Here is a 489,344-nt window from a genome sequence, read left to right on the forward strand (position 1 = left end):
CAGCTAAGGTGAGAGTCGGGTCGCCTGAACATCCATCTCACAGGGAACCCCTACACAAGTCATTGTTTCCCCTGCTTCTATGTTCCTTTTCCGCCCAGTGACTAAGGCAGAGCAGGTCAGCTCTTCTGCACTGCTGCCTCTTTCTGAGCTGGTTTGTGACAGGAAAAAACTAAAGGGCTCGAAGATCAGGGCCCATTTCTGTCATTCTTTGAACCTGAATCTGAAGAAGGTTAAAAGAGGACGCCAGGGGAATGAGACACCCTTGGTGGATTTTGGTGAATTCTTCTGTGGTCAACACAAGTCATCTGCCAGCAGAGATTTGTGGGGCCCTCAGGCTGGTGCATGGCTCTGTCAGTAGCAGTAATCAGAACAACGATACACTTCGTCACTGTTTGCACATGCCTGACACTGTCCTAAGCACCTTGCATTTATTACCTCATTGAATCTTCGCAAAATTATTTTCGGTAGATACTATAAATCTCCCCATTTTACAGATGAGAACACGGAAATACATGAAGATCAACAATTTGCCCAAGACCATGCAGCTAGCAAGTGACAAAGCCAGGATTTGGCTGGCTCACATTGGTTCCAGTGGCCGGGCCACATTCTCCACCACTAGGCTCTGAAGCTTCTAGTGGGAAGTTGTTCTCTATTTTTTCCTAAGATTTTATTTATTTATTTGACACACAGAGAGAGAGAGCACAAGCAGGGGAAGCAGCAGGCAGGCAGAGGGAGAGGGAGAAGTTGTTGCCCCCCCCCCCCCCAATCAGGGAGCCTGGCGCTGGGCTCGATCCTAGGACCCTGGGATCATGAACTGAAGGCAGATGCCCAACCGACTGAGCCACCCAGGCACCCCAAGCTGTTCTTTCAATACCTATTTTTTGAGAACTGGGTCAGGCACTGGGGTTACAAATGGTAAATCTAAACATATATTGGTAAAATATCAGAGTTTCTCAAAGATAATTAGTATTAATTGAATGCCAATGTGGTAGGTAGTCCTGAACGATGGCCCCGGCAAGCCAGCCCTCCTGGCGTCCGTGACCTTTTGGATTCCCCTCCCACACTGAATGTGGGTTGGCCCCCCCTCGACCAGTCCCAGGTCTAACACATAAAAGTCCTGACAGTTTTTATTTTTGCTTATTGGGTAACCCTTAACCCGCTATGGAAGACTGCCTGCTCTGCTAGAAACAGCATACGGAGAAGAATAGGCCCTGAGACTAGATGGAGACAGAGGGGCCCAGCTGTTCCAGGGTCCCTGCTGAAACAGCTTTCCAGTCATCCCTGAACAGGCATCGGGTCCATGAGTGAATCACCATGGAGGTTTTAGATCCATCTGTCATCTAATTGCAGCAGCATGAAAGACCTCAAGCAAGACCAGCCGAAGAACTGCTTGGCTGAGCCCAGTCAACCATAGAATCAGGAAAGATAAGAAATGTTTGGGTTTTTTTTTAATTGAAGTATGATTAACATACAATATTACATTGGTTTCCGGTATACAACACATTGATTCGACAATTCTGTACATTACTCAGTGCTCACCACATAAGTCTAGGCACCATCTGTCACCACACAATGTCATTACAATATTATTGACTATATTTCCTATGCTGTACTTTTCATCTCTGTGACTGAGTTCCTTTATAACCGGAAGTCTGTACTCCTTAATCCCTTGATCTATTTCACCCATCCCCTCACCCACCTCCCTTCTGGAGACCACCAGTTTGTTCTCTCTATATAAGTGTCTATTTGTTGTTCCTTTGTTCATTGGTTTTGTTTTTTAGATTCCACATATAAATGAAATCATGTGGTATTTGTCTTTCTCTCTTTGACTTATTTCACTTAGCGTAATACCCTCTAGGTCCACCTAGAAATGCCTATTGCTCATTTAGGTGCTTGAGCAAGGTATGGGGGGTTGGGGGACGAGAACGATTGGAATGATTGGATTGTATCTGAGAGATCACAGAAAGTGGGGAAGTACGAAGACCTGGAAAAGACAAACCTTCTAGGGAATTGCTCTTTAACATGAAACAAAGACATGGAGCCGTAGCTTGAAGGCGGGTGGACAGAAGGGAGCCCTTTCAAGATTTGTTTGTAGAAGCATCATCCTCAGGAGGGGAGAGACACTTAGAGATGGGACTCAGCACTCAAGGTGAAGGGCTGCCCAGAGCTATGGGCAGTTTATCCATTGTCATTGGAGGGAAGGCAAGATTATGGGCAGAGACACAGACAGACTGGAAACGTAAAGAAATTCTTTGATCGCGTCCATCATCTTAGGCAACAGGAAGCAGGAACCAGCAGAGAGTGAGAAAGAAGAGTTGGGGAAGAGTGGAGCCATGAGGAGTCCTCTGGGAGGGTGAGTGACGTGTCCAGCGTCGGCAGACAACGCCGAGTTCCTTGAGAAGTTTGGCTTCCTAAATTCACAACCGCACAGTCTGCATGGTTGTGTCTTTCTCCTGCTGTACTCAGCTCCTTGGATACGAGAGTAGAATAAGCAGAGAAGGGGGTTGAATCCACATGGAGGGTTTGCCGGGTGAGTACAATGAAGGGAAAGGGGGCACGAGACCATGGAACCCACGCAGGAGAGTTATAAGGATGGGCCATGCAATCTAATCGAGGAAGAAGAGTGAGCAGCGAGGGACAGAAAACGGGGAAAGTGGGAGAAAAAGGGTAAAATGAACAGATTAGAAATCTCACATTGGAATTTCACAGATTCCACAAGGAATTCTAAATGCAGTAGGGAGTACTAAGATTGCATCCTTCTTTGGGATGAGAGTATAATGTCAGAGAAATTTCCCTTTCTCCTCCCCCTCCTCCTCCTCCTCCTCCTCCTCCTCCTCCTTCTTCTTCTTCCTCTTCTTCCTCCTCCTCCTCCTCCTCCTTCTTCTTCTTCTTCTTCTTCTTCTTCCTCTTCTTCCTCCTCCTCCTTCTTTTTCTTCTTCTTCTTCTTCTTCTTCTTCTTCTTCTTCTTCTTCTTCTTCTTCCTCTTCTTCCTCTTCTTCCTCTTCTTCCTCCTCCTCCTTCTTCCTTCCCTTCTTCTTTTAGAAATTTCCTATGAACTAAAAAGTGCCTTTTGAATAGACTATTTACTGATGAAAAAGCATGAATTAAAAGCCTCTGTGAAGAAGCAAAAATACCAGTAGGTGGAGTGTGAAAGAGACATAAAAACCCACAGCCAGAGTGTGAAAAACTCTTAATTGGGTTATTTCCAAAATAAAAAAAAATCTATCTTAAAGGGGGAGGTATACATCCTCGCAAATAACACTAGAATGATAGTGGGCCTGGTGTCTGCAATTTTCAACAAAAGGGAAGTTTCACTCAGGCAGAAAGAGCCCCATGAAGTCAAGGGCAGATGACCAGACTGTGAGGTTCATTTCCATCCCCCCTGCAGGCACAGCCTGAGTCACAACTCCCTCCTAAGCTGGGTACTTAGAAAAGCAAATGAACTATTTCAAGGCAGCAGGGAAGTCATACAGCACTAGTAATTGCAGAAGTGCTGAAAATTATCGAGCACTGACGAAAAGCCTTCTCAGGGGACTTCACCACGATGCAGCATAGGGCCTAGTGGCCCACAGGGCCCTGTGACATCAATAGCATCTTAAAAAATATTTGAGCAGGGGCGCCTGGGTGGCACAGCGGTTAAGCGTCTGCCTTCGGCTCAGGGCGTGATCCCGGCGTTATGGGATCGAGCCCTACGTCAGGCTCCTCCGCTATGAGCCTGCTTCTTCCTCTCCCACTCCCTCTGCTTGTGTTCCCTCTCTCGCTGGCTGTCTCTATCTCTGTTGAATGAATAAATAAAATCTTTAAAAAAAAATATTTGAGCAAAGCAGAGCAAAGCGATAATCTGGGTTTCCCCAGATATGACCTAATTTTCTATATGGTAATGAGTGGCTCAGATAGCTTCCTAAGTAAGCTGTAAGTCTGGTCTAGGAAGACCTTTTCTTCTTCTCTTTTATGGCCATCTTCTGTGTTTTCCTCAGCCACGTTCCCAGGAGTACAGGAATTAGATGAGAAACATTTGTGGAAGGAAACTAGTACCTTCTTCGCTGGCGTTTGAAAGTATGCATGGCATCATCTCTACAACTGTAGCAACCCCAGTAGCCTGGACGTGTTATAAAAATTCCCCTTGGAGAGATTCCAGGTTCTGAAGTCTCATCTTTGTCTGGATTCGATGGCCTTGAACCACTGGGTCCAAGACTTCTACCCATCCTCCATGAGGAAGCAGAAGGGAACGGGCATGGAAGCTGTCCCGCCAAGGTCCAGACACTTCTCGCACATGTCTGATGCTTAGTAGGGTTGGGTATTATTATATCCTCACCTGACAAAAAAGGAAACTGGGTTTAAGAAATTAAGAAAGTGACTGAGCTGGGATTCAAACCCAAACTTAGAAATCGAGATCTAACTGATTAAAAACCTCTTGCTATTTTGACCAAACCGAACGTGGCGACTTCATTTTAAAAGCTGGTGCCCCCCTACCCACTCCTTGACTCCTTACTTCTTTCATTTGAAAGCTTTCCGACCCGTGGGGCCACCTCTGCTTGCATAAAAGCTACCTTCCCCAGCATCCTGTGGCCTTAAAGCATCTCAGGAGTGAACAAAGGCTTTTGGGGCCAGGAGATCAAAGTCAGCTTCTGGCTCCTACCCCATCACTGCTGGGTGACCCCTGCTCTTAAGTAAAAGGCTCAGTTTCATTCAGGGAAAAAATGGAAAGATAACACTCTTACTGGGGCGCCTGGGTGGCTCAGTCAGTTGAGTGCGACTGGCTCTTGGTTTCAGCTCAGGTCATGATCTCGAGGTTGTGGGTTCGAGCCCCTCATGGGGCTCCGGGCTCAGTGTGGAGTCTGCCTCAGATTTTTTCTCCCTCTAACACCCCCACCATCCCTCCCCGCTTGCATTCTCTCTCTCTTTCTCTCAAATGAATAAATAAAATCTTTTTTAAAAAAAAGATGCACTGTTGGGGCGCCTGGGTGGCACAGCAGTTAAGCATCTGCCTTCGGCTCAGGGCGTGATCCCGGCGTTATGGGATCGAGCCCCACATCAGGCTCCTCCTCTATGAGCCTGCTTCTTCCTCTCCCACTCCCCCTGCTTGTGTTCCCTCTCTCGCTGGCTGTCTCTATCTCTGTCAAATAAATAAATAAAATCTTTAAAAAAATAAAATAAAAAATAAATAAATAAACAAATAAATAAAAGATGCACTGTTACCTTTTTCACAGGGTTATCGTACAGAGATATCAAAGGCAAAGGATTTCACACAGTGCCTAAAACTGGTACTGTATGCATTATATTTTTAAAAATCAGCTACACAGATTAGACTGTCTTATGGTTATCTCTGGTAACATCTATTAGTCAGTTTTATTTAACCCTTAATCCACTCTTGTCTCTCTAACTTGTTCAAAAGCGTTTAAAGGCTTGGGTCATATTTCTTTGTATCCTCTACACATAGCACAGGGCTTTGCACAGAGAAGGTTCTCCAAAGATATTTGTTGAGGTGATTTCATTTCATAAAGTATTCTCTTTAAATAGTAACAGGAAGGACAATTCAAGATATACTGTGGATTTTTTTTTTATTTTTGTTATTTTACTGTGGATTTTGATGACATGTTTCTGTTTTTCGTTGAGTGGCTCTTTGTTTTGCTTTTTCCCTTCTGTGCCCATGTTTTGAAATGCCACTTGGGGGCAGCATTGAGTCAGCTTGCACTTCCCTGTTCTGCCCAAGAAGAAAAGACAGAGCTCCAAAGGTAGGAGCTGACAGATAGGAAGTGAATAATTCTCAAAATACGTCACTGGCTTTAAAATGACTATGCACTTTGCTACAGAAATCTATTTAAAAGCAGCACACCCTTCTTCATGCCTCATGGGAGCTTTTGAGGATAAATGATTTGTTTTCCTTCTCACCCTGGGTGGCAAAGCAAACTGCAAGACATTTAACCGTTTACTCACACTGCAGAATGGAGCAAATGTGCTCGCCACACCATAAAGGAAGATACATTTAGTATACACTTATGAAGTGAAAAAGGCACATCCACTGCTCTGGTTAAATTCTACCTTAGTAATCGGAATCAATTAAATCAGTTCAATGAAACATTGACATAAAATGCTCCATTAGTCAGATTCTTGCCCTGCATCACTGAAGAGAAAAAGTTAAGGGTAATGGCACGAGTTAATAGCAGAGGTTTATTTAGCCAAGCAGCCTTCTAGAATGTTCTGCGCCCAGTACAGAGTCTACCCAGTCTCCTATATTTATGTCACTGCAAATATAGGCTTAGAAGCCCTAACGATGCCCAGAACTTTTGCCCCTGGGTAGTAGAGGATCCTTACCAGACAAAACCAACGTGTTAATTGTTTGATAAAACAAAGATTTAGGCATTTCAGACTTTTTTTTTTTTTTTTTTTGAAAAAAGGGACAAAAAGAAAGCCCCTAGAGGAGCACCTCTGCCCCAGCAACCTGGCTCCGTCCGTACTCCTCACCAGAATCTGAGGAAATAACATATACTTTTATACCAGTAAGGTTTCTATGAAAACCAAATAGACAAGTGCGATAGGATACATCAGTTTCTCCACAGGCGCACAACCTAATTTCCATTACATCTGATTTATTACAGAAGCATTTATCCTTCGTTTATTCATTCAACAAACATTCGCCAAATATCCACTAGGTGTCCAGGACTAGGAATATCAGGATGAAAGGCAAATCTGTGTTTTAAAGAAGTTCATAGTCTAGAGAGAAATGAACACACACACACCTGTGAACAATTGCAATCATACTTTCAGGCTTGGAATCTATGATTCTTCTCATAGCAAAACAAAATTATGCCTCAGAATATCACTCCAGAGAGCGCAGATCTCATTGGACAGATGAGGAAAGTGAGTCTGGAGCTGTTAAAATTGTCGACGCGTATTTGTGTCCTCCTAAAATGCATATGTTGAAATCCTAACTCCAGAGGTGATGGTTTTAGGAGATGGGGCCTGTCAACAGAAAGAAAGCCAACTTTAAAGTAGGTTAGTAAACACTTTGTTCATTGTCTTACCACAGACTGTAGCCTGTGAGACAGTCTTGCAGATTGTTCTAGAGAACTGCTCCAAAGCTTGTTAGTTAGGGGGGATTATACGTATATACAAAAGGGGAAAGGGAGATACCGGCTGGCAAGCAGCTCTCCAAATACGTGCACATGACAAAGTACAATTTGTTATGGTTGTAAAAACTCAGGTTTAACGATTTCCACATAGACACAAGAAAGACCCTTAGGTCCCCTTCACACATTATGTTTCTATATCTGATTGTTCAAAAATATTGCTTGCATACCTCAGCTTACCTGGTCTTCCACTTCTTCTTTTTACTTCTCCTTGAGGTCACTTGAGACGGTCACAGAAGGCTCACGCCAGTTGCCTATGTTACACATTGCGGTTTGAGTGCACAGGCCTTCGGGAAGTGATTAGGTCACGAGGCTAGAACCGTCGGGAAGGGGAAGGGGACACGGGAGAGCCTGTTCTCTTTCTCTCTGCCAGGTGAGTGCCTGGCAAGAAGGCAGCCATCTGCAAATCAGGAGGCCATTTTCAGCAGAACCGAATCTACCGGCATCTTGACCGAGGACTTCCCAGACTCCAGAACAGCTAGAAGTAAATGTTTGCTATTCAAGCCACTCCAGTCTGTGGTAATTTTTTCTAGCAACCCACCCTGCATAAGACAATGGGCATTTATTGAAAATCCATTTTTGTGTTTCTGTGACTTTACATATGTGGAAAAAAGGATTTCAAGTCACGTAGAAAGAGGAAAGAATTTACACTAAGATATTCATTCTGACGAAAATTATGCAAATACGATGCCCATCCTGTCAGTGGGGAACCCACAGTCCCCAGAAGTTCTCAAACATCAAGTTGGGTTTAGGTATTTATGCAAAACCAGAAAATAACCTTTATTTATTTTCTCTCCTGACTTCTCCCAGGCCCCCACCTGCTTTGGGGTAGTTTTTGTCTTACGGTGCTGTCTAGCTGGGGACACATCAGGCCTGTGTTCAGTCCCTTTCCTACAGCGTTCCTGTACTATGGGCAGTTTTTGAGTGTCCTGGTGTCGCGTGCAGTAGTAATCCTAAACGGGTTGATTTCCTTCCAAATAGGAACAAACCGTAAATGCGCTGTGATCAAAGCTATGTAATGACTCATATGTTTGGTTTCCATTATTTTTTTTAAAAAGATTTTACTTATTTATTTGAGAGAGAAACAGAGCGCACAAGCAGGGGGAGGGGCAGAGGGAGAGGGAGACAAGCAGACTCTCTGCTGAGCAGGGAGCTGGACTCCACTTGGGCTCGATCCCAGGACCCTGAGATCATGAGCTGAGCCGAAGGCAGATGCTTAAACGACAAGCCAGCCAGGTGGCCCTGGTTTCCGGTATAACTTTATAAAAATCTACCTTTACGTTACATCTCAAAGCCTGGTTTTTTCATCGTCCTTCTATTTTTCACTCTACCTTTGGAATTTAGATTATAAAGTGCATATGTCATCAAGATAGATGTTAATATAATTTGTCACAATGTGGGGACTCATGCATTAATCCTCGATAGTATATATTACGAATGCTACATACTCTGATGGAACATGGGAAGGTGCGCCTTTTCTCCAACCCCACCCCCTCCCCGCCTGTGTGGACACTTCCCAACTTGACAGCTAAACCAGAGAACACCCAGGATTCTAGAGACTGTTCTACACACTTGGGCTTTGTAAGGGGACACTTCAGGCACAAGACAAGAAAACCTGAAATAAAGGAGGGACACTTTTTTTTTTTTAAAGATTTTTTATTTATTTACGAGAGAGAAAGAGCACACAAGCGGAGGTGGGGGGAAGAGCAGGCAGAGGGAGAGGGAGAAGCAGCCTCCCCTCAGAGCAAGGAGCCCGATGCAGGACTTGATCCCAGGACCCTGGGATCATGACCTGAGCTGAAGGCAGATGCTCAACTGACTGAGCCACCCAGGTGTGCCAAAGGAGGGAGATCTTATGGAAGAATTTCCCTCTTCCACCCAACCCCCTCCAGTTGTTGTAGGGACAGGGGACAGGAGACAGGAGGGAAAGTGCTCTACCAGTTGAAGAAACTAGTGAGAGAATTAGTGTCTCTTCAGCTCCTTCTCTGGGAATTGGCATCTTACAAGATGTTGGTGAGGGGATTTGGGGGCAATGTGCCCACTGACACCTTGAGTTTCCCACAGGCTCAGAGGTGAGGTCAGGGCAGAGCTTCAGCCAGAATGATCACCATCTATAATGGATGACATGGGACCAAGGACAGTCCCTCCGCACTGAAAAAAGAGTTCTCCTGGACCCGGATGCCTCCTTCTCTCCACCCGCCAGGAAAAGGTGTGATAGGAGCAGAACTTTCACCTGACTCTGTGCGAGAATTTTACGCTTAAACCATGGATTGGAATGTAGACTAGTGAACGAAATAAGATGTAGAGATGGAGCCACAGAAAAATTGCTGGATTCGATAGAAGAAACATCTCAGAGATGACTAGATTATATTTTCTGCCAAGAACAGAACTGGACACTGAGAATCAAAAGTCAATTTGAATCATGGAGATTTTTTTTAAAAGCAGTATTTCCAGATTACCTGGAGTCTTGTCAATGATGATGACCATAAAAGTATATGCCTAGCATGCAAATAATCCATCATAAATATAAATTAGTTATTTAGCACCGTGTCACCCAAAATACTTGCCCCCCACTATCCTACTCCCTAAAATGAATGTGGTCGATTGAATCTTGAGTCTGTTTTTAAAGTCAAGAGGTGTTGGGGCTGTTCAGACTCAGACTTAATCGTTCTGTTAGTATCACCTCTGATTCTTTCCAGTAATGGGTGTTTGTCCTGAGTCTTAAAGTAGAAAAGAAACACTTACTGAAATATAGTCATCTTTAGCTGTGACAGAGGTTAACAAGGCATTTTATATTATTATTATTATCAAATATGCATTTAAATTCCTTACCCAGTAGGAATTCTCAAATCTCCATACAGATTGTCTTCTGAAGTCCATAAGAGCACCCAGGAAGGAAGTCGGATGCAAGTTGGTGAGCCTAAGTGATACTCGGGAGTCTGAGGTGTCCACTGGAACCAAAGCATGGCTTTGTTACCCAAAGCATGGTTTCAGGAAGGTTCTGGATGTGCATGTCTCCTTTAAGAGGTCTTGTATTTCCTGAGTTCCAAAGAGAAGGGAGAGGAGAGAGGAGGTGGGAGGGTGGGGGTAGGGATGAAATTAAAGGGGAAACATTCCATTTGCTACATCAATGGCGGCTTTTTAAAAAAAATCCAACGCGATCCATCAAAGTAGAAGAACTGACTGCTTCGATATCCTCGCTTCTTTTGGCAAAGGTGGGACGATACACCCAGATGAAGCTAGATCATCCCCGAGTAGTGTCCGAGGGAACAAAGTCATGAGACAAGAAAGGCACAAAACCCTTGTTTTTCAAATCTTCAGATATTTCCCCCCAAACTGGCCACGTCAACCACATGCCTAAATCTGAACTATTTGCTGCTTACAAATAATTTAAGACGTTAAAAATATTTCTGGTTTGAAAAACTTTGTCCTGCTTGTCTGTAACGTACAGGATATCTGTTTTAGGGTTCAAGCAGGTAAAATTGTATCCCCACTCCACCCACCCTAAATGCGTGCCTAAGTGGCTTTCTGTTTAAGTGGAGTGTCACCTGCCCTTTGGTGCCATAATACAACACTCAGGCTATTTGCATTCCTGAGTCTGTAACCCGCCCCAGCATTGCCGTATTCATTCATTTACACCACAACTCAATCATAACTATTATCAGCAACCCCTTCCCTTATCTTTCTTTTATAAAGGGTGAAGCTAAGGATAGTCAGGAATTACACATTCTCCCCCTAGAATAGACAAAATTCCATCCCTCTGGTCTCTCCTTCTCCTTCTCCTTCTCTTTGTTTCCCAAAGAGGAAAGACCCTGCGCGCCTGGGAGGAAAGTCACTCACTGTGGGAACACCGCCCCCTCCGCAGACCTCCCCACTGTGCCTCTAAAAGTGCGGTCCGCAACCAATTGTTTCCGTTGAATAACAATGCGAGCTGCAGGGCCTTTTCCGCCTGCCTGCAAATAGATTAGGCTGCGTGCTTTTCTGAGCGCGTAGACAGCACCGGGGAGCCCCCAGGAGGCCATTATCAGCCGCCAACAGATGGAGCCTATCAGCGCGCTGTCAGTCATCCGCACCTGTGGATTGCGCGCCCCAGCCAAGAAATTAATTGCTTAGAAATATAAAATCGGTAGACTCAGATCGGAAAGGATTAAAGAAAAAAAAAAGTTCAGCAAACGAAAGAGGAAAAACCATGCTCTGCTAGGGAACCTTATCAACGTCCGGCATATCTAAGTGTGTGAAGCGTTCAGCACTTGATTTGATTTTCAAGCACCAGAGAACAGCAGGGTTAGAACTGAAATGTTGCAAAGAAGAAGAAAAAAGGCAACTTTAAAGAAAGCATAATGCCCATTGCTTCAAATTGGGTCATCCACATGCATTCTGAAGAAAACAGCCCCCCCCCCAATTTTTCGTCTTCTATTTTTATATTTTGCTAGTGAATTTCACATTTAACTTGCTGCTTTCTTCATTCTCCTTATTTCTCATTTGCCATGTTTTTCAATTTTTCATATTTTACTGCTTCCAAGATTTCAGTACCAGAAAGGAGATGTTTTCAGTTTTCTTTTTTTTTGCACAAAGGGTTTCATGGGCCTGTTTTTATAACTCGTATTTTCTAGTTTCCCTTAAAGAGTTTTTTTTAATAGAAAAAGTAGTCTTGATGCCATTCCAAAAATCTTCTTCACTGTGTGGCCTTTTCAGTTCTTTATCTTTTTTTATCTCAGTTACCTGCCAAATGAAGCTTGATTGCAAAGATCCCTTGCAGCTCTGAAATTGTAGGACTCTCTAAAATCAATTTCCTCCAGTATTTCAAAAGGGCTTAGACAAAATATGGGGACGGGAAATAAGGGATATGGGGGGAAGAAACGACCCTAGGAGGAGTGTATGTTACATTGCCAAGCACAGCATTCTTCTTCAAAAATCTTTCTTATGAAACAACATCATTATTACCAGTCACAGTGGATATGGGTCACAGTGAGGAAGTATCCTTCAGTGATTAGGGTGTAGTAGTTGGCGTTTTCTTAATTGAAAAATTAAATACAGTTTTTAACCTGTCGACATTTTGCCTTATTTAGTTTTAAAAGAAACGTTATCTTTGATCCTGGTACATCAAAGCAGTGTAGAGTCTACATGTTGAGTCGAAATAATTTTTTTTTCTCTGCAAATAGACTTTTAGGGGAAATGAATTTCAATTAACAACAAATTAATTCGACAAACTTTTTTCATTTATCACGTGTCAACTTGTAGTGTATGCTGGAAACAAAATACAGTGCCTTTCCTCAAGGAATCTGAAATCTGGAAGTTTGTGTAAAAATGAGTGCATGAATAAAAATGGTAGAAATAATACTAATCACCACTTACGAAGCACTTACGATGTGTATTAGTCACTTGATGTATGTCCACTGCATCTAGTCCTCAGAACAACGCTGCAAAATACTATCATTATCCTGTTTTTTTTAAGACTTCAGTTTTTAGAGCAATTTTAGATTCACAGCAAAACAAAGAGAAGGTATAGAGATTTCCCATATGCCCCTTGCCCCCCCCCACACACAAAGCCTCCCTTACCAGCACCCCCTATCAGAGAGCTATGTTTGTTACAATCGATCGATCGAGCTACCCAGACACACCATCATCACCCAAGTCCACGTTTTATATAAGGGTTCACTCTTGGTGTTGTACATTCTGTAGGTTTGAACAAATCTATAACCACACGCATCCATCGTTAGAGCACCGTATAGACCAGTTTTATCTCCCTAACTATTCTGCACTCTACCTACTCATCCCATCCCCTCCTCCATCCCTGCCACCACTGATCTTTTTTAATTTCTCTATAGTTTTGCTTTTCCTAGAGTGGCATATATTTGGAATCATACAGTACGGAACCTTTTCAGAGTACCTATTTAATAATATGTAGTTAAGTTTCCTCCATGTCTTTTCATGGCTTGATAGCTCATTTCTTCTTAGCACTGAGCTCTATTTCGTTTTCTGGATTCCATTGGTCATAATGTATTAACCCATTTACCAACTAGGAACATCTCGGCTGCTTCCAAGTTTTGGCAATGATGAATAAGGCTGCTGTGAATATTCACGTGCAGGTTTTTGTGTAGACATAAGTTTTCAGTCCCCGGGGGTAAAAACCAAGGACAGTGTTTGCTGAATCAGATAGGAAGAGTATGTTTAGCTTTATAAGAAACGAAGTAGCTGTACACTTTTGCATTCCTACCAGCAATGAGTGAGATTTCCTACTGCTCCACATCCTCGCCAGCACCGGATGTTGTCAGCATTCTGGATTTGGGCCATTCTGAAAGGTGTGCACTAGTATCTCATTGTTGTTTTAATTTGCATTTCCCTGATGACAGGTTGTGGGGAATCTTTTCATATGCTTATTTGCATTCTGTATATAGGCTTTTTTTTTTTTTTTTAAGATTTCATTTATTTTCAGAGAGAGAAAGAGAGAAAGAGCACAAGCAGGGGGAACATAGGCAGAGGGAGAAGCAGACTCCCCACTGAGCAGGGAGCCTGATACAGGACTCGATCCCAGGACCCTGGGATCATGACCTGACCTGAAGGCAGACACTAACAGACTGAGCCACCCAGGTGTCCCTGTATATATTCTTTGGTGAGGTGTCCATGAAACTCTTCGGCCCATTTTTTAATCAGGTTGTTTTCTTATCATTTTGTTTAAAGCGTTCCATGTATATTTTGAATATCAGTCCTTTATCAGATGTATCTTTTGCAAATATTTTTTCCCAGTCTGTGGCTTGTCTTCTTATTTTCTCAACATTGTCTTTGGCAGAGCAGAAGTTTTTTTAATTTTAATGAACTCCAGTTTATCAATTGTTTCTTTAACGGATTGTGACTTTGAGTTATATCTAAACAGTCATCAACTTACCCAGGGTCATTTAGGTTTTTTCCCACGTTAGCGTCTATGAATTGTATAGTTTTGCAATTTATATTTAGGTCTGTGATCTGTTTTGAGTTCATTTTTGCGAAGGGGATAAGGCCTGTGTCTAGATTCATTTTTTCACATGTGGATATCCAGTTGTTCCTGCACCATTTACTGAAGAGACTATCCTGCTCCACCGTATTGTCTTTCTTCCTTTGTCAAAGATCAGTTGACTTTATTTATGCGGCTCGATTTCTGGGCTCTCTATTCTGTTCCATTGATCTACTTATTTATTCTTCATCAATACCGCAGGGTCTTGAGTACTGTAGCTTTATAGTAATTCTAGAAGTTGGGTAGTATCAGTCCTCCAGCTTTGTTCTTTTCCTTCCATATTGTGTTGGCTATACTAGGTCTGTTGCTTTCCATAGAAACTTTTGATTTTGTTTCAAATACCCACAAAATAACTTGCTGGAGTTTTTATTGAGATTGAATGTATAGATCAAGTTGAGAAGAGCTGACATTTTGACATTACTGAATTTTCTTATCCAGAAGCATAGAATATATGTGCCTTTATGTAGTTCTTTTTATTTTATTCAATAGAATTTTATAGTTTTCCTTATAGAGATCTTGTACATATTTTGTTAAATTTATACCTAAATATTTTATTTGGGGGGAGCTAATGTAAATGGTAGTGTGTTTTTTATTTCAGATTCTACTTGTTAATTGCTAATATATAGGAAAGCAGTTGACTTTTGTATATTAACCTTATATCATGCAACTTTGCTATAATCACCTATTAGTTCCAGGAGATTTTTTTTTTGTCTATTTTGTTGTTGTTGTTGTTTTGGATTTTCTACCTGGACCATCATGTCATCTGTGAACAAAGACAGTTTTATTTCTTCCTTCCCAATCTTGTATTTCCTCTTCTTGTCCTATTGCATTAGCTAGGACTTCCAGGAGGATGTTGAAAAGGAGTGGTAAGAGGGGACATCCTTGCCTTGTTCCTGACCTTAGTGGGAAAGCGTCTCATTTCTCACCATTAAGTATAAAGTTAGCCGCAGGTTTTTTGTAGATATTCTTTATCACATTGGGAAAGTTCTCCTCTATTCCTAGTTTTTAGCATGAATGGCTTTTAGATTTTGTCAATTGCTTTTTTTGTATCTGTCGTTATGATCATGTGATATTTCTTTTTCAGCCTGTTGATAGGATAGGTTACCTTAATTGATTTTCAAATGTTGAACCAGCCTTGTATACCAGGGATAAATCCTACTCAGTCATAGTGTATATTTATTTTTATACGTTGTTGGACTTGATTTTCTAATATTTTGTTGAGGATTTTTGCCATCTATGGTAATGAGAGATTTGTCTATACATTTCCTTTTTCTTGTAATGTCTTTGTCCATTTTGGTATCCGAATAATGCTGGCCTCACTAATGAATTGGAAAATATTCCCTCTGTGTCTATCCTCTGAGAGAGATTGTAGACAGCTAGTATAATTATTCCCTTAAATGTTTGGTAGAATTCACCAGTGAACCCCTCTGGACCTTATACTATCTGTTTTGGAAGGTTATTAGTTACTGACTTAGTTTCTTCAATAGATATAGCTCTATTTAGATGTCTAATCCTTCTTGTGTGAGTCTCGGCAAATTACATCTTTCAAGAAATTGGTCCATGTCATCTAGGTTATTAAATTAAATAGAGTTTAGAATTATTCACAGTATTACTTCAATGTCCATAGAATCTGTAGTGATGTCCCCTCTTTCATTTCTGATATTAGCAATCAGTATCCTGTGTTGACAAATGAAAAACACTGAGTTCAGTAAGATTCAGTGCCTTCTGCAGAGACAAACCACCTGGCAAGTGTGGGAACTGCACTTTGAGTTCAAACGTCTTTGTAGACCACACCCTGCGTGTAACCCCAGGTAGTATATTATTTCACAAGAGAGATACAAAATGGGTTTAGAAGTGGGATACAGATCAGTGCTGAGAACATATTCAGAACATATTCAGAAAAACATATTTTAAGAAGGAATGTAGCTGAATTTTCCTTCTAAGCACCTCTGAGCTAAGCCAGATCGCCCTTGCCATTGCTCTTACTGTAGGTACCCAGTACTCCAACTTTTCTGCTGCTCATCACACTTCTAATTATGTTATAATTATGTTATATTATGTTATATTATTATATTATGGTTATACTATAAATTCCTTTCTCGCTAGAGTATAAGTCTTACAAAGTACAGGAATCACGAACGTGCTGGTAAACGTTAAACAACCAGCCCTCCGAGTTTGCCCATCTCTGCGATTAAATACTCACAAGCTACCACCATGTTGGCAACCAGCTTGTGAAGTTCCTCAAAATGTAACAAACAGATCAGCTGCAGCACATCACTGATGGGAGCTGTCCATATTGTTAACCAGTATATCCCCAGTGCTGGCACTTGGTAGACATTTGGCATTTCTGTTGAATGAATGAGATTCCTTCCAAGCTGAACTTTCTAGAAGGCCATATTTCTCTTGTGATCTTGTCTTTGGTTAGGAGATCACAATCCCTATCTGCCCAGGGCTACCAGTCTGGACCTGGGGAAAGCTGTGAAGGAATTCCAGGAGTCATAACCACATCGTTACAAGCACATTCACACAACTGTTGCCGAAACTCTCACCGGTGTGATGGATCTGTTACTGAACTCATGGGTGCAGCAAGCTCATGTCCGAGACACCAATTTTGAAGCAAAGGAAGCTGTATTGTTGGAAGGGCAGCCCAGTGAGAAGGCAGGGGATCATTCCCAAACCTGCCTTGCCCTGGTGAGCCCAGGGACAGCTTTCTGTGTTTGGTGAAGAAGGCGAATACATGAGAGGAGAGTAAAGGGTTTCTTGAAATCTTGGGGTGGGGGGCTTGAAACAATCAGGAGGTATGCATTCTTCCAGAAAATGAGGTGCCATCTGGGACCTGGTACAATCAGGGACATCAGATCATTTCAAGACAAATGTTACCCTCCAGTCCCCATTAGGTTTCTACAATCAGTGGGTAAACAGGAGTAGGGGTGAAAAAGGCAAAGTTAATGATTGACTGAGCATGAGGTTAAGAGGTGCATACAACATAACGAAGCAGGGAACAAAACAGAACGTGGAGCTAAGTTAACAATGCAACTAATTTAACTGCGGTTCTGCTTTATGCTTTCAAAACGGGTCCAGGAACCAAGCATCCAGCCTCAGACCTCTTAGGTCTAGATGGATGGGAGGAGATGAGAAAAACACAGCTATTGTTCATGATCTTCGGGAAAAAACGAGGCTCAGGCTGTGATCTCAGGGTCCTGGGATTGATCCCCGAGCTGGAATCATGTGGGTTTTGCCATAGGCGCCATAAATGATGATGTTTATATTTACTACTCTTAAATTCCATAGGCCTGGCCAGCGCCATTCCGAAGAACCTAGCTCGTACCTTTGTTGGAGGCACTAGCATTCTCGCTCCATCTTCCAAATGCATAAGATTTGGAACAACGACATAAAGCGCCCAGGACAGGCCCTGGACTTCCTGCATAGCATCCTATTGATTATAACAGCGATTATTGTTGCCCTTTGCCCTTGTTATCAGCAGAGGCATATGTGCGCCTCTCCTCTACGGGATCATGAGGCCTTGGAGAAAAAAAACTGTGAAGATTCTTCTGTGTGTTCCCCCACGTCTTTCCCACATCGTTTCCTCAAGAAGCCCTCAAATTAAATATAGCTTCCTATAGTGACTGGACTATGCTAACAATCTTACTAAGGCACATGGCCTCACAGTGTCCAGGAAATAGCTAACAAAACCTACATTTTGGAATCTGTTTGTTGTAAGTGCGTTTAACTGTGACGTTTGTACTTCCAGGCTTATAGATAAAAAGAGAGATCAGGGCTTCTATTCAGGGCTTTACTCTTAAAATTCTCAGCTACTCCTTTTCTTTCTTTTTTATTTTTTTTATGATTTTATTTATTTGACAGAGAGACAGCCAGCGAGAGAGGGAACACAGGCAGGGGGAGTGGGAGAGGAAGAAGCAGGCTCCCAGCGGAAGAGCCTGATGTGGGACTCGATCCCGTAACGCCAGGATCATGCCCTGAGCCGAAGGCAGACGCCCAACGACTGCGCCACCCAGGCGCCCCTCAGCTACTCCTTTTCTTTCTCATTTCATAAGTTGTATTTCTCCCCATTGTTATTAAGAGCACGGACCGAGATGCCTGGATGGCTCACTTGGTTGAGCATTTGGCTCTTGGTTTCAGAGGCTCAGGCTGTGATCTCAGGGTCCTGGGATTGATCCCCGTCCTGGGCTCTGCACTCAGTGCAGAGTCTGCTTGTCCCTCTCCCTCCCCCTGTCCTCCCTCCTCCTCCTTCTTCCCTCTCTTACTCTCAGGTAAATAAATAAAATCTTAAAAGAAGAAGAAGAAGAAGAAGAAGAAGAAGAAGAAGAAGAAGAAGAAGAAGAAGAAGAAGAAGAAGAACAGGGACTACAGAGTCAAACTCTCTTGGTTAGAATCCTGGATCTGCCTTGGTCTACCTAACTTAAACTCTCTATGCCTCAGTTTCCTTATCTGTAAAGTGTGGGAAATAATTATACCCACCTCATTGGGCTACTGTGCAGATTTAATGCCATGATGTGTATGAAGTGCTAACACATGAATTTGCTCAGGAAATGCTAGCTATTTTTATACAGATTTTATTCTCATATCTGCCCTCCCACCTTAAAAATATTTCTAGATTTTTTTTTTTTTTGAGATGTGCTTGATTTACTATCTGGATGTGTCTGAGCTTTTGTGTATATTTATGATCTCTCACATGAGGCTATAAAAATCCCATTTAAGCAACATTTGGTATCTATGAAAAGCCTTGTGGCTTTTAGCTGGAAAAAGCCACTACCCTTCTATAAAATACATCAAAACTTTGATGGCACAGGTCATGCTGGAGAATGATGATCTTTAAGTTCTTTAGAATTAACTTTAAAAGGTGTTTTATAATGCCCAAAGTGAAAATGACCTATCAAAGTGGATAAAAATACATTGCACAGAAAGACGACATTTTTAGAAAACGTGTTCTTTACTATACCTGTCACCCAGGTTCATTTGCTGTGGTGGTGGGGCCATCCCATGACTACACACATAAATGAAACAGATCAGATGAGACATTTCTCGCTGCAAACCAGTGTGTTGTCGTGGAATGAGAGTGGCCTGGAAGTGAGAAGGTCAGAATTCTCCAGTTGATTGCTATTAAATTGTTGTGTGATCTTATACAAAGCTCTTCACCTCTGTAAGGTCTGTTCTTTCGTCCATAGAAGATGATGATTGGGAGAGACAGTTTGTGAAGTCTTTCCAGTTCTATGTTGCTATAGTTTGTTTCTATTCAGTATTGTCAGCCTTAGGATTATCTGGATTTAATGAAACTGGGAAGGCAGGACAACCTGATCTTTGATTAGCTGATGATGTGCTCAAGGTTTATTTCTATCTCTCTCCTTTCTCGAACTCACTCATTTGATGGAAGCTAAGGCCTTCCGTGGGCAGTTTTCAGGAATTCAAGATCAGATAAATTAGAACAAATAAGTATATGATGAGTGAATATTTTTTTCATTACCTAATTCAAATTGATTATTTCAAAGCCCACCTCCTGGTTCTGCACCCGGGACTCTGCTGTTTGCTGGTGCCCCAGGCTTCAGTTTTTCAGATGTGATAGAGCATTCTCCTTCTGGGATAAACATTCACTCATTATTTATTTGCATCTCTAAATGGCATTGACCTTTGATCGTTTCAAGGACCCAAAGAGCATACTTCTCAACCAATTCAATGAAAGCTGCAAAGAATTGGCTCTTCTTGCATCGTTGCCCTGTCCAAAGTAGGTAACAACATTCTGTGAGTCCCTGGGGGAAGAACCCCTGTGACATTTCTGTTATCCCCTAAGGGATCACATACTTACACATTATGAGGGGATATTCAGTTCCATTAGGAAATAATGTTTACTGTCTTTTGGATTAGAAAAATATTTTAAATAGCATTTATTGTCTCTGATTATAAAAATAATACCTGATGCATAAGATTCACACCATATACAGTTTTGTGATCTGATCTTTTCATCTAAAATTATACAGACAGTATTTTCCAACATCCTTAGGTATTTTTTTTTAAAGATTTTATTTATTTATTCGACAGAGATAGAGACAGCCAGCGAGAGAGGGAACACAAGCAGGGGGAGTGGGAGAGGAAGAAGCAGGCTCATAGCGGAAGAGCCTGATGTGGGGCTCGATCCCACAATGCCGGGATCACGCCCTGAGGTGAAGGCAGACGCTTAACCGCTGTGCCACCCAGGTGCCCCATCAACATCCTTAGGTATTAATAAAGGCATTTTTCGAAATGGTGGCATAGTGTTGCATTATATAAATTTATCATAATTTGTTTAATTAATCTTCCATTGTTAAATACTTAGGCTATTTCTGTTTCTCATTCATAAATAAAACTATGGTATACATCATTGTATATAAATTATAGCACACATCTATGATTATTTGCTTAGAACAATTTAATATCAGTGGAATCACCAGGTAAGGGATATTTCTTTTTTCCCTCCAGCAGTCACTGGGAGGACCTATTTTATTGCATGCTCACCAACACTCCAAATTATCATTGAAAAAACATCTGTCAACTTGATAAAAGAAAAATGAAAATTTGCATTTCTACGATTACTAACATAGTAATTTTTATCATGTGTATATGGGTCTTTTTTTTTCTTGGTACATGAATAATCTATGTGGGTCCTTTTGTATTTCCGATGAAACACTCTGCTAAAAGAGTCTCAAAGCACCTATGAGTTGCCACATGTTGTAACCACTATGTGAGTGGTAGCTTCTAGCTCCATGAAGAAGTTCCAATTGTGAGAAACTCCCACAGCAAACTTCTTGTATCACTGTCCTGGAAAAGGTCAGACAGTAAGACAAAATATCAGATGGGCAGTTGATAAACAGTGCTTTGGACTGTCTGTGTCCTCCCAAAATAATGATGTTGAAACCTAATCCCCAATGTGGTAATGCCTGGAGGTGGGGCCTTTGGGACGTGATGAGGTCATGAGGGTAGAGCCTTCATGGATAGGATTCGTGCCCTTACAAAAGAGACTCCAGAGAGCTCCCTTGCCCCTTCCATCATGTGAGGTTATAGCAAAAAGACTGCTATCTGTGAAACAGGAAAGGGGCCCTCACCAGACACTGAATCTGCCAGCGCCTTGATCGTGGACTGCCAGCCTTCAAACTGTGAGAGAGAAATTGCTAAGACAGATTAACAGGAGAAAAAACCCACAAAGTTTTATTATGTGCTCATGGAGGCCCAATAATGAGATTGAGACCTAGAGAAGTGGCCAAGGCAGGCAATTTTTATACATTTTAGACAAAGAGCCAATAAATTTGCTAGGAATTTACAGGATAAGGAAAACAGGTGTTTGGGAGTTTCAATTAAGGAATCAGAAACAGAATGTGGTCTGAGGTAGTAGATTAGGAAAAGGTAACAAGGTTAGAGGTCCCCGCCTCCCAAGGGGGGGATCCCTATTCTCTATCCAGGTCACCTTACTCACCTTGCTCTCGAAGTACACTTCCTTCTCTCTGAACACCTGAAGTCCTGCTGCTCTAACTGGCAATCCCCAGGCAAGAGAAGAAAAGAACCAGAGGTCAGGTGACAGGATCCACGAAAGAGGCACCCGACGGGTCAGGTCTTACCAAGATTTTTCAATTTCATATCACGTAACTGTTAGTATAGATGCTTTGACTCACGGTGGCATTGTTTTTATTTTTTTACTTTGAACTTCTGTGTCTGTGTCGGGGCCCAGGGCAGGCCACCCCAAGACAGGTTGCTTTGGCATGAAGATGATTTTGAGTGAAAAAGCAATCAAAACCCAGCAGAATCAGGAAAAGATCTTTACCTCCCCCTGGACTGCCTAGAAGACTTTATATAGAGGACCTGCTCTGGTCAGGGACCTAGCACCAGAGAGAACCACATTATATTCTGAACGAGGTGTGGTAAACAGGAAAGAACCCAGCAACACGTGTGGGATTGAATGAAGTCCTTCATGTCCCATTGTTTCTGAGGGCCCAGCAAACTGCTTGGTTCCCAAACATTTATTCTTTCCCATCTTCCTGTGAATTGCATTCCTTCCCTTTTGAAGTCCCAGACCTCTACCCCCTTCTCCTTATTTCAGGATGACATACATACTTCATTTTGCCTGACTATCCTAGGAATTTCCATGTGTCTGTGGATTCCTGGTACGTACATACAAAATTAAATTTGATTTTCTCCCGTTTACCTGTCTCCTGTCAATTTGATTCTTAGTCCACCTAGGACCTAAAAGGGACAGGAAAGTCTTGCTCCCCGACTGATGCATTCCTGATATTATATTTTGAATGAAGCCATTGAGGATTTTGCAGGTCTGGACACAATATCTGGATAATAAAGGGTGATGACATTCTCCTGTAAGAGAGTGGACAATAAACATCAGTGCTGTAACAGAATTGGGTGTTTTCAGAATCAACTCTGAATCAGTTCTCACGCCATTTACGACCTCATGGATAAAAACCATCGGATTAATTAAGCGAGCAGGTGTTCTGCGTGCGTGGCTCACGTTAAGAAGTACGCCAGTTTATTGAATGCACTCACTTGACAGCAATCTGTTTATCTTTTGATGCATTTCATCTTAAAGGAAAATTTATACTAATTAAACAACTTAAACTACCAATAAAAGTTACACTAGTATATCCCCACATGCTCTGTCGAACTTCTGTGTGTGATCTTTAAGGTCTGTTTAAATGACCCAGATTGGGTTAATTTGAACAAGCCACTCGTCAGGCTCTCTGCTCCAGCATCTGACCTTTTTATGAACAATTTACGGTTTAACTTCAAGTTTCCTTCTCTCTGGTGGTAACGCCAGTGATAGCAATGTAACTCCAGAAACACCTGGATATTTACCACCTGTTTGGTTCCTTTCCAGTTGGTTTCAGATCAAGTCTTGGCACCACAAATTGTGAGGCTGTGTCTATCCCAGAACAGATCCTGACAAACAGCCCGTGAAAAACAGACAGCAGCTGGCTGACTGGGAAGGGAGCTCTGTCTCCCTGCCAACTGCTACCCCAGCCCCGGTAGTGGGTATTCAGGAAGTGCCTACTCAATGCGTGGAACCTGAAGCATTGAAAATGTGGTACTCGCCCGTGTGACTGGCCTAGGTCTCTGCACCATGCAGCTTAGGAACGGTGGAGCTGCCTGTCACTCCAGTCTCTGGAAGTGGCCTCAGGTGGCCAGTGGCCAGTCATAGGTTGTTCTTTCTCCCAGTCCTCAACTCCTGACAAGGAAGCCATTGCTCACGAGCATTCATCTGCAATCTGTGGATTTGATTCTAAAGTCTTGTAAACACGAACCATGTGAATTCACGTAGGGCTTGTATGACAAGACATGCCTCTTTTCGGGGCGCCTGGTGGCTCAGCAGGTTAAGTGTCTGCCTTCGGCTCAGGTCATGATCCCAGGGTGCTGGGATTGAGCCCCGCATCGGGCTCCCCGCTCATCGGGGAGTCTGCTTCTCCCTTCCCCCTGCTTGTGCTCTCTCGTGCTCTCTCAAATAAATCAATAAAAAATTTTTAAAAATTAAAAAAAAAAAGAAATGCCCCTTTTCATTTTTTAAAAGACAAGGCTGCTTGCTTTCCTCCAGGGGTTTCTGCTAGCGAGTGGTGGGCAGTGCACCCTGTCAAAAAGAAAACCACAGGCCCAGAATGGCAATGGTGTCACTTCGGTTACAGCCCCAAGTCAGTAAACCAAGCCTTAACACCTAACACAACTGCAGTTTCAATGCCCCAGACACGCGATCTGTAACCAGTCAACGGTAGCAATTTCCCGGTCAGCACCAGGGAGTTTACTGGTAGCCCCCTTCCATTCTCTTCAGGAGGGCGACCTGGCCTAAAACAATAGATTCTTTGCTAATCATTTCCTTTTTTCCACTTTCTATCTTTAAAAATCTTTCCTCTTCTGTAGCCCTTTGGAGCTCCCCTCTGTTCGCTAGAAGGGATGCTGCTCGATTCAGGAATCGATGAGTAAAGCCAGTGAGATCTTTAAAATGTACTTGGTTGCATTTTTGTTACATAACAACCCAACCTCCCATCGCTGCTGCGGCTTCTCATTGCTCCTCGAGAGCAGGGCCAGTCCGTGGACAGTCAGGGTTTATCTCAGCGAAAGGAGAATCTTTGCAGTGCAATTTCTGCTTTCTGCCTACTTAGGAGAGGACTAGCTTTGTGGCCTTGAGTTGCTTCTGGAGGGCCATTGTCTACACCCTGTCTACCATGCTGGTTTTACCTACTCCTGTCTTGGGACCGTGTTGATTTCTGAAGTTTTCCCAGAGAACACCCGCAGGTCTCGCTCAAACAAATCCATCCTGTCCAGAGTGATACTAAGTCAAGCAACATAGATTCTCTCTCCTTTGTGAAATGGTAACACTCTCTGGAACAAAAGCCTGTTGACTATTCAAATGACAAATTAAGGCGTGGGAATAGTCGCCTTTCACATATTGACGGCCACGAGTCGGCTCTCCGGGCTGCTGCGTGTCCTGCACGGCCACAGTCCTCAGAAACGGGTTTGCTCTTTGCATGCACTTTTCTCGGGATGTGAGGAAGACAAAGCATCTCCTGATGCCTCCTGCATTGTAAAAACCGAAAAGCCAAGGGCAATTTCTCAAGAGGAGATGGCTCTTTGAAAAACACCCTGAGGCCATATAAATAAGAAACATCTAATTAAAATGCAGATTCTCAAACACCACCACGGGGATTATTCATTTATCCGGAGTGAGGCGACCACATTGTATCAACTACCCGGAGGCCCGGATGCAGGAAATCCCCAAGCCTTGCTTTGACAAACACTGATCAAGCTTCAAGTTCTATGTGTGGCATCCCAGAAACATTCTTTACCCTTTAAGAAGAGAAAAACGTCTGCTTAAATTAGACCAAGGCAGAGGCCTCATAGATTTAAGATCATCGAAATAAGGGAGAAACAGACTCACTTGTTTCACAAAACCATTTTTTTCCAGCCCTCAGTTTTACTCCTAATTAAGTACTACCTGATCCCAGGAAGATTTGTGGCAATGGACTCAGCCATCTTACCACTTACCTGACATCAACCAACCCTGTCATTCTGGCAAACAGGACGCGGCTATGTGCAGAGCTGACTGAAACAAGAGGTCAAGGTGTTACCCTGACCCCTCTCCAGGGAAAGGAGTCTGAGCTTACAGGGAGCGGCGTCTACACTGCACCTCTCTGTGCTCCGACACAGACACGTTCTGAAAACTGTTTTCCCTGTTCCCTCCTCGCGATTCCTTGTGTAACCCTGGCTACGCACTAGGATCACCTGCCACACTCTTCGAAATGACTAATTCCCCAGGTCTCCGCGGAGACTCCGACGGAAAGGTCTTACTAGGGTGCTGAAGAGAACATGTCTGAGCCGTTTTGAAGGCTGAACTGCCCACTGGGGCGGAAAGAGCATGCTGGATGGGAGGAACACATCTGCAACGGAATGGAAGCATTTATTTAACAAATGTTTCTTGGAGGCCAAGTCTTCGCAGGACTGTGTGCAAGGAGCTGGAGAAAAATCCAGGAAAATGAGACACAGAGCCTGCCCCTGAGAAGCTTGGAGCCCAGCAGCCATGAAAGAACATCTCTGGTCTAGACAATGGCGCTCACCTCTGGCTTCTCTGCTTCTGCGCAACGCCCCCCCCCTCCCGCGCATCTCTTTTCAGAACAGCAGCAACATGCACCTGCTAAAACCCGATCAGATAATGATGCTCCTCACTCAACACCTGCCTGTGGTTTTGTGAGTATGAAATCCGAAGTCCTCACGGTGGTCTAGGAAGCCCTGAATTATCTGGCCCTTTCTTGCATCACTGACCTCATCGCCTGGGTTCCTCCCTTGGCTGCCCAAGGCTCAGCCCCTGCCCGTCTTTCTCATCCTCAAACCAGCAGGCACTGACTTCCCCTGCCTGGCTCTGCTCTTGCCTCTGTGCTGAAGGCTCTGCAGGACTCCCCACCTCCCCACGTGTCTGCTGCAGGTCTCTGCTCCTATTTAACCGCAGGGGCAGGCGGGACTGACCATCCAGTGTAAAAGAATAAATGCCTTCCTATCTTGCCAGCCTCTCTTTCTTTACCCACTTTCTTGTCCTAGAGCGCCGCCTGTGTGACATACTGTATCTTTCTGTTTTGACTTCTGTATTTCTCCCACACTGATCAGGACTCTTAGAGTCAATATAATGCGAACTGGGCCCACCACACAGCATAGCCGCGTGCCACCCGCTCCGCTGAGAAATCCCCGGCAGTCCAAGGCCCACGCGTACTCACTGAATGGATGAGTACTTGGGAATCCACACGCGGGGGCAGGAAATGGGGCTGGAAGGGAGCCAAGGGAAGCTCAAGAAGGGCCATTTTGCCTTGTGGAGGAACTGATTCTTGTTGTTTTAAAGGAAGAGACAGGATCAGATCTGTGATTTAGAAAGAGCCTTTGGTCAGAGTGGAAGATGAATGCAGTTGTTTCCCCATTTTATGGGTGAAAACGCTGAGACACAGAGGTTAAGCAACGTGCCCACGTTCGCAAAGCTGGTGAGCGAATTAGCAAGACTCGGGCTCTGGAAGCTGTCTCGAGAGTTCGCCTTCATCACCAGGCTCTCCTCCCAACAGATGAAAACATTTTTTTTTCAGACGAGTTGTCTTTGATTCATTGTGTACTTTAAACCAATCACAACATCTAAGCTGAAACACAGTAGGTGTGCGTTTAATTTCCCTTTTCCAAAGGGAAGAGAACCACAAAACATATTCCGTGCATGATACCCCTGGAGGCGCGTCCTTCTCTGTCCTCTCAGCTGAAGTCAGGGCTTCAGGAGCGGTTTCCATACAAGGCCCAGCTCCAGGTTTTGCATTAAGCTCTAGGAAGCATCAGCTAGGGAGGAAGGTTTCCCCCTGGGGCCAGCGCCCTAGGGCAACTGTCAGTTAACAAAGAATGGTTACAGTTTTGAAAACGATGCTATCTAGGGCGCCTGGGTGGCACAGCGGTTAAGCGTCTGCCTTAGGCTCAGGGCGTGATCCCAGCGTTGTGGGATCGAGCCCCACATCAGGCTCCTCTGCTATGAGCCTGCTTCTTCTTCTCCCTCTCTCGCTGGCTGTCTCTATCTCTGTCAAATAAATAAAAAAAAATCTTAAAGAAAAAAGAAAATGATGCTATCAGAGAGCAGGGGGCTGGGGGGGGGGGACCCTGACCCTGAGAGATAAGGCATTTGTCCCAAGACAGTGAAGGCCAAGAGGGAGAGAGGCAGGGAGTTTGAGGGAGAATGTTCTAGAACAGACAGAACCAGAACAAGGAGATAGAACAAACTGATGGGTCTTATTGAAAGCAAGAGTTAGACTAATTCATGGAGCGGCTTCTGCTCCTCAGGGTGAGATTTCTAAGGAATTCTAGCATCCGATATAAATAAGTACTTTCAGAGAGTCTGCCATAAGTACTTTCAGAGAGTCTGCCGTAGGCTTTGCTTAAATGTATTTGGCCTCAGTTGAAATTCATTTTCTTTTGTCTGGCCTTGAAAATAATGGAGTTTTCTCAGACTGAGCTGGGTGGTTCTGTGATTTTGAAAGAGTCCGAGTGCAGCGACGCAGAAGTGCTGGACAGATACTGCAGATTTTTGTAAGGTTTTCTCCCAGGCAATTCTGCTTATATCCACCTGCATGCTTTTGGAAAAACTGAAAAACTGGGCTAATTTTATTATTATTTAAGAAATCGCTGCACTTTTTTTCTTCTTAGGGATTTTCAAAAAAAATCAACTAGTGTATACAAAGATTTCACCATGTTGAACATCAGAAGCCCTAAAATGAGACAACTAAAAAAACACACACACCCTGATCTCCAACCATGTTTTTTTTTTAAGATTTTTTTTATTTATTTATTTATTTATTTATTTATTTATTTGAGAGAGTGTGAGAGAGAAAGAGACCACAAGCCAGGGGAGGGTCTCCACTGGCGATGGAGCCTGATGCAGGACTCAATCCCAGGACCCTGAGATCATGACTTGAGCCTAAGGCAGATGCTTAACCAGCTGAGACATGCAGGCGCCCTCCAACCATGTTTTAAAAGCAATATAATGGAGGGGCGCCTGGGTGGCACAGCGGTTAAGCGTCTGCCTTCGGCTCAGGGCGTGATCCCGGCGTTGTGGGATCGAGCCCCACATCAGGCTCCTCCGCTATGAGCCTGCTTCTTCCTCTCCCACTCCCCCTGCTTGTGTTCCCTCTCTTGCTGGCTGTCTCTCTCTGTCGAATAAATAAATAAAAAATCTTTAAAAAATAAAAAAAAGATAAATAAAAGCAATATAATGGAAAACACTCATTTGAAAAGATATATGTACCCCTGTGCTTATTGCTGTATTATTTACCATAGGCAAAATATGAAATCAACCCAAGTGTCGGTCCATAGATGAATGCATAAAGATGTGGTATGTATATATATACAATGGAATATTATTCAGCCATAAAAAGAATGAGATCTTGCCATTTACAACAACATGGATGGACCAAGAAGGTATAATGCTAAGTGAAATAAGTCAGATGGAGAAAGACAAATACCATAAGATTTCACTTACATGTGGAATCTAAAACACAAAACCAGCGAGTAAACACAAATAAATTAACTAAAAGCAGGAACAGACCCATTCGTACAGAGAACAAACCGATGGCTGCCAGAGGGGTGGGAGGTGGTGGGATGGGCAAAATGGGAGAAGGGGAGGGTCAGACTTCTAGTTATGGAATGAATAAATCACAGGGATGAAAGACACAGCCTAGGGAGTATAGTCAGCAGTATTGTGATCGCATTCTAGGGTGACAGACGGTAGCTACACTTGCGGTGAGCACAGCTAAGTAGAGTTGTTGAATCACTATGCTGTTTACCTGAAACTAATGTAACATTGTGGGTCAACTAGACTTCAATAAAAAAAAATACTAGAAATAATAAATAGATAAATAAATAAATGCAAGCAACATGATGGGGGAGGGGGATGGGGCAGGGCACAGTCAGATTTTTCCCTCAAATCCAAAATGTCTTTCTTTGGAAACCTTTAGACAAGTAATAGTAAGTCTTTTTTCTTTTTTTTTTTTTTTAAAGATTTTATTTATTTATTTGACAGAGATAGAGACAGCCAGCGAGAGAGGGAACACAAGCAGGGGCAGTGGGAGAGGAAGAAGCAGGCTCATAGCAGAGGAGCCCGATGTGGGGCTCGATCCCATAACGATGGGATCACAACCTGAGCCGAAGGCAGACGCCTAACCGCTGTGCCACCCAGGCGCCCCAGTAATAGTCTTATCATTGCACATCCAAAAAATCTAAGTTCTAACCTTCTGTGAGAGATGTACCACAGATGTTATGTGGCCCAATTTGAGATGAGAAAACTGAGGAAGTGTGTTGAACTGATTTGCCTGAATTTACATGTTCCGTCGGCAAGGGTCAGTCTGCGGTCAAGGCCTGCTTTCTTTGGATTCCAAGCATCTTTCTTCCACAACTTAGATCATGTCTCATGACAAATAAGCATACTTAGATTGAGGGAAGGCATTGTTACAATGTCATCATTTGTTTGGTGTCTTCCATTTGACATTAAATTATGACTTAATGTGTCAGAATCTAAACACTATCTTCTCCTGAGCAATGAAGAAGATAAAAAAAAGAAAATCATTTTCCCCCCACAGCACAGTGTCCGCCTCATAGCAGATCTTCAGTAAGTACTTAGTGAAAATGAGTGATTAGATGACGGGACAAAGATAATGGGAAGCCTGAATTCAATACACAATTTCCATTTCCTGAGATACATGGACTGTGGTAGGAGCAGGGAATTTGACCTCTAAAACCTGGAACCCGGGACGCCTGGGTGGCTCAGTCAGTTAAGCATCTGCCTTTGGTCAGGTCATGATCCCAGGGTCCTGAGATCAAGTCCTGCCTAGGGCTTCCTGCTCCGTTGGGAGCCTGCTTCTCCCTCTGCCTCTCTCTCTCTGTCTTTCATGAATAAATAAAGAAAATCTTTTAAATAAATAAATAAAACCTGGAACCATTGGTGCGTGTGGTAAGCAGAGCTGAAAGTGCCCCTCGCCTCAAGCTGCCTCATCACCCCCCAGCCCCAGCTCAGGCAAGAGGGCTCATATTTTATGTAGTTTTAACCAGGTGGACCTGGAATGGGTGACGGACCTCAAAAAAGCCAAGTAGTTTGGATAGCCAGATCGTCATACTCTCTGATTATCAACAATTTGACTAAGAGACCAGAAGTTGTAGTCAGAAATTAAAGGTCACCGAGGCGAGCCACAACCACTTACGGTAAAAGGGAATCGAAGCAAGAGGAAGCGGGGGCAGTCAACGTGCAACGATGAAATTGTAGGTGAGATACGGAGACCGAACAGGAAGAAGAGAGACCATGTGGCTGGAGAATCCCACCCACAGAGAAGAAGAGGGAGCCCAGGGGGAGCAAATTGCGGGACATGATTCCTGACTTCCCAGATTTGAAGTATAGTTTTCATGAAACTCAACTTGATTTCATTTCCTTGAGACTTCCTTACACACTTCCTTGTATCATTTCAATAACTCTTCCACCTCTTATTATATTTTATTCCACCATTTCTGGGGTTTTTTGCAACTAAGAACTTTCATTAGAATTGCATATTTTCAAGTTAAAAACCAAGATTTTTAATAAAGCTGAATATGAAAAGTAATATATTCATCAATTTTGTTTTCGGTGGACTATTTTACTTAGGAATTTTGTGCCGGGACTTTAGCAATGTGTTGCTAGCTGACATTGGTATCTAGGGCATTTGAGCAAGTAAATGTGTTCTGTCACCTTGCTGACAGGCAAGGCTATTTGAATTGGTTTCCAGAGAATTCTGACACTTCAAACTAATGAGTACTTTACAGATTCAAAGCATTTATGGAAGGAAGTTTATTGTCCGATCTTTGGGAATATAAGAAAATATTTGGTTTCCTTGAATGTGACAAATAACTAATTTGCTAATCAATGGATAATGTCACCCTGACACCTATGTGGATAAATGATTACCTCTCTTAGCTATTTAGATATACTATTTGCTTTCTTGCTAGTGCAACTGTGATTTATCATAGCAATACCTCCTACATAGTTATTCTTTATTCAATTAATATGGTTGATATGTGCCGTGATAAACTATTGTTTACCTATTAAATATATATAACATGTTTTTTTTTCTTTTAACAAATTTTAATGGAGGGTCTGCTGTATACGTAACACTAGGTGTTGGTTGGGGAAAAGGAACACAGGTCATCATCCCTACTCTTAATGTTATATTTAAAAAGTGGAATAGGGGCACCTGGGTGGCTCAGTAGGTTAAGCATCTGCCTTTGGCTCAGGTTGTGATTTTGGGGTTCTGGGATTGAGCTCCGCAGAGAGTCTGCTTCTCCCTCTCCCTCTCCCTATTCCCTCTCCCTCCCTTCTCCTTCTCCCTCTCCCTCTGCCCCTCCCCCTGCTTTCTCTCTCTCTCTTTCAAATAAATAATAAAATCTTTAAAAAAAATAAAAAGCAGAATGGTTATCGATTTTATAAAATGTTATATGAAAACATAGGTATATTGTATTGTTCCTTAGAGGCTGGTTTGGAGAATTAAGTTGTTTTCAAGTCTGGAAGTCCATATTCATTGGGAGAAATTGATTTGGATGAAAATTCTCCTCTGCTCTATTCATCGGTAGTAATCTACCTGTCTTAGCCCAAAAACTAGTTGATGAATAAATAAGTGAATGGGTGAAGAAATGAACTGGTAAGATGATAAGCAGAAAAATGTTACATGGGGAAATCTGGCACATTGAAAGCAGTAACCAAACCCGCTGTGACTAAATTAGATAAGAGTTGTTTTTCCTGGTGCCTCCTTGGAGCACTGAAATTTTGACTCTACTTGGTTTTTCTTAGTATCAAGCCTTGTTTGTGTGCCCCATACAGCCTTTCTAGTAAACTATAGTCACTTGAGACCACTGATCTTACCCCTTGACCAATCCCAGAGACTTAATTAGTAAGGGAGTCTTACTTCCCTCCAGGATGTTCTGAAAACTTCTGTAACTTCCTCCCCTTTAAAGGTTAACACCAGGAAAAGATGTAGGGAGCTACGGGCTGCTTTTTCTCCAGCTCCGAGCATTTTCTGCTATGGGTCGTTTTAAACTCCCTACAGTGGAAGAGTAATGGCCTGCAAGTAGGGCTAGCTGAAAAAAATTCTCCCACTGCAGACCGTAATGATATTTTCCGTGTGACAAATTTGAAACATTCAGGCTATTGTGTTTGGTGATCTCCACCTGATCCGTGTATGGTGGAGATGATTTAGCTCTATTAATGCATAAAAGCTTCAGTATTACGCCAACATTGTGGTTTCAATAAATCTAAGGTTATTAAGTCTTTAGATTGGATCTGTTTCATTAGTGAATTTAATCTTAAAAATAAATCCGAAATTTCACTTTTAAAATGGCAGACTGAAAACAGTGTTGCTTCCTCTCCTTTTTTAAATCATTCTAAAAATCACAGAGAATTGAATGTAAAAATATAAATTTCATCTAGGAGACAGCTATAGTCCCAAACAATAACGTAGAAAGATGGTCTTTATGAGGCGAAGTTGTATTTGGGTTTGAGGAAATGCAGGGCAAAAATGCCTACAGCTGTGTCTCTCCAGCAAAGGGTGCAGGAGCTCCAACATGTTGGCACATCTCTTGAGACAAGAACTTCATCCACTGTCTGAAGCAGTGGGAACAGATGTTAGTGCTGGACGCTTGTCTGGATTGGGTTTGACACCCAGGAGAAGCAAGGGAATTGAAATTGAATGAAGAATCGCACGGATGGCTGTCAAAGATAAACAAAGGGGGGCACTAGTTAAAATAGCAAGGGCTGATTTTAATCAGTAATAACTACTGTAGTAAGGACAAGAGCCTAGCATGAACTGAACTCAACTTTGATTTATACAGAGTGACTGGGCATTTTTCGAGGAAAATGAGGGTGAAGGGAAGGGGAAAGCAGGGTCTTAGTAGAGTCAGAGAAGTGACAAATTACAAGTGGGAAGAGAGGGTTTGTTCTATGGGAACCTACCTGGATTTGCTCACTGGTGCTTATCAAAGTTAAGCTCCCACCTTTCAGCATTCAGCAGACCCTGGGAGGCAGGGCCCTATCCTTATGTGTTGGCTGGAACAGTCAGTTCATTTGGCAGCCCTGAGTTTTCTCAGACAGGCACCTTAAGGAGGGCTAGAGTTATCCTAGGGATACAGCCTTGAGCTGTTAGAAACTACGAAGTAGTCTCTGTTCAAGTCTTTACAGGCCAAGGTTAAGGCCTAGTTGAGGAACGGGCTCAGAGAAGCCTGTCTAGAGTTTAGTCAAGGAGAGAGTCTTTGTCACCACCAAATCCAAGAGGGAGAATGTGCTATATTAATGAAGAAAGGGGACTCTAGAGCCTGCTTGTCTGGGTTTGAATTCTGGCTCGCCACTTACCAGCCGTGTGACCTTGGGGGCAAATCACCATGCCTTGGTCTCTCTATTTCAAAATCTATAAAAGGTTATGTATCTTTTTTAGGTTGACTGAGCCTGCTCCATGACATCCCTAGTTAGGAACCCAAGCTGAAGGAACTACTGTTATCTGGAATGTCCTAAGTCTCCATTACCAGAAGGAAGGAAGACATACACAATGGCTCTTAAAATTTCCAGTAGAAATACCACATGCCACTTCCATGAACATTCCCTTGGCCCTTTGCAAGTCAGAGAGCCACAATTAATTTCAAATGGGAAGGGAAGTTCAATGCTCCTATGGATCCATGTATGTACTATGAATGGGAACTGCAATATTCGCGAACCCCTAAGGGCTACCACAAAGCACTTTACAATATAGCTTAAGAAAACTTCCAGTAAGTATGAATAGGCATGAATCAGGGTAAACAGGCACTGAGTGAATCAAAGTGCTCTATATAATGACAAATGGTTCCATCAGCAGCAACACTTCATATTTGTGATTAAGCACCAAATATCATGGCATCAATATTCATAAGGCCAAAATACAAGAAATCTAGAGAAAGATAGAAAAACAATAGTAGTATGAAGCTTCACTTCTCTTGAAGTGATCACATGGAAAAAATCAGACTGAATTACATTTGTAAAACAACCTGAAAATGGATGGAGATAATTTAATTGATACAATAATATAGAAGTCAGATGCACTGAGGTATATCTAATTAGTATACTTCCAACTCTACACTCTGAAAAGACAAAATATATCTTCCTATTATTTGTCCATGGAATGAGGTAAAAAATGACCACATGTGGTCCACATATCATAAATAAATTATAGAACATAGAAATAATATAGACAACATTCAGTGCAATACAATGCAGTAAAAATAGCAAAGAAAGTGGTAAAAATAACCACCACATCAAATCCACTCTCCCCTGGAGTAAAACATCTCTTCACTCTTGGGACACTGCAGAAATGAACACTGAAGTTGCAGTATTTCTAGAAAAATAAATATGAATCTATCAGAGGGAAATACATTATCCTAAATACTTGGAAAAAAATGTAGTATTAAATACTTACATGCAAAGAAGGAAAGATATCACGTCACATCTATTAGAATGGCTATTATCAGAAAAACAAGAGATGACAGGTGTTGGAGAACATGTGGAGAAAAGGAACCCTTATACCATCTTGGTGGGAATGTAAATTGGTGCAGCCATTATGGAAAACAGTATGGACATTTCTCAAAAAACTATAAATTATTAATATTTACCATATAGAGGACAGAAAACCGTATCAGTATAATCACCATAAAATAATGTGTAAAACTTGCCCATAATTTACAAAGTTGGTTATTTATTCTTAGAAAGAATGAAACAACTCTATAAGCACTGGTGTGGAAAGCTCTCTAAGACCTATCATTAAATAAGAAAAGTAAGGTTCAGAGCAGTGTGATCTTCGTTGTTATTTTCTTGTTTTGTATGAAAAAAAGATTAGGAATATTTATATACATAAACTAATTGGATGCACTTATAACATTTCTGGAAGGACAGAGAAAAAAACTTTCTGGGGAAGGCAAATAGGTTTCTGGAATAAGAGGGTGACAAACTACCTTGCTCTAAGCTCCTCGTCTTACTGTGATGATACATCTGGAGAAAGCAGACAGTGAAGGAGTCCCAGGGGATACAAGGAAATCCACTTAGCTGTGTGACAGAAGAAACTCAAATGCAATAGCAAAATGGGGGAAATAAATAGATTTTCCCTGAGAACAACAAGCAGTTAGAAAATATTGTCGGGGAGGAAAAATATCTTTATACAAAGGTATGAGGTTCACTACGGGAAACAGCAAGTCCTGTTGTTCTGATTCCTCTCTGTCTTCAAAGACAAGGATGCTTCTTTAAGAGAGAGCACCTCTCACTTCAGCGGTTTACGACCTGCTTCAGGGAAAAATCAGAAAGCCCTTCCAGCACATACCATTTCTCAAATTTCTTCAGCTTGAAATATTAGCTATGCCAAGGTGCCGTATTTCGGGGTCGTGTGTCCTGAACTCCGTCAACATGAACCCTCCTTTTGGATATTAGATTTCTAGACCTCTGTAGAAAAGAATGTTGGAAAAGAATCTCTGTTGGTTATTATTACCATTGATTTCTCCTGAGAGAACTGAAAATACCCAAATATGTTAATTGTGTTGTCTACTATTTATAATTCATAGTTTGAAACTGTAAGTATATACTGTCAATACCAAGGCCTATTACTTATTAATTAGCTTGTTTTTGGTCTTTTCAGTGCAAAATTCTTATTTAATACACAACTATACTTGATTAAGGGATTTGGTTATCTCAAACTTTAATTACATAGTATATCTAATGATATCCTAGAGTTAGTCTATTTTTTTAAAGATCTTTTATTTATTCATTTGAGAGAGAGAGAGAGAGAGCACACAGAGGAGGGAGGGCCAGAGGCAGAGGGAGGAACAGACTCCCCACTAAGCAGGGAGCCCAATTCAGGGCTCGATCCCAGGACTCTGGGATCATGGCTTGAGCCAAAAACAGCCACTTAACTGACTGAGCTACGCAGGCACCTTATCCTAGATTTAGTCTTAACAATTAATTCAGAAAATATCCTAAATTCAGCTTTTCAAAATCCAAAGTATTCTTTATGATAAAAGGTTACCTCTAGGGGCGCCTGGGTGGCTCAGTCAATTAAGGGTCTGCCTTTGGCTCAGGTCATGATCTGGGAGTCCTGGGATCCGGCCCTGCATCAGGCTCTCTGCTCAGTGGGGAGTCTGCTTCTTCCTCTGCCTCTCCCCTCTCACGTTCTTACTCTCACTTTCTCCCTCTCTCTCAAATAAATTTTTTTAAAAAGGTTACGTCTACAGGTAAAGATTTATAATGGAATACGCATCACAGCAAAAAGCATATTTGAAACCAAAGAAGTGGTCATAATATTTATCAAGAGAATATGCATTGTATTCTTTATTGTAATATCATGCCATTTATTAGTGTCCTGTGTGATCTACAGACTGCGCGAGAGATGGAAATGGTTATGTAATGCTATGCCCTGGAACTGTAACCTACACTCTTCAAAAAAAATTTCTAATTGCATTTGATTTGTTTCTCCCCTACAGGAAACTCCACACGCCAGGTAGAAACCAACTGCCATTGCCACTTCTCTTGAGCTATGCAGCAGAAAAATAATTTGCCGAAACATCTGCCAACTGAGAAGGGGGTTCCAGTTGCCTGAATTGTTGCTTAGAGCTATAACTGTTTGCAGGAAGGAACGAGCTGTGCAGAGTCACCAGTGAGCTTCTAGCCAACAGGTCCCGCTGACCCCAATCAGCCAGCAGGAGAATCACCTACTCCTCTTTGTCAGTTCTGGAAAATAAAGGTTGCTAAGACACCTGGGCCACCTCGAAGCTGGCAGCGACAACACAAGGGGCTCCCAGGAACGGCAACACTGCGTTCCCGTAAGTGACAGTTGTGCTCCCCTAGAGAAGGAGTCTGACCCATGAAAGGCGGACACAGAGGGACTTGCAGAGGCCAGTGTCTGGGCCACGTGTTATCTTTCTGTTAAAGCATATTCTCATAACTGAAAAGTTCATTTGCTGTTTAAAAGCACTTTTCACAAATCAGTCTTCTGTTCACCAGTAGTTGATTTTCCATCCCCACCCACAACACGTGTCACTGACTATTAAAATGCACTTGCCAGATGAATTAGAGAAATAAAGTCTCCTCACAAGGAATCTTCTGCTTGCTTTAGAACAAGTCGTTGGAGGGGCCCCTGGGTGGTGCAGTCTGTTGAGTTTCTGATGCTTGGTCTCAGCTCAGGTCCTGATCTCAGGGTCCCAAGATCAAGCTCCAAGCTCAGCACAGAGTCTGCTTGAGATTCTCTCTCCCTCTTCCTCTGCCCCTCCTGCTCATGTTCTCTCTCTCTCTCTCTCTAAAATAAATTGTAACAAAACAAAACAAAACAAACAAAACCAAAAAAACCACATCAGAGATAACGTTGGTTTTATAACTTCTCTCTGCTCTTGTTTTTCCTACTGGATTTCTGCTTTTTTTTGTTGTTGTTGTGCTCTTCTTTAAAATTTATCAGGTTTATTATGCCCTTACCCTAGTTATGAGTTGATTGTATAGCTAACATATTTCCAAATTTTCTTCTATTGTTTTAAAGCAAATGCCACGGAGGACTATGAATTTACCTTCACAGACTGCGTTAGGTACATCTTACTTATTTTTTCAGAAGTGCGGTGGAATCTCGAAGCACAGACACGTAACACAGAAGGTAATGTGAATCACGGGCGCCTGGGTGGCACAGTGGTTGAGCATCTGCCTTCGGCTCAGGGCGTGATCCCGGCGTTATGGGATCAAGCCCCACATCAGGCTCTTCCGCTATGAGCCTGCTTCTTCCTCTCCCACTCCCCCTGCTTGTGTTCCCTCTCTCCTGGCTGTCTCTATCTCTGTCAAATAAATACATAAAATCTTTAAAAAAAAAAAAAAAAAAAGAAGGTAATGTGAATCTGGGCTGTTGGCAAGACCCAGCTCATGTCATTTGTATTTAATCGAGTCCGTGTGGGTGTGTGCCAGTCGACCAACATACTCTACAATGACTTGTCAGCCTTGGGTCTGTGGTGTAGCATAGAACACTGCTCCTGTTGGATTGAAGGGCACTCGAGAAGACTTATTGTCTGCATGCTTCCATTGGGTTTTTTCCAAAGCTGGAGGTTGAATTGCTATGACAACCAAAAATTGCTATTAAGATTCCATTTGGAGCTGAGTCATTATTTCTGCCAATCATCCCCTCCCTTCTGAGTAAGGTCAGCATCCAGACATGGAAGTCACGGAATCTGGAGTTGGAAGAACTTTAATTATCTTCCAGTGTGCTCTCCCACTAATTGGCGGAATTTATTACTTCCCACACAGGAAGTTTGAAAATAAGACCGTCTACCTCAATCTCTCTTCTAGCTCTCTTCTTATTTTCCTGTCTCCTCAGTCTCTTTCTTTCAATCTGCCTCTGTCTCTGTCTCTGCTTCTGCCTCTGTCTCTCTTTCACATACATTTACACATTTCTTTGCCTCTGTAATGCAATTCACTTATTGACTCTACTTTCACTTAAATAGCAAAGAGAAACTTTTTTTTCTCTTTCTTTTGCAAGATAGTTCTTCAAATAACATAGCATTTGGATTTACTTTCTTCTAGTGAACTAAACACTGCTTGATAGCTTGGTCTTATGCCTACACCGTCTCAATCAATTTTCACTGGACACTCTTTTGAGAGAAGGAAAACTTTCTCTAGTTGATACTATTTCAAGATATCTAGAGGTTTAGAATAAAATTTATTTTGGCACCAAAAAAGCCCAAAATTGTGACTATTCTATTAAATACAAACTCGGATTCTTCTGTATTGAGCCATGTTTTAACCACAATTCAGTTCCTCCTTGTGTATTTCACGAAGCATTAAGGACTCACCCATTTGTGGCATTGGGTGCTGCAGATTGAGGTAAACCTTCTTGATCTTAAGCTTAGGATCTGTATGTGATGACCAGGTTAGGGTTCCACGCTTATAGGCCCTTGTCACCACTAATGTTGAGCACATAAATAGTGTTAGTCATTTCCTTTATGTGCTGCACAGGACACAAGATATGTTAGACACAGTTCTGCTTCAAATAATGTACCATCTATTCTGGGAGGAAGGCAAAGAAGTAAATAGAGGACATATTTATAATAAGGCAAAATCGAAAGCTACACTATGTAATTATTTCATTTTTTAAAAGATTTATTCATTTTAAAGATTTAATTTATTTATTAGAGAGAGAGTGTGCATGGGCAGGGGCAGAGGGAGAGGGAGAAGCAGGCCCCCATTGAGCAGGGAGCCCGACGTGGGGCTCGATCCCAGGACCCCGGGATCATAACCTGAGCCAAAGGCAGATGCTTAATAGACTGAGCCACCCAGGTGTTTATTTATTTATTTTAGAGAGAGAGAAAGGGAGAGTGGGTGAGCGGAGAGACGGGGGTGGGGAGAGAATCTCAAGCAGACTCCCCACTGAGCGTGGAGCCAGACGCAGGTCTCCATCCCTCAACCCTGAGATCATGACCTGAGCTGAAATCAAGAGCCAGACGCTTAACCCACTGAACCACCCAGGCGCCTCTATGTAATTATTTTAAATGGTTTGCATTTTTTCAGAGTTTGTTTTTGAGTATATATAATAGTCCATGTCTACCACTTACTTCTCATGAAGGTGAACAAAATGCTATTCAAAACCATTTTTGCTTAAAAATGAACTGCAGGTATGTTACTGGCTTGGAGCTGGTCTAATGGTACAATAAATACCTCGACTGATTTTGTGTGGGTAGAAAAAGAAATGAGCTCATTGACAAAAAGCAAATTATCAGGCAATGGCAGTTCATTCCTTTAAGCACAAGACTCTTAAAATACTACCATTCGGGGGAAATCCCTCCTAAAACTTTCCGTACTCATCTGGCTTTTTAAACAGATGGCTGAGATAATCTGCCCTTGCACTGACTCCCTGTCGACACTGAACATTAGTCCTTGTCCTGGGTGATTATACGGCCATGCGGGCCGGGCCACCAAGGAGGGTAACACTGCTCTGTTCTATCTGAGCCTCGGGCTCCGCGAGGGGTCAGCTTTCGGCTTTCTGTTGTGACCTTGAGTTTACTGACTCATTATTGATTCAGTGCCATTTCATGTACGATGCTCTCTGGCCCCTCTTTTCAAATGAGGTAGAGCCTCTGAGAAGAGCAAGGTTCACGGTTGCTGACATGGCCAAGAACTCTTCTTAATCAGGAGAGGACCAGTACGAACGGCCCTCAGCATATCACCCCAAATTGTACCTCCCACTCAAACTAACACTGAGGGACTCTAGATTCAGGAGAAAGTATTGGGTGCAGAAAAAATGTTCTGAAAAGGCAAGATGGAGTCTTAGCAGTGCCTACGGTTTGGTTTGTCCCTGTGCGTCCGGCCAACACGGGAGTCAGAGTCCACGGGTTAGCCAGACAGCCCCGCAAACCACAGGGTTATGTCCCTTTTCTTATCTGTCATTCTGCTATCCAGAAGACAAGGTTCACCCAGGATTTCTGCTGCCAGAAATTGAACTAGCCAACATCTGATTGCTACAAGAAAGATGTGTCATTATCATAAACACGAAAAATGTCTTCAGAGTTGAAATATTATCATATGAGAAAAGTGGCAGTTTTTTAAGGAATTATTTATGCCTTATTTAAAAAGAAAAAAACCCCCAGGAGATCAAGTTAGAATATCCAATGTGACCATCGATGGCCACTCAATTCAACAGGTATTCATTAGGAGTGTGCGAGCTGCTGGGTACAGAGACACAGACAGGATGGAACAATAGTTTCTCCTTGGAGGGGCTGACGGACCAGAAAGGGAAACATACCCATCAGCCGACAACCACCGTTCAGTGCGCTAAGTGCTATAATAGGCCTGGAAATTGAGCTCGGAAAGCAAAGCGAGCAGAAAAAATCAAATGGAGTAAGTATTGAGTAAGGCTAACTTACTTAAGGGGTGGAACAGAATTTAAACAAAGGAGATGGGACTTAGGTTGTTTCTAAATGACACGTGACACTGGAGGAGGAGGGAAGGGCAACTTTGACAAAAGGGACAGCAGAGGCAAAGCATCTTTACTCTGTGAGGAGGGCGTAAGGGTTGGCGGGGGTGGGGTTTGGAGACGGAGTGCTGAGGATTAATAATCAAATCCCTCGATAAGGAATTTGGAGAACTTCCTGGGGGGAGGGATTATGTATTTTAAATCAGGAGAATGATGTGTTTTAATATTAAAAAAAAGTAAAAGTGGTGTGGAAAATGGCCAGTAATGGAAGAAACCGGAAATGAAGAGACTTAAGAGTTTGTTGGAATAGATCGTGCAAGGGATGCCGCAAGCCCGAGCCCGTAGTGGTTTGCCGCAGGCAGAGGCGGAAATTTATTCCAGTGAGCAAAACGGAATTGGCTGGGTTTGGCTTGGATGTGAAGGGGAAGGTGAATTCTAGGACAAGGACCCTTGACTATGCAAGGATTAGGGGCGCCTAGCCCCCCACTCCCCACGCAGCCTAAAATCTTAGTATAACTTGACTCCCCACGAACTTTGCTACTAGCCTACCACTGGCCGGAACCCTTCTGATAACATAAACAGCTGATTAATATACCTAGTATGATATATATATATATAATATCCTGTATTCTTAGAATAAAGTAAGCTGCAAAAAAGAAAATGTTAAGAAAATCATAAGGAAGAGGAATGGCTTAGTCGGTTGAGCATCTGGCTTAGTCGGTTGAGCATCTGGCTCTTGGTTTCGGCTCAGGTCATGATCTCAGGATGGTGAGATCGAGCCTCAAGTCAGGCTCAGTGCTCAGCGTGGTGTCTTTTTTTTTTTTTAATTTTATTTATTTATTCGACAGAGATAGAGACAGCCAGCGAGAGAGGGAACACAAGCAAGGGGAGTGGGAGAGGAAGAAGCAGGCTTCCAGTGGAGGAGCCTGATGTGGGGCTCAATCCCAGGACTCAGGGATCACGCCCTGAGCCGAAGGAAGACGCTTAAGGACAGAGCCACCCAGGCGCCCCTCAGCGTGGTGTCTGCTTGAGAATTCTCTTCCTTTACCCCTCCCCCAGCGCATGTTATCTCTCTCAAATAAATAAATAAATAAAATCTTAAAAAAAGAAAATCATAAGGAAGGAAAAAAAAAGGAAAATCCTAAGGAAGAGAAAATATATTTACCTTACCGTCCTGTAAAAAATCTGCATAGGAGTAATCCCTTGCAGTTCAAACCCGTTGTCATTCAAGGGTCAACTGTACTAGTTTTCTGATTTGTGACATTAAATGGACTATAACACTAGTCTGAGAAGGAAAAGGTCAAGTTCATTGTTCTGGATAAAATACCTTGAAATGCCCATGGGGCATGTGGTTTTAATTGGCAGGTGGAAATACGCATGCTCTCTGGAGTGAGGTGAAGGGACCTGCCACATGCACCAGGCAGGACAGGGAAAGATGACAATGAGCGACAGGGAGGGAGCCTATGTCTGAATGCTGCACTGAGCTTCCTCTAAGTTTAGCGACTGAATGACCGTCCCCAAGGGTACATTGGGATGCTTATTCTGAAAAACATATATGTATTTTTAAGTAGAATGGACAAATCACTTCAAGTTGAGACTGCCCCAGAAAAGAATGGTCATATGGTTGCTTTTTAAGTCAAGAAAAATAGTCAAAACAACCAGAGGTGCCCTGCGGGGGAGATTGCCCTGGGTCGCAAAGGAGCCTGCTGAATTACTCACCACTCCCTTTGCACATAAATGCATGGCGGTAATATTCCTAGGTATTTATTTCTACAGTGCTTTCATTCACTTCCTTTCATTTTCATGAGGTGGCAGTTGTGCATGGGGGTGGGGGTGGGGGCGGGGGGGGGATGGGGAGCCTGGCAGACACAGCTTGCCTGGAGCGGCTCCTGCAGGTACCGTTCTGAGGTCCTGGCTAATTGCTTCCGCTCCTGTTCCTGGGCTGCCCAGCGCAGCGGCCCCGCGAACCACACGACCTACTTACCGGATACAGCCAGTTCTGCAGTTTTAAATCTTCATTAAAAAAAAAAAAAAAAAATTCCTCAGCTCTATTTATTTGGAAGAAAAGAAAGTTCTGCCTTCTTAGCATTCTCTCTTTGGCTTGGGCTTTTCATTTTTTGAGGCCTGATCTAGCTTTTATTGGATAGAAAAACACATACCACAAACAGTTGGTCACCCCGCTCCTCCGAAAGGACCGGGGCTGCTGTACTTACGCTGTTGCAACAACGTCCTCGTGGAATCGGCGCTCACGTGCGTTCGGCTTTCCTGTGTCCTCCATACCTTCGAAGGAGGATTGTCTGAACGATGAAAATCTGAGACAGAGCTTGATAAAGCCACAGAAAGGGAGCCCACACGCCAGCAGACACCCCCGCCAGCCCGTGCTGAGCACGCAGCCAGGGTGCGTTATCAGATGAAAGAATTCACAACCGGGTGGGGGGCGGTGGGGAGGGAAAGGAACAGCATTTTTTGTTTGCATGGAAAGTATCACTGCATTCATCAGGCTTTCTAAGGCAGGTATTCATTTTCACAAAACGAAAAATGTCAGAAATGTGATAGCCAAGTACACACGGCCAAGGGAACGAGCCACAAATGGAAGGAGGAAATTAACATTCCAGTCAGGGACCGCAGGGCGCTGTATTCTGGAGTTCATTCTGAGGAGGTAATGACTAGGAAAATGACAAAGAAAACTGTTATTGACCATTAGTGAGCAATCACTCTGTCATATTACTGAGATAATTTAGATAAATGTGGGGTTTTGCTGTCTCCCAGGGAGACGGGCTGCTGCTGTCTTTGAGGAAGGCAGCCCACTTAAAGCTTGCCTCTGACGAATACATGTTTCGGTCAGGCCCATGTAAAATAGTCATGTCCGTGCTCATTTTTAAAGTTTGTCCAGAAAGTCCAAAGTGATTCTTTGTGTTTGGGGCCTGGGGGTACTTGCTGAAATGCCCCTCGAAGGCTCTTCAGCCACTGTGGAAAGCAGTGTTTGGAAACATAAGGTATTTAATAAATGAAGCCAGAGCGTGCCATATTTTTGTTCAATTGACTTCTATTATTTTAGCAGCTGCTAATTATGCACTGTTGATATTTGGAGGCCGGTAACAGATTTCTCTGTTCCATCTGGGTAATCAGGCTTTTTGAGAATGGACTTTTCCTCACCCGAGTATTAGGAGGATTTTGGCTGCTGTATTTTGAGGGCAATGATCAGATCAGTTCAAAAAGGGTAGGTAGGGAATTTTTTCCCTAGGTTGCTAGGGAGAAGATGAAATTCACCCACTGCTGTTTGCCAAGTATTTCATTCTGTCTTTGACATCACAGCACAATCTCAGGGTCATCTATGTGATTGTGTGCCAAGAGGAAAACAGGGCGACAACACCCATTTGCAAAGCAAATACCAGATGTGTAAATTCTGAGAATGCTTTATCTCAAGAAAAGACTGAGCAAAAACGGCCAGGGCATCTATTCCGTGTATTAAGCATTGGCTGCCTGGGCTGTGGGATTGGCCTTTACTTGCAATAGGATGCAGGAGGTCAGGGCAGGGGGCCGAGGCTGGGACTCAAAGCCAAGTACTGCAATGCACTAGTCCTGTGAGTGGGAGCGCTTCTAGGATTTTCTAAAGTTTGGTTTCCTTGTAGAGAAAAAGGGGTGAGAATAGCATCTCATTTTTAGGACTGCTATGAGGATGACATTTGATAATGAATATATAGCTATGATGATAAGAAAAAAGACCGTGATGTTTTAAAAATGCCAAGGGGCGCCTGGGTGATGCAGTCGGTTATGCTCAGGTCCTGATCTCAGGGTCGTGAGATCGAGGCCTGCAATGCGCTCTGAGCTCAGCGCGGTCTACTTAAGACTCTTGCTCCCTCTGCCCCTTCCCCCAGCTTGTTCTCTCTCTCTCTCTCTCAAATAAATAAATCCAAAAAGAAAACAAATGCCAAAACCACCTTGGAATAACAGGTTGATTTTACTCACCATGAGGCAATGTCTTTGGGGATAACAGGTAGATGACCCCTTACTTACTTGCCCTAATAGACAGGAAGACAAGGGGCTACAGAGAAATTCCAATTATTAGCCCTCATTCTCTTTATCAACTATTTTGCTTTTTACTTTGTCCTTGTACAGGCTGCATGCATACTTGTTACTTGCCCATGGGTGTTTTGTTTTATTTTAATGCAGCAAATTAATTGAAATGCTAGCTAAGGTAAACGCTGCCTCGGTCCAGAGGCCGGGACAGTGCAGCCTTCTGCCAAGGACAGGGGGCTAGCGACCAACCACGTATTTAGGCCTGGCCAGTCCATCACATAGGTGGGCTGGCATCGTATTAAGTCTGCTACACCTATCGTAACAAAATACCGTAGACTGGGTGGCTTGAACAACAGAAATTCCTTTTCTCACAATACTGGAGACTGGAAGTCCCAGATCAAGGTTCTAGCTAATTCGGTTTCTTGTGAGAGCTCTCTTCCCGGCTTGCAGATGACCCCCTTCTTCTCACTAGCTGCTGCCATGGCCCTTCCTTGGGCATGGACACAGATCTCTCTCTCTTCTTGCAGGACCACCAGTCCTATCGGATTAGGACCCACACTTCTGACCTCGTCTGCCTCCAAACACTACCACATTGGGGGTTATGGCTTCCACCTATGAATTGGGGGTGGGAGAGGGACACACAATTCAGTCCATAGCTTTCACATCAAAGAAAAGGACACTTTCAGAGATCTCAAATCCCTACACTTAAAAACTACTCTTAGAAACTATAAGTAAAATAAAATCCGGGGAGTTCCAAAGCCTGCCATGTTTTTTTTGTTTTGTTTTGTTTTATTTTTAAAGATTTTATTTATTTATTTGACAGAGACAGCGAGAGAGGGAACACAAGCAAGGGGAGTGGGAGAGGGAGAAGCAGGCTTCCCACCGAGCAGGGAGCCCGATGCGAGGCTCAATCCAAGGACTCTGGGATCATGACCTGAGCTGTAGGCAGACGCTTAATGGCTGAACCACCCCGGTGCCCCCAAAGCCTTCCATGTTGTTAAGTGAGGTTTTCATTCACATAGAGAGCTTTTCATTCACATATTATAAAATGTCTAATTGCATCATTCCTTTTAGGCATAATATCTGATGATATCTTTTGAAGATTTCATACATATTCTTGAAATGTGGTTCCTTTTCAATCCTAAATAAACACATGGTCTGCTGGTTTCAGTGCAATGAGCTAATAAAGATCCTCATCTTCGGGCGCCTGGGTAGCGCAATGGGCGCCTGGGTAGCGCAGTTGTTAAAGCGTCTGCCTTCGGCTCAGGGCGTGATCCTGGCAATCTGGGATCGAGTCCCACATCAGGCTCCTCCGCTGGGAGCCTGCTTCTTCCTCTCCCACTCCCCCTGCTGTGTTCCCTCTCTCGCTGGCTGTCTCTCTGTCACATAAATAAATAAAATCTTTAAAAAAAAAAAAAAAAAAAAGATCCTCGTCTTCGAAACATCTCATGTAGAATCGCTCAATCCTGTAGGCACATTAGAACCACCTGGAAAGTTTGTTACTTTGTTCTGGTTTTTGTGTGTGTTTTTTGAAAACACAGGTTCCTAGGCTCTTTCCTAGGTTATACTGAAATCTCTGGGTGCAGGAGGCTGTAAGAGCTCTCCAGGGCATTCTAATTCACTACCAGGGCTGAGAATGACAGATATGATTTCCAGATATGATTTCCAACTTTGTCTCAACTGTGTTAGGGCCAGAACTTAACAAGATTTGATTTCTTAACAAGAAATCAAAATGCAATAAAATCAAACAAATAATTATGCAAACATTCTGGGCAGACAGCAACACTGCTGAGACTGTTGACCTGCACAGTAATCGCCTAGAATGTTCCTCTGTCAGCTGATGGATGAACGTTTTATTCACTATATAAAGGGTTCTGCATCCCACCAGACCTGTCATTATTTCAGGCTTCCAGGTGTCCACCTTCCAGCCCTCACAGGGGAGGAGGAGGAACAAATCCTACCTCATAGCCCTCTAATTGTTTCTCAGATTCCATTGCTGATGGGGAGATAAAACTAAATCCATTCACCCCCAGTAGAAGGGAGCTATCAATTGTACAAGTTGGGAAGATATGCCACCATATCCTAGGGGCTTGATTCTAATCTGTTTTATATCTTGGATTTTGTTCTTTGAAAATATTTTAACTGTTAGAAGAAGGAGCAGAACTAATGACTGGATATTGCCACTACTTACCATTTAAAGCTCTCAATTCAATATTATTCACGGGCAAAATTCCCACCAAAAGATGTATTACTTAGCTTGATTTTAATACTAGTGAAAAATGTTACAGGGATCAATCAATCTAAGCATTAATCCTAATTTCCTCTCACTTTGAATTAATAGCTTTTGTCTCACCTCCTGCTTCTGACTCACATTCATCTCAAGAAGTTACAGAAATCCTGGGCTCAAAGCAGCAAAATCCACTCCCACGGGGAGACAAAAACAAAGTCTGAGTTGAGAGTTTTGTTTTTTTTATTTTTTTGCTTTTTCCATCATCATAAAGACAAGCATGAGGGCTCATCTTTAGAGAATTCAGCAATGTCGGAAACTCTGATTGGATCTTACTGGGGTTTTCCAATTTCAGTATTGTGGTTTTAGGAGGAAAACGTTGTCACAGAAACTCATCTTCAGCACTATGAGGGGAAAATTGCAGTCAAAGGTAAATGGCTCAGAGTACACATTCTTTTCACTCCCCCAGGTTTGACACATTATAAAATAACCTTTTAGTGAAATTACGAAGCTTTCATGTTGCCCTCTCTTCCTTCTTTGTGGATGGCTGGTGAGAGAAGAAAATTGTGTGTAGCTATTGACTTTTAGTCCATGGATTTTTTTTTCCTTTCATTTGGCTGTATTTGCCCACAGCTCTTACGTCTTTCATCCTTCACCTAATTTGTTGGAAGTGGCCAAGCTGGGCATGGTGGGGAAGGCTGAAGAGGAAGAAAACACTCTTACTATTAAAGCAATGAAAATTGAAACTGAAAAATGAAGATGAGCTAGCATTATTTGTACGAGAGCCCCTGGAAGGTTCTGGCTCCTGACGGGCTCAGCATAGCAGAGCAGGCAGGAATAACATGGAAGCAGAGGTCACCCCGTGTGTGTGTCTCTCAAACTCTGGCATACAAGTGAGCAAGGAGGGTCTGCAGCTCTTACCTCAGCGCGTGAGGGCAGGAGGGAACCGACAATTTAGATTGCCAAGCAAACCTGAAATTAGTAAATTAATGTGTGCAGATGGTAGGGAAGCTTTTTCTATGGGAGGAGGTAATAGGACCAGGCCTTCCTCTTCAGCCAGTGGCATCTGAAAGTCTTTCCAGTTCTGGGGGAATTACAAAATGTGGGGGAGGCTGGGCTTTGGAGCTTTCTTGTTTCCCCTTTCAAGAACCCCCAGTCCCTTCAGTAGCTGACTTACTTATGTCAGGGTGAGACCCTATTGTGTTGGATCTGGACCCTACTTAAACCAAGAGGTCCTGAGTCCCATGGGCCTCCCTCACCCCAGCGCTCCTCAGGGCATTCTTAAAGACTGAACGGGTTTCCAAGGCCCAGACTCTCCAGGTGTCACTACAGGGCAGAGGGGTGTCATAGGTAAAGAGGTTTTTATACAAGTGCCTCTCGAGTCACTGCAGGTAAGCTGTCACCTTTCCGTCCCACAACTGGAGCCATTAACAGGTCTGCACATGAGTCTAGAAGGTTTCCTGCCATTCTTCAAAGCTCTGCTGGTGACTTCTGCTTCCATCTGAGACCTCAGTATCTGATCCCATCCCGTGGACCCAATAACACATCCAACCATGGCTGAAGTTGTTAATTCAAAGGGATAGGAACATCAGGGGCCTGGCTGATCTCCCCTCTGGCTGGAGAATGAGATACGACAGAAAACATCATATAATGTTTACAACAGGAATGGTGAGACGATGTTATTGAATCCAAGTTGAGAAATAAGATGATGTATGAAGAGATGAGGAAGAGGGAGTTGAGATCGTTTTCCCAGCCATCCATGCGGCGGCTACTGGACTCAGGTAAGAATGCAGATTCCCTGGGCCCCTCGCTCTGCTTTCTTCCCACTGCATCGTGAGAACCCTCGTCTAGTGTGTACTAATCTTTTCAGAGAACCAACTTTATCATTCATGAGTGGGGGTGCTCTCCCCTTGAGGCTGAGAGAGACATACCTGACCATGTCTGAAGGCCTGATAGCATGAGCCAGCCAAAGATTTCTTAACACCAAGAACCAGGGACTTTGCAAAATAAGTCACCGGAAGGAGGAGCAAAGTAAGCCCCATAATAGGACTAGTAAGAATGTGTTATGCTCTAAGGAAAGGGGTGATTCTTCTGTCAGTGAACCACTTCTAACTCAATCCCTATTTAATAACAGCTGAGTTCTAGGGAGGAAATTGTCATTCTCAGAAGAATCTACTTAAGAGCAAACGTCAGGAAACAGCTGTCTCCTGTGGTCAGCGGCATGGGACAAGTCCAGGGTGGGCGGTGGCACTATCCATTCTCCTGTTTCTTAGTCTATATGATGCCACTGCCTGGAGTTGTGCAGTGCACAACCTGTGCAGCTAAATACAAAGGTCCTTATGTAGAATATTAAATTCTATTTACTGGTGGACTAGGAGACAGAAAAATGGAGAGGAAAGGCTCAAAACCAGGAAATCTGGTTCTGAAACTTCATTTAGTTACTAAAAACTGAGAAACCTTTTCTTTCTCTTTTTATTCTTTTTTTAATTTTTTAATTTTTTTAATCTTATTTTTGATTTATTTATTTTTAAATTTAAATTCAAGTTAGTTAACATATAGCATAATATTGGCTTCAGGAGTAGAATTTAGTGATTCATCACTTATAGACAACACCCAGTGCTCATCACAACAAGTGCCCTCCTTTATGCCCATCACCCAGTTCCCCTGCCCCCCCACCTCCCCTCCATCAACCCTCAGTTTGTTCTCTATCGTTAAGAGTCTCTTATGGTTTTCCTCCCTCTCTGTTTTATCTTATAAAAACTGAGAAACCTTAAGAAAAACATTTCAACTTTCCAGACCTCAGTTTCCTCATCTGTGAAATGGATGGATTTGTAGTAAATTCTCTGGACTTGAAACTATGTGGCTGGTTGTACCCTTCAACGCGTTTCACCATTATACAAGAAAGAGCTGTGTCCGGGAACCAGTTTTTTGTTTTTGGTTTTTTTCTGTGCAGCACTCTAGCACATTTGAGAACTTTTCTGCACAATCCAGGGATCATTTCTCAGGAAGAGCCCTCCCAGAACAAACATCATTTTGTACATAAACCAGAGCTGCCGAAATGATGGCTCAGCCAGCGCGCCTCACAATAGACCTCTGATGAGCACCCGGGAGTCACGAGCAGGAGTTGAGTCAGCAGTTGAGTCACCTGCTAAATACAGGACTGGTCGTGCCTGTGCCTGATGGGACCCCCTCCCGTTGACTTCAGTCAAGGGAGCGCGGCAGGAGCTGTGTGCCAGGCAGCTGTGAGCTGGATGAAGTCTGTATCCCAGAGTCAGGAGACAGCGCAGGGAACGCTATTTTCTGATTTCCGGTCCTCTGCCCTCTTGTCCGACGGCATGTTCCATGTTGTGTTCTAACAGCACGGCAACTAGAAAGGGAGCATCCGGCATGACTGTTCCAGGGACCTGGGCACTGGAAGTTTCCCCTTGGAGAACTAACTGCGTTCACAGGAACATCTCTTAAGATGGTAGGATGAGGAAAGAAGACCATGTGAGTCTTTTCATACATTCAACAATGACAACATCAACAAAATACTTTTGCCGCCATCTAAAATGCTCTAGAGCAGAATGATGGAAAGCTTCCAAATTCTTTCATTATTATTATTATTACCATATAATGTATTATTTGTTTCAGGGGTACAGGTCTGTAGTTCATCAGTCTTACACAACACCCAGCGCTCACCATAACACATACCCTCCCATCACCCCGTTACCCCATCCCTCCCACCCCCCTTCCCTCCAGCAACCCTCAGTTTGTTTCCTGAGATTAAGAGCCTCTTGTGGTTTGTCTCCCTCTCTGGTTTCTTCTTGTTTCATTTTTTCCTCTCTTCCCTATGAAGCCAGAATCACAATAATGCCCAAATCAGACAAAGGTAGTACAAAAAAAAAAGGACTAAAAATAATTCTTACTTCTGAATAAGCACCAATGGGAAGGGTTTAAATAAAATAATACTAAGTAGAATTTATCCATAAATTAAGAGAAGAATAAGACAAATGGAATTCCACGTGGAGACTGAGCCCCGACTCGGGGCCGGATCAGCCATGTGAATGAATGCTGGCTCTGCCAGTTTGTAGCCAGAGGATGTTGGGCAACTTACAAAACTTTCTGTGCCTCCATGTGCTTATCTGTAGGATGGGGATAATTATCTACCTGGTGAGCTGTTGTGGGGATCTAATTAGTTACTATATATAAAGTGATTAGACTAGGGCCTGGTCCATAGCAAGTTAACTTCTATGTTTGTTCCTGTTCTTACAGGAATACAAGGTAGGAGGCAGGTGTCAAACCGGTTTTCCGAAATAAAATGACCGCTTGTTTCAGCAAAATATATGAAATAAGAGTTTATTCTCTGACTTATTTGAAATAATGGGCTTTGCCATGTCCTAAATATCAGGGTCTATTCCTGAACTTTCTATTCTGTCATGTTAATTTGAATGTCTATTCTTCAATCAGTAGCATGCTGTTCATATTTTTAAAATAGGTTTTCATAGTTTGTATAATTGTTCCCTCGCTACTACCTTGTTTATTCTAAACTATTTTAGCTATTTGCCTTTATTATTTTTCTTTGTTTTTTTAAAAGATTTTATTTATTCACTTCAGAGAGAGAAAGCACGTGCATGCAAGTGGGGGAAGGGTAGATGGAGAGAGAGAATCCCACGCAGACTCCCCGCTGAGCATCGAGCTGACTCAGGGCTCTATCCCGTGACTCTGAGATCATAACCTGAGCCACAACCAGGAGTGGGATGCTCAACTGAGCCACCCAGGGCCCTGCCCTTAGTATTTTTCTAATGGTACAGAAAGGAAAACAGCAAATCATTTTCACATATGCATATCAATGCAAACACTTCCAATAAAATCATAGCAAAAACCTCTTGGGTGGTGTTAGAATTTCTCTAACCTTAAAAATCATTTTGATAATATTTGATAACTATTATATTCCAGGAAAATGATGTATTTTCCAGCTGCTTGAAGTTTTCTTTTAATTATCTAAGTATGTATTAAATTTTTTTATAATGAATCTTCTACCTTTTTTTTTTTTTAAAGATTTTCTTTATTTATTTGACAGAGAGAGAAACAGCCAGCGAGAGAGGGAACACAAGCAGGGGGAGTGGGAGAGGAAGAAGCAGGCTCATAGCGGAGGAGCCTGATGTGGGGCTCGATCCCATGATGCCGGGATCACGCCCTGAGCCGAAGGCAGACGCTTAACTGCTGTGCCACCCAAGCGCCCCTACCTTTGTTGTTAAATTGATTTATTGTTTTGTCATTATAGTTGTATTGGCATTTTCTCCTTGTATGTTCTAAGTAGTTATTGTCCACGTATAGGGAAATTGTCTGTCAGTGCTATATATTCATATTTTAAAAATAAGTGATTCTCTCTTTTCTTAATTCTAGCATGTTTTCCCCCTTTATTTTATGTTCTTGAACTTTCTAGATAATTGTATTATCCATAAAAATGAAAATTTGGTGTCTGAATTCCAGCTTGTGTATTACTGTCACTCCTGACTAGCCAATTCTAGAATTTATGGAACAATGTTAAATAATAGTGATGCTCCCAGACATATCTTTCTTCCCCTGACTTTAATGATTATGTGTCGATGTTGTTTCACCATTAAAGATGTTAAGTTTGTGTTGAGATATATTTGATTAAACTATGCAATATAAATATTTTTCAAAATTTAACTTAATGCAACAATTCAAAAAACAAGTACAGAGGTTAAGTTTCTTTTTTTTTTTTTTTAAGATTTTATTGATTTATTTGACAGAGAGAGACACACAGCGAGAGAGGGAACACAAGCAGGGAGAGTGGGAGAGGGTGAAGCAGGCTTCCTGCTGAGCAGGGAGCCTGATGTGGGGCTTGATCCCAGGACCCTGGGATCATGACTTGAGCCGAAGACAGACACTTAATGACTGTGCTGTCCAGGCACCCCAGAGGTTAAGTTTCTATATGCCTTTTTATTGTTTGATAATTTTCTCCTTGTTAATCTATTTATGAAATGTGATATATTTCCTTACATTAAATGATCCTGGGGATGCCTGGGTGGCTCAGTCAGTTAAGTGTCTGCCTTCAGCTCAGGCTATGATCCCAGGGTCTTGGGATTGAGCCCCACATCAGACTTCTTGCTCAGTGGGGAGCCTGCTTCTTCCTCTGCCTGCTGCTCCCCCTGCTTGTGCTCTCCTCTCTCTGACAAATAAATAAATACAATCTTAAAAAAAGAAAAGTGATCCGGACATTCTGAGAAGAAATAGATTATGACACCCTATTATTTTGTTATATTGATGAATGAGATGTATTAATTTTACCTTGGAAATTTTTACGTTTATGATGATATGTATCACTGAACTTAAATCCATGCTGGCTAAGCTCAGATTTATAATTCACTCTTGTGAGAGAATCATGAGTTTTTTCAAGATCTCTTTCTCTCTCTTCATGCTCTTGATCACTTTGTATAACAAAATAGTTATTTGGTTTTGAAATATCTTAACAATGAACCAGTAAAATTATATGGAGCCGGAGCTGTTTTGGAGATAATTTTTTTGACAATATTTACATTTTCTTCCATTATCACTGGTCGATTAAGGCTAGCTATTTCTTGAGTTGGTACTTCATATTTTTTAAAGGAAATTTTCAACCCTGATATTTTCAATTTATTATACATAATGACTTTCTACATAATATTTTATTATAATCAGAACTGTCATTCCACCGAAATTATAATATTTTGGTTCCATATTTGCTATATTTGTGTTCTCCCTTCCTTTAATGGTACTGCTATGTCTGCCCCTCCACCCCAACTAAAAACAAGAAAATCCTTTGATTTATTTATATTCTTTTTGAATGTTTTCCTTTTCAATATTTTCTGCTTTTATCTCAGTTTTTTCAGGTTTCCTTGTATTTTTGTTGGTATTATTTTTCTAGTGTAAAACATTCAACACTAAGAATTTGTCTCTGAGTACAGACAGCTCTAGTCTCATGATCTAGGCTTCATTTTAAGATTCATGTCACCTTCTTAATATCCTACATTTATGTTTGTTTGGTTTTGTGGCCCTGGTTACATAGATGCAACTTATTCCAAGTTGTCAAATTATATTGAAAAGTATAACTGAAACATGACATAATGTAGAAGCTGGAGTCATCATCTTGCTCATTTGTAAGCTGGTGAGGGGAGAAAACAGTTTTGCAGAGAGATATAAGGAATTGAATCAGAAATCTACAAAAAAAACAAAACAAAACAAAACCCAAAACCCAGTCTCCAAGCCTCTCTGATGTAATGGAACCAGGGACTCCTATGTAAGAGCCATCACATAAACCACAATACCTCTTACCTGGAGCAAAACAACAGATTCAGTCTTGTCCTTTTGACCTCTCCACCACTTCATCTCTTAACATCTCCAGGCCATACTGATAATTAAACATTCCACACGTTAATAAAATCAAGCGATGACTACCGTTTACTAAGTGCTTATTCTTGACTTTAAGGTTTTGTAATTTGTACAATGACACAAAGCAAGCAGACGGCCGAGCCAGGATTAAAAACCTGATTGCGTTGACTCTCACCAACGCTTTCAACCAGGATACTTGGATGTCTCCCTAAGACTTGGATTCAGATTCTAATGCTCCCTGAAGAGTGATGTCTGGTTGATGAAGTGTCTAGGTATACGAACAGAAATGCTAGGTATAGTCAGCCAAAGAGGTGAAATTCCTGTTCAGACTTCTGATAACGCCCACAAGGTCCAGGAAAGAACAACTCCCAAACCAGCTATTTACACATTACAGACAGGGAGGGGTGGGGGGGAAAGATGTGTTTTCATCATCGTCATGAAAATGGATGCACCCAAAGGACATCTTAAAAAATTTCTGACTCATCATGTCTTTCCAAATCTTCTCTATATATCTAGTTATATTCTGGTATAAGCTGACAGTAATTTTCACATTTTCAATGCCTTTTTGCCTCCAATAGTACAGATAATACAGATTTTACTTACATAAGCCAAATCATCTCTATCATGCCTTCAACTGTAATAACCTGCCAGCAGTGAAATTAACTAAACCCTTTACTCCTCCACCTCCCACAGATACTGCTTACCTCCAAGCAAAGGATTAGCTGCAAGACTTGCTACGTGAATTCTTGTCTTATGATGGATTTGATATATTTGAAAACCCTTTCACATAACAACTGATAAATGCATCTCCTGACAACCATCCTACACATTTACCAATCACGTTAAAGCCAATAATTAAAGATAATAAAGAATGAGACATCAACCACATGACATTAGAGGTCAAGCCCTTGGAAAGTGGTAAGGATTCTGCTGACTCCCAGATTTGTTTTTTATTTTCCCAGATCAGTTCACATCTTGGGTGTGCAGCGAGCTTATTGCAGACTTTCATTCTGAAAAGTCAATATCCAAGGGCATATTTTAAATTAATCAAACCTGTTTCTGAGAGATAAGCTAAATTAGTTCTTTAAAAGGAGAATGTGAAATGCAAACTTATGTATTCATCATTATATTTAGCTGCAAGAAATAGCCTTACATAACCCCAAAGTGGATTTAAATGATGACTAAAATCCAATGTCAAGTTTGAAGCTGATATTAAATCTCTTAAAAGAACACGCTGCTATAATTTTCCAAAGTCATAGATTGCACTCAATATGTTTCCAATTGTTTCAGGCATTTACATCATAATTTAAATTATGAGAGTGATGTTAAGTCAATAAACATACATTAAACACCCATATGCACTATGGCTAAAGAAAAGGAATATAAGATACAGTTTGTCTACCCAGGGAGTGAAGTCTTGCTGAGGACGAAAGACTTAGTCACATTGAAACAGCCATAGATAAAAGAAAGTTATATGGAAATGACTCAAAATTCATAGCTTCTAAAAGTTCTGCTATGCCCTTACAGTCTCTGAGATATCTGCTTGCCTCTGCCCCTTCTTTTGATCATAGCCTGAAGCCTAGCTCTTTTTGGTCTAACTGCAGCCTACAGAAACCTTAAATTGAGGAATATTTTCATTACCAAATGGGAGACTTCCATTATCCCTAAAGCGTAGTTTTAATAAAAGATTAACACATAAGCCTAAGCAGCCTATAAAAAAGAAGAGCTTAAGGGGTTCCTGGGTGGCTCAGTCAGTTGAGCTTCCGACTCTTGATTTCAGCTCAGGTCATGATCTCAGGGTCGTGAGATGGAGCCTCTCCTCCTCCATTGGGCTCTCCCTCTTCCCCAACCCAAATAATTAATTAATTAATTAATTAATCTCTAAAAAAGAGAAAACAAGAAAGGTATCTGGAGCCATCTTAATTGGTAGAAACTTCCCTCAACAAACACCCTAAAATCTTTTGCTCTCCATTGATTTATTAATCAGTAGGAACTTGAGGATTTCTAGGCTCTAGTCCCCTTAAAGGAAGATAATTTCTATCTTGGTTGTCCAGTGCCCACCAAAGTATTTAGCACATGCTAGACTTTTGATATTCTCTGCTTGCTTGATTAAAAAAAAGTGAGTGAATGAAAAGTGTCTTTTTTGTAACAGTGTAAAAATATAAAACTAGTACAGTTTAAGTTTGGATAAAATGTCTTTTGATTCTTGTAAATAAGCAAAAAACTGCATTTAACACTGTAATCTATAAAGTTATTTGCAATGTTTGCCTCTGATAGTGGGTTGAACCATAGATCAACAAATTCCTAAATTATCAGAGCAATGATGTTGAAAGACTGCTGACTTCTTTGGGCTTTGTGTATGTACAAATATGGGGATTAGATAATTTTTGCAAATGTAGTAAGAAAGGTGTTTCCAATCGGTGGAAAAAATCTCCTAATTTAAGTAAAGGAAGGCTATTATTTCTGGCCTTTCCCTCTGGTTTCCAGGTATCATCACTCCTATTACCGTTATCATGTCTTTGGGGTGCCTGGGTGGCTCAGTCAGTTAAGCATCTGCCTTCAGCTCAGGTCATGACTCCAGGGTCCTGAGATCAAGCCCCGCATCAAGCTCCCTGCTCAGGGGGAAGCCTGTCTCTCCCTTTACTCCTCTCCCTTGCTCCTGCTGTATTTGTCTCTTTCTGAAATAAATAAAATCTTTAAAAAAAAAGTTATCATGTCCAGAGCTGCAATCTCTCATCTTTCGAATTTAAGATTGGCAATAAAACAGATGTCTTCATAAATATAAAAATAAAAGATACCACTGGTAAATTCCAATATTCTTGCTCTTTGATAACAACGGTAGTGCCTGATGAGAGAACTGTCTGTGGCCCACAAAATAGAAGTGAATTTCAGAGTCTGAAATGAAACTAACTCCTAGTTGATGGAGTGAAATTAAAACATTGATTTATGATCGCAGATATGCCATAGGCTAAATGTTTGTCTCCCCCCAAATCCTTAAGCTGAAACCTAATCCCCTGTGTGACAGTATTTGGAGATGGGGCCTTTGGGAGGTGATGAGGTCATGAAGGGGAAGCTCTCACCAGTGGGGTTGGTGCCCTTATAAACGAGATCCCAGAGAGCTCCCTTGCTCCTTCTGCCATGTGAGGACCCAGTGAGAAGATGGCTTTCACTGATACCGAATCTGCTGGTGCCTTGATCTGGGACTTTCCACTCTCCAGAACCGTGAGAAATAAAGGTCTGACCTTTAAGCCACCCGGTACAGTCTCTCAGGTGTTCGTTATAACAGCCTGAACAGACGGATACAGAAGATACATGAAGATTCCCAAAGCAGTGAGGTGGGTATAGAGAATCCCTCCTTGCTGATACAATACACCCAAAGCTCATCTTTCTGTTGCTCTCCCTCAGCAGCCCGTGGGAGCTCCCCCTCCATAATCAGAGCGGCCCTCACACATGAACCCCAGGCCGGGCCACTGTGGATGAGCCAGTAACACGGGCACAAACTGTGAGCAATCGCCACCTGGAAACCCAGACCTTCTGAAAGCGTGTCATTACAGCGATACATTTTCATGGAGGTTGCTATGGTTTCTGAGCCCCACTCTCTCCTTTCTCGGTAGTGGGATGATTTTAGTTAATCAATGGCAAGCCACGGTATCATCATTTTCTCTTCAGAAAACCCGAGGAGAAAGAACCAAGCCTGGAGTCTGCTGAGCCATGTCACTGCGGACGAGTTACTTTTTTGGCTACAAGAGAAGAGCGTGAAAGGAGAGCTGAGAGAAAATGGAAGTCACCTTCCAATCCAGGCTAGCCTTCTGAGAGGTACCAGAAAAGCTGTTCTCCCAAATGATCTTCCCAGAATGTTTTTTTTTTTTAATTAGAATGCTCATCCAGGAGGAGGTGAGGAAGAAATCATCCCCCCCCCCAACAAAAATCTTGGAATTTTCTTATTGCCTCTACAGGGTATCCAGGTAGTGAGAAGCCATAGTGAGGGCTGATTGCGGCTTTACCTAGAGTCAACCACTGTTTCAGGTTTTTACACTTTGTTGGGTATTATTTGGAGAAAAATACTAAAAATATTATCTGGAGAAAAATGCGCTACTCCACATAGTGGCAAAGGCAAATAAAATATGCGAAAGAATTCTATTAAGAGAAGCAGAGACATAGAGAATCGTCCCAAGGAAAACCACAAAAGAGGCGTAGGAGATCATTCAGAAAGGTGAGTGTCCAAAAACTGGCACGAAATTCCCTTTCTGGTCCCAAGAGTGGACTGGGTAGAATGTAAGTTTGTCACACTCATTAGATTGCCGGCGTGTTTAAAACATTTAAAATGTCGAGTAGACGCTGGCGAGAGGACCGACAAGACACAAACTTTTGCCATCTTCTTAAGAATCCATCCCATTCCCTCTCCCCTCAGACCGTGGGAACAGCATGGAAAGTCACAGGTCAGGGGGTCCTTCCTGAAGTAGTCCCAGACTTCTAGACGGCAGTGTCAGAGCGGATGGCCTGGGGGAATTACGAAGAAGGAAGGCAAGGCTCATATTTGGAGGAACTTCGCTTTTGCGTGATGAACAATTTAGGAAATTTTTCTAATTGTGAAAAACACAGAAACCTAAAGCTTAGTCAGTTTCCATTTTGCATTTTGTAAGAAGCAGTCAAGGCTGGAGTTCTGCGGGCACATCATTCCCGATGGTTCTGATTTGGAAGGAGGTGTTCAATTCCATCTGTGGGAGTTTAGTTCATTTATTTTTTCACATTTAGTTCACATTTGAAAACAGGCGGCATTTTGAGGTAGACAGAGCTCTCCACAATGGGGCTGTGTTCCTTGCCTATGTGAAGAGAAATTCAGAGCGTTGGCAGACACCATCAGACACATAATGGAAACGACAGACTTACAGTTTCAAAAGACAGCATGGATTTAGAGTGAATATTATTTTCTCCTTCATTTCTCTTATTTTATTATTTTTTATTTTTTTAAAAGATTGTATTTATTATTTGAGATAGAGGGAGAGAGAGTGAGAGAGAAGGAGAAGCAGGCTCCCCACTGAGCAGAGAGCCCGATGCAGGGCTGGATCCCAGGACCCTGAGATCATGACCTGAGCCCAAAGCAGATGCTTAACCGACTGAGTCACCCAGGCACCCCTAATTTCTCTTATGTTAAAGTAAAAATAAGATATAGATAATTGAAAATTTTATTACTTCAAGAAAGTATAGTAATCTATTAGGAATAAAGGCTGCCTTTGGTTCTAGTTGTCACCATTACATCCATAAACCTACAACAGTATTACTTTTAGGTTTGCAAATATGGTATGAATCCTTGATTTCTGTGGGAACGTGGGATTGTTCTCCTTCTTGGCTAATCGGTCAGGCTGAGAACTCATCAGACTTTGCAGAAGTGAATTCTGTTCACGATACCTGATTTCCTTTGAGCACTAAAACCATACAGCTGTTCCAATTGAGATTCCCTTCAAAAGTGCAGAGTTATTTTCTAGGACATGTAACCCATTCATTTTGAGGCCTGCACTCTTTCAAGCGCTTTTGATGAAAACACACAGGATGCACCGGAAGTTCAAGTTCACTTGTGAAATTCAAATTTAAGAATTTTTTCTGTGATAAAAGTCAGTTGGCATGGGTTCCTTCCAAATGCGTGCCCCTCGAAAAGGCTGCACACTCAAGGAACTTCTCCCAAAGGAATGTAGGATGGTGAATATTGTTCACACTTCTGCTTGGGGTGTTTTGATTTTTGTTTTGCAATGTCTTTCAGACTACTTCCATTAAATTCACGTTTTGGTCTGCTTAGAAGAATAATACCTAATAATTATAGAATATTTAGAAAATATAAAAAAGTTTTAAAATGAGCACTAAAAGTTACCTATAATCACACCACTCTGTAATCACTCAGGTTAACATGTGGTGTGTTTCCTTTACAATCTTATACACTCACATACATATATTCAAAACACACATGTACACAATGAACTCTATTCATGACTGTGTATATAAACTATATATATGACTATATAGCCCCTTTTCTCACTTACTTAATACTATGAACATTTACCCATATCATTAAATATCCTCTAAGGTATGTTTTCAACAGCCACATAATTTTCCAATATGTGATTGTACCAAAATTTAATCATTCCTCATTTACAGCATTTAAAATTTTTCATTTTTTTCTATTATAAATAAATGCTCTAGTGAACATGCCAATACACAACTATCTAGTCACATCTGTAATCCACTCAATAAAAGTTATAATAAGTGGTATGAAAGAGTCAAAAGAATGAACATTCTGGAGACTCTTTTTACATTCATCTGTATAATCTTGCTTTATTCATTTTGAGAGATATTATAATTGTCGATCTCACTAACATTTTGTGAACACCCCCTCACCCCATTTTCACCAGCAGTGAGTAGTATCATTTAAGCATTTTTACAGCTTGACTTTTGAAAAATCTATCTAACTGGCATTGAAATGTCCATTTCTTGGATTATTGGCATAGTTGAACAGTCTTTGCAATTTTTAAAAAAGATTTTATTTATTTATTTGAGAGAGAGAGAGAGAGAGAGCAAGCAGGGGGAGGGGCAAAGGGACTAGCAGACTTCCTGCTAAGTGCTGGGGGAGGGGGGAGGCGGAGGGAGGCAGGGCTCAATCCCAGGACCCTGAGATCATGACCTGAGGTGAAATCAAGAGTAAACCGCTTCATGACTGAGCCACCCAGCAGCCCCTCTTTGCAATTTTATCCATTATTTTTACATCTTTTTCCTTTGTGAATTATTTGGCCATAACTCTGTACTTTTTTCTGTTTGGCTTGTTGTTCTAACTGTAGGACACGTCCTAGTAAGGATAATAATCCTTAGTCTGTCATAGTTATGGCAACTATTTTATTCTTATTTGACATTAACCCTTTAGTTTTTAAGAATATTGATGTAAATGATTTTACATTTTATATTATTAGTTTCAAAAAGTTTGTCCTTTGTGATTTCTCTAATCGCTTTTGTGCTTAGAAATTTGTTCATACACCAATACCTAAAATTGAGCCTGACATTATTTCATTTTATATTCTTCTCTTGAATACACCTAGACTTTTTTTTAAATTATAAGATGAAAAGAAAGTATGTAATCTAACTTCCTGACTAAATAGCTTACTAATGTAATGGTCTCAACAGTATTTCTTGATACATTGAGTTATGACATCACATTTATCATATATTATTTATACCCGAGCTTTCTTTCTGTGCGAAGTATTATGCTATGTTGATCTGTGTCCTTATAAATCCATTCATTTAACAGAGGCCTTTGCAGGCCTGTTCTGTGCCAGGCATCATTGTAGGCAGTGGGGATAAAGCAGTAAGGAACACACACAAGAATCCCTCCCCTTGCATAGCTTCCGTTCTGGCCTGGGGTGGGAGAGAGATTAACACATACAAGATGGATAAGTAAAATATATATTATGCTAGGTAGTAATGAGTGCTCGCTGTCAGATATTAGTTGTAACTACTTCCCTGACTGAAGGACATAAGATAATCTTGAAACATGAAAGACTCAAGTCTTGGGTAGTATCAGAGAATGTTCTAGTGGTAAGGGCAGGGCCTAGACTAGTTCTATAGTAAAATAGGAGTGATTTGTGCATTAATATACTATTTTATGCTTATTTGACATTACAGGCAGGTAAAATCTTTTCCCGTAGGACTTCAGGAGCTGCTGGATTTTATTACCACTTAGACAGTGCCCTATAAACAGCTCTTGATTGACCAAAAAAAAAAAAAAAAATGCTGCTTGGTTTATGGATAGCAGTTCCCAGGTGATCAGACAGCATCCTGTTTGGAAGGCTGCCACTCTGATCAATGAAGTCAGAAATAAGCTCAGAGGGGTGACTTGTATGATGTTTTCTCCATGTTTGGGTTTCTAATCAACTCATGGTCAATGGCCTGTCCATATGGTTAGCAGAAGGGCAGAGTGAAACACTGGCCTATTAAAGGACGCCTATGTGAGGAACAGCTCTATGGAGTTCACTATGGGAATTTGAGGGCTGCATTAAGGTAAGACATGTTAACATCCGTCAGAAGGACCTCCCTTCAGGACTGAAAGTAACTGGAGCTGGTGAGCGGATGTCCCAATGTGCTCACTTGAGTGGCCACCTGGTTCCATGAAATGAGAGGACATTGAAGGGCTATAGCAATACAGAGATAAGTTGATGCAATGGAGTGAATATTTGTGTCCTCCTACAATTCATATGTTGAAATCCTAACCCCCAATGTAATCAGTTTAAGAGGTGGAGACTTTATGGTTGATTAGATCATAAGGGTAGAATACTCATTAATGGATTAGTGCCCTTATAAGAGAGACCTCAAAGAGCACTCTCATCTCTTACTGCCATATGAAGACACTTGAGAAGCTGGGCAGTCTGCAACCTGGAAGAGGTCCTCACCAGCACCCTGATCTTGGACTTCCAGCCTGCAGAACAGTGAACAATAAATTTCTGATATATATATAAGCCTCTCAGTCCATGATACAGCAGCCTGAACTAAGATAGTTAAATCTAGACATGCTCTTCTTGTACTCTCTGAGTCACAAAATAAGAACTGTCCTGTCTGCCAACAAGAGTCAGAGGCTGCAAATGGCCTGGGGTAGATTTCCAGGGGGAAGGTGCTGCACATAGCTGCTAAATTGATGTGATATCAACTTCAAATGAGTTCTGCCAGAATCAGAAACGTACTCTGGACTGGGCTTTATAGGGCTGGTGGTAGCTGCAGGGACTCAGAGTACCACGAAAGGACTGGACCTGAAGATACTGCACCAATTAAGACTGCTGAGTTACACTTCCTCTGCCCAAAGAATTCACTTACATTCCCTTCCTGGAAAAGAACAAAAATAAGTGTTCGTGGTTTCTGTCCATTTTATCCAGCTGGGAAGAGCAATGGAGGAAAATTCTGGACAGAAAAGGTATTGTATTTCATCTGAAACTCTTGTCAAGATGCTTATGGACATGGGACACCAGGACTCCCAAGTTACCCCGTGAGTCTTCCTATTGCCATGGCTGCCATTGCTGCCACCAGTAGTCCTGGGGCATCTCTGTCCCTGAACGAATTGCTTCCAAAAGGCAGTGTGTGGAAGACTGAGAAGGAGCTGGAAGAAGATCCTGGTTCTTCCTGTGTCTTTGAGACTGAGACTTGCAAGTAGAGCAGCAGCAGAGACTTCCGGGGCCTCACGTGAGGCTGTCAGGAGGAATGCCAACGTCTCTACCTCCAATTCCTGGAAAGATCTAAATCGTTGCTACTGTATTTGACCTGCCTTGGTGAGAAGTTTGAAAACTCAAAAGGGTTGGAACTGCTCATTATTTGGATTTTTTTTTTTAAACTTTGACATACTGATCTATGTAAACCTAGGGGAGAGAATTTTCCCCACGTTGTCTCATGGAGACTCCCCACTTGCAACTGTGCCTCTGCATGGTCCTGACTTACTGATTCTGCCTTCACTCCGGTACCAGAGTGCAGCATGCCGATGGCTCTTCCAGCTCTGGTCCTTTCACTCAATTACTCCTCAAAGGAAGATCTTCTCACTGTCCCATTGTGGGGAGGAACTGATGACATTGGAAGGATTACCCTGGACCATTAATGACTATGTTGTTTTGAAGCATGGAGATGCTGGGGCAGAACATGCACACACAATATGAAATACAAAATACGTTACAGCTGCAGTGTAAAAAAACAAATCCCGGGAGGAGCACTTGCGTTATTAGATCACTAAGAACAATTTCTGCCACCACACCATTGCTTCAGTGGGGGGAGTGGCCAGGGGACTAGAAACCGGCTTTAGTCACCCAACAGTGACCTGCCTGCAGAAAACCCAATGCTTTATCATGATTTGATTAGGGGTAGTAAAATATTGCTAATTAGTTCATTTAAAATGTTTATAGCCACAATACTTGTGATAAATATATGGATTAATTAATTAATGATAACTGAAAAAAATTGTCCAAAGTTAGCCAAATTACTTTCCACATAGTTGTTTAAGCTCATAGAAAATGGTACAAATTGTAACTGTCCATAAAACACTGCGTTATTCTCTTATGTCTAATTATCCTTGAGGATAATCACAAAGATGAATACTATTTAAAATGTTTCTTGGTTTGTAAGTTTAATTTGCTTTCCACATCTAGGATCTTGACCCTACACAGGAAACATTAACTAAAAAGAGTTCTAATCGTTACAATCTATGATGCGTAAAGCAAAGCAATGCAATTTTTTAATCTTTTAATAATTCATGACATTTCTCTATTTTCTATGCATGAAAAATCGGTCAATATGGGGGGATGCCTGAGTGGCCCAGTTGGCTGAGCATCTGACTGTTGGTTTTGGTTCAGGTCGTGGTCGCAAGGTTCTGGAATTGAGACCCGTGTCAGGCTCTGTGCTCAATGAGGAGTTTGCTTGAGATGCTCTCCCTTCTTCTTCCTCTGCCCCTCCCTACCCACCGTGCTTGCACTCTCTCTCTCTCAAAGAGATAAATTTAAAAAAAAAAAGAGAGAGAGAAAGAAAAATAGGTCAATAGGTTGTCACTAGAATATTCTGGACACCCTAGAACAGTTTCAGGTGATGCACAACAGACAGATCCTGCAGCTCTGAGGGGGAAATTACACCAAAGCCGATAAACTAGCAGTTCGCCATACTGATCTCTCTTCTTGGAAGCATTCACTTCCCTGCCTTGGATGATAAGTCTCTTTTACTTCCCCTCCAGTTCTTTAGTTATTCCAGAAAGCTTGCTCCTTTGTTTCTAAAGGAGTCTTAGACCTCATCTCTGTTCATTCTTAACTGTACTGTTTCATCCAAATACAATGCAAGTTGCATATGCGATTTTAAATTTTCCAGTAGCCGTATTAAAAAGAAGCAGAAAGATTCAGTGAAATTAATTTTCATAATGTATTTTTATAACCAGTATATCCAAAATGTTACCATTTCAATATTTGGCTAATCTAAAAATTACCACGGCATTTTACGTTCTTTCTTTCATAGTAAGCCTTCAAACTTCGGTATATATTTTACACTTGGAGCACATCTCAGTTTAGACTATTCTTATTTCAAGTGTTCAATAGCCACACAGGGTTCATGGCTGCTCTACCGCACAGTGTGGGATCTCATCGTTACTATAAACTAAATCTTTGTCTTAAGCATAGACATTTCTTGTGAGCTCCAAACTCACACATAGGGTGGCCAAACAAACATGTCATACGGACACCTAGAAGTTTTTTTAAAGTTAATGTAAATATGGTATCCTTCGTGCTGTTCAATGATATTTTAGTTTCCCTCTTCCCAGCATGTGGTAGGATTGTCCTTTCCCTCCCCTGTGAGGTTAGGTGTAGATCTGTGACTTTCTTTGGCTTAGGAAATTTGAGCCGAAGCAATCTGTGTCAATTCAGGATGAAAGCCTTTAAGGAGCAGGGCTGATTCACCATGATCCTTTGCTCTGCAATAGACCATAGGCGCAGTGGAGCGTGGGGTCTCCAACCCGCAACATCCCTCAGCATGGAGCAGAGTCCCCTGCCGGTACTGTTAGTGTGTACTGAGAGCGAGAAATAAGCTCAACTTTAAAGTCAGCGGCATTTAAGAACCCTATGTTGCTGCAGCCTGACCTAATCTGGATGGATACAGTTAGCAATATCACACCTAGACCTAGTGGTCTACAACTTCACTTCTGATAACTGAATGGACACACAGGGGAACAGAAGTAAAGGCCGCTGACAATGCAATTTACAAAATAAATCTAGGGTACTAAAGGCCCATCAAGAAGAAAACATGAATTGTGTGCGGGGGTGGGGGGGTAATGCTCCTCAAGAAAGTCAGGAAGGAAACTAGCCTGTCTTACAGTTACTCGATAGAGAGAACAGGTGAAGTCTCACATAATTCAGTTTTCACGTGATATTCACAATCCTTAAGCCAGTCGATGTCTGGTGGTACTGACTTCTCTCCCTGCCTTACTGAGCTCTCTTCTTGCTGGCCTGGAGCTGTAATCCTGAAAACCGCGTTTCCCAGATTCTCTTGCCACTTGGTTAATGATTGGGTTCCACCAAAAGAAAGTGCTGGGAGAGGATTGGAAGGTAGGAGGAAAGAAGTTGTTTGCTCCTGGCTTGAGCGGTAATAGTGTGTGACTTCGGGAAACTTCATGATTGTACTTCAGGAAGAAAAGGAAGGATCCTGGGATGAAAGTCAGCAATAACAAGAAAAAAGAAAATGGTAAACAAGCGGATAAATATTTTTTAAAGATTTTTTATTTATTCATTTGAGAAAGAGAGCAAAACCACAAGCAGAGGGGAGGGTCAGAGGGAGAGGAAGTAGCAGACTCCCTGCTGAGCAGGGAGCCGATCCAGGACTCGATTCCAGGACCCCAGGATCATGACCTGAGCCAAAGGCCAACGCTTAACCGACTGAGCCACCCCAGCGGCCCCCCAAGTGGATAAATATTGACTCAAAGACAATAATAATGTCTAATGTGTTTTGTAAGGTAAAACTGAAATACTTACAAGCAGTAGTATAGAAGTGGGAAGTGGGCTCATAGATGTTAGGGCATTATAAGGTCTTTGTATGGCTTGGAGAAAGTTAAAGAAAAGACACTGATTACTTTTAGAGTTAGGGTACATGTTAAAATTTCCAGGGTAATCATTAGCAAAGGAGAAAGGGGTTTCATAATTTTCAACCCGATAAGGGAAAAAACTGGAGTGAGAAAAATAACAATGAAATCAATTTTTTAAAAAGCAGAGTGGGCACATTCTGCTAAGAGAGGTAAGTCAGAGAAAGACAAGGGCTATTATGATATCACTTAAATGTGGAAACTAAAAAAGCCAAACTGTTAATAAAACAGAGAGTAAAGAAAGTGTTTACCAGGGGCTAAACTATGTGGAGGAGGGTAAGATAGAAGTTTAGGGGCACAAACCTGTTGGGGTTTGAAATCAGCCGTTATACCTGGCTCGCTAAAGTGTGACACAGAGGCCGCCGAGGGCAGGGGAGGTGAGGTCGGGGAAGGTTTCGGAGAAGACCTTAGGCCTTTGGAATGCCGAGGCCTGCCTGACCACTCCGGCACTCCGCCGTGGGAACGCAGCGGGGAGTTGCCTTCCCGGAAGCTTTCCTAGCCCCACATCTGCCCTGTGACCTAAGAGATGTAGGCATTGTCCCTTAGGCTATGTTCTCGTGGAACACGCCCAAATTAGCATATTGGATCTTCCCTGTAAACAGTTCCTCCCAGTTTTCAGTAAGCCCCCTTGTCAACATCACGTGCTTGAGAAACAGTGATAAGGATTTGGGATTATCCTGAAGGACCAATAAAAGCGGGAGTAAAGAAGGGTCTTCGCCTCTGAGCGTTGACCCCCTTGCTCTCTTCTCTCTTTCATGGCAAAGTTTCGAGTAATCGTTTATCCATCGGTATAGGGATTGCTGGCCATTCCCGGCACAAGCTTGCAACATGTTATAAATAAGTCCTGGAGATCTAATGCACAGTGTAATGAATATAGACAATAATATACTCCTTTAATCATCAAACTTGCTAAGGGAGAATAACTTAATTATTCTGACCACTAAAAAGAAAGGATAATTATATAATGTGATAAAGGTGGCAACGTGGCAAGCATATTACAACATGTAGATGTATCAAACATGTTGTATGCCTTAAATTTACATAACGATATATGTCAAAAATATTTATTAAATAAAAAAAAGAAAAAAAGCAGAGGGGGCAGATGTCAAGACCAAAATAAAAGGAACTAAACAGAAAATCAGAAGAAATCAAAAACACAAAGTAAAATGGAAGAAATAGGACTAAATATATCAATAAATACAATTAATGCACATAGATCAAATTCTGCTGTTAGAAAGCAAATGTCAGACTGGATAAAGATGATTTAATTATAAATATCTATAAGAGATATCTCTAAAACAAAAGGCAAAGTTGGAGAAAAAAGATAACTGGAAAACACTAACAAAAAATCTGGAGTTGACTTTTAATCACATATAATAGACTTTAGGGCAAAAAAACTGTAACAATAAGGAGAACCACTAATAATGATAAATGCTTACATTCGCCAAGAAAATTAACAGTTCTAAAGATGTGTACACTTATTAACATAGATTCAACGTCTGTAAAGTAAAAAAAAAAAATTCACATAATAGAGATGAACACCTCTATTTCAGTAATGATAGATTAAGCAATCTACAGTTTAGTAAATATATAGAATATTTGAGCATGTAATTAGCAAGCTTGAACCAATGAGCATATATAAAACCTTACATGCAATGTTTGGAGTGCCTACCTGCTAAAATCGCTCGTGAATAGACCACTAAGTACGTTTCCATAAATTTAAAGAACTGATCTTGTGTAGCTCTTGCCTGAGACACAATGCAATGGACCAACAACTTGGAAAAAAAAAAAAAAACGTAGCTGGAGAAAATCCACACATGTGAGAATTTTTAAACTCATGCGCTTCTAAAGGAGTTTAAAAAGAAATCAAACAAATATGGAAGAAACATTCAGATTTTATCGTATCTACAAACATTGCACCAAACCTCCCCTCCTTTCCAAGTAATACTGTTCACCATGCAGCATAAATCATTATACGGCGATTTAACTTTGGACCCCTTTCAATAGAAACTGATTATCTCATTAAAAGCTGGGCCTGAAGGCTCATGGACCATATGTGTGTGCGTGCTCACACATTGTGTGTGTGTGTGTGTGTGTGTGCACGCACGCATGTACGTGTGTGAGGTCTATTAAAATAGAATGAAAATTTTACACACATACGAAAAGAATCTTGTTGGTGTCTGTAAACTAGTATTCAGATTTGTAGAAGAGAGCTTAAAGATCACTTGGTTTTATTTTATTTTTATCCTCTAATTTTCAAGTTTAGCCATTTCTATTATGTGAAATCCGTTCCCCCATTTCTGTCAAAGCTCTTCCGGCTATAGCGAGCATCTAGTGTGTCCATACCAATGAGGACTGTAATTTGACTTATGTGAGCGGTGTAAATGAGTAAAATATGAAAACAGTCTCAAGAAGCAGTTTGAAATGTTCAAGGATCTTTATGGAACCAAAGAGAATACCCTCAAAGTAAGAGCAGTCCTTCGTGGTGACTGTTCAGCTGTGACGTCCCCACACATGCACAAGAGTTCGCTCGGGCACAAATCCGGGATGCTGACTTCCCCACAGACGTGCTGCGTGCGCTAGCCGAAGGGCTTGCACAAAGCATTTACGCCCTCATTGCAGATTGAAAAGTACATACATCTGGCACTGTTATGCTTGACTGCTGCTAGCGTGTGGCCTGTGAACGGCTGAGGAATAAATTTAAGGACAGTATTAACCAAGACCCAAATGTGCCACTCTGTTTCACTGGCTTAAAGTAACAGCTCCTTTTTTTCTAAAATGTAGCTGTCTTAATATATCTAGAACGTGCATTCAATATCAGTTAAAGATACAGGAAAAGTAACAATAATATTTCGACAGCAGGTTGATGTAAAACATGAAAGCAATGACTAAATAGAGAAATAAATCAAATTTCATGAATAATGTGAAATTTATAACCAAATAACTCATAAACCAGTTCTTTGTAATATGTGTGTATCTATTTCCTGGCAAACTGAAAAAATGAATTCAGGAATTTTAAACGGATAATTTAAAAGACACATAAGGACATTTGAATTTGAGAGAGAACCATTTTTGAACAGCGGTTTCATGATGCAAAGTAAAAATCCCCTAATGAATATCTTGGCGGTCTCTCTGAGCAGATAACTGTCCTACCGCTAGGGAATATAAAGAGACGCAAAATATGATGTGTGCTTCCAAAGACCATACAGTCCAGGAAAGGAAATTATAAATGCAGTGAAGGCCTGCATGAGGGTTAACTCAGCAAGAATGAAGAGAAGACAATGGATGCAAGAAATAGGCAGAATTCTGGGGCGCCTGGGTGGCACAGTGGTTAGAGCGTCTGCCTTCGGCTCAGGGCGTGATCCCGGCGTTGTGGGATGGAGCCCCACATCAGACTCTTCCGCTATGAGCCTGCTTCTTCCTCTCCCACTCCCCCTGCTTGTGTTCCCTCTCTCGCTGGCTGTCTCTCTCTCTGTCAAATAAATAAATAAAATCTTAGAAACAAAAAAAAAGAAATAGGCAGAATTCGAAAGACTTGGGGACTCATCAGATGCGGCAGAAGGAAAGTACGGTAAACAGATTACGTATGATGGGTGACATCATTAACAGGATGAGGACAGAGGGGGATCAAGTTTGGGGGGAAGGCATGGTGTTTGTGCTTTGGCGCTGAAATAGTTTAGGTTCTCCTACCACAAGGAAAATATCTAAAGTTGTGGGGGAAAAGGAGGGCTTTTTAAAATGGCTAAATAGAGCAAAGATTGGGGACCAGAGTAACTGTTTCTTAACTCTTCGGTAGCCCAGCTGGTGAGAAAAAGAAAGAAGGTGCCTCCACCATGCATCAGCCCTGGTAATCTCAGAGCAGGGGGAGCATGAGTCGGGGAAGGCATCATAGTTACCCCTCCAGAAACGGAGCCATTTGATTCTGAACATTAATTTATATTGTCTCCGATTACGCTGGTTCATACCACACTAAATATTTGATCAACAAATTTGGAGTTGAAAGTCTCTACTTTTCTTCATTTCCAGAAATTAAAAAAAAAAAATCTGAGCTTTGTCTTGGAAAAAAATTACTTTAACTGAGTATCCAGCAGTCATGAAATGGTTGAAGGTGCAATTTCAGATCAATGAAGAAGTAAATGGTTCAAATGATCAAATCCTACTGAGTTGTTATACACTATGCATAGAATTATATGATCAAAAAAGCAGGATTTGTCTTTGCATTAAAAACTAAACTTTGATTTGTTGTAGGTGTACCAACTACTAATTACTAAAAATCAAGGATTACATCTGTTGTAATTTATCTTCACAGAGCTTAGTCTAGAATCAAGGGCATGAGGACTTATAAACGTTTATGATAAATGAGAAATAATTTGATAAGTCATATAATATAAAAGCTTTCCATTGCAAACTGAGATTTGAACAAATGTGGTAAGTCATCAGAACAACTGACCTATTCTAAGTCACGACTAGGTTACTATTCACATTCATCATTTTAGCTTCTGGGTTCGCATCTCTCATCCTTTTACGTATGTCCTGAGTTTCAAAGTGTCAAGAGGAGGATCAGATGTCCCAAAACCCTCCACGAATGGATTCATCCCCTTTCATAGATTGAGTTAGTGCCAGGGGCTGATGGATTTCCATGTAGATCCAAAGTCATGATGAGATTTCTCTCGCTTCCCTGGCCCCCACCGAGCAACAGAAGAATACCCAAACTGTGAAGCCTCTCAAGCTTGAGACCAAAGCCAAGCTGCTCTGTTGACCGTTACCCTGTCCGCACAGGTGTGGAGACGAGTTTGGTCCAGTGCTTCCCCACCAGCTGGTATAAGAGGAGACATTTTTAAAAAATGGCATGGCGTATTTCCCATCGCCAGGATCCTGAGTTAACATTTTGAGGGCTTTTGTGTACGTCCATGTTCTGAAGTCAAAGAGCTTAATTTGAGCAAATTATAATCTGGAATGACAAGTAAACCTATTCAATTATGAATTCATCCATAATGATGCCATCTTCATCTTGTCAGTTCCATGAAGTGTATACTGGTTTTTTAAAAAAATTGTCTCATGGGCCTGCATCTCAACAGAAAATATAAAAGTAGTATAAAAAAATACACTTTTCAAATATTGGGCCACAGGTAGCCTTCTATTCACTCTAAATCAAACTGACGAGCTACCCAAATGAAATGGTCAGCCCTGCTTGTGCACTTAGCTCGGGAAAGATGCTCAAATCTTGGCCTCCCATCATGTTCTGACATGGGAGCTCATCACATTTCTAATTGTGTTGCCTCTTACGTTCAGTATATGAGGAAAGAAGAACATGAAGGAAACTAAAGAAATTGCATTTCCCGAATAGTGGTAACAAGAAACTGGGTAAAGATTTGGTCAGGGAAGCCAGTCCCTCTAAGATAGGGGCGCAACATGCGTGGTCCATTCGAGAATCATGTGGGTATTACCCACCACTTCTTGGCCATTGTGTCTGCCTCTCACTCTCACCGGGAGTGGGGGTAGAATTTTGTTACCCATTAATTTTAAATGCTTCTTTAAAAGTGACTGCACAGGAGGAATACTTTAAAGAATTTCAGAAGTGCCTCAACTTTTTCCAAATTCCACAATTTTTGTGAAGAGTCCATCACTGAATCCATGGCCCTGGAAGTGGAAATTCTGTCTTCAAGAGATTCTCCATAGCATTGCTCAGAATGGAGACTTAAGAGTTTGGGATATCCGTATAATTTTTTTCTGGAAGAATGTATGCAGACAAGTAAAGGGAGAATTAGTAAGAGCGGTCGTAAATGTGGTAGTAATGGTAGTAGTAACATTGAGACTTCGCCGAGTGCTTTCTAAAGACAGGCACTGTTACTGTATACTTTCCAATTAAACATTGGTCTTGTGTTGAGTCTTGTATTTAATAGTAAAAGCAATTAAACAATGGAAATACTAAACTTAAAACAAAAATTGTGCAGGACGCCTGAGTGGCTCAGTCGGTTAAGCATCCAACTCTTGATTTCGGCTCAGGTCATGATCTTAGGGTTGTGAGATTGAACCCTGCATCGGGCCAAGAGCTGGGTGTGGACCTGCTTAGGATTCTCTCTCTCCCTCCCCCTCCCCCACCCCCTGTTTGCTCTTGCTCCTTGCTCCCTCTCTCTAAAAAAAAAAAAAGAAGAAGAAACAAAGAAGGAAAGAAAGAAAGAAAAACCAAAACCAAAACAAAACAACCCCCCCAAACTATGTTCTGCAGCTCTTATCTCTGCTTATTCAAAGTTTTAAGTGGGTGACTATGCCTCTTAATGACCACATTGCAATGAATGAAAAACCGATTTGTTTGCAATGCAATGCATTTCGTTTCCATTTCTTTTGGATATCTTAAGGACCCTCAACGCCCTTCCTCCAGCACACGGAGCTCACAGGCTTCAAATAGAAATGTCAAAAGGCTACTGCGGTCCCTGGCAGTTTATCTTCAGAGTCCAGAGATTAAGCTCAATTGGTATCTTTGAGTCTGCTGACCTCCTACGATGATAATGTAGAGATTCAGTTTAAAGCTTAGCCTTTTCACCAGAAACTGCTTGGAATTCAGTCACTTAAACTTGACTCCCCCCCCCCTTCCTCTTAAATACTGAAAAGCAATATAAATCCATTTTAAATCAGGTCAAATGTTTCTTCGGGAAATGAGAAATGCTCCCCGGAGGCTATTCTTTCTTTCTAGAATGTGGACAATGTATCAGGAACGATCCTTAGCGCTAAAATGCACTGGACACCATTACAGGATTTCCCGTGTAATAAATTGTGCTAATTTGTATGCCATTAATGGAGCGATAGGAACAAAGGCAAGTGTATTAATGGAAATAGGGCTCCGACAATTAAGGCATTTGAGGTTAGCAGCTGCACCTGTGTAGCTGGCCGTGGATATTTACATATAGGCAGGCTCTGGAGAAATTAGACTGGCTTCTCGCCAGCAAACGGGACCCAAACACATGATCCAAGTGCCTGGCCTTATTCGTACCGTTCCTTTGAGTGTCAGCCTGAGTTGGAAGAGAGCAGCAAGGGATAAAACTGGAATTCTGGGACCCACAGTCTGATGCCGACCCTCTCTCTCTCCCCCATCCAGAGCTCCAGGTCCGCAGAAGGCACAGAGCTACACTGGCGTTGGGTTGCTTTTCTGCCCTGAGCTGAGAACACCCCAGAATAAATGGCAGAGAAAAGCCATTTGATTCTAGTCAGCTTCCATTAGAAATATTTGATGAGGAGGAGAAAGGTAAGGATAATAAAATTGCATCAACAGCCACAACAACAATAATGAAAATGCACTATGTTGTAGTGCATCGTTCTTCAGTTTTACCCCATGGAAAGAAAATTCTATTCCGTAAGAAGTTAATCTGCACTTAAATGAATAGAGCCCACACAGTTACCTTAACAACTATCTGGAATAAGTTAAAAAGATAAATAAATCATGCTTTACATTTATTAAGTCCATCATATCTAACAGATCGAGTCCAAGTTAACCCATGGTTGAGTGCACCTTGCACTTCTCAGATCTTACACATCTCGGTCGTTTTGTTCTTTCCCACCCCTCGTGCATGATCTGATCTCACCCTATAGCAACTTGGTGAGTCAGACCCCGAAAGACCACTTGTGTTCCTCTGTTTCAGATATGGAGATTGAGAGAAGAAGAGGTTTGGTGACTTGCTCAAGATCAGGTGGCAGGTGTCGAGGTCTCGGGTCTCCTAAAACCAAGGCCAGCACCCTTTCAGGCTCACCAAGCTGTTCTAGTATTTTTAACACAGGTTATGCAATTTCAAGGCTATATTCCCACGATAAGAAAAAGTCACTGAGAAAGCCTAACCATCCATGATTATGGTTTGTTGAACCCTCGGCACTCTGATGTTCTGAATTAATTCAACTTCTTCTGAACTTGACAAAGGTACAAACTACACTTCCCTCGATTTCCCTTCCTGGGCCTCAGTCTGTGTTCCCTGGGAGCGGGATTGTGGGCACAGTGCTCAAATCTTGTCACATAGACCCCAGTGACTCCCATGCACTTATTCTGACTTGTATTTACAGTCTACCCAGGCTTTTGTGATAAAAATCTTCAAAGTCATTATTCTGAGCCTTCAAATAGGTCTTGTCTTTCTTCTTTATCAATGATTAATGATCCACATGAGTTTCCCTTTGGCTTTATTTATTTATTTATTTGGTTCTTCATATTTATAATGCACATAGCCTCGAGTAATCCAGGCTTATCCAAGGAAAAATTATTGGCCATTCATCTCCTGGCCATCTATAAATCTTCATCATCCCAGCTGCCTTTGTGCTTACCCCTAAATGTGCTTTCTGCTCTCTTTCTAACAAATATTCTTCACCTCATTTCGCCCCCACTTCGGCCTTTGTTTTTATTGGCCAAATCTCAGCTTAGCAACTGTTGCTTATGTCAGCTTTCCTGGGCATGTGTTCAGGACCTAAGGCAACACATGATTTTAAAAAAATGTGTTTTGGTCAGAGAACCATTGCTATTTTTAGCATACAACTAAGCATATGCATGCATATATTATTTCTTCAGAACACTTTCTGTCAGAGACACTAGTGGCATGAAAGCTTGAATAATATTTCCAGAGTGATACAATTGAGCAGTATGAGCTCCTATCCAGAAACCCAGGGCATCTCTCCAATGGATTAAACTAGTGGTTTGATGTCGGGTCCTTTACATTGTGCTAAAAGAAACTATATGTTGGCTAATTGAACATAATGAAAAAAACTGTAGATAAGAAGATAGATTAAAATATTAATATAAATCCACAAAGCAGCTGCTGAGTCGTAAAACTATCGGCTCCTGACCTCTTCTACCGGAGGAGTGGGACTCTTGCAGATTCCACGAAGGCTGTCCCATCGCTGGTTGAACAGAGCTGAGCCCACAAGGCGTCCAACATCTCCCTCCTGTTAATTTGTGTTGGTCTGCCCGCCTTGCTTCTAAGTCAGTGCCACTCAGTGCACAGCCCCTTGTGAAGTAGATCAGAAATTCAATGTAAGCATTTAGAAACTCTAAAGCAACTTTATGTCTATTTGTCTAATAGCAAAAAAAAAAGTTATTCTAATGATATGTTTTAATTTTTAAAATTCCTTTTCTGTTAATTCATGATCTATTCTATTTTATAAAAGCATTCGCCTGTGATGGATTGGAATTTTGTGGTTAATGATCTTTCCGATGGTTTGAGAAACACAATTCTGACAGGCCATAGGCAGGGTCCCCGTTTGCCCATCAAATTATCAAATTTGATATGGAACAGTAACACCCATGTGGGCAAGCGTATGTAGAAACCAGCCCTTGGGGCGCCTGGGTAGCGCAGTCGTTAAGAGTCTGCCTTCGGCTCAGGGCATGATCCCGGCGTTCCGGGATCGAGCCCCACATTGGGCTCTTCTGCTATGAGCCTGCTTCTCCCTCTCCCACTCCCCCTGCTTGTGTTCCCTCTCTGGCTGGCTGTCTCTCTGTCACATAAATAAAATCTTCAAAAAAAAAAAGAAAGAAAGAAAGAAAGAAAGAAAGAAAGAAAGAAAGAAAGAAACCAGCCCTTTCCTATGCTTGTGTACAATGCCATATGTATTCACAGAGTGTTTACAGAAGTGCAAGGAGAGAGTGGCGTGGTCCTACCTGGGGCACTTGGGTGGCTCAGTCAGTTAAGCACCTGCCTTTGGCTCAGGTCATGATCTCAGGGTCCTGGGATCCAGCCGTGGGCATCAGGCTCTGAGCTCAGCCGGGAGTCTGCTTGTCCCTCTGCCCACCCCCCTGCTCAGCGAGCGCTCGTGCTCTCTTTTTCTCTTTAATAAATAAATACAATCTTTTTAAAATAAATAAATAAATAAGCAAGCTCCTGTCTGGCGAACACAGTTCAGGCAGGGCTTGAGAGGTTGAGGGGGAAAAGCGACAGCAAGAATGATGGTTGCCTACACCAGGCTAATAATTACAGTGGGTATGGAGACATATTATGGAGATAAACAGACAGGACCTGGTTATTGACAGAGGATGAGGATGAAGGAAAAGGAGAAGTCAAAAGAGACTTCCAGTTCTTCCCCGAGCACGGGTGGCATGCCTGAGACATGCTCAAGGGTGGTGCAGTGGTTTTTATCAGCTGTATTGTTCACCTCTCCCACCCAGCCAAGACAATGTAGAGCTTTGTAATCTGCGTTGTGCATATGAAAACCATATTTTTCCATTTTGCAAATATAAAAGTGCATCGTTAGGACCCACCATGCTTTCTCAAACCTCACAGAGTAATGCTCCCTCTATGGTTAGGGCCCCATCTCTCTGCCCGACCAAGAATGGCTGGTGGAAAGGAAAGAAAGTGCTGGAAGCTTGGAGGCAGGTTGACCTGGGCTCCAGCCCTAGATTCCTTTCAGATAGCAGTACCATTGGCCAAGTCACTTCCACTTACCTCGGTTTTTATTTCTTTTTCTTAAAATGAGGGTAAATACGTAAGACTGAGTCTGCATCTATACGGGCCAAACGCTATATCACGCTGAGCATTTATTAGTGAACAAACCAGAGGTGGCAGATTGCTGGCTGTCTAGAGTAATAATAAAAATAAACAAGTAACCTAACAGTGATATCATTACATATATGGTGAATGCTACAAAGGAAATAGCAGGATGTGCTGAGAGAGAATAACTAAGTGGGGTGGGTGGGGGGAGCCTGTTGAGAGGGCGGGGCATAGACCCACACACATAGATGTGCCCGGGGAGGTCTCACTGTGGAGGTGGCATTTTAAAAAAAAAAAAGATTTTATTTTTTTATTTGAGGGAGAGAGAGAGAATGAGTGGGGAGAGAGGCAGAGGGAGAAGCAGACTCCCTGCCGAACAGGAAGCCTAATGTGGGGCTCGATCTGGGACTCCGGGATCATGCCCTGAGCAGAAGGTAGATGCTTAACCAACTAAGCCACCCTGGTCCCCCTGGAGGTAACATTTAAGATGAGGCCTGAAGAGTAAGAAGCCGCCAGTGCTCCGACAACTGAAAGGAATGGTGTTCCTGGAAGAAGGATCAGCAGGTGTGAAGACTGAGGGAAAGGAGCCACATGTTTAAGCTGAAGGAGGCTTCAGAGGCAAGCGAGAGAGTAGCATGAGGTGAGGATGACCCACGACAGGAAAGTTAGAGATCATTTCTCCAGTTTTCACAACTACCCAGAAGGTATTAAACCCTCTTTTCTTACACTCGAGGAAAGTAAGGCTGAGACGTTAAACAGTTTGACTGAAGACCTGAAGCCACGGGGTGGTGAGTCTGAGCTCTGGCCCCGGGGGCTGGTGGGCTCTGATGTCCTTCCTGTTCCCCGAGCCCTGCTGCCTCACGAGCACCAACGATATACAGTCTGGACCACGGGGAGTTGTTGCTGTAATGGACAAGACCACGTGCTGGAGGGCTGGCTCCCCAAAGGAATGTGTTCTTTGAGTTGTGCAAAGAAACGCACATGTAGAGCCCTCCTTGGTGTCAGGGGCTTATCTAGTGGGAAGAGATGAGGTCGGCGGTCCACAAAGGACCTCTGGCTTAAGAGAAGGAGAACTAGAAAAGGATCCTTGAGAAATGCAGGGTGAGCGGGACTGCCAAGGGCTATCATTTCTCACTTGGGAACGCTCCAGTACGAGAGATGACTGACTTCATTCCCCTGGCACCGGGGACAAAACCCACACGTCGATTATTGAGCATACTGTAAAGTAGAGACAAATTATTGTCACGTTGACTCCAACTGTATAAAACCTCTCATTTAGTCTACAATTGAGGATGTGGCTTGACGTCTCTCCTCGTCTGGCAGCACACCGGCTCTGAGGGGAGGGATGTGTGGGGCCCGGGTTGCTCCCCCAGTCCGACAGACGGAGGTGGTGGGCACCAAAGGACACGTGCTGTGTTTGGACAGCACAGACACGGCCCGTTTGAATCCGGCTTCATTTGGTTCCTTGGAGGGAGCGCCTCCTGATTTGGTGACCTTGGGAAATCTGTTGTGAGACCTGAAACAGAAAGAAACATGCACACACTGAAACTCAATAATTTCCCCCAAAAAGGGGTAGGTTAATAGCGTGCAAAAACAGTAAGAAAAAATACGATGAGTGACGTCATTGTGGTGAGCGCCTTGGTTTATAATACTGGTTCCCTGAGTATGCCTGATCAATTAAGTCCAAATGGGGCACCGAAAACCAGTTCCTTCCCCAGAGCCTTATCGTATTAACATCGTGATAAAGCGCGTGCTGTCACCAGGAAGGAGAAATGTGTGCCCTTGAAGTGCATTTCCAAACATCTCAAAAAATGCCCTCTTAATAGGGAGAATTTATTTCTCAAACAGAAAATCAAATATGCCTTTGCAGGAACTCATTTTCTTTTCCTCTAATGACATGTAATCATTCTGCCTGTATTTTGCCACGTTTCTCTTCCGCGGGTTTTCATGATGCCAGTTTTAAAATATCTATTGTTCCTTCAGCTCACCAAAATAGAAACATGTTACTGCTAGTACAAGCCCCTTTGTAAGACATTACATGTGCAATAATTTACATTTCTGCTAATAGAATATAAATTTATATAAAGAAATACTTTTAAAAGCCCTCCATATCACTCACCCTGCATGGTTCTACGGGCCCTTAGTTCTATAGTGGGTGTAACTAACTTCCTGGGCATCTGTCCACAGAGGCGATGTCTCTCATGATAGCAGTAAAGGGATAAGTCGGACGACAAATCAGCCAGTATCTTGTGGCATCAAGTCTACGGTTTCCTTACGACCTGAAAAAGTCTGCTTTGGTCACCCATCAGATTGACAGGGACTTCTCCAAATAGAGATGGCAATTGAACATGTCGTTCTAAGAGTTACTAGGATAATGAAAAGAGGAAATGCAAGAAATCGTTTTGTAAAACAAAGTAAACGATCCAGGTGCTTCTATCTTTCTGTGAGAGGCTGTTTGCTTGTCCCTAGTTCCCTGATGTCATGAGGAACACGGGACACGAGCCTGAACAGGAGGCAGGAGTGCGGGAGGGAGCCTTGGTGCCCTGGCCTTTCCAAAGGAAGATGAAAGCCAGCTCTGCTCCCGACTCGTCAGGATCCCAGCCGACATCACCCAGGGGGGAAGAAGATGGCCAAGTCACTTTGAGAGCTTCAACATGTATCTGTGATTTACACTAAGATGTAAGATTCATGAAGATAAGGACTTTATCATATTCACATATCATATTATATCCAAATTCATGTCCTATTCAGTACTAGAGTGTACTTAGCGCTCGGTAAACACTAAAATATTTAATGATAGGAGGAAGGAAAGAAAGAAAGAAAGAAAGAAAGAAAGAAAGAAAGAAAGAAAGAAAGAAAGAGAAAGAAAGAAAGAAAGAAGAAAGGAAACTCTCTTTCTGCAGGGAGAAATCTAGCAGGAAATTCCGATTTCCTGGGTTGACACGTGTAATCACTACTGTTGCTTGAGTGACGTTTGCTGATACAATATACAAAGGGAAGTCAAGAGGTTAGGGTATTTATTACCGATGCCAGTTTCGGCTTAGAGCCAGGGGTTGGGAGGACTTAAACTTTAAGGATGGTCTGACATGAAGGCATAGGTCTCCTCTACTCTGTGTTCAGAGAGAACAAAGGCCATAGCTTGGAGGAGGGGGCCTTAGGCGGATGACCCCACAGAGCCTGCTCTGAAGGAGCTCACACGCTACGGCTTGTGCATAAGGCATTGCAACCCAGCTATAAAGGGGGAAGAACTCTAAGAGAGATTCCCATAGAAAGGGCTGTGGGCTAACAGTCACCCAAAAAGGGGACATCTGAGCCAGCCCTGGAAAGATGACAGTGGTTCGAGTTTAGATACCATACCTTGGCCCTTTCAGAGGCAGTCAGATTGTCAGAGAGACAGACCTCATCTTTCTCCTACCCAGGAGATGGCTGGAGTCATGGGGTAAACAGACAGTACTAGAAACTGCCTCAGAACCCCTGCCTGCTCGAGTTCCTCTATGTTCCCCAGCAGAGCTAGAAATGGTCATTGAATGCCTGAATCAGAGCACAGCCTCTGTCAACATTTTACCCCTTTACAGCAAAGAACCCCCAAACCTCACCATCTTCTTGGTTTGTGTTCGAGAGCAGACATCAATGGCTGGGATGGGAAGAGGCACAGAAAAGAAGCAGTCGAACTCATCCCAGTATCTCGGCCAGCATCTTATGAGATCAAGTCTACTGTTTCCTTATGACCTGAAAAGTTCTGTGTTTTAATCACACACCAGATTGACAGGTGCCAAATAGGGGTGGCGATTTGATACATAGTGCTCAGGGTCACTGGGGTAATAAAAACAGGAGATACAAGACTGCTTTGTAAAATGAAGTAAGTCAATTTGTCACCATCAAAGATCTGATAAGTTTGTTTTTTTTTTTTAAGATTCTATTTATTTATTTGACAAACAGACAGCAAGAGAGGGAACACAAGCAGGGGGAGTGGGAAAGGGAGAAACAGGCTCCCCGCGGAGCAGGGGCTCCATCCCAGGACCCTGGGATCACGCCCTGAGCTGAAGGCAGACGCTTAATGACTGAACCACCCAGGCGCCCCAGATCTGAAAAGTTCTGGTATGCTCATGACCGTTTGGATTGCACACCATCTTTTTTTTTTTTAAATGATTTTTTTATTATATTGTGTTAGTCACCATACAGTACATCCCCGGTTTCCGATGTAAAGTTCGATGCTTCATTAGTTGCGTATAACACCCAGTGGATTGCACACCATTTTAATGGAAAAATATGTTGCATTTGTGTTCTCAGGCTCCTAAGATTTTAAACCTTAAGCACACTGTGTAGGGAAGCAATAAATGGGGGAATGGAAAGTGGGTTTTGCTTCTGAGAAGGATGATGCGATGAGTCACTATTTAAATGAATCCGCAGAGCTTTGCAAAGTCTTAAAATGGACCATTTAATTGCAAATACAGAGTCCTTCACGTTAGAGTGTCTGGAAGAAGAGAGTCTCTGTGAAGGGATGGGAGGGAAACCCTGCCATGTGACACTAGGATGAGAGCAAGAGCTCAAGATGTGAGGAGGAAATCAGTGTATTGAATTCTGAAATAAATTGCAGCCGTCAGGAGCTCTTCGCTATGCCCAGGGAATGACGTGTCAGGCAGAAAGGTTCTGTATGTGCTTTCCTGAGAATGGTGGGTGGATTCTTTTCACTTTTAGGAAAATATCTTGACCAAAAGAATGTCCTAAATGCAAAATCAATAGGAATGGATCATCCTAAGTCTCTTGCTTCTTTTTATTTTTTCTCCTACTGGGGTCGGTTTTCTCCAGTGTTTGAGGACCTGCTTCAGGTAAATTAAATATGGTGTGAGTTTAAGGCTGTGATTCTCAACCAGGGTGATTTTGCGCCACCCCACCACTCCCTCAGGGCACACCTGGCAATGTCTGGAGACATTTCTGGTTGTCACGAGTGAGAGGTGTTACTAGCACTGAGGGATTGGAGCCAATATCCTGCCAAACACCCTACAAAGCACAGGACTGTCCCCCCAGCAAAGAGTTTCCAGCCCCAAGTGACATGAGTACTGAGGTTGAGAAACCCTTGTTCAAGGTCAATTCTTTTTGTGTTTTCAAAATTGTCCAGGTAAGTCATATTTGTAATGACTCCCAAAGGCCAAAAAGGAAGCTTCCAATTGTAGGTAATCCACACCTGTGATGTCTGTTTCATGTAAATTTATGAAACATACATTTGTTCCCCTAAGTCAGGAATCACACCACATTGTCGTTGCTATCTGTCTCATGTAATTTCATGAGAAGCCAGTCCATTACACGTAAACAAAATCACAATAATGTATCATATAGTTGAATACCACTCCCCCGGCAGAGCAGTGAAACAAAGCACTTAGCACAGCAAAACACATCATAAAGGTAATACCCATATATGCAGGATTATTTCGGATAATCTTGGACATATATCAGGTCTCAGTGAGGTAAATGTATTTCAGGATCCCAGGAATACTAATAACTACACGGAAATATTGCCAGAACCTCAGAGAAAACTGCTTCCATTCACAGAAGACTCTTGGTTAGGTAAACTAAGAGTACCTACCACTTTCTTAGTGCTTGGTTTTTTGTTTTTGTTTTTACTAGTTTTTCTCCTCAGTATTAGACATGATTTGTTTTATCTCGTACTCAAGGGAGCCCTGAAAGGTCGGTGTTAGTAGCCTTATTTTAGGGCTGTATTGTCTCAGGACTAGAGCAGTAAAGGAACTCACCTAATTATAGTGAATTCCAGTGAATCATCGTGTTTTCTATCCCCACTTCTTCCCTCTTCAGGGACTGACAGGTACTAAGTTGGACATAACCGAAGGGACCTTTGGAACCAGAATTCAAAACAGAAAAACAGGTTCATCGTAGAAGATGGATGGATATTTCCGCACAGTGAAAGACTAGTTTTCTGCGCCATCTTCGGTCTATTGGGTGAGACGCCTCCCTTCCTCTGGCTCCAAATAGAAGCTGTATTGAGAGGAACTGACATGGCCACAACTCATGCGGCAGGAGACGAGGGGAGGCGGGTCCTGGGAGGCAGCCAGGAAGGGCAAGGAACCAAAAAGGCATCAGAGACAGAGTCTAAGGAAAACTACTGCGAAGCTCTCTGCCAAGGAGGGAATGGCCACAGGTGGCGTCCCGAGAGACAAAAACAGGGATGGCAAATTCAAATCCCCTTGGCCATCTGGTTATGGGGAGGCACTAGAATAGAATGGTTAGTGTCAGGGACGAGATTCAGCCGCTTGGGTTCACATCCCAGCTTCACCACTTATTGGCTGTGTGACATTGGGCAAGATACTTGACCTTTCTTTTTTTTTTTTTTTTTAAAGATTTTATTTATTTATTCGACAGAGATACAGACAGCCAGCAAGAGAGGGAACACAAGCAGGGGGAGTGGGAGAGGAAGAAGCAGGCTCATAGCGGAGGAGCCTGATGTGGGCTCGATCCCATCACGCCGGGATCACGCCCTGAGCCGAAGGCAGATGCTTAACCGCTGTGCCACCCAGGCGCCCTGATACTTGACCTTTCTGTGCCACAGATGGTGTTCGCTTTCCTTTAACCCTTTACTGAGGCTAACTGAAATGAACCTTAAAAAGTCACCCTTTATTTAACAGAACAAAACTTAATCTCAGGTCTTCTAACTCAATGTTTGCATCTTTATTCCATTCCACAAAGGTGCTCCTAATGGGGAGAGGTTCCTCATTGCTGCTATGGACAATGGTATGGCAAAGGCAGGTGGGGCATCAGGAATCGAGAAAAAAGGAGGGGGGTGGGGAGGGACGGTAACAGACAGTGAAAATGAGGAGAGAGGTGATACAACTAGATGGGAAATGAGAAGTAATAAAATGAGTGTCAAATATGGACAGACGGAAGGAATGGCTGGTGATTAAAAGACACACTTCTGCATCTTAGTGATGGGTGAAATGAGCCTTCTGCATTAAAGTATTTCTAATCTGAACAACAATTTGTAAGCTATAAATGCTTATAATGAGTGTAATTTGTTCAACTTATGTTAATAAAGTAAGATGTAGTATTAGCCATTAAAAGATACTCTGCAGATTAATAGAGTGATAATTAATTTTTTGTTGGACCATAATCCATTCAAACAGAAGTCATTTTACCACTGTTACAAATCAGAGACACTTAAGCTTCAGATAAACCTAAAACACAACCCTATCTATACCTGCCCTATAATTTGAGTTTGAAATATAAAAGCAGAGTAATTCTTCCAAATTAAAGGAGACTAGAGAAAAATGAGAACCAAATGGAGTACCTGATCCTTGATTAGAGCCTAGCTTGAAAAAATAGCTAGAAAGTATATTATTAGGACAATTGGATAAATGTGACTAGAGACTGTGTATCGGATAATATTATCAGATGATATTATTGTGTCAGTGTGACTAAATTTTTTAGTAAAGTGATGCTATTGTCATCATATTAGAGGGTGAGCTTACTCTGGAAAGTACACACTAAAGTATTTAAAAGTATAGTGTCATGAAGTCTGCACTTTATAGACCTTTCAGGTGGTTCAGCAAAAGCAAAACAATTATTGCACCTGCACACAAAGACGTGGCAAACAGTTAATCATTGGTGAATCTAGGTTAAGGATATTTGAGTGTTTGTTGTAATATGCTTTCCACTTCTCTGTAGGTTTTTAAATTTTCAAAATAAGAAGTATGCCTTTTTCCCTTTCTTCCCCTACCGATCTTCCTAGTTCCTATGTTCCATAGATGAGAGAAACCATATGATAATTGTCTTTCTCTGCTTGACTTATTTCACTTAGCATTATCTCCTCCAGTGCTGTCCATGTTGCAGCAAATGTTGAGAAATCATTCTTTTTGATAGCTGAGTAATATTCCATTGTATATATGGACCACATCTTCTTAATCCAGTCATCTGTTGAAGGGATAAAGAAAGGAGGGGTATTCAGAGGGGAGAATGAAGCATGAGAGACTATGGACTCTGAGAAACAAACTGAGGGTTTCGGGGGGGTGGGGGAATGGGATAGGCTGGTGATGGATAGTAAGGAGGGCATGTATTGCATGGTGCACTGGGTGTTATATGCAACTAATGAATCATCGGACTTTACATCAGAAACCAGGGATGTACTGTATGGTGACTAACATAATATAATAAAAAAATATTTAAAAAAAAAGTGAACTTGTACTCTAAAATAAATAAATAAATAAATAAATAAAAAGTATGGAAACTTGCACTTTTAATATTTACATGAAGTCAGAAATCCAGAGGAAACATGGCTGGGATGGCTGAGGAAGTCCTAGTGAGAGTAGTCTAGCTGCCCCAGATTCCAGGAGAGAGAGATGTAGGTAATCTATTCATCATCCTGCTATTCAACCAAAGAGACGACCCCCCTACAATCTGGCTGATTCAATTTCATGAATGACAACTTTGCCATGGGACAATAGAAGTAGAAAACAGGAAGAAGTCTTTTCTCCTCTAAATAGATCAATTATATGAAATACAGGATTCAGCAATCTGCAGGAGCAATACTCTATGTTCCATAAACGATACAAAAGTCCTTAAAATCATGGAGGAAGCCAAAAGAAAATATGCGAATACAGAATTCTAGGTTATCAGTGCAGAATACTACCAGAGGCTTTTCCCAATCTCCCATGACAAACATCACATAAGTAGATAAATTACAAAACCCAATCACACCACTTGACATGAAAAGTAAGAACAGATTTGGAGAAATTCCCACTAAATGCAATTGTGGGGCATAAAAAAGAATTGCATTCCTCAACGTCTTGCACTCTGGCTTCAGAAGCAGAACAAGATGAAAATCATTAAAGAAAATAAGAAGTCTTAGGTTAACTCTCTGTTAACACCTAACACAGATATGTAAGGCCACATAGTTAGGTTAGCAATTCTGAACTGTGCAGGGACAGTTTTCCAACGTGGTCCTTTCCTTACTTTTTCTTTTCTTCTCTTTTTTTAACTGTCTTCTGAGGTGCACCTTCTTCCTTCACTGTAACCTCATCGATTCACTATGGTAACTTCACGGAAATCACAATGTGCTCTGAAATGTACAGCCACCCACAAAGAAACATTGTCGACAAGCAGAGACAGGAGGAGGCCTGACAGCAGGCCACTAAAGAAAAGCTTTCAGGGTCCACACCCAAACCGAGGAAACTACAGACTGCATCTTACTCTGGCAGTCATAGAAAATGACGGGCAAAGCAGAATCTCCTAAGTCTGTGAAACTTACAAGGGTCAGTGAAGCATTCGCTAATCACATAAACTTTTACATCCAATCTCCACCTAAAAGCAAAAACCAGTTAACACCCAAATGTACAGGACGCTCCTCTCCCTGTCTGTTGCCTTCCTATCAGCAGATCCTCAGCTGAAACACATCACTTCACCATGAACAGGATCCACGTTTAATACAGAAGGAATATTTTGAAGAAGACTCAGAAGAAAAGCATCTCTCGGCAATAGTTCCACAGAAAATGTTAGAACTCACATATTTGCTGGCCTCAACAAGTTTGAAGAAGAAAAAATAACAACAAAAGCCTGGGAGACAAAGTGGTTGAGAGCCAAATGTGGAGATAAAAAGCTAGCAGTCTGAAGATTAAAAATAAATGCAAGGAGGGGTGCCTGGGTGGTGCAGTCATTAAGCATCTGCCTTCGCCTCAGGGCGTGATCAGAGCTCTGGGATCGAGCCCCGCATCAGGCTCCTCTGCTGGGAGTCTGCTTCTTCCTCTCCCACTCCCTCTGCTTGTGTTCCCTCTCTCGCTGGCTGTCTCTATCTCTGTCAAATAAATAAATAAAATCTTTAAAAAAAATAAATGCAAGGAAACTAAACATATGAGATTAGAGTGAAAATTCATATAAAATGCAAAAAAGAACAGAATTTTAAATTTAAAACAGAACATTTAAACAGAAAGTCAAAACAATAATACTGTGTGCAACTTTGTTCATAATGCGTAGGAAAAAAAGGTGACAATGAAGAGAAAGATATAATAGGTATGGAATGCAAAGAAAAGAGATTCAACCTAATAATATTTTTTGTCTGCATAAATGCATCAGAATTTAGAAAAAAAAAGTCAATCCACAGGTTTAGAAAGAATAATTATAATGAGAATGCTGATCACCAAAGACAGAGAAAAGATCCAAAAGGGATAAGGGAGTAAAGATATCAATTGCAAAATAACACAGAAATTAAACTGACAGCTGACTTCTCCAAAAGAACACTGGAAGACAGATGTCAGTGGATAAAAAATACCTTCAAATCTGCCGACCAAAGCCAAAACAACACAAAAAACTATTAATGAAGAATCATATTCTCCATAAAAATATCTTTTAAGAACAAGGGCAAAATAGAAAATATTTTAAGATGAACAAAAACAAAGTTTTCTAAACTACATGTATTCAAAAAATTTAAATAAGATATATTTTAAGAAAAAAACTGAAAAGGTTTACCTGTGGATAAATATAAACAAACACTGAAATGATAAAACAGTAATAACAATCCAGTAGGTAGGAGCAAAATAATTAGAATAAGATAAAGTACAGGACAACAATTGAAAGTTTACTGGAAAGAGTATAAGTTTGACTTACAGCATTCTAAGAGCTGTACGCTGTTTGAGAAGAGATACTGGAAACTTCTGTCTTTGGTAAATATGAAGTTGAAATTCCAGGGGTTATCGCTTTGGTGTCCCTCCCAAATCAGGACAAATCAAAAAGAAAATGCGTGTGAAAACTGACATGCAAATAAACAAGAAAAATAAGACTTTATTGAAAGCCCTTAAGGAAGACCTAAGTAAATCGAAAGATAGATGATGTTTATGGCTTATCTCCATGAAAGGAGGGAGTTTTATTTTTATTTTATTTTTTGTTTTATTCACTATTCTAATCCTAGTACACACAGAGGAGGTGCTCAGTCAATATTTGTGGAATGGAAGGATGAATAAATGAATGAATGAATTGATAAGTATGAGGAAGAAATATGGTGAAAATATAAAGAGGGAGAATTCTTTTTTTTTTTTAAGATTTTATTTATTTATTCGACAGAGATACAGACAGCCAGCGAGAGAGGGAACACAGGCAGGGGGAGTGGGAGAGGAAGAAGCAGGCTCATAGTGGAGGAGCCTGATGTGGGGCTCGATCCCAGAACGCCGGGATCACGCCCTGAGCCGAAGGCAGGCGCTTAACCGCTATGCCACCCAGGCACCCCAAAGAGGGAGAATTCTTACACCAAATATGATCTATCAATTCAAAGCAATCCAACTATAATACAATTAAAATAATATAGATTATAGATTGTTGTCATTAGGAATTGGGGATTTTTTCCCAATATTTCTTTCATGTAGATTCTACTGATTTTTAAATGTTATGTATCTTAGTAGCTTTATTAAATTTTATAGGACACTAAAAACTGGATGGGAGAAAATAAATAAATACATAGTAAAAAAGATTCTCAAATCTGAAAAAAAAGACATATCTTCAGGTTGAAAGGACTCATCAAATGCAGAGAAGGATAATTTCTTAAAAAAATAACTATACCCAGAATCATCTGGGAAAAGAAATCACTAAAAGTTCCAAAGGTAATAAAGAAATCTCAGTCAAGAAACAGGATCATTCTGGGGCACCTGGGTGGCACAGCGGTTAAGCGTCTGCCTTCGGCTCAGGGCGTGATCCTGGCGTTATGGGATCGAGCCCCACATCAGGCTCTTCTGCTATGAGCCTGCTTCTTTCTCTCCCACTCCCCCTGCTTGTGTTCCCTCTCTCTCGCTGGCTGTCTCTATCTCTGTTGAATAAATAAATAAAATATTAAAAAAAAAAAAAGAAACAGGATCATTCTGTCATCCAGCTCCATTCTTTCTGATGCGAAATACGATGACACCCCGCATGGTGTTCCAAGTTCGGTGGGAACTCTGCTTGAGACTCTTCCTCACTCTCTGCCCCTCCCCTAGCTCATGCTCTCTAAATAAATAAATAAAATCTTCCCCCAAAAACCAAGACGATGAAGACACAGAGTTTTTAAGTAACTCGGTCAAGGCCACACAGCTAGAAAGTGTTGGAGCCAGAATACTTGAATGTGGTAGCTTGACTCTAGAAACCATGATGTTCTTATTCCCATATTCTGTGTCACTGTACAAATTAGCTGTGGGGGAGAAAGGTCAGGCTTGAGCTGTAATGAGGGTAAACAACACAGTAAGAAAAGAAATACTGTTAGAAGTACCAGGAAAAAAGAAAAAACAAAGTTGCACAAGCAAGACCATAATATTTGGTTTGACAGTGAACAGTATTGTCATTGTTACAAAAATATAAAAGCTAGAATAATAACAGAGTGTCTTAACAGAGAAGGAAGGATGTTAATCGGTAATTTAAGAAATGTTAAATCATCACCCATAATAGCAGAAACAAAAGGAACAGCTAAAATGATTGTTTTTTAAAAGTCGCATTTGGGGAGTGGAATGAGATTGGGGAGAGATGGTGCAGGGCACTGGTTTTTTAAATTGTCATTATAAGTATTTATGTTATTTTTCTTAAACCGTAACTTACATTACTTTAACAAAATGAATTAGATACTTTTTAAAACTAAAAAGCTTGCTCCTAAAATGATGGCTGTCAGAGGAGAGAGAGCAACCAGTCCCGTGGAAACAGAAAGCTTGAGGCTACAGAAAGAGTATCTTCAAGGAAAAAGGAGACCTAATGTAGTAGATACTACGGCCATGGTTGAGAGAAGGGACTGTCTTAGCGATAAGGGGCAGGCATACAATAAGAAGGTTTGAAAAATAAAATGCAAGAAAAACAAAAACTAAAAAAACAAAGACATGATCCAAAGTTGAGCAGACTAAAATATGTATTGAATGACTGAGGTAGAGTCAATAACTAAAATGGATGTGAACTTGACACATGGAACATTTTCCCTCAAGTGGCACAAGTCTAGTGACTTTTTTCTTTCATGGTGAAACCTCATTACTGGTTTCTGCAACGAATAATCAGCAACAGAAACACTGTTTGGGGGAGTCAAGGTTCAGAGTTAACCCATGATCAGAGTCTTTTCTCAACTGAGAGTGGATCCAGGGCAGGGGAGGTTGGGTGGTTTTGCAACACTGGGAACTGAAGGAGAGACTTCGAGAGCACCCTGTTCTTGACCCTGGATGAAGCATTGTGATGAATATGTGGCTTTTCTAGGATCCCCTTTTCATCCAAAGAAATTTACATTCTGCTTTTGAACCTGTATCAACAACCAATAATAGCTGATAGCCACAATGTTCAATAAATGCTTCAAAATAATTACTATTGTTATTCGTATGCTCAAGCCAGGTAGGATGCATGGTTGGTGAGTTAAGATTCCTGCTCTGTAGGGGAAAGGACTTACACGTGGAAAAAATACCCAAGAACCTAAACAGTGACTGGGATGTGCTAAATTGCACAGTGTAGGCTCTGTGGTGCCACGGGACCTGACAGGAGAACCCGATCTGTGAGGGTTGCAATGGTCAGAGAGACTTTGAAAGGAGACTTAGTTCTAAGCTAGCCCTTGGACTCCCTTAAGACATGGAGAGGGCTGGCCTTCCAGGGGAGAAGTGTGCGGTTTTTTTCTTCAGCAATTTATAAGTTTTAATACAAACCAGTCACATTCATTCCTAAAAGGCTCATTTCCAGGAAAAATACACACCAGTAAAAACATTCTCAAAGGAGAACCAGGGCAGTGGGCTTAAAGGAGCCCTAGGCCATATCCCCAAGACTGATGCCCAAGGCCAGCTTGAAGGCCGGCACGGGAAGAGATTCCAGGACAAGGCAGGGCATCTTCTTCAATCCAGGTCTGAGTGTGCGGCTCCCCTGTAGAGCCGGGGGGGGGGGGAGTACTCAATCGCATCCAGGCCTCTACCCCAGGAAGACAGTGGGGGTGAAGGGAGGGTGCACCACCCCTGCTATCTTTGATAGTGGCCTGTCTGGACCTCCCACGGCGGCTGCCACTGCTTTTCCGTAGCTGCTGCCACTGAGTCCTGGCCCCATGGTTCACAGCTCTGTCCAGAGACTCGAGCAGAGGGCCCTCTGTTAAGAGACCCTAAAGCAGGGCAGCCCACAGGTGGAGGGGGTTAAGGACAGGATCATACATTTTTCACAGAACTAGAACGAATAATCCTAAAATTTGTGTAGAACCACAAAAGACCCTGAATAATCGAAGCAATCTTGAAAAAGAAAAGCAAAGCTGGAGGCATCACAATTCCTGACTTCAAGTTATATTACAAATCTGTAGTGACCAAAACAGTATGATACTGGCACAAAAATAGATACATAGATCAATGGAACAGAACAGAAAACCCAGAAATAAACCCACAACGATATGGTCAATTAATCTTCCATAAAGCAGGGAAGAATATCCAATGGGAAAAAGGCTGTCTTTTCAAGAAATGGTGTTGGGAAAACTGGACAGCAACTTGCAGAAGAATGAAACTGGATGACTTTCTTACACCATACACAAAAATAAATTCAAAATTGATGAAAGACCTAAATGTGAGATAAGAAACCATTAAAATCCTAGGGGAGAACACAGGCAGTAACCTCTTTGATCTTGGCCATAGCAACTTCTTACTAGAAGCAAGAGAGACAAAACCAAAATAAACTATGGGGACTACATCAAAATTAGAATCTTCTGCATGGCAAAAACAAAACAAAACAAAACAAAACAAAAACAAACAAAACAACAAAACTAAGAGGTAACCTACAGAATGGAAGAAGATATTTTCCAATGATATATCTGATAAAGGGTTAGTATCCAAAATATATAATTTATAAAACTCAATACTCAAAAAACAAATAATCCAATTTAAAAATGGGCAGAAGAGATGAACAGACATTTCTCCAAAGAAGACATCCAGATGGCCAACAGACACATGAAAAGATGTTCATCATCACTTACCATCAAGGAAATGCGAATCAAAACTACAATGAGATATCACCTCACACCTGTCAGAATGGTTAAAATCAACAACACACGAAACAATAAATGTTGGCGAGGTTGTGGGAAAAAAAGAACCCTCGTGCACTGTTGGTGAGAATGCAAATTTGTGCAGTTACTGTGGAAAAGAGTATGGAGGCTCATCAAAAATTAAAAATAGAACTACCCTATGATCCAGCACTTGCACTACTGGGTATTTACCCAAAGAATACAAAAATACTAATTCAAAGGGACACAAGCACCCCTATGTTTATTGCAGAATTACTTACAATAACCAAATTATGGAACAGCCTAAGAGTCCATTGATTGATGAACGGATAAATATGTGGTATGTGTGTATACACATACACATACACACACACACACACACACACACACACTGGAATATGATTCAGTCATAAAAAAGAATGAAATCTTGCCATTTGCAACAACATGGGTGGAGCTAGAGAGTACAACGCTAAGTGAAATAAATCAATCAGGAAAAGACGAATACCATATGATTTCACTCATATGTAGAATTTCAGAAACAACAAATGAGCAAAGGAGAAAAAAAGAAAGAGACAAACCAAGGAACAAACTCTTCACTATAGAGAACAAAGTGACGGTTACCAGAGGGGAGGTGGGTGGGGGGATGAGGAAAATAGGTGATGGGGGTTAAGGAGGGCACTTGTCATGATGAGCCCTGGGTGTGATGTAGGGAAGTGTTGAATCACTATATTGTACACCTGAAACTAATATAACACTGTATGTTAACTAACTGGAATCAAAATAAAAACAACAGAAAATTTACATTTCTATTTTAAAGATGTTATTTGAATTCAGTAAAATATACATTGCTGTTTGTACTCCATTTTATTATTTTAGAGCTTTTCCTGTATCTTCACTTAATAAACTTCTATCACTTTACTCACAAAAAAACCCTCCACAAATTAAAACTCAAAGTAGTCACACAGAATGAGAGAATTGAAGTAACCCATGTTTGGTGTCTCTGTCTTTACAGTCACTGTGCTATCATTGCTTATTTTGAATCTACTGTTTAAATGCAGGAGTTGGAGAAAAAAATTGTGCCAAAGCAGCTGGAATGACTTCTAACTCTCATGAACTTATTCTCAAAAAGGATACATGTGTTGAGAGTCAACTGGGTAACTTGGGAGATCCCAGAATTAATTTATAGGGAGAATTCGATGTTGACTAAAGGAAATGTAATAAAAACACAATAATATAAAATATATACACATATATATGTATATGTATTATGTGTGTATATTTATGTTTACATATATATATATACATTATTAAAACTTAACAGTAACCATAGCAACTAAATCACTAAAAGATTGGTTGCGGAGGGAAGTATTTTATCACTGATATTTCAACGATGACCAGCATATGGCAAAAATAAAAGTCAAGCTGACTCTTCACCAGTATAGTTACTGATTTTAAGTTCTCTGCAGTGGAGGTACCCTTTATCACCTGCACCTGGTAGACTGCTTTCACCATCTTTTCCTTAGTAGAAAGTTTGAAAAATCTGAAAGGATCAGAGATGCACTAGGGGGTTTTACACTGAAAAAAGACAAGAAAAGTGTCCGGCAAGTTGAAAAACTGGACAAAGACATTTAGAGCAGAATGGGCTGGCTTCTGGAAGAGGATCTGGGTAGGAAGTGAAGACTGAAGATAAGCAATAATTTAGGGAAAATAACTGCTATCTTCTTTGATAGTGATGGAGACTAAGAAAGATTTTCAGTAACAATGAAATCAATAATAAAAAATAATGATAACTTACCCTGGACAAGACTTTGTTGCAAATGCTGTACACGCTTCACGTGTGTTATTTTATTCTCACGATAATCTTACGATGTGGGTACCATTATTTACTCCCACTTTACAGATAAAGTCACTGAGGCAGATGAAGTAACCGCTAGGAATCGACAGAGCCAGTTCCTAACCCAGGCAGTCAGGTCTCAGACTCTGACTCTTAACCACTACACTGTGCATTTCTTGAGAGACTAAGTCAAGACTTGAATTGTCATCAATTTTATTTTTTAGTCAGACTGCTGTTCCTCTAAGTTGACGTAGCATAGGAACTCAAGTGCACAAGGAGCATTTGAGCTACATAAGGACAAGGTGATGAGCTCATGAAAAGAAGCAAATAAATGGAATCCAGAGATATTTTGCAAAACAATTATATAGGATTTCATGGTGACTAAAAATCATAAGATAAGAAAAATGAGTCAACCAACGACTCAAAAAATTAAGCTTTAATAGTGCAGAAAATGATGGCGGTGCCACCTACAGAGAGTGGGAAATGAACAAGCGGATGGATTGGTGGGTGGAAGGTGATAGTGAACTTGGCTTTGATAATTCAAGGAGAAAGCTTCAATAAGCATTTAGAAATACTGCAACGCTATCAAGAAGAGAACAAAAATGGAAAAGAAGATTCCAGAAATAGTAGCTCAGATGACATAGGACACTGCTGAAACTGTGCCTTGAGATGCACTGATTGCTTTATACCCTGCTTCATTCCACAGAGGATTTGAGGCAGTTTTTACCAAAATGAACAAGATATAATTTATGATATATTAATTTTGTATATAAAGGTATTTATTTTTAACTTCATCTTTTTCTTTTCTAAATAAAAAAACTTAATTTTTTTCCTCAGCCCTTATTCTAGATCCAAACTTCTATAGATTGAATGATATTCATTTTTAAACAAGTTTTTTTATAGTCCTCTGAGTTGGGGCACTAACACTATTTTATATGTAAGTTCTGTCTTGTCTCATTTTGCTGTGTTTTATATCATATAAGAGATTGGAAGTCTAAATGGTAAGGATCGTAGTAACAGCATTTGAAAATCATGATTGAAATTATGTGTGTACATAGATATGTTCGCCATAATGTATTCATACTTTTGCTCTTCCTTTGCTCTCCTCTGCTATTTTCTCAACAATGGCTAATTTTTACAGATTTTTAGTGGGAAATTTTGAAGTCAATCTTCCTCCTCCAGGGTCTAATAAACTAAGTACATAGATGTGGCTGTGACTTAAACAGTAATAATCATGATAATTGATGTGTCAGGTAAGAGAATTAGTGGGTGGAATTGAGCAGGGATTTTGAGTTCTTTTCAATTCAATTTTAGTTTTAGAAGCTTATGCTGAACTGGGATTTTGTTGTTGTTGTTGCTTACTGAAATGACTACGGGGTTGGTAATAAGTGTTTTTTGGGTTTTGTCCACTTACTGCCATTGGTGATCCCTGTATCTTTGAGCAAGTTTATTTTCATTGTAACATGTGGGGGATGTAGAGTTTTAGAAATGGCATTCATTATGCATTCTAAGGAATCCAGGAGGATCCACAGTCTTGGTAAGAATAGAAAGGAATCGGAGGTAAAGGGAGACTGTGATAAGTAAAAAGAAGTAAAAAGAAGAAGGACCAGGAGCTGGTGACCAATGTATCATAGTCATGTAACATGACATTAACAATAGGAGAAAAAAGGTGTGGACAACATGGGAATTCTCTAACAACCTTTCACCTTTTTTTGTAAATTAAAAACTGTTCTAAAATATTCAAAGTTTATTTTTTTAAAAAGCTATGATTAATAAATTTTTTAAAATGTGAAAATTAAGGAAATAATGGAGAATTTCATAAGAATATTGAATCATTAAAAAACAAAAAAGAATCAGGGGCACCTGGGTGGCTCAGTGGTTAAGCATCTGCCTTCAGCTCAGGTCATGATGCCTGAGTCTTGAAATCAAGCCCTGCATCAGGCTCCCTGCCCACTGGGAGTCTGCTTCTCTCTGCCCCTCTGCCTCTCTCTGCACTTGTGCTCTCTCTCTCTCTCTCAAATAAATAAAAAAAATCTTTAAAAATAAACAAATAGGGGCACCTGGGTGGCTCAGTCGGTTAAGCAACTGCCTTCCGCTCAGGTCATGATCCCAGGGTCCTAGGATTGAGTTCCTCAATCAGGCTCCTTGCTCAGCGGGGAGCCTGCTTTTCCCTCTGCCTGCTCTGCCTGCTGTTCCCCTGCTTGTGCTTACTCTCTCTGACAAATAAATAAATAAAATCTTTAACATAAAAAAAATTTAAAAAAATAATAAAATGGATAGAACAGTTTAGATAAACACAGCAGCTTCAACACAGCAGAAAACATTATTTGCAAACAGAAAGGCAAATCAACTGAAAACAACCAAAATGGATCACAGAGAAAAAGAACATTTGAAATAAGAGATATGTGGGACATGTTTAATGTTTACATGTATACGGTTGGAGTCCTAGAAAGAGATGACAGAGAAAATGGGGGGAAAAATGTTCTAAGAGAAAATGGATATTTTCCAAAATTGATAAAAACAAAACAAAACACCAACCCACAAATTTAAAAAGCCCAGAGAAACTGAAATAGGGTAAATACACAAGCAAAAGAAAATCATACCTAAATATTATCATATCAAACAGTCAAAATCCAAAGAAAAGGGAAAATCTTTTAAAAAATCCAGAAAAAAGTAACATTACCATAATATATAAAGAGTTCTAAATTCAAATAACAAGAAAACAAACTACCCAATTTTATAAAAGAGGCGGCAAAATACATGAAAAGGCATTTCTGAAAAATATACAAATGGCATGTAAGCACATAAAAACATCCAACATCATCAGTCATTAGGAGAATGCAAATTAAAACCACAATTAAAAACCAGGACACACACAATAGAATGCTTAAAATAAAAAAGGATGACAATGGTACATGCTGGTAAGAAAGTGGAACAACTGAAACCCTCATGCTTTGCCGGTAACAAATGCAAATTGTTACAGCTATTTTGGAGGATGGTTTCTGACAAAGTGAAGCAGACACTTGCCATGTGACCATTAGGAAGTGCAACTGTATGTCCACGCACAGATTTATACATGACTGTTCAGAGAGCCTTTATTCACCATAGCCTAACACTGGAAACCAACTAAACGCCTATCGACTAATGAATAGCTGACTAAACTGTGGTCTATGCAATGGAATACTACTTGGCACCAGAAATGTATTGAAACATACATCAACAAAGATAGATCTCAAAGCATTATGCTCAGTGAAAGAGGTTAGCCATAAAATGCTACATACTTTACTGTTCCATTTATATGAAATGCTAGAAAAGGCAAAACTATAGTCACATAAATTAGATCAAGTGGTTGAACAGGGTCATTTGGAGAGAGGGGGTTGATTGCAGAGATGAGTGAGAAACTCTTTGAGGTAATGGACATGACTGTTTCCATTTGAAAAATCTCTAAATCATATACTTAAAATAACCGATTTTTATTATATGTAAGATAGACTCAATAATGTGAATTTTTTTTAAGTATCATCTTCAGACAGCAACAATAACGACAGCTGACTGCTCAGAACAAATGGGAGAAACAAGAACCAATAGAATACTTTTTAATTACCAGAAGAAAATAACTCTCAACCTAGAATTTTATATACAGCAAAAGTACCCTTCAAAACTAAAGGTGTAATAGACGCTTTTAAACAAAGAACAGCTGGAAGAATTTATCATCAGTAGAACTGCATTAGAAGTAAAACTAAAGAGACTTATTCAGGCAGAAGGAAAATGATCCCAGGCGGAAAAGTGGAAATAGAGTATGAAATAAAGACTACTAGAAAAGATAATGATGTGGGTAAATTGCATTAGCAGTGAGTATACAAATCAATAATTGCATTAAAATGCATGACAACAATGATGTACAAGAAGAGATGGAGGTGTAAATGGAATTAAAGGGTTCAAAGTTTCTAGATGTATTAAAGAAATGGTAAAATTAAAATTTTTAATGGACTAGGGACATCTGGCTGCCTCAGTTTGTAGAGCATGTGGCTCTTGATCTCCAGATCATGAGTTCAAGTTCCACATTGGGTGTAGAGCTTACTAAAAAATAAAAAATAAAATTAAAAATTTAACAGACTGAAAGCAAATGAATGCAGAACTCTAGGAGAAACACTAAAACTATAGTAAAAGTATGTATAATTTATATGTTAAAAGAAGAGAAATGGGTGCATAAGAAATGATTCTGATGAAAAAAAGACAAGAAAAAGGAACATAAACTGATGGGCCAAATTTAAAAATGAAGAGGAAGATGGTATAAATCTATATTTGTAATTGCATTAAATATAAATGGAATTAATACTCTGAGTAAAACTAAGATTGTCCAATCAAGGTAGGCAGTGATGTGCAGGATAAATTAGAGGACACGGAGATCGAAGGCTATTGATGTAGTAGTCCCAACTGTAAGGGGAAAAGGATTCATTCTAGTTTGTAGGATCGCCAGCTCCTGGCAGCTACTTTGCTCATAGCAGATAAAATGACCTACTCAGCCCTCTGGGAGGGTATGCCAAGTGGGGATTTCTACTAGGGCTAGATGGAATAGGATCGTTGATGGGTAGCAATGGAGTGAGAAGATGTCTCCAGCATGAGTTTCTTGTCAATATTTTCTAGTTGGGGATCCGTCTTAGGGCCAAGACTTGTCCTTGGATACCTGTCTTTCAGGGACAGAAGAGAGTCAATCGACTTGAACATGAGGGGAGGGGTAAGCACACACATGGAAACAGCCACACTGGTGATATCTGAGCTGGGGGCAGTTAGGTTCAAAGTTGATTATGCCACTTTGTTTGTGTCTGCTTTACCTGTTTGTGTTAGGAGACCCCATGCAAAAGGCTTTGTTCTACAGATCTTCTTGTATAAGTTTCCTGATTATTGTGTCCCCAGTGAACCACAAGCATCAAGGTCACCAAGGTTCTCTCCTCTACTTGCTTTTATTCTTATTCAGTGAATGTGGAAGGTCAAGCAAATGTGGATGTTTACAGCTGCTATTCTTGGCTATATTGATTCTGCATTAGACAAGGTCACCTGAAAGACAAAGCAGGCTCCTGGAAGACTAAACCCTCAGGACTGAGCCCTGGGCTTTTGCCATCATAATCCCCTGCCTCTCCATTAACTATGCAATATCTTCCATGGTTATTGTTCCATTTTTTTTTCCCCAGAAGTTTTCTGGAGAACCCAATGTAGCACTCTTGGCTCCTTGATTGATTACACACAACCTACAAGAGGAGGTTGCCTAAATTAAGCTACTTGCCTAAATTAAGAGTGTGACAGAAAGATGGATGCCTACACCACAGAAATTTGACCCCTCTTGAGTTTCAATCCCAATTGTGGATTGTCGTGATATCATAAACCCACACTAGTGCCTGATAAGAAAAAAGCCCTGAATGCATTGTAAAGACGATGTAATCTGTGTTATACATTACCTTTTTAATGAGGAATCCTGGAGAAATTCCTGTCTGATTTTAGAATCAAAAATAGCTGTAGCTTTCCTGAGCTGTTACATTCATTTTTTTATCTCACGAACACTTCAGTGTGCTGTCCTAATTTCCTTTTTCACCGGGACCACTAGAACATTGTAGTGGGCACTGGTTGCTTACCAATATCCGGCTTTTCTCCTTCCACGGGGAACACTAGGCTTTTCAGCTCTCTTGTGGGTGGGCTCACGGGACGACTTCTGGCCAATGAGAGAGTAAAAGCAACATAATGGAAGCATCTGACTGCTAGTGCAAGAGCCCCCGGAGCTCTTTTTCCCTTTGCCACAACGAAAGGCAGTATGAGTGTCATGGTTGCTCCATTGGCGCAGAAATTAGGCACAAGTGTGGGGAGCAGGACTCCAGGTCACCTGCAGTGGGTCTGTAGCGTGAAAGAGAAACTAAACCATAGTTACTATGAGCTCCTGAGATTTGGAGATTCCTTTTACCATAACATAACCTAGTCTACCCAGATTAATATAAACATAGCTAACTTTACAGTCCGTCGGTGGAAGGGAAGTTGATTGTTATTTTATGTATTTTAATCTAATGTCTGATCGTTTTGCCTCACCCTTGTTTTATCATTCAACACAATTTAACATATCCAATCTCGTCATATTTCATGCATCCTCCTAAGCCATTTTTGAGAATAGAGTAGGGAGAAATAAGCAAAGTGAAATAATGGTTTGTATGAACACTGAAGAAAGACGTCAGGACAAGTTGGCTATGCAGGATAAACAGATTTTAAGCATAGGCTGCTCTGGAAATTCTCTGCTAGAAGTGCAAATACTTTACGTAAGCGTAGACCCAGCAGCTGTATTTCCAGAGGGATACACTAGAGGGCGTGTGGAGTTTGGCGTGCCCTGAGGACACCCTCCGGAACAATGTACTGGGAAAGGCTATTGTCCGGGAATTTTGGTGAGACTCGTCTCTTTTTCCATGCTTGAAATTTAAGAAATCTGTATTGATTGACTTACATTTTATGCAAAGTCAGGTGTAGACAACATGTTTTAAAAAACTGAAGCTTTCCTGTCTGTAATATTGTTTGATTATAAAAATTTAGAATTGAAGGGTGTCTTACTTGGAGTTTTAGAGAATCTGTTCACACGGGAATTTTCCTTTAGTGCAGAATTCTACCCAAACTTGCTTAATGTTCTTTAGGCTTTTGGTTTGTTTTGGGTTTGGTTTGGTTTGGTTGTTTTTTCCTCTTCCCTCAAAACCAACAAGCCTTAGCCTCCCACTTCCTAGGACAGGCCTTCTAATTGGCAAATTCATTATCTGGCATTCTAATTTGAGATAAAGGATAATGGCTAACGATACCTTATTACTAAACACACCTACCCATCCAGATAGAATTATGGTGGCTGTGTGTGTGTGTGTGTGTGTGTGTGTGTGTGTGTGTTTAGAGAGAGAGAGCAGGGAGGAGGGGGGTGTGCAGAGGGAGAGGGCGAGAGAGAATCTTAAGCAGGCTCCACACCCAGTGCAGAGCACACCCCCGCTCCCCCACCCTGCCACAGGGCTCAATCTCCCCACGCTTGGATCATAACCTGAGCCAAAATCAAGAGTTGGACGCTTAACCAACTGAGCCAGGGAGGAGTCCCTAGAAGTCTATTTTTAACTGGTTCTAACTCCATAGTCAAAAGGGGACCACTGAGATAAGTATGGAAGTTGCTTTAGGGCAGAGACACTTGCAGGTGTGAGTAACATTACCAACTTCTCATATGTACTGATGTGCCTAAAGTCGTAGTAATTTATCCATCACCCAAGACAACAGTTCCACTCTCAGGAGAGTCACTATTCATACAGCAAGCTGAATAGCATTAAATATTTTATGGGAGAATTTTGTTATTCAGATCCCCGGTGTGAAGATAATGCATCTGGAATTCAGATGTGTTATGAACTTTTGTGTGATTGTTTAAATATTTGGTAATAATAATAGGAATCGGATACAGAGTTCAAATGCATTTGATCATCTCCGAACATTCTTTCAGTCAATAGTTTCAATCTGCTGTCTTTTGAGAAAGAGCATCAGAGAAATGAAAAGATACAGATTTTGAAGTCAATAAATGTGGAATTAGACCCAGACTACCACATTATCCGAAATTTTATTTTCCTCAACTGTAAAACAGGAATATCAATACATATCTCAAGGATTTGGGGGAAGCTTTATGTCTTATGAAAAGTAACTAGAAATAAGGGAGCCTGGATGGTCCATTTGGTTAAGCTTCTGACTCTTGATCTCAGCTCAGGTCTTGATCTAGGGGTTGTGAATTCAAGCCCCATGTTGGTTTCCATGCCCAGCATGGAGCCTACTTAAAATAAAAAGAAAAGTAACTGGAATATGTCAAGTAAATGTTCACTTTATCTTTTCCATCAAATCGTTTGTCAGATATAGGAATCATGAACAAGATTAATTTATTTAAATTACATTTCTAAGATATAGAGGTGAAATGACATTTCTAGTTAGTACAGGTAAAGCAAAACAGCTGGTGGAAAATAGTAATGGTGAGATGCCCGAGACTGACAGAATGGATCTAGGTTTGGTGTGACCAACGGAACAATCAGCCCTTGGGACATCTGTCCACTATCCAAGGTCTCAGCATCTGGTCCCCCAGTAGGAATGGGTCACTACAGAACACTCTGGCTAGTAGCCTCCAGCTCTCGCATAAGTCTTCACTTCTCTCTCAATTTTATCATTGCCCACATGATTCCACATAAAAAGAAATGAAAACTTAGACCAGAATAGACAATATAGTTAAAACTGTCATGTTGCTTGAACATGATCTAAGTTTCATTTTTTTTTAAATTAGTCTTTTTAGGGGGTCCTCGGTGGCTCAGTTGGTTAAGCTGCCAACTCTTGGATTTGTCTCCAGTTGTGATCTCTGGGTTGTGATCTCAGCGTCATGGGATCGAGCCCAAATCAGGCACTGAAGCATGGAGTCTGCTGGAGATTGTTTCCCTCTTCCTCTCCTTCCCCTTTGCTCCTCCCCCGAATTGTGCTCCCTCACACGCGCTCTCTCTCTCTCTCTCTAAAATAAATAAATAAAATCTTTTAAAAATATTAGTCTTTGCAGCAGAATAACTAAAGAAATGTTTGCTTTTAGGGACATTTCCCAGGTTATATATTATTTCAGTTTTTGCCAAAAAAAAAAAAAAACTATCTATCTGATTATATTCAATTATCATAAACCATCATTTTCAAATTAACTGGTTAAGTTTAACATGTTATTTTTTAACCAATTAGAATATGTAGAATATGGAGCCAGAACCAATAAAACGGCAATAGATATGTATATGTGAAGAAAATATGTATATGTGAAGAACGGTTTCTATTACAAGCACCTGATATAGGGTGTGCCTTTTAGAAAAAGTTATTATTCCAGAAAATGATAACTGAAATGTCAGCAATTAAAACAATCTAGACCGGAGCGAATACAAAGGGAAATATAAATTCCATGATTATCTACACCTAATTCTTACTGAGTTGTGGCTTGAGTGTTGATACTCTTTGCTACAAATCTTGTCATTCATTTCCTGGAGGCTGCACTGATTGGATTGGGGGCTGGACACTGGGAGCTGGGTGACACATTCTCTCAGAAGTTTCTGTCCTGGGTCTCAAAATCATTCTGAAAGAAGAATGACTTTCATCTTCCTTTCTTTAGAGGGACACACACCTCTGGCCAAAGTATTAATTTCCATGACCATCCTATTATGCTGCCCTGTTTGAACCAGAAATAATGGTCAAAACTGATTAAAATACAACACTTCAAGTGCACTCCCTTAGGTTTCACTGTAAAATATAATTCTGTGCATTTCAAATTTACTTAGTTAAGTTTTTATAGCTAAATTTTCTGAAGTTTTTTTTTTTGTTGTTAACTTGGGTCATTTTAAATCTCATATATACTATTAAATAAGGTTAAGCAAAGCTATTTCAGAGAAGAATCCATTCTGTTTTTTCTAGTTTGCCATCCTTTTTAATTTCTCCAAAGAACAAAAAGGCTGAGTCAGCCCTACTCTAAGGACAAACTCCCTGGACCTTATTCTGATTTCTCACTGTCCTCTTTACCCCTCTGTCACTCCTCTCCCCCATGCCTCCTGGATATTTTGTTCCTTTGTCTTTTTAACCCTGGGAGATTAGCAGAAATTGCATGAAAACCTCAGCTATTCTGAGCAAAAGAAATAGATAAGCCGTACAATATGGGAAATGAGAGGAAGAACCTTGGAGAAAGAGGATACAGTTGTAAGGGTGGGAGAAGGCAGATAGGTCTGGAACAGGCCAGAAGTCGGTTCAGTTCAGGTACCACATGGAAATAAGTACACAGGGGAAATAGAAGGTGAAAAACAAACTTCCGTTAGGACTGAAGGGAGGGAGAGCCCAGCAGGCTGGTGAGGGCCCCAGGCACCACACTGAGAACAGGGCCATAGGGCTTGGGGTGAGCCAAAGGGAGGAGTAACCCAGGGTCGGTATTCTCAGGGTGTCAGTTGGTTTTATTATCATGAAAGACAAGAATAAAACTAGTAAGGCCGATGAGACTGATTCTGAGATACCTGGAATCACTCGGTACGGTAAGATTTATAGGGACATCTTGTAAACCCCCAATAGTCTTGTCCTCTGATAGTGTTCTCAATATCAAAGCCGATTTGGCTATATTTTAGGAAGTGAGATCAGGGCTCTCTAGACAAGGAATTTACTACTCTACCTCCCAGGCATCTCCATAAAAGAGGAGAGATCAGAGGAAGAAGGAGAAGGAGAACCTCAAGAGCTCATTGATGGGACCCAAGGACTGGGAATGATGGGTACCTATTCAATAAAGACAAGAGTGAGAGCACTTAAGTGAAGGAGAGGACTCCGTAGAGAGGTGGTGCTGGGACAAATCCCCACTGATGACACCTACATGTGTTTTTCAGGAAAGCAGAGAGCAAGGTCATCTGCTGAGAATAAGGGGAGAGGAGCTCAGAGGGGCTCGGTAGACTAATGATAGTTCATTATTATCAATATTGTTAATCAATTAAAATCTAAAAGTATTTTTTAAGAAAAACTAAGTATCAACCCTTTAATTTATTCTGGCCCAATAGGTCCCTAGCATAGAGACCCCAAAAAAAAAAAAATCTCTCTACATCCAGTTATCTAACTAGGCTGAGAGACTCTAGGGACTCTTCTGAGAGTATAGGTTTAGGAGAGAGAAGAAAAAGCACTGGTACATTTACAAGAAAAACAAATGGGGTTAAAATTAGGACTGAATGAAATGGTTGCCGTTTTTTTGTTTCGGGGGTTTTTTTGGTTGTTTCACTCCTGCATAACACAAACCTAGTATTGTATAATCTAGTTCATAGAGAAACAAGTAAAACACTTATAAATATTTACCAAAATCACAACAGAAAGAAATGAAACGTTATTGAGATAATATAGATATATATTTCTAAAAAATGTATATTTGTTGCTTTTCATTTTCATCTTCTATAAGCAATGGCAGCATTGAGAGACTTTGAATGTACAGTCTCAACTAATTCATATTCTATTCTCATTGGATATTCCTGGATCACAGAAAGATTGTTAAACTCATGATACATTTTGATTTAGGAAAACAAAACAAAAATAGTCATCACCATCACACTACTCTGTACCCTTAAAACCTCTTCTATCTTTTCTGTTGCCCATTTTTGCCTTATTTCATTATGATGGAAAGCCCCAAGCTTGGGGCTTTAGACCCCGAAACACCAAAATCTAGGTATAGGATCTTGAGCCAGTGGCCCAACCTGCTTGGGCTTCCGTCTTCGTATCAACAATTAAAAAGACACCAGCTCTGGTTTTCTGTCTAGGACATTGGGAAGATATCCTAAACCTCTGCCTTGCCTACAGCCTTTCTTCTGACTCACAGGAGAGCTGAGAATCACATGACTAATCTTTACAGCTAAGAAGGCATCCTGGACTCTTGGACATTCCGGAGTAAAGGTCCTGGGGTTAGGTCCTGGGAGATGAGACTTGCTGTCTGGAAGGACTTCTGGAGATGCAGAGTCATTTAATGGAAATATTAAAGCAAATGTGACCTTATTCTGTAGTCATAGGGTTGGGACATCCGGGCCACATATGCCTTATCTCATTTAATCTTTATAACAGACCAGCGAGAAAGGAATAATCATTCTCAAATTATAGACAAGGAAGCTGGGATGTGACGACTGTTCAAGATCATCGAGTTGAAAGCACAGAGCTGAGTTTCTAACCAGCAATTTCTCAGAACATTCTTTTTGTCCTGTAGGACCACTCTGCTTCATAGAGGCCCTCTGTCCAGGAATATTGAGCTAGCATATTGTTAAAATGGAAGATTCACTCTTGCTATTGCTTTGGCTGGTTTTTAACACTTCAGGTACAACTCTATATCACTTTGGATTATAATTATTTGCATGTTTGCTTCCTGCTCTGAATTACAAGATTTTCAAAGACAGGGGCTGTGTCATACTCATTAGCTCTCCAACAGCAAGGAGGATTTTTCCAACAAAGTGTTTGCTAAGTGACTTGCTACGTATATGTATGAGTAAATGAATGAATGAGTGTGCAAGTGTGCATTTCATGTCCCTTGTTAATATGTGCAATTCTGACAAGTGTGGAGAGTGACTTTTTTTTTTTTTTAAGATTTTATTTATTTATTTGACAGAGATAGAGACAGCCAGTGAGAGAGGGAACACAGGCAGGGGGAGCGGGAGAGGAAGAAGCAGGCTCATAGCGGAAGAGCCTGATGTGGGGCTCGATCCCATAACGCCGGGATCACGCCCTGAGCCGAAGGCAGACGCTTAACCGCTGTGCCACCCAGGCGCCCCAAGAGTGACTTTTTTTGATCTCTCATAGCCCCCAACATAGAGCTCAGTAAATGACGCTTAATGAAATGATTAAATTTTTTTGATTGAAATTTCTGGTATGATATTAAGTTCACTGACTTTTGAATTGTTTCCTTTCAAAGTGCATGTTCAACCATACTAGTTGACGTCAATGCACTACAAACCGAGAACAATAGTAAGAAGACCCTATGAGAGACGCCAGTAGATGTAGGGTAAGTAACATCAAATAAAACATAGTTTCCTACATGGTCCGGCTCTTCCTATAAGAGTTTCTACTTCCTGTTACTTCACATAGCAAGATATCTGGTCACTCACCAGGAATTGGAGATTCTATTCTAGCCAATTGCATACAACTTATTGTTTATAGTAATCTCTATTTCATAGAGTATGGATTTTCTTTATTCTGTTTATAGAAAAATCACTATTTTCATTAATTCACAATTAACATCACAAAAGTTCATGTAGGGAGGCCACACAAACATTTGTCTAGTCCCAAATTCCACATTGCCTCGGCTAAACCCTCTACAGGAAGAATATCCCCTGCCATTTTCCTCCCCTCCCTCCCCCCCAGAGAGAAATAGAGAGCCCAGGGTTTGGGGGTTTGGGCAGAGGGAGAAGAGAGAAAGGAGAGAATCTTAAGCAGGTTCCACACCCAGCACGGAGCCCCAAGCAGGCCTCAATCCCATGATCTTGAAATCATGACCTGAGCTGAAATCAAGAGTTGGAGGCTTAACCAACCGAGCCTCCCAGTCACCCCTCCTTTTTTTCAATTTAGATTTCTTGATTAGGTTAATCCTCCTGCAAACCTGCCCTGCTTCAGCAACTCACTGAAACCCTCACAAAGCTCAGGGTCACTCTGGATCTGGGCTCACTCCCAAATCTTTCATCTCCTAGTAGCCAGGACCAAACTGCTGTTGGTATGCCTAAGGGGCTTCCTCCAGCTTCTGGTCAGGATGTCAAGCCTTCAGGGCTCAGCTTTTATTCCTCTACTGTAGGCCCCAGGGATGACAAGGCAGAGCCTACAGCTGGAATGATTGCCATCTGGGCCATCAGACCTGGCTGCAAGGGCATGGTACCAGGTGAGCTCGCTGGAGAGACTAGGACCACATTGGAGGCTGAGCTGCTCGCGCTGTCCTGGGGACCACTCTCCCCCGAGGCATCCAGCTGTCTAGGTGCTCTGGCTTCCAGTGGGCATTGCAACTCCTTGATTTGACTTCCAGAAGTGTGCAACTCCCAGTGTTCATTAATTTTTCATTTATTTTTCAAACTTCATCAAACTTCTACTGGGTACTCTATGATATAAAGTCAACCCCCTATTTTTACTGCTTATAAAACTCACATCATAAAGACAGACTTTTCTTATTTAATTATGATACAAGTCACTCAATGTTCCGTCCTAGGTTTTACTTAAAATATGAGCGTAGTCAGTTCAAATATGTTTCAAAACTGATTTTTATTTCAAAAAATTGAATGCATCTTGTCTTTAGGAAGCAGTCACCATATCTTGCACTATTTTATCTGAACTTTCAGTTTTATCAAAGAGCCTTCTTTCCTTCAGCAGGAAGGTGGAAACAGCTTACCAACACCCTCAGCCTCCAGCCTAGCTAAGAAGATTAAGGCTCTTTCATATGAAATCTCCATCTTAACGTTTTCCTGAACTGTCAGCTTCTCTATACCCTTTTGTTCATCTTTTCCAAGGATAACTCTGTGTTCCAGATTCCTTCACTCCAGCTGTCCCCACACAGCCTTCAACGTTTTCCCTTTTGTCTACAAATTGCCTCCGGTCTTTTCTGTGCTGAAACAAAGTTTTCTTCTCCCTTTTTTTATGTTTCCATTTACTGATATTTTTCCCCTTTCTGCTGCTGTTAAACTACTTGAAAAATTGGTATGAACTAAGCTCTTGTCTTTGCTTCCTCAACACCCACTCACTTCTTTAAAGTAACTTTGTATTGCTGTATAACACATCTGCATAAAAATGAACAAACAGGGGCGCCTGGGTGGCTCAGTTGGTTAAGCGTCTGCCTTTGGCTCAGGTCATGGACCCAGGATCCTGGGATGGAGCCCTGTGTTGGGCTCCCTGCTCAGTGGGGAGCCTGCTTCTCCCTCTGCCTGCTGCTCCCCCTGCTTGTGCTCTCTTGTGTCAAATAAATAAATACAATTTTTAAAAAAATGCACAAACTGCCACTTCACTATTCATTAGAATGGCTGCTATTAAAAAAAAAAAATTCAAATAATTGAAAGCAGGGTCTTGAAGAGATATTTGTGCACCCAATGGCTAAAACATGGAAGCAAACAAAGTGTCCATCCACAGATGAATGGATAAGCAAAATGTGGTATATCCATACAGTGGAATAGTATTCAGCCTTAGAAAGAAAGGAAATTTTCCAGTATGCTACAACATGGATAAACCTTGCGGACAATATGCTATGTGAAATGAACCAGTCACAAAACACAAATACTATATGATTCCACTTACATGAGACACTTAGAACTGTCAAAAGCATAAAGGCAGAAAGTAGAATGGTGGTTGACAGGGGCTGGGGGAATGAGAGAATGGGGAGTTACTGTTTAAAGGGTTCAGAATTTCACTTTAACAAGACGAAGAGAGTTAAGGGATTTGGATGGGGCGATGATGGTCGCACAACAATGTGAATGCATTTAATACCACTGAACCATACACTTAAAAATAATTAAGATGGTAAATTTTATGTTATGTCATTTTACCACAATAAAAGAAAGAGAGAATTGCTCAAACCGTAAGTATACAGCTCAACGAATTTTCACAAAGTTTGAATGAAACTGTGTAACTGCCACCTTGATCAAGAAACAGACACCACCAAGGATGCCAGGGTGGCTCACTTGTTAAAGAGTCCGACTCTTGGTTTTGGCTCAGGTTGTGATTTCAGGATCATGAGATCGAGCCCCACATCAAGCTCTGATCAGCATGGAGTCTACTTGGGATTCTCTCTCTCCCTCTCCCTCTGCCCCTCCTGCTCATGTGCTCTCTCTCGCTCTCTCTCTTTCTCTCTCTCTCTCTAGTAAATAAATAAATTTTAAAAAATAAAGAAAAGAAAGACACCACCAGCACCCCTGGGACCTCCTTCACTCCCCGTCCTGGAAATGTCCTCAACACAAAGCAAAACACTAGTATCAGTTAGTTTTACCTGTTTTTGAACTTTATTTGAAATGGAATCCTGAAAGTTAACATTCCTTTGTGTTTGACTTTTTTGCTCAACATTGTGCTTGAGAAATTCATCCCTGTTCCTGCATATACCAGTAGTGAGTTCCTTCTCATTGCTAAGTTCTATCCTTTGAATGTGTCCTGACTTATTTGTGCTTTCTATAATCAATGTTTGCCTCATTTTTGGATTACGGTCAAGGCTACTTCAATATATCTTGAACGTGCCTTTTGGTGTACGTGCATATGCTATCTGTTGGATGGGTACCTAAGTGTGGAAGGACAATTGCTGGTACATAGTAGGTACTCAAGTCAATAAATGAATGAGTGGATGGATGGATGGAGGGAGGGAGGGATAAAGGGAGGGAAGAAGGGAAAGAGGGGAAGGAGGAAGGAGGGAAGGAAGATTAAAGACTTGCACACTTCTTGTTCAGCTTATTAGATAGTTTATGTTATTTCCTGATATTGTGAATGAAACATTTCCATTGCATTTTCCAAGTCGGTATTATTAATATATTTTTAGTGACAGATTTTTTTTTTTTTAAAGATTTTATTTATTTATTTGACAGAGATAGAGACAGCCAGTGAGAGAGGGAACACAAGCAGGGGGAGTGGGAGAGGAAGAAGCAGGCTCATAGCGGAGGAGCCTGATGTGGGGCTCGATCCCATAACGCCGGGATCACGCCCTGAGCCGAAGGCAGACGCCTAACTGCTGTGCCACCCAGGCGCCCCTTAGTGACAGATTTTTAATATTCATATCCTATCTGGCTATCTGACTAAGCTGTTTTTATGGTACATAATTATTTTATTATTTTATTATTTTTATTTTAAAGATAAAGTGGTATAATTTGTTGAGTATTTTTTTTAATATTTTATTTTTCATCATAAGTGCACTCTTTAATCCCCATCACCTACCTCACACATCTCCCCATCCACGTCTCCTCTGGTAACCATCAGTTTGTTCTCTATAGTTAAACATCTATTTCTTGGTTCGTCTCTCTCTCTCTCTTTTTCCTTTGCTCATTTGTTTCTTAAATTCCACGTATGAGTGTAATCATACGGTATTTGTCTTTCTCTTACTGACTTATTTCACTTAGCATTATACCCTGTAGATCTATCCACGTTGTTGCAAATGACAAGATTTCACTCTTTTTTATGACTGAATAATATCCCATGTAATTATTTTTATTTACCTGTATCTTATAGATAGATATATGCAAAAAATATGCAAAATTCAATGACAGAGTTCTCTTTCCTTTCATATTTCTTCTGCATTTCTTTTTCTTGCCTTCTTGTAGTGGACTAGGAACTTCAGTAAAACGTTGGTTAGTTAAGGTGATGAAAGGCACGCTTGAATTTTTCCTGCCTTTTGCGTAAGTTCTTTTAATGTTTCACCTTAATGATGACAGAAAGTGGTAATGGGTTTCAGACAGATTTCTATTTGTCAAGGTTTGGAAACTTCCTCCTATTCCTAGCTTACTGAAACTTTTCATTCAGAATGATTGTTGAAATCTGGCAATTTTTTTTTTTTTTTTTTTTTTTTTTTTTTTTTTGCATCTCTTGGAACGATCACATCTTCTTTTAATTTGTTGATGCAGGTTTTTTTTTTTTTTAATCAACCCATTAAATCAACCCTCGCATTTCTAAGGGTTATATTGTTTTAGGTCTTACATTTAAGGCTATGATCCATTTTGAGGTAATCTTGTGTTAACCAGTGTGAGGTGTGAGGTAAGGGTCTATGTTCATCTTTTTGCATGTGGATATCCAGTTCTCCTAGCACCATTTGCTGAACAGGCTATCCTTTCCTAAGTAAATCGCCTTGACGCCTTTCTTAAAACCAGTTGCCTAGAATACAAGGATTTCTTTCTTGGGTCTGTTCCATCATTTTGTAGTTCTCTATGTCTATTCTTATTGCCACTTCCATGCTTTTGTGATAGCCTTAGCTCTACAGCAAGTTTCAAAATCAGGAAAGTGAAAGTTCTCCAGTTTTATTCTTCTTTTTAAACTTTTTTTTTGGCCAATCGAGGTATTTTCGTATAGATGTTAAGATTGTCAATTTCTTAAAAAAAAAAAAAAACCTGCTGGAATTTTCATAGGAGTTACATTAAGTCTGTAGCATTTTTTCATTTCTGATACAAATCCTACTTGGTGTGATTCTTTTAATATACTGCTGGTTTTATTTGCTATTATTTTACATATGATGTTAAAGGGTCACATAGCTTAAGTGAACTATCATTTTTTTCCTTCCTTCTTTTCAAACGAATCTTTGATCTATTATTAATCAGTATTAGTATCTGTACTCACTGGCTGAAATTTTCTGTATTTTCACATGTTAAGAACTCTTGGGGTCATTATACTAAAACAATAATGAACTAAATTATTTCCCATCCTTTTGTTCTTGATCACATAAATCAAGCATGATTATCTTATTAGGCTTTCCAAAATATTATCTATTTTTAAATTAAGTATACTGATACTTAATTTGCTCTCTATCTCATTAAATTCTGCTATTTTATACTTATCTCAAGAGTTGCTGTGTAGTGTCCCCATCTTTATTCATTTCTTTGTTTCTAGTTGATAACATTTTAAGAATTTATTGCAATTTTGTTTATGGTTTAATTTAATCTACTTTTTAATGTTCTATGTAGGCTTAAAAAACTATTATAGACAAAAGTCTATTTAAATCTAAAAGATCAAACTTGTTAATTGTGCTATTCAAATTCTTTACATCCTTACTTAATATTTTTTCTCTTTGATTCATTAGTTCATAAGATGTATTGAGTTTCCCACAATAGTTGTGGATATATCAAGTTTTTATCTCTATTATTTTTTGCTTCATTTAATTTAAGGATGTATTGGGGGGGGTGTTTGTTTTGTTTTGTTTTTTAAAGATTTTATTTATTTATTTGACAGAGAGACAGCCAGCGAGAGAGGGAATACAAGCAGGGGGAGTGGGAGAAGAAGAAGCAGACTCCTAGTGGAGGAGCCTGATGTGGGGCTCGATCCCAGAACGCCAGGATCACGCCGAGCCTAAGGCAGACGCTTAAGGACTGTGCCACCCAGGCGCCCCAAGGATGTATTGTTAATTACGTATTTATAGTGGATATATTCTTGATTGATTTCTCTCCCATTAATCAATTTTTGTCCCAGATAATACATCTTACATTGAATTCTATCTTGTGTAGTGCTGCTATTACTACTCCTGCCTTTTGTTTTTGTTAATGCCTATCTAATATATTTTGTCCGTCCCTTTGATTTATACTTTGTTGTGTCATATTTTCAGGTGTGCTTCTTGAAAACAACCTCAACTCAGATTACATACTGAACCCCTCTTGTTTTATTAGGAAAACTTAACCAATTAATTCATAATGCTGTTATTAGGGATATACCTGGACTTATTAATGTCATTTTATTGTTTTTCTGTACTTACTGGTTATCTTTCTTTCTTTCTGTCTGTCTTCTTTTTTTTTAGTTCTTCTTGTTTCCTTTTGACTTTTGTTAGATTAATGGATGATTATTTGTTCCATATTTTCCTATTTTGTTGGGAAATTGTTCATCCTAAAGTCTTTCATTTCCTACATATTTTTCTAACATGCACGTTATTTTCTAAATTTAGAATATTCTTGTCATCTTGATGTAAAGTCAAGAACATTTAAAGACTTTCACCTCCCTCCAACCTGTATAGCTTGTTTTCTGAGTGAAGGCTCCCTGTCACTCCAATTCATTGGTATCTTTCTGACGTCCTGCCTATCCCTGGGGCTGAGCGCCCACCCTGATGCTTTCCATTGTGGACAAATAGCTCTGTTGTCCGTGGTTTTGTAGAAGAAAGGAAGGTCAAATTATCTTACAGTTTAAGAGGCAATTCTCCAGGAATTACTCTGAAAGCTACCATAAGGCCCCCTTCTGTTCCTTGGGCTTTTTGCCTCTAGGGTTGGAGCTGTTTTGACTTGTCTGATCTAGACAGCATGTTTGATGAGCTGACATTTCCCCCACTTATATTGCTCTATAGACCTGATGCTGATTGATTTATATCAAAGATTCTTCAAAATTTCTGGTACATTGATTGGAATCTTCTTATTTTTCCATACTATTATGGATTTTTTTTTTTAATATAATGTTTACAGAGATAATTGTTGGGACTGAGGGAAAGCATAGGTACTCGGTCTGCCATTTTACCTGTTCTCATTTCTCTCTGTGTCCCCTGTGATACCCTGTGTACCAGGCACATTCACTGAATAGCTCTTATAGGTATTTATCTTTTGTTTTTCTTCTTTCAAGCCTGCCTATTCTAGTGAGAGTCTTGCTACACATTTCTTTTATAACTTGAGGACTTTCTGTTCCTTGAACATTTCCCTGATCTCCATGTCCGAATGTTAATATTCTTCTACAGTGAGTCCTTATGGTCCTCACTATGAATCTCTCTTATGACTACGTTATAAGATACAGCATAATTTATTATCTGTGAACTTATTTCTCCCTCACACCAGGTACAGTGTCTTTCTTAAACTGTATTTCCGTTGCACATATGAGTGCTTTGACATAGTCGGGACCGTCATCTGTGACTGAAATTGAATTAATCTGAATTTGTAGCCAGTTCCCACCATGAAGAGAAAGTTCATATTTACACTGTGCTTGGGCTGACAGTTCCATGATACCTTTTTTTGAACTTGATTATGTAGTATTTCTTACAACATCAAACACTATTTGTTGAGAAGCACAACAAAATAAATTATTCTTGCGATTAACTTTTTTTAAATAATATTTATTTCATTATATTAGTCACCGTACAGTACATCCCCAGTTCTTGGTGTGATTAACTCTTGGCCTTAAAATTTTCTTTTTCACACCCCATATTTGTATATTAAGAGCCCCAAAGAGAATATTAAAAATATTTTTGACTTGCTTATCACTTGTAGACATTAGCTGATATGCTATTTTGTTAAACAATGCTCTCTATCTAGCACATACGTCCTTAATCTCTTGCAGAGGGTGCCACACTGACACAGATGACTGTTTATCACAATGCTGCCCCTAATCATCCATGCTGCTCAACCTCATCAGAGATCCTTCCATCAAAATGTGTCTCCATGGTAACACAAGAGAGATTTGGCCATTTGGTCTCTGTTTGGAACACAAAGGTCACTTGAGTATTTATGACATTTGGATTTTGGAGTGTATTTCCAAAACTACAAATTCTGCCTGGCTTTGACATTTGGATACATTCTTTATTAATAGAATCTTTCCTTGGTACACGTGTATGTTTCAATTTGGAATTATATTTGCTTATTGGAAATGAAAGCAGCCAATGTAACCAATTTTAATGGGACTCACACGTCCTTCTTACATTTCATTTCTTTCTAGAAAATAGTACTTTGTGCTATGTAAGAAAATCATTGTAAAATCTAAATCACTGAGATTGCTGAAAGTATCTCAAACTAAAAAAACTGAAAAATTGATTATTGATTATTTTATAATGTTCTCTTTTTCCTCAAAATACAATTGCATCTTGAATTTTACTGACATGAGATAACAGAATTATTCAATTTAGCATACCTTGTTACCTTTTTATATCCAAGAAGGATTTGATTTGTGGATGGGAAAAGCAAATATGTGTTCATTGAAATATAATCATTTGCATTGAAATTAGAAATTGTCTAAAAAAGAAAAAGCTAAAACTTTAATAAAATGTTTAGAACTCTAGGATCTTGCAAAAGGAAATTTGAATATAATAAAAAGTGTAGTTGTTTCCGGGTAATAAGATTGAATATCTCAGAGCCAATACTTTCCAAATACACCTATTTAAAATAATAATAGCTAGGGGTGCCTGGATGGCTCAGTTAGTTAAGCATCTGACTCTTGGTTTTGGCGCAGGTCGTGATCTCAGGGTCCTGGGATCAAACCCCATGTTGGGCTCTGCACTCAGCAGGGAGTCTGCTTGAGGATTCTCTTTCTCTCTCTCTCTCTCTCTCTTCCTTTCCCTTTGCCCCTCCCCCTTCTCACATGCTCTCTTTCTCTAAATTAAATAAATCTTAAAAAATTTTAAATAAAAAATAAGAAAATAATAATAGTTAATACTTAAGCAAGCACTTTCTCTGTGCCTGATTATATTCTAAATGCTTTAGACATATCAACTCACAGCAACCCTAAGTAGTCAATGCTATAATATTCCCCATTTTACTAATGAAAAACTGATTCTCAGGAGAGTAATAACTTGCCTGTGGTTATACAGCTACTAAGTGGCATACTCAGGGTTTAAAGACAGCCAAGCAGTCTGGGTCACAGCCTAAGTTTACCTGCCCACAGCAGTCTAAATGAAGGAGATTGCAAGCAAAATCCAAATAAGATGATTTCTTCAGATTTTGTTTAATGTAGATTTTATCTAAAGGAATAAGCATCTGAGAGTCACTATAAACCATCTCCAAAAAAAACTTAGGAGATGTTTGTTCTAAAAAACAGAAAACTAGTTTAAGCAGGAGTTTTCATAATTATGGATTTTACTTTTCTCAACAATTTTCTTAAGCAGGAACCTCTGTAGGCAGCTGAGGACCAGTGCGGTGGTTCCACGATGCTGTCGAGAGAAAACGGGCTCCCTCTAGGTTTCCTCTTAGCCAACTTCAGCACGTGTCTTAATTCTCAAGTGGATTCCTTTACATTTCAAGATGGCTGCTCTACATTCCTTTTTGTGATGTCCCATATCACTTTTGGGTTCCAGTGAGCAAGAAGGGGATGAGCAATAGTGAAAAAGATGTAAGCTAGATGAGTTGGCTCCTTTTAAAGAACTTTCTGAGAAAACACTCACCATGGTTTTCACTTAGACTACAACTACCTAGACCTAACACATAACCAATCTGGCTGCAAGGAATGCTGATTTTTTTAATAAAAACTTTTTTCAGTGGTTTTTTTGACTGGACACATAGTAAAGAAATGACGTTGGGGAAAGTCTAAAATAGCCTTTACACCAAGGCTGAGTTAAGCCCTGCTAATAAGGCTTAGTGTACCCTGGGCATTGAAGGAGTTTTGTCACTGGCTAGTCAGGACTCAACTGTTTGGAAATCTTCAGTTTACAGCTCCCTGGTAGTTCTTTGCTCTGCTTTATGAAGTTTCACCCCAAAGAGACATATTTCTGTGTAGCTCCCTCCTCTCCAGTACTCTTTCTGGAAAATTAGTTGCGTGAGCCTCCATGATCCCCACAGCCCCCGCCAGTGCAACTCAGGGAGTCGTATTCTGCTTTCATTCCCCCTTTATGACACAGTTGTGAGGTACTTCCTGACAGAAATGTGGGGCAATTAAGGTCTCATATGACCTGTTTACTTTGTCTCAGGTATCCCAACCATGTGCTGTCTGTCAACCAATGTCTCAAAATACTTTGTCAGGTTTTCCAGTTATTTCCAAGGGAGGACAATTCTGGTGTCACAGGAGCCCTCTAACTGTCCTTTTCATCATTTGGGTCATGCTATGTGATGCTAAAAAGAGAAATAATTTCCCTCGTTGAGTTCTATATAACTCCCCCTTTGTTAATAAGTTGCTTGGAAAACAGAATACATTTCTTATAGAAATCTCATTAAATATCTGCACATTTGCCAGAGATGTGGGTCCCATGGCCTAAGATTTTAATCACAATTTATAATACTTAGTTGGTAGGAAAATGCCTGAAGAATTCCAGATAACGTCCAAATGTGACAAGATGACCTATATGGCACTAATCCTCTGTTGTCACAGAGGCCTTGCTTCCAAAAGCAGACCCCAATCACTCCAAATCTTCTGGAAATTATAATTATGTATCACTTTGAAGTTATAATTACATAAATCTGTCACATCTCATGATAAATGCGCTATCCCTTATTTGTCTCCCACATTAAATAAAATTTAGGTTACCATTTTTGAGAACTTTACAGATTATTTTACAACAGGCCTTAAGATGGAGGTTATGTGACGAGGATTCACAAATCTTGTCCTGAGTACAACTATTTCATGCCTGAAAAGCAGCAACAACTTTTGTAATTATATTAAATATATAACACATTAATATATTCCTACACATAATATGGGAATCTAGGGTTAATTATAAGTCAATGTGAAGTTTTTTTGATCTTGTTTTTATTTGTATTTTGTTTTGTTTAAAACAAAACACTATTCAAAGTGCTTTTAACTGTCTCTCTAGATCCATCTAACTCGAGGAGTTGAAGATGTTAGTTCTCATAAAGAAGAAATAACTCTGCACAAAGTGATTAGATTAGAAGCAAAAGGCTGTCTTGCCCTACATCTCTTGTCTTAGGATCATAGCTAAGAAACATCCAGTTAAATCCATTGGGTGAAGATTGACTGGAGTTGTATCTAGACATGATTTCTTGGGTTGGCCACACACTATAAAAGCAGGTTCCAGGGGCACCTGGGTGACCCAGTTGGTTGAGGATCCAACTCTTGATTTTGGCTCAGGTCAGGATCTCAGGGTTGCAAGATCAAGCCCCACTTGGGGCTCCATGCAGAGTGGGGAGTCTTCCTGAGACTCTCTGTCTCTCTGTCCCTCCCCCATGCTCACTCTCTCTCTCTGAAAGAAAGAAAGAAAGAAAGAAAGAAAGAAAGAAAGAAAGAGAAAGAAAGAAAAAAGAAAAACAACAACAAAAACAGGTTCCAGAAGACAGGTCAGTCAAGTAAATAGTGTTTGGCCTCCAGAACCTAGGGCACTGGACATGAAGCATGAAGTATTCTGTGTAGTTGCCATGGTGGCAAGGAAGGGGACTCTGCACACGCAAGCAGAAAGGGGCACATGTAATTCCAAAGCAAAGGCATTTAGAATCAGGCAAGCAGAGAGAATTAGCATTGAGGGCAATCTATCAGAGCATAGCAGGAACCCAGCAGAGTAGCTAGGATTTGGGGCAATGGTGCAAAATTAGAAAGAGAAATGCAGGCCTTATTTCTAGAAGGACGATAGCACTAGGAGAGCAGCAAGAGAGAACGCCTAGGGTTCAAGTCAAACCGGCCGTGAAAGGACCCATTCAGAGTCTCAAGGTATCAGACAAGAACTCTCCAATCCATTTGGCGTCTTGTATAGGTTTATCTTTGCAACTTTTTATGAAGCTCAGCACAATGGAGGGAGGCAAGAGGCCGAGCTATGGGGAGGAAACAGAAGTTACTGGGTGGGAACTGGGTGGGAACACTGCCATGTGCTTAAATGTCTCATATTTAAAATCATTTCTTTAGAGGATCTGTTAAGTTAAAAAATATTACCTGAGAGATAACACCTTAAGCCCCTAAGAGACCAGCCTTTGGCATATATTGGTTTATCAGATTAGCTCTTACTTTCAAATGGAGAGAGTGAGGTCCTGAGGGAATGGAATTCAGATATTAGATTTAAAGGCTATTTGAAAGAAATAGAGTTCCAGAGCAGGTAATCTTATACATCCCGAAAATTAGGAAGAAATTTTTCTTTTATGCCCCTCATTTCACATTTCCCTGTAGGCCACATGCATTGAGAATTTACTATATGCCAGACACTTCCAAAGCCCTTCAAATATATTATTTCATTTAATCCTCCAACCCTATGGGTACATCTTATTATTTCCATACTAGAACTAGGAAAACCAAGGCTCAAAAAATTCCCCAAGTCTATATGGCTAGTAAGTTGCAGAACTGAAATTCAAACTCATCTGTGCCCAATGACCCGAATGTTCCTACAAGAGGGTTTTTCAAATGTCCAAGTGAGAGGCTTTGATAATTTCACTAGGGAAAGTGTCATTAGGAATGACGGGATGGGACTGGGGCAAAAAAACCCCCCAAACCAAACCAAAACAAAAAAACCCTCACAAGTGGCATAGAGAGCAGTTCAACAGTCAATTGCATATGCCAACCATTATCAGAGGTTGTGCTAGGTCCTAGGGATACTGTCATGAGAAACCAGACATGACCCAGACTTCATGGGCTGACTGTCCAGCAGGGAGAAAACATTCAACCAACAGTGATATATAACTGTAAATAAGTCTCACATTTACAAGAGTTGAAAACAAAGGTGCTGAGTGATGGTTGCCATCAACAGCACTGAGACACCTGTTTTTGATAACTTATGTTTAAGTGAAAAGAGGGAAGGAAAGAACGATGCTAGAGGTGAGAGAGAATTGAGGTTGGAAGCAGGAGGAGGAGTGGTTTTGTGGGGAGAATGTGCTAAGATGGGTCTACAATGTGTTGAATTCAGGGTGAGTTTGAGACATCCGAGAATTGGCCACTAAGCACCTAGAGACAAAATCAGGTGCCAGAAGCCAGGGAAAGAGATACTGTCATGAGCCCCAGAGAAACACTTGGTATACAGCCAAGCTGGTCGCGCTGAAGGAATGGGCTCCGGGCTCTCCAGGGCACAATCTTCAATCCTATCCACGTCTACAGCAGCCGCTATGGAAGTGAGGGGGGAGGGGACTCACGAGGGGCAGGCAAACTAAGCTGGTAGCAGGAGGTGCTTGAAACTTTGTAAGGATCCCCTAAGAAACCCATTGCCTCTTTTTAAATAAAAATAATAGTAAGAAGAAGAAGAAGAACTAACACCACTTTGTGCTTCTGCTATGCCTGGATGCTATCTGAGTTAGTCCTCCTGACGCCATGAAGAAACGCCGAGAAAACCGAGGCCCAGGGAAGGTAAGTGACCTCTCCGAATCCCATCACTGTGAAGCCTGGATGCAAGATTTAAACTCAGATTGGGCTTTAATCATGACTACAGATCAAGGGGAGAAGGAACAAAGGGATATTTTCTTCCTTCAAGTTCTGTGTGAATGATCTCCCTATTTTATCTTGCAAAGACAAAATGTGTAACTTTATATCCCAGTGCTAGGAGGGGAACTGCTATTAGTCTGCATCTCTGAGTCCCAAGTATTTAAAATACATTTTATCAGACCCTGATATTCTGAATTTCATCTCATACCTGATCCTTCCTAGTGGTCAAGATAGCAGGTGCTCCATCCAATTCACCAGTTCATACTAAACTCCTCTTTGTAGGTGCTTTGTAGCTTATGAAAACTTTGCAGATAGACAGGAGGGGGAAGAGGTTAGGACACCAAAGGAGCCATCAGAGGATATCTAATACTGGAAAAATTGGCTTAAAGAGAAACTTCCAAAGTAGCCTCTGAAGTCTATGGGAAGTTGGGCCAGGTTAACAAAGTGCAGAAAAAAAGAACTGTCTTTTCTCTTAGTACTTGCTAGAAATGGAACATAACCATGCGAAATTACCTGACCTTTTTAACCTCTGTTCCCTCACGTATTTAACAGAGCTAATCTGAAAGTCACCCCATGTTGCCTTTGTGAGGTTTTAATGAGATAATGCTTCTGTGCTCTCTGCATTGTGGCCAATGCTGAGCAAGGCCTCGATAAATGTTTGCCTTGAAAAAATGAGCACTGTACATGAAGACGTTTTATAAGCCCAAAGTACTATATCAATGCAATTATTTTTTAGATGCAGAAAAGAGAAAATAGACTTAGTAGGGTATTATGAATACGTAGGCAGTATGAAGACCTATTTCAAACTGAAATATTGATACTATTGTTTCTCTTTAAGGCTCTTCTTATTTGTCACGCTTAACATAATATTATCTAAAAGTCACGTAGTATTTTCTGCGCAAACGTACCATTGCGGAACTGAATAAAAAAAAAAGTTGCACCTCTGAAAACAATATGAAACATTTAAGCACCAATGACCTAGTATTCTCATCTAGCTTTGTGACTTGTTATCTTCCAACCTCAATGTTTCCATTGTCACTCCTCTGTTTCAGATAACAATGCTTTCTGGACACTTGCCGGCTAGCCATTTAAGAAATGAGGGGCTTTTTAAAAAGTCTACCACTGTGTTGATTCCCAGCTATACAGTTACCATTTGTAAATCAGTGGAGCAAGAAATTAAGGACACATTGGCAGGCTAGCCTGTGGAATCCCAATAATAAAGGTACAGGAAGGATCACCTTGCTGTCTCTCTGCTGCCTATGGAACATGCAACTAAAACACCGCCCTCCGAAGAAGCAGCCTTGTCTAATCACCAGGAGAAATAAGCAAAGCACACTGGTAATCAGACTAGGAGGTGATGAAATAAAGTGCCTGCATTGTATAACACAAAGACGAAGGTCTGGTGTTGTTTGCTTGTTTGTTTGTTTTTTAAAGATTCTATTAATTCATTTAAGAGAGAGGGAGACAGAGAGAGTACAAGCAGGGGGAGGGGGAGACGCAGAGAGAGCGAGGGAGAAGCACACTCCCCATTGAGCAGGGAGCCCGATGCTCATGACCTGGAGATCATGACCTGAGCCAAAAAGCAGATGCTTAACCATCTGAGCCACCCAGGTGCCCCCCAAGAAAGAATTCTTGAGAAATCTTTGGTGCAAAAAGGTGGTTTTATTAAAGCACGGGACAGGACCCGGGGGCAGAAAGAGCTGCTTTCTGAAGATCTGTTTTTAATGCATCATTTTATCTTTTTTTAGTGATATGTTGATAATGCATCATTTTCATTGTAATTCTTAGGTCTTAACTCCTCTGCTATCTGTAGTGGCCCCTTTGGGTCGCTTTGAAGTGCAAATCGTTGGGCTCAAATGATAGCTAATAAGGCGAAACAAAAGAGAGGAGGAGAAAGTTGTTGAATAATATTACAACTGAATGAGCTTAGTCTTTCTGTTTATATGGAAGGACCCCAATCTGCACCCCCCCATTGGTTATTCGAATCCCTGCAGACAGATGCTCTGGCCAACTGTCCAGTTAGGAGGGAGCCACCAATGTGCCTGAATTCTGCCAGTATGTTACACGCGGCACCTATTTGCTCAAAAATTCAGGGCAAGCAAAGGAAATGGCTACACGTGCAACAAAATTTGGGAAAGGACACAAAGTCCCCAAACTCCAAGTCATTTCCTCAGTCATTTGACAGTGCTTCCAAATGTTCTGGGAGCAACACAGTATTAGTCCACTGACATGCAAGATTTCTGGTGTAGGGAAGTTACCCTAACAGATAGTAAAATACAATATAATGCTATAATAATGGAAACTGAATGTCTGAGGCAAAGGAACCAACAGACAGAATGGACATCCCTGAAACTCTAATATAGAATATATGACAATATATTTGAAAAGAGAATATTATAAATGAAGAAGGAATATATTACTCCATATATTATACTGGAGATTGATGACTTGAAACAGTAAACAGGCAAGAGTTTCATCTTATAACATACTTCAAATAAATTCCAGTTGGGAAACTAAACATAATAAGAAAACCCATTAGAAAACTAGAAGATGTGGGGCGCCTGGGTGGCACAGCAGTTGGGCGTCTGCCTTCGGCTCAGGGCGTGATCCTGGCGTTGTGGGATCGAGCCCCACATCAGGCTCCTCTGCTATGAGCCTGCTTCTTCCTCTCCCACTCCCCCTGCTTGTGTTCCCTCTCTCCCTGGCTGTCTCTCTCTCTCTCTGTCAAATGAATAAATGAAATCTTTAAAAAAAAAAAAAAAAGAAAAAGAAAACTAGAAGGTGTAACCAAAGAGTCAGTTTGACAAGCAAGGAGTTCAATGACATAAAAATAATGGAAGACACAATAAATTTTAAAATAATGATAGATTGCATAAATATAAAAAAAGGATGCTTTCAATATAAATCATTATAGAAATAAATGTTGATGTGAATATATATGTATTCTCTCTACCTCTTCTCTAGTTCTGTTTACTGAGAGAGTCTGGAAACAATAATACCACAGAAGCAATGAGTAAGTGGTATCCGGGACCTAGTTTCTAAATACCAACTTTTACTAAAAGAAACAAGGACTCTTAGGAAGAAAAGACTGATTCCAGGGCAGGGGTGGGAAAGTATAAAATGGGCCTAGAACATCTTATTGTGCCCAAAGTTAGTGCTCAGAGAATATTGGAAATAAACCAGAAGGTCATAAGAGCTCTCACTGGCCAAATCTGGGGTGATTTGTGTATCAAAATAAATGACAGCAACAGATTACAACCCATTGAACAAAACAGGAATCCATGAGCCCATACTGATTTAAGTTAATAATGAATCAACTGAAAATTTGAGGAGAAAAATCCTCAAATACTCATTAATACTCAAAATTGTCAAAATGCTTATTAGTGACAAAGGTGGAAGGAGTAACTTTAGAGTAAAAAGTCTTGATGTCAATCACGCGTTTAAAGTGAACATCACCGGGACACCTGGGTGGCTCAGTCCCTTGGGTGTCTGACTCTTGATTTCAGCCGGGGTCATGATCTCAGGGTCCTGGGATCAAGCCCTGCATTGAGCTCCATGCTCAGCGGGGAGTCTGCTTGAGATTCTCTCTCTCTTCCTTTGCCCCCCCTTCTCTAAAATAAGTAAATATTTTTTTTAAATAAAAATAAATTTGTCACCAATAATGGGACAAATCCAAGTACTGTTCTACCTGATGGAATGTAATAAGAGCATAACATCACCTCTGTGATATTCCTGCCAAAGCTGCATAACCTGAATCTAATCTGGAGGAAACATCAAACTCGTTAGGAAAATTCTACAAGATAACTGATCTGTAATCTTTTTTTTTTTTTAAGATTTTATTTATTTATTCGACAGAGATAGAGACAGCCAGCGAAAGAGGGAACACAAGCAGGGGGAGTGGGAGAGGAAGAAGCAGGCTCCTAGCGGAGGAGCCTGATGTGGGGCTCGATCCCATAACGCTGGGATCACGCCCTGAGCCGAAGGCAGACGCTTAACCGCTGTGCCACCCAGGCGCCCCTGATCTGTAATCTTCAAGAGCACCAAGGTCGTGAAAACCAAGGAAATACTGAGGGACTATTCCACATTTAAGGAGGCTAAAATGACATGGCAACAAAATGCAATGTGATCTGGATTAGATCTTTTTATATAAAGGACATTTTGGGAACAGTTGTTGAAACTAATGGGGACTGAAGATTAGGCAGCAGCCTTGTAGCAATGTTAATTTCCTGAGTTTGATGATAATATTACAATTATGCAGCAGAATACCTTTGCTCCTAGGAAATACACACTAAAGTTTTCAGAGGACATCATGTAAGCCACTTGGTCTCAAATGGTTCTGGAATCAATAAACACTCTTGCAACATTTCTAATAAGTTTGAGGTTGTTTCAAAACAACAACGTGAACAAAAAAGTGAGTGTAACTCTTTCAAATTCTCTTTTGTCCTCTTCCAGTTGGTTACATCTAAGTATTGTGTTAGCATCATTATACGGTAGTTTTGGTGTATCAGTTACACCAGTGAAATCTTCCCTCGTGCAAATTTTAATGTCAAACATTAGGGAAATTATTAGGATATAGCTATATCCTAGAACATTATAAACATTTTTTAAGTGTTTTTGTTTTGACAAATAGGCAACAGCACGGAAAAGCTCTTGTAGTGTTATACTGTTTTAAAATAAAATTGAAGTAGTGCATACAAAATTAAACTGATTCATAGTCATTTATGACTGGAAGAAATGACAACATTGCAACCACAGTTATATCTGAGTAATGTGAACAGAGGTGATTTATTTTTATTTTTATTTTGGTGTAATGTCTCAATTCCCTACAACGACCATCATTTTTAAGAACAAATATTGAAAATATAAAAGTAATTAACATGAAGTGATGTGAAGGAGCAAGAAAAAGTAGTTGTTAAAGGAGAAAGTCTCCAAGGACATGCAACGTTGCTGTTGGCCTCCTTTTCCTTCTCTGTAATTTGATGTTGAAGGTCAGAGACACTGTATATGAAGCCCCGAGCACAGTGGCTGGAGTTCAGGGAAACTCCCCTGGAAGCTGGTCACCACGACCGACAGTCATGCACACAAGTGAGCCCCTTTCCCACTCACCCCAGCTGGTGAGAGGTAGATTGTTCAGCCAGCAATAAAGAAAGAGCAATAGATGTTATCAGTAATCCACAAAATCCGAATATTCAGTCCCCTGGCATACATGGAATCATTCTAATTTTCAAATCAAAAGGGTCTGTTCACTATCAAACAAAATTAACTGCCTTTAACGTTAATAGAAACTATAGGCAGAAATCCTCTAGAAACACAACAGACATTCTGGATTTGAGAATTCGTCATGCTCTCTATTCTAGGCTCAGTTTCAACATATTTGAAATCAAGTAGGAGGCTTATGTTGATACAAAATATTTGCAGAGCGATTTACTGATGCTAAACCGATCCCATACAGATGGTAAAGAAGTATTAATTGGAATTGCCAAATGACAGTATGAAGGAAATAAGTTTCTCTTCAGAGAAACATTTGAATGTGTCATAAAAACTGTCAGAGAATTAACATCTCAAAAACCTTAAAATCAGGATGTAGAAAGACTGTGTCAGTTTGGGAGTCCAGCTTCCTGGGTTCAATGCAACATAGATACATAATATGACTTCGAGCAAGTGACTTAAACTCTGTAGGCTTTGGTTTCGTCTACAATCAATGGGGGTAACCTCTCTGGATTATAGTGAGAATGAATGAGATAACATATGTACGGCACCTAGCATAGTCCCTGGTACATATGCAAAACATGATCAAAGTTATTATCATTATTATTTTTATAATATTAAGAAATTTGTGGTATTACATTTAATTAATATCTATATGCTGTGGGGGTATGCATAGGCATGCGGAAGGAAAAAGTCTGAGAAAGGAGGAAGAGAAAGAAGCAGAAAGTTGATGCTAATTCACTCTCCACCCCTAATATTCGCATCTTATTTCTGTTCCTGGTTCTCTCCATCTCAGTCAGTGGAAATACTGTCTGCCCAGTTGCTTGAGGGGAGTATCTCAGAGTCCCTCTAACTGTGTCCCTTCCCCTCCCTGGCTGGCCCTGCCCACCCCCTGTGCAATCCCAGTTATCCCAGTACACCTATCATCTTCCCCCACTAGTGTTCCATGCCCACCTCCTAATTCCTCTCCCTGATGTTGCTTAAAGTCCTCTCTGGTTCGTTCACCACACAAAACCAGAGCCATCTTCTTGGAACGTACATCAGACACCTCTCTTCCCAGATGGCAACACTTCAATGCCTCCTGGTTGTATTTTGAATAAAATCTAACCCCCCCGTAAGGCCCTACCTGATGTGCATCCTCTTATCCCTCCTAATGCCACCTCCTGTCACTCCCTCCCTCACTACATGTCAGTCATCATTCAAGCCATATGCCTTTGCACATGCTGTTCTCTCTACGTGGGGCGTTTCCTTTATAGCATGAATGTCCAGTTCTTTCCTGACCTTCAAGCCAGAGCTTCAAGGTCACCTCTTCAAAGAGGCCTTCTCCATACTCCAGTGAAAATGGCATCCCCTTTACCTCAGTTATTCTCTAGTTTGGCATAGTGCCTTCTTAACAGCACATAAAACGATTTCTAATGCCTCCTTCCTTCCTTCCTTCCTTCCTTCCTTCCTTCCTTCCTTCCTTCCTTCCTTCCTTCATTTTTTGGTCTGGGTCATCCAAAGACTATAAATAACTGGTCTCGGGCCATATCTTTTTTTTCAACTACTTCCAAGGCTCAGTTCACCGTTGTGCTGGGCATATAGAAGATGTTCAGTAAATAGCTGTTGAAACCCTTGGGCAATTGAATAACTGAATCTTGTAAATTTCCAGGGTTAAAATACATTAGATGTATAATAATTTATTTTCACTCTTCATTGAATGGTCAGAGAGGGAGAAACGTGAGATACACATATTTTCTATGTTGCTATGTATCTATAAATGTTAGAAATAGCTCACCCTATACAGAGCAGTTGTTTATGAATTCTCTGTTAATCCAAAAAAGGTCATGTTGAAAAGGCAAATTAAGTTCAGGGATTTTGTTCATTGCAGTTACTTAACTGGCATTTTCGGGGCCAATGGATCACATGAATCCATTTTTTAAATCTCTCTGCTTTTAGAAGATACCATGGTTTGAAACCAACATCATGACCACGTTTTATAGGATTCACATCTTTTTGATCAGGGTTGATCAAAGATGAATTTCAAGTTGGTGTTTGTTATTTGGGGCCCTGAATGATGCTTTTCTGAATCATTTTCTCAACATGTAGTATGAAACTGACTGCAGTGGGTGCTGTAATCAGTCACCTGGACCCTCCCTCTGAGACCGAGGCTTTCACCCTCCAGTTGTTGGGGGTGTAGTTAAAGAGAACTGCTTTGTCTGAGATCATGCCCCATCCCTGGGGATGGTCCTTATCTAAAAACTAGCCCTGGATATAGGGGCTGGTGGGGTGGGGGAGATCCAGCCTCTTGTCTAATGGGGGCTCAACTTGGAGGGGCCATCTGAGCCCCAGGGCTCTGGGATCAGCTCAGGTGGTCCTGCATAAACGCTGCCAGGATGGAGTCCAGTGCCTTCTTTTGTCCAGCCCTGTTTTCTTAACAGGTATTGATCCAGAGAACACTCCCTAGTAAACTCCCTGCACCCAAACCCTCCCCTCAAGATGGATATAGTGTTTCCCTCTTGAGACATTGACCGGGCTGATTGGGAGCCACTCTCTTCCACCATTTTCCTTCTCCTTGGCTTGAAAGGACTACTCCAGAAAAGGTGGACAGATAGAATCTGCTGCCCAGCTCTCCCTCAACCATAAATAGTATCTGACAGCAGGATTGGAAATGGTGATGATGTAGTCTCCTGCCAACCATAGCCTAAACTGTCTTCAATTTCCTTTCTCTACTCTCTGGTGTCTTCCCAATGCAGAGAGTATTATAATAGAGACTACTTCTTTACTAATTAATTAATAGGAAACTCACCATAAGTATACTCTCTGATATAATTATTTTTAAAACATGTGATGGGCTGAATTGTGTCCCCCTGAAGTTCAGATGTTGAAGTCCCAACCCCCAGGGCCTCAGAATGTAGTACTATTTGGAGAGAGGGTTTTTATAGAGACAGTGAGGGTTAAATGGGGTCATTCTGGTGGATCCTAATCTAATACGACTGGTATCCTTATAAGAAGAGGAGATTAGGGCACAGACTCACACAGGGACCATGTAAAGACACAGGGAGAAGATGGCCATCTACAAGCCAAGGAGAGAGACCTCTGCTGAAACCAACTCCATCAACACCTTGATCTCAAACTTCTGACCTTCAGAAATGTGAGAAAATGCGTTTCGGTCATTTTAACCACCTGGTTTTTGTACTTTATTATGGTGGCTCCAGGTAACCACTCTAGCATGTAATCACAAAACCTGTGCAGTTTGTTTCCTGCCCCTAAATGCACGAAGCACACCTAAGAAGGACAGAGAGGAGCATCTCTAGGAGGGCTCCAGGATGTCTCGAGGCTGTGGGAATTCTTCATCTCTTGCCCTGCCCCATTTTTGTTTCCATAGCTTTATTTCTGCTTAACATGGGTACCTCAAGTTGACCGCAGGGTTTGGGCATGTTTCCTCCAGCCCCAACCTTGCACTCTTGTATGTATCGTCTTTTGTTCTGATGCTGTGTTTTGATGGATTCTTTATCCTGTGCCCTGAACCCCCAGCCCCAGGAAGCTATCCTGGCCAGCTTCCATGAATCTAGCTTTCCCTAGAGCGTAGATGGGCTGGATATCTCAAGAGCTGCACACAGCTCAGCAGGTGGGGGTTAATCGCGTTGATTTTATCCTGACTCTCCATCTAGAAATTTAGGAATTATATCTTATGGACAGCATCGTAGCTTCCTAGATGTAAGGCATTTGACTATATTGTATCAAAGGGAAGGAAAAAGTTAATACATACATATCCGACAGGAGAACATCATTGGGACGGTTCCCATTGTCCCCAGGAACCCTTAGTGTGACACCCTTGTCTCTATCCAGTCTTCTCCAAGCTCTCTGATGATCAAATCATTGTAGATAACAGCCTCCTACACTACTATGCTTCTGTCATCCCACACCTGCACCACCACAGATGCCTCGGAGCTGTGTGTTATCTATGGCAGAAGGCGGCACCTCGGTGTCCTTGCTCTGATCGTGCTTAAAGAGCATCAAATCTGTGCTGCCCACACGGAAACTCAGCTTCTGGTGTGAGAGCTGTTTGGTAGCTTCACTTACAGCTTCCATCCTTGCCCTTGGACTCAGCCAAGGTCCAGGGACTTGGTTGAATGACAGCTTTTGCTCCGTGCTCCCCTCTGATGACTAAGGCTTTGTTTTTGGGTCAAGCTTGTCACGACTCCTTCCTCCCTTAGGGGAAGCTCTCTCTCCATTCACTCCCAGTCAGTCAGGCAGAGGCTTCCGGTGCGCTGTCCTGCCAGTTCTCCACGCATGCCTGAGAGAGCCAAGGGCTAGCTTCCGGTCACGCCAGGGGCTTCCTGTCTCCAGGGCCTTCCTGTCTCCAGGGCCTATCCCCAAAGCCCCCTTCACATCTGTCCACAGAGACTGAGCTCCAGAGGAAAATGAAGAAAACGCTGAGGCTTCTTCAGGGACAAGCTGAATTGCCGGCCATGTTCTCCTTGGCATAGTCTATGTTGCCCTTCTCCCCATTGCCTGGTCGGAGGCAGGACATTCAACTTCCGCGTTATTATCACAGCAGATGATTCTATTCCCTCAACTTGTTTACAAGAGAATGACCGTGACTCATCCTAGTTCCCTCCCCTGAATGCCCCAGCCTGCAGATTTCCCATCAGCTCCAGTCTTCCTTAAGAAATTAGTGTTGCTGTTCCTGGTTGGCTCCCGAATTGCCTCAGTACACCTCGATCATCACGGGAGGAATTTGAGAGCCTTCTCAGAGACAATAGTCTCCTCCTGTTTAGAGCCTAAATGAAAAGTGAGCTCTCCTGAAAGTTGTAAAGATCTCATGTCTGATTGGATGTGGAAACTGACTGGAGGAACATATGATGTGTAAGATGACATTACATTCTGGACCAGAGAGAGAATTATCTTGTGTAGGGTTACTCCAGAGTTTCCCATCACCTAGTCCTTCCAATAAGTTGTTTAGATCATCTGCCAGCCGGAAATGACGTTGTTAACTTAACCCTTCCTTGAAATATGTGATATTTTCTCTGTTGACTTGTCTGCAAATCTGAAGTATTGTTGTTAATAAATAAGAGGGTAAAGCTGAGGTGCACTGGGGTTTTTTGTTTGTTTGGTGGCTATGGTTTTTCATCTGGAAAGGACATGCAAATTCAGCTTTCAAAAAGACTTTGGGAAGATAGAAAGGAAGAAGATAGGCGGAAAAGAGTTCATTCTGCTAGTGATGTGGAAGCGATAGCCCTTGACATCTTCCGGTGCCTTCATCCCACCCAGAGGAATGTGTGAGCTGGTGGGAGGACGTTGCTCAGGAGGCAGCTGCCCGAGGCCTGTCGTGATCCAGGTTCCTTTGGGGGCTATTCTCTCTGCAGGGTACTAACAACCTCGAGTAGCAAGCCCTGCACGGGATCGAAGTGAAACACCAGAGCCGAAGGCAGAGCTGCGGGAGGCTATAAAGGAATACAAACTTGAGAAAGGCAGGAGATGCAGAACATCCGCTTTGCAGCTTTAAAATCGACAGTCTGTGATTGGGTCTTCGCAAGTGAGTGCAAATTACAAATCGATGGCTGAAAACAGTAAAATTAATAGGAAAAAAAATCCTAAATTATTCAACTGAATTTTCTTCATCTGAACTCTGCTATTCTTCTAAGCGCACACCCCCCGCTTTTAATTCTCCTCTTACATCTATAATGCTTATTGCTAGGGCACTTTAAAAAGAAATAGCTGGGGGTGCCTGGGTGGCTCAGTTGGTTAAGCGTCATCTGCCTTCGGCTCAGGTCATGATCCCAGGGTCCTGGGATGGAGCCCTATGATGGGCTCCCAGCTCATCGAAGAGCCTGCTTCTCCCTCTCCCTCTGCCCGCTGCTCCCCCTGCTTGTGCTCCCTCTCACTCTCTGTGTCAAATAAATAAATTTAAAAATCTTTAAAAAGAATAAAAGATAAAAAGAAATTGCTGGGTGAGGTATAAGTGCAATGTGCACAGACTCCTCAAAATATAAATTATGCAAATACAGTAGCCTCCCCCCTTCTACGTGGTTTTGCTTTCTGTAGTTTTAGTTACCCACGGCCAGCTGTGGTCCAGATTCTGTTTCTGACGTATGGTCAGAAGGTCAATGGTGGCCGAGTGCCTGTGACGTGCCCCTCACTTCATCCCATCACACAGGCATTTATCATCGTGCATCATCACAAGAAGGGGGTACAGTAAGATATTTTGAGAGAGAGAGAGACCACATTTACATACTTTTATTATATCATATTGTAGTAATCATTCTATGTTATTGTTAGTTATTGTTTTTAGTCTCTTACAATTAATAAATTGTGCCTAATTTATGAATTAAATTTTATCATAGGTATCTATGTAGAAGAAAAAACACAGTATCTATATGGTTTGGTACTATCTGCAATTTCAAGCATCCGCTGGGGGTCTTGGGATGAATCCCCTGCAGATAAGGGGGCACTGCTGTATACTGTATTTTCACTAGCCTATGTCAATTATTGCTTTTTAAAAATTTTATGTGTTCCATATCCTTGTCCACACCATCTCCTCCCCCATCTAAGATGGGATCAGGATCACACCATTTCCAAATACCGTATCTTTCCGTTACAGGCTGCTCTGCTGTGACTTCTGGGTACTCCCAAAGGAGAGTCGCTGGGGTGACACTACCTGTGAGATTTTTCCAGTAGAGGAACTGGCCGTAGTGGGAGAGGACCCCTCTTTCCTTTCCTGGGAAGGCTGCACAGCCAGGCCCTGAGCTAGCTTTCCAGCACAGTTAGGAGCTAAATGTCCAGGCTATGAACCAGATGTCAAAGATCATGGTGACCCTTTGAAACATGACAGGGATCGGTGGCAGTGGCTTTGTAAAAGCAAACACTCTTGGGTTCCCTAAGGAATTAATGTCTGGCAGTGGCCAAGGTTCTTGACATTCCAAATAATTGCCGAGTGTTTCCAGAAACAAGTTCCTCGATTTTATTTTATGACAAAAACTAGTGATAGCAAGATGCAAATGTGTTTGGACACTAGAGGTTGTAGAATACAGATAGAGGGGTGCCTGGGTGGCGCAGTCGTTAAGTGTCTGCCTTCGGCTCAGGGCGTGATCCCGGTGTTCTGGGATCGAGCCCCACATCGGGCTCCTCCACTGGGAGCCTGCTTCTTCCTCTCCCACTCCCCCTGCTTGTGTTCCCTCTCTTGCTGGCTGTCTCTTTCTCTGTCAAATAAATAAATAAAATCTTAAAAAAAAAAAAAAAAGACAGAGTACAAGGGAACAATGGTCTATTACCCGTGACATTGAAAGGAAGCACAAGGGTTAAACAATATTTGCGAATTGGAATCTCAACTTGGCTTTTTTGCAAATGGCAAAATCTCTCTGAGCTCTATATGTTGCTCCGAGAAGTAAAGGAGGTAATTTAGGCAAAAATCCCTGGGATGGTGCTTGGCACATGGTAATTATGGAAGACCCTCATTGACGATAACAGGTACTGCCAAAAAAGACTTCCAGGCTTAATTCACTTAAAAATTAGGACCAAAACTTTATGGTAAGTGATAAGAGCAAGGTACCAACCCATAAACAAATAGAACCATAATTGGAATTTTATCTCAAAATATAAAAATAAAAAATTTTTGAAGGCTGATTTTAGATATAATCAGGCTTAGACTATAATCCATAGCAAATTCTTGTTCCAATGCCCTCGGTGAAAGGCACCACCCTGGGGGCAGGAAGCAGATCTAAGCAGCACATTGCCTGGGGCTTAGCTCCAAGGCAAACCACCCAGGGCAGCAGAAGGGGGGACAGCCACCTTTTCCCAGTGGAGCTTCCTCCTCACAGCTATGCTGACAAATGGAACAGGATATGAATACGCATACCTCTAATTTGTTGCTTACACTGACATGATCCAAAGGCTACTGGGTCAGGCGACACCCAGCGGTTCCCTAGAAGCTCTCTAAAATTCTTTCCCTCAGGGCCTCCATCTTTGCTTATGTCATAAATCTGTCCCAAATTCCTCCTCAGAGCTTCCCTGAAGATGGACCTGAACAGACTACACACAGTTCTGCTTCCAGTTATTTCTTATTTCCTTTCATGTGGCTTTTCAATTTTAATGTAATTAGCATTGCTGAGAAGGAGCCCCATTACCAGAACAGCTGCACTGAGTGTACACAGTTGAGCCTTGGTTCAATTTCCTATTCCATGTGGTCAGTCTCCACATGTGTTCTTCAAGATCCAGAACATCTGATGTCAGCCTTGATCAAGTAAGCCAACTTATTGGGACTGCAGCTAAAACCTAAATAGTGATCTGCAATAGAGGGTGAGAATCCCTCCTTTGCAGCCCAGCCTTGACCTGTGGGCAGTCCCACTGGCAGAAATGTGCTGCCAAAACTCAGAGAGAAACTCCCTAGTCTAGTCAGAGGACCAGAAGGGCCCTCTGAGTGCCAGAGACTGTGGCAGGAATCCCCAGTGGTTTTCCTGTTTCCTCTCCCTTTTACCTCCCAGCCCAGTCCCGAGGCCAACCCCAGCTGGGGAACTGCTTTGCTGTGGCAGCAACTCTGACATGTAAAACCCAGAGAGAAGAGAGAAAACCGTATGCTCTCCAGAGGAAGAGGGGAAAGAGGCCCCTGGAGCCAGAAAGTGTGTGGGTTACCCCAGAGATAACAGTGCTAGAGAAGGTGATCTCCCATTCACTTTATGAACTCGGAAGTCCTGGACTTACTACGAGCTGAGCATGCTCTGAACACACCCACAGGAGCACGAAAAAGCTTCAAGAACTGAACTATGATATAAACCACTAGCCAAATCCTAGATTAAATCCAAAGTGGTATGCATCAGGTAGACCCAACCAGCACAGCAAAGGTGGAAACCAAACTAATGTTGGAACTGCCACCCAGAGAATAGGAGACAGAAATTATAGTTGGTCCCTAACTCCATTAATACCCATGAACATGTATACTTAAATTATTGTCATGGTCAACAATAGCATAATTACAAGGATTCAAACTACCTAAAAAAATCGAGTGCCCGTGAGGGATGCGTTCTGACTGTAGTTAAGACTGGTTGATAGGTAAATAGGTTCTCCTTAAATAGTTGAGATTTTTGAAAAGAAGTAATTTGTCAACTTTTTAAGCATTAAAAGCCATTCTACAATTATAGTTAGTGAAGAAAGGATCTACTAAAGTGAAATCAAATTTAGACTGATTGTATCAACAATTTCACAAAATTCTCAATAGTGGGATACAAGTGAGTATCTATCATACCTCAGAATTAAAAGTTGGCAAAACCACTAGAGGAAAAAAGAGAGACGGTTTTTCCTTAAAGATATGAAAGAGGCATAGATTCATCTCTTTTTAGGGAGTATCTTTCATTTGTACAATTTAATAAGCCTTAATAGGTAAGAACTTCTAAGGAATTAGTGTCTATCAAATTAAGTTATAATCTTTACCTAAGAAATTATCTAAGCGCTCTACAAATTCATTAACTGACTATACCAGTGAATAATTTAGACAGAATAATTAACCCAAATTTGTCTTTTCAGATGAAAAACTTTTACCTAAAAGTAATAATGCTCCTTTCATTTAAAAGTTCAAGTTAACTTTTCTTTACAAGTTAAGTTTGGTAAGCTAATATGTGGACAGTGCCCCCCCCTTTTTTAAAGATTTTATTTATTTATTTCAGAGAGAGAGAGAGAGAGTAGGGGTGGGGGGCAGAGTGGTGGGGGGGCAACGGGAGAGGGGAACCAGACTCCCCACCAAGCAGGCATCCTGACTCAGGGCGCCATCCCAGGCCCCTGAGATCATGACCTGAGCCTAAGAGAGATGCTTAACCGACTGAGCCACCCAGGTGCCCTGTGGACAGAGCTCTTACAGGGAATTTTGGAAACTGTGTTTTTATGTAATAGTCAAATTGAGAAGTATGGAGATTCCCGTTTCTTCAAAATAGTTGGGAAATAAATAATTTTGTCTACTTATATTTAATATAGACTATGCGGTGCCTGGGTGGCTTAGTCGGTTAAGCATTGGATTCAATTTTGGCTCAGGGCATGATCTCTGGGTTGTGAAATGGAGCCCTGAGTCAGGCTCTGCACTAGGCATGGAACCTGCTTAAGATTCTCTCTCTCCCTTTCCTTCTCCCTCTGCCTCTCCCTCTCCTCAAATAAATAAATAAATAAATAAATAAATAAATGCAGGCTGATGCACTAGAATAATTATTTTGAAACATTAAGAAGATCTTTCTGAACATGTGTTATTAATTATTTAGCAGAATAATATATTCGAAATTCTATTTGAAAATAGATTTATTCATAGAATTTCTTTTATCTGGTGCTATTTCCCTAAGACATTCGCTAAGGTGTTCAATGCTCCTTGACATAAAGAGAAAAGATGAGGGCTGGACAGATGAGGTTGGGAACAGAAATCCCACATAGATCTGGGGACTCAGGCCGACTTATATCCCCCTATCCTGGATAGATGTTAAGAAGGTAGTGGGATCCCAGAATAGCAATTGCTATTCAACATCTTCTCAGAATTTTCCCAGACCCCAGGATCAGGAGAGGCAGCATAATGACAGTGGAACCCCAGAGGGGCATGGTAGTTACTAAGAGAGCAAGAAAGGCCTGAAACCCTAAAGTCACAAATGGAAAACAACTCAGCAGTGGCTGTGAGGTGAACTGGGGTCTTATTACAGTTCTATAGATGAGCCAAGTAAAGCAATAACTGCGGTCAAGTACCCCAAGGCCATACAAAGAGTAAATAGGAAAGCCAGGATTTATACCCAAGTAGGTTCCTTCAAAGCTGTGCAGTAGCAGTGGCACATAAGTAACGAATAAACCAATGGAGTAGACTTAAAGAACCTAGAAAAAGAATCAATTTATTTAGAAACTTATTTATGACATTTCAAATCGGTAGGGGGGAAAATGGACTATTTACAAAAGTTAACCTGGGCAAATTTTCATCAATATGAAAAAAAAATTGGAGTCTTTCCAAATCATACATAATAATCAGTTACAAATGTGAATTACAAAATTATAAAATGTAAAACATGTAGGTGAATATCCTTATGACTGATACGGAGAAGGACTTCTTAAACAAGATACAAAAGCAGTAACTCATTATTGGAAAAATTACAGTTGTAATTTCCAATGTACTGAAAGACTTTATAAAGGAAGTAGAAAAAAATACGCAATCTGGAAGAAGAAATTTCAACACATGTAATCGACATCAGGTTTATATCCCAAATACATAAAGAATGATTATAAAGCAATAAGATGACAAGGAAACATGTAGCAAAATGGGAACGGACATGAACAGACTTTTGGCAGAATTGTGTCACAATGTCTATCATATTCAGAACATATAAAGAATTACTGAAAATCTAGAGGAAAATAACAACCATGTGGAAAAATGCACAATATGACCCATAACTATTAACTATTCGAAGGCAGGAGCCATTTCATTAACTTTTCTGTTCATTGGGGAACATAGCACAGTGCTACACAGATGGGTAGATTTTTAATTTTTTAAAGGATTTTTATTTATTTATTTGAAAGAGGAGTGAGCGAGCAAGAGAGAGCACCAGAGCGGGGAGAGGGGTGGAGGGAGAGGGAGAAGCAGACTCCCCTCTGAGCAGGACTCTGAGATCATAACCTGAGTCAAAGGCAGATGCTTAACCAACTGAGCCACCCAGGCGCCCCTATTTTAATAGGGAGGAAATAAACACTTGATCACCGAGAACAATCATAGTATTAATAAGATAACAAAGCCTTTTAAAGAAGGACATGAATACAAATTAAAGAAGGGGAAAAAAGAAATGAGAGATTGAGGGTGATGGAGGGTGGATTGCTAATGGAAAAGACTGGCTCCTTACCAGCTTCATTTTGCCTCTAGATGCTTATTCACCAGTAGCAATGATATCCAGCATCTTGAAGTTGGGTAGCTGCCAGCACAAAAATGATTTTGAGAAAGGGGGGCTGTGGGGCCCTGGATCAAAGTGTCAAGCATGGTCATTTCTTGTATTTACTCTCAGAAAGACTCAGACGATCAGGTACTAACTGTGGAAAGTATTTAAGAATCCGAAAGATGGTTCGTCATCACAGAGGAAGAAATAATATAACACCCGGATAAATATACGTAGCCTATTAAGGTTAATATATGTGAGGTGCTCCTGTTGGATCATCATGACCTGCTGTGCCCTCTCCGTGGAAATACTATGAAGTAAACAAGCAGTTGACATTCTCTGGTGGGAGCAATAATAAGATTTAGCTGGGCAGTCTTACTTAAACTTTAATGTTTTGCTATATTTTTCTGTGTAATTTACCCCACAGGGGAGGCCAGGAATTTCCTGACTATAAGGTTTTCCTAACTGACACCAAAGGAAACCTGGGGATCCCAGATCAATCAAAATGAGGTGATAACGATTTGATGGCGGCCATATTGGTTGGCCGCACGCATTCCATGAGTCAGCCTCCCTCTCACTGTTAGGTTTGCTTTGTCTCTTTGTAGCCTGTGGTTTGGGCTAAGGATAGCAGTTTCTGTGATCGAAGCTGACTTGGGGTAAAACACCCTCTGAAAATTAATCAGCCTAATTTTTGAGGAGGCTCTGGCTACTTTTAGAGAAGAGCACAAGACTGGAAATGTCTAGCCTTGGCTTATCCAGAAAAAAATGAATGAATCAGAAAGAGTGGGGCCACGTTGAGTGACGTTCTGTCCTGCCATCTTCCCAGACTAGACTTCTTTTTTTTTTTTTTAAAGATTTTATTTTTTTATTTATTCATTCAACAGAGATAGAGACAGCCAGCGAGAGAGGGAACACAAGCAGGGGGGGTGGGAGAGGAAGAAGCAGGCTCATAGCAGAAGAGCTTGATGTGGGGCTCGATCCCAGAACGCCGGGATCACGCCCTGAGCCGAAGGCAGACGCTTAGCCACTGTGCCACCCAGGCGCCCCCCAGACTAGACTTCTAATACGCTTGTTGCCATCCTATAATGGCTTCCTTCTTTGACATTCTGCAGCATTCACTTTGCTAGTCCCCCTTCTTGAATTGCCAACCATCGTGGGAGAAAAGATTTTTAGCTCCTGTGATCGAATTTACTTCAACTACTTCCCCATCACCCTTCCTCTTGGGTACCCAGCAATGTCTTCACTCTCTCCTTATAGTTTCCTGCTACCAAATCCTTCTCTTTTCTGGGAGATCTGGCTTTGACCCACACACGTGCAACAGTACATACACTCAGTATGTACCTTTTTACTCTACCAAACAGCACTGTAAGGCACTGGCCCACCTTCCCTTAATGTTCATCTCTCCATTTCATTTCAAATTTTTTCTACGTATTTGCTCTCTAGGTCTCTTACCTATGTTCCTGCACACTAACATTACCTTTCCACAAGCTATTAAAGCCTGTGTGTTCATGAGCCTGCCTTGTTTGCATTCTCCTGGATTCACTCCTTGCTTCTGCCTCTTCTCGCCTGTCTTCCCATCCAGTCACTTATTCAATTTGCCAAACCGAACTCCATCCTGTGCTAAGCACTGAGGACACAAAAATGGATAAAGAATGGTCTCTGCCTTCAAGGAGACACATAAACAAAAATTTAATATAATGGGATCAGAGCTGTTTTGATGGTACTGCAGGGGGAAAAAAAGAAGGTCCATGCTTCAGAGTTGGCTGAGAAAATTTACGGCAAGCCATTTGCACAGGGCATGATGTATGTACTTAACATATGCTGTACATTTCATTTTCCAAGGTAGATAGGCTCACGATCTTCAGTTGCTCCTTGTCTATTGGCTCCTTTCTCTTGCTCTGATCTCCACTAGCCTAAAACAAAGGAAAACCCTTTCCTACACTACTATCTTTTTTCCCTTATCATCACACTTCTTAAGAGGCTCTCCCCTGGCTAATTTTTCTTTTTTCTACCTGTTCATTCTAAAAATATTTGTGATCTTGAGTGAAATAAGAATCATCCCTGATATGTATGTTATATTTACATACACACAATGAAATTCATTTTATAGACAAAATCTTTGTGTCTGCCTCTATTTGTGTGTATGTGTGTGTGCAATTTTGGAGATATTTGGTGAGGATGGTGGTCTGGTGTTCTGGTCTACCTGGTCTAGCGTTCTGGAGCTTTTCCTGACCTGTTTTGCTGAAGTACTTTCATCAAACTTTGTGCTTTTAGGATAACTTTTAGAGATGTCCAACTCTCCAGAATCGCCATTAACCAGAGTCAAACCTTTGGGGAATGACCAAAGTTTATATCCTAACTTCCAAGACTGTTCTAGAAATTAGATCTCCCTCCATGAGCCAGAGAGTAGAGTAACATTTGCTGAGGAGACATGTGGCCAGGTAAGTATAATGAGCCATGGAAATAATCTTCCATATCACATTTACCAAAAGACATAGGTACTACCTCTGTTTTTATTTAAAGACTTTTAAATAAGGCTCCGTTCTTGGTATTTTATGTTGCTTAATTCACAATCTTTTTTGGAACAAATGTGTATGTCACTGGTGATGTGTAGCCGTGTAGATAGAACATGATTCTGGAAGTTTGTTTAGTTTTAAACTTATACTTAGTGGTCATGGTGAATGGCTGAATTCAGTCACTGCTGGCATACGTCAATGTAACTAGGAAATACTTTGAAATGGGTAAAGTACTATTAGAAAATGATTTTTATTAGGAATACTTGGTTGTATTATACCATTCTAAAGCTTATTCCTACATCCTTCCCTATGTTTTTTCTGTTTATTCATGTTTCTAGTTTTGTCTCGTTTCTGAATTCAACATATTACTGTTCCATTCTTCCAAATTATTTAGGTGATAACATTGGTGGGTTAGTAAATGGTTATCCATATTCTAAAGTTCTTAGTGTCAGTTGATTAGGTAATGAACAAGTGAATGGGGTCATAATGTCTGATCTTTTTATTTCTTACTGTCCAACTTGTCACAAAACACTGGTCTTGAAGCGATTTTTTAAATTGCATTATTAAAGCATCAAACATTACTAAAGGTTTATTTTTTAAATGAATGGTGTCCACAGGAATTTTGGAGCTATAATATAATAATTTCTAAAGGGAGTTTAACGCTTACATGTTCAGCGTTTCATTCTAAATATTCAAATTCTGCATTAAACATAGAAAGAATGTTTAATTATCTTTGTCATTTTCAGAGTTAAATCAAGTAAATAAAATACAGTAAGCATTTTTCTCCAGGAAGCTTAGAAAATGCTTTGGTTTTTCCTGAAGGAAGAGAGCGGTCTTTGATTTTCAGGTCGAAATTGAGAGGGAGAGAAACAATCTTGCCCAGTGTTTCGAGGTGTGTGGGTAGCAAGTCTGCAAGAAGGCAAACCCCTCCCTCTGCAAAAGAGTAAAACTCGTTATGACTATATTCAATTTTCTTCAATTTTCACTCCAACATTCTTCTCCTCTGAAAGCTCCCCCACTTCAGGTCATGAGATCCTTCACTTGAATTTAGGTTCGCTTCAACCTATCAGAATTAGGAGGGCCAAATTCCACACTCCCTCAGGTCCTGCTCCCTACTCATCAACCCAATAATTTTTTAAAAGAGATTTATTTATTTTATTCAAGAGAGAGAGAGAGAGCACGTGAGTGTGTGTGTGTGGGGGGGTAGGAGCAGAGGGAGAGAGAGAGAATCCTCAAGCAGACTCCCTGGTGAGCTAGAAGCCTGATGCAGGGCTCAATCCCAGGACCCTGAGAGCATGACCTGAGCCAAAATCAGGAGTCAGAGGCTTAAATGACTGAGCCACCCAGGTGCCCCAATAACCCAATAATTTTAACCAGTGATAATTATTTCCTCTTTTAACACCCTTCCCAACTGCCACCAGCCTCCAGCAGTGTTGGACTAGCCAGGATTTGGAACCAGAGGGTCTGAGTTTGAGTTTCTGAGCTTTTGAACAATTCAGACCTCCGTTTCCTCATGTGTGTATATATGGGGATAATAATATTGACTTCACAGAAATGTTGTAAGGATTAAACATATGTGAAAACAATTTCACAAATGTTATTAATCATTAATAGCTAATATCCATTCTATTGAGAGCCTCGAATGATTCACACATTGCAAAGAATTTCAGATTCAGTTGTTAGTAAATGGAGAGGATATTTTGGGATATCTATGAAGTGTCCTACCTTTCTATGCAGAAGCAAAGCTATGCTTAAAAGGCAATCAACCTCACACCCCCCCAACCATGAAAATGGCTACTATGAAACACAGCATAACAGATGTTGAAGAGGATGTGAAAATATTGGAAACCTTGTGCGCTGTTGGTGGTAATGTAAAATGGTACAACTTCCGTGGAAAATAGTATGGCAATTCCTCAAAAAGTTAAAAATAGAATTATAATTTGATCTGTCAACCCCACTCTTGGGTATATACTCAAAAAGACTGAAAGCAGTGACTTGAAGAGATGTTTGCACAAACATCCACGTTCATAGCAGCATTATTCTTGATAGGCAAAAGGTGAAAGTAATCCAAGTGTCCACAGATGGATGAATGGATAAATAAAATGTGGTATATGTGCACAATGGAATAATATTCACTCTTACAAAGCAAGGAAATTCTGACGCATGCTACAACATGGATGAACCTTGAAGACTTTATGCTGAGTGAAATAAGACAGTCACAAAAGGGCAAATACTATATGATTCCACTTATATGAGGTACCTAGATACTCAATTCACAGAGACGAAAAGTAGAACGGAGGGGTGAACACTGAGAACTATTGCTTCTCGTGGTGCCCGAGGCCAGGGGAAATGGAAAATGCTAGTTACTGTTAATGGGGACAAAATTTGAGGTTCACAAAATGAAAAGAGCTTTGCAGATGGATGGTGGTGATGGTTGCACAGCAGAACGAAGGTACTCAGTGCCATTAAAATGTACACTTAAAATAACTAAAATGGTAAAAGTTACGCTATATGTATTTTGCCAGAATTTTTTTAAAAGGCAATCAACCAATTTGGCACATCAAAGTCCCCCATTTCTTACCTGAACAATGGTCTGTAAACAAAGTATCTAAAAAAAACCAAAGAGGGCACCTGGGTGGCTCGGTCCCTTAAGTGTCTGCCTTCAGCTCAGGTCATGATCCCAGGGTCCTGGGGTCGAGCCCCACATCGGGCTCTCTGCTCATCAGGGAGTCTGCTTCTCCCTCTCCCTCTGCCCCTGCTCCTGCTCTCTCTCTCTCTCATTCACCTCCTCTCTCTCTCTCTAATAAATAAATAAAATCTTTTTTAAAAATTTAAAATTTTAAAAAATTTAAAAAACAAAGATATCTCATTAGAATTTATTATTTTAGGCAAGTTTAAAAATAAGAAAGTCTGCAACGTATCCTATACTCTATAAAACTCAACTGCACATAAACTTGCTTCTTACTACCTGAGGCCACCACTTATAAACAGTGCCATCTTGGGTTAGTTACTCAACCTTTCTTAGCCTTACTTTACTTTTCTGTAAAATGGAAATGCCAGTCTCTTGACCGTCAGGGTCTTGTGAGGATTACAGTAAATGACAGATGCAAAGAGCCTCGTGGGCATATGGCACAGTCAGTTCTCTATGTCTTACCTTGTATAGATAAATTCGTTAAAACGGGAGTTAATTATACCTTCAGGGTCACGATCAACGAAGAGGGTCACAGATACGTATGGAAGGAAGGATGATGATCTCATTCTTTTTCTTGAAGGTAATGGGAACTTTGTGGCTTTGTAGCATCAGATGAACATTTAGGCATCGATTTCTTTTTGGCACCACAAGAAGCGAGTTTTTAGTGCTCACCCCTCCAGCTCAGCTGCTCATCCACAGTCGGCACTGTTTCCACCAACGGGGAGAGCCACCCACAGCAAGGGCTAGAATGATTTGCTCTAATTTGCTCTGCCTGAAAGATGTCTCTGCATATGTGTTTAAGCATCAAAGCCTGTACCCTCAGAGGTGTAAAAACCACATATTTGATGCACTTGGGGGGGGGGGGGAGATGTCTTGCATCTGTAAACATTGAACATTTATTTCCAAAGGTGGATCTTGTCCTTTTTTTTATTTTTATTTTTTTAATATTTGCTTTCCTGGTTTTCCTGCTTTTCAGAGCTATCGCGTATGGAATCTACTGCTCCCATTACACTAATTAGCAATGTAAATATTTTAACAAACTCTGGGGGATTACTTTACCTCAGCTTTAAGCAAATGTATAATTTAACATCAGCAGGACAGCTTGCATCACCCCATCATTTGAGGCTTCTCAGCCGTGAACTCATCCCATGATAAAGAATTTTGCAGTTTTGAAATCAGAGATGAGTTCGTCACGTAGAAGATAAGGCTGTGCCTTCATTTCAGCTTTAGGAACTTTCGGGAAAAAATGCACATTGGAATTTTTATTGGTGTTGCTTCAGTCAAAGAGAACAAAACATTTACATCCTGAACCTTTGGCCTGTTAATTATTATAATCATAACAAAGGCTAATTATATTGCTAATCAGGAAAAGTTCACCCTGAACCATTTGCCTAAAATCTCTAGCTCATGGTCCTTAAATGACACTTAACGTAATCCCTCTGTGCCCTTCCCATTGTGTTGAGGGAGGCTTGTTTTGGAGTGGGATATGCAAAATTTATTTTTTCTGTTGACTTTTCCATCCCTCCTTTTTTTCTTCTCTTTCTGCTCTTGTGCTGATGGCCCCCAAAGTGCAGTGTTTTTGGAAGATGCAGCCCACGGAATGGGAGAAGATATTTGCAAATGACACTACAGATAAAAGACTGGTATCCAAGATCTACAAAGAACTTCTCAAACTCAATACACAAGAAACAAATAATCAAATCATAAAATGGGCAGAAGATATGAACAGATACTTTTCCAATGATGACATACAAATGGCTAACAGACACATGAAAAAGTGTTCAAAATCATTAGCCATCAGGGAAATTCAAATCCAAACCACATTGAGATACCACCTTACGCCAATTAGAATGGCAAAAAATTGACCAGACAAGAAACAACAAATGTTGGAGAGGATGTGGAGAAAGGGGATCCCTCTTACATTGTTGGTGGGAATGCAAGTTGGTATAGCCACTTTGGAAAACAGTGTGGAGGTCCCTTAAAAAAGTTAAAAATATAGCTACTCTATGATCCAACAATTGCACTGCTGGGTATTTACCCCAAAAATACAGACGTAGTGAAGAGAAAGGCCATATGCACCCCAATGTTCATAGCAGCAATGCTCACAATAGCTAAATTGTGGAAGGAGCCAAGATGCCCTTCAACAGATGACTGGATTAAGAAGCTGTGGTCCATATATACAATGGAATATTACTCAGCTATCAGAAAGAACGAGTTCTCAACATTTGCTACAACATGGACGGAACTGGAGGAGATAATGCTTAGTGAAATAAGTCAAGCAGAGAAAGACAACTATCATATGATTTCTCTCATCTATGGAACATAAGAACTAGGATGATCAGTAGGGGAAGAAAGGGATAAAGAAAGGGGGGGCAATCAGAAGGGGGAATGAAACATGAGAGACTATGGACTATGAGAAACAAACTGAGGGCTTCGGAGGGGAGGGGGGTGGGGGAATGGGATAGGCCGGTGATGGGTAGTAAGGAGGGCACGTATTGCATGGAGCACTGGGTGTTATACGCAAATAATGAATCATGGAACACTACATCAAAAACTAAGGATGTATTGTATGGTGACTAACCTAACATAATAAAAAATTATTTTAAAAAACAAAAAAAGTAAAAGAAAGTCTCTGCCAAAGAAGGAAGTTTCAGCAATCATGAACTAATACATAAACATGGACGAAAACCAATTGTTTCCCAAGAATGGTTGCTTCTGTTTGTTCTGTGATTCGCCTGGCATTGCCCATATGATTCCTCACTAGAATGGGTGGATCTGGCTTCACCTCCGGGGCTGTTCTTTGGGCCTCCTGCCTGCCTTTCAGTTTGGATGAGATCAGTCAAAGGAAATGTGATGCAGGTGAGTGGCAGTGCTCTTCCTCCTCTGTGAGAACTCGAGTGAGGTTCTCTCAATGACAGAACCAGACCCCTCGGTGTCTGTCCCTGAAAAGGAGCCAGGCGGTTGCTGTGTGTGTCTTTTTATTTTGGTACATTCGATCACCTACCCGAAGGAGGATAGGATTCATCTACACAATTCAGGCTCCTCGTTCAATGAAGGAATATGGTTAACAGAAAGTAGTAGGCTCTTAGAAGCCACGGTCACCTCTTTATTTAGATTTGTGCAGAAGACTCAATACTGGGTAGGAAAGAAGTAGGAAACATTCAGGGGCGCCTGGGTGGCACAGCGGTTGGGTATCTGCCTTCGGCTCAGGGCGTGATCCCGGCGTTGTGGGGTCGAGCCCCGCATCAGGCTCCTCCGCTATGAGCCTGCTTCTTCCTCTCCCACTCCCCCTGCTTGTGTTCCGTCTCTCGCTGGCTGTCTCTATCTCTGTCAAATAAATGGATAAAATCTTTAAAAAAAAAAAAAAAAGAATCTGAGGTTCCTTCTCAGGCTTATTGAATTAGAATCTTCATTAAAAAAAAAAAAAGAAGTAGGAAACATTCAATTCGTAAGTGGTATTTCTGAAGGGAAAAGTCTCTATTAGTCTTGACTTTGGCTGCCTCAGTTTGAAGAAACACATAGTTTTAGTATCAGGGTTTTCTTGAAAGAAATAATAACTAAAAGCAATAGTTATCATTTAATGAGTCAACAAAGTACCAGTCCTTATGTATCATCTTTTTTGTTCTTAACATCTCTGAACTTGAGTATGCATATCTCTGTGAAGGCATTAATAATAGCTATTTTGTCATACAAAAGAGAAAAACAATGTTTGGAGAAATTAAAAGAAGTGTACAAAATTCACGCGGCTAGTACTAGAGTGAATCTCAGTGATAATAAAGGCCAGTTTCTTTCCATGAGATTATAAAGACCACTCTCCATGAAATTATCCAAGTTTCTTAATTCAAATAATTGGCATATTGGAATATGATGAAAAGAGTTTTGTAATAGGAGCCCTGAAATCCTTCTGTGAGAGGAAGATGATAATTATAATACTGATGACAGCAGTAATAATTAAAGCTAATGTATGTTAATCATGTATTATACGCCACTTAAGGTACAGAGTTCCTATAATGATTTCCTTCACTTAGTCTTCAAAATAGCTCTATGATGTAGATAATATTCTTATTTTCACCATTTCCTAGATGAGTAAATTGAGGCACAGAAACTTTAAATAATGTAGAAATTGCAAATACATACTGTACATTGTAACTTTAAATAATGTAGAAATTGCAAATACATACTGTACATTGTACATAGCCAAGAGGTAAATTGACAATAAATTAATTAAATGTGTATGATGAATCCAGATTTTTTTTTTTACTGCTAATCTAAAATAAGAGTTGAGTTTTGTATGGGAAAAATAAACCAAAGTAAGTGAAATAAACTCTATTGAAATGTAATGGTCTGGAAGGGTCAAGATAACTAAAACATGCTGGGTATTGTAGAATACCATACCAAGAGTATTTGGGGGGGGCACCTAGGTGGCACAGTCAGTGAAGCACCTGACTCTTGGTTTTGGCTCAGGTCCTGATCTCAGGGTCATGAGATCTGCTTCCGTGCTCAGCACAGAGTCTGCTTAAGTTTCTCTCCCTCTTCCCCTCCCCCACTCTCTCTCTCTCTCTCTCTCTAAAATAAAATAAAGCCTAAAAAAAACAAAGAATAGAGAGAATTTTGAAGCACTCTCATAAATACGCAGTACTTTTATGACTGTAGGATATTTTCATTCTGTTTACTCTCTTATACTTACTCCCTGGCATATTTAACTCTAAGGATTTTCTACACTTGTAATGTCCTGAAGGTTTGTTTGCCTGCTTTTGCCTGAATATGTTCAGGATCTCCCAGAGGTTATTTACAATGTCAATAGGAGATACGAATACACATGCATTTTGACCTGAAAATTCCTCACATCCCAGTATTTGATCATACAGAGAGACCGAATGCTTTGTTAGTTTCACAATTTTTAAAGTCAGGCACAAGATTTCTAATCCCTCGTAACTGTGTGGAAAACAGGAATTTGATTCTATGTTTTTAGGTCATTTCCTTCCAAAATTGATTCTTCTTGGATCCTCCATCCGTCTCTACCACATTGTGGTGTGTGTCTACCCAGAAGCATCCAAATAACCACTTTACTGGATTCCTGGATTCACTGTTAAGTTTCCTGAGTGGTGACAACCTGCATGATGCAGTGAAATTAAGAATATTCAACCCGAATGTCTGTCAGCAGATGAGCAGATAAAGCAGATGTAGTGTGTATATATATATACATACATACAACGGAATGTTGTTCAACCATGAGAAGGAAGGAAATCCTGCCATTTGTGACAACTTCAATGAATCTTGAAGGCATCATGCTAAGTGTCGGAGAGAGAATGACAAATACCATATGATATCCCTCATAAGCAGAATCTAAAAAAGCTAAATTCCTAGAAATAGTGTAGAATGGTGGTTGCCAAGGGCTAGAAGGTCGGAAAATGGGGAGATGTTGGTCAAAGGGTACCAACTTCCAGTTATTAGGTGGATAAGTTCTGGGGATATAATGTATAACATGGGGATGATAGCTAATAATTAATACTGTATTATATACATGAAAGTTGCTGAGATTGTAAATCTTAAATGTTCTCACCACAAAAATAAAATGGACAAGATAGGAGTGTTAGCTAATGCTATGGTGGTAATCATTTTGCAATATATAAATGTATGAAATCAATACTTGGACTCCTTAAACTTACACAATGTTATATGTCAATTATATCTCAATAGAGCTGGAAAAAAAAAGAACAGGTTGGATATCGATGTCAATGGTTTTGCACAATCTCAGACATACCGTGGGTTAAGTTCCAGCTCTTAGTTCCTTCTTCTTGTGTCTCCTCCTTGATGTCAAGGGCTCATCACATTTTTTTTTTTAAGATTTTATTTATTTATTTGACAGAGAGAGACAGTCAGCGAGAGAGGGAACACAAGCATGGGGAGTGGGAGAGGAAGAAGCAGGCTCATAGTGGAGGAGCCTGATGTGGGGCTCGATCCCATAACACCAGGATCACGCCCTGAGCCGAAGGGCAGACACTTAACCGCTGTGCCACCCAGGCGCCCCAGGGCTCATCACATTTTAAATCACTAAACACTTGGGATACTTTTGGACAGAAAGCAAACTCACAATCGCCTCACCTCCACTGATAGGAGTGAAGAGCGAGTAAACAAGGCACCCTGGAGATCTGGGTGTTTCAGTAGAGACAACCCTACCCCACAGGAGGACACTTCTCCGTGGGGTCAAAAACAGCCTCCATGTTTCATGGGCTGTGGCCACCATGTTAATTCTTGGATCCTCATTCCCATAGGGCCTGAATGCTACCTTCTCAGTTGGCCCTGCCCCTCCCCACACGACTTTTTACAGCCTCTACCCCCAACATTTTTATTCCTTTTCCTTGCTCTATTTCTTTTCATATTTGTTACCATCTGAAGTGAAATATATTTGACTTATTTATTTAGTTTCTACAACTAGAACACAAGTTCCATACAAGCAAAGATTTTGACCGTTCCTTGGATTGTCATACCCCCTACACTGAGAATATACCTGGCATACAGGAAGCTTTTGATCTATATATTTTTTTTAAGATTTTATTTATTTATTTGACAGAGATAGAGACAGCCAGCGAGAGAGGGAACACAAGCAGGGGGAGTGGGAGAGGAAGAAGCAGGCTCATAGCGGAGGAGCCTGATGTGGGGCTTGATCCCATAACGCCGGGATCACGCCCTGAGCCGAAGGCAGACACTTAACTGCTGTGCCACCCAGGCGCCCCTGATCCATATTTTTTAATGAATGAAATTAAAAATTATTTATTTTCTTGATTCTCTTTCTATATATGGATCTTTTACAACTAGGATCGTCAAGTCCAAAACATTGACATAAGGAGATCTAAGGGGTCCGTTTTCTTTAGGAACTGTGTCGGGGTCCACAATAAAGATCATCACCATCATCATAATGTGTATGTATTTGTATACCATGGGTACCTTCCCAACTGAGTTCCCAGCAGCCCAAAACCTACCCTAAAATTGATCAGACAGGGAGTGCAATGTTCTGGCAAGAACGTGGGCCAAAAGAAAGAAGGTCAGTGCTCTTCCCTTGGGAGGGCCACCTGCTTGATGTGTGACCTCAGGCAAGTGAATTAACTCCTGGTGTCCTATAAAATAGGGGACTGAAGTATAGGATGTTGAAATTTCCCTTAAATTCCCTCCTACCACAACCTTCTACCTTCCAACCCAAAATGCTCCATAAGGAAAAATGCACAATTATAAACAGCCTGCAACATCCAGAGACCTTAAAAACAAATGAAAACAATAAACAAAATCAAGAAATCTCTCAACACATTTCAAAAGTTGTTTTGAAAGATTTTATTTATTTATTTATTTATTTGTCAGAGAGCGAGAGTACAAGCAGAGGGAGTAGCAGGCAGAGGGAGAAGCAAGCTCCCTGATGAGCAAGGAACCTGATGTGGGACTTAATCCCAGGAGCCTGGGATGATGACCTGAGCCAAACGCAGCTGCTTAGCTGACTGAGCCACCCAGGAATCCACACATTTCAAACTTTTAAAAAGCCATGTTAGCTATACATGTTCTGAAGGAAAGATGTAAAATACCTTAATCTACTTTCTGTAAAGATTTTAACCCTACTTCTTGCCCATAATTCTTATCCTTTTTTCCCACCCCCTGAAAAGGACTTTATAAGTGCTTATCCTAATTGATTACCTTCATTAAATTTTCTTGGAAAATGTACTTTCTTTTCTTTTTTCTTTCTATTTTTTTAAAGATTTTATTTATTTATTTGACAGAGAGAGACAGCCAGTGAGAGAGGGAACACAAGTACGGGGAGCGGGAATGGAAGAAGCAGGCTCCCAGCGGAGAAGCCTGATGTGGGGCTGGATCCCAGAACACTGGGATCACTCCCTGAGCTGAAGGCAGACGCTTAACAACTGTGCCACCCAGGCGCCCTGGAAAATGTACTTTCTAAAAATGAAACTATTTTTTTTAAGATTTATTTATTTATTTGAGAAAGAGAGAGAGAGAGCACGCGCACAGCAGGGAGGGGCAGAGCGGGAGGGAGAGAGAAACTCCTAGCAGACGCCACACCAAGTACAGAGCCCCATGCGAGTGATCTCAGGCCTAAGGAGATAAACCACCTGAGTCAAAACCAAGAGTTGGTTGCCCAACTGACTGCACCACCCAGATGCCCCTAAAATGAAACTATTTTTCAACTATGGTTTTATTTCCAATTAAGAATCCGAACCAAAATTTTTATTTTGATAATGATTATTTGATATGTTATCGTGCCAGTTGATGAGAGTCAGTGGAAGTATCTGATACCAAATGAATTTAGGGGAAGGTAGAAAAAACGGCCTCCAGCAAAAATCATCATCAACCAAACGACACGTTCTTCGTTTCTACTATTTGTTTTACTGCCCGACACATAAGGAGCAAGAGGGAAAGAAAGCCTATGCAATGTATGCTACTTGAAGCAGCTTGCATACACTTTATGGCAATGCAACATTTCAACTAAATTACGTAGCTCCTCCCTCCCACACAACCCAATGCAAAGCAATCGCAGAAGTTCAAGATTCATAAAGAAAAATCAAGTCAGTGACTCCAATGGGATCTTAAAATGTGGAATATTTTACAAACGTATATAAGTCAAATCTTGGACTCTGCCTCAATGGATGAAGTAAAAATGACAGTTTTGATGTACTTGCACTAGCAGTCATGCATATGTAAATGTTTACAGGTCCTTAGAACTGAGAAACTGATAGCAAGGGGGCAACCAGCCAAAGGGCCCAAAACAAAGATTAAGAAAACACCCGGGCCAATTTTCTGAACCAGTTATGAATCCAGAACAAGTTAGATGATTTACATAAGGTTAGTGGTGAAAGAATGTGTTAGTCTCAACTATCTGGGTATCATTTATATTAGTAACCTGATGTTAGTAGTCTCCCACTTAGTTATGGGGTGTCAGCTCATGTAAAGAGCAAAGGCTGCAAACGTTTTACAGGCATATATGGCAAAGACGGCTTTCAAATTCAATGTCCAGAAGAGCTCTAGCCTATAGGAACAAGGAGTAAATATTTATTGAATGATGAATCAAGAATGAAGGGATGAAATTCTTTTAAAAAAGAAGTGCCTACTGTACCCATCATACTGATTCTGGCAAATGCTTTTCCACAGGAAAAGAACAATAAAGTGTATCACGACTGAGATTTTAATGGTTCAGTAAGTACAGAGGAGAGTGGGTGTTCGGTTTGAATGGAGCCAGGGAAAAGTCCCAAGAAAGACTCACTTGGCCAAAGTTGAGCCCATCATTGAAAAGCCATAAATGGTGATTAGACAATTTGAAGCATCGTGATTTTATGCTTGATCTCTGCAGTTTCCAAAACAAAAGAAATTTAGTGGAAGAAGCGGCATTCCTTTACATTCTTGCAAATTTGTTTCATGCTTGGCATGATAGAAGATATATCTGCTTCTTCATTCAATCTCTTGTAATAAGACATAGGAGGTAGCCACTGGAAAACTTGACCATATACTTGTGAAAGAATGGATACCGAAAAAGGAGTGAAAAAAAGTCTTAATACTATCATGAAAGCAATTTTGATTTTGTGAACCGCTTGAATGACCTCAGATGCCCCAAGACCACAGTATGAGAACCACTGTCTTAGCTTTTCTAGTTTATGTAGTTTCTAAGATGAATTCTAGAATATTTTTGTCTCATAATTTAGGAAGTAGTAATTATGTATTTAAAATCTTGTCTTCTAATTTAAGGATATCCTCTGTCTCCCTAGTTAATAAAATATCTTATAGATACTTTCTCAATAGTCCTGCATTTTTCTTTTTCAGATCTCCTACATCTCTCATTTTTTATCATTCCTAATTATTTTGTATTCTTAGTTGCTATTGTGAATGGGATCTATTTTCCCATTGTATTTTAATTGGTTATAGTTCGCTTATTTTATTTTGTATGTGGCCTGTTGGTTACTTCTTTTTATTATGTTAAATAATAAATTTAACATGCTGGTTTTTAAAGAAGTAACTTAAAATTTTGAGTCTGTTTACATGTTAGTATTGATATGATATTCTCAATATTCTGAGATATCCTCAGATATCAGATGAGATACATGATAGTCTGAGAAAAATTCATTGTTCGATTTCTAGATTTCAGAGATCTTTTCCGAGGAAGGATCTCGAATGTGATGAATGCCTTTTTGGCATCTATTGAAATGACTATGTTCTTTCTTAAGGCAAATGCATTGATTAGGACTCGATGACCTCTATTCTAGAATTCTTCTCACTTAGATAACATCATGAATGTTAGGCCCATTTATATTATTAACAGAATCAAAGGACATTTTGACTGTGGTTCTCACCTGTTGAGGGGGAAGGAAGGCTTAACTATGTGCAAAATGTCCCTTGAGGCTGTTCAGGGGAATGTGGTCAGCATGACCATTCCGTGGGCTCAGAACTGTCAGGACAGGGAGCACAGGACTGGCGCCGCACGGGACCAGCTAGAGGACTGGTAATTCATAGCAGTCTTCCTGAAGCTTCCAGTTTTCCAGGTTCCTTAAACCGCCAAAGTGAATTGGTATCCGGGGATAACTTCATTAGTCACTTTCCTTTTGCGGGTCTAAAACCGATGCTCATTTTCAGCCCCGACGGGGCCAGCCCCAAAGACTAGGTAAGTTCTTGGCGTGGGCGGGGGGAGACACCGCGCATTAAAATGAGGTGAATCTGTTCCAGGACGCTGTGCCTCTCCGGGCGTTCCAGGGATCCGGGACGCCCCAGAGTGGGCGCTGCATTCCCCTTCCCCCACGTCCCGGGCACCAGGCCAGGAAGGCGCGGGCCGAGTCCCCGGGAAGGCCCTCGCAGCCCCGGCCGCCAGCCAACGGTCCCGCGAGATTCCGAGGCGCAGGTGGCGCGACCATCTCTTTTGGCGTGCACGGGGTGCGGCGGGGGCGCGGCGGGGAGGAAGCACGTCCCTGCGCCCCGGGAGGGGAATAAGGAGGCACTCGTTTCCGGCCCAGGAAGGGGTCAGGGCCGCGCGGGTCCGGCGAGGAGCCCGGCGACGGGGCGGGGCCTGCGCGGCGTTGGAAGCGGTGCCGCTTCCCACTCTCGGGGACGTGGAGGGCGCGCGCGGGGCTCCGAGAGCGCGAAGCCACAGCGTCCGTGCGCGCCCCGGGCCGGCTCGGAGAGCTGGAGCGCAAGCGTGAAGAACGTGCGGGGACAACGGAGGGAGGACGCACCTCGCCTCCGGGGGGAACCTGTGGCGCCACGCCACGCCGCGCTGGGTCGGCCCCGGGAAGCTCTTGCTGGGGATGATTTCTCGAGGAGCAGGTCGGTGGGTCTGGCGTCCCTGCAACTCCATGCGCCTCTGGAAAGTTTTCTTTCTGAAGAGAGAGAAAGTGCAGACAAGAGCACTGTGATCCTTGTGGAGAAATAGGGGAATCCTACCAGAAACGATGTCATTTCAACTTGCTAACAGCCCTGTTCTGTTTTCCAGTAGTTTCTTCTATTTGCACCTTGCTAACATTTTCCTAAGAGAAATTTTAAACAAAATTGTAAGTGATCATTTATTATTAGTAGGATGGTAATTGGACGTAAGCCTTGAAATAGCCCTTGTAAAGGCACTAAAATTAAAAAGAAAAAAAAAAGATTTTTGAAAATCCGAAGACTCTTCATGGGTTTCATTGTTTCTGCAGTTTTCTTGGTGATTGTAGGTGCTCTTAAAGCCTTAAGTTTATGTTGTTTTTTTATAATTCACATTGTTCCAGTGACTTTATATTTGTTTTATACCAGTAAAGGAGATGAAGTGCTTTGTGCTCCGTGTTAGTTGTGTAAAAATGCTAACACAGAGGAGAAAATTCTAGACCTGCCATACTGCTTAAATGTTTGTAAGTTCAACTTCTGATTACTTTCCCCAGATCCTGGATGCTTATCCCTGTAACACCAAGACTTTGTTGTTGTGTGTCACAGGCCCAGGATCACAGCCGCAGCCTGGATGCTTTATGTCTTTCATCTGAGCATTATTATGCATGACTTTCAGACTTTTCTAAAGGTAGGTGATCAACTTGACAAGTCCTCTGGATTTGCTGGAGCCTAAGTTCCAAGTTTTGACAAATAAATGAGGGTCCGTGTTATCCATGCCATATTGATTTTTATGACATTATAAAAGGTAATTGTTTTCAAATGGGAGAATTAGAGATGTATATGATTTCAATGATAACTTGTTTTTTATGAGTATATTGATGTGATGTCTGGCTCCTGTGAAAAATTACTCTCATTTGTCTTAGTCCTTCTTTTTATTATTACTGGTGAGGGAGAAAAGTGCAAAGTGAAAGATTCAACTTGATGGTCTTTAATACCAGCTTGGTTTATCTATTTGCAAGAGATTATGGTCACATCATAAAAGGGGGTAACATTGTCTTGCTCTTTCTTTTTCAACTGTATCTTTACGGCCTAAATTTGTTGTGCAAGTGTTTGAAAAATAACTTTTATCTGCCAAATCCAAAATATTTGAAGGTCCATTAGTTGCTACTAAGAGTTTGGTGAACGAACAAATATTTGTAAGTGCAAATCTACTTTAGAGTATATGAATGTAGATTATATAAAGTTGTGATGTGAAATGTTTTATCATTTTAATAATTTCTACGATGTCAGTGCTCTAAACTTTTCATTTCCAACTTTTTTTTTTTTAAACAAAGATCCCTTCATTAATCTTTCCCCTGGACCTATAATTTGAAAGATTTGTCTAGCAAACTCCCTTTCCCTGGTAACAGGAAACAAATTCAGTTATCCATTAGAGGGTTAATAGAACATTTCCATTAGACTTTCAAAATAATTCACAGAAGACCTCTTAGCACTTTGGGGACACATAGGGAGTCAGGAACCTCAAGTTGGGGAGCATTACCCTTCTGAACTGAAATCATCTATCATTGAACACCAACTTTCTACCATGGCCTTTGACCTGCTCTTTTTCTTGACTCTACCATTCACCAGCATTATGACCTTAAAAACTCTTTAATCCCAGTCTTCTTTTCTGAAAATACGGGTTACAGTAATGCCTTTCTGGAATGTTTCTTATGAGTCTTAAATGACATAATGCATATAAAACTATAAGTACAGTAGGCACCTGGCATATGGTAGTCAGTCAGAGAAAGGCTAGCCGCTGTTAGTGTCCATTTTTCCTGAGCTCTGAGGATGATTATACCATGTGGTTAGGTTTATGTCTCTTGTCCATTTCTTGACAAAGAACACAAAACCTCACGTAGAAGTCATAAGGTGATAGCATAAAAGCTGAATTTGGTCTTTAGACATGTTGATTTGGGTGAGCTCATCACTTTAAAATAATTAAATACTTTAAAATCATTTACCAATATTTTAATTTTTTTAAGATTTTATTTATTTATTGGAGGAGAGCAAGAGAGAAAGAGAGAACATAAGCTGGGGGAGGGGCAGAGAGAGATGGAGAAGCAGACTCCCCACTGAGCAGGGATCTGGATGCCATATGGGGCTCTACCCCAGGGATCATGGGATCATGACCTGAACCGAAAGCAGACACTTAACTGACCAAGCCACTCAAGCGCCCCCCACCCCGTTTACCAATATTTTAAAATTAGTACATGTTATATAAATTCCCAGAGTCCTAGCTTTTCCTGAAAAACAGTTGCAAGACGGAGCTTGCCCACTTTGGACAGAGTCTGCATACGCTCCAATTTCCACAAGGCCTCCACTCCCTGCTTGTGCTTCTTCCCACCTGCTTCACTCATGTATTTCACCTCCCTTGCCCTGCAGACGTTGCAGGTTGTGATTTCTGACTCAGAAAATAAACCTTACTAATTTGTACGGGTGATTGTGTGGCCAAAACCATAACCCAACTTTTATCCTTTAAAAAGGAGTAGAGTAATCTTGTATTACAATTTATTAAACATTTTCCTTATTTGATACTTAAATCAACTCAGAATTAGTTCAGACATGCGTTATCATTCCATTTTATAGCTGTGGACATTGAAGCTTACAGATTTGTACTAAAGCTTAAAATAGTGTTCTGATGACTTAAAGTTGTTTTGGGTTCTCACTAATGCCACTTTTTATTTTATTTTTTTATCTTTTATTAGATCTTATCTATTTATTTGTCAGAGAGAGAGAGAGAAAGCACAAGCAGGGGGAACAGCAGGCAGAGGGAGAAGCAGGCTCCCTGCTGAGCAAGGATCCCAACGCAGGACTTGATCCCAGGACCCTGGGATCATGACTTGACCTGAAGGCAAACACTTAACCAACCGAGCCACCCAGGCATCCTACTAATGCCACTTTTTAACTATGGAGAAATTTGCTAGGAAATGATAGCCTTTCTTTCGGTTTCAGCATTTATTTTAAGCGAGTACTTTTATCCCCATAATTACAAACTAAGAAAATGAGTGGTAGGAAGAATGCATGTATGGAAGTACATTGGTAGTCCTTGTTCTCCTTCTCTACAGAGCATCTTTAAGCAAATTGAAGGGAACAAAACGTTGATTACGGGTCATTCAAAACAGACCATACATATAACTAGACAAGGTCTTTTTTAGGCCATACTTTATTACCTATGTTATTGGAAAGCTGAAAAGGGATATGTGTCCAGTTCATCTGGTCTGCAGTTAAGCTAGACCAGAGATTTCTATGAGTGTGTTTTAAAGTTCTGTGAGAAAGGAGATACCCAAAACTTGTGTGGGGATTCACCTGGTGTCTCTGGGAAGTTTTTTCTATGGCAAACACACTTTTTAGTGGGCTTCTTTTAACAGGGAGCCTTTATTACTTTCACAGTCATGCCAAGAGGATAATCTATACAATAAGATAAGAGCAGGGGTAGTTCATTTGTGGGTGTAGTAATTGTATGAGATCCTCATGGTGTGTGTGAGAGAGAAGGTCAAGCCAGCCATGCAGAGGGTTTGGGGAGGCAGCTGGGCCAAGACAACAGGGCATCCTGCAGCAGACAAGAGTCTATGGTGTTCCAACACCTGTCAGGCACCAGTGGAGGCTGAAGACACAGGGAGTGGTGACGAAAAACTTCGGGCGAGTTTAGTTAGGGGTGTCAGAAAGAGCCAGATCGTTCAGGGTCTGGAGCACGCAGTAAGAATATGGATTTTGAAGGCTCGTTAGCAGGAAACTAATGTGATCTGATTTTCTGTGTCGCGATCATTCTGGCTGCCGGGTGGAGAGGGATAACTTAGGTAGCCGACCTGTTGACCTTCCAGTATGTCTCTTCCGTTGTAGGCAGGAACTCCTTTTGAATCTAACTTAAACTTTTCGTGGCGAAGTTGAAACAGCTTAGCAGAGGTGGGCACATTGAGGGAAGGATCCTCCAATATGTTCTGCAAAAATATATGATGAATGTTTTTAAAAGTAAGAGTTGGGGTATTACAATATTGCTTGGCTTTGAGGAAAGCCACCTGCTACTTTCTGTATATAATGGTACTTTGAGGTTCTCGTGTTTAATATATTTAACATGTATATTTATCTTAAAAGTCTGAAGTTATTATTTCTAACTGCCTCTTTAACCATATAAGGAATTTAGGAACACTGAAATCCTATTACTGCACTTTTCATTATTATTCATTTTATTCATTATTATTCATTTCATTATTAGTATCATTCATTATTATCTATTCTTGTGTCTTGCAGTCAGTGCTGGTTTAGATTTATACACGTGCATAACAGTTGCTTTGCTGTTTTTGGCAATTTAGACCTTTCTTGTGAATCATTACTGTTCTTGAAAGGTATCCGATAAATGTGCTCTTTCTCAGGGGTCATTATTGTTAAACACACATTCTTTTTTGGTGAAAAATGTCTTTATCTTGCCTTTGATCTTGAAAGATATTTTTGTGGATACTTTTGTTTAGATTAACAATTATTTTCTTTCATTTGAATATATATGTATTTGTCTTTATCTTGCCTTTGATCTTGAAAGATACTTTTGTGGATACTTTTGTTTAGATTAACAATTATGGTCTTTCATTTGAATATATATATATATATATATTTTTTTTTTTTTTTTTTAAATATAACGTACTACTGCTTTCTATTGAAATATCAGCAGTCAAGGGACACCTGGGTGGCTCAGTTGGTTGAGTGTCTGACTCTTGATTTCTGCCCAGGTCATGATCTCAGGGTCCTGGGATGGAGCCCCACGTGGCGCTCCCCACTCAGCAGGGAGTCTGCTTCTCCCCTTTCCCTCTGCCCGTCCCCCGGCTCTCCCTCTCTCTCTCTAAAAGATAAATCTTAACAAAAAGAAATATCAGCAGTCATTCTAATTGTTTTCCTCTACATGTAATATATGTTTTCTAGTTGATTGGTTTTAAGAGCTTTTCTTTGTCTTTGGGGTTCCATGGTGTTACTGTGGTGTGTATCTAACTGTGGATTTCTTTTTATCTACCCTACTTGAGCTTCCTAAACTTGAGTGTTGACACCTTTCACCTTTTTGGGAAAACTCTCAGCCATGACCTGTTGCTTTTTCTCCATTCTCTCTATTTTCTTCTTAAGTGGATTGGATGTGTGTTGGACTGAGTCAGTCTAGAAAACAGTTAATACTGGATGCTTCAACAGGGAATTTCAGATGGTGCTCTGGTCTGAATGTTTGTGTCCTTCCAAAATTCCTATGTTGAAATCCTGACCACCAGGGTGTTGGGAGGTAGGGTCTTTGGAGGTGATTAGGTTATGAGGAGCCTCACGAGTAAGATTAATGTCCTTATAAAAGAGACCCCAGAAATCTAGCTCAGCTTCTCCGCCACGAGAGGTTATTGTGAAAACACAGCTGTCTAGAAAGTGGGTCCTCACCAGACATTGGATTTGCTAGCACATGACATTGGACGTCCCAGCTCTAGAACTGGGAGACATAAGTATTTGTTGTTTAAAAGCCACCGAGCTTATGGTGTTTTTGTTATTGCAGCCTGAACAGACTAAGACATGTGAAAAACTAGTTAGAAATGTTTTGGGACATCTGAATGCCAAACAGGGCATAGTGAGGCCGTTTATGTTTAGCAATAGCAAAAAACTCTTGTCACTGCTTGGGCTGTAGGCTTGCAATAAGGAGACAGTCTTACCAGATCCCAGAAGCTGAGGTCCCCTCGAGCTGTAGCAGGTTCTGCCTTACAGAAACAGGGACCATAGAGACATAGCCGCTGATGGAGACATCATAAAACCCAGACACAGCAGAGGAGAAATATCCTGATATCCCCTCCTCCTCCCATCCAGTCTCCTGCCTGAGACTCTCACGGACAGAATTTAGCGGAGGAGGAAGCCAAGGGAACAAGTAGGGTGGGAAATACGGTTTTGAGATAGCAGCTCTCCAGACTCAGGACATGGAAGGTTATGTGTGAGTCTGAGGGCAAGTGGACCGTTCCATTCTCCTTTCCATATCTTTCAGTTAGGCTTTCCTCTTTTTCATTACTTTGTTTCCCTCTACTACCTCCCGAGTAACATTTTTATTGTGTCAAAATGCGCATTACATACAATTTATACTTTTAATCATTTTTAAATGTGCAGTTTGGTGAGATTAAGTCCCTTCCTATTGTTGAACTATTATCACCACCATCCATCTCCAGAACTTTTTTATCTTCTTAAACTGAAACTCTACCCATTGAACAACAATTTCCATTCATTCTCCTTCCTCCAAGTCTCTAGTAAGCACAACTCGACTTTCCATCTCTGAGTTTGACTGTTCTAGGTACTCTATGTAAATGGAACCGTGCAATAGTTGCCCTTTTGTGGCTGCCCTTTTGTGGTAAGCATAATGTCTCCTAGGCTAATCCATGTTGTAGCATGTGTCAGAATGTCCTTTCCCTTCTAAGACAGAATAATATTCCATTGTATGTCTATACAACGTTGTATCAGTGCATGTCATCCATTGACGGACATGCGCGTTGCTCCCACCTTTTAGCTACTGTGAATAATACGGCTACAAACACGGATATACATATATCTCTTTGAGAACCTGCTTTCAGTTCTGTTGAATATATACCCAAAAGTAGAATTGTTGTTAATTCTGTGTTTTTCTGAGGAGCCACTATCCCATTTTCTGCAGCAGCTACGCTAATTTACATTCCCGCCAGCAAGGCACAAGAGTTCCAATTTCTCCCAACCTCAACGACACTTGTTTTCTGTGTTTTTGATAATAGCCATCCTAATGGGTGTGAAGTAGTATCTCATTATGGTTTTGGTTTGCATTTTCCTAATGATTAGTGGTGATGAGCATCATTTCATTTGCTTATTGGCCATTTGTATATCTTTTTGGACAAGTATCTATTCAAGTCCTTTGCCCATATTTTAAATGGGGTTATTTTGTTGTTGTCCTGTAGGAGTTCTTTTTACATCCCGGTTAACCCTTTATAAGATACATGATTTGCAAATATTTTCTTCTATTCTGCAGGTTGTCTTTTCAGTCCGTTGATAGTGTCCTTTGATGCACAAGAGTTTTTATGAAATCCAATTTCTCTATTTTTTTCTGTTGCCTGTGTTTTAGTGTCATATCCAAGAAGTCATTGCCAAATCCACCGTTATGAAGCTTTTCTCTATTTTTTCTTCTAAGTTCTGTAGTTTTAGCTCTTATGTTTAAGTCTTTGATACATTTGGGGTTAATTTTTTCAATCTTTTTTTTTAAAAGGCTTATTTATTTTTTTGAGAGAGAGAGAAAGAGAGAGAGAGAGAGAGAGAGCGATCATGGGGGGGAAGGGCAGACGGAAAGAGAGAGAGTCCCAAGCAGACTCCCCTCTGATCTGGGAGCCTGACGCAGGGGGTTAATTTTTTGTATATGGTGTAACATAAGGATTCAACTTCATTCTTTTACACATGGTTATCCAGTTTTCTCAGCACCAGTTGTTGAAAAGATTGTTCTTTGCCAATTTAATGGTCTTGGCAGTCTTGTTGAAAATCATTGAAAATCATTTGAACATCGTATATGTGAAGTTTTATTTTTGGGCTCTCTAATTTATTCTTTTGTTCTGTATGTCTGTCTTTATGCCAGTATCACATTGTTTTGATTATTGTAACTTTGAAGTAAGTTTTGAAATCAGGAAGTGTGAGACCTCCAACTTTATCCTTCTTTTTAGTATTGTTTGGGTTAAGATTCTTTGAGATTCTGTGTGAATTTTAGGATGGATTTTTTTTTATTTCTTTTTGGGATTTTGATAGGGAATGCATCTGTAAATTGTTTGGGGTAGTATTGACATCTTAACAATATCAAGTCTTCCAATATGTGAACACAGGATGTCTCTACCTTTCTTTGTGTCTTGTTTAATATCTTTCAACAGTGTTTTATAGTTTTCACTGTACAAGTCTCTTGCTGCCTTGCTTAAATTTATTCCTAAGTATTTTATTCTTTTTGGTGCTATTGTAAATAGAATTGTTTTCTGAATTTCCTTCTCAGATTCATTGTTGGTGTATAGACATGAAACTGATTTTGCACCCTGAAACTTTTCTGAATTCATTGATTAGTTCTAACAGTCTTTTTGTGGCTTCTTTAGGGTTTTTTACATATAAGATCAAGTCATCTGTGAATAGAGAAATAGAGATAATTTTAATCTTCTCTTCCAATTTGGATGTCTTTTTTTTTTCACTTTTGATATGGGAAGGCTTTATTCTTTTTTTAGTTTAATTTTATTTACATTCAATTAATTAACATATAGGGTATATTAGTTTCAGAGTTAGAGTTCAGTAATTCATCTGTCTTTTATAACACCCAGTGCTCATTAAATCACATGCCCTTCTTAATGCCCATCACCCAGTTACCCCGTCCCCCCACTGCTCTCCCCTGCAGCAACCTTCAGTTTGTTTCCTATAGTTACGCGTCTCTTTTCGTTTGTCTCTCTCTCTGATTTCATCTTGTTTTATTTTGCCCTCCCCTCCTCTATGCTCCTCTGTTTTGTTTATTAAATTCCACATATGAGTGAAATCATGTGATGGTTGTCTTTCTCTGATTGACTTATTTTGCTTAGCCTGATACCTTCTAGTTCCATCCACATTTTTGCAAATGGCAAGATTCCGTTTTTTTTTTGATGGCCGACTAATATTCCATTATATATATACTACATCTTCTTTATCCATGGATGTTTTTTCTTTTTCTTGACTGCTTGCTCTGGCGAGGACTTCTGGTACTGTATTGAATAGAAAAGGCAAAAGTAGGCCTCCTTGCCTGTTCCTGTTCTTGGAGGAAAGGCTTTTAGTCTTTTACCAATGAGTGTGATGTTAGTGATGGGTTTTTCATAGATGGCCTTTATTATGTCCAGGGAGTTTTCTTCTATTCTTAGTTTGAATATTTTTTTAAAATCTTAAAAGAGTGTTAAATTTTATCAAATGCATTTCTGCATCATTTCTTTACTAAATGATCATTTCTTTACTCTTCATTTGTTAATGACATGTATTCATTTGTTGATTTTCATTGATTGATTTGCATTCCAGGAATAAATCCCAGTTGGTTATTGTGTATGATCCTTTGAATATGCTATTGGGACCCTCTAAATATGCTATTGAATTCAGAGTGGTGGTATTTTATTTGAAGATTTTTGTATCAGTGTTTATTGGGATATTGGTCTGCAGTTTTCTTTTCTTGTAGTGTCTTTGCCTGGCTTTCGTATCAGGGTAAAGCTGGACTCATAGAATGAGTTAGGCACTGGTCACTCCTCTTATATTTTTTGGAAGAGCTTAAGGATTCTTAGTCCTTGCTTGTTAAGAGTTTAAGATGTTAATTTTTGTTTAAGGTGTTAATTTTCCTTTAATGTTTAGTAGAATTAACCAGTAAATCTATGTGGTCCTAGGCTTCTTTTGTTATTGAGAGGTTTTTGATTACTGATTCAATTTCCTCACTAATTATAGGGCTGTTCAGATTTAAAATTTTTTCATGATTCGGTCTTGGTAGCTTGTATGTTTTTAGGAATTTGTCCATTTCATCTAGTTTGGACAAACTAGATGAAATGGACAAATTTGTGTGGGCATGTAATTGTTCAATCCTTTCTATTTTTTTGAAATCAGTAGTAATGCCCCCTCTTTCATTTCTGGTTTTATTTGTGTTGTCTTCTTTTTTTTTTTTTTTAGTCTAACTAAAGGTTTGTCAGTTTTGTTTATCTCTTGAAGAACAAACTCTTGGTTTTGTTGATTTTTTTCTATTGTTTTTCTCTTTTCTATTTTATTTATCACTGCTCTAATATTTATTATTTCTTTTTATTACTTTTGGGTTTAATTTGTTCCTCTTCCTCTAATTCCAGTTTTAAGGTATAATTAGGATTTGAGATTTTTCTTCTTTTTTAACATAAACTTTTATACGTATAAATTTGCCTCTTAGCACTGCTTTTGTTGTATCCCTTAAGTTTCGCTGTATTGTGGTCTCATTTGCTTCAAGATATTTTCTAATTTTCCTTGTGATTTCTTGTAGGACTCATCAGTTGTTTAATAGTATGTTGTTTAATTTCCACATATATGTGGATTTTCCATTTTCTTTCGGCTGTTGATTTCTAGTTCCATTATGTTCTGATTGAAAAAGGTATTTTGTATGCTTTCAGTCTTTTAAATTTTATTAAGACTTGTTTTGTGGCCTAACATATGGTTTATCTTGAAGAATGTTCCATTTACACTTGAGAAAAATGTGTATTCTGCTATTGTTAGATAGAGCATTCTGTATGTGTCTGTTAGATCAGATTGGTCTACAGTGTTGTTCAGGTCCTATATTTCCTTACTGATCTCTGTTTCATTGTTTATCTGTTGCAGTAGGCAGGCTATTGAAGTTTTCTGCTATTATTGTAGAGCTATTTATTTCTTCTTCAATTACATCAGTGTTTATTTTATATATTTGGAGCTTTGATATATTTATAATTGCTATATCTTCTTGGTGAGTTAATCCTTTAATCATTATATAATGTCTAGCATCCTTTATTTCAACCTGAAGGACTCTCTTTAGCAGTTCTTATAGGACAGATCTAGTGGTAATGAACTCCCTCAGCTTTTATTTATTTGGGGAAATGTTAATTTCTTTCTCATATTCGAAGGACAGTTTTGCCGCATATAAAATTCTCAGTTGACAAGTTTTTCTTTCAGCACATTAACTATATTTTCCCACTGCCTTCTGACTTACAAGGTTTCTGCTGGGAAATCTTGTAAATGATGAGTTGCTTTTCTATTGTTGCCTTTAAGATTCCTTCTTTGTCTTTGTCTTTCGATAACTTCATAATAATGTGTCTCAGTGTGGGTTTCTTTGGATTTATCCTTGCAGTTTGTTGGGCCTCTTGGATTTGTAGATCCATCTACATGGATTTGTACATCCCTGTCTTTTTCCTTAAATTTATGATGTTTTTAGTCATTATTTCTTCAAATAATCTCCCTGCCTCATTCTCTTTCTCCTTTTTCTTCTTCCTCTTCCTCCCTCTCCCCATCCCTCTCCCTTTTCTTCTCCTTCTTTGCTTATATGGGTCCTCTTGATGGTATCTCAGAAGTCCCTTAGGCTCATTTTTCTACATTCTTTATTCTTTTTGCTCCTCAGACTTGAAATTTCAAATGACTTGGCTTTAAGTTTGCTGGTTTTCTTCTGACTGTTCAAGTCTGTTATTAAACTCCTTTAGGGAATTTTTTTCAATTCAAGTATTTAATTTTCATATCTGGGATTTCTGTTTGGTGCTTTTTTTTTTTTTTTTAAATAATTTCTATCTCTTCGTAGATACTTTCAGGTGTTCCCTCTATCTCTAGTCCCTGAAAAAAGATTGCATAAGATGACATTCTTTCTTTCTTAATTTTTTTTTTTAAAGATTTTATTTATTTATTTGACAGAGATAGAGACAGCCAGCGAGAGAGGGAACACAAGCAGGGGGAGTGGGAGAGGAAGAAGCAGGCTCACAGTGGAAGAGCCTGATGTGGGGCTCGATCCCACAACGCCGGGATCACGCCCTGAGCCGAAGGCAGACGCTTAACCGCTGTGCCACCCAGGCGCCCCTCTTTCTTAATTTTTGATTGAATTCATTGGTAAAATCATCTGAAATTTTTCTAGCTACTGTGTTTATTCATCTCTATCCAGTATTCAACAAATACTTCCTCTGTGCCAGTCATGGGTTTAGAGTCTTTGGGATAGATCAGTGAACAACCTGGATAAAATTTAAATGCTCATGGGCTTACATTCTAGTAGTATAGAAAAACAATAAGTAAAACATAATAAACAGGAAGTGATATAGCATGAAAGGAGGTAAAAACTGTTATGAAAATAGAGCAGGGAAAGGGGGACCAAGAGTTTGGAGGTAGGGTAGAATGGAGGAGGGCAAGGTGGCATTTTAAACAGGATGCTTAAGATAGGACTTATCGAGGAGGTGATGACTGATGCAAGAATTAAAGGAAGTGAGGAAGTAAGCAATACGGATATCTGGAGAAAGAGCATTCCAGGCAGAGGGAAGACACAGCCCCATGGGAGATCAGTCCTGCTGTGTTTTAGAATGAGCATGAGGGCAGTTTGGTTACTTTAGTAAAGAAGAATGAAGGTAAGGTTTACAAAAGCAGTCAAAATAAGTGTTGAGATGAATGATAAGATCCTGAAGTAAGATACTTTTTTCATTGTAATATGGTCTTTTTTCTATTGTGACCAAAAAAAACCCTCAGCGGTTCAATGTATAATAAATCAATTCAAAAAGCTGATTCTTCATTTTTAAAATGTAGCTTTTAAAATGGAAGTACCTTTTTGGAATTATGGTAAATACATATGTCAAAATATATTAAGTATATATACCAAAACATTATTTAGCCCATATGATCATATAATTAAAAGTTAGTTTTCATTTCATAAACTAGAGAATTATTTTTTTATTCTGTGAGTGCTAAAGGACTAGAAAAAAATATGAACATTCATTGCCATGTAGAATACAAACTACTATAATTATTAAATAATTAGTTGTTTATTAACTGATATTTTGTTTTATTCTTAAATAATAATCTATCAGTACTGGAAAAAGTATAGCTTAAGATTCAGAAGACTTGCTTCTATTTGAAGGTTTTGACTTCTTTAATGTTTAATTTTGAGGAAGTCATTTCAGACTTCATTTTACCTACTTGTTGGGAGTTTTATTTGTTTTAAATGAGATTTGACTAGGTGTTCTCTGTTTCCAAAACACCTGTGCTTTTGTTATTCTGTGATTATTGTTTTATAATTTTTTATAATATAACAATGCACTGCTTTAAATATTTATCTGAGAATTGTTGAAGAGGAAATTATGTTTTGGACAAACTTCTGTTCATGTTCAATGTCCAGTTCCAACACTGCTTATTTTCTGTATCTTTTCATGATCACTTCAGAATTAATTGCTTCTTCACCTGGGCTGCTATAGCACTTTAGGCTTGTTTCTATTATCTGCTACTTTTCATAATATTACTTACATATATCTATCCATTAGTTGCCTATCTTTGTATCCCCAAGACTCTAAAATACTCTGCACACATTAGGTGTTCATTCTTATGCCTGTATATTTAAATACCAATAGTTACTTACTAATAATTAATGTAGCAGAAATTAAAATTGTATTCACTAACATTACCACTTGAAAAGCAGTATTTCATATAATGAATGTTTCTTGTGGTTAAAAACGCTTATTGCAGGCATTTAATGAGATTTAATTTGGTCTTTTGGTCTAACTTTTACATTATATGGTTGGTATAAATGCTCATTTGCATGACTCAAGTACATAGATGTAAGAAGTAGTTATCTTGTCACTGATTGTGCAATCACTAAAGTGGATGATTATTACTGATTACCTCCTACTTATTCCATTGCATTTTGGATCAAAGGCACAAATTTCATAAAGATTAAGTGTTCTAAGGCCTATTCATAAATGTGTTTTTATGCAGCGCTGTGATTTTTAGCAGGCATTCATAGCCATTTATGAGATGATGTGCCCTTAAGTACAATGAATCAGAACATGATCCTTATTTTGTTTAGATTTTCAAATTCTTTCCAGCTCTCCCTAATCCTTTTTTTCTCCCTCCTTTAAAAACTTCTTTTGAAGAACCATATTGATTAATTTATTCAACAGCTGTATATTTAACATCTACTATATGCCAGGCACAGAGTTAGGCATTATTAGATTTGAATGTGAACAAGATAGCTAAGGTCTGTGTTGTCAGAATTAACAGGTAAACATTTGCCCATTTTGCCAGATTTACTAATTGCCTACCATGTGCTAGGCATTGTTCTGGGAATTGCAGATACAGTAGTAAAAATAAAGTCTATACTCTTTTGTAGCTTACATTCTAAAGGCGATATAAAATATGTGGGGATAGCTAACTTTACGAAGGTTAGTCAAGAAAGTCCTTTCTGAGAAAGTAATGTTTGAGCCAAACTCTGAAGGCTGAGAAGGAACTGAAGAAACAGACTAATTGAGGCCAAACAGCAAAAATCGATGATGGATAATGAGAATGAACTCATGTTTGATGCATATTGTTTTGTAGTTTTCAGGATGAGAAGTCTGTAGTTTTAAGGTGTTTACTGTTGCTTTTATCTTTTCAATTAATTATTAAGTAAGGGCATCAGTTGGGAAATTTTGTGGGCGGGGATAGAAAGCAAAGAAGAACAATTGAGAACAGAAAAATGTGAGGAGAGGGATCACTGTGAAATAATGAGAAAGGAATAGACAAACCAGGGAAGCACAGTAGGGCTTCTAGGCAGTGTCGAGGGTCTGCTTGTAGGTTTGTTATTCTGAATTTGAAGTGAAACCAGTCAATATGGTTGTATGGTCTTTCTCTAGCTACAGGCACAGGTGTGAAGACATGTAGGGTTTCACAGACTTGGTTTTTTTTATCCTGGGAGACTGATGGTGGAGAAAGAGGAACAAGAGTATGTTGAGGGTGTTTGCTAGGAAGTCATAACTCAAGCTGTAGAATTTATGCTGAGGAAGAAGCAAATGGAGAAGGAATGATGACTGAACATGCTTGATGGCTATAAAGAAAGTGAGGACTCAGTGGATTGGTGGTGTGGCTGAGATTGAAAATTGTGGTTAGACCAATGAATTTCATGGACTAATATTATTGTAGTATTAATACCTATTTATTAATAGATGTGTTCTGTGTGTATGCATACACAACTGCATGCAACTTTTTAACATTGAAGATTATGAGGTTTTGCACAGGTAATTGAGAAAAATATAAGGGCCACCAGAAGTTCTGGGAGCTCTTTCTTTTACTTTCTTTGTGTGTGTGGTTTTTGTGTGTGTGTCTGTGTGTATGCGTGGTTTTTTTGTGGTTATATACAAATGGTTGAATGTAATAGAGGGAGAATATAGAAAGTTAAAAACACTACTGGGAAGTCAAGAAACCTGGGATCTTATTTCAGGTTACATATAACACCGCCTTTTAAAAGTCATGTGACCTCATTGGCTGTATTCTCTTATTATTTCAACACTGTGCCAGGTGTTGGGCATATCATAAGATCCGATAAACGTGGGTAAGAGTGCTATGCAAGTACAGGGGTGGGGCATGCAACCCAAGTGGGATGGAGAGTGGTCACATTCAGAGGAAATGACATCTAAGCCAAGATCTGAAAGATAAGAAGGTGTTGGAATTTAATAACGAAACCACAGGCAGAAAATGGGAGGGATTCATGTCTACTAAGATCCTTAAGCAAGAAATAAACGACTTTAAAGGATCCTGGTGACTGGTTTGTAGTGTCTGGGAGAAGAAGAGTTGAGACATGAGGCTAGGACATTAAGCAAGGGCCATACTTTAAAGGACCTGGTAGGTTGTGTTAAATTTCATCCTAAAAGCAATACGAGGGGACCCATTATTGGGTTTTACATAGAGGAGTGATATAAGACAGAATCACCTCAAAGTGTGGGATTTGCCTTGACTACATTGAATTTTATCGTCTTTAAGGTTAATTTTAAATTATTTGATTCATTGTGTTAATATCTGAGTATAAAGCAGTATATCAAAGTGATTTAAATATGTGCCTCTTATTTTAATATGAAAAGAATGAAGAGCAATTAATATCGGACTATATTAAACATAGAAATAAAGCCCTATTTACAAAGCATTATTAAACTCATATTAATCTGTTTGCAAAAAGAATTGAAATTAAAATTTTCTATAATTCTGAGTACATTTGGTTACTGCTGTATATTTTCCATCATATCAGTGAAATGTGAGATAATTTCCCATGAGTTTATGTGTGCCATTTAATATCCCCAATCAACTGTAGCTGAAACTGTGTTTTTCTCTGCAGTGATTTAAGCTTGTGAGATGCTTCCATTAACTGGAAAAACAATCATCTTTGATAACTTTCCTGATCCTTCTGATACATGGGAAATCACCGAAACGATTGGCAAAGGAACTTACGGGAAAGTTTTTAAAGTGTTGAATAAAAAAAATGGCCAAAAAGCAGCAGTGAAAATTCTGGACCCAATTCATGTATGTCATGTTTTTTTTTTTTTTTATTAACTTCGTTTTTATTTGTACTAAACGGTTAAAAAGTCTGTAGGTAACTTGATTTATTTATCATAATGTCAACTACAGTTGAAAATGTAAAAAAAAAAAGTATTTGTTAGATTTTTCTTGTTATATACTTAATGTATACAATAGGGACCAATAAATATTTAATAATTGAACAAATATATAATACAAGTAAGTAAATAAATAAGTGCAGCTCTCCATAGCTCAATGGTTGATCTAATGTTATTTTAGATTTCAAAAAATTGTAAGAACACAGACTCAAGGGTCTAGAAGTAATTCTAAAATGTCATCTTGGCCAGATCTCTTTTTCCTCTTGCATTTATTTAGGCTTCAGGCAGAATGTTTCTTAAGCAAACCCAGAAATGTTTTATTTTAGATGATATTTCTTTCGGAGTTGGGAAATTAATTTTCAGGTTTGCTGAAATGTTTCCAAAGCAGAAATGGTGTTCACTTATAATCAGAGTGAGTTTCCTTATGAAGAACGGAAATTGCATGTGCATATGGCCTCTTCAAGTGATGCCCCAGTGGGGATCCTCTTTTGCTTTTTCTTGGAATAGCACTTGTGTGATAAGGAACCTTCTAGGCCTTTTTTTTTTTTTTTTTGGCCTTGAAGAGCGTAAAGAGGTTGATGAGGTCACCCACCCTGTTTTTGTTTTCCTGGGAAGGATAACTGGCTGTTTTGGAACATTCTCATCTCCTGGGACATATGTAGCTCTCCCACAGCACGTGGGTGAGCCAGATTGACCTCAGTGATCACATTATAGCCAAAGTTCTATTGAGAGCAGTTTCTCCAGTTAATTGACTCTTGCACACATGGTGGGGTGTGACATGACAGAGGTGACGTGATATGTTTGGGAAGGACGTGAGACTCCTGGTCCTTGTCACAGCTCTTACACTAACAAACTGTAGGACTCTGCAAAAGGTCTCCAGGTCTCTGTGCATCTTAGGTTGTGCTTTCTTTTTTGATTGCTTATTTCTACTAAACCCGTTATAACTACAGCGTTTCATATTATTTTGAGCAGAGGAGAGCAATGAATTTTCAAGCCATAAATTAGATACACTGGAAGAAAAAAAAGAGAGAGAGACAACTATGTCCAGGCTTAACTGATGCTGAATGCTTTCATATTTCCCTATTGGAAAGTTTTTACCATTTTTTTTAAAGATTTTATTTATTTATTAGACAGAGATAGAGACAGCCAGCGAGAGAGGGAACACAAGCAGGGGGAGTGGGAGAGGAAGAAGCAGGCTCTAGCGGAGGAGCCTGATGTGGGGCTCGATTCCATAATGCCGGGATCACGCCCTGAGCCGAAGGCAGACGCTCAACCGCTGTGCCACCCAGGCGCCCCAGTTTTTACCATTTTTTAAAAAATATTTTATTTGTTTATTTGAGAGAGAGAGTGTGAGTGGGGATTGGGGGTGGGGGGGAGGGGCAGAGGGAGAAGGAGACACCCCGCGGAGCAGGGAGCCTGACGTGGGGCTCCATCCCAGGACCCTGAGATCATGACCTGAGCCAAAGGCAGATGCTTAACCAATTGAGCCACCCAGGTGCCCCAGTTCTTACCATTTAATCTGAAGGAAGAGAGACACAAATTAAGCCATACCACAGTGACTGTACCTCTCTCCTCTGGTCTTTGCAAGTATGGGTTAGGGTTCATGGTGGCAAGAGGAAGGGCTCCAGCTGGATCCCGTGTCTGGCCCCATAACCAGCGTGTCTCTCCCATTCCTCTACTTCTTAATGTGGAAGGACAAATGGATTATGAGTACATATGGCCATTATTCTTTTATAATTTACTCCTGTTTCATATCCTATGAACCTTAAAAAATCATGTTTTGTTCTATTGCTTTAATGAAATATATCGGTTTCATAACCATGGTATGAAATTGGTTCTTTTGCTGCCTTTATTCTTGTCATGGTACATATATGTTTTTCTCAGAATTATTGATTTCCTCTTCATTCATCATGTCACAAGCCAAATAAAAAAGATTTATAACCAAGAGATTATAATCTTAATAAAATAAATTTAAATGCATCCCAAGCATTTTACCCAGTGGCTTTTTTTTATTAAAAGAGCCTTACTATTATGAATTTTGATATAGTATGTTTCTATCTGAGAAAGGGATAAAATGAATGGGAAGGGAGGAGGCAATGGACTTGCCGGCCAGTCCTGCGTGTTACCCTAACCAGCTCTATCACCAGCCTATCTGAGCTTTAGCTTCTTTTTCTCAAATTAGAGCTCTGGTCTAAATCCGGCTCTGTGATTACATGATTTTGTTATAAAACAAAGTGGACACTAAATGTTACTGTAAGAACAGCATTCGAAGGTTTTCTCTTATTATTACTCTGAGCCGTTTCATGTATTGTGGTTTTCTAAAAACACGACTCAGTGGTTGTTATCTTGCATTTTTGTTGGCAAGGGTAGCAACCTGTTCTACTTCTGGCAAATGGGTTGGATGCCATCTTATGTCTAACTTTATTTTACTTTTTTGGAAAAGTAGGAATTTATTCCTTATACGACTAGTTTTTGAAGGCTTCTATATATCCTGTATTTCAAGGGAACAAAATGAACCAGCTAAAAGTTTTTATTTCAAATCAATGGCTTTGCCACTGAAACAAAGTTAACACTGCAAAGAAAGGAATATCTTCTGGAGTCCTTCTTCATGTATGTTTCTTTCTAACTGCATACAAAAATAGTCTTTCATTTGTCCCTTTTTAACTCAGTGAAGTGAGCATAATTAGAGATGTATTTGATTAGCGGGAAAATCACAATCTCTTCCCTTACATAATGGCATGAGAAATTTCAATACGTACAATTGAGCACAATAAAAGCCATTATTATAACCTTGTTTTGACAAAATTAAATGCTCTACTTGGTGAGCTCTAATATGTCTCTTTGACATAATTCAAATTTTTCTCATGGTTTTCTTCCTATGACTTTTCAAAACTAGGATATCGATGAAGAGATTGAAGCAGAGTATAACATCTTAAAGACGCTTTCCGACCACCCCAATGTGGTGAGATTCTATGGCATGTACTTTAAGAAGGATAAAATAAATGGAGACAAGCTGTGGTTGGTTCTTGAGGTAAGTGATTCAACATTATTCTACGTGTGGAAATTCAGTGTGGTCTCGGAATGACTGCATATTTACGTATCATCAACACCAGGAAACCCTTCCTTTAGTATGTTCCTGACTGGTCACAGCCTCAGCAGAACATTGTGCCCCGTTCTGGCCTCGTCCTTTTAAGACACATTAGGAAATTAAAGGAAAGCCACGAAGGCTATTAATGACTAAGAGGAAACATCTCCACCATAAAAGACAGGGATTCTTTGCCTTGCAGAAGAACAAGCGTAAAAGAGATTTCATTATAAAATTGATTTATTCATCCGTATTTTGGTGAGCTAACACGTGACAGAGGCTTTGTGTCCGGTGCTAGGGTATGAGAGAAAATTAATGTAAGTGAGGCTTCATTAGACAAAAATGGTAAGCTGTGATTTTTTTTTTCTGTCCTCATTGAATACTAATGTCATAAACCACAGAACCAGGTATTTACATTTATGGGGAAAAAAACATATCAGAAATGGTGTTGAATACCAAGCAAGTCACCAAAGGGAAACTGTAGAGTCTCCTGAGAGTAGGTTTGGACAGTTCTTTCCGATGCAGGCATACATCTGGGAAGGTGCCCTGTTAAGGTAACTGCCAGTCCTAGAAGAAGGTAGTTTTTCTAATTTTCATTGAATATTATTCAAGTGAGGTAATCATTAATTCTGATGAAATTCACAAGTGTTTTTAACAGTTGCTTTTATTAGACTCAGGACTAGTAAAACCTTCATTGGTTCACTGTAATCACATTTATTGTGTTCATTATGATTTTATTAGCATTTGATTATTGTATTTCTTTCAGAATGTTCTGTTGGTTTTTCTGCAGTGACACATATAAATTGTATTGTTTAAGTACTTTATATTTTTCTCTTATGGTTTTTAAATGATTTTTAAATGATTTTAAATGGCTGATCATTGTGGAAAATACCTGAAACTATAAAAAGAACCACCCGCAACATTTAACATACTTCCTTCACCTTTTTTTTTGTATGTTTAAAATGATTGGCAGTATTATTTATGAAGTTATCCTATTTTTCACTCAATATAATCTCAGAGAGACTTAATCATTTTCACCTTTTGCAAAATAAATACATGCCCCTGGTTAACAAAAAGCAAGTGGAACCAAAAGGCTTACGATACGAAGCAGTAGTAGTGTCGATCCCGTTTAGCTGCGCCGGCTTCCCCCGCGCAGATCTGTGCTTTTGACGCGTACCAGGAAATGTAAGGCTGAGTTTCTCTACTCCTTCATTTTCTAATCTGCATTCTGAATTTTGGCAAGGCTGCTAATCGTGCTTTTGGAACCCTTCGTCTTCCTGCTCCACAGTGGAGGTCTGCCATGCATCAGACTGACCTCTCTGAGATCTGTGCTGCTCACTTACATGGACCCCACTGTTCCTGAATCCCTTGACTCCCCCTTTCTAAGCTCACTCCCGTGTTTTACACATCATGTGGTAGTATGTGCCTTCTTCTCATTATCCACTGCACTGATGTCACCAAATCTCAAGTCCCTTCAGTTTCCCTAGGGAATAAAACCTCCAGTCTCTTGCCTGTGTGTGTGTGTGTGTGTGTGTGTGTGTGTAGTGCTTAGATAGGCTCATGGATGTTGATATTTTGTATGTGGGATAAGAGGGTATCAAGTCTTTTGATTAGAGACTTCCAAAGTGTCCCTTGTTTTCTGTCCCTCCCCTCCTAGCTCCTGGGTTGATGTGCTGGGGTAACCACAGAATAGTTCTCACATAGCGCTTTATTTTGTGGCTTCCTCTGCATTACCAGATCAGTCATCACCTTTCCATATTGAAAACTTTTGTTGAAATCTCTTGTCTGCTGCTCTCCCTTTCTCTGTTCTCTTTTTTCTTGTGGTTTATAGTATTTGATTCCCTTTCTAGCGTTTTAGTGGAGATTCCTGAGTGGAAGGAAATACATTTATATGTTTAATTGGCCACATTTAATTGAACCATAGAGCCTTACAGAATTGTGAAATAGTATTTTCAAGAACCCTTTCAAAATCTAAACTGTGTATTACATTATTTTATAGAAGTTTAAAAGTTTTTTAAATAACCATTTGTGTTCTTTAAAAATAGGCAGCATATTATGATTTGAGAATTACTTTGTTTTTCTCTGTTAAGATTGCTTTATATTTTAGTTAAATCACATGTTAAAGCAAAGCAAAACTTTTAGTCATCTAAACTTTACCTAAGTAACAGAATATACATTATGAACTTAAAACATTTCGCCTTAAATAAATGGAGAATTTTCAAGGTTTACTTCATGTTTGTGTATGTATATTTGAGATCTAATGCTGTGCTGATCCTTAATGTAGTCTTGAATAAAATTCTGTATCTTTATATCCTTTGAAACATTTTCAATAATGCATCTTTAATTTTCTTTTCCATCTGGAATCATTGGTAGATTAGCATTTGAGTGGAGATTCAGGTAGAGCTAAATGGGCAAGGTTATAAGGTAAAGATCTTTGCCCAGAGTTTAAAAAAAATTGAATGAGATCAGTCATTGTCTTTTATGCCTATCAAATCTGTATTCTAATTATATTGTCATTTCTCAGTATTGTCACTTGGAATTACGTGAGAGTTGGAGACACCTGAGCATAGTGAAATGTTCTTTTGTGAGAGCAGAAAAGATTGATTAAGAGCATTTGTGACATCCAGTGCAAGTAAAGCAGCTTCCTGATATAATGAATCAGTAGGGACTTAACAGCTTCTTTGAACTTTGTCCTTGTGTTTTATTATCAGATGGAGGAATTGGAAATATCCCTAAATGGCTTGAGGAAAAAAAACCCCAAAAAACTGGTAGTTTATTAAAATGGTATTTCGGAAATCTGATCTATCTGTACCTACAATGTGGGGGAAAAATAAAGGAAAGCAAGAAGTTGGCAAACTGTATATAAGACAATTGATTTACATATGTAAATTAGGCTAATTACATACACAATGCAGTGGCTCAATGTACAGTTACCTGATTTATAAACATGAATGGTACAGGTGCTGCTGTAGAGGCACTTTCAGAAAATTGGCTTGTGGCATCAATACTTTCATTCTACAAAATGACTGCTAATTATACCTCTTATTGTAAGAAAGCCCAAATAAATTATTTTGCATGAGGATAGCCAAAGAGCAGCCAGAGAGAGGCTGTGATATTCCCCAGAGTCATGCTAACAGCTCTGGGCTTCTGGTGTGAATCTGCTTAGAGAAGGTGTGTGTGTCTTGTGGGGGTTGAGCAATCAGTGACACCCGTCATTGTCAGCCTGGCATGTGGGGAGGGTGCCCCAGCTTGGACAAACTCCTGCTCAGTGACATTTCACCATGAAAAATCATTTTATTTATACTTCAACCCAGGATTCAAACCCTAAGAAAAATAAGATTTACTCTGATCTTATGGGCCTCTTTTCTCCATTATTTCATTGTGTTTCTTGAATCATTTCTTTCAGTTTGATAAAATTTTTCTCTCTCCTGTATTTTTCTTTTATATTTCCCTTTCATTTTATTTTAAGTTTTTGAGCATGAATAATACACAGAGCCCCATTCGGGAATTATTTCCTTCTCAATTCTGTATGTTCACTTTCAGACACTAATTGTTGCCCAGATTTAGGAAAAGATCACTAGTTGCTAGCTGTCTGAAATTCCAGTTGCATATTTGTGATGAAACTGTCTAATAACAGATGGGGTAGAAAGTTTTCTGCTGTGGGAACCGATAGAATGTCTATAGGGATTTTTATTGTCACTTAGTATTTTAGGCTTTTCTAATGATGTAGGCATAAAGGGAGAACCAAATATATATATTTTTTTACTTATGCCCCATTTTATGTCATACATATATTCATTTCTACTTCTTGTTACCGTATTACTTGACTGGCCTGCTTAGTAAAATGTAGATACCTCTTTTGCCTTTGTGCTTCCTTTAATTGCTAGTGTCTGTTTTTGAGGGTCAATAGCAAGGATGGAGGGGGGCTGGGAGGTGTGGGTTGGTCAGATTTCTGCATATGTTTAGCACTGACCCAGGAGACTAAAAATGAGAAGAGTCAAAATTGAGTTTAATCAGTCTGGTATTAAGCATTTGCTACTGATGAACACGAAGGGAAAAACTGAGATTTAACGATCATTTTCCCCTTCTTGTATGAGCAGCCACATTTTAAGGGTGTAAGGAATCTAGGCTTCTGTCCCTTGGTGTGCCCTCCGCCATAATGGAGTCGAAATTCAGAGTTCGGACATCTTTCTATTAAGAGAGCCCTTCCCTCATAATCCAAATTTAGCTACAATTTCTCCTTTCAGGGTGGTGCTACAGATTGCATTCTGTGACTTATCCATATTGGTCCTGATTTGTTCATTCTTAATAGTGACATTGCTTTCTCTCATTGCTTTCCAATTATAGCAGTTTTTCTGTTTAAAATTATATCCCGGTCAAGAGATCAAAGACTAGAAATTACAGGTAGTATTTTCCACAAAAATTCAGTAAATAGTCATAAAGGCACATTTCAGGTAAATGAAGTGGTTTTCATAGGTAATAAATACTACTTTGATTCTCATGCATTATTGGTTATTCTCTTTTTATACTTACATCTAGTAAGTAAGATAAAACCTGTGATGAGGAAAGGAAGCATAGGATGATAGAAAGAACATGAGTCACCATGAACAAGTGGTTTTTATTTGCTCAGTGAATCCTTTAATGTTACTGTGCTGAAGATAACATGTACGCAGACAGGGCCACGAAGCCACGCAGGCTTGTATGTGTGGGAGGGGTCAGGAGAAGCAGGGCAGGAGTGGGAAGCCAGGCTGAGTTGCCCTAAGAGCACAGCGTTGTTCCTTCCTTCCTCTAGCTGTGCACAATTGCAGTGGAGTAGCCGGCTGACAGGATGGTTCCTTTCATGTTCTTAGGGCTGGAACAACCCTTCCGGCTCTCCTGTAAAAGGCTGTTATTTGGTGTACTTGCAACAGAACAGACAGCAAATTACCTAGAGTCGTTCCATTATATTTTTTTATTTAAAGGGCAAGATGGAAAAAGCAGTCTAAATGTACTTCTTCATACTCTTCTAATGCAGAATATATATAAATATAAATATCACGCTTGTATCTTTCTTCCTTAACAGTACTTCAGTGATTGCAAAAGCATCTGCTCTCTGAGTAGGATTGAAATTTATAGTATTATTTCCGGAAAAATATGAGGTCACCAGAGATATTTTGCCATTTGGTAAATCGGTATATTTTTACCAGCCACATTAAAATACTTCTGCTAAGTTCTTTTCTTTTGATATTTTTTATCATAGATTTCTTGTTTCTAACATTACCAATGTTTTATGGCATTTTCCAAGAATTTTGAAACATTTTAGAGTGAGGGAATTGTTTTATATCTTGATTTAGTGGTTACATGATTGTATACAAATTACCAAACACCATCAAACTGCATACTTAAATGAGTCAATTATATCATGTGTCAATAATACCTTGAAAAATACTTCTTCTAGCTTACACATTAGAAAAGTGACGTGAAAATTCATGTTAGAAACTACCCATTAGGAAAACATCTATTAGTGATAGTGCCATTCTCATTAATGTTCAATCAGTATTTTATTGAAATGCAGAATTTGACACATTATTTTATTGAAATGAATCAGACATCCACACTTGGAAGAGGTACTTTCCATACCATGTGAAAAGATGGCCTTCTGTCACTTTGTATGTGTGTACATGTGTGTGTAAGTGTACAGAACTTAAGTTTTTTCATCCAGTCATTTGTTAATTCCATAGATACTATGTTACTTTGGGCCAGGCCCAAGTTAGGATGGTCTATACCTATTACCGCCCCTTTCTCTTTTGGTAAGTTTGGGGTATTCAATGGAGAACCAGAAAAACTATCATCATGGTGCTTATAGTCTAATGTGGGAGAAAGACAACATAGAGCTAAATAAACTAATTAAATAATTATACATTTTTGTTAGTGCTATGAAGAACATAAATGATATGTTAATAATGAAAGAGAAGACCTCTTATGGAGAGAGAAGTCAAAGAAAGACTCTTTGAGTGGGTAACATTTTAATCTGCCACCTGAGAAAAAAAGGATAGTTTGGGTACTTTTATTTTTTAACATTTCCTCCAATACTCTGATGATAAGAATCACCTTCAACTCAAAGCAAAACCTCTGAGAATGAGGTCTTGGAAACTGTTTTTTATAACAAGTACTAAAGTGATTCTTATCAAAGAAAGTTTGGAAAACACTGTTGGAGGTTCTCAAATTTCAGTGTACATAAAAATAATCCTGGATTTCTGCTTCTGGCCATGATAGTAATTTCTGTCATCATGTTTTTATACTACAAATAACTAGAAAACTGAATAAAATACATTTTTATATACAAAACACTTTTCAAACATTGGAAAAGAGCTTAGGACTGTGACATTGGTAAAGGAAATAAATAAGGGGAGCTCTACAATCACCTCAGCTTTACCCCTGGAGGCAATTTCCAGACCACAGGCACAAGGAGGACATTCCCATGGAGGGCACTGCAATCTCGCTGAACTGAAAAGACTGGAAAAGCAGATGTGGCTGAGATTTGCAGAGAAGAGATGCTAAGCAGAAAGAAAGCTTCAGAAATCTGCATAGGGGTATTTGACTGAAAACCAAGCTGGACATATAATGGAGCAAGATTTCAGGTAGTTGGGCAAAGAACCAGGGGAAAAACTGCTGAAAAGTTGTAATCTGAATAGCTACCAGAGTTTGTGTAGGGTTGAGAGATGCAGAAGTGAAGATCAGTGAACTTGAAGATAGGAAAATAAAAGCTGTCCAGATTGAGCAGATAGAAAAAAAGAAAGGGGGAGATAAAAAGCCCCTGAGACCTATGGGACATTACCTAATATTCTAACCTATGTGTAATTGCAGTCTGAAAACAGGGGTGAGGGTTGGGGGAGGTAATGGCTGAAATCTTTCCGAATTTTGTGAACACTGAAAAGCTTAGATTTAAGAAGCCAAAATCTCCCTTGTAGGATAAACAAAGACAACCACATGAAGATATACCATAATCAAGATGTCAAACACTCAAAATGAAAAAAAATATATAAAGCACCAAGAGGAAAAAAGACACATTACATTTAGCAGTCAAAGATAAGAATGGCTGCTGACAACCAATGCAATGGAATGATATCTTTAAAGCAGTGGGGAAAAATGTGCTCTCAACATTTCTTTCTTTCTTTTTTTTTTTTTTAAGATTTTATTTATTTATTCGACAGAGATAGAGACAGCCAGCGAGAGAGGGAACACAAGCAGGGGGAGTGGGAGAGGAAGAAGCAGGCTCATAGCGGAGGAGCCTGATGTGGGGCTCGATCCCATAATGCCGGGATCACACCCTGAGCCGAAGGCAGACGCTTAACCGCTGTGCCACCCAGGTGCCCCTCAACATTTCTGAGTACAGTGAAAATGTTATTCATAAATAAGGCAAAATAACGACAGGCATTTTCATCAAAGGAAAAGAATTTACCACTAGAGACATGTTCTATGGAAAATGTCAAAGAAAAACTTTCAGGTGAAGGAAAATGATTTCAGATGGAAACTCAGAGGGGTACCTGCATGGCTCAGTTGGTTAAGTGTCTGCCGTGGGCTCAGGTCATGATCCCCGGGTGCTGGGATCAAGCCCTGCTTCCGGCTCCCTGCTCAGCGGGGAGCCTTCTTCTCCCTCTCCCTCTCCCCCACCCCACCCCCAATTGTGCACGCACACGCTCTATCTCAAATAAATAAAATCTTTTAAAAAAGATGGAAACTCAGACCTACAAAAAGAAAAGAAAAATACTATTAGTGGTAAATATAAGGATAACTAAGAAATTTTATATTTTTTAAAAAATATTTTAATATTATTAAAAGAGAAATCATTACTTAAAGCCACAGTTATAGCTATGTGTTTTGGGGGTTTTAGCATGTAAAACTAAAATGTATGACAAAAAAAGCAGAGAGACAGGAGAGCAAAAATGGAAATACACAGTTTTAAGAGTTTTACATTTTGTGTGAAGTGATGTAATATTATTTTAAGGTAGATTGTGGTAAGTTAAAGATGCATATTAGAAACACTAAAGCAACCACTAAAAAAAAAAAAAAAAGAATAAGTGTGGCTAATAAGCCAATAGAGGATAAAATGGAATACTACAAGTATTCAAACAGAGGAAGTAGGAAAATAGGAAAAGAAGATTTAAAAAAACAAAAAAAATAGGAAATAAATAGCAAGATGGTAGAATTAAGCCTAACCTTACTTATAATTACATTAGATGAAATAAGTCTAAACTCTACATTTCAAATGCAGAAATGGTCAAACTGGATGAAAAGCAAGACCAAATACAAACACACTTTAAGTATATAGAGATACAGAGATAGAGAGGGCTGATAGATAAGTTAAAAACAAAAAGAAGGTGAAATGTACTTAAGCTTTAATATGTACTTAATAACAAAACTTTAAAATACATGAAGCAGAACCTAGTAGAATTGAAAAAAGAAATAGACATATTCAGAACGTTAAGATTAATTAATTAATTTATTTGAGAGAGAGCGAGAGCACACGGGGAGAGGGAGAGGAAGAAGCAGACTCCGCACTGAGCAGGGAGCCTGGTATATTCACAATGTTAAATGGAAAATTCAACATTCTTTCCCCAGTGATTTAAAGAATAAGGAGAAAATCAGTATGAACATAGAACACTTTGAATATTCTGGACTATTGAAACAAATCTCAACAAATTTAAAAATAGTGAAATCATGACAGGTATATTACCTGACCATAAGAGAATTAAATTAAAAATAAGGATATCAAAATAACTCCCAAATATTTGGAAATTAGATCATGTACTTCAAAAGTAACTCTTAGCTTGGAGAGGAAATTTTAAGGAAAATGAGAAAATAGTTTGACATGTAATGGAAACATGACCTATCAAAATTCGGAGATGCAGTTAGGCAGTGCCTCGACGGACATTTTACTTCCTTTCAATGCTTATTTTAGAAAAGAAGAAAGGTTCAATACCAATTATATAAGATTTTTGCCTTAAGATGCTAATAAAATCAAAGCAAATTAAATCCAATGTAAGTTGAAGAAAATAAATAATGAACATAATAGTAGGAATCAATTAAATAGAAAATGAACAAAAACAATGGAGAAAATGAAAGCAAAAGTTGGCTCTTTGAAAGGCATTAATAAACATGATAAATCTCTCTAGATAGATCCAGAAAAAATGATAACATACAGATTGCCATTAGGGATCAAATAGGGAAATCACGATTAAATCTATAGCATGATAGTAATGAAATATAATGAACAACTTTATATTTTTAAAGATTTTTTATTCATTTGAGAGAGAGAGTGTGTGCAAGCACTGAAGGGGGAGAGAAGGAAGGAGAGAGAGAGAGAATCTGAAACAGACTCCACACTGAGCACAGAGCCTGACATAGGGCTCCATGTCATGACCATGAGATCACGACCTGAGCTGAAACCAAAAGCCAGACGCTTAACCAACTGAGCCACCCAGGTGCCCCATGAACAACTTTATAGTAATAAATTTGGCAACTTATTATCTGATGTTGACCTTGAAAGATAGAAACTATAAAACTGACTGGAGAAAAAGTAGAAAACATAAATAGCTTTATATTAATAAAAGAAACTTAGTTCAAAATTAAAACACTTCCCATAAAGAGAATATTAGGCCCAGTGTCTTCACTGGTAAATTCTATCAAATATTTATACCAACTTAATTCCAGAGAGACATAGAAATTGTTATTCTTGTATAATTCTATTCCATCTTCCTCCCTTTTGCACTATTGTTGTTATACATTTCACATAAATAAATGGTACAATAATTTTTATAACTACTGTATATAATTCTTTGTATTTTGACAAAGTTGAGAGAGGAAAGGACAGCAAGTATATAATCATAGAATTTTCTATATTAACTTTCTTATTTAACATTTCCAGTTCTCTTCATTTCTTTCTGTGAATTCTAGTTACCATCTGGTGTCATCTTGTCAGTACTTCTTCCAACCCACCTCTTATGTGCTGTCATTGTCAAGTACACTGCATTTCTACATACTATAGACACAACAATACAATTATGTATGTATTGTTTTATAGAATTGCTTTTTTAATCAGTTAAGAAAAAAAGAACTATGCATGTATACTGTCTTTTATAATAAAATAATTACCTTTACTAATGCTCTTTATTTTCTCATGTGGTTTCAAATAACTGTCTGTGATTATTTGCTTTAATCCTAAAGAACTTTCTTTAGTATTTCTTTTAAGTTGGATCTGCTAGCAACAAATTGTCTCAGTTTTGTTTACCTAGCGATATATTAATTTCCTCTTTACTTTTGAAGATAGTCTTGCTGGATAGAAGACTCTTGGTGGACAGTTTTTTTATTGAGCACCTTGAGTATATTATCCTTCTTCCTTCGGGCCTCAGTAGTTCCTAATGAGAAGTCAACAGTTAATCTTATTAGGTTCTTTTTCCCATAACAATTCATTTTCTCCTGCTATTTTCAAGATTTTCTTTTTATCTTAGGCTTTCAACATTTTAATTTTATAGGACTATGAATCTGTTTGTGTTTATTCTACTTGAGTTCATTGAGCTTCTTGGATGTATAGATTAGTATTTTTTTTTATCAAGTTTGGGAAGTTTCAGCTATTTTTTCTTCCAAGATTTTTTTTCCTACTCCTTATTCTCTCCTTTCTCCTGGTATGCCCATACATTTATATCAGTATGCATACATTTCCCTGAAACTGTAGATTTATCTTCATTCTTTCTTCTCTCATATTTCATAATCTCTATCAACCTATCTTCAAGTTTGTAGGTGCTTTCTTCTGCCAGTTCAAATCTACTGGTGAGCCCCTCTGTTAAATTTTTCATATATGTTACTGTAATATAAGTTTCTACTCTAGGATTTTCATTTGGTTCTTTTTTTATGAATTCTACCCCCTTATTGATATTTTTTATTGATGAGACATTACCATCATACCATTCCTCACTTCTTAAACATGATTTCCTTTAATTCTCTGAACATATTTATAATTCCTGCTTTGAAGTCCTTGTCTGCTAAGTTCATCATCTGGACTCTCTCATGGGACGTTTCTGTTGCCTGATCTTCTTCGGGTGTATGAGTGACACTTTTCTGTTTCTTTGCATATCATAATTCGTTTTCATTGTTGTTGTTGAATACTGGACATTCTATGTCATATATTTAATGTATTATAGGAATTCTAGATATTGATAAGGGGGAGCTTTTTTTGTTTGTTTGCTTGTTTGTTTAGTAACTTGGCTTATCCCCCATGGTATGAAGCCTCTGATGTTGCCCCTCAGAGGGCATAGCCTTGAGCATGTGTAGTCACCCTCAGAAGGCAGTGGTTTTAACGGTGCTTTCCTCCCTTCCTTCCCTGGTCTTTCTACTAAGCTTTCTATCTCTGTGGTGAACACTCAGTTGTTAGGTTCCACTAATTGCCAGCTGATTCCTCTATTGTTTTCAACAATGTCCTAGGGCAAAAATTGCTCCTGGTCTTATCTAATTAATTCAGGCCTCTATGCATGGGTGCTTTTTGAGGCTAGTCCTTTGAGATTTTTCTGACTCCAAGAGAGTTATCCTTAGCTCTTTCTTTCCTTGAGTCTCCCTGAGAAGCCAGCTGGTCTGTGGTTACATTCTTGTTCTCATGGAGTTACCTGCCTCCTTGTAATTACCAAAGCCTCCACTGTTTTCAAGAATATCCTTAGGCTCAATCTTCCCCACTCTCTCTCAAATGTCAGATGCAGCCTTGGAGCTCTCTCTTTTTGTGGCCTGCCTCTCTCCCTGGGCGAAATATCTGAGCCGCTCTTGTGGAGCTGGCAGCATGTCTTGGACAGTGGCCCACATCATCCTGTTTTATAAGCAGCACTGTGGACCAGAGAGGTGGACTCCGGTCTTCTCAGCCAGCTTTGCAGCACAGAATTGGATAGGGGGTAAGAAATGTTGGTGGTTTGCCCCACCCAAAAAAGAGACTGTAGACCTTGAGTGGGAGCTGGTGGGAGGGGAAGCCTATCTTCTTGGTAACACTCACCCAGAGTAGAGCTTTTGTCACTTTGCCCTGGTTGGGGGTGAGGGCAACAGGGTGGCTCAAATGCCACAGAATCTTGGTGTTCTCACCAAGATTTAGTTATGTTCTCAAATGTTTCTTCATTTGCTATATGTCCTTACAACAATTTCTGAAGATAATAAATGGTTGTTTATTTTTATAATTTTTACCAATTACAGTTGTTTCATGGGGGAGTAGGTCCACAGAGTTCTTCACACCTCCATCCTGGGGAAAAAAACAATCCTGTGAAATCTTTAAGAAAGAAACAGTCTTGTTGACTCATCTATGAGGCCAGCATTATACTGACAAAAGAAGGTGAAGGCATTACAAGAAAAGAAAACTATATTCTAACATTCCACATAAACATATATGTAAACATCCTTCACAAAATATTAACAAATTCAGTAACATATATAAAGATGTTAATATATCATGACTGAATGAGATTTGTTCCTGGCATGCAAGTTTACTAAAACATTTTAAAAAATTGAAATTCTCTGCATCACAATTCACTGCATTAAGAGAATCAAAGAAAAAAAATCATGAAAAATACATGCCAAGATTGATTACCCCTTTGTGATAAAATACTCTCAGCACTCTAGGAATAGATGGAAACTTCACCTAACAAAGTGCATCTACCCAAATTTTTTAAAAAATAAGCAAATAGCTTGGAGTCTTCGCAAAAGCATATATATAAAATATGTTCAATGTCTTTGGTAAAATTTAAATTAAAACCACAATCACACTATAGTATGCACCACTAAAGTGACTGAAATTACAGACTAATAAAACCAAATATTGGTGAGATTGTGGGTGCACATTGAGCTCTTGTGTGGTGCCCCAGCAGCGTGAAATGGTGCAGCTACTTTGCAAACAGTACAACAGTGTCTCCTACCATTACACATAAACTTACCATATGATCCAACTTTCATCTGTAGGCATTCACTAAGACTGGTTTCTACAAAAGGATTCAAACATGAATGTTGATGAGCCAAATAAAAACTAGAATGAGTTTTAGAAAATACAAGTTTCTGCTTTTGTGGCCTCCCACAGAATATGGTCTTAAGACTGTATGACCTTAAAGCATTTCCAGGATAAATGAAAAACAATTGAAGTCACAAAGACTTCCCTGACAAAATATAATTCTTGTTAAAAAGCTATAGTTATTAATATGGTGGATATTGTTGCAGGAAAAGCCAAATAGATGAATGCAATGAATAAAGAATCCAGAAACAGATCCATAATGAAAAAAGGAATTGAAAAATAAAAGTCAGAAATGTCAATTATAGAAATTAGTAGTCTTCTTTCAGAAATTTAAGTAAAAATATATGCTCTCCAAACAGTGTAGGCAGAATACATTTAGAAAACTTACAAAGGCTGTCTTTGGAAGTTAGTTAATGGTCTGTTTATAGAATCTCATCCCTTTTGATTTAGATTGTTTTTTAAAATGTTTGACTATAGCCTGATTAGAGAATTCATTTTTAGTGCTGCTTTGTTATTAGCATAACTCTGATTTAAGAAAATTATACTTCAGTTTTGTTCGATTAAAGAACACTAGCGGCTTCTAATAGCATTGTGTTGCAAAACTATCCTTAGGGTTTTTCAGTCCCCCATTACAAATCCCCATTTTAGTTTATGTTGGCAATTTAAGCATTGCATAGGCTAAATATGACATAATTCATTCATCTGGATGCAACTCTTTTTAAAGGGAACCCTAAGGTCAATTTCATTTTTAATGATCTATTGCCTAATTCAGAAACATCCGCATTTCATTTTATATATTTTAATCCTTCACGATCATTTAAAAACAAATACACTTCTGTTTAAAATTCATTGTTTTTACTTTTCTTTACGTGAAAGAAAGGCTTTTTATGCTAGTTGACCAAAAGCATATTTCATTCAAGAACATATTTGAAATTTGACTAATTCTAAATGAGGGTTTTGAGAATTCATGGTGCTATTTCATTTCGAGCATCTTTAGGAATAGTTCAACCAATTAATTTGTGGCCGATTGACATTTGGCACCTACAATCTGCTTCATAATTTCCATGTTTGTTATATTTGCCCTCTTCCCCCATTGGGCTTTCATTTCAACCTAATTTCTTCAGATCATTCAGAAGACTTTTTCTGTCCTAGAAACTAAACCACTGTTCCTGCTTCAGACAGCAGCTAGAGAAACAAACTTGGCTATTCTCTGTATGGAACGTGTGTAGGAGGCATTGGGCAGGGTCCGAGAGGAGGGGATTGTTCACATCTTCATTTCCTCCTGGTCAAGGTCCACAGGAAGCCTCACCCAGTAATTTCCCCTAAGAACAGACACAGCCATAGTCAAGCAAAGCAACCAGCATACATTCAATGAGGGGGAGGATTTTCGATGTAAGAATATTTCATCATTTGTGATTTTCTCTGTCATTAACCTCTTCAAAAACTAAAATATTTGGAGGCAATTTTTTTTCTTCAGTGTAAGTAATCAAAAAAATAAAATGAATCAACAAATAAGTGGATAAAATGTATATGTCTCAAGCTTATATATAAAATGGGAATTTTATGACTTCAGAGGGCAAGCATCTAGATTTACACAGACTCTTTCTAACTTTTGGAGCTATAAATACTAGAAGATAAAAAATCTTAGGTACATATTCTTTACAAAGTAGGTGCACAAAAGAAAAAGGCATTTTCCCCTTTCTCTTTGTTTCCCACCTTAACACTACTCTAGATAGAGAATGAGACCTCTTGCTAAAAATAGCACACAGCCAAGTCTCTGTATTTTGGGGAAGTTCTGTCTCTGATTTCATTGTTGCTCTCCATCCCTGTGCAATTTTATGTTGCTTTGTTGTTTCTTTTTTTCCTGGTTTCTAAACAGGAGTTATTTTGGTCTTTGTACTTTAGTCCCTCTTTCCCTGTGAGGGTAGTGATTAGGATGTTGGGAAGGTGAGCCCCAGATGAAATTGAAAACAGACTAGATGCTCCTGAGGAAGGGTGCTGATGGGAGGCCCATGCCGGGCAGAGGTAAGGAAGAGTCCTGTCCCTCATCAAAAAGACTTCAAGACTCAACTCGAGGTAGATCATCAATAGCTGTCATAGGGGCGCACATGTAATAGGCACCAAATATTTTTAGTTCGAGTGCACTCTCTAACCAGGCACTAATTATTTAATGAAACCCTGGAAAATCAACGATGATATGCAAATGGTCATGTTGGGCATGGATTTTTAATGAAACGTAAGTGTCAGAAATCAGACATTTTAAAAGCCGCAAGTATTTGGATATTTAGTTTAAATAACACTTCTGAAAACAAGTTGCACGTATATTATTAACAATCACAATATATAGCAAACAGAATAATATGAGGATAAAAGGAAATAAGTCTTCCACTATTTCAGATATGCATTATCTGGAAGTAAAATGTGAATATCTGATTTTCATAATTTATTTGTTCTATTTAATTTATTCTAGTCGTTCCATATATTAAACTCAAATAATATTTCAGAGTTTCTATTTGTTTTTCTTAAAGGGCCTTTTTTTTCTTGAAAAAGTAAGTGTTTGTTAGAAATAGAAATATTTGTAAAAAAATTATTTAGCCAATGTAAAATAAAATATAAACTAATTATAGACTGTATGTAGGAAATCAATGTCTTAACTGAAATGTTCAAATTATCTAATAGCTTTTTAGGGAATTATCAGGTGAAATTCAAACAACAAAATTTAAACTTGATGGTGAGACGTTATTTATTTGCTTTAGATTTCTGTATTTGTATTTTCAGATAGACTTGGATGTCTAGCCTTTGATAAGACACCATTATTGCTAGTGGTAATGGTAGTTAGTATATTTGATGTGTGTAGACTGTTATCATGGCCTCTTGTTTACTACTTTGTTGTCTCGAAATGCTTGACTAACTTTTTTTCCATATTGTTTACCTAGACCTATAAAATACCCGATTAGTCAGGAAAGGCATTTTATGCTAGTTGAAAAAAGTAAATTTCATCCAAGAGCATATTTGAAATTTCACTAATTCTAAATGAGGCTTTAGGAAGGTCATGGTGTGGTCTTACGTTGAGCACCTTTAGCAAGATTTCAACCACAAATTTTTTCGTGGCTTATTGATATTTCATACCTGTAGTCCGTTTAAATCATTTCTTTTGCTGTCACCACTGACTTTCTGTAAACGTCTTTAGAACACTGATGTTCATGTCTTTCATCTCATATTCTAGTGTGACTTTTATTTGTTCTTTCTTTTTAAAGAGAGCAACTCACATTGTAGCATCTTGAAAAAACTGCATTTTAGTGTAGTCAGTTGTGAGATTCTGTGTCTGGCACTACAGTCCAGCTCAGTAACCCTGCAGAATTAGAGCACAGTGATCCCAGTTGTTAGAGTGAATGACATTCTTTCTTTTTTAAACTTTTAAGTTTTTTCCTGCTTTGATTCTTATATACATATTTGTTTTAAAAAATCCAATGAACTTAAGTAAAGTCATAGAAGGGAAATGACTTAATTACTATCTTGTGAGTCTCATAAATATTCTTCCTTACATCATAGTTACAACTCTCACCCCAAGAGTAGAGTTTCAGATTGGAGGGTTGCATTCCAGCATTAAGAGCTAAGGCTGTATGTACTTTCTTGATTCTTCAAAACTCTCCTTTTTGTAAAGGCCATCTGTATAAAAGGAAATTGTATCTTGTGTATTTGTTTTGAGTCTGATTCTAATAACAGGCTATATTTGCCTTTGGCAGTCTGTCCCATTTTCTTTAAAAACTAAGTCAAACTTTATTTTCAACACAATCTGTTCTAATTACCTTATTCAGCCTGGTTGCTTCTCTACTTAAAGTGACTTTAGCATTCTTCATGAACCATTATTGAAGGCTGGATGCCCAGGTAAGAAAGAAAGAAAGTCTTGTAACACACTAGCACGCCAGCCAACCCATGGGCTGCTTAATCTGCAAATCTCTCCATGAATCAGATTTTTTCTTACATAGCTCTTCCTCCAATTACTTGCCAACTTTCATAAATTCATTTATTTGCTCATTCATTTATTCATTGGATGGAAATTTATATCCCTTTTCAAGTATAGAGTGGGCTGCTTGTTACTGTATGAACACTTCCTGTTGAGCTCTGTGGAGTTTTTTTTTTTTTTTTTTTTTTGATGAACACATTTTTGCTAACATCACATTTATAAATGAAGTTTTTATATTAAGTAGAAAATATTCTTCTAATATTTCCTAAATATTAAGAAACTGGAGTTTTATTTTTCTTTTTGATCCATAGTTTGAGGATTTTAGTGGGTTTTTTAAATCGTCCTCACTTTGGAAGTTTTCTTTGTTTTTGTGTTTTGGTTTTTGGTTTCTTTCCTTAACTTTGAGTCATTAATTGGTCATTGGTCATTTTTTTTTTTTTTTAACTTTTGGTCATTCTAGCTTCATATTGTTAAAAGTTTCAACCAATAAGTGGTTACTCTTTTTCAAATATCTTATGAAATAATTACATTATTGAAACTATTTATTTATTGTGTTATTCACATTATTTATAGCTCTATCTTTGAGAAGCTGAGTCTGAATTTCATCTAGAAGAGTAAATGTGTGAGAAGACCCTAGAAATTTTTGGAAAGATAATAAGAGATGACTTCTTTTATTTGGTAAACCAACTCTTAAGCTACAGGCTTTAAAACAAGTTGATACTTGACAAGAACAGAGAGATAAGGGGAATTCTATAGATAATCAAGAGAAAGACCTAGGCATTCACCGGAATCCAGCATATAGCAATCGTGACATCTCATATGGTAGCAGACTGTCTATTAGGAACAAACTAAATAGTACACATTTAAAACACTGTAAGTGAGGGCCACCTAGATGGCTTAGTCAGTTGAGCGTCTGACTCTTGATTTTGGCTCAGAGTCATGAGATCAAGCCCCATGTTGGGTGTGGAGCCTGCTTAAGATTCCTTTTCTTCCTCTTCCTCTGGCCCTCCCCTGCTCACTCGCTCTGTCTCTCTCAAATAAATTGATAAATAAATCTTTAAAAAATAAAATAAATAAAAAAAATAGAACACTATAAGTGAATTAAAGATCAAAATGTGTTAAAAGTGATAAAATCATAAAAAGAAAACAGAAAAATATTGTAACAATCTTAGTTTAGGGAAAAGCCTTTCTTCTGAGTATGACCAAATAAGAGAAAACAGTGAACATTAAGAAAAAAGTTGATAAATTTGAATCCCCCCCAAAGTACACTTCTTAACTGCAGGAGACACTATAACCAAAGTAAATACAGCAGAACAACTGGAGAAAACTGTTGTCAACATCTACAAGAGCAGATTCTATCTTGTCTTTAAATCTTTGCCTTTTTTCCCTTCCAACTTGATGTTATCAATCCGTCTGTGGCATTCTGCAGTACTTGCTCATTATTATTTTTCCCATATAATTATAATTCAAGACCTAACATATAATCTAGGTAATTGTTTTTCTATCTCTTTAATGCAGAGTTTTTCAGTCTTGGGCTGTTGATGTTTTGGCCCAAATGATTGTGGATTGTTCAGTGTAATATCAGATATTTAGCGGCACCCCTGACCTCTAAATGCTAGTAGCAGCTTCAAGCCTAGTCCGTAACAATAAAAAATATGTCCAAACATTGCCAAGTGTCCCCCTTGGAGCAAAATCGTCCCTGTTTGAAAACTGCTGGTCTGACAGTATTTCAAGCTTATTAGGGGCCAAAGCTGCCCTGGGCATCTCTAACCTACTTCAGTGTCTCAGTGCTTTGCACATAGTAACAGTTCAATAAATATTTGTTGAATATAAAGGAATAAATAATGATTCTTCTAAAAATCCCTTCTTAACCAAATATACTATTATAAGGAAAGCATATATATCAAGAATATTTTCTGTGTTCGTACCCCATTTATGTTAAAATGTATTAGATATAAATTTCAATAGTGAGTAGATTAATTTAGTTTCTGAGAAGACACTGTTGTAAGGGGCTTATCATAACTAGATACATTTTCTATGTTCCTTCATTATTATTTTAGGACTTCACATTTTTGTTTGAACAGTTTTAGTTTTGTGGGAAAACTGGGTGGAAGGTACAGAGAGTTGCCATAAACCCCCTGCCCCCAGTGTTCCCTAATGTTGACATCTTGTGGTTAGCATGGTTCACTTGTTACAGTTGATAGTCAATAATGATCCATTATTATTTACAGAGGTCCATAATTTACATTAAGTTTCATTCTTTGTGTTGTGTGTTTTATGGTTTTTTAAAGAGACTTTATTTTTTTAAGAGCAGTTTTAGATTCACAGAAAAATTGAGAAGAAGGTACAGAGATCTTCTGTATAACCCCTGTTCCCACACATGCACAGCCACCCCCAATATCAACATTCCCCACCAGCATTGGTACATTTCTTATAATCAATGAACCGACACTGACACATCATTATCACCCAGTAGTTTACACTGGGGTTCACTCTTGGTGTTGTACATTTTACAGATTTTGACAAATACATAATAACTATATCCACCATTACAGAACCATACAGAGTTGTTACACTGCCCTAAAAATCCTCTGTGTTCCCTCTCTCTCATCTCTGCTCCTCTTCCCTCAACCCCTATTAATCTTTGATCTTTTTACTGTCTCCAGAATGTTTCCTTTTCCAGAATGTCATATGGTTGGAATCATATGGTATGTGGTCTTTCCAGATTGGCTTCTTTAACTGAACAATATGCATTTAAGATTCCCCTATTCTTGTTGTTGGCAACTAGATTTTAAACTCAATTCAGAGTCATACCTTTCTTGGATACTTTTGACTAACAGAATAATGTACTGTAATAATTGGTCATCCTCATATAATCCATACCTCACACCATGTATCAACATTAAATAAAAATGGGTCATAGACCTACCTATGTAAAACCTAAACTATAAAATTTCCTATAGAAAATATGGGAGAGAAATTTTGTGACCTTGGATTAGGCAAGGATTTCCCTTATACAAAACAAAAAGTAGATTCCATAGTATTCTGATAAACTTAGAATTTCTGTTCTTCAACAGTCTCCTAAAAGGAGAAGCCACAGACTGGGAGAAAATACTTGCAAAACACCTGATAAAGGACTTGTACCCTCAATATATAAAGAACTCTCAAAATGCAATAATGAGAAAACAAATAACCAATAAATATTGAACAAAAAAATTGAATACTTTGCCAGAGAAAGCGTATGAACAGAAAATGAGCACATGAAAAGATGGTTAACATCATTAGTCATTAGGAAAATCCAAATTAAAATTATAATGAAATAACACTGCTATGCAGAATGGCTTAAAAAAACTTCATAATATCTGCTGGCAAGGATAGAGGGCAACTGGAATTCTCTTACACCACTAGTGGAATGCAGATTGGGATAGCTACTTTGAGACAGTTTGGATGATGCTTAGAAGATTAAACATACCACTCATAGGACTCAACAATCCCCTGTCTAAGGCATTTACCTAAGAGAAATGAAAAGTATATCCATGTAAGGACCTGTATGCAATGTTTACAATGGTTTTGCTCATAATTGCTCCAAATTGGAAATACCTCAAATGTCTTTCAGTTACTGAAAGAATAAACAAACAGTGGCTTATCTATTCAATGGAATACTCAGCATTAAAAAAGGAATCAACAGTGGGGTGCCTGGGTGGCTCAGTTGGTTGAACATCGTACTCTTGATTTTGACTCAGGTCATGCTCTAAGGGTCGTGAGATTGAGCCCACATCAGGCTCTGCACTTAGTGTGGAGTCTGCTTGAGATTCTCTCTCCCTCTCCCTCTGCCCCTCTCCCTGCATATGCTCTCTCACGCTCGTTCTCTCTCTCTCTAAAAAAAAAAGGAGCAAACAACATTAAAACATTAGAAAAGAAATATCAACAACAGAGATGAATTTCAGGTTCATTAGGTAAAGTCAAAGAAGCCAGATTCAGTGGGCTACAACCTATGACTCAGTTTCTATGACAGTCTGCAAAGGTGATACCATGGGGACAGAAAACAGATTACTGGCTTCCAGGGCCTAGGGAGGGGTTTGACTACAAAGAAACGCAAGGAAGATTTTTATGTCTTGGATGTGTTCTGTATCTTGATTGTAGTAGTGGTTATACAATGAATGCACTTGTCAAAACTCAGAATTTCAGCTAAATTGGGTTAATTTTATCCTATGTAAATGATATCTCAATAAACCTTACTTTAAAAAACAAAGTGAAGAATTCATTACAAAAAAAATCCTAAAGTATTCTAAACTTTACTAGATGGTAAAAACAACTGTTTAAAATAAAAATTGACTACAAAAAGTGAAATTTGAACTGCTTAGTGTGAATTACAAGGTTGCATTAGTTCTTCCTGTATTTCATTTTTTATTTCCTGCACTTTCTTTAGGGTTCCTTTATCCTCCCCGTGTAACATTCCAGCTATTTCCTCTTACATTAATGTAACAGTCAGCCCCAGAAGATGCAGCCAAAAAGAAGCCACACTTTGGAGAAATTGGAAAGGACATTTGGTCTCCCCACAGTGATTTTTAGATATTTTAAAACTGGCCCTAAAACTTGTTTTTTTGTTTTTGTTGTTGTTTTTTTGTTTATTTGTTTGAGAGAGAGAGAGAGAGAAAATGAGAGCAGGGGAGAGGCAGAAGGATGAGAAGAGAGAGAATCCTAAGCAGGTTCCATGCCTAGCACAGAGCCTGATGCGGGGCTTGATCTCACAACCCCAAGATCATGACCTGAGCCAAAATCAAGAGTGGGCACTTAACCGACTAAGCCACCCAGGCACCCCCCTAAAACTTGGCTCTTTGAAATAAGTGCCATGCAATTTAAAGAAATTTTAATTTCTTTTCAATTTTGAGTAATTTTTTGAACCAATCATGGTAGGCCACAGTGGGGGCAGCAAGAGTCTTCTGTTTTTCCAGCAAAATGGTGTTCCCCTTCTTGATGCAGAAGAAAATGCAGGTTTGGGGATGCTGGGGCTGCATCTACTTAATAAGCTGAAAGAAGTTTTCTTTGAATGTAGAAAGATATCAGAGGCAAATTGGTTAAGTGTGAAGATTCCATTCTAGAATCAGACCGTCCAAGTTCCAATCTTAGCTCTGTCACTACTGCATGATCTTTCACCAGTTACCTTATCATTTTGTCTCACTTTCCCAATCTTTAATGTGTACATGATAATACCTACTAAGGGAAGGGCAAGGTATAGAGATAACTCATGTGAATGGATGAGAAATGTTTGTGGCACAAAGTATGCGCTCAACACGTCTCTGAGCTATGATTACCTAATCCATAACATATCAGAAGTGTCGGGCATCCAATACAGTCGAAACACCATGTTAGGAAAAAGTTTGGGAGAAAATGTGTTCGGTATTTCAAACTAGGATGCCAGGAGCTTACATCCTCTTACTCACTTTCTCTGCCTCTATTTAGGTTAGTAGAGTCAGGAAAATTATGGCTTTTAGCTCCTAGACACTGGTGGGTAACAAAGGAGGTGGGAGAGGAGGCTGAAAGGTCAGGGTAAGGGCCAAGGAGACCATGGACCAGAGCCCCAGAGGAGAGTCAGGGCAGAGGTAGAGGCTGAAGGGTCAGGGATTAATAGATCAAGTACTCATGGGGTCCAAGCTTCACTGGGACCATTTACCTAATTATCGACCCTTTCATATTCCGCTGTTAATACTGGCGCTTTTCTGTTCTGCAGATCTGCCGCTCCTTTGAAAGTTTTCTGTGGCATTTAATGTTACCTAACTTTGGAGAACTTGCATGTGAAAAATCCCCTACCATGGTCTTCCCTTTTGTTTTTTCACTTAGGTTCCCCTACTTTCGTGGGGTTGGGGAGGGAGGAAGTTCAAGAGCCAGAGAAGCATGGTATTTAAAACGGTTTTCTGGAATGTTATTTGTAGTCCTTATTTCAACGTATTCTGAAATTTTCTGAGAAAGGAGGCTTGTTTTTAAATGAATGCAAATATAAAATAGTATAGAGCCTTGTACTGAGGTCATGGAATCTTATTTCACTATTAATTAAACACTCAGAAATCAAGAATACTTTTTTTTTAAGCCCTAGATCCTAAAATTTGGGACTAATTTGTGGAATCATAATTATTATCTTTGAATTTAAAAATCAAGCCCAAGGCTTCTCCAGATTCTCTTCTAAAAAGTAACCCCTATGAAAACCGTGTTCTAGTAATTAATTGTGCATTAGTACAATTTACATGTTCATTCATTTATGAAGCCATAAAGATGATGGGAGTAATCATTTGAAACAAAAAATTGGAACAATTTCAAAAAAATGTTTTTAGAAAACCTTTTAGAGCTAGTACTTAACATGTCATATCCATTTTAATATCTTGGAATATTCCTTTATAGCTGTGCAATGGAGGATCCGTGGCTGATCTTGTGAAGGGATTTCTGAAGAAGGGCAAAAGAATGAGTGAACCCATAATTGCCTATATTTTACGTGAAGCACTATTGGTAAGGCAATTTAAACTGTTCATGCATTAATTATGAGGCAGTCCTAGTTCGATAAAAAATGTGGATCCTAATTTTAGAAAAATATCACTACATTTGTATTGATTGGTGCAAGAGTATATGCAAAATCTGAAATGTTTAGTGTTACTAATTCCTTGTTTTATTAGAAACCTACCTCCTTGTGTGTCAGCAGAACCCTGAGTTCTGATGTCCCACGTGTATTTCTGAGAGTGATTGTGATGAAGGCAGATAATGTGTAATTTACTAATAGGTTTTTATTTGCCATTATTTAAAATAAGTATACGGAATGTTTTATCCACTGAGATCAACATTTTCAGTGAAGTTTTTGATAAGAGGGAAGGGGATGCTCTAGTTTATTAATTTTTATAAAGTCCAAAGTGGAAATGAGGTACTTTGATTTGACTAATTCAATGTGAAACATTTTAAGAATGTTTGAATGTTAATTTTGACCGGTATTTCTGATCGATTTTGCACAAACGCATCCTTCTGAAAAATGTTATGTTTGTTTGATGGTTTCTTTAAAAGTGGCGGATGTATATTTCCCACCCCTTAGGGACTTCATCATTTGCATAACAACAAAACCATCCACCGCGACGTAAAAGGAAATAACATTCTGTTGACCACTGAGGGTGGAGTCAAACTCGTAGATTTTGGTAAGTGTGGCTTGAAATGCGTGAGTTTGGGCTGCAAAATGAGTAGTTATGATAACAATTTGGTCATTTTCTGTCAGCCTCACTTTCTAGGCATTGAAAGTGGAGAAAAAATGGTATCCCACTGAGGTAAGAAAGTGCAGAGATTTTTTTTTTTTGTAAGTTTGGTCAGTGAGAGATTCCCAGAAGAAAGGATGACTCTTTTCAAGCCCCTGAGCTTGCACGCATCACATCACTGTAGCAGAATGTGTGGTTGATGCTTGAAAATAGACCGTACCCCAGGTGATTACACTAAGCCTCCGTGGCAGTCCCCTGGCCCTTATTAGTTGCTTTACAAATGGGCGTGTGCCCAAATGCAGCATTTTGAGCCGTGAGGGGAAACCTTCAAAGGTCTCTGGGAAAATTGTTTCCGTCTTAAGAAGGAGGTGAAGAGAGGTGGTCTCTTTCTTTCTGTCTTATTGCCACGCGTGAACGTGCTGCAGCCACGTTGCTCCTCCCTCCTGACGCGCTCCATCCCGAGTGAGAACCACCCTGCGAGAGCCAGAGCTGAGAGGCAGGAAGAAGACGGACCTCGATAGTAGAATTGAGCCGCTGAATCAATGAATTCTGGCTCCTGCCCTATCTCTGGACCTTTTGTCATGTGAGATAATAAATTTCCCTATTTACTAAGCCAAATGGGTTTCTGTGTCATAGCCAAAGGCACCGTAACTGATCCCCCCCCCCCCCCGCCCCCGCATCTGGGCAGTTATTCACCAGTATGACCGTGTCCTTCCATACCTCCTCTCGCTGGATTCCTGTGAAGCCACTGCTCTCGGGACAGTGGGCCACATTATTCTAGAAGGTCTCAATGTCTAGTGTCCTTCAGTCACCTTTCCCTCACTCCGATTGGGGAAGGTGTCCCTCCTTGTGCTTCTTTACCCTTTGTATTTGTCCCTTTTTGTGTTTATCACATAGGATTTTCATTATCTATTTGGTACTTATCCTTTGATAAAAATACTTAGGTAGATAGACGGGGTCTTTCAGAGGTGGAATTTTGTCTTAACTCTTTTTGGTAGACCTAACGCTTTGGGTATAGTAGTTCAGTGAGAAATAGTTAAATGAATGAATATTACTTCATTTTGCATTTTGGAAACTGAAGCTTAGGGAAGGTGGAAATTAATTGAGTTTGATATTCAAGCATGTAGCTCCCTAGTGATCTGGCTTACCCCAGGAATGAATTTCAGAGCACCTAGAGAGGAATGGATAAATTGCATATCCTTCAAATAGCCATCCAGGTACCTTTTTCTTTTTTTTCACAGTTGAGCTTTTGAAAACTGCTGAGCAGCAGTGAGCTTGACAGTGAATTTCTGATGAATAACTGGGCTGCGGCTAGTCTGTGTTTCTGGTTGAGTTCAGCGCTGTGTGTTTGAACAATCCGGCTGGGTTAGGGTGCTAATAACAGCTTGTGTGTCAAGTGGGAAACAACAACAACAGAACACTTCTCATTGCCCCATAGGAAGGGTCATTCTCTTCAGTCATGAAAGAAAAACTGGTAAACCAGTAGCTTTCAGGAATGCACCTTCCTGGGATACCCTCCAAAGTAGTCTAGATTAAAAACATATACCTAATAATTGATAGAGCGGCCTTTTATGTGGTACCTTTGTAAATAATCGTAAGTTGGGAAACTGACAAAGTCAGGGCTTTGGTTTTAGATGATTTGAGTTACAGACTTTGTTTTCAGCAACAATTAGAAAAGAGAGCCAGTCACCTACTCAGAGTGTTCACGGTGTCTGATACTAAGATGCTATTATTTCCATATAAGATAATGCTTATATTTCTGTTTCCCATGGTAAGAGGACTTGGATTCAGTTTGCCTAAAATGATTTGTAGGTTTCCAAATGAACTGAAACCTGGGGATGGAGGTGTCTGCCTAGTGAAATTCCTCAAGGGCAGAAGGAGTCAGATGTGATAGCCACAGCCTGAAGCATTACACTGAAACCCGATGTCCTCATTGAAATCAAATGTGCAGGGATGGCTGAAGCTGGGAGTGAAGTGTTTTAGAATACATTTTATTTGCATTTCTCACCTCACAAGATCAATAGAAGCTCATTATTGGCTTCCGAAGGACTGTGCCCCGATGGCTACCAGTTCCTCAAAATGTCCAAATGGAATTTCACTGCCTCAGCCATCCCCAGAAATCTGCTTCCTATGAAGAGTTTCTTGTCTTGGAGCAAGTCACAGTCCTGTTTTGTTGCTTAAGTCAGAAATCAGGCTCGTCCCGAGTCTGCCTTCGTCTTTGCCTCCCACATCTACAACTAGTCCCAAAGCTCCAGTCTCTCTATTACACGAATCCCCAAACTCCATCTCTCTGGCTTCTCCCTTGTCCTGGCCATCATCTCTGACCTGACCTCCTGCACTTCTGCTTCCCTGAACCCCCTGCATTTAGTCTTCCTCCCTTCCTTCCAGTCTGTTCTCCACACTGCAGCTAGGGGGGACCCTTTCAGAGAGCATAGCTTCTCCTGGCACTGTCTTGCTCAGTATTCTGGTCAACGGCTTCCAGTAGCCCTTGTGTAAGCCTTTGCCTTATGATTCTCTGGGTCTCAAGACCCAGGCTATCTCTTGAGAAAGGTCTGTCTAAATTGTTTTATCTTCTCTTTAGCATACAGAGAGGAAATTTCCAGGGATACACCAGAGGGTTTCACACAAGAGAGAACAGGAAGAAGAGCAAAACCTTTCCAAATTCTAGGGAGATTATGGAAAGATGCAGCCGAGAAAGAGGCAGGAGAGTGAGATGAGCTTTACAAAAGCGAAGCTGACAGCGAGGGCAGGAAGAAGCTCTCACCCACACACTCCCCACCATTGCCATCCATGTTCCAGAGAGGCCATCGCTGCAGACTGGAGTGAGCTATGTCCTTGTTTACACCTGGACGTGTAAAGTGATTCAGTAGAAGCACTCAACTCGAGCGCCCCCAAACCCTTCCCTTAGTGTCCAGAAGCCCCCAAAGTTACTGAGAATCAGGGAAGTTCCTAGAGAGGTTGCTGAGGATGGGCAGTGAGGGGCAGAGCAGATCACCCAGGCCGGGTCTGAATAGGAGTCACAGGCAGACTTCAGAGTGTTCTCAACTCCAGCTGAAGCCCGCATGAGCCCGAGTCTGCCCAGAGGAACTACAGGGAGAGCTGCCTGCATGAGGAGACTGGACGACATGCTCCGCTGACGCTGGCATCCAGCGTGGGAGGCCGGTAGGGTGCCTGGCAGCTGGGCAGACACAGGGGCACTGGGCCCCAGCAGCTAGAGACCCACCACGCCCAAGGACCCTCCCTCTTCTCCCTGCCGTAGGGTCGTATAAGCCATCCCTCATCCTGTACACACAATCCCGTCTTCAGGAGGGAGGAAGGAGAAGGGATGCCATCTGAGAGATGGAGCAGGCACTTGTATCCAAGAGAGACTGGACTCTATCTGAAAGGACTTTATGGGTTTATTAGATCTGACTAAGGTTTGCTACCCTCCCCGCCGGCAAGTAGGGGCTTAAAGAGAGGCCATAGCAGAGGCAAATGGTAGAAACTACAGTTTCTCGGTGTATCTTAGTGTAGTGTTATTAAATTTTGTGACCAGTTACAGACATGATGCTTTCCCTGCATAGAAACTTCTCTTCACCCCTACACCCAGCTACCTTCTGTGTGCCTGGCTGAGTACCTCCCCAGCCCCACATGCTGTGTTTGGCCAATCAGTTGTCACACTTGATTGTAATCATATGTTTAATTTAACTACCTTCCCTGCTAAGCTATAAGCTTCATGGTGACACGGTCTCTGTCTAGTCTAACACTTGGTCCCTAGAGCCAACCACGGTACCGGCACCTTGAAAGTGCTCAGTAAATACTCCCAAATGAGTGAATGAATGAGAGGCAGGATTTTCCATAGGACATCAAAATGCTCACCTACAAGTAGGAAAAGAATAGTCTCTACCTCGGGTGGTTGATTGCTGTGAAGAATAAATGGCATGATACATGCAAAGTACTTGGTCTAATTATTGACACTTTATCATTTGAAAAATTTGAGCCATTGGGACACCTGGGTGGCTCAGTCGGTTAAGCGTCTGCCTTCGGCTCAGGTCGTGATCCCAGGGTCCTGGGATCGAGCCCCACATCGGGCTCCCTGCTCTGTGGGCAGCCTGCTTCTCCCTTTCCCTCTGTTGCTCTCCCTGCTGTGCTCTCTCTCTCTCTCACCCTGTAAAATAAATAAATAAAATCTTTAAAAAGAAAATTTGAGCTATTACCATTACCATGAAATAGTATTCTCACCCTAGCTCAGTGTTATACACATAGTAGGTAGTTGATAAATAGTAACTAAGTATTTTTAAAGTAGTTGCTAAATACTGAAAATATGAGTTCCCCAAATAGCTTCTTTCCATTTCAAAAAAAAAAAGTAGCCCTTTGCTAGAATAAATTTGGTATTATTTTAAGTATCAAGCTACTTAATTATACTAAAAATAAGATTCAATTTGCTAATGCTAGTTATGAATACAGCCTTTTAAAAAACCTTTTTGTTGTTGTTGTTGTTAAATGCATATGTTTTTATAGAAATCCCCTGGACACCTCAGAACGTAAAAAGACAAGGGAGCTTGAAAACATTATTAATGAAATACATTAGCAGTCACTGGTATGTAATTAATCAATAAATAATATGATCTCCCAGGAGGTAAACCCCTTTAGGCAAATCGACTAATGTCTGGAAAAGCAGTCCTTATGTGAACTGGAAAATGAAAGAGAGACTAAATTTGAAGGGCAGTTCTCAGTTCTCATTTCTATGGATTTCTCTCTGGGGAACTTCATTTCTAATAGGATAGTTAACATTTCAATACAAAAGTACAGAATGTACTTTTCGTGATTTATTTAGACATTGTTCTTATGACAGAATATTTTATGGCTTTAAATCTCTTATTACCCACATGCCCAATTTTAGACCAAATCCCCAATGAGTAATGTAGGTCAAAGAGAAGTTGTGATTTATTTATTAATAACCCACTTTTAGCATCAAGTGAGGCAGCCGTACCTGAACTTAAAAACTGTGAAGTTCCTTTCATTCCTTCCTTTCTTCCCAAATAATTCAGAATAAAAGCCTTTGGCAGGGTGGGGGGTGGGCAGGGAGCAGACACAGGCGTACGGGGTGTGGCTCAGCATGTGTTTTGGGCCTGAAGGGGGTGAGAAAGGCATCCATGCTGGGAGGGTGGTGGTAGTGGTGCTTGGCATGGAGTGTTGAGTCCCCGAGTGGGACAAGGAGAGCATCTGTCTAGGGAGATGATGATGACCCCACATCAGGTTGTCAGAGTCTGAGCTAGATAAGAAGGACATCTGTGTAGGGGTCAAGATGGAGACGAGAGATTGTTACCTAAAGGGGCATTAATGTCGTCAGGAATATAATGAGAACAAGGGGAGCCAGTTTTCTTAATGTTAGAGAAAAGAATTACAAATATGGAAAGGAAGAAAACTGAACCCCCAGGGGTGGTACCTTGGAATCAGAGGTATCAGTGTGAACTCATGGTTTTCAATATATAGAGACAAATATAAAAATAAATATAATGGAATGTGCAAGTAGAGTGTGTGTGTGTGTGTGTGTGTGTGTGTGTGTGTGTGTATGTGTACATGTTACTTAGCCATTTCCACTGAGAGGACTAGCAAACATTGATGCCCTGAGAGCAAGCCCATCAAGCACCTAGCTCTTGGTTTTTAAATATAATTCTCAACTAGGAGGAAGCCAAGATTCTTGGAGAAATGCTGATTTTTATTGGCTCTACAAGATGAACCTGGAACTTAATGTGCCAAAAAGGAAGGAAATATTAAAAGAATAATGGAGACATGTCAAAAGGACACAGAAGCCAAATTAAAGGAATTCTCACTGAGCAAATCTGGGAAAATTTGAGCATCAAAATAATGATAATAATGATAGTAATGATGGTAATCCATTGAACAAGATAGAAATCTATTAATCCATACTTGCATACTTACATATATATAAATAAATGAATGGAAAGAAGCAAAAGCTTTTCTTTGCAGAAGAATGCCAACTAATAAATACAGAAGGAATAATGAAATTTTTTAAATTATCATTTAGCAATCATCATAGTAAAAATTAATTCATCCCAAAACTTCAGTGGATCCTAAACTAGTGTGTTAAGTTTTTATTAGAGATAGGATATTTGTTCAAAATACTTCATAAAATACATAATTACAAAAGAAAAACAGAAACTTTACGGGAGGGGCACCTGGGTGGCTCAGTCAGTTAAGCGTTTGTCTTCGGCTCAGGTCATGATCCCAGGGTCCTGGGATCCAGGCCCATGTCTGCTGCTCCCCCTGCTTGTGCTCTCTCTCTCTCTTTCTGTCAAATAAATAAAATCTTAAAAAAAAGAAAAGAAAAAGGAAAAAGAAAGAAAAAAACTTTACAGGACAGAAGCCTGACAGACAAAACTTAATCAATTGACCAAAGTGAACACAACCAGTAATGGGACAAGTGAAAATCACACACCATCCAGTAGGACGCAGTGGGATGCCCTCAGTATCACTTCCATGATATTGTCATCAAAAATGTATTGTGAGGGAATATTTGACAAATCCCAATTTGGGAACATTCTACAAAATGTCACGGTCATAAAATTGAAGGAAAGATGAAAGAACTCCTCCAGATAGAAGGAGGCTTAAAAGATATGACAGCAAAATTAGACGCATGATCCTGGATTGGATCGTTTTGTTTTAAGGACAGACACATCTGGAATAATTGATGAAGTTTGAAATGTATCAGTGTTAATCTTCTGAACTTGTTAGTTGTACAGTTGGTATGTAGGGGAATGTCCTTGCTTGTAGCCATCACACACTAAAGTCTGGGAAATCCTGTGGCCTACTTACTTTTCAACGGTGAAGGAAAAATGTTATCTGTACCTCCCTTGCCAACTTTTCTCTAAGGTTGAAATTATATCAAAAAATAGAGTTGGAGATTTAGCATGGAAGTAGAAAGATGTTTCTATACATGTCTAAAGATATTATATATATGTATATAGATGTGTGTATGTTTGTGGTTAGGTGTTATGAATCTTGAAAATTTGAGTTAGTGCTTTATAGAATGAAATAATGGAAAAAAATTAGGAGGAAGAACCATTTTTAAACGTTGGCAGAGCTTTAGAATTTTCTTACCTATAAAAAAAACCCTAATATTTCACTCAGCTAGAATTTATTTTTGTACTTTGGGGAGGTGACCTTTATTTGATAGAAAAGACATTTGTAATTCCTTCATTATTTACAGCAGAACCATGAATAAATGAACTGTTTCTTTTATAGCTTTGTGGTTCTAGCCGAGCCTATAGGCTTACATATTCTGAACTGAACATTTTCCAAAGTTGAAGTAAGTTATTTAACATTACAGGTAATGTTGTATGTCTCAGTCAACTGTCTTTTAGTTGTAAGGACAGGAAAACCAGACTAGCTCAAAAAAAGTAAAACACAAAGGGCAATCTCCTAGACAGGAAAAACAGGATGCAGAGGACTGGAACCAGCAGAAGCATGGAAGGCAAGAACCACAACCACTTGCTGCCTCTGCTCTCTCACTGGAGAAACCAAATTTCTCCTCTCTGTTCTCTCTGTTATCCACAGACCAGCCTCCGGAGTTTTCATGTTGCCCCTCAAGGCTACTCAAAATAGCAGTCTCAGCCTTCTCAGCCTATGTGATCTGTGGGTCCGGTGCCAATAGCTAACCTGGCCTGGATTTTTAGCACCTCAAAGCAAAAGGAATTTGGAGTAGGAGAAGGAGCTCAGGTGGACAAGCTGGGTCAGATATCCTCCTTTGATCAGTTAGCCAGGACCAGGGAATGAGCTGACTTGGTATAAGCAAGCCTACCTGAGCCATCCCATTTTGCAAGGAGCTGTGAATAAAGAAAGATTTTTTTTAAAGAGGGTCATGGACAAGGAAAGACAAAGATCTTTTCAAAATATTCTAGATAATATGTTTTCTTATTGACACATGCTGCTCTATATTCTGAGAGTTGATCAAAATTTTAGTGTTTAATTGTTGAAATTAAATTACATGAAGTATACCTAAAAACTCTATTATGAAGTCAAGAATGGATTTCAGATGTTTTGAAAGAGTTTTTATTTGGTAACAGAGAAAAGAAAACTTTTTATCTAGGGATTTACCCAACATCAAAACAAACTAATTACCTCAATGCAGCTGTAGAAGTCTTAAGAAAGTACCAAGTATGCCTCTCCGTGGAATGGTGACTTTAGGTGAATCAAAGAGGACTTATGTTTTTTAAGAATCACCTCTTTGCTCCCTCAGCCTGCCTGCCTTTCCTCCTCTTTCTTCCTTCCTTCCTTCCTTCCTTCCTTCCTTCCTTCCTTCCTTCCTTCCTTCCTTCCTTTTTCTTTTTTTCTTTTTTTTTTTGGTGAGAGGGAGAGGGGAGCAGGAGAAGGAGAATCTTAAGCTGGGCATGGAGACTGACACTGGGCTTGACCTCACAACCCTGAAATTTTGACCTGAACAGAAATCAAGAGTCTGATGCTTAACTGACTGAGCCACACAGGTGCCCCCAGTTGTTCTTATTATAAAGTAAGTGTTTTGGACTAAAATGATATGATCTTAGTCTGCAGCTCTAAAATTTCAATTCCTGAAAAGTTTTAAGCAAAAAGAAGATTTTTGTGGGGGAGCAGAAGACAGAACAATGGGAGAGGTGATTGGGAATAAAAGGTATTAAAAAAATAAGAGATCAGTGATGATAGTGCGCCATAAATGAGGAATATTCTGTATCCAGTTGGCCCTTGAACAACACAGGTTGGAACTGTGCAGATCCACTTATACACGGGTTATTTTTAATGCAGCATAGTAATGTAAGTGTATTTTTTCTGCTTTATGATTTTCTTTTTTAAAAAAAATCTGTTTATTTGAGAGAGAGAGCATCTGTTTATTTGAGAGAGAGAGCATAAGCAGGAAGAGCAGAGGGAGAGGGAGAGAAATAATTCCCAGGAAGCTCCACGCTTAGCACAGAGCTGACGCGTGGCTCAGTCCTAGGACCCCGAGATCATGACCTGAGCAGAGACCGAGAGTCAGTCACTTAACCAACTGAGCCACCCAGGCACCCTTGTGGTTTTCTTAATAGCATCCTCTTTTCTCTAGCTTACTCTGTTGTACGAATACAGTACATAATATATACAACATACAAAATGTGTGGTAATTAACTGTTTATGTTATCGGTAAGTTTTCCAGTCAACAGCAGGCTACCTAGTAGTTAAGTTTTTGGAGAGTCAAAAGTTTTGTGCATGTTTTTGACTGTGTGTGGGCGGTTGGTACTCCTAGGCCCCACATTGTTCAAGCGTCAACTGTACTCGGCTCTTTAACTGAGGTCCAGTCCCATACGTATGTGCACATGTACAAAGTCATACATAATCAAGTGACACATACAGCTCGAGGTGCATAGTTTGTCTGTTCAAAGTCAAGGAGAGTGCAGGGAGCAGTGTGATCTTGATGTCTTTAGAGAAAGCACTACACGATCTCCATTACAAGGTATGAACTGAATATTTAAAAAAGGGAAAGATCTAGTGCCAGGTAGACTGGAGAGAGGACAGATTTCCAAGGGAAATCACATTAGTATGGATAGGCGTAGTGGTTGCACAGAATCACTTACCTTGTGTCATCTTATAGACTCACTGAAAGCTAAGGCTGGAGATAACCTTGAACGTCATTTGGTATATTAAATACGAGAATGTCAGGAGACCATTTTTGATATCCCTTATATGCGAAACATTATGTGAATATGAATTTCCTGATGAGAAAATATTAAAGCTTTCACAAAACTCAGTAAGGAGTTTGTGACCCCAAAATCATGAAGAATCATTGATTTATCCCAGTCTCCTAAACTAACAATGACAAAACAAAAGCCTGGGCCCACTGTGAGATGGATCTGAAAGGAACTTCATTGCCCACCTGACCTCTGTTAAGTGCCTTCTCTGACTGGTGGAGCACAGTGACATTCGGGGTCTCCTGGAATTAGTGTCAGTTCAGAACTAGCCTCTACAATCCCAGAAAAGTCTGATTATTTCCTTTTCCCCAGTGCACAGTCACCTTGGTAAAAAGCCATTGGTCCCTTTGGGGAAGGCTAGGAGGCAGTTTAACAGTGTAAATTTTTGGCAGTATACTGGGGTCCTTTCTCAAGGGGTGACCTCCCCTTCATTCAAGAGGTTCTGGGTCTGTAAACCAGCTCAAATTTTGGGATTGATGGAGGGGCCATGACTGTTTTGATGATTCAGGTTAGACTTTTGTTCATTTAACTTAGAACTGTTTTGTTTATTCAGATTAAAGTAAGAATTTAGAAGGCTTCCCATCTCTTTCACTTTTCATATCAGCAAGATCAACTAGGCAACACCATAGGTCTTGCAATTCAGAGACTTCTGATTACTGGTTTGTCTCTGCTGCCCATTATGATAACCGTGCCCACCTTGCCCTTGGCCATTAAGGTCCGCCAGTTGGCCCCTGCCACTCTGTGATCCAGTTACTCCCGCTGCACTTAGCTTTCCTAATTCAGTGGCAGCAGTTCCTGTTGTAAGTTCTAGCCTACACGGAAGAGTGATAATAGAGCTCTCAAGGATGCTGGGGCTCCCCTCAAAAATGTGTTTCTCACAGGTATGTTGAAAAGCATGTCTTCTGGAGGCTCCCTTGTTGGGTAAGTAGGTTTGAAATGAACAATCTACCCTAACATTCCAGTGTTCCTAAGTCTTTGAATCTCTTCCTCTAGAGTAAACCAGTACAATTCTGGTATTTCAAGTTCATTTACTAGGGCAACTTTTTGGTCCATGTCTGAGCCAACCAGCCAACCCTTTCTGACTTTCTAAGCTGCAATATTAAATGCAAAGTCTCTGCTTAGTGGGTCCATATCAGCAAATTCAGCCTGATCCAAGTTTATGTCCCACCATTATCCCACACCCTTAATAAAGAGACTCTAGGTTTGGCTCTCAGTAATCTCAACTCTGCATCTACTGGAGAGAAGAGTCTCCTTCAGGGCTGACACAGAAGATTTCAGGTCATTTGTGCAGCACTGGAGCGGGGAATTTGAATCCCTGAGCTCATCATTTTTTCCCCCTCACTTGGTCCAGCGACATTAGTAGAAACCAGCCACTATCCTTGTATTCATTAGTTTGACAAAATGTCCAAAGATACTGCCCTGAACCATGTCTCTGGTAAGTGTTTGAGTAGAAGTTTCCAGTGCTGATATTTTGAGTACCTCTGTTGCCACATCATGCCATGGGCTATCAGTGTTCTTTACCACTGGCAATAGAACCATTAATGTCTCTGATCTAACCAAATTAGAAAGCCAATTCCAGAAACCCCAGAACCAATTTAGAAAACTCATCTTTAAGATTCTGCTCCTCTAAGAACCATTCTCAGTACCAAAATCTGTATCAGCCGGAGTTCTCCAGAGAAACAGAATTAACAGGATGTGGTGGGTGGGGTTGGGGGCTGGGAAGGAGACAGACTTTTAAGGAAATGGTTCATGTGACTATGGAGGCTTGGTGACTCCAAAATATAATGTTATGCTGGCAGGCTGAAGACCCAGGGAAAAGTTGCAGCTTGAGTCCAAAGGTAGTCTGCTGGCAGAAGCCCTTCTTACCCAGTGGAGGTCAGTCTTTGTTCTGTTAAGGCCCTTCGCTTACTGACTGAGGCTTATCCACAGTATGGAGGATAATCTGCTTCACTCACAGTTAATTTCGTCCAAAACACACCTTCACAGAAACATCCAGAATAATGTTTGACCAAATATCTGGGTACCGTGTCCAGATTAATCATCAGACTATCTTAACTTCATCAACAAAATGAGGATATTAGATGGTATAATAAATTTTATGGCCTCTTCTTGTTGAAAAAAATCTGTGGTTTTAGAATTTCAGTTCTCATTCCTGCAGTATGTTGTTCTTAGCAACAACAACAAAATCCCACGCTCTTCCCTTTGCCCTCTTTAGATGCCAGGGGTTTTGCGGTATGGTGATAGCAAATCAAGTTTCCTGAAGTTGTCTGGTCTGTTGGAACCACATAGGAAACCACATATTTAATGTTTGTTCTAACTCCCTAAGGCCCTCAGAGACCTCTTGACACAGTTTTCTCCCTGGAAACAGGACTTAAGCAATAGAGAACAGAGTTGCTGTACAACCTTCAAGCAGCCCAGGAAGCCTTATTGGAAGAACCTCAAAAAGCATGAGAATTCCAATATAATCAAAGCAAAGGGCTACAGAGTCATTAACATACACCTCCTTAATGTTCCCGTGGCTTCAACTTTGAACGGATTATTGTTTTCTCGTCTAGCCTGTTTTCTGTTCAGCCCTGATCTCCCTCTGGCCTCCTGTTCCTTCCAATAGCCTCTCACTATCCCAACTTTCTGCCTGGAATTTTCCAACCTTTTAGCATCTTCTCCCTTGAGATGCTTACATAACTGTCTACTTTGGTGACTTTTTCCATTATTTCCTCTCTGGACAGGATGATTTTCCCAATCTTCTTTACTTCCTAGGGCTCCTGAACTCATAATTTGGATTCCTGTTGCCTTATAAAGTAATTTATGGCAATTGTTTTTAATAGAATTTTGCATTTTTCTACCTCCTTAGCTACTTTTCTTGTGAGAATTCATATCAAATAAAAATGCCATTTGTCCTCAGGAAACTTACTTTTCTCTCCAGCTGAAGTTTACTAACCTGAAAATGAACACGTTAGACTTTATGACCGTTAAGTTGCCTTCTAGCTCCAAAGCTATTTGGTTGCGTTGGTAAAATGATGTTGAGGTTTAAGGACAATTGCAGAGAAACATTCAACACATGCATGAAATTTGGCAAATGCCTTCTTCTGTCACTCTTTTATAGTTGGGTATGTGTCTTGTTTTTAATCTGAAAATCATCCAGATTTTCAGACTCAAGGGTTTCTTTTTTTTTAAAGATTTTATTTAAGTGGGGGGGGGTCCTGGGGGAGAGGGAGAAGCAGGCTTCCCGCTGAGCAGAGAGCCTGCTGTGGGGCTCTATCCCAGGACCCTGGGATCATGACCTGAACTAAAGGTAGACGCTTCACCCAACAGAGCCACCCAGGGCCCCTGACTCAAGGGTTTCTTATTTTACCTAGTGGCATTGCTCCTTTTCCATTTATTTGAGACTTTTTGTTTTTCCTTCTTCATATTCTGGGCTACATTTTTCTTGTTTCCATACAGTTTATAGTTTTACAGTGTCTTTTTGACATATGGGAACCAGGTGTAAAACATTCTGCAGGATCCCAAAAGCCACTAAATGATATTTGAGACCCCAAGATCATTGTAATTCATTAGCCCCACATTCTGACCAGTGGTCTTTGAAGGCAGCATCAATACCGGGGTGCTTGCAAGGCATCATTGGGATGCAGAAAAAAATTTTCATATCTAATTATGACATAGTAATAATACAGTTATTATTTAATCTCATCCTTTTTAATTATCTTTATGTGCTTCAGAATGCATTAATTAATATAGTAGTAAATATATGGAGAATATCTAGAGCTATATCTCTATTGAGTATGCTTGCGCAAAAGTTTCTTCTTCTTCGGGATGTGTGATTAAAGAGTTCGGAGGCCAAACGTTTGCCCCTAGAAAATTCTTAATCTCATAGTAACATATAAATGTACTACAATCTTATATTAATATAAAACCTAATGATTCTTAGACTTTGTAAACTTATTATTGACTATTACCCTTATTTATTTGCTCCTTTATCTGTAAAATCATTTGGGTCTTGTATTAGAGTTAGAGTTCCTTGGTTGTAAGCAACAGAAACTAACTCTGACCAACTCATGCAAGGATACTGAAAACAACAGTGACAGGCTTACAAAGTCAAGGGAGAAAGAAGCTGGGCCATCTGGCCTCCTAAGAATAGGGCTGTGGCAGCCCTGGTCCTCAGGAGCAGCATCACCTGGACCCATCCTTAGAGCGCTGCCATGGGATGACTCAGGTCTAATTACCATCCCCCAACCCAAGTGTCCACTCCACTCAAGATTCACATTTCCAAGGAAAAGAATCTGAATGGACTACCTTGGGTCACATATCACACCCTAAAAAACTTTTTTCCGGTATCTTTCCATGCATATTTATTTCCTGTGGAGTGTGGCAGGAAGGTCCTTTCCAACGATCCATGGTTATAAATTCAGGCACCAGGACATGACTACTTGCTAAGAAATGTCAACTCGAGTGACATAATCTTTTCTTCATATTCAAAAAGAGAATAAAAATATCACATGATTACTCTAAAAGGTCATTTCCCTGCCCAGAGCAAAACTTTTGATTTTTTTTATTACTTGGTTGTGGTTTTTTTCCCCTTTCCCTTTACATTTCAGTTAAATGACATTTGAATTCCTCAACTATCTTTATGAAAGTGAGACAAAAACATTCAACAAGGATCAAGTATAATGTAAATTTAAATAAATAAATAGAAACCCTTAGAATAAATCTTAGTAAATTTAGAATCAATTTTAAATTGAATTGATTTTAACATCCATTTGTGGGTCATCTGGGTGGCTCAGTTGGTTAAGCTTCTGACTTCCTGATCTCAGGGTCCTGGGATTGGGCTGTATCTGGCTCCACGCTCAGCAGGGAATCTGCTTGTCCCTCTCCCTCTCCCCCTCCCCTTCCCCCCACTCATGCTCGCACGCGTACGTACTCTCTCTCTTAAATAAAAAAATAAAATCTTTTTTAAAAAATCCATTTGGTTTTCCCACTTACATAAATAAATTACAATACTCTGATACTATTATAAAATCTAAGCTTAATCACTTCTTTTAATTTCTGGAAAAACACAATATGAAATATTTAGATTTAAATTTAATTTTGCTGAAGGTTAAGATGCCTGGAGTAGAGGTGGAGGTAGAGGGTATATTCTGGAGAAATGTGCTGTTAAGTGATGATGCTCTTTCTTCAGATTTACTGTTAGAAAATATTTAAGGGATAATCTTCAAGCACAAATTAGAAAATCTTCCTTGAATTTGAAAAAATTATTTAGTGAGGATATTTTTTTTCTGTCAAATAATTAACTTTTTCAAAGGCAAAACTTGAAAGCCGTAGATGAAGATTCTGTTTAGGACAGGATTTATACATTGGTGGAATAGGTTAGGTCTTTGTGAGATGCACTTAAATGGAGGTGAAACATATCCCTCTGCCCAAGTATATTCCACCAATATTTAAGCATATTTCCATCATCAAAATACCCTTTTGGCTGGATATGGCCATTGAGTTTCATGATAAATGTCAAATGCCAACTTGGAAGAATCAAATGTATCCAAGTTTAAATCTTACTTAATACCTTTGTCCTACTTGACTTATAAATAGGTGGAGCCTAAAATAAGTGTGACACCTGGGAGGTACTTTTCGAAACAGGGCAATCAGGGGTCACTCAGTTGGTTAAGCGTCCGACTCTTGGTTTCAGCTCAGGTCATGATCTCAGGGTGGTAAGATCAAGTCCTGCATTGGGTTCTGTGCTCAAAACAGAGTCTGCTGGAGATTCTCTCCCTCTGCCCCTCTCCCTCCTCCCCTCTCTCTCTCTAAAATAAATAAAATCTTCAAAACGGATATCAGGGAGTGGAAGCCCATGGTTTGGGTGTAACCCATCAAGTTCAGAACAGGTCAAGGGAAGAGCACTGGACAGCTAGAGGTACCCAGGTCTGCCTACATGAGGAACAGAAACGTGAAATGCGAGGACAGACTTTACTCCTAATTTTTGTAAGGGTCAATTATGATTATATGTTACTAACCAGGTGTAATTTATGGGATGACATGATTGAAATATTTGGTTACACCTCTTCATTGTAGTCCTTCCTTCTTTAATCTCTCTAAAGGAAAGAACTGATTGTATTTGTATTGTTGTATTAAATAAGTGCTGTTAATTTGAAACTTCTAGACAGATGGGATTTGTCCAAAGTTTCCATGTGATGGAAAATAATATTATTCATATTCACAAATAACCTACTATGTGCATACCACCATAGAAATATTCTCAAATTCACCAGACTTTGGTAGTGGGCAGAGGAAGGAAGAGGGAGGGGAGGAGGCATATCATTCAAGTAACAATTATATGCCAAAGTATGTAATACAGACAGTTAAAAATGTAGAAGCTCAAAAACTAGAGATTAGTATGATCAGGAGCAGATTAACTGTCAGCATAGGGGAATAAAATTTGAAATGGTGCATTTAAGATGGAGACGTTTGGTTATGAGAAACAGAAAATTAGAGGACCATTCTATATTTTGGCTATGATGAAATCCTGACTTAGGATATTTTAATGTGAAGTTCAAGTCCCATGGCAGCATTAAGGGAACAGAATTTTAATAGTTTGTAAGCAAATTTGCTGCGATTGTAGTCTCTTTGCATGAGTAGTTAATACAAGAATTGAAGTCTTGTGTCTTTCTTTCAGGTGTGTCTGCACAGCTCACCAGTACTCGGTACCGTCGGAATACATCCGTAGGAACGCCATTTTGGATGGCTCCTGAGGTCAGATAGTTTTGAGAGGGGCAAATGTAATATTTGATCTTTCCTGGCTTTCCTTTTCATACATACTCTATCTCCATATGTTTTGGAAGGTACTAGAAGAAAATGTCAGTTGTGTTGTTTTTATGCAAAATTTTTGCATGTGTGAGAAGGAACGTGGGAGGTGCTCAATACATGGACGGTGAATGAGCATATGAGTAAATGAAGGCTTGAATGAATGAATCAGATGAGGTAAAGAGACACAGCTTGCAGCCTTAATTTTCTAGTAAATTTGCTTTTAGTCCCAGCATGTATCTATATTATTGATATTTAGATTCTGGTTTTACATTATAGTAGAAATATTATGAAATCCCTAGCCTCTGTTTAAGATCAGATTTTCGCTGATTAACCTGTATCACAGGTTCCTACATTGAGTCAGTCCTGCTTGGGGGCAATGCTCAGCTTGGGCAGACCCTTTTCAAACCATTACCTTTGGGAAGTTGTGGATAAACTGCCAAAATTGCTGAGGGAAAAAGTTTTCTAGAATCCCATCTTCTCTCCACAGCCACTGTTAATGCCTTTAATCTTTTTAATTATGTTTATCAGTAAAGAACACTTAGGTTCGAAAATCTCTCTTCAACCCCTGGGAAAGGTTCTGCTATTTATTTACCATTTTCCAGGGAGAGAAAGGAGGGAAGTGGTTCAAATACTATGCTAATATTGCAAAATCTTAGAATGAAATGTGTTTGGGGATTCAACCCTTGTGTGCTGCTTCTATTTTAATACTAATTTAATTAGCACTTGCAAAAAGTGAAATGTAAATGGATTATAAAACATAACATAGAGAAAGGATACATTATCTTAAGAATCTTTTAAAAACTCCAATGGATTCAAAAACTTTTTTTAAAGATTTCATTTATTTATTAGAGAGAGAGAGAACAAATGGGAACAGCAGGCAGAGGCAGCGGGAGAAGCAGACCCCCCTCTGAGCAGGGAGCCCTACGTGGGGCTGGATCCCAGGACCCTGGGATCATGATCTGAGCCGAACGAAGGCAGATGCTTAACCAACTGAGCCAGCCAGGTGCCCCGGATACAAAAACTTTTAAACAGGGTGTACTCTTGGAACAAAAATAGGAAGTATAGTCATATAAACAAAACCAAAATTGAATAAGAGAATCTCAAGCGAGAGTTTCTTCAGTTTGTTCTGATATATTACTAGTGTTTTAAAAGCTTATGGAAAAAATTTAAATGTGAGAAATTAATAAAATACAGGGATAATATTAAACAGTGCAGCTTATTTATGTATATTAATAATATAAGTACTATAATATGTAATAATTGTGTTATTACTTGATTAATATTAAATAATTAATAGCCTAGCTTTATATTTTCTGTGTTAGAGTAACAAAGCCATTGTTATGTGTTTAAGTTTGCTTTTATTAAAAAAGCAATTTTGATTAGATCTTGGAACCAGTCTCTGAGTAAAAGAAAATATTTTTATCTACCTAAAATTTAATTACCATAGTATTAAATGAGTTAATAATTAAAATTGACACTCCTTAATATGCAATTACCAGACTGTCATTTTACTGAAAGTCATTATTTATTAGTAAGCCTCTAATAGCACAAACTGGGTTTGAAAGTACTTTTCTGCTTAACAAACCAGTGGATGTTACCTAAAGAAGAAAGTTTCACTGTGGTCTTTTCAAGCTGTCGTGTAAATATGTGTATGTTCCAGATTTTGTGCATATTATACTTATTTTTCTGCAATAAACATTTGCCAACTTACTAATGATTGGCAGTATTTCAATAAATTTCCGCTTATCTAGAATTGTTGAAGTATATATATTTTGAATAACCAGCTCTCTAGCTCGTGAAGGCATGGCATATGTACCAGCTCTATGTTATTAATGACAAATTTCTTAGATTTAGAAAGCAGCAAGGTAAATAAAATTTAATGTATTCTCCGTAACTAATGGTATAGAATTATTTCAGTGTTTTTAGGGCCTTAGAGGCAAGATTGTTCAATTATCAGATGAACAGTGAAATTCTCTATTTGACATTTTTAATTTAAATTCTAGTTCAGAGGTAGCATTTGTTGGTTACATAAAATTGTCCTTCCCAGACTAGAGTCTGCATGTGTCAGGATGAAAGGGACAAGGGAAATAGTGACCGTGGTAGGTGACCATATCAGTTTTACAAACCATGACACTTTGCAGAGAAAAAGGGGATGGTGTTTATAATAACTCCAGGAAAGCATAAACTAAGGATGTCTTAGGCAAATTGGAGCATAAATTCACCCAGCCTTTGGCAAGATATTTCTAGACCACATGTATGAAGTCATAAAGTAATGAAAAAAATTGGTGGGGCAAAATATATTTTTATACTAAGGAAGACAAAGAGACAAAACAGAACAGAAAATTTATTATGAATGTGTTTTTTAATTTTTAACAGCTTTATGGAGATATAATTCCTATATCAAAGAATTAACTCATTTGATATGTACAATTTAATGATTTTTAGGTGTATGTTCACGGGGTTGTGCATCCATCATCACGGTCTAATTTTAGAGCATTTTCTTTCCCCCTAAAATAAACCCCTTACTCGTTAATAGTCACTCCCCATCTCTTTCCGAGTTTCCTACACTAGGCAAACTCTAATCAGCTTTTTGTCTATGGAATTGCCTATTCTGGGCATTTCATGTATATGGAATCATACAATATGTGGCCTTTGTGTCTGGCTTCTTTCTCTTCGTGTTTATGCATGTTGTAACTTATATCAATAGTCTGTTCCTTTTGATGGCTGAATAATATTCCATTTTATGTTTACACAATTTTTGTTCATCCATCACCAAGTTGATGGACATTTGGGTTGTTTCCACCTTGGGTCCACGTTGGGGCTATTATGACTAAAACTTCTGTGAATATTTGTCACATGAATGTTTAATACAAAACTTGGGACTTTTATGCTTGCTTTGGCTACAATGCTTGCTAAAGTCACAAACTTCACCTCCTTTTTTTTTTTTCATTTTCTGCTAGGTGATTGCATGTGAACAGCAATTGGATACCACTTATGATGCCAGGTGTGACACATGGTCCCTGGGGATCACAGCCATTGAGCTAGGGGATGGAGATCCTCCACTAGCTGACCTGCATCCCATGAGAGCGCTCTTCAAAATACCAAGGTCAGAGGACTAATACGGAGTATTTGTCTTTCTTCCTCCAGCCAGTGGGCGCTCATCAGGGAAATATTCAATATATGTCAGCACAGTGGCCTGGAATATCTTTCTGCCTCTTCTGAGACACTATATTTATTCAGCGGCTTCATTTCCCTGGTTTAAGTAACAGCTTTCTCTTGATGCTCAGTGTGTCTTCCTTTTGCAAGGATTTGAGCTCTAAGAGCAGCAGTTCCTCCCACTCTTTATCCACTCTCAAATTTGTCAGTAAGGCCCTGGTCCACAGTCGGTGCCTCCGTGATTGACTTTGCTTCACTCTATCAAGCCCATGATTTTTTTTTACTACTTGCTAAGACTTCTCTTTGGACGTTTAAAATGATATTATTAAGAAAATTACACACAAAATTTACTGATACAATAGCAATGGCTTTAAATATGTTAGTATTTGAACATATTCATATAAAACAGTAAACTTAGAATAATCTCTTTGGAGCCATGAAAGCAGTTTCCTATCTGTGTAGACCCTTCCCCTTCAGTGTGTATATTGACAAACTTTCCCCTGTCTATCCTGTTACTAATTAAATACTAATTTATAGATGTTTTGGTTAGTTCCTGAATATTTCAGAAAACTGATGTGAAAAGACTGCCTATTTTTATGATTCATGTGCTCTCTTCTGAGGACTGTCTAAAGGATCGTGCCTGGGACCATAGTCCCAGTGGAATGCACCCCCAGGGCCTGGGGTGACGGGGTCCAGGGCAGTGGTAGGGTGGTAAGTTATATAGTTTTATTAAACAAATTTTGTCATCCTAGTGCCTATAGTACATAGAATCATAAACAAAGCCCTGGGGGACAGTTCTCCAGTCCTAAAGAAATAATGCCAATATATTATATTCATGTCTAAATGGATCCATTTGGAATATTTAGCATGTATTTAAATTAGTTAGAAGACCAAAGAATTTGAATGTATTTTTCATCTTATCTTTGAACTTCCTGTCTGATATATATGTTCTGAATTATGCTTTTATCATCCTTTACATAACAATTTCGATGTCTGTCTCAGGTCTAGTTATTTGTAAAATATGCTGCTAATTTGATAAGTGGGGAAATATGATTACAGAAAAGAACAGAAAACCTGCCCTATATCAGGTCTAAGACATTGCATTAAATTTGAGGAAAACAGAAAAAAATCTACGTTTCCTAATTCCTACTGTCACTCAGTCTGTAAGCTGAATGTACTCCCTGAGCCATTTTAATTATGGCTTAAAATACCAGAGTTAGCGGGATGTTGTTTTTCTTGGTGATGATGCCAAATGGACAAGGAATGACCCCATTGATGTTTCTTGGACCTGTGAGCAAGGTGCTTCTGGAAACTGAATCCTCTTGCTTATTTCTTCTTACTTCTGCCACCAGTATATCTCTAGCATTAAGGTCTTAGAACACTAACTGTAGAAATAATTAGAAAAAAAAAAAGGGATTTGAAAAGCTACCCTGTTCTGAGTGTTCTAAAATCATCAAAACTTTGTTATACTCAAAGCAAGCCAATAAATCTCTTAGAAAGGAAATTTTCAGGAGGACGAGAAACAAAGCAAGACTACTGGGGAAGAGAATTACTTCTTTTAATGTGCAAATCAGCAACCTTCAAACAGTCCTAAGAATTGTACAGTGAGCTCTAGGCGTGATCGAGGGTAGATGAGTGGCTGCACTTTTCTTTAATGAGCCTTTACAAACTGTACACTAATTTCATTATAAGCTATTTAAGGAGTAATGCAGAACGGAAGACAAAGTGTTTCCATCCCACTAATGAAAACAAAGAGCTGTTAGGATTAGTGGAAAGCAGTATTTCAGCAAATTCAGCCATCATGGTTGATCAATGCTGCTTGATTACAGACTTAGATCAGCTTCATTTCCAAGGGATGTGCCTTTGTATTCATGAACATGCCAAAGAAGAACAAGATTTGTTTGGCCTAAAAATAAGGGCAACTAATAACACAATCTTTTAAGTGGCATTCAGAGCTTTCCAGCTAATCATATTTTCCAGTTCCTTACTTTCATAACCTTGTTTCCAGCAACAACAGAACGATGCCTGACAGCATTCGGCTGGGCCCCTGCTGCTAGTTTCCCTCGTATTCTGAATGACACACCTTTCAGATCACCTCTGTACCCTGGATATTCCTCAGAGGCTTCTGCAGGATTCAAAGTAAAATAAATAAATACATACATACATACGTTCATTCGTTCATTCATTCATTCATTCCCCAGTTTTTGCTGTTTCTGTTTTGCCAAGTATTGATGTTTCCCCCTGGGGCACTCAAGTAAAAGCAAAAAGATTCCTTAAAAGAAAAAAAATTATCAGAAAAATTGGGTCCTATATTAAGTGCTTTCTGAGAAACAAGGAAGCTGTCATTTTATATGAAGAATGATTAATAACTAATTATCTGTCTTTGAATCGGGAAATTGTGGTCATGCTTGATTATGGCTGGCAGAACCTCTGATCACACTTGTGCTGTTGTCTGTCCAGCTCTGATTTTGCACTGACTGACCAATGTGCACAATCCAACCTTGATTCTTCTTTTTCCAGGAACCCACCCCCCAAACTAAGGCAGCCTGAGATATGGTCAGCAGAATTCAATGACTTCATCAGCAAGTGAGTAACGGTAGAGTCTTTTAAAAAAAGATACCATCCTGCTAGAACTTTGAAATGTGCCTTTTGTAACACTTCTGAATCTCCTCCTTATTTCTTATCTATTAAACAACCCCAGAGGGTTTCTGTGATTGTCTTCAAAACCAGCATTTTTACTATCTTCTGAATGTTCAGTGAATCCATTATTGCTCAAATAACGATCTTAGGGTCATGTTCATTTGCTTAAAGACAGCTATGCTTCTAAGATTGCTTCATGGCCCATGAACACATCCTTCCGTCCACCTGCCTTTTGTAAGCTACGCCCTCCCATCTCCCACCTCCTCACCCACCATGGGTTCAGTGTGCTATTTTTAACCCTTCGTCTGTCTGTATCACTCATTTCTGTTGCAGTCAGGCAATTTTCATTGCAGTCGGTGAATCACATAATTGTATCGATAAAATGCTTATGTATTTGAAATTCAGTGAATATTTTTAATTTGACGAATATTTAGCACAAGTGCAGCAGCTCTGGACAATCGACTGGAAGATATGAGTCAACAGTTTCTGAGTATCTGCCCCACAAACCTGTTTTCACAATCTTACTATGTCCTCACCATAAACAATAATAATAATAATAATGATAATAATAATAATAATAAATAAGGTAAGGGATGACCGCAGGTTGTAAATGGGAGACAGGGGACATTAAGATTACATATGTCAGGGGTGCCTGGGTGGCTCAGTTGGTTAAGCCTCTGCTCTCGGCTCAGGTCATGATCCCAGGGTCCTGGGATTGAGTCCCAAGTCAGGTTCCTTGCTCAGCGGGGAGCCTGCTTCTCGCTCTGCTTCTGCTGCTCCCCCTGCTCATGCTCACTCTCTCTCTCTTAAATAAATAAAATCTTAAAAAAAAAAGATAATGTATGTTAGACACCACTCAGAAAATGTAGAAAGGGCAAAGAAAGTGGAGGAATCAGTCATACATATACCACAATTATTGGTTTTTCTACCAAGAATATCTCCTTATTCCTTTATTCCTATGAAGACAAGAGGCTTAGATTTGAGGGGTGTGAAAACCCAAGGATTGATAGTCCATTTTGTTCCCTAGATTTCACACGAGCATCTGTTACTGAGTATGGACTGTGCTCTATGGAATATTTGATAAAGGGCAGTCAAACGTCACACATCTCCTGGGAGAATCACTGGTAACTGCAAAGGGCTTCCCATAATTTGTAGTTGTGCCCCACGTCTGTGGTCTTTCCACACAGATCCTCAGTGGAACTTGGTGACTTTGACACATTTCACACGGTTTCACCTCCGAAAAGCCTTTCCTGATAGCCTTCTGCCCTGTGTGCTGTTGCTGCTTTTGGTTCCTCTTCTGCTGGGAACACCCATTTAGATGCCTCTCTTCCCAGTGAGACAGTAACTGCGGAGCACCTGACATGCCTCCCTTGTCCCTGTAATGCCACTGTCCAGCAGCGTGCCAGGTTCATACCAGCTATTTGATACAGTGTTAGTGGGATCAAAGAATTTCATATGTGACTGCACTCAATCCATTGAGCAGGTGCTACAGATGTCAGAAATGGATGCATTCTGTTGAACTAAATGATCAGGAAGAGTACTCGTTCTTACGTTCAGGTATCATCATCCTGACTCCTTAGCTTATTTTACCATCCTTGGGAAATCCGTTACTGGTTAAGCCCGGGAAAATAAATTGCCAAATCATCATCCCAGGAGGAATAACAGTACAGATTAGAAATGCCACTGCCGGGGCGCCTGGGTGGCACAGTGGTTAAGCGTCTGCCTTCGGCTCAGGGCGTGATCCCGGCGTTGTGGGATCGAGCCCCACATCGGGCTCTTCCGCTGTGAGCCTACTTCTTCCTCTCCCACTCCCCCTGCTTGTGTTCTCTCTCTCGCTGGCTGTCTATCTCTGTTGAATAAATAAATAAAATCTTAAAAAAAAAAAAAAGAAAGAAAGAAATGCCACTGCCCAAGTCAAGGCATGGGCTGCTTCTTCCTCTTTTTTTTTTTTTCTTTTTTTTCTGTGTCGCCAAGTGTCAGCCCACCTCTGAGCAGTTGTCTCACAAGCACAGATCCTCTGAATCTCAGGATGGGAAGGGTCCTGGAAATGGATACAGCCCAAACTATATCCAGAGCGTAAGAGTGGCCATCCCATCAGGATGTCCTCATCCCTAATAAAGGTGATCCTACCCAGTACAGCCCATTCTAACTCTGGTAAGCCTCACTGTTGAAAAGTTCTTTCTTATGCTGCCCTGAAGTCTCTTTCTCTCTTAATTCCACGAATTGATCCTGGGTTCTTTGTCTCTTGTGACCAGTGAAAACCGGTCTAATCCCTCTTCCGAATATTTGAAGACAGCTCTCATGACTGATTCAGTGTCCCGATTGTTCAAATGTCCGCCCTGTGAAGCTGTTTGAAGTGTCCTCACTAACTTTATCCTTTTTCATGCTACGATCTCGTTGAACCTACCAAGAGGTGTAGCGTGCTTTAGTACATCTGCTCTACGTATAGACCTCCAGAACTGTCCAGTGATGGGGAATTTAAACATCCCCAGCGCGTTAGTTTAACAGTTTTATCACGCAGCAAGAAAGAGACCAATGGAGAAGCCTTTAAAAGCATTAGGGGAGGGCAACGGAAAAGTCACTTTTAATTTTAGATAAGCTTTCAAACTGTAATGACTACGATGCTTCATTCTTTAGCTGCTGGCTTGTAAAGGAGACAGCAGGCAGACCGCATTTAATCACCACTACGCCAGCATGCTTGCTGGGGCCCTAGGCAGTCCTGCTTGGTCGGGAGTTGCTGAGGCTACATGGCATTGCTCACAGATGTGCCCACTTTCACAGACATGCATTTCATCATATCGCAGGCCAACATTCTTGAGATATGCTTCCCAGGACGAACATTTGTGAGAAGCATTGCTCTCTTGTGTTTCAGTAGTTTTTAGGAATATGAATAATAATGTCAAACCTCGAACTTATCTAGTAATTACATGTTTGCTCTTTCTTTCTTTCTCTCTGTCTCTGTCTCTGTCTCTGACTCTCTCTCTCTTTTTTATTTGCCGGTGCAGGTGCTTGACTAAAGATTATGAAAAGCGTCCAACAGTGTCAGATCTTTTACAGCATAAATTCATTACTCAAATTGAGGGCAAAGATGTGATGTTGCAAAAACAACTCATGGAATTCATCGACATTCATCAAGGCATGGGAGGCACAGAAAAGGCCAGGTAATCAAATAATATCTTCATTCGCAAAGTCCAAACTTCATTTAACAATGCTGAACAGTTTTATAATGCAGTAGTTGTGAAGGTAAGAAAAGAACTCGTTTAAGATAGTTCACTGTGGTTCCGAGATAAGGGGATACTTGCATGAAAAGTGAATTCACATGTTGAGTTGCATCCCAATACTGGTAGCATTGCTTGCAGCATTTTCTAAACAGCTTCATCAGACTAAAGAATGTAAACTTCAGTAGATGATTAGTATTGGCATGTATTTTCTTGTGTTTTCTGCTCTTCTGTAAAGTTAAGGTATCTTACATTTGAGATTTAAAAAAACATAAACCTTGAAAGACTCCCTGATAAGTGTTATTTCTTGGTATCATTTCTTCTGGCTGAACTGTATTCAGAAATCATTTTAAATATCATTACTCCTACTTCCTATTTGGGTTTCTCATAATCTACTATGTATAGTTTATGTAATATTGAATATGCTTTTTACTTATTATAGATAGTATGTATGTTTATTTCGGGGGATTTAGAAGATATAGAGAAGTATATAATAAAATCAATCACATATAACATTTTAATCTGTAACCTTTAAGTATCTTATGAATGGATATATATTTTTAAAAAATTAGAATAATATTTATATGTGTTCTGGAGCCTGCTTTTTTTTTTCTTTGTAATCCCCATCACCTATTTCACCCATCCCCCCGTGCTCTCTCCCCTCTGGCAACCACCAGTTTGTTCTCTGTATTTATGAGTCTGTTTTGGGGTTTTTTTTATTTGTTTATTTGTTTTGTTTTTTAGATTCCACATATAAGTGAAATGATAGAATATTTGTCTCTCTCTGTTGGGTTTGTTTTACCTAGCATAATATCCTCTAGGTCCATCCGTGTTGTTCAAACGGCAAGATCTCATTCTTTTTATGGCTGAGTAATATTCTGTTGTGTGTGTGTGTGTGTGTGTGTGTGTGTGTATCACAATATATCACATCTTCTTTACCCATTCACCTTTCCATAGACACTTGGGTTGTGTCCGTATCTTGACTATTATAAATGCTGCCACAGTGAACACAGGGGTGCATATATCTTTTCAAATTAGTGTTTTCCTTTTCTTTGGGTAAATAGCTGCTAGTGGAATTACTGGATTGTATGGTATTGCTATTTTATATTTTTTGAGAAATCTCCATACTGTTTTGCACAGTAGCTGCACCAGCTTACATTCCCACCAACAGTGTGTGAGCTGTCCCTTTTTTCTACATCCTTGCCAACATTTATTATTTCTTGTCTTTTTGCCACTAGCCTTTCTGACAGGTGTGAGGTGATATCTCATTGTGGTTTTGATTTGCATTTCCCTGTTGATTAGGGATCTTGAACATCTTTTCATGTGTCTGTTGGCCATCTGTATATCTTTGGAAAAATGTCTATTCAAGTCTTCCCATTTTTAATCAGATTATTTGTTAGCGTTGGGTGGTATAAGTTCTTTATTTATTTTGGATATTAAATCCCTTATTGGATATATCATTTGCACATATCTTTTCCCATTCAGTAGGTTGCGTTTTCATTTTGTTGATGGCCTCCTTTGTTTTGCAAAAGCTTTTTATTTTGATGTAATCCCGATAGTTTATTTCTGCTTTTGTTTTCCTCGCCTGAAGAAACATATCCATAAATAATGTTGCTAAGGCCAATGTTCAAGAGACTACCGCTTGTGTTGTCTTTTAGTTTTATGGTTTCAGGTCTCACATTTAGGTCTTAATCCATCTTGAGTTTATTTTTGTGTAAGAAAGTGGTCCAGTTTCATTCTTTAAATGTAGCTGCCCAGCCTTCCCAACACCACTGAAGAAACTGTCTTTACCCCATTATATATTCTTGCCTCCTTTTTCATAGATTAATTGTTCATAGAAGAATAGGGTTTTTTTCTGGGCTCTCTATCCTCTTCCATTGATCTATGTGTTGGAACCTGCTTTTTTCCACTAAACAGTGAATATCCATGTCATTAAATGCACGTCATTCATATCATTCTACGAGAGATTTTTTTAATTGCTGCAAGCATTACCTTGCTTGACTATTCAGTGATTAATTTAAATAATCTCCTATTATTAGATATTTAGGTTGTTACTAATTGTTTCTATCTCTAATAAGTAACATTATAATGAACAGAGCTGCACATGGATCTCTTATCTACTTAAGATGAATTCCTAGAGACAGTGCCAAGTCAAAGAGTAGTCTTTTGTAGTTTCAGGTTATTCTTGAGAATTCTATTAGTTTCATTTAAGGAGCATATCACATTTAAGGGCTAAGTTAGGAGAAGTGAGTAGAAAATAGTGCATGACTTAAAAGGTGATTCTATTTGAATTCCTGTCAGGGGTTACATGTTTCATTCCTATTTGTTTATTGCCTCACTGTGTGCCAGACATTGTTAAGACTTTATATTATCTCATGTATTCTACAACATCCCTGAGCGAGGTGTTCTAGTACACTCCATTTTTACAACTGAGAAGAACCAAAGTTTGCAGATTAACTAATTAACTTATACAAGGCTGCACAGGTAATGAATGACGTAGCAGGAATTCAAATCCTGATCCCTAAGCCCAGGCCTTATTCACATGAGTAGACAGAGTAATGACGGTAGACATCTCTGGAGGTAATAGGGCTTGCCTATATGAGTTTACAGCCTTGCTGGAGAGACAAAACTCATACCTATAGTGAGGAAACATTACGTTGTGAGTGGAATGAGTTACAGAGAAGAAGGAAGGAGGCATGTAGTTTACAGTGAGGAGGTGGCCGTGGGCTCATACATGTCCTTCCTTCCTTGTTTGTGTGTCTGCAGTTCCATAGTCAGCCACAATCCCATTCTTCCCAGAGCAGGTGGACAAACAGCAAGCAGACAAACAAAACGAACAGAAATTGAAGTGTATCAGCATTGTGTCAGGTGCTCAAGAACTATGTCAACAACTATGAGGAATTTGAGATTTTACCTTATTTGCAAGCATGTTGGTGGTTCTTGCCCCACAAGTCCTAGTGCTGATATGGAATGGCCTAGATGGATGGGTATACACAGTGGGTTTGCCACATAGCGTAGGAACCTTGAGCTTGGGAAACTGTGGTCTTTGAAAAGCAAAGGGCTAATGAACCTGCCCCAACTTTGTCCTAGAGCAGACATTATCTTTACTATCCTGTTCAGCAAACAACAAAACTTTCATCTGGAGAGAGACGTTATCTCTAACTTCCAAGACCATTTGCTATATAAGCATCTTTGAAAATATAGTCTGGAAAAAAGCTAACATAAGACATACAGAAATGGGAGAGACCCATGGATAATTTTCTCCCAACATTCAAGCATCGTAAGAATGGTTGGATTACACAATATTTAGATTCTAAGCCTTTTGCTCGAAGTTCCAGAGATCAAAATAAAGAAAAAAATTATTGAAAACAACTCTATGTTGGGCACTGCGTTAGTCTCAACCCTTGTGTTTCTGAGTCACAAAATTGATTCTTGTTTATCTTATTAAGGATTCAGAATATGTTTTCAATATGAGAACTTCTGTTTCACTCAGTTGTGGAAAATTTTCAGTCATCAGTCTGTTAAATATTGATCTCTTGCTCTTTTTATTTTCTACTTCTAAGAGATAAATACTGCAACGTCGCAATATACATTATGTGTCTTATACTTTCTCTTTTATGTTTGTCATTCCTATATCAATCTCTGCTATATTTTGGGTGATTTCTTAAAACTTGTTTCTCAATCCACTAATTCTTGGAATAGGACTAGTCTAGAGTTACCCTTGTATACTTACTTTTCATGCTGATATTTCTGTCAACAGCTGTATTTTTCATTTCTACAATTTCTTACTTTTTGTAAACATTCTTTATTCATATCTGACTTTATATCTGGCTGTTCATATCTGGCTAATTTATTTTTTTCTTTTTTTTTGGTGAATGTAATTCTTTTCTTTTTCTCTGTAGACTTTTCAACAGTCATTTTTTGATTTGCATTTCAACCAGGGTGAATTGTCCTGATTATTGAGTTTATTTGTTTCCTTAATATTTGGTTTTCTTCTGGGGTTTAGAATTTTGGTTTGCTCTCCCACCCGGCATGGGAGGGGTTCTGCTCTGCTTTTTCTTTTCTTCTGCATTCTCTTCTCCTATTTTGGAAGTTTTGCCTTTGCCATAATCTGGCTTCAGGAGACTTTTGGCCCAACAGGGAATTGAGGATATTGCCGATCTGGTCATGGAGCCAGTAGGAAGTAGACCCCATGTCTGTGCTTGGTCTTGCCATTGCAGGCACTTGACTCCATAAAAGGAAGAAGATGCAGAATTTTTTCAACGTTCTCTTCCAGGTAGGAGACACTGCTCCCCACACTCAGCTGCATTCTCTCTACCCAGCTTTGGTCAGGGCCTTCCGTGTAAGTGGGGCATTTCATTTCCTTTACCATCTAGGCCTCTTCTGCCTTTTTCTAGTCCTGGACTTTGTGTCAGCCTATGGTTTCTATGCTCTTACCCAGGGTGTATTTGACCTGTTAGGTCCACTATCATGCTCATCTTGTTTTGGAGAATGTCTTTTTAATTTGACTTAAGTTAAAGACAAATTTCTTTGTCTTTTTAATTGACTTAAAAATATTTTGAAAAATATTTTATCTTCCATAAGTGTATATTTGGAGGGGGTGGGAGTAGAATTTGAATCATTAATGCACAACACCCTTTGACCACAGATCTTAGTCTCCTGTCATAGGAGGAGGAAATGTTTTCCTGATCTCAGCACTTTTATACTAGTTCTGAAGTGGGAAACATTCAGGCAAAAGAAAAGATGCTGCGGGGTGCCCCTGGCAACACCTTGGGAAGTAGTCTTCAAGATCAGGCGGAATGACTTGATTTGGTACAGTTCTCCACACTGGTAAAGTTGATCCAAAATCTGACTGTACTAAATCAACATAGTTAACTCAAAGCTGACATTTTTTTGTATGTGATATTAGCCTTTGAAATTGGATTGATGTATGTATTTGGCTGTATAATTTTTTAAAAATCATAATTCAGTTTTAAAGAAGATTGTCGTACAATAAATTGAATACAAACGAGTACTTTAAATTTCCTGACAATAGCAAGGGGACAATGTTAGAAGGCACTGTGGGATGGATACAAGAACTTTCTTTTTTAAGTCAAGTTGTGGAAAAATAAGAATCAGACCGGCGAGAGACCAAGTGACACTTGGAGAAGTAGTAGAACTCAGATTTATTTTATGCTGGGGGACCCAGATGAGCTCGAGCTCAAAATTCTGGGCCCCGGGCAATGGGGTTATGGGGCTTTTATAGGGGACTGCTGGCAGTCAGGTTCCAGGGGCTATGCTGACTTCTGGTAGGTGGGTTTAAACTGGGCAAGTGGGGGCTGCTTTAGGCAGGAACAGTAGTGCAGGGAGCCTGTGGTGGGAAGCCTGTTTACAGAAGCAGAAAAGGCTGGTTATCTCTTGCTCCCAGTAGGTCTTCTGGTTATCTCTAGCTTATTGTTAGTAACTTTCCACCTTCTGGGGCCTCCCAGCCTGGGCTTGCTCTGAGTGATTTTCCTCTTCAAAGGCGTGAATATAACAAGTTACTCTCATAATTTGCTCAGCTACTCTGAGGAATCAAGACGCATATGCATGCTGCAACTGCTTCTATGACGGCCTCTCAAACCACGGAAATGCATTTTTCACAGGAGTTAAATTGACAATGTTAAAGCGCTGGCTGAATCAGTAAGAACTTTAAATTACAAAATATTTTAAAAGAGAAGTTTGGGGCACCTGGGTGGCTCAGTTGTTAAGCGTCTGCCTTCAGCTCAGGTCACGATCCCAGGGTCCTGGGATCAAGCCCCACATTGGGCTCCCTGCTTGGTGGGAAGCCTGCTTCTCTCCCTCTCCCGCTCCAACTGCTTGTGTTCCTTCTCTCACTGGCTTTCTCTCTCTCTGTCAAATAAATAAAAATCTTAAAAAAAAAAGAGAGAGAGAGAGAGAGAGAAGTTTGGCTCTTGAATCCAGTATTTTAAAGTATTCAATTGCCTGATTGAATGGAAATAGGTAAGAGTCATTTGTAATTGAAATATACTATCCAGCGTTCTTGACTAAAACAACACAAGCCAATTTAAGAAGAAAAGCAATTGAGTGAAAAATACCAGAAGGCTCAGAGAGTGGAGAGGAAGGCAGTGAGCCAGGCTTAGGCCTGAAGCAAAGGAAGCCTTAAATAAATAGCCTTCCCCAAGAGCTACCTGCTAAGAAGCCACCACTGACACCCACACTCCGCGCTCCAAGTCCTGCAGCAACACTGGTTTCTGGAATGCCACAACCATCCCAAAATATTTCTAAACTGACCTTGAGCTTTGTCACTCCCTCAAGACTGTTCCATACAACACCATCTGGTTCCCCATGCTTAGATCACAGGTCCATGTTATAGGTGAAAAAAGCGGTGAGAAACACTTGCTTCTCCCTTACATCCAGTAACTGTGAGGCAGAATCCTTTCTTGCAACCATCTTGGAATTTCTTCCCACAAAGGAAGGACATTTTGAGATACTAAAGCAATGAATTATGTAGAATATGGAAACAGGTTCCTGAAATTCTTTCTTTTCTGTATCTTGAACATTTACCTTAAAGTGTTATTTAAGGTATGATTTGCATTCCTTGTAAGTAAAGGAAAAACCTAGCCAAGTACCTACTTGAACGATAAATTCCAAATTAGGATTTCATTTTGTGGGGTGCCTGGGTGGCTCAGTCGGTTGAGCTTCCAACTGTTCGTTCTGGCTCAGGTCATGATCTCATGGGTTGTGATCTCATGGGTCATGAGATCAAGCCCCACATCAGGCTCCACAGCTAGCTATAAATAAATCAATAAACAAACAAATCTTATTAAAAATTACATTTTGTGGTGCTTATATTATTAACATGTTACCTTTAAAATTTTCTTTTGCTTTATATACAAAGCAAAATAACTTAAATATTTTACTTGATACCCTCCATATGCTAGTGGTGATTAATTTTGATGTGTGTAAATTCTGTTTTGCATATAATTTTACAGAAGCAAAAAGGAATATTTGTAAGAATTTAGTAACTCAAGCATAGTTATTTCTTAGGCTAAAAATACTGGCTGTATTTTGTGGTAGTCTTACAATCACCCCACTTGTCCCAGCATATATGGTTTTCAAACCAGGATATAAGGCAACTTTGAGACATATCTGGAAGGATTAACAAATGAAAGACAAACTAAATTATCTAACCATTCAGTACTGAAAGCCTGGTTCAAGCTGTCAATTCTTTATTTAGGTATAAGACTTTATGTCATGTAAATTCAGTTGAATGGGATTTTGATTTTATAAAAAAAAAGAAAAGAAAAAAACAGAAAAATCAGTAGGAGGTAATAATAGGGTTTTTTCAGTGTGATACAATGCATGATTCTATTTTATTCTCTATTTTCTGGGCATGATAATTTTTCTCTAATGGCTGTAACTGTGTCTTTGTGAGAATTATTCACCCTTTGGAACGTTTACTCATTTCCCTTAATATGTGGGAATTTTAAAATTCTTATCCTGGCTGCTCTTATAATAACCATTCTTTTGATTCCCACCTCTACAAGAATATTTCAAAGACATTTAAAACTGAACATGTCCAAAATTGAATTTATGCTGTCCCACCCAAAATTAGTTCTTGGTCCCTTTCTTATTAATGGTACCACCACTCAATTCCTTATGCCAATCAGAAATCTAGGGATTATCTTGACATATTCTTCTTTCCTACTTTCTGTTTTTAGTCCATAGCACAACTAAATTTCTTATGTCCCTGTTCAACCCAACACCAATGGTGATATAATCCTTGCCACCATGGAAATCATGGATTGAGATAATCCCGATGTCTCAATATTTATTGAGGCCATTGTGTAAAGACCTGGATCATGTGCTACCAAAAGGGTCTGATGGCTAAAGCATATATAGTCTGTTCACCTGGGGGCTTACTTTTTAGTAAAAGGGATAAGGCAAGCGTGTAAATAACCATTATACAAAGTAAGACGTTCCAATCCCATGAAAGGAATACAGTGTCCTATGAGGGTTAAAAGAAGCAGAGAATGTTTATGGTAAAAGGAACAGGAAGGTTTATCTAGGAGGTGCCTTTGAATCAGCATTGGGATAAACAGGACTTAATCATGTATGAAAATAGAGTTGCCACCCGCTGAATGTTATTTCTAGAAAAAATAGCCTGAGAAAAATCATGAAAGCAAGAGGAAAGACAGTGCTCACAGAAAGACAACCATTTAATCAAAGTTGTAAGGGGAAAACTCAGAAATATGGTTGGAGATATCCACAGAGAGCCGACCACAGGGAGAGCACTGAGAGTCAGACAAGAGGTCCGACCAGTATTCTTGACAGCCCACACTGGGGATGCCCCTGGGGCACCCGTTTCCTGCTGTGCACCATCCTTTCATTGGTCCGAAAAGGTAAACTATAGATACAACAAGACAGACTATAGCAGTACTTTTGGATGCATTTTGCTTGTCCCCAGTATTTCTTCCTAATTTAAAGCTTTTATATATATATATTTTTTTTTAAGTGAAAGAAGTTGGTCTCCATCATGTTTAATGATCAAGACATTAGTGGCTAGTGTTTGGCTATTTGGAGATGACAAATCTATTGATATATTTATTTCTATGTATTTGTGGGATGCTTTAATTGTTTAGTGTGTATGTCTGTGTGTGCACACTTACATTCTAAGTAAATTTTATTTTGGAAAATTCCAGTTTTATCTTGGTCAAAATAAGGGGTAAAGAAATTGTCCATATGAGATCTAAGAGAAAAGTTCTCATTAAGGCACGAGCTGCTGACAGTGCCTGTCCAAGATAGGAAACTGAGAAAAATGACAGGTAGAGCTGGGGGAATATAGTAAGGGCCCATCTAGGGCCAGGAAATTTAAAAAAGAAATGATAACTTATCCTTCCCCTACCCCCATAATATTTCCTTATGCCTTTCTTTACTATTTCTTCTTCCAGAAAAGCTCCCAAATAAGAGCTAAATAGCTTTTAAACAAGGTCCCTGGAAGGAATTTTGTAAGAACAGTCTATTGAATAAGCATCCCATGGGGAAGACCATTATGAGTATCTCTGTTTTTAAGTCACAATAAATAAAGGAATTCAAATAAACAGGAAGAAGAAGTTGTTAAAATGTCCTAATAAGCTGTAAATAATTCCTAGTACTAAGTTACACTAATGCTTCAGAATAAAATGCTTTACAAACAGAGTAAAAAACCACCAAGGAAAAGGAAAAAACCATCAAACACGGGGAAAAAAAAGACTTGCTCATGGTCATTTTATATCCTGTCATGCAGAAGAGCTGGGGCCAGAACCTATTTGTCCTAACACCTTGTTCCGTTCCTGTCTGTATCATGCTGCCCTTTTTTTTCTTTTTCCTCCAGAGAATAATCATACCGAAATAGACTGTTAATTCAGGAAGGGAACTTCTCTTCCAGTTCCTTATCTGAGAGACCAGAAAACTGAAGCCCAGAGAAATCCAGTCCTGCCAATTCAATAGCCCGTTCGTGGCCAGCACAGGGCTATAGATCAAATCCTGTGATTTTCAGACCATCACTCTTACTAGTTTCTCTATTCCTCACCAGAAGTAGAAACTGGCATTCACAAAGCTGGTGATACAGAGTTTTTGTTGGACTTATTTGGGCTGCTTTTTATGATTTACTCATAATGGGCATTTTTGCTTCCACCAATTTCTTTGAGATCCTGCAGTTGGAGTATACGGAGTAGCATGTTCAAGGGTCAAGGAATCTTTGTTCACGTTTCCCTAGACTTCTTTGTTTTAATTAAGAGGGTAGTGTATAGAAATAACTAGGTCTAAAATGGCAGTCTAATTTACAGCATCTTTGAAATATTTGGGATATAGTCATGTACTAACTTCGTTTTAGTGACTGCTTGACAAGAGTTGATGATTATCAACATCGTGATCTTTTCATTTCTCTTGGAGAGAGGCCCTTATCTCTGTGATGAGTTTAAGGATTTGCATTTGTTATTAGTAGGTTAAGTTATCAGCAAGGGCCAACAAAATTGCATTAATTTATAAAAAACTTCATCCCATTTCTCTGCTAATTACTACTTGAAGTCGTACCACACTCCAAGATTTCTTCTAGCGTGCTATTTTTCAGTGTTTAGTTTTATTGAATTCTGAAAGGACAAGTTCACAAGTTCTCAGCGGCTCCCAGAATGGCACTGATGACAGCATCCCCCCCCCCCCCATACTCTCACCCTGGCCATGAGGCCACTTGCTATGCATTTTCATTCCTCTCTATTTGGGCTCATGCAATGTTCTCTCCTTGAAATCTCCCCTCTTCATTCTGTCTTTGAGAATATACTTCAAAACCATATCTCCACAAGTCAGTTCAGCACTTTTGAGGTGCCTTTCCCCAAAGCCCCAAGCGTGTATTTACATTTTCTGTCCTCTCTGATCATGTAGCCCTTTGTTCCTGCTTCAAAGTCAGACAGCCCTAGATTCAAGTCCTCATCCTTTGGTGTACTAGTCCTGCCGTGTACTAGTTCTGTGTCTCTGAGCAAATTACTGAACCTCTCTTAGACCCAGTTAATCCTTGTTTTTGAAATGGGATTGCAAATGATACCTACCCCATAAAGCTATGAGAATAAATGTAATAATGCCTGAAAAGCATGAGCAGTGTAATTTATCGCCATCACTTAATAGTACTTATATACAATATATTTTTTGAATCTTAATCATGTTTGTGTCTCCAGTGCTGGGTCCAGGACTTTGCACGTAGTGAATGCTCAATAAATATACAGTTTACCCTTGAGGAGCATGAGGTAAAGGGGGGCAACCTCTTGTGCAGTTGAAAATCCAAGTATAACTTTTTTTTTTTTTTAAAGATTTTATTTATTTATTTAACACAGATAGAGACAGCCAGCGAGAGAGGGAACACAAGCAGGGGGAGTGGGAGAGGAAGAAGTAGGCTCGTAGCAGAGGAGCCTGATGTGGGGCTCGATCCCATAATGCCGGGATCACGCCCTGAGCCGAAGGCAGACGCCCAACCGCTGTGCCACCCAGGCGCCCCCCAAGTATAACTTTTGACTCCCCAAAAACTGAACTACTAATAACCCACCATTGACCAGAAGGCTTACTGAGAACCTAACAGTCAATTAACACATTTTGCATATTAGATGTATCATATACTGTACTTTTGCAAAAAAATAATCTAGGAAGAAGAAAATATTATTAAGAAAATCATAAGGAAAAGAAAATACATTTGCAGTACTGTACTGTATTTCTTGAAAAAAATTCACGTGCAAGAGGACCCATGCAGTTCAAACTCATGTTGTTCAAGGATCAACTGTATATAATCTTTTTTTATTCAAAATTTTATTTATTTATTTGTCAAAGAGGGAGAGAGAGAGAGCCATGCAAGCAGAAGGAGTGGCAGGCAGAGGGTTCAGAAGCAGACTCCCTCCTGAACAAGGAGCCCAATTCGGGACTCCATCCCAGGACCCTGGGATCATGACCTAAGCCCAAGGCAGATGCTTAATTGACTGAGCCACCCAGGCATCCCAACTGTATATAATCTTGACTTGAAGAGTTTGGGTTGAGATCTGGAATAGAAAGCCCTCATCTGACTTTATATATTTAATAGACACAATTAATAGTGCATTTATTTATTAACTGTAAAAAAAAATGGAGAACCAACATGAAAGAACTTTCTTGAGAGAAGGATTTTTAATTTTTTTCTAGAGAAAACTTCTTTTTATAGTTCTCTTGCAGGGTTAGGGGAAGAAACAAAACGGGGACTTGGGAAAAAATAATAAAATTTACATGAACATCTCATTTGTTTCTAAAATCATCTCTATGAAGTTGTGTGCTGTGGGTCATAGTCCTTCTTTCAGGATAACGCCATTGAGGCACAGCGAGCTCTTGCAGAGCTAGGACTGGAAGTTCTCACTTTCATCTCTATTGTTTCTTGAAATTCAGTTATTCATTCATCAGGAGGATCTAACCAATACCCTGAGGGTAAATCATGTGTTTTAGAGGTGTTTTGATAGTGGAAGTTATGGATTGAATGGATTTGGGCATGTCAGTGTCTTATTATAACCAACACACGAGGTTCTATAATGTTGATGCTGGCTCTTGCAAGAAAATATTGCATTTTCTGTTTGAAGCCACAATTTAAAAGGCTCAAGCTCTCATTATCACTTGGTTTTACCAGTTTCACCAACACAGTTATTCACATGCTCCCACTTAATCTTTGCCTGCCTCACTCCATTACTTTTCTCAGATGGGAGCCATTGGAACCTTTTGCTTTGAAACATGTTTTGATTGTCACTGTTTCTTAATTCTTTTGAAGGAATAATGAATATGAATATTAGTTTATTTATAAAAGTGACCCTTGCTTATTATTTAAAAACCCAATAAATACATAAAAATATAAAGAAGTTTTAGGAAATCCCTTGAACCACAGCACCAAGAGGAGGAAAAAAAAAAAAGACCCAGCATAAACATTGGATGAATACAATTCCAGATTTCTTTCTGTATGTGTGTAGCAAGAGAGATAGGAAGTTTTTACAAATATGGAATTCTTCTATAAATACTATTTTTATTAAAATTTTTATTGATATATTATAAACTTACATGCATTTGTAGGAAATAATACAGAGAGACCCATTTCCATCTACCCAATTTCCCTCCATGGTTACATTTCACAAAACTATATAAATACTGTTTTAAGTATTTTACTCAAATTTAACAGAAGAAAGAGAAATTTAGGGCAAAAAGGAAGAAATTGTTGAAAGTCAGATAAATGTTTATCTTTCTTCACAAGACTTTTTGGCTTTTGCTAAAGGTAAAAGGTTAGATTCATTTTGATTCAATTCTAGACAGTATGTATTACCTCCTTGCTCTGAAGAATGAACTTAGTATAGTTACATTTCCTCCCATCTCCTTGATTTCCACATCCTGGACTTGTTACACTCTTCTTTTATGTAATCAATGCTTTACATTCGTAGTCTGTCTATAAGCCTAATTTCTAGGGCTGTTTAATCTTTTTTCTGTATATAAGTTGATTCAGTGTTCACCTCAAGTCTTTTTTACTATACCCTCCCTTTTCTGAGTGCCTTATTTTAATTATTCTCCTGGGTAGCTGAATTGTGTCATCTCATAGTTATTTCCAGAAAGCCTCAGACCCTAAGTTCTTGCTTTCTTGACCTTGAATCTCAGTTTAGTTAGGTAAAATAGACTTCAGTTAGCATTTTCTTTTCCTCAAAACATTGTAAACACTGTTCCACTCTGTCTTGGGCAGTGTGTACTGCTGTTGAGAGAGCCAAGACAATGAGCCTCCTCCCTTTGTTCATGGCTGATTCTTTCGGAGGATGTCTGTTGGGGGTCTACCAAGCTGTGTCTTAGGATCCTTCCAGATCCATCTCACTTACACTCTGCGATGTGCGGGAACCCGTTCATGCTGCCTCACGAGAGCCAATTGAATCTTTGTTCTTTTCTCTTTCCTTTTGTGTACTTAACCCTTGTACATTTCCCTGTCTGTGAATTCAGTCATGTCTATTCTACATCGTTTCTTCTGTCATGATTTTTCCCCCATCCTTTTCTGATCACAGCCAACTCAGTTTTTATCTCTTTCTGTTTTCTTATAATGTGTTTATTAAAGCTTCATACCATCTCTTTCAAGAGAAAAAAAAATCTTCAGATTTTTCCTTCTTAATGAGAAGATCATATAAGAAACATCTTTGAAGGATGGAGAACTTTTATCTAAACTTTTTCTGCAATTCTTTCCTGTGGTATATGTTCTTCATATGCCTTTTGCTTATAATCAGTCCTTAACTACTCCTTTTCCTCTTCTTCCCCCCCCACCTTTGGTTAGAAGTATGTACAGTGATAAGTGTCTTCTCAAGTGGGACTGGAAATAGCTGGGTGCTAGCCCAAAAAATAAGTGGGAATGGAGGAAGGATGATTTGAGAAGTCTTCAGATTCAATTAGGTTGAGTCTCTTGAACACTCTCCTACCAAATCTGTGTTTTCTTTGTCTTCTCCTCTCAGTTTTGAACCATTAAGAAATCACTGTACAAGGCCACTGGCCGGTACAAGCCCAGGGAGCACCATTCATACGGTGTTCTCTATGATGACAGTCTTTCTGTGTCATGACGTGTCTAGCATTTCAACTGCTGCTGCTTCCGCTCTCCCTTCATGCAGCCTTCCCCGGTCCACTGGCCACTCCTTTACAGGTCACTCTCTCCTGGTCTTCTCCCACCCCTTGCTTTCCTGAATATGAACCAGGTCTCATCAGGACTTTTTCCCATTTCCCAGTATGAACCACTCATGCCCCTGGAACTGACAGCTCCAACCAAAGGCTCATTGAATCCACCTCTCAGGGCAGTGCACTTTCTTTCAGAAAAGTCTCTTTTCTGGAAATAATCATGTGATGACACAATTTAGCTACCCAAGAGAATAATTAAAATACAGAACTCAGAAAAGGGGAGGTCTAAGGAGTTATGTGTTGGTTCTCAGCTTCCTTTCTCATTTTAATACAGATTTTGCAGCATTTGACAGTTATGACTGTGGTTTGGGACTATGACCATTTCTGTTTTTCCTTAAAGAAAGACATTTTTCAAGTCTTCATCCTTCTTGTTGTTTAGTGAGTTGTCAGGGAAGGGAGCAGTTACTTTACTCTGTGATCTCTAACTTAAAGAGACTCTTGCCCAGCTTCTTGATAAAGTAGGACAGGGCGTGGATTATAGGTTCTCACAGTTTTTGGATGCTTCTTGTTGGGGAGTCTGTGTTGTCCACCCTTGAGCCCCAGCATTTTCTGTGACTTCCTCAGTTAATAGAAGATAGCAGAAGTCAGGCTATGACACTTTTAAGCCCAGACCTTAGAAAAATGGCAGTGTCTGCTTCACATCTCTTGGAACACTCTCTGAGAGCCCAGAACTGCCATGAAGGAAGTGTGACTAACCATGGTCACCATGCTGGAGAAAGACACATGTCAGCCACTCTGATCAACAATCCTGGTTGAGCCAGCCTCCCAATGCCATCTATATGAGTGATGCTCTATTGGCTCCTCAGGACCAGCCTACCCACCAGGTGAATACTACTGAATGACCTCAATTGACACCACATGGAGTGGAAGAATTTCCTACCTGTGAATCTTGCATGAATCCCTGATCCACGAAATCATGAGTTAAAATAAAATGGATGTTTGAAGCTGCAAAGTTTGGGGATAATTTGTTACACAACAATGAAACCAGAACAAGAGGATATGAATCTTATTGAAATCAATATTCGTAGTATTGATGCGGCTTAAAACGCTTAGGTGGCTTATGTAAGAAGTCCCACCTTGAGTGTAAGGGAGATTCAGACATGTCTGGGCAACCAGTAGGGGGAGTCGATTCACGTAGGTGGAGGGCACCCAGGCCTTCTGGGAAAGGAACTGAAACTGTGCCCACTTCAGTAAGCCAGGCATTTCTAGTAGGTAGTGGGTTGGCCCAGCAGGAGTCTTTCTGCCAACGGTCATAGAATCTTCTGCAAGATGATAGATACTAAGAGAAAGAGCATAAGTTTGACCCAATAACAAAGCCCTAGTGATTAGAAGGAGTCACAACTCTGAATACAAGTATTGGCTGTTAACAAAAGCCATCCCAAGGCCAGCCCAGCCCCATGGGGGTATATCTGTGACCTAAGGAAGGGCGAGGTTATAAGTGGAAACTGAAAGAGGTGTTTCACTCAACCTATAAATGGGGTACAAGCAACAACATGCCCAGTCTCAGTCAACATGTAACACAAAGGGAAAAGACCCATCATTTCCACTTCCGAAAGGACTCTTGGGTGACCGGGACAGCAGAAGTGTGGTTGCCATGCTGATGGGCTGAGTAGACACACACCAGTAGAGGTATCCACCAGAGGATCATCAGCAGAGGAGTGAACCACCTGGCGGAACACCTGGAGACGCTGCTTTGCCTGCTGAGCGATGCTGAGCAACGCCCTGCCTCCCTGGCAAGGACTCCATGCGCTGAGGAGCAGCAAGAGCTCTGAGGGACCAACACAGTGCCAGCCACTGTCTGCCTGGCAAAGTGGGAAGGAGACTGATGCTCAGCCAAACAAGAACTGAGTAACAGGGATGTCTAGCTGAAGCAGATGAGCAAATATGAGACATGCTTATGGGGTCTTTCTAAGACAACAAGAGTCCTCCATTAGCATGTGATGGCAACACACCAGCAAAATAGGATTGCTTGTGCTGTGACCCCTGGTGTACCCCTAAATGATGTGGGGTGGCCCATGCTGGACAAATCCAGGAGGCACCATTCATTTCATAGTTTACATGAATGCTTTCACCCTAGAGCCCCAAGATACAACATTCTTGGTGCCCTCTAGAGTTGTGCGATGTGAACTGTGGATCAGGAGCCTGGGAAAATTCTGAGCACATTTGTTTTGCAACCCAACATATCAGTGATATTACCTGTGTACACATGATGTCAACATGATCCAGAATTGGATAGAGTAAAAAGCTCTCCCTGGTTCATTGCTTATTATCAGGGTCCTGATTTAGCCTGAAAAATGTTGTCCCCCTCAACACTTTCACATAAAGTTGCTTTCACAGAAAAATGTTTTCAGCACATACGAGGATGAAATCCTCTGATATTTCCTTGAAGTTCAGGTGAATTAATTTATGTCATTTCCTTGATATCTTCAGCATCAGTTAATGGAAGATCATTTTTCATTAGCCTTTAGTCTTCAAATATGCTAATTATAGTATATACGTAATTTATAGGGAAATTTAAATTTTATCAGATATTAGGACCACTTTACAAATTCTGAAAGCTTGTATCAGATTCCCAAATTCCTGTAATGTTAATTTGGCAGTGATATTCTAGAAATCATTATTTTAATGATAGCATTATCTATTTTTAGATATATTAAACTGATTCAAACTCTTGTTTTAAAAATATGTATACTTTTTCTTATAATTTTATAATTATTTTATTAAAAGAGTTTCCTGAAAATGACCACATTTGATTTCACGGGGTGAAATGCTATGAACCCAACAAGTGCATGGACTTCAATAAAGCAAAATATAACACATTTTTCAAAAAAGAACAAAATTCCCTGAAAAATTCTGCATGGACATCTTTTGGTCTTTTGTTCAAAAGCATTAGCCTTTAAACAATTTTTATTCAAGAGGGGAAAAAAATAACCTAAGGGATTGTCAAGAGCCTTGACCTACATTTTAAAGATTGCAAGGAATACTGCAGTATTATCTGTTTGGTTTTTTTCTTTCCAATTAGCAACGGCCTAGGATTTGAATGCATCCATTTTTGGTGGTGCTGCCATAAGAAAACAGGCATTTGCGTAGAATTACATTCACTGTCTCATAGGAGGCAGGACACCCGGTGTGGATGATACCCAAATTTTTTGCAGCAGAGCAAGATGCATAGGGTGAGTTGAAGGCAGGCCTAACATTTTCCCTGAGTGTCTTCACATTTTTAGTCCTCTAAGTATATTTTTGCCACCATGTCAAAGGCAGTAATAAAACGATTGAGCATAACTTACCAGCAAATTTTGTGCTTTAAATGAGCTAAAACTTTTAACCGTCTTTTTGCTGGGAAAGAGGAGAGAAATGTTTTTTAAGGATAGAAGTCAAGGTTTAGAGCACAATATTTTAGTCTTTGAATAGAATTTAAAGTGACATGCCCCTTATTCCTTACTGCCAAGCACGTAAAGCTTTATCTCTGGCTGTTCCGCTGCCCTAATCTTGTTTGCTTCCCCATTTAGTTTTGTAATCTCTGCACCAAACAAAAAAAAAAAAAAAAAAAAAAAAAAAGGCTGTATTTAACAGCTTTTAGTTTTGAAAGATCATGATTCGCTTTGAAGTTAGATTTTTATACATTTATGTAAATACAGCTGGGGGTTTTTTGTTTTTGTTTTTTTAGGGAAAAATCTGAAGTCAGATTGCTCAGGGTTTTTCAAAAAGAAGAAAGAAAGGGAAATAAATAATACTTAACTATGACAATTCCAGTCTTGGGAGTAGAAATTGAAATGGAATACTGTTATGTTATGGTTGATTCTATATGGATATTACTGTACACAAGTTCCTCAAAAATAATTATCTATATCTATACCTATCTATCTACCTGAACATTACCTGGGCAGCCTGGCCTAAAATGTGGGTATTGTTCATGGTCCGTGGATGATAGCGTAATTCCCTTATGTTTATTTAGATAGGTGGAGGATGGTCATGAATTCTGTTTGGGGGATGTTAAATTTGCCAATGAAACATAAAAGTCAAGCTACTAAGTGAGTAGCTGGATAGAGGAGTCTGGACTTCAGGGAGGAAGTCCATGTTAGATGTGGTTTTTATGTCTAAATGCCATGGCACTGAGTGAGGTCCCTGAATGTGAGTGTTTACAAAGAGAAGTGAAGGGGACCTAGGCCAGAGCTCTGGGAGACACCAACATTTAGGAACCCAGCAGAGAAACAGGAGATTGAGGGAGTGTGGTCTGCTGTAAGCCGCATGAACCAAGTGTTTCAAGGAGAGGATGGTCCACTCTGCCAAATAGTGCTGAAAATTCAAGAAAAATACAGTGACACTGAGTTTGGACATAGGAAGCTCTTCAGTGACCTTGACAAGGGCCATCTCAGCAGAGTGGATGGACAGATCGGGGCTGGGAGAGGTTAAGGAGAGAGGTGTTGTGAGGAAGAAGAGCTAGGTCATAGGGACTGCTCTTTCAGGAAGCTCACCTGTGAAAGGAGATATGGCGCCACTGCTGGGAGGCATGGCGCTTCAAAGGAGAGGTGTTTAAAGCTGGGAGCTGGTAGAGCATATTGACAGGCTGAAGGGGAGAGGTTGACAATGCAGATGGGAGGGGAGAGTGGATGAGCTGGCCTTTGCTCAGAGCAGAGACACCTTAATCCATTCCAACCAGAGAGGAGGCTGAGAGAAAAAGTTAACTTGTTTGAAGTATAGATATTTAGAAAAAGACTAAAAAGAAACACCAAAATGTTAACGTTGGTTATCTCTTGGTGATGGAGCTATAGGTGATTTTTTTTTCTTATACCTTTTGACATTTTTCAATTTTTTAAAGCAAAGAATGTAGTTTATTTATTTTTAAGATTTTATTTATGTGACAGAGAGACAGCCAGCGAGAGAGGGAACACAGCATGGGAGTGGGAGAGGAAGAAGCAGGCTCCCAGCGGAGGAGCCTGATACGGGGCTCGATCCCAGAATGCCGGGATCACACCGAGCCGAAGGCAGACGCTTAACGACTGCGCTACCCAGACGCCCCAAGTATTTTTATACTTGGGAAAAAATGAATGTAATAAAGATCATCACACACTTTCTAGTGACCCTTCACGCCATCGTTCTTCGACCAGGCAAACTACACAAAACTCCCTAGCCATGTTTGTTCGTAACCAGATGAATTTTCTGTAATGGTGTTTGCCCCATGCATTCTTACTGTGCCATTGGTAACCCTGCCTATGGAAGGAACCATGCCTCTCTATCTTTGCCACAAAAGTCTACTTACAGAAACTGGTTCTTCTCTACTCTCTTGTTTATAAGCGAAGAGTGAGGAGAAAAAAGAGGTAATATAGCCATAAAATATTCTTGCAAACTCAGATGTCAGTCTTATTTCAACATCTAAAAACAGGTCACTCTATCTAAAATAACAGACAGCAGGGAGAAGTCACATTCACAGCAGAATTAGACAAGATGTCCCACTAGGAACATTTTTCATCAGTCTCCAGATACCTGATTCCTTCTTAAGAGCACACAGGCTCCATTTCACCCTGCCCAGAACCACCTAACAGGAATTACCAGGTGGTATGTGTTACTTAGAATTTGCTAATAGCCTTAATAAAATTAGGTGAGATTGTGCCTGTTGTCCAACTCATAAAGGATCATATATTTTTTCTTTTTCTTTCTTTTAAAAGATTTTATTTATTTATTTGAGAGCGAGACAGCGCACTAGCAGGGGGGAGGGGCAGAGGGAGAGGGGAAGCAGACTCCCTGCTGAGCAAGGAGCCCGATGCAGGACTTGATCCTAGGACCCTGAGATCACGACCTGAGCCAAAGGCAGATGCTTAACCGACTGAGCCACCCAGGCACCCCATATATTTTTCTTGATGCAGTTGCTTCGTAGTTACAGATCAAAATCTATACTGGAACATAACCTATGTTTTCTTTTATTCTGTTTTTGACTAGGTAATGCATGCGTATTGAAATAGTGCAAAAGAGTAGTCAGTGAAAAATAGTCTCCTCACTTATGTCCCTTCCCAAAGGCAACCAATATGTCTGGTGTTTTGTGTGTATTTCTGGAGATCTGTTTATATATAAGTAAATAACTACAGCATTAATGGAAAATTTAACAAGGCTCTTAAACATCATTTTAACATTCTTTATCATTTAAAATATCAAGGATGCCTATAATGTTAGAAGCCACTGAAAAAGCGTAGTCAGGGGGAATTTAATATCTTTCTGAAATTAAAGTGTGAGTGATGGGAGAAAAGATTCACTTTCTAAAACCTGATCCCCATACCTCTTTCATGGGCGCATTATATTAAATGATATGCCTCACATGTTCTGCAACTAGCTTGAGAGTTTTAATGTAATATTAAGCACTGCATGGGTTTTTTTTTTAATAGTTTCACTCTCTCAGTCATCAAGCATACATTAATCTTTAATATATTTATTTTTTTAAAAAGACTGTCTACCTTTTGACCCACTGATCATTGGTAATATCTGCTGTCCCTCTCTGCTAGACCCTTCTTTTTGCCCCAGATCTCTTGCCTAACAGAGGGTCAGCAAGCTGTGGCTTACAGGCCAAATCTGGCCTGCCTCCTAGTTTGTAAATGAAATTTTATTAGACCACAGTCATGCCTATTTGTTCATGTATTATTCCTATGGCTGCTTTCACACTGTAATAAGGTTGAGTAGTTGTGACGCAGGTCAGATGGCCTTCAAAGCTGAAAATATTTATTTATCTGTTTTGTTTTGTTTTTTACAGAGAAAACTTGCCAATCCCTATTCTAGCATATGGACTCTTGGTCATGGTAATGAATGGGCAAATAGCACTAGAGAAAAGAACAATCAAGAAGTGATTTTAAAGGTGTCAGTAATGAAATTATAGTAGTACAGAGCATCGTATTGCAACATGCAAATTATACACAAAATCCTTGGGTGTTCATTTATTTCATATGCTTTAGTCCCCACGCAGAGAAAGTAGTAGAGAGATTTAGAACAGTAGGAAGAAAATAGTAGGGAGATTTAGTGCAGAGATTTAGAATAAATTAAGGAAGACGCTAACATCGGTAGAGATTTTCATCTGCTTTCATATATCACTTTTCCAACTTCATCCTTCCTTCTAGCATTGCCACAGATTTGGTGAACAGTTGTATGTCTGTACAGTCCAGATGGAAGCACATCTTTACAAAATTGTATGTGAGAGAGAAAGAGCTCTGTAAATGAAAAGGGCAATTAGAAATGTCGTGGGGGCTTGGTAACTCTGACATCTGTCACTCCAGTCATGGCCAGAGTTGGCGTGCAGGTCTGGCTGGCCTGGTGTGTGCTCCCCTCCCCACCATCGTTTCAGAACTACATACTTGGCCAAAGGGGCACAAATGCATGTAAATAGAAACTGGTTTTCCAGGGCATACCAGTGAGAGCCTGTATTCCCATTGGCACCGCCAGTTGTGACTTAGGTACTGGCATTTAAAGGTGGATAAGGAAACTAAAACAAAACCATTGATTAGATTTATGTTTGACGAAGGATTTCTGTACTACCCCCAGGGGCTCCTGAATCACCTTAGAAGGTAGGGCTTGATATTTACAAGAGTGTATTTTACCAAAGTGAAAGCAAATAAAGCTGTTGCATTACAACAGTACAACTGAAGAGTAAGGATACAAATTTAACATCAGGCAGCAATAGTTGTTTCTTTTTTCCGTGTGTAGAACTGAAATGCAAGTGAAGCTACAATAAGCACCCTAAGGGTATTTGTGACCTTTGACAACAGAGAGAAAATATTTATAGTCTGAAACTATGTCTCTCCAGTACGACAGAGTAAATGAAAAATATAATCTGCTTAACAAGCTGTGCCTTTCACAAAAGGACAAAAATCTTGTGGAAGGATTCTGACTTTGCTTTTTACAAGTGTTACAGAAATAAAATATTTAATAAAGTAAGGAGGATGGCTACCAAGTCTATAAAATGAAGGCAAAAGGAAAATGTTAGAAGTGTAAAATTATCTTGAAGTATATATATATGTGTGTGTGTGGGTGTGTGTGTGGGTGTATGTTTTGATCATTTCAATTGTTTATAACCAGAGGAAAAAATAATAAAATTTCTTTGGCTCCACAGTAGATGAACATTTAGTAAAGCAAACTATTCACTCCTTTATGCAAGAAACATATTTTGAGAACCTATCATTTGCAAGAATCTGGTCTAGGAGTAAGGAGTAAATCAGTCAACAGATTAAAAAACAAAAAACCAAACCAAAACAAAAAAACCTACTGTGGAGCTTACATATCAAAGGGAAAACTTAGACAAAGAATAAAATAAATCAGTAAACGATGTAGTATGTTAGATGGTGGTGTGTGCTGGAGGCAGGGAAGGAGGATTGTGAGTCCTGTCAGGGGTGGGGGGAGTGGATCTGCAGGTGGAGGAAGAGTCTGGAGGTCTCTGAGGCAAGAGTGTGCCAGGTGTTGGAGGCCCTGCCGCAACGGGAGCAGGGCAACAGTGTTAAGAGACAAGGTCTGACACAGCGGGGTAGGGTTGCGTCAGTTTACATGGGACCTTTCTCTGGGTGACGTGGGGCCATTGGAGGGCACTGACCAGAGAGTGACCTATCTGACTTACGTTCTAAAAAGGTCACTCTCAGGGGCGCCTGGGTGGCACAGCGGTTAAGCGTCTGCCTTCGGCTCAGGGCGTGATCCCGGCGTTGTGGGATCGAGCCCCACATCAGGCTCTTCCGCTGTGAGCCTGCTTCTTCCTCTCCCACTCCCCCTGCTTGTGTTCCCTCTCTAGCTGGCTGTCTCTATCTCTGTCAAATAAATAAATAAAATCTTTAAAAAAAATAAAAATAAAAATAAAAAGGTCACTCTCATTATTTGTAACAATCCAAGTAATAATAATGGGGCCTTAAAGATCAAGAGAGTAGGAGTGGAGGTTTTACCTCAAAAATAGACATTTGAGGTCTGATTAAATACTCTCTTCGTTGAGGAGTTAGAAGGACAGCAGAATATTGTTCAGTTGTAAGAAATGCCCCCCACCCCCTTTTTTTGCCCGTGTATCAAGTCAGCAGCCCCAGGCAACTTTTCCAAGCTGTTCTTACATGTTTTCTGTAGCTTTCATGACCTCCAGTTTTTTTTTTTTCTGTGCCTTTCTTACTGTTCCCAACCTCGGTCAATGGGCCATCCTCTCGTCAGTGGAGATGGAGAGAAATGGAGACTCAACAAATTTTAAGGAGAAGAAAACCATGCAAGCTGGTGAGGGAGTGGGTATAGGAGGTGAGAGAGAGGCAGATGCACCGGTGTGCACAGCTAATTAGATGGTGGGGCAGTCAATGAGACCAGAAACCCTGGAGGAGTTCCAGGCTTTGTTGCAGAAGAGTGCGCTTTGCTTTTTGGACACTTGGCATTCGAATGCATTGAAGACATCTGTGTTTCTCAACAGTCATGCCCTCCCCAACCTCATTCCTCAGCCTCCGGCCTCTCCCACACTAGCGCTCTGCGTTCTGGCTGCCGCACATCCTCACTGTCCTGGGGCATGTGCTCTGCAGCTTGACCACCCCCCTGTCACCACCACACATACAAATACTCCTCCTCAGGTCATGGAATACTGCTCCTACTCAAACCCAAGATCGAATGCTAAATCTACGGAGCACCATTCCCCATTCACCAGAAGGGAGTTGTTACCTCCTTGCTATTTCTCTAACATTTCATTTTTCCACTTTACCATTTCATTTTTGGCACTTGCCATACGCCTTGTGCTGTTTAAATGTTTTTATAGCTCCCACTTGACTGAAACTCATTGAACACAGGGTCTGGCTTCCTTTTCACCTACAGTAACCCCTCAACACTTAGGACAATGCCTTGCACATAGCAAGGTCTCAATAAATCCAGGTTGGATTGAATTGCACAGTTAGATTTTTATTAAAATAATACTAATGTAAGAAGAGTCTAGAGAAAATGCCCTTCTGAAATCAATAGTTATCCCTTCCTATAAACATGGCTTTCTTTTTTAACTATAAAAAAATTTTTGCCTTACAATTCTACTATCTGGTACTTCGTATGTAGTTAAATCTAACAAATTATTGTATGCATTTTTTAAAAAAAATTTGATACCAGAAAAATGAAAGTTGACCAAAACAATAGCAGTCACGATTAATTAGATATTCACTGATATATAAAATTATAGAAATACTTAGACGTTCTTTTGAAAATCTAGATGTACTTCCTTATTTTAAGCAATACTCAATATTATACTAGAAAAAATTCAAAGCTTTTATTTACACAGACTCCAAAGAATTCAGTTTGTTTCAGACAAACGTGGATATCATATATCATGACAAAGATTGGACTAGACATCTCTCTTTGACAAATAATCATTTATCCTTTCATTTATTCAGTCTACTTACATTTATTATCTATTATCTCCCAGCTACTGTTTAGGTGCTCAAGATACATTAGTGACCAAAAGAGACATGTAAGGTGTAAAATATGTTCACAATTGCCAATTCCTTTAAAATTTTCATTTCTAGAATATAATTCAAGTTTTCTTAATCATTCATTACAAATTTAATAGCTTCCGAAGTATTTAACTTATAGAGAGACTTTTATACACTAATTGTGTGTACCTGAATTAACTGTGAATGGCATGTATGTGTGTGTGTGTGAGTGTGTGTGTGAGTGTGTGTGTGAGTGTGTGAGTGTGTGTGTGTGTGTGTGTGTGTGTGTGTGAGTAAAGCAATAGAAGTTTATTAAGTGAAGATACAGAAAAAGCTCTCAAGAGTGAGAGGCGTCCTGATAGGGTTGCTAATGAGGGCCTCTAGGGTTGGTCTTTTATAGAAAGCTAACCAGGGAACTTAAATCCTTTACATCTCTGTTGATAACACCTTCAATGGCTTACTTCCTTTTTAGGGTCCAGTTATTTTTGTTGGTCACAGGTGATTGTGACCCGCAAGCCTAGGGGAGGGTGGGTGGTCCTCCCACGTGAGCAAATATAGCTTTGTCAATTAATTGAGTAGTATTGGAGGCAATAGCCAGTGCTACTTGATTTCAGCATATTCTTCTTCAAAAATGAATCTGTCCAAACATATCAGTCTAGCTCAAATTATCCTTTTTGGTTTATATGTGTAACTGTTAACTCTTCCGTCAGGATGCGCGTGCTCTGTGTGAACAGGGACTTGATCTGTTTTCTTCATAGCTTTATTCCAGCTCCAAATTACTTGAGACATAGTGGATGCTGCAGAAATGTAAATATTTGTTGAATGAACGAATGCAGTAATGGACATTGAAACGTATAATTCAAGGCTCTCCTTGGGGTATGGAGTGTGCATGTGTGTGTGTGTGTGCGTGTGCGCGCGCGCGTGTGTTTTGGGGGGAAAAGCCTAACAAAGCAGAACAGGAATGGAGATGTCCTATCAATCACCTGGTTCGTTGAGTTTTGACACGAGGTTGGACACATCACAGGCTTGCTGACCTCACTTTTCACAGTTCTGAAAATGAGAGGAAATTGGACTGTGATATATTTAACTGTTCTTCTCGCTATTACGCCCTTTGATCTTATGTATTGTTAACTGAGTAGCTTTTTAAATGTTAAGCTAATTTTAAAGCTGAGCGAGGATATAATTGATGCAACTAGTCGTGTATCAACGCCACATAAAAGAGTAGAAATGAGTGACTCACTATTGCTGTTTTGTTATGACACCTGTAACTGGCTTTATTTTTGCCTTGGTGTCTCCATAATGTGTAAGACCCAACCAACTGACAGCACTGCTAACCATGCTTTCCAGAGCAGCCCGTTGTGATGGCCTTGTCTCACAGTAACTGATGGTGCAGATATACAGATATGGGAGAAATAGAGGCAATTCCAGCCGCCACGGGGCTTCTCCGGTTCAACTGATCTGGCAGCGAGCAGCACTCAGTCGTGATCAGCGAGAGATGGGAGGGAGGTGAGCGGGAGCCGAGATGTGCTAGAGAGCTGTGTATCTTCTCACCGTGAGCCTAACTAAGCTTCAGCTCTGTTTATAAAGTCAGCCTGAAACACTGCAGTGAGAATAGGGAGGAGAAAAAAAAAGGAGTTTGCTTGTTTCCCTGTTACCCGATAGAATGCATAAAATTCCTGCTGAGCTACTACCATCAGGGTATACATAGGGTTTAATAATAAATATTGTGAAATCCTTCATAAGACCTGGGCCCAAATTCTTCTCATTTCTTGGTTGGTTTGTGTTGAGTCCAGTGTCACGTATTTACAATTCGTGTTTGTTGAAGGCAGAAGGGTATCTGTGGAATGAGAAGAGGATGGAGACAACTAAATATAAAGTTAGTATAAATATAAATTTAAAATATAAATTAAAAGTAAATACTAAATATAAATATAAATGAGGATTGAACCCATGACTGTAAAAATAATAATAATAGTTGAAATTTATTAAACATAGCAGGCACTGAATGAATCACTTTCCATGTGTTATGTAACCCCACCCCACGACAACCTGATGAAATAGACTTTTATTATTTCCCATCTTATATCTGAGAAAGCGGAGTAAGTTACTTGCCCAAGGCCACATGGCTAGTAAGTGAGAGAGCCACAAGTGGAATAATAGTAGCTGTTCTATAGTAGGCATTTTCATATGCCCATTCCAAATAAGCATTTTCCATGAAATAATCTATTTTACTTATCCTCACAAACTCTTTTGATGTTTGCCCTGAGCATTCTGATTCTAGAGCCCGTGCTCCTAATACTACTTTGGTGTCATGAATACCACAATCTAAACAAAGGCAAGGGTTCATATAGCTTCAGAAATAACTTTTGATTTTCTATATAACCATTTCAGAATTCAGTTCAGGGTCTAATAACTTATCAGTCAATCCATAATCCACCCTGACTTTATACCCATTATCGCAACCGGCTCAACCCCGCTCCACATTCCTCAGCCCCTTTACCCTTGATTGGAAGAGAAATCTTAATAGACGAGTCATGTTCTAGAATAGGGCCAAGCTATCTTCGCAATTACCCTGAGAAAGTCTTTATAAGTGATTAAAAAAATGAGTTTTTCAGAGTCATAGAAAACCGCTCATTTTCTCTTCATAATGAAGCAGTCACCCATTTTCTAGATAATACACCTAATCAATACACAAAATTATCAAGCCCATTAGGTTGACAAATTATAGAATTCCAGGACTGGAAGAGGCAACAGAGATTATATGATTCAGCTATTTTAATACCATCAATCCAGGTAAGATTACTAGCTTTCAGTATTTTCTGGTGATAACATGTCTTTTTAGGAAATGGTAGTGATGGATTTATCTTCCCAAATCAAAACAGAAAAGCCTAAAATTTGTCTGTTCAGTATAATTTTACTATCCTAATATCTCATGGTATCTCATTTTCAGTGTTCTTTTTATTGAATTTCAAAAGTTCTTGAAATACTAAACATACTAATCCTTTGTCCATCATACATATTGCAAGTTTTTTTATTTTCCTTGTAATTTATGTTTTTATTATACTCATATTAAAATTGTTATCCTGCCAAATCTATCCCTTATTTTTCATTCTCTTTTCTATCTTATCATTCTTACAAATTCCATTCCTATCCCATTATTATTACACAACTCTTCTGTATCTTCTCATAGAACTTTTATGAGTATTTTTTTTTTTAAGATTTTATTTATTTGACAGAGACAGAGACAGCCAGCGAGAGAGGGAACACAAGCAGGGGGAGTGGGAGAGGAAGAAGCAGGCTCATAGCAGAAGAGCCTGATGTGGGGCTCGATCCCAGATCGCCGGGATCACGCCCTGAGCTGAAGGCAGACGCTTAACCGCTGTGCCACCCAGGCGCCCCATATGAGTATATTTTTTAAATTTGTAAGTTTGTTAATCCACCTGGACTTTATTTTTACATAAAGTACATGATTCCCAAATTTTTAACTAGCTGGTCCAGCATAATTTCTTGAATTTTTTCTTTCTCTACTACTTTGAATGCCACATTTATAACATGTTCTTAGAATGTATGACCCTAAATTATAAGATATTTACTACTGAATTCTAACTTTTCTTGGCTGTCCTTAGTGTGATAATGTTTAGTGATAATGTTTATTTTTAGAGTACTGTAAAATGATTTTTTTTCCTTGACTAGAATATGCTACTCCACTCTGTTATTTCCAAGCTCTCCCTCTTGATTAAAATATTTCTTTTTTTTTTTTTAAGATTTTATGTATTTATTTGGCAGAGAGAGACAGCCAGCGAGAGAGGGAACACAAGCAGGGGGAGTGGGAGAGGAAGAAGCTGGCTCCCAGCAGAGAAGCCTGATGTGGGGCTCGATCCCAGAATGCTGGATCACGCCCTGAGCCGAAGGCAGACTCTTAACGATTGCGCCACCCAGGCGCCCCTTGATTAAAATATTTCATGGGCTTCCCATTATGTCTGGAGTCCAGGCTCACCGGGCACCAGGGTCCCTCTCACTGTTACAGCGGCAGGGCCCTTCCCTGGGTCCAGAGAATACAGCATGTCATCTCACCTGTCTCCAGGGCTCCATGTGTGCTCCTCCCTCTTTCCCCCAGCACAGATCAGCCTGACAACCTCTCCACACTTGGATACATACATATAAAAGCTAAATTTCATATTTTCCATTAAAACTGTGAATCACAAGGGGCAGCTGGGTGGCTTAGTCAATTAAGCATCCAACTCTTGATTTCGGCTAAGGTCATGATTTCAGGGTTGTGAGATCAAGACCCGCATCAGGCTCTGCACTGAGCCTGGAGCCTGCTAAGATTCTCTCTCCCTCTGCCCCTTCCCCTTCCACTCATGCATGCTCTCTCTCTCTCTCTCTCTCTCAAAACAAAAACAAAAAGAACCTGTGAATCACAGAATTTAATTCTATGGATATTGAAAGTGTATTATGGTAAAAGGTCAGAAAGATGGTAGGTCAGGTAGGTTTTGGTGCCAGCTGACTTATTAAAGGGTTTGCCAGAAATCAGGGGATATGAACTAAAAGGGAAGGACATAGGATTGGTTACATTAAGAGATATTATTCTTTGCACACCGGCTAGTTGGGTGTGGCTCAATATTATGATTCAAGCCACCAATATATTTCATCCCTCTGTATCCTTGATACCATGCATAGAAAGATGAATAACACTTGGTCTCTGCCCACAAGTTTCTCCTGGTTTGGTGAGAGTGCTACACGTAGCTAGTTCAAGGTGACCGTTTCTCTGCTAGGGGTACATTCTCTCTCAAAAGTCCTGCAGTGGCTTCACAGAGAGGATGATACTTGAGCCTGACTTTGCATGATAAACTTTGCCAGACATGGAAGGAAAATAATCCCAGGCAGAGAAAATAGAATGAGCAAAGCACAGCATCTCAAGCTACGTGGCCTGTTGAGGAATGTTCTGTACAGAGATGATGGTTGATGGTGCTGGACAGGCTCTTTGAGACAAAGTGGTGAAGGGATGTGAATTCCATGCTAAGGAGTCTTTTAAGTCCTGCTGTAGAAAATGGGGAGCCATCTGAGGCTTTCAGTCATTACAATAACAACATCTTTTCTAAGTTTTTGGAGACTAATACCAGAAGCATCAAGGAAGATGAATTCACAGGAGTGGAAGAGTGAGTGTATTAGCCAGCCAAATATTGATTCCCCCTATTTCTTCACCACCCGCTTCTTGGAATTCTCCAGGAACAGTCTTTAACTGCCAAACAGGCCTGTAAAAACGGACGAAAACTTCAGGTTCTTCACTTTAATTAAATGGATATTTGGATTTCTTTCTCTGTTTTCTCAAAAATAATGAGTCTCTTTGGAAATAGGGAGTCAGTAAGATGATACCTATTGAATTCAGCAAATATGGAGACCAACTATGTGGAAATTCTGTGCCAGAAACTGTGTGGGATATATATTGATTGATTCATTCAACTAACATTTATTGAGAATCTACTGTGTTTTAAATAATCTTGTTCCCCAGATACAATCGGGAACCAAAGACACATAATCTCATGCATCTTGGAGTTTACAGTGTAGTAAGGGATTCCGATATTAACTAAATTATCCGTACCAATAAGTGCATATTTATGAATTTTTGTAAATGCCATAAAAATGGAAGAATCTAAGAGTTGAAAACAGGAGTAAAACTATCCTTATTAGATACAAGTCCTTTATCAGATATGTGATTTGCAAATATTTTCACCCCGTCTGTGGCTTTGCTTTTTGTTCTCTTAACAGCATCTTTCATAGAGCAGAAGTTTTTAATTTTAATGAACTCCAACTTATTGACTTTTTCTTTCATGGATGGTGCTTTTGGTGTTGTATCTAAAAATTCATTTCAAAACCCAAGGTTATCAAGATTTTCTCCTGTGTTATCTTCTAGGAGTTTTATAGTTTTGCATTTTACATTAAAGTCTGTGATCCATTTTGAGTTAATTTTTGTTAAAGGGGCTGGGTTAGTGTCGAGATTTTTAAATTTTTGCAATTGGATTGTCCAGCTTTCCCAGTTCCATTGGTTGAAGAGAAGTCCCCATCCTGAGGAAATTTACAATCTGGTAAAGGGAATAAGACCCATATACAAATGACTGGTTGAAATGATGTAACTAAAATATTTGTTCTGAAAGTTGTGTAGAATTATGCTGAGAAGTTTTAAAGAGGTGGTGTTTGAGGTGAACTGTGAAAAATCAGTAAAGTTTCATCACACAGGTGGCGCTGAGGAGGAAATAATATAAATGAAGGACAGATCTTACTGACTGCAATGCTGAGAAGAGTGTAGAAGGCGAACATGGTAGTGGGGAAACCTCCTGAGTGGGAGGCCATAGTGGTAGTGGGATGCAATATGGCAGAGGTGATGGTGGTGAGAAATGGTTGGTTCTAGATAGAATGTGACGAGAGAGCTGACGGAATTTGTGTATGGATTGCACGAGAGATCTGAGAAAAAGAGAAGAGCCAAGGATCACCTGAACAATCAGAAGAGGGGAGTCACCACCTACTGGGATGAGAATCACGGGGCAGGAGCAGATTTGGGGCTGCGTATTCAGGAGCATGGTTTGGTATGTGTTAAGTCTGCCAGTTAGACTTCTAAGTGAAGTGTTGAGTAAGCAGTTGGATGCTTGAGCCTGGAGATCAGCAGAGTCATCAGTGTGTGGGTGGTATTTAAAGCTATGAAATAGGAAGTGAATGCAGATAGAGAAGGAAAAAACTGCAAGGATTGAAGCTCAGGAGATCCCAAATGTGACAGAAAGATGAGGAGGAACCAGAAAAAGATTCTCAGTTGGAGATGCCAGTGAGACGAGGAAGAGAATCAAGAGACGTGGACAGGACACCAAAACAAGTATATTTAAGAAGGAGTTTATCCGTGCTGCCAGTATGTGAAGTCAAATGAGGTCTTAGACTTGCCCATTGGACTTAGCAGTGTGAGGCCATTAACATTCTTAACAAAAGCTGTTTCCATGGGGTGAGAGATGGCAACCTGACTGAAACAAGTTTTCTTAATGGATGGAAAGAAATTAAGTATGAATAGTTTTTATGAGGATTTTTTTGCTATAAAGCAAGGAAATAGAACAGTAGATGGAAAAAACTGAAAGTCAAGGAAGGATGCTGTGTTTGTTTCTTTTGAGACAAGTACTATGATAGCTGAGAGGAAAAATTGAGTGATGTTAGGAGTGAGAGAGGAACCAGCAATGTCCTTGAATAAGTGAGAGGAGGTAGAATCCAGCGAGCCAAAGGGAGGGCTGGCAGAAGATAGAGGTGGGGACAGTTTATCAATAGTGACTTAATTCCTTTTTTTTTTTTTTTAAGAGAGAGAGAGAGCAGGGGAGAGGGGTAGAGAGAGATGGAGAAGCAGACTCCCCACTGAGCAGGGAGTCCAAATTGAGACTCCATCCTAGGACCCTGGGATCATGACCTGAGCCGAAGGCAGACATTTAACCGACTGAATCATCTAGGCGCCCCAATAGTGACTTAATTCTAAAACAACCAGTGTTGACAGGGATGTGGAGAAAAAGGAGCCCTTGTGCACTGTTGGTGGAACTGCAAACTGGGACAGCCATGGTGGAAGACAGTATGGAGGTTCCCCCCAAAATTAAAAATAGAACTACCGTATAATCCAGTAATCACACTACTGGGTATTTACCCAAAGAATACAAAAATACTAATTCAAAGGGATACATGCATCCCTGTGTTTACTGTAGCATTATTTACAGTAGCCAAACTATGGAAGCAGCCCAAGTGTCCATCAATAGATGAATGGATAAAGAAGAAGTGGTATAGGGGCGCCTGGGTGGCACAGCAGTTAAGCGTCTGCCTTCGGCTCAGAGCGTGATCCCGGCGTTATGGGATCGAGCCCCACATCAGGCTCCTCTGCTGTGAGCCTGCTTCTTCCTCTCCCACTCCCCCTGCTTGTGTTCGCTCTCTCGCTGGCTGTCTCTATCTCTGTCGAATAAATAAATAAAATCTTAAAAAAAAAAAAAAAAGAAGATGTGGTATTATTCAGCCATAAAAAAGAATGAAGTCTTGCCACTGAGAACAACATGGATGAAGCTAGAGAGTATAATACTAAGTGAAGTAAGCCAGTCAGAGAAAGACAAATAACATGTGATTTCACTCATATGTGGAATTTAAGAAACAAAACAAACGAACAAAGGAAAAAAAGAGACAAACTGAAAAACAGACTCTCAACTATAGAGAACAAACTGGTGGTTGCCAGAGGGGAGGTGGGTGGGGGGATGGGTGAAATAGGTGAAGGGGATTAAGAGTATGCTATCTTGATGAACACTGATAATATATGGAATTGTTGAATCACTATATTGCACATCTGAAATGAGTATAACACTATAGGTTAACTACACTGGAATTAAAATTTTTAAAAAATAGTGACTTAATTCATTAAGCAGTGAGAAACCATTAAAATATTTACTAAGTGGTATGGTTCTTATTGTTTGTCATAGTCTGCTTACTCCTTTTACTAATGGACAGGTTGAAATGCTTAAAAGAACAGTTGACTCTTGAATAACACAGGTTTGAGCTGCATGGGTTCACTTGTATGCAGATTTTTTTCAATAAATACAGTATAACACTGTGAGTGTATTTTCTCTTCCTTATGATTTTCTGAATAGTATTTTCTTTTCCTAGCTTACTTTATTGTAAGAGTATGGAATATAATATATATAACATAGAAAATATGTGTTAATTGTTTACATTTTTGGTAAGGCTTCTGGTCAACAGTAGGCTATCAGTAGTCAAGTTTTGAAGAGTCAAAAGTTATACCTGGATTTTTGACTGCATGGGGGTTGGCACTTCTAACCCCATGTTATTCCAAAAGTCTACTGTATCTCCAAAAATAAACATTGAAGATACAGTTTTGTTCAAAATACCAAGTAGATGATAATTTCACGTCCAGAAAATTTGAAACAAACCCTGGTGTTTATCTCAGCAACTTCTCCAGCCTTCATGTCAAATCAAGATCCTTGGGCTGTTATCAGAAGTTGCTGAAATGTTTTACTTTGAAAAGAAACTTCCTGGTGCCTGAAACCAATTTCTTACGTCCATTTAACCATTTGAAAATCCACAGCAGTGGGGTTTATTTTGCACTCCTCTTAAATTTTGCTGAATAATAATTTTTAATATTACCATTACTTGGCCACCAATGGCCTGACACTCTCTCAGACAAAATTGGAAATCTAACGAATTCAAATCTCTCTGACTCACCACTTTGTAACTGCTTAAATCACACACAGGAATTTAGAGGAAGCTTTAAAGCAAATTATATATAGGAGAGTTCTTGATAGAAATAATGAACTCTTTTCATCATCTGTGAAGTAAGTTTGACATGTTGTAATTTTCCAATAGAGAGGAGAAAACAGACCAAATATAATAGGCTATTTTCTGGGAAATGGTTAGCATTGAATTTAGGAAAATCAGTTTCATAGAAGTTTTGTAGTGTCATATGCATCTAAAACTTACCTCCACTGTGATCAGTAATAAGTTCTCAAGTCAGAGGGGTTTCTCTCTTTTTACTGCTCTACAGACATGAACGTATTCATACCAAGAAAAGTAACTTCACTAGATCACTAATGTCCAATCTGAAGGATGTAGATGATTTAGCAACCCTAGAAGTTTTGGATGAGGTAAGAGACTAGGTTCAAATAAATTTGAACATTCTAGATTTTGTTTAATTTATAGAAGTGATATGAACAGGAGGTTGTTTGAATAACATCTGTAAGCTTTCCTTGTCTCGTAGCTCCCTGATTACTCTCCTATCTTCACTTTGAATATGTGTAACTGAAATTTCCACATCCTGGTGTCCATTTTTCTCTTTTTTTCCCTTTTTTTCTGATAGTTAAATTACGAAGGTGTGGGTTCCCACATGAGTTGCTTATATGTTACAGACCCTTCTTCCCCTGAATTCATTCTGGGAGTCTCAGAGGGGTGATGTATTGAGGTCGGAAAATGGTTGCTTCCTACAACCTTCACACAGCATCCTCCCTCTATTTTCTCTTCTGCTGCACTCTCAGTGGCTGTACCTAGAGGCCTCTAGGAAACCCTGAGAGCCTGTCTCTCTTACCACGGTCATTGTCCCCCTCGTGGGATTCCAGAGTCCCTGCTCTCACAGGGCTAGCCCACTAGGGCACTGAATTCTGCTTGAAACTCCTTATCCCAGTGACCTCAGAACCACTTCAAGCATCTTTTATGAAGGTACAAATGCAAGCCAGTAAATTATAGTTTTAGCCTCCCTTCCCCCTCATCTCCCTTTATTCTGGATAATCAGATCATTAGAGAAATAAATAGCTCCTTTTCAGTAAAAGGTTAGGATCTCTATCCTGCCTGATCAATGGCGTTTTTTGAATACAACTAATACATGCCTGAGGTTTGCTTAGAAAGTCAACCAATCAGAAGACGTTTTGTGAACAGAAGTAGTCATTTGGTAAATTTAGGGTTGCTTAACTCAAGCACTTCCTCAAAATAATCTTTCTTGAGATCATCAAACATCTTGTAATCAAGTAGTGTTTGCAAGTCAGAGATTAGCCAGCACCTTTATGAATCTGTTCATACCAAATTCTCCCATGGTATGAATTTCTAGGCTTGTGGATTATAAAGAAGACTTTGCTCATCATATTGCTGACCTATATATTAAACACTGGGCTTGTTTGTTTCTGTTGTCTGTGCTTTCGTTTTTGTCTCGTTTTTGAGCTATGATCTGCTCTCCTCTTGTGTCATACTGTAAATGATGAGTTCTGACACTATTAAAATTGATTTCATGTACTCACGATTTATCAACTTGAAAGTTACTTTTCCGAACTTTTTACTGTGCCTCATAAAGCCAAATGTCTCAGCAAAGGGCTAGGACATTCTACGGAACCACTAAATAACCGTGATTTGCAATAAAGTCACATTCACTGTGTCTTCCCCTTCCTTTTCTGTTGGTCTTTCTCTTTATTTCATCTTCTGCATTTACTTATTTTCTGAAAGGCTCTCTACATATAATAACCCTGTAATATCTCATATGTCCTTTGGAAAACACACAGAACATGCCATCCCTCGGTGGCTCTCAAAACAAAAGAAAATGCCTGTCAGGCGGAAAGATATTTGCTGACACATTGTTATACTCCTTACTATCAGCGTGTCTGTTCCTTTCTGATCCTTAGTCCAAATTCCAGATGTGTTATTTATATTGTTTACATTTTAAGTTGTAACTGACCTTAAGTGATTTTTAAGAAAAAAATATTTTTGTTTTATTATAGAATACAGTCTCAGAGCAACTTGAGAAGTGTTATTCCAGAGATCAGATTTATATCTATGTGGGAGATATACTCATTGCTCTTAACCCTTTTCAGAGTCTGGGTCTGTATTCCACAGAGGTATGTGATGTGGCTTGCATTCTTTTACTTTGGACCAGTAATTATACTATTCAGACATTTAAATTAATTTAGATGATGCCAAAGATAGTTTCATTCAATGCCTTGAAGAAACAAATAATTACCGTTAGAACATAGAGATAGGGGAAATAGGAGGTGAATCAATCTGGTTGTGGTTCCTGGTCTTCCTTTTTCCAAAAGTAAATGGCAGAATGGTAATTACTTCCAGTCTTTGGTAACTGGTCTGTACTATGTATCATATTAATAAACAGATGCCTACAAAAGTGCAGGTGTATTGTCTACCTCAGAACCAAGTATGCAAGAGTCAAAAGTATAATTACATTGTCTCACAGGTAATATATACTTAGTGGCTATGAAACCTGTCATTATGAATTTAAAAATTCCTTTTGACATATTGGTTTTTAGTATCAGACAGTGTGTGTTTTATGAATATGACTATATAATTATCCATTATTCAAGCCCTAGTGGTTTAAATATAGAATAGTATTCTGGAATTACGCTAAGCTGTCTTTCATTTTTAATTGGACCTATTCTCTTTTAGCTATTTGTGTGTTCTAGAAAATCAGGTAATACTGTGAATAATAGTTTTTTTATATATGAGAAATAAATAATTCTGTCATCCTCTGCCACCTTAAAATTTACAAAAATAATTGTAAATTTATGAACCTTGAACTTAAGTTCTAAAAGTCTGGACTTTCATCAAGTTCTGCTATCAGTTAACTTGGTGATTTGGACAAATCAAATGACAGACTGTTTGTCAAATGATGTGAAAGGAAAACAGTGGTGATCGTATATCAGACGTTATTATATCCAGGGAAGAGTCAACAAAATGATACCTGATTGTCTTATTTATAGTATCTTTGTATTTAAAGAAATAATATTTTGTAACATTGAGTTCTGCTTTGGAAGTGGTATGCATTTTCAAGAGTCTTCTTCTAAATACTTCTTCCAGAGTGATACTATATTCTATTATGTTACATCAAATTTCTGTCTTTTTATGTCAGGCTTTTATTTTATATAATTGTGCATACATGTAAGTGTGTGTAGTATGCATGTGTAATGTTTGTAATGTTTTGGTGGTATGAAAATGTATTTTGATTTACATTTTGCTTTAAAAATTGGGAGTTCTGCCTGTAAATAATCTAGGACTTAAACAAAAACAAAAAGAAAAGCCCCACAAAATGTGTTCTTTTTAACCTTTAGCATTCCAAACTATATATTGGAGCAAAGAGAACTGCCAATCCTCCTCACATTTTTGCAATGGCTGACTTAGGATACCAATCAATGATAACATATAATTCAGATCAGGTAAGGAGAGTCTCACATCCTTAGAAATTCCCCTCTTAGCTTCTTATGTGTGAGCCACATCTTGTGAGGATCAAGTCTTCTCATGGTTTCCTTTTCTCGCTATGCAGTGCATTGTTATTTCTGGAGAAAGTGGTGCTGGAAAGACAGAAAGTGCTCATCTTTTGGTTCAGCAGCTGACGGTGCTTGGAAAGGTACAATGTTTTCTCTATCCTAACAGAAATATTTGTTATATTTTAGAACATCATTTGGCTGATTAGATTAATGTTCACTAATTCCCACATTTGATAATGTACAGAAATTATAAAACACACTTGCTATTCTCTGTGAGTTTAAAATATAACAAACAATTGAAAAAGTGTATGCTCTGTTCTGAGGATATTCTGACTTTCGTCACTCTTAGTAGGAAAGGCTTTATAAATGTGATTTTCTCCCTTTCTAGTCCCAGCACATTTACTGATACTCTCTTTACTTTTCTCCTTTTGTTGCTTGCAGGTTAAAGGGAAGTTAAAAATCAATTGTATTTATATACATTACAGACATTATAAACATATATACATTATATATAATGCAAAAGTTAATTTGCATTTTATATATGTATGTAATGATCAATTAATTGAAAATTGAAATTTGAAAGTCTCATTTACAATAGCAACAAAAAATTAACTATTTAAATCTTATAAAACATGCACAAAATTTGTATGCTGAAAAGTAGAAAAAATTGATAGAAGAAATCATAGAATACCTAAATAAATGGAGCAATATACCATGTTCATGGATTAAAAGACTCAATATTATTATGTCAATTCTTCACAAATTGATCTGTAGATTAAGTGCTATTACAATAAAAATCTCAGTGGAATTTTTTTTTGTAGAAATTGACAAGCTGAATCAAAAATTTATAAGGAAAGGCAAAGGAGATGTAATAAACAATTTTGAAAAAGAACAAAGTTGGAGGATTAATACTACCTGATTTTCAGACTTAAGTGTAGAGCTACAATAGTTATATTTAACGTTAAAAGCATAATCCACAAGGAATAAATTAGATTTCACCAAAATTAAGAACTTCTGTTCTCTGAATGAAATTGATAAGAAGATGGAACCTATAAGCTACATACTCAAAGAAACTATTTGCAAGTCACATATCTAATAAAAGACTTGTATCCTTAATGCATATATTGTAAAAAGAAACTCTTAAAACTCAATAATAAGAGATCAAATAACAAAAATATGAACAAAAGAGTATGCCAACGATGCTTAAATAACAAAATTTATTTAAAAAAATGAACAGATTTGAATAGCACTGAGTGTTATACACAACTAATGAATCATCGAACGCTGCAGAACATAATAAAAAAAAATGAATAGTACTTCTCCAAAGACAATAGGTAGATGGCAAATAAACAAATGAAAAGATGTTCAACATCAGTTGTCATTAGGGAAATGCAAATTAAAACACAAGGAGACATCATTATATACCTATTAAAATGGTTAAAAATTTTTTTTTAAGTCTAACTATACCAGCTGCTGATAAGGATGTGGAACAGCTGGAACTCTCATATATTGCTGGTGAAATGCAAAATAGTGCAGTCACTTTGGAAAACAGTTTGGAAGTTTTTTATAAAGTTAACTATACTTACCACACAGCCTAGCAATCCTACTCCTTGGTATTTATCCAAATAAAATTAAAACTCATATTTATACGAAAACCACAAACAAATATGTATAGTGGCTTTATTTGTAATCTCTGGGAATGGAGTAAACAAACGGGTACCTCTAATCAGGGTAGTATTGCTCAGTAACAGAAAAGGAACAAACATGGATACAAGGAAAGAATCTCATTAGATGAGATTTGGATGAATCTCAAATGCATTGTGCTAAGTCAAAGAAGTCAGATTCAGAAGACTACATACTATATGATTCAATTTATATGTCATACCTGCAAATTTAAAATTATAGAGACAGAAACAGATCAGTGATTGTCACAGGCTGGGGATGAAGGGAGGGGTTGACTACAAAAGGTAACGATATAGTTTGGGGGAGTGATGGAACTGTCCTACATATGGATTGTAGTGGGGCTATATGATTGTATATGTTTATAAAAACTTTTAGGGGCACCTGAGTGGCTCAGTCAGTTAAGCGTCTTGTCTTTGGCTCAGGTCATGATCCCAGGGTCCTGGGATCAAGCCTCACATTGGGCTTCCTGCTCGGTGGGGAGCCTGCCTCCCTCTCCCTCTACCTGTGCTCTTGCTTGCTCTCTCTCTCTCTCTGTCTCTCTCTCTCAAATAAATAAAACCTTTTAAAAAATTATCTATAAAAAAGCATTTGGAACTGTATAAAGGATGAATCTTATTGTATGTAAAATATACTTTAATTTTTGAAAAAAGGAAGTTGATGATAGATACTTGGTTTGACTTTCTAGGTAGGGCCTTTGAAGTAAGTCAAGAATTATATGTTCTCCATGGAACATTCTCAAGAATAGACCATGTTCTGGGACACAAAACAGGTGTCAGCCGATACCAAAAGATTGAAATTATCCCCTGCATATTCTCAGACCACAACGCTCTGAAATTGGAACTCAACCACAAGGAAAAATTTGGAAGAAACTCAAACACTTGGAGACTAAGAACCATCCTGCTCAGGAATGACTCGATAAACCAGGAAATCAAAAATCAAATTAAACAATTTATGGAGACCAATGAGAATGAAAATACAACAGTCCAAAACCTATGGGATACTGCAAAGGCAGTCCTAAGGGGGAAATACATAGCCATCCAAGCCTCACTCAAAAGAATAGAAAAATCTAAAATGCAGTTTTTATATTCTCACCTCAAGAAGCTGGAACAGCAACAGAGGGACAGGCCTAATCCACACACGAGGAAGCAGTTGACCAAAATTAGAGCTGAAATCAATCAAGCAGAAACCAGAAGTACAGTAGAGCAGATCAACAGGACTAGAAGCTGGTTCTTTGAGAGAATCAATAAAATTGACAGACCACTGGCAAGACTTATCCAAAAGAAAAGAGAAAGGACCCAGATTATTAAAATTATGAATGAAAAAGGAGAGGTCACGACGAACACCATTGAAATTGGAAGGATTATTAGAAACTTTTATCAACAGCTATATGCCAATAAACTAAGCAATCTGGAAGAGATGGAATCCTTCCTGGAAACCTATAAACTACCAAGATTGAAACCGGAAGAAATTGATTTCTTAAACAGGCCAATTAATTATGAAGAAATTGAGTCAGTGATAAACAACCTTCCAAATAACAAAACTCCAGGCCCGGATGGTTTTCCTGGGGTATTCTACCCAACATTCAAAGAAAAAATAATACCTATTCTCCTAAAGCTATTTCAAAAAATAGAAACAGAAGGAAAGCTACCAAACTCATTCTATGAGGCCAATATTACCTTGATCCCCAAACCAGGCAAAAGACCCCCTCAAAAAGGAGAATTACAGACCAATTTCCCTAATGAATATGGACGCCAAAATCCTCAACAAGATACTTGCTAATAGAATCCAACAGTTCATTAAAAGGATTATCCATCACGATCAAGTGGGATTCATACCTGGGATGCAAGCGTGGTTCAATATTCGCAAATCAATCAGCGTGATACATCATATCAACAAGAAAAGACTCAGGAACCATATGATCCTCTCAATCGATGCCGAAAAAGCATTTGACAAAATACAGCATCCTTTCCTGATTAAAACCCTTCAGAGTGTAGGAATAGAAGGTACGTTTCTCAATCTCATAAAAGCCATCTATGAAAAGCCTACTGCAAATATTATTCTCAATGGGGAAAAGCTGGAAGCCTTTCCCTTAAGATCAGGAACACGACAAGGATGCCCACTCTCGCCACTATTATTCAACATAGTACTAGAGGTCCTTGCAACAGCAATCAGACAACAAAAAGGGATCAAAGGTATTCAAATCGGCAAAGAAGTCAAAATGTCTCTCTTCGCAGATGACATGATACTCTATATGGAAAACCCAAAAGAAGCCACTCCCAAACTATTAGAAGTTATAAAGCAATTCAGTAACGTGGCGGGATACAAAATCAATGCTCAGAAATCAGTTGCATTTCTGTACACAAATAACGAGACCGAAGAAAGAGAAATTAGGGAATCCATCCCATTTACAATAGCACCAAAAACCATACGTTACCTTGGAATTAACTTAACCGAGATGTAAAGGACCTATATTCTAGAAACTATAAATCACTCTTGAAAGACATTGAGGAAGACATAAAAAGATGGAAAGATATTCCATGCTCATGGATCGGAAGAATTAACATAGTTAAAATGTCCATGCTACCCAGAGCAATCTACACTTTCAATGCTATCCCGATCAAAATACCGAGGACATTTTTCAAAGAACTGGAACAAATAGTCCTTAAATTTGTATGGAACCAGAAAAGGCCCCGAATCTCCAAGGAACTGTTGAAAAGGAAAAACAAAGCTGGGGGCATCACAATGCCGGATTTCGAGCTGTACTACAAAGCTGTGATCACAAAGACAGCATGGTACTGGCACAAAAACAGACACATAGACCAATGGAACAGAATAGAGAGCCCAGAAATGGACCGTCGGCTCTTTGGGCAACTAATATTTGATAAAGCAGGAAAAAACATCCGGTGGGAAAAAGGCAGTCTCTTCAATAAATGGTGCTGGGAAAATTGGACAGCTACATGCAAAAGAATGAAACTTGACCACTATCTCACACCATACACAAAAATAAACTCCAAATGCATGAAAGACCTCGATGTGAGACAGGAATCCATCAGAATTCTAGAGGAGAACATAGGCAGCGACCTCTACGACATCGGCCAAAGCAACCTTTTTCATGACACATCCCCAAAGGCAAGAGAAACAAAAGATAAAATGAATTTATGGGACTTCATCAAGATTAAAAGTTTCTGCACAGCCAAGGAAACAGTCAGAAAAGCTAAGAGGCAGCCCACGGAATGGGAGAATATATTTGCAAATGACACTACAGATAAAGGACTGGTATCCAAGATCTACAAAGAACTTCTCAAACTCAATACACGAGAAACAAATAAATAAATCAAAAAATGGGCAGAAGATATGAACAGACACTTTTCCAATGAAGACATACAAATGGCTAACAGACACATGAAAAAATGTTCAAAATCATTAGCCATCAAGGAAATTCAAATCAAAACCACACTGAGATACCACCTTACGCCAATTAGAATGGCAAAAATAGACAAGGCAAGAAACAACAATTGTTGGAGAGGATGTGGAGAAAGGGGATCCCTCCTACATTGTTGGTGGGAATGCAAGTTGGTACAGCCACTCTGGAAAACAGTGTGGAGGTCCTTTAAAAAGTTAAAAATTGAGCTACCCTATGATCCAGCCATTGCACTACTGGGTGTTTACCCCAAAGATACAGACGTAGTAAAGAGAAGAGCCATATGCACACCAATGTTCATAGCAGCAATGTCCACAATAGCTAAATCGTGGAAGGAGCTGAGATGCCCTTCAACAGATGACTGGATTAAGAAGTTGTGGTCCAGGGGCGCCTGGGTGGCACAGCGGTTAAGCATCTGCCTTTGGCTCAGGGTGTGATCCCGGCGTTATGGGATCGAGCCCCACATCAGGCTCCTCCTCTACGAGCCTGCTTCTTCCTCTCCCACTCCCCCTGCTTGTGTTCCCTCTCTCGCTGGCTGTCTCTATCTGTGTTAAATAAATAAAATCTTTAAAAAAAAAAAAAAGAAGAAGTTGTGGTCCATATATACAATGGAATATTACTCAGCTATCAGAAAGAACGAGTTCTCAACATTTGCTACAACATGGACGGCTCTGGAGGAGATAATGCTAAGTGAAATAAGTCAAGCAGAGAAAGACAACTATCATATGATTTCTCTCATCTATGGAACATAAGAGCTAGAATGATCAGTAGGGGAAGAAAGGGATAAAGAAAGGGGGGGTAATCAGACGGGGGAATGAAACATGAGAGACTATGAACTATGAGAAACAAACTGAGGGCTTCAGAGGGGAGGGGGGTGGGGGACTGAGATAGGCCGGTGATGGGTAGTAAGGAGGGCACATATTGCATGGTGCACTGGGTGTTATACACAACTAATGAATCATCGAGCCTTACATCGGAAACCGGGGATGTACTGTATGGTGACTAACATAATATAATAAAAAATCATTAAAAAAAAATCATTATAAAATAAAATAAAATAAAAATAAAAAATAGACATGAGAGAAAAAAAAAAAGAAAAAAGGAATTATATGTTCTTATTAGGATGACTAAAAAAAGAAACAAAAAACCCAAACTACCCATTGTGTACAACTTATCCCTGTGAATATTTTTATTATGATCCATGTAGTTATATAGCGTTATGTTAAAATTTTTGCCATTACTGTGGTTATAGGCGTCTTGTGTTATAAAGTAGTATGAGGGCAGGGACAGACCTCATCTCTCCATAAAAGGGTGATCCGTCCCCATCCTATCAGAACAACTGCTTAATTGAGTCTCTAATTCATTTTCAGAATGATGAGTTGAAAGATTTCTGTATTTATATTAAAAATCAATTAGCTAGTTTTAATATTTTCAATCACATGTGCGGATATGAAATAGAAACATAACTTTGGTGAGTGGGTTAATTTGCCCTCCACCAACCAGTCCTGTGACCCCTTGGGACTAGAAGAGCCAGTAGAGACCAAGAAGCTAGTGCTCAGGACTGTGGTCTCAGTCCCTTTCCCATCCCACTGCCTGTCAGCTTCCCCCCTCTTTACTTCTAGGATAAGCATCCCAGTGAAAAAAGACGGAATTTTGAAGGGAGAGGGGTGGTGAGGCACAGCACATAGAAGAGTGGAACCCCTGAATTTAGTCAAGGACCGTCCATGAGGGCCTTTGCTGTTCCTTCTTGGTTTGTGGTTTGATAGACAGTCTCATCAAAGATGGATTAACTTGTATGTGAATTTTGTTTTGCAGATGTCAGCAAACTTGTTTAGTCACTTTATCTTATCCTAGATCTAAAAATGTGACTTAATATTAATATATATATAAATATATGTATATATATCCCAGAATTCTACCCATATTAGATCTTATTATATTTTTTACTTACCTCCTTGATAAAGGTTTACCAGATACAAAAATGGGAAGTTTGGTGGATTGAATTTACATCTGTAATATCCAGTCCTCAAAATCTCACTTAGTAGGGCACTGCTCTTTAATACAGGCAGGTAAAGATGCTCTCTCACCTTTCTCATGAGTGCAAGACCAGCCCCAAATATTTTAGAAGAGCCAGATTTGTCCCAATGCTCATTACTCTCTTCTCTCAATGCTTATTGCTTTTTCTAGAAGATACTAAAAGGCTTTATGCCCTCAAACGCACTGTTAATGCCCCCTCCAGCCCATCTATGTACTAATGTGGCCTATGTTCCAGAAATACCAACTGCTCCTCTCCCTTACTTATATAAATTGCATGCTTTTAACATAGCTCATCTCAACAAGGTATTACACTAAACATAATCTACTTAACCTAATTTCTACCAAGATGTGAATGACCGATGCCTCCTTAACTGTCTTAGAGAGGTAAGTGCTTTCTATAAGAGGTTGATTTTTAACCAAATAAATTTCTACTTGGTGGAATGTCCAGTAAAGTGGTAAATAAGTAAATAATAATAATAATAATAATAATAATAATAATAATAACAATGCTTTTGAGGGAAGGAATATATGAGATGGGGTAGGAGAAAATAGAGAGACAGCCAAGCAGGCCTGCTGACCTTGACTGGGGATCCCCCCTTTCCATCCACACTTTTCAGCTGTTCTTAGTTTTTGCAGTAATTCCATTTCCCCTGAGGCTGAATTCACAAATTATCTTTATTCCCTTATTTTCAGCTTTAGGAGCTTTCATGAAAGTAACAGAAGTGGTTCTGGCTTTGGTGAATATTTGGATGGGGCCCAGGGAGGTAGAGGAGGAATAACAAAATGAGAGGTGTACCCCACTGTGCATAGACTGCTTAAAAATTGTCTTTGTAGGGGCGCCTGGGTGGCACAGCAGTTAAGCGTCTGCCTTCGGCTCAGGGCGTGATCCCGGCGTTCTGGGATCGAGCCCCACATCAGGCTCCTCCGCTATGAGCCTGCTTCTTCCTCTCCCACTCCCCCTGCTTGTGTTCCCTCTCTCGCTGGCTGTCTCTATCTCTGTCAAATAAATAAAATCTTAAAAAAAAATTGTCTTTGTAAATCAGGCATTGAACAGAACTACATTTCAATAGAAAAATTATAGAACATCTCTTTGCCCCTTGAAGAAAGCAAGTGGGAACACACATCCAGGAAGGTAAAAATAGGCCAGATATTGTATCATCTGGCGATATGCCAAGAATATGCTTTCAATACCTTTATGTCTACATATAGTGCGTATCGAAGAAGAGACATTTTATTATATACAAAATTAATTTTTTACATTAAAAAATATCTTGACATTTTCTCTAGGCTAATAACAGAACCCTGCAAGAGAAGATTTTACAAGTGAACAATTTGGTGGAAGCCTTTGGCAATGCCTCCACTGTTATAAATGACAATTCCAGCCGATTTGGAAAATACTTAGAAATGAAATTTACTTCTTCCGGAGCTGTTGTGGGAGCACAGATTTCTGAATACCTTCTGGAAAAATCGCGAGTTATCCGCCAAGCTCTGTAAGTTGGTGTCAAATATTTTTTTTCTGGGAAACAACCAAAGATAATGCTTTTGTCTTAAGAGTAAAATGTCTTACTTATTCAAAAAACTCAACAAAATGTTATCGATCATCCACTACGTGCAAGGCATTTATTATTAGAATCAAAGAGATCCCTCAGCACTGTCTTGTTCTCTAGTAGAGGAGTTAATAAATCACCTGAAATTTATGATACCACATATAAAACCCATGCCCATCATAGATACTAACAGGAAAAATTGTAGTGATTTCTGAAGTAGGAGGGAATATATTTCTTTGCATAAAACAAATGTGAAATTTAATTAGAAATGAGTCTTTTTTTCTTTTCTTTTTTAAATTTTTTTTAAAGATTGTATTTATTTGACAGAGAGAGAGACAGCCAGCAAGAGAGGGAACACAAACAGGGGGAGTGGGAGAGGAAGAAGCAGGCTCCCGGTGGAGGAGCCTGATGCGGGGCTCGATCCCAGGACCCTGGGATCACGCCCTGAGCTGAAGGCAGACGCTTAATGACTGAGCCACCCAAGCACCCCCTTTTTTTCTTTTAAACGCTAGTATACACAAATAGATCTTTGTATTAATTCTATTCTTCCTGTGATTTTATTCAAGAGACCAAATAAAAGATTCAGGTATGGGCTTAATTGTACTTAATTGCCCTTTTAATTTCCAGCTGATTTAAGCCACTGATACAATGTTTTGGTGTTAGGTTGATTGAGTTCCTTTTGGCAGTTTGTAGCTGAATGACAAAACTTCTCTCCTGTCCTAATGATTCCAAAATATCTTTGTTATTCTTATGTGGAAACTATAGTCAAAACATTGGATATGTACCTTGGTTGTTATATGATTTTTTAAAAGTGTGTCAAGTTAGAGGCACCTGGGTGGCTCAGTCACTGAGCATCTGACTCCTGATTTCAGCTCAGGTTGTGACCCCAGCATCATGGGATCAAGCCCCATGTTGGGCTCCACAGTCAGCATGGAGTCTTTTTGTCCCTCTCCCTCCCCCTCTGCCTCTCTCCCTGCATGTGGGCTCTCTGTCTCCCTCTCTCTCTCTCTCTCTCTCTCAAATAAATAAATAAATCTTTTTTTTTTAAAAAAGTGTGGCAAGTTAGAGTCTTTCATTTTTTTGTGTTGGTTTTACACCAAGCTTATCTGCATTACTGTAGTAATATGTCTTTTGTTAAATTCATGGGAACACAAGTCTTATTATGTATTAGTACATTATTATTTAATATAAATGCCTTCAAATTTGCTACTATTCAATTTATGAATAAATTGTGAGTATAAGTTGCCTGGAGTCCACCTCCTGAACTCAGCTTCACTGTGGAAAATTATCCTTTGCTCCTCAATTCAGAATACATAGAAAATGATTATGAGATGAATATTTTGGATTGCAGCTTCCCCACATACATGTTAGTTCACTTTGGGTTAAGTTAGTTCACAAATTCCCGGTGAACGGTAACCTCTGGAGCTCTCCAATGAGGCTCTGGGTTTGTAACCATAGAAATAATCATGTTCATTCTGACTGGTATGTTATAGGATATATTTTAGGGAAGAGTACAATTAGGATTATATTTTAGACATACTATCAATTAATGAAGTTTTTCCCAACTATCCTAAAGAACTATTCTAGTTTTGGAGTGTTTTCAGTCAGGTTGAAATCCAGCTCGGTTTGTCATTGGAGCACGGCTGCCTTATCATTTTTCCATTTTTAAAATTTATTTACCCCTATTTTTTCTTTTTTTCTTTTACTTAATTTCAACTGCATTTTTAAATTCTAGAGAAGCTTTTTGTGATCTTTGAAAGTGAGTGGAGTGGAGATATTCTCCACGAAATGGAAAATAGACCTGAGGTGGCAGAGAAGAACCAGAGCAGGTGTTTATGTCTTTTAAATGAGCCTACCCTTTTATTTAAGGGAATAAGTTCTTTTCTCTTTTTGCCTCTGCCCATGTTTCCCACCCTCATCTCTGACCACATTTATTTTTACATGTAGTTATATTTATTTATATATGTTTATGTATTTAAATTTTATAATTTTTAAGTAATTTATAAATATATATATATTTAAGTACTTATAAATATATGTTTATGTTATAGATATATGCTTATTTTTTTATTTCTAATGATGGTGGTATCATGTCAGTTGTGGCTTAAATTCTCATCTAAATGTAGATGATTTTAAAGAAGAAATTCTTAAAAGGGGCTACTTAATTGCAAGGAGAAAATGAGCATATTGAAGTCAATGCTCAATAATTCTCACAAATACAGCTGTTCCACTGCATTTGTCTCCCACTACTACAGTTTCCTGCAGCAAACATTGATTGTGTGTCTCTCAGAGACCCAGCACTTTATCAGATGCTGCAGGAGCCGTCCACAAAGTGGCAGATGTGGTACTGTCTACAGAGGAAGGAAAATATTATTTATGGAGCACTTACTGTGTATTGGGCACTGTGATAAGCACTTCATATGCATTACCTATTTTAATTCTTACAGTGATAGGATGGATATTATTGTCTGTTTTATACATGAGGAGACTGTGACTGAGAATTGTAATAAGTCACTTAATACCAAAAAGCTAATAAATGACTGAGTTGGGATTTGAGCCCATGTCTCTGACTGCAAAATCCACCATTCATCCATCCATCGATCCAGCCATCCAACCATCCATCCATCTACCCATCCGTCCAGCCAGCCAGCCAGCTTGTTAGCAAATATTAACTGAGTGCTACTATGTGCCAGGAACTGTACTAAGCACAGGAGATATAAAGCTGAATGAGATAAAATTCCTCCAATTAAGCAGCTCAATCTCCTGGGTAATGTCTCGTTGAAACAAAGCTTGCTAACCATTTATTGGTTTCTAGTCTGTCAGGAAAGTAGGCCATGAGTTCATCTGCTAAGTGTGAGCAGGTAAGGGTTAAGGGAGAGGGAATGAGGAGACTGTGTGTCTCGGAGGAAGGAGTCTTGGTAGAGGAAGCTGGAATTAAAAAAGAAAAATTAAGAGCACTGTTTCATGAATATCTCATGAGGCCTTCTGAAGGCAAAGCTGCATTGTTGGCTTTCTAAGCCTTATTGCTGGCCACTTTGTCAAAGATTCAAAGGTTTCGTGGGTAGGGTAAGCCACACCCTTGTGAGAACTTTGCCACAGTTTTGAGGGTGTTAGAGGTCTTGACTGCATAGGTGATCCCCAGGGTCCAGAGCAGGTGAACACACATGAGACAGCCCTGAAGACCCTTCTGCAAATGGCTGAGTGGAACTCTGATGAAATATGAGAAGATCCACAGTTAGAAGTGGGGTCAGAGTCAGAGAAATACTATTCAGTAACATGCTGAGACCGTACATTTGTCCCCAGGCATTCTGACCTGGGAACCAGGTCCTTTCAGCATGTGTGGGTTGCTATGGTCCTCTGTGTTCTTCTTCTTCTTCTTTTTTTTTTATTATATTATGTTAGTCACCATACAGTACATCCCTGGCTTTTGATGTAAAGTTCGATGATTCATTAGTTGCGTATAACACCCAGTGCACCATGCAATACGTGCCCTTCTTACTACCCATCACCGGTCTATCCCATTCCCCCAGCCCCCTCCCCTCTGAAGCCCACAGTTTGTTTTATGTAGTTAGGGCAATATATGAGATGGGTAATTATTGGCAGTATCTTCTTTTCCTGTTTTTTTAATTCTCTGATTGTTTATCCAACCGAAGGTCAATGTATTTCCTATAGGATCTCCAGGTTCTGTCAAATTACAATTCTCAGTAGATGTAAACTGATAATTAAAGAGAAAACCACCAATTTTGTGTGTCTACATTTATGACTCACATCTCTAATTGTATACCACATCATTTAAGCATTAAAGGTGTGACACACAGAGCAATTGACGCTATTTCATTAGAACAAAGCGAACTAAATTACGTGCTGTATCAGTCTTCGAGAACTTTTATTATGTTGTGGTGAGAAAAGACAAGAAGTAAACTTTTAGCTTTGTTCTAACCTTGCTAGTGCTCATCGAAGTGTTACTGGTGACTGCACAAGAAATGGCTGGGGACATCCTTTCTAAAGGACATGCTGGTCCTTGCTTCAGTGGCCGAACCCATGGACCACCCTTTGCTTGAAAAGCTCACCTCTCTTGGTTGGTTCCCCAGCTGGATTCTCCTGATTCCTCTCCTACTTCTTTGTTTTTTTTTTTTTTCTCTACCTTTGATTCATCCATCCATTCCCCAAATATGCATTTACCAAAACGTTGTCTTCAGAGTGTTCTCTTTCCTCTCTTTACTCTCTCACTTAGCAATTCCTTCTGCTATCATGGTCCCATCAGCTAGCTCTATGTGATTGACACCCAAAGATAGACTTCTCATTCCTACGTAAGTTCACATTTTTCATTTCCAAGTACCAAGATATCCTGCTGCCGTATAGAATTCAACCGAATCTTTATTGTCCTAAATGTCTTTCTTTTCCCGCTGGTCCCTTTTTGGGGGAAGGAAACCATCCTCCTCCATTTATATGAAACCTCTGACCTTCCCTTCACTCCCCTTGTCTAAATACTTGTGAGTCAATCTAGAGAATGACTTTCCCCACTCTTCTCTGCTTTCCCTTCCTCCAGTGCTGTTTTATCTCAAGCTCTTGTTCCCTCTGGCTCAGACATTTGAAAGATTTGGATTTCCTGGCCATTTGAACTCTCTTCCAAGGCCTGGTGATATTATACCCTCCCAGACTTAGGGAAGAGTTTCAACCCAGAATGCATACTAATCAAAAACAGTGTTACTTTTTTCTTTGAAAATGTTTTCCTTCTTTTTGAAACGCTAACAAGGAAGAGCAGGGATCCACATTAATCACTTCAACAAGTTTCACACCTTCAGATTAAGTATTTTTATTTGTTAAAGACTGAATAGAGAGTCTTAAGTAGTTACTAATGAGGCACAAATGTCAGATGTTTAACCATGCTATTTTTAACCTACATGAATTGTGTGTTGGAGCCCAAAATGAGCTTCTATAAAAATGGTTTTGGGCAGAAGCTTGAAACAAAGCTAGAGATTCTAAGATAAAGCCACGGATATCCTACAACTCCAAATGTCTTTTAACTGCATCATTGGAAAACTGAATGTAGCTGGATGTGTTCATCTGTGTTTCTCAGGGAAACTTCTATGTACTGAAAGAATAATTTCTAAAGAGAGCAGAGGTAAAATTTCTATCTCAACTGAAATTATATTGCAAACAGGAGGAGAAGACCTAGGAAAGTTTTTTAAGATTTTATTTTTTTTATAGCAGTTTTAGGTTCACAAGAAAACTGAGAGGAAGACACAGATATGCCCCTACCCCATACATGCATATCCCCTATTATCTACATCTCACACCAGAGAGCTACGTTTGAACCTACACTGACACGTTGTAATCATACAAAGTCCATAGTTTACAGTTAAGATTTACTCTTGGTGGTGCATTTTCTTCTAGTTTGGACAAATGCATGGCAGGTATCTAGTCTTATATTTTACATATGAGTATTTTCACTGCCTGAAAAGCCTTTTCTGCTCTGCCTATTCATCCTTCCCTCCCCCAACTTCTGGCAGCCACTGATCATCTCACTGTCTCCATAGTTTCGCCTTTTCCAGACTGTCATATAGCTGGAATTATACAATATGAGTATGGAAAAGTAGTCTTTGCAGACCGGCTTCTTTCCCTTAGTAAGACGCACTTACCGTTTCTCCTTATCTTCTCATGGCTTGATAGTCATTACTTTTTAGCAATGAATTAATATGCCATTGTCTGGATACACCAGTTTATTTATCCATTCATCTATTAAGAACTTCTTGGTTGGTTCAAGTTTTGGCAATTATGAATAAAACTGCTACAAACATCCATGCACAGGTTTTTGTGTGAACATAAGTTTTCAGCTCCTTTGGGTAACCACCAAACATTTGATTGCTGGATCATACAGTAAGAATATGTTTAGTTTTGTAAGAAATTGCCATACTGCACAGTGGCTGTACCAGTTTGCATTCCCAGCAGCAGTGACTGAGTTCCTGTGGTTCTGCACCCATGTCTGCATTTGGTGTTGTCAGTGTTTTGGATTTTGGCCATTCTGATAGATGTATAGTGATCTCTTCTTGTGGTTTTAATTTGCATTTCCCTAATGACATATGATGTGGAACATCTTTTCATATGCTCATTTGCCGTCTGTATATCTTCTTTGCTGAGGTGTCTGTTAAGGCTTTTGGTCCATTTTTTAATCAGGTTTTCTTATTGCTGAGTTTTTGAAGTTCTTTGTATATTTTGGAAAACAGTCCTTTATCAGATGTGTCTTTCATAAATATTTTCTCCCAGTCTGGCTTATCTTCCCATTCTCTTGAAAATATCTTTTGCAGAGAAGTTTTTAACTTTAACGAAGTCCAGTTTATCAGTTATTTCTTTCATGGATCAGGGCTTTGGTGTTGCATCTAAAAAGTCATCACCATACGCACCATCAGCTAGTTTTTTTCTTAGTTGATCTTCTAGGAGTTTAAAGTTCTGTGTTTTACACATGTAGGCCTGTGACCCATTTTGAATTAATTTTTATGAAAGGTATAAGGTCTTTGGATTCCTTTTTTAACATTTTAAAAAATTATTATTTATTATTTATTTTTAATTTTTTTGCAGGTAGATGTCCAGTTGTCTTTGCTTCATTGTATGGCTATTGCTCCTTTGTCAAGAGTCAGTGGACTATATTTATTCTGGGCCCTCTGTCTGTTTCATTGATCTATTTGTCTTTATTGTTTTTTAATTAATTTATTTTTTATTATTATGTTCAATTAGCCAACATATAGTACATCATTAGTTTTCGATATAGTGTTCAATGATTTATTAGTTGCATAGCACCCAGTGCTCATTATAACACGTGCCCTCCTTAATACCCATCACCCAGTTACCCCATCCCCCTGCCCCCTCCCTTCTGTAACCCTCAGACTGTTTCCCAGAGTCCAGAGTCTCTCATGGTTTGTCTCCCTCTCTGATTTCTTCCCATTCAGTTTTCCCTCCCTTCCCTGTGGTCCTCCGTGCTATTCTTTATGTTCCACATAGGAGTGAAACCATACAATAATTGTCTTTCTCTGCTTGACTTATTTTTTTGTCAATACTGTACTATCTTGATTACTATAGCTTTATAGGAATTCTTGAAGTCAGGCAGTGTCAGTCCTTTGAACTTTTTCTTCTCCTTCAATATTGTGTTGGCTGTTCTGGGTCTTTTGCTTCTCCATATAAACTTCAGAATCTGAATGTCAATGTCCACAAAATAACTTGCTAGGATTTTGAGTGGGATTGACTTTCATATGTTAACCTGTATCCTGCAGACTTATTATAATTGCTTCTTAGTTCAAGGAGGTTTTTGTCAATTCTTACACTTTTTCTATATAGACGATAATGTCATCTATAAAAAAACGTTTTATTTCTCCCCTCTCAATCTGTATGAGTTAGGACTTCCAGTGTAATGTTGAAAAAAAGTGGTGAGAGGGGACATCCTTGCCTTGTTCTTGATCTTAGTGTGAAAGCTTTCAGTTTCTCACCATGAGGTATGATGTTACCTGTAGTGTTTTTTATAGATATTCTTTACCAAGTTGAGGAAGTTCCCCTCTGTTACTAGTTTACTGAGAGTTTTTGTCATGAATGGCTGTTGGATTTAGTCAAGTGCTTTTTCTGCATCTACTGGTATGATCATGTGATTTTTCTTCTTTAACCTATTGATATGATGGATTACATGGATTGATTTTTGAATGCTGAAACAGCTGTGCATACCTGGGGTATATACCATTTGGTCATGGTATGTAATTCAGTTTATTCATTGCTGGATTCAATTTGCTCGAGTTTCGTTGAGTTTTTCATCTAGGTTCTATAGTTTTCTTATGATATCTTTATTTGATTTTGGTATTAGGATAATGCTGGCCTCATTGAACAAGGTAAGTATTCACTGTGCATCTATCTTCTGAAAGAGACCGTAAAGAATTGGTATAAATTCTACATGAAATATCTGGCATAATTCAACAATGAACACATGTGGGACTGGAGCTTTCTATTTTGGAAGATTACTAATTATTGATTCAATTCCTTTAATGGATTTTGAGCCTCCAGATTACTTATTTCTTCTTGTGTGAGTTTTGGCAAATTGGATCTTTCAAAGAATTGGTTCATTTCATGTAGGTTTTGAAGAATGGAGTTGCTCATAGTATTATTTTATTATCCTTTTAGTTTCCATAGGTGGGCCTGTAGTGATGGCCCTTCTTTTATTTCTGATGTTAGTAATTTTTATCCTCTTTTTTTCTTAGCCTGCCTTGAACTTACTGATTTTATTGATCTGTTAAAAAAAAAAAAAAAAAAAAGCTTTTGGTTTCATTGATTTTTCTCTACTCATTTCTGGTTTCTGATTTTATTGATTTCTGCTCTATTATTTCTTTTCTTCTGCTTACTTTGGATTTAATTTGCTCATTTTCTAGTTTTCTAAAATGAAAACTTAGATTATTATTTTTAGATCTTTCTTCTTTTTAATATAGTCATTCAAGGCTATGAATTGCCCTCTAACCACTGCTTTCGCTGCATCCCACAAATTTTGGTAAGTCATGGTTTCATTCTCACTAGTTCAAAATATTTTTAAATTTTTTTTAATATTTATCTTTTGAACCATGTGTTATTTAGAACTGCATTGTTTAATCTCCAAATATTTTGGAATTTTCCAGTTATCTTTCTGTTATTGATTTCTAGTTTCATTCCTGTTGGTCTAAGAGCAGAGATTATATGATGTCAATTATTTTTAATTTGTTAAGGTGTGTTTTCTGGCCTAAAATATGGTCTGTCTTATTGAATGTTCCATATGAGCTTGAGAAGGATGTGAATTCTGCTGGTTTTGGATGATGTAGTCTAGAAGGTATTGGTTATATCCAGTTGATTGATATTATTGTTGCGTTCAACTGTGTCCTTGCTGCTTCTCTACGTGCTAGATCTGTCCATTTCTGAGAGACATGTGTTGAAGTTCCCAGCATAAGAGTGGATTCTTCTATTTCTCCTTGCAGTTCTATCAGTTTTTGCCTCACATAGTTTCATGCTCCGTTGTTATGCCCATAAACATTAAAGATTATTATGTTTCTTAGAGAACTGAACCCTTTATCATAATGTAATACATTTCTTAATCCCTGAGAACTTCCTTGCTTTGAAGTCTGCTCTGTATGAAATTAATAGAGTTGTTCCTGCTTTCTTTTTTCATTAGTGTTAGCATGGTATATTTTTCTTTATCCATTTATTTTTAACCACTATATGTCTTTATATTTAAAGTGGGTTTCTTGTAGATAACATATGTATAGGTCTTGTTTCTTGATCCCTCTGACAATTTCTTTTAATCGGTGTATTTAGACCATTGATGTTCAAAGTGATTACTGATAGTTGGATTAATATCTCTCATATTACTATTTTCTAATTGTTGCCCTTGTTCTTTGTTCCTATTTTTGTCTCCCACTCTTTTTTTGCCTTTTGTGGTTTTAATTTAGCATTATCTGTGATTCCATTTTCTCTCCTTTCTTAGCATATTTTGGTGATCCTTTTTTCACTTTTTAAGTGGTTGTCTTAGAGTTTTCAATATATATTTACCACTAATTGAAGTCTACCTTCAAATAACACTATAGTCAGCACCTTATAATAACAAAATAATCCTAATTTCTCTCTCCAGTCCCTCATATCATTGCTATCATTGATTTCATCATATGTAAGCATACATAGTATATATATATATATATATATATATATATATATATATATATATAAAATATGTATACATAAGCATACATAATTGAATACATTGTTGCTATTACTCCCTTATTTGTATTATTCCAGAATCTGGGGAATGCTGTTTATACGTAGACGACAGAGACAGATTTCTCATGCAAGTGAGAAAATTGAGCGCCAGAAAGGCAGTTAACAAGGTGGTTGAAGACTTAGGCTTTGGAGTTAAACAGCCCTGGTTTGAATCCAGTTTAGCCGTCAACTCCATGACCTGAGAGGAGAATGGTACCCCCATCAAAGTCTTAGTGTCCATGTATATAAAATGAGGGAATCCTATGAGTAACTAGGGTCCTATGAAAGGTAAATTAGATAATGTAGCACTTCTGACCATCTGATATATCGTCATAAAATTGTTTCTTTTTCTCTCTACTCCCACTGGCATGTAAAATACAAGAGTTTAGGGATTGTTTACTGTTTCAGTCCTGCTACATTTCCGGTGTCTAGATCAATGCCTGGTGGTCACTCACAAATGTGCATTGAATGATTCATATAAAGTGCTTAGCAGTGTCTGAAATTTAATGACAGTGGTTGTTGAAAATAGTAACAATGACAATAAAAGCCAAAATCCAGTACTCTGGGAAACCCACTGTAGCACTCCTAGTTGTTGTTCTGAAAATTATATTGCCAAGTAATTTTAACAACTAGTAAATATTCTTACTAATCACCTTACTGAAAATGTCTTATTTTTTTCAGTGGAGAAAAAAATTTTCATATTTTTTACTACATCTACGCTGGCTTAGCTGAAAAGAAGAAACTAGCCCATTACAAATTGCCTGAAAATAAGCCCCCCAGGTAACTCAGCAGGTGGTACTTTTATAAGTAATATTTTCACTTTCTATTGGACTGTAGATTTTGACCCATCCTTTCATATTTTTTCAGATATCTACAAAATGACCACCTCAGAACAGTACAGGACATGATGAATAATAGTTTCTATAAATCCCAATATGAATTAATTGAGCAATGTTTCAAAGTCATAGGTTTTACAATGGAGGTAAGTATGAAAGACATTGAACCTCTTTAGGAAGTATCTTTTTGTCATCGCTAATGGTAAGAATTAGCATTTATTGAGTGACTAATATATGGCAGGTGTTGTATCAAGTGTTTTATGTGAATCATCCTTTTAATTACTGAAACAACCTTATGAAATAACTAGACTATTTACTAGAATGTTACAATATTTACTTTATATATAAAGAAACAGTGGTCTTGATATATAATTGAATTTGGTTTTGTTCTTAATCTTTCACTTACATTTGCATCTCCCACATATATTTAACCTTTTGCATAAATGCATAAATGGGAACATAGGACATATTCTTTTTTAGTGCAGTCTTGTTTTTAGTGCAGTTTTTAATTACACCTTTATTAAGATGTAATTCACATACCATACATGTCAGCCATTTAAAGTGTACATTTTAATGACTTTTAGTATATTCCCAGAGTTGTGCATCCATCACCATAATCATTTTTAGAATATTTTCATGCTCTAAATTTTTAACCCCCAAAAGAAACACGCTAGCCATTAGGAGTTCCTCCTCGTTCCTGCCCCATCTCTGCTTTCTATCACCATGGAGCTTTTTATTCAGTTCACATAAACAGAGTGATGCAATACGTCATCCTTTGTGACTGGTTTCCCTCATTCAACATACTAATGTTTTCAAGTTGCAGCACAGATCAGTACTTCATTGCTTTTCACTGTTGAATAATATTTCACTTTATGGATATATCTCATGTTGTTTATCCATTCATCAGTTGATAGACATTTGGGTTGGTTCCATTTGGGGGCTATTACAAATAATGTTGCTATGAGCATTCATGTACAACTTTCTGTGTGGTCGTGAGTTTTCATTTCTCCTTGGTATATACCTAGGAGTGGAACTACTGAGTCATAGGGTGACATTGTGTTTAACATTTTGAGGAACTACCAGGCTGTTTTCCCAACAGCTGCACTGTTTTACACCCTAACCAGGAGTGTATGAAGGTTCTAATTTCTCCATATCCTCCCCAGCGTTTACTGTCATCTGTCTTTTATATCAGAGCCATCCTAGTGGGTATGAAGTGTATCTCATTATAGTTTTGATACGCATGTCCCTAATCGCTTATGACTCTGAACTTCTTTACATGTACTTACTGGTCATTTACGTATCTTCTTTGAAGAAATATCTATTCACATAATTTACCTTTCAGAAGAATGGGTTATGTTTTATTATTGAATTATAAGAATTATTTATGTTGTAACTACAAGTCCCTTATCAGTTTTATGATTAGCAAAAGTTTTCTCTCATTTGTTGTCTTTTTACTTTCTTGATGGTATCCTTTGAAGTATACACATTTTTAATTTTTATGATATCCGATTTGCCTCTTTTTTCTTCTGTTGCTTATGATTTTGGTGACAAATATAATGAAGTATTGTCTAATCCAAAGTCACAGAGATTTATGCCTTAGTTTTCTTCTGGGAGCTGTATAGTTTTCACTCTTACATACGGGTCGCTGTTCCTCTTTGAGCTTATTTTTGTGTCTGGTGTGAGGTAGCTTCTTTTGCACATAGATATTCAGTTGTACCACAGTCATTTGTTGCAGACTCTTCTGTCCCCATGATTGGTTTTGGCATCCTTGTTGGAAGTCAGTTGACCATAAATATATAAATGTAGAGATTTATTTCTGAACTCTCAATTCTAGTATAATGACCTCTCTGTCTGTGTTTATGCTAGTACCATGTTGTCTTGATCACCGTGGCTTTCTAATAAGTTTTGAAATTCGACACTGTGATTCCTCCAACTTTGTTCTTCTTTTGTAAAATCGTTTTGGGTTCCTTGAATTTCTCTATGAATTTGAAGATCAGCTTGTCACTTTCTAGTGCAGTCTTTTAAAACTTCTGTTTTGTTCAGCTCTCTCTTCCCCATCTCACCCCCTCCATCCATATCTGTTCTCTTTCCCTTTCCCCAGCAAATGGATGGGAATATAATCCAAAAATTCGTACTCGTCTCCCTTCTCATAAAAAACTGGAGACACCACATACACACGTATATACACACGTGTACATACACATGACTCTGGAGGGCTGGTCTTTGTTTATTGATATGGTATTATATCACACACACTTCTCTATATCTGGTTTCTCTCACTCAGCAATACCTTGCGGAAATCCCTTCAAGTCATCTAGTATAGCCCTAAATCAGTCCTCTTAAAGGCAACATAGTGTCCCATGGTGTACTATCATAATTTATTCTGCCATTCAGATATGACTGGGAATACAGCTCTTGATGTTTCCAGATCTTTGTCATTCTGAACAAAGACAGAATATGCCTTTATTCTATGGTGCTTTTATTTCTATGGGATAGGTCCCCGTAGTGGGATTCCTGGGTCAAAAGGTATGTGTATTTTAAATTTGAATATGAATTGCAACACTGCCTTCCAGCAGCTATGAAACACTTCATATTTCCACCAGCAATGTATGTGAGTACCTTTCCCATCACCATCTCTGCCATGTGTTGTAACTTTTTAAATATTTGTTAATCTGATGGGTATAAGTACGATCTCATTTTGAGTTTGTATATCCTTGACTAATAGTGAATTTGAGCATCTTTCCATTTGTTTGCTGGCTACTTAGGTTTTCTTTTTTATGAATTGCATATTTATGTATCTTGCCCTTTTTATTGAGCCAATTCTATGTTTTATGTCAATTTGTAAGTTCTCATTAAACATTATAGACATTTTTTATCATTTGTGTTATAAATATGTTTTCAGTTGTGTGGCTTGTTTGTAACATACTTTATTTAAGATTGATCGATTGATTGATTTATCTATTTATTTAAGAGAGGGAGAGTTTGTGTGTGAGTGAGGGGAGGGGCAGAGGGAGAGAGAGAATCTCAAGCAGACTCAGTGCTGAGTGGAGCCCAACACTGTGGCTCAGTCTCACAACTGTGAGATCGTGACCTGAGCTGAAATCGAGTCAGACCTTAACTAACTGAGCCACCGAGGCGCCCCCGTGACATACTTACTTTTTATTGTATCTTTTACCATACAAAAATGGGGTTTTAATTTTTGTGTATTCAAACGAGTTTACCTTTTTGTTTATAACATCTGGGTTCTAGTCTTGTTTTAAAAATTCTCCCCTTTGTGTGCATTATACATGTAGTCTCCTAGATTTTTTGAAAGTTAAAAAAAAATATTTAATGTATTAAATATATTTAATCCATTTGAAATTTATTTTTTACATAGTACCAAATGGGGGGTCACTATTATTTTCTTCCAGTGGAGGGCCTGTCGTGCCTCACTATATTAAAGACTATACCCTTTGCTTACTGGATTGACTTCTCATATATTAAGGTCTTATATTACATGGAATCTCTTTCTGAGTCTCTATTTTATCCACCAGTCTATCTTTCTGTCCCTATATCAATATTCTGTTGACTTGATCACAGTGGCTTAATTCTATATTTTTAATAAGGCATCCCTACCGAGAAAGGCAAGTCCTGTTCTCACTTTCTTCTTCTCAATACTTGCCTTAGCTATTGTCTGGCACCTGTTTCTCCATAATAAGTTTAAGATCAACTTATTTGATTCTCAAACCCCCAGCTGGAATTCTAAGGAGAATTGTATTAAATTTATATATTAACTTTTGGGGCACTGTCATTTTTATGATGTTATTTATGTCTTCTCATCCGAGATCGTGACATGCCTTTCCATTTGTTTAGATGTTGTTTGAGTTTTTAATAATTTATAGTTTTATTTATCTAGAACTTAAGCTTTAATTTTAGTTTTTTTTCTAATCAGGTCATGGTTTTTGGTTGTCATCCTAAATATTTTTTTCTGCTGGTGGACTTTTGTAAATATATAATCATGTCATCAGCAAAAGGAATAGTTTTATACTTTTTTCCTGTTATATCAGTCATTTTTTTCTGTGTACTTAAAACGTCTAAGACTTAGAGTCTCAGTATTAATTACTAAGGATTATAACTTGTCTCCCTGTCTCATTTCTGATTTTAAATAAAATGGTTTCAGTGTTTTACTCTTATTTCTGATAAAGAGCATTTATCACAATAATTTCCTTTTATTGTTGCTTTACTTAGGGCTGTTATTAGGAATTCTGTAGAATTTTATCAAATGTCTTTTTATCACCAATTGACATAATCATATTTTTCTTCAGCAACTTGATATCACTTATTATGTTGATAGATTTCTTAATATGTAAGTACCCTTACATTTCTGGAGTAAATCTAATGTAATCAAACTGTACTTCTCTTTTGACAAATTTCTGGATTCCATGTCCTGTTGTTTTATTTAGAATTTTTCCATCTATATTCATCAGTGACGTTTATCTGTTGTTTTAGTTGTCTTTTTTATCTTTATCAGATTTACATATTGAAGTTATATCAGTGAGTTTTTTAATCTTTTTTTCTTTGACTTATAAAAATTTAAATCAGAGGAGCACTCGGGTGGCTCAGTTGGTTAAACGTTGGACTCTTGGTTTCGGCTCAGGTCATGATCTCAGGGTCATGGGATCCAGTCCCAAGTTCAGCTCCCCACTCAGCAAGGAGTCTGCTTGAGACTCTCTTCCTCGCCCTATGCCCCTCCCCCACTCACACAGGCATTCCTGTGTGCGTGCACGCTCTCTCTCTCTCTATCTCAAATAAATAAATCTTTTTTAAAAAAAGTTTAGGGGCGCCTGGGTAGTGCAGTCGTTAAAGCGTCTGCCTTCGGCTCAGGGCGTGATCCTGGCATTCTGGGATCGAGCCCCACATCAGGCTCCTCCGCTGGGAGCCTGCTTCTTCCTCTCCCACTCCCCCTGCCTGTGTTCCCTCTCTTGCTGGCTGTCTCTGTGTCACATAAATAAATAAAATCTTTAAAAAAAAAAAAAGTTTAAATCAGAGTTAAAATTAGTTCTCAGTGTTTCTGGAGATATAAAGCACCTGGATACAGATACTTAGGTCCTATCCTGACCTGCTATATAGGAATTTCCAAGGAAGAGACCTAGTCATCTGGGCCTTTTATAATCACCACAGGTTATTCCTATCATTAGAGAAGATTGGGGAATGGTGGCTTTAAAACTTCGAATTAAGGTTAGATAAAACTCAGCTGTGTGTGCCTCTGGTCTTGGGCCTTTTAAAATCATCTTTCTGACACTTCTGTGATAATTATCTACTTAAATTTTGTTTTCTTTCTGGGCTATCTGTATTTTCCTAAGAAATCATCATCAGATCTGATACCACAGATATGACTGATGCTTTTTTCTTATGCTTTTAATTTATTCTGGTTGTGTTTCCTTTCACATTCATATATATATGTGAATATATATATATTTGGCCTTACTCTCTCTCTTTTTTTTTAAGATTTTATTTATTTATTCGACAGAGATAGAGACAGCCAGCGAGAGAGGGAACACAAGTAGGGGGAGTGGGAGAGGAAGAAGCAGGCTCATAGCAGAGGAGCCTGATGTGGGGCTCGATCCCATAATGCCGGGATCACGCCCTGAGCCGAAGGCAGACGCTTAACCGCTGTACCACCCAGGCGCCCCTGGCCTTACTCTCTTTTATCTCCAGTTGGGCTTACAAGTGCTTTTCAATCTTAAAAACAAAACAGCATCTATTCAATTTATTTACCCATCCTGTAACTTATTTCATTGTATATATTATTGATTTCAATTTTATTTTTATATTTTTAATAATTTAGTCTCTTGGTCTTTTTCCTAAGGAGAATACTTGGCTCCTCATTCTTACTTAATGAAAGCATCTAGGGCTTGAGCCATAAATATTTCTTTCATGACATGGGTTGTATTTTTAAAATTTTTGTAACAAAGCATCTTGTTTAATAGGAACTCCTAAAGGCTTCTAAAGAAACTTTCAGTCTCTGCTGTCAACAGTTTACTATTTGCTGTGTTGATTCGATACTGTGATAAAAGCTACCACTTCACTCTGAATGTGAGTCAGGGTTTTAGATGAACTCTTTCAGGAAGGTAATGTGCAATTTGTTGAGTTTTAATTTTATTTTTATAAATGACACTCCTGTGTCATTAATTTTAAACAGTTAATGTGTCTGCTTAAGAAGTTTACTGATATTCCTTGGGTTACAGATCCCTACTAAGAGCTTGAGCTGAAAATAATACCCACAAGTTTGGAAAATAATCTCCAGAAATTTGGAAGATTTAACCAGGATATAAAATGTAGAGATGCTGATAGAAATGAGAACTTACAAAAGTCATTCAGACTATGTGCTGTGGAGTTATTGAACTAATCATCTTTAAGGCAGAGCTGTCCCTTTCTAAAGGGAAGGCTGTCAACAATAACCTTTAGTCCATTGGTCCATTTGCTTACCAGAAAATAGTATTTCTAAAGATGTACATGTCGACATAAAGTTTGCTGCCAAGTGTATCTTCTCCAAATATGGAACTACGAGACTTACACTAAGTAACATAGCCTTGCCTTCTCCTTGAAAGCTTTTGACTCCACCTTAAGTATCTTGCTTCAGGACAGTGGGGAGGATATTCTCAAGACCTTGATGCTAGGGAACGAAGTGGGATCTCTGCCGACAGAGTGAGGTTGGAAAAGAAGGACAGATAAATAGCTTTTCTTTTGACTTGAAATTAGGGCCCCGCTTTCAGGCCTCCAGGGGAGGTTTAGGGAAACAAACTGAGGGTTTTAGAGGGGAGGGGGTGGGGGATGGGCCAGCCCGGTGATGGGTATTAAAGAGGGCACTTGTTGCAAGGAACACTGGGTGTTTCACGCAAACAATGAATCATGGAACACTACATCAAAAACTAAGGATGTACTGTATGGTGACTAACATATCATAATAAAATAAAATAAAAAACCAGGGTAATCTTCCATCAGGAAGCACTTAAACTTTTAGAGTTAATTTTTTCTAATGTGGCTTTTATTCATAGCCAAGAGGAATTCAGATTTGGTCGGAGGACGCCCTGCCTGGCTACATTTACATTCCCAGAATTTAGAGTTCCTCCTTAATTTCTGAGTAAACATTGCTACTCTGTTTCTAGATGAATTAATTGGTTGTAGGGAGAAGTGCATAAGAGGTTGAGCCTTCACATGGAAACGGGCAGGCTGTTTCCAGCACCAACCAAGGAGAAATAGCTCCTTCTGGACCAGAGAGGAATTATTACCATGACTTTCCCCAAAGACTTCTCAGTTTTTGCCAGACAACTGTGAATTACATGGACAAGAGGAAAACAATACCATAGACTCAGTGGCAAGCCAAGGTGGAAGCCATTCTTAGGCAAATACTTTAATCACAAGACGTCTTGAGCTAAAGTTGAGTAACTTTTTGGTTTAGAAGTAGAGACTTCAGCTTTACCATCTTCGTTTCTGAATGATGCATTTTTTTTCTGTAGATTCATGAGCCCTTCCTGGAACTATGGGCTTACAACTCAGGCTGTCAACTCCATAACCAGTAAACTGTAGCTCAGATAGGGAAACTCGTTGGCTCTGAGATAGCTGGGCGAAAGGAGATGACGGGGGACCTTCTCTCTGTGGATGTATTAGGTAACTTTGCGAATTAGAGAATTAGAGATTCCATTGTTTGATAAAATTTCTTAAGGTTTGGAGGAAGCTTGTACTCTGCTCTTAGCGATAATGTTACTGTGAACAATGTTCTCCTGAGAGACAGATGCCTGGTTCTTACAGTGGCCCCTGTGTGAATTTCATTCCCCTGCTCTGTCCTCACAAAGAGAAGATAACATTGACAACAAAGGTGGGCAGCGTGACTGGATGGATATATGAGGGTAGGAGAATTGGCTTGACCAAGAGCAGTTTTTGCTGGAGAGCTGGGAGAGAAACAATAAGGGCAGCATAGGAATTGACAATGGAGGGATTCTTAAGCATATAGAATTTCCCGTGGCTATCCACCCCAGTATGTGCTCTGAGGTCTGGGTGTGGCATTGTATTGACCGGACTACCTTTTAGGAACAACATCTGAACTGTCTAGGGTCACAGATAACCCTAATACATTTCCTAATAAAATAGTTATTTTTGAGTTTCAGCCATATTCTAGCTCCCTTTCTTATGCTCTACTTCTGATGTCCCGAGCATCACAGGTGATCACTTGGGTCTTTCGCTCTCTGGCTCAAAGGACCAAGACCTTGTCCTCCCCTGAGTGTTTCAGCACAGTATAATCCTAGACTGACGGCACTGTGAGTAAAAATAGGATGTTTGCTGCTCTGCTGGCTGACATGGCAGGAATTAGTTTAACCCGAACCCTACCGGACCACAGTTCCTCCCTGGGTGCAGCTGCTGCCCCGAGAACCTTCCCCGCTCTGCCTGGCAAAATTCACATTCAAATCTGGCTCCTCCCCTTCTGCTCTGTCACTTCCCCTCCCTAACTTTGCCCCCTGCCGTCACCCAAAGCTTGTACCTGTGGAGACAAGTTGATTGAAGCGCTGGGGGGTATCCTGGCTCTTAATGCCAAGGCCAATTTGTTGGTGGGTGCAGTGAATAACATAAAAAGCAGCCATCTACTCTTCTCTCCAATCCTTGGTAATAAGATGAATGTTGGTAGTGATAGATATCCCTTTGGACTGTGGTCTGGCCCCATTGGCTGACGGGGTAGGGGGACATATCAGAGGTTAACTGCATCTCAGGGCATTCTCCAAACTGGAAGCATGTCCTACACCAGGCAGGCAGCTCCTGCTTCTGACCAGGGCTGGATCCCTTTGTAGTTCTTTTCCCTGCTTTTTGTCATCAGAAGAGCTGATCTTCTTAGCAGTTCCCTCCCCCAGAGGTTGCTATCTTAGAAGCAGAGAATCATTTTTAATTGGTTTGTTTACTTCTAAGTCCCCCTCATAAGAGGCAACATTTTACTTATATTTGGCTCAGTTCCTTTCTCTTACTTAGTGGAACGATGTTTAGTAACATTAAAATGAAACCAGCCTCGTGGTTAACATCTGACAAATCTAATTCATTTCTTTAAAATATAATATTCCAAACTTAAACATGCTCAGTGTTTATTGGACATGCAAACAGCTAAACACACAGCTTAGAATAAAGGAAAATATAAAATCTGATTCTGGAATGAAGCACAATCCCTGCTAAATATCTTGTGAAGACTTTTAGTCCAGTCCACGGTGACTCTCCCAGATGTGGTGTCTCCCCTCTGAGAGCAGAGACTCCGAGAGTGAACGGGGCAGGCTGCCCAGGTTTGCAGACAGTGGACTTAGACTGAGTCGATGTTTACTTCCTTTTTATCCAAGCCCTAACTTTTTTTTGGTAATCTCCTGGCTTTCTTGGTATGTCCTGCGTCAGTGCTGCTTCAGTTCCATTTTGGAATTAGGCAACTCTCTATGTCGAGTTCAGTAGTATGATTCTCACCTCCCCCAAGCACAGCTTCACACTTCACTACCACGGTTACGGTGATTCTCCAAGATGAGTGTCTTTCTCTCCCTCTCTCTCCCTCCACCACCCTTATCGTTCTCTGCTGGGTGTTGATAGCACCCACAGTGTCTGTGTCCCCAGGGGCTGCAACTCACTTGTGCAACTGGTGAGTCAGCATAATCCAAAGGAATGACAGGCAAAGCCAAATCAGATATTCTCTAAAAATCACACAAATTGGAAAACTCTAAAACTTCTTAAAAACACATGATTTCCTCAGCCATTTTCCTGCCGCAGCTTTAAAATAAATGATCACTAATTTTATGATTCAACTCATTTTAGAGACAATATTTACTCTGTCATGATGGGAAGTTTTATTTGTTTTTCTCTGCACAGAGTCATATGTCTGAAGTCTAAGATGAGAAGGCCTTTTTCTGCTTTAATTTTGCATACGTTTCTTATGATCGTCTAAAATAACAATCTAATACATTTTCTTTGGACTATGAGTTATCACTTTTGTTACGATAAAATAATATGTGTGACATAAATTTTTTATTTTAAGTGAATTTCTGTAAAATGCTTCATTTTAAAAAATTGATTTTGGCTGGGGGGAGAGAGGCATATCAGTCCTTTTTAGTTAGTCATTTGATAAGGATTTAAAAACAATCAGTTGAGGGGCGCCTGGGTGGCACAGTCGTTAAGCGTCTGCCTTCGGCTCAGGGCATGATCCTGGTGCTCTGGGATCAAGCCCCACATCAGGCTCCTCCGCTGGGAGCCTGCTTCTTCCTCTCCCACTCCCCCTGCCTGTGTTCCCTCTCTCGCTGGCTGTCTCTCTCTGTCAAATAAATAAATAAAATCTTTTAAAAAAATAAAAAAATAAGAACAATCAGTTGATACCTACTTGTCTTCATTCAAAATGCATAAAATAAGTTACAATTCTAGAATGTCATAACTTGGCCAACATTGATGACCTGAATGGCATGAATGACAGGAGCCAGGAAGTCTGTTGATTAAAATAACACTAATTCTAGATGAGGAAGTCAGGACCTGTGGGTGCAAGTCCTTGGCATGGCTTGTCTTTAGCTCTGCATCCTTAGACCAATAACTAAACCTCTCTGATGTAAGTTTCATTATCAGTACAATAAGTGTCATTATCTATGATAACTAAAATTGAGGGCTGTTTACTTTTATTCTAATCTTTGCAGATTGGAGGTCGTGTCATTTTATGGCTTTGAGTAATTGCCAAATTCAACCTACACACAGAGACCATAAGAATATCCCTTACATACAAACAACAGCAAATGCTAATGACAGGGCTTCTCCTTCCCTCCCATGAGTTCCTATTTGGCTGGTAATGTGGTCTCTGATAGCGTCCCAGCCTGTGGGTACCTGGCCCCTCCCCCCCCGCTCCTTCCCAACCTGCCTTCTCTGTCCTTTCCCAATGGCAGCAGCAGAATTTTGGCTCTCCCAGGACTAGACAGGGTAGTGCCACACCCCTCAGCCTGGGCTGCTGTCACTATGTCATGGTCCACGGTGATCCCCACCCATTTAGAGGTCCAGGGATTGTCCTTTTGCTCACCACTCTCTTGAATGGGGTGAAGAAAAGTTTGCTGTCCCTTAAAAGACTCAAAAGAAAGCAGCTTGACCAGCGTTGAGTGCCATGAATGAAGCACAATCTCTACCCTCAGTGAGTTTATAATCTGCTAGAAGACACATACACTAAGCATAATTTTCAGTAAGATATAATGATTGCCATGATAACAAACAGAGAATGTTACGGAAACATGAAGTCTAGTGGTTCGTTGCTGGAAAGTTCTAAGAAGAGATTATGTATAAGAGGGAGGAAAAGAGCAGCATGAACTGGAACGGAGGTGTGAAAATCATGTGGCATTCTTAGGAACCTCCTTGGAAACAGATGAACTTACACCGACATGTCATTATGATCTGAAGTCCGTAGTGGACATTAGGATTCACTCTTGGTGAAAACATAAGTTTTCAATTCCTTTGGGTAAATACCGTGGATCTCAGTTGCTCAATTATATGGGAAGAGTATGTTTAGTTTTGTAGGAAACCATCAAACTGTCTACCAAGGTAGCTGTAACAGTTTGCATTCCCACCAGCAATGAATGAGAGTTGCTGTTGCTCAGCATTTGGTGGTGTCAGTGTTTTGGATTTCGGCCAATCTAAGAGGTATGCCCTGGTATCCCCTTGTGTTTTTAATTTGCATTTCCCTGATGACACATGATATAGAACATCTTTCATATGCTTGTTTGCCATCTGTATATCTTCTTTGGTGAGGTGTCTGTTAAGGTCTTTGACTTGTCGTTGTTGTTTTTTTAATTGGGTTGTTTTTTTACTGTTGAGTTTTAAAAAATCTTTGTACGTTTGTGTGCCTTTTGCAAACATTTTCTTCCAATCCATGGCTTATCTTCTTATTCTCTTGACACGTCTTTTATTTCAATTTGCGCATCTAACAATCTTTGTATAAGAATAGAAACAACTTTCAGTCACCTTTGTTCACTTAACTCATAAATATAACCTTAAGTTGTCCTAAACAGACATAATTAAGTTCTTTAAATGCCTGAAACTATGTAAAAATTTAGTACATCTCAGTCTTTCATGTATTCCAAATGACTGACACAGCAGTCTTATAAGGATGATAAGGATTTTCTAAAGTTCCTGATCATTTAAATCTTCTTAAGCACTTAAACTTATTAGCCCTGAAAATATAATAATTTAAAATTATTAATGTAAATCAAATTATCTTATATATTTGAATACAATTTGCAATGAAATTATGTTACGCTTTTCAAATTAAAATTATAAGTGTACTTTCAAATGAGTGCTTATATTCAAGTCACAAAAGTAGTTGTCAGATTGTCTTACTATGTCTCTAATATTCCTTTAAGGGTTTTAAACAGTTAAGAATAAACACTTTGATTATCCCAAGGTTATACATCTTACCCATAAATTTAACAAAGAAGCATTGATAGTATACTTCTTTGCTGGGGCTGCCATAACAACATACCACAGACTGAGTGACTTAACAGAAATGTATTTCCTCACAGTTCTAGAGATTAGAAGTCTGAGATAAGGTTTTTTTCTGAGGGCTGTGAGGGAAAATCGGTGCCTCTTTCCCTACTTTCTGGTGATTCCCTGGCAATCCTTAGTGATCCTTGGATTGCAGATGCCTCACCTTGATTTCTGTCTTCTTCACATGGCAGTGGTTGCCTTGGTGGCTCAGTCAGTAGAACATGTGATTCTTGATCTCAGAGTTGTGAGTTTGAACCCTACATTGGGTGTAGAGATTACTTAAAAATAAAAATCTTTTTAAAAAAGTCCTTCACATGGCATTTTCCATGGGGAGAGTTCTCATACTCTTACCATGTGATCCAGCAATCAAAGTCCTTGGTATTTACCCCAAAGGAATTGAAAACTACGTCCACACAAAAACCTCTACACTAATGTTTGCAGAAGCTATATTCATAATTGCCAAAACTTGAAGTAACTGAAATACCAAGTTCAGTGGGTGAGTGGATACATAAATAATGGCACATCCCAACAACGGGAGTTTATTCAACACTATAAAGAAATGAGCTGTCAAGCCATGAAAAGACATGGAGGAACCTTAAATGCACATTACTGAATGATAGAAGCCAATCTGAAAGGGCTGTATACTGTAGGATTCCAATTATATGACATTCTGGAAAAGGCAAAACTATGGAGCCAGTAAAAGACCAATGGTGGTTAGAAGTTATGAGAAAGAGAGATGAATAGACAGAGCACAGAGGATTTTTAGGGGAATGGAAATACTGTGTATGATACTATAATGGTAGAAATGTGCCATTATACCTTTGTAAAAATCCAGAGAATGTACAACACCAAGAGTGAACTCTAATGTAAACTATGGACTTTGGGTCATACTGATGTGTCAGTGTAGGTTCATTGATTATGACATATGTATCGCTCTAATGCAGGATGTTGATAGTGGGGGAAGCTGTGTGTGTGGAGTGGGGATGACAGGGGCTAAATAGGAACTCTGCACATTCTACTCAGTTTTGTTGCGAACCTAAAACTATACTAAAAGTAAAGTTTATTAATTTTTAAAAATCTATAGTAAAATACAGAAAGTAGAAATGATCCATATAGAAATTCAATATAGGAAATGATCCATGCCCTTTGGTTCAAGGAGCGTGTAAAGTGCTTGAGAGCAGAAATTATTCTTATTTATTGGTATATACACAGTATCTCACATAGTGCTTAATAAATAGTCAACAAATGATGGTTGAATGAACGAATGGATGGGTGGATGATTGAATAAGAGGTGTAGTACAATAAACTTCTGGAAGAGGAAGAGTCCTTCTAACTGAATTCTTTTGCCTTGGGCAGATTAACTCAGTGTAGAGAGGAAAGTGACCTTGCCCGCACACGTAGGTTTGGGTTGCTGTGTGCATAGGAGATCAGCCTTGTGTACAAGCACAGAAGCAGAGCAGAAAAGTCCAGAGCAGCAGTGGAGTAAATAGGAGCCTGATACATCAGAACAGTGACGGTCTAACTCTCCAGCAAACCAGAACTGTGTTTGTCCTTGAAGATACAGCAAAAGCAGCAGCAGTCCAGCCTCCTTAAGAACAGACAAAGCAATATAGCAGGAGGTGGAGTAGGTAGAGGGGATCGTGAATGTTTTCCATACTCTGGAGAGCACTTGGAGAATACACTTTTCATACAAGCCACTCTTCTTCCTAAGTGGGAAGGTATAGCACATTCAATGGGCTGGGAGTCAGGATTCAAATCTCAGTTCATTGAAAGTCTGCGGAAAGTTGTGAGATGGCTTTATGCCTTGGTAGTTTTATATGGAAAATGGAAAAATGTTCTTCCACTTATTATTGTTAACCATCAAACAAAAATGTTTTGCACCTCTTGGGGTGACCAGCGTCAGACATGTTTAGTCTTCATACCATGAATAACCCAAGTGCTTGGTGAAGGTCATACCTGTATCTGAGGTCAGGCCCCTTTGAGCCCCATCAGTCTAGCTGCCAAGCCAAAGTGAGCCAGGTCCCTGATTTGCTGTCTTCTGAGCCTCCAACTTTAATCTAAATGAATATTGTAATTATAGGATATCAAGGAGAGCCCCAGTCTAGAAAGATTACACATTTTCATCAACAGTTGAAGAAGAATTGAATTTCGATTGATTCAGCATGTGATTTTCTATAGTGGATCTCTAAATACGGTTAAAATATGACTTTGGAACTTATATATCTGAACTTTCTAGTCCATAATTGACAAACACACAAAGTGTTGAAGGAACATAGTTTTCAACAATCTATTTATGGAGTATTACTGGAGTACATTATCCATAAGGTCTATAGTTTCCTCAAGAAAAATACAGCAGGATGTCGGATATTGTATTTATTTCTCCACCTGCCGTTGAAGCCCATGCTGGTTGCTTCTTTACAAGTTATGCATATTACAAATGGAAATTCCTCACCAGGAGAATTTTCTTTTTTTTTTTTTTTTAAAGATTTTATTTATTTATTCAACAGGATAGAGACAGCCAGCGAGAGAGGGAACACAAGCAGGGGGAGTGGGAGAGGAAGAAGCAGGCTCATAGCGGAGGAGCCTGATGTGGGGCTCGATCCCATAACGCCGGGATCACGCCCTGAGCCGGCAGCAGACGCTTAACCGCTGTGCCACCCAGGCGCCCCGCCAGGAGAATTTTCTTAGAGAAGTGATTCATATCCAGCCCATCAGCATATTTATTGTTCTACTTCCAAATTATGCCCCAGTCCATCTACTGCTTTCCGTCTCCACCGCTTACAGTTCTAGTCCAAGCCACCACCTCTCACTAGCCTCCTGCCCATTCTACTTTTCCATCTGCCCCCAATCCGTTCATTTCCACATCCTGCCAGAGTCATGTTTAAATATAACAACTGCCTGCTTTGTTTTTGTTTTTGTTTTTTGTTTTGTTTTTGCTCTAGTGGCTTTCCGTGGCCATTCAAATGAAACCCAAACTCTTTATGGTGGCCCAATTTGTGTAAAATGAAGTTAAAGTTTAATATTTAAAACAGATCTTCATGCCTACAAATTAACCAATTACCATAGAGAGGGCCTGGCCGGTCTTGCCCATGCTCACCCCCCTGGTTCCTGCCACACCCACATCCCTGCCCCTTACTCACTGTCCTCCAGCCCCACTCTGACCTTCTTTCTGCAAGGCAGGCCCTTGCCCTTGCTGACCCCTCTGCCTGGAGTAGTCTGATTCCAGAAAAGTCCTGATTCTTTTCCTGGCTGACTCCCTTGTCATCCAGGCCTCTGCTTCCCAAAGAATGGCCTTTTCTAACCTCCGCGACTCAAAAGCCCCTCCCTGCCCTTCCCAGTCACTCTCCCTCCTCTGCGTTTTATTTTCTTCACAGCCCATTTTGGTACTGAAAATGTCATGTTTGCCTCTTTGTTTCTTTTCTAATATCTGCCTTCTACTGCCTGAACACCCCAAGGAACACAAATATCTTCGTCCTGCCTCTGCTGAATCCCCCTGTGACTAGAGCAGGGCCTGGCATAAAATATATGTGCATCGGATAAGTGAATACCTAGATAGACACAGATATGTCTATATATTCGTTCAATAAATATATTTATTTTAATGTTTATATATTCATTTAATCTGTATTCATATATGTTATAGATGAATGAATAAATATCCCTGAAGATTTTTTTCATATCCAGTTTATATCATGACTTGGAATGTTGGAGCGGATAGAATAATCATTTCTGATAAGTATAGGAGCTGGGTTAGAATCAAGGCAGCAACATAAGAAAACAATAAAGGATTTTGTCTCCTTCCTATACCTTACTGCACCTTGAACATACTTGGAATGACACCTACAATTACCATAGACTCCTTGGCAAAATGCCTCCAGTGCCTCCAAGAAGAGTTGTTGGTGTGTGTGTGTGTGTGTGTGTGTGTGTGTGTGTGTGTGTTTCTGAATGTATTTTTGATGTACCTTATTTAAAAGGGTTTTACTACTGTAAACTCTAAGCTGTAGTCCAAAGTTCTTATGCCTATACTTAAATCACGCATATCCTTTGATTTGGGTGCTGGGATCTTTCGATTTCTCTTTCTTAATTCTTGTTTATCCACACATATAATGTCACTTTTAAGATGGTCTCAAGGGAAATGAACATCTGGAAATGACCCACATTAAGTTCTGAAGTTAAGTTTCCCATAGATAGATTTATCTGTGGCTAAGGAATTTGATTATTTCTACTTCCTCCTAGGGGAGCTCCTCATTTCTATTTTTATTCATATTTGCATTCATAAAATATTTTTTTTCAGCACTCACTGGCTAACAGGCACCATGCTCACCTCTCATATTAAAATAACTAAGGAGACTAAGCCTACTTGGGTCTCATAATCTGACATTATCATCTGCAGGATGACCTTCTTATGCCAGAGCCTTAGGATTCTTCCCCACTATCTCCAGCCATCATCACTGCCTTGCTATACTCCAGGGAAGGGTGATGCTAACATTTTTATGGTGTGTTTCAGCAACTTGGAAGTATATACAGTATATTGGCTGCAATCTTGAATGTTGGCAACATTGAATTTTCTTCTGTGGCAACTGAACACCAGATTGACAAGAGCCACATTTCCAATCATGCAGCTCTGGAGAACTGTGAGTGTTATTATCTTCTGTTCAAAACTGAACTCTTGAAAAATGTCTAATGAAATACTGTAAGTGTCTCATAAAGATAATTTCAAGCAATTGTACTTATCTGGAATACTAAAAAAAACAAAACAAAACCCGATTCAATCTGTGTAAAATGAAGTTTTTAAAGTTCAATATTTAAAACAGATCTTCATGCCTAGAGAACCTTTCTAAAGACCAGGCTTTCGTGACTATTTTAGGAGCTATTTGCATTTCAATGTAAAAACAAAAAAATCACTAAAATTTAGTAAACTGATCTGAAAAGAGTTAAAGTTATTATTTTATGGATTTAGCATCTATATTATATTATAAGTAATAAAGACTTGTATATTTATTTTCATACTGGGTGGCTTTTATACTCACTCATCCTGGGTTGACTGAATTTGCAATCATTTTCTATACAAGAAAACTGCATCATGGTATTTGCTTCAAATCAACTTTTTTCTCGAACTAGCAAAGTTTGATGAACTATTCCAATACCTTAAGGTGTCCCACTGATCTTGTGGTGGCATAGCTATTACAATTTGGAATATACCCTATTTTTTTATTTTTAATATGGGCATATGCCCCTATAGTTCCAGATCTGTTACAAATTTCATTCATAACCAGGGAATCATGATATAAATATTATTTATCTATGTTTTCCTGATTTATACTTAATGAGGAACAGAATGAGATGTTTTAGGGTAATTTCAGGGGACCAGATGCCAACCATCCTGGTCTGGACCTGTCCCCAGATCCCTATCATCTCCATCCCACTATGTCTCTGGGATCAGCTTGGTAATACAGCAGGGCTGAGGTTGGCATGTAATGATTGGCATGGACCTGGGAACCTGTTCTGATTTTTCATATATAAATAAAGTTAATTGGAACAGTAGGTATTAGACTGATATTTATTTATTTATTTATTTATTTATTTATTTATTTATTTATTTATTTTCTGAGCCAGGGAGCTCCCTCCAGCCCATGGTGAGCCCATTTTAGCCAATGTGCTGCAGGCTGCATAGATCCCAGGCTGACCCTTTGCTCAGAAAATCTAATATTTTTTGGCACCCTTGGGCCAGTAGCTCCAAGCGGATCTGTAGCTCCCAGCTGTCCTCAGTTATCGGAAGTGGAAGGAAAAAACAGAAAATTCCAATGATGAAATCTAATCTCACCATTGATCATAATTAGAAGAGTTATCAGCAATGAATAGAATGATTTACAACAGAGATATGTTGAGATATGTGTAGAAACTACCAAACTAAGAAATGGTTTTGATAATTGAGAACCTTTTTCTGTATAGAAGGAGACAGTCATATGGGTCACAGAAGGTTAATACTAATATGAATACAGTTAAAATTAATTAAAGGAGGAGGAGTTAAGATGGCGGAGGAGTAGGGGACCCCTTTTTCAGCCGGTCCCCTGAGTCGAGCTGGATAGGTACCAGACCAGCCTAAATAACCACGGAATCAGCCTGAGACGCAGGATGATGCATCTGGATCTCTACAAATGAACATCTCCAGCGCTGAGTATTGAGGTACCAAGAGGGGAGCTGTAAACCGTGCACGGATATCGGAAGATAAACGGAAGGGGGAGGGAGCCGCCGCGTTTGGGCGCCAGGAAGCGGCAGCCACCTGCACGGGGGAGCGGGCGGACACACAGAGGGCACCCGCGAGAGAGCGGACTGAGACCAGTGAGCCGTGAACGCGCGCGCCACCAGGCATCTCCCGGAACACCGGAATCCCGGAGTGCTCACGGGATCCAGACTGAGACCGGGAACTCCCGGAGCGCGGGCGGGGCGGCTGGCGGCTGGCGGGCCACCTGCACGGGGGAGCGGGCGGACTCGCGGTCGGCACCCGCGAAACGGCAGACTGAGACCCTGAACCGGGTGCGCGCGCCACCAGGCTTCTCACGAAACTCCGGAATCGAGGTGTGCTCACCGGGCATAGACTGAGACCGGGAGACCCGGGAGCGCGCGGGGCGGCTGGCGGCATTAGAAACACAAAGGACAGAGACGCGCTGGCCCTGGAAGTGAGGGCAGGGTCGCTGAGTTGGTGCGCACATCCCGGGACGCCGCAGGGTGGAGCAGCACCAACAGTAACAGAGCTAAAGTGGCCAGAACATCAGTGGAGAACGGGCCGCAATCCCTCTGTTCTGCGACAATGCAGCCTCTGCTGCTCTGACCCTCAGAAGAGGCATAGCCGGCCGCCAGGGAAAGCCGCCAGAGAACAAAAGCCTGGAAATACCGGCTCAGAGAGTGCCCATCCCCATCCTCCCTCGCAGGGGACACGGAGACTCTAACCAAACAGGGTTGCCTGAGTATCGGTGCGGCAGGCCCCTCCCCCAGAACATAGAAGGCAGGCTGAAAAATCAAGAAGCCCACAACCCAGGCGCCTTGGTGGCGCAGTCATTGAGCTCCTGTCTCCGGCTTAGGGCGTGATCCCAGCGTTCCGGAAAGGAGTCCCTCATCGGGCTCCTCCGCTGGGAGCCTGCTTCTTCCTCTCTCACTCCCCTGCTTCTGTTTCGTTCTTGCTGACTGTCTGTCTCCCTCTCTCAGATAAGTAAATAAATAAAATCTTTAAAGAAGAAGCCCACATCTCTAAGATCCCTATAAAACAAGGGGCACGGCCTGGGACCCAGTCAGTAATTTTGGGCTCTGGAAACCCCGCAACCTCTCTTCATCAGAATGACAAGAAGGAGAAGCCCCCCCCCAGCAAAGAAAAGACAGTGAGTCAGTGGCCTCTGCCACAGAAGTAACGGATATGGATGTAACCAAATTATCAGAAATGGAATTCAGAGTAACAATGGTCAAGATAATGAGTAGACTTGAAAAAAGTATTCAGGAAAATATTACTGAGAATATACAATCCCTAAGGGCGGAAATGAGAGCGAATTTGACAGAAATTAAAAATTCTATGAGCCAAATGCAGGCAAAACTAGAGGCTCTGACGGCCAGGGTCACGGAAGCGGAGTAAAGGGTTAGTGAATTGGAGGATGGGTTAATAGAGGAAAAAATAAAAATAGAAGATGGTCTTAAAAAAATCCACGCCCACGAATGTTGGCTACGGGAGATTACTGACTCAACGAAACGATCCAATGTTAGAATCATCGGCATCCCCGAGGGGGTGGAGAAAAACAGAGGTCTAGAAGAGATATTTAAACAAATTGTAGCTGAAAACTTCCCTAATCTAGCAAGGGAAACAAAAATTCGTGTCCAAGAGGCAGAGAGGACCCCTCCCAAGCTCAACCATGACAGACCTACACCACGTCACATCATAGTGCAATTCGCAAATATGAGATCCAAGGATACAGTATTGAAAGCGGCCAGGGCAAAGAAATCTCTCACGTACCAAGGCAAAGGCATCAGAATTACGTCAGACCTGTCTACACAGACCTGGAATGAGAGAAAGGGTTGGGGGAGCATTTTTAAAGCTCTTTCAGAGAAAAACATGCAGCCAAGGATCCTTTATCCAGCAAGGCTGTCATTCAGAATTGATGGAGAAATAAAGACATTTCAGAATCGACAGTCACTAGCCAATTTCGTAACCACGAAACCAGCCCTACAGGAGGTATTACGGGGGGGTTCTATAAAAGTAAAAAGGCCCCAAGAGTGATACAAAACAGAAAGTCACAGCCAATACAAACAAAGACTTTACTGACAACATGGCAGAATTAAAAGCATATCTCTCAGTACTCAGCCTGAACATTAATGGTTTAAATCCTGGTTTCAAACGCCACAGGGTTGCAGATTGGATAAAAAGAAATGACCCATCCATTTGCTGTCTACAAGAGACTCATTTCGAACCCAAAGATGCATTCAGACTGAGAGTAAGCGGATGGAGTACCATCTTTCACGCAAATGGACCTCAAAAGAAAGCTGGGGTAGCAATTCTCATATCAGATAAATTGGATTTTAAACTACAGACTATAGTTAGAGATGCAGAAGGGCACTATATTATTCTTAAAGGAAGTATTCAACAAGTGGATATGACAATTATAAATATATATGCCCCCAACAGGGGAGCAGCAAGATACACAAGCCAACTCTTAACCAGATTAAAAAGACATATAGATAAAAATACATTAATAGTAGGGGACCTCAACACTCCACTCTCAGAAATAGACAGAACACCCTGGCAAAAACTAAGCAAAGAATCAAAGGCTTTGAATGCCATACTCGACGAGTTGGACCTCTTAGATATATATAGAACACTACACCCCAGAACCAAAGAATACTCATTCTATTCTAATGCCCATGGAACATTTTCAAGAATAGACCATGTTCTGGGACACAAAACAGGTCTCAGCCGATACCAAAAGATTGAAATTATCCCCTGCATATTCTCAGACCACAACGCTCTGAAATTGGAACTCAACCACAAGGAAAAATTTGGAAGAAACTCAAACACTTGGAGACTAAGAACCATCCTGCTCAGGAATGACTCGATAAACCAGGAAATCAAAAATCAAATTAAACAATTTATGGAGACCAATGACAATGAAAATACAACAGTCCAAAACCTATGGGATACTGCAAAGGCAGTCCTAAGGGGGAAATACATAGCCATCCAAGCCTCACTCAAAAGAATAGAAAAATCTAAAATGCAGTTTTTATATTCTCACCTCAAGAAGCTGGAACAGCAACAGAGGGACAGGCCTAATCCACGCACAAGGAAGCAGTTGACCAAAATTAAAGCTGAAATCAATCAAGCAGAAACCAGAAGTACAGTAGAGCAGATCAACAGGACTAGAAGCTGGTTCTTGGAGAGAATCAATAAAATTGACAGACCACTGGCAAGACTTATCCAAAAGAAAAGAGAAAGGACCCAGATTATTAAAATTATGAATGAAAAAGGAGAGGTCACGACGAACACCATTGAAATTGGAAGGATTATTAGAAATTTTTATCAACAGCTATATGCCAATAAACTAAGCAATCTGGAAGAGATGGAATCCTTCCTGGAAACCTATAAACTACCAAGATTGAAACAGGAAGAAATTGATTTCTTAAACAGGCCAATTAATTATGAAGAAATTGAGTCAGTGATAAACAACCTTCCAAATAACAAAACTCCAGGCCTGGACGGTTTTCCTGGGGAATTCTACCAAACATTCAAAGAAGAAATAATACCTATTCTCCTAAAGCTATTTCAAAAAATAGAAACAGAAGGAAAGCTACCAAACTCATTCTATGAGGCCAATATTACCTTGATCCCCAAACCAGGCAAAGACCCCCTCAAAAAGGAGAATTACAGACCGATTTCCCTAATGAATATGGACGCCAAAATCCTCAACAAGATACTTGCTAATAGAATCCAACAGTTCATTAAAAGGATTATCCACCACGATCAAGTAGGATTCATACCTGGGATGCAAGCGTGGTTCAATATTCGCAAATCAATCAGCGTGATACATCATATCAACAAGAAAAGACTCAAGAACCATATGATCCTCTCAATCGATGCCGAAAAAGCATTTGACAAAATACAGCATCCTTTCCTGATTAAAACCCTTCAGAGTGTAGGAATAGAAGGTACATTTCTCAATCTCATTAAAGCCATCTATGAAAAGCCTACTGCAAATATTATTCTCAATGGGGAAAAGCTGGAAGCCTTTCCCTTAAGATCAGGAACACGACAAGGATGCCCACTCTCGCCACTATTATTCAGCATAGTGCTAGAAGTCCTTGCAACAGCAATCAGACAACAAAAAGGGATCAAAGGTATTCAAATCGGCAAAGAAGAAGTCAAAATGTCTCTCTTCTCAGACGACATGATACTCTATATGGAAAACCCAAAAGAAGCCACTCCCAAACTATTAGAAGTTATAGAGCAATTCAGTAATGTGGCGGGATACAAAATCAATGCTCAGAAATCAGTTGCATTTCTGTACACGAATAACGAGAATGAAGAAAGAGAAATCAGGGAATCCATCCCATTTACAATAGCACCAAAAACCATACGTTACCTTGGAATTAACTTAACCAGAGACGTAAAGGACCTTTATTCTAGAAACTATAAATCACTCTTAAAAGACATTGAGGAAGACATAAAAAGATGGAAAGATATTCCATGCTCAAGGATCGGAAGAATTAACATAGTTAAAATGTCCATGCTACCCAGAGCAATCTACACTTTCAATGCTATCCCGATCAAAATACTGAGAACGTTTTTCAAAGAACTGGAACAAATAGTCCTTAAATTTGTATGGAACCAGAAAAGACCCCGAATCTCCAAGGAACTGTTGAAAAGGAAAAACAAAGCTGGGGGCATCACAATGCCGGATTTCGAGCTGTACTACAAAGCTGTGATCACAAAGACAGCATGGTACTGGCACAAAAACAGACACATAGACCAATGGAACAGAATAGAGAGCCCAGCTCTTTGGGCAACTAATATTTGATAAAGCAGGAAAAAACATCCGGTGGGAAAAAGACAGTCTCTTCAATAAATGGTGCTGGGAAAATTGGACAGCTACATGCAAAAGAATGAAACTTGACCACTATCTCACACCATACACAAAAATAAACTCCAAATGGATGAAAGACCTCGATGTGAGACAGGAATCCATCAAAATCCTAGAGGAGAACATAGGCAGCAACCTCTACGACATCAGCCAAAGCAACCTTTTTCATGACACATCCCCAAAGGCAAGAGAAACAAAAGATAAAATGAATTTATGGGACTTCATCAAGATTAAAAGTTTCTGCACAGCCAAGGAAACAGTCAGAAAAACTAAGAGGCAGCCCACGGAATGGGAGAATATATTTGCAAATGACACTACAGATAAAGGACTGGTATCCAAGATCTACAAAGAACTTCTCAAACTCAATACACGAGAAACAAATAAACAAATCAAAAAATGGGCAGAAGATATGAACAGACACTTTTCCAATGAAGACATACAAATGGCTAACAGACACATGAAAAAATGTTCAAAATCATTAGCCATCAAGGAAATTCAAATCAAAACCACACTGAGATACCACCTTACGCCAGTTAGAATGGCAAAAATAGACAAGGCAAGAAACAACAATTGTTGGAGAGGATGTGGAGAAAGGGGATCCCTCCTACATTGTTGGTGGGAATGCAAGTTGGTACAGCCACTCTGGAAAACCGTGTGGAGGTCCCTTAAAAAGTTAAAAATTGAGCTACCCTATGATCCAGCCATTGCACTACTGGGTGTTTACCCCAAAGATACAGACGTAGTGAAGAGAAGGGCCATATGCACCCCAATGTTCATAGCAGCAATGTCCACAATAGCTAAATCGTGGAAGGAGCCGAGATGCCCTGCAACAGATGACTGGATTAAGAAGTTGTGGTCCATATATACAATGGAATATTACTCAGCAATCAGAAAGAATGAGTTCTCAACATTTGCTACAACATGGACGGCACTGGAGGAGATAATGCTTAGTGAAATAAGTCAAGCAGAGAAAGACAACTATCATATGATTTCTCTCATCTATGGAACATAAGAACTAGAATGATCAGTAGGGGAAGAAAGGGATAAAGAAAGGGGGGTAATCAGAAGGGGGAATGAAACATGAGAGACTATGGACTATGAGAAACAAACTGAGGGCTACAGAGGGGAGGGGGGTGGGGGAATGGGATAGACCGGTGATGGGTAGTAAGGAGGGCACATATTGCATGGTGCACTGGGTGTTATACACAACTAATGAATCATCGAGCCTTACATCGAAAACCGGGGATGTACTGTATGGTGACTAACATAATATAATAAAAAATCATAATTAATAAAAAAAAATAAAAATTAAAAAAAAAATTAATTAAAAAGCACTTTCCGGAATAGCCATTCATGGAAAATAGAAATTTTGCTAACTTACTTAAAATAGTTTATAATTAAGTTTGCAAGGATTTATCTTGAAAGCAAGACCGTGTTTCCTGATGATTTTACAGGTGCATTGTTTCAATTAGGCACCAGTTCTGTCTATTCTATTCCATAAATATCTCTCAAATCTGAGTACTTCTCTTTATCCCCATTATCATCATTCTCATTGAAGACACCATCACCTCTCACCTGAGCTAAGTGACCTCTGATTGTTCCTTCTACATCGATTCTTGAACTTTTCCAGGCCTTTCTCCACAATTCATTCAGAAACCACTTAAGCATGTATCAGTGGATTCTCTCAATCTCCCTCTCCCCCAACTTGTTCCTCTCCCTCTCCTCCTTCTATCTCCTTCTATCTATAAACTTAAATTTATTGATTAGTTTCCCATTCCTTCTGGATAAAGATGATCAAACTAGAATTTTGTCTTACAAGGTATTACACTTAGCATTATATTCCTAGGTAGAATGCTTGGCATGTAGTAGACAGTCAATAAATATATGTCAAATGACTGAAAAATGTAGGAATAGAAATAGACATATTAATCAATGAGAGACACTATTCGGAAAAGGATCCAAGTAGAATTGCTGGAAATGTCATTACAAATCACTAGGGAATCAGTGCTATAAGGACAGTGAACTGTCAAGCCATTTGGGGGAGGGGGAGTTCAAATTCTTGTCATAGACCATATACCAAAATAAATTCCAAACCTATATAAATTTAAATCCAAAAAAATCATAAAAGTACAAGACAAAGTGCATTTATATAATTCTGAAATGAGAAAAGAAGGATTTTATGTGCAGAAAAGCAAAAGCAGAAAGGATTTTTTAATGGATATTTGACTACATAAAAATTAAAGACTTTTTCATACTAACTAAAGAAAAATAAATGAAATCACAATACAAGTGGAAAATGAGAGAAAATATTTGCAATGTATATATAAACAACATGTGTGAGCTATAAAGAGCTTTTCTAAGCCGATTAGGAAAGGATAAATATATCAATTGCAAATGACCATTTATAAAATAAAACCACCAATTGCTAATAAAAATATGAAAAGAAGAAAGTATTTAGCTTCACTAGGAGTCAGTTAAAAACAAATTGAAAAACAAAGGCATTTTTTCTATCAAATTGGTCATTTTCAAAAATCTGTGGTGCCCATGAAATTGCATTGAAATTATTGGTTTTTTTACTTGGCTCATAATAATGTAATTGGTTCAGAGTTTTTGAAGAGCAGCTAAATAGTATCTGTCAGAAGACTTAAATACATTTGTATACTCTGAACCAGTTGCTGAACTTGGGTAATTTATGCTAAGACAATGATACAAAACAGGAGCACAGTTTCATGCTCCAAATATTTATCCCAGCATTCTTTACAATTACAAACATGAAATGACCTAAACATCCAACAACTTAAAAATTATTGATATATTCTGATATAAAGCAGAATATTTTACAGCAAATTAAAATATTTACAAGCAATATTTAACAAAATGAGAAATGCTTAAGGTATTTTATTAAGATGAAATGTATGTGCAGCATAGCGGCAGTAAACAGGCCTAAAAGGAAGGTAATTCGGAGTGTTAACTTCAAAGGTAAGATTTCTGCAGTGAGCTTGTGTTACTGCCACGGTCTCAAAAAAATTCTTTTATTTAAGTAAAGTTCAATGATCTTAGCCACAGAGGCAAGAAATCGCTCGTCCCAAATGCTCAAAGTAAATTCAAAATGTTGAAAGTAATTTGAAAGGAGAACAACTGATTTTAAAAAATGGTCTGTGATGTAATAGTTTGGGTTAAAGATGTTTATTATATTCAAAAATGTTTTCTTCATTGAATTTAAATATTATTTAAAATTCCCTGTGATATTTACTTATCGTTAAATATAAAGAAATGTTCCAGGCATCACATTTTAACAAACTTTAGTCATCGAAATGTATAACTGAGAAGTAGAATGATTCAAAAAACATATGTATGAATGTCAAGATAAGGTTCATGCTTTTTTGGTTAAATATTGCAGAAGTTACATAAAATACATTTGTTTGGGTGTATCCCTGAAGTCTAAGTAATCTTACAATTAATTTCTACATTTGAAAATGTGTGTATAATAATGGCATCAAAATTATCCCAAATCTATTCATTATGCTTTTAAATTAATTTAACATAATTCAGTGAAATTATGTTTAGCGTTGTTTACATAATGCTGGCTTGTGCAAATGTTTTTCCCTCTGTCAGCCAGTTCGGTTTGGGTTGTGCCGCATTATACGGCAGCTGACATTTGACCAGTCAAGTAGAGAAAAAAATGATCAAGAAGAGCCATGGCCACTACTGAATAGTAACTTACTTTTACATTATAAAATCTTCTCATATTTATTTTATGTCATTTGAAGACGGTAAACTGAGATGTTTTCGTTCTATGGGAAGTTACTCCATTGCTGTAACTTTTGCTTTCTTTCTTTTTTTTTTTTCAATTTAGCTATTTCTTTTTTTTTTTTTATGATATGTTAGTCACCATACAGTACACTTTTTCTAACACATCTGTTAATTTTTTTTAGCTGCTTCTCTGCTTTGCATTCAGGCAGATGAACTACAAGAAGCTCTTACCTCCCACTGTGTGGTTACCAGAGGAGAAACCATCATACGGCCCAATACTGTAGAAAAAGCCACTGATGTCCGAGATGCTATGGCGAAAACTTTATATGGGCGTCTCTTTAGTTGGATAGTCAATCGTATTAACAGCTTACTGAAGCATGGCACGTCACTAAGGTAATTCACTGTCATTTTTCCACTAAAATACATGCCACACCATAATATTATCCAAAATGCTTAAGAGATTGCACATTATTCTTAGCTCTCTATCCCTCAAAATTGCTTCTTGCCTCCCTGCTAAACTCTAGCCTATCTGACTGGGTCTGCAAATCAAAATCCAATTTGCCCATTAGGATTTAATGGTCAAAATACTTTGTATGTTTGTGTGTGACCATCTGTATGATGCCAAGCTTTCAGATGAAAATGGGAACATTCAAGAATTTTCAAGATCTGTATATTCCACAAACAACCTCATTTTGTTAGTTATCATCTGCACTTCTGGCCCCTAAGTGGTACCCACGAAGGTATGACTTCCAAACAGGCAATTGGCGGAAAATCCCACGATAGCCTATTCACTACTTAGTAACTTTCCTTTCCATACACTAAAGGAAGCTGTCCAAATCTTAGATTTTTAAATGTTTTACAGAAGGTTTAAGAAACTAAAATAAGGCCATTCAAAGAGTTTAGTTCAATCTGGAAAGATTTACGTTAAGATTTTGAAGAGCCTGCTTTCTGTGCCAGGCTTTGCTGCTAACTTGTTGGGGAAGTCACTGCATTTCTCTGCATCTTGTCCTCTTCAGCTGTTCAATAAAGGCAAGTCAGTGGTCTTAATTGTTGGTAGGTGTCTTGGAGCCTTTTAAGAATCTCTTGAAAACTATGTTCTTCGCTCCAAAATAAAAAATGGACATATTTCTACATAGTCACCAAAATATGGCACATGACTGTGATTCCAGACCCTTGAAGGCCATTAGCAGATCCCAGTTTAAGAATCCCTGAATGAGGTCATCTCTAAGGTCCGCTTGGCTCTAACACATTATTAGACAAGTTAAATACCTATCTCAGTGGGATCCTGTGGGACAATTTTTTAAAAGAATAATAATTTTGACTAACCCAGCCTAAATTTATACTTACTCTTCAAAAATAGGAATTTTTCAGAAGTACTTGGATAGCATTGTTTTTGTTGATCCCGTAACATAGTGTTCTGTAACTTTGCGTTCTGAGTTCAGTCAGTTCTTCCAAATGCAGAGAGCGTCCTTCACTTCCCAGCATGCAGCTGATAGCGGTCATTTCTGATTCACTTCCTCACACAGCACTAAGAGTTAACCTAGGTTATATAAATAGTGAGTACAGAGAGATATTTGTACTCTCTCTCTCTCTTTTTTTTCCCAAGTAGGCTCCATGCTGGACTCGAACTCATGACCCTGAGATCAAGACCCAAGCTGAAATCCAGAGTCTGACACTCAACCAAGGGAGCCACCCAGGCGTGCCTGTTCCTCCTTTTTAAATTTACATGAAAATAACTTTGCAATGCATATATTTCTTGGGGTAGGGCCAAACTTTTGACCAAGTATCTAATTTTTAATGAAGAAAGAGGTAACAATTATGGAGGAGCAGGAAAAACATGCCTTTGGACTATTTAATTATAAAATAGTTATTTAGAGCGCCTGGGTGGCTCAGTTGGTTAAGCATCTGCCTTCCGCTCAGCTCACTATCCCAGAGTCCTGGGATCAAGCCCCGCATTGGGCTTCCTGTTCAGCCCTCTGCCCCTCCCCCCTGCTCAGGCTCTCTCTCTCTCTCTCTCACTCTCTCTCACATAAATAAATAAAATCTTTTTTAAAAAATAATAAAAAATAAAATAGTATTTCATTGCATTTTCAAGTATTTGATTATAAAATAAATTCAAATATATCTTTCTCCAGGTTACCATTTATCCTATATTAAATAATTATGAATAAATAACTCAAAAGTAAATAATGATTCTTTAAAAGAGGTAAAATATTTTTAGCAGGATATTTTAATTGTCCTAAAGTGAAAGACTAAAGATACTCTTACACAAAATTTTTGCTTTTCTGATATAGCTTTTATTGAGTGTATTTTTCTGTGCTCTGAGTGCTGGGCAGGTTTTCCCCACAATTTGTGACTGACTTAGGACTATGATCTTGCACCCTTGAACCCACAGGAGAAAGTATAGGAGCTGTTTCTATAGTACAAGGAAAATCATATATCTTTTACATATTTAAATTAATGCTACTTACTTTATATTCCATGGAGAAATTTTTCACTCTCTGTCTTGGTAGTAGTTTCTTAGCTAAATCACAAAAGTATCTTCTGAGATGCCCTACTTTACATTCCCTCTTAAGAAAGTAAGAACTCAAAATAATGCCTCTTTAATTTTTCAGTGGGAACGCTGATGAACTGAGCATTGGCATTCTGGATATATTTGGCTTTGAAAATTTCAAGAAAAATTCCTTTGAGCAGCTGTGCATTAACATTGCAAATGAACAAATTCAGTATTATTTCAATCAACACGTGTTCACATGGGAACAGGTAAGTCAGGGTACTATAATGATGCAGGCATGTGTGTGTGTTGTATGCAGAATTGTACTAATGAAACAGAACTTCAGTCATAGATTTCAAGCCTTAAACATATAGGCAACGGGAAGATTTTCTTTTCTCCATGGCCCATAGTAAAAACAAAAACAAAACCAGAAAGCAAGTATGAATTTAGTGTGTCTCAAAGTGTGATGTTGAATGTCCTCCTTTAAAAATCAATGCACCCTTCTGCAAAACTTAGCAAGTCTGAGCCCTTGTAAACAAAGAAGTTTCCTTTGGAAATTTAAGTAAGCAGATGTATCCAACTGTTTCTCTTTCTGTAGACTGCACAGCTGAAATCCTGTGTGAAATTTAAATATCCATCTGAAATGCATTAAACTCAGAATTCCGGTAGCTAGGCAACAGAACACAAGATAATGGGTTTGATGCAAATGCCACGAAACGGCAATTTTGTCAGGGTACAACGTGTAATTTATGATTCAGCCTCAAAAATCAGAGACTTACTTAAATTGCATTTGGCAAAGCTATAGTATTAAAATTATTCAAACTATTTTATCAAGTCAAAAAGAAGCGGTCATATTTTATATCATTTAGTATTTCATTGGTCTCCCTTTAATAATATGAAATTGTTTTGTGCTTACTGATTAGAACCAAAGTTTTTATTTAAATTTGAGATAAATTAGAGGAACGTAAACCTCTTTCGATTCAAAATATCTACGTTTATGGAGAATTTACTTTAAAATTGCATTATGAAAACACTAGTAGCAAAAGAAAACATTTAGATCTTGATATTTCTTGGGCCGATAAAAGGGATAAAAATGTAAGATCTTATCTGTGTTTGCACAGCTCCCATCTACCCCAGGATCTGTTCCATCAAATAGTCATTCCTTCTCTTCTTTCTCATTCTCTGTCTCTGGCTTTGTCTCTGTCTCGTCTCTCTCCACTCCTCTCTCTCCACTAGTGCTATCCCTCAGTCTAGATAAATAATGAAATCTTTAAAAATTATTAAGAACAAAAGCCCTTCTCCAACCTGCTTATTGCTTAGCCATGGCCTCTCTCTTCCCTTCACAGCCAAAATTCTTGAAGAATGTTCGGTATTCGTTGCACGGTATCGACCTCTTCCCCGCTGAGTACAGAGTCTGTAACATCTGGCTCTGACCACCCCCCCCCACCATACAGGAATGGGCCTTCCTAATCTCATCAGTCATTATTAGTATCAGAAACATTTTAGTCTCTACATTATCAGCCTTTCTGTAATTTTCAAACCTGTTGACAGATTCGTTTTTCTGGAAAACCCTTGCTTGGGCATCCCAAATACCATCTTTTTGTTACTCTTCCCGTACCGTCCCATAAGTTAGTAGTTCTGAACCCTGGCTGCATATTTGAATGACTTGGGTATCTTTGTAAAATCCCAGTGCCCAGACCCTGTCCCAGACCAGTTAAATCAGATCTCTTGGGATGAGACCCAGGCATCAGTATCTTTTAAAGTTTCCCAATCTATTCCAAGGTACAGCCATGGTTGAGAATTGCTGTCCTAAATGCTAAGTGCCCCAAAGAGTTCTGTCCTCTACACTCTTATACTCACTAGGAAAGATCATCTATTTCCATTATTTCAGTCATGCCCTTCATGCTAGTGATGCTTAAGTCCCCGTCTCCCACCCACCCCTCTTTTTTAATTCCTGACCTCCATTTAAGACAGCTTCCAGAAATTCATCCAGAATTGAACCTGTCATCTTTCTCTCTTATAGTCTTCTTCAGTGAGTGACATGTCTGTCCACCCACTTACTGAAGCCAAAAATGTCATGTTGCATTTCATTTCTCATTACTGAAATCCGGAAAATTCGTGAGACTTGTTCATGTTCCTCCCTCCTGTATGCTCCAGTAAAAATATTTGGTTTATAATTTGCCTTTCTCACTAGGCTGCAAACTCCTTGAGGTCAAGGATTATGTTTTAATTCATTTTGTATCTTCAGAGCCTGACCTATAGAGAGTGCTTGATAAATATTTATTAAATTAATGTCATCTTGCTTTAATGCCTCACAGTGTTCACAGAACCCATTCTAACCAGAGCCTGAAACAAGGAATTTTTGTTTGGACTTTTTTTTTTTATAATAATTTTTTATTATGTTATGTTAGTCACCATACAGTACATCCTTAGTTTTTGATGTAGTGTTCCACGATTCATTATTTATGTATAACACCCAGTGCACCATGCAGTATGTGCCCTCCTTAATACCCATCACCGGCCTATCCCAATCCTCCAACCCCCTCCCCTCTGAAGCCCTCAGTTTGTTTCCCAGAGTCCATAGTCTCTCGTGGTTCATTCCCCTTCTGTTTGGACTTTTTGGTAACGATCTATTAGGATTACCTCTTTCATAGAACCGGCTACATCATCATGTATTTCCTGTGTGATTAGTTAACAGCTCTTGTTGGTAGGTCTCTGTGATTCTTCTCTTTTGGGGGTTGAGGTTAGAACCTGTTTTTTTGGAACTAGCTTTTAAACCAATGTACAGAATTTTCAATAATTATTTGCTTTTCACTTTTTATAGGATGCTATAGTTTACAGTGCACTTTGATTGTCTTGAATTTTATCCGTGATCCTAATGCTTTTAATGCTTTTTGCCTTTGGGCTTGCTTCAAATAAAACTATTCTGAAAGGCTCTTTTAAATATCCTTGAGAGGCTTTCAAGACAAAACAACTCAAAATTGTCCCCAACAAATTAAAATTTCAACTAGAATCCAGGATTATACAAAGCAGTTGGAGGAATTAAGGCCATTCACAATCCTTTCAAGCGCCTTGCTAGGGTAGCAACCCAAGAATCCCTGCTTCATGCACAACATAATCTTACAGGCCAGGCATTGGCAGCTAAGTGATCAGGTTGACGAATGTGTGATCTGCTGGATATGGGATTAGTCAGTGATTCTCTAGATTTTAACATGTGGGTGCACATGTTTGGTTTGGTTTTTCTCCCCCCTACTCTGTCACTTCTCTGTGAATGCAAAAAGTGTAGCTGAGAGATACCAACTATAAGCTGTGTGTATTAGCTGTAGGTAGAGAACATGCTTATCCTGATTTCTATAAATGAGAAACAGCTATCGAGCTAAATCGTTAGTGAAAGCCATGGTCACACTTTCCTTGGTCAAATATAATCATAGGTTGGACCTGAGAGCTTCTTGATTTAATAATGCCATTATTGCTTATCACTAAGACATACTGGTCTCAGTTTCACGGACATGCGAATAATCTGGGCAATCTGAGCAAGACACGAGGCTCAGGCAACACCTTCACGGATGAGACAGCTTCTGGTTCTATTTAAACCAACAAACATTATCTTTACAAGCAGTCCTACAACATTGGGACATAAATAAAGGCTTCCTGAATGGGTTTTCTTATTTAGCCCAAGTTCAACTGATATGTAATATACAGTGAGACACTCCATCCAGCAAAGTTGGTTATGAAGGTATTTTGAATATCATTTTCCTATTACTTTCTTTTTGTTGTTATTGTTAATGTTATCATTGAGTGATTCTGAGCCAGGTGTGCAGGGCCAGCTTTCTGCTATTTTTTTTTTTTTAAGTAGGCTCCATGCCCAGCATGGAGCCCAATACAGGGCTTGAACTCACAACCTTGAGATCAAGATCTGAGCAGAAGTCAAGAGTCAAGACCCTAACTGACTGAGCCACCCAGGCGCCCCCTATTGCTTTCCATTAAAACAATAATCAATAGACTACAGTAAAACATTTTTAGCTAGAGTTTATGGCACTGACTTAATCCATATTTTGCTGGGTGGATAGTTTTAAATAACACATAGCTCCTGAAATTTTTCTGGAGTTTGATGTTCATAATATTTGAAGCTTCCATACTTTTCCAGCGCTAGAAGAACCGTTTTATATATATTGATTTTAACAAAATTTAAAGGGACAATTTATATCTTAAAACAATGGTCTGAAAACTAAATAACAATCACAGTCTCCACCCCTACAAATAGACATTAAGAGTATAGTTTTAATCTTTTAATATTCAAGATTCGAACTCTTCTAAATGAGTTGCAACTGAAAAATGTATCATTTTCCGTCAATTTTATTAATTCCACAAATAAGGTATTCATATGTCAGCCTCCTGTTACATTTGTATTAGTATTATTTTGATGCACACTGTTTACTCCCATATTTTTCAGAAAGCTTTTAGTTAGCATCTCAAAAGACAGCAAACATATAAGCTCATGCCTGATAAGGGAGGCATCTTTTTACAGTAGCCTTCACACTGAATCTCCACACTGACTGTGTAGCCAAGATTTTGCTTTTGTTTGGTTGTTTTTGTTTGTTTTCTGGCTTTCTTCCATGTGAGAGCGAGCACAACAGTAATCAAAGTGTGATAGAAGCTTGAAGTTCTCTTCAAGTTAGAGTCATGCTGAGGCTGTGGTAGGTGGGTTTTGTCCTTTCTTTTAATTGAGCACTATGGTGTGATGACTGTGGTGTAGCACATTCAAAAGAAATGAACCCTGTTCCCTAGAAGTTTGTTTCAAATCAAGGAGAATGAACCACCAACCGTTGATGAGTCACCAACGGGCATGAGTTTGAGTTGGAACAAATGCCATTGTTCTCTGGGGCCATTAGGTGTCCTACAAAGCATTATTCTAGAATCTTGAAGATTCGCTCCTCTTGCTTATACTCCTGCTTACATCTTACACCTAAGATAAGCATTCTTATCTGTTCCTACAGCACATCTTTCTGGCTATTAACTGAACTAAAGTTCATTTTTAAAATGAGCTATTAAGATTTGTTCTGTGCAAGGAGAAGCTGTTACATATATCATTTATATGTCCACCCATGGGTTTAGCATTAAAAGTCAGAAGTCATTTTATAAGCAGGAAACCATTTACAGCACATAATGGAAACAGTATCCGCAATTATGGCTCTGGCTTTCCTGGCAGTAAGCAATGTGTATTCATCTCCAGCTGTTTGTAGCCTCAAGTTTGAAGCTTCTGGAATTTTGAATATGGGCTCCAACACATAATTTGTGGCAATTACAAAAAACAAAAATTCATTCATTATACAGTATCTACACTTTCAACTTTTTTTATATTACAAAGTAAAAAGATCAGTCAGCTGATAAAAAAAAATGTGGGTAATTCAAAATAGACCCCTGATAAATGTCTTCAAATTATTTTGCTTGTGAAGTGTGAATTTTTATTTCATATCCAAATTTCTTCCCCATTAAACAAGCCATGTGTGTGCAGTGGTGGTAGCATTTGTCTTATTTTAGTTCTCCAAGTGATAAAGGCCATTTAGAGGCATTTTCTTTAAGCATTAAAACAACCATGCATTTAAGAAACCCTTGAGACAGCAAGGGACGCCTGGGTGGCTCAGTCAGTTAAGCGTCCGACTTCGGCTCAGGTCATGATCTCAGGGTCGTGGGGTCGAGCCCCATGTTGGGCTCTGTGCTCAGCGGAGAGTCTACTTGTCCTTCTCTCTCTCCCTCTGCCCCTAATCCCACTTGTGCTCTCTCTCTCAAATAAATAAATAAAATCTTTACAAAAAAAAGAAAAGAAACCCTCGATACAACAAATCTTGCTCTTTAAATGCTCAGTCAAGTTTTGGGTTACTGTTTGAGATCACATACGAATGTTCCTTAAACTTCTCACATACTAAGTGAGTTTGGAAGTTGATATCCAAGTGATTGGATATGTGTGGAGCATCCCTATAGCAGCTCCCAGCTGTGAACGTGTGGTCCTCTCCTGCTGGCTCTTGGCAGGCAGCCGCTTGGGCTCCCGTGTCCCCCTCATCCCTTGCCCCACCCCCATGCTACACACTCTGTGTTTCTCTTTTATCAATGAAGTTGGGTCAGCACCTTTAATGTGATGTGGGGATTTGTGGTACTTATTTTGATAATTTAGTATTGTCTTAAAGCATTTAAAAAAATATTTTCATTATGCTATAAAGTAATTTTTTAAAAAATACATAATAGGAAGCATAGATCCATTCAGTGACTCTAATTTTCTTCATGTCAGGTTAGAGCATACTGTTGACAAAACTGAAATAAAATTTTTTGGTAACTACCTCAGTGTGACAGTAGAGGAGAAATATTTTAAGGTGAGAGATTCTGCTATATAAAAAACTACATTTCTGAATTCCTAATTGAAGTTCTTCCTTATCATAAGCCAATACCCATCACCTGTTAGTAGAATATAAATTTGTAAGATCTTTTGTGGTTTTTGAAGAGTTTTCAAGAATAAGTATCATACACAAAAAGTTTTCTAGGTTAAGATGTTCACCTTAACGTACATTGTTTCTTTGTTTTTCTGAAAAAGGAAGCTGCTCCAGGAAACACCATTTAGAACATTTTCCTCCAAAGTTCATTAAATATATGTAAAATAAAATAAGTTTGTTTTATTACAAATTACCCAAAATACTTTCTCATTACTTGTCAAATTCTTAATCGATGACCTATGTCTTCCCAAGTTAATGATGATCAACATTCCCTATGGCTTCCTATTAACATTAATGTAAAAGTCAACAGGATCATTGAGATCCGCTTGAGGAAGAAACAGATTTTAAATAATTTTTATTTTACATCAAGAGTTTAGATTTTTACAACATGCATATCACCACCTTGTTTTCTTCATTTTTAGTTTTTACAAATATTTAGCTACTTCAGTGAAATGTTACTACTAAAAATACTATGTATATATAGAAAGAGAGTGAATGATAAAGTAAATGTGGTAAAATACTAGCAGTTGGAGAATTTGGGGAAAGGGCACATGGGAGTTGTTTGTACTATTCTTGCAACTTTTCTTTACCTTTGAACTTATTTCAAAATGGAAGGCTGTACAGTTTCTTTTTTCACTATAATAAAAATACTCAACTCACCTTAAGTAGTGATAGCACCCTGAATCCTAGATTTTCAACCTTTAAAATGTTTTTCCTAGAATGAAGATCATTAGAATAAGTAACTTCTTCTCAGTGGTTTCTTTCCACTGTGGGTAACGTTTCCATACATGTGTACACTCGTATGAGCAGTTGGCGAGTAGGAATTCTTTTACTAAAATAAGATGTCAGGGGATAAATGTGTTTATGTGGCTTCTTTCCCCTTGCACATGTTCTATCAACAGAATGTTTATGCATTCATTCATTAAGTTTCACCACACATTCAGGCAGTTTGGGCATTTTGAAATGTTTGAACCAGAAGAAACCTAAGCAGATCATCTATATGTCACAGATAAAAATGACTCCTTGTGACTTGCTGGAAGTCACAGACTGGTGAAACAGAGCCAGGACCAGAATCTGGATCTTCTGATACCTATCTGGGGTTCTTCTCACAAACAAATAAGCAAAGTTGAGAAGAACCAAAGACCTAACAATACCTCATGTGAAGGAAAGGGTGCTCCATTGATTTGAAAGAAAGGAAAGAGGAAGAGAGGGAGGAAGGAAGGAAGGAAAAGGGGGGGGCAGTCTTTCACATGAAAGGCCAAGGGGGATCCACATAAGGCCAGAAAGGAGGAACCTGGAGAGAACATCAGCACTGGGACAGGCAGCGACTGGGATGGCAGAGACTGGGATGCTGGACGAAGCAGAAACCATCTGAAAAGAAGGATGTAGAACTAACAGATGGAACAACTGAAAAAGAAAATATAACACCAGCAAAGAAATCCTAGGATGTGACCTCAGGGTTAGAATGGAAAGGCAGAAAGACTCTTAGCTCTGTGCTAAAGGACAGGGACTCTTTTTGTCTTAATTTCTACCTTCCCCAGGCCCACCTTCTTCTTCTTCTTTTTTTTTTTTTTAAGATTTTATTTATTTATTCGACAGAGAGAGAAACAGCCAGCGAGAGAGGGAACACAAGCAGGGGGAGTGGGAGAGGAAGAAGCAGGCTCCCAGCAGAGGAGCCTGATGTGGGGCTCGATTCCAGAACGCTGGAATCATGCCCTGAGCTGAAGGCAGACGCTTATTAACGACTGAGCCACCCAGGCGCCCCAAAGATTCTAAAATAGCTGAAACTATGGAGCAGTGTCAAACGATATACTCACCTACATGAAAGGGATATGACTTCATTTCACAGGCGTAAGTTCTGTGAAAGACCCCATTGCCCCTGTCGCTACTTATGTCCACCTTTTATAAAAGAAAAATATCATTTGAGCCAAATTCCTTGATTGAAACCCTGGTGATTTCAGGAAAATCTTTTTGAAACTTGATACTCAGATAAAACTATCAAATGGTAGTAGAAAGTATTCTCCCATGGTATAATGATAAGGTGGTGCTTTGGGGGGTTAGGTAGGACCTGTCTGTCTTTTACATGGTGATGTAGGCTGTCTTCACAAATACGTGGAAATTAAACAGTGTATTCCTGAATGACAGTGGGTCAAATGGAAATGAAAAGAAAAAGCTAAGTATCTTGAGACAAATGAAAATGAAAATACCACATACCAAAACATGGGATGCAGCAAAGGCAGTTCTAAAGGGACATTTGTAACAATAAACACGTACATTAAGGGGGAAAAAAATCACAAATAAACAAATTTAACTTTATACTTCAGTGAACTAAAAGAAGAAACAAACTAAGCCCAAAGTTAGAAGGAAGGAAATAACAAAGATCAGAGCAGAAATAAATAGAATAAAGACTAAAAGGACAATAGAAAAGAACAATGAAACCAGGAGCTGTGGTTTGTTTTGTTTTGTTTTTTAATAAATAAAATTGACAAACCTTCAGCTAGACTAACCAAGAAAAAAAGAGAGCGGACTGATGTAAATAAAATTAGAAATGAAAAGGACTTTACAACTGATATCACAGAAATACAAAGATCATAAGAGACTACTATGAATAGTTATACACCAACAAATTGGAAAACCTAGAAGAAATGGACAAATTCTTAGAAACATACAACCTACCAAGACTGAATGATGAAGAAATAGAAAATATCATCGATTACTAGTAAAAAGACTGAATCAGTAATCAAAAATCTCCTAACAGAGAGACGTCCAGGACCATATGGTTTCATTGGTAAATTCTACCAAACACTTAATTAATACCAATTCTTCTCAAACTCTTCCAAAAAAATAAAAGAGGAGGGAACTTCAAACTTATTTTATGAGGCAAACATTACCCTGATACCAAAACCAGGCAAGGACACTACAAGAAAAGAAAATTACAGACTAATATCCCTGCTGAGCAATAGATGCAAAAATCTTCAACAAAATATTAGCAAACCAAACCTGACAACAATATGTTAAAACTATCCTATACCATAATCAAGTGGGATTTATTACACAAGACCTGAAACTATAAAACTCCTAGAAGAAAACATAAGGGTAACTCCTTGATATCATTCTTGGCAATAATTTTTTGGATTTGACACCATAAGCAAAGGCAGCAAAAACAAAAATAAACAAGTGGGACTATACCAAACTAAAAAGCTTTCTGCTCAGCAAGGGAAACCATCAACAAAATGAAAAGGCAACCTATGCAATGGGAGAAAATATCTGTCAATCATCTATCTGATAAGGGGTTAATATCCAAAACATAGAACTCCTACAACTCAAGAGAAAAAAAAAAATCTGATTAAAACGTGGGCGAAGGATCTGAACAGACATTTTTCCAAAGACACACCAATGGCTAATAAGTACATGAGAAGGTGCTTGGCATCATTAATCATCAGGAGAATGTAAATCAAAACCACAATGAGCTATCACCTCACACCTGTTAGAATGGCTATCATTAAAAAAGATAATAAGTGTTGGTGAAGGTGTGGACAAAAGGGAATTCTTGTGCATTATTGGTGGGAATATAAATCACTGTAACCACTATGGAAAACAGTATGGAGGCTTCTCAAAAAATTAAAAGTAGAGCTGCCATATGATCGAGCAATCCCACTTCTGGGTATATATCCAAAGAAGATTCAAACAAGATTTCTTAAGAGATGTCTGCACTCACACGTTCAGTGCAGCATTACGCACAATCGAAACAACAATAGTGCCTGTCAAAAGATGGAATGGATAGAGAATATTATACACACACACACCACACACGCCATGGAATCTATTTAGCCATGAGAAAGAAAGAAATCCTGTTAATTGTGACAACATAGATGGAAACTTGAGGGCATTGTGCTAAGTGAAAATCAGAGACTAGAATGGTGATTCCCAGTGCCTGGGAGCTGCGGGAAATGGGGAGATGTTGGTCAAAGAGTACAGTTCCAGTTTGAAGATGAATAAGTCCTAGGGACCTAATAATGTACAGTGTGGTGATTACAGTCGATAAAACCATGCCATATTCTTGAAAGTTTTAAGAGAGTAGGTCTAAAATGTTCTCACCACAAAAACGAAATGGTAGTTAGTGATGTGATGGAAGTAGTTATTGACTCTGGGGCTAATCATTTTGTAATATGTAAGTCTATCAAGTCAGTACATCATACATCTTACACTTACACAATGTTATATGTCCATTATATCTCAGTGAAGCTGGGGGAGGAAAAAGAAGATAATTTCCTCCAGGAAAGTCACTCAGAATCCAGCTTCAGGAATGAATTTCTCTTTTTTTGTAAAGATTTTATTTTTAAGTAATCTCTAATCCCACCGTGGACTCAAATTCACAATCCCGAGATCAAGAGGCACCTGAGCCAGCCAGGTGTCCTCAGGAATAAATTCCTAAGGAAGATAGAGATAGCACATGATCAGGAGAACATGTAGAAACAAATGAGAAAGAGACAAAGCAACAAAAGTCAACCTGACATGGAGGATGTTTTCAGTGAAGCCCCTGAGCTTCTCCTCTGTGTAACTCTGATCTCTAGCGTCATGAATCCTCCGCAATATCACAGCAACGGACAGTGGTGTGATGGTATCTCCGAGCCCAAGAAAAAGTTAAATTATGTTTATTATTATCTGTTTCAGAATAGTAACACTGCGAATAGTAGCTAGCAGGCCTTGTGTAATATGTGCTAAGCATAGATCTACTTTATTCCCCCTCCAAACGGTCTTCTTAAATAGTTTGAGAGCGAATCAAAGAAATGCAAATACAACAATACGCTATCATTTTCACCTCTCAAAAATACCTGGAAAAGTTTTTTAATGCGAATATTCAGTGCTGGTGAAGATGTCGCAAGTTAGCGGTTATGTATGCAGGGCTGGTTAGAAAGCACATTGCTGCAAGCTTGAAAAAAGTCGGTCTAGAAATGCTCATCAGGAGCCTGTAAAACATTCACAAGTTGACCAGCTAATCTGTCCTAAAGATAAAATCCAAAATACAGAAGATGTACGTCAGAGCACTATTTAAAATAGGGTGTGCCTGCCTGGCTCAGCTGGTGGAGCATGGGACTCTTGATCTCAGGGTTGCGAGTTCAAGTCTCACACTGGGTGTAGAGAGTACTTAAAAAAATAAAAAATCAATAAAATAGTTAAAGAAGTAATCTAAAATGTCCTCAAATAAGAGAATGGAATAAAAAACTATAGTATGTAATCTCAGGTAGCCATTCAAATAATGTTCATGAAAATATATCAATTATGTGTCCTCCATTCCATTTTGTCAAAGGAAATGAAATTAAAATTGAATAAATAGTGTGATTTTTATTATCAAAAATACTATGCGTAGAGAAAGACTGAAAAGATTCCACTAAATGTTAAGACAGTATTTAGAGGAGATGAATTTGTAGGTGAATTTTAAGGTCTTCATGGTTTTTCCATATGTTAAATTTTATATGAGCATTATTACATTTATAATCAGAAGCTGGGGATTACTCATGCACACATGATTTAGTGTTTTCACCCCAGTCTTCCTCTATCTGGAAAACAGCTTTTCAAATGACTTTTAACAATAGGAATCCAGAAAGCTCATGTATTCCTCTGTCGGGGCTGCCATAAGATATCACAGGGAGCTGAAACAGTAGAAGTTCATTTCCTCACCATTCTGGAGGCTAGAAGTCTAAGATCAAAGCAGGGACAGGTTTGGTTTCTCCTGAGGCCTGGCTCCTCCACTCCCAGGTGTCTGCCTTCTCCCTGTGACCTCACGGGGCTTTCAGTCTCTGCAGTTGCCTCCTTGGGGTCTCTTCCTCTTCTTAGAAGGAAACCCATCCTGTGGGATTCCAGCCTCGTCTGTATTCCCTCATTTGACCTTAATTACCTCCTTAACAGCCCAGTCTCCAAATGCAGTCACATTGGATATGAGGGCCTCAACATATGAACTTGGGGGTGGGGGGCAGTTCAGTCCTTAACACTCAATCATTTATGTAACATGCTCAGGTCTCCCTAGATACTGAGCTCAATAATAGAGAGGTGAGTAAAAGTGCTTGTCCTCTTGGAGTTCCCATTCTAACAAGAGAGGGAGAATAATAAACCAGTAAAAATGCTAGAAATATTGTGAAAGAATTTTAAAACGTGGTTGGAGGGATAGAGGGTGACCAGCTGAAGAAGGGGGTTGATGAATTAGTCTGGATGATGGGGGAAGGTCTCTCTGAGGAGGTGAGGGTCCAGCCCCTATTGTGTGACAGTCTGTGCGGAGGGGTCAAAGCTAATGTTCCAAGCCATGTGGAAGCTTGCCGTCTCTCAGCCACCCTTCCACGCTGCTGTGTGAGGCTGAGGACTCAACTTCGTCATCGAGAATCTCTCCTGTGGTGACACTTAAGCCCTGTGTTCTAGGCCAGAGCTATGGGTCGGGAGCACCTTCCATGGGCTTTCTTGCCACTCTGTCCTAAAATTTTACAGTTCACACTGAAAACTCAAGCAAGAGCGCGACTCGGGCACGAAGCTTCCTAACATCCAAGTCTTCTGATTTCCAAGCCTCCTGGATTTATATTTAAGTAATTATTCATCTGCCCTTCTCAAAAGGGAACTCAGGCCATCTGAACAGAGCAGAGATTATATATACTAAACAGTCCTTTATTGCAGTTAATAACTCCACTTTTTTTCTTTGTCTTTTCTTTTTTTTAAGATTTTACTGATTTATTTGAGAGATATAGAGCACAAGCAGGGGAAATGGCAGGCACAGGGAGAGGGAAAAGCAGGCTTCCCGACGAGCAGGGAGCCTAACACGGGGTTCAATCCCAGGACCTTGGGGTTACAACCTGAGCAGAAGGCAAACGCTTAACCTACTGAGCCACCCAGGCACCCCTAACTCCACTTATCTTCTGCTCTAAATGTATTTTTAACATACAGGGCATAGCAGAGGACTTTCTTAAGAGATATATGAGCTTCTTTTCTCCTCTTACGCTTAAAAATAACTAAATATTTTGAGGTCATAACCGCTCTAAAAATGCATAATCTATTGTTTTAGGCAGACTCATTTTACTAAAAGTGCTTTATAAATCCTGAGTCATAGCATGTTCTCTCCGTTGGTTTGCCTGGAGTCCATAACACTAACAAGTATCTTCAAGGGGAGCCCATTGTTTTCCACGTTACTCCTCTCTGTTCTGTCTGACCTGCCACAAAAACGTCCCGTGGATTTTGACACAGGCAAATAGAAATGACAAATGCATCGATTTAGACCTTAACCTTGTGTGCTTTCTATACAAAACATACAAAACCTCTTCTGAACTTTGCAGTTGTCATTTAAGCTATAATGTGCTGTCAGCCTGATGCGTCTACTAGTAAAGTCATTCTGGGTCCACATATTGCTCCCAAGGTTACCTTCAAATGCAAAAGCTGTGAAACTTCCAGAAATTGTTTCCATTTTTATGTACTGGATAAACTAAATGACTTTCAGGTGAGCTACCTTTTAGGTCAATGGGCACTACCAAATTTTTACGTATTAGTTTTTTGTCTTAAAAATGTACACTTATTTTTCCTGGTGACACCCTTGAAATGAGATTTCAATTTCATAATCACCCAAATACTGATTAGAAGTTTAGGACTATCAAATGTCCCACCTGCCATTGGCTAAATTCCTCCACGAAGTTGCCGGAAATAAATTCTCTTTCTCTGAACTCCTTAGAGTACGTTGTACATATCGTTTTTCTATCATATGTTACCTTGCATTTTGAGTATCTAACTCACGTTAGATCTTAAATCCACTGAGGACGGGGAGTTTGTGTTAAACATCCCTTTATCACCTGTCACGATGCCTTATTATGAGATGTTTAATGAAAATATTTAATGACTTAAAGAATATATTAAAATAATAATGAAGGGGCACCTGGGTGGCTCAGTCAGTTAGGTGTCTGACTCTTGGCCTCAGTTCAGGTCTTGGTCTCCGGGTTGTGAGTTCCAGCCCCGCATTGGGCTCCGTGCTGGGCATGGAGCCTACGTAACAAAAAATTTTTTAAGTTAAAATAATGAAAATAGCCTGTCGTTTTATATTTGTGAATTGTGTGGGATATTTTGCCACTTTATATTTGCCATATTAGTCGAGAGTTATTTCATACACTTCCCAGTGATAGCTGCTTTATCACCTGAGAACTGGTGAGTGCCCTGCATGGGAGCATGACTTCGAGTGGTCCAGGGGTCAGGCATGTCCCCTTACAGAGTGCAGCCCCGGGGCAGGGGCACAGTATGAGGGAAGAGTCATAGAAATGGAGCAACAGCACAGTTCTTCCCCTTTGGTAAAATAGATCATCAGCATCTGTGTTGTGTGGGCACCATGATCTTAGACTAATTGTTACTCATCGTTTTTATTTTATGCATCTTATCGTATACTCAACAGCAGCTGGTTCTTAATGTACCAGATAGATTTACCTTGTTAGATGGAAATGGTTTCCTCCATGTGGTAGATGAGACAGTGGGAGATTACAGAATAAAAAAATTCCAAAGGATTATATGGCTAGTTAAGAGACAGAGCCTGGATATGAACCTAGGTGTTCTTGGTTCTAAAGCCACTGGCTGTTCCTATGACCCAGAGTTGTCCACCCTACTAACAGTGTAAATGTCATCATGACTGAGAGGTTAAGTAGATGTTCTTGAGAGATCCATTTCTGAAACTAGATCAAAGGCCTAAATTGGGGGAAATGTAAGATATGCCTGATTGATATTCTATAAATTCTGGAGCATAACTTTATTACTGCTCATTACCAACATATTCTCTTGCAATTTTGAAAGCCTAAGATGTCTATAATTCTGGTATAGAGACTAGAAACCTTTTATTATTACCTTGAATCACTGCTGACTTCAATGAGCTCTCAGTTTCAGGGAAAGAAAAATAAAATGATAGCCTCAGTTGAAGGGCAATGTTCATAGGAAGCGATTTATTATAATATGTGTAAAAGAGAATTTGGGGCAATTACTGTCCAGCTACCTTTCACAATTTCACAATTCACCATTTTTTTAGTGATTTTTTTCTATGTGTCATGTCCTGCTATAGAATGAATATCTAAATGAAGGTGTTAATGCCAGAATGATTGAATATGAAGATAACCGTCCCCTCCTAGATATGTTTCTGCAGAAGCCAATGGGTCTGCTATCCCTGCTCGATGAAGAAAGTCAGTTTCCCAAGGCCACTGACCAGACTCTTGTGGGTGAGTTTTAAACCCAGTATGTCTGCATCGTTTTGTGCTGCAGTAATAGAATGCTCTGGATGACTTAAAAAGAATTTTGTGTTAATTATCTGGAAGAAAATAGCTGTCACAAAGCCTGCATATGTAACTTTAAAGAAGAGGCTTTGGGTCTAATATCTGGACCAGTGAATGTTTAAAATAGGGTGAAATATTTAGTGATGAATTAAACAAGTTTGGTATTGGACTTCTCCTTACATTGTCATAGGATCTTATGTTAGAAATAACCTCAGAATTTATCAAGCCCCACCTCCTCAAAAAAGAAACTACCCAGGCCCAATATAAAAATTGGAGGGCAGGGCAAAAGACCAGCTCTGGAAATTGAAAAGAGATAGTTAATAAATTCATCTAGGCACTAGTCTAATAGAGGCAAATAGCCTCCATTACCTTAATAATCTCTAAATTACAGTACATTAGTAAATATTGACAATAATCACGAGTAATCAAAGAAAGTGTAAACATATTCATTTTTTCTGTTTGAGAAGGCAAAGATATGTATGTGTTTTTAATAGATTATCTTCTAAAATGGTTAAAATTAAGAATGTCTTATTCCTTAGATTAAAAAATAAAACTTTAGCTTGTTTAGGTAAAAAATCATTTTTTAATGGAGAAATACCATATTCCCTAATGGTAGGAGATATTGATTATGTATAATAAATATTTGCAGAAAATTTGGATTCACATTTTCTCTCATTTACTTTGGGTGATGAGTCTGTTTCTTACCATTAAGTCTGTGATGTTGCTTCCTGGTGACTCACCCACTGGCTTATTCTCTCCTCTAATTGGACAATACGAATGGAAAACAAAACAATCCCAAAGTTCTGGGGAAAGTTGTCTCATAGCAATCACTTGATTTCGAGGTTAAAATGTCCCTTCTAGGACATGGAGTAAAAAATTCTCTGAAGGTGGCACAGTTGTTATAGGACTGTAACTGCCTTTATGACCCTACATTTTTCATATGTAATCAATAATAATGTATTCTAATAGAAAAGAGAGCCAGAATACCAGATTTCTAGGCTCATGGCTTCACATCAAACTGGGTTTCACAAACCTCTTTGATCAGTTAATCTCAAGTAGTTTCCTTCCTCTGGACCAGTGGTTCACACAATGTGGTCTACAGACCAGGACCATCAGCATCACCTGGGAACTTGCTAGAAATGTGACTTCTTGGATCCCCCCCAACACACACCCCCAGATCTACTAAGTCAGAAACTCTGTTTTAATAGGCCCTCCAGGGGGGTTTTGTTTGCCAAGGTTTAAGAACTGCTGCTCTAAATCATAATAGAATGGTTCAATTAATGATCTTGAGTTTGGTCTCAACATTTATGCTCCAGATCTGCATTTATCATTATGTAAAATTGTCTTTTCACTGCACATTGTCCATTTTATGGTGAAAGAGATGATTCTGTCAATCAGTATTTTCTGAGCATCTCCTTACATAACTTGATATTGGAGTTCAATTTTTTTTCTATAGAAAAATTTGAAGGTAACCTGAAATCACAGTATTTCTGGAGGCCCAAAAGAATGGAACTTAGTTTTGGAATTCACCATTATGCAGGAAAGGTAAGGTCTGTGAAGAATTATGAATGAGTTTCTCTTAGTCTTTCATCAAATAATAATGATAAACATGAAAACTATGGCCCAAAATATTTACAGTTGGTTGTAATGAGATAGCCATCTGTTTCTGCCCCAATCTGTTCTTCAACTTCCTATAGTCTGTCCAGTTGACTGCCAGAAATCCCGCTCCAGAGCAATCTGCTCTAGCATCTATCCTGAGAAGGTTAACAAAAAATCCTTCTCCTACTTCGACAATGTTATAGTTTTTCTGGAGGAATTTATTAAGAAACTAAGGGAAAACAAGAAAGAAAAGAGACAAGCATCAAAGCCTTCATTTTTCTGATCCTAAGATCTGGCTTTGGGGGAGATTGGCTGGCAAGGGGGACCTACTTTTTCCTTCTTTTAATGTTAGCTGGGAACCTTTTGCATAAACTGCCTTTTATAGCCTTGAGGTGCTTCTCTCTCCACAGAAGCCTTTGTCTCTCCTCCTGCCCAACAGGAGAAAGTGCCAAATTGGAGGTGTGGTCGGATAATGGAGCTGGCCGAGGTGGGGTTGACTAATGGACTGTTCAGCAGTTGGATGTTTATGCTTTGATAAATGCACGTTCCCACAGCAGAGCAAACCTCAGATATATTGTCCTAAACCCACAGGATGCTCTGTTTCCCTTCTGCAGAGAATAACAGGTCATTCCTTCACAATGATGGTATAAATATTGGAGGACTGAGAAGATATTAAAATCAAGAAAGAAATGCAGAGAATGAGAAATACAGAAACAAAATAAAATAACACAGAACTTGGAAGATTCAGGTCTACTAGGACTTCTCTATTCCACAAATTTCAATATTCCACAGACTTTTGTCACTGAAAAAAAATCCACCTTAAATATTATAGTTATGGCCTCTCCCATGCTGTTCAGCGTGTGATTTTTCCAAATAAGTCTTTTTCAAAACATCCATTAAGAATTTGCTAAGATCATTTTATCCAGTTGTTTTTAACAGCTGTATTAGTCACCTTGGACTGTCATAAGAAAATACCACAGGATGGGTGGCTTAAAGCACAGAAATTTATTTTCTCACAGTTCTGGAGGCTAGAAGTCCAAGATCAAGGTGACAGCAAGGTCATTGTCTGGTGAGACCTCTCTCCCTGGCTTGCAGATGGGTGCATTCTTGCAGTGTTCTCATGTGGCCTTTTCTCTGGGTACATGAGAGGGAGAAAGAGATCTCAAGTATGTCTTTCTCTTCTTCCGAAGACACCAGTCCTATGGGATTAGGGTCCCACCCTTAAGACCACATTTAACCTTAATTACCTCCTGAAAGACCCTGTCCAAATACAGTCACATTTAGGATCAGGAATTCAACATATTAATTGTGGGGGGACACAGTTCAATCCATAACAGCAACTATATGAGATCATCCTACAGAAATCTTCGGATTACATTGATCTTTAGTGTTAAAATTACTTAGAAGTGCCAGAAACATGAATATTCATAGTGTACTTAAACCACACTATTAGTGAAACAAAAATTTATAATGGCCAATTCACTGCTTGTGAATCAATTACCATAGAAATGAGAATGCCTTGGTGGCCCCAGGGTGCCTCCTTTATGCCACCCTCGACCCTCCAAACACAGAAAGGAAACAACACCAAGTTTCCAACATAATAAATGAAAGGCAACAAACCATGATTCCAACCAAATTAGCAAGACACAAATTTTTCTCGGACAAAATATACTGTAGACCTGGAAAAATTTGCTCTTCCAGCCAAGCTGTAAAGGACTTCGTTCATAAATCTTTGTATTCCTGTTGCTCAGCACAGAGGAAGTTCTCAGTAAATACCTATTCATGATTTTGTCGCTGCTGCTGGTGATGATGACAAGGAGAATGGCATTGATTGTGATACTGAAACTTACTTTATCAACAGGTCCTGTATAATGCAAGTGGGTTCTTAGCTAAAAATAGAGACACTCTTCCAACTGATATTGTGCTGCTTTTGAGGTCATCAGAAAACAATGTCATTCGCCAACTAGTCAGTCACCCTCTGACAAAAACAGGTAAGCTTAAGGCAATTTCCTTTAACTGAGAAATTTCCTCAGGCCCAATCCAGTAGTTTCTGACTGATTTTCGTGAGTATAATCCCCAATTTTTTTTTTAATGTTTGTTTGGTTTTAGCTCACTAAATATGCATTTCTTAATACATTCTGCCCAAATTGTCTGAAGAACATATAAAAATGAATATAAACAAACTAGATTTTCATTCAAGAAAAGTTCTGGAAGAGCTAGCCAGAAAATATGTTGGTATTTTAGCTACTCGTTAGAAGGATTTGCGCATCTCTGAAGAGTTTAGAGTGACCTCTCTTTCAGGACTGGGCAGCTTTGGGTGGTACTTTAAGACTCTATAGGTGTAGTGAGCTCTGCCTTGTTAATTAAAAACTTATAGGGGTGCCTGGGGGGCTCAATTGTTAAGCGTCTGCCTTCGGCTCAGGTCGTGATCCCAGCATTCTGGGATCCAGCCCGCATCGGGCTCCCTGCTCAGCGGGAAGCCTGCTTCTCCCTCTCCCACTCCCCCTGCCTGTGTTCCCTCTCTCGATGCCTCTCTCTGTGTCAAATAAATAAAATCTTAAAAAAAAAAAAAACTTATATGCCTTTGCTCCAGCCAACCATATACATGTTTGCTTTTGCTTTTAAGTAGAAAAAAATGTAGTTTGGGTTGTTTTTCTTTATTGGAGTTTGTTTTATTATTTTGCATTTCTTTTTACGGTTTTATTGAGATATAACTGACATACAGTAAATAGCTCATGTTTAGACAGTAAAACGTGATGAGTTTTTGACAGGCATAAACATCTATAAAACCATCACCACATTCAGTAGGGAACATATTCATCACCCCCAGAGGATATTTCCTCATGACTCTGGAATCCTTCCCACCACCGTTCGGATCCCTCTCCAGTTGTTCTAGCACCATTGGTTGGAAGGATTATTCTTTCCCCCATTGAATTGCTTGGGCACCCTGTTGAAAATCAATTGACTGTATACATGTAGGTCTATTTCTAGACTTTTCTATTGTGTGTCCTTGATACTTGTCTATCTTTATGGCAGTACTACACTTCTTGACTACTGTCGCTTTATAAAAAAAAAAAAAAAACCAATTGAAATCAGATAGTATAAGCTACCCAACGCTGGCTTTTTCAGAGTTGTCGAGGCAATTATTCCTTTGCTTTTCCATATAAATGTTAGAATAAGCTTGTCAATTTCTACCAAAGATCCTGGTGAGACTTTGATTGGGATGCACTGAAGCTATAGATTAATTTTGGGAGAATTGATATCCTCACAATATTGGGTCTTCCAATCAGGAAGCACAGTATAGCTCTTCGTTTATTTAAGTCTTCCTTAATTTCTCTCAGCAATATTTTGTAGTATTCGGTGTATGCGTCTTGTGTATCTTTGTCAAATTATCTAATATATCACATTTTATGCTATTATAAATGGTAATTTTAATTCAAATTCTGTTTGTTGCTAGTATATAGAAATCCAGTTGATTTGTGTGTATTGATCTTTCACCCTGCAGTGTTGCTAAGCTCATTTTCTTGGTGAATTCCATAGGATTTTCTCTATAGATGATCACGTCTGTGAAAAAAGAGTTTGCCTTTTCTTCTCCAGTATGTTTACTTTTTATGTATTCATCTTGCCTGGTTGCTCTGTCTAGAATCACCAAAGCAATATTGAATACAAGTGCTAAGAGTGAACATTCTTGCCTTATTCCTTTTTTTTTTTTAAAGATTTTATTTATTTATTTGACAGAGATAGAGACAGCCAGCGAGAGAGGGAACACAAGCAGGGGGAGTAGGAGAGGAAGAAGCAGGCTCATAGCGGAGGAGCCTGACGTGGGGCTTGATCCCATAACGCGGGGATCACGCCCTGAGCCGAAGGCAAACGCTTAACCGCTGTGCCACCCAGGCGCCCCTAAATGCTAAATTTTATGTTACGTAAGTTTTACAATAAAAAATGAAAAGGAAGAAAAACTCATGTATTTTGTATTTTTTTTTTTTAGTTATTTCAGTTAATCCAGTCTTGTGTTACTTTATCATGCCCAGAAGCAAATGTCTTCAGTTTTGACTTTAACAGTTTTCATCTCTTTCTATATCCACCAACTGCATCTGTGCACCTAATCTCATGTTTTTGACCCTTATAAAATATGCAGTCAGGTTCTCAGTACTATGTTCTGTCTCCTGACTATCAGCAGAACCATGTCTCATTGGCCAAAGAGAAGAGAATTTCATAATCAAAGATGTTTCAGTCACTCTGAATCTCAAAGCTATCAGAGGCATTTGGGTTTTATATTCACCTAGATATGCAAACATAATAATAATAATGACGACAATAATAATACATACATTTGTTTAGAATTTGCAGTGTGCTAGGCACTGTGCTGACTACTTTTATTTACTCATAATAGCAACCCTCTGAGGAGGAATTACTGGTACAGATGCGACTTTGAGTCTTGGAAACGTTGAGCATCTTTCTTGGTGTTACCCCTGTGGGAAGTCTTAGAAGAGGGCTTGAAAGTTGGGTTTTTTCAATCCTATATTATGCTGTCTCCAAGATTCTAAGATAACCCTTTGCATGTATGACTTTAAATATGATATACAGTGAAGCCATTGTGAGGAGGAAATGTACCACAATTCCTTACAGCTTACATCTCTACATTGGTTTATTACAGGTTTGTTCATCAGGTCAACTATAAAGGCAAAGTGGATATATTTTCTGAAATTAACATCTATGCCAATTTTAGTTCCTGTTGAAATGCATTAATGAGTTTTTAGAAGGCTTTCATTTATTTTGTTGTTAAACAATTTGATGACTAGTGTATAAATTTTGTTACATTGAAATTATTAATCCCTTAGTAAATTTCCTCTAGTTTTTTAGTTTTCAGAGAAACTTAAATTTTTAGTTCTTATTTGGCTAATATTAAGTAATGGTATCTATTAAGTAATGGGTCTATTCTAATAGTGTGCTACTAGTCCTTTGTATAAGTCTATAGTAATTTTGGTAATTTTTTCTAAAACCTTCCCTTAAAAAAAAAAAAAAAAAGTCCACAGCTGTCCCTCTGAAGACCAAGTGTTACTATGTTTGTCCACTCTGCTGTCTGCAGTGTTTCCCAGTAGAAGAGTGGACAGTGTGGTGTGCAGCCCAGAGTGAAAGCCAGCACACACACCCATCGCAGCACCTTTCCTGATAACGAGGGAAGGGGGGAGACGGCACAGCCAAGGCACTGCCAGCCGAATCCCAGGCAGGGTCCCACCAGCATCATCACTCCCGAGCCAGCCTTTCGCCACCGCAAAGAATGTGAAGGATTTGTCAAAAACATGTAGCCTTGGGGCACCTGGTGGCTCAGCTGATTAAGCATCCGACTCTTGATTTTGGCTCAGGTCATGATCTCAGGGTTGTGAGATTGAGCCCCGCATCAGGCTCTACACTGGGCGTGGAGCCTGCTTACGATTCTCTCTCCCTCTCCTGCTCCCACCCCCACCCCAACGTGCACTCTCTCTCTCTAAAGATCAAAGAAACAAAAAACATGTAGCTTCTACTTCTCACCTAGACAAATGAAAGTGAAAAGAAATAATCTTTCTGAAGTGACTGAATTCTGGAGATATATTTGAACATTACCGTTGGGATGATGAACTCTTGGATTGTGGGTTGATTGTTTATTGTGCTTGGTGAGGGGCGGGACAGGAGAGAAGATGAACTAACATTTCCGGGTGCCCACCGTGCACCAGACATACTGTCACATGTCATCAAAATTCTGTGAGGCAGACAGCATTATCCCCATTATATGGTTTCAGAATGCAACTCAAAGACTAAGTAAATGATCGATCGATAGGCCACACAATTTAAGTACCACAGGCGGTATTCAAATACAGGTATTCCTGGCTTCTAGAGCCATAATTTTTCACTACACCAGAGTATTTTCACACCTTGGGTTATGCACATAAACGTAGCCCTAGCACTGGGCACTTAATTTCTGAGTTGAACATATCTATTTCTGCATCAAACATATCCATTGCTCTCAACCATTCTTGATTTTCTTACAAACATTTCATATGAATTAATGATCCATATGATTTTTTAAGGCCCACTATAAAGCTTACCTTTTTGTTAAGGAAAATCTCAGATGCCATTTAACACATACACACATACATGAAGCAAACTGTTCCCTTTATCGGAATCACACCATATCTTGTAGCAATTAAAGGAAATCTAACACTTACCTGTATTTTTTCTAATATCCAAGTTGGGGTTTTTTTTTTTAAATTTAAAATTTGTTATAAATTTTTATGTAATATTTTATCCTTAAATTTCTCATAAATACTTAACTGAGGATGACTATGGCAGCATCAACAATGTTTATTTTAATACTTAAGTAAATGAGGAAAGTCTTCTAGTGATTAAGTATTCTAAAATGTACATTAATTTCATCCACATTCCTATAGGTAATCTGCCACATTCTAAAACTAGAAATATAATAAATTATCAAATGAGGACTTCAGAAAAATCAATCAACTTGAGAAAGGTAAGAAATGCATTTTGCATGACAGTGAGCCTAAGAATTTAACCTTTACAGCAACAGTATTTGTGTGCTCCTAAAAGTAAACAGCATTTAACGTAGGCTTTCTCCCTTTGATCTTTCTTTTCTGCTTAAACAGCTATGTTATGTTTATATTACTGCTAGCCACTAAAATAATCATGCATTTATGATACATTCCTAACTCTTTATAGCTCGTTTGAATGTTACACTAAGAGCAACTAAAAATACGTTAGCTAAGGTCTGAGACATCACATTCCCTGCAAGATCAATTAAAATTCCAATGAGGCTGACAAAACAATTACCCTAAGTAAAAATATTAACCTTTTCTTATTTTATGTATTTGAATGCATAGACCACGATCACCCGAAGGAAATTCCATGTGCTCCTTATAGATCATAAAGTGCAGTGGATACTGAAACATCACTGTCTGTCTTGGTCTTTGTAGGATCAAAGTGGAGAAGCCACACGTCATGCCACAGAGACCACCAACATGAAGACACAAACAGTTGCATCATATTTTAGAGTAAGATATTAAATTATGGTGTGTTGTGCTTAGGAATGTTATTTATTTAATTTATTTATTTTCAGACAGGGGGAGGGGCAGAACGAGTGAAGAAAGAGAACCCTAAGCAGGTTCCACACCCAGCAAAGAGCCTGATAGGGGATTGACCTCACAACCTGTAAGATGACCCAAAATCAAGAGTTAGAGACTTAACTGACTGAGCCCCCCAGGTGCCCCAGGAATGTTATTTATTTTATTTTTTAAAACTTCTTAAAAGATTTTATCTATTTATTTGAGAGAGAGAGAAAGAAAGCGTGAGAGAGGAGAGAGAAGGAGAAAGGGGAGGGTCAGAGGGAGAGGGAGAAGCAGACTCCCTGCTGAGGAGGAAGCCCAACTCGGTACTCCATCCCAGGACTCTGGGATCATGACCTGAGCCGAAGGCAGACGCTTAACCGACTGAGCCACCCAGATGCCCCTATTATTTATTTCAAATGAGAGTTACAAATCAAAAGCTAGTAATAAATATCAGAGTACTATTAGCAAAAGATAATTCTCATTGTATTCCATTTACTATTTGTTAGATACAGAATATTGTAGAGTACTGTCAAAAACCTATGGATTGGTTTGCTTTGCTATTTTATCTATAAAATTATTGTATACTAAGTCGGTCTTAATGGAAGTTTATACTTTGGTTAAAATTTGGTTAAAAGAACCAAATGCATTTCCCCTAGAACAAAACCTGGCAGGGTTTTTAATTCCATGCTCTGATAACTACCTATAACTTCTTCCCACTCCTGAATGACCTTGGGGTGGGCAGATGGGACGAGGCTGAGCATCTAGGCTCATTCCATATCTCCCTGCACCTAGACAAGATGAAACCTCAAAAGAAAAAGAACTGGTATAAGCATGGAGCAAGGAGAAGGGATACTGGGAAAACATAGTAACACGCTAACAAAATCAGCCACTGTGTTCTTAGCATAGTGTCAAGGTGACCTTTCTTACCTGTTTCTTCCTTGGACAATATGGGAGAAAAGGAAGAAAAGAAGTACTTTACTTCCTCTGTGCTCTAAAGAACTTCAGATACCCATGCCCTCGTTATTGGTGTCCATTCGTATTTATCTCTTCTGATAATATCATCTTGGGGCGCCTGGGTGGCTCAGTTGTTTTAAGCATCTGCTTTCGGTCAGATCATAATCTTGGAGTTCTGGGATCTAGTCCCACATCGGGCTCCCTGCTCAGCAGGGAGTCTGCTTCTCCCTCTCCCTCTGCCCCTCCCCCTGCTTGTGCGCTCTCTCAAACAAATAAATTAAATCTTTTTTAAAAATAAAAAATAAAAAAATAGGGGCGCCTGGGTGGCACAGCGGTTAAGCGTCTGCCTTCGGCTCAGGGCGTGATCCTGGCGTTATGGGATCGAGCCCCACATCAGGCTCCTCCGCTATGAGCCTGCTTCTTCCTCTCCCACTCCCCCTGCTTGTGTTCCCTCTCTCGCTGGCTGTCTCTATCTCTGTTGAATAAATAAATAAAATCTTTAAAAAAATAAAAATAAATAAAATAAAATAAAAAATAAAAAAATAATCATGTGAACCAGCCAATGAAAATGTAGAGAATACTAACTAAAAATTGGAAATTATTAATAATACAATTTAAGGCGGGAAAAGGGGAGTAATTAGGCTAAATTTACTGTAAGTGTTCAGTGAGTAAATCCAGTTTTCTAACAGAATCATGAAATGCTTTTAAAAATAGCTGGGTAGTTTTATTAAATAGTTTTTCGAGTCCTAAGCTCATAGCAGACAGTGTGTACTTAATCATCTTTGAGTAGCACGTAGTACATTCATATACTTAATCTCTCACATGTGCTGCTGGTACATTCACCTGACATCGGGACTGCAGCACAGCTGAATTACCGAGCGTATTTATGGACAGATTATTTTCCTTTTTTAAGGGAGTTACCCAAGACCCACATCAGTCCACTGTTGTTGACATCCAACACTGTGTGTATGTTTAAAACATTAGCTCATAAAATCATTTTACTCCTCCGGCTGAAGTGAAAAGTGATAGAAGATAATTCCGTATAGTATATAATGAATTTTTTAAAGTGATTATCCGTTCTGCGGAGAATGCATATAGTGTAACACCATGCTTTGGTCCCTAAGAAAAACCAGGGCCTAAATTGCAGAAGGCTTTTGCTCAAAATGCCCCAGCCCCTGGCAGGTGTTTGCAGGACAACAGGAATGATGGCTCACAGATCAACGCGATGAAAAGGGGCTCCAAATTGGCAAGCCCAGCTTTAAAGATCACATCTGAGTTTCAGTGCCCAAGAAGAAGCCAAGCCACTCCAAGGCTTTGTCATTTGTGTAATTCCGTATTTGGCTTGCTCTGGCTTTGTAACCATAGGCTTCTATGTTTCCAACACTAAAAGAAATCCAACGGACACCAGCTGTCTGTGTTCATACATCTGTTACCTTGCCAGTAAATTGCAGTCCCAGTCATTAACTGCTCATTTTCTGAGATTCCACTTTTAGTTGAGATGTGATTATTCTAATGTTATACTTAGTTGTCCTGTAATTGGCTACCATTTTAATAAGCTATTGCTGAACATGCAGTTTTCGTATCTATGTGACTTTGAAAATTCTAAAATAAATAAGAAAATTATCAAACTAGAACAGATTTGAGTACTTGAGTGAATTTGCTTATTTTTGTAACTCCTACGTCCTATGTATTAAACTGCTTTAACTTCTCATTCCTTATTTTAAACCAGAGGATTCTGACAGGACTTGAAGCATTTACGTTCATACTTTTATATGAAGAAAAAAATTGAACAAGGAAAATAAGAGTACAAGCAAGAAACTAAGTCATATGACTAAATATTATATATCAGCAAGTATCCGTGAAGGCTATAATTACTTACAAACAAATCAGATGAAAAGTAATTTCATCTGTTAATTAAACTTGCCTTAAGAATGTACAGGGAACCTTTTAATAGCTAAGTTCGAGTTATTGCCTCTACATTTTTATGAGTAAATCTGTATTTTTAAAAATACGCTATAAATAAAATTTTCATTAACACAGATTTTCCTCTATTGAATGTGAATTAATATGAACATATGTAACATCCAGTTTTCAGGGTTTTTTTTCTTGCAAGCCACTAAGTTTCTGTATACTACACTGAGAAATTTATTTTTGTTGCATATTATAGTATTCCCTGATGGATTTGTTATCCAAAATGGTGGTGGGCCGGCCTCACTTTGTCCGTTGCATCAAACCAAATAATGAACGTCAGGCAAGAAAATATGATAAAGAGAAAGTCCTCCTACAGCTTCGCTACACAGGAATTCTGGAAACAGCAAGAATTCGAAGGCTGGGATATTCACATCGGATACTTTTCTCCAGCTTCATAAAGCGGTATGTGGATTTCTGTTCAAGGTTATAGAGAAATCCATCAGAAGAATTACAGGGAACAAAATAGGAGAGAGAATTACTCAGGTGTGCGAGGAGGGAGGCATTTTGTTTTTGCAAAGGCGTTTGCACTGAGAGAGAAGGTAAGCAGGCCTGACGTTTCTGTTGTCAGCTGGGAGATCCTGTGTGGTTGCACAGGATACAGGTCCTGAGCAGTAAGATCGAAAGGCCTACGTTTCTGTACAGAGCAGTCGGAGGGTTTGGGTTCTTATCCCACGGCTCCTGCTGTGTGACCCGTGGGCTGTACCAGAGATTCTCAACAGGGGGGATTTTTGCCCCTCAAAGAATTTGTTGATGTCTGGAGGCATTTTTGGTTGTCACAGTTGATGGGGTGGGGGTGTCTGTTGGCATCTAGCGCCTGGAGTCCGAGGTGCTGCTGAACACCCTACAGTGCACAGAAGAGCCCCCCCTGCAAATGTTGCCAGCACTGAGAGCAAGACACCGGGCCTGTGCTGAACCTCATTGACCCTCATTTCATGAATCTGCCCTGACTGCCTGGTGCAACTGTGATAAGGATCGAACGAGACATTATCTGAGTAACAGTATTTAGAAAACAAAAGACTCAATTAGGTATAAGAAGTCCTTTTTAAAATTTGAAATTAATGTAAAATGAATTAAGCTATGTATTAAATATATTTTATTAAGTAATACGTTTGGGGTGATATAGAAGCTCAGTACCTTATGTGGTTAATATTTTAAATGCCCATATTTCTATTATTTAGCAATTCTGTGATTACTGTTAGCTATTAAACTCGAAGTTTCAATTTTCCAAAGTGTTAGAATTTTCAGGCGAAACCTAGCATTTGAGAAATTCCCTATATGTAACATTCTCTGGCCTTTTTCAGAGTGTGCAAATTAGGATTAAGAACAAAACAAAGTTTCCAACCTCCCCTCCCCCAAAACAAAACATCCTCTTGGCTTGTGTCAAGCATTCTTTCACTTGTGGTAACCAAGACCCTCCCTTACTAAATAAAATGAAAACTCTAATTATTTTTGCAAATTATTATGTTTTCAGCAATCTATGGTACTTCTTGCTTTTTCCCCTCTTTGGACACCTGTCAAAGAAAATAAAGGTATTTTTTTAAAAAAGAAAAGAAAAAAGAAAGGTTTGGGGGCGCCTGGGTGGCTCAGTCATTAAGCATCTGCTTTCTGCCCAGGGCGTGATCCCAGGGTCCTGGGATTGATCCCCGCATAAGGCTCCCTGCTTTGCTAGGAGCCTGCTTCTTCCTCTCCCACTCCCCCTGCTTGTGTTCCCTCTCTCGCTGGCTGTCTCTCTGTCAAATAAATAAACAAAATCTAAAAAAAAAAAGTTTGAAAGCATTCAGGTATTCAGTCAGTAATTACTGCCTAGCTTGTTTTTTAAGAAATAACTTTTTAAAGCTAGTAAATAAATAAATAAATACTTCATTCTGATTTATAATTGAGAAGAAAAAGATAAGAAAGGTATTCATTTTAAGCAACTTGAAGAAAACCCTACCACTTCTTCATGACAGAGAGCAAAATTACACAAATATGGTAACTTTCGTAATTGGCAAATCCTCAATAATAGTTTAAGACAGACTTTAAAACCTCAGGCTGTAGGGTTCGGAAGTAGAGCCAGCATCCAATCACTGACTTCCCTTGTCACAGAGCATACCCAATTTTATATCCAAAACTAAGAAATAAAAAATACTGGAATTTCTTATTGGCTACCAGTAAATTCTCCATTCTGTACAGGAATGCAGAGAACCTAAAAGTACTTGATAGGAAGAAATTTCAAATTTCAAATTAAAATCAAAACGTGACCTATTTTGATGTTTTTCGTTTTTTAGAAGTTGATCTTTAACTTGCTTAAAAATTCATATAAATAATAATATAAATTACTATAATTACTGTGAAATTTCAGTAACCTTTTCTTTAGGTACAAGGTACTGTGCTGGGGCGCCTAGGTGGCTCGGTTGGTCAAGTGTCCAAATGTTGATTCTGGGTCAGGTCTTGATCTCAGGGTTGCGAGTTCAAGCGCCATGTTGGGGTCCACGCTGGGAGTGTGCTAAGCGTTGCAGAGGAGACCACATTTTAAAACTGTCTTGAACCTCAACAATTAACAATCCAGTAAAGATTACCAGAGTCATAGACATGGAAAGTTAATAAGCAGTGCAAGGTAATAAATACCAAGATCCAAGGGAAAGTTATACACAGTGCAAGAGATCAGAGAAGAGAAAGATTTTCTCCAGGACGGCTGATAAGAGGGAGTATCAGGAAAGAAAATTTAAACTAGAATCTAATGGTAGATACAGTTTGTGGAAAAGACAGGAAAGGTCTTTCTCAACATACTGTGTGGTGTGTCAAAAGCTAGAGGGACTTGGATTTGTCTGAATTAGCACAGTGGGTGTTAGTGAAGTGATAGAAATTGACAGAAGATAAGCTGGGATAAGATGGGAAAACTGATCAGGTTAAAATTATATAGAGAGGGCCTCAAATGCCATATTAAACCTATAGTTTCAGTTACCCATGGTTTTATAATACGGACAGAAAGGAGAACTAAACCTATTTTCTTGGTGATAATGTAGCTGAAAGTTGCTTATTTAGAAGGTCAGAAGTGGGAATAAATTCATAAATGTATTTCAAAGTCCCATGCTATATAGAATACCAAATTACTACATGATAAATGAGAAAGGGAAAAAAAATTAAGTATACAAAGAACACAAGAATAGCTGTTCTGAATACAGGAAGTTCCAGAAATAAAAGGCTAAACCTTTTCTCCATCGCTAATTTGAAAGCTGTCATCTAAATTGGCAAAGACTCTCAGGAGGCAGAAGAATTCGCAAGGCCCTGTGGAGGTGTAAATAGGACTAAATCGTTCTCCTCTGTCCTGCCTTAGCCTCTGACTAACCCTTCACGTAGGATGCAAAATTCATGAGACTCCGTCTATTCTGTTGTAGATATAAACTCTTCTGTTTGTGACAAGGAAATAATCTTAAGGGGAGATACGTAACATGAACTTACCTTGCACAGGGTTTTTACTGTAGTTGTGTCAAATGAACACTTTTATTCAGAAGCCCGGACGTGAGCTCCGTATTTCCACTAGGCACCTATACACAGTGGATTGGCTACCAGAACTCTAACTCAGCCAGAACTTGTTGAAGGCAGTAGTGTAGCAAAGTAGGTAAGTACACATGCTTTGAAGGCCGCCAAGTTTAGGGGAGAAAAAAAAAAAGGAGAAGAAAAGAAAACCCAACTTCAAACCCCAATTCTGTTACTATCTGAATGTGTGGCCTTGTTCAAAGTTACTTTGAGTAACTGCTATAAGCTTCAAGCCTCCATCTTTTTCATCTGCAAATAGGGATGATGGTAATAGTATCTACTCTGTATGTGGTTATGAGCATTCAATGAAATAATACATATGAAGTTTACCATAGAACCAAATGTCGTTAATACATAGTAGTTATAATTATTTTCATTATTATTCTTGCTTCAGCCCCAAGCTCCCCAAATTACTTTTTACCTACAGTAAAATGAGTCCCACCACATAAACCATGAAGCTAGCCCATAAAAACCAAAGCAGATGCCAGTATGTTGGCTTTAAAACAAGTCTTTAAAACAAGTAATGCAACAGAGCAAGGGTCTGGGGACTTTCCTCCATAGCAACGGGTCTACCTAGATGGTTATTTACCCAGCAAGTCCCAGAAGCAGGTCATTAGTCCTTCAGCAGACATTTAATTGAGCCCCCATGATGTTCTAGTCCTTGAAAAAAAGATGAACCTAGATCTTCATCCGAAGATTAATAAAAGAGCCTCTGACATTAAGAAACTCACAGGCCAGTTGTGGGAACAGGGACCTAGTTAATTATCATACAATGTAATATGAACTCCAGGGACAAGGGTTCTCATCTGCTGTGTTTACTGCTGCATCCTCAGCACTTAGAAGGGTCCCTGGCACATAGTACGTACTCAATAAATATTTATCCAGTGAATGAAAGAATAGTGGATATTTTTAATAAAAGTATGCACAGGGCACTCCAACAGCATGACATGGAGGTGGTAGAAGTGAGGAGGAAAGGAGAAGACTTTTGAGATCATAGTAGAAATTCAGATAAAGCAGAGAATCATAAAAGTAATATATAAATACATACTACAAATACCATATTTTAACTTGGAACATGAACATATATTCATTTTTCAAACTTTTGATACAGGCTCAATTTTTTTTCTTGGAATAAAAGTCCACTGATCAGAGTTTATTGACTCTTTCTTATGTAAGCTATCCATAATCCCTTATTTATCATTTGCAGTTAATATTTCTTGAGATGAAGCAGGAAATTAAAGATATTTGTGAAACAGTCACAGAGCTGAATATTTCTTGCTTCTTAAGATTCTCCTCAACCCTTTGTAATAGCTTCATCCACATTTAATTCCATAGGGTTTAGACCACTACTTTAGGAAGTCTTACCAAAGCATTTGATACAACTTTGTAGAAACAACTTTCTGGCTTTCCTCACTCATAGTCCATCAGTTTATGTAATATGTTTTTTTTTTTTAAGATTTTATCTATTTGAGAGAGAGAACAAGAGCGGGGTGAAGGGCTGAGGGAGAAGCAGACTCCCCACTGAGCAGGGAGCCCGATGCGGGACTCGATCCTGGGACTCCGGGATCATGACCTGAGCGAAGGCAGACCCTTCACTGACTGAGCCACCCAGGCGCCCCTACGTAATATGTTTTTGAATCATGTCACCTCAAGTGCAGGCGTGCACAGGTTTGGCAGCAAATGCAGCTCCCCTGGCAGGAGCGGAAGCACACAGGCACACGAGCGAGAGCTACCACCTGTGAGCTCTAAGTGTGTGGTGCACCCCCATCAGCGCATCTTACCCAGGGAAGGAGAATGTCAGCTAACCCAAATAGTCCATTCATTGAAGATACGTTAGGGAGAGTTTCTAAAATATTGAATCAGTCTTCCTTAAAGGAACAAGCCGTGAGGAAGAAGGACGTGCAGACAGAGAGAATAACACATACGAAGGCATGGAGGCAGGAGCAAACACAGCCTTTTGGCATACTCTTAAATAGCTTTTATTACCGGAGCTCGAGCTGTCCATGGAAAGTAGCCAAAGGTGAGGCTGGAAAGGCAAGCAGGGATATGGAGGAGGAGGGAGCTTTCATGCCCATCTTCATATATGCCAACTCATTTGACAGTCATTTTAAATGACTGCTTGTTGTCAGGGGTGACCTTTGCATTTCCTGCATTTCTGCTGCTCTCCAGATTACGTACGTTGCGTGCCCAGCCTTTGAAAGCACCTGTTTTTGCCATCACGGCTTAGAACTGGGGATGTTCTCAGAGAGTTTCAAGTTGGGAAGGGACATGATCAGATTTTCATCTTATTACGACAATTCAGACAGAGCTGGGGGAGGGGAAGGGAGCATAGACATGAGCAGTTGCAAGGCAATTATGGAAGGCAGGGTGAGAAGAGATGACAGGTGGACTCAAGGCAATGGCAGTAGGAATAGAGAGAAAGAAATGCATTTCAGGGAGGTTTCTGAGCTTGTTGGATACACTGAGTGGAGAATAGGGAAGAATCTAGGATAGCACACAGATTTCTAGCTTTATCACCTTTGGAAAGGGGGTGATATCAATCACAGGGTTAGGAACTAGCAGAAGAGAGGGAAGGTGATGACTTGCTGAGTTTTGAGTGTCTGTGGGATAAGCAGGTGGGGTGCAGAACAGGCAGTTAGGGGTGATGTATTTAGAGTTCGTGTCAAGAGGGCGGAAGATGAAGAAACAGGGCATTGGAGAACACTAGCATTTGAGAGGCAAGTCTAAATATGAGACATGTCAGGGAGACCTACAGGGAAGAGAAGCTGGGGGACAAGGTGGGATGCAAATGTGGGGACACTCAAGCCAGAGAAGGGAGTCAACAATATCCAATGCTACAGAAGGAACACTTAGGATTAGGCTGGAAGACATCCCTTTAGATTTCATCACTAAAACGTCTTATGTGATTAAATAAAAGTCCTTCTTACTATGTGACTAAACCAGATTCCAGCAGCTGCAGAGCCATGGAAAGTGGAGAAATGGAGACTGTTATTTTAAGCAATCTTTCAACTGATCTGTAAAGCTAGAGGGAGACAGAGACTCGTTTCAGGTGAGACAGATGGAGAGGGTTTTGTTCTAAATAAAAGGAACCCGAAGAGAGAAAAGGGATTGAAAATATACGGAAGAGAAGAGGAGGAGGAGATGGCATCTAGAACACAGGCAGATGGAGAGTGGGTTTCTCCTCCTCTGAAGAAGAAGAGGGGAAGAATAGATAGTGGACAAAGGGATCTGTAGCTGGGGAAGAGGTCACTAGAGCTTGCGTCTGGTGGCCTCTAGTAAAATAGCAGACCAGCTTATCTGCTGAGAGCCGTGCAGAGGGCGAAGGGGAGAACAGGGCAGGAGAGATTAAACAGTTGTGAGGATTGGGTGAGGAACGTGGTCGTGGACACCAATCAGGATTCTGGATGTTTCTGTGGGTCAGGCTGACTCAGAAACCGCAGAGTCACAGGGAAGCACACTGGAATGAACGGTGATTTTTCTCTGGCAGGTTTCCAAAGTTTGACAGGAGGGCAGAGAACAATGACTGGGTGGTTCAGGTTTGCCTGTTTGCAGAGCACGGGCAACAAAAGAACAAGAGGGAGCTCACTAAGGGTGGCTTATATGATGAATGAGGAGGTCCTGGCTGGGTCTGGAAAGAAGTAAAACCAGGAGATGGCTGGAAGGCCGGGAGGGCAGAGTAGCTCCTTAGTCACAAGGAGTCCACAAGGAAGTTTGGTCCTCGGGTTGGCAGACCTGAAGGATGAGGGCACATTAATTGGTCCTCCCTCCCACAGAGATTATTTGCACAGGTAGCAAAAACTATGATCATCACATCTTTCTAGACTATTCCAGGCCAGGATTGTCCAAAGAGCCTAACAGAAACTGGTTCATCTGCACATTTAACAGGATGAAACTTGGTGGAGCTAGAATATGTTCTTCTTAGAGGTTTTATCTACAGGATCATTTTTAGAGGAAGAAATTGGTACTTAAAGAGGTTCCCTGATGTGTCTAAATTTACACAGGTAGTCAGTCAAGATCAGAACTCAGCTCGCCTGACCATGCTACCCAAGTCTTCCGCACACCATGCATGGCCTCTGTTTTGAAATTGAAAACCTATCAAAACTTAATGCTTTGTCTCCTCTGGACTAGCAGGTTAATCTTGCACCAAGAAATTAAATAAAGATAAAGGAGTGTCGGAAACTCTAGAAAACTGCGTTTCTTTGCACAAGATTGTTGACCAGGGTAAACCAGTTTTTCTTCTTTTCATTCACCTGGTCCGTTTGAAAAACTTGGGGCCTATTTCAGTTCTCTCCTGCATTAACCCCTTACTTGCTTCCTCTCCTCAATTATATGTATTAAATCAATAGAGAAAATCTCCAGGGAGAGACATAGTGTGACTCAAGGGAAAACAGTGATCAAAGACATTTTTACACTAGTGGGAGGTTCACAGAGAATTAAACCCCTTCCTCCAATTTTAAGATCAGCTTCTAACATTTTTGTGAAGGTGAAAAAAGAATAAAATCTTTCCCTCTGCTTCTTGCCACTGCAGTCCTTCTGCTTGTAGTACCCAGAGAAAGGTTGCTTTTTAAAAAATACTCAACTAGGATGCCTGGGTGGCTCAGTCGGTTAAGTGCCTGCTTTCAGCTCAGGTCATGATCTCAGCGTCCTGGGATGGAGCCCCATGTCAGGCTCTGTGCTTAATGGGGAGCCTGTTTCTCCCTCTTCCTCTGCCTGCCACTCCCACTGCTTGTGCTCATGTTCTCTCTGTGTGTGTGTGTGTGTCAAATAAATAAATAAAAATCTTTAAAAAAAAATACTCAACTAATTTTTTTGGGGGGGTGATGGAGTTTTTGTGGGGAATTTCAGTGGTAAGTGTTGAAAAGTAATCACTAAACTGAGAAAACAGTGCTCAAACATACACAGACTGGCTCAGATTTTTGTCAGTCTCCTTTAGAGTTCTGAGAATGCCTGCAGGGTCCCCTGCGTTAAGTCTGGGAGGCTTTTCCTTCCCTGTACAGAGCTGTCAAGTGTCCACCAAACTACTGAGACGTGGAAACTTTGTGAAATACTAACCAGCCCTTTCTCCCACTTGAAGGTACCACGTTCTCTGCTACAAGTGGAATGAAGAGCCCCCAGGGAGCCCTGATGCCTGTGCCGCCATCTTGGAAAAAGCTGGTCTTGATAACTGGGCTCTTGGAAAAACAAAAGTAATGTTTTCATGTAATTTTCAAGAAAAAAACAATTAACAGTTGTGTTGGATTTACTGAGAATTATACCATATTACAGTGCTTGAAATATTATGGCTTTTTCATGTTACAGACTCTCTAGCTTAAAATAGGGAATTAAGTTGATAAATTTATGAAGGTTATCTTCTTTAGCAAAATGAAACACTTTGTTGTCATAAAGGTTTCTTTTAAGTTCAAGGAAAGTTTCTCTTGAAGACGTATCAAAAAAAAGATGAAATTTAGAGTGAGTATACTTCATTTCAAATAGTATCAAAAACATACTGACATATTTTCTCTTTCTTATCACCACCAAATATAGTCAATAAATATTCAGAATATATTAATATATATTAATATCATATAATTATACAGAATATATTCTGCAGAGAACCATAATGATCTGAATCATAATTATCTGATTTTTTTTCCTAATTCTCAAATCTGCTTCTGTTATTAAACTTGAAATTTACCTGAAGCAAATTATTCACTATTTTTTGTAGACTTGCTGTAGGTGTTTGGAGATCGGTGTGTTAATGTATTAGACTTGAGATCTGAGAGATGTTAGCTTATTTAATCCCTTAGAGAATGAAGTAAAAAAATCATAACAAATTTTGAATATGGAAGTAAGACAGGTGGCTGCTTGGAGAAAGGACGTAGTAGGCTTCTCAGACATCCTCCAGAATGACAAAATGGGGGGTAAGGAAATAAAGAGGGTACCAGGTCTCAGGGCTACACTGAACATATCACTGGGGGACCATGGAGAAAAGAGCCAATCTGAAGAAAGGAAGTACTCAGAGATTGATCACTCAAGAATAACCACTGTCAGCCCTACCACAGACCTACAGAGACTGAAACAAACTTCCACATGAATTAATTGTGTCTTGGGGTAGAAGATGCCAGAGAGAATTTGCACAATGTTCATATAAGAAGTTACTCCCGTAACAATTTAAGGGATTTAAGAAATATATTTATCTTAGACTGAGTGCCCTATGTATTCAGTGATCCGTATTTCCTTCAGTATTGGGTAAGGGGACATGCTGAGCACTAAAAAGATGTGTATTTTATTTACACCATTTTCTTTTACATGATCACATAGATGAATTTCATCAGGCTGAAATCTCATGATTATGGTCTGAAATACATGCCTGACTTCCAACGGAGTTTTAACTTGTAAAAAAGGCCCTCTGCAGTTCCAGTTAGGTGTGGTATTTAAGTAGCATTTTAAAGCTATTTGTGTTTTTCCACTTCACCTTTTCCACTCATTAAGATGGATAGAAGTATTCAATACAGAAACATTTCCAATGCTGTGCAAAGTAAATAAATAAATAAAAAGATGACCTTTTCAAACAGACTGAATTTTAAATGAATTGTCAACAGTAGAATGGACTAAATCTATTAACATGTAGAGTCCCACAGAAATTAAAACTAAATTCAGTCAAAACTTACAGTGCTAACCTATTTGCCTGGGATGCCAAGATTTCAAGTAACAGAACTCCTGCCAGTGTTACCCGTTCTTATGTCTCAGCTATTACATTTGAATTGAAGTAACTTTCTTAGTGGAGTCAATAAACTCTCTTTGAGGTGATTTTTATTAGTAAATGTATTAAAAGCAAAAAATCTTATTTCCTGGGGGAGATGGAAAACTCTTAAATGAGAACCACTCCGTTTCCCCGATTTCATTTTGATTCGAGAACGAAAGTCAGCCCTGGTTTCTCCGTGGTGGCCACTGGGTCTAGCGAGAATGTTGTTAATTCTGTCTGGGGCCATCTCTCCGCCTTATTCCCCTTATGAGCCCCTGAGTGACAGTGCCCTGCTTTATTCACCTTTGTATGCCCAGCAGAGAAGCACGTAACAGCAGGTCTCAATTAATGTTTGATGGATGAATCGCTATAGTTATGAGTCCTCTATCTTTTACAACGAGATTTGTAAGATTTTTAACTTTGGGAAATACACTGTCGAAGAACCATAAGAATTAGCTTTGCTCAGAGTATAGGATGCTAAAACTTCGATAAAAGAGCTGAACCTCCTCCACACTTATTGGCCCATTCCACAAAACCTGTTGCAAGTAACAGTATGATTGCTAAACAGTATTCCTTCTCGAACAGAGGTTTCCTTCAAGAATAAAAATCCATAATGTTACAGCAAAATCCCAGCCAAAGAAGCAAAAGCTAGGGATGTCCAAAATCTAAAAAGATTCAGCATACAGTCTGTTCCGCAAAGCGTAGCGTGTGATGGGTTCACATTTGTGTGTCACCATTTTATTTGTATTCTATTTTAATTCTTTTAAGGTGTTCCTGAAATATTATCATGTGGAACAGTTAAATTTAATGCGAAAGGAAGCCATTGACAAGCTTATTTTGATTCAAGCCTGTGTCAGAGGATTCTTGGATTTAAGAAGATACCAAAAAATACAGGAGAAAAGGAAAGAGAGTGCTATCATAATACAGTCAGGTAATCACTCAGGTGGTAACAAAACGTAATGTTACATTTAGAGATGGACATAAAATCTAATCGTATATACAAACCTCCATTCTTACATAGCTTTTGTCTTTAATTCCAGGCTCTGTCACGTTGATATTTTCTCTATACCAAATCTAAATCAGATTGTTTTAGTGATGGGCATTTTTAATATTTTAATGTTTTGTTTTAAATAAAATAATTCAATTTTTCAATTTTCCATCAGGCATCAATGAAACACAGTTGACCTATTGTGCAAGATACAAGTGACTGAATCAATTATAGATTCAGGAATCATATTATTATAATCCATTGGACAATAACATTTTTCCTACTTTATTCCAAAGGTTACACTTGCCATAATTTTTGACCACTTGATTAAATCTCATTTTGTTAAAGGGCATCCATTTCTTTCTGTTAACTGTAGGGAAATAATATTTATAATTATACTTCACAAATTTTTATTAAAATGTAACAATAGACTTTAGATTTCATTTTTCTATGAAAACTAAATTTAGAACCTGGCATGGTTTAATACAGTATCTTTCAAAATGTGTTGATTGAACTTCCGTAGCAAAAACTCTAATTTACTCGGTAACCTGATATACAGTCATACTACAAATAATGCACTCTGATGTTTTCTATTCTGGCTTATCCCACTTCATTTTTAGATGCTAGATTTGGCCCATTAAATTGATTTTATAATCCACTATGGATTTGTAGCCTGCTTTCTAAAGAACCCTGACATGGTAAGCAGAATAGTTGACTAACATTCAAAAGACTCATGTTCTAGTCATAGGTCTGTCCATTCATAACAGTTCATCTCTTTGGGGATTTTAAAGCCCTTAACTTCTCCCTGAAACATCATAATGCAAATCCTATAATTTGGGACCAAATTGGTTATCCACAATTCCAAAATTTATCAAACACTGAAGAAAAGGTTTATCATAACTCATCTGGCAGTGAAACATGACCTAATATTTATAGTCCTTTATTCATCACCCGTAGTAAAAATACTGTTTTTCTGGAGAACTATTCATGGTTTTGATTATGGAATGCTTCCCTGGCATGGGGAATGTTATGGGATATATGTGATTTGCTCTGAATTACCTTTATAACATAAAAAAGTTTAAATCCCAGTTCTGAAATGTAGCTGGCTCCAAGGATAATTGGCCAAAAAGTCCAAAACACACACTTAGATAATAGGGGCTTTCTCCCATAAATAGCTGAAGTAATTATCAACAGATTTGGAGCAAATGAATACATTTTATCTTTTTCATCAGCTTAGCCAATCTCTTTCATTTTTGTTTCGTCCCCAGAGTCTCCTTAATACAAAAGGCGCTTTAGTTATTTTCTTGCTATAGCTTGTCATCTAGAAGAATCTTGTTAATGAACAATATTTTTAATGAACATGTTCTATTTGGAGTCTTTAATTTTCCTCTTTGACATTGATGGTCAAAAAAAAGTGTTTCTGTTCACTTGAATAATGGTTTTTTTTTTTCTTTATTCTGATTAACACTACTCCGGACCTTATGTGTTTCAGCTGCAAGAGGACATCTAGTCAGGAAACAAAGAAAAGCAATTGTTAACATGAAAAACACAGCAGTAACAACGATTCAGACCCATGATCAGGAATTTGACTACAGGAAAAACTTTGAAAATAAAAGGTATAATGATGTTCATTCTTCTACCATTTTGACATTATGCATTTTTTCAAATCTGTAAAGTCAAAATAAAGTTCACAGTCCTTCTTGCACCAATCAGATTCCTAATGCTAATCCATTAAATGTCAGTGAACACCCAGTGGCCACTCTTGCGTTCTTTATCCTGTTTGGGAGTTCACTGGAGTTTCACACTGATGACCATCCTTTCCTTCCACAGTTTTTTTCTTCCTAGACTTCTGCCAGATTGCTCTCTACATTTCTGCTCCTAATTCTGAGTATCTTTTGCTAATTGCTCCTCTTCTCCCCTTATTTAAATCCTCCTTCACATCTAAATATCATCATTTCTGGGCTCTCTCATTCATTCTCACGGCCTTAATAACCAATATGCCATCAACTCCTAAGCCATAATCCAGTCTTCAGAACATGGCACTTTGCCCTTTCTTCTCTCGACCCTCCATATCTGTATTTCTAAGTGCATATTAACAGATCCACCTGAATTTATTCATACAGAAGGCTTTATGCTCAGCTTACACATAGATAAATAAGACAAAACCCTGGTCCAAAAAATTACTCACAAAATCATGGGAAGGAAATATAACCAATAAATACATGATTCTAGAAACACAAGTTAACTCTGCTATAAAAATATGCAAAGGGCGAGGTAGGGACATGGAGAATCTTGGTAGGGATTACGGGAAGGGATGTAAGTATGTGGATTTTGCCTCATTGATAAAGCTTGAATTGATCAAAAGATGAATAAGTTGTATCTCTTTATAAGCGATAAAGATCATTCCAGCCCCAATCCCAGGACTCTTGTCTTTTTTTTTTCCCCCCAAATTTATTGGGATTGAATTGACATAGAACACTGGGTCAGTTTAAGGTGTACAGCATGTGATTTGATACATGTATATATTGTGAAGTAATTACCACAGTTAAGTTAGTCAACATTTCCCTCACCTCAGTAATTACAACTGTGTGTGTGGTAAGAACATTTAAGAACACCTCCCTTATCAACTTTCAAGTCTATAATACAGTATCATTAACATTCACCATGCTGTATATTAGATCCCAAGAACTGATTCATCTTTTTAAAAACTTCAGCTTCATTGAGGTATTTACATATAAAATTGTAAGATATTTAAAGTGTGCATCATGATGATTTGATATCCATATACATTGTAAAAGGATTTTCTTTTCTTTGGTTTTTTGGTGAGAACATTTAAGTTGTACTCCCTTAGCAAAATTCAATTCTACAGAACAGTGTATACTCCCATATTTTAGCATGGGATCCTCAGACCTGCTCTTCGTGTAGCTGGAAGGTGGGATCCTTACCAACATATCCCTGTTTCCCCCACCTCACCCTTTCACAGCCACAACTCTCTGTTTCTGTGAGTTTGATTTTTTCTCTTCTTTTTCAGATTCCACACATAAGTGATACCATGCAGTATTTTTCTTCCTCTGTCTGGTTTATTTCATCCGTGCTATCACGAATGGCAGGATTTCCTTCTTTCTTGCGGCTGAGTAATACTCCATTGTATACGTAAACCATACCTTCTTTACCTGTTCATCCATTAATGGACATGTAGGTTATTTCCATCTCTTGGCTATTGTGAGAAATACAGCAATGAACATGGAAGTGCGGAGATCTCTTCAAGATAATTGTTTTGTTTCCTTTGGATATACAACCAGAAGTAGGATTGCTGGTAGTACTATTCAGTTTTTTGAGGAACCTGCATATTGTTTTCCATAATGACACCAATTTACATTCCCACCAACACACAACATTCTCACTGCATAAGGATTCCTCTTTTCTTCACATCTTCACCAATACTTGTTTTCTCTTGTCTTTTGTTATAATAGCCATCCTAACAGGTGTGAGGTGATATCTCGTCATGGTTTTGATTTGCATTTTCCTGGATGATTAGTAATGTGGAGCCCCTTTTCATGTACCTGTTGGTGTATCTGCGTATCTTATTTGAAAATTGCTCAGATCCTCTGCCCATTTTGAAATCAGGTTGTTGTTGTTGTTGTTTGCTATAGAGTTGTATGAGTTCTTTTTTATATTTTGAATATTAACCTTTTATCAGATATATGAGTTGCAAATATTTTCTCCCATTCAGGAAGTTGCCTTTTCATTTTATTGATGGTTTCCTCTGCAGCACAGAAGCTTTTTCATTTTATGTGGTCCCACTTGTTTATTTTTGCTTTTGTTGCCTTGCTTTTCATATCAAATCCCAAAAAACAAACAAACAAAACCATTGCCAAGATCAAAGTTAAGGAGCTTACCACCTACATTTTCTTCTAGGAGTTTTATGATTTCAGGTCTTATATTCAAGTCTTTAATCCATTTTGAGTTGATTTTTGTGGTAGTGTAAGATAGGAATCCAGTTTCATTATTTTGCATGTGGCTGTCTAATTTCCCAATATCATTTACTACATAGACTATCCTACCCTCATTGTATGTTCTCAGCTCTTTTGTCACAAATTAACTGACCATGAATGTGTGTGTTTATTTTGCGCTCTCTATTCTTTTCCATCAATCTATGAGTCTGTTTTTATGCCTATACCACACTGTTTTGATTACTATAGCTTTGTGATATAGTTTGCTTATCTTTTTCTCATTAATTGTATTCTGACTAGTATAGGCATTCTCTGGGGGTGTTATGAAAGTATTCAAAATACTAGCATAGCTGCTCATTGAAATGATGGGTTCTTGGTGCCCCACCTAGTTCTCTGTCCGGCAGAATAACAGAGATGCTACTATGCCTCCTGCATAAACCTAAAGACGCTCTCATAGGCCTAGGAAGTAGCTCGTGGAATTAGGAAATTTGAGTTCCAGTAATTTTTTTCCGAGTTCGACTTCAAGACAGGTCTTTCTGTACAAACGCATTGCAAAAGACCAAAACTCTCCCCTGGCTTTCCTGAGCCAAAATGAAATGTTTTGGCAACCCCCCCCCCCAGGTAGCGTGTCAGGGTATCAGGTTATGACCTTTTCACTGTACCTTAGCACCCTTTTCATGGCCCTATTGCTCTTGTGAGGGTTTTGTCCTCACCAAAAGAAAAACAAAAAACTGTAGAGCAGATGTTATCTTCAAGGTAAGGGAAAATCGTTCTGGAAGGATATTGGTAAAATAACAACTGTGCAATTTTAGTCAATGTATGATCATGAACTGTAGCAGGGACACTGCTTCCCTTTAATTCTGTACACTATTTCCTGTGATCAGCGGACTTTGAGCTTATGAAATACAGCACGTCAGCCCAGTGAACATACCCTGCTTGCTAGTCTCAAATTTAGATATATTTTCCACAACCTCTCCTCACTGTAGGTACTCCCTTTTGCAAAAGACATGTTTTGAAGTGATTCAATTCCTAGGCTTTTGATGCCTCGTTAAGTGACAACATGGTAGGATATTTCTCATCCTGAACTGAAACTGGGTTTATCGTTATCTGAGCAGCGGCCCACTACTGCTGCCAGAGAGAACATTTGGGAAACACTTGATTAATGTGACTTGAGAAGTTTTTACTTTGAGGGGTTTTTTTTGTTTTTTTGTTTTTTTGTTTTTCCCCTTTACTCATCTCCCAACACCTTGTAGCATGTAGCTGTAGCCAGAAGAGGCAAATAACTCCAGCTTAGTCTCATATATTCAGATGCACTATGTTTTACACAGGGACTCTTCTGCGAAGAAACAGACAGAAAATGCAGTCGCTACTAATGAAACAGCCATTCCAGCTGCAAACAATACAGGAAGTACATCTGTAGTGAAGTCTTCTACTTTCAAAGCTGAAGACAAAGCCACTCTGGCCGTTGAAAATAACAACAGAGGATATCAAACTCAGAACAAAATGAATAAGATGTTTGGAGAAGAGACTATGCGTGAACCACATCTGGTGGGGGACCCTCGGGCAGAAGGACACCCCCAAAAAAAGTGTATGAAAGACCTGGAAGAGAACAGTAAGCTAAGGCAAGTGGAGAAGGAGAACACTGTGATCGAGAATTACTACCAGAGGTATGCAGAGGAAAGGAATTTTGAAGAATCCAAAGCAGCATATCTAGGAAGAAAGGCCATAGCAGAAAGGCCAAGCTACCCAAGACTTTGGTCAGTGGAGAATGAGACAAAGCAGCCTTCGTTTAAAAGAACATTGGAACCGAGCCTTAGCCAAAAGTCAGTCTATCAAAACGCAAATAGCAAGGAACAGGAAAAGAAGACATCGGTAGTCACCCAGAAGGCACCAACGTGTGGCCAGCAGAGAAGCCAGCTGAGGCCAGGGACGGTCCGAGAGAGGCAGGCTGAAGCAGCGGTCCGAGCCCCGGAAGAAGATAGAGCGGCAGTGTTCATTCAGAGCAAATACCGGGGCTATAAGAGGAGGCAGCAATTAAGGAAGGACAGGATGTCTTCTTTTAAAAATCAAAAGATTGTTGCGACACCAACCGAAGTAGCAAGAAATACTCAAGATCTGTATTCCTATCCCACAAAGCATGAGGAATCCTGTAATTTCAGGACTAAGAGTGACAACGACTCGAAAGCAGTCTTAGAGAAAGAAGCATGTGATTTGGCCATCTTTTCAAAACAGGTATGTAAATAAACAGATTTATCGACTAGTGGAAATCTCTGGGAACTACACAGTAACTGAAGTAAACCTATTGTTCACTAATAACCGATACATTGTTTCATCTGTTTTTATGAAACAGCAAACCTCGTTCGTAATGTCTCAAGGGTTTTGCTATTCAGATAGGCATACTTTTTAAAACAATGTGCCATAAGAAATGATATATGATAGAAATCTTTTATAGTAAGGAGACTAGTAGTCCTCGGTTTGTACAGCTTACTAAAATGCTGGCATTTGACAATGCAAATTTTCATATCTGAGATCTTTCATTATAGATAAAAACAAAAAAACAAAAAAAGTTTTATAAATCCTCTGAAGTCTATGCTTTTTCTGCCCCAGAAAATCTACATGTTACGTCATGACAATGTGGAACCGTAAAGAAAATCCACAAGGAAAGATTCCCTGTTGGAAAATATATTGTGCCATAAATAGGCATGTTTCAGCTGTTTCTAGAAGGGGGCAGGTGGCTTTAGAGCTTCTCATAGGTGTGCATGGAACACTGATAAATTAGTACTCTGGAGGGAGACCGCAGCAAGCAGCTCCTGGAAATGTCGAGTCCAGATCTTGCTTTCTGTCTAGATGTTTGACCTTAAGAAAATCACTTTGTGTGTGGGCGCCTTTATTTTCTCTTATATAAAGTGAAGGATTTAAACTAGATGCCCTCTGAAATGCATAAGTTAATACGCATTACCAGAATAGTCAATAGCATATAAAATCATCAAAGAAATATCATTAGGGGCGCCTGGGTGGCTCAGTTGGTTAAACGTCTGACTCTTGATCTCACCTCGGGTCTTGATCTCAGGGTTGTGAGATCGAGCTCTGCGTCAGGCTCGATGCTGGGCATGGAACCTACTTTTGAAGGAAGGAAGGAAGGAAGGAAGGAAGGAAGGAAGGAAGGAAGGAAGGAAGGAAGGAAGGAAGGAAGGAAAAAGGAGGGAGGAAGGAAGGAGGGAAGGAAGGAAAGAAGGCAGAAATCTCATCATGAGTTAGATCAAAGAGGGATTGCCTAATACTTGTGGGTCCCTAAACTCTGCTATTTGTCTCTGACAGTGGCTGAGTCCATGTGAAAGCACAGTAGCAGCAGCTCTCGGACACCTCTTTCATGTTAGGGGTATGGCCCGAGTATCTCCAACTTCTGGCTGTTCCTAGAGATCTTCCAGCCCCTTCCTGTTCTGTTTTTTTAAGCACATGGGAATAGAGAGTTTAATATACATATAGTCCTTCCTTTCCCTGGTGTACACGTTTTCTCACGCTAAAGCCCAGAGTGGGGATTCAAATCCTCATGTGCTATGCGTCAGAGACTTTGAGGAGATGCAGGATTACCAAGTCACCTCCCTAGAGCTGGCTAATAAAGCTGCAGTAGATTCAGTGCTCCACGGGGACGAAGCTAGAGGCAGAAAAGCAGGAACCCCACATGCAGCCCAGCCGGACAGCTGTGTTAACAGAGCCGGGAGGCAGGCCAGACGGAGGCAGAGGGGCCGGATGGAAAGAGGAACCGGAGGAGAGTGGCCCGAAGTCAGGCTGAAAACACTGGAAAGGAAAGGACGGAGTTAACACAATCCAAGGCAACAGAGGGGTCCTGCGGCCTAAATTGCTGCAGAGTGATAGGGACAGAAGCCAGGTGTCAGGAACCCCCGGAGGAGTAGATCAGGACAGAACGCTTCACGTAGCATGACACGTTTGGCAGTTTTAAATGGAAAATGTGAGATGTGCAAGTAGCACAAAGGGGGAGGAGGCTCGGTCAGGCAAGGACTTTTCCAGACCTTGGGTTTTCAGATCAGGATCTGGGTGGGTTCTGGAGAAGACGTCTGTGAGAGTCCCGGGGACCGTCAGTCAGGCATTCGAACCAGACCCGGGGTACCTATGGAGCCTTCTGAATTCTTTTGCTTGATTTAATCTGACACATAACCTTCTTTTTAGATATCAAAGTTATCTGAAGAATATTTCATTCTGCAGAAAAAACTGAATGAAATGATTTTGTCACAGCAACTGAAGCCTCTTTATCTGGGTGTCTATCCTCATAAGCCAATTAATAGACGAGTTTCTTCTCAGCAGTGCCTCTCAGGTAAAAATCAGTAGAGTTAGAGTTTTCCTGAAGGGAAAGGCAGTGCCAGACACTTTGTTTATTAGATTCTGACCTTTATTCTATGGCAGGTTTGAGGTAACTATGTTCTAACTGTTTTGGGGAGAACCTTCATTTCATTCCATTTCTCATATGAATATAAAAACTTTTCCAGAATGTTCCACACACTTCCTACTTTCTTTGACTCCATTCTCCTCTCTTTTCTTTCTTTTTTTCCCCTTTATTCCTTTATATACACTTTAACTAGAACTTGGCATATGGCACCAGAAGGGAATAGAAAGGGATAGAGTTTGGGGGAGTGGGGCAGGGTGCAGGTTTGATAAGAGGGAACAAAAAGTAAAATACATCTATTGCTTTTGTCAATGTTTGCAACCTTAAGTAGAGTATGGAAGGCTCAAATCTCCTTTCAGATGTACAAACCCAAATGCATTATTACATTTTCTTCTGATCAACCTAAGTCACAGTCTGCTCCCATTTCACCAAACTGGTAGGGGATTCAGACTCAGTATTTATCAGGCCTTCCCCTCTCCAAGACTGTGCAAAGGCCCTACGGCCTTATACACCCACCAAAGGATCAGGTCGAGTCTGAGGTCACTAGTTATTTGCCCTCACAGTTACTGTTGGGGCGCCCATCTCCTCGCTGTGCTGCTCCCATACCTGGAAACTGCAGGAGACACCTAGAAATGGTCAAGTTGGGAGTCTCACCTGGTCCACACATGCTCCGGGTAGCAATCCTTTCTGCAGCCTTATCACCCCCCCAGGGGCATCCACCGATGGCCCTGCTGACCTCTGTCTGGAAGGATCTGTATTATCCCTCACTTTCTTGGAGGCCACACACACACACACACACACACACCATGTGGATACCTGTCTGGAAGGATCTGTATTATCCCTCACTTTCTTGGAGGCCTCACACACACACACACACACACACACACACACACACACCCCATGTGGATACCTGGCACCACCTCTACAATGAGTTTGGCTCTTGCCAAAGACAGGAAATGCTGCTCACCTCATGCAGCTTCTGTGAAAATCCCTTAGGCAGGAAAATACTAAGATGAGCCTGACTATTTGTCTGATAGGAGAGGAAGGGAAAATATCTTAATGTTTCGGTCAGTTATCCTGCCACATTATTTTCAAGTCAAAAGCTGTAGTGAAGCTATGGAAAAAAAAAAAAAAAGCAAGCTCTCTGGCCCTTTCTAGCCACTGCTCTCAGGCACTGGCCCAGAACCCCTTGCTGTTAAGAAGCAACTTAACAAGTCGGAGCCCAGATGCCCATTGGTTTGATGGCCACCTGTGACGTAAGCCCAGATGGCCTGCTGACAGAGGGGCAAGGCAGGGACTTCAGCTTCCCTCTTGGTTGTATGTGCAGCAGCCCTGGTGAGTGGAGGCCAGTGAGGTGCTGGTAGTGTCGGGGAAGCAAGGGAAGCCAGGCGGTGTTCCCTGTGTAAAATGCTCAGCCCTGTGCTTAAGGGGAAAGGAGGGGTGGGGCGGAGAGGTAGCTTCCTAGGGAAGGGGGAGATAGGGAGGGGGGAGAGGCTACTGATGTTTTGCTATGACTTATACTGTTAAACATTTCAGGGAGTCCGTATGTGTGTATGTTTAATAAAAATTGTACATATTTAAGGTGTACCACGTGAGGATTTTATATAAACACACACAGTGAAATGATTACTACAGTCAAGCTACTTAACATATCTTCTCGTCACATAGTTACCATTTGGTGTGTGTGTGTTGTGAGTGCCCAAAATGTATTCTCTTAGCAAATATCCAGTATTCCTTACAGTCTTATTAACTATAATCATCATGCTCTATATTAGATTTCTAGACTTATATATCCTACATAACTGCAACCATGTGCCCTATAACCAACATCTCCTCATTTCCCCGTGGCTGGTAACCACAGTTCTACTCTCTGCTTCCATGTATTTGATTTTTTTTAGATTCTACATATAAGCGACATCATGCATTTTTTTTCTTTCTGTGTTTCACGTTTTTCATTTAGCATGATGTTTTCCAGATTTATTCACGTTGTTTACAAATGACAAGATTCCCTTCTTTCTCATAGCTGAATAATACTCCAGTGTGTGTGTGTGTGTGTGTGTGTGTGTGTGTGTGTGTGTGCGCGCGCAAGCCGCATTTTCTTTATTCATCTGTTGACGGACACTTGGGTTGTTTTCACATCTTGGCTCTTGTGGTAATGCTGCAGTGAATGTGGGAGCACAGATAACTCTTTGAGGTACTGATTTCATTTGTTTTGGATATGTACTCAGAAGTGAGATTGCTGGATCATAGGGTAGTTCTATTTTTCATTTTTTAAGGAACCTCCATACTGTTTTCCATAGTGGCTGCACCAGTTGGCATTCCCACCAACAGTGTTTAAGTGTTCCCTTTCTCCACATCTTTGTCACAGTTGTTCCTCTTGCCTTCTTGATAATATGCATCCTAACAGTTGAAGTGATATCTCATTGTGATTTTGATTCACATTTTCTGGATGATGAGTGATATTGAACACCTTTTCATATACTATTGGCCATTTGTATGTCTTTTTTGGATAAATGTCACTTCAGGTCACTTGTCAAATTTTAAATTGGCGTTGCTTGTTTTCTTGCTGTTGAGTTGTGTGAGTTCCTTATATATTTTGGATATTAACTCATCTGATATTCACTCTTTACCTGATAGATGGTTTGCAACTACTTTTTCCTATTCCATACTTTTTATTTTGTTGATGGTTTCCTTTGCTGAGCAGAAGTTTTTTTGATAGTTTCCTACACTTTGGGTGTCATATCTAAAAAAGTATTGCCAAAGCCAATGTCAAGGAGCTTTTTCCCTATGTTTTATTCTAGCATTTTTATGGTTTTAGGTTTTATGTTTAAGACTTTAATCCATTTTGAGGTTTTTTGTGTGATGTAAGATGAGTCCAGTTTCATTTTTTGCAGGTGGATATCCAGTTTCCCCAGCACCATTTGTTGAAGAGACTACCCTTTCGCCTTCGTGTCTTCTGGGTGTCCTTGTCAAAAATTAGTTAACCATACGTGCTTGGGTTCATTTCTGGGTTCTTTATTCTGTTCCACTGGTCTGGTGTCTGTAGGCCAATATCATGCTCTTTTGATTACTGGAACTTTACAACATAGCTTGAAATCAGGAATTATGATGTTTCCAAATCTGTTTTTCTTTCTCAAAATTCTTTGTCAGGGACTTTGAGGAGACCTAAAGCAGCAGAATATTACTAGAAAGTTGAATTAGTTCACTTTATTCTTTAATCTGATATATTTTTAAATGGACCTACGAAAAATACCAGAAATAAGTTTTTAGCTTATATAGAAAGGATTGTCATTCAGTGACATTTCTTTAACTCCAGGATTAGAGGGAGAGCATTTTTGTTCTCTGCACACGTAGGGAGGTTACATATTCTACTGGATTCCTTTAAGGCTAACTTGGCAAACATCTGAGTTGTTCTGTGTCCCAGAGAGTAGCAGGGGAAGAGCCTACAAGAGAGTGTGAAGTGGCCTAAAGACACAGAAGGATCTGGGTGGACCTGACAACCCAGAACCAAGAAGAAAGGGAGGACGTTGGCAGAAGTAGTAGATGCCAGTGACCGGAGACTAGATAGTAGTTACTCTCAGCAGGTGCTGAGGAAAATCTAAGAGTAGCCACAGAGCAGTGGACTAGTTTTGTTGATGTTGCAAAGGTGCAAAAGCCCCCCACCTGCACCCCCAACTTGTATGTGGCCCTGGGGAGAAAAGAGGAGGGTCAGAAACCTAAAATGACTTAATTTACTCTTAAAACACTAAGAAAATTGAAGGAGACTGGGTTTAACTCAGATTCATTATAATAAGGGAACCCTTGGGGCTCCTGGATGGCTCAGTGGGTTGAGTAGCCAACTTGTGATTTCGGCTCAGGTCATGATCTCATGGTTCCTGGGATCCAGCCCCGCATCAGCCCTGCGCTCAGCAGGGAGCCTGCTTGAGATTCTCTCTCTCTGCCCTTTTCCCCACTCACTGAACACCTGCACTCTCTCTCTCTCTCTCAAATAAATAAATAAATCTTTAAAAATGATAATGTAACTCTAGAAAATGGAAATGAGCACTAAGAGGTAAAAATTAAGTATAGTTTTAGGAAAATCAAATTGCATTTCTGTACATCTGAATTGTTGTACACCGAAAACTCAGCCCTGTGATAGACAACTGCTTTTTTGAAAGATCTTCCAATTGCATTGTAGGGATAGCATTTGATTGCACAAAGGATATGCATGGAAGGCCAGCAAGAGATGATGATGGTTTGGATGCAGTGGTGGCTGAGGAGGTGAACTGTTAGAAGCAAAGGTTAGTCGATAGAAGACCTACCAGCTAGGCAGGTGGATAAGTGCATGGCCGCAGAAGTCACGAGAGCATTCAGAAGTCCACTTACCAGGAGAAGAGAAGAGAGCCTAGAGCAAGAACTCAGACACATGCAGATCAGGGAGAAAGGAACCAGCAAAGAGGAGCAACCAGAGAGGTGGGAAGAACACCGGGGAGCCCAGTACTCTAGAAGGCCCAGGAAGGTTTTTAGGGTGTTGTGTAGAATGATGCTGACAGAGAAAGTAAGAAAAGAATTATAAAATATCCACTGAATTTCCTATGCATTAACAATTACTTATTAAATTCCCCAGAGTTTTTTTTAATGTTAGAATAGATACAAATGGAAAGAAGATGGAAATAATCACTGTGCTACATTTTGGGAAATTTCACCCACAACATCTGCTAGGCTTTATCGTTGGATATAGTCCATATTCATGTATTTTAATGATCTATGCAACTTTCTAAAAAAAAAGATTGAATAGTTTATGAACATTTACAGCAAATACAGTTTAAAGAATGCCAACTGAGGTCACAAACTGGGCCAGTTATTGCTTTGTCAGTTGTCAATATTTAATCCCTGCAGTGGCTCTAGATCCATTATTGTATCTTTGGATGTGCTTTTCTTACCTCGGGATAGGCAAACTCCATTCCAAGCTTTAGACTCTGATTTTCCTTATAGAACAACCCAAGTATGCCAATCTCCTAGCCACATTTTAGCCAAGAATTCCCATAACCCATTCCCTATTCCTCCAGTTCTAGTGATTTTCCCAGATATCTTCCTACACCTGCCGATACCACAAACTTCACACAGGTAGTCAGGTGCACTGTAGTTGGAGGGAGTAGATCAGTCAGCATTTACTTATCCTCAAAGTTATTTTGTAAAGTTACATATCCTCAAAGTTTCGTCCTCTTCAAATAGTCTTGCAACCCAATGTGAGCAGAACTGTGTCATATACTATGCCATACTCATTTTTCTGTAACCCTAGCACACATTCATCACACAGTAGATGTTCAGTAACTGCTTATTAATTGACCAGGAACCTGCTTCATTTCCTCCAAGAATTATGGTAGAACAAAGTATACTGTGGCCAGTGAAGATTTGAACCTATGGTTTTTGTAAAAACAAAAAATGTAGCATTACATTCTTTAAATGTTTATTGATTTTTATATATTATCTGATTTTAAACCCCTCCAGTCAAAAAAAAAAAAAAAGCTTCTTTAAAAAAAAAAGTTTTATTTATGGATTGCTTGGGTGGCTCAGTTGATTAAGATTCTGCCTTCGGCTCAGGTCATGATCCCAGGGTCCTGGAATCCAGTCCCGCGTTGGGCTTCTTGCTCAGGGGAGAGCCTGCTACTCCCTCTGCCTGCTGCTCCCCCTGCTTGTGCATGCACTCTGTCTCTCCCTGACAAATAAATAAAATCTTTAAAAAGATTTATTTATTTCAGAGAGCATGAGAGAGTGGGGGTGGGGGATGTGCAGAGGAAAAGAGAGAGAGAAACTCAAGTAGACTCTGTGCTGAGCGCAGAGCCTGGCTCGGATCTCTCGACCCTGAGACCACGACCCTGAGATCACGACCTGAGTCAAAACCAAGGGTCGGATGCTTAACTGACTATGCTACCCTGGCAGCTCCAGCAAAAAAGGTTCTTCTGATATACAGAAGTCCTGTCTCCTTAGATCATCAGAATTACTACGCGCCGAATCTGGCAGCCTGCAGTACAAGCAGCTGCTCCCACCTGTGGAGGCCGACTTACCTGATGCACTCTTAGCTTGGCTCAACAGTCCACCCCTGCAGTACTGACCTTCATGGCAAATCGTGCCTCCCCATGAAAAATTTCACTGGGCAAACCAAAATCAAGCTCATTTACAAGGAATTCCGTCATTAAAATAAGCCTGAGAGTCCCCTGAAATTTTAATTCTCTTGTGATTCTCAAAAATCAGTAAGCTTCTCCAACTATTTGCTACACCAAACTCTGTTGTAAGACTCTGTAAGCTTTAGCTGGATTTTGTCAAATGGCCTGGGAGAACTTCTTACCTATGCTAAAGAAAGCCCTAGAAAGCATGGATAGTACGTGAAGATAATTAAATTTTTCTTTTTTTTCTTTTTTTAAGATTTTATTGATTTATTTGAGAGAGCATGAGAGGAGGGGGAGGGGCAGAGGTAGAAGGTTAAATAGACTCCCCACTGAGCGAGGAACCGGATGTGGGGCTCGATCCTGGGACCCTGGGATCATAATATGACCCGAAGGCGGATGCTTAACCAACTGAGCCACCCAAGCGCCCCGATAATTAAAATTTTCAGCTTAATTTTAACAAGCTATAAGCTTATTCTGTAAGGTTTCTCTCTCTGTGAGACGTATTTTTTAATGTGCACAAGTGCCAAGGTAAAATAATGTCGAAATGAAGACTGAGCAGCTAGTTATGAAGTTTAAAAATAAGGTAAGTACATGAACTACTTATTTTATATCTTTGTTTTGATGACAGTTGTAATAAACTGAAACTGATTGACGCTAACTGCACTTACAGTTCTGTTGAGAGAAATGTAGTACAGGGTATGTATCCCCACAGCATAGCCGTGGGATCACGCATCCTAATACAGGCTGGTGTATTCATAACATTCAGACATTGCAACATTTCTCCCTGCATGGTGTTTTTGGGTGGGCGGTGTTTTTCTTCTTAATTATGGTACACCTGGCAATTTGTTTTGATCATTGTGAAGAGAAGAAAAAAGATTAATCTCAGGTCAAATAAATTCTGCAAACGCAAAAGGATATTCTCTTTCTTTCCTTTTACAAAGAAGCTTTGACTATCCAACAGGCTGTAATTTTCTAATGGGTTGCAAGGTTAACAAAGAAGGATGCTCTTGTAATTCTCATGTAATTTACATAATATCAACTGGAAATTCAACACTAGATCAAAGCAGTCCCTTGCTATGCACACATACAGTGGATATCATACAAATGCTTTTAGGTTGCTTTGAGAGTAAACGTTGGGGGAAAAATCACAATTTTCCACTTCTAAATTTTTATGGCATTTAGACTCATGCAATAACGCTCAATACTTTCAGTTATTATGATGCAGATTTGATCAGCTTTGTGTTTTAGGATTGCTTATCACCTTGCCATTGTGATGCTGGCCCCTAGAAATGCATTTTGCAAACTATCCAAGAATATATGTCCACCTGTATCTGTAAACATGCTTCCATTCATGTGAAAGCCAAGTAGATCAAGTAATGTTGGATTATGTATCTTATAGAATAATTTTTTCATTAAGAGTAAAAAGTAAAGAGATTTCAGAAGTTATATTGCTTCCCACCCAATGCTTATCTTCCTGAGTGTATTTGCTATTCCTCTTTCTTCATAAGAAGTAATACTAACTCTCTAAGTCTTGTAAGAAAGAAAGTCAGTATATAAAATTTAATGACTTTATTTACAATCTTACAATTCAGTGAGGATCATTTAATTACTTATTAAATACCAATCATATAAAGGAGTTTATCTCACAGAAGTTTACACTCTGAAGTATGGATTTCTGGTGAATTAATTGAATTAGTTCAGTCGAAACTCTTGACCCAGAAGCCCTTGATGGAAACAGCTACACTTTTTGCACTCAAATTATTTCCCCTCACTCTATACTTTGTATCTACTCTAAACTACAGGGGAAGTGGAGCTAATAAGCAGGAGAGTAATGAACAATATACTCCCCCCCAACGTCCCATTAAAATTTTGATTACAATGCACACAAAAAGGCCAACAATATCAGCAACACTGAAAACTGAGCTTTTTCTTTACATATTTTGACACCATATTAATTAGCTACGTGAGATCAATTCAAAGAGAAATTATATAGCATAGTTAATACAATAGTATAATCAACATGGTAAATTCATGTATATTTATAATTTCATATCCTATAGAGGCAATACCTTTTTTTTCAAATATCTAGTGTATTTTTAAAAATTGTTCTTTTTTTAAAGTTTTTATTTAAATTCCAGTTAGTTAACATACAATGTAATATTAGTTTCAAGTGTACAATGTCACTTGATTCAGCATTTCATACAACACCTGGTGCTCACTACAGATTGAATATTATTATCTTTTCCTTTGCCTTTTGCCTCTCTCTTGGTCTCTCTCCCTTCCTCAATCTCTTTTGTTTCTTCTACCTAGACATACTAGGCCAGTCTACAAACTCCCCAAAATCATAAATAGACTGCATTTTCTAGCCATAATGCAATTGAGATAGAATCGAAAAACACAAATCAGCAAATTAAAAATCAGTTAGATAATTTGAAATATATAAATTATAATTCGAGCTATAAATTATTTTGAATTAATAAAAATGAGAGTAGTCACATGTAAGTACTATGAATGGGATGCAGCCAGGTCTATACTCACAGGAAAATTCAAATCATTAAATGTTTTCATTATTAACTGAGAGGAAATAATGAAAAAAGAATGTAAGTTGAGAAATTTTTAAAGGAAATTAAAGGTTATTCAACACCAGGAAAGGCAGAAAAAAGAAATAATTACAATTAAACATAAATACACCAAATATCTAATTGAAGCTAAAATAATAGTTTCGTTTGAAAATAATTTGAAAATAAAACAACAAAATAAATTCCTCACTAATTACTTAAAAAAGAATCCACAAAAAAATTAGAAATAAGAACATTATAACAAATGTAGTTGATAATACTAAAATCTTATCATACTATAAATTCCTTCAATTTCACAAAAACAATTTGGGGCTGAAATACAAGTTTCTGGAAAGAAATTAGTGAACATGGTGATGTGTCTGTCAAAGAAAAGTTGACAAGAACTCAGTATTTTAGGCAATTGCATTTAAGTTCATGAGACAAATAATTCTCATATTATGTAATCTGAGAAAAAAAAGGATAATATAGAAAATTACCTATTTTATGAAGGTCATGTGCCCTGAAACCAAAGTCTGATGAGTAACATTTTAGAAAGGAAGGAAAGGGGGGTGGGAAAGAAGGAAGCTATGAGTCAATCTCAGAGATTTAGAGGTAAAACTCCTAAGTGCAGTACTAACTAATTGAGTGCAATATTACATTAAAAGACTCTCTAAACAGCACATGTTAATGGAACGCTGTATCAAAAGGTCAAAAGAAAAAAGTCAGCTTGTTAAACACTGAAACAGTTTTCAATAAAATAACACCTGGTCCTGATGAAAAGCAAAACTCTTAGTAAATTAAAAATAGGAGATTCTTTAACAATATGAAGAATATATTTCTTAAGCCAGTTGTCAACATCATTATTAACTGAAAACCCTGGAAGCAGTTCCATTAGAAAGTGGCATTAAGATAAGGATACTAGTGACAATACTTTTTTTTTACATTATTTGGGAATTCCTACCTGATGTAATGAAAGAACAAACAGAAGTTTGGTTGTTTTTTTAATTAATTAATTAATTGATTTATTTTTGAGAGAGAAAGAGAGAGCTTGAGCACAAGCCGGGGGAGGGGAAGAGGAAGAAGCAGACTCTCCACTAAGCAGGGAGCCCAGTGATCCCAGGATCCTGGGATCATGACCTAAGCCTGAGCCAAAGGCGGATGCTTAACTGACTGAGCCACCCAGGCACCCCAGCAAACAGAAGTTTCTATAAAAGCATAACTGTTGAAAAGGAGAAGTTGCAAGGGTATTAGTAGACAGCATGAATTTTGATCTTAAAAATGCAAGGAGTGAACCAAAATGATTGGTACTAACAATAGAATTCAGCAAGGATATATATGTGGATAGATAAGTGGATATTCTTTCCTATAAAAGTGTGTAATGGGAAAAGAGCTCATAGGAAATAATAGCCAAAAAAAGGCAGGAGGGAGCTTGAAATAGTGCTGGCAAGAAAACAATAAAGAGACAAAAAAGATGTGGATAATGTAATGACACACTGTGTTTCTGGATTGGAACATAAGATATTGTAAACATGACTATTCTAAAATTAATTTCTAGGTTTAAAAAGAAAACTGCATTCAACCTCAGTGAGATTTTCTTTAGAATTTAAGAGTATGTCCCTAAAGATGATTTGTAAATTTCAGAAAAAAAGAATAATTACAAATGAGGACTTTCTTTATAAGATAGTAAAATGAATAATATAAAGCTATAATAATTAAAACCATATGCCTCTGTTATAAAAATCAACCACAGATTAATGAAATAGGATAGCCCTAAAATTGGTCCTCGTATCTATAAAAACCTGTCACAAAAGGTACACAGCAAAACAATAAGAAATAGAGGGATAATGCTAAAAATTTTTCTGATATGGAGAGAAGAAATAAGATAATCTTACTTCAGGCTGGATACCCAAATATTTCCCAGATATATTAATGATTCCATTGTAAGAAATGAACCAAAAGCAACCAGATGATATGAACTGAGTCTATACATCTCTGCTTAGCAAAAGATAAAACTAAGAAGTAATAAAAGGAATTACAAGGAAGAGATGGGCTAGCTTTGAACTGCGTAAACACTTAAACCTTCCAGAGATTAGAAAATGTCATTAGAAGTTAAAGAACCAGGGGCACCTGGGTGGCACAGCAGTTAAAGCATCTGCCTTCAGCTCAGGGTGTGATCCGGCGTTCTGGGATCGAGCCCCACATCAGGCTCTTCTGCTATGAGCCTGCTTCTTCCTCTCCCACTCCCCCTGCTTGTGTTCCCTCTCTCCCTGGCTGTCTTTCTCTCTGTCAAATAAATATATACAATCTTAAAAAACAAAAAACAGTGATGAGAATGTGCTAATTTAATTATTCTCAAACACTAATGTTAAGACTGTAAAGTCAACGTTTAAAAAGTGATTTGGCAATATAGAAAAAAATGGAAATAGTTTGCATCATTGACCCAATAAACCCACTTTTGAGGACATAGCCTAAGGAAACAAGTGAAAAAGAAAAATTTATGTACTGGCAAAAAATAAAATGAGACAATAAGAAAATGATTAATAAGTAATGACACATTCATAGATGGAATGTTAACAGCCCCTAAAATTCATTTTTCAAAGAATAACTTTGGCAAGCTGCTAGCTAATCGAACTACAGGACAAAATATTACAGAATTGGAATTTGAATACTGCAGATGACCAGCCTAACCTCCCACCACGTGAGGTGGTTCATTAACGAGAGCACCCATGCAGGAAGCTCTAGAAAAGCCGAGTGGACCGTTTGAGTGAGAGCTAGGTGCTCACTCTCCAGTGGAGCGGACCCTCTCCATCCCTCGCTGACTTGGACCTTCAGAGGCCATTTCTGTATAAAATTAAGCATCTGAATAATGTTCCTGCAGTCCGGTACAGAGCTCCCACTGCCATGTGTGGTGGGACTGGAGTGTCATCTCCAGATACGTCATCTTTGTTGCCAGGCTGTCTTGAGTCACTGAAAGCTGGCTTGACATTTCCTCCAGCCATGCTCTGCACCAGACAGGCTCTAGTCAGGAATCTGGCTTATTAAAAATATGAGCATATTTCATCTCACCTTGATAGGAACCACCTAATCTGTGTGTTATAAAGTAGGAGCAGAGGGCAAGAAAAAAACTAAACGTTGCTTGCTTAAAATCAGATAATGTTCTTCTATTCTGAGTTTTCAAGAGGGCAATCTGAGAAAATGACTATGAACAGTCAATAAATAACTTTCTAAAATTTGGCTCTTTGGGAAAAATTAACATTGGTTTCCCCTCGGGCTATCTACTCAGATACTTTTCAGATAGGTTAAGATCACTACGATCTTGAAAAACAACCACGATGTAATTAGGGGGCCTTGAGTACCATTCTTTGGGCAAGTAAGCATGTATTTTATTGTCTGACCATTTCCATAGTCCCGTGGACAGTCACACACAGGGCACGTCTCCCAGTTCAGCATGACAGTCCGCCATCCCCAGCAAAGAAGGCACTCTCGAGATTCCGTCAGTATCACCATGTGTATTCTCATAGGCCTCTCTTAGGGCACCCAGCTTTGATGACTGTGCATGAGTATGCAAGACAGCTGGGAGTAAGGACATAACCAACCCCATGACTAGAATAGACCTAGCCTTTGAGGACTCTAGTCCCAAGACCTCAGCCCAACAGAGATGCCAGCCATCGATGGCAGATATGTAGTGATCATGTCCAAGAGACAAATGCTATCTAGAGGGCATGTCTCTGTCCCCCCACAAACAGAGCAGCTTTATTCTCCTCTGTTTCTCCTGCGACATAACTAGGATAGACATGAGGGGCAGGCTGGGGGGCAGCAACTAGCCTCAGCCTAGGAACATAATTTAAAAACCAAATGCTCAGTGTTCAAGGTTCTGGATATTAGTGCAATGTGCCCAAATCAGGGAGTGGCAAAAAGCTCAAAAGCCCATGCCCTACAGAATAAACACACGTGTTAAATTGGCTCTGGAACATCAGCATTTGGTTGGTAGAAAAGAACAAGCCAAAGGAGTGGCTTTAGCAGTCCCAAATGGGGATGGAGACCAGTAGTTTCCTATTGAGAAGGTCAGAGGATGCCTGTGAGTCAGATCCAGGGAATGGTAAGGCATCCCCAGAGTGTTAAGGACACTCAGAATAGGAGAAGCACCTCCCCTTACAACCCTTCACCTCAGGTAGACTCAGGAGAGCACAGATAGACCATAGGGTAAAGCAAGTGGCCAAATCCAGCATAACCATGAGAAACGAAAATGTCTCCAGAGCGTGCACAGTGTAAGGGAGAGGGGAGCAGTGTAGACTTAACTGTATCCAGTCTCTTCCACACTGGCTGGCCTGGCTGAAGGGCAGATGAGATGGAAGGCAGAAACAGCAGCTTCTTCTGGAAGGCAGGTTGCAACCCTGAGTGCATGAATCCTGCCTTTGACGTGCAGCAATGAGAATTCCTCCCTTCTAAGATTTCCTATAGGTCAGCTGTATTGCTTAAAGTTCACAGAGTGTCAGCAGTAAATGGAAATTTACGAAGAACTAAAAAATTGATTTCTTAAAAAATTACAATAACAGTAGTGTATTTCTGTTCTGCTAATATCTGATTTAGATGTGATCTTTATGTAAATTATACTCTGAATGTATATGTAAGTAAAATAGTTAATTATCATTCAAATGAGAATCATACTGAGATATAATTTTCTAAAGCAAATATTGCCAATGAGTTTTAAGCTTTCTTCCAAATAAAAAAAATATTGAGCTGTTTGTCCTTTCATTATTCAAAGAAATGTCCATTCCCGGTAAACTAACACACCTAAATTATTACCAGAACTACAGCATAAATAAATATTTTACCTTCCGGCTATTTAATATAGCAATAACCTTTACAAGCTAATATTTATCATGCGCGTCACACAAAACAGTCACAAACCTAATTTTGCTACTGCCAGACATTGATATGCTGATGATAATTTGGGATTACAAATGTTTATGTCACTTTTGTAATTAAGGGGTTAGAATGACGTCAGCAGACAGTGTTTGTACTCCCCCAAAAGAACAAAAATTTAGAGGGCAAAATCAACTTGCCTTTCTGGAATATTTGCTGATAAGCTCATGGGAAGTTTGCTCTTCAAAAATACAAAATAGTCTGGAGAAATTTAAATGCAATCAGGCCCTGCTGAACACATTCATCAATAATTTTCACTTACTGGCTGCCCACTTTGCATGGCAATATCTTCAGTGAGACACCTTTTAAGAACATTCAGCCCTCTGCTTCCACCTTATCCTGGTGAAGAAAAAAAGTCCGTGAACTAACACTAGAGTAGATTCTGCTAGATACAAAAGTTAAACAGAAATTCTGAAAATTCAACTCATTTTGACATTTTTTATCTCTATAGTATACGCACACCCATGTGCATATTTATAATTTTACACAAATGAAGGGTTTTTTGATTTTCCCTTTTTTTCCCTGTTTCCTTCCTCCTGTTCTCCCTTCCCCAACCCACAGTACCCACCCCCTCAAGAGAACCCTCATCATAAAGCATGGATTCTTTCGTAGTTTTTGCAGATATGCACACGTACACATACAGAGATTTTTGTCCTTGTTTTATATAATAAGATCATAATATAAATACTTATACATCTTGCTTTTCTCCTTCAGTTCCTTAGCAGGAGTCCCTGCACATCAGCTGGCATAGCTATAACACATTCTTTTTTACTGGCTATATAATATTTCATGTGTCTATCACAATGACTTATGTAAGCTTTTCTCTCTTGCTAGATATTCACTCTTTGCATTTTTTGCCACTATGAAAAATGTTGTAGTAAACATCTTTGAAAATGTCCTGATATGCCAGGATTTTAGTTTTGTGGGATAAGTTCCCAGAGTAGGGTTATTGAGTTGAAAGATACGTTTAGTTTTGATAGACTGCTTTCCCAAAAGCCCTAAAAATCGACATTTCCTTCAACAATTTGTGAGAACATGCTTTTTTTTTTTTTGACATCCTGCTCAGTACTGTTATCCTTCTTCTTAGTCTTTGCTAATGTGCCTAAAGTAAAATGATATTTTGTCATTATTTTAACCTATATTTCCTTGCCTGCTAGCCAGTTCGGGTGCCTTCCTGTGCTTATCGGCTTTTTGGATTTGCTCATCTTGAACTTCCTATTTAAATCTTTTGCCCTTTTTTCTGCTTGTCTGTATTTTTATCGTCATTTGCTAACACTTTTATGTATTACAAATACCATCCTTTGACTTGTCATCCGTATTGTAAATATAGTTTTTCAAATGTATCATGTGTCTTCTGACTTTGTTGTCATATTAAGGTCTTTATCTATTTTTAATAGCCAAATATGTCTACTTTTTTATGACTTCTGGATTTGGGTTAAGACATTTGTACCCTAGATTGTTCCTGAAGTCCTCTGGGTTCTCTTTCAAGAGTTTTGTTGGTTCTTCTAGTTACACTTATCTTGAAAGCATCAGGAATTTAGTTTCCTATAAACAGTGACAATGGTGATCCAGTTAACAAAACTCACTTACCACTGTGTCTCTGAGCTAAAATGGAATCCATCTAACCACTTAGCCTCTCCAAACACCTATCACATGCAGAACAACCGTGAAAAGGCAGGAGGACATCAAAACCTAAGTCATTATCTCTACCACTCAAAAACCTATGGCTCTGCTATAAAAAAAAATCACAGGTAAAAATAGTAAGATTTTATATGTTTGGCTAGGGCTGCATAACAAAGTTCCACAGATGGTAGCTTAAACAACAGAAATTTATTTCCTCATGGTCCTGGAGACTAGAAATCTAAGGTCAAGCTGTTGGCAAGGTGGGTTTCTTCTGAGGCCGCTCTCCTTGGCTTGTAGATGGCCATCTTCTCCCTGTGTCTTTACATGGTCTTCCTTCTGTGTGAGTCTGTGTCCTAGTCTCCTCTTCTTACAAGGATACCAGTCATATTGGATTGGGACGCATCCTTGTCACCTCATTTTAAAGACCTTTTCTCCAGTCATGTTCTGAGGTACTGGGGGTTAGGTCTTCAACATGTGAATTTTGAGGGGACACCACTCATTTCAAATGATCTGTACAGCCTGTAAGTACTGTTGGTGTCCCTGAGAGGGGGATCGCTGGACAGTCAGTGAGAGCTTCGTGGAAAAGCTGGCACTGGAGACAGGCAAGGAGGCATGCTTAAGATTTCAGTGAGGCTGTAAAAAGCTTTTCTATGAGAAAATGAGAATAAGTGAAGTGATGGCTATAAACATGGTGTGTCAGGGTTCCAGTGAGGTAAGCAGACTGACCAGAGAAGATAGTTCATTTTGGGGGGTAGTGGGTGATAAAATTGGAACTGCTGAGATTATAAGTAATCTGGATTTTGGAGAAGTTTAGGCTTAATCAAAGAAGAAAAAAAAGCATCATAAATTTTTGAAAAGTGAAACTTCATAATTGAAATGATATTTAAGGGGAAAAAAAGCTGGTTTTCATTTGTGAGGTGAAGCATGAAGAGCAGATTAAGGCTCTGCTCTAATTATTAAATGAGCAGTTTAGGCCAGAGTGGTGGCAATGGTAGACAGGAAGAAATGGTGAGTGAATATTAGACATTTCAAAGTGTGTAACCAAAAATTGACAGGAGGTGATGGTTGTCTATAGGAAATGAGCAAGAGGGATAAGGCAAAGGTGATATCAATATTTTGAGCCTGGGGTGGGGGCAGAAATAATGGGGCCATGCCATGAAGCTTGTGATATACAGAATCCTACGTGGAGAAGAAAAGTGACCACCAGTTCATTTGAGCCTCAGAGTTTGAGACGAAGTACTCAATAGGGCATAGGAAATTGGGGCAGGAGCTCTGGCGGGGTGAGAACGTCCAGCCTGAGTTGGGTATCAGGAAGCTATCGGTATAGAATACACGGTGGGAAATGCAAGGAACGGAGAGGGGCGTGATTCAGTCCAGGAGGCAAAGGGATTATTTTACTCATCCAGCTACATTTTATTAAGCACTGACTATATGTCAAGCATGTCCTTAAGTGCCAGGAATACAAAGATAAATAAGATAAGGGATCGCCCCTCAGAAATCTCACCCTCAGTCATGAAGACCAAGGGTGGTCAATAATGTTAAATGATGAAGTCAGCCATTGAAGGACAGATAAAGGGTCTTTGTATTTGTCAATAAAGTGGTTACCCTTGACTTTCTAGAAGGCAGTTTCAATAGTTTGGGTAATAGAAATGAGATTGAATGCGGGAATATTTGATGAGACCATGGAGACAAGAGCAGGACTCTCTTTATTGTCAGAATTGGTTTTGTTTTCCACTCTCCGGGCCTTGATTCAGATTCTTCACCACCTTCCGCTTAATTAATTTCTGTTACAATAGTAATACTCTGATATTTTAATTCAGACTTTAATGGTAAAGTCACGTTAAAATTTAGTCACAGGGCAGTTTAATGCTCCTAAAAATGTAATAACTTCATACTATACATTTCTTGCAGTTCAGATTCAAATGAATAATATAAGTGGCTACAACCAATACATTTTAAAATGATAAGACTTTGCAAGAGCCATAGAAGCTGTTTAATAATCAGCACTGAAAGAGCCGACGAGCAAGGAGAAAGAAAAACCTGAAAAAACACTGTTTGCGGTGGTGGCAAGAATCCAGCTTTTACCGTTTTGCCTTGTGCTTGTGACCATCTAGGACAGGATCCGACAGGGCTCAGATGCTTCGATCCCCTCCACTCCTCTGCCTGTTCCTGTGGAGAGGAACGGAGACAGAGAACAGAAGACTAATCTCCAGAGATTGGTTGGAAAATTGCTTTCACTCTATCACTAATCTATTAACAGGGTCTCCTTAACTAAGATCTCATTTTCTTTTGTCTTATTCAAAAAAGAATGTATGATTGTTGTGGTTCTCTGTTTGTTCCATGCATTACACCTCTATAAAGTACTCCCAGCTAGCTGATCTATCTTTGTCATCCAGCAGCATCCCATAGATTTTGAACTGAATGAGCTAAATTATGTGAGAATATGAATGCCTTTGTGATCACCTTGTGGACTGGGCACGAGACTAGAAAGAGAGACATCTTCGAGTCCCTATCCTGGTTGAAACTGGTTTGCACTACCAGTCATGGTTGTTTACACATAGTAGAAATATTCACTGATTTGATTCTATTTGACTTGATGTGGTTAGTATGGTTTGGAGAACTTCAGTTTCTCTGTGTACTTCTACATCTAGATTAGGAACCATTCCTTCCCCTTTATTATACAAAATCATGATCTAGTCCTGCCTTTAAAGTCCAGCCAACAAATGGATGCTCAGATATAAGTTGAGTGTAAGTCGTTCTCCAATAAGCGTGCATACCCTACTCCCACCCTGATCCTGATGTATCCATTGAACAGACATTTCTGCACAAATGCAATCAGGGATGCAGTGGTCAAGAATCATGACAAACAGACAGAAATACTTCACAAGAGGCCCATTAGCTCTGTAAATGTAAAGCCACGTGGGACGAGCACTAACGACCAAGTATGCAGAGTGTCAGAAGCTCTAATGATGTTGCTACAGCTTTAAGAACTTGGATACATTGACAAAAAAGAGCAGAAAAAGATGACAAACTTTATGCTTTCTTTGTGAAGGTTTTTGAAGTCAGGTCTGAGGATTCTAATAGTTTGAGGTTCTACATTTAGAAGGGAGTCAAGCCTGCAAATGAGCAGTGCTCTTATTTGGGCACAACATAAGAGATGGTCCTTGAAGTAGAGACTGTGCAGGGCTTAGATGGATTTCTGTACATTGATTTTGTATCCTGAGACTTTATTGAATTTATTGAATTATCAGTTCCAGCAAGTTTTTAGTATTTTTCTGTATAGATTATCATGTCACCTGCAAAGAGTGAAAGTTTTACTTCTTCCTTGCCAATTTGGATGCCTTTTATTTCTTTTTCTTGTCTGATTGCTGTGGCTAGGACTTTCAGAACTATGCTGAATGAAAGTGGTGAGAGTGGACATCTCTGTCATGTTCCTGACCTTAGAGGAAAAGCTCTCAGTTTTTCCCCATTAAGGATGACATTAACTGTGGGTTTTTCATAAATGGCCTTTATTATGTTGAGGTATGTTCCCTGTAAACCTACTTTGTTGAGGGTTTTTATCATGAATACATATGTACTTTGTCAAACGTTCTTTCTGTATCTGTTGAAATGGTCATATGGTTCTTATCTTCCTTTTATTAATGTGATGTATCATGTTGATTGATTTGTGAATGATGAACCACCCTTGCAACCCCAGGAATAAATCCCTGGGTTGATCGTGGTGAATGATATTTTTTCAATGTATTGTTGGATTCGGTTTGCTAGTATTTTGTTGACTATTTTTGCATCTATGTTCATCAGAGATAGTGGCCTGTAGTTCTTTTTACTTGTGATGTCTTTATCTGGTTTTGCTATCAGGGTAATGCTGGCCTCATAGAAAGAATTTGGGAGTTTTCCCTCCTTTTGTTGGAAGGAAGGAAGGAAGTTCCTATGTTTTGGAATAGTTTGAGAAGAATAGGTATTAACTCTTCTTTAAATGTTTGACATGATACCCCTTTTTAAGGATTTTCTGGTAGCTTCGACTCCTCTCCCCGTCATCTTCTGAACTTCTATATGCTGTTTCACATTACCAAACTATGCATTTCTTTTCTTCCCCTTCTTTCCTTTCCCTTACCTCTCAAAGCCTCAGAACACCAGACAATCAGAAGGAATGTGTGGTGAGAAATATAAGGGTTGGTTGGGAACAAAAGTCTTTCCTCTTTCTCCCAGCTTGAGCCCCAGTTATATGTCTATAATTTCTTATTTACCCCAAAAGGAAGACATTGCTTGATAATAGTCTTTGTAATTGAATACTTGTTTATGATCACCTTTCTTGTAGGTATCTCTAAAGAAGAAGAGCCAAAAATATTGAGACCCCCAAGACGGCCCCGGAAACCCAAAACATTAAATAACCCTGAGGACTCCACATACTATTATCTGCTACATGTAAGTGGCTCACTCTTACTATCAGATGGGAGCCATAGCACCCACTAACGCCCCTCTTCCTTCTGGTCCAAGCCTCTCCCACAGTCCTGTAAACTCCCTGTCCTCCAGCAGTCTTCTCGGCTGGTCCATTCATTGAGCTGAGATGCAAATACCAACCCAGAAAGACAAGTACATCATAAGAGGAGCTCTCCAGAGAGGGACCTCAGGTCAAAGGGTGAGTTTAAGGAAAAGAAGAAAGGGAAAGAGGAAGAAGGAGACATTTACTTGAGCACCTTTTAAATTCCAGGCGCAGAGGGAGGGGTATTCATATACACTGTGACATTTAATCCTGTGAATAGCCCTTAAGGTGGTGTCCTCCTCTCACTGGTCAGGACTCAGACCCAGATAGGCACTCCAGAGCTGCCGGGGTCATTAGCTGCAGTCAGGTCTTCTGACTGCACAGCTCCTGCTTACTCTCCTTGTGCAACCCGCCAGGCTGCCCTTCCTCTCCTGTTCCTGCTCTCCATGAATGCCACCATCTACCACTGGTGACCTGGACCAAGAACATGGGAGTCATCCTGGATCTTGCCTTCTCTCTCATTCCTGACATCCAATCTGTCGCCTAAACCATGGTCTTTCCTGGCCAAGGCTCACTCCCATTCATGCCCTGCCTCTATCCCATGGGCAACACTCTACTTCAGACCATCATCATTCCCCACCTAGAATATTCCAAGCTTCCAATCGTGGCATCTCCAGCCCCTACCAGAATGTTTCTCTAGACCATCTTTTGAGTGTGTTCCTCCCTCGATGATCCCTCTGAGAGCTCAGCAGTTCCTTTATCATGAAGTCCAGATGCTACAGAAGCCCTCTTCATTGGCCCCGGGATTACACTTCAGCCCCCTCTCCAGGCCCCTATGTCCACTAGCCATGGCTAACTGCTTGAAACCCTGCCAGCCAGTGCCCTTCTCTCACATTTCTTAGTCCTTTGCACCTGCTGGTCCTTCCCTCTGCAATGCTTATCCCCTCTTCCACTCCCACTGCCACAGGGAGAGAGCAAGGATCCTCCACACCCAGAGAGTGCTGCCCATCTGTTGGAATTTTTTCCAGCTTCTGGGCACAAAATGGAGCTGCCATTTGACTTCCAACTCAGTCTCCTAGTCCTCCCTTCTCTGTGTGGGTTTCTCTCCAGTGTCTTTGGAAGTCTCTTCTCCACCTTGGTCTTGCCTAGTGTTCAATCTTAGGTTCTCTTCTCCTCTCATTACCTTTGGACAATCTCATGACCTCAGTTACTACCAATTCCCGAATCTTTACCTCTGGCTAGATCTCTCTCAAGCTCCACACTCAGATCTCAAACTGGCTGTTTGTTTTACATACTGTACATTGATGCACGTAGGCATACACACACACACACACACACACACACACACACACGCACACACACACACACAGCTTTATTGAGATATGTCACATACCATACAATTCACCCACATAAAATATACAACTAAATGGTTTTCATTATATTTGGAGTTGTACAACCATCACCATAATCAATTTTAGAACATTTTCATCACCCCAGAAAGAAACTCCGTGCCCATTAACAGTCATTCCCCATCTCCTCCCTCCAACCCTAGGCCACCACTCATCTATTTTCTGTTTGCCTGTTCTGAACATGTCATATAAATAGAAATGCTGACACATGGTCCTTGTGAATGAATAACCAACTCTTTTTACAAACCAGTAATCAGAATATTATTCTGACTCCTCCCCCTTTCTCATCTTCCATATCCAGAAACCTACCTCTTAAATATCTCCTAAATTTCTGTTTCTCTCCACATCATGTGCCCACAGCCTCCTCCAGGCCAGCATTTCCACCTGATATTTCTCCATCTATCCCCCCCTCTTACTGTTCTCTTGTTTTGCTCCCCTTCTCATTAACACAGCTTTCACACTGTAGCTAGAGTTGTGTTTCTAAAATTAACATCTGGTTGCACTACCCCTCTGATGGAAAACCTTGTCATTACCTCCTAGTGTCCTATGATAGAAGGGCTGGTCAACATCAGGGCCTTGCTTACCTTTCCAACCTCAGATCCTGACATTCATTCACCCCTTTTTACTCTCCTCTCCAGCCATTCCCTCTCATTAGCCTGTACCTGGTCTTCACGTTGTCTGTAAGCATTTGTCCCTTGACCTGTTCTGTCCTCAGCCCAGAACCCACTTCCTTTTTCTATTCTCATCTTGTGGGGACAAATTAACCCCCGCCTCGATGTCTTTTTCTTCAGGAAGCCTTCCTGATATTCCCAAATCCCAAAGGGACTCTTCCTGTATCCTCCCTATGCAGTCCAACGTCCATGTCACCATGCTGTATTCCGCCAAAGAGTGACCGAGGTGGTTTCCAAGGGGCCAGGGTGTTTCCCTGGTGCATTTAGCCTGACGGTGTGCAATAAATATTTGTGGTACAAAGAAGCCCAGTGAAATGTGAGCGAAATACAACTAGAAGTAAATCAAGGAAGCAAAAATTCCAGATAGCTCCATTTGACTATTTATAAAAATCTTGATAACAGACTTTTTTCTACACTGCCCACCCCAAAAGGAAGCACCTAGCCTGACATTTGTTTATGTAGTTAAATAGAAAGAAGAGCAGAGAACAAGATTAGAAATTACCAGACGTTCCCTATTAACCCTGAATATAAGTGGTAAATGATGCTCAGTGACCTTTATTAACTGCAGCTGAAATGACCATTGACCGTGAGGGCTTCAGCAACAGGTGCCACTCTGGATATGAGAATTTATAAGAGCTTGAAATAAGACGCAGTGTCTGTTACTGACAACCGTCCTCTCAGCGGGAATCGTGTGGCAGATCCTGACCCTCACAAATGAGTCCCTGCCCTCAAGACGTTGACTTTGCCTTCATACTGTTCTTTTTTAAAGGAATGGAAAGGGTTTAATACTCTTAAACTGTTAATGACCGGAATCCTTTTTATAACCCTAAGTCTTGAAATCTGTGGCTTTGGTGAAAAACAAAGCACAGAAACCCGGAATATTCGTATAAGTGACAACATACCATGTGTTCTTATTCATCTGGCCCTTACCCAAATTTGGGGCATGACGCGTAGTGGAATCTAGAGCTCTGAAGGGACCCATGTCCTTTCATCAGGAAAACACTTTCTGGAATTTGAGTTTGGCTGTTGTTGCACAGAAGTGGGCACCAGTAGGCGGAGTGGGGTTCGGCCGGGCAAGGGGGAGACGGAGGTAGTGGCAGCCACTCCTGCGCTGTCTCGACCTCCTACCAGTACAGGTGCGTCGAACGCAACCAGGAGGCTGAGGACCTGTACCGAGACGATAACCATCTGCAAATCCTGCCATAAAACCTGTAGACAGATGTATCCAGTACAATTCTGTTACCATCTTGATTAATGCTATTTTATGCAAAGCCCAGGCCTTACAGGCATCTTCTTTTCAGTACTAAAATAAACATGCAGGGAAAACTCTGCACATTTTGTTTGCTTTGTGAAGCATTCCTAAGGTGGCGGCGGCTTCAAGGTTCAAACCAGAACATGATCCTGACAACTTCATCAGATATACCAAGGAGTGGGATGTCTCCAGAATGTTTGCAATTACTTCTCTAGAACAAACTGCCTTCTTTATTGGCATTTTTACTTTCCTGTGGGTAGAATGACTGACAACAGCAGGAAAAAAAAAAAACCCTCAACTTCATTTTGCCACTGAAAGCATTATTATTATCTAGGTATGGAAAACTCTTGCTGATTCCAGCTGTCATTTGGGAACATGACAACACCCTCCTGTGCCTCAGACTCATTAAAGTATTTGTCCTTACATCAAATTTTCAGGCAATTAGAGTGACCCTGAATATCAATGGAAAGCCCCCCTTTTGGCCAGCTTGCATGGCTTACTGATGGAAAGTGCCATGGTCCACTTCTTCCAGAGGATGGAATGGGATGTAGGAAGTGATTGTGCATCTGTGAATCTCAAGACTTTGGAAGAGTTGTATTCTTTATTGTCTGTGGCGTGACCAACAGCATCCAGAAAAAGAGAAGACTAAAACAAAAACCAGGCACCTCATTTCTGTTGAGCAAAATGAAGCAAAGATTTGGATACAGTTCCTGAAAAAGAAAGCAATGGTTATAGCACTAGAAACCCCCCAAAACTGCCATGCCTCACCCCCTCCTCATATAAGAAACAACCAAACCACATAGCGATACCCACGGACATAAGGAATGTTGCTACAGGTAACGAGGTATACAACAAGTGAAGATTTATGCATTATAGTCAACTTCCGGTAAAGCATTGGAATTGAAAGAGGAACATGAATTCATGATTCACACGTAGTAAAAGATCTGTGGTTCAAAAAAAAAAAAAAAAACACCAAAAAAGCCACTTTCTGTAATTTTAAATGGTTTTCATGAAACGCTTTCTTTTTTTTTTTTTTTTTTTTAATAATGATTTTTTATTATATTATGTTAGTCACCATACAGTACATCCCCGGTTTTCGATGTAAGGCTCGATGATTCATTAGTTGTGTATAACACCCAGTGCACCATGCAATATGTGCCCTCCTTACTACCCATCACCGGTCTATCCCATTCCCCGACCCCCTCCCCTCTGAGGCCCTCAGTTTGTTTCTCATAGTCCATAGTCTCTCATGTTTCATTCCCCCTTCTGTTTACTCCCCCTTTCTTTATCCCTTTCTTCCCCTACTGATCATTCTAGTTCTTATGTTCCATAGATGAGAGAAATCATATGATAGTTGTCTTTCTCTGTTTGACTTATTTCACTAAGCATTATCTCCTCCAGTGCCGTCCATGTTGTAGCAAATGTTGAGAACTCATTCTTTCTGATTGCTGAGTAATATTCCATTGTATATATGGACCACAACTTCTTAATCCAGTCATCTGTTGCAGGGCATCTCGGCTCCTTCCATGATTTAGCTGTTGTGGACATTGCTGCTATGAACATTGGGGTGCATATGGCCCTTCTCTTCACTACGTCTGTATCTTTGGGGTAAACACCCAGTAGTGCAATGGCTGGATCATAGGGTAGTTCAATTTTTAACTTTTTAAGGGACCTCCACACTGTTTTCCAGAGTGGCTGTACCAACTTGCATTCCCACCAACAATGTAGGAGGGATCCCCTTTCTCCACATCCTCTCCAACAATTGTTTCATGAAACGCTTTCTAAAATGTACCACATGCTGTAAACCTTTTCTTGATGACCCGAGGCTACTGAGGAAAGCGGTTGTATTATTGAGGTTGACGAGGTAGCGCGCCATCTCCCTGTATTTGCCCGGCCCGGCTTCATGTTCTTCAGAGCACATATGGATATACGTGTTCTTCTCTCCTGTCTGCCTCTCCCCTGCAGACCACACGCTCTGTGAAGGCGGGGACTCACTGGCTGTTACAGCCCCTCTCCTGCCCTGCAATGCTCCCTCCCGGGCTGCTGAGCCCTGGGGGTGATGCCCCGCCCCTCCCCACACAAGCAGCTCTGCACCCAGTTGCTTTACCTGTTCCCGTAGTTCTTGTTTCTCCTTGGATATCCCTTCTTTCCGTGGTCAGTCTGACCCCCTGAAATCAATACCAGCTCTCTCCTATGATGTGATGCTCTTAATCTCTCACATCTAGGAAATGTTGCTATTTTGTTAAAGATTGAGTGAGTGAGTGATTTTAGAGAGAGTGCGTGAGCAGGGAGAGGAGGAGAGGGGTAGAGAGAGAGACAAACTCCCTGTGACTGGGGAGCCCCACGCAGAGCTCGATATCTGGACCCTGAGATCATGACCCGAGCCAAAATCAAGAGTTGATGCTTGGGGCACCTGGGTGGCACAGCGGTTAAGCGTCTGCCTTCAGCTCAGGGCGTGATCCCGCATTATGGGATCGAGCCCCACATCAGGCTCCTCTGCTGTGAGCCTGCTTCTTCCTCTCCCACTCCCCCTGCTTGTGTTCCCTCTCTCGCTGCCTGTCTCTGTCTCTGTCAAATAAATAAATAAAATCTTTAAAAAAAAAAAAAATAAGAGTTGATGCTTAACTGACTGAGCCACCCAGGCACCCCTGAGACACTGCTATTTTTGTGTCCAAAATCAGAGTGAGCTGAGCCTAAGAAGTGTGTGTAAGGAGCCTAAGGAGGACGTGAGCTGGGCACACACACCCTGTTGTTTCGGCGTGCGGTGGCCACTCGGGTACTCAGCTGTGCAGCCATCAGCAAAAGTGATGGGTCCACAGTTTCCTCCAAAACCGAGTAACTAAACACAGTCACTTCAAAGGACCTTCCAGTACCTTCCTTAAACTAGTAGGCAGGTAGAAGGAGTAGGTAGTTTGGCCACTGGGATGTGTTTTCTTCTTCTTCTTCTATGTTTTGGCTGCCTCCTTCACCTTGTGAAGCCCTCTAATGAAGTGTTAACACATTTTCAAAAGGAATGTAAGATTGTGTCCCCCATAATGTAACAGATGTGAATTTTAAAGTTCTGGGGAGGGGTTGTAGTGTAGCTGGCTGAGGAACAGATTTTTGAGAGTCCTCTGGGCAAAGACCTCCCTCTTCCAAAGGCCTCCTCAAGAAATACCTGCCATGGGGGGGGGGGCCCTGGGTGGCTCAGTCGTTAAGCGTCTGCCTTTAGCTCAGGGCGTGATCCCGGGGTCCTGGGATCGAGCCCCACATCAGGCTCCTCTGCCGCGAGCCTGCTTCTTCCTCTCCCACTCCTCCTGCCTGTGTTCCCTCTCTCGCTGGTTGTCTCTCTCTGTGTCAAATGAATAAATAAAATCTTTAAAAAAAAAAAAAAACCTGCCATGAGAGACTATGGACTCTGGGAAACAAACTGAGGACTTCAGAGGGGAGGGGAGTGGGGGATTGGGATAGGCTGATGATGGGTAGTAAGGAGGGCACGTATTGCATGGTGCACTGGGTGTTATATGCAAGTAATGAATCATGGAACTTTACATCGAAAACTAGGGATGTACTGTATGGTGACTAACATAATATAATAAAAATAAATAAATAACAAAAACAAAAGAAATACCTGCCCCAGAACATCTCCTCCTTACGCCATCTTTCTCTCCTTCTAGCTCTCTTCTTTACTCTAGCTCTACAAGAAACTGCCACTGGACATTTCCTTCTTTCTTTTAAGATTTCAAGTTAGTGATTTGTCATTTCAGAACTATCACTGGAAACATTGTTTGTTTTAAATAAGTCACTAATATAAAGCCCCAGGTGATAAAATTAGTATTAAATCCTCTCCCTTGAGGGATGATGTGCCTCCATCTTCATGATGAAGAATGCAGTTTCGTGCTTCCCTTTTGGCCCCAGCTGCCAGGACACTGAGGGACAAACATAAAGCTCCATCCTAACACTTTCGCCCTCTTTGTTCATTATTTACAACTTCTACTTTATTACCTTGCTTGTGTAATTGCTTCCATGATAAACCACCTTAAATAATTTTTGGGAAAATATATTATCAAGTGATATTTCACTAGAATATTCTAGCACGGGCAAGAGTGAAATAAGCGTAAGCCTGGACAGTATTCCCTCTTCCAAGAATTCCTGTAACTGAGAACCAAATTACATACACTGCCTCCCAGAGGAAAATGCTGACCCGAACACAAAGGTCGTCACCAGCTTCAGAATTCAAGGGCAGAAGCTGATCTGATTCGTGGTGGTGTAAAGGGGATCTCTGTCACTCCTAATGCCATCATTTAAGCACAACTGTGGATTATCGAAAATGGTTACCAAGAACAAGAGACATTTTTTCAGATAATGGATCAAGGAGGCAGGACCTTGTCATATTAAAGCAACAACAACCACAACAAACACCACCTGGGTGCAGGGATCATTCACTAGACTGCTAGGGGCCAGGCTACCTATGGTGGCAATACAATTAATTATTTGTGAGCACCTCCTGGCCCAGGGCATCTGATCAAGAATGTAATAGGATGGTGTCCTGCCCCTTACATGGTTACTTCTTGAATGGTCCACTCCCAGACCTGACAATTTAAGCATTCCCTTCTACCTCCTCCACCCACTAAAATACCAACCGATAAGAAGCGATGAAACTTTGAACTATTTGACTTGTCCGACAGCTTAGTGTATTACAAATGATAAATCATGAGAAAAAATGATTTGGTATGCCACAAAATGCTGGGGACAACCTTCAATATTTACAAACCATTATTAGTTGCCACTTATATTGTTTTGCACCAAGTTGCACTTGGTGCAACTTGATCTCTGCATTAGAGTTCCCACGATTACAGTATCTTTAGCTTGTTCAAGGGGAGTGTGCTATTTGTTCTCTCGGCCTAAAAGATAGGCTCTTGCAACATGAAAATAGGCGAGTTCAAATACCTTGCACCTGCACACATAGGGAAACACATCACTAGTGTTACAATACAAAAGATGATATTGCTTTGTATGTAAGGTAAAATGAAGTACCATTTCATTAGTGTTCAGGTTGAAGAATTGATTAAAATGTATCTAATTATGGGCGCCTGGGTGGCTCAGTCGTTAAGCGTCTGCCTTTGGCTCAGGGCGTGATCCCAGAGTTTTGGGATCGAGTCCCGCGTCAGGCTCCTCCAAGGGAAGCCTGCTTCTTCCTTTCCCACTCCCCCTGCTTGTGTTCCCTCTCTCGCTGGCTGTCTCTCTCTCTGCCAAATAAATAAATAAAACCTTAAAATAAAATAAAATAAAATATATCTAATTAAATCCAGACTTAAAAATTCTGATTTGTGCCTTGATATATCAAGTTCTCAACTGGGAAAAGATTTTGCAAATGAACACATGTATCATCTATGCTGTTACTTTTGTGCCATAAATGGGCTCCTATAGGTTCGTGAAGTCACACTTCCTTTCTTTTGGGGACTGTTACACCTGCCTTCACTGTCCACCCATCTGCTTTGACAGCAGACAAAGATGACATATAAGCAAGACATCATAGGAACCTAATCAACCTGCCTAACTCACAGCTGCGTGTGTGATAGAAAGACGGGTTTTCCGGGAATTCTGACATATGTTTTCTCATTTGTAGGTAGATGGACCTTAGGTAATCTTGTATATACTGGTCACTATGTGGTAAACTCTTTTTTTTTGGTATGGAATGCAAAGAGTAATTATAGTCCAGGCCTGGTAGAAAAATAATCACAAATTCATAATTAGCAAATTTTGAGTGAATTATATTTCATTAGATTTTTAAAACATTGTGTCCACTTGCTTATTTCTAAGTTGGCTTTATAGGAACAAGTGTATTTATATATTAAGATTATAGTAAATATATCAATTATTTTCTTTTAATCAATTGCATTATTTTAATCATAATATTATATTGATTTTTAATTTTTTTCTGTTCCCTTTAGAAGTCAATCCAAGAAGAAAAACGAAGACCAAGAAAAGATAGGTAAATTATTATTTCTAGATTTCAGTGTCATCTTATCAAACCAAAATATAATTCCAAATGGTCAAATTATGACTGAAAATCACCTTTTAAAAAAAATCACCTGTTTTATGTGGATAGATTTGGAGAGTAGCATTCTCTCAATACATTTATTTATATTGTAAATATATGCCTTATATGTAATTTAGAAGATCATCTTGCCTATTGGAACTATATTGAGCACGAGGAACACATTAAGAACTCAAATAGTTTATGAATGAATTATATTGTCCCAATACAGAATTTGCTTTTCTTTGTCCATTGATATGGTTTTGATCGGACAATTTGAGCATGCTTGTGTCCATGAACTTTCTTTCCCCCGACTCCTTTGCTTTTTGTTCTTCAACACATGCTAAATCTCACTCCTTATAATGTTTATGGATTTGTCAGGAAATAAGGTTTGTGTCACCTGCAGGTGTGGCAACCTAGATTCACACTAGTCCCCTTTGCCTGTAACATTTCAGCACACCAGTACTTTTCCTATTTTAACGTTAAACCACTATTGCAATTAACTGATTTCCACATTCGAGGGTTCTTCTATTAAGCACCAGTGGGCACTGAGCTCTTGACTGATGTATCAGCAGCATTCTGAAAGGTCATTTGTAAATTGGTATCTGTAACTCGCAAAGCACTTTTCCCCAGAAACACAGTAACCCTTGGTCGTCTTCCAGACCTCCCCCTGTTTACCTCCTATGAAGTCCCATCACACTACAGGTCCTGAGCACCCCAAGAACCCAGAACTACAGTGAGTAAATCCAAGAATGAAGATGGTCACAGACACACCCCTGTGCGTATGTCATGTGCAGGAATTAAAATTTAGCACAGGCATTAGCCCACTAAAGACCACCCATAGGAGAGGACAGAGGCTAACCTATGAACGGAGTGAGGTAAGATCATGAAATATTGTGTGCACCAGTGTACTTCACCGATGGCTGAGAAAACGGAAAAATGCTATGTGTTGGCACATAAAGGGCAGCTTTTCTCACACTGGCCCAGGGGTCAGTTGTGAACCCTGTCCTAGACTGGCCGAATGGGAACTTCGTAATCCCTGGCTCTCTAGCAACTAGTTTGATGCCAAGATGAATGAGATGAAGCCAGGAAATCTGCTCCAGCAGCTAATCTCTCTTACAGGGAAGAGATGAGGGTTTTGTGCTTCTTTTTAACTTAAATATACTGTTTCATGCATCCCAAGACTCCTCCTGTTTCTATTGACATGTATGTGTTACTCCTAAATTATATGAGATAAAAGAAGAAAACCAGTCTCCTGTAAGTTTGAGTAGAAAAGTAGATTGAAATGATGATTTTTTGTGTGTTTGTTTACAGTCAGGGAAAATTATTAGACCTGGAAGATTTCTATTATAAGGAATTTTTGCCCAGTCGTTCTGGACCAAAGGAACATAAGCCTAGTTTAAGAGAAGGAAGACAACAGGGAGAACACCAGCATCGATGTTTTAATGCTGACAAAAGGTAATAAACTACCTCGTAAAGAACAGCATTTTCCACGTTTTACTCCCAATTCCATTTCTAAAGCACTGTCATTGTGTTTGGACTATAACAAAATATTGTCACTGAATATTGCCTCTTAAGATTGGTGTGTTGTTTAAAAGTAACCTCAAGGTAGGGTATTCAGACAACCCAGTTTTATTTTTTTTTTTAATTTTTTTAAAGATTTTATTTATTTATTTGACAGAGAAAGACAGCCAGCAAGAGAGGGAACACAAGCAGGGGGAGTGGGAGAGGAAGAAGCAGGCTCATAGCGGAGGAGCCTGATGTGGGGCTCGATCCCAGAATGCCGGGATCACGCCCTGAGCCGAAGGCAGACGCTTAACCGTTGTGCCACCCAGGCGCCCCAGACAACCCAGTTTATACCTGTTTTCTTGGTGTCATTGTTAATAGCACACTCTTTTTAATAGTAGCTCACTTTGGGGTCGCCTCAGTTGGTTAAGCATCTGACTCTTGGTTTCGGCTGAGGTCATTATCTCATGGGTTGTGATATCAAGTCCCCCACGCAGCCCCATCCCACCTTGGCGGGCTCTGCACTCAGCTGGGAGTCTGCCTGAAGATTTTCTCCCTCTGCCCCTCGCCCCACTTGGTGTGTGTGCCCGCACTCTATCTCTCTCTGTCTCTCTCAAATAAATATTTTTAAAAAATTTTTTTAAAGTTTAAAAAGTACCTCACTTTGGGGCGCCTGGGTGGCACAGTGGTTAAGCGTCTGCCTTTGGCTCAGGGCGTGATCCCGGCGTTATGGGATCGAGCCCCATATCAGACTCCTCCGCTATGAGCCTGCTTCTTCCTCTCCCACTCCCCCTGCTTGTGTTCCCTCTCTTGCTGGCTGTCTCTATCTCTGTCTAATAAATTTAAAAAAAAAAATTAAAAAAAAAAAGTACCTCACTTAGGATGATAAATTATATGGTCATGCTACTTACAAGCAATAATTGAATTATCTGGATACATCCAAAATCTGTGTTTAAGTTCTAACCAATGTAATCTTAAACACTTATTGGCTTCTCAGTTATGCTGTGTAATTTCTCAGAATCCATGATGTCAGACCAAAATAATATCCAAAAGAAAGATTCATACAGAAATATGTGGGGTTTTTTAAAGATTTTATTTATTTGAGAGAGAGAAAGAGCAGTGGGGAGGGGCAGAGGGAGAGAGAGAGTGAAGCAGACTCCTGCTGAGCTGAGCAGGGAGCCCCATGCGGGGCTGGATCCCAGGACCCAGAGATCATGACCTTAACCGACTGAGCCCCCCAGATGCCCTGAAATATGTGTTTTGGATTTGATTTCTCAGTTCGCCACTAACTTTGCTTGACACTAAGTATCTTAAACCATTTGTAGCTTATTTATTACTTTGGGAATTTCTTCCCCCAAAAGAAGTCTTTGTGAAGTTTTGAAATTGAGGGCACATTGTAAAATGGAAACATGGTATACAAGAAATGGAAGTAACGACAGGCAATGGAAAGCTGTTCTTCCAAAATCCTAAGTGAACGTCCTGTCAACCTCAGGCACTCACAACCCTCACCATCTCTTACACAGGAGGACCTGGTGGTTAAGAGAAAAGGTTTTAGAGTCAGTCAGTCAGTCAGTCTTAGATTTGGATCCTGATTCTGCCACTTGGTAGTTGAGGGACCTTGCTCATGTTACCAGACCTCACTAAGCTTGTTTCCACACCTGGAAAAGGTTTCATTAATAACTGCCTCACCACGTTGTCATCCAGATGAAGTGAAACGACGTATGTGAAACAGATGTGGCCTGGGGGAGAGGTTCCATAGATGGTGGCTCTTTTCATCTTTGCTTTTCCAGAATCTACTTGATTTCTGTCCCTTGTCTCCAAAAGTAGATGTGTTTCTTCCATCTGGGGATCAAGAACTTTAACATATTGGTGGAGCATAGAGTCTAGTCTAGTCACAGGGTTCTACACAGGAGAATAACAAGTGTCCAGAAAGATTAAGTGACTTGCCCCAAGTTCCACATTGAGCTTCCTGCTCAAATTGCTTTCCACTGACTTACCTGCTTCCATTTTAACAATCCAAACTGCCTCCTTTCTAGTATATTCATTCTCCCCTCCCGCCAACCACAGACACACATCTGCTGTAAAAGCATTATATCCCTGAAATACTGCCTGGGGTTTCAGCGGTGTCTGTGGACGTGTAGTTAGTATTCACTAGAATGAGAATGCTAGAAGCTAGCATTGGCTGGGGCTTCCTTTGGGCTGAGTGCTATGCTGTTCACCCATTTTATCCTCACAGCAATCTTGTGAAGCAGTTCCTCTTATAGCCCTATTTTATAGACCAGGAGCCTAAGTCTACAACGTTTAATGACTGCAAAGTCCCCCAGATAAGAAGTGAGGGAGGCAGAATGCGAACACAGACCTTTTTGAGTTTAGAGTCAACAACTTGAACCACTGCTCTATATTGCCTCCCCATTCAATGCCCTATGCTGGGTGCTTGAGGAAGGGGTGGACACAACACACGGTGTCGTCCTTATCGCCAAGGAGCTGACTCTAGAGTGAAAGTAAATGATCGAAGAAAGCTAAACAAGGTAACTCCAAGAGGGGAGTTTTCTAAGCTAAGGAAGACTAAAGAGACAAAGCTACAAATGTCCTAAGTAAAGCTTGATGGGATCCTGTATTTGAAATAGAAAACAATTGAAGTAATGAGCGCTCATTGTTGTATGCAAGTGATGAATCACTGAATTCTACCTCTAAAACAAATAAATAAATAAATAGAAAACAGAAAAACAGCTCTATAAGACATTTGGGGACAGTTAGAGAAACTTGGCATCAAACTGTATGTTGAAAGATATTATTGCAGAAAGATAGATATAATTATTATATACATTAACTTATTATATGACAAATATATATCTTATATACTACATATAAATAAGTATATTACTTTATATATTTATACATAAACATATTATTCTGATAGCATTTTACATATCATATATTTAATATATGCACACACATACACCCCAACTACTAATGTCACCCAGGAAGGTGTGAGTAGGTCTGGGAATCAGGGACCACAGCAGTGATGAAGTTGAGTGTCTCATGAATTTTAACTAAGTAAAAGCAGTTGCAGGTAGTGATTAGAGAATGTCATTAGATGACAAGAGAACCGATGTCCCTTCATCTCGTAAGGTGGGTCTTGGTGGACTCTCTCTTGAGCAATATTGAGAGAGGTGGGGTTTTAAAGGCATAGCCAGGTGTTAATTATAACAAGGAGATACAGGGAGGATGGTAAGGGAAAAAAAAATAAAATGGAACAAGAGTGCCTTGGTTAAGGGATAGGAAACTCACGAAGGAAGCATCAGCAGAAAAAAGACGAAGGGGATACGATGGGGAAAGTATGAGATTTGAGTGGTGTGGACGTGGATTTGAAGCCTCACTCTGTTCCTCACTTGCTTCATCAAGTAGAACCAGTCTGGTTCCTCCTCTGCAGATCGAAGCTAAGGAGAACCTCAGGTCTTACCATGCTGTCCTTAGAATTCGAGATAATGTGTGTGTTGTACCTGGCAGATGGTTGATACTCCATATTCTCATAACGAAATGAGCTGAATGGGTATGAGAATTCAAGTCACTTAATCAGAAGACGATGACCATCTGCCCCGTAGATGCCCATGATGATGCTACCCACAGACCTTCCCTATCAAGTATCCACTGAGCTCAAGATGCCCTAAAGACCTTCCCAATGGTGTCTTCTTTTTTTAATTCTCTATTCAGAATGGACCAGAATAGGGGCACATTCATCTGCAAGCAAAACTCTAGCCCTCTCCATTCATTATTATTTTCACTGCTTTGCGTATACCTTCAGTGACCCTGCCCTTTTCTCCCTCAGTTACAGTCAACTGGCAAGCCCCATTGCTGGATAACCCCGGCTTTCTACCAAATCCATACCTGCACCTACAGAGCTATATGTGACTAGAGAAGAAAACAACCAAATCTCACTCAAGATATATGAGCACACACCTGAGGCAGGCCCTTCGAGTTATTTTGCTATACTATATTTCCCCCAAATTCCACTGTCCCACTTTCCCAGTCCATTCTTTCAGACCCCTTCCTCTTCTCAAACCTTCAAAACCTCCCCGCTTTCACCTTCTTTCCTATTTTACTGAGAAAATAATAGAGAACAGACACACACCACCACTGCCAAATCTACCACTTACCCATATGCTTCCCTCAGTTTACTACAGATGACTGTCGTCCCAGCTAAGGCCAGACCTTCCTGTGGTGCACTGAATCTGGGTCCTTCCACCTGCTCAAGAACATTGTTCTGCAGTTATCCCCTCCCTCTTTTACATCTTGAATGTTTGTCCAAATTACTGCATAATTTCTGACAATCTGTGAACGTGATGCAATTGGACCCATCATAAAAAACACCCTTGACTCAACCCCCCTTCCAAACCCCGTGTTCCTGCTCTTCTTGCTAGCTAAAGAGAGTTACATGAGGGCGATCCTTCCTTCTCAGTGTTTTTGCTTCCTGTTCTCTCATGGGCCACTGCACTCAGGATTCCATCCCCACCATGTCACTGAAACTGCCCCTACCAAGGTCACAAATGACTTCAATTCTGCCATATCCCATGATCTAGTCTCAATCCTCATATTGTCTTATCATTTTCTTCATTGGCCTCCAGGACAGTACTTCCCTTGATTTGCTTCTGACCTCGCTGGCTGCTCTTTCTCATTCTCCTTTGCTGATACGTCCTCATGTCACAGCCCTCTTTAACCTTGGAGTGCCCAGTCTTTTGGTTTATCAACACATACTCTCATGCCCTTAAATATCATCTGTCTACTTAAAATTCTGAAACTGAAATCTCTAGCCTAGATTAGGATTTATATATCCAACTGCCTATTCATTATCTCCTCTTGAATATCTAATAAATATCTCAAACTTTGCAAAACGAAAACCAAAATATTTATCCCCCTTTCCCCCAAAAAATACTCTTCCTCTAACCTTCCCCATCTCGTTAAATGGCAACTTCATCCTTCCAGTTGTTTAAGCCAAAAACCTTGGAGACCTTCTGGATTCCTTTCATTTACACCCCACATCCAGTGTATCAGCAGACTCTTTCAGTTCTGCCTTCAAGTATGACCAAAACCTTATCAGTTCTTTCCTCTTCTTTAAGCCGCATCCAAGCCACTATCAGCCTGGCTGGGACTATTGCAGTATCTCCTAACAGACCTCCTTAGTTTACTTACTTTAGCAGCCAGATTCTTTTATGAACTATTCCTCCACTCATGTCCCTCCAATGTCTGTCCAGCTCTAAGTAAAATTCAAATCCTTGCCATGTTCCCAAAGCACTGTTATCTGCCACATTATCCCTTCATTTCTCCTGCTCTCAATCCTTGCTATTCTCCCCCTTGCTCACTTCATTCAAGCCACAATGGCCTCCTTGCTCTTCCATGAAGACAATACACATGCTGTAGTCTTGGGGCCTTTACACTGGTTGACCCATCATCCTGGAATGACTGCTCTTCCCAAAGAGATCTGCCTGGCTCACCCCTCCTCTTCCCTTCAGGTCTCTTCTCAAATGTCACCTTATCAGAGAGGCCTTTCCTGGTCACCCTCACTGAAAGTGCTTGTACACGCGCACACACACACACACACACACACCCATCAGCCTTATCTCATTCGCCTGCGTTACTCTTCTGCATAGCACCTCACCACCTGGCATATTAAGGTTGTCTGGTCCTCTCCCACACTAGATCAAACTCCATGAGTGTGGGGACTTACATTTACCCTTAGCTGTGCTGACAGCTAATACTTAGTAGGGAGCACATACGTAAATTAATGTATCTTTGTAGCTGCATTAGGGAGCACCTTTCTTCCCCAGGCAAGCCGCAGAATCTAAAGGTAAGGTTGGTAGATTTTCCCTGCGGTAGGTTCAGGAAAGGTGGCCCAACAGCCTCCTTCAAAGAACAGACTGGGCCCACAGCTACCCGTGGTTGATCGAATTTGGGAGGAGTGCTTCGGAGAAACATTTGAGCAGTTTTAAAACGCAAAACGATGGTCGTCTATTTAGGCGCTTTGAATTTTCCTGCTTGACCAAAATGTGTTAAAAAAAATTAAGGTACTAAAATAAATATTTGTTTATTGGTTGTGAGTTCTTGCAAACCGGGGGAAGCTCACCTCTCTCAACTACCCCTTCTGACGCCTTGCTTAGCTGTCATCCGAAGACAAAGTCACCAGGCTCCCCCGCCTGCTTGGGGAAAATTGAAAACCTGCTGAGAAAATTATGCAGCTGTTTTGAATGTGCGGCTCTTAAACGACTGCAGTTGGTGGGAGGTGTGAGGACTAGAATCGCCTCTCTGGGTGGGCGGGGCGCCGCTGCCGCGCTCGCGCCGCTGACTCTCGGGCCCTGGTTTCGATGCAGGTGCTGGGCGGAGGAGAACCAGGAGCGGGAGGAAAAGGACTCCGCGGCCAACCCCTACGACTACCGGAGGCTCCTGCGCAAGACTTCCCAGCGGCAGCGCCTTGTGCAGCAGGTGTAGCCCGGCTGTTCTGGGGGCCATCCCACGGGAATGTGCGCGAGACTGCGGGGCTTTGCGGGGGCCAAAGCGGGGGACCCTCTGGCACTGGCACCACAGGGAGCTGAAGCCGCGGCTCTGACCTTAGCAGGGGCTGCCCGCTGTGCTCGCCCCTCGAGTGCCTGGGCCAACCTCTCCGGAGGCGGAGAAGTGCGAGCTCTTCCTCGGACGCGGTGTCTCCGCACTCGGTGTCTCCGCACTCCCGCACCCTCCGCTCCCACCAGCCCGCCAGCTGGGGCATCCCTATCCCTCGCCCCCTGTGTATCTCTTTGTTCACTCATTTGAAACTCCCATGGACCCGACTGCGCCAGAGCTCTCGCCGATCCCTCTTCTCTCATTTTGGGTGACTTCAAGGATTTCTTTTTCCTTGGAAACGGCTCTCCCCGCCCCGCGGAACACTCGAGGGGCGAGTAAAACATAGCCCGGGTTGGGAGGAGAGGCGAGGGCGGGGGAAGCTTTGAAAATGAACTTCATCTCACACTCGCGCTTTCCCTTCCCGTGGTTATTGAGGTTATTAAATAAAGGAAGTGCCCTGGAAAGGCCGTGGCTTTGGGGGCTGGTACACCGATATTCCTCTTCAGGGCTGAACGACTCCTGTCCAGCTGTGCAGGTGCAGATGCCCAGGCAGGGGGGCGACGGTGTCTTCTGCCTCCGCCAAGAACAACTCCAGACTCCAACCATCCCAAACAAACATGCCATCTAAGTTAAAAACCAGGTCTTGCGACCCAAATATGGCCTCCGGATAAATCCCCAAATTCCCCCCACACTGCGCGCGTGCACACACACCGTTAGCCCCACCACCGAGCAAACTGAAAGGTTATTCAGGCTCTCCTAGTCTGCCAATTTGAGGCAATCCTCTTGGCTCCGAATTCTGGAGTATTTAAGAGAGAGGGGAGGGCGATGAGTGGGCAGAAGTTTTCCTTCCTCGGTTGACTGCATCTTATTTGGGTTGAGCTCTTCTGTGGAACTGACACCGTCTGTGTGCATGCAGTCTGAAGATCGTCAGGAAGGATGGCGAGGTGATTTCATGGATGACTGAATTGGGAGAAGGGTTTGGGGATGTGGATTGTCCCTTCTGCTGGTGTATGTTGCACCTGCGGCCGGGAGCCAGGAGACTATGGGGGAAATTTTGGAGGACTGAGTGAAGGCGGGTGAATGTTGCACAGCTCGCCCACAGGGTGTAAGGTTCTCTCCAGCCCAAAACGTTGATGCCAGAAGGTCCCGCAGAGATGACTACAACCTCTTCATTTTACAAATGAGACCAGCTCTAGGGGGAAACCTCCCGCTGTGGCAGGGCTAAACTCAGAGTTGTGCGTGCTGTAGGCCCTGCTCCTTCCCTAGGTTCTCCTTGCAGCCTCCGCTCGGGGTCAGCCTTGGGGACCACTGAGAGCTCAGTTTTGACGGTCTGCAGGCCTAGCACAGGCACCAGTGAAACCAGCACCTCGGGGCACTGTGCACTGTCAAGGAGGCGAGAGATTCTGGAACCCAAGGTGAATCGAGTCCCCACGCCCCCACCCAAGCATCCACCCACCACTGGGAGGTCCCCTGGGAGAAAAAGCTGATCTCCACTTCGCTGCCAGGCCTCTTCTTCAAGCTCCCGAAGTGGCCCGTGTGCACCAGAGGCCTGGCAACCCCAGCCCTTCTGTCGATGGATTGGGGACAATAGGCACCCTCCCTACTCTCCACCCCCTTTTTCAGTGGGTTTAGAAAAGGGAATCTCAAACACTCGGTGACAGGTTTCAGTGTTTTTGTTTCCCTTTTTTCTTTTGTATTTCTTTGTTTCCTCTCCTTTTTCTTTCTCTCTTTCCATCTCCCGTTTTCTGTCCTTCGACATTTAAGCACTGGGAAGACACAAGGGAAAACTTGTACCAGATGTTCTTCTTTGGGAGACCTGCAATGCCATCTCTGGATAACCCAGGGACAAGAAATAGGTCAACCCAGGAAACCCGCCCAGTAGAGCAGCCCCTGGAGCCTGGGTCTCTCTCCCCCTATTGAGGAAGAGGCTTCGAAAGCTTTTCCCCAGAGCACTGGCCCTCCTCCCCTTCCCATTTGTTGGCTGCCTCCTTTGTGAACTAATGACTGTAATTATTACCTCCCTGAGCTCTTTTGTTATCTCCGAAGCCAAGCCTGGGAGTGGGGGGAGCGGGCTCCTTTTTGAAATCAAAGTCTTTATAAAGCAAATTGCTGTCTAGGGAGGACCCACGTTAAGGAAAGACAAATCAGATCCCCGAGTGCTGTGAAATAGGGTGTGTTAAATAAAAAATGTAAATACCACCATTAGATTCAAAGTGCTCCAGAGCTGTAGGATTTAATCGAGTTTAAACAGTGGGATTTTAAGCCGTGTTTTAAAAAAATACGTTAAGTCCAGGTGTTGTGGTTTCTACCTTCCCTGTGTTTTAATCCGTTTCCACCTTCGGGGCTTCGTGAGTGTTTTAAATGCTTGTTTTAAAGAATCTTTATGTCTTCGACTATTTATCCATTGCCGAAATGTTCTGCAACCCCAGCGTGCTGGGTTGAAGCAAAACATTAGCAGGATTTGGTGTGGATTTAAACAAAGAACTGGTCTCTCGACTCGCATCCGCACTGCTGGAGCTAGAGCTGCGGAGCTGCCCTGCCCGCGCGCAGACGGCCGAATCACGAAGTCTTTACAACCTGGCGTCGTAACCTGGGTCCTCTGAAGCCGAGAGCTCCGGAGAAGGTGGCCACACTGAGGCCTGGGTGCATGCCCACCAAGGGCCCGCAGCTCGATGCGGGCTTCTCCACACAGCAGGCTTTGAGCCAAGTCTACGGCAGGACCTTGGCCAGCGCCCTTCCCAGACGCCACTCCCGGGCAGGGATTTAGAGCCTCGTGCTCCTCCCCGCTCGGGCACCCAGACGAAGCTTCATGGAGAGAATTTACCAGGCCCCCGCGTGCCTGGGGAACACAGGACTTGGGCTTGATGCGGCCACCCAGGCCCCACGACGCCCTTCCTAAGCGAGGATCGAGGGGCGGTGGCCAACACAGGATCCGTGAGTCTCCGCTTTGTTAGATTTGGGGACTTGATTCAGGGGGTCAGAGTAATAAGGGCTTGCGAACAGAGTGGAAATGAAAAACGCTCGCTCAAGGGAATGCACGCGGCGGAAGGCAGGACGCAGCCTTTCCCCACCCGGATCTTCCTCAGCCTCTGAGAGCCCAGGAGCCGCAAGGTGTACGTGACGCTGATCTCCGCTACCAAGGGAAAGCAACTCGAAATCAACGCGGCCGCAAAATCTCAGGGCGTCTTCCCTCTGTTTAACGGCTTTTAACGTAAAGGATTTTCTAAGAGGGTAGAGATTCTGACTTTCTCAGGAAAGAAGAAACCCCTTCGCAGCAGGCCTCAGAAATAGTGAATCTCGCCGCCCCCACCACCTCCGCCCGCTATCGTGAAGATTCTCGGAGGGGTGGGAGTGGGGATCAGATTGTTGATTTGAAGCCCTGTGACTCGAGGGCCCAGCAGACGATGCCTTCTTTCGGCCTTGAATTTGGAAAGCTCGGATTGCATAGCCTCCTACGCACACATCGATTCCGGTCACACGAAAGCAGCAAACCCTTTCACGCCTCCACTGGCCAAGGTCACTAAATGACCCAATCCCATCCCACATCAGCCGTCAATCCTGCCTACAGATTCTAGTTGCTCTCCCTCGCCCCCCTCCAAGATGTTTCCATTCTCCCCCTCCCCCCAGCCCGAGGTCCTCGGTGATAGGCTCCTGCATGGATTTTAATTGCCTCAATCAGCAGTCTTTTTCCCAGCCGTCAGTCAGATCCTGGACGGTGGGTTCAGCGACCGCGCTCCCCGAAGCACAGGAATGACGCGCTCCCGAGCACCGCGCGGCTCAGTAGGAAGGCGTCAGGCTCTAGAAATGAGTGCTTCGGTGCGTAGGCGCCCTTCCCCCACCGTCCCCTCCCCGAGCTCACGAACCGCTCGTGATTCCAGCCCAGCCGCCGGGGCTCTCGAGGTCACAGCGACCTCAGCACCGTCTTGGAGGAAGGCGGCGCGGAAATCGCGCCTCCTTCCCGGCAACAGGAGCCAGACCTCAAACAATACGCCAATCGATGCCTGTATGAGGCCACCCGCTCCGCCTCGCCAAGGTCTCTCTAGTCTACCCCTCGCTGAAGCCCGCTCTCAGTCAGCAGCGTTAGCACTCTGGACAGCGCACCCGGGCCCGCGGGGGCTGTTAGCAGGCTCGCGGCTAGAGGTCCCCAGGGGCTCCCCTGCACGCCTCCCACCCACACGCTCTGACTCCAGCTCGTGCGCGCTGTCTGCCTCGCATCCTCCCTCTCCCATTTTTTCTCTCCGCCGCCCCCTCATCCATCCCGATTGGACTCCTTCTCCTTCAAAAGCAGTTCGGGTGCTCGACGCTTTCTCATATCCCTGCTGCGCGGACACTTCAGTCTCCTTCCCTATTTAACCTCAGCCCTTCCGAGAGTTGCCACGTCTCTAAGCCCTAACCCCAACACACACACACGCACTCACACGCAGACACGCACGTTTCCTGTCCCTGTGTGACACCCACCCTCTGCCGCACGGCCGCGCGGGTCCCCGCTCAGTGCCCTCCTCCCGCCATACTCACACGCACGCAGGCGCGCGCAGGGCCGAGCCGAGGACAGCTCGCCGACAGTTCGCGCTCGGAGGCGACCCGCTCCAGTCTCACAGCGCTGATGGCATCTCCAGGCTCCGGCTTTTGGTCCTTCGGGTCTGAAGATGGCTCCGGGGATCCCGAGAACCCCGGCACAGGTAGGGGAACAGGGGTCTGCAGCAGGCGAGCTCTACGGGTGGACTGGGGTTTGCAGTGCTAGGGAAGAGGAAGGTTTTTCCACCTGCAACAGGAAACTTCGGACACTTGGCTCTGCTCTCGCTGTAGGTCCCTGATGGCCCAAGAGACCAAACCCCCACAGGTCCTTATCCCTTGGAAAGTCACCCAAAGAATCTCAGACCCGTTTCAAAGGAGTCTGGGAGAGCCCCCCAAACACAGAGGCGTCTCCGCCAACACCGAATTCCGTGGGCCTGGGGCACTCCACCATCTTGGTGTCTGGACCCTGTAGAGGGATAGAGAGGCTGTGGGGAAAGGGAAAAAATGAAAGAGAATTCTTGGTCTGGAAAAAGAGCCTGCGAGGAAAATGGACAGCTTCGGTATCTAGCTAGGAAAACTCGCTGGAGCAGGGCAGGGAGAGGAGTTTGCTTAAACCTACTGGCACCTGGAAGGGTCTGGACTTCTCTTGGAAACAAATCAGCGAACGTAAGGTCGGGCCGGGCCGGGCCGCCTGGCTGCCGCACCCCTCCTGCACCTGTCCTCTGTGCAGAGCCCCAGGCGGCCCCTTTTCGGACCCCGGGTTTAGTGCGCTTGTTCCCGTGGAACGAAATTTCACACGTCTGTCTGCTGTTCTCTTTCTGTCTCGCTGTCCTCCTACCTGCCTTTGCTTGCAGCGAGAGCCTGGTGTCAGGTGGCCCAGAAGTTCACGGGCGGCATCGGAAACAAGCTGTGCGGTGAGTGCCCTGCCCGTGCCCGTGCCGGGGGAGGGAGTCGAACACCGCCAGTCGGTTGCCTCTGGGCCCCGCGGGGGCAATGTCACCTTCTCACCTTCGCATCCCCAACAGCGGAGTTGAGATTTCTTGGCCGGGGGTGGGCAGGGGCGAGGGAGCCGGGACCGCCAGGCGGCTGACCAGTGCTCCCGATGTGCTTGCCTAGCCCTGCTCTACGGCGATGCCGAGAAGCCGGCGGAGAGTGGCGGGAGCGAGCCTTCGCGGGCCACCTCCCGGAAGGGCGCCTGCGCCTGTAATCAGAAGCCTTGCAGCTGCCCCAAAGCGGATGTCAACTATGCGTTTCTACATGCAACAGGTAAAGGCGCCTCGTGGGGTCCCCGGGAGCCACTGTCCCTCGCACTGTTCCACCCACCGCGACCAGAAGGGACTCGGTGACAGTGGCCTGACCCGAGTCGTCGAGAAGCAGGGCGGAGGCGGACCTTACGTGAATCTTCAGCTGAAAGCGAGAAACGCGGGGCCTGTCCCTTCCGTCTCAGCCCCAACCCCGGCCTCTGCGTAGCGCTGGGTACGGGCGTTCCAAGGGGACTCTAGGGCCGCGGCGCTCTTGCCCCAGTGCCGCCCTCGGGTCTGCGGTTGGCGGAGGTCCCCGCGGGCGCGGGCGCTGGACCTCGAGGTTGGCTTCTGGGTGGCCACTGAAACTGTTGGGACTTGGTTGCTGAGACTTTCTAGGTCTTTAGATGACAAGAGTAATTCATAGCTGCAATTTCACAGGGAACCTATTCTATTCACGTGAGACCTGCGCACGGTTTTATTCCCTTGTGTTTACACACCCAGTCACCTAAATGAGCGTGAGGGCGCGCGCGCACACACACACACACACACACACACACACTGACTTAGGAAATAGCGAGCCATCTTATCGGGTCAGAGATCCTAACATTGCATGCTCCACTTTGCCTGATTTGCCCAAAGGCATTCCTCAAACGTTTCTGATATGACCTATTTCTATAATCATTTAACATGATTTACTGAGATAGAATATTTAGGACGGACCCCTGTGAAACAGATGAATGGAGGCACACTCCTTTTAAAAAACAAAGCAAACAATACGTTTTGGATTGAAATGCAAGAATTAATTTGGGGTGGGGGAGAAACCGCAATTTCTCTTTTTCCTTTGTCTTTGAAAAATACCTCCCCTTTAAAGAAAATGCTCTGTGTTTCCAGATTTTTTTTCTTTAAGCACGAAAGCTCTCAGTCCAAAGAGAAATTGCCGAATCAAGATCTTGCCTGGATATTTTCACAGTAAAATTAAAATGTAGCATTTTGATTCCATTCTTTAGACTTGCTGCCAGCGTGTGACGGAGAAAGGCCCACTTTGGCATTTCTGCAAGATGTTATGGACATTTTGCTTCAATATGTGGTGAAAAGTTTCGATAGATCAACCAAAGTGATTGATTTCCATTACCCTAATGAGCTCCTTCAAGAGTATAACTGGGAATTGGCAGACCAACCACAAAATTTGGAGGAAATTTTGATGCATTGCCAAACGACTCTAAAATATGCAATTAAAACAGGTATTGTCCAGTCAAAAATAATAAAGCTCTTTTTTCCTTTTACAATTTTTATTTTTTATATAAAAATGTTTTCTGTTTTATGGAGTTACCGGTATTTTCAAATTTACAAGGTTGTTTTCATCAATTAAAAAAGGTCATTATTAGAGTGATATAAAGCAAAGGCACCCTTTACGATTAATATTCATGCTTCTGAAGTTGATAATATCAGAAACATTATAAATGTATTAAATTTAAATCATCAGATTTTACATTGCACGTACTTGGCCATGGAGATTAACCACTGATGTAGAAGCAACCATTTGTCAGCAGAGGCCAGTAGAAGTGGCCCAAAATGGAGAAAGAAAGGGAATATGGAAATGAACGCTCAAAAGGCATGATCCAAACAAAAGCCCAAATACTAGTGTAGTGCTAGTCATTTCCTTGGCATGGGAATGGTCAGACATTGGACAAACCATCCTATGTAATCACTGCAACAGGGGGATAATATTTTGACATTGTCTCAAATGGTCAGGACTTCAGATTCAAACCCCACGTTTTCTCTTTTTTTAAAGAAATGTACACGAAAGAAAACACAATATAAACTAGCTTAACTACACAGCCGTGTTATATACAAGGATGTGTGTGCTTCATTGCCATTCTGAATATAAAATAAAGAAAATGGGTGGGGGAGGGAAATCAAATATCCTTATTTTAAAATGTATTTTGTATTTATTGTGTGTTTTTTTTTTTACAGTATTCTTCATACTCTATCCATTTTACAGCCCTAGGTGTAACATTTATTTGGGCACATTCTAAGCTTTCATTTTATCTACACAAAATCGGCTCTTTATCTCCCCAGGTCATGATCATCCCTTCTTTTCCTGCATTGTCTCTAATCACGCTGATGCATGATGGCACTACACTTCATCAAAGCAATAAAAATAAGTATGAATGAATTTCACGAGGGATAGAATACCTTGTGGATCTAAATTGATTTGTAGCCTTAAAAAAGACCTGCTAGCAAATAAAAATGTCACATGAATATTAATTACCATAGAAACTTGATCTTTTTATGTTGCCATTTCTTTGGTTCATGAGTTATCGTATTACTCTAATCAACAACAAGCATTTTAGGAATGTTTGCTGTGTGACTTTTAGCTACCTCTTTTTGTTTTTGTTTTTGCATTCATTACACCAACAGAGAGGAAAAGTATGCAGAGAAGAAGCCTAGGGAAGTCGATCTGCTGCATTATTAGTATCTACTTTTGTGAGACTGTAGACTTAGAACTAGGTACATAGGGAAAGGAGTTTAACTTGGTGATTTCGATCTCACTTGGTCTGTGGAGTATGAATTTGGAAGGCTTATTAGCTGTCATTCTCAATTATGTTCACAGAGAATCCACATGATGTATATACGAGGCATTAAAGATGTTCCTCCTCCCAGCTTTTGATGTATTTGTGGGTGCAAACCTGAACAGTTCTTTTCATTCATTTTTGTTTGAACCATTCCCCTAACCTAATACTTAAATATGATAATAGTAGGTTGCTACCTATTATTTTAATTGCTACCAACCCGAAAAGAACCTATAAAAATGTTCTACACCATCATCATAAAAGCTGGTGATGTCTGACATGTAATTTAAAGAGTTAAGATAATGGGAATTGCAAGTCAATGAAAGTCATAGTTCTGTCTATCAATGCTTCATTTAGTGTTGGGAGAAGATGGGGCAATTCAATTCTTAGATTTTGCCATAATGCTTGTGAAATTGTTGGTCAAGTGTCATTCTAATGCATTTTATTTAAAGTTGAGGGGAAAGTAGGATTAGGTTGGATTTCTAAGCATCAATATCGATATTATTCACAACATATGTAGTCTTCTGGTCTTCCCCACTCCACCGCCAAATAGCAGTTCAAAGAATTAACACCAGTAGCCTCTTTTTGACTGGCAAGTTTACAGGTTTTTATAACTGGTATTGGACAACTAGTACTATTTAGGGTCTGTAAAGTAGTTACCATCCCTGTGACCATTAGGCATTTTAGTTCTCCTTGGGAGACGCTTTTATAAATTATGTTAAGACTTGCTTTCTACTGAGAGTCCTTAATCTAATTTCCACTTGGGCTCCAAGCTTAGAGAGGAGTGAAGGGCAAGTGGGGAAATACTCGCAAATTAAAGTCTTCATGTATTGTTAACATTACGTCTGTAAGAACTGTTGGAACAGAAAACTGAAAGCTGTAGGGAATGATAGAATTTTGAAATAATTAACATTTTCGAGGGTCATTAGACTTGGTGGTAGTGGTGGTGGTGGTGGTGGTGGTGGTGGTGGTGGCTGGGGAGTGCAGGGGTTAATGTTGGCTTGAGTCTTTTAACGGAGCTATCAGACAAAGAAATTGAAGCATCGATAAATGAGGCCGTCCTTGGTTGCGTGCTGCGGGTGCACGGAATGCAGTTTGGACCGACTTTGGGGCCCTCCGCAACTGATTGTGGACAAGAGGGTCAGGGCCTCCCCGGGGCTGGTTGTTCGCAGAGCCCGCGCGCCCTTGCTGGCTCATTTGCGAATCTGTGGGGAGCGTTCCAGAGGCCCGAGCGGCTCTAATCTCACGTTGCCTCCTCGCTGTCTCCCCGGCTGCGCGGCTGCGCCTGGCCGCCGATTCCCGGGTCCGGTGGGGGAGGCAGCGGCGGCAGCTGGATGCCCAGAACGGCTGGGACAGCTGGCCGCCTCCAAGGCAGGGCTCTCACACCCTTTCTCTCGGAGAGCCCTGCCTGGATTCGCTGGCAGCCTGCGGAGGTCACGGGAAAGGAGCAAATCGAATATTTCTGCAGCATACTTCTGCAGAAATCAAGAGGACATGTTGTTCTAACCTGTCAAACTATCTCCCTCCCTCCATTTTTTCCACATCACCATCAGTGAATGAAAATTTTGAGGCACGAGAGATTCAGGTACCATGGGAGACCAAGATCAAAAAAACAGAGAAGGGGGTCAAGCCACTGAAACCTCAAACTGGCTTCATACTTTTCCAAATGCAGCCAGCAGGGTGAATTGGCCTTTTGATATTCTGGGGCTGGACACATACACCTTGGAATTTCTCTCAATTTTTTTTTTTTTTTGGCAGAGATTTTCATGCCAAAGTTTCCAGAGAGTTAAATAGTGTGTGATAATAGACGCTAGAATCATCCAGAAAATGCATATGAATTGGGAGAGTAGATTAATGGATTGATTTGCTAATCTTTATTAATTTCCTGGCTTTAAAGAAATGGCTTAGGGAAAGAGAAATGATGGGGCATCAGGAGGGAGAAGCGGCTGTGATTTCAGCTGTGAGCTCTAATGAAATGGGGAGTCAATGAGGCAGAGACAGGGGAGGGCTGTTCCAGACCGAAGCTCCAGCGGCAGCAGGAAAGGGGCTTTCTCACTTTCCTTGGATGCATAAATTGACAGGGTCAGCATCAGAGGGCCTGGTAGAGAGCGAAAAGGTAGAAGGGTGCTGTGCACAGGGAGGCAAAACAATGCCCGAGAATGAGGAGAGTCATACAAATCCCAGTCTCTTTGAAATGTGCCCTTTCCCAGCTCCTATCTTTTCTTCGTGTCTAATTGTCCAGCCACATGCCCGAGGCTGATAAGAGAGCACTCCAGTCCTGGAGATAAGCTCTGTGCTGACTTTTGTCCCTGCTTTTCCCATTGCCTTCCTTTATCTTGTTTTGCCCATGCTGGCCTGAGAGACCGTCATCCCCAGGCTTCAGACAGATATCCAATAAGTGGCGGCTGCCTTTTTATCAGATGCTATGTTCATAATTGATAATCTTCCAAAATTTTTGCTGCCAAACAAATCACAGATTTAGAGATAGGCTTTTCTGGGGCAAGACAAGGAATGGAATTCTAATGAGATATTTACAATCGCATTTTAAATAATAGCCTGAGGAGTACTTGGATGTCAACTCCTTTAGAGAGTTTTAGAGAAACCTGGAAGTTAATTAGGTAAGCCTTGCAAATGGACCCATCAGCCCATTGAATATATCTTCATGTGTCTTGTTGACAAGGCAGTGAGGTTGACTGTATCCTGCTTTATTTTAAATCACAACTATGAAGGAGTTCTGTTGTTTATAATCAAATATTTGGACAGAAAAGAGTCGACAAGAATTAGATTTGCCCATGCCCTCTTTAGACAATCATCACCTTTTGAATCCAGGCAAATCACTCAACAGAGTGTCCTATTTTCTCATTTTTGCCTTGTCTTTTGTAATCATCAGTCATCTGTCACTGGTATCACTGTGAATGTTGGCATGCCTGGCGGATGTCATGATATGACTGATTCCCAGAACAACGTCAACAAAAAGGATTTTTAGCAGCGTGAGTGTAAACAAGAATAGCTTTGGATTACACAGGCATTTTAATTTGCAAATGTATTGAAGGGATGATAGGAAATCAACTAGCACCCACATTGCAAACCACACTTCTTATTCTTTTTTTATAGGATAATGTTTAGAGGAAGTTTTTTTAGAGTGTGTTTTAAGAAATACCAAAACCCAAAATAGTCTCTCTTGTTAGATGAAATGCTCCTTTTGGGGTGTGTCTGTGTGCACGCACGTGTTGCGTTTCTGAATATGGATTTCCTGTTACTGAAGAATCTTTCAAGGTTCTTTAGCTAAAGTAATCATATGTTTGAGTGGCATTTATTTTCCCCGGATGCAGTCTTGATTCTGGTATTCCATTTTATTCAGGGCATCCCAGATATTTCAATCAACTTTCCACTGGACTGGATATGGTTGGATTAGCAGCGGACTGGCTGACCTCAACAGCAAACACAAACATGTAAGTCATTAAATGTGGGTGTTTTTTTTTTTTAAATCCTAGATAATTATTAGTGAGATTTCATAGTCTTTATCCTACCTCTCACGTGAAAATCTCTTTTTAATTAAGTAGCCCCTAACATAGTGATACAAACTTCAGAAGTATAGGGGTGTTCACGCTAACTTAAAAGAGCCCTGATGTATCTTTCATGCAGTCAAAGCTATATAACATTTTTCAAACACAAAGGGCACTTTTCTTGGCATTTTGGATTTATAATTATGTATAATGTGAACAAGAAATGGGACCAGATGATGTCTTTTAAATAGTATTACTCTGCAGTGTCCTTTATTTATTCATTATGATAAATGACCCTTGGGCATTAAGCCCTTAACTTTAGGAATATAGAAGAATGGGCAACTTTTAGGAAGACATAATTTTCTCTCTGCTCAAAGCTATAATCAAAACCTTTGTGAATGTAGGGCTTGAAAAGGGACGTACAATAGTTCTGTAGCTGTTGTAATGATGAATTATTTCTTCGAGTTACATACATAAAATGTGGCCATTATGACATTTCAGGTTCACCTATGAAATTGCTCCAGTATTTGTGCTCTTGGAATATGTCACACTAAAGAAAATGAGAGAAATCATTGGCTGGCCAGGGGGCTCTGGCGATGGGATATTTTCTCCTGGTATGTGATATTTTCAACCTTTCTTTCTGTTTTTTCTTCTGATATACAGTGCCTCATTACGAACATAAGAGCGATTAAATATCCAGTCTGTATTTCTGCTTGTGTTAAATAGGTTATGTTGATCAAAAGAATGAGTGTGATGATACATGACCATTGACCATGCTTCCAAGCCAACCAGCCCACGCTTGAGCAATAGTCATGTATGTTCAGAAAGAGAATAAATCGGGATGATATTTCCTCAGTCTTTCTACTGTGACCCTACACAGAAGATGTATGGATCGTGTGGAACAAAGGAATAAAGATTCCTCATAAGGGAACTCACTCTCTGAAACTCTTCCCACGCCTCATTTAATGAAGCCTTCTCTGTGCAGGGATGCATCATGAGGCAGAGCTACGTAATAGAGCCTAGGTACTCTGCCCCTTTCAAGTAACAACCAGAGAAGCTGATTTATATTAATTTCAAGGAGGGCAGAGAGTGACTTGGGAAACCATTTCTTAAAGCTGAAACAGAGGGTGTGGATTCCTTCCAAAGGCTTCTCTTTCCTTCTCTTCTTTATCATGCCATTCGGTCTCTACCATCGCCAGCCATTGGATGCTAAGCTCCATTATTTACACCTCTTCCAGCCAAGAGAATCAACCTGACACAGAAAAGCCTTGCCCTTGGTTCCAGATCTGTGTGTGACCTTGGTCTTGACGCAGAGAAAAAAATAGAAGTTAGAAAGGCAGTAGGGAGAGAGAGAGTCACTGACCCATGGAAAATAAACCTGGTGTGAAGGCTGTCACCTAATAAGTGGCAGGAGAGGGTCATCGGAATTGGTTGGGCGCTCAGGACACTGAGATCGGCCCTGCTGGGGAGGCCACAGCCACCCCTGCCATTAGGTCAGGCCTAGCAAAGGCCATGTTGACATGTCCGTTCAGCAAACCTACAGAGACAAGTGGATGATGAGGGAGAGAGAAAATAAAGAACAGGTTGAAAGAAGAATTTATAAGCAATCAACAGAAGCCTCTAGGGTAGGGCTTAAATTAAGCAGCTTTACCTACAATCTGCTATTATATTTTATGCTTTTAATGATACAACACAATTTTTCAGGTGCTGAAGGAAAACATGTTAGTTAAATGGAAGGGAAAATTAGCCTTTTTCTTTTTTTTTCATTAAACACCAGCTGTGATGAATTGAAAGCTAGCTTTTATTTTGTAGGGAACGTAGTTTTCTTTTGGAAAACCATTCCCCATTGAGGGAACTTTGCCATCGTTGTCTGGACCTGATGCTCTTAAGGTATTTTTCATGAGGAATTAGGTAGTGTTCAGAGATCAGCATTGTTCCTACCTCTATTCTTCTTCCTCTTACAAGGTTGGTTATGTGGTCGAGCATCCTGGGCTCTCTTCTAATGGTCCCCGGGAGTGGGAAGAGAGCAGCTGCTCCTGTTGACCCTGAAAACTTGGCAAAGGGGGCTTGGGCCAGACTTCATTTAGCTGTTCTTGGAACCCACTTGCCCCAGAAAATACACACCCAGAGAAAGAACCCTCTTTGGCAGTTCTGCTAAGCCAAGTATGGACACCCCCATCAATGACAGACAATAACTAGGTAGAAAGATTTTACCTTGATCATGGGGCTCCTTCCTTGGATCCTGAAGATCCATATGCTCTCATGCCAAGATGGAAGCCACTGGTGTCACGCTAAGTGTAATGTAGACACTGTGAAGTGGGGAGGGGATAGAAGAGGCCATTGGCAACCTGTTTCTGCTCTGCTTTCTACAAGGCATTACAGAGGAGAAATGGATTATAGCATCTTCACTTGCAAATGGATGCCTTTCTAGGCAGCCTCCAGCCTTATTTCTGGGGTATAGGGTCTTACAATTTAGGGAGTGGGGATAGGAGAAATCATACATCGTATGTGCCTGAGATCTGAAAGTCCTATTTCCCGGGACTAAACACAGAGAGTTAGGTCTGTGACTTGAATATATAGCTAGGCTCAGTTTACCCTACACCTCCATCCATTGCATCCAGAGTCTTTGTGCTTCGTGAAAAGTTCCTTGGGACTTCTAGAAGGAATCTGTTTATGTGATGTCAACTATGCCTGGGAGCCAAAGAGAACCAGAGTATTCTTCACTGCTCAGCAAGTCATGAAGGACCAAAGGAGAAGAAAGGGAAATCTTGGCTTAGTCACAAACCTTTTCTTACCTAACAGGATTTTCCTGATGATTCCGAGCTCTTTTTTGCATCCTTTCTCTGGAAGATGCATCTGTCCTCCTGCCTGAGTTGCACAAAGCAGTCTGCTCTGTCTAATGATCCAGAATCCTCTTCATCTCTCCCAGGGCTACTAGATCTTTAGGCAGAGAATAACTGGAGTGGCAAAATGAGGAGTGGCAAGGTAGATCTGGAAGCTTCTTGAGTAACTGTGCTATGTGACGTGCTTTCTTAGTGTTCCTCTTCCCCTTTTTCTCCTGGCCTCCATTCTCCCCAGCCTCTTTGACAAGAACAACCAGGGCAGGGCTTCTCCGCTGGGGGCTATGGTACCCCCCAGGATACCCCCCATTCATTTGGCAATGAATGGAGAAGTTCTGAGGGGGGGCAGGTAGTACTAGTAGCGTCTGGTGGATAACAGCCAGGGGTGCTGCTAACACCCTACAGTGCACAGGAGAGCCCCCACCACAAGGAGTTCTCCAGCCCCAAATATCGTTCAGTGCCAAGATTGAAAAACCATACACTGGAGTGGAAGTTCTTTAAAAGCTGGTCCCTTGCCCAGCAACACCCTACGCCCTCAGCCCTTTTAGAGAAGGTGTCTGCTCAGAGCAGGCCTGACCTGAATTCTGCTTGTCCCCTGTCTCTGGGGTTCAGAAGAAGTAGAAATTGCCCTTATTCGGACTGATGACAGAGCGTAGGATCTGGATACTTACTGCTCTGGGCCAGGCTGCCTGCTTGTGTCGGAGCCCAGGGTGCATGAGGCAAAAGTAACGGCCCTATGTGGGCCATTCAATTTGGTACCAAGAGCCCTCTGCTCCTCAGCCACCCAAAGGGAAGGGAACTCAAAACACTCACATCATGGCAGAGCCCAGTGTGTCCCCGATGGGAAAGGAGGAGATAGTGGCTTTACTCTCTGCATGACGCCCCAGCTTCCATGCCAGTGTCTCCATTTGCAGGCACGACAACCTGTCTTCTTCTTGTATCGCAAAAGTCCTGAACTTTCCAACCACCTTGGGGAAAACTCACTTTTCTTTGCTTGTCAAATGAGACCTTACTTACAAGATACAAATATTATGTGAAATCCTTGACAATCTTAAGATGACACAGGAAAAGCAATTCAACATAGACTTAAAATTCTCTTAGCTTTGTGTTTTCCTACCATTATGAAATAAGATTTTGTTCAGCTATTACAATTGTATTTCTATGATGTCTTTGAAGGGGAAGAACTGTTCTGGGGAAATTCACAGATGAGTATGATGAAATGAGCTTAGATGTTTATCCTCATTCTGTAAGAATTGTGGGTTCACAGTCCACACCATTAACTACAACAGATTTGTCTTAGTGTGAGTGCAAGGCATTGCCTGAGTGGAAATGAAAAGAAACGTGTTCTCCATCAGGATATAAGTAAAATTTCCACAGGCCTAATGAAGAATGCCCACGTTCGCATGGTGGGAAGGAAGGCAACAATTTCTCAGTTCTTAAGAAGCTCTTCAAAGGACTCCCAGCAAGAGCAGAATCAATTGGCACTTCTGTTTAGCTGCAGATCTGGGATGTGAAGGGGTAGCACCTGTCCTATGGCTGGGCCCGATGCTCCTTTTTCTAGACCCTCTTAGCCTGAGAATTCAGTCTGAGTTTGAGGATTCAGGTCAAAGGATAACCAATAAATATGGCCTTCTCCTGTGTCCAAGGAGGACTCTAGGTCAATGGAAATAAGGACCGTTGCTTGCATGTGAAATGATGTTGATAATGACTAGAAAAGGTCACTGTGTGTTGCTGCTACTTTCTGTAGGTGGCGCTATATCTAACATGTATGCCATGCTGATCGCACGCTTTAAGATGTTCCCAGAAGTCAAGGAGAAAGGAATGGCTGCTGTTCCCAGGCTCATTGCCTTCACATCGGAGCATGTACGTGTTTCTGTTCTTTCCAAGTTTAAGGTTATAGTCTGTAAAGCTCAAGTTGAAGGAGTCCTAATGGAAATGCTTTATCCCCAGAGGGTAGATACTTCTTGGGAGAGGATGAGGGGAGAGCAACTGAGTGGTACAATGGGGTGAACCCCTTTCTCTTTGAAATTTAGGAAAACCCTCAAAGAGAAAGCAGAATGTTTGACTTCTAGTTTCTACACGTCATTTTTCTGTAATAATGTTGTGTGTTGGGGGAAGGAGGCGAGGAGAGGCCAGAGTGACTATGAACTCATTGGGACAATTGATTCTGCAGCTACGTAACTCAAACCTCCGGAGTGTCCTATCGAGACAATCTTTCTGTATGAAAATTCTGATCAGATAGTCTACCCTAATGGTGCCTTGGACCATTTAATGCTTATCTTTGGTGGACTTAACTGGAGGTTTTATCACTGTAGAGAAATGGCCTAGTGGTCATATCTGTCATATCTGATCTTTGGGTCAGTTCTGTCTCAGCCAATCAGAGCCACCTGCATCCGGCTAGGCTGCTGACCAGGCAAGAAGCTGAGAGCTGGGTCTTCCTAACCGAACGCCATGACACAGTACTTCATATTCTTTCCATGGCTTTCAAAGAGTTAATGCCATTCTCCTTACTACCAAGGACACATTGAAAAAAGTGGTCCACCCTGTTCACATAAGTTAAGCTGAACAGTTCCCCTCTTCTGGGCCTCCAGCTTTCCTTCCTGTGCAGGGATAGGGCCACACACAGGCTTGAAGCCACATTGCAGCTGTTTGAGCAACATCTTGGTTCCAAATTCTCCTGCCACACAGGCCCTGCAGTAAACCAGAGGCTGTTCTTGACAGGAGTAAGCATTACCTGCTGTGGAATTCCTGATTTTTCCTTCACAACCTCTGCCTCAGAGTAGCCTAAGGTCTGGGAAACAGTTGCCTCAAAGAGGATCAAGAAGCCTTCCGATGGTGGGGGAAATAGGAGATGGGGAGAGTAGAGGGGTCTATAGGGAAACGAGGGGCTCCTGTAAAGAGACGTTAGTGGGGAGAAGCAGGGAATTATAGTGGGAGTCAAGGCATATCTCCTATGGAACTTTTCTTTTTCTGCTTTAAGTGATGTGTGTGTGTGTGTGTGTGTGTGTGTGTGTGTGTGTGTGTGTGTGTTCATAACAAGGAAACAAAGGGCAAGTACAAACTAGAAGCCGGTGAATACAATTCACAACCATAGCAGTAGCCATGGAATCAAAGAAACTGTGGTTTATGTTAACAAATTATCTTCAGCATCCTGTGTTTAGTCATGTTTTACCATTTTCTTTTGTTTTATTTTTTTGCCCCTCCTCAACTTACAGAGGTCAAATTTAGCAGAGAAGTTCCCAGCCTGAAATTACCTGCCTTTGCTTTCCTATTTGCTACTTTCCTATTGCTTTCTTATTGCTCCTAAAAAAAAATTACCACAAACTTAATGGGTTAAACCAACCTAAATTTATTACCTTATAGTTCTGGAGGTCAGAAATCCATAATGGGTCAGGCAAGGCTGTGTTCCTTTGGAGACGGTAGGGGAGAATCCATTTCCTTGCCTTTTCTAGCTTCTAGAGGCCACCTGCCTTCCTTGGTTCATGGCCCCTTCTTCCAACTTCAAAACCAGTCACAGAATATCTGCAAATCTCTCTTTCTGTCTGACCTCTGCTTCTGTCACCACATCTCCTTCTCAGACTCTGACTCTCTTCCCTACCCCTTTCCCACAAGGACCCTTGTGATGACATTGGGTTCACCCAGATAACCCAGGACAATCTCCCATCTCAAGGTAACATATTCTTAGGTTTCAAGGATTAGGATGTGAACGTCTTTGCGGGAAGGGCATTATTCAACCTATTAAGCCTAGTACCCCACCATGAGATAATTTTCATTTCTCAGCTTCTCCAAGGATAGAAAACCATGATATAATTTTTCCAATTACTATTTCCCTATACTATTGTACCCCTAAATAGTTAAACATTACTCTATTTTCAATCTCAAAAACTCAGATGATCTTATATTGGGCATCTTCTTCTTTTGGCTTCCATGCTGTTTGCACAACATTAAACAAGTTCGGGCGACCAGAAAGCTGCCCTGTGCTCTCTGGTTTCTGCATGAATTTCTTGTCTCAAGCTTCCTGGAAATTGACTTAACCTTGCCCACAAAGCCCAGGTCATGTGGTTTGAGAATAATTTTGCTATACCTTCTTTTCTTGACATGACAAACTTAGGTCTAATTCTTGACTTCTAAGTGAAAGAAAGGTGATTCAGCTATACAACAACCATTCAATTCTTCCTCCTCCTTCTTGTACCTCTATCCATGCACTTAATTATGAAGGAACATTTGAGTTATGAACCTTTCCTAAAATACCAATTGGTTCTAACTCTACACCTATTTTTTGACAGATGAACTCTTTTTCTAACGTATAATACCTGAAATCTGATTAACTGTTTGTTTCCAACACACTTCCAATATACATTAGCTAATTTGATTCTCACAACATTTTTGTAGGACAGGCAGAGCAGAGATTATTATTAGCATTTTGTGAATGAAGAGGCTGCAGGTAGAGCCAGGATTAAATGGGTTCGTGACTCCCTGGGCCAGTAAGGTCCTTCCCCCAACTACCAACGTAGAAACCAGATCAAAAGATTCAGTGACAACATTTTGTATGTCACAGCTCAGCAATTAATTTAACGTTATATACCTTCCCAAGTAAAATTTCCACCAAGATCTTGTCTCTTAATGTGACTGTGATGCTGAGTTATTACTCACCCACTAGGAAAAAGAAAAAACAAAAACAACTTTCCTTATTATCTAGGGCTGGGCTGGAGGGGACTTTTAGAGCTCATTCAAAGCTCTCCTATGTCTCATTGCACACTTGATCCAAACCGTTCTGGACAGATGAGCCCTTAAAGTAACCCTGCCCATGAAGCTTCGGGTTAAGAGGTAACACAATCCTTATATCTAGTTCCTTCTGGGCTCTAGACCACAGAGGCATTCCATTCTATTCCATTTATCACTTAGTATAGCTCCTTCCAGCTTCAGGCCAGGCCATTTATTCCCTTAGTCTTTCAAGTTTTACAATCACTTTGTCTCCACCAGCCCCAGAAATAGATCTCCACAAGCTGAAAAAGGAAGATTACCAAGTCATGTAATGCCTTTTCTCCACGCCAATTTTCCTTCTTTGCATAGAGGTTTCTTTCCTGAGTTCCTTGACCTGCAGGGAGAAATAATAGTGGAAGAGCTGCATTATAGATCTGGTAGAGAGAGGGGAGGCCAAAGGCTATGGCAGAAACTGCTTCAAGCATTGTGTCTCTCAACGCTCTTTCAGAGTTTCCAGGGCCTGAGACTTTTGGGAATCAAATGAGAGCCTTATAAAACACTGACTTCAGCTCCTGGGATGTAGGAAACTTTACATAAATATTAGGTAACTTAAAAAAAAAAAACGACCTTATTTATAGATGAGGAACCCAAGTCCCAGAGATAGAAGGTTTGCCCAGGGTTTCTAGCCAGTCAGTGGCAGAGTCAGATCTAGAACCTCAGTTTCCTGACAATTCCAACATTGCTCTTTCAACTACTGGGTTGGATGACCTCTACACCACTCTGGCTGGCCGCTCTAAATTCATTTGCAGCATCCTTTCTCAAATCCTATTTTCCCCCATGTTGGTATTCCTGCGCTAATTTAATTTCCTGATCTACTGAGCCAGGTCAAGTTATTATCCTTTCTTCTAGTCTGCGCACTGAGTTTAAAACTTGACGTGTGTAGAGCCATAGGGCTGTAAATGACATTGAGAAATTCTCTTCCAGCAGCCAGCCAGAAACATCACACACTGAGGAAGGGAAGGGTCATCTTTTGTTTACTATATGACCCTCACTGTCTCTATTGCACCCCACAAAGCTGCCCATCTCTTTTCTGGCCACCAACTCGGACGAGAAGTTTCCCTTTGTTGATAAGAAGGGCAAGCTATTACATTTTTCTGTTTGTTCAAATCCAACTGTTTTCTTGAAATTTTGAATAGGACTAAATTAAACAAATGAAGAACATTAGAAGTAAATACATCACTGAGATGAACTAAAAGATAGCATTTAAGCTCCGAGTAAAGAGTTCCAATATGGAATCACAAAATCTCAGAATTGGAAAGGATCTTGAAGATTGGCTGGTTCCATACTCATTCTTTGTTGGAATCTCATCATTGTCGCCAAATCATCAGTGATAGGAGATCTGGGCAAAAATTAATCTGATGAGTTTAAGACCCTTTCTTGAAAGTAGGTTTAGAAGGAAGTTAAGACTCTAGCTGAATAATTCACATCGCTATTCCTGAATCCTTTGAAAGCCCAAACAAGCTTCATTCCAAATTCCTCTTATTTCCCTGTGTGCAACAAGCTCTTCCAGAAGTAGTTTCAGTGAAACAGCATATTTGCATCTAGGAAAAATATTCTTCATAATCAGAACAGGTAGTGGGATCTTTCAGGCAAATCAGCACAACTCACTCCACTCTTTACAGCCAGTCACCAATGTTCTGCTGAGGCCCCTCACGGCCTCAGCCCACTTACACGGGGAGATGATTCTCATAATTGTTTAGAAAGATGGTTTTCACATCACAACACTGTATGAGAGCCTTCAATTCCAAAAACAGATGTCCTTTCTGTCTAAAAAACAAAAACAAAAAACTAACAGTGACCCAGGCAGCTTGGAAAGATAGCTCCCATGTAATGCTTTCCATTAGACAGAAGCTTAGCCTGACAGAACTTCAGTAAGTGAAATTGTGAGCTAAATGCAGTTTCCCTTTAGTCTCTGCATTCCTATCTTCTGTTCATTTCAGGGCCCTCATCACCCCTGTGTTATTTTCTCCCTCTATTCAATCCCATCAAGATCTACTCTCAGGAAAGAGCCTGAGAGCCCTGTAAATGACGGGTAAAACCCCAGCGTTGCCTCTCTTGGGGGCATTTCTATTAAAATAGAAGACAAAGAAATGAGGCAGTAAGGCACAGTGCAGCCATGGGGCAGTGGGACAAGATCTTTATACCTTCTTCACTCACTCAGCGCACTCTGCCAGGCATTGCCTCAGGCACTGGGCAGACAACAGTAAGCAGAACAGACCCAGTGCCTGCTCTCAAGAGGCATATATTGTACTGTGGGGGAAGGAAAGCACAGGGGTCTGGAGGGGACAGTCACTCTTCTCAGGGAGACCACACTGAGTGATCACTATAACTGAATTCATTCTTAGTACTGATATTCACATTTGTCACCAGATGTCATCCTTGGATCTCATTTCATGTCAACTTAATCTTGGTACACACCGTACTTTTAGCACTTACTTAGGGCACAAGCTCATAAGGGGTGACTTAAAACTGTAGATCTGTGAGTAATAAGGTAGCAGCCTCCCAGAAATGCCTTGTATGCAGATTCGTATCATGTCAGGATCACACGGAGTCTCTGAGAACAAGGTTTGGTGATCCCCTACCCTCCAAATCATTATAATTAGAAATCATTGAAGAGGTCTCACAGAGTACCAGCTTCTTTATAAATGAGTTGCTTTAGAAAACAGAATGTTCTTTTAAGGCCACTTGATGAATAAAAGGACAAGGACTCCCAGTGTGTCTAAGACAGAAAAAGCTGTCATTTTCCTCAAATCTCAGGATGCGTAGAAAGCAAACCAATGAATGTGTGGGAGAAGTGTGGAGAAGGAGGTCAAAGGGAAGACTGTTAGTCCCATAATCGTTGAGTGGGGAGAGGTGTCCAAAGCATGTAGAGGGGTCAAAGAAGTAGATTTCAGCTCATTCATCAGTTGGGCTTTACGACCTATTTGTTGGGGGTCCTGATGTGTAAGGCCCCCCCCCCATTCACCTCTGTTCTGTATCTCCACACACACTTCATTCACTCCACTCACAAAGGGGCTCAAGTCCAAAGACAATCAATTGGCCTTAGGGCTAGAAGATAGAACTTTCAACAGAATGTCAGAAGAGTTAAAAGCTGAGATTTCCAACCTCGTGTGTCATTTTTCTTACTTCATTTGAAGTTATGATTTGCTTCTTCCCCAAAGCAGCTGATCTGGATAGAAGGACCGATAGCTGCTTTCTGCTTGGGAAGGACCCCGTCTTGGGCCTTTTGGGGTGGGTGCTAAGAAGATCTCTGGACTTTGTTTTATAATGGGCTTTAGACTAGAGGTGTTAGGGTCTATTTAGTCCACCATTGTCTGGTTCCAGTTACCAAAGCCACACCTCAGTATTGGGATTTGTGGCCAGAGATTTATGGCAATAAGTAGTGGACATCTCTCTCGACTTGTTCTCCAAGCATATCGTCAAATTCAATCGAAATATGCTAATAATATATATTTGCTAAACCAACTGCCAAGGTCCTTGCCCTCATGCAACCTATGTTCTAGCAGGGGACAGATAGTAAACGAATAAATATTTACTCTAATGTCACATGCGGACAAGAGAAAGGGGCAGCAGTGGGCTGTTTGACAAGATGGTCATAAACGGTCTCTGTGGAGGTGATGTGTAGCAGAGACCTACATCGAATGAGGCAGGGAGCCATGCAAATATCTGAGGGAAGGATTTTCCAAGAAATGGAATAGCAAGTACAAAGAGTGAGAGGCAAGAACAAGTTTAGCGAGCTCACAGAAGACTGGGGAGGCCAGTACCATCAGGTGGAGAGAGCAAGGAGAGGGGAGGCAGGAGACGAAGTGGGGGCGGTAGCCGGGGACTGAGGGTTGTTTTAATAATCTTTGTGTCCCCGGCTTGGCAGAGGCTTTCCCTGAAGCCCTGTGGCCCACTAGGCAGTCGAATTTGAGTCTCAGTTAAATATCTGGATGCAACCAACAATGGCTTGAAATAGTTAATGCAGCTTTCCAAACTGCTTATCTAAATTGCAGTAGAGGAAGAGAAACCAGCATGTCGAGAGACTGAAGTGGTTTGTCTTAGAGCTTCCCACCACTCCCCTTATTCTCCCACCAACCCCAAAGACAGGAAAGATTAACTGTCCCCATTACAGAAGGAAGGCGTTGATGTGCACCCTAGTCATAGGGCTGGATGGAATGGTGGAGCTCACGCCCCTGCCTCCGCCTCCGGGCTCTCATTCTCACGCATTCTTACTCCGGATAATCTCATCCTACTCAAGCCCAGAAAGCCTGCTTATTTTTTAATTACAATTATTGTATAACTATAAAACCCCATGGTTATTTGCACAGATTTCGAATGTCAGCTGAATCATGTCGCCTGTATCTAGATTACTTAAGATATTTTCAAAAAGATAGAGACATTAACCTTCCATCAACCTCGAACTTTTTGTTTGGTAAAATATAAAAATCAGATGGGTTTTCACATCTATTACCCAAATAGAAATACAATTCAGTTCTAAATAAGCACTAGATTCTATCAAGTCTATTATTTTCCCAAAATCAGGGTGGAGGAGATATGGGGGATATTCATTAACTCATTTGCCAAACATTTTTTTAAAAAGATTTTACTTCCTTATTTGACAGAGAGAGGGAGAGAGAGAGAGAGAGCACAGGCAGGGGGAGCGGGAGAGGGAGAAGCAGGCTCCACACTGAGCAGGGAGCCTGATCCAGGACTCGATCCCAGGATCCTGGGATCATGACCTGAGCTGAAGGCAGACACTTAACCCACTGAGCCACCAGTGGCGCCAGCCCCACCCCAGCCATTCTATTGTTGAATGACTGGCCATTACAGGGGACTTGATGATTTGGGGACACATCTGGATCCCTGTACCTTTCAATTTTTGTTCATAGCTTTACCTTCTGAAGCCACCCTAAGCCATCGATCCCTTTTCTCTCACCTTGACACCACATGTCCCTGTTGCCCTCTGCCCATGAGCAGGGGTCCTCTGAGCTCTCTCCAGATGCCTGGTTTCTGGGCTCCTCAGCTTCCAGCCTGCTGCTCTGCTGTTCACCAGCAAGTGGTTCCATTAAACATGGTGCCAAGGATTAGAAATGATTCCCCACGTGCTGTCTCACCAGCACGGAGGTGTGCTCTTGAAGCTGTTTTCACTGTTTCTTCCTCATTAGGTCGGGTCTTTTTTTTTTTGCTCTCAGGCTCCTTGCTCGCCATGGTCCCTTGCTCTTCGTGGAGAACATCTAGTGATTTCCCTGCTCCCTTTCCCGAAAATGCAAACAGGCTCAGTGTTCGGTCCCTCATCTTCTTTTTCGTGCCTCATACACCCTTTGCTCCCCATCTTGAACCTTTCTCTTTGGGCCTGTGGTTTTCTTTAAGTTTGCTACCGTGATCAATTATCTTAGGTAATTACTCCTCATTTGGGCATCCCGATTCTTTCTCATTAAAGCTCAGACAAGACTACTTCCTCTCACGGACCAGGTGCACCAGATCTCTTACTTCGCCCCAATTTGCCATTTGGCAGTTTAGTACTGTCAAAGGTTGAGAAAAACAGAAACAGAAACAGAAGTAAAACCAAGGAATCACCGAAGTAGTAATTAGTGAAGGTTTATCGTGCACACACCAAAAAAAAGACAGTTTGCAAACCGGGAGCCCTCAAACCAAAACATGGCACGAGACTCAGAGGCTTTTGTTAATAAAGCAGCTCAGAGAGCCCGGAGGCAGGGACTGTTTATCCTTCACAGTGATTGGTAACAATATTAGAATTTTCTTCAATGAAAGAGAATTGGTTAGTGGTTACCTCCTATCAATTTGGGGGAAGAATTTAAGTTTCAGTTATGATTTTCAGAGGCATAAGTGAGATGTGACCCAGGTTGTTAGCCTCATTTGTCATGCAAAATAAGCTACATTAAGCTTTGCTTGTATGACTAAACTGGTTTTTGTCTGGCTCAGGAAATTTTCAAGTCTGGTCTCCCTGTGTGTTTGATTTTAACAGTGCTTTCGAGCTCATTCACTGAGGGGCCTAATTTGAGTAGCTTGTGCTTGCTCAGTGGACAGCTGGCTCCTCTGTTCTGTGCCCTCCCGGCAGTAACAGACTGCTGTTTTCCCCTGAGCTCCTTTTTCTGGGGGCCGCCCAGGGATCTGCTAACCGTGCAAGAAGAGAACACTTTTTTTTTTTGGTGGGGGGGGAGGGCGTCAAGCATCTTTACAAACCCAGTTAAGCTTTCTCTCCTAGCTTCCAGGTATCTTGGTAACGATTGTCCACTTTGTCTTTCTGAGATTGTAAAATGAGGCTAACGGCCCCTTCTCATGACGTCTCGGCTACATGGGGCCTTTCAAACTCCTCTAGTCGGTGCCTCATGTATTGGTTCACATTATTTGCTGCTGTTATAAATGGGATTTCTTCTTGCTTATCAGATGCACCCCCTAAAATACATATGTTAACAGACCCTGTGCTGCAGATTTTAGAATCCAGATGAGCCAAAAGTGTGCATTCAGGGAGAATACACTCTGGAACGCTAACTTAAAAATTCCAGTCAGCGATCCTTTGGAGATGTAAATTGAGGAAGCAGCCCTCCTTTTGGACAGCTTAATGATCTGTAGTTAATAGTAAGAGGCCGCTGGGCACATGCCATACAGCTGGGCTTACGTTAGCCTCTCTCAGCTCTCCAAATTGCCCCGTGATTACAGCCATTGAGATTCAGAATACTACCCGGGATCAATAACCAAAAGTAGAAAGATCCGGCAGCAGCTTGCCAGGGTGGCCTTTCTCTGCACACCGTCCCGCCCTAGCCAGCGACTGACCCCTTCTCCCTGGTCCCGCCTAAGGCTGAGCCGTAGCCTGCGCGAGAACTAGCTCCCCAACAAGGCTGGATTGAAGAGTGTTGAATTGAAGTCCAACTTCTTCTCTTACTTGAGTGCACACGAGTTAAACTTGATGGAGACTGAGTGTCATCTCTTGGTAGGAAAATAGAAGCCTGGAAGCCGTTCAGTACATCGCTCCTGGAGGCAGTTGGCTTGTTTTTATGCCTTATATGTAAAAGTGGCTTGGATTCCTGTGTGTTGGCGTAGCAGGTCCATTTACAATTCCCGGGGTCTTATTATCTTCACTCAGAAACTCAAGTGAATTCAACAACCATCACCACAAAACAACACATTCAAAAATGGGCAAAGGACTTGTAGAGACATTTCTTTAAAGGTGATGTACGAAGGGCTGGTAGGCACATAAAAAGATAGTCAACGTCACTAATCATTAGGGAAATACAAATCAAAACCATAATGAGGTATCACACCACCCCCATTTGAATGATTAGTATCAAAAACCAGAAAATAACAACTATTGGCAAGGTTGTGGAGAAATTGGAACCATCGTGCACTGCCGGTGGGGACGTAAAGGTGCAGCTGCTGTGGGAGACAGGGTGGCAATTCATCAAAAATAGAATGACCATATGACCCAGCAATTCCATTTCTGGGGATACACCCAAAAGAATTGAAAGCAGGGCTCGAAGAGATATTTGTACACCCACGTTCATAGCACCATTATCCCTCATGGCCAAGAGGTGGAAGCAACACCAGTCTCCATTGAGGGATGAATGGAAATGTAAGGTATACCATCAATGAAGGATTCAGCTTGAAAAAGGAAGGGAATTCGGACACAAGCGACAGCACGGATGAACCCCAGGGACACTATGCTGAGTGAAATAAGCCAGTCGCAAAACAACAAATACTATGGTTCCACTTACACGAGGCACCTAATGTAGTCAAACTCACAGAGACAGAAAGTAGAATGGTGGGGCGCCTGGGTGGCACAGCGGTTAAGCGTCTGCCTTCGGCTCAGGGCGTGATCCCGGCGTTATGGGATCGAGCCCTACGTCAGGCTCCTCCGCTGTGAGGCTGCTTCTTCCTCTCCCACTCCCCCTGCTTGTGTTCCCTCTCGCTGGCTGTCTCTATCTCTGTCGAATAAATAAATAAAATCTTTAAAAAAAAAAAAAAAGTAGAATGGTGGTTGCCAGGCGCTGAGGGAAGGAGGAAAGGAGAGTTATCCATCAATGGGTACGGAGGTTCCCTTTTGCAAGACGAAAAGCGTTCCGGAAGTGGACGGGTTGCACAGCTATGCGAATGTACTTAAGGTCAAGGTGGTGAATCCCATGTTACGTGGGTTTTACCACAGTTTAAAAAAAAAAGAAAAAAAAATCCAGGCTTTTGAGGGAGATGAGAAATAAAAAGAGGAAAAAAAAACCCACCTGGGAGAGTGGATCTTGAATTTATGTGCGACTAATTACAAATGTGCTTTTCTCTTACAGAGTCATTTTTCTCTCAAGAAAGGAGCTGCAGCTTTGGGCATCGGAACAGACAGCGTGATTCTGATTAAATGCGATGAGAGGTGAGTGCATCTGCAACCCTCATTGGTTAGCAGTTTGCAACTTCCACACGTGTATCTTTCAGTCCAAATGCAGGCATTGACTGTGGGGTGGGGTGCAAAGCCGCCTCCATGCCGGCTTGCTGTTCGCTGTTTCTTTCTCACGTGGGCTCTTGCTTGGAGTCCTGGGACGTTGTTCCTCAATGCCATAGAGCCTTCCATGGCCCTTGACTGAGTTGGAACCTTTGTTAAATCAATCAAAATATTCTTCACCAAGAAGGTGTGGAAGGACATTCATCATCTGCGCACGTAAGCAACAGCCAGCAGTTTGAGCGTTGATTTATGGGGGTGTCATCACTCCAGGCGCTGTGGACTGTGTGAGCCTGATGGACTGATTACAGAAGGGGGGACAGTTTAGTGAGCAGAAAGTAAATAATGCCCCCAGCAACTCGTCCCCGTTGTGCTGGAACCAAAGAGCTCTCTTAGGGAGACTCCCTGCCTTCATAGGCACCCAAACCTCATAGGTACTCTGGGAACAGGTGTAGGATTAAAAAGCATTTCCAGCATATCCGCGTACTTTTCACTAGCCTATGAGTCTGGAACCGATAAAAAATTAAATTTAGTCTCTAAAGAATTGAGTAAGAAATTTCACTAAATTAAAAGGAAGCTACTCGATTAACCATTGGTTTTTTTCATATGTATTTATTAGACAGATCTTATGTTTGTCCACCATATCATGAGGCTCCAGAAAAGCATAAGGCATCATCCCAGTTCCTTGACAGTCTGTGATCTAAGGGAGATGGGGTAGTGCCAGAAGGAGACAGTTATAGGGTTGAATAGTGCAGCCCAGAGTACACGTCCTGTATTTTGGTAAGGCTTGGAAGGTTCCATGCAGCAAGCAAGACTTGTGTTTTCAAAGGATTTTCAAGGTGAGGGATGAACTAAATAGATAGAGGGGAAGTTGGGGGAGCCATTACAGAGGACTGAACACCACAAGCAAAGCCCCAGAAATAGGAGAGAACGTGTGGGGCTCCAGCGAGGAAAGGGGCCTGACCAGAGGTGTTGAGGAGGAACAGCCATGGCAAACCTGATGGGCCACGTGGGATTTTGAAAGCTGAACAAAACACACTGATGAATGACGCCTCTCTCTCTGGGAGGGAAAATTGCAAGGGATTGCCACTTTTTTGTCCACACCTTTACATCTTGCCTGATCTGATTTGATTGTTTGCAATGAACACATGTTACTTTTACCATCAGAAAGAAAAAAAGGATGTTTTCTTTTTCCTTGTCGGAAGGGAGGGATGCTAAAGTTAGCATTTGAGCTTGATGGATCAGTAATCAAGGTCACCTGAAAGCATTTTTTATCCAAGAAGGGCATGATGGAAACCATCCTTCAGGAAGCAAGGTGAGGAGAGACCCTGTCAGTGAGGCTGGGCGTGGGGCTCTAGCAAAAAGACGGGTGGGAAATTAGAAGGACTGGAGCAAGGCAGGCACATTTTGAAGAAGGAACTGCTTATATTTTTAAGACTACCAGTACTCTCAGATACGTAAGAACTGAGATTCAAGAAGAAAACTGGCAGAGCCACAACAATTGCTAACAGGGAATAAAGGTTTAGATGATTTTAACATTTCTCTTAATCTGTAGCCATAAGGAGCCTAGAATTCGGGGAAGGGTGGTCTAGACGGGCCCTGTTACCCAACCTACTCAGTCTTCTGATCTAGCCTGGTTAGCAGGTGTTCTTGACCTTGAACCCCAGTGGGCTGAGGGATAACCTGGGAGAACAGAGGGTACTCTTCACTCCACCCCTCGAGCCATCAATATTGCTGCTTCTACTCCTGTGAGAATCAGATTGTAAGGAAGCAAGTGGCCTTGGGATGAGCCCACCAAACCAGCCAGCCAGGCGTTCCTGGGAACCAAAGGCTGGCCTGAGGACTACTGACAGTCTGAGGGCAGGATCATGCTCCAAAGAGAAGCAGAGGCCTAGAAGAAGGAAAGGCAAGGCGGAAAAGCAAAAAAGTTGCAGGAACAGGGAGCACAGACCAGGCTGCCAGGAACAGATGTCAAAAGATGTCTGTCGTTCACCAACAGCAGAGAAAGGAGCAGAGAGCAGAGGATGCTGGGAAACCAGTGGGGTCTAGATTCAGTGACTAGCCACGTGACCTCAAATTTTTAGGTCAAAGAATTTTATGTCAACAATTTTAGAAGCCATTAGAAACACTGAAACACAATGTTAAAAATTACTGTTTTTTCAGAAAATACCTCACTTTCCCCTGCAACCCCTCTCCCCCACATACACCCATTGGGAGGGTACAGAGGGGAGGGACTACCAGGCAGCTAGGGCTATGGGGGCTTCTTCTCCTTCTGCTCAGTAGCCTTGTGGGATGGGGAAGGGAGGAGAGAACAATACAGGAGGCAGAAGACAAAAAGAAAAATGGATAAGAAATAAAAGATGGGAGAAATAAAGCCCAGGAGGAAAAAAAAATTGGAATTGTGAAGAGAAGCAAGGAGGAAGGAACACGGGGGTCAGGGGCACTGACCACGCCCCACCCCGTGAGTCGAAAATTCACATATAACCTTTGACTCCCCCAAAACTGAACTACTAAGAGCCTACTGTTGACCAGAAGCCTTACTGATAACATAACCAGTCAATTAACACATATTTTGTATGTTATATATATTACATGCTATATTTTTACAATAAAGTAAGCTAAAGAAAAGAAAATGTTATTAACAAAATCATAAGGAAAATACATTTACAGTACCGTATTGTATTTATCAGAACATATCCATGTGTTAGGGGTACCTGGCTGGCTTTGTCAGTGGAGCGTGTAACTCTTGATCTCGACGTTGTGAGTTCAAACCCCACAATGGGTATAGAGGTTACTCAAAAATTTAAAAATCTTAAAAAAAAATAATCTCTGCATGTAAATGGACCTGCACAGTTCAGACCTGGGAGCAAGGAGCACATGAGAGCTTTAAAGAAGAATAAGTGATCACTTTTACTATCTGAAAAGCAATACATGCTTACTTTAAAAAATACAGAATAACAGGGGAAAATTGTCATTCCACCACCCAAAGATCATCACTAACACCATATTTGTGTCTAAATCTTGAATCTCTTTTTTCTAAGCATAGAGGTTTGGGGTTTTTTTCTTTTCCTGTTTTAATTTACATATTTGCGATCATGTTTCTTTTTCCAACTAGACATGATAAGTATTTCCCCACATTATTGCAAACACACTTAACTACATAACATATGAGAAAGCATGATAGTACTTTGTTTTGTTTTTTTATAAAAGATTTTATTTATTTTATTTGAAAGAGAGAGAGTGAGTGAGAGAGAGCATGAGCAGGGGGAGGGGGAGAAGCAGACTCCCCACTGAACAAGGAGCCTGATGTGGGGCTCGATCCCAGGACCCTGGGATCATAACCTGAGCCGAAGACAGTCACTTAACCAACTGAGCCACTCAGGGGCCCCCACATGATAGTACTTTGAAGGACAGTTTCCAGAGCTGGACTGTTTGACCCCCTCTTCCTGCTGTCTCAGCTCCAGCACTAGCTTCGGCAAATCCCTCTCTATGCCTCAGTTTTCTTATCTGAATAAAGGAAAATGTAAGGGCCCTGCTTCATAGGGTTGTTACGAAGATTAAATATGTGAACAAATGTAAAATCCTAAGAATGATATGCAGTGGTAGAAAGCAAACACAAAATATTACTCCTCTCCTGTTCATTTCCCTGTTTCTGGTGTTGCCATTATAAATAATCCTTCTGTCCTTCATTGAACATTCTTACATGCCCAGGCTTCACCATTTGGGATTTTTCCATAGTATAATTGCTAAGTTAAATTATATGAATATTCTTAAAGTGATACATCAGGCCATATTGCCTTTCAAAAAGCTTCAGCAGTTTATTCTCCTAGCAGTATTGTATGAGAACATGTTGGGGGGAAAATTAAAGCTGTGTTGGTGGCTACATGTAGTCTTTAATTCTGTATTGATAATTCACTTCATCTCTATGGAATGGGTTTAAGACTGAGAGCCTGGCCTAATGGATTAAGTGAAATTGAAGTATTTGGGGTCAGGGGCCAAGGAGCAGGCTTTGGACAGTCATCTGTAGCCACCATTCCAATCGGAATCAGTTAAAACGTGCTTGGCAGCCATTTCGTTATTAATCACGTCCTTGTGAAAGTCAGATATGTGGGTCAGAAAATCACTTGAGCCTGACAAAGTGCATACCTGCCTTCTCGTTTCTCCTAATGTGCTTTGCAAAGTTCATCCAGGTTTTACAAAACATGAAACTGGACCTGCCCTCGAAGACATTCATTTCTTAGTAACTCTTTCTGACTCTGCCCATTAGTCTGTCAGTGGCTGGGGTGATAGGTTTTATCTTGTTCTAAAGACAGTTGACTTAGTAGGAAGCTCACAATGAAGGGAAACGTCCTAGTGAAGAACAGTCTGTGCCTTTCCAACAGCAAGTCCAATGCCACATGTGGAAGAAAAGACTGCAAGATACTGTCTCTTAATTAGTAATCACAGGGGCTCACTTTGGTAACCCATTCAAAGTGAAACATGATTCTCAGTTAAAACAGGGAAAGAGAAATGTATAATAAATCTTCATGTGTTTGGAAAAGGTTCTTTCAAAGTTGAAAATCAAAAAGCATATTAACTTTATTATTACTCTAAAAAATAAAAGAAGGCAATAGAAAACCTCATTTCACCACGGCTTACATTTGAATGTGAAGTATCATAACTAAAAAGAGTGCTCTATTTTTGTAAAAATTAAAGTTCAAAAGAGGATAATGTGTTCAATGAATCTTCGATTTCTTAAGTTCTGGTGTAAGAGTTCTTTTTCCTTAGAAGCAAAAAGTGGAATCTTCACAGTAGTGGGATTAATGAATTTTTATTGAAGTGTCATTGGGTCTAATATTTGCAAATTTTGAAATAGTGGAATCCGAGTTAATGCTGTGTTGATGATGTCTAAGGATAAAAAAGTATGAGTTAATATCTAGAGAAAAATATATATTTGTGAAAGAAACTGAGTGGTATTTCAGAAGTGGATTGGGCCACTAAGTAAAAAGATGTTTCCCAAAGATTCAGACAGGGGAGGGGAGAAAACTTCTAGGAATGATGCAAGCGGGAGCCTTCTGAGCGACTTCTTTTGGCTGTGGGCAGTGGCCTTGGTTGGGAACACAGTGGTGCACGAGGTGGAGATAGTCACAAATGCTATAAAACTTAGTCCAGTGTGCAAAGGCAGACTTTGAAACAAGCGATAACACCTGAGAAAGGTGTGTGCTGTGACAGGGGGAGTACAGTTTCCATTGATACACATCTAATTCTATATCCAGAGGGAAGACGATGGGAATTAGTTAGATGAAAAGAATGTTCCAGGCAGAGGCCCTATCACATTCTAAGTCATGGATGTGAGGGACATTGGCTTGCCCAAAGAACTGAAAAAAAGTTCTGGGGGGAAGTGGTCAGAATGACCTTGTCATGAAGGACATTATGAGCCATGCTAAGCTGTTTGGACCGTAGGTTTGAAGACATGAGATGCCTCTGAAAGGTTTTAAGCAGCAAAGCGACATCATATTTTGGCATTAGAAAGATCATCTTAAATGCAGAGTGAAGTATAGGTTAGAGGCTGGAAGTTGGTAATATGAGTAGATGCTGAGTGGTGGGCTGGCCTGATGTAGCTGAATGCTGAAATTAATAGGAATTATTGACTGATTGGTATGCAGGTTGAGAGAAGAGTCAAGGATGAGTGCCAGGCTTGCTATTCTCTGAGATAAGGTACCCTGACCAAAATGAAAAGTTCAGATTTGAAGATGTTGCGTTTGAAGAGCTTATGAGACATCTAAGTGAGGGTGTCAGGTAGATATGTGGAAATATGAGCCCGAAGCTCTGAAGTTACATTCTGGAAGCCACGTAAAGTGGGCCAAGGGAAGAGCTAAGCAGCAACCACATTTCGGGGACAAGCAGAGTTAGAAGAGCCTACAGTGGAGACTGAGAAGGAACAGCCAGAGACGTTGGAGAAGGATCAGGAACTGGGCATGAGGGCTGTGAGAATCTTTCTAGAAGAAGTGGTTAATGGCATCGAATGCTACAGATAGATGAAATGAGGGTCAACAAGGGCCCACCAGCTTTACTTATGAGGAGGTGGCTGGTGAGTTGGTAAGATCGGCTTCAACAGAGGGGTGAAGGCAGTTTGCAGCAGGTGAGGGTGGCAGGAGCCAAGGGAAGGGAGAGCAGAGAGAGACAGTGTCTGAGGCGGGGAGGATGAAAGTTGGTTTTGGTTTCCTTGTTTTAGGGAGGGTGCTTAAGGCGTATTTTACTGTGAGATGGAGGACCTGCTAGACAGGAAATGTGAATTATATGAAAAGAAGAAGGGATAAAATAGATAGCAGAAGTGTAATTTCTCTCAGGAGTTCCTTATTCCTTTGGCTAAAATTGTATAGGATCTTTCTCTGAAGAGCTCACAAGAACTCTGCAGTTATCTTACGTTATACAGCTGGAAGGAAAAAAGGGGGAGAACAGGAGTGGCTCCGAAGGGCAGAGGAGAGGTTAGGGACCTGTGAGCAGGGGAGGGGAAGCCCTGGGCTTACACCACGCTGAGAGCTGTGAATGGATTTCAATTCAGAAACCCTCAGGTTTGGAAAGGTTCTTAGACATTAACACATCCAACCCTTTTTTTTTTTTTTTTGTATTTTTGTGAATTTTATATATATATATATATACACACACACACACACACACACACACACACACACACACCACATTTTCCTTATCCATTCTTCAGTTGATGGACACTTGGGCTGCTTCCGTATCTTGGCTATTGTAAATAACGCTACGATGAACATAAGGGTGCATTTATCTTCTCAAATTAGTGTTTTCATTTTCTTTGGGTAAATACCTAGTAGTGGAATTATTGGATCATATGGTGTTTCTCTTTTTAATTTTTTGAGGAACCTCCATACTGTTTTTCACAGTGGTTGCCCCAGTTTGCATTCTCAACAACAGTGAATGAAGGCTCCTTTTTCTCCATATCCTCACCAACACTTGTTCTTTCTTGTCATTTTGATTTTAGCCATTCTAACTGGTGTAAGGTGATCCCTCATTGTGGTTTTGACTTGCATTTCCCTGATACCGAGTGATGTTGAGCATCTTTTCACGAGTCTGTTGACCGTCTCTATGTCTTCTTTGAAAAAATGTCTATTCAGATCCTCTGCCCATTTTTAACTGGATTATTGGATTTTTGTTTTGGTATTGAATTGTATCTTTATATATTTTGGGTGTCAACCCCTTATTGGATATATCATTTGCATAATATCTTCTCCCATTCAGTAGGTTGTCTTTTTGTTTTGTTGATGGTTTCCTTTGCTGTGCAAAAGCTTTTTTATTTTGATGTAGTCCCAATAGTTTATTTTGCTTTTGTTTCTTTGCCTTAGGAGACATATCTAGAAAAATGGTGCTATGACCAATGTGAGAGAAATTACTGCCTGTGTTCTCTTCTAGGATTTTTATGGCTTCGGGTCTCGCATTTAGGTCTTTAATCCATTTTTAGTTTTGGTACACATGCTTTAGAGTTCTCTTTCTCTCCGTGTACATAATTCAATATTATATCTTGAATGTAATGAATATTATAATATTACAAATACGACTTATATGTGTATTATAGATACAGTTTTTTTTCCTGAACCAATTAAGAATTCTTTGCAGACATCATACCCTTTGCCCCTTAAGACTTCAATGTGCATTTCCTAAGAACAAGGATATTCACTTATATAATCACAGTACAATGATCAAAATCAGATCTGACATTGACACAAGACTATTATTGAAGCGATATAACTTATTCAAATTTCATCAATTGTCCCAATAATATTCTTTAGAGCTATTTTTTTCCCAGTCCAGGATCACACATTACACTCAGTTTCATGTGTCTTTAGTTTCCTTTCATCTGGAACATTTCCTCGTCCTTCCTTTGTCTTTCATGACATAGATATTTTTGAAGAATGTATTTATTTTGTAGAAGATTTCTTAATTTGCATTTACCTCATATTTCCTCACAGTTAGACTCCGGCAATGCATTTTAGGCGGGAATTCCAGGGAGGTGATCCTTGTCTTTCTCAGTCGTCCCTCCTCAGGAGGCTTGTCAGATTATTAGTAATGGCAACTTCAACCACTTGCGTAGGGTAGTGACCGCCAGATTTCTCCCCTGTAAAATGACTATTCCCTACTTTGAGGTTCATCTTACAGGCAATGCTTTGAGACTCTATAAACATTCTGCACCTCCTGAAACATTCACTCACTAGTTTAACTTCCATTGAAGATTCCAGCCTGAATTAGGATGATGATGGTTGCAAAATATGATGCCCTAACTCTATCATTTCTTCTCTATTTATTCATTCCTGTCACTCTACTACTGTAAGGAAGACCTCTCCCCGCTCCGTGTGTGTGTGATGTATTTACCATCAGTATGGAATCACAGGTCCTTTTAGAAATTCATACTCTCTGGCACTCTCTCCCACTGTCTCCCCATTTTTCCATCTCTTATTCCTCCCTTCAGGGTTTCCTTTAAATTATCTAAATTGCTGTAAGACCTGAGAGAAAACAAGTCTGAGCAAGATACAGGATACCTGGTTGACAGAGGACTAGAAGAGTCACTGGCCTCCCTAGATCCCATGTAACATGAGATCTCTGTTAGGTATTTTGATTAATACTTGTATACCACAAAGTGAACACTTCGTTTTTGTATAAATTTTAGTTTTTTAGTTTAACATATCTCGTAGCTTTACAAATTACAGTCAGATAACATTTCCTTGTGCTTGTTAAATACCACACTTTATCATTCAATTTACTTAAACAATTGAAAGTATAAATAATCTGGGGTCATTATACTCTCTTATTAAATTAGCTGAATTGTGGCTAGTGTCTGAAAGGGGTTAGGGAAGCTAATTAGCCCTTTCAGGTCCTTGGGGAGCTATTGAGTGCACTGTAATAGGTTAGACTTCATAGAGACCCTGAACCAATTATTATTGAGCAGGACTGGGGTAAGCCCTTTGAGCGCCATATTTCCTATGGGTTTAGATGCAGAGAACTCAGCGGTGCTAAGGGTATATGTATTTCCTTACGTCCTATATTAGGAAGGATTATAAGGTAAGAATAGCTGACACATCATGAGTGTTTATTATGTGCCAGGCAAACTCCTAAGCAGTTTACACAATTGATCTAATTAATTCACTTATTAGAGACACAAAAGAATATATCCCCTCACATTTACTGGTGCCGACACAGTTGGTGAAGAGTTCCTATGTACAGAATAGTTCTGAGCAGTATGGCGAGTTCACCCTTCTCTGTTTGGTTTATAACCCTGGTAGAAGGGCAGCATGTCTGCGACCACCTAGGTGAGAAGTGAAGCATCGGGGCTTGGGCTCGAAGAGAACTCCTGGTGTTTCCCAGTCAAACATAGTCCTTAGTCTTCTTTCTTCTGAGTTTGTTTTTTTTTTTAAAGATTTTATTTATTTATTTGACAGAGATAGAGACAGCCAGTGAGAGAGGGAACACAAGCAGGGGGAGTGGGAGAGGAAGAAGCAGGCTCATAGCGGAGGAGCCTGATGTGGGGCTCGATCCCGTAACGCTGGGATCACGCCCTGAGCTGAAGGCAGACGCTTAACCGCTGTGCCACCCAGGCGCCCCTCTTCTGAGTTTTTAACTGTGGTCAAATACACATAAAATCTAGCATCTTAACCATTTTCAAATATACAGTTCAGTGATATGAAGGACACTCGTGTTGCTGCACAACCATCATCACTATCCATCTCCAAAACTCTTTTCATGTTGCAAAACAGAAATCTTATATCCATTCAACAAAAACTCCCCGTTCCCCTCTCTCTCCTCCCCTTGGCAACCACATTCTACTTCGTGTCTCTATGAATTCGACCACTCTAGGCACCTGACTCTTGTCTTCCTGCGATTGACTTATTTCACTTAGCATAATGTCCTCAAGGTTCATCCATGGTGAAGCAAATGTCATCAGTTTCTTCCTTTCTAGGGCTGAATAATATTTCATTTAGTTATCGTGACTAGTGCTTCTCTGGCCACAGGTATGCAAATATCTCTTTGAGCTTTGCTTTTCATTCTTTTGGGAATATACTCAGAAGTGGAATTGACAGGTAATATGGTAATTCAATTTTTAATTTTTTGAGGAACTAACATACTATTTTCTGTAGTGGCTGTAGTATTTGACATTTCCACTAACAGTGCACAAGTGTTCCAATTACTGCACGTCCTTGCCAACATTTGCTATTTCCTGGGTTTTTTTTATTTTTAAATAGTAGCCATCCTAATGGGTGTGAGATGGTATCTCATTGTGGTTTTGATTTGCATCTCTCTAACGATTAATGATGTTGAGCACCTTTTCTTGTGCTTATCAGCCATTCGTACATCTTTTTTGAAGAAATGTCTATCCAGGTCCTTTGCCCATCTTAAAAAATAATTTCACCTGTTTATTTTTATTTTTTTGAAGATATATATTTCTGGCATTATGGAGGTCTAATTGACGAGTAAAAATTATATATATTTAACGTATACAATAGGATGCTATGAGATACGTATACATACACTGTGAAATGATTACCACAATCAAGCTAATTAACATATCTATCACCTCGTAGAGTTACCATTTGTGAGGGGGGGAGGGTGCAGTGAGAGCTCTTAAGATCTCTCTTAGCAAACTTCAATTCGTGGAAGGAGCCGAGATGCCCTGCAACAGATGACTGGATTAAGAAGTTGTGGTCCATATATACAATGGAATATTACTCAGCAATCAGAAAGAATGAGTTCTCAACATTTGCTACAACATGGACGGCACTGGAGGAGATAATGCTTAGTGAAATAAGTCAAGCAGAGAAAGACAACTATCATATGATTTCTCTCATCTATGGAACATAAGAACTAGAATGATCAGTAGGGGAAGAAAGGGATAAAGAAAGGGGGGGTAATCAGAAGGGGGAATGAAACATGAGAGACTGTGGACTATGAGAAACAAACTGAGGGCTACAGAGGGGAGGGGGGTGGGGGGAGTGGGATAGACCGGTGATGGGTAGTGGGGAGGGCACGTATTGCATGGTGCACTGGGTGTTATACACAACTAATGAATCATCGAGCCTTACATCGAAAACCGGGGATGTACTGTATGGTGACTAACATAATATAATAAAAAATCATTATTAAAAAAAAAAAAAAAGATCTCTCTTAGCAAACTTCAAGTAGGCAAAACAACATTTTTAACGAAGTCATCATGCTGTAGATCCCTAGACATCACTCATCTTATAACTGAAAGTTTGTGCTCTTTGAGCAGTATTTCCCCGTATCTCCCACCCAATAGTTCCTGGCAATCACCATTCTATTCTCTGCTTCTATGAATCTGGCTTTTTTCAATTCTTTTTTTTTTTTTTAAGATTTTATTTATTTGACAGAGAGAGACAGCCAGCGAGAGAGGGAACACAAGCAGGGGGAGTGGGAGAGGAAGAAGCAGGCTCCCAGTAGGGAGCCTGATGTGGGACTCGATCCCATAACGCTGGGATCATGCCCTGAGCTGAAAGCAGACGTTTAACGACTGTGCCACCCAGGCGCCCCAAGACTTTTTTCAATTCTATATATAAGTGAAATCATATAGCGTTTGTCTTTCTGTATCTGGCTTATTTCGTTTGGCATACTATCTGCCAGGTTCATCCATGTGGTCACAAATTTCCTTCTTTTTATGGCTGAGTAACATTCCATTGTGTGTCTCTGTGTGTATGTGTGTGTGTGTGTATCATACTTCTTTATCCATTCATTCATTCATTAACTGATTCTCAGATTGTTTCCTAATCTTGCCTATTGGGAACAATGCTGCAGTGAGGATGCGAGTAAAGATGTCTCTTTGCAGTACTGATTTCATTTCCTTTGGGTTTACCAAGGAGTGGGATTCATGAATCATATAGTAGTTCTATTTTTAATTTTTGAGGTGCCTCCATACTCTTTTCCACAGTGGCTGCACACGTTTTCCTTCCCACCAGCAGTGCACGAGGGTTCCCTTTTCTCCACACCCACACCAACATATATTATTTCATGTCTTTTTGATAAGAGCCATCCTAACAGGTATGTGGTGATATCTCACTGTGGTTTTGCTTTGCATTTCTCTGATGGTTAGTGATGTCGAACACCTTTTCACATGCCTATTAGTTATTTGTATATCTTCTTTGGAAAAATATCTATTCAGGTCCTTTGCCCATTTTTTAATCAGGTTATTTGGGTTTTGCTATTGAGTTGTAGGAGTTCTTTATATAATTTGGATATTAATCCTTTATCAGATATATGGTTTACAAATATCTTCTCCCGTTCCATACATTGCCTTTTCATTTTGTTGATTGCTTATTTTGCTGTGCAGAAGTTTTTTAGTTTGATGTAGTCCCACTTGTTCATTTTTGCTTTTGTTGCCTTTGCTTTCGGTGCTAAATCCACAAAAATTATAGACAAAACCGATGTCAAGGAGCTTACCGGTTATGTTTTCTTCTAGGAGTTTTATAGTTTCAGGTTTTATGAACAAGTCACTAATCTGTTTTGTGTTAATTTTTGTGCTTGGTGTAAGATAGTGATCCAGTTTCATTTTTTTTGCATGTGACTGTCCAGTTTTCGCAGCATAATTTATTGAGGAACCTATGCTTTCCCCATTGGGTATTTTTGACACTTTTGTCAAAGATTATTTGACTGAACATGCATGGGTTTATTTCTGAACTTTCTACTGTATTTCATTGGTCTGTGTGTCTATTTCTATGTCAGAACCATAGGGTTCTGATTACAATATCTTTGTAATACAATTTGAAATCAGGAAGTGTGATGCCTCCAGATGTGTTCTTCTTTCTCAAGATTGCTTTGGCTATTTGAGATCTTTTGTGGTTCCGTATAAATATTTTCTATTTGGATAGTTTTTTCTCTTTCTGTGAAAAATGCCATTTGAATTTTGATAGGGATTGCATTGAATATGTAGATGATTTGGGGTAGTATGGCCATTTTAACAATATTAATTCTTCCAATCCATGAACACAGGACATCTTTCCATTTATTTGTGTCCTCTTCCATCAGTATCTTATTGTTTTTAGTGTACAGATCTCTTATCTCCATGGTTAAATTTATTTCTGAGTATTTGATTCTTGTTCATGCTACTATAAATGGGATTGATTATGTTCATATTCTATCCTGCAACTTTATTGAATTTGTTTATTAGTTCTAACAGGTTTTTTTGGTAGAGTCTTTAGGGCTTTCTATATATAAGATCATGTCATCTGCAACAGAGACAATGTAACTTCTTACTTTCCAATTTGGATGTCATTTTTTTCCCTTTTTCTTGCATAATTTCTCTGGCTAGGACTTCCAGTACTATGCCAAGAGTGAGCACTCTTGCCTTCTTCCTAATCTTAGAGGAAAATCTTTCAGCTTTTAATCATTGAGTATAATGTTACTTATGGGATTGTCAAATATAGCCTTCATTATGTTGAGGTAATTTCCCTCTAACCCCAATTTGTTGAGAATTTTTTATCATGAAAGGATGTTGAATTTTGTTAAATGCTTTTTCTGTATCTATTAAGATAATCATACTATTTCTGTCCTTCATTCCATTAATCTGTTAATGTGGTGCATCAAAGAGATTGATTTGCCGATGTTGAACCGTCCTTGCATCCAAGGGATAAATTCCACTTGATTATTGTGTATTATCCTTATAATATATTGCTGAATTTGGTTTGCTAGTATTTTGTGAGAATTTTTGCATCTATGTTCTTCAGAGACATTGATCTGTAATTTTCTTTTCTTGTAGTGTCCTTATCTGGCTTTGGTATGAGGGTAATGCTGGTCTCATAAAATGAGTTTGGAAATGTTTTCTCCTCTTCAATTTTTTAGACTTTGGGTAATATTGGCATTAATCCTTTAAATGTTTGGTAGAATTTACTTACGAAGCCATCTGGTCCTGTCTTTGTTGGAGGTTGTTGATTACTGCTTTCATGTCTTCACTCATTATTGGCCCCTTCGGAAATTCTACTTCATGATTCAGTCTCAGTAGGTTGTATCTTTCTACGAATTTATTCACTTTTTCTACATTACCCAATTTGTTGGCATAATATTTTTTTTTAAAGATTTTATTTATTTATTCGACAGAGAGAGAGAGACAGCCAGCGAGAGAGGGAACCCAAGCAGGGGGAGTGGGAGAGGAAGAAGCAGGCTCCTAGTGGAGGAGCCTGATGTGGGGCTCGATCCCAGAACGCCGGGATCACGCCCTGAGCCGAAGGCAGACGCTTAACCGCTGTGCCACCCGGGCACCCATGTTGGCATAATATTTTTTAAGTAGTCTCTTACAATCTTTTGTATTTATGTGGTATGAGTTGCAATGTTTCCTTTTTCCTTTTTATTTTTATTTATTTGAGTTCTCCCTTTTGTTTCTTGGTTAGTCCAACTAAAGTTTTGTCAATTTTGTTTGTATTTTGCAAAAGCCAGATCATAATTTTGTTGATCTTTTCTATTGTCTCCATTTATTTCTGCTCTAATCTTTATTATTTCCTTCCTTCTGCTAACTTTGGGCTTAGTTCGTTCTTTCTTTTCTAGTTCCTTAAGATGTAAAGTTAGATTTTTTGAGACCTGGCTTTTTTGGTAATGTAGCCATTAATCAATAAACTTCCCTCTTAGAACTGCTTTGCTGCATCTCATAAGTTTTTTTATGTTGTACTTTCATTTTTATTTGCCTAAAGATATTTTTTGATTTTTTAAAATTTCTTCTTTGACCTATCGGTTGTTCAGGAGTGTGTTTCTCAATTTCCACATATTTACGATTTTTCCAATTTTCCTCCTGTTAATTGATTTCTAGTTTCATAGCACTGTGGTTGTAAAAGACACTTGATATGATTTCAGTCTTCTTAAATTTGTTAAGATTTTTTTTGTGGTCTAGCATATGATCTGTTCTGGAGAATGTCCATGTGCACTTGAGAAGAATGTGTATCTGCTGCTGTTGCATGGAATATGCTATTATATGTGCCTCTTAGGTCCATTTGGTCATCTTTGAATTGGGTTGTTTGTTTTTTGTTGTTGAATTTTAGGAGTGTTTTATATATTTGGGATGTTCGTTGTTTATCAGATTTTGCAAAAATTTGTAAATACTCTCTTCCATTCTGTAGCATGTTTTTTTATTGTTGGTATCTTTTAATGCACCAGAGTTTTTTATTTTTATGAAGTCCAATTTGTCTATTTTTCCTTTTGTTGCTTGTGCCTTTGGCATCATATCCATGAAAACATCCATTGCCAAATCCAGTACCATGAAGGTTTTGCCCTGTGTTTTCTTCTGAGCGTTTATAGTTTTAGCTCTTACATTCACGTCTCTGACCCATTTAGGGCTACTTTGTGTATACAGTGTTAAGTAAGGGATAGACCTTTCTTTTTATAAAAAACAAACATAATATTCTTTTCTTATTTTCTTACAATTATACTATTGTTTTCTTATAATATTCTTTCCAGAAACAGCACATATTCATTGTAGAAAAAGAGGAAAATAAGAGGACTTAGACCTAATCTCTCATAATTCTTTGGTACATATAGTTCCAAATATGTATGTATATATATTTGGACATATATATATATATATGTTTATATATATTTAAACATAAAACCTGATTAGAAACTTGTTTTTAATATAATAAAATATTGTGGGCAACTTTCATGTCATTAGAAATTCTCCAATGCAGTTTTTAATTGCCATTTAATAATCTATTGTTTAGAATTTATATTACTTAACAAGTCTGTTGTTAGACATTTAAGCTACTTTAAATTTTTACTGTTTAAAAAAATTGCTAATATAAATATCAGTGTGGCTAAATATTTGCACACATACTTATATTATTTTCTTAGGATAAATTCCTAAAAATAGAATTTTGAGCCCCAGACTATGTCTGTACTAAGAGCTAGGATACTTGCTGGCATGTTGCCCTTCAGAAAAGAACCAGCCAATTTACACTTCCCCCAAGCAGTATACAGGGTGCCTGCTCACCATGTCCTCAGTAATCCTATGAACTAAAACCTTAAGTGACCTGTGTCAATATGATGAGTGGAAACTTTATTACTTGTATTTTCATTTGCATTTTCAGTAATTAGCAAAGTTGAGCATTTTATGCTTACCAGTCATCCATTGTTGAAAAAGAACACAAAGCCCTTTTTGTCATGTATGTTGTAAATGTTTTCCAAAATATATCATTTGCTTTTAATTTTATTTATGGTATTTATAAAAATATTCCATTCTTTGGTAGTCAGACCTATCATCAATTATCCATTTTCTACCTCTGGCGTCTTTTCTAGAAAATCTTCCCCATTCTTAATACATGCTAATATTCATCTTTTTTCCGAGAACCTTTATATTATTATTTTAATAGTTGATCTAACTGAAATTTATTTTGATCTGTGGTGTTTGAGAGATATATAATTATTTTTTATTTTTTTATCCACTTAGTTTTGCTAACTGTTGTCCAAACACCATGCGAGATCAAACAAAATGCTTTAATCACTCTCCTTTTGTTCCACTGATTTTCTTATTTGGGCTCAATCACCATACTTTTTAATCACTATAGTGTTATAATATGTTCTACACTCTAGTAGAGAAAAATCTGTCCCCTGCCCTCTTTTTAATTGGACATTCTTAATTAGGTTTTTCATCCAGTTGTATTTTAGAATTATTTTCTCGAATTCCCATTTCCCTAAAACTCCCAGTGGGGAGCCAATTGGAATTGTGTTACTTTTAGCAATCAATTGTGTGTATTTGCAATGTTGAGTTTTCTCATCAAAGAACATGTCTCTCCATTTATTCAAATCTTTTTTGCATCTTTTGGTAAAGATCTATGTTTTTCTTCTTATACGTTATTTCAGTTTACTCATTTATAGTTTCAGATACTAATTATTATTTTACCTCCCTTCCATTCTTTGTATTCTTGCAACAAATTGTACTTGGTTCCATGTTAATCTGTAATTTCCTCTGTATTATATTTTAAAACATATTCAGGATTTTTATAGCTATATTATAAGATACATTGATAAGCTTTTCCGGGCTACCTTTGACAGATTCTGCTTTCTAGACTTAGCTAGTTTCCAGAAATAAATCCAGCAGCTTTCTGTTGTCTTCTCTATAAGAATTTAGAGGGCGTTATCTGTCAATAGTCGACTTGTTAAAATTCACTATAAAAACATCAGGGCCTGTCATTTTGGGGGGTTGTTTTTGGTAACTTTTTTCCCACTTACTTCGTGATTATTAATTTTTTTCAAATTTTCTATATATTCTTGAATCACTTCTTTTTTTAATTATGTTCAGTTAGCCACTATATAGTACATCCTTAGTTTTTGATGTAGTGTTCAATGATCTATTAGTTGTGAATAACACCCAGTGTTCATCTCAACACGTGTCTTCCTTTTTTTTATGTATTAGTTTCTTCTTTTTTTTTTTTAATTTTTTTTATTATATTATGTTAGTCACCATACAGTACATCCCTGGTTTTTGATGTAAAGTTCGATGATTCGTTAGTTGCGTATAACACCCAGTGCACCATGCAATACGTGCCCTCCTTACTACCCATCACCAGTCTATCCCATTCCCCCACCCCCCTCCCCTCTGAAGCCCTCAGTTTGTTTCTGAGTCCCTAGTCTCTCATGCTTCATTCCCCCTTCTGATTACCCCCCTTTCTTTATCCCTTTCTTCCCCTACCGATCATCCTAGTTCTTATGTTCCATAGATGAGAGAAATCATATGATAATTGTCTTTCTCTGCTTGACTTATTTCACTTAGCATTATCTCCCCCAGTGCCGTCCATGTTGCAGCAAATGTTGAGAAATTGTTCTTTTTGATAGCTGAGTAATATTCCATCATATATATGGACCACAACTTCTTAATCGAGTCATCTGTTGAAGGGCATCTCAGCTCCTTCCATGATTTAGCTATTGTGGACAATGCTGTTATGAACATTGGGCTGCATATGGCCCTTCTCTTCACTACGTCTGTATCTTTAGGGTAAATACCCAGTAGTGCAATGGCTGGATCATAGGGTAGTTCAATTTTTAACTTTTTAAGGGACCTCCACACTGTTTTCCAGAGTGGCTGTACCAACTTGCATTCCCACCAACAATGTAGGAGGGATCCTCTTTCTCCATATCCTCTCCAGCAATTGTTGTTTCCTGCCTTGTCAATTTTTGCCATTCTAACTGGCATAAGGTGGTATCTTAGTGTGGTTTTGATTTGAATTTCCCTGATGGGTAATGATTTTGAACACTTTTTCATGTGTCTGTTAGCCATTTGTATGTCATCATTAGAAAAGTGTCTGTTTATATCTTCTGCCCATTTTATGATTTGCTTATTTGTTTCTCACGTATTGAGTTTGAGAAGTTCTTTGTAGATCTTGGATACCAGTCTTTTATCTGTAGCATCATTTGCAAATATATTCTCCCATTCCGTGGGCTGCCTCTTAGTTTTTTTGACTGTTTCCTTGGCTGTGCAGAAGGTTTTTATCTTGATGAAGTCCCACAACTTCATTTTATCTTTTGTTTCTCTTGCCTTTGGAGATGTGTCATGAAAAAGGTTGCTTTGGCCGATGTGGTAGAGGTTGTTGCCTATGTTCTCCTCTAGGATTTTGGTGGATTCCTGTCTCACATTGAGGTCTTTCATCCGTTTGGAGTTTATCTTTGTGTATGGTGTGAGAGAGTGGTCAAGTTTCATTCTTTTGCATGTAGCTGTCCAATTTTCCCAGCACTATTTATTGAAGAGACTGTCTTTTTTCCACTGGATGTTTTTTCCTGCTTTATCAAAGATTAGCTACCCAAAGAGCCGAAGGTCCATTTCTGGGTTCTCTATTCTGTTGCATTGGTCTATGTGTCTGTTTTTGTGCCAGTACCATGCTGTCTTTGTGATCACAGCTTTGTAGTACAGCTAACACGAGCCTTCCTTAACACCCATCACCTGGCTACCCCATCCCCCACCCACCTCCTTTCCGAAAGCCTCATTTTGTTTCCCAGAGTCCATAGTCTCTCCTGGTTTGTCTCCCTCTCTGATTTCTTCCCGTTCAGTTTTCCCTCCCTTCTCCTATGGTCCTCCATGCTATTCCTTATGTTCCACACTGAATCACTTCTTTTAATTTACATATAGTAAGGAAAAATTATCTATTTCTTCAAAACTTTTAAGGTTAGCACAAAGCTCTGTATAGAAATGTTTCTAATACTAAAATACCTTTTTCCATAACCTCCTTTCTTATTTCAAATGTTACATTTTCTCTCTTTACTGAACTAATCACATACCTGTATATTCACTGATCTTTTCAATATACCAGCTTCTGATTTTATTAATTCAGTCTACGTTATAAAGTTTTTAATTCATTGAAAAATTCATTCATTCTCTCTGCCTACATTGTTTGTTTTCATTTTCCTAGCTTCTTGGGTTAAATATTTAGTTATTTTTATTCTCTGTTATTTAATTTCAAAAGCGTGTCAGGCTATTCATTTTCCTCTGAGAATGATTTAGGATGCTTCTCATATTTGTATATGTAGTATTCCCATGTCATTAATTTTTAATGTTCTGTAATTGCAGTTCTGATTTCCTCCCTGACTCAAAAGTTTTATAAAATAGCCAAGTAGCTTTCTTCCATGGTGAATTGAACTTTTTATCATAATCCTTTTCTTTTCTCTACCAGTGTTCAGGAAAGAGGAGTGGCAGTTTAGGGAAGTTGAGGCAGTGATGAGAGGTGGCCATAGACACTTTCCTTTGTCACATACCCCTGTGAGCTTTAATGCTGGCAGCCAATGGCAGCAATCTGGAGTTTTTGTGTGAAAACCGAAGTCGCTCCCAATCACGTCATGGTTGGCCCCTTGGCTGCACATCACTTGGACTGTTCTATAGGGAGTGAGAGTGTGTGTATGTGTCTGTGTGAAGTAAATGCTTTTGGAGAAAGTAATCTAAAAAAAAAATTACTAGAATTAGGTACGAAAATCACCCAAAATGTCCTGCTCCCCTATCCTGGCCATAATGCTAAAGGATCCCATCGTGCCTATTGGAAAACAAATCTTAAAAGAGAAAAATCGGGTTATCTGTCAAAGTTAAAATTCTTTTTCCGAATCAAACTGCATATAAAGGGACTGAGGAAGCTCACTGTTTCTAATTATGGTAAAAATTTTTGGCAGAGGGTTTGGTTTTGCAATACTAGTCCTTCCTGAGTGCTCTGTTTGGAGTTTTGTTTGCTAGTCTCTCTTCCGGGCATGTCCTAGGATAGGTTACCCACACCGGCAGCAGCCCTGTGGGGACACAGGGAGCTCTTTTCCCAGGAGATCTCTCTCGTAAGTTTCACTGCTACGCCACAGTTCCTGCAACAATCGTTGCCCACAGTCAGTCTGTGAAATTTTCAAATCACCACCCAGTCTGGGCAATTTGAAAATTGGCTTGGGTCCATGAGTTCCCTTTCCCATCCAGATATCACAATCTGCTAAAGAAATGGCTTTGCTTAGCTCTGACAAGTTAAAAAAACAAAACCAAAAAACTGGCAGACTTTGGTTAGTCGTCTAGCATCTGGATGCTATGCTACAAGGAGCGGTATCATCAAGGGATTATGGAGCAATATGTTTTAGGAGGAGGTGATAAGTTTTTATTTTGCTTGACAGTGCTAATAGCCAACAGAATCGGGATTAAGGAACTACTCACTTTGAGGGGCTTCCAAAAAACCCTAGTGTTAATTTTGCATACATCATTGCAGTTCTAGAACACAAACCTTCCGGTAGGCGGGTATTTTTCTGAATCGCATAAATGCTTTGGAAGACATGTATTGTACGGTGCTAAGAACCTGCATTCTGCTATCAGACAGCTCTAGGTTTGCAGTCTGCCCCCTACTAGCTATGTGCTATCCCGCGAGTCACTCATCACTAGAACCACTGTTAGTCATGACAACAGTGAGACTATCTCACGTGTACCGGCTGGTTACTCTACGTAGGCAGAGTTTTATACTCAGTGCCTTATAGTGTCTTGGATTTATTATCTCACTTAATCCTCATGGAACGCTTGTGAGGGAGGGACTATTGTCATCATTTTATGAATGAGCAAAATTCTTCAAGTACACACAATGAGCATTGGACCTGGGGCAAGAACCTGGTGATTCTGTCTCTGCGTTCTGAGTTCTAGCCACATTCACCTGCCTCCCTGAGCCTCGGTTTCCTTGTCTGCAAGGTCAGAACAACCGTAATGCTTGTAGAGGTTGCCAGAGGCTCAGAGATCGTGGAGTGAGGCACAGTGTAGTGACTGTTTCTGAAGCTGGCGATTCATTATCGCTGCCAGCAGTGTTGCTCTTAGCAACGATCGTAATATCAATCAGTTTCCAACAGGAAGGATCCACACGTCCATTCTTCTTTGCACACCTCTCTCTGTGAACAGAGACAAGCTCTACTCACTTAAGAGAAGCTGGTAGAATTACTACAGTTTCATCAGGGCCAATGCGCAGGGTCACCAATGACTCAAGCACCTGGTCTGTGACCATTTGGATGCCTGCCTAGAGGTATAAACTCTCTAGTAAACATCCCCTGTTGGTAAGCGCGCTTTCTCCTTCATGAGTCTGGGCCAAAAATCCACTGTGTCTTTAGCTCCTTCCCACAAAGAGGAGCTTTTCCTGTTGGCAGCTCTAGCTGCCATTGTGGGATTTTGCCCAGGAAATTTTGTGAAGTTATCTGACCCTATAGCGTTGTATACATTGTTAAAGACTGTTGCAAAATCGGGAATCTCAGTGCAAGACAGCCCCATCCAAAGCAGCAGTCTGGTTCAACAGTCCCCACTTCAATGGCAGTCTTTTCCTAAACACGAACAACTACCCGAGAACAGCATCACAAAGCCTCAGTCACTAGTTATTGTGCGCTTAAAGGCTGGGACGTGTAAACATTAAAGATATACATTTTTGCTATGAGGATGCTTTGAGGCCAGACCTACAGAACGCAACAACTGCTATCCAAAGCCTCCCTGCACCAAGAGAGGCTTGTCTGGAAAATCCAGGCCCAGCCAGACAACTTCTAGCCCTCAGAGGACCCTGCTGGTTGTCACCCAAATGTTCTCTCACCCCACAGCACAGGGACCGGGCAGGGATGCACAATCCATTATCTGGAGCTCCTTCTGCTCCCTGCCCTACAGCCATGACGGCTCAAAACCATGGGTCATGTGAATGGTACTTGGCTAGTCTGTCGCACAATTGTTTAAATGCCTACCAGGCTAAAATTTCCATTTCTAAAGCAATGTTTCTCAACACGTGGATCCAGATCAGAATCATCTGAGGTGCTTGTTAGAAATGCAGATTCCTATGCATATCTGTCTATTTTACTGTGTGATTATTTGCTTCTCTTGTTAGCACGGGACCTGAAGAGTAGAAACTGGTCTTTTTCCCCTGCTGCCCCAGTACCCCCAACAGTGTGACACATTGTATGCCCCCAATACATATTTGTGGAAGGAATTAATTCCTGGGCCCTATAATTGACCTCCTGCATCAAAATCCCTGAGAGCAGGGCCCAAGAATCTGCATTTTAAAGGTGCACACCAGTGATTTTTATGCACACCAAATTTTTAAGAACCAATGTTCTAAAGTAATTCAGCGAATTCTAAGATAAACAGAAAGATGAAAAGTTTGGTCTAGAGGTCCCCATACCCTCTCATCTGCGAGTGAAACTCTGCCTTGTGCTCACATACCTCCAGCAAACGTCAATCATCCATCTTCAGGTCCCGGGTTCCTAAGTGGATAAAACAGGTATCTTAGGCAGAGTGCCTAAGAGAGGCTGGAAACTGCCCGGTCAAGAGCCACAACCCTTGGGGCGCCTGGGTGGCTCAGTCGTTAAGCGTCTGCCTTCGGCTTAGGTCATGATCCTAGCATCCTGGGATCCAGCCCCTCATCAGGCTCCCTGCTCAGCAGGAAGGCTGCTTCTCCCTCTCCCACTCCCCCCCTTGTGTTCCTTCTCTTGCTGTCTCTCTCTGTCAAATAAATAAATAAAATCTTTAAAAAAAAAAAAAAAGCCACAGCATTGCTTTCTGCCTGAACTCGAATATTGGAAGAACCCGCACCAAAACTCCAATCAGGAAGTGGTGTAGACTGTTCATTACTGCTTCTGGCATGCTTGAATGACACGTCTGGTCCAGGAAAGTCAGATATCATCTGCAAGGATTTATCTTATCTTAAAAGACTCCAATCTCTCTAAATAGGTTTCCTATCTGGCCCTTCTACCAAGCTTGCTGCTTTATTTCTGGTGATGATCAACCTTTTACCAACATTTGATCTTGGGCAGCCACTTCACTTTCTCTTGGCCCACTTCCTCATTTGAAAAATGAGACAATTAGCTGAGAAACAGGTCTTCAGCCCCTTCCAATTATAATGTACCCTAATCTGTGACTTCTTGGCGACACCTTCCTGCCTCATGCTTAACAAAATAGCCAGGTGTGGGGCGCCTGGGTGGCACAGCGGTTAAGCGTCTGCCTTCAGCTCAGGGCGTGATCCCGGCGATCTGGGATCGAGCCCCACATCAGGCTCTTCTGCTATGAGCCTGCTTCTTCCTCTCTCACTCCCCCTGCTTGTGTTCCCTCTCTCGCTGGCTGTCTCTATCTCTGTCGAATAAATAAATAAAATCTTTAAAAAAAAAAAAATAGACAGGTGTGACCAGGCGAGCAAATCGCGGCTGTCAAACTCATCCACCCAAAACTCTCCAAAGCAGAGTGTTTTACTCTCCTTTGGCGTGTGGAAAACTAGGTAAAACTGGGGATTTGCAAACTGTTTCTGAGAATCCTCTCTCAGTTTCCATGTTTACTTAGAAAAATACAACGGCAATTTTAATGTGCTGAGAACTTTATGTATAAGACAATTATGATACCCACATTTCTTCCGAAATCAGCATCTTTGGTTTCTATCAGCGCTGAAGCAAGGTGTTTGAGCATAGCCCGATCTAGAGAGATGGAAAATCACTGCTTCCTGGGATGCCCCCGGGGCCGAGCTGTGACGTGTAGGGAGAAATGTAGGGAGTGAGCTCCTTGTCCCTGCCCCACCACCTGCCTTTCCATTCCCTCCGTCCCTCCTTCAGAAGGCCCATCTCACAGAAGTTCCCCAGAGGTGGGCTGCCCCGACCCAGAATCGTACCCTCAGCACCAAACATAGGTTCACTCTCCTTTGTTCCAATCCAGCCTGACTAATCACTCGTAACTTGTCCATTACTTTTGCCAGATAATTGAGTTGTAACTGCCTTCCTTTGGAAAACAGCTTCACATAAATTAGTGGTTCTTAAATGTCTGCTTTATATGCCAACTAGTTTGCAATGCCTCCTTTATGAGCCTGAAATGAAAATCGCAGAAAATAAACCTTACTATATAATGCCCAAATTATTTTTATAAAACGGGTGTTAGGAAAGTAACTTGTAACAAAATAACATAGTTCAGTATGTAAAGCTTAGAAGAGCAATGAAGTAGCCCAATCCTTGCTCTATACCTGAAGTCCCAGGGACAGCCAGGAATGGATTATTGAACTAGCAACAAATACCAAAACCCCCCTCACTGCTCCCTGGAGGCCGATACCGTCTCCCAGCTATTTATTGTGACAACCTCCTGCCCATAATTTATTTTTCCAAATTGCCTTTCAAAAACCTAGATCAATGACCCTGATGTGAAGCTTAGCAACCTCAAGAGAGCTATTTTGATTTAAGAATTTTTTACTGCTTCTGGCCCCATGCAACGACTCTGTCCTTTCCCTATTTTTCCCCCCAAAGTCTTGGGAGATGGAGGTCATAACACATAACAATCTCAACAATAGAAGTTAACATTTATGGAATATTTCCCACGTGCTGAGCACTTTTAAAATAATCTTGCATTTATTAACTCATTTTAAACCTTGTAATTCCATAAGTAATATTATTGTCACTATGTTCCGGGGAACAGTAATAAGAGGCACAGAGAAATCAAGTCACTTGGCTAAGATCACACAGCTAGCTACATCTAGCTTCTTGTAGAAACCAACTCCTTTGATTGTTGTAACAGTGGGGGTTTTGTAATTAGCAAAGCACTATCTGTGCTTTTATTTTAGGAAAGAAACATTTCAGGGAGGAAAGGATGTTTCTTTTTCCACAGTCCCTGTTTGAAATTTGAGCCCATGTTTCTACCCCCAAACCTCCACCCCCACCAGCTTTATGCTTTTAGCACTTAGAATGTAATTAGGTAGCTTTTTTACTTAATATTTGCATTCAGTTGTTTCAGAATGGATTTCTCTTCTTGGCATGTCATCTATATGTGAAATTGCAGCTCCATGCATTCGAAGATTGGGAATACAAATCTTTTTTCTGCACTCTCCTTCCATTGCCAAGTGTCTTGCACCAAAGCAGGCTTGTTTTAACCCAGTTAAGAGATGACCCAAAAAGCAGGTTCTGTGCTGCATGGAGGCCCATGGGGCTGTTCTAAGAGCACAGCGTGCTCGGGAGTCTCCTAAATGTGTTAGAAGTTACATCCCGCCTCATTCAGGGAGGAACTGCATTTCTTCCTGGAAACAGCCAACAAGTTATTTTAACTGATCATGATTATCAACGGTTCCGGGCTAACCTTTTACCCTGATGTGGCTGCTTGTAAAGACAACAAAGTAAAATATTTGAAGCAAACCTATAATATATTTTTCCTTTCAGGGGGAAAATGATCCCATCTGACCTTGAAAGAAGGATCCTTGAAGCCAAACAAAAAGTAAGTGTTTTTCGGAATCTTTATCCAGCCCATAACAAGCTAAGGGTACGTATTTCTGTTTCCATCCAGTGGAGAACACACTTTTGTTTTTTGTTTGTTTGGTTTTGGGTTTTTTGTTGCTGTTGTTTTGGGGTTTTTGTTGTTGTTCTTGTTGTTGTTGTTGTTGTTGTTGTTGTTTTTGTAGTGAGGGGCAGAGGGAGAGAGAGAATCCCAAGCAGGCTCCATGGCCAGTGTGGGGCCCAGCATGGGGCTCAGTCTCAGCCCTGAGATCATGACCTGAGCCAAAATCAAGAGTCAGTCGCTTAGCTGATGGAGCCACCCAGGCAACCCCCACTTTGGCTTTGTTTTGAAAAGAAGACCCAATGCTCAATCTCCCAGCTTTACTGAGAATATAGGAGCTTTGCATCCAGTCGTTATTTATTTCTCTGAGTTGTAGCCTCTGCTTTGGGAAGATCTAAACTGCTGTTTAAATAATAGACACTGTGATAATATGCACACTGAAGCCGTAGGACTTTCTAAAGAATTTGTCTTACTATGTGCTGTTGGCATTAAACAGACACACATTTGAAAGATCATTTCCCTAAGTGGAAAATGCCACAATACCAATGTGGCATGAGTTACCGTGGTGTGGTTATTTGAAAGGGGCCAATTTTTCCCGCCTAGGAATGTGGTTGTAATCGGCTCTCCAAGCATCTTCTTCTTTGGCCAGCAATTTAGAAGTCTTAGAAGCAGCCCGTTCTGGAGACCTGAGAATGATTCCCACAAAGCTCTAGGAAGTCACTTCTATCCCTGGGTGGTTTGCAAACCAGAGAGCTTGTTTGTAGAACTCTCAGTGTAGCTTTTAGTGGATAGGACTGACCGTTCCTAGTTCAATGACAGACTATGTGTGTTTTATTATTACCAACTTAGGAATAATTATTTCTTTTCAGCTGCCTTTTATTTTTTTTCTACGAAGTGGCAGCGGAAGATTCCTCTTTTTCCTGTGCTAGAACTTCTAGTAGCATAAACCACAAGATTAAACTTTTGCTGCCCCCTAAAGACTGACTCTGACTTCCTGTCACATCACAGCTCTGTGCATTCTGTTGGAGGCATTCTTCTACCTTCTAGCAATTTTCATTCAGCCAGGGCCGGACAGACTGAGGACTGCTTAGACAGATAACCGTCATGGCTTATTGTCTAGTCCCACAGGAACCCTTCCCTCTACGGCACCAAATAAATGATCTCAGGGTTTTCCAAATAAGAATAACAGGCCGGTCGGATTTCCTTCTCTTTGCTCTTTTGCTCGCTCACTTTAGGGGACTGCTATGCAAAAGGGAGACTAGAAAGTGAGCAAAGGGGGGACAATATCTACCTGGAATGTATAAATGGTTTGGGGGCACCATAAAGCTTCCTCACCTCTGGGTCCAGTGTGGCCTCTCCTGAGAACCAGAGTGTCTTTTCTCATAAGGCAACTGGCAGGTCCAACAGAATGGCCTGGAGAACTCAGATCCTGGAGAGTGAATAGCCTCCCAGGCTCCAAGGGGTTGACACTCCTTGTGATGGTTCCAAAACTGGAGATGTATGTATGACAGAGGGAGAATAGCCGCTGTTTTTTACCAGATTTAAAAAAAACAAAAACCGTGACGCCCTGTTTGACCTTATCTGGGGCTTTCTTGTTTGTGTAGGGATTTGTTCCTTTCCTTGTGAGTGCCACAGCTGGGACCACTGTGTATGGAGCCTTTGACCCTCTCTTGGCGGTTGCTGACATTTGCAAAAAGTACAAGATCTGGATGCATGTGGATGTGAGTATCCCACAGGACTGCCACAAAGATGTCCTTGCACATTTATTCATTTGCGGCTCACGGAATGAAATCTGATTTTCTCTCTCTTTTTTTGCTTTGGGAGCTAATTTTCAGAATGGGGATGTTTAGCTTTTGAAGAAAGCAGACAAAGTAGTATGCAACTCACACAGTACCCAGTGTTGACTGGAGGAAGTCGGAGGCTGACTTGACTGAATGTCCCCAACATGATTAATATTGTTATTTCTCTGGCCAGTACCCAAGCTGAGCACTGAGGTCCTGATTCACTAGCCCATAACAGCCTTGGAGGAGTGTAGCCTACGTACATCGATGCATAGCCACCCACGTGCAGGTCGTAGTTCGCTCGAAGAATGATCAAAAAGGCAAAGCAGAGTTACATTTACATAGGAAACCCAGAGGATAAAAAAAAAAACAAAAACCAAACACCTTAAACTCAAGTCAGGGATTTGTATATTTGGAGAGGAAAGCAGACTTGATTGACAGCTTGCTAGGAAGTATGGGCCACCAAATTTCCAGTTTCTCAGCTGGGCCAGCTAAGAAGATCAATTATATTTAAAACGTGTTTGACTCCAGACCTAGTCACACGAAAATGAAGACGTGCCCACCAAAACATTTTCAAATGAAAAAAAAAAATGTCAAGATTTAGAAGGACAAATTGAAGACATTTAAGGTTAGACCAGTATTATTCAAAGTGTGATTCCAAGATCAGCAGTTATCTGCAAACTGTTCATTACTAATCCGCTATTACTAACTAAGGCTGCCTAGGTAGATTTCCATGATCCCAGTGTTATCCTGCATGGTGGTTACCAGTCTTCTTTTCCTTCCCTGATTCACAGTGTGAGTTGTTCATTAGGCTACCAGAGACCCCTTCGGTTTTACAAATGAAGATGCTAAGTTGAACAATTCAAGCACCGTCATGACCTGGGTCTCAGAACTGGAGAGCCTATTAAAGCTTATTAGCTGATTCTGGAAGAGGATTATCCTGACAGCTTTAAAAATAGCAATGTCTGTGTGTCCTGAGCCAGCAGGCACTGTGGTCTCTCCTCCTGGATTTCTACTTAAAATAGAGTGGGGAGATCTTTCAACCAATTGCATTTGCTTTCTTTGAAACCTACCAAGTGTACCGCTTATTCTTATCATCTTAAATGTTAATACTCTTTTTAATTAAATTAGAGAAAATCTTAAAATAGGACACATTTGGAAAATTGGATAATTTTTCAAAGTGTAAAAGAACTGAAATTACGACAAACTAAAAAAAAAAAAAAAGGCAATTATACCCTAACAGGTTTTTTTTTCTTTAAAATTATCCTAGGATTATTTTTACCCACAAAGAATGCCAACATTTTCCAATGAATCTCCATCTTGACATCTTCCTTTAAAGGAGATCATTGCATCACCACACTAACTCAAGTCTTCACACTTGAGTACAAATTTTTAAGAGTCATGTTCTAGTTGCTCAACAAATTGACTAGCACAAATTCTTCCTGCTTGTTTTTCTTCCTTCCCCCTTCCTTCCTTCCTGACTCCCTCCCTTCCCCTTCTCTCTTTCTCTCTTCCTTCCTTTCTTTCTTTCTTTCTTTCTTTCTTTCTTTCTTTCTTTCTTTCTTTCTTTCCCTTTTTTTTGGACAGAGAAATTGTCTTATCCTAAAGTACATATTAGTGAACTAGGATTATGAAGTTGCTTCTTCCCTCTGGAATCATCTAGACTTGCCAAAAGAGTTGTCCTTATAACTCAGAAGCTGCTTTTTCGGTACCCCAGCCCATCCTCTCTATTCTCAACAGGGGAGACAAGATGGTTTCTTATTCTGAGATCACGAGCTTCCCTAGGACTAGGAGTGGACTAGGACTAGGAAAGGACCTTTCCCCTTCTTGTGCAGAAATATGCCCCCAGTTTGGCTCCTTACACTTGTCTAAATGTGGGATGGAACCTGAAACCTTAGCATAGCTTCCAGTTTAAACTTTGAAAGTCTAGTGCCAGAAGGCGGCCAGCCCCCTGTTGCCTGAGCTCGAGGAGATGACTTTCACCCCACGAGATTCTCGCTGTTCTGGAAGACACCAAACGTTAGAACTCTAGGCAATGAAAGACCTGCCACGCTGTTCCTTACATGATCTTCCTTTTGCAGGCAGCTTGGGGTGGAGGACTACTGATGTCCCGGAAGCACAAATGGAAACTGAGCGGCGTGGAGAGGTACACCCACTTTTCTTGTTAACAATGTAAAGTGTGAAAGCTAAATGTGAAAAGCAACTTACATACAATTTCCAAGCACTCCTGGAACACAGGTGAGCCTGTTCTCTGCAATGGTTGTGTGCCTTGACCTGTGTGGCCCTAGACCCGTGAATATTCTGTGTACACAACAAAAAGACATCAAATCCCCTATCCAGTGACCCAGGCAGGATGATTCTCAAAAAGAGATTCCTAACTGGAGTCCGTGGTTGGCCAGAGGACTCAGGAACGACCTTCCTACAATCTCTGAACCAAAATTATTATTATTATTTTTTAAAGATTTTATTTATTTATTCGACAGAGATAGAGACAGCCAGTGAGAGAGGGAACACAAGCAGGGGGAGTGGGAGAGGAAGAAGCAGGCTCCTAGCGGAGGAGCCTGATGCAGGGCTTGATCCCATAACGCCGGGATCACGCCCTGAGCCGAAGGCAGACGCTTAACCGCTGTGCCACCCAGGCGCCCCTGAACCAAAATTATTTAAAACCTGTTGGCAGGTCATAGTTTTCTAGGGAGAAGATCTGTAGCTTTCATATTCCATAAAAGGATAATATCCACTGCCGTAAGCAAACCAATAAATAATTTTGCCCCTTATAATATATCAGTGTTGAAAGCATGGGTTTGGGGTTTAATACGGCCAGTTGAAAGCAAGACATATTGTGAGAATGTCATCCCATGGTTTCATTCCCATGATAATTTTTTTTTAACGTAGCTCTGATGCATGCAGCAAAGCACCTTTTTTTTTCAGAGACTAAGCAGTAGATGGTTGAGAAAAGCTCTCAAACCGAAAGGAGGCGATATTTGATTAGCATAAAACATATTCCGGTCTGAAGAGCAAAGGGAAAAAAAATTACAGAATGCAAAATCAGCCTCGGGCTTTGTTGACCGTGCGCAGAGGAAGCTCGGCGTCCCCAGTTCTCCCGTGACACCCGGCAGCTCAACAGCAGACGGGAGCTCGGACACTGCAGGCAGCTGAGAAAGCTGGAGTTCGTCTGAGGCTGCCAAGGGTCCACCAGGCCCTGCCAAGTAGCCAGCTGCTGCCCAGGAAGAGTTTCCCACTGGCTCTGCCTCTAGACAGCTTGGCACTGTTTCTACTCTGGGAGGAGGAGAGAGGCCGATGGAGCACGGGAGCATCTGTCCACACTAGTGCAGGATGGATGCCCAGGCCCGCTCCCACGCCGAGAACCCAAGGGAGCGGGGGCACCTGAGGCAGAGTCAGGGCCACACTGCCTCACTTGTGGAAGACTCGAGATACCAGCTGAGGCCCGAGGCAGCAGGGCAGCCGTCCCTGAGTCTGCTAGCTGCCGTCAGCGGCTGGCGGGGAGAGCCGCCCCTGCTCTGATGGCAAGTTCCCATTTAGCGATGGGAGGCCGAAGGCAGGCATAGCCCCCTGCCAGCGTGAGCCAGTCTTGGCCTTTCCTTTTGGGGCTTCTCCCATGCCCAATTCCTTTTTGCTAGGAAAATCTCTCTGAAACCAGTCCTTTAAGGAGAAGGCAATGCACTACACGAGGAGAGATGACGGAAAAAAAAAAGGAAGGAAGGAAGGAAGGAAGGAAGGACAGATTGCAAGGTGCCTGCTCAGATGGTAAGAATGAGAAGGAATTCTCATGCTTTCGAGAGAGGTGGTCTGTACACAGTATTTTCTCTTCTTTGGTTTCTTTCTGACTGGCACACAAAGTAAGCTTCTATTATTGTGCCTTCAACGCCACCTGGGACTCTGAAAGCCACGGAGTGTCCTCCACCAGTGATGACTTAACAGCTCGCTCAATTACCTACCCTGAGCCTTGGAAAAATAAACACCCACACGCTTTTGTACTAAAGACTATTATTTCAGAGCAGAGCTTAGAACATTCACCAGGGAACATAGAGTCTGCTCCAACAGCCGCAATTCTGAAACTGTATGGGAAACCAAATCTACGAAGCAGAAGAGCCAAAGATGAAGTCCCCCAAAATGAGGGACTGCCGTCTATGGACCCGAGAGTATCTGTCCTGCTGACTTATTAGCAAAAGGCACACCGTCTATAGTGAATAAGGCTGTAGAGCCAGTGGAAACCCCCGGGCATGATGGGCATGGGCATAAGTTTAGGGGAAAGAATTTGCCTCACTTGGGGGTATATGTTTTCCCAAGAATTCACTGTAAAGGGGAGGAAATCCGTGGTCAATTCTTGTCCCCGGATCAAGAGCTTCCCCCATGGTCACAGGGTCCCCAGAGTGCCATCCTCATAACAAAATGGCACGAGTCACCAGAGCCGGCCTCGCACTCCCTTCAAGTACCTACCGACTTCTCAGAAAACAGCTTTCATCCTTGCTGATACTGTCGAATTTTCTAGAGACAGCGTAGCGGAGAGGGTGTGCCAAGAGCCCTAACACTCCCAGCACGCTTCTGTGCCTTGTAAACGGTCCGCTTTAATCCCTCCCCACGGCAGGCTGCCGTGCCTGCAGTCTCCCTTTGCGGCGGTCCCCTCTGAAGGTTTTCCGGCCCAGCTGAAGGTCCTGGCACAGCTTCTGCCATATTACCGTCACTGCCCTCACTCCTGCCCCGAGAGCCAGGGGGTTACACATTCGGTTCAGCAGTGACTGAGCCTCTGTCGTCTGCAAGGCGCATCAGTTGGCACAATGAGGGCGCGAAGATGAACATAGTGTGAAGCCTGTTTTCTAAGGGCTCAGAATCTAGTAGGGAAGAGTGACAGTCAATGGTGGGTTAACCTTCAGGGCAGAGGAAGTAAAGGCTCAAGAGACAGACAAGCGAGCTGACTGGCAAGCACAGAGAAGAACGATTCCTGCTGAACGGGGTTATTCAAGGAAGACTTCACGCAGGGCTGGGCATCGGTGTTGCGTCAGGCGGAAGTGGAAGATGGACATTGAAGGTGAAGAGCAAGGACACAGAGGTTTGAAAGGGTCCTTGGAGGAAGTCCGGATAAGTTTGGATGGAGACTGAGAGGGACTCACGACAGTGATTGGAAGCTCCTGGAGTGTCCACGTCTTGCGCAGGGAGTCTCAGTGGAGGGCCTGCCCACAGAACCAATCAGGAGCAGCATAAATCCGTGTGTATATAGATAAGTTGCGCTCTAATTACACGAAGAGCCTTGCGTATTACAGAATGCTTGAACACTCTTTGTATATAATACTTTCTTTAGCCTCATTTTCCAATACTTGAAGAAATTCCAGAGACTTTCCACCTTGGCAGACTTTACAGTCTTACATAATATGTTGAAAAGTATGGGGGACATTTTTTTGTAGCTATCTTTGACCCAGCTAGCGTTAGCTTGTTGTACTCTATGAAACATCTTCCTCAAAAATTACAAGCACCAAAGACTACAGAATAACGCACTTAAAAAAAAAAAAAAATCGACCAGAGCTGCAAAGGGTGATGGCAAGAGATCAGGAAGAAGACAATGCTACTACCATGCTGAGGTTTGAGAGCTGGATGTGTGGGGGGAAGACAGTGTGAGGCACTGAGGCACAGAACGCACGAGAAAGAACAGATCTGGAAGGATGAGGAGGGGCGGGTCAATGAGTTCATGTGGGGCCTGCTAAGTTTGAGGTGCAAATGAGGGCACAAGGACATGTCTTAAAACAGCCCTCAGAGAGTCACTTTTCTCTAACAGAGTAAATCAAAGCAGCCACATGACTGAACCTCACAACAAAACATTTTGAAATGAACCTGGGGTTATTTTTCATAAATTGCCAACTTTTCTCAAACTAAGGACATGTCACTGAATCACTCTGTGCAGTTTTTTTTTGCCATGTCCGTGAGGCAGCCCCTCTGTGAGACAGGCAGGACGAGAACTCCGTGACGGGTAGTCGTGGGCCTCAGCAGCGTCTATTCTAAAAACACAAGTTGGCCACTGCATCGAAACAAACATCTCCAGTCAGAGAAATGAAAAACAGTTATTTTCTTCTCCGTCAGGTGTCATTACTGACAAAGCTGAGTCTCCTCAGGATTAGGCGTAGAGCTATAGAATACTCTAGAAGCAGTGTATATGTGCTCAAGGACAAGTTGGCCACTGCATCGAAACAAACACCTCCGGTCAGAGAAATGAAAAATAGTTATTTTCTTCTCCTATCGGGTGTCATTACTGACAAAGCTGAGTTTCATCAGGATTAAGGATAGAGCTGTAGAATTTTCTAGAAGCAGTATATATGTACTTGATGTCACAAGGTGTGTAAACGATAGAATTGAAATCAATAGTAGGAGCCAACCTTATTTAATGCTTACTGGGTATCAGAAGATGAGATGGCCTATTCACTGATTCAGATGAGATCCTCAGGCTAGTAAGTGTTCTCTGACTGTCCAGCTGACACCCACCATTCATCAGATAGAAGAATGGGATCTTTCCCAGCTCCTCATTTCTTCCCAAGGTTCTTGCACCTCGAGCGCTGGGAGCAGGGTGAGCCCAAGTCTATTGTTCAGCCAGAGGAGGGGCAGTGATCCGTGGCACTCTGGGGGCAGCTGACGCAGGTTGCTCTCCTTTGCCTCCACCTGTGAGTCTGTTTATACCAAGGTCATGTTCATGAGTCTCATCCCCAAGGATCCTCAGGCTCTCAGAAGACATGCACAGGCACTCACCTTGCTGATAAACACGTGAAGTGCATGATAGGAACTCACTCATGGAGGGGACACTTGCTTTCCCTGGGAGCTGGAGGAGGAGCTGGTTGGAGTTCAGTGGAACCGAGGGAGAGAAGTTGAATGATGTTGATGAAGTCTGCAGAGAAAATAACCCTTGATCTGGGCCTTAAAGCATAAGTAAGATTTAACCAAGTAAAGCAAAGAGAGATGACATTCCGGGAAGAGGAAATAGCATTAAGAGACCCAGGAGCATGAGAATAGAATTTTCTGAGAATAAAAAATAATCTGGTGTGATGAAAATGGTGTCATGAAAAATGAAAATGGGTATAGGGTAGAGCAAGGACACAAGACTGAACACATGGCCTGTACTCACCCTTGATGGCATTATTATTATTATTATTATTCTTTTGTTATTATTAATACAAGAATCTGACCCAGAACTATGCTTTAGACTTTGCAAATAGCATAAAACCCTGAGAAGCTGTATTACTGATGGGAGGGCATTGTATTTCTCAAGTGTGTTGGAACAAAATAGATTGAAAACTACTATAGGAGCCATAGCATATCCCACCTGTGGTCTAGAAGGATGTATCTGGGTCAGAGAAGAGATGGAAATAGGATGAGCTAAAAGCTAATATGAAAGGACAGATATGAAAAATATAATAATCAATTGAAGAGGAAGAAGGAGAGGTTGGGTGAGAAGAACAAAATTAAGCAGTGAAACGAGCCATCGCTCTGAGCTCCAGGCCACTATGGTTGTGCTTCCAGAAACCATGGAGGCATGCGAAGACAGCCCCTTTCTGGGCTTGGTGCCCTCTTCATTGGCCACCAAAGGCAGGACCCTGAAGTGGATGATCCCAGCCACTCAAAGGGGCTCTCAAATCACATGGAGGCTGGCTGAATTTCTCCGTGGAAGCTAAGGGGGTGCCGCATGAAGATGCCCACCCTCGCCTACTCTCTCTGTAGGCAAAGAAAAGGTTGTAGATTTAAGAGTCCACGTCTTATTTTGTAAATTTAGTGTCATCCAGGAGTCTGAGAAATAGCGCTAAGAACCTCGAAGCTCTGTTGTCCTGGCATAGGGCCTTGTAGTCTGAGCCAGTCATAGGTGCCACCCTCTTAACTCCATTTCTTTCCTGTAGGGCCAATTCTGTGACATGGAACCCACACAAGATGATGGGCGTCCCTTTGCAGTGCTCCGCGCTCCTGGTTAGAGAAGAGGTACGGCTTTCCTGATTCATGGCCCCGTCCATCAGTGGCGTTTGGTAGAGTAAATATGTGTGGTGACAGAATCAGAATACAGGATGATTCACAGGCTGGAACAGTAAGCCATATCCAGAAAGGGGAAATTGTTCATGAGGATAATTATAATTATCCTGCTCTTATTTCCATGTATAGGATGGTTTTATTTTGAGTTGACAAGACAGGCATTGTTTCATACATTGTTAAATTGTACGTGTGTGCGTGTGTGTGTGTGTGTGTGTCTGGCTTACTTTATTTAGTATGATGTATTTATTTAGCATAGTAAATATTTAGCATAATGTTTGCAAGGTTCATTTGTATCATCGCATGTACCAAAATTTCATTCCTTTTGTGGCTGAACAATATTCCATTGTACAAATATACCACAGCTTATTTATCCATTCATCCTTCAGTGGACATTTGGGTTAATTCTGCTTGTTGGCTGTTATGAATAGAGCTGCTCTGAGCGTTTGTGGACAATTATTTGTTTGAATATCTGTTTTCAAACGATGGACCTGTTTTCAATGGAGGAATGGAGTTGCTGAATCATATGATAATTCTATATGTTCCTTATTGAGGACCTGCCAAAGTGGCTGAACCATGTTACTTTCCCACCAGCATGGAGGAGAGTTCCAACTTATTCTGCATCCTTGTCAACACTTCTAAGAAAACACAACCAAATTCAGCTCTCAGATTTGGGTCTTTGAACCATTTTGAGTTAATGTTTGTGTGTGGTGTGAGGTATGAGTTTGCATGCGGACATCCAGTTCTCTCACTACCATTTATTGAAGAGACTACTCTTTCTCCATGAATGGTCTTGGCACCCTTGTGGAAAACCAGTTAGCCACAGCTATATGGGTTTAGCTAAAATGTACTTGGGAAAAAGGCATAGAACATGTTAGGTTGTACTCAACAGGGTCAACAATGGGTCAAGAGAAACTTAGTGTTCATAAAATATTAATGGTTTTTAAAAAAGTGGAGTGTCAGGATGAGGAAGGTGGTAGTCTCCCACTGTCCTCTGGATAAACCAAGCCTTCAGTGCTTCCTTAGGTCAATGCCAGATTGCATATGGGAGCACATCAAGCTAGCGTTCAAACAGTGGGGAACAATTGGTGAACACGTGAGAGGGATGGTTGAAATAATTAAGGATGTCTAATTTAAAAAGCAAAAGAAACTTAAAGGGCTGGAGGATGGCAGCCTTCACAGTTTAAATGACTCTCAAGTGGGAGAAATTCATTTTTTCCTTGAGCTTCAGGGAACTGGGTCAGTAGCACTGGGTTTGATTTGATGGCACAATCAGAATATGCCATGATTTTAGGTCTGATTTCCGGTCAATGAAAGGAAAGCTTTTCTAAAAATTAAGCTTCCCCAGAGGTAATGAGTGCTTTGCATAGGAATAAAATCAGCACCAGGGGAAGTGATTGGAGATGGGACAGCCACTTATTAGTAAGAAGATAGAAAAGATTCCTTCATTGAGAAGAAGTAAAATAAAAGCTCTAGGATCCCTCCCAAATCCAAGAGTTTATGATGCTCTGACAGCATGTCCCTTATTGAGATATAAGGAATAATACCATTGTATAGGACTGTATTAAGTGTCCTATGATAAGAGAGTTCTGGGTTTAAAAAAAGCTTGAGATATTTTAGATGAAAGAGTTAGAGGGAAGTTTCGTTACTTCAGGGCATATCAGAGCCTTTAATATGCTGATATACATTGCAACTATCTTTGAAGAAGGGATTTATGATGTAGAGTTTTCTAAATTTATTTGACCCCAGGAATTTCTTTTACAGCAACTACTTGCTAGCACAGCAATTATTAGTGTACTTAAAATAGCTGGCCGCATAATGGTCTATAACTTTTTAATGGCTTGGAATCAGAGTGTTAACTCATCAAGGCCCTTTATGTAAAAAACATGACTTTTATTTATCCTTTTGTACAGTGAGACTGGTGCTGGCCAGCCTTTGAGAGGTCCTGTGTTTCCTCTCCCAGGTCCGCTCTATCCACCATTCCACAGTCTGGCGTGGTCTCCCTTATGACCAGTGACACCTTTCCATAAGCGAGCGTGCATGCCTAGCTTCTGTGACCACGAAACAAATTAGAAGCCCTGTTGCAACTGCAGTTTTCAATCTTACAGGTCTTCGAGTGAATTTTCTTTTTCAAACCCAATGTCATTCTACTGCTCTATTACAATTATTTAATTCCCCTTACTCTCAAAAAAGAAACAATGAATTCCACTGCAAACGAAGCCCCAGCTATAGGGTCGAGCCCAGCTTCATTGCCTACCATCTGATCTTTCAGGTCTCAGTTACCTAGTTGCATTACATTTGGTTTTCATTTGGTGATTTTTTTTTAAGGAATTCTCACTTCTAACTTCAACTAGGTGATCGCGTCTTAGTCTTCTCTTCTCTTGTCATGAGTCACAAGGAAAAAAACAACAAATGCCAAAGCTTCTGTAGAATCACAATTATACTGTAGATAATGAAAGAGTCAAAGGCTGCCTGTGGTTCGTGACAAATTGAAACGTGGTGGGGTTTCTGGTGAGGAGACTGACAGTGCTGTTTTAGTCAGAAAGCATGATTCATTCCCTGTTCTTTGGAGTAGTTCACTTTGCCACCCATTTTCCATGCTAAGCTTCTGGTGCTGGGGCAAAGGAAAGATCATTGGCAATGAAACGTCCCACTCTAACCACCACAAGCAACCGACTATAAAAACGCAGTACTAGCCACTCTTGAAAGGGGAACCTGGCATTTGAAAGATTGGCTATTTAACACGCCTCAGAATAACAATGTCTTTATTGTTTTAGATTTCAGCATATAAAAATAACAATAACCTATCTTAAAAGCTATGACTTCCAAAGAGGACTCAAACCCTAACAGCCAAATGATAAAATACTTGAACTAAGTATGAATGAAACACTAGAATAATCACACTATTAGTATTTTACAGAACCAAAGAGTTTCTTTTTTTTTAAGATTTTATTTATTTGACAGAGATAGAGACAGCCAGCGAGAGAGGGAACACAAGCAGGGGGAGTGGGAGAGGAAGAAGCAGGCTCATAGCGGAGGAGCCTGATGCGGGGCTTGATCCCATAACGCGGGGATCACGCTCTGAGCCGAAGGCAGACGCCCAACCGCTGTGCCACCCAGGCGCCCCAGAACCAAAGAGTTTCTGAAGTATTTTAATTACAACAAAACCAAAATAGCAGGATGGTCCCTCAAAGAACGAACATTATACTCTGATTATGATTGTTTCTAAGGAATCACAGCCTCTTAAAAGGAGAGTTAAAGCTTATATGCCCTTGTTGTTAACCTGTAGTTACATTTGACCCTGAGCCATTTATCCCACAGAACTGACCTATCTAAACAGCTCATACTGTCCAGATATTGGTCTCATTTTATTTTATTTTTCACTTTTTTAGAGAGAGAGAGAGCATGCACACATATGCACAAATGCATGAACAGGGATGGGGAGGGGCAGAAGGAGAGAATCTTAAGCAAGCTCCATGCGGAGCCCGACTCAGGGCTCGAACTCATGACCCTGAGATCACAACCTGAGCTAAAATCAAGAGTCAGACACTTAACCAAACCAAGCCACCCAGGTGCCCCTTGGCCCCACTTTAAACATTTGATTCTCCCTGCTTTCTTTCTCCAGGAAGTTCCGTGTCCCTATAAAAATGTTTTTCCTTCATAATTTTCCCCACAACGCAAATCTAACAGAGCCCCTGATCAAGTCAGTAGCGCTGCCTAAGTTTTCTCTTTTCTTCTAGGGGTTGATGCAGAGTTGCAACCAGATGCATGCCTCCTACCTCTTCCAGCAAGATAAGCACTATGACCTGTCCTACGACACTGGGGACAAGGCCTTACAGTGCGGACGCCACGTCGATGTTTTCAAATTATGGCTAATGTGGAGGGCGAAGGTGAGCACGTGTACATTGACCGAGTGTCGCCTAAAGACAGAAACTATATCTGGTGACCCTTTTATGAAGTTAAACATTGATCTCCAAATCGAAAACTACCTGAGATTGTTTCTTTGATCCCACATCTAGATATCCGCCTCCTGCACGGGCAAGGACAGAAGCCAAGTTGCTTCTAATACTCACTCATCTAGAAAGCAAACCCAGGTTGCTTTTACAACAGAACATCTGGATTCTTTAGAGGCGTGTTGTTGTTGTTGTCTCTCAACTCTTGGTTTTTACGCAGTGATTGATCCCTCGGGGAGGATGATGCCCTCTTTTTGTTTGGAGGACAAAACCCAGCACGGTAGCTTCCTTTCCACATTTCAAGGGATATCGTCTAGTTACAAAGCTTTTTCTTTTTTTAAAAAAAAAAAAAAAACCCTGGAACTACCCAGTGACCTCCTTTTGTAAGGTTTCTCCATTTAGCCCAGAATTTAACTACACTTGATCGCTCCTCTCAGAAACAGAAACTCTGTAAGCAGCCTTCAAAGAGGATACCTGCATGCTGAAATGTAAGCAGGCTGGAAAGATCAAAGCTTTTCTTTCTCATTTGGACCAGATTCCTGATTTCAATGTCACGAATCAGTGACTTCCCACCTGGTTTCATTTACCTCCCACAGGAGGCAATGGCCAATGCCAGCTTGACGTGCCAGAGACACCCAACTGCTAGAAAACCCATCCGCTCAAAGAGTCCACAAGGGAAACTTGACAAAGGAAACGAGAAAGGGCAAGGTTAGAGGGAGGCTGGCATGCCCCGCGGTCCTCTATGTTGGAGGGAGGGGCCACAGATTGGGCTGGATGGTTTCTCAGTAGCCCACACAAACAGGGGGCCCTTCCATCCAGGGGACGCAAGATAACTTGGTCGGCACGAGTGTGACCTGCCAGGATGAGACCACAGACTGTGCTCTTGCCCGGGTCTGTGTGAAGAGGCAGGAACCACGTTCACAGCAGCAAGTTCCCTCTGCCGCGGCTTGTAAGACGTTTCAAAGTCAACTGAATGCCTTGAGCAGTGAGAGAGGCAGAGAGCTGACAAGAAACCGAGAGGGCTCGGGAGTGAAATAATGCAGTCAGCAATAATGCAGTCATCTTACGGAAGCTTCCTTAGATCTATTCAGGAAAAAGGCAGTTTAAATAGAAAGATGGTCTCACTTAGTGCAGAAATAACTCTTAGAGGGTTTCTGGGGTTGGCTGGGCTGACATATTCTCAGACAGACCTCCGTAAGGGTCTGTGGCCGGCTGAATTTCCTCTGAGCGGCTGCCTGGAGTTGTTCCCCTGGTAAAGGTGGTGGGATGGGCAGGGGCCCCTTCCTCTCTCGAAAGATGAGAGCCTGACAGGGACACTTCCTGGGTCCCCACCACCCAAGATGAGACTCATTCTGTTGGAATGAGTCTCGTTTGGCAAAAATAACTAAATCAAGAACAGGAATTATTGGCGTCCTCTCAAATCGTTTAAAAATGAGTAGGTTTTTCATTTCCTTAATTGCTGGGAATCAAACAACGAGCGTGAACATCAGCTGGGTAGTTGAGGAGAGCTCGATCTGTAGATATTGTTCAGGATCAGCCTTCCCGCCCCCTTTCCCTGCGGTGTTTCTATTAAGACGACGATCATTAGCTATATTCGCACAGAAGTGCTCCTCTCATGGTTCATCAGTTCCTGCTGCTCCTTTTCCATCTGAAGCCCCCTCGCCAGCATGGGGCAGCGGTTGGCTGTAAGAGAAAGAACTCGGAGGCCATCAGGTGTGAATGAAACAACAGGAACGACTGAAGCCTGAAATAAGGGCCAAGGATCTAGACCCGAACGCACTGAAGCAGAGGCATCAGAAGAGGGAAGAAAAAAAGAAAAAAAACAAGGAACGACCTCAGCGGCCACGTAATTTATCCATAAATGAGGGGTGCGTATTCCTTTAATTCCTCAGGCCAAACTCTGAGTATCTAGACACGGAAATGGCAAAAACTTCATTTGCTTTTCGACCTAAAGCTGCATGTTTTGCAAAATGAAATGGTAATAGTGAAAAGCCCTAAGCTCAGTCCTGCAATCCAGAAGAGGGGGAAGGGTAATCACACTTTTGTCGGAGCTCTCTAGTGACGCCAGCCAGGGAAGAAGTCATCCTGCCCTCAGAAGAACCGAAAAAGAGTTGGCTATGACATTCTATCTCGTATCTCCTCAGGCATGAGAAAAGGATCTGCAAAAACAACCCTGAGGAGCAGGCAGCTTTCATCAGGAAACCCTGTTACTGGATATGCCTGGAGAACGCGGTATTCAAGTGAAGCCACATTTTCTCCTTAGCAATACAAACCGCATGAAAACTAGTAACCTAACTATAAATATTCCTTAATCTGTTAATGACTAATGGAGCTAAATGCACTAATGACAGCCATCACATTAAGCCCAAGAGAACTTGATGAAAGCAACTGTAGGCAAAAAAATAAGCCTCTTGATGTGAATGCTAGCAGGCAGTCCAGGCGGTAATACCATATGTAAGCCTGTCATGAGCAGAGGCCCTGTGCCTGCCCTCAACTCTGTTCTTAGTGAGGAGATCTTTCATTTTGTCTGTATTTTATTAGAGAATGCTAAATACGACTTGATGATTATTTTCCAGATTTTACAGATTTCCTCAGTGGTTAAAATTCAGTGTAGATAGAAAAAAACAAAAAGAAAGAGAGGAAGGAAAGAAGGAAAGAGAAAGAAAGAAAAAGAAAGAAGAAAGAAAGAAAGAAAGAAAGAAAGAAAGAAAGAAAGAAAGAAAGAAAGAAAGAAAGAAAGGAAGGAAGGAAGGAAGGAAGGAAGGAAGGAAGGAAGGAAGAGAGAAAAAATGAACATACCTTAATTTTAGGTCTACAAGCATGGCTTACTATGTAACTACCTAGTTTTCATGGTAAATCTCTCTGTGTATGGTTATGCATATCAGCAGATTTCCTTATCATTTTCTGTGATTGGCCTCCCTCATTAAAAATGTAGATAACAGAGGGACTGGCAAATGGCTGAGAAAAAAAAAAATACCAGGAGAAAACTATTAAAGGGAAAGTAATGCCAGGCACCCTTTGCTGAGTGACTGAATGAATGTTCACTTTCTCTCTAAAATATTAATTTATTTTAATAAGTATGTAATGAGTATCTGTTATTGGGCCTGATGCTGGGTGAGATGAGGGGACCACAATTTTCCAGACGAGGTAAGATAAATGCACAGATAACCATCACATAAGACAGAACATACCTGGTTGTAAAAGAGACACAGACGCACCTTGAGAAGTTAAAGGATGGAGAGCCCATTCCTAGTTTGAGAGCCAAGAATGATTTATTAAGAGGTTGCCTCGGAGATGGGTCTAGAACAGGATAGGTACAATACGTAGGATTTCAACCAGCAGAACTACATTATCAACACAGTTAACCTGGTGCCGATAGAAATGGTTCCTCAGAACATACTGTGTAAAAACACTGCCCCAGGGATTAAAAGTAGATTTCCATTCATTCATCCACTCATTCAACAAACATACATTGAGCACCTAATATATGCCAGCCCTGCTGGTAGGAGGGGGACAGTAGTGAGCAAAAGAAACACCTTGTGGAATGTGTATTTCAGCCAAGTCAGTCCAAACCAATCCTAAGCGTGTGGACAATGAGGGAGAAAATAAAACCATCTTTCTCCCGAAGCTCCCTCAGCGTAACTCAGACAACAGCGTCCAGACTTTCACTTAGGCGTGCCCCTCAGAGATCTCAATTTCCCTCATAGCAACCCAGAGCATGGTAATGCCACGCCTGATCGAGTTTTCCAAGGGCTGTCGTCACTCTCAGAATAACAACTGTGGCATAGGACAGCAACTCAGCAAGTATTTGATGAATGAGTACATTTTGGAGAATCTCCTAAAAACCTTCAAAACCTTGAAAATAAAATATGGATCTTATTCGCATAAATACCCAACACGCAGAGACAGGCTTCAAAGGGCACACTAGAGTTTTCGCTTCCCCTTGGACCTTTTTAGCTTACAACTAAAGGGATGGTTGGGTTACTCCTGATCTTCTCGAATGAAGTCCTAGACTAGCAAAGGCCAGAGGGCTCCCCCTCCAGTCTGCGATAATCCCAGTGCCTTTGCAATACAACCAAACTCCTTTTCAGAGCATTCGTTTTACCTTACCGTGCCCCTGTGTGGCAGGGAAATCACACAGGCACCACCTTTCCCAGGAGACCAGTAAAAAGATTAGCCAAGGTCATGGGGCTGGCCAGGGTCAGAGTCCTGTTGGTCCTGGCCATATCCTGGATCAGGTACGTGCAAGTTTAAAGCCAACCCTACACTGGTTCAAAGGGTCCAGTTTGGAGAACAGTTAACTTCTCTCCCTCCTACCTAGGGTCCATCCCCAGTATACCCAAACTGCCAGATCAGTCCAAACCAACCCCAAATCCTTGGCACCACAAAGTCATAGAGCGCATGGTATAGGCTGTGGCCTGGGTGTTCAGGCATCAATCGGGACCCATCCTTGGGGTCATCAGGAACCAGTCAGACTCTCTGATTCATCAACTAGGGCAGCAATCTCCATAGAAAAGATTCCTGAACCCATCAGATTTCTTTTAAGGCTTCAGATGTTAAAGTCACTGGCTATGCTGAGATGATGAGACCGTCAATAGGAGTGTGGGCCCGTCTTACGTCCATTACAGCTGCTCCCTCCAGTTTCCATGTTGGGTTAGTCACTGGTTGGCCTCTTCTAAGTGCTCCTGGGATGCGCATTAGCTGTCTTCTAAGCTTTCTATGAGCGCTCCACAAATGCTGGGGGAGTTAGGAGGAAAGCCATTTTGAAAAGTAATTCCCTGGAGTGTCCCAAGGTCTGTTAAACAGCTCCAGTCCATGGCTGTAGTGTTGTTTTTCGCAAGCCCAGATCCTGGGCTTCCACAGCCGGAAACAAAAAGACCTCCCTGATAATGTTCGCCCGTTACAAACATATGAGTGATTTATCCCCAGAGGAGAAATCTAATGAGCTTTGCAGAATGACAGGCTAACAAAGCATCTGTGTGCCCCTTAAAGATTCATATATTCATTTGTTCAACAAATATTCATTGAGTACCTACCCTATTTGTTCTATAATGGGAGTACATTGGTGAACAAAAGCAGGGTCTGGAAATGGTAAATTTTCATGACGGACAGGAGCTAAGCAGGCCTGCTGGGGGCTCTCTGGTGCTGCTGCTTCTCCGCAGGAAGAGAACAGCCCAGCCTCCTGTCATTAATGACTTCCATAATTACCCCTCGGAATGGCAGAGGCAAATTTTCCCCTTGAGTAATCAAAATAATTGCCTAGAGAATGGGGGCTCGGGAAGAAAAGGAATCCTCGGTAGGGAGCTGTGATGACATGAAAGGAACAAAAACACCTGAGGGGAGAGCATCAAAGGAGAAATCATCACCAGGGAAGGCTCTGGAAGCAGAGTCTTATGCAAGCAAAGTGGGGACCAGAGCGGAGGCGGAAGTGGCAGAGAAAGCCTCAGTCTCCGGAGAGATTAGTCCCACAGAGAGCCCACCCGCCTTTCTCAGCCTGCCTGATAAGCTTTCTTCTTTTCTTATTCAGGGCACTACTGGGTTTGAAGCACATATTGATAAGTGCTTGGAGCTGGCAGAGTATTTATACAATATCATAAAAAACAGAGAAGGATACGAAATGGTGTTTGATGGAAAGGTGCGTATTCCTGTCCCTATGATCCCCAAAAGTTGAGTCAGTTCCAGTTCCTACCAGTTCTCATCACTGATTTTTTTTTTTAAGTCAATTATGTATTGTCTAGGTAAGCAGGACCATTACCAAGGAGAAGCTGGGCTGATGGGGTTGCTGTTCTGAGCTGTAGTAAAAAAATCAAACTCACAAAACAGTAACTCTGTATAGTGTGGTGAAAGTCAGGCACTCCAGAAGCGATAATGGATTTAAAACAGATTCTATTCGGAAGCTGCAGAATAGATTTGAAATGTGCTTGGAATTTTCTCAGTTGCCACGATGGGCCGAGTATGAATGTTACTTTCCTCCTTGTAGCCTCAGCACACAAATGTCTGCTTCTGGTATGTGCCTCCAAGTTTGCGTGTCCTGGAAGACAATGAAGAGAGAATGAGCCGCCTCTCGAAGGTAAGTGATACAGGCTCCTCTGGTCCAGACATTGGTGCATCCATTGGGCCTTGCACATGTGAGGCGTCTCTCTGACATGCGTTTCTAGGAGAAATCCACCTTGACCTTGGTGTACAGGCCCACGCCCCTTCATGGGCTCCTACAGAACCAGGCCATTCAGAGCTGGTATATCCAGACTTCTGACTACTCTGTTTGCTTCTTTTCTTCTGAGAGCAAATTTATGAGAGCTTAAAATAAGCAATCAGGTGACAGCTTTCCTGCCATTCACGATGCAGTAAGAATCCAGGACAGGCAGGAAGTTGCCTGTCCTGCCTAGCAAAACCTGTGTTATAAGCACAGAAAGAGACTTCAGGCACCAGCAATGGTTAGAAATCAGAGCTGAGGCTGTCCCTCTTGAGATGCCAAGGTCAAGGCTACCCTGTGGAGTCTTTAGAGCTGTGGTGAACCCCAGAAGGTATCGCGGCAGGAAACAATACTAATGGCCACTGTGTAGAGCGCATGTTGTGTCCCAGGCTCAAGTCCTATCTAGTTTTAGATCACTCAACTATCATAAGTGTTAGAGACGACTAAAGAAGACGATCTGGGTGATACAAACAGACTTCATTTACCACTTCATGAAGCAGACAGCCTCCATTCCCAGGGATCCAGAGAGCTGCAAAATAAGGTGGAAAGCAAGAAGCTTTTATAGAATAAACAATAAGGAAGAGGAAGAGAAAGATAGAAAATGAATAAGGAGAGGCACCTGGGTGGCTAAGTTGGTTAAGTGTCCAATTCTTGACTTTGGCTCAGGTCATGATTTCGGGGTCATGGGATGGAGCCGCGTATCAGGCTCTCTACCGGGCATGGAACAAGCTTGAGATTCTCTCCCTCCCTCTGCCCCCCCCCCCATTTGTGTGCATGCATGCATTCGCTCATGTGCCCTCTCTCTCTCTCTCTCTAAAAAAGAAAAGAAAAGAAAATGAGTAAGGAACAACAAAATAAGTATAGAGCCTAGGGTTGGCTTGGCACTGGGGATGGGCTAAGTGGATATTCCATGTTTCTGGTCAAGCAGAGCCTTTACAGGGTTGTGAAAGTTAAATGTCCATTTCCTGATGTGACATCTGGGCAGGAGCACATTAGAATCAGCTTGAAGCTTTATAGAAAACACTGATGACCAGGTATTAACCCTGAGAATTTAACTCAGTTGGTTTTGGATGGGCTTGGGAATAGTTCTAAAAGTTCTCCAGGTGATCCCAATGTGCAGCCTAAGCTCAGAGCCACAGACCTAGAGGAATGCATGGAAGAAAGCTGCTAGGATGGGGATCCATCGGTGCATGTGTCTGGGTAGGAGGAGTCATGGTTGTGTTTGAAGTTTTAATGAAGTTGACTCATTTGCTCATTCCAAGAAATCAAGCCCAAGATGTGGGAGGGAGGGAGGGTGAGGGTCACATTGGAGAAGATGATAGGGAGACAAAAAGGGGCCTATTGTCGTTTGAGGGAAAAGAATTCATATTTTTTCCTGATGTTTTATGGTGTGGCTTCTTCACAGTATGTATCATCTTACCAATAACTAATTTTATTTAACAAGTTAGTTAGAAATTAGATGTTTCCATTTTTATTGGCTCTACCTCTTTAATGAACCTATTGACCAGACAGAGAATCCATGGAATAATTTGGCCGATTTAATTTGTTGAATCAATTCATTATTGCTGGGCTGAGGAATGGGGCAAGATGGGAAAACAGAACAGAAAGTGGTTTTTCCCATCACTTTCTGAGCAAAAATCAACTCTGAATTCCCCCCATATCAATACAGCTCTCTTCAGATGCCTCTCAGGTTTTAGCAAGTCACATGAACTGTGATGGGAATGGAGATTATTTCTTGGGGAGAGCCATTGGGATATTAGTCAACTATTTTTACACAGTTGGTAATTCAAATTTGAAAGTCGGGGGATTGCAAAATGAGTTCTCTTCATTTTTTCCTCTCCTGTGATTCCATTTTCCTGACTGGAATACAGAGAATTCAGCAATTCAGAGTTGGAATTCACAACAGAACCACATAAAATATCAAGGTTAACTTTTGTTTATTTATGTCAATAATTTTTCAGAGTTTCAGAAGTTTCTTCTTAAGTATAAAGCCCTTAAAGTATAATGTCCAGGGACCAGTGTATCTTCACACACTCACACACACACACATGCACACAATCCCAGAGGAAAAACAGTGGAGGTAAAGTAAAATAGATCACCTGTTCTATCCAGTATGGTATCAGTAGCCACATGTGGCATTTAAATTTAAGTCAATCAAAATTAGATTCAACCAGAAATTCACTTCTTCACTTACACTGGCCACACTCCAAGGGCTCAACTTGTGATCAGTGACTATTGTATCAGATAGTGGAGATATAACACATCTCTATCACCACATAAAGTTCTCTTGGTCAGCGCTGATATAGACCCAAAATGGGAGGAAATGTGGAGTCTTCTGTGCGGCATATGGCAAAAGAGAATTAAGTTAAATTCCGGACCCTCCAAGGAAGAATTCCTCTTTGTGCCCTCCTGTCTTGGTACACGGCTTAGCATACAGTAAGGGGCTCAAAAATGTTTGCTGAGATACAGTGCCGTTTGCACATGCCAGAACAGGGAGCAGAAACAACATTTAGGAAACCTACTAGTGGATCATAGGCCTTTCCCCAGAGCTCACACTGATGTGGGGACAGATATCTAGGCAACGAGTGGTTATTATGAAACAACCAGAGTCAACAACTTCGTAAGGGAGGCTGAGATTTGGGTTGGTGCCTTTCCTGCTGCCTGGTCAGGACTGTGAGTGTGCAAGTGGCCCATCATCACTGAGGCACAGTGGACACAGAAGGCCTAGGGTGCCACATGACCATAGGCAAATGCCTTAGACACCAGCAGGACCAGCAGGTGGAATCCATGCAGACATTCATCAGACAAGAATCCTGGTTCTTCATCATCACCTTCATCTTGTATTTTATTCCATTGTATTTGATCATTATCTGCATATCTCATCCCAGCATCTACCAGTCCTATGATGACTAGTGGACTTCCAAAAGGTCAACAGTGGATTGAAAAGTACATTGGTAAGGAAGTAGATTGGCCTCCTATTTAAGGTGACACTCTTCCAAAGTCTATGTTGTGAAATGTAACAAGGAATTTAATTGGTGAAATTTGAAGTGTTAGGATTCCTACTTATGGTTATTCTGCTTTTGCATTTTTCCAAGAATTTCACTCATGTTTCCAAGATTTTGAAACAAAAAGGTTCTATGATACATAGTGAAAAAATAATTTCTGTGATTCCGTGACGCTTTAACCTGAGCTTTCTTGGGAGAAACAAATGTGGATTCACATTATGGGATAGTTCCCTGGTTATTGTTTTCTAAGGAATTGAAAAAGCTAATAACTCAAGGGAGAAAACGATAAGAATTCATAAGGCAGCCCCAAGAGCTCCTGCTGAGTAGGTCTTTAGTGAAATCTTCGACATGCAGCCTCTCTTTCCTGACTGTCTTTATTCAACAAAACCAAGAATGTGACCAAAAGAAAGCATCTAGAAATAAGTGAAAAAGCTATATACTCATCAGAAGAGTCAGAATCTTATTTTACTTCTGAACTTGCAATTAGTGATTATGCAATGAAGTAGACGTTCCATGTTCCTGCTGATTTTAGTTCATCCACATTTTCTGCAAGCAACCAAAAGTCATATGTATTTAGACAGCTGTGATTTCTCTGACCCAGCTAGCTTCAGCAACTGTAGGGATTCAATCTGACTTTACACCAAAAGTTGTTTGGGATGATACTGTTACCATTTAAATTTTTGACCTTTGATTTGATTTGATTTATCTGAAAAGTTAGAGATGATTCTCTTCAATAATAAATACCATTTCTATGTGGTTTTGCTTAGATTCCCCATGAAAATGAAATCAGAGTTTAATTCACTGAGTAAAGCATTACCATTATTTTTTATCAGTTCTGAAGAACAAGCGTGATTTATTACACAAATAAAAACTAAGCAATAGTTATGTGATTCTTCCTGAAATTCCTGCAGGCACATGGATTTGGAATTCCTTTTCTAATTTGGGATTTATCTTCCCAGGAACACATTGATTTGCCATCTCTCACAGCACAAAGTGATAAATTTCATGTCCTTATGCTAGAGTATTCTAGGAGATCCACTTTTAAAACTTAATCCCAGACTTGAGATATTTAAATTCTTTTTCATACTTATTCCCTGGGATGAGCCCAATGCTCTGTGTACATCCTCAGTCCTTTAGGGGAAAGAAGGATCAACCCAACAGAAACATTCCTCTCTATATTACCTTCCTGTGTAATGAAAGGGCAGAAAGAGACTTAAGAACACATTAACCTAGAATCAGAAAATCCCGGTGCTGGAATCATCATGCACATTCATTTTTAGATGAGGAAATCAGGTTTAGGATGTGAACTGAGGTGAAATGAAAGTGAAGGTAAACTCTGTCCTTGGTTTTCTATTTGGTAACTAATAAATAATTGGGCCTTATGGGAAATATGTCAATTTTACACATTGAGTCTTTGTTTTGGGTTGTTTTTTTTTTTTTTACATTTATTTGGTCTTATTTTTAAAATTTTAATTCTAGTACAGTTAGCATATAATGTTGTATTAGTTTCAGGTGTACAATATAGTGATTCAACACTTTCATACATCCCCTGGTGCTCATCACAAGTGCCCTCCTTAATCCCCATCACCTATTTCTCCCATTACCCCCCCCAAAAAAAACACCCCTCTGGTAATCATCAGTTTGTTCTCTACAAGTAAGAGTCTGTTTCTTGGTTTGCCTCTCTCGTTTTTCTTTGATCATTTGTTTTGTTTTTTAAATTCCACATCTGAGTGAAATCATATGGTACTTGTCTTTCTCTAATTGACTTATTTCACTTAGCCTGCTACTCTCTAGATCTATCCATGTTGTTGCAAATGGCAAGATTTCGTTCTTTTTTATGCATGAATAATATTCCATTGTGTGTGTGTGTGTGTGTGTGTGTGTGTGTGTACATATATATACACCACCTTTTCTTTATCCATTCATCAATCAAAGAACACTTGGGCTGTTTCCATAATTTGTCTATTGTAAATAATTCTGCTATAAACATAAGGGTGCGTGTATCCCTTTGAATTAGTGTTTTTGAATTTTGGAGGTAAATGTCCAGTAGTGTGATTACTGGATCGCAGACTAGTTCTATTTTTGACTTTTTAAGGAAACTCCACACTGTTTTCCACAGTGGTTGCACGAGTTTGCACTCCCCACAAGAGTGTAAGAGGATTCCTTTTTCTCCACATCCTCATCAACATTTGTTGTCTCTTGCATTTGTTTTAGCCACTCTGACAGGTGGGAGATGATATCTCACTGTAGTTTTGATTTGCATTTTCCCGGTGATGAGTGATGTTGAGCTTCTTTTTATATGTCTATTGGCCATCTGATGTCTTCTTTGGAGAAATGTCTTCTGCCCATTTTTTATTTGGATTTTTTGTTTTTGGGGTGTTGAGTTTGATAAGTTCTTTATAGATTTTGGATACCAACCCTTTATCAGATATGTCATTTGCACACTGAGTACTGTGAAAATGAAAACCTCATGTAAACCAATGGTTATTTAAGTGTTGATGTTCAAAAGTCACATGTTCATAACCGCATTCGATTTGAATGAAGCTATTCTTCATTAAAATGAATCCAACTATGATGTAAGGTAGAGTCCCCATTTTGAACTGAGTTACTTACTATGTATATCTAATTAAGTCTAAAGCTCCCTGACAGCCATTCCTGGTTACATATTTGCAGCAATGAACTTAAATGATCAAATGTTATATTTGCAAACTCCAATGGTAAAATTTACGTGAAGAGATCATACACACAGACTTAAGTTAAATGTGTTCCTCTTCCTACATAGCTATCCCTATTATTCTACTCTTTATAATCAGTAAGGACTTGGGCAGCCCTCAATGTGCACACAGTGCTGGTAACCAAAAGACATAAAGGACACTGTGTCTGCCCTTCAGAGATTGCAGTTTCAAAATGGCGGAGATGAGATGTATTTTCTTGTAAGTCATAAGACAATGGGAAATACTCTGTAGACAGACTCTATGGGTAAGGGCCATGTATTTACCACTTTAAAGAGAAAAGATGCTACTGGACTAGGGAGTCAGGAAAGGCTTCATCGTGGTTGGAGGTCTGTGGTGGAGTGTTGGGGTGCGTGTAGGGTGTGACCTGGAAGAGAAAGGGGACTCGGAGCCAAGACAACAAGTGTGACACAGTAAGACTGAGGACAAGTGTGAAGGGGAAAAAAATATATGTGGCACATTCAAGGGATATTGACTGTAGGTTTTGTCAGAGTTGAAGATTGAATTTAGTGAGCACTGGAAGATGAGTCCTCAGAGCTGGGGGACAAAATACCTTCGTGCTGAGCTCGAGAGTTTGAACTTCATCTCATACAGAGTCGTCAGAGAACTGCTGACACTGTGATCATTCTGGCATATGTGTGGTAAACTCTCGTTGGTGATCCACGTCTGTAATGTTAAGTCCTTGTGGGCTCTGCTTTGGGCCTCAGCTGATTTTCATTGTGGTTAAGGAACATATTTCAAAAAATCTTATAAACTGAGATAATACAGAAGGAGAATGAAAAGAACCTGGAAGGCTTTAGGGTCTCAAGAAAGAAAAGTGCTTTAAGGCCTCAAAAGTCTGCTTATTTTCAGACATCACTTGATATTGAGGCTTACCTCTTGGTAACCATTCTCTGAGCTATGTTCTATTTCCAGTGTTTTCACAGGTACTGAGGAATAAAACAAGAAGCCCTCCCCCAAATGTTGTATTGCTAAACTATTTAGCCTTAGAACCAATATCCAATTCTTCCCATTCTCCCAAATCCGTAACTACAAGTTGTTAAATAACAAAAACTCAACTGAATATATTTTAAAGATATAATTGGCTTTAGGCAGCATCCCATCTAGGAAGTAGAGGGGAGCTCCAAGGGGCTACAGAAAGGGAGAGGTTTTTATTTTATTTATTTTTTTTATTTTAATGATTTTTTATTATATTATGTTAGTCACCATACAGTACATCCCCGGTTTCCGATGTAAAGCTCGATGATTCATTAGTTGCGTATAACACCCAGTGCATCATGCGATACGTGCCCTCCTTACTACCCATCACCGGTCTATCCCATTCCCCCACCCCCCTCCCCTCTGAGGCCCTCAGTTTGTTTCTCAGAGTGAGAGACTAAGGGAGAGGTTTTTAAAGGCAGGACAGGGAAGTCACAAACAGAAAAGAGAATTATTTTGGGTGAGCTCACCTTTCTTTGGGGAAAAGGGTCTTATTAGGTGATTACCTCATGTTTCTTTGGGGGAGCCAAAGAAGTTAAGACTATAGTTAAGACTATATTTCTGGGGGAAGTTGAAACTATAGTTAGGTTAGGTATGAAGCCCAGAGTTGGTGACGTGGCCTAGCATGGCTCCATTAGGGGTCTGCAGTTTTCTTTTTCACAAAGTCAAGGATGACACGGAACACACCTGAGAGCCTATCACTTATTATTCATCTTATCACCTCCAAGAATTTGGATGTGTTAAACTGCTCTAGTGCTCTGATCCCCAAAAAACTTGGAGATAATTCCTTTAAGGGAAACAAATATGAGTCAGGTTGTTTAGTTAAAAACTAAAAATGCTACTTGATATTGGGTTCTTTTACTAGTGGAAGAGTCCCCAGGGGTCACCATGTGGCTCTGGTCTCCCCCACAGGTGGCCCCAGTGATTAAAGCTAGAATGATGGAGCACGGGACCACAATGGTCAGCTACCAGCCCTTGGGAGACAAGGTCAATTTCTTCCGCATGGTCATCTCAAATCCCGCAGCAACTCACCAAGACATTGACTTCCTGATCGAAGAAATAGAACGCCTTGGACAAGATTTATAATATCATAGCTCGCTAAGCTGTTGCAATTCTCTAGGTAGACAATTAAGTTGTCACAAACTGTGTGGATGTATTTGTAGTTTGTTCCAAAGTAAATCTATTTCTATATTGTGGTGTCAAAGTAGAGTACAGTTTAAAAATCCAAGACATTGCTCCTTTTACAAATCCTTTCCTAAGTTTAGAATACCTCTCTAAAAATTAGTGACAAAAGGCTGTGTTCTAATCAATAATGAAAAGCTTAAAATTGTTATAAATACTTCCCTTACTTTTAATAGAGTATGCAAATCAAGCTTTATTTTCACTTCAGAGTAGTAGGATTGAATAGTTCCAAATGGCCCCTGAATCCTAAAAGGTTCTTTGGGGTGCAGTCCAAAGGAGAAAGTGCATATAAAATGTATGTTGACAATAAAAACTCTTGCCTTTTTCATAGTATTAGAAAAAAAATTTTCTAATTTACCTATAGCAACATTTCAAATGTATTTAAATACATATAATTTTACAAAAGGAAAATATATATATTAAAAAGAAATCCTATTTTGTAACATATAGATTTTTATTTTATATGGGTTATACAAACTGCAGGGGCAGATATAAAAACTAAGCCAGATTTTTTTTTCTCTTTCTTTTAATGGAGGCACAATAAACACTGAGGAAAGTTATTCTGAAATATAGGCCCACAAAATTCTTCAAAGGTAAATTGCCTTCTTTCTATTCATGTGACAGCTTATCATATCTCTAAAGTTAGTATTACAAAACAAACACAAGAAAACATTGCAAGTTCTCGAAAATAACTGACCAGATCAACAATACGATTCTCTTCCCAGTTGAGTTTTCCGCCCAGTTGACCCTGAGCAGACCCACTCAGTAATCAGGACAAATCAAGCTTCCTCTTAGACTAAAACTAGGGCAGTTGTACTCTGCTTTCCAGTTCGGCTTGTTTGGAACAGAAGCTAGATGCTTATTCTTGAGGCCTCTTCCCAAACAGTATTCTTTTATTAGGCCATTTGGATTAATTAGGGAAAATAAAAATAAAATCTAATTGGCCTGAGCAAAAAGGAATGAAGCACACTCCAGAAAATTAAACTCGGCCTTGAGAGAAGAGATCTCTGTGTCATCCTGGGCACCATATTGTCACTGTCTAGGAAGGAGTCATTTACCTCCTGGATAATTGCTTATTCCCATTCCCTCCCCTCTCCCACCCACGAAAGTTCTCTCCTGCTAGGCTCCTCATCCCTGGAATCCCAAATAATTAATTTCTATCCCACGGGTGGTTATTTTCCTCTCATGAAGTGAGCTCCTCACCTGAGATTTTGAGACAGCATCTTAAGACTTTCTTTTATCTGCCTCTCGTCAAGATCCAAAGTGACCAGAGTAGGCAGAGATAGTAAGATCCTTAGAATTCGGGATAATGTTTTAAAGCATTCTTCCTCCCCTGCACACCTGATGGAGAGACCCAAGCTAACAAGAGCTCCTATTGATATTTGTGGGGCCACAGTTTGTCGGATTCCAAGTACTAGTGTGATGACTACAAACTCTTCTATGCTGACTGCAGGTACCAACTTAGAATATTCGTCCTTTCTGTATGTACCTTAGAAAGACTACAGGCATACAAGAGAAGAAAGAAAGAAATCCCCTCTAATATAACCACAAGATCCAACCATCTGAAATCTGCATGAGCTTGCTCCTACATTCTTTCTCCCACATTAAATCCAAACACATTGATACTTGAACATAGGTTTGGGTCCTTCCTGTATAGGAAGCAAATGGGTTCCCTATGATGATTAAGAGAAAACTTTTATCTGTACCCCAGAATTTCATGAAGGAATAAACCTCCCATTCTAGGCTATGTCTAATGGCCAAGCATCCCTTTCCCTTCTAGAAATGGGCCATTGAAACTAAGCACATAGCCACCCATCTATCTTGAGCCTCAGGCCAAAAGGTCCTACCTCAGTGGCAGAGACACTAACTGTCAAACCCACTGTTCTGCTTGGAGAAGACAGTGGAGCCCAGGGCCCTGACCTGGACAGACCCCTCTCAACTCCAGGATGCTTATAGCCTGCAGTACAGACCCTCTATCAGAAGCTGCTGCTTTTTAACTTGATTGTATGATGGAATTTAAAAGGAGAAGCGTTTGCTCCTGTGTATGAAATTCTAGCAAATTAATTTTTACAAATAGGTTGTTTCCCTTACTTCCTGCCCCTTCCAGATCCTTCCCCAAGTTGGCTAGGAGTCTTGCTCAATCCTTTGCAGTGAAAACCCTGCCAACCACAACCCAGGAAAGGAGGTAAATAAAAGCCTAATAGGTTCCAGTAGTCTAATAAAATATTCTTTAAAGTAGGTCTGTAATCTACTTGGGGGGGGGGGGATGGTGGTTTTGAACAGTAGCTCAAATTCCCAGTGCCAAAGACCTTTATATGGGACCATCCTTTCCAAATTTTAGAAAAGTCTGGGGTTAGCTTAATCAGAATTGACATGGCCATTTTCATTTATTCAGCAATATTGTGTTTATTATTTCTAAATACTTGAAAAAAAAGTGTGGTATGTCTTTATCTGAGACGCATAAACGGTATTGACTTTGTGTACTGTCAAAAGGCTGCGAAGAAAGCAAAGGAAATCAATCGTGTGTGTAAATTGTGTTGCCTTCGTTGTATTGATAGTACTGTCTCGTCACCTCAGAGTGGGGTTGTGCACTTTAGCTCTGAACTGTACAGTGTTGCAGACCACGTGTGTTGCTGTAAAAGCTTGTACAATATATTATTGACATGTCTTTTTCTGTGTGGTAGCCGTATTGATATTAAGAACAACATCCGCATCTCTTCCCACGCGCTCTCTCTCTCCCTCTCTCTGCTAAACTGTACGCCCTCCGCAGCAGCTCTAATAGAGAACATGCCCTCGGCTAAGCTCCCTACCGAGAACTCTCCTTTGAGAACTATGTGATTGCACAAAAATGCAAGGTGAACGCCGCTCCGAGAATACAGGAGACCTGTATGGAGTGTCACAAACCGCCCAAATTGCAGGTATTGTCCCCGCTGGGGACGGGGTTTGGAGCAGGGGCTGCTCCTCAGAACACGGACGAAGCAAGCACGGGTGTAAATATAGCAGCAGCACAGGGAATCAAGACCCCTCACGGTGGGTATCATCTTGCACGTGCTCTCCTGTTTTCAGATGCTACCTACGAACACTGTGTATTTATTCGTTTTGTGCTCTAAAATGCTGTTCCCGGTTGGTGTTTCTGAAAGACATCAACATCTCTCCCAACATTATGCCATTTACTAAAGACAGAAAAAAATTAAAAATATAAACACGTGCAACCTGTTCTTCTTACCAAATATAAACTTGTGTATGATCTAAGTATTTTATCTGTGTTGTCTCTCTAAACCCAAATAAATGTGTAAATGTGGACACAGCTGGGTCTCTGGTTGCTTGTTTCTGACTTTGCCTTGTGTGGAGCTCGTTGTTAACGAGTTGCCTGAATACAAGGCCCTTACCTTGTCGCAGAGCTCAGAGTGTCTTTGGATCTTTGTTGGGGAAAAAGAGCTCTTACTTCTGCCGTCACTCTTACTGTCACTTCTGAAGGATATTGTTTTACCCCATGTGCTTCAATCCTTCAAGCAGATCCAGTCTTTTTTTTTTAGAAAACATGTTATTATGGAAAATTTCACATACATATAAAGGTGGAGGAAACAGTATAACAAATTCCCGTGAAGTTTTCACCCAGTGTCAATATTTACTGATTCAGAGACTGAATCTCGTTTCACCCATTCCCCCACCCCACGTCCTCCCTAACACCAAATTATTTCTATATGAATCTGTAGAAGATAAGGGCTCCTAAAAACAAAACCAAAAAAGTCCTCAATACAATTATCACAACTAAAACAATAATAATATTGTCATAATAGTAGCAAATATTCAGTTAATGTTCTCATTTCCCTGGGTCTCAATTTAATAGCAAAACCACAACGAGATATCACTTCACACCAGTCAGAATGGCTAAAATGAACAAGTCAGGAGACGACAGATGTTGGCGAGGATGCAGAGGAAGGGAACCCTCTTACACTGTTGGTGAGAATGCAAGATGATGCAGCCACTCTGGAAAACAGTAGGGAGGTTCCTCAAAAAGTTGAAAATAGAGCTACCCTATGACCCAGCAATTGCACTACTGGGTGTTTACTCCAAAGATACAAATGTAGTGATCCAAAGGGGCACCTGCACCCCAATGTTTATAGCAGCAATGTCCACAACAGCCAAGCTGTGGAAAGAGACCAGATGTCCATCGATGGATGAATGGATAAAGAAGATGTGACATATAGATACTGATATATATATATATATATATATATATATATATATATATAATATTATATATACTATAATATAGTATATATATAATGGAACATTATGCAGCCATCAAAAAATGAAATCTTGCCATTTGCAATGACATGGATGGAACTAGAGGGTATTATGTTAAGTGACATAAGTCAATCAGAGAAAGACAATTATCATATGATCTCACTGATATATGGAATTTAAGAAATAAAACAGAGGATCATAGGGAGAGAGGAAGAGAGGAAAAAATAAAACAAGAGGAAACCAGGGAGAGGGACAAACCATAAGAGACTCTTAATCATAGGAAACAAACTGGGGGTTGCTGGAGGGGAGAGGGGTGGAGGGACAGGGTAACTGGGTGATGGACATTAAGGAGGGCACGTGATGTAATGAGCACTGGGTATTGTAAGACTAATGAAACACAGGCCTGTACCTCGGAAACCAATAATACATTGTATGTTAATTAATTGAATTTAAATTTAAAAATGTTTTTTAAAAAGATATTAGTCTGGAGTAAACAGATATTACTTCAAGCAGATGCGGGGCTGGGGAGGACAAAAAGGGGAAGAGGAGACAAGGTTTCTAGATAATTTCAATATGGCTTATAGGGGAACCAATAGACAACAGCCAAATAAAGAGGCAACACATTGTGCATTCCTGCCTTCGTTCACATTATTCCCTCAGTCTGGGAAGAATCTCCCATTCTTCCTTGCTCTAGAGAGCAGTAGCTCATGGATAGTGTTACAACAATAACCTTCTTCATGAGGTTTTTGTGGGGGTTAAATAAAATGTATGTACTGCACTTAGCATGGTGCTTTGCATCCAAAAAGCTTTTCAACAATCTTGTTCTTGTAGTGATGCTGGTAATTACATATGACTTCTACAAGTCAGCTTTGTCGCCCTCCTCTGAATTCCCCAACTACTTGCTCTTGGTCAGTAGTGTTCATGGGCACTTATCTAACAGGTTCAGGCTGGAAATAGCATCTTTTGCATTTTCTTCTGCTCAACCCATGTAGATTATGAACAGTCTGTTTCTTATCCTTCTATGTTCTCTCTCTCCCTTCTGTCCCCACACACCCCTAACAAAATTCTGCAGTCTCCATTGGTGTCCTACAAGTAGAAGGCACTCCATCCATACTGTCACTGGATCTTCCCCTGGTGTGTGGTGTGATTCTAGGCAAGACAACACCGTCAGCTGAGAAATAGGGGGAGGGGGGTGCCTACTTGATCTCTAAGGAAGAGTAGGTGGTTTAAGATTACAGGTTTATACTGCTGAATGGAAGAAGATATTTGCAAATGATATATCTGATAAAGGGTGAATATCCAAAATATATAAAGAACTTATACAACCCAACACCAAGAAAATCAAATAATCTGATTAAAAATAGGCAGGGGAGCTGAATAGACAATTTTTCAAAGAAGACCTACATATGGCCAACAGGCATTTGAAAAGGTGCTCACTATCACTCATCTGGGAAATACAAATCAAGACCATAATGGGGTATCATCTTACCTGCATAAAAATAGCTAGAATAAAAAAGGTAAGAAACAAGTGTTGGCGAAGATGTGGAGAAAAAGGAACCCTCGTGCACTGTTGGTGGGAATATCAATTGGTGCAGCCACTGTGGAAAACAGTATGGAGGCTCTGCAAAATATTTTATTTTAAAGATTTTATTTATTTATTTGATAGAGAAGAGAGAACACAAGCAGGAGGAGCAGCAGAGGGAGAGGAAGACACAGACTCCCCACTGAGCAGAGACCCCCCCCCGCCCCCGTTGGGGCTCAATCCCAGAACTCTGAGATCATGACCTGAGCTGAAGGCAGACGCTTAACTGACTGAGCCACCCAGGCACCCAAAATATTTTTTTAAAAAAAGAAATACCATATGATCCAGTAATTCCACTGCTGGGTATTTACCAAAGAAAACAAAAACACTAATTTGAAAAGATACATGCACCTCTCTGTTTATAGCAGCATTATTTACGAGAGCCATGATATGGACGCGACCCAAGCGCCCATCGAGAGATGAATGGATAAAGGTGTGGTGTATTTGTAGATAGATATAGATGTGGTATATATATAGAATAGACAAAGATACACACACACACAATGGAATACTACTCAGCCATAAGAAAATATGAGAGCTTGTCATTTGCAACAACATGGATGGACCTAGAGAGTATTATGCTAAGAGAAATATGTCAGACAAATATTATATGAGAGAGACAAATACTATATATACTTATATGTGGAATCTAAAAAATAAAACAAAACAAATGAGTAAACACAAACATAAAGCAGAAACAGACCCACAAATACAGAGAACAAACTGATGGTTGCCAGAGGAGAGAAGAGGGTAGGAGATGGGCAAAATGGGTGAAGGGGAGGGGGAGATACAGGCTTCCATTATGAAGTGAATAGGTCTTGGGAATAAAAGGTAGAGCATAGAGAATATAGTCCATAGTAGTGTAGTGACACTGTATGGTGACAGATGGGCTACACTTGCAGTGAGCATAGCATAACATATAAACTTGTCTACGTTGTACACCTGATATTAATGTAACATTGTGTGTCAACTATACTTCAATTTTAGAAATAAGTAAGTAGGGGGTGCCTGGCTGGCTCAGCTAGTAGAACCTGTGACTCTTGATCTCAGGGTTGTGAGTTCAAGCCCCACCATTGGGCATGGATCCTACTTAAAAAGTTTTTTAAAAATCAAATATATAATAAATAAAAGGCCTAAGTGAAAAAAAAGATTACAGGTTTATAAATCTGGAAGGCCTTTAAGATGCATTAATTAATTCAGCTAACTTTTATTGAGGAGCTGCTAGATGTTTTCATATTTTCATTTTTTCATATTTAAAATATTTTTTATCTTTTTAAAAAGATTTTATTTATTCATTTGACAGAGAAAGAGTACAAGCAGGGAGAAAGGCAGAGGGAGAAGGAGAAGCAGACTCCCCGTTGAGTGGGGAGCCCAATACGGGACTTGATCCCAGGACCCTGAGATCATGACCTGAGCCAAAGGCAGTCACTCAACTGACTGAGCCACCCAGGTGCCCGTATTTCTTTTAAAGATTTATTTATTTGAGAGAGAGAGAGAGAGAGAGAATAAGCAAGGGGAGGGGCCAAGGGAGAGGGAAAGAGAAACCCTGGCAGACTCCATGCTGAGCGCGGAGCTGGATGCAGGGCCCAACCCCACCACCCCAAGTTCATGACCTGAGCCAAAACCAAGAGCAGGACGTTCAAATGACGTGGTACCCAGGAGCCTCCAGATGCTTTTGCATATTAATCCAGCACCTTCATTTAACAGATGGGAAAATTGAGACTCAGAGAAGTTTAGCCATTTTCCAAAGTCAGTGGATTCACAGAAAAGCAGCACTTTGCGATGGTGGCTGGACACTGCCACCATGCTAGACTGCCTGAATTCCTCCGGTCTACCATATCTCCCTACCTACATCTCCTACCTGCATTGTTACCACTCTCGCCCAGACTCGATGCCACCTGGCCTTTTCTGAGTCCTGCCTCAGGACCTTTGCCCATGCTATTCCCGCTACTGAGAACTCGCTGTCCCCAGAATTCACAGCTGGCTCTTTGTTCTCAGTCAGGCTGGGCTCCAATACCACCTCCTTGGCAAAGCTCTCCCAGACCAGCTGATATGAATTTCTTCACTCTTTATCATGCCATTTCATTTAATCTTTTCATAACAATGTTCTCATCATTTATTTCTCACAAACTTCTAAAATGCCTCAGTGGGAGATAACAGTGCAAACCATTGCCTATCCACAGAAATGTGTGATTCAAAAACAGAATTTTGGGGGAGTTAAGATGGCGGAGGAGTAGGAGACACCTTTTTCAGCCGGTCCCCCGAGTCGAGCTGGATAGGTACCAGACCAGCCTAAACAACCACGGAATCAGCCTGAGACGCAGGAAGACGCATCTGGATCTCTACAAATGAACATCTCCAGCGCTGAGTATTGAGGTACGAAGCGGGGAGCCGTGAAGCCGAGCAAAGATATCGGAAGATTAACGGAAGGGGGAGGGAGCCACCTAGTTCGGGCGCCGAGAAGCGGTAGCCACTTGCACGGGGGAGGTGGCGGACTCACAGACCGGCACCCGTGAGAGAGCGGACTGAGACCATGAGCCGGGGAACCTGCGCGACCAGACTGAAACGGAGCTCCGGTGCGCTCACTGGAACCAGACTGAGACCGGGAGCTCCAGGAGCGCGCGGGGTTGGCTGGCGGTGTTAGAAACACAAAGGACAGAGACGCGCGGGCCCTGGAAGTGAGGGCTGGGACGCCGGGTGTGGGGCGCACATCCCGGGATGCTGCAGGGTTGAGCAGCACCAACAGCAACAGAGTTAAAGTGGCCAGAACATTAGTAGAGAACGGGCCGCAATCCCTCTGTTCTGTGACAGAGGCTGAAATTCAGCCGCTGCTGCTCTGACTCTCAGAAGAGGCACAGCAAACCGCCAGGGAAAGCTGCCAGAGAACAAAAGCCTGGAAATACCGGATCACAGCGTGCCCATCCCCATCCCCCCTCGCAGGGGACACGGAGACTCTACCCAAACAGGGTTGCCTGAGTATCGGCGCGGCAGGCCCCTCCCCCAGAACACAGAAGGCAGGCTGAAAAATCAAGAAGCCCACAACCCGAGGTGCCTGGGTGTCTCAGTCATTGAGCGCCTGTCTCCGGCTTAGGGCGTGATCCCGACGTTCCGGAAAGGAGTCCCTCATCGGGCTCCTCCGCTGGGAGCCTGCTTCTTCCTCTCCCACTCCCCTGCTTCTGTTCCCTCTCTCGCTGGTTGGCTGCCACATAAATAAATAAATAAAATCTTTAAAGAAGAAGCCCACATCCCTAAGATCCCTATAAAACAAGGGGCACGGCCTGGGACCCAGTCAATAATTTGGGCTCTGGAGAACCCCGCAACCTCTCCTCATCAGAATGACAAGAAGGAGAAGCCCCCCCCCAGCAAAGAAAAGACAGTGAGTCTGTGGCCTCTGCCACAGAAATAATGGATATGGATGTAACCAAATTATCAGAAATGGAATTAAGAGTAACGATGGTCAAAATGATGAGTAGAATTGAAAAAACTATTAACGAAAAGGTTACTGAGAATATAGAATCCCTAAGGACAGAAATGAGAGCGAATCTGACAGAAATTAAAAATCCTATGAGACAAATGCAGGCAAAACTAGAGCTCTGACTGCCAGGGTCACAGAAGCAGAGGAACGGGTTAGTGAATTGGAGGATGGGTTAATAGAGGAAAAAATGAAAATAGAAGATGGTCTTAAAAAAATCCACGCCCACGAATGTAGGTTACGGGAGATTACTGACTCAGTAAAACGATCCAATGTTAGAATCATCGGCATCCCCGAGGGGGTGGAGAAAAACAGAGGTCTAGAAGAGATATTTGAACAAATTGTAGCTGAAAACTTCCCTAATCTAGCAAGGGAAACAAACATTCGTGTCCAAGAGGCAGAGAGGACCCCTCCCAAGCTCAACCACGACAAACCTACGCCACGTCACGTCATAGTGCATTTCGCAAATATTAGATGCAAGGATACAGTATTGAAAGCGGCCAGGGCAAAGAAATTTCTCACGTACCAAGGCAAAGGCATCAGAATTACATCAGACTTGTCTACACAGACCTGGAATGAGAGAAAGGTTGGGGGACCATATTTAAAGCTCTTTCAGAGAAAAACATGCAGCCAAGGATCCTTTATCCAGCAAGGCTGTCATTCAGAATAGATGGAGAAATAAAGACATTTCAGAATCGCCAGTCACTAACCAATTTCGTAACCATGAAACCAGCCCTACAGGAGATATTACGGGGGGTTCTATAAAAGTAAAAAGGCCCCAAGAGTGATACAGAAGAGAAAGTCACAGCCAATACAAACAAAGACTTTACTGGCAACATGGCATCATTAAAATCATATCTCTCAGTACTCAGTCTTAATGTGAATGGCTTAAATGCTCCCATAAACGCCACAGGGTTGCAGATTGGATAAAAAGAAATGACCCATCCATTTGCTGTCTACAAGAGACTCATTTCGAGCCCAAAGATGCATTCAGACTGAGAGTAAGGGGATGGAGTACCATCTTTCATGCAAATGGACCTCAAAAGAAAGCTGGGGTACCAATTCTCATATCAGATAAATTGGATTTTAAACTACAGACTATAGTTAGAGACGCAGAAGGGCACTATATTATTCTTAAAGGAAGTATTCAACAAGTGGATATGACAATTATAAATATATATGCCCCCAACAGGGGAGCAGCAAGATACACAAGCCAACTCTTAACCAGAATAAAGAGACATATAGATAAAAATACGTTAATAATAGGGGACCTCAACACTCCACTATCAGCAATAGACAGAACACCCTGGCAAAAACTAAGCAAAGAATCAAAGGCTTTGAATGCCATACTCGACGAGTTAGACCTCATAGATATATATAGAACACTACACCCCAGAACCAAAGAATACTCATTCTATTCTAATGCCCATGGAACATTCTCAAGAATAGACCATGTTCTGGGACACAAAACAGGTCTCAACCGATACCAAAAGATTGAAATTATCCCCTGCATATTCTCAGACCACAACGCTCTGAAATTTTTCCACAAGGAAAAATTTGGAAGAAACTCAAACACTTAGAGACTAAGAACCATCCTGCTCAGGAATGACTCGATAAACCAGGAAATCAAAAATAAAATTAAACAATTTATGGAGACCAATGAGAATGAAAATACAACAGTCCAGGGGCGCCTGGGTGGCACAGCGGTTAAGCGTCTACCTTTGGCTCAGGGCGTGATCCCGGCATTATGGGATCGAGCCCCACATCAGGCTCCTCCACTGGGAGCCTGCTTCTTCCTCTCCCACTCCCCCTGCTTGTGTTCCCTTCTCTCACTGGCTGTCTCTATCTCTGTTAAATAAATAAATAAAATCTTTAAAAAAAAAAAAATACAACAGCCCAAAACCTATGGGATACTGCAAAGGCAGTCCTAAGGGGGAAATACATAGCCATCCAAGCCTCACTCAAAAGAATAGAAAAATCTAAAATGCAGTTTTTATATTCTCACTTCAAGAAGCTGGAACAGCAACAGAGGGACAGGCCTAATCCACGCACGAGGAAGCAGTTGACCAAGATTAGAGCAGAAATCGATGAATTAGAAACCAGGAGTACAGTAGAGCAGATCAACAGAACTAGAAGCTGGTTCTTTGAGAGAATCAATAAAATTGACAGACCACTGGCAAGACTTATCCAAAAGAAAAGAGAAAGGACCCAGATCATTAAAATTATGAACGAAAAAGGAGAGGTCACGAACAACACCACTGAAATTGGAAGGATTATTAGGAATTTTTATCAACAGCTATATGCCAATAAACTAAGCAATCTGGAAGAGATGGAATCCTTCCTGGAAACCTATAAACTACCAAGATTGTAACCGGAAGAAATTGATTTCTTAAACAGGCCAATTAATTATGAAGAAATTGAGTCAGTGATAAACAACCTTCCAAATAACAAAACTCCAGGCCCGGATGGTTTTCCTGGGGTATTCTACCCAACATTCAAAGAAAAAATAATACCTATTCTCCTAAAGCTATTTCAAAAAATAGGAACAGAAGGAAAGCTACCAAACTCATTCTATGAGGCCAATATTACCTTGATCCCCAAACCAGGCAAAGACCCCATCAAAAAGGAGAATTACAGACCGATTTCCCTAATGAATATGGACGCCAAAATCCTCAACAAGATACTTGCTAATAAAATCCAACAGTTCATTAAAAGGATTATCCATCACGATCAAGTGGGATTCATACCTGGGAAGCAAGCGTGGTTCAATATTCGCAAATCAATCAGCGTGATACATTATATCAACAAGAAAAGACTCAGGAACCATATGATCCTCTCAATCAATGCCGAAAAAGCGTTTGACAAAATACAGCATCCTTTCCTGATTAAAACCCTTCAGAGTGTAGGAATAGAAGGTACATTTCTCAATCTCATAACAGCCATCTATGAAAAGCCTACTGCAAATATTATTCTCAATGGGGAAAAGCTGGAAGCCTTTCCCTTAAGATCAGGAACTCGGCAAGGATGCCCACTCTCGCCACTATTAGTCAACATAGTACTAGAAGTCCTTGCAACAGCAATCAGACGACGAAAAGGATCAAAGGTATTCAAATCGGCAAAGAAGAAGTCAAAATGTCTCTCTTCGCAGATGACATGATACTCTATATGGAAAACCCAAAAGAAGCCACTCCCAAACTATTAGAAGTTATAGAGCAATTCAGTAATGTGGCGGGATACAAAATCAATGCTCAGAAATCAGTTGCATTTCTGTACACGAATAACGAGAACGAAGAAAGAGAAATTAGGGAATCCATCCCATTTACAATAGCACTAAAAACCATACGTTACCTTGGAATTAACTTAACCAGAGATGTAAAGGACCTATATTCTAGAAACTATAAATCACTCTTGAAAGACATTGAGGAAGACATAAAAAGATGGAAAGATATTCCATGCTCATGGATCAGAAGAATTAACATAGTTAAGATGTCCATGCTACCCAGAGCAATCTACACTTTCAATGCTATCCCGATCAAAATACCGAGGACATTTTTCAAAGAACTGGAACAAATAGTCCTTAAATTTGTATGGAACCAGAAAAGACCCCGAATCTCCAAGGAACTGTTGAAAAGGAAAAACAAAGCTGGGGGCATCACAATGCCGGATTTCGAGCTGTACTACAGAGCTGTGATCACAAAGACAGCATGGTACTGGCACAAAAACAGACACATAGACCAATGGAACAGAATAGAGAGCCCAGAAATGGACCGTCGGCTCTTTGGGCAACTAATATTTGATAAAGCAGGAAAAAACATCCGGTGGGAAAAAGACAGTCTCTTCAATAAATGGTGCTGGGAAAATTGGACAGCTACGTGCAAAAGAATGAAACTTGACCACTATCTCACACCATACACAAAAATAAACTCCAAATGGATGAAAGACCTCAATGTGAGACAGGAATCCATCAAAATTCTAGAGGAGAACATAGGCAGCAACCTCTACGACATCGGCCAAAGCAAACTTTTTCATGATACATCCCCAAAGGTAAGAGAGACAAAAGATAAAATGAATTTATGGGACTTCATCAAGATTAAAAGTTTCTGCACAGCCAAGGAAACAGTCAGAAAAACTAAGAGGCAGCCCACGGAATGGGAGAAGATATTTGCAAATGACACTACAGATAAAGGACTGGTATCCAAGATCTACAAAGAACTTCTCAAACTCAATACACGAGAAACAAATAAACAAATCAAAAAATGGGCAGAAGATATGAACAGACACTTTTCCAATGAAGACATACAAATGGCTAACAGACACATGAAAAAATGTTCAAAATCATTAGCCATCAAGGAAATTCAAATCAAAACCACACTGAGATACCACCTTACGCCAGTTAGAATGGCAAAAATAGACAAGGCAAGAAACAACAATTGTTGGAGAGGATGTGGAGAAAGGGGATCCCTCCTACATTGTTGGTGGGAATGCAAGTTGGTACAGCCACTCTGGAAAACACTGTGGAGGTCCCTTAAAACATTAAAAATTGAGCTACCCTATGATCCAGCCATTGCACTACTGGGTGTTTACC

The 489,344-nt window shown here is 40.3% G+C and overlaps 2 protein-coding genes and 1 pseudogene across 2 annotated transcripts; all 3 read left to right on the forward strand.

Moving 5' to 3' along the window:
- The first annotated feature begins 154,192 nt into the window (after positions 1–154,192).
- Positions 154,193–394,482, forward strand: MYO3A (myosin IIIA). The gene is made up of 35 exons (XM_048219508.2): positions 154,193–154,405; positions 155,045–155,126; positions 170,277–170,461; positions 173,450–173,584; positions 197,014–197,118; positions 197,690–197,789; positions 214,203–214,279; positions 217,294–217,439; positions 220,010–220,075; positions 223,135–223,290; positions 257,509–257,608; positions 259,223–259,339; positions 260,561–260,665; positions 260,773–260,856; positions 269,145–269,347; positions 279,839–279,937; positions 280,025–280,139; positions 297,005–297,131; positions 307,547–307,757; positions 309,980–310,127; positions 325,411–325,564; positions 327,075–327,163; positions 329,079–329,208; positions 333,646–333,725; positions 334,186–334,263; positions 337,439–337,644; positions 345,836–345,947; positions 348,254–348,416; positions 349,966–350,089; positions 353,755–354,658; positions 356,615–356,759; positions 376,403–376,509; positions 385,833–385,873; positions 387,233–387,376; positions 393,790–394,482. Exons 3-35 carry the CDS (start codon positions 170,294–170,296, stop codon positions 393,905–393,907), a joined length of 4,857 nt encoding a protein of 1,618 aa, XP_048075465.2. The 5' UTR covers positions 154,193–154,405; positions 155,045–155,126; positions 170,277–170,293; the 3' UTR covers positions 393,908–394,482.
- On the forward strand, positions 379,591–380,518 carry LOC125282789 (protein ARV1-like; annotated as a pseudogene).
- Positions 394,483–398,621: 4,139 nt separating the features above from the next.
- Positions 398,622–475,358, forward strand: GAD2 (glutamate decarboxylase 2). The gene is made up of 16 exons (XM_026478919.4): positions 398,622–398,697; positions 399,388–399,447; positions 399,650–399,799; positions 400,785–401,018; positions 405,712–405,802; positions 406,358–406,470; positions 410,444–410,559; positions 421,737–421,816; positions 447,503–447,557; positions 449,222–449,338; positions 451,480–451,544; positions 457,288–457,366; positions 461,152–461,301; positions 466,892–466,999; positions 467,345–467,434; positions 475,185–475,358. The coding sequence occupies exons 1-16, from the start codon at positions 398,622–398,624 to the stop codon at positions 475,356–475,358; spliced, it is 1,758 nt and encodes a 585-aa protein (XP_026334704.1).
- Positions 475,359–489,344: the final 13,986 nt, after the last annotated feature.

Source organism: Ursus arctos, unplaced genomic scaffold (genome assembly GCF_023065955.2).
Source record: "Ursus arctos isolate Adak ecotype North America unplaced genomic scaffold, UrsArc2.0 scaffold_30, whole genome shotgun sequence".
Lineage (NCBI taxonomy): Eukaryota > Metazoa > Chordata > Mammalia > Carnivora > Ursidae > Ursus > Ursus arctos.

Excerpts from the sequence above, each read along its gene's own strand:
- GAD2 (XM_026478919.4), top strand. The coding sequence starts at position 398,622 with ATGGCATCTCCAGGCTCCGGCTTTTGGTCCTTCGGGTCTGAAGATGGC. Across the intron at positions 399,448-399,649 it reads CATCGGAAACAAGCTGTGCG|CCCTGCTCTACGGCGATGCC; the intron begins GTGAGTGCCCTG and ends GTGCTTGCCTAG. Across the intron at positions 467,435-475,184 it reads GAATGAGCCGCCTCTCGAAG|GTGGCCCCAGTGATTAAAGC; the intron begins GTAAGTGATACA and ends TCTCCCCCACAG.
- MYO3A (XM_048219508.2), top strand. The coding sequence starts at position 170,294 with ATGCTTCCATTAACTGGAAAAACAATCATCTTTGATAACTTTCCTGAT. Across the intron at positions 307,758-309,979 it reads AAGCATGGCACGTCACTAAG|TGGGAACGCTGATGAACTGA; the intron begins GTAATTCACTGT and ends TTAATTTTTCAG. Across the intron at positions 376,510-385,832 it reads CATACTATTATCTGCTACAT|AAGTCAATCCAAGAAGAAAA; the intron begins GTAAGTGGCTCA and ends TGTTCCCTTTAG.